This window comes from Triturus cristatus, chromosome 8, assembly GCF_964204655.1.
Source record: "Triturus cristatus chromosome 8, aTriCri1.1, whole genome shotgun sequence".
NCBI lineage: Eukaryota > Metazoa > Chordata > Amphibia > Caudata > Salamandridae > Triturus > Triturus cristatus.
The window spans coordinates 1108878313-1109455028 of record NC_140591.1 but is presented as its reverse complement, the minus strand read 5'-3'; the positions used below and the strand labels follow the sequence as shown (position 1 = coordinate 1109455028).

The 576716-nt window shown below is 44.9% G+C and overlaps 1 protein-coding gene across 3 annotated transcripts; it reads left to right on the top strand.

Annotated features, from left to right (window-relative positions):
- Positions 1–102103: 102103 nt before the first annotated feature.
- On the top strand, positions 102104–564829 carry NHS (NHS actin remodeling regulator). 3 transcript variants are annotated; one of them, XM_085622665.1, is made up of 9 exons: positions 102104–102567; positions 462670–462822; positions 483695–483825; positions 498994–499056; positions 505093–505285; positions 531803–531934; positions 533629–536532; positions 546124–546250; positions 563542–564829. In XM_085622665.1, exons 1-9 carry the CDS (start codon positions 102264–102266, stop codon positions 564116–564118), a joined length of 4584 nt encoding a protein of 1527 aa, XP_085478791.1. In that variant the 5' UTR covers positions 102104–102263; the 3' UTR covers positions 564119–564829. The 3 variants fall into 3 exon arrangements, with proteins under 3 accessions (XP_085478791.1, XP_085478792.1, XP_085478793.1); XM_085622666.1 differs by lacking the exon at positions 498994–499056 and having other exon boundaries at positions 102116–102567; XM_085622667.1 differs by lacking the exons at positions 102104–102567; positions 462670–462822; positions 483695–483825; positions 498994–499056 and adding an exon at positions 503946–504073.
- The last annotated feature ends 11887 nt before the right edge of the window (positions 564830–576716 follow it).

Here is a 576716-nt window from a genome sequence, read left to right as displayed (position 1 = left end):
TACACTTCATTGTATATAGCATACAGAAAGCCCTTTTGACGTGATTTTCGAGCACCTAACAAAAAGTCCTGTAGTTCTATGTCATCAGAAAGAAGGGACAAGGGTTGTTTCACCTGAGACAACATGGACTTTTTAAGCCAATCAAGGCACAACTTCCCAATGCTGTGGGTTGTTACCACCAGAGTGTTCTGTCTGCATCGTGGGTCAGGCCTACCAATCCTAAATCCTTTGGTGTTGTCAAGAAAACATGCCTGACATCCTTAGTGTCTAACGGCCACACTAACCATCCCTCCTGATTGGTATGTGAAGAATTGTATGTGCCATTGTGAAGCATGTTGTCTACTGTTTCCTCCGTGTAATTTGTGGATTGTTGCCAATTCGCAAATCGTGAAAATGTGGGAATGGTTGGTTCATTTAAATCTTTTATCTTGGCCAGGCCAAGACACGATTTTTGGTTCACAGTTTTGTTCACAGAATCATTTGGTATGGTATAAGGCATGCTCTAAATAAAGCCTTGCTCCCCTGAACCGCCCAATCTCTAGTTCACCATACAGATTTTGAATCGACATTGACCTTCCAAAGTCAAACCCTTGAAGAGACAGCTGGGAAATAAAAGATGCAGACTAAATCAGCTTGGTGTCAGTGACCATAGTTTTCTTAGCCCTTCAAGGTGTTAGTTTATAATAATAAGACACTGTGCAAATGCTTTTGAGCTACCCTGTGGTGGTGTAGGGCAGTGTTCCCATTGTATGTCATTCAATACTGCACGTAGAGTACTTGCTTTATGCAGGAAATGTTGACCATAATGGTGAAAATAGAACACTTGATCATAATTAGCCATCATACATTTCTTCTGAATTAAGAACAGTAGAATACTATAGATCATCTAGCAGTTCATGTACTGTATCGATGTCCCAATAATCAGAGATAGTACTAGAGTGATGACATCCTGGAAAGAAATTTTAAATACATATGGAATTTGAAGCATTTCAGTCAGTCCAAATATATCACATGATACATTATCCCAAACAATTCCATCAGGAACTGGAACAGCAGAAATGTTCACCGGGGAAAGGTCTCTTTGCATTTTGTGTGATGAAGAATGAGGTTTAAAACCAAGTTTACCAGTTCAATAGCAGAGCATTCTGGGAGATAGTGTCTATTTAAGAGCAAGATAAAGACTGTCACAAAACCAATCCAAAAAACAGGAAAAGTGATGCAACTGTAATCCAAGTGTATATCTAAGGAGGTATAAAGTATGTCTTTTTCAGCCAACTGTAACATGCATGCAGGCTACCTCAGGGTGGTAGTGGTGGTGGGTCGGATGAATCCAGAGAGAAATCATCAAAGTCTACGAAGCAGCTGGAGTCTGTTCGATAGATTTTAGGCAGCTCTGAAGGCTGTGTAGAACTGGGAGTTGACTCTAAGGGTGGGACGTTTATTTATTTATTTTGAAAGTTTTATAGAGCGCGAACAAGACCCAAGGGGGTATCAGAGCGCTGTAAAGCGTTGTAGTAAGCAATTAGACAGAACATAAGGAAGGTATAACATTAGTATCATTGGTTCAATTTAGCGCTACGAGGAAAATAGAAAAAATAAAAAACATCGTACAATCAACAGTTGAAGCAGTTAAAGGGGTTGTCTAAAATTAAAACAAAAAGAAGGGAAAATATGTCATAGAACATCAGTGAAAAATATTTCAAGATTTTGGTTATTAACAGAACGCACTAACATGATCAGTTCGCTAACGTTTGTTAATTAGTAGCCTTTTAACCAGTTTTTTAAAGGAAGTAGTGGAAGGATTTGATCTGATCTCTGTTGGTAAGGATTTCCAAATTCTTGGAGCAAGACCGGAGAACGCACGGTTGTACGATCTTTTCTTTTTGAATCTTGGAGGTTTCAGGAGAAGGGTGGATGTACTTCTGAGGTTCCTGTTAGAGCCCGATAGTTCAAGTTTATTAGCTAGATAGTATGGGGTATTGTAGTGTATGGCTTTATGAGTCAGACAGGCTATCTTGAGTTGTATTCTTGCTTCAATGAATACATTAGCTGCAAAAGGTCGGGTGAAATGTGATCAAATTTCCTAGAACCCGTTAAAAGCCTGGCCGATTCAGTCAATGTAGCTCGGAGAAGACCCAAGCTAGCTTTGGGAAGTCCTGCGAGGGTCACCAGCCCGTATTCCAATCTTGGGAAAATCAGGGATTGAACAGCCGGTCTGAGATCTTCTAGGGGGGGAGGAATGGTTTGATTTTCTTCAGTGTGTTGAGTCTGAAATTGGCTCCCCTAGTAGTAGAACTGATGTATGCCTGCATGTTTAGGTGTTTATCCTAGGTGATGCCTAAAGATTTGGCAGAGTCTACAACGTGAGGAGTGCAGTTCAGAGCAGTTAGGTGTTTAATCCAGTCTAGGGTAGGAGCTGAGTGATTAGGTGGGGTGATCAACAGAAATCCCGTTTTGAGAGTATTTAGAAGGAGATGATTCTGAGCTAGCCATTGTTGAGTTTGAGCAAGTGCAGTGTTTAACATTTTTATGTCCTCTTGCGAGGAGATCTTCAGGTACAGTTGCGTGTCATCCGCATACATGTGGTGTTGGATGTTGGCTCTATTCAAAATGACCGCAAGCGGTTCCATAAATAGATTGAAAAGAGTGGGCGAGAGCGTAGAACCTTGAGGGACTCCAATAAGTACAGGGGTACTGAAAGTGAGGGCACGATTAACTTTGATCCTTTGCTTACGGTTGTGAAGGTAGGAGGAAAACCAGTTTAGGACCGGGCCCGACAATCCCATCCTATGTTGTAGGAGATCAATCAAGTTTTTGTGTTTGATGGTATCGAAGGCTGAGGACACGTCTAGAAGGATCAAGAGACAAGGGACATTTTGGTCGAGGGCTCTCACTGCGTTATCAACAATGTGAGTGCCATTTCGGTGCTGTGCCCCGCTCTGAATCCTGACTAATGGGAATCCAGGAGTTGATATTTCTCAATATGTTTGCATAGCTGAGAGTGAACGCATTTGTCAAGCAATTTTGTTAAAGTCATGCTGCTGGTGATAGGTTGGACGTTGTTTGGATCTGATAAGTCCGCATTGGGCTTCTTGGGGATGGAAGTAACTTGCCCAGCTTTTAGGCAATCTGGAATCTTTCCCTGTGTAGCGGGTTCAGTGATTACTCCGGACCACAGGGCAAATTGCACAGGTGTTTTATTGAACTCCACCACACAAGTCGAGTATGAAACAGATCAACCAGGTGACATAGAATGTCCTCGGGGAGACGTTCCTGCAAGTTCTTGGGGAACTGCTCTTTGTGTCCTCTGGGACTTCTGGTCGCTCACCGACTCTCCAATCAGCCGTGTGGAGGAAGGAGAAAAAAAAAGAAAGAAAATACGGCCTTACTTTCAGGCTCTTATAAGGCTATCAGGGAAGGGAAAGTGAGGGAGCACCTTTGGGGCCAGACGGTGAGGGCAGAGGGAAACCAGCACCGGGATCGCTACCTGTCCCCCTGGGATCCTTTGTTTCTGGTGTGTCCAACCAACTTCTAATCATTGACTGCCGACAGCCGGAATCCAACAAAGCAGAAACAGAATAGTTGTTCACCATAACACTTACGTAAAAACAAGTCCCCATCTCAGCAGAGTACATCAGATTAAGTTGGAACGTAGCTGATATCCATTGGTTCTTCCGTCTTTCGTTGGGGACAGACCCGGGCAATGTGGCCCCACTCGCCACATTCAAAGCACTGAGGCTGTCGGGGAATGAGTGGCTCTGGCTTTGGGGCTCTGATTTTTCAAGGGTCCTTAATAGGTTGTAGAGGTTTTCTGGGCAGGGTGTTAGTTTTCATCCCCTTCTCTGGCTCCCAGGGGAGGGCACGTGGCTGTGCCCTTACAAAAGATGTTGCCTTTTCGATGGTTAAGCCGGCATGCTGTTTCAGTCACCTTTGAGTGGCATATGGGAGGGCCTCCAGGAACTGTTCTAGGACAATGGCGTTCATAATGTCATCCTTTGTTTGGTCGTTGGCCTTCAACCATTTTTCTGCAGCCAGCTTTACCTTGAAGTACAAAGTCTTTGGACTATCGCTGTGAGCCCCTTTCTCTCGACGGAAACGTAGGCGATAAGCCTCTGCGTCCATACCTAAATGATTGAGGATCACTGCTTTCACCTCCTCATAGGGGTTACGCCTCCGGCGTTGGCCACCTGGTAGGCGGCCTGGGCTTCTCCTGACAAGAGAGGGGCCAGAAAAAAAGGCCATTTCGACACCGGCCAGCTGGACGCTCGGGCTGCTCTCTCAAAATTCAACAGAAAAGCATTTGGGGCCTCGCCCGGAAGATATTTCTGCAGGGACACCGTGGGGGCCGTGGCTGAGGTCCGGTTTATCCTCTGGCCGCCTCCGGAAGAAGGGGACTCCTCTACAGGGTATCCAGTTGCGCTTTCATCTGGTCCCGGAAGGTGTCGCTATCTGCCTGCGCGCTGGTGAGCTGGCGCTCTACCGCCCATTCCAGCTTCTTCTGCCCCTCCACCAGGTGTTGGATAAGCACCTCCATTTGTGGACCTTAAGGGTGTCCTATGCCTGCATTCTCCACCATTTGTAGCGGGTTGAGTGATTACTCCGGGCCACAAGGCAAATTGCACAGGTGTTTTATTGAACTCCACCACACAAGTCGAGTATGAAACAGATCAACCAGGTGACATAGAATGTCCTCGGGGAGACGTTCCTGCAAGTTCTTGGGGAACTGCTCTTTGTATCCTCGGGGACGTCTGGTCGCTCACCGACTCTCCAATCAGCCGTGTGGAGGAAGGAGAAAAAGAAAGAAAGAAAATACGGCCTTACTTTCAAGCTCTTATGGGGCTATCAGGGAGGGGAAAGTGATGGAGCACCTTTGGGGCCAGACGGTGAGGGCAGAGGGAAACCAGCACCGGGATCGGGAATGACCCGTAAGGTAATGCTGCGGGGCCCGCCCATTTCACTGACCACCCAGGGAGGAATCAACCACCGTCGCCCTGACCCCCGGAGTCGCTCACGCACCTGTTGAAGCCACAAACCTCCAGGTCCATGGCAGGGCGCTGGTTGGGAAATGCCTCCTGGCTCCTCGGTCTTTGGTCCACCGTCAGGGCTCGAGTCTGCTCCAGTCGTCCGTCCTTCTCCGTGTTCGGACCCTCCTCCGCTTTTTCCCTCTCCGCTTCCGCCGTGGCTCGCCTTCTCTTCCTGGACGGGGCTCCACCCCGTCAGAGCGGGCGTATCCTCGCTTGCCGCGTGTCCGGGGGCGGAGTTTTCCGGAAGGCTGGCGGCATCGATGTTAAAGGGCCAGAGCCCGGGGAGGTCAGCTGGTCCAGGATCGCCACCAGCGATCTCCCTGTCCGCGGGCTGAAAACGAGAAGAGAAGCGTTCAAGAGGTGAGTCTGTAGAGGGTTCCAGGAGGCAGGGAAGGGGTGAACTCTGACACCCTGTAAGAGAGATTCGTGAATGATCCTGGACCAAAGAGGGAGAACGACCGAGATTAAATCTATAGAGCTTGGCGGGGAGAGGATCACCAAAATGGTTTGAGGGTTTGATGGATGTCATGTTGCGAAGTAACTCAGTGTCGTCTGGTAGGAGAAAACTGCTCCAAGAGGCGTTGTTCTTGAGGTCCAAAGGCGAGTGTATTGTCGTGGGTTCTGCCACCTCTCCTGCTCCTGCCGGCAGTATCTTGGATAGCAAAGTTGGGGTAGTGTGTAATAGCTCCAGCTCAATTTTCATTGTTTTTTCAGCGAAGTGAGCTGTAAAATCATCACCACTAGGGAGCGGGGATAACGGAGTCGAGCTCTGGTTAGAGGATTGGTTAGATTGTTCATTAATGATTTCGAAGAGTTTTTTTGGCCTGTTTTTGGCTCCATCCAGTTGAAGTCTGAAATGATCGATTTTCGCCAAGCGTATGTGTTTGTTGTAAACGCTTCTCATTTTCCTCAGTTAAGAGAGATTTGAGGTGGCAGGTGAGTTTCTCCAGAGTGTCTCCGAGAGTCTTAGATTGCGCTGTTCATCATTTAGGGCACCATTAAACCATGGTTTAGAGAGTTTGACTGGGATCCTTTTGAGCTGTTTCGGAGCAACAGAGTCAAGAATGTTAGAAAAAGTGTTAATGTAATGCTCTGAAAAATCATCAAGGTTGGTTAAATTAGGGGGGGGTTGTAGTCTATTTTTAGTGATTGAGGTTATCAAACTAATGTCGAGGTCTCTCATATTGCGAGTCATTTGCTTCGCTTTAAGGGGTTGTCCTTGTCTACCCAATCCCTTGTCTAGGATGAGGAAGGGAATTTGAAAATGGTCAGACCAGTCACAGGGTAGGATTTCTCCTATTTGTATGAAGTTGTCTTTGCCAATGATGAGGTCTAGTGTGGCGCCTTTATTGTGAGTAGGGCCTTTAAAGAGCTGTGAGAAATTGAGGTCAAAGCAGAAAGTCTTAAAGGAATAAACAACTGGGTCATTTGAGTCATTCCAATGAAGGTTGAAGTCGCCGAGGAATATATGACAGGGTTGATCCGAGCTCGAGCTAATCATCTCCATGATTTGCTCTGTGAAGACTAGATTGTCACCAGGAGGGTGATAGATCGAGTGTAGCACACAAACCTTCTTGTCTTTGTTCCATATTTCAGAGACCAGCTGTTCACAGGAGGATAAGACCGTACTGGATGATTGTTTTACTCTGAGGTTAGAGCGATGAATGCAGGCAATGCCCCCTTCTGTTTTATCTAGTCTATCACTTCTGAGTATAGAGTAGTCGGGAGGTATTAAGATGTCAAGAATTGGTGAGGAAGTATCATTGAGCCATGTTTCAGTGATGATCAGGAGGTCCAAGTTACGTGCAATGATTAGATCAGAAATATCAGCTGCATGTTTCACAGTTGATCTACAATTGAGAAGCATCGAGTTGATGTGCAGGTCAGATGTGACCACTTCTTGAGTTGACGTGTTTATATGACGTAGGTTCTCTATGTTCAATTTCCTGAGATTAAGGCTCGGTTCCCTATCAGGGTCAGCAACGATAGAGGGTATGTTGAGAGTAGATTTGGGTTGGGAGACCATTTTAAAGTCAGAGTAAGACCCAAGCAGGGTGAGAATGTCTTCATCAGATAACTGAGGTGGGGGTCTGTGGGGCCGAGAGTGGTGGTTGGGTAGAGGCCTCGAGCTACATCTGGAGCTAAAATAGGAGCATAATGAGGTAATGCCTTTGGTAGAGTAAATCTTCCGTGGGTTGTGGATATCATTCCTCATCGTGGGGGGTGAAACCCAATGCTTCCCTGTCTTCAAGGAGAGCTGCAGAATGCTTTGCACCAACTCTTTGACTACTGAGATATCATGCTTGAGGTCATCAATCATCTTCACAAAGCTATGATTGTTCAGGCAGTTATTCGCCGGAGTAGCCCATTCTGTAGGGGTAGGCTCCACTTTTGTAGGGTTACTAGAGGTTTGGGTGGGACCATTGGCACAGATACATAGGGAGATAGGGTCAGACTCGAGATGGGGATCCGAGCTAGGAGTGGGAATAGGGAGAGACGGAGTGGAAATAGTAGAGGGTGGTGAGGCGTGTTGTGATAATGTGGGTGATTGTCATTGGTCAATGTACCGGCTGCACCAACAAGGTTCCTTGCCCTGAGATTGGAGGATACAGTGCATAAGGGGTGAGTATCAAACCCAACCTGACTATTAGGGTTGGTTGGGTGGTCATCACTCCTGTTATTGGAACGAATAATGTGTGATATAGGGGATTGAGGATAGGAGGTGAGGCCATGTAGAGGAGGGGAATTGGAGTGGATAGTAATAAGGTGGGAGGTACTCAGGTCAGTTTCATAGTCCTCTGCACGATACAGACGTGTGTTTTCCAGGTTTGTAGTGTGGGGGTTTGGGATGGTATCTGTTACGTAGGGTCGTGCTGTGGGGAGTGTGTTGACAGACAGGAGCGTGGGCAGTAGGGAGGAGGGACCTTTTATCACCTCTGGATCTGAGCCAGTGAGTGGAACATTTTGACTATCGGTGGAGGTGTTGGGGTTACTTAGACTGTTCTTGAACTTCAAAAAGGCATAATTGAATAGCTTGAGGTTCAGGTCCGAAGCTTGAATAAGGACGTTACCATTATTTTAAAGGGAGATAGTCAGCTCCGCCATAAGGGCCGGGGATGGAAGCGTGGTTAAACGAAAACCATGTGGAGTTTTGGTCCGTTTGGAAAGCAGCATAGAGGTGAGGGTCTTTCTCCACTGCGCTCTTCTGTTGGTGTAGAAGATGTGATTCGTCACTATAGTGCCTTTATTTGAGATATATGTGTCCGATATCAATGTTTCGGGCCATCTCTTGAGGATATTGTGCTTAAAGGTCTTCTTAGCCTTTAATGATAGGTTGGGGGGGGGGTAGATAATCTTCACTGAGTTTATGCCAGATTGGACAAAGGGGTTAGAGGCGAGATAAGTATTGTTTGCCATAATAACAGAGGAGCGTCGTAGGCAGTAGTAGGCAGAGATTAAAGGCGTAGTAGGTGTAGAAGGCAGAGATTAAAAAGAGCCCAGAAGTTTGGAAGGTAGCCAAATTAATAAGGGGACCTTGTAGAGATATTTTTTTGAACCGTTAAATAAGTTACTAAAACTGAAACTCAGGTGCTAGGTGTGGGGGAGAAGGTGAAAAAGATCACTCCAAGATGGCCACCAAAAGTTATAGGTGGAGCAAGCTCTTTCTCTATCCTTGGATTACAGAGCATGGAGCAAGCTCATTTCTCATTCCATGGATTGCATAGTGTGGAGCCAGCATTTCTGTTTCCCGAAGCAGAAGCAACAGGAGGGAAACAGCGAGACCCCAGGAGATCAACCACAGCCTGCGCATCCCTCCTCATCAATCAGCTGAGGTCAGCATGTTCTTTTTTAGCTTTTCAGAGTGTCTGTGGATGTTTAATGCCTAGGGTGCGGCGGCCATGTTGAGGTCAGGCATACAGATGACAAGTAGTCCCACCTTTGGTGCCAAAATGCCTCAATCAATCATCAATGCACCTCTCACTAAAACCCCTATGCGCCCCTTTAGTGTCCTTGCAGCAAACCAACCCGCCCAGCCATTACCTTCACACAAGTGTTTTGATCGAGTTTAGAGCGGCCGCCTTGATGGAATCAGGCATCGGTCCTCCTCGTGTGTACCAAGGTTTCTTACCGCATTATGTTATTCCTCACATGCACGGGTGGGGGGGAATCCCGGTCGTGGGCGGCATATAAGTGATATCTTCCTGCTGCTGGGGGCCGGCTCACGATGGAGAGCACAGTGACTCCGCTGGCTAATCTCCCTCCTCCAGGACCTCTTCAGCGCCGGCGGATAGGATCATCGGTCTCCAATTCCAACGCCTTGCTTGAGAGTCCACACCGATCACAGTCTCCCCGCAGCTTTCAGGATCCACGCGCTGCAGTAAGGCAATCTCCCCCACGGCAGCAGCGCTCCTCGAAAAGCACGGGTCCCAGATTCCAGTGCAACTTCAGCATTTACATCAGCATTCCCTGGGGCCCAGGTATTCAGTTCCAGCCACGCTGCGGGACGAGGGCAATGAATTGCTGCAGAGTTAATCGGGCCGGCAGCAACTTCAGTTATCAGCTCCACTTAGAATCAAGAGGCTCCGCTCAGCAACTGAGTCACCTGGGATCACCGTCGCTGAGTCATCTGGGATCACCGTCGTCTCAGAAAGGACCCCAGGTAGGTTTTTATCATATTATTATTCTTCTCCTAGTTTAATATACATAGTTGAGTTCCGAAAGAGATACTCCGTGTGGGTATGTCGTCTCGCAGGGTGGATGAGGGCATAAACAGGGATATTCACAGAAATAGTGATCCCCAGCCCCGGAGCTTCTTATCTCCAGCTCGGCGGCTCGTTAAGGTAGCTACCCTCTTTGTCAGATTGCAGAAGTGCATTTTGCGTTTCCATACATTTTGATTGTATGGTAGTTGTTGAAGCATCAGGTAGAAGTGATACTTCAGTATTAGCTGTCCCCAACCAAGGAGAAGAAGATTCATCGCTGACCAGAGCTTCCTACGGGACTTCCTGTAGGGTAGTGAGAGAAGGCAGGTAACTACCCAGGAGCCCTAATGGCCTACTTTGTATAACCGGCCACATGATATGGTTTGAAGATATTTATCCAAACAAATCTCTTGTTTTTACAGCCAAAACGCGGCGGTAAAAGTACAGTTCTGGTACCTTCAACTGCCAGGTCAGGGACAGGCGCTCTGTAGGAAGACCCGAATTCCTTCTTGTCCACAATCTTCTCCCCGACTAGATCATCGATCTTGGGAATCCAACCAGGAGTTGCAGAGGCTTCCTTCCCTTCTCCAGTGGTGGTACATTTCTGCTGGACGTTGCTCTGTGTGACTCTGTGTCCTGTAAAACTTCCAAACATTCATTGATGTCAAAAGGTGTTTCTGCCACCACTGTACTGGGACTGTCGAGGTCTGGAACCCATATCTTAAGCCCAAACAGGATTTCTTAGGGAGTACGACCAACCAGGGATTTTCTAGGCAGGTTGCTGGGGCCTCGCAGGATTCCATACAGGTGGTGAATCCAACTGTGACCTGGACCTAATACCCTAGCTGTTAAAAACTGCTTTATGTCCTGGTTCTTGCTATCCATTATTGTGTTTCCTTTGCGATGATAGAGGGATGAATACCACATAGTCACTCCCAATTTTCCCATGGTGTCTCTGTAAGCCCGGGAGGCAAATACTAGACCCTAGTCTGAATGGAATGTGACTATTGCATATGACCTGATAAAGACTAGCAGATCTTTTATAAAAGTTTGGGCAATAGCCGATCGCTGTAGCCAAATCCATAGGAATCTAGAGCAGGAATCCACTTCTACCAAGATGTATTTGTAAGCCCCATCTGATTGTAAGGGGCTTCAATGGTCCAGAGAAACACAAGCGAGAGGCTTGTCTGAGATCAGCAGAGGTGTTTGTGGTATGCGAGCTATGCTGGAGACCTTTGTCTGTTGACAGATGTCACATTTGAGAACAAAGTCTTTGGTCTGTTTGTATAAACCTGGCCACCAATAGTGCTCCTGCAATAGTGAAATTGCAGTCGCCACCCCTGCATGTGCTGATGCTAGGCCCTCAAGTGCAGCTCGGTTTAAGCCTCACCCGCAGTCCAAATTAGGTATTACCCGATGCCCCACTCCGGGAATCTAAGCAATTGGAATGTTTTTCACACTTAACTGGTAGGAGTCCTTTGTTGGAAAGCCTTTTGGCAAGTGGGTGCCCTCAAGCACAGCTTTGACAGCCGTCATAATGTCTCCATCTATCCTGATACTTGAACAAGTAATTGCAGCGACTGCAGTAGTTTGCGCTGTTGCTTTTGTGACTTCATCAGCAATGGAATTCCCTGCAACAAGCTGATGGCTCAATGTGGGAATTACATGAGCTAGTGGCAAACATGCTTTGTGTTTGGCCAGCTATCCCCAAAGCAGCTTGTGCTTAATCGTGGACCCTTTGGAATCTCTGAACCCATTCTGGCTCCAGTAGTGTAAGTACTCATTGCAAGACTGGACACAATAATATGAATCACACACTATAAGTGTGGGGAATCCGGTATCCGTATTCTCAAGTGCCAGAATTAGAGCTTTCAGTTTGGCCAGCTGCCCTGTACAGTCACTGAGTGACTGCATGCAGGTCTTTTGAGGCTGGAATTCTCCATCCTTCATTGTACCTGTAGTTGCAGCTCACGCAGCAAAGTATTGGTGCTTTTACCCTACGGCAGGCTGAGCTGAACCATCAGTATAGATGATGTAATCATACTGATCTAGAGGCTTGACTTCATTAGGCACAGGATATTTGTGTTCATGTTGCAAGTATGCTTGTGTTTGTAGTGTAGAGTAAATATGTGATCTACATATGATGCTGTAGGAGAGTTGTCCCGTAGTATCCATAGTGGATGTAATGCTTTCGCATTTAGAATGCTGACCTTTGTGACGGCCTCTAAGGCTGGAACCGGAGTCAGGACAATGATGCGCTTCCTGAACCAATGATCTTTCCTTCACTATAGCAGTCTGTACTGCCATCAGAATCTTTTCTGTCAATGTTAAATGTATTTCTGCATTGGTATACAAATGCAATTTATATGCAGTTGGCACAGTGTTTCCTTCATTGAATGTGATATAGGTGTACCCTGATGTACCCGCAATTATATTGATCACCAGGTTTGTGGTGTTAACATATGTGTAAGTGTTTTGAAGCTAGCATGTCAGTTTGTACTGAACGTAGAATTTGTGTGTGTTCAGCTGTCCAATGTGTACTTGAAAAGTCTGGATGAATCAAGACGTAGAATGGTTTTACCCACTCTGTCTGGAATGCATGTTCTGCCAAAATGTAGGAAACCCAATATTGATTGGAGTTCCTTCAATGTGTTAGGTGGTTGTAGAAGTGCACACTTCTCTAGGAAATGAGTCACAAGGCTTCTGCCTTCACTTGACAACTCATATCCTAGGAACAGGCGATTGAGATGGGCAGTTTTTGATTTTTGAAATTGAATATGCAGCCCATGTGAGCAAATACCAAAACTATGCAATCTACTCTTGCCAAGTGTGTCGAAAGGTCATTATCATCCATTGGGTATATTTTATCGACATATGCCTGGTCATCAAATTATTGAAAACGTTCTGTAATCCGGGTTCAAAACAACTCTGGGATGTTCTTATACCCTTGAGGCAATCAACAGAACTGCTTTTGAGACCTGAGTGAGCTACATATGGTCAAATAGCTGATTTCAGGCACTATATTCTGGCAAAAACAATCCATTGAAAATGTCCAACGTGTATTTGTATTTTTTTCGCACTATGTTGTTCATTAGTGCCTCGCTGTGCATGTTTTGTGTAGCGAATGCGTGTATAGCAGTGTTCAAGTGTCTGTAATCTAATACTAAACTACATGAATGGTCTGGTTTCATTACTGGAAACAAAGGATTATTTATAGGGGAGTTGCAAATTTCTATTACATCTTGGTATTCAAGTTGTGTGAGTAACTCTCTTACTTGTTTTTGGCTCATTTTTAATGGGATATTGTCTTGTGATTTGTGAGGTTGACCTCACAAGTATTATGTGATAAGGGAAACCATCATCACACCCTACATGGTTGTAGTATAATGCCAGAGTCTGTGCTAGGGCCCACTCCTTGGCGTATAAATGTTTTACTGCATCTGGTACCGGAGAAAGCTGCTAAAATTAACTTTTCTCCCTCGGGGCAGTACATAAAAAACTCTGGTGGCCATACCTTTTAGGCCAAGAGAATGTCTTAGCTGAATGACAAATCCTCCCAAAAGAGAAAATGTATTGGACGTTGTATATCCCTCCATTCAGAGCTGCATTTCATATAAACGATGCGGGACACTCACCCTCCTATTTGGTGTTTCCACCTGGATATAGTCACTCGCTGCTACTGCTGCCAGACACTCCATAAGATTCAGGAAAAATATTGTGACTTCTGCCACCATGCTGTTCAGCATGGTCAGATCTCACTCCCCACTCAGAAGCAGTGTCCTCATTATCCGTTGCATGCTTGACTTTGATTACAGTCACCTTCTACTTTTTAAATTGAGGCTTGGACTGTTTTGGTTTATCTACCTTCTTTATGGAATCAGATGAGTGTTGTGAGTTCTCCTTTGATTTCATGTACTCCTCTAATCTGCGCTGTGATCGTGTCATGTGGCTTTCTAGCCCTGCCCGTAGCCTAATGCGCACACCCCACTTGCCGACCCTCAACGGCTAGCAAAGACGGATCATGAGGTCTTTAGAAAGGGGTGGTCCACGAGGGGAACACGCTTCACATTCTGTTACGGACCCCCAGGCCTCCCTCGCTACCCCCTTTGCTCTCTCCTACCTGTATTTTCTTGTTCACATCAGAGAGCAGGAATGTTCTTGCATCCTCCTCCCGACGTCCTCTGAATCAGTGCTTCCGGGTCACTGCTCCTCTCCCGAGGCATAGTTGCTGTATCAGCGCCTTCCTCGCCGGCCAGCCTCATTACTTTCCTGCGGCTGCCTTTCCTACCTCTGCTATTCCTGTGCCTGCAAATGATAAAACAAAATTATTTAAAAAATCATAGTTCCCAGTCACTGTGGAATGCAATATATTTGTGCTTTTTCTTGAAACTATAATACTTATCTGAGTGTGCACTCCTTCAGCATTGTGGAGTGTATTCTCTGCTTTGATTTTCTTCATTTCTTTTGCTGCAAAAATAAGAGAATGATACTATTTAATTTTTCTTGAATTACGTAGCTAACCCATTCCGACCCAGCATCTTTTTGTGCTACATTTTTTTTCTCTTGTTATCCTGACTTGGAAAATACATTTTTTGTTTTTTTCGTAGTGTTTTCAGGTATGTTAGCAGTATTCCTGGTGCTTCGAAAGCTGTATAGTTGTTAGGAACTTATACAGTGTAAGCATCATAAAGTATTGTGCGTGTATCTGCTGCTGGGAATATAACCTGTGCATAGAATACCTCTGTCCTGAATGCTATGTGGGCCTCAACCATGAAGTTAATGTCCCCACCCACAAGGGGTAGTCCACGTTGCTGGAGCATCTGAGTAACTGCATGTCTGCAGTTTACTGTTATGTTAATTGCTCTTTGTCGTCAGTCATATGACTATGTGGATTTTAGAGAGGGTACCTTTAGCGGGTGATCCTTTGAAAGGTTCAAGCTTGAACAAACTACAGCCAATACATAGGATTTACCTACTCAGCTGGGGAGGATTTTTCCCTGATACCTCAGACGTCTGCGGTTGATAGGTGAGTAAGGTTCCTATGCTACACAAAAGAAAAGTACTTGGGCAATCCTTAAGATAAGAACCCAAGCTAGAACATTGGCAGCGCCATGTCATGCGGCTTATACTTTCTCAAATAAAACTGTGCATTTGTTGGACAACATAAACATCAGTACTGTGCGAGACTGATTCTGAGCACACCCTAACGATATGTTGGCCTTAGTTCTGCTAGCTCACAGTGCACCATCTGTGCCTATAACCTCACAAGCTAACAAATGGACGGTGCAACCTCAGAACATGACAACCCTGACTCCCCAAGGAAATGGTGTTAACAGATCTAGAACCCAAAGAGATACATAAGAAATACACAGTATGCAATTTCAATATTTATTAAAGCATTGTGATTCATGAGTAAAATACTTGTGCTGCAATAATCAATAGATTAAACAGAATAACATAATTTGCATTATGAGAATGGTGAACAAAATAAATAGTTCACCCATTTGCTTACAGAATGTATTTGCATATAAGTAATGCAGTATATTGTACTCCTATGTAGCGCTATCTAACCTAGTGTGCCTAAGGTGGGTGAATCTGTTAAATCCCTGTAGGATGATCTAACTCTCCCGTTACCTGTGGGTAAGTGTCATCAGGGTCCCCGTCTTGGTGGAGAGCTGGGCAGTATTCATCGCATGAGGTAAACAGGAATCAGCTGGGCTGGAATTCCGGCATGGGTGACCTCTCAATGTCAGCAAAATGCTCCTCTAACTAAACAAGGAAATGATGCTGTTTATATAAAAAAACATCACCCATGTTGCCATGCCAAAGCCTCAGTCAGGCTGCTATAATTGATGCTATTGTGATAGCTCCGTCGCTGAACGGACAATAATAACAAGAACATATTTTGTTGTGAACCTAACCCTTGTACAGAATATTCAAGGCAGTGTGATAATCTGCCTACGAAGTGGAAATGTAAGCAGTGCTGTTTAGAAAATTTTATCCTACATGGACACACCATGTAATGTGTGTCAAATGTCATCGTGTTTAAAAAGGAAGGAAACTTCAAGACATGAGCATGTAAAATGGTGGTGATCCTGCTTGGCCTAATGTAACCACATGACTCACTAGCGCACGCCCACTTGAAACACCCCTCTTAGTTTCAAACAAACCACTCCAATGTGTGTAACTCGATCATTGCAGTCCTCTAAATTCAGGTGGTGCATTTAAATTCATTCTATTTGCTGTAGATTCTTACTCCAGATTCCTATGGGTGTGGCCACAACAATTGGCTGACGCTTGCACTGCCGTTAAATATTTGCAAGCCTCATCGGGACATATGCATTCCACTCGACCAGGTCCCTGCTTTTGCCTCTAAGGTTTACTGGATGCTATGGCAACCCTGGATGTAGCTGTGCATTATTCTTCGCCCTATCACCCTGAGGGAAATTTGATAGTGGAGAGGAAAAACTGTGACTTAAAGCAATCCATAATAGCTACAGTTTTAGATGCAGGCCGTAGTTAGATCCATCACTTGTATGGCATCCAGAGCGCATTAAATAATCTGCATAGGTGGGTCTTTGGGTGGCCATACACCCCATACAAAGTTCTATTTGGCATCCATATGTACGTTCCAGAACTTGACTGTCCTGGCGCAGTGGTGGTAGATACACCTTTTGAAATAAATTAAAGTTTCACTGTGTTACAGGAATTACAAGACGTCTAATGACCTTTCTGAAAATCCTGCCACTGATGGAGTGAAGGAGCAATCAGCACCTTCTTGCTGTATTCCATAAGTTGGGTTCTAGTTTCAGAGAAGATTGCAGTAAGGAAGGAATTTGACCCATCATGCTGTGCACTGGTGCCAGTCCTAAGCATTCAAGGTACAAGAACAGTGCTTGCTGGTTGTAAAGACAAATGATTTGTCTCCATTGATCAAGTTAGATTTCATCATGTGGCCAATTCTTCACAGAAGACCACAAGCACACCTGGCCCCTCTCACTAATCTACAGGAGCTTCCTCTACAAATCTTAAGCAACACCAATGTTGTATCCCCCCTAGCTGCGGAAGGTGGAGAATGAACTATTGTTGATCCCTGTTACCGCCACAAATACAAGCCATATATTGGATGTGAGTATACAGTTTGCTTCCGATACTGCTAACAACTAAGTTGTTTATGATGAACCACCTTTGAAGGTGTCTACCAGTTCTCTTCTGAACTACGGCTTCTGTTTTTCAACAGACTGCTTCTGGTTACTTTGTTGATGTTGATGACTTTTCTTCTGAATCTTCTCAAACTTTACTACATGGTGTAAGTGATTTTTTTCTTTGAATTAAATCAACTTATCTGATGCCACCATGGCTTTACATTTCAATTGCCATATCATTGCTTTTCCTGCTTCTATGAACTGGATCTGTGACTGTTTTCTTCTTGCTAATAAATTGACATTATCTTCCAAAGCGCTCGACTGCAGACCTAGTAGTTGAGGTGCTGAAATCTCATTTGTCTTCACACAAAGTGCAAAGAGACCTATCCCGCCTGAACATTTCTGCTTTCACAATGCTTTATGGAATTGTTTGGGATCAGACCCCATATGATATTTTTCATCCTACAGAGACACTGCAGATTCCTTAGGTGTTTAAGTTCACGATGGGTGAAATGATTACCCTTGGATTTCTTTCTGATGATTGGGATGTGAAAACACTTGGTGCAATGCTCTCATAGCTTGAATATTATACTGTATTTGAATGTGAGGATTTGTAATTAAACTCTGCTAATTATGCAGAAATATATTTTATCATCACTATGCACATAATTATTTACACAGAGTTAGTGTTCCACGTACAGTTTTCAATTTTACACAATGAGAACATCGCCCGAGTCTCCCAGTGGGTAGCACCAAAACATACATTGTCAAGCTTCCATATTTTCCAGAGCATAATCCTTTAGATCCTGTATCCTATTAATTTAAACTTACCCCTTCATAGGCAAAGAAAAATATGCTAACCCAAACAAACCTGATTTATTCAGATGTATTCACTTCTCACCTGTCCCTAAAAGGCTATGACTATTGGAAAGACACTATTGAATTAAAATCAGTATGGGAAAAAAACACTGGCACTGACACTTTGTCTAGAGCCTGTTAATACCAAAACAAATGATTGTCTTAAATAAGACTGTGCAGCAGACCACTTGCTTGGGTATAGACAAAATAAAAGAACTGAATTTGTCCAGCATTCCCTCAATTGATCACTTTGATAATTTGCAACGTTTGCTAAATTACACTGAGGTACAGCTCAAAAGTATGGTGCAAAATGGTACATACAATGCGACACTTTGGGGTCCTGATGAGTGGTTATTGTGGCCAGTGGACACAAATGGTTTTCATGCACATTTTTTAACTCTACACAGGGTTTGAAGCTAGCAGACTACCTTACACCCAGGCTCAATACTAAGGGGTTGTTACTACCACTTTCATAGGAAAGTTCTGTTAGCAATAGTTGCAACATTCCAGTTTGACTGCAGTAAAGGAACATCTTTCTCTCCTTTTGGAGGACATGGATTTGCAAGAATTCCTGCCAGGTCCTAGATCTCGACATTCTAAAAGGTTCATATATGCTGCCTATAATGAAATATGGACATTGTCACAAATGGAAGCTGCTGTGCTGAATGATCATAGTTGCTGGAGTATCATAGCAGGTCCCCCATATGTGGTTTCGGTCTCTCAGATTGTCACATGTTGTAATTCTGTACTGTTTCCTCCAACACACATGGTTACAGAAGTTGGTTAGTGTCCTTCCATTCCAACTTTCAAGGTTAAATTTGACAAACTGAGCAAACTAAAAGCCTCAGTGTGGCACTTAACTCTGCCCAGGAAACCTTTGAACTTCAAGTAGTAATTTGCTCCTTTGCACAAATCTGACTGCATTTTGGTGACCTTGTGTATCACATATTTAATACTCCAACACAGCGAGTGTGGTACACTTTTTGAAGGGGTTGGGGCTGGCTTTGTCAGCACGTTTCAGACCAGTTTTGGAGTGATTTCGTCCTTCATACATTATATGTTTTCTAGTGTTTTTGGAGGCATATCACTTGTGTTATTCTTGACTGGTGGTAGTTTGGTTCTATTTTTGCTGCTACGCAATGGATGTTCCAACTCAAGGACAAATGGTGATGATCTGTCGCATGTCAAACAGTGTTGTGAATGCATGATACAGTTTTTGAAGTGTCTTTGCATCAGGAACTGAACGATGACTGGTTCCTGTCCTTTAGATCAATGCAGTTTACTTGTGTGCAACCTATGTTCCGCTATCTGTGGTGCCCTTTCGAGTGTGCACTCGACATCTGCCTTGCAATGCAATTGGTACCATCTATGGACATAGGTCTGCTGATGAGGCTGATGAGAGCCCATTTCCGGAACTGTCCTGTGAGAACGCCTTTGCTTCAAGATGCCTTACATGAGCCATTCTTTTCCTGGGATATGGTTGCTTCGGCTCCTGAGGTCCTGGATCCAGGGTCTTCTAATGCGGGTGTACTGCTGGATTACACACCTTCAGCGGTTGCTGAGGGTTCTGCCCGTGTTTGTTCTGAGAAACTAATCAACAAGGCCATTGTTGAAATATTTTCTGCGCATGCTGAATCCATCTTGGATTTCTTTGACGCTGGAAACATGGATGACATCTTGGGAGCCTGCTGTAATTTTTTATTCTGTCCTATTTTTTATAAAGTGTTTTTTAAGTTTATTTTCTTTTTGTAAAATATGTTAATTGCCAAATTTTATAGTCAGCCAAGAAAATGTTTATTTTGACCCTTGTACTTTAAACAACGTAAAGCATGCAGCATTAATCATCTAAAAGAAATACATACCGATGAATATCATAAAACCCTTATTACAACAAATAACAGTCATAAAATTCATAAAAGGTTGTTCTCATAAAAATACAACAGAGTAAGAACATTTCATAGGGTTATTGGGTAAACACTGGCATCACCATAAAACTCTTAAAAACCCTTTAAAAAAGGATGCCCAAGTCCAAATCCAGCAAAATGTATTTTACAATAACCATGAGTCTCCTAACGGCACAGGCAACATCCAAATATTGCATGTCTGTATAGAGCGCCATTGCTTGCATACGATTACTGGAGCCATATTTTTAGAAAACAGGTCTCAGAAAGGTCTTTCAGAGACGCCGGAATTTTAGACAATCTATAAGAATGTGAAATTGACACATTTTACACGCAAGCCATATGTACATTTGCCCGCTCCATCTTTCATTGCCATTTTTATCTTATCACTGTTATAATATGGGTTTATACCCATTCTGAACCTTAACGGTTCATACCCGAGCCAACGATTGTAAGGGAAACGGTCCTCATTACTCCATGGATTAAGCAACTGGACTGAAGGCTTCCCTTGTAAATGCCTCCTGTCATATTCTCTGGAAATTTCTTTTGTTAAGGTTTGGAGTTCACTCCTAGTGGTTTCTATAAGCAAACTTTGGATTCACAACCTAACACTAATTTCCCTACATATCGTCTCAAGGGTTTTCCTAACACCCTAGGCCCATTTTTATTTACTGTGCGAAATCTCGTTTTTGCACCATGATGATACTTTTTGCCCCTCTCCAGCATTCAGACTTTGCCAAAATCTGACTACTGCCGCCTGGGCCTGGTAGCTCCATGGCGTCATACCAATTTCCATATTTTAAAGTAATTTTACTTTGCTTAGGTTGTGAACATGATTAGTGTTTATCATATGTAGAAGCGGTCAGCGGGAGGGTGGACCAACTTTGGTTCTCCATTTTAGCTTTATATTTCACACATTTTAGCAGACTTCGTTTTAGCTATATTATTTTTACATATTTTTCTTACAAGATATTATTCTAAAAAAGCTGTACATGCTACTTTTTTTCAGAAAACATTTCCTACGACAATCTGTGCTCTTTGTTCAAGGCTTAGGAGCAGAACAAGATATCCTATTGTATTTGCGCTGCCCGCTCAGAGACGGCTTCTAACATCTAGAGACATCATTGTATCAGAGCAGTACCTCTAACAAAATGGTTTTATTATATAAAGAGTGCACTGTCCCATTACGGGCCAGAGGGGCACACCAGCAACAATGGTCCTAGAATTAATGCTGTGTTTGAAATGCAGCTCTGCAAAAGCTGATCTTCCATCCTGATCCTGCAGAGAGGGATTGTCAATTTGGCTTCAGACCGAGTCATCCAGGTATGGGGTCTCAGGCTAATGTAAGAGATCAGGTAGAGGGTACACCTCCTATGCTCTGAGAGTAGGTGTAGTGATGGGTAGGGATATAGATAAATCAGCAACATCATTAAATACAATGATCAACTGAGATTTGAAGCTTTTCAAACCCTCCTCCCAGCTCTGAGTTTAATCCATCATTATTTTGCTCGCCACATCACCCCAGTTTGGACCCTGCCATACGCAAATCAGTCTTGACCCTGCTCCCCTTGGGAACAGTCCAGCCCAAACTGCCAGGCCCGGTCCTCCCAGGACCGGAAACAAGCATCCTGGGACCAGTTTCGGGGTATCACTCCTCATCAGCCAGTCTAGCTCGAATCCAGTTGCGCAGCGAGCAAGGGACCCAAGTCTAGGCATACCGTTAGCCACTTAGGGCGCACATAGCAGCATCACAAAACCCAGAATTTGACTGGGGTGAGTGAAAAGTTTCAGCACTCCGTCCATCATCTTATTGTGTTTGCCATGGTCGCCCTAAGTGGTTAGGGTATGCCCAGACTCAGGTCCCTTACTCAGAGGAGTGGAACTCAGTTAACTGACCACTGACAGATGGAAGGTCGAGGTGGCCTTGCCATGATTCAAACCATAACTACAACAGATGTCAGCTGCTAGCATTCATCATACTGAACAATCTTTCTAGCGTCATAGGTAAAGAGGGTCATAGAGGTCGCCACTGAGTGGAAAGGCCATGACAACTGGCCTACTCGTAGTGGAAGGGAACGCACCAGAAACAGAATAAAGGGGCTTATCTACAAGCCCCTTGCGCCACTTTTGCGTCACTTTTCCCATGTTAAAAATGACGCAAAAGTGGCGCAAGGGCCTTGTAAATCTGCCCCAAAGTTTATACTTCAGTGCATCATTCATGTATCAACAACATGCCAAAGGTAAATGATTTCTCGTGGCAGTGAGCTGGCGAGTGAACAATTCAAGTGTTAGCTAGCCTTTCAACGTTATTGTACACATTACACTCATAACTGCCTTATTAGTGTACAGGACACGCCTTCCGCACACAATCCCAAACGTGTTTAATCACTTTTGTTAGTTGTCCTCTTTCTCTTTCTAGTCTGACGTGACTATAATCACAGCCGGATTTTGTCAAAGCCTCGAGACAAGATACACAGGTCCCGGCCTTCACGACTCCTCCATTATTGCCCCTCCCTAAGCCATAAATACAGGCCTTTCCCCTGCCAGACATCTTGGCCAATATACAAAGTCTTGCGTAATGACGGGTCTACATTATTTTGTAACTGTAAACAAGATAGAGTTGCTTTTTAAATTTAGCTTAGGAAATTGACTTAATTAACCAAAATGAGTTAAAATGCCTCGTAAAGGACCTGTTAGGGCTTTAGCACTGAATATTGAAAGAAATAATATTGAATTACATTTTCCTGGATGGCCCAGTGGTATTTTCCTGAGATTAGTTTGTCCTGTACTTTACCAACTCCTATATCCTGTTGTTAGGTTTTTAGTTGCTGCAGTTTAATAACTTGAAATGTATTTCATGGACCAAAAAAAGCTTTATCGCATGTCTTACCTCATTCCAAAAGGGTCCCTAGCTACAAGCATGAAAGGAGGTGCAAGTTAAAAAATCCAACTGATGCAAATGACAAACGTTTACTCTACTATGCCCTACATTGGGTGTAGGTGAAAGGGGGTGACGTCATAAGGCGTGGAGTCATGCGGTCTGCATCATGAGAAGTGGAGGCAATGAGAGTCAGCCGCTGCATCAATATGATAAAAACAGCTGTCTTCAAAGATAGTGGCATCAAGGATAGAGAAGCTATTTTGGCTAACCTAATTGGCCCCAAACAGACTGCATTTTGAGGTAATTGAGGGGATTAAGGAATGGTTTAAGTAGGCTGAAGAGGGGGTCTTTGAAGTGGCAGTGGTCTAAAAAGAGTAACTGAGTATCGTTTATAATAGGCATGGCCTTCGTAATTAAGGCAGCTCCTTATACATGTGGCCTCAAATCATCTTGGCCTCCTCCCCCTCATCATCCTCCTCCTCGTCATCTTCTTCCTGGTCACCCCCCTCCCCCACCAAGCGTTTCTCCTACTCCTGATTCTTTTGCACCTTGTTCTCCTCCTGGCCATTTTCCTTTCACCTGCGCCTGTCATTTTCTCCTTCAGAATCGTGGTCCTTCTTGTATTTTCACGTAATCCTTTTTGTCATCATGCTCCTTTCCTCCCTGTGCTTCCTGTTCCTGTTCCTAGGCATCATGATCCAATCACTCAAGATCCCGTTCATTCTGGTTCACAAGGTCCTTCCAGGTTTATTAACTCTGACCACGGCCCTCCTTACACGTCTGATCCTTCTCCTTGTGGTCCAGGCCCTCTTCCTTACCCTCCTGGTCTGCTTCCTTGCCTTTCTCCTCATTATAGCCCTGGTCCTACTCCTCCTGGTCCTGATCCTATTGGTCCTGCTATTCCTCGGCTTCTTGTTATGAATCTCATAGTCTTCTCAGTCCTCATCTTTCTGATCTTGGACCTTTTTCCAGGTCCTGCTCTTGGTCCTTCTGGTCCTGGTTCACCTGGACCTGGTGCCTTTGCTGCTGGTTCTCTCAATGAAACAGATGCTTCATCATAAACAGCATAAAAACATAAAAAAGGAGCATGAGGCTATATTGTCCAACTGCCAATGTAAGACCCTAGCAAAAGTAATGCACAGAAAGATGACACAATCAGTACAAAAACAATGCAACATGAGTGTGAAATTTATTTCAGCTTCATGAATTATAATTTAAAATGATTGGCACATTATTATGAGATAAGTCATTAGTTTTTCTTTTACGGTTTTCCTAAGTTGTTATTCAAGGTTTTTCTATGTATGAGTAGCCTGTATTATGAAAGGAGTAGGATATGTTGTAATGTGGTCCTTTAAAGGACATTACAATATTTGGGAACTCCTTTGATGGTATGGGAGCAGGTATGTTCCAACATTTGAAAGTTGGGAAGAACTGGCAAGGAGGGAAGTCACGCTTGATCTCTGATCCTGAATAAAACAGTACCTCGATAAAATAAAATCAGCGTTGCAGTGTACTCCTTGACAACATGAACCAAGCAGGGAACGATTGGGCTTGCAATATTTCTGATAACAGACTGAGGGGCCCAGCCCCCGCCCAGTAGATGTATCATGGAGAGAACTGGGAAGAAACCCATCTCCACTGCCAGGGACCAAAACAAAAATTACCCAGACAGGAGGATGTTTAGGAGTATAAATCTTGAAGGAAAGATGGCAGGAGCACATTCACATATGGCTGAGGAAGATTTTGCGTAGACAAAAGACGGAAGCATTAAATTTATTTTCATTCAGTTATCTTACTATCATTTGTAGCAGACTTTTACCACTGGGAGACTTTAAAACCTTGCAGGAAACAATTTGACAAACTGGTCCCCTTTGGCGTCTGAGGAAAGATTTGTGCCTAAACTTCATCAGTCCACTGGCGGACCGGAACATAAAAGGCCTATTAGAGCGCATAGAGTGATTAATGCAAATAGTGCTAATATTTCAATTGTCCAGCTCAATACCACAACAGCCCAACAAACCCTGAATCTGCCACCCGAATGTTGCCCAAATGTTGTGGTCTTGGTCGGCATCCCACTAGCCCTAACCCATAGGGAGGAGTTAACCACGGAACTAAAAGACAAAGTCTGCCATTGGCTCGCTCAGAATACTGCTTTTGCAATCCAGGAGTACAATGACATCTTGCTAGTACGGAGAGTGGGATGGATCAGCCCCTCCCCATCATCAAACATGGGAGATTATATTGTAGTAAATTCCAGGAAACCGGATCTTGCACACCGTCTGGTGGAAACAGGCACCAGGTTTGACATTGGGGGAACAATTTAAACTCCAAGTACTGTTCCATTGGGATGCTTCCACAGTCCCAGTCCCTGCCCGCCTAGACATCAGGGCCAGTGGGTCAGGGGAGGTCCTGCATTCTCATTGGGAGTACCCCCGGTCTACAATAGATTCTTGCCACTATCAGACTTGGATACTAATGATTAACTCACAGATGAGTCCAGGACTTTGGAGTAACTAAAAGGGATTCTAGGTGACCTCAAGTGGGTATGATTCAAAATGTGGGGTCAGATGTTGCCAACACTTGCTCGAGCAAGGGGGTTCACTATTCAGCATGCGATGTCCAAGTTCTCCCAGAATCTGCAGACATGCCACGAGATCTCAACCAATCTCTCCCGATAAAGCATGATGCACCAAATAGGCCTGCTTCGGGAGTCTATCTGACTTGCTGGTTCCAGAAGTGACACTAGCCCTTCATTCAAGCCTGGATCATTCTAGATTTACCCGAGAGGACCCGATATTAGGAATTAAAAAGTTATCAGTACAGGGTGTAAGGAATTTACAGTTCCTTTCATGGAGCATGGCATGACTAGGTTCTAAAAAAGACAACAATGACTGGTTATTATTTATAAGAAATGTTGATGTTATTTGTTGTCAGGAGACTTGAGTCTTTGATTGCGTTTTGATTGATGGTTTTAGATGCTTTTTCTCCCATGCTGTCCCATCATCGCCGGCAGGGGTGAGGGGGGATTGCTAGTAATGGTATCTACCTCAATAAAGACTTTGATTGTCAAAATGTTATTCACTAATCCTGTTACCTGATGCTAGAATTGTCACAGTTGGGAGATCTTAATCTTGTACTAATTCATTTTTATCATAACTATTTACCAACACAGCCTGTCATTATCATTGATGACTTACAAGCACATGCATCAAAAATGCCATTTGCGATTCCTTATTAGCGAAAAATAAGGATTCGCTAATAAGGAATTGCAAAAGCCTATGCATGTAGAAATCGCTTACAAAATAGCGATTTCTAAATATTTCTTAATTGCGAGTCGCAAATTGCGAGTCGCAATTAAGGAATACCTCCCCATTCATTCCTATGGGCCTAGAGGCCCATAGGAATGAATGGGAGGATGTTCTCAATTTGCGATTCTCGATTAGAGAATCTCAAATCGAGAATGCAATTTCAAGGGTGCAAGGGTGTCAAAAAGAGACCCTGTTGCACCCCTGAAATCGATCTGTGTACAAATGTTGCGCACACACATGTCCAAAGGACATGTGTGTGTGTAACCTACCACTTTGAAAAATGCACAAAAGTGCATTTTTAAAAGTTTTTGCAAATTACCATGGTAATTTGCGCCCCCTATCAGCGAAATCGCTAATTATTTTACTTTAATGCATTGCATTTAAGGAATCTCAATTTGCGATTCCTTAAATGCAATCACAATTTGAGAACTCGCAATTAATTGCGAATTCTCAGATTGAGAGTGCCTTGACCCTTCATGCATCGCAAATGCCCTTTTTGCGGGCGCAAACGGCCGATTATTGCGAATCGCACCGTTTGCGCTCGCAAAAATGGTTGAAGCATGTGCCCCTTAGAGTCTTAAATCACAGATGTAATGAATGAATACCCGACTGGTACTTTCCTTATTTGGGCGTGTGATTTTAATATTGGTAAATGTATATATAGTCGGGAGCAGGTGTATGATATTGAAGACGGCCTAGGAGAGAATGTTGCCCGTTTTCACCATTCAGCATATGGCAAAGCCTCGACTAAAATTCTTCTAATTAACAATTTGTATTTTGCGTCAGATACAAGTGGCGGTAGCCGCGTGAACGATCCGACCTATGTTGGGAGAGGAAAAGGCAGAATTATTGACAACATAGTTCTGTCAAATGACCTGGTGCCTTTGTTAAAAAATGTGAGGTATAACCGTTGCCATTTAGTGACCACTACCCAATTATCATTAACCTCTCTTTCCCACAGCATGCTTCTCCCACTCCTAAAACCAGTTCCCTTTTAAATTGCGCACCCAACAGGGGGGTTCGAAAAAATTGGAAATTTGTGGACTCTAGCGAAGTGTTTTTAGATTGACAAATTATTAATCAGACTGGGATCTCATGCTGTTGTGTGGATGCCATGGAACTAGTTTGCATATGCAATAGTTTTACCAAGAAATGCAAAACGGTCTCTGAAAAATTATTAATGGATAAACCCTGAAAGAATCGCCCGCCCAATTCTGGTTCAACCCCGAATGCACAAATGCTTACAAAACCCTAAAAAAAGGTTACTAATGTAATGCCACGAGACCCAGTAGTGGTTAGAGTAGCAAGAAGAGATTATAAGAAAGATATCAAGACTAAAAAGGCCGACATTAAAAAGAAAAGCTTGGGAGAATCTGGAGTGTGCGACTGGTCTAAAAGACAAAAGGGCCTTTTGGGAGATAGTGAATCGCCCCTTCTTTTCAGACAAAACCCTTTCAGGGATAGTTTGCCATATATTAAAAAAAGAATGGGTTGAGCACTTCACACAAATGTTCAAATTCAACTGCAGTGAAATAACTACCCTGGAACCAGCTGATTTCCCTGTCCCATACATGACTCTCTTAGAGTTCAGTGATTCAATCACAGTTGGCGAAGTGCGTAGGGCCACCTGAGATCTGTGACGGGTAAGGCGCCGGTACCAGATGGGGTGCCAGCCGAGCTTTCTAAATCTAATTGCGACTTTTGGGCCCCATTGGTCACTACGCCTTCAAAACTGCAGTCAACAGGGACGTGGTAGAGTCATGGAAGAACTCCGTGATAGTCCCCATCTTTAAAAAAGGAGAAGGAAACTTCCACCTAAAATAAAGGCCCACCTCGTTGTTCAATGCCTCAGGAAAAATATTTGGAAGGATAATCCTGTCAATAATGAAAGCCTAGGCAGAAGTAAAATCTTTTTTCTCAGACCACTGTATTTTGTGATGCTTACCTTATTGCATTTGAAGTCTTTTTGTGTATTGTGTTGATATCTCCGGGTAGGAGATATACCAATGTGTTAGTGTGTGTTGTGTAATAAATAGAAGTATTTTTATATAAACACTGAGTGGTTCTTTTTCATTTAACCTACACTACATGATTAAACTGGTAAAACAAGATGCTTAACACTCCTTTAATATAAGCCTGAATGCTGCTCTAAACAGCTACCACTTTGAGAGCATTCTATGGTTGAAACACAAATGAGGAAGGGTCCAAGGGAATGTTTAAAGACCTAAACAGACTCAATCCCCTGTTAAGTAATCAATAATACAAAAGAGTCTGATGGTCTGTGTGTTGGAGAAGGACAACAAAAAAGATAGATGTAAAGAGTGAGAGAGGAACCTTAGAGTGCTAATTGGTTGTAAAGGATTTCCATCAATAACCAGTGATTGGTCGGTGTCATCATCTGGATATCCAACCTTCCCACCACGATGAACCACTCCAACAAGGAGTATTATATGTGGTATAGGTGTCAACCAGAGCACCTGAATGTAACCCGGGAAGGGGGAAGAAAAGAAGACAGCAAAGTCACTGGCTTAGTCAGGATGTGCAGGTATATACCGAAAAATGATATATAAACAGCGCAGTGCAAACAAGTGAAGATGTTAAAAAAGGATTTAGAGGAAGAAGGAAGTTTAATTCAGAATATTCCTACTAATCCTTGGTTAAAAATGGTGCAGAAACAGCTTTTAACAAATAGGCTGTATGACAATATGGTCGACATGTTTCAGCCTGCTTGACCCCATGGTCAAATGGCTTTCGTCAGGACCTTGTAATCTATTTATTGCTACTGCAAAAATAAAGTGTGGAAAAAATAACAACGAGTGTATAAAATACAACCTTTGTGGTGTATGACTTCTTCGAGCAATCAGTATATATGAATTATCTGTGCAAACACAAAAAAAACATAAAAAACACAGTGTAAGGTTAAACATTCTCTCTCAAGGTGAAATGGTGAGTATTGGGCCAGGCCAATAGCATTTATTTCAAAGTGCTTACCTGATTAGCACGAGAAGTAAGCCTCACCTCACCCGGTGCTGACTCAGGTTTAGAGGAGGCCCCGCCCTATAAAGAATATGGAGGGAAGTAGGGAGACTGTTAAACCACAAAGGTGGTAAACTCACAACTACAACAAAAAGAAGAAACAGGACCGTGGATCACAGCCCTGTTGCACGCTCTGTTAAAAACTCTGTTGCAAAATTCACAAACAGGCAGATTATCCTGATTCAGACCAAGTTACGGCGTGCGTCTACTAGCTTGTCTTCAATCTCTCCCTTTTTACATTGGCTGAATACCAGAAAAAATTTTTGAGGTTCACGGTTGAAGCACACAAAGAAAGATTGGCATTTTTAGATCTATCCATCTTTAGCACTCCAACTGGATTAGAAAGTGAACTTTACAGAAAACCTATGTCTCGCAATTCCCTTCTTCGATATGACAGTCAACACCCGAAATCGCTCAGAGACAATCTCCCTTACGGACAATTTCTGCGTGTAAGACGCAACTGTGTATAACTGAATATTCTGAATTAAACTTCCTTCTTCCTCTAAATCCTTTTTTAACATCTTCACTTGTTTGCACTGCGCTGTTTATATATCATTTTTCGGTATATACCTGCACATCCTGACTAAGCCAGTGACTTTGCTGTCTTCTTTTCTTCCCCCTTCCCGGGTTACATTCAGGTGCTCTGGTTGACACCTATACCACATATAATACTCCTTGTTGGAGTGGTTCATCGTGGTGGGAAGGTTGGATATCCAGATGATGACACCGACCAATCACTGGTTATTGATGGAAATCCTTTACAACCAATTAGCACTCTAAGGTTCCTCTCTCACTCTTTATATCTATCTTTTTTGTTGTCCTTCTCCAACACACAGACCATCAGACTCTTTTGTATTATTGAGCATTCTATGGTTATCAAAGACCGCTAAAATGACCACAAGGGCTGCCTGGATTAGTGTAAGATGCATCGCCTAAATAAGCGTGCACCATATACTTAGCCAGCCTCCTACACACACTATAAGGCCCAGATCAAGAAAGAGTTCCATGTAAAAAAGTGGATGCTTGGATCATGAAAGCACTTGATATGGTGACATTTCAGTCATACGTTTCGCTCTCAACCACTCAAGACATGGAGCCATACTTAACATGGATAAAGGCATCAAAACTCAGATGTTATCTCACACTATTAAGGGTATACACAATTCATTACTTAGAGGCCTTCCCTATTGCTGGTTCTTGGTTTGCGTCATTACCGTGTTGCCCATGCGATGGCAGGTCACTCCAGTCAATTAGACACTTTATGCTATTTTGCGCCTTGTACACATCTTTTTTAAAACAATTTCTCTGCTGAGTACTCAGCGGAGGATTTTTTAATACTCATTATGAGGGTTTGCATTATTTACAGCGTCTTGAGTCTCCTTTGATATGTTTTGCAGTTCTGAATTTTATTACTCAAGCGCTGAGATTAAGTAGGAAATATGCATTGTGATCTATGTGTTTGACTTTAATGCAGGTTCCGCTTGATTGCTCAGTATAGATTTGATTGGCATCAGGAGATTCCTATAGGAAATGTGAATTTTGTGTATGGTCAACTCCGTAGGGCTATTTGTATTAATTCAACTTACAATTTTAAGGCGTGAACATATTTTAGCTTAAATTTGATTTTATTACTGTTTTATTGAAGTGTGAATTCTGTGTATATGTTTTTTAATGTCCTTTTAGGGTCAAGATTGATCGAATAAAGATAAATATGATAATGATGATGATGACCGAAGCATTACATATATTTTCATTCAGTTGTTCTACTATCATTTGTAGCAGAAACAGAAAGTCATACATTTATAATATATAATTTGAATAGTACTGAATGTTTGAATAAAAAATATTTTCTGATAAATGCTTTACCTTGTTCCCTGTGGTGTTCTGTATAGTAGTAATGCCCTGCTCAACATTTAACGCACCAACATGTTCATGTTTAAAAATATGTTTAAGCAATGAGTCAAAATGTTCTTTGTTTCACTAATAACAATTGGTAAGTTATTGTGTGACTATGTTGATAAATCGTTCCTGGTAGAGCTTCCTTTACCAATATACTGCTGTAATATAGCCTAGGCTCTAGAGGCTCAAACGGGTTTATCCCTTTAAATGTACCAAATTGAAAGAGAGGCACTTGTCATTCATTGGGCCTGTAAACACATTCAGCTATACCTTTATGGAAGAGAATTTCGAGTGGTGACTGACCACAAACCACCAGTGACACTATTTGCAGGCACATCACGGAACCCTCCCCTGAGGATTGAGCGGTGGTCCATTCAAATGCAGCTTTACTGTTTCACAGTGGTATATCACCCTTGGGTGGGTAACCTCTCAGACTATGTATCACGACACCCTCCCCTAGGAGCTGAAGACAAAACTAAGGAAGTCGAGGCTGTTGAACGATTCGTGAACATGGTAGTGCCATTGGCCTTCCCAAAGGCTATTCCACTAACAGACCTAAAGTCGGCAACTGTGGAGGACGCCAGCCTACAGAAGGCCACCCAGGCCCTAAGCCGCAAGTGGACAAAACTCCTAGATGAACCCTGCAGGTGGAACCTGACCGAACATATGGAAAGGATGCATCTTTGGAGAGTCAGGAACAAACTTATCACATCTGCTTATTGCAAAGAGGCCGGGGCTTAATGGTGCCTCAAACGTCGTGGGAACGGGTGGTTGACCTGGCCCACCAAGACCATTAAGGGAGCATGAAAATAAAGGAGAGACTTCGGGAAAAGGTGTGGTTTCTTGCATGGATACGAAAGTTGATGAGAAAATATGAAGCTGCTATATGGCCAGATCGCAGGCTAGACCCCATGCCCAGCACCAGTAATGACTGAAGAACCGAGCAGTGAGCCATGGAGCAGACTGAGTATGGACTAAAGAAGTTTTCCAGGCAGACGATAAATGATAGTCATAATAGAAAACTACTCAAAATAGCCCATGTGAAGTTGAAGCCATTCAACGCATTTGCACAACGTGATATCTCTTGTAAAGGCATTTACCAAGTTTGGCCTTCCGAAGAAATAAAGATGGATCATGGACCGCTGTTTCAGGATCATGAGCTTGAAGAGTAACTTGAGGGTATAAATAACTGGGCAGTGAACTGCTCGAGCTTCACTCCGATTACCATATCAGGAGTAGTTGTGGTTATTGTGCGTGTGAGTTACGTGGTCCAAAACACCGTCATCAAAGGAAGACTATGGAACGAGAACTAGAGCTCAGAGCCGGGCCAGTCATAGCCTCGCCCTCACTACAGTTGGTGCTCCAAGAGTGTAAGGACCTGATTACAAGTTGAGGCGTTATTTATCACCTTTGATAAATAATTATACCACAGGGTATGTTTTTTATCGGATGCGATAAAAAAACATCTATTTCAAGTTTATGGGGACTAACATGCAGATTTTGGTGTTTAATGCGCCAAAATTAGCATGCTACACTAAATACCATATGGTTCCCCTGTTAATTTTCGTCAGGTTTCACAAAATTTAAAGAAGGTTGAGTTATTTAATGCATCCTCTAAATATCGGATGTGTTAAATACCTTCAAACTCGCAATTCTGACCCATGCGTAAACGGGGTTAACGCATGGGTCAGAATATTACTTTCAACTCGTAATCAGGCCCGAAGGGCCTAATTCGCAAAGGTAAACTTACACTTATGTGTAAGTTTACATTTGCTTTGGTATTCGCAAAAACGGAGTGAATAGTAAGTTTATAACTGCGGAGATTCGACGGGTGGGCCAGAGGACTCTGCACATAAAAAGATAGGCATATCCTTTCTTTTTTTGTGCAGTTTTCTGCGCCCCGACTGCGGAGTGTCAGCACTCGTAGACGTTCTATTAACTCTGAGTTTGTGGATACCAAAACAACTGTAAACTTAAACAAAAGTGTAAATTTATCCTTGTGAATTTGACCCAAAATGTTTTAGATGCTCTGCTCTTGTTAACTTTCAATGCAATGTCAGGGACATTTTAAGAATTTTGGTTGCCCTGGGCTAAATGTATTTTGAGGGCACCTGTTTGGAACAGCTTTGAATTTATGATTCAATTTCAGCTCTTTCTTCCCTCTTTAGCCAGGTCACCGACACTGCACAGGCACACTGGTGCAAACTCTAAATGTGTTTGTATCTGATATTCAGGGGTAGCGGCGTGTTTTCAAATTGTAACACAACAGCAGCTCACTAATATTACTGCGAATAATCCCTGTGACACCCTCCCATTTCTCATCTGTGAGGTCCATTTGTCATCTAAAAGGAACTTTTTATGAATGTTGCATGAAACAAACACCTTTCTCTGCAAATTGTCTGTAATAGACTCTCACTCATCACCCACACTAAAAACACATCAAAAGAAGAAGGTATTCAAAACAATCTGTGTAAGAATTATTCAAGGTCATCAGGGCAGGACTCTCTGCAGAACAGAGTTGGCTCTATCAGGGGGCCCTCTGAAAGGCTGGCGCCCTGGGCCAGAGCCCACTTTGCCCATGCCTTCAAACGTCTCTGCAATGTTGATTTTCACTCGAAAGTTGATCGAAACTGCCGCTTGCACCACGTTGCATCACACGGACGCCCACTCAAACCAATTGCAAATCTAGGCCTTTGTTCCACTCGTGTGCTAAAAACAATTAGTGACTCGGGACGATGTTGTTTTTTTGCGTGGTTTAATTAACAGCATGCAATCTGATGTGTTTGTAAAGAGGAGTGTCCGCCGTAAAATGTAGAACATGCTGCGGTGTACTTTGTCCAAAACAGCGCTTACGCAATTCACCGTTGCAAAATAGTTTTCAATTTACTACTTAGCTTTTTCTGAAGGAAAGCAACCTAAGTGCACCTCGGCCTTTGAAGACGCTGCTGTTCATTTCCCTAACAGACAAAACAAAGTCCAGTGGCCCCCATTACCGTCTGCGCGTGCTTTTAATCCGCCTGCCAAAGGTGAGCCTGAGCGAGTCGATGACGCACAGACTGCTGCCTTTGTCGTCGGCACCGGAGGAACTCTCTCACAGAAATTTGAGAAGGCCGCGCTCCTCCTAAAGCAGACAGGATTACTTCTTTGCCTCAAGTAAGTGTCGTAATTAGTGTGTCAGGCTCTTTTGATCACCCACTGGCTGTGCCAGGGCGTGCTATTAATAGGAAAACATATTTTAGGTGTGGTTTCTATTATTACCGTGGAATGTTGAGAGGTAGGTTTTCATACTTAATGTATTTCTCACTAGAATATTATGGGCCATACTTAGGTAGCTAAATACCGGTCGGTAAGGGCCGAAATTCGGTAAATATCCCGTTACCGACCGGTATTTAGGCATTTGAGATGTAGGAGGCATGATTTAAGGATTCGGTAATTTACCGAATCGGTAAGGGATCGGTAAAATACCGAATCAGTAAAATACAGATTCAGTAAATTACCGAATCCTTAAATCATATGTAGGGAGCACTCAAGTGAGTGTTTGATTGTATTCAGGATTCGGTATTTACCACCAAATACAGGTTGGTGATAAATATCGAATACCTATCAAAAAACTATTTTTTGCTGTTTTGACAGTGCCATGTGGCAGTATGTGCGCCACATGTGCACACATGCACGATTCAGGGGTGCAACAGGGTGTCAATGTGACACCCTGCCACCCATGAATATGCTTCCCCTATTACCGAATCGGTATTTACCGATTTGGTAATAGTAAATGGCTTCCCATTCATTCCTATGGGCCTACAGGCCCATAGGAATGAATGGGAAGGGATGCATTATTACCGATTCGGTAAATACCTATTCATAAATGCCGGATATTACCGAATCGGTAATAATTACCGAATGTTTATCTACATACCATTTACCGATTCATAAATACCGAATCGGTAAAATTCGGTATTTATGAATCGGTAAATAATATGTTACCTACATATGGCCCTATATGTGGTAAATATGCTTGCGCTCTCTTTGCAGCCAGGTGGCAACACATGATTGTGTCTCTCATCTTGGTTTCTTCTGGGAGTGCAAGATCCAACGTAACTTTTATATAGCTCCTACTTCGCCTATGTGGGGCACCGAACGCTTTCCTACATGGGTAATGTAGTGTCTTGGAACCCTTTTGGCTCCTGATGAACTCCGTAGCGCTATGACCAGGACCGGCCCATGCAGGTAAGAGCGTTGGGGCCTAGTGGGGGCCGGGGGGGGTTCGACAGACGACGAGGAGGGAAATTTAATTTTCTCTCGTGGTCGTCTCACACTCAACAAACACTGTAAGTACAATTAATTTAATGATGAAGACGCCATATGCTGTAGGGTCATTGATGGATGCTTGTCTGATTTATTCAGACAGCGAATGCTGAGAGAAACTCTGAGTCTGGAACAAGTGTTAATGGCAGCTGTAGCTGAACAGCGTGCCCACCGACAAGCTGCTGATATGGAGGCTGGAAGTGCCCATAATGAATCAGTCATGAGTGTGGAAAGTAAGTCAAAGCAAAATAATGAAGGACACAAGGTGATGTCTACACCTAAAAAGAAGTTTTGTTTTACATGTCGATTTTCATTTCCACATGAAGATAAATATCCCGCTATTGGACAGAGATGTAAGGGCTGTGGGAAGGAGAACCATTTTGTGATGGTTTGCATAGCAAAGGAAGAAACAAGTGTGTTGCGACATGAAAACAAAATGGCTGCCGGAAAGTTCCAGAAGCAACATTCAACACCCACCCACAAGGCCCAGCGGAGACATCAGGTATGACAAATCGACAGTGAATGAAGTTGATTGCCATCTTGATCATTGTCAAACAGTTCTTCTGTATCAGTATTTTCCAAGACGTCATTCGATGTATCATACAACCTGTCATGAATGCTTTCAATTATAGTGATGGCATATTGGTTTTCCGATCTACCCAATAAAGCACAACAAGGCTCTCCCACACATATGTCAGTTACTGGCTGATACAGGTTTGACTTTGATTCCACATAATGCGAGTTCCAGAAGATAAAGCTAAAATTCTTTGGTCATATCTTTTCTGATGGTAGTATGACACCTGATCCTTCTAAAGTGCAAGTGCTGTCAAATGCTGATCCTCACAAGATGTTTCCATGGTGCGTTCATTTCTTGGCATGGCCAGGTACTGTTCTGGATATATACAAAACTTTGCCATTGCAAGTGCTCCATTGAGAGAATTGACAAAAAAAGAAGGTTGTATTTCAGTGGTCACAGGAATCTGTAAACAATGTTAAGAAAATCAAACAAGCCATTGAGAATGCTACTGAAACGGCTCATTTCTATCAGAAACTTCATACTGATTTTGTTGCTGATGCTAGCCCAGTGGGTTTTGATGCTATCCTTGCACAGCACAGCGGCCACCCGACTGCTTGAAGGCAAGTAGGAGTTTGTCTCAACCAGAAAGTGCTTACTCACAACCTGAAAAAGAAGGATTAGCTGTGGTATGGGTGTGTGAACACTTCCATGTATTCCTGCATGGAAAGCCTTTTACGCTGGTAACTGATCATCAAGCTTTACTAACAATATGTGCAATCCAAAGGCCAAGATGCCGCCTCGTATTGAACATTGTGTACTACGGTTACTGAAGTGCAATTATAACATTGTGCATCAGTCAGGAAAGGATCAGAACCCTGCTTACTACATTTCCAGACTGCCCATTCAAGGTCAAGGCACTCCATCCAAGGCAGCTGAAGCTTATATCAACTTCATCATAAAATCAAACACGCCAGCGGCCATAATGTGAGCCCATATTATCACTACCACGAGCCATGATAGTGACATGCTAAAGATGAAAAACATAATTACACATCAAGAAAGTTCTCCAACCACTCAAAGATCTCTGACATTGAGGTTGTGGTATCAACAGTATTTATAAGGCAAAACAGAAATAGTGGCTGAGAGTGTAGGCACACACGATCTATTCTATATGAGAAATAAACATAAATAAGAGTCCATATAATGGATGTCCTTATGCCGTTTGGGCTCTGGAGTGGCAAGAGCCACCTGATCTTCCTCTACTGGAAAACGTTCCAAAATGAATCAAGAAAGTTCTCCGATCACTCAAAGAATTTGGATGTTGAGGTTGTGGTATCAACAGTTCTTTATTCAAATATCCAATTTTGCCCTTGTGCTTGGACTTGCCACTTGCCAACACGTTTCGTATATTGCTGTGAACGTAACAGCAGGCTTCATCAGGGCTCTATAATACAAAAGTGATAATATGGATACTTATTTATGTTTACTTCTCGTATAGAATAGGTTGTGTGCGCCCACACTGCAGAAAATTATTGAAATGGCCCACGAAGGACATAGGGGAATCGTTGCCGCGAAACAAGCTCTCCGAGACCAAGTCTGGCTTCCGTATCTTGACGAGCTGGTTGAGAAGGAATTAAAGCCCTGCCATCTATGCAACTGCGTGTCTACAAAAGTTACACAACACACCCTAAACATGTCAGAACTCCTGAAGCATGACTAGGAGAGAATAGCTATTGACTTTTTCAGTCCACTAGACAATGGACATTACAAGATGGTGATTGTGGACGAATACTTGTGAGTTCCATTAATTGAGGATCTCTCATCCACCACTCAAGACCGAGTCATTGAGAGACTGGATGGCATGTTTGCGTCATAGGGTGTTCCAGCCATACTAAAATCTGACAATGGCCCACCTTTTAATAGTCATGAATTCAAAGACTTCATAGAGCATATGAATATAAAGCATCAAAAGAGCACTCCTGTGTGGCTGCAGGGCAACGGAGTCGTTGAGAGATTTATGAGTACACTAAAGAAAGCCATGGAGCATGCCAACATTGAGAAGCTCGTTTTAAAAACTGTGTTAAACTCTACATTGAGGGGCTTACTGTTCCACACCTCACTCGACCACCAGTGAAAGTCCGGCGACATTGATATTCAGGAGAGCATTGACAACCAAGATACCGCAGTGGATCAATCAGAGAGAAAGAGATAAGAATGCAACTCATACAAGGACTTGGTTCAGAGACAAAAGATGAAGACATGTGCTGACCGAAGATGACATGGGAAAAAACATAATCTTATAGAGAGGCGATAGAGTGCTCGCTCGTCAAATGCAGAAAAGAAAATCTGATACTCTCTTTGATGCAGAATCTTTTTAAGTGTTGTCGACCAAAGGATAAATGGTGCCTGCCCAGTGCCCTGGGAAGTCTACTACCAGAGACTCATCTCAATTTTGACATTTATCTCATCATTCACCAGATCTACAAGTTGCAGGAGGGACTGATTCTGAAGTACCAGTGACTGCTGTTGCCCTTTCGCCATCAGAGCAGATCATGGATCTTGATGGCAGCAGGTCTCAACTTCCCACAACAAGATCAGGTTGAACAATTACAGCACCAAAGAGATTGAGTGTAGAGATTTCAGTGTATATATGTGTAGATATTTTGTTAAATTGGTAAGTTTTCATTTAACAGATGGTGAGATGTATTGTCTTGAGACTTAGCAATCAATAACGGAAACCTTTTGGCTCCTGATGAACTCCGTAGCACTGTGAAGCAATGGCTAGGGTGTATTGTAGTGTAGGCTGATTTAAGAATGTTGAGTTTGCGTCACATGCAGACGAATAAACATGTGTGTTACCAAGCTCCTTGTGTGGCATAGTTATAGGCTGGGAAGACGCTACAGGTAGCATGCTACACCATGTAGGGAGTGTGGTTGGAAGGGTGTTGTCTTTCTTCTGATCTTATGTAGGACTTGTTTCTATGTCATGTGGCATGACCACGGTGGTGCGGTTATCGTGTTATGGGACACAGTGCTTAGCCGTGTGATGAATATAGATGTGGAACAGATACACACAGCTTATGGTTATTAGCAAGCCAACAGCTTTGATCAGCTCTGCAGAACCCTATATATTATCTGTCATGATCATAGTCCACAAAGCTATTTACTATGCCGGGATCTCGATTCTGTGATTTTATGTTTCAAGTTTATCGTCCTCAACAGACATAGGTTGGAGGGAGAAATAGAAGAGAATGATGCTTGGATGGACCTTGTTACTATCATCCTATAAATGGATGTTATTGTGAGATGTTCAAAAGCCGTAATAGTAGGTAGGTAATCAGGACTTGCAGTGACTGAATACATTAGAGTCCTCCATTGGCCAATAGTGTGTGAAAGATCTCTTCAGTTTGTACATACCTGTTCACACAGAACTATGTCAGATTTTTAGCTATGTAATGATTTCTATTCAGAATGATTGCATGTAAAACAGTGTTAGGTGAGAAGACTGAAACTCTGGCATGTTCTCAGCCCACCTGAACCTATAATGGACACCCCAGATGTAAAATGATGAGTATAAGATTGAGCTTTATTACTGTTGCAGCTTGTCAGGTCCATAAAATGACTGGCCCCAAACAAAGCAATGGACCATTGGATGAGGAGGAACATTGCATGTATAGTGTAACACTGAAAATTGAAAATTGAACCCTACGCTATACACTACCTTGCAGGGAGATGTTATTGCTTTCTGTTGGTTAGTGAAGGGGTCTGCCATGATGCAGATGTAGACACGTACTGTGGGACATAGGTTAGTCCCTTAAATGCAAAGTTATACACCCCTTTTGGCATTAATCTTCAGTGTGGTCTGCAAAAGTGCTCTAGGTTTCGTGTTGTGGAGTGGCAGAAGGGACAGGAGGGGAAGTAGATGCACTACTTCATTTCAAGCAGGGATGAAAAAGTCCTTCATCCTTCCAAGGTTAATACATTAAGTACTATTGGTAAACAATACATTGGTCGAATGAATTGTCTTCAATAGGTTGGTAAATCAAGAGTGAGGGGAGCAAAGCTGGAAACTCAGGTCATGGAAACCCAAGAAGATTCAAAACACCCCATCAGGTGTAAATTAGGGTTTTGTTTACGGAGTGGTGTTACATTTTTGGCCTCTCACAGAACCACAGAATATGGAAGTTACTGCAAGGAAACTGCAACCTTGATGTTAAACCCTGAAAAATACTGACTTATCCCAGTTGGAAAACAATACTATTAAGTACTACCAACAACAACGTTATTCTCTTGGGAAGTATGCAAAGCCCCCCTTAAACTTGTAGATATGGGTTGCACCCCCAGTTTCGTGTCAAAGTGATGCTGATGAAAACCTGGAAAGTGGGATCCCCTTACCAACGACTCCCTTCACACTTTTAACGGGCCGTCACACAAACAAATGTTATGAGGCTGTTAGGAAAAAATTCTCCTTTTAACTTTAAAAATCCCAATAGGAACAGCTTCTGCAATTAACTAGCAATTAGTCAGTTCCAGGTCAGGAAGACCTGAAGAAGGACAACTTGAACACCTAACACACAGTTTGTTGTTTAGGTGCGGGAACATTTTGAATTTCATTCAGTGTTTTAAGTAATAGAACTTATATAATTACTTGTAAATTCAGTATTGGATATTTTCAAATGAAAAAAGATAATTTTTTACACCACGTGGCTAAGTATAGCCAACAGTAATATTGGCTCCTGCATTATATTGAAATCTATGAGAAGAATCTCGGTGTTTGAATAATCACTACATCAAGCCAAATTTTGAATACTACCTACTTGGCTTCCCAAGTAATTTTTGTGCATTGGCTAGACCTAAAAGAAGAAGTTGCATGATTGGAATAAGAAGTAGGACTGACATTGTATTGAGATAATATAAATACATATTCAATTTCTTTTGGACTTCCTAAGCACTCCCTCTTTAAGTATAAGCTGTATTACCAATTCACAAGGCAAACATTAGATATATTTATGAAAAACATTCTCAGGGCCTCGTTGCAAATATGTCAGTTCTACGGGCTGGTCGTTTACATGGGAAAACACCGACACAGTGATATTTTATCGAGGTGAAATTCCTGTTGTATCTAACATATTTAGTCCCTCTCAACCTCTATTGCTTCTTTAGGGAATTAATCACTCAATGATCCATACTATGAGATATATAAGTTACAAAAATAACTTTATAGTTTTTTGAAGTGCTTATACAAATATATTACAATATTTTAACAGTTCATCATAGAAATATATATTCTGATAATATTATTCTTCATTTATTCTAACACTCAAGCCCTACACCCACGTACATTTCGGTGTTTTTTAGTTACTTTAGTACCACCTTCCTCATAACCTAAATGATGGTTATAAAACCTTATTTCAACTGCTGCAACACGGGCATGTGGTATCTAAACAGTGCGAAGAACCCATCATTTAAACACTTTCATGAATCATTACATAATTTGTTGTCAATTTTAATATATGCAAATAACCACCAAAAATCCCAGTTCCTACCTGAATAGACGAGGAAAAGGAGAAAAGAAAAGAAAGGGGTTGGGGAAAAGATTTTTTTAATAGACCCCTAGACCCACACCCCAGCGTGCCTCAGACCAAGATTCACATAGTGCCTGTCCATAATTCATCTCGTTCTCTCTAGGAGACTATTGTGGCGAAAACCCCAATTTTATTCAAAATGTTCATCAAACACCACACTCCCATCTGATCAGGGCCACTTATGCGGGTCAGGTAAAGCTGAATCTACCCAGGTGAAGAGGTAAGTGAACGGAGAAAGGTGACTAGAAACATATGGTGCCAAAGGGTAGACAGTCTTAGTTAAGGATAGGTAGTGGTCATACCAAGGGCCATATTTATTAGGACTTTGCGTCACTTTTTGTGACACTTCGGCAGCATAAAACATGCCCCCTGTTGCGCCATACTTAAAAGTGACGCATCTAAGCAGATGTGTCACTTTGTAAACCCCTGTGCTACAATATACCTGCGTCAGGTATAATATATGCAGGGGGGGCGTTCCCACGCAAGTAAGCCTCGTAGAAGTGACGCAGTGAAATCTCATAAAAAAACAGCTGTAGTCAGGTGTTGCATTGTGTGAACCTTCCAATTGAGTACAGCTTGTACTCTCTCCTGCAAGGGTTGGATACTTAGATTCAACACCTGATATCCAATATAGATGGCAGAAGACTAACCTACTTAATAGCCTTAATGGCCAATGTGGCCCACCACATCCTTACCAACACCTGCTCCAGGTTCTTCAGGTAGTATTACCATGAACTGCTGAAGGTAGCAATATTGTTCAAAACATCAAGTCGCATTCACCCTGGCCACACAACACATCGTTGACTAGACTCTGAAAAGTGATGGAGGCATTCCTTAATCCAAAGGGTACAATGCTAATCTTATACAGGCTCTCAACGGTGAAGAAAGCAGTGCTCACTTTAGCACCAGGTGCTAGTGCAATCAGTCCAGATAACAAAACACTGAGGTACTTAGCTGCACCCAGTCTATCCACCAGCTTGTCAGAACAGGGCATAGAATGGGCATCTGTCTTCATGAGGATATTGAGAGCCCGATAATCCACACAACAACACAGGATTATTGACCCACGATCGGACTACCGAAAACATGACTGCCTTCACGCCACTCGCGAACACCACCAGATGATCCCCACCACCAAAAGGGCATCGTTCAAAGAGCGGCTAGACAGCAACACCCACAACAGCAAGGAACTCTTCAGCATCGTCAAAGAGCTCTCCAACCCCAGCGCCAGCAACAGCGACATCACACCATCACAAGACCTCTGCAACTCCCTCGCCACGTTTTTCCACCTCAAAATCACAGACATACACGACAGCTTCGGACCCCAGACTCTGCCTCCAGTCACCGAACCAACGACCCCCACCACCATCCTCAGCACCTGGACCCCCATCAGCACTGAAGACACCACCCACGTCATGAACACCATCCACTCTGGCTTCCCCTCGGACCCTTGCCCCCATCACATCTTCAACAAAGCCAACATCATCATCGCACCCCACCTCCGGAACATCATAAACAACTCCTTCACGTCAGCCACCTTCCCTGAGAGCTGGAAGCACGCAGAAATCAACGCTCTTCTGAAGAAACCCGCAGCGGACCCCAAGGACCTCAAGAACTTCCACCCCATCTCTCTTCTTCCCTTCCCGGCTAAAGTCATTGAGAAGACCGTCAATAAACTGCTGACTGCTTTCCTCGAGGCAAACAACTCGCTCGACCCGTCCCAGTCCGGATTTCGACCCAACCACAGCACCGAGACCGCCCTCATCGCAGCCACCGACGACACCAGGACCCTGATGGACAACGGAGAAACAACCGCTCTCATCCTCCTAGACCTCTCGGCTGCCTTCGACACCGTATGCCACCGCACCCTGATAACCCGCCTCTTCAACACTGGGATCCAAGGAAAGGCCCTGGACTGGATCACCTCGTTGCTCTCCGACAGAACCCAGAGAGTCCGCCTACCTCCTTTCTGCTCAGCGGCCACCGAGATCATCTGCGGCGTACCTCAAGGCTCCTCGCTCAGCCCAACCCTCTTCAATATCTACATGAGCCCCCTCGCTGCCATCGCACGCAAACACAACATCAACATCATCTCCTACGCCGACGACACCCAACTGATACTCTCCCTCACCAAAGACCCAGCCACCGCCAAAACCAACCTCCAGGAAGGAAAGAAAGACGTTGCAGAATGGATGAAACTCAGTCGCCTGAAGTTGAACTGAGAGAAGAGGGTGGTCGTCATCCTCGGACAATCCCCTTCCACCTGGGAGGACTTCTGGTGGCCCACAGCGCTGGGCTCCGCACCAAAACCCACGGACCACGCACGCAACCTGGGATTCATCCTGGACTCCTCCCTCACAATGACCAAGCAAGTCAATGCCGTCACGTCATCTTGCTTCAACACCCTGCGCATGCTCCGTAAGATCTTTCGGTGGATCCCCACCGAATCCAGAAAGACCGTCACCCAGGCCCTCGTCGCCAGCCGACTGGACTACGGAAACGCCCTATACGCAGGAACCACAGCCAAACTTCAGAAACGACTTCAGCGCATACAGAACACCTCCGCACGACTCATCTTCGACATCCCCCGCCACAGCCACATATCGGCCCACCTGAGAAACCTGCACTGGCTCCCCGTCAGCAAGAGGAGAATCACGTTCAGGCTCCTCACCCACGCGCACAAAGCACTCCACGACAATGGCCCCGAATACCTCAACAACCGCCTCTCGTTCTACACCCCCACCCGCCAGCTACGCTCTGCCAGCCTCGCCCTCGCCACCGTCCCACGGATCCGCAGAACCACCACCGGAGGAAGATCGTTCTCCTACCTGGCAGCCAAAACATGGAACTCCCTCCCCGCACACCTACGACTGACCGAGGACCATCTCACCTTCAGGAAACACCTTAAGACCTGGCTTTTCGAGCAGTAGCGACTCCCCCCCCCTCCCTCCAGCGCCTTGAGACCCTCACGGGTTAGTAGCTCTCTCTATAAATGTACTGATTGATTGACCCTTGTGTAGGACCTTCAACCACTGGAGCATCCCATGGACTAAAGGAGCACTAAATCACTCTTAGGTCTGACATTTCTGCCACCTCTGCCTTGGTGCACTGTTGGACCTGGTGTTACATCTTATATAGTTTGCGTATCACTTGCAAATATCCCCATATGTCTCTTTCGTGAATAGAAATAAATCATCCCTGGGGTGAGTGAGAAGAAATGGGCAAACCATCCTAACACCTCTTTTCACTTCATCTGTTATTCAGGGGCAGGTTTTACCCCAGCTACTGAGCCATCTTTCTCATCATTGTGCAACAGTGCTGGGAGGGGCTCGCTCTCCTACTCAACCGCTTCTACTATTGCCAGAATGTTAACAGTAAACTATTCCTGAGCTATGGCTTAAGCCATTTTACATGAAGTACAAAGTTGGCATCAGAAATCTTTTGGATCCCTTTATACGGGCCTTTCCATTTGTTCTCCAAATCAAATTGACTTGGGCACCACTACCTCCTGACCCTCCTGGTACCAAGTGTGCATTGCCTTCTAGTAATATCATTCTTCATTAGCTCTTTGGTAGTCTGAAGTTTTATTACTCTTTGTTCATTTGTTGAAGCATCAACTTTTTAGTCCATGAATATAGTTCACCACATCATGGCATGAGGATTTAGCAAAACCCTTCCAACCTCCTCTGACTAAGGTCAGTGGACCATGGACAGGATGTCCAAGAAGAAGCTCAAAATACTAATTCGTACCCCCTCTGTGAAATGTCCATGTGTATAAATAGTAGACATGGCAGGAGATTCCATTTCATCCTGTGGTTCTCAGATACAGTTCCCATCATGCTGTCTTTGACCTATCGAAGCCTTACATCAACCAATTAGTTTGAGGATGGTTCACAGTAGAGAAGTTGTAAATCCACCATTTTGCTCCCACATCGCACTACTTTATAAGGATATAAAATTGGTTCCTCTATTGGATACACTAGTCTAAGGAAATCTGCCCCTCATGAAGATCTCAAGAGGGCCCTCATCACTACCCTGTCCATCATGGCCATTAAGGCACTGCTTTGGGATACCTAGTGGCATGGTGCACCACAATCATGATGTATTTATTGCCTGAAGGAGATATTGGATTAGATGGGCCAACTATAGCAATGTCCACTCTATAATACAGCACTCCAATGATGGGTAGAGGCACTAACAGTGACTTTGTTTGGTCTCCAGACTTGCCACTCACTTGAAACATTGGTCAAGCTGTGTAAAATGTCTCTACATCTCGGCTCATGCCTGGCCAGTACAACAAAGGTTCTAAACTGTCTTTGGTCTCTTTGATTCCCAGGTGTCCTGCTAAATATATCTCATGGCCTAGTGACAACAGAACATTTCTGTTGATTGCAGAATCACCAGCCTCTTGCTGGGTCCAGGTTCTGGATCCATGGGTGGTTCATTATAGAGAAGTCCGTCCTGCAAGACCACACTGTGTTGGACTCCGACTCTGGTGGCAAGTTGTTTCAAGGCCACCTTGCATGGGGTGAGATACTCTTCTTTCGCCTCCTAAGTCTAATACATAACTTGTGCTTGTGCCCTGATCAGCATGGGTGACCTTCTACAAACCTTGTAGGCCTCTCCCCCTGGAACAACGGCAGGGCATTACCCAGCAGGCAGTCAGAATCATGTTTCTCTCGTACCCATACATTGACCGCGCCTATACAGCCTTTGACTTCTACTTCAACCCTGCATGTGTCTACTCCATGTCATCCGACAGGCTACCAGGACATTCCGAATAATACCAGGAAGAATTGTCTCAGGTTTGAGATACTTCCTCTCAACCACTGTGTGTTAGGCACCAGTATTCCTTAGGCCAACAACCTTCCCCCCATTGATACCCACCTCACTGATAAATCTCATGGTGTTTGGGTGAATGTGTTTAAGAGCATCTGGGTCTCTTTCACAGATGTTCACAGTGATAAGGTTGTGTGCCACTGGGAACTCACTGGTACTTATCCCTACTGATATTGTGCTGCCTATCAGAGCTGCAGCTGGCACGGTGTCCTTAGCTGGACACTCTTGTGTGTAATACCCTTCCTTGTGGAACCTAAAACATGCTACCACTTTGGGCAGGGAAGGGGTGTCTTTCCTTCGCTTCTCCTTCTGTCTATGAACCATGTTCTCCATAGTCTTCTGTCCCAGCCTTTGGTAACCATTCCGGCCCTTCCTTACCATCTATAACCCTTCTACTGGGAGCTCTTCTCTCCTTCAGGCTAGGAACCGTGCTGTCCCACCCCCTTATTCAACTTGTTAGCCAGCCACTTCTCAGCCAACACAGCAAGCTCTTCTGAATCCTTCTCAGTGAGGGAAGAAAAGTGCCATCTGAGTAGGTTAGCCCACCTAGAAGTCACTGTCATCATCAATTGATTTAGGGACTGGTAATCCTTCACTTTCATCATTCTCCTCTACACAGTCCAATCATGCACTATGTTATTGGTTTCAATCCTTACAATGAACACTATCTGTTTTCTTGCTCTCCTGAATCTTCTGCAAGTACTGGACTGGCTTCAACACAAATCATCTATTTAGAGCATCCTTCATGCACTCACAGCTCAGAGTGTCATTCTCAGTCATCATTCAAATGCCTTCCATCCTTTCAAAGGTGAGACAACTCACTAGAGTCACTGCCTTAGGCTCATCATTCAGATTTTGCCCCATGTATGTAATCTCAAAATAGTGGAATCACTCTATAATGTCAGTGCCTGGTACATACATGTGAATCAATTTCTGTGGTATGTTAGTGGTAGATTCCTTGGATTTGGAGGGAAATTCACTATCCCCAACACTAACTCCGTTTTTTGTTGCTAACCTCAGCTTCTTTTTTTCAAGGGCTATCCTTTTCCAATTGTCTATCTCTCTCGGTTTTGCCTATCCTGCTCCCTCCTACTCTCTTTCTGGGCCCACTCATCCTGCCTATTCTTTCACGGTTCCTCTTCTTCCCAGCAGGTTTACCCATGTTTCTCCCTGTCAAACTAACTAGCCTTTTCTTTTCACTCATAGCTTTCAGGTGTGCTAGCTCAAGTTTCAAGGCTCAGCAAAATCTAACCTACCTAAGGGCGCCATCCATGGTACATGTGATAGGGGTACCTTAGTGATAGATTGAGGAGACTGTCTAGGGTAAATTGTAGGAAACAATCTAGAGGACAATGTGGTTGACATTCTAGAGGAGGCCCGTACTCGAGGACTCTGAGACTTGTGTCCACAACACTTTCCTCTGGTGTGTCCTCCACTGAACCAACCCCTGAGCTTTCTGCATACTTCTCCGTCTTTGTAAGCACCTGTTTCGCCCATTAGTCCATCATGAAAACAATAATAACCTCACTGTCCTTGTGCATTGTAGCCCTTCAATCCTTATCCTAGTGCATGCCCTTCACCTCATCTAGGGACAGGTTTCTCAGGCTTCCGTCTTCACATTTACTGTCTGCCATACTTACATGAAGGTTTTGCGTGCAGGCAGTGACCATTATTAGTTGCCATGAGAACTGCAATCTGGTGATTATCACTACTTACTGACAATTGCAGCAGATAGTATTTACTGGGGAAAGACTGTGTCAACCAGTCAATTATCACTAGTATCTCAGGGCTAGTCCTGTGTCAGGTGTGCTCTCCACGAAAGCACAGGAACAGAACGCCACAAGTTATTAATGCCTCACCGCGATTCATCAGCCACAAGCGTTACTAAAGCCTGTATGCCGATGAAACCCCGGGGGGGAAAGGGGATGGGACAGAGAAGAGACAGTCACACTGCGTCTGATTTCTTTCTTCTACCTCTGACTCCTTCTTGTCTTCTGCTTGTGTTTATTGGACCTTATTGCTGTGGATGAATAGACATAATTAAATCATGCTCCCTTTTCTCTATCTGTGTTTTACTTTCGCTTGTCTACCTACCCAGTTTTAGTGTGACCTATGCTCCTCTTCTTTCGTTTATTATTATTTGACTTGCTGGAAACTTTCTTGTTGGCTGAAATTAATTAACATACAATTATTATAAATGCTCTTGCTATAGTCTACTGTGTTTTTCTAATGCTCTTTTCTATGTTTTTACAGGCTCCTCACCTCAGCGTTTCTGTAGTCTAACCACTAGGAATCTTTTCTTGAGGTAAGTATTAATTTATTTATTCGGTGTCATCTAATCTCCTCCTCTGCTTCTCTCTCTATTCTTTTGTCTTCTTAATATCAGTAGTACTCTGCTGCCCTAGAGCTGATTCTTGTCAGTGGAGTTACTTCACTCCGAAACTACAAAACATTTATATACTAAACTCAAAACTCGTTGTGAATGCTGAAAACAACCACTCCTCAAAAGAGCATTTTTCGCTAGTGCTGACGCTAAAACTTCCTTCTGTCAAAAGGTGACTCAACTAGAAGTCTCTGCTATTTTGTACACAGTACGAGCGTGCGCATAGGTTTATCGGAGCTCACTGGAAACTGCGCATGCCCATAGAATTTCCACTAAATATGAACAGTCTTACTTCAGACATAAGTAGAAACAGCTCGTTTCCGCCAAATTTGCTGCGCGACGAAGGCTTCCCTCACTAAACTTTCGCGACGCAGTCTTCAAACACCATACTCTCCTCAGGGTTAAGGTGAAGTGCGCAACGGAGCGTGCACTGCACCTGGATCCTTGTGATTGCTTTTAAAAACTAGAGCGCTGACCTTCTGCTCCAATTGTCGGCGCGCGTCGGCCATTTTAGATTCTGCACCAGCCTTTCTCTTTTTAATTCTCGACACAATGCTAAGTATGTTTACCCAGTGCTCCCTCTGACACCTCGCCTAGCAATCCTGACATCCTGCTATTGGACCCAAAACTCACCACACCCCTTGACAACCAGGGTAGTGATGTTAAGCAATCCAAGGCTTACTCAGGGAGATGGTGTGGGAGTGGAGGCTCAGAACTCAATAAACCAATGTAAAGGAATGTTCAGCCAGTGCTTATTCCTTTAAAAACAAAGTAGCTTAAGTAAATCACACATGACATAACACTGTACACAAATAGTTCAAAAGCCCCTTATTACAGTGTTTCTTACTATTGCCCATCAGCGATTACTGAAAGAGGTAGCCACCGCTAATCCTGAAAAACAACCTTGTCAGATAACCCTTGTACCACGATCTCCCCCTTTGTCCCTTTTATTCCCTCTGGTAGTTATTTGAGGGCTTGGGAATTCTTTGGCAGATGACGCGCTGGGTCAGTTTCAAGTTCAACTACTTTCCACTCTGGTAATAAGGGTCATGCTTCCCCTCTCCTCAGATTGCCTTGGCAGGCACAATACCTTTTGTTGGTTGTATGATAGAGGCACACATGGCTTAACCATGCATGGCTCCCCAGCGCTGCCCAGACCACTAATGCATCTGACCAAAGCATTTCTTTTCCATGCATGCCATTACCACACAGTTTCATGGTAAAGGCATGACTAGTAAAGAGATATGTGTGGTAAAGTTTACCCCGGCCCCCCCACCCCCGAGTCCTAAAAACCACCCGACCCCCCTGAGCCCTACAAACTACCCCAAGCCCCTGAAAACGACCTTGCCCAGAGCCCTAAAAACTTATCCGAGCCCTAAAAACTACCCTAACAGTGAGAAGAGACCTTGTCCCAGCCCAACCAGTGGCTATAAAGTCAGCAGCTGTGGTGCCAGTGCAGGATTCAAGCGAGCAGAGGCAGCTCCAGCATCAAAGAGGTGGTGATGGAGTGCAGTGTTCATACCTTGCTGAATCTTGTAGGTTGTGAATATTGCTCAAGCCTGGACACAAACCCCACCATCCAAATAACTAGGTGCTCTCCTCTGCAGCAGGTAGGTATTTAATTCATTTTGTAGGTCTCCTTGTCAGTGGGGCACACCTCTGACAGTTCAGATTGTCTCTTTTGTGCATCTCAGACTGTGAACCACATTATTTTGGCACTTGCAGCTTGAATGCATTCATGTGCCATGGGGAAATTCAAACAGACTTTAGCTCCTAGGGACTCTCCGTCCTCAGTATCACAACAAAGGATTTCCGGAGAGTTCTATGGGGATCCATTCAATTCACATCTGCTTTCTAGGCCATCTCCAACCCCCCATTTAGGATATCATTTGAATGTAGCAAATAGAACATTTCTTCATGGTGAGGGTTTGACCACCTGTGCCACATAATCCATACACACATCCTCTACACATAAAATATGGTGGTCACACTCTGAAAAGAGGGTACACATGGTGTGCCTTAAAGGCCACATTGCCTCACAATGGGTTTCAATATGTTTCACGAAAATTACCTCCGGTATCCAAAGATGATAGTCATGTATTCTGAAGCAAGGGTAAAGAAAATCTTCAGCTTGCTACTGTAAATTTTAGTCAGGAGCACACGTTTTCCACGGGACCATTCTCTATTCCAAGATATCCAGATTGTCCCCCAGATCTTTATTTTGTGTGCCCCATGCTGTAAGAGGTCCAGTCACAAGAGAGAGTCGCCCTACATTCAGTATTTTTGGATAGAAGCCCTGTCAGATATCTACTGATCAACCACCCATGTGCCCCTTAACTGCTGGGAACTCTGGTCACCAAACCTGAGTAGATTACACACAACTTAGAAACATGTTTGACAGATGCCCGGATTTTGTTCATCCTTCCTTTTTTATGAATTCAGGTTTCTGGTACTATTTTTCAAATTTAATGTCACCCCTACGTTAAGGAAATCCTGTGAGTGAGTGAGTGAGTGAGTGAGTGAGTGAGTGAGTGGGTGAGTGAGTGGGTGAGTGGGTGAGTGAGTGAATCATCCTTCTCTGGGGAGATTTTTTAGAGTTGGGACATGAACTACCACCCAAATATATCTAGAAAAGATTGAGCAATCAATGCATTTTACAGTTAACAATATACAGTTGTAGGAAGCTGGCTCTGTATATACTATACCAAAATGAGGTATAGTGTGCACAGAGTCCAGTGGAACCCCAAAGGTAGGCAGAGGTAAAAGTAGATAGCACCTTACTCTCTATTTGTGGTAGTGTGGGTGAGCAGTGAGGCTTTATCAAAAGGTAGTGTTAAGCATTGGTTGTACACACTCAACCAGCAAATGATGTCACACACTCAAAGACTGAACTCAGACCAATTTGCTTTGTATAAAAATATTATTTAGATATATTTATTTCTTAGAACCAAGCAGGCCTGGCACAGGTAAGTGATGTATACTTTGCAGTAACAATACAGTTTCAATTGCAGTTGTATATATACTTTGGTTTGGTTACATTAGAATGACTGGAAAAGCAATACCTTAAAATATTGTACATGTACTTTATAATGACTTTTCAATAGCAGGTCATGTATATTACTTAGCAGATTACGTTTCTTACACAGTGTAGTCTACCTGGATACTGCACTGGGACATTTCCTCTAAAACGGTATGTAAATGTGTTTTGGTTATTTGTACACAGTTGTATAGACTTTTATAGATTTTTCAACTCCACACTTAGAAACTTTTTCATAGAAAACAGTCAATGTTATCCTATTGGAGGAAATAGAGTTATCGGTTAACGGGTAAGTACTTTGTTGTGGGAGTTGGTTTTCTTGGGTTAGACTCAGGGGTCTCCCAGGGTCGGGGATGCACTCTCAAAGCACCCTCAGCGGCACTAGGGTGGCCGACTGCAGAGTGCTGAGGCCCAATGTTATCCAATGGGGAATAAGGGGCCTCCGGTTGGTGGCTGCTCAAGAAAAGGCCACAAGGTTGTGGGAGAAAAGCTCCTGGACTTTAGCTCAGTGCAAATGGGGGTTCAAGTTAGCACCAAAGGTACACCCTCAGCGGCACTAGCGCGGCCGGGTGCAGGGTGCTGTTTTGGGGTCGGGTGCCCTGTTACTTTCAATGGGGATTCTCCGGTTTGGAAACACATTGCAGGCTCGGGACGAAGGTCTTCTGAGAGTGACCCCCACTTGGAGAGGTAAGTTGGGATGCTGGGGGTTGGCTGGACTCCATTGGTTGGGCCACCAAAGGCCATGGGGCATCAGGTGCATGGGTGTCTTTTAGGGTTGGATCTTCTTACCAGCGCCTGGTCGCTGTTTGGGGGACCCTCCGGATTGAGGCTGCAGGCGGCAGCTGGAGGCCGGTCAGGGATCACTGGATCTCAGGTTAAAATCACCAGGGAGACCTCCTCGTTATGTTGGGCCACTCAAACTCAGTCCGTGGATGACGGGTGCAGAGTGGTGCAGACTTGCGGATTTTGCCGGAGCTGGAGTCTGTGGGTAAACAAATCCGGTGTTCACGGGAGACAAAGTCTTTTCTTTGGAAGGCAGGCCAGTAGGTCTGGGGCCAAGTCAGTGGGTGTCCTTCTCTTCTTGGCTCCGGCAGGGCTGTTCGGTCCTTCTTCTTCGTTTCTTCTTGGTTGTTGCTTGTCTGAGGAGGCAAGGTTCAGGGATACCCCTAAATACTAGATTTAGGGGCGTTACAGGTAAGTAAAAGGTTGGGACCAATGCGTCCCTTCCTTGGGGTGGGTACACTCCCTATTATGCCACCCTCCAGTGGGAGGAGGCATATGCTTCACTCTGGTTGGCTATGTCCCCCCATCTGCATGATGGCGGGGACTTAGAGATGTTCTTCACCTCCCCCACCTGAGGGGTGGGGTTGGCAATGGTGGGCACACCTCCCTTCCTCACTTGGTTTTCCCGCCGGTTCCCCCACCCAAACTGGGGGTCAGAACCGGTGGGGCCAGTTGCTGAAGCAGCAAAAGGCCTGGGAAAGCTCACAAAGGGGCAAGCCTTCGAAGTTTCCCCTTCGTGGACCCTGCCCATCCCGGGGGAGGACGCTTAGTACCTCGTCCCAGGATGGGCATTGTTTCAGGCCCCTGAGAGCAGCAGGCTCTCAACCCAGGGGTCCAGAAACATGCCTGGTGGTGGCAGCTGGGGAGCAGCCACTCATCCTGGGCACTAGAGTTAGGTCATTTTGCCCTCTGTGTGCATTTTCCATTAAATTCCACACTGGCATCAGTGTGGGTTTAATGTGCTAAGACGTTTGATACCAAACTTCTCAGTTTTCAGTAAAGCCAGTATGGTACTGTGGAGTTTGTAATGACAAACTCCCAGCACCATATACTCTTAATGGCATTACTGCACTTAAAATGTCTAAGGATTGGCTTAGACACTGTAGGGGTACAGGGCTCATGCACTGTACCCTCAGCACTGGTATAGGGCACCCAGCTAGAGGAGTGGCTGATCTATGCCAGGGCAGTGGGTTGTTGGCATGGCACACAGGGATGTGTGACATGTTGTCTCTTCACTCTGTTCTGCACCAGAAACCGCAGCCTGCAAAGGCAGTGTCTGAGTGTAAAGGTACAGGGCCTTTAAGGGTGGCACAAAAAGTGCTGCAGCCCTTAGAGTCCTACCCTGGTCACAGTGCCCTGGATACCAGTGGTATCCTTTACCAGGGGCTGACCTGTAGCCAGAGAGTGCCAATTGGGTTTGGTCTTCAAGACAGTTTTAGAGAAAGAAGATAGACCCTGGGTACCTGATTGGCAGGAGCCTAGGGCACACTCAGTGAAAGTATATTAGCAGTTCGGCAAAAAGTGGGGGCACCCATGCAGAAAGAGGGCATTTTCCCCCAACAATACATTGCCCAAAAAACAATACTGCCTTCTTCAACTGCATGCCCTTTGGAAATCCTTTTATATTTGACTGCAGAACACTAACTTCCCTTGCAGAAGACCTACCTCAGGACAATGTACATCTCTTCTACCCCATTTAAATTTCATGAATGTTTTGGCAAACCCATTAACTAGCACTGCAGATGTACTTGTATTGCAATATGATAAATACTAAATATTATCATCCTGATTCACAAAGAGAAGTCATTCACTTAAAGAAGTAAATATACGCCTGAACAAAGGTGTAATTGTACAATGTTTTGAAATTTATAAAACATTCCCAGTAGTACACCTGAAAAGCTGTGCTAGGGTATAACCCTGCACTGGGGATAAGTAGGCCGATGTGCAAACGCAAATTGTTCCCCATCGAGAAACCCCGTCTGTTACACCGCCACGTTCCATTCTCCTTTTCACCCTGGAAAAGGAGATACTCCAGTTCATTGCTCGAATAAATCTTCAACTGCTTCCATGGTGAGAAGTGGCCAGAGAGAAGTTTGTGAATGCCAGCAAACTCAAGTTTGTGGGAGTTTACACTGTAAAGGGAAACCACTCCTTGAACCTCCTACCCCTTGCGTGGGGTTCAATACTGCATATTTGTATGCAGTTGTTTGCAGATATGGCATACACTACACATTTGTAAAACCGTTGGTGTCTAATCCGTTTTCTTTTCTGGATAACTGTCAGGCTTAAACAGATAATTTTTTGCCATGGATGATTCTTAACCTGTGATAGGAAGACCCCTTGGGGGTGTGACTGTTTAGAAATTAAATAATATTAGCAGATTTGGAAAGTATATATAAACATACAAAAGCTAAATTCAAAATTTTGAAACACTCTGTGTACAGTAATATGAAATCGGATGATAAAAATTAATTTGGTGTCCTTATCTTGATTTGTGGGAGCAGCAGAAGTAGGGCAAAAGGAATCTAGCATTAGCAATCGGTAGTCCCAATTGAAGCACATGGTACACCAGCAAAAATAGAGCATGCATTTGAAGCAAAAAAAGACAAAATTGTATGTTGGATATGGACGCATTCCAACTATCCATCCACTCATAGATCCATCTATCCACCCTTTCACTCATCCATCCATCAATCATTTCACACTCTGTCCATTCCCTCAGCCTTTCACTCATCCATCCATCCTTTCACTCACAAATTGATTAATTCATCCTTCCTCTTATCCTCCATCCATCCACCCTTTCACTCATCCATCCATCTATTATACTTACACTCATCCATCCATTCTTCCTCCCTTTGACTCGTCTGTCCTTTCACTCATTCATCCATGCATCTATCCATCCACCCTTTGACTCACCCATCCAGCCACATTTCACTCACACATGCATACATCCATTCATCCACCCTTTCACTGATCCATCCATTCATTCACCCTTTCACTCGTCCATCCATCCACCCTTTCATCCAGCCATCCATGTACTCTCCTTTTCACTCATTCATGCATCCACTCATTCATCCATCTATTTACCCTTTCATCATCATCAATGTTTTCACTCACTCATCAATCTGTCCATCCTTCCATTCATCACCCAGCCACCCTTTCACTCATGCATCCATTCACTCTTTCACTCATCCATCCATCCATCCTTCCTCCATTTCACTCATCCATCCTTACAGTCATCCTTACACTCATTCATTGATGCATCTATCCATCCCCCTTTCACTCACCCATCCACCATTCCAAATTCATCCATCCTCTCAATACATAAACAATACAACCAGATCATTTTTATTCCAACAGACCCTCCTTTTAGCATTCGCTAACCATTGCATATTACTATCTAAAAATGAATAGCATGTTGCGCAGATAAAAAACAGCACGATATGCGGATACGTACATAGTCAGTTTTCAAAGAAACCTTCATCGATCTGCATCATTTCACCAATTTGTTTCTGCAGCATGATCGCAGCATTGGTATTATGAACGGACATTTTTAGTCTAGGTGTCAGAGCACGTATACAACAGGTACAACAAGCCGGAAGGCAGTGTATGCAAAGGCAACATGTAAAGATAATACCAGCAACTGCAACCAAAATGATAAGGATCTTCCAACCCCACGTTGTAAGCATATTCCAGAACCACCCTGATAGTGTTTAAGTACCTGTCTCTTGGTGTATATAAGGCAAAAGTCTATGTGTTGGACCCGGCCTCGTGGCGTGGTCCCGAACCCTCCTACCCGACCCGACGGGGGCAGCCCCCACCCTTCGGGGTCCCTCCGGATTGTACCTTGCTACCCGCACCAGCCTACACGGCACGGCTCGCCCCGGCCTCGGCCCCAGCGAAGCCCCGACATCGAGGCACCAAGATCCGGCCAGGGGGCACCAAGTGGCCACTCCACCGATCCCGGAGGAGGGGAGTTTCGATGGGACCCCCAACCGGCCCCCAACGCCTGGTTTCGATCGCCCTCCGGCCTTCCTGGGTGCTGGCGCCTCTCCCGCTGGGTGTCTGGCCTCTCCCATCCCAGCCCCTTCGCCCCCCAGGCGCAAGGGTCCGGACATCAAAGGGGTCCAGACCTATATCTGGGGCAGCCTCAGACCAGGACGGGAGTTGTATCCTGGAGTCAAGAGCCCTGCTGATCGGATCGCGGCTGACCCTACGGAGAAAGACTCATCACTTGGAACTTGGAACTCTGAGCCCTGCTGACTGCGTCGCGGCTCCCCCCCTTGCTGAGAAGAAGACCCTCACGGAACATCGGAGCCCTGCTGACCTCGTCGCGGCTCGACCTCGCAGAAGTAAACCATCGGAGCCCTGCTGACCTCGTCGCGGCTCGACCTCGCAGAAGTAAACCATCGGAGCCCTGCCGACCTCGTCGCGGCTCGACCTCACCGCAGCAATCCCCCGAGCCCTGCGGACGACGTCCCGGCTCCCGGAACCCCCCGGCTCGAGGATTGAGAGCTAGGCGCAGGGTGTTCCAGTACCAGGCTAAGACTGAGACTGTCCCGCTACCCCATCCCAACCAGACTGTGAGACTCTTTTGGATCCCTCGATCCACCTGTAAATATTACCGCAGAAATCTGCCTTGATTACCGATAAAAACTTATAAGAATTAATACCCTGGCTGTGTCCCTTTGTGGTGGTAGGGTTGCTTGGCTGATACGATCATAGAAGAAGGACCTCTCCCAGGAGGCTTCACAGCGGCGCTCGGCTACTCGCCTACGGAACGGTGGCCCTCGGGGTGGTCAGTCCGACACCATCGGGCTCCCGGAGGGCGCCCTTCTAACACTATGCAATTTCTGTATAGCTGTATATACACTGGGGGCGTGGTCAGGTATGTAAATACAACAGCTGCTGCCAATTATGCAACAGGCCCCTCCCCTTTCAGCGAGGATGACGCCTAACACCATCCTGTTCTGTAAGGTAACTAATCTTGTAGCCTGGAGCTCAGCAGTGATGTTTGTCAGTATCCCAGCTGTTTTATTAAAAACCCCTTCCACAACTCTTGTTAGCCGACGAAGCTGAAGACTATTAGCCATGGGGCCCCATAAAGGTAAAAGACCCCTTGCAGCATTGTCAAACTGCTGCCAGGTGGTATTTGTCTGATCTATATCCTCAGTGTCCACAACCCATTCTGACTCGGGGCAAGTATATACTCCTGCGTAGCAGCCCATGGTCTTTATGGTAATTGAACGGGGCAATATACACAGGGGAAAGAAGGAAGGAGAGGTAACATCTGCCAGACCACCCCCTCGGAAGCCACACATAAGCTTGGGATTGACAGACAAAATAGACATTCTGAGGTAGGACTAAGGGCGGACTATTAAGCGTTATCAGTCCATAAGTGAAATTGCATTTACTTTATCCAACCTTTACATCCCCTGTTACCTGGACATAGAAACTAGCTGTGGTGTTAACCACGGACAGCGGCATGGGTTTTTCCTTAGTAACATTATGATCTTAGAAAGATTGGAAGTACTCGGAGGTGTTGAAACTTTGGAAATCAGCCATTTCCATTCTAGGCCATGTTTCGTTCTCTATTTTATCATATATGCTCATACAAGATGTTGTGGATAGTGACCGAACATCCTATTTCCTTCTCGACCTAGGGGAGTAAATCCGTGATGGAAACTTATATACTGTACCACAGTGCAAGAACCAGCAGATGTCATAATTTGAGTAGATAAATGGAAATGATAGTGCACCATAATTAACAATTGAAACCAACGTTCACAGCTACCAATATATGATAATGGCAGGGACAACAAATTATCGCTCTTGTGAGTAACTGAGAGAAGTAATCCACAAACCCAACAATTTGTTGTATTGGACACATAATGAGCTTGATGTAACATTTGCATAAACACATTCTCTGTGTAAGTCTTTCTATGTTACCATTTGTGAGAGGCCAAAGTAACAAACATATGCTGAGGGGAAGTGGCCATTGTACCAGCCAAGAAATGTACAGGATACTTTTCCTCCAAGAATCAAGCTATTCCAGGTACTGGTATTAATGCAATCACAACGATCAATACGAAGACTATTTTACTCTTTGTGGACTAGCCCTGCTCTAGTCGCGGTGATGCAAATGGCTGTTCTTCCTCCTTAATAGGCTGACCAAATGGATGCATTATGAAACAAAGAAAAGGATGTGTAATGAAACTGATAGCAAGGGCAAGTGTTCCCAGTGTCCTTCAGAACCTCACTGGTAAACTCCTATTGTTCATCAAGGTTGGCTCTCTTGAGCACCGGCAGTGGAGCTGCTCAGTCCTAGCTCTCGATGAATCCCATGTTGTCCAGGTTAATGTACCCCCCCAAGTGGGAATACATTTTATCGATCCTGTTCAATGTCAGAACAGTGCACCAATCCCACCTCACCCTAAACTAACACCATTGGTACTATAGCAAGGCACACCCTAGCGTACACAGTACATCCCTAACTAATCTGTGCACTATTCCTCAGATGAGGGTGCCTATTATACCTGGTGACTCCAGGCACAGAGGGGTCAACAAACAGTTGTTCTTCAAGGGCATGAATTTCTGGGGGTGTTGCTGCACTTAGAACATTATCATTCTTTTCATCTGTTTGGGTCCATGTAAGTTTTGTGTCACTAAAAGGGACAAACTGAGGCACATTCCCAGTCTCAGTGTCCCCAAGGCTGTCCCTCACCCACGGGTCATAAGGTAAGGGCAGGGGTATCCTACGACAGTGGCTTGAATATATCCAATTCTTTCGGCCAACGACTTTCACAAAATGCAAGGAGAACTTGCTCGGGCCCCTTCCACTGGGGCTCTAAGCTCTTTTGCCACTGAAAATGACGGAGCAGCACCCACTCTCCTGGCTGGATGTTGTGGCCAGGCCTCTCTGGTACAGGTGGAAGTGACTCCTGAATCTGTTGGTGAATAGAACGCAAACGTTCAGTTAACTTGCACAGGCAGTCGGTCAACAAAGGGAATTCAATTTTGGAAAATCTTCGTGGGATGCCCCAGACATTTGCTGACAATCCTGTCCTAGAATGCACTGTCGTTCTCGTTGATAAAAGAGCTAATGGTAAAGCATCTGGCTACTGTAACCCTGTTGTCTCCTGAATCTTTGCCAATTTCAGTTTGAGAGTACCATAGTACTTCTCAACCAAACCTGCTGACTGGGGGTTGTTTGCACCATGAAACTTCTGCTTTATGTGCAAACCATCACAAATTTACTAGATAACCTTGGCATTAAAGTGACTTCCATTATCACTCCAGATCAAACGGGGTAAGCCGAAGCGAGAAAAGAATTCCTTCAGGAGTGCCTTTGCAGTCGCAATGGCCGTGTTCTCTTTGGTAGGGTAAGCCTCAACCCATTTACTGAATGCACAAACAACCACCAACACATATTTCAAATTATTGACCCTGTCCATTTCAATGAAGTCCATTTGAAGGACCTCAAAAGGGAAAGTGGGAGGTGCAAGATTGCCGGGTGGTGTAGGGGTACCCTTGCGAGGATTGTGCATCATGCACACCATGCAGTACTTTACTAAATGTGTAGCTGTCTTCGAAATGTTGCCATTTTGCCATACAGGGTCTAATAACTTGCAAATACCCTTAGCACTGATGTGAGCTGGGCCATGGGCCATGGTTACTACAGGAAGAACATATGCATCTCGCAACATCCATCTCTGCTTCCCTGACTTGTCAATCCAACATCCCTCATCATTCAATTGTGCTGTACTTTCTTGCCATGCTGCTAATTCCTCCACTGTGGCATCACTCTGTATTTCCTTCACGTTCTCAAGTGCATCCTCAAACATGGTAACCTCAGGCACCCACCTAGCGGGACCTGCTACAAACATCCTTTTCATTATAGTTCGGGCTGTGTCTTTAGCTGTCTGATCTGCAAAAGAGTTCCTTTTGCCCACATCGTCAGTAACTTTTCTATGGGCACTGCACTTTACTATGGCCAACTTCTTAGGGAGTGTCAGAGCGGACAGAAGCCCATGTATAAGAGGACCATGCTGAATTCTTGTCCCATGGTAAGTAAGGAACCCTCTCTCTGCCCAGAGCCGCCCGAAATTATGGGCGACTCCAAAGTAGTACTGACTGTCAGTATAGATATTGACAACTAGTCCCTCACTCAATTCACAGACTTCAATAAGAGCAACATGCTCTGCCGCTTGGGCCGACTGATAGGGAATTTGTGACGTCTCAACTACTGTGTCCAGCGTAGTAATAGCGTGAGTGGCAGTTGTAGTGCCATCTGATCATTTGAAAAAAGAGCCATCGACATATAGGGCCCGATTCACAGAACTAACTTAAGAAAAAATTCTAAACTTACTACCTTTAGTATTCACAGAAGGCATTTAGTAGTAGTAAAGTTAGGATTTTGTCTTAAGTTTGACTTACAACAAACTTAAGACAGACTTAAGACAGAGTTAAGACAGACTTAAGACAGACTAAAGACAGACTTAAGTTAGTCTTAAGTTTGTCTTAAGTTTGTCTTAAGTCAAACTTAAGACAAAATCCTAACTTTACTACTACTAAATGCCTTCTGTGAATAGCAAAAGTAGCAAGTTTAGGATTTTGTCTTAAGTTAGTTCTGTGAATTGGCCCCCTTGTTCTCCTTGGGGGTCAGATAAGGGAACATCAGTCAGGTCTACCCGTCCTTTCGTCTCTTCTTCCATCCGGAAGATACAATCATGTTTGTCAATCTCCTCATTCTCAGAAGGGAGGGGTAGTAACGTGGCTGGATTCAAAGTGGCACAGTGTTTGATCATGATGTGTCGTGCAAAGAGCGTTAGCTCATAACCTGTCAGACGTGCACTGGTGAGGTGCTGCACCTTTGTCTTATTCAAAAGTGTACCCACATCATGGGGTACCATAACTGTGAGGTCAGTATCAAGTATGAGTCCAGCCAATTGTCTTATCGAGACAGCCACAGCTGCGACCGCTCTTAGGTAGCTCGGGAGGGCTTGTGCGATAGGGTCAAGCACAACAGAGAAATAAGCACAAGGTCGTTGCTTATCCCCAAATTTTTGTGTTAAAACAGAAAGCGCACAACCACCCATCTCATGGACATGCAATACAAAGCTTTTAGCATAATTAGAGGTACCAAGCACTGGAGCTGAGCAAAGCATACTTTTTAATTGCTCAAAAGACTGCTGACACTCAGGCATCCAAGGCAGGGGTTCATGCACATCTTTTAGTGTTAGCACCAGCAGGGGCTAAAATAAGCAGCGAATAGCCAGGTATCCACTGCCTGCAGTAGGAAGTGATACCTATGAAAGTGAGCACATCTTTCTGAGTTTGCGGAATGGGCTTTTTAACAATTGTACTGATTCGCTCAGGTGTTAATCTCCTACCCTCCTCCGACAGTAGGTGACCTAAGTAGGTGACCTAAGTAGGTGACCTCCTGTCGACAATACTAAAATGTGGAAAGGGATATCTCCTGACCATGATCAGGTAAATGGAGCAACAATTTAACCGTACTGTCTCTGCAACCTTGTTCTGTGTCCGAGGCGATGAGCAGGTCATCAATACATTACCTGCGGGCAGCGACAAGGAATCCAGCTGACCTTTCAATGCCTGACGATAGATACTCTGACTTTCTGTATAGCCTTGAGGAGCCAGCAGAATCTAAAGCTTCTACCAGCTAGGGTGAACCCGAACAGATACTAGCTGTCAGGATGAATGGGGATACTGAAGAATGAGTTTTTCTAGTCAATGACAGAAAAGAGTTTAGCAGAAGAAGGATTCATTGTCAAGAGTGTCCTAATGTCAGGGACCACTGGAAACTGGGGAATCACTATCTCGTTAACTTCATGGAAGTCAATCACAAAACGATAAACATCTGCATGTTCATCAGAGGAACCCGAAGGTGTCCTTTTGAGAATAGGAAGAATGGGGCTGTGGTATTTCATACTGGGGGATACGGGGTAAAATAGCACCTTCCTTGACACGTATCAAAACAGGCAATATCTGCAACAATCTGGGTCGCCCGCTGCCCACAGTGTGGGGGCACATCCTTAAATTCCACAGGAAGAGGCGCATCCTTAGACAGACACTGTGTAGCGCGCACAACATTCGGACCCATTGTTATGTAGACACCCTCCAGGGAACAGTAAAGTGTGGCATGCAATTTCTTCAATAAATCCAAACCCATCAAATTTTCTCCACAATTAGATGTCAACAAGAATGGTGAATCCACAGTAAAAGGACCAATTGTTAACGCAAGGGGTTTTGAAATGGGGCTTACAACCAGTACACCAGAAAAACCTACCAAAATATTATTATGGCCAGGCAGAGTCACCCCAGGGACCGAAGAACGAGAAATAGAACTATTTGTTGCACCTGTATCCACAGAAAACTCTTTAGTCGAACCATTCAGGTCCACCCTAATGTACGGACCACGCTGATCTACAGGTATATGAACTGGTCCCTCACTCTGTCCCTGGCTGTCCTAGCTGTAAGACATTCCCATCACCTCATCCGTACCATAACAATCGTAATAATACTGTACACCCCAAGCGTCATCAAAATAGTTCTAATCAGAACGACTCTGCGAGGCCCAATATTCTGAGCCTTGTCTTGACCACCAGCTCCATGACCCCGTCCACGAGGACCTCGTTCTCTGGGAGCCGCCACCTTTTGCAAAAGCACCGGACACTTGTTGCGCCTGTGTCCCTCCTCTTTACAGTATGCACACTGATTCACCCCCAAAGGCACTGTATTGCTGGACCTGCTAGTGCATGGAAGCTGTCAGGCCAAACCACCACGTCTTCTACCATTACCTCTAGAAGCCTGCTGTAACAACACCTTTGTCTTCAAATCTTTGTGCTTCTTTTCCGTCTTCTCCTTCTCCTCATTTCCCCTGTGCTCATAATAGTGTAACATATTCAAGATAACGGAAGGGGAAGGGGTGGACCAAGTGCTCTCAGAAGCCTGCAATCAGGTTGAAATCTCAGGAAGCAAATTGGAAACAAATCCATTCACAAACAGCCACACACCACCTTCAATTGACAAATCCTGTCCACTATAGTGTAAGAACACACCTTCAAAACGAGTGAAAAAGTCTTACACACTCTCATCTTTCGTCTGGCGGCAATCCAATAGCTTGTCCCAATCAACTTTCCTTGGAGGGATAATAAAATGCATATACGTGATAATGCGGCCAGGCAAAGCAAGTATCTCTGCCCTAGTCTTATCATCTGGCTTCCGTTCCTGATCCAATGCCTTAATTTGATCCCAGGTACCACCCAATCCCGCAACATGATCCTGTGTGTATATGTGTCTCAACAACCGGAACTAGTAAACCAAAGAACATTTCAATATCAACAAACATCATCACTGTCGAAGAGGCAGCTTCAATCAGCTCCTTATAAAAAGCGGTGGGGTAACTGAGTTTGAAGAGACAAGACTTCACCCCTTTTCCATGGAGTATAAACCCATTGTTCTTGGAAACGGGCCTCTACTCTTGGCCTCGTAACATGATCAAGCTGATCCCTTAGCTCCTTTATCTCTGGATGGTAGATGGGACGAACCTCCTGCATTGGAAAGTGAGTTACAGGAGTGGGGTTCTTCTCGAGCAGCTTTCCCGATAAGCAACCAACATCGCAACATTACCAAAAACATGAGCAGGCTCCATATCAGTAAAATACGCATGATCCCTAATATCGTATATGATCTGTGGCGCTGTGCCCTTGAAACCCTGCTCCCAAAGACCGATCAAAGTAGCCAACATATGCTCCAGGGCATGTTGTTGTACAAAAGGCTCATAATCTTTCATGACACTCCACACATCTTCCACACCATAAATAGGGTTACGAGTCCACTGCGCTGCCTGAATAGCCACCACCTGTTCCTCTGTATCTCCCACATCAGATCGGACCAACGTCTGCCCCAAACGTTCCTTAAACTTTGTCCAATCTCTATCCTCAGGGCCGCTACTGGTGTCCCACTACTCAGTGATGTCGGGGAATGGAGGAACACAGTGGGGGCAACAACAGTGGAAGCAGGCACTAACTTAATTCTCGGCTGCGTTGTGGGGGTAAGAGCTGGGGAGAGAGAAACCGAAGCAATAGGCTTTGCAGGAGTACTAACAGTCACAGTTGCCACAGACGGCGAGGGCAAAGAATGTACAGGAGGTGCCGTGGCCAAGGCAGTCTCATCGACAATAACAGAGGCAGAAACAGCGGAGGCAGAAGAACCAGGCAGCTGTGCCTGGGCGGGAAGAGCGGGATATATACTCTGTGGGGCATAAGGAGGTGGGGGTCGAGTATCCAACAATTGTTCCACAAACGTATCACTTTCTTCTTGGGCTATATAAGATTTGTCAATCTACAATCGGAATCTCCTATCTTCACGTTCAATCCCTATCTCTTGCTTCTCTCTATCATGTGCTACAGCTTTCTGAGTCAATGTTTGCATTCTCCCTTTCCAGGCCTCTTTCTCTGCTTTCATTCGCCTCTGCTTAACCTCCTTTTGCCATGTTCTGAGGGAACATAACATAGACTGCCTACTTCTTCTTGCAAACAGCTTCTCCTGTAAGAAAGCAATTTTTTGTTCATCGAAGGTGCCCGTCAAAGGCTACTGCAACTTGATATAATAGGGCTAAGGCCGTGCTTCACATACATATCGAAATTCGGAGTGCCTTCTGGAGGAGCCGGCTGACTTTCTTTCAATCGAGCATCTACAGAGCAACAACGACAACAAGAAACCAAGACCCGGCTTATTCCAGGCATTTTCAAATGTAAGCCAAATTCGTTATGTTGCCTGGCAAAGTGTTCACAGACACTTTGTATCCAAATCGATCATCAGACCGTACCAAATGCAAACCAAAATTGGTCCTTAGTCCGTACCAAAGACAAACCAAAATAGTACCATATCCACAAAGAACCAAAACAAACTCACCCGGTGCACACAGGTCAAACAAATGTATTCTCCACTGCCAACTCTTCGGACCAAACGGTCAGCTCCAAGTATTTCGCTGTTCAGGACCTCAGTCGGGATGACCACAGGGTGAAGCACCGACTGGTCAGACAGACAGGGCAGCTGCGAGTTCAGGAACTCTCTTGTGCAGGGATCCCTGGTCTGCCCGTCCGACCCGATGATGGCCCCGATCTCCTCACCCGTCCGCGGGCGATGATGGGCCACCCAATGGACTCCCTGTTTGGGTGCCAACTGAAGGAAGTGAACCAATTAGGGCCACCCGGGTCACTCTTGACCAACTCTCAGCCGTCCATACAAATGAAGAGTTGGTCAGACAGTAGAGAATACAAACCAAGTATATTTTATTCAGGTACACTCGAGCGGAGTCCAGTCTGATCAGCCTCCTGGGATTGCTGCAGAGGGACTAACTTCAGCAAGCATGGCGATATGTTATTTACAAATCAGATCCAATAAAGACACGCCCTGACTGGAAATTTCCAGTTGGTAGCAGTTGAACAAAGGATGAGTTTCGATCCTGAGACAGGGCACATGATATCTTAATGCCAAGGTCGCTCTGCCTGTGCCCGCCGCTCTAATGGTGGGAGCAGGCGTATCTAGTGGGAAAGGTAAGCCCTAATAAAAACAGTGTATTCATTAGTACAGCAAGGCTCAACCTTGGAGAAACGACAACTATCGCAGACAGGGAAAGAAATGAGTTTCTATCATGACTCAAAATGGCGGCCAAACATAAAATGGTGCAGCAAATGCTAACTTAAGGCACACAATACATAAACAATACAGCTAGAAAAAAAAAATTCCAACACCTCTCACGAACTTCAGCCACCCACCCTTTCACGTTATTTATGAACCTTTTTCAGCCAAGTTGCAGAATGAAGAGGCCCATTAAGAACCCCACCCACGTTGTATATGTTAAAGCGAGCAATGGGGGTTTGATGATGCCCCTGAGTTATGGTATCGATAACCCTAGGGCTGGAGTTAATTTGGAATATAAGTGGGACCCTGAGTATCCCCTTAGTAATGAGGAAATACTGATTGAATCTGATAGTCTGGTCCTGATTCCCGGAGATATGCCTCATTAATCCACAGTATTTCATGCAGAAATGTAGGATGCTTTCAATGGCTTAAATTTCTCGGTGAAATGTACAGGATCTGCTGATATACCATGCATGGGTCTAGTACATTTTTGAATGATACAGGTGTTACCCTATCCAGTTAGACCAGTGGAAGTTTCAGACCATCCCCTCTCAGGTAAAGAAGTCCAAGTTGTAGGCTTTTAAATAAATGGATGCCTAATAAGTTGTCATTGAATGTCCCTGGAATAATTGGATCAACTCGATTAATCATGAGTTTAAAATTAGTGATACAAGTCCAGTGACTCTGTAATGTAGTGATCTTGTGTGCAAATTAAACTGAATAATTTATTGAACACCGGATGGTGTTTGCATTCAGACAAAGGAAGATTATATTGATTTTAAATGCAAATCTCGAGAAACTAAGGTTTGCATGTTTCTGGTTCTCACAACTGAGGACTTTCCTCCAGATTTAAGACACACTGTAAACCGAGAGGTCTGGTAAAGAGATTGGCTTGATTAAAAGAGCAGAACCAGTGCAAATTGAAGTAAAACAGAATGAAGTGTATTCCTATACTCCTCAATACAGGCTTACTTGTGAAGCAGAGAAGGGAATTGCACCTGTCATTGAAAAATCATTGAAGCAGCCATTTTCAGAGAAGTCCTAAAAACTCAAGGTAACTCACCTAGAATGGGCTTGTGTAAACCAAACAGAAAATGGAGAATAGCATAAGATCTGTGTAAAAAAATAAATGACATAGTGATCCCATGTTGTCCTGTGGTACCAAATCCAGCAGTGATTTTATTTCAAACTCCAGCAGATGCCAAATGGTTCACAGTGAGCGATTTGTGTTCCACATTATTCTTTATTCCTCTTTACAAGAATCGTCAATCTTCTTGAGTTCAGACTTAAAACTTGGGGGCATATTATCAAGCCAGGCGATAAAATTATCGCCGCTTTAGCGGCAAAAAACTGCCGCTAAAACGGCGATAATGGGCTTGATAATATGCTCTATGGAATTCCAATTGAAGCCCATGTTAGATGTGAAGGACATCTAACATGGGCTTCAATTGGAATTCCATAGAGCATATTATCAAGCCCATTATTGCCGTTTTAGTGGCAGTTTTCTGCCGCTAAAGCGGCGATAATTTTATCGCCTGGCTTGATAATATGCCCCCAGAAACCTCGTTTTATGTGGGATTCTATAGGGTTATACTGAGAGTCCGTCAATCTTTCCGAAATACTCAAGAAAGATTTAGATTCTTTAAAATTGGCTTTAAAATTGGCTTGTGACTCAGCACAAAGGAGAGCTGAAAGTTGGAATCAATTAGCTGAAAAAGGGCAAAACGTGGACCCTACTAATATGCAATACTGTCAAAAGGGAGCTATTTATTTGAGGACATAAAATTGAGAAAGGAATTAGAAAGATGTCTAAGGAACACTTATCTACAAATATGAGAATCAACCCTCCTAAAATACAGAAAGAACAGGGGATGTTTATAGGGATGGTTGAATATTGTAATCAAGCGTTTCCAACTTTTCCCTGGCTACAAAGCCTCTACAGAGGCTTACGCAAAATGATGTAACTGATCCTGTGCCCTGGGATAAAAAATGTACTCAAGCCTTCCTGGAACTGAGACTCTTGTTGTAAACAGCACCCACCCTACGAATTCTTAACAATAAGAAGGTTTTTTAGTTATTTTGTCATGGAAAAGAAGGGTGCACACTTTTGTTCTCACGCAACAACATGGAGACTCAAAGAGGCCAATTGCATATTTTCTGCAACACTAGACCCAGTGGCACAAGTTCTGCCTGGGTGTTTGAAGAACATAGCTGCTACAGCTTTGGCTTTGCAACAAGTGAAACAATTGTGACAGGTTACACATTGATTGTATTTGTTCTCCACTCAGTTGAAACATTGTAGACTCACAATTGTACTCAGCACTTGTCAAGCAATCTTATAACTAATTATGTGTAAATAATCTTGCCTGCAGAGAAAATGTCTCTAAGGTGGTGCACTATGGTGAATCCTGCCACATTATTGCCAGTTTGTAACTATGACGGAGAAGGGAAAGGAATCAATGATGAACATAATTGTATTGATGTACCAGAATTGTGTACCAAACCAAGACCAGGTATTTAAGGCATACCTCTTGAGTTGGCTGATTTGATAATATTTGTAGATGGCTCATGTTTGAGAGACCATCATGGAACTCAAATCTCATGTGCAATGTACACATTGACATACATTGTGGAGGCATCATACTTGTGTGTTGTAACATCAGCCCAAGTACTTGAATTGTTTGCCATTACAACAGCATGCTGATGGGTCTCAGCAGGAGTCTTGATGTTCGGTGGCACCCCAATTAAAAATATTCCATGCATTTTGGATCTGGTAAATGCATTACAGTTACAGAAAAACTGCTTAATACTATGGTCTTATGTCAACCACATTGCCAATTTCAGATGACAATTCAGAAGCAAATGATTCAGCTGTTGAGACCGTTGGTGGTTTTCTTTCAATGACAATTCAGAATGTTGAAGAATTAAGGGATCTGCAGAATGAGGTATCAGAGTAGGAAAAAGGGATGTAAAAAACCAAATATGGAGATCTACAGATGGGAGGTTTGTCTTGCAATGCTCACTGCTACTGCAGACTGCAGATGGCCAGATAAATGCAAGGACCTACACGTGTGGGACATGATGGGATGGTAGATGCACTTTGCAAGTATTGGTATAATCCTCATTTGAAAAACATTGCTGTAAATTAATGTCCAAGATGTATCATGTCAGAAAAATCAATATAGGGAATAGAGCTAGAGTGAGTCACATCTAAAAATCAGAAGGTCGGTTAACAAGTTTACAAGTGGATTTTGTAGAAATGCCTCTGTGCAACAGCACACGTACATCCTAGTGATTGTCTGTTTCCAAAATGGATTGAGGCGATGACACGACAGTGGTAAAATTACTAATAAGAGAGTGGAACCCAAGATTGGTTTACCAGCTTCTATGGAAACAGACAAGGGCACACATATAAAAATGAAATAATGGGAGCTTTGTCTACAGCACTATGATGCAGAAGTTCAATTCTAGTTACCATACAGAAGCATCTAGAGTTGTGGAGAGGACCAATGGTACGATGAAAGCAAAACTAGCGAAAGTGTGTTTTTCAACAGCATTGCAATAGCTAAATGCTCTTCCTTTATTCTTACTTAGTATGAGCAGCACTCTAAACAGAGAGATAGGGTTTAGTGCCCATAAAGTTCTCATGAGGAGGTCCATGAGGATTCCTGACATTCTACATCTGCTGTGCTTGTGAATATATTACTGGTGGCTAGGTCCTGGATTACTGCAAAAGTTTAACTCTTGTAGTACGCTCTGTCACTCACCAGGTGAAGACTACAATACCTACTAGAAACACTAAATCCTGCTATGACCTCGCACTTGGGGATGGGGCCCTGGTGTAGATAAACGTGAGAAAGCCGTGTCTGGAAGCCATATAGAGTGGACCGTATCAAGTCATATTGGTGCCAAGTAATGCTGTGAAATATGGAGGGTTGTCGTATTGAAACCATGCATCGCACACAAAATGAGCATGTTCTGCTGATGATGAAACAATGACAAATGTGGTTGATTTGAAATTAAGCTCAAGTTCACTGCATGGCTTCAGAGGGAGAGAACAAAACATTCTAATAGAAGAACAAGAAACTCAAGATAATCAAATACAGGAAAATCAAACTTTTCAAAACCAACAAGAAGAAAATCAAACTCTGAAACCCCGAAGTGCAAGCCAGAGAGTAAACAAGACTTCACCAGTTGCAAACAGTGCCAACCGAGAAGCACACAATTTTGAGCCAGATCAAGCAAATGAGCAGGAAGATGTTGGCTTGATCCAAGATGAATGGCCTGGAAGTGTGAGAAAAGGAAGCAGGGTGTTGCAAAGCAAAGCTAGTCTGAAAGAAAGTGATGGCTGTGCAGCTGAAGCAGTAATGGCGCTGGTTGACAAAGATACTGATGAAGCAGTAATCAGAAGATTATCAAGAGTAAGATTGGTAAACAAGAATTACATAACTCCTGAATAGGCATATTTGACAAAAATGGAGCCTGAAAAAGATTTAAGAGATTTCAAAATATAGCTTGAAGAACTTCCTTAAAATGGCACATGAGGGGGGGCCTGGCCAAGATGGCGAGCGGATGAGATGTGTTTTCCTTCGTCTCCTCGACTGGGAACCCAGTCCTGCCCCAAAGTGTGCTTTGACCCCAGTTTTGGCTTAAGAAAGTAAGGCGATCTTACCTCCAGCCCTGCTATCGCTTTGTACACAGGGGAAAGGCGGCTGGGGGCCGGAATGAGCTGCTGAGCTCCATGTGAGGAGCGGCAACATGGAGTACTAAAATGGCGGCCGGGCCTGGCACATCTTGAGACGGAGCCTGAGGAGAGAGCTTGGGGCGCTGCTGGTGACGGACCTCCAGGCTGGACGCCATCGATAATCCTGCACTGGGTGACAGCGAGGACTGGCTTGGCTTGCTGCGGGCATAGGTGCAGAGCCTCCGGTAGCAGGAGAAGAAAGCTGGAGAGAGAAGAATGCCCGGCAGCTATTGGGGGGGTGAGGCGCGTATGTGGCACGGCCCAGCAGAGGACTACCTAGAGACGATTGGCTTCCCTATCAGAGGGCCCCCCAGAGGTAAGAGAGGCCGGGAGGCAGCGGTGGGAGTCCAAGCGCAGTAAAGAGGGGCATCGGCCAGACTTCTCGGCTGGCGCCCTCTGGCATTCACGACACGCACTCGGGTGCAGCTCCGGGGGGCCTAGCCAGTTACAGCGCGATTTGGGCACCAGCGCCGCCAGGCTTCACAATATGCCGTCAGAGGCCCGAATCAAAGGGCAGAAGGGCCCACAGTATGACTTGATTGTGCAGGGCCTAGCAGCAAGGAACACGGACAGGCGCCCACACTGAGGGCGCGGGGAGCCTCTTGTCCCTGACTGTCGAGGAGGACATTCACACGCATCTCTGGGTATATTGGTCCCAGCGGCTTTGGAGGGTGTGACCTTCTGGAGCGGGCCCCAGCAAGGGAGCTGTCAGGTGCCCGCTTCGATTGTCGACATGGCTGGCTGGCTGGGGGGCGCACTGGAGGGGACCTGTGGCAGCGGTGCGGTGGTGAGGCGCAGGGGAAAGGCTGTCTGTGGCGCAGGAAGACATTGGCCAGACGAATCGGCTAGCGGCCACATGCGGCTGAGATAGGCCGAGCGGAGGCCCCTATTACATAGAGACATTATTCGATACTCTCCACGACGACTTCCAAACTCTGAAGAGCGAGGTAGTGGGGGAAGTGAGAGAGATCCGCAGGGACATGGACAATCTGGGAGACAGGGTGGCCGAGGTCGAAGATCAAGAGCAAAATACGGATGAGGAGGTAACACAACTCCAGCAAGAAGTGATCCGCTTGAAGGACCAACAACTCGACCTGCATGCCCACACGGAGGACCTGAAAACCGCTCTCAGCTGAACAACATTTGGATACGGGGGGTTCCGGCGGATGCAGAGGGGTCAGAAATGGTCTCTTACCTACAGGCCCTGTTTTGGGAGATCCTAGGGGAGTCAGCAGACATGGAGATCCGCATTGACAGAGTCCACAGAGTTGGTCTGCGGCGAAGGACCCCGGCGCCGCCACTAGATATTCTTGCCTTCTTGCCAGACTACCCCTTGAAGGAACGCATCCTGCGGGCAGCCAAAGCGAAGCAACCACTCCAATATCAGGGCCACTCTATAGCATTGTACCAGGACTTGGCTGCCATAACGCTGCAGAAAAGACGGGACTTCCGAGAAGTGACCTTCCACTGGCGCGACAAGGGGGTGGCATACTCCTGGGGACATCCCTTTCGCACCATATTCAAATGGGAAGGCAAGTTGCACCAGAACCGGTCACTCCAGGAGGCCTGCAAGCTCTTGGGCCTGCCGCTCTGCACCCATGATGACAAACTCACCACGGGTCACCGGTCACCCCGAGAACAATGGCAGAGAGTTGGCTTGCGACGTCCTTTGGGGTCTCTGCTGTGGCCCGACCCAGAGGCTATGGCGCAGGAGCGGAGGGTGGCGCTGGAATCGGTGCTCAAAGACACAGCGTCTAACAATAGCTCCTGATCGAAGAGGGGACTGATGCTGACCAGACTGAGGATGAGGGTGGATGGGGGGCTCAGGGGTGGGGGGGTCGCCTCTTGAGTCACGTAATGTCCCTGTTCACTTGTTTTTCCAGATGCGCGTGACTAAGCCCTGCGGGCTCTGGACAATGGGGGGAAATGGGGAGGCTCAGTTGGGGTTAGGGAGGGGAGAAGGGAACTGGTGTGCTGTTTGGGACTCCATGCAAGCATGGGTGGCGCGGAGAGGGGGCAGCGGTGGTGGGAGAGGGAGGGGGGCAAGGGCAGGCAGCGTAGTACGGCCCATAGGCAGATAAAGCAGCTTGAGTTCACTTCTTTTCCATGACGCCTTCAGAGTTGCATATCCTCACGCTAAAAGTGCGAGGCCTCAATAGTAGTCCTAACAAGAGGTGTTCTATATTGTCATATCTCGAAAACTCTGGGGCGGATATTTGTCTCATACAGGAGACTCACCTTTTCCCTAAGGATTGGTATAGAATGAGGTCCAGAGCGTTCCCCCAGCAGTTTTTCTCTTCTACCGAAGACAAGAAAGCAGGGGTAGCCATTTTGGTGGCTAAACGCTTTACCGGGAGGGTGGGTGACAAGGTGGCGAAAATTAAAGGGTGGCTGCTGGCACACAAGTTGTGGGTGGGGGGCTTACCACTGGTAATAGGGGTGATCTACGCTCCCAACACTGGCCAAGAGAAGTTTCTCAAGGCGGCCCTGTCAGATGTTCTTGGGGCTCAGGAGAGACGGATACTTGTAGGCGGGGATTTAAATTTAGTCATAGATACGTCAGCGGATAGGTCTAGCCACAGGTACGCACTGATGGGGGCAATCTCTGCGGACGGGCAACTGTGGTTGCAGAATCGGGGGCTCATAGATATCTGGCGGGCAGCTCAACCCCACACCTCGCAATTCTCCTATTCCTCTCACGCACACCACACTGATGGCTGTTCGAACCATTTGTTGGGCACGGCAGAAATTAAAACACTGGTGCGGGAGGTTAGCATAACGCCAGTGGCCCTGTCCGACCACGATGCAGTCCAAGCGACTCTGCAGGTGCCATCAATACAGAGGGACGCAGGGGGCTGGAGACTGAGGGAGGGTCTGTTGCACAAACAAGCGGTGCGGGATCAGATCCTCAAATGCATCACAAACTACCTCGACACCAATGATTCCCCCGAGGACTCCAGCGCTACCTTGTGGGGGGCTCTTAAAACAGTGGTGAGGGGTGGACTGATCGTGATCTCCTCCGCCGAGAATAGAGAGCGTAGGTCAAAACGCGAGCAGTTCACGGCCCAAGTTCTAGAACTAGAAAGGGTACATAGCCGGACAGGGGTTCCTAGGGTTTGCCGCCAACTGAAGGCGGCGCGGGCCCAGCTAGCGGGACTAGAACTTGACAGGGCCGAGTACACAGCCCTGTGGCTTAGGCACTCCTACTACATAGGAGGAGACAGAAGAGGGCATATGCTGGCAAGCAAGCTACGGGCCCGCACCCTGGATTCTAAAGTGCACTCTCTTACGATGACCGCGGGATCTGTGGTTGAAAACGACGAGGAAATAGCCTGGGTGTTTCAGATATTCTATGAAGAGTTATATCGCCGGAAGCCTCCTTCAACCTCTCAGGTTGATGCCTATCTCAAGGAGGCGCACATAACCGCCCTAGGCCCCACCCAGGCCAAAGTGTTAGAGGCGCCCATACGCATAGAGGAGGTCATAGGGGTGATTTCTCGCCTCAAACCTCTGAAGTCACCGGGACCCGACGGTTTTTCGGCCGGGTTCTATAAAACTTTCTGCACGATTCTGGCCCCAATACTCACAAAACTTTTTAACTCCTGCACGGGGTCGGGGTCGGTTCCCTCAGATATGCTAGCGGCTTTGATAGTTATACTGCCGAAACCGGGCAAGGACAAGTCCATGTGTGGTTCTTACCGACCGGTGTCGTTGCTGAATGTGGATCTGAAGGTGTTCACAGGCATACTGGCAGCTAGGCTGGGTCTCCCCATGCCGGGTATTATAGAGCCCGACCAATTTGGCTTTATTCAGAATCGTCAAGGCAGCGACAATACCACACAGCTTTTCCATCTCATCGACAAGGCCATTCGCACAGATATGGATGCCCTACTATTGTCGGTAGATGCCGAGAAGGCATTCGACCACATCGATTGGGATTTTCTGGATAAAACCCTCATTCACTACTGTATGTGAGAGTGGTTTCGTGCCTGGGTGGCGAGCTGCTACAATCAACCTACGGCAACTATCCGGGTGAATGGGGTGACATCTCGCCCATTCGAGATACAGAGGGGAACGCGCCATGGGTGCCCGCTGTCTCCCCTTCTTTTTGCCCTCTATGTCGAGCCATTGGCTCAGAAGATCAGGGAGAACCCGGATATCTTAGGCATTCCATTTGGAGGAGAAAGGCATACAATAAGTCTTAATGCGGATGATATCATCGCCTCCCTGGAATCACCCGCGCATTCGGTCCCGGTGTTTATGCGGGAGCTGAAGGACTTTGGTCAGGTCTCAGGCTTTCGGGTCAACGTGGAGAAGTCCATGATCCTATGGCTGACCAAGCGGGCAGTCGCAAGCCCCGGGTGGAATACATTTGAGGGCCTCCAGGTACAACCATCCATTCCCTACTTAGGCCTTCAACTAGCCCCGTCAGTGGCCCAAACCGTCAAACTTAACTATGCCAAGCTTACCTCTCAAATCATGAGGGACCTGCGCCAGTGGAGGAAACACCAGTTCTCCCTCCTGGGCTGGGTGGCGGCAATTAAGATGTCCATTCTCCCCAAAGCATTATATCTTTTCGAAACCATCTCGGCTTGGCTACCGCCAGGCACTCTTCAGACGCTGCAACAAGAACTCCAGCAATTTGTTTGGGTGGGCGCTAGGCCTCGACTGAAGAGGGAGCTGGGCTACCTACGACCTGATGAAGGGGGATTAGGGATACCAAACATCTTTGAATATTCCAGGGCTACACAGCTCCAATAGTTAGTGGAGTGGAGAAAAGATGGTTGTTCCAAGACAGAGCGTTGGCCAAACTATCACTCTGGAAGGTCCCATTTCTTAAAAGAGAAGATAGACCCCGGAATTTCAAAGGTTCCCTCATTACGCACTCAGTGCTGAGAGTCTGGGACGGGGTCGCCATCAAAAAGGGATTGTCCTCTTTTCCTTCGCCCATGGCTCCCATTCTGGACAACAAGGATTTTTCCCCAGGGGCGGACGAAAGGGCGTTCTCATGATGGAGGGTGTCGGAATGCAAAGCAGCAGGGCACTTTTTTGACCTGGAGGGGATCCTCTCCTTTCCAGACATGCGCGCAGAATATGGTCTCCCGGAGACCAAGCTGTTTCACTACTTGCAACTTAGGCACTGGCTACTTAATTCGGAGGTGCTGCCGAAGGTCTCTCGAAAGTTAATGTAATTTGAGAAATGGCTCTACACAAAGAACACAGATAAGAAAATGATCTCGGATATCTACGAGGCGCTGCGTCCTAAGGTCCCGAGGGAACCCACGGCAGGGCAGAAAAGGTGGGCAAGCCAACTGGGGAGAGATCTCACAGCGAAGGAGTTGTCAGACATTTATTACCGAGCCACCCACACTGCGCAAAACATAGCTAGCAAAGAGATGGCAGTTAAGGTAGCTATGTACTGGTATTTGACCCCGCCCGGGCTGCACAGGGGGAATCCTGAACGCAGCCCATTGTGTTGGCGGGGATGTGGAGAAGATGGTACGTTGCTACACTTGTTGTGGGAATGCCCGGAATTGACGAGCTATTGGTCTGCAATCCTGGATGACGTGGATCGCCAATTTGACACGCAGATCCCACGCTTCCCAACGTATGTGGTGCTGGTCCTGCCTAACCTGATGACATATCCGCTATGATCCCGGAAAGGGAAGCAAATGGGGTTAGCCATGGGGGCAGCTCTCCAAAACATCTTATCACATTGGGGAACAAAGGTAAAACCGACTGTAGGAAGGTGGAATCTGACTAATGGTTGCCCCCAACATTTTGCCTGGTATTTGAGTGGTTTTTGACTAGTCTGGCTGGGATCCTGCTATCCAGGACCCCATCCTATCTGCTTTCTCCCTAAAACTAATGTGAAGTACCCTAGGTACCAACCAATTGGATGCTGAGGGTGCCCTGACAGTCCCTTGTAGATGGTACCCTAGGTACCCAGGGCATGGGTCCCTCAGTAGGCCTACCAGGCCTGCAGCACTTATTGTGCCACCCTGGGACAGCCATCCAAACTGACACCATCAGACCACTACTGTAGTCTGGGTAAGGTGGTGCTAGCACCCCTTACCAGGATATAGGTACCCTATATCCCACCCCATTACAACACATGTACTCTCATAGGTCACCCCTATAGCAGGCCTTGCTAATCCTACAGGGCAGGGTGCTGAGATATGTGTGAGGGGGGACCCCTACCTGAGTAGGGCCTCTCTGCAACCCTCGTAAAATCATTGCTGGGTTGTTTGTAGTGTAGCCATACCATATACTCTTAACCGCATTATCAGTCTATCGCGATAGCGTGATAACTTGAGAATGGCTACACAGAACCATATCGTGTTTGGTGTCAAACATGTAGGAATCATACCCCCCGTCCAGCCATGGGCATGAGGGTACGATTCCCCCCTGCTAGAGGGGCGATATGGGAAAAGCGGCAGAATTTAGACACCAATTTAAAAGTGCACATGTAGTACAAAATGGCTACTACCCGCCACCCACACAACTCTGGCTGGCTGTTGCTGGGGAAAACCCCAGCCTCGCCAGCTGGACAATAGGGCTCCTGTGGCAGGGAGGTGCTATCATCTCCCCAGACAGGATAATGTGGATTGGAACAGGGTGGGTGCACCAAATGTCCTTTCAGAGTTGCACGTAGGCAGCTGCAGAGCCCTCATTCTGCATACACCGCTTGGAACCGGTTCAGGGGCATCCTGCCCCTCGCCCAGGCAGGAAACACACAAAGAGGAGAGGGTGTAGCCACCCTTTCCCGCCTCACCACTCATTGGTGGACACTACTCTGGACACTCCCCTAATCTTGGGGATGAAGGAGAATAACGTGGCCCCAGAGCCTCAGATTAATCTTGAACTTTACAGTCTTGACCTTCGACTTGCTGCTGCCCAGCTGACGGAAGAAATCTCCCTTGGGATAAAGGAGTTATCCCCCTGCTTGGCAGGCAGCTGAAACACTGCAAGTGACCCGGTTGGAACCTCGCTGCTCCTACGGACTTTGACAACTTCCAGCACCCTTGAGGTAAGTTTCCAGCGCATCCCAGAGGCCAGTGAGTGTGCTCAACAAGTTTGGGCACCGTGGACCGCGTGGGTGCAGAGATCCCCAATACCCCAGGACACCGGCCACCTCTTGCGTAGCACACGACCCTGACCAGTGGGGAAGTTGTGCTTTGGCCCGTTTACGAGCCAACCACTCTACAGCAATTGTGCCAAAGACCAGCGCCCTAGCCCCCTCCGGTGGCCCGTGGGTGTCCTTTTACACACTCCAAATTGCTGCCTCCCGCGGTCCCTTGTCTCTCAACTTGTGGGCCCCAGCGGAGGTCTATTTCAACAATCAAGAGTTCCCCTGGGTGCTCCAGGCCTGCTCTACAGTCTCCCCAAAGGAGACCTCTCCCAGACCTTGTGGGTCTGTACTGTAGCAGATTTGTTTATCTTGCGTGGGTTGCGGTTGCCAAGGCTTAGTGGATCCAATCCGGACACTAACACTGCAGTGACCCTCATCCAACGTGGGACAGTTGCCCTCCAGAAGCTGGCCTTCCTTGAAGCCTCCCGGAGCCCGTGGCTGCAGATCCAAGCTACACCACTTCCCACCTGAAGCACCCGACATCGAAGGGCTCTTTTCTTTGAGCCTCCTGGTCACCTTGCCGTGACCCAGACTCTGTCCCCTCTGCTTTCAGGTTCTTCTCTACAATCTTCACATCTTTGATCTTCACGGCATCATCGACGCTTTTGGCTAGCAGCACTTTTGAACCTTTTCCTATAGAAAATCAGCCCGCGACCCGACATCGAAAACGACCTATGCACCCGGCTTCCCTGGGGCAGGTAACAGTGGTACCTCGATACTCTCGTGGTAGTGGGCTCCTCAAAAGCTTAAGTCTAAAGTTTTAACTTTGTACTCCTGCTAGAAGTGACTTTAATCTGTGTAATTTCAACCGCGTCATTCTCCATAGGCTATAATAGAGATCCCGATAGCAGCTATTTCCACTGCACGCGCCTCCCGTGGGTCCCCTTCCTCATAACCTGGGGTGGATTCTTAAGGGGCCAGCGATCCTAAATACCCTAGGCATTGTCTGTAGAATTGTCGTGGTTCTTATACCACTTTTTTGATACATGGTTTGGTCCCCCCCGGGGCCCTGGGGCCCTGTGATTCCTGTGCTATTTATTGTGTTTATAAATGCTTGTTTGAATGGTAACTTTGCCACTAGCCTCATAAAGAGACTGTGGGATTCTGTCTAGAATAAATACATATATTTTATATATATACCTGTGTGGGCTACTCTTTCATTTGGTTATTCAAGAGGTTATTATGGTAAAACAATAAGCTTAACACTCCTTCAAGACTTAGCCTGAAGGCTGCTCTCCACAGCTACCACTAGGATAGCTTTCTTTAAAGGTTGTCTTAAACCTATCATCAATAAGAGTCGAATTGGACTGGTGCAAGGTGTCCCTATAACTAGGAGACAGCATATGCCAGGCCAACTTCTCACACCGACCTATGTGGGGTAGCTACACAGGTTATGGTTCATCCTGGGCATGGAACACATTCAGGCCTCTTTTACCAATTCCATGGCAAGCTTTAGCGAAACCTGGCAGCCGCTGCTCTCACTCTTGTCAACTGAAATGAACAAAATCACTTGCCCCAGATATCTGCGCCTTCTCCGCCTAACGGGTCCCACTTCACCTACTACCATACAATACATTTCAGAGTGCGCCAAACTTAGGGGTCAAGTCAGCCGCTTCCAAGCACACCCGTTCGGGGGAGGGAGAGGGGGAAGAGTTGTTGTTCCTTTTTCTTTTCTTCCGGTTTTTTAATTTTTTTTCTTATTCCTTGGCATTGTGGCTTCCAAGCTGGCACAGGACTCTGGAAATCGTAGAGACATTGCAGGCTTACTAATGGGTCCAAGGGGGAGCACACTAGGGGCGCATAAGTAATGTCAATATCGACTGAGCAGGTACCATATGAAGTCCCGTTTTACGAACACATTGTGTTGATTTCTGATTTTTATATACATTTGCTGAGAGCTTACCAAGAGAGAATGATATATGTACACAGCTTCTATCTTCTGTTTCTGGACATGTAACTTATGTTCAGGCTTCCGTTGAGTTATGGATTATCATATTCTATTTCCTGTTAGTTGATTATGAATTATGATTACTTCGAAGATCATTAAGTAGGCTATGATGTTACTATAAATAAGATGCCGGGAGTCTTAAAACTAGATAAACTAATAGATGATACAGTTCCAATATGTTTCATGTTGCAAATACTAGCAACACTAATGAAAAGAGTGTATGTAAATCGAGTGATTCAGAACGTAACTTTATTAGACCATATAATGGAATGAGATTAGGATTTCTTAGGTGTAATTTTTGTGGAATGGCGTTTCACCCGAAAGATGACACTATGATTAAAGAATCACAGAAACATGTTAGACTTAGAACTTCGAAAGAGAAGAAAGGGGTTGTGTATATGATGTGAATGAAGCGTAATATTTGGAATACTTCAGTTATGATTGGAACATGTATGTGTAGTTATTTAGCTTTATTTTTTCCGAAGAAATGTTATGTAAATATGTTAACTGGTGTGAGTGAAGTGAATTATAAGGGAGCAAAATGTGTGAGTTTTGATAAAACGTCTTTTGGTGTGTTGATTCCTCCTGTTGGTGTGCCTTTGATTTATGCTAAGAATAGAAGATTGTCTACTTTGGTGGAGCATTTGGCTGATAACACTACTGGTGCACTAACAACAATTAATGAAGAGATGTTTGCTATTTGCTCCATGGTTATTTAAAATCATCTTGTCTTAGATGTGCTTTTCCCAAAAGAAGTTGGTGTATGTCATATAATTGAGGTGCAACATTGTAGCACCTACATCCCAGATAACAGTGAAAAGACGAATAAATATATTGATAACATAACTAGCATTGTGAATGAGATCAATCTTATGGGAGTGTTTGCTGTATGGGAGAGGATTGGTGCATTGTTTTGTTAACTGGCTATAGGATTACTAATAAAAATAATTGCTGCTTTAATAATTAGAATACTGATTGTTATAGTGTTATACTATTTTTTAAGATTTTAGAATGTATTTGTGTAGGTTTCGGGTTGTAATTGCACAAGAAAAAGGAGTCAACAATTCGAAGGAAGAAGGAGGGAATAATGCTCAATGAGATGAGAGCAGGCGCATGAGGAACTGGAGGCTTTCCAGAAGAAGACAACAAAACCAAGAATATTGGAGGAAATGCTATAGCAGTGTGCTGTCAAAATTGTTTTGATAAAAGGATCACAGGGGTGTTGGACTGTTGTTAATAACTAGCAATAATGACAAATTGTGGCACAGCTTAATTAGCCTGATAATGCCTCAGTTAGCTTGTATTCTCTCTCTTTGTGTACTTGTGTGATTGTCCATTTCTGTAAAATCATCGAAAAGATGGCTCTGCAGTGGTGTCTGCAATGTAATATTTTTTGATTTATCAAGGAAGCCATGTCCAGGATGTTCCTCTATTCTGTAACTTTTCAAGGTTTCTTTTCAATGCCTTCTGTAGGTTAGTGTTTTGCTGTGTTATATAATAATGCTAGTTCATATTCTTAATTAGTTCTGCATAGGCTAGCAATAGAATGTGTTAGGAAGTAGTTGTCTATAGAAGTATCTTATTTAATGGTTGTTAGAACTGGGGTTCTCTAGTTGGCAGACGTAGGTACCTTTGACCAAATAGGGACCCTTGCTTCTAAGTCAGGGAAAGGGGATTACACTGCTGGATAACCCATTCTCACTCCCTTGGTAGCTTCACACGAGCAGACAGGCTTATCTCAGAGGCAGTGTGTTAAGCATTTCTGAACACATACAGCAATACAGTGAAAACACTAAAGATGGACACCACCCAGGTTTTATAAAAATAAGTATTCTTTATATAGACTTAACACAAGACCACAAACAACAAAAATCCACAGTACTGTACTAAAAATTGACTTAAAAGATGATAGAAGTAACTTAGTTCAAGTTGATGGTAAATGCGACACAGTTCTCACAAAAGTACCTGGATGCGTAACGCAAAATAAACAAAAGGCTCGCAGCGTTGGAGATGCGTCAGTTCCTTGCTTTGGGGGAGATGATGCGTCGCGCCTCAATGCTTGCGCAGAGTAGGGGATACGTCTTGTTCCTTACCGGAGAGGAGGTGATGCGTAGATTCTTGTACTGCGGCCCGGTTGCGATGCAGCAAGATGGCGTCTCAATGCAACAATCCGGTGCGATGCGATAAGATTGCGCCCTTGATGCGACGATGTGCAGACGATGTGTGCACGCCCGGCGGCCGTGCGGCAACTCTGTAACTTTGGAGCTGCGACAGGCCCTGCGATATGCTTCTCCAGTGATGCGACGGCAACCTCTGCGGTGGCGTCACCCTTCTCCGGTGATACGTCGGATAACAGCTTTGACGAAGGCACACTTCTCTGGTGATGCGGCGGCGACCTTTGCAGCGGTGACACGCTTCTCTGGCAATGCGACGGCAATAGCTGCGACTGCGACACGCTTCACGTTGAGTCGCGCTTCCAGCTCCGAGCGACACGGAGGCTTCTGCAGGCAGAATTCCCAGCAAGGAAATTCTGAGGGGAGCTGGTGGGGAAGTCTTTTGTCCCTGAACCTTCAGCAGGAGGCAAGCACAAGTTCAAGCCCTTGGAGTAATATTCTGCAAGATGATGAAAGTTCTTTAAAAGTTCCTTCTCCTCTCCTTGGCAATGAAGAAACCACTGCAGGCGAACCCAACAACACAGCACACTGGCAGGGGGGCAGTCCAACTCCTACAGCTTCCTTTGGTTCTTCTCCTTGGCAGAGGTTTGTCTTGTTGTTCGAGAAGTGATCTAAAGTCTTGGGGTCTGGGTCCCCATATTTATACTGCTATTCTCTTTGTTCTCTGAAGGCAGAGAGGCCTGGGCCTAGTCCAAACCAGTTCTGGTCAGTCTTGGAGCACTTTGTTTACAGGACTCCTTCTTACCTTTGACAGTGGAGGCCAGGGACATCAGACGCACCGCAGGAGGTGGAGCCAGCATTGTGGCCGGAAGGCACAGCCCTTTTCAGACCCAGGTGTAACTCCTCCCATCACTCTATGTGCTGACTCACCCTGCCTCATGGGATTTCCCCAGCCCCTGTCACTCACAAAACCAGACACACAATACACAACCTAGCAGAGGCAGGCTTAGAGAGTTAGGCAAGAAAATACCTACTTTCTAAAAGTGGTATATTCAAACACAGAATGTTAAAACCAACTTCACTAAAAGATGTATTTTATCATTCTGAGTTCCGGCATACTAAACTCGAATTTCTACCATGTTCCCTGGGTCAGTTAGGATTTAGGATGTTATAATCAAACTGCCCATTCTGGCCTATGGGGAACAGGTAGCCTTGCAATAGTGAAAAACGAAAATGGCTGTAATTCACTATTAGGACATGCCACACACACCAGGGCATGTCCTACCTTATACTTACAATGCACCCTGCCCTTGGGCATACCTTAGGGGTGTCTGATATGAAGATAAGGGAAGGTTCAGGGACTGGCAAGTGGGTGCCCTTGCCAAGTCGACAGGGCAGTCAGAGACTGCACACAGGCTCTGCAATGGCAAGCCTGAGACACGCTTTACAAGCTGCTTCTGTGGGTGGCACAACCAGTGCTGCAAGCCCACCAGCAGCATTTGATTTACAAGCCCTGGGCACACATGGTGCACTATGGTAGGGTCTGACAAGTAAATCAAATAACCCAATCATAGAGTCACTAATCAATACATCAATTTAAAATATAGGGAGCACTTGCACTGTGGCACTGAATAGCAGTTGCACTGTGCCCAAAGCATCTAAAACCGGCAAACAGATCAAAAACAGAGGAGGCAATCAGTAAAAAATGGAAGGTAGACTCACGCCAATGCTACCAGGTCTAACAATGGTATATTGATTGGTTTCTGTCATGTATGATTTCTAGTCCAACCCTGTCAGACCATTGGAAGTGACAAAAAGAGTGTCTTCTGTTCCCCGAAACCTTATCAATGCTGCTGTATTTTGGAGATGAGCCAGACTTTTCTTGGGCTTTCTAACTGAGCTGACTATGTCAGTCGGTCATTTTGCTTTATACTTAGCTCTACCTTTGTGCTTCCCTCAGAGCTTGACTTTATGTTAGACCTCTTGCAGATTATGACTTTGGCTATTTTGTTTGAGCTAATTTATGATTACGTAGCTAATTCATTTTTGCTTTCTATAATAATTATATTTTTGAATAAACCCATGAAGTTTTAACCTGGAATCCTGTCTTGTGTAAGTTTATGTTCATTAGCCTTCAAACTAAGCCTTACAAAGACTTACAAGGTCTCCGAAGACTTAGACAGTTGCAATCTGGCACATCGACCCTCATAATTAGTTAGAGCATTGACATGTACACCCCCAGTAATTTAGGTTGGAATTGAAAATGATTGTTGAGTATTACAAGCCTAATTAGGCCGACGTTAATCAATTGTTGAGGACCATCATGCCCAGGGAAGTCTGGAACAGACTGGTGGCCCAGGACAACCAGCCACAGGAGGTCCCAGAGATAATGCCACATTGACCACTGTTAAGCAAGTAATGCTGACTGCAAAAACTGAAATCTGCCCTTCTAAAACTGATTGTAATAAGATATATAATTGAAAGGAAAACAAGGATTCCAGTTGTGAATACAAGCATAATTTTAATGGTTTAGGTTTACGTAGGCCTCCTCAGTGAGATGCAGCTTGAGTCTAATGGCAGGGGACCCATATCTGGGCATATTTATCTCACTTAGGGTATCTCACATCATCTAAAGGGGAATTGGACTTGATGTTCAGGCTGGACTGTTCCTATTTGCTGAGGCCCAATGCTGATTTGCCTATGGCTGGTCTCTGTTTAGAGTGACATAGTGGATAAAATAATGATAGACTGGAACTTAACCCAAGCAATAACCAGTAATGGAGATAACATCAAATGTTCCACCTATCATTTATTTGTTTTCTGCCTACAGGTACTGTGACGACTAAAGTATTCATTTGCAATATAGTGTAAAGGCATTTCAGGGAGCACATTAGAGTAGGAAAGGTAGACCAGAGCTCCGAGGAAGGATCAACAGAGCGATGATCAGCTGTTTTTTTCAAAATTTGGGAGATAGGTATTGAGGGTGCACTTGAACTCGGCAGGGAGGGCCAGTTCAAAGTTGACAATTGAGGGCATTCATAAGATGGGTATGAGCAAATAGAATGACCTAACTATTGAAGTGGTATTGGTGGTGTGCTGTTAATTACATTATTAAGACTGTGTGGTATAAACTGTATATTTATACTTGTAGCAGTCTGAGAGCCAGTGGTGTAGTTTGGGTGTTTAGAGCCATGTTGTTGTTAGAATAAAAATGTTTTCGCTTTGTTGGTTAATTATTGTGCTTTATGTTAAGTTGGAATTTGCGGCACCATTTTATGTTTGGCTGCCATTTTCAGCCATGATCAAAACTACTTTCTCTATCTCTATTTGCGAAAACCAGCTTTGGTAAGTTTTGTTTCTCCAAGGTTGGGCCTTGCTGTACTAATGAATACACTGTTCTTATTAGCGCATACCTTTCCCACTAGATAGAGGCCTGCTTTCCCTGGTCTAGCGGTGGGCAAGGGTAGAACGACCTTGACTAAGAGATAGTGTGTGCCCGGTCTCAGGATTGAAACTTATCCTTCTGTCCTTTTTTTATGTAGCTGCCTCCATCTGGAAATTTCCAGTCTGGGCGTGTTTTTATTGGTTCTGAATTGTACATAATGTATCTCCATGTTTACTGCTGTCAGTCCCTCTGCAGCAATTCTAGAGACTGGGCAGACCGGGTGCCGCTCGAGTGTATCGGAATAAATATATTGGTTTGTATTCTCTACTTTCTGATCCACTCATCATTTGGTATGGAAGGCTGAGAGGTGGTCGCGAGTGACCCGGGTGACCCTAATTGGGTCACTTCCTTCAGTTGGTGCCCGAACAGGGTCTCCATCGGGCGAGTGGCCAATCCCCTCCTGAGGATCGGTGGGGAGGTCGAGGCTATTGTCGGGTCAGATGGACGGACCAATGATCCTTGCACAAGAGAATTCCTGAACTCGCAGCTGCCCCGTCTGTCTGGCCGGTTGGTGCCTTGCCCAGAGTTCATCCCGGCTGGGGTCCTGAACGGCAAAACCCTTGTATCTGACTGTTTAGTCCAAAGAGTCGGCAGTGAAGAATACATTTGTTTGACCTGCATGCATCAGGTGAGTTTGTTTTGGTTCTTTGTGGATATGCTATCTTTTTGGTTTGTATTTGGTATTGTCTGAGGACCGATTTTGTATTTGGTTCGGTCGGAGGACCGATTTTGGAAAAAAGTGTTTGCGAACACTTTGCCAGGCAACATCACGAATTTGGCCTGGGATTAGTCGATTCTTGGTTTCTTGTTGTCGTTGTTGTTCTGCTGATGCTCGACTAGAGGAAAGACAGCCGGCGCCTCCAGAAGACACTCCGAATTTTGATATGTTCGGGAAGCATGGCCTTGGCCCTATCATGTTTAGTACGCTATGGCACAATTATACGTGGGACAATGCCGAATTGCAGTGGCCTTTGACGGGCACTTTTGATACGTAAAAGATCGAGTATTTACAAGAACAGTTGTTCAGGAAAAGAAGCAGACAGTCTATGTTTGATACCCTTAGAACGGGCAAAAGGAAGCTGAACAGAGGCAAATGAAAGCAGAGAAAGGGGCCCGGAAAGGGAGAATGCAGACTTTGACTCAGAAGGCCATAGCATATGACAAGGAAATGCAGGAGAAGGGTATTGAATGGGAAGATAGAAGGTTTCGATTACAGGTTGATAACTCTTAGGTGGCCCAAGAAGAAAAAGATACTTTTGAGGAAGAATTGTTAGATACTCTACCCCCCCTCCATATGCCCGCAGAGGATATATCCCGCTTTTCCTTCCCAGTCCCAACCACCCATTCCTTCTGTCTCTGCTGTTTCTGCTTCTATTACTGTTGATTGACCTGCTTTGGCCACGGCACCTCCTGTCCTTTCTTTGTCCTCGCCATCTGGGGCGACTATGACTGTTAGTACTCTTATTACTTCAGCATCTCTTTTGCCAGCTCTTACACCTGCGATGCAGCTAGCAGCGACATTAGTGCCTGTTACTTCCGTTGCTACACCCGCTGTGTTTTTTCATCCCTCGACAGTGCTGAGTAGTGGGACCCCAGCTCGTGGATTTGAGGATAGAGACTGGAAGAAATTTAGGGAACGCATGGGGCCGTTCTTACTGTCTGATGTGGGAGATTTAATTTAACAGAGTTTATATAGCGCGAACTTGACCCGAATTGGGTATCAGAGCGCATTACATAGCACCAGTTGCATTAAATGAGGACACAATGAAGATGAAGAGAAAAGAGTAATAGCTCACCAGGCTGCCCAGTGGGCACGATATCCCATTTATATGGTGGAGGATGTTTGGAGAACAATGCGAGATTTCGAGCCTTTTATTCAACAGCATGCCCTTAAACACATGTCGGCGACTTTGATTAGTCTTTGCAAGCAGTGTTTTGACTTGGAAGCACCCCAAGTTTTACAAGATATTAAAGGTAGTATGTATGTTAGTGACTTGAGCCCAGAACATGTCTTTGGTAATGTGCCGACAATAATAGCTCATAGGGGAAGATTGCATAAGCACAGTCCCACGGAGGGGACTCAATTTCCAATGCGGGAGGTTGATCCTCTGAATATCCCAGAGATACCAGAAGTGTTAGACGGCAGCCATAATGTTATAAGGGCCAGAGGTGAGCCTCGTTTTCAGGAACAATGGGTTTACACCTCTTAAGACTCAGTTACCTGATCCTAGGAAGAATCCAACTGCATATTATAAAGAATTGACTAAAGCCACCTCTTCCACTATGATGACTCTGACTGATATTAAAATGTTTTTTGGTCGTCTTGTTCCGGTTGATATTTGGAGACAGGTGCATACTCAAAATCATGTTGCGGAATTAAGTGGTACATGGGATCAAATTAAAGTATGGGATCAGAAACGGAAGCCAGGTGATAAGCCTGGAGCAGAGATACTTGTTTTGCCCGGCCGTATCATTAGGAATATGCATTCTCTTATTCCTTCGAGGAAGGTTGATTGGGGCAAGTTATCGGCATGTCCTCGGAAAAAAAGATGAGAGTGTGTCTGATTTTTTCACTCGGTTTGAGGGTGTGTTTCTAGATTATAGTGGACAGGATTTGTCGATAGAAGGAGGTGTTCCATTGTTTGTTAAGAGATTTGTTTCTAATTTGCTTCCCGAGATTGCGACTCGATTTCAGGTTTCCGAAAGCACCTGGTCCACCTCTTCCCCTTCTGTTATCTTGAATATGGTCCAATACTATGAGCATAGGGAAAATGAGGATAAGGAGAGGATGGAGAAGAAGCATATGGATTTGAAGACGAAGGTGTTGTTGCAGCAGGCTTCTAGGGGGTATGGTAGAGAACATGGTAGTTTGGCTCGTCAGCTTTCATGCACTAGCAGGCAGCTGAATACTACTCCTTTAGGGCCGAATCAGTGTGCGTACTGTAAAGAGGAAGGACACTGGCGTTGCGAGTACCCTGTGCTTTTGCAGAAGGTGGCAATCCCAAAAGAACGAGGTTCTCGTGGACGGGGTCATGGAGCTGGTGATCAGGACATGGTTCAGAATGCTGTGGCCTTGCAGGGTCGTTCTGATTAGAACTATTTTGATGACAGTATTACGATGAGGATTTGGACACAGATGAGGTGACAGGCATGTCTTACAGCTAGGACAGCCAGGGACAGAGTGAGGGAACAGTTCTGATACCTGTAGATTAATGCGGTCCGTCTGTTACTGCAGATTTGCATGGCTCGGCTAAGGAGTTTTGGTGGATACAGGTGCAATGAACTGTTCTATTTCTCGTTCCTTTATCCCTGGGGTAGCTCTGTCTGGCCATAATAATGTTTTGGTAGGTTTTTCTAATGTACTGGTTGTGAACCCCATTTCAAAACCTCTTGCGTTGATTATTGGTCCTTTCACCTTGGATTCGCCATTCTTGTTGACCTCTAATTGTGGGGAGAAGTTGATGGGTTTGGATGTTTTAGAGACACTGCATGCTACGATTGGGCTGTGCGCTAAGCAGTGTCTGTCTAAAGATGCGCCTCTTCCTGTTGAATTTAAAGATGTGCCACCCACTCTGTGGGCAACAGGCGACACAGATGTGGGTTTGTTGCAGATATCGCTTGTTTCAATATGCGTCAAGAATGGTGTTATTTTACCTCGTATTCCTCAATATAAAATACCGCAGGCAGGAGAGCGAGCCTTATTGCAAATTGTACAGGATTTGATTGAGAAAGGAGTGGTTGAGGAGACGACTGCTAATATTTGTTATAGCCCTATTCTTCCCACTCTCAAACGGACACCTTTGGGTTCCTCTGATGACCATGCAGACGTTTATCGCTTTGTGATTTACTTGTGTGAAGTTAAAAAAAATTGTGATTCCCCGGTTTCCGGTGGTTCCTGACATCACCACTCTTTTGACAATGCTTCTTCTGCAACATTCTTTTCTGTCATTGATTTGAAAAATGCGTTCTTCAGTATTCCTATCCATCCGATAGCAGATATCTGTTTGGGTTCACCCTAGATGGTGGAAGCTTTAGGTTCTGTCGTGCTCCTCAAGGCTATGCAGAGAGACCCAGTATCTACAGTCAAGCATTGAAAGGTCAGTTGGATTCCTTGTCGCTCCCCACAGGTAATGTATTGCTGCAGTATGTCGATGACTTGCTCATCGCTTCAGATACAGAACAAGGTTGCAGATACAGTACAGTTAAATTATTGTTGCATTGAGCTCAACATGGCCATAAAGTATCCCTTTCCAAATGTCAGTATTGTCGACAGGAGGTCACCTACTGTTGAAGGAGGGTAGGAGACAGACCCCTGGGTGCATCAGTACCATTGTTAAAATTCCAGTTCCGCAAACTCTGAAAGATGTACATGCTTTTATAGGTATCACTTCCTATTGCTGGCAGTGGATACCTAGCTAATCATTGTTAATTAAGCCCCTGCTTGCTCTAACATCAAAAGAAGTGCACGAATCCCTGCCTTGGACGTCTGAATGTCAGCAGTTTTTTGAGCACTTAAAAACTGCACTTTGTTCGGCTCCAGTGCTTGGCACCCCTAACTATGCCAAATGCATTGTATTATATTTCCATGAGATGGCTGGTTGCGCGTTTTCTGTTTTAACACAAAAATTGGGAGATAAGCAACGGCCGTGTGCTTATTTCTCTGCTGTGCTTGACCATTTCTCTGCTGTGCTTGACCCTGTCGCACGAGCCCTTCCGAGCTCTCTAAGAGCGGTCACGGCCGTGTCTTGATAAGACAATCGAATGGACTCATACTTGATACTGACCTCACAGTCATGGTACCCCATGCTGTGGATACCATTTTGAATAAGACAAAGACACAGCACCTCACCAGTGCACGTCTAACAGGTTATGAGTTAACGATGTTTGCCAAACATATCACGATCAAATGATGTGCCACTCTGAACCCAGCAACATTACTACCCCTCCCTTCTGACAATGATGAGATTGATAAACATGATTGTATCTTCCGTACGGAGAAAGAGACAAAGGGACAGGTAGACCTAACTGATGTTCCCTTGTCTGACCTTCAAGGGGAATTATATGTCGATGGCTCTTGCTTTAAATTACCAGATGGCACTACAACTGTTGCATACGCTATCACTATGGTACATACAGTAGTTGAGACATCACGAGTACCATATCAGTCGGCCCAAGCTGCAGAGCTTGTTGCCCTAATACGAGCTTGCGAATTGAGTGAGGGACTGCTTGTCAATATTTATACTGACAGCCAGTACGCCTTTGGAGTCGCACACAATTTCGGGCGACTCTGGGCAGAGAGAGGGTTCTTTACTTCCCATGGTAGAAAGATCCAAAATGGTCACCTGATATATAGGCTTTTGTCCACTTTGACACTCCCTAAGAAGTTGGCAATAGTAAAGTGTAGCGCTTACCGGAAAGTCACTGACAATGTATGTAGGTAAGGGGAATGCTTTTGCAGATCAGACAGCTAAGGAAACAGCTTGGACCAAAATGAAAAGAATGTTTGTAGCAGGTCCTGCTAGGTGGGTGCCAGAAGTTACTATGTTTGAAGACACACTTGAGAACCTGAAGGAGATACAAAGTGAGGCCACAACAGAGAAATTAGCAATGTGGCAAGAAAGTACAGCACAACTGAACGATGAGGGATGTTGGATTGATAAGCCAGGGAAGCAGATATGGATGTTGTCAGATGCATATGTTCTTCCTGTGGCTCATGGCCCAGCCCATATTAGTGCTAAGGGTATTTGCAAGTTGTTAGAACCTGTATTGCAGAATGACCACATTTCGAAAACAGCTGCACATTTAGTGAAGTACTGTATGGTGTGCATGATGCACAATCCTGAGAAGGGTACCCCTACACCACCTGGTAATTTTGCCCCACCCACTTTCCCTTTTGAGGTCCTTCAACTAGATTACTTCGAATTATACAGGGCCAATACCTTAAAGTACGTGTTGGTGGTTGTCTGTGCATTCAGTGAATGGGTTGAGGCTTACCCCACTAAAGACAATACAGCTGTGACTTCTGCAAAGGTACTCCTAAATGAGTTCTTTGCTCGTTTTAGCTTGCCCCATTTGATCTGGAGTGATAACGGAAGTCATTTCAATGGCAAGATCATTCAGTTAATTTGTGATGGTTTGCACATAAAGCAGAAGTTTCATGCTGCAAATCACCCCAGTCAGCAGGTTTGGTTGAGGAGTACAATGGCACTCTCAAACTGAAATTAGCAAAGATTCAGGCGACAACAGGGTTACAGTGGCCAGATGCTTTACCATTAGTTCTTTTGGCAAAAGACACAACTACGGCTGACCACTGGTTCAGCACCTCAATCCTTGTTTATAGGATGTAAAAGAGTCCTGTGCACAATTCTTTCTGAGTCCGCCGCAGAGGGACTCCACTGGGATCCAGATGAAAGATTTTTTATAACAGAAAAAAGGAAGGTGCACCAGTAAGAAGTCCAAACTTGACAGGAAGTCCTTTCAGTTTCTTTTATTCTTATAGATTATTTTTTTTAAAAGAGAGATCAGCCAAGGCGTTTCGTTCTTAACATAAGAACTTCCTCAGGGCAAGGAAATAAATGATCCTAATAATCAACGGAAGTTAACGTATAGTTAGTCCCATTGGTGATTCTCAAAAATATATATACCTGTAGATAGTATACAATCTATATTAGCGATGCAAATCACATGAGAAGTAAAGTTCATCAAAGAGTAGGTATTTCAAAAATATCCATGATTTAGATTTGGAGATTCCATGATACGAGTCCACAAAAATAACACTAATAAGTTCCAAAGCTCTAAAGAATTTGAAAGGACTCGTATCATGGAATCTCCAAATCTAAATCAGATGGATATTTTTGAAATACCTACTCTTTGATGAACTTTACTTCTCATGTGATTTGCATCGCTAATATAGATTGTATACTATCTACAGTTATATATTTTTTTTGAGAATCACCAATGGGACTAACTATACGTTAACTTCCGTTGATTATTAGGATCATTTATTTCCTTGCCCTGAGGAAGTTCTTGTGTTAAGAACGAAATGCCTTGGCTGATCTCTTTTTTTTTTTTTTAAATAATCTATAAGAATAAAAGAAACTGAAAGGACTTCCTGTCAAGTTTGGACTTCTTACTGGTGCACCTTCCTTTTATCTGTTATAAAAAACCATTACCTCTTTTGTCAACAAGAACAACAGCACATTCTAGGACAGGATTGTCACCGTACGAGGTCGTGTTTGTACGCTCTGCAAATGTCTGGGGCGTCCCGTGTCTCTGTCGGTGTTCAGATATTGAGTATACCTTGTTGACCGACTACCTGTGCCAGTTAACTGAAAATTTGCATTCTATTCACCAACAGGTCCAGTAAACTCTACCAGATATACCAGAGGGACCCGGATACAACATCCAGCCTGGTGATTGGATCCTTGTGTGCAATTTTCAGCGGAAGAGGAGTTTGGAGCCGTGCTGGAAGGGACCTGAACAGGTCCTTGTAGCCACCCATACTGCAGTCAAGGTTGCTAGCAGAAAGAACTGGATTCACGGCATCCATTGTAAATGGGTGCCTCTACCTTTGCCCTATGACCAATAGGTGGTCGACAGAGTTGGGGATACTGAGTGTGAGACGGTGCCTCAGTTTGTCCCCTTCAGTGATGCTAAAATAACCTGGACACAAATGGATGCAGAGAATGATGAAATGCTGAATACAGCCGTTCCGCACAAGATACGAGCTGTTCACGAGCCCCTCTTTGTTGACCCCTCTGTGCCTGGAGTCACTAGGTACAATTTGCGCCCTCGGCTGAGGAATAGTGCACCTAAGGAGAAGTCAGATAAGTCAGGGATGGGCTGTGTAAGTTAGGGTGTACTTGGCTATAGTACCAATGGTGTCAGTTTAGGGTGATGTGAGATTGGTGCACTGTTCTGACATTGGACAGAGTGGATCGAATGTGCTCCCTCGGAGGGGAGTACATTATCCTGAGCGAAGTAGGGTTCATCGTGAGCTTAGGACAGAGCAATCTCCACCGCCGGTGCTCAAGAGCTCCAACGTGGATGAACAATAGGAGCCTGTACCAGTGAGGCTCTGACAGACACTGGGAACACTCACTTTTGCTATCAGTTTCTTGCATTTCTTTCCTTGCTTCATAATGCCTCCTTTTGGTCGGCCTATTGATGAGGAGGAGCAACCATTTGCACCACCTCATTTGTCACAGGGTTAGTCAACAAAGAGTAAGATAGTTTTCATATCAATTGTTGTGATTGCACTAATAACAATACTTGGAATACCCTGGTTTCTGGAGGAGAAATTCCCTGTACATTCCTTGGTTGGTACAACTCCCGCTCCCCATGAGCACATCTTTGTTACTCTAGCTCCACACAAGGAAGCGCATAGGTTGTCATACACAGACAATGTATTTATACAAATGTTGCATCAAGCTCACAATGTCTCCAATACAACTAATTGTTGGGTTTGTGGGGTGCTCCCTTCAGTCACTCATAAGAGTGACAATTTGTTGCCCCTGCCATTGTCATATATTGGCAACTGCGAGGGCTGGTTTCAATTGTTCCGACTGGTGTATATTCAATTTCATCTTTCCACGTTGGGTATGACATCCACTGATTCTCACACTGCACATGAATATGTATGCTTCTACCAAGGGTTTACCCCCATAGGACCAGCAGGACAAGGGACTCTAGGGATACCATCCTCAAAGTCTTGTGTGAACACGTACCGTAGAGTAAAGAACAATGCCTGGTTTTGAATGGAAGTGGCTGATTTCCAATTGTTTAGCACCTCTGAGTACTTCCAATCCTTCCAAAGTCAAAATCTTACTGAAGATAAGCTGATACCTGTGTCAGTGGTTAATACCACAGCTACTTTTTGTGTCCAGGGGACCGGGGAGATCAAGGTGGGTGAAAGTAAATGTCATTTCACCTACAAGCTGAATACGACTAATAGTCCGCCTCTAGTCCTGCCTCAGAACGTCAATTTTGTCTGTGGGTCACACGCTCACGTTTGGCTCCAGAGGGGATGGTCAGGTACATGTTATCTCTTTTTCCTTCTCCCCCTTGTATATGTTGACCCGTCAAAGTATCACAAGACAAATCAGCTGCAACGTAGGAGTACCTTCCTGACCCGAGCCAAAAGGGTTGTTGACACAAAGGTTATAGATTAGACAGATACCACCGCACAGCAATTTGGAGATGCTATGAAGGCCCTACTACCGTTCTTGGGCCCCATGGCTAATAGCCTTCAAGTTTGTCAGTTAACAAGAGTTGTTGAAGGGGTTATCAATACAACTGCTGGGATAATGACAAATATTACTGCTGAGCTCCAGCCTACGAGATTTGTCACTTTGCAGAACAGGATGATGTTAGTCGTATCTTTGCAGATCGGGGAGGGGCCTGTTGCATCACAGGCAGTAGCTGTTGTGTTTACATACCTGATAACGGTCACAATGTTTATTCAGCCATACAGAAATTGCATAGGCTATCAGCTCGATACACCAAGAAACAGGTACTTGGACTCTGTCAGGGTGGTTTTGGAATATGCTATCATCATGGGCTTGGAAGATCCTAACTTTTTTGGCTGTGGTTGCCGGTATTTTCTTTACATGTTGCCTCTGTATACACTGTCTCCCAGCTTGTTGCACATATTGTGTCAATCTTCTTACCCCCAAACAAAAAAGATCAGTCAATGATACTAATGCTGCGATTATGTTACAAAAAGATATTGACGATATGATGCAGATAGATGAAGGTATCTTTGAGTACTGACTATATGAACAATTTCTAACAGTGGTGTTTCTTGCTTGCGCAAAATGTCGTACTTTTCTTGACAATAACATAAATATGGTTTAGCTCCTGCTTAAAGGAGGGTCTGTTAGAATAAAAATGTTTTCGCTGTGTTGGTTACGGATTGTGCTCTATGTTAAGTTAGCATTCGCGGCACCATTTTATGTTTGGCCGCCATTTCGAGCCATGATCGAAACTAATTTCTCTTTCTCTCTGTGCGAAAAGCAGCTTTGGTAAGTTTTGTTTCTCCAAGGTAGGACCTTGCTGTACTAATGAATACACTGTTCTTATTAGCTCATACCATTCCCACTAGATAGAGGCCTGCTCCCACTGGTCTAGCGGTGGGCACAGGCAGAACGACCTTGACTAAGAGATAGTGTGTGCCCGGTCTCAGGATCGAAACTTATCCTTCTGGACTTCTTTGTGTAGATGCCTCTGTCTGGAAATTTCCAGTCTGGGTGTGTCTTCATTGTTTGCTGATGTCAGTCCCTCTGCAGCAATCCTAGAGACTGAGCAGACCGGGCTTCGCTCGAGTGTATCTGAATAAATATATTGATTTGTATTCTCTACTGTATGACCAACTCTTCATTTGGTATGGAAGGCTGAGAGGTGGTCGCGAGTGACTTCCTTCATTGTTATACCTCTTCGATTCAGATCATTGAAAGCACACTGGGAAATGTATGCTCTGTGCTACATTCTAGGAAAAAGGCATGTTATGTATGGGTGATCAAGATGACTGCAAAACTCTGGTATAACCCATTTCAGTTGGTTGGCAGCATGTATTGTCAACAATATGATTAAGGCATATGGAGTCACATTGGTAACATTGATCCTGTGGCCTACTTTCTAATAATTGAAACAGTTTGGTACTGTCCTGGTGATTGATGCTTCCCAGTACAACCTGCGTGAATGAGATCCTTTCATGTCCTTCATCTAATTGAATTGCTGCTTTAATCTAGGTGTTTGATGCATTGTGATGTATTTGAGCTCATGTGCTATGATCTGTATGACTGATTTGTGATTTAAAATAGTGATTAATAATCTTTTAAGTAAATGAGTGGCTGCCACTCTGTGGTAACCTGTTGTTGATTAAACCCCTCAGGTGTGATCTGGGCGGTTGCTGAGTTGGGATATTCGGGTTGGGGGGTAAACTCCCATGATAAATAAACCAGTTAGTGGGGCTATAGTCCAATCATGTTGATTGAGACACTCTAGTGTATTCTGGCTGCTTGTCAAAATGTTGTGCAGTTTGGTGATTGAGCCCCTGCTGTGTAATTTAGCAATAAATATCCTCTGGCGTTATCCAGGGCCGGACTGCTCTACAGGGCAATCAGGCAGTGTCACAAGGGCTGGTCAAACAGATCAATGTGGGGGCATTATTTTGGCTGTTTGTAGGTCTGTTTTATGGTCTTTTGGGCCAGTTTTTACTGTTGATTTCCGTGATATTCCCACAAACATTGCCTACAGCAACAACAAACACATACAGTTTCCCATATCTTGCAAAATACCTATATAAAGTGTTTTTACAAGTTCAAAACTTCTCTGGATTGCGGTGTCAGTCACTTTTAAAGCTACATGATTCGCTAAGGGGGACACTTTTATCTTGGGGCTTGGTCCTATTGTCTGTCCCAGTTCGACCCCTGTGTTATCCATATGTTTAATGACCCGGTTGTATAATCAGGACAATTGAGACCCAGTTGTGTAATCCGGGTGATTAATTGTTGATAGTTTTAAAGCTGTCATTGGGGCTTTAGGAATAATCACAGCAATAGAAACACTCTTGCTTACACAGAATGGTGCAATCTGAATGATTGTCTTAATCGCAGCAAGTGAGACCCTGCACTATCTGTTTGATTGAGGCCATGTGGTTTAATCTGTCACTGTCATGTAGTGTTGAGGACTGTTAACTGTTTGGCTTTACCTGGGTGATTGAGGCCCCGCCTTTAATCTGGATAAGTAATACTCTCTGATGTAATACGCAAAACAGGCACTGGCGTAACACAGGGCCCTGCAGCACCCACGGTGCGGGGGCCCCCCAAGCTCCAGGGGGACCCCTCAGCACAATACTCTGGCCGGGAAGCTCCTGATTGATTCCGGATGGGGGCCCTCCAAGAACCTTGCAGCGGGGCCCCCTCAAGCTTCATTATGCCAGTGATAACAGGTCTTTTCTTGTGTAACTTCTAATACTGACACATAGTTGTGTAATGAAAGTGATTGTTTAATAATAGTTATTGTGGTTGTTAGACTTGGCTTTTTCAGCAGATTTACCCCCAGACTTTTTGCTTTTTAGCCTCCTGTTTTGATCCGTTTTTTGTTGGCTTTAGGACTCTGGGTACTTTGCCACTGCTATTCAGTGTTAAAGTGCATAGGCTCTCCATGTAAATTGTGCATAGATTGGTGTTTCCATGATTGGCCTATTTGATTTACTTCTAAGTCCCTAGTACTGTGCACCTGTGTGCACAGGGACAATAAATCAAATGTTACTAGTGGGCCTGCAGCACTGGTTGTGCCACCCACACAATTAGCCTTTAAAAGGGTTCTTAGACCTGACTCTGCAGTGTCTGTGTGCAGTTTTTACTTCCTTGTTGACCTGGAAAGTGCACCCACTTGCTAGGCCCTAACCTTCTCTTTCCTTACATGTGAGACACCCCTAAGGTAGGACCAAGGTACCCCTGTGGGCACGGGGCAGTATGTGTGAAAGGCAGGACATGTACTGATGTGTGTTACATGACCTGATAGTGAAATACTGTGCATTTCGTTCTTCACTATTGCAAGGCTCTCTGTCCCATAGGTTAACATGGGAGTTGCTTTATCACATCTTAACAAGTATAAGTTTCCAATGGGACAAGATAGAGAAATGGAGTTTAGGCTTCCTGAACTTAATTTAATACCACACCCTTTAGTAAAGGTGGTTTTTAAATTGTGCGTTTTAGAATGCCACTTTTAGAAAGTGGGAATTTTCTTGATTAACCATCCTGTGTGCCGCTGCTGGTTTGTGTATTCACCTTCTGGGATGGGAGTGACAGGAGCTGGGGATGTGCATTCACACTAGGCAGACTCATGGGGGAGGTTGAGGTGTGTCCTGCCTTTCCTGGGTGACTGATTGCCAGGCTTAATAGACCTGGCTGCATTTTGAGTACTGAAAGGAGTTGTCGATTGCACCTGAATGCTGCCTTCCACAAAGCTGTCCCTGCATCCTGTAGTGAACCTGGCCTGAGCCAGGAAGAACTGGTTTATGTGTGCCAGAGGCATGTACCAACTTCAAAGGAAAATGTGTTATAAATATTAGGGCCCTGACCTCAGAACTTTAAGATTACTGCTGGACTAAGGAACCTGCCAGGAAGAAGAGCTGGAAGAGTTGCCAAGAGGAGTACTGCCCCTTTGCTGTTGTTGCTTTGTTGGGTTGGCCTGCAGTTGCCGCTTCTATCTTGGACAGGGAACAGACTGGACTGCTCTTTCTGTATACTATGTATCTCCAAGGGCTTGATGTAGAGCTGGCCTCCTGTTGGAAGTCTCAGGGATATCAAAGATTTCAACATCTTCTGGGTACAGGCTTCTGTTATTGGATGTTTCAACTGCCACAAAGGATTAAAGGTAACCTGATACCATCAACGACGTCGCTGCCGGCTCCGTGACCTGAAGGCACTGCAGAGGGCACTGCTGCACTTCGCACTGTAACCCGGGTCTCACCAACAACGACATCCGCCGCTGCCACCGAGCCATTGCTTGCACTGGGACTTGTGAGCACCGCACTCTGCACTGCCTCGCTTTACACCGCCGCCCTGGTATCGCCGAAAATTCCGCAATGCCCTCACAGACGTCGCTGCCTACACAGTGACCTGTGGACACAGCTCGTGGAGAACACGGAGCACCGTCCTGCTTGCCTGGTCTCATCAACGGTGATGCTCCAAGCTGACATTGACGCCGCTGCTTGCACCGTGGTTTGGGGGCACCGCTCGTAAGTTACACGATGCACCACCCCATCTCACACTGCAGCCTTGGCCCGCCAGCGCCATCAACTCCAGTTGATCAACCGACACCGCTGCCTACACCGTGACCTGTGAGCCCTATACACTGCATTGCGCCATCTCGCAGTGCAGCCTTGGGTCTACTGATGACAGCCCCTCAGCAACGAAGACGTCGCTGCCTGCACTGTGACCAGTCAGCACCGCCTGCTTCGCACCACAGCGCTGGTCTTACCGATGCCGCTGGATGACCGTTACCGAGCCGCTGCATGTAGTGCAACCTGAGGGCACCGCACATCGCACCGTTCTGCTTCACACCGCAGCCCAGACACCAGCTGGCGCTCCTTACCAAACGCACGGATTTCTACCTGCAACACGCGTGTCTTCAAGTGCCTGACAACTCCTGCACCAACTTCAGCAACTGACCCCTGCTCATGCCGCTCCTCCAGAGCTCACCGCAAGGTCCGATGCCCTGCATCTCCAAAGGTGTTGTGTTTTACAGGTCTTCCGAACACCATAGCTGGCCATCGACACCGTGACTGGCCGGAACTGTTGGATTTGTTAGTTCACGGCGCCGTGATAGTTCCAGACAGAGCTAACGACCTCAAGGAACTGTATACAAAGCCTATGTTTGCGTTATTCGTATTTTGATCACTGTATGTTGGATTGTTATCATTTTGGTCTTGTTTTACACAGATAAATATTGGGTATTTTTCTAAAGTTGGTGTGGTGACTTTTGTAGTGTTTTTACTGTATTACTATTTGTTATGTGCAAATGCTTTACACACTGCCTCTGAGATAAGCCTGGCTGCTCGTGCCAAACTACCAAGGGGGTGAGCAGGGTTATTTTAGTTGTGTAATCCCCTTCCCCTGAATAGAGTGGTGGATTCTGCCTGCATACCCTAGCCAACCAGAAAACCCATTTAAACAGTGGTGATCTGGGTGATTGGCGGCCTGCGGTGCAAACCGGATGATGAAACCCATGGTTTGTGTTGTGTGCAATGATGAGCAAAGCGTGTTGCATATGTAACTGAGACACATTGGCTTGACTATGTTGATCTTGAAATGTTCCCCAATCTGGGAGATGGTAATGTAAGTAAGTCCAATGGTGCAAACATCGGTGCTAAATGCCTTTGTTTGTAACCTCTCTTTTATGGTTAGCATGAGGTTGAGTGGATTAGACTATGTGGTGTAACCTGTGATATGAATATGTTGTCTGGGTGGGTTGATGAGACCCAAGAGGGTGATCTATGTTATTAATACCTCTTGTATGACCTGGGAGTTTATGCTTGGTGGTGTAAACTGGGTGATTGAGCCTCGGTGCTGTTAGTAAATTTGTAGTGTAATCTGAGTGATGCATTCTGGGTGATTCCAGCCCTACCATGAAATCTGGGTAATTGAGACCCTATCATGTAATAATATTTAGTAATGCCCTGCGTGCTTTACTCGTGATATAATCGTGGTTTCTGAGACCGTGTGGTTTATACTGGGTGTATTATTGAGGGGACTGTGCATAGGGGTCCTTGCAGTGTCCTTTGTGTTTTCGTGACCCCGCAGTATTCTTTCACTAACCCCCTGTGGGGTTTTGTCTAAAAGGAAATCTTGCCAGACTGGAGGCTGTTCATAATGGAAATGAGAAGGTCAAAGGGCATTGGAGACCCGTAAAACTGTGCGAAGGCTGCCTTGATTTCAATGTGGCGCTCAGAGTGCATGCCCTCGGGGAGCTCTTTAGAGGCATGCCCTGAGGACCCGACAGCAGGGCAGGCAGCACAGAGGCAGCCCTCAGCCTGGCACCTGCAGAGCTCCAGCCCCGGTGCGGCTGCCACTGCCGGGCTCTCGCGCGAGACTCTCGGGAGCCCCTAGCGGTAGAGCCCGCGAACTGCGGTCTTGCCCTAAAACGCAGCGCATCCTCGTCCCCGGCACTGTCCTCCTGCTCCCCCTTCGGTCCATCCAGCCACTGAGTCCGGTGTTCTGGTTTTCCCTCCATCACGGCGGCTCGGCACCTTCTCTCCTGCCGGGAGGCGGCAGCTGGGGAGCGGAGGGGTCACGAGTGGGCCAGGGCAGGCCTAGCATCCTTGCCCTGCTGTTGCTGAGCTGTACGCGCAGGGAAGAAGTTTTCCGAGGAAAAAAAGCTGCCCTGCTGCTGGGCAGAAATAAAGAGTTGGGACTGCTGAACAGGAGGAGGGCGCTGGCACGGATGATGGACAGAAGAAGGGTGCTGAGGCTGTGGAACAAGAGGGGGTGCTTGTGAACAGCAGGATGGTGCTGAGGCAGTAGGAAAATAAGAGGGTGCTGCTGAGCAGAGTGTGCCGCTGATGCGAAAGATAAAAATGGGATTCTGTGGATGAGCACCCGGCTGGACTGGGTTTGGTGACGAACAGAAGAAGGGTGCAGAGGACTGCGACGAGCGGATAGAGGGTGCGAAAGCCTAGTAAAAAGAGGCCATTCCAGAATGGAGGCTTCGTCTAATTGGGGGAGGTCGCCGAGGCTGCTACTGCCGTAAACCGCAAAGGGTTGTCGAGACTGCGACGGAGAAAGGGGAGGCATCTGTCGCTGAGGCGAAGGTGCCGTCCCTCAGCAGCCTGGGAGTCGGGCTCGGAGGCTGTGCTGAGCATTGAGGAGGCCGGCGCGCAGCAGAGACGTGGTGCTGCTGAGGCTGCAGAGAGGAGGCCGGCGTGCACCAGAGGCAGTGCGCTGCTGGGGCTGCAGAGAGGAGGCCGGCGTGCACCAGCGGAGGGGTGCTGCTGAGCCTGCAAAGGGGAGGCTGCTGCGCACCGAGGGGACTGGCCTGTCAGATGAGGGGTGTTGAGGCTGCATTCAGGAGGCCGGTGTGCACCAAAGGCGGAGTACTGCTGAGGCTGCAGAGAGGAGGCTGTTACGCTCCCAGAAGACTGGCCTGTCAGAGGAGGGGTGCTGCTGAGGCTGCTGGCGCTGAGGAGGCCGGCGCGCACCAGAGGCGGGGTGCTGCTGAGGCTGCTGTTGCTGAGGCTGCAGAGAGGAGGCTGCTGTTGCTGAGGCGGAGGGTGCTGGAGTTGTGCTGAGGGGGCGGTGCCGGCTCTGCCTTCCTGTAGGCTGCTGCTGCCTGTGCAGAGCGGCGGCGCCGGCCGAGCATGGGGGTGAGCCCGGTGGGACGCAGGGGCACCGCGGGCCAGTACTGAGCAGCAGCGCGGCCCCGGCCTGAGACTGCTCGTCGGATGAGCCGCGCCGCGGAGGGCGCTCCTTGGGCGCACTGAGCCGCCGCCGCCGCAGGGATGCCGTTCCCCAAACGGATCGTAGAGCCGCAGTGGCTGTGCCGGTACGCCGGGCCGGTGGGGCCCCCGGAGGAGGCCGGCGGTGGGGAGGCAGCGGAGGTGCTGGAGCTCTGTGCCCTGAGCAATGTGGCGCTGTCCCGCGTCCTGCGGCAGCTCTCGGCGCTGGCCCGGCACGCAGCCTCCCTCTTCCAGGAGCTGGAGGCCGACATCCAGCAGGCGGGCCGCAGGGTCGGCGCCCTGCAGGGCAGGATCGGAGGCGTGCAGCGGGTGGTGACTGCCCTGGACCCCAAGCAGGAGCCCGTGCGTGAGTACCGCTGGCGCGCTGTGTGCAACGCTGGGGGAGCTGCGTCCATATGCCCTCTGAGCCAAACTATCCAAGGCACCCACTGTGGCCCTCTAGGTGCACCCAATGACTGCTCGCACCTGTGCACACACTGCCCATTGCACCGGGTGTGCTCGGGTCCTATATACAATACATGTCCCCGTACACCCTCCACCACTTGTATCCACACTGCGCGTTATGGTCAAAGCATCGTCTTACGCAGACAGCGAAATACCTTTCGAGCTATACCCACCGAAAGAGTGCACGCGCTGCTCACAAAACCAATGTCTTTACCCTGTACAGCTATATCTGTAGTCACACAATCTGCACGTACTGCTCAAAATATCGCGTTTAAAACACGCGGCCAAAACACGAGAGTGCTCGTGTGTACACAGAATCTGTGCCCTTCAGACACTTGTTTGTAGCCTTCCTCGCAGTCTAGCACTCGCCCATGGCATAATCAGTGCCTGCGGTTATCAGTGCACACAACGCCCACCCCTGTGCTCACGCGCTGCTTGGGACATCTTGGCGTGGACACTTGGACCAGAGCACACCTTGCGCACTCATGCATTGCTAATGCGTGCCTGCGTGAACACACTGTCCCAGACTACCCGGTGTGGGCTCACCGCAGGCGTTTGTAATGGCGCCTGGGGCGTAGCTTCCTGGTGCAGCAGGTGCAGTGGCACCGGAGGCCAGAGGGGGTCACTGAACCTTGATTATTGCTGCATTTCACATTTCAAACAGTGGCCAGGGGTGGCATTTCCCTTCTTGCACTAGGGCTCGCGACGCACGGGGTACGTCACTGGACAGCGCTGTATTCACAACTCCTAAGAGGCAGCGATTTCTCCACGTGCAGAGCCAAAGGCGCAGACACCACACCCAACTCACACAAATCACTATGCACGGCCACTTTTGCACGCCCATGGTTACTCAGCCCAGCGGACAATTGGTCCAGAACACTACTTATTTGCACATTACGGCGAACACTTGACCCTTATCCCACCTCTTGCTGCCTGAAGTGCGTTGTGACCTTTTCACCTGTTGATTTGTCTTTGAGAACAGGGGTTGATAGTGTAACTTGCGTGTTTCCATTCAGAATTGGGTAAACTGTGATTGCTTTGAGCGCTGGGTTGATGTAAATTGGTGTGTTGACCATGAGGTCTTCTGAGACCGCAGACATGGCCTGTCTGTGCGGCGTCTGTGTCGTAATGAAGTCGCATAGCTACAAGCTCACACATGCATAGGGGCACACATGTCTCCGTTTGGAATGCAGAGTGCGGATTCATTGGCTGCCCCTTCCTGGTGAGCACGGCCTGCAGGTGTCAGCGCGGCTCAGAGTCGCATGCTGGGGGGAGTGGAGGGCAGGCCGTGCCATTCAGAGGGGCGGAGTCTCGCAGGAATGTGAATGACATTCCGAGAAGGTGGGGGGGGGGGGGGATGTTTGCAGTGTGTGAGGCGGCAGCCCCGTGGTCTGTGTGTTTGCAACTAACAAACGGGGTCGAAAATGACGGCTGACAACACACAATTACATTTAATTTCTGTTGTTTTATTCCCGGTTATACCAAATTCATTCTGCTCCGGTGGGTGTGGCGTGACTGCGGCTGTGTGTTGATGAACCCGATTATACTCGTGCGTCTATGCAATTGTGCGCACGACTGTGGTTGGGTGCCTACGTTTGGATATGTGCATGTTTCACCATCTGTGTGCATTGTGTGTTTGTGTATTCGGTGGTAGTGCGGAGGTGTGTTTTGATATGGTCGTGTTTTGATGTTGTTGCCTTTGGTGTAGTTTTGCCCCTACCTGCGGCTGTGCAGGCGTTTCTACTTGCGTGTGCCTTGGCGTGATTGTGTGTACGTGTGTCTGACAGCATGTTTGTGTCTCCGCGCCAGCCCTGTGATGATGTCACTGTTTCCGAGCCCTGAATGGGGTTCTCCCCGTCTGCCTGGCGTTGCTGAGACGTTTTTTTGTCAGTGAAATTTGGAGGGGGCGGTCATATTCATTGGAAGATCGCTCCCCTGTCATTTCCATGGCCTCTGGGCCGGAGCGCGCACCTAGCCTTTGATCTGCAGCGCAGTAGCCTGCAGACTCCCAAATCCTTCTCTCAGATGTAATCGGGGTAGTAACAGGAAGGCGTGTGAGCGCAGTGTGCGCATGTGACGGCGGCGGGAGGCTGGGCCTGCTCCCGCCAGGCTGACAAATAACAGTGTACGTGTGTGTGTCTGTGTGTGTGTGTGCGTGGGGGGGGGGGGGGGAGCACGCAGCTCACCCGCCCATACTATATCCGATCACAGCGACTCCGCACCTGCACGGCAGGCATACAAAGTCTCGGTTCACAAAAACAGATCAGTTTCTCAAGGTAGCCTGGAGGGTTGATGCGCATGCTGGAGACGCGTACCCCATGGGTAAATACAGCGAAGCTGGGTGGTCGAAACACGTGCTATTTAGGGATACCAAGCTGCATACGTGTGACAGTAATTAAGAGAGGAGGAGAGAGAGAGAGGAGAGAGAGAGTGAGAGAGGAGGGAGGAGGAGAGAGAGAGGAGAGAGACAGTTGCCACCAGTCAGTATTTATCCATTAAGCAGGTTGTCCCCCTTGCCACCCGAGGCGAAGCCAGCCAGCCTCGCTGTCTGGTGCAGACGTCACGGTATGGAGGAGTATGGAAAGACATGCTTTTTTTCTTCATTATAACTACCTTGGGTGTTGTGGATGCGTTCTGCAGTGGTTTATACTAGTAATTACATAAGGATGATATTGTGTGCACACTAAGCACACACATATAGCAGAAACTAACTGAATCGTTTCTAGGCGCTAGCGGAAGGTGCTACTATTACCTCACTCAATGGTTCTCGTTGTATTGTCTGCAGAAAAAAAATCGGGGGAATCCGGGTTACAGGCGGATCTCTGCAGCAGGCGCTCGGGCACTGAGCTACCTTAATCAATGCGTGGCATGCTCTTGTTTACAATCACGAATGCGTGTCCATTTCTTGTGTGGGCCAGAATCCCTCAATGCTCTGAAGAGGTGTATTTTGTTGATTTGATTTTGAGCGCTTTTTATAGCGCATACTTCAAACTGAGCTGCCTCTTTGCGCTTTGATGATTAGACTTACTGCAGCACTCGAACCTGTGCGCCACGAGATTCACGTAAAACTCGGCATAAGGCGCGAGGCAGTATCAGTAAGTGCGTGGGAACCCGCGCAAACAGTTCGCACGCATATCTCGGGAGCGGACCCTGAACCCACTGAGCTACCATTGTGCATTACATCAGTTTCCACAAGTTTTGATTGTTACTGAGCAGGACGAGGCAGGTCAGCTGTTTGTGAACCAAGACACCACGACCCCACCCTGAAAACTTCCTAAGTTTAGTGGTTGCCACGGTTCCACGTTTCCACCCCGCACTATCGCCGTGTGCACAGCCGGGCTCGCGGCTTCCTTCCGGCTCCCTCCTCGAGGGCCGCAGTGACCGGGAATGAATGGGGCAGGCCTCGCTACACTGTTGTTTGCGCCCCTTGCACGGTGACTGCATCCCAGAACAATGCCTGCTGCAGGCCCTCTCACAATGGCCTCACTTGTACGCAGGGCAGGTCAAAAGTGCATTTTGACAAAAAACTGTAACTACTCTGTGCACAGAAGATACATTTCTTGAAACATTCTACCAAAGTTGTTCCCCACATAGTTACAGTAGCTATTGCCTTCGTATATTTTTTTCATGACAGTTGTATCTTATTTTAGTATGTGTTTTGCTTTTTATCCCCACTGCTGAGAAAATAAGTGTGGCCAATAAGATGTGGTATTTGGAGTATGCGTCTCTTCTAAGGTGCACAACCCTGACGAGATATATATATATATATATATATATATATATATATATATATATATATATATATAAGACACGGACACAAGTATGCTGGTGCAAAATAAAGTGCTCTGACGCGTTTCGACCGACACAGCGGTCTTGATCACATGATGATATATATATATATATATATATATATATATATATATATATAAAAAATCAGGTGTACTGAATGGTACTAATTTTAACGATCTTCAGGAGGATGAAAGGCTGAGTGGGCCTGACGGGATCCCAACCTGTGATCATAGGTTTAAACACAGATCACTTCACTGCAGTAGGTGCGTTAGCCCATTGGGCCACTAGGCCCATCATCTTCACTGGACTGTGACGCATTTGTCACTAAAAGCAAGTGTCATATTGTTATCGGAGTAGAACCTAACTCCCTTGAGGAGTCACTGTTTACTGCCTTGCAGATTCCTTGTTACAGTCACTTTACAGGGGAAGTCCTCTGGGGCCACACCTGCAAGGGGGGGGGGGGGCCTGCTGGCATTTTAGCTCCATGCCAGGACCCGGCCCCTAGTGACTTGGTTGCCATTCAGTTCCTCTATTTATGAGCTGAAATAACATGGAAATATATATAAACTATCTCTGAGCACTTGCTGACCATAAAGTTATTTATTATCATTGTTGTGGATGGGCAGGGGCATAATGACCCATTCCAGGGGCCGAAAGCTCCGCCATAAGGTGACAGATAGCCTTGGCACCGGTGCCAGGGGTGTGTGGGGCCCACTGCTCCTCCGCTATGGCTGAGGTTTACTACTCAACTGGGGGGCCACAGAGACCCCTTTTCCAAGCGAGCAGTAGGGCCCTGCACCCTTTCTATGCCCATGGATACAGTGCAGAAAGCACGCTGCCAAGATGCCAGCCAGCTTTACTTCACTTCAAATAAAGAGGGGCCATGTGTCTTTCTTCTTTCTCCTCACATTGTTTTCCAAGACAACGCTGCCAAGTTTGCCTGGGTTGCAAACCAAATAATTTGAACTACTTGCAGAGAAACCAGTCATTTTTTTCTTTTTTTGTAAGGTTTGTGGGTGGGTTGGTAGGTCCTGCAAGCAGTGCAGCTTTTGTTGATTGCTTCCTTTTAGACCCAGACAAGTAGTGTGGCTTCACTTTTTTCCAAGCTGATTGAGAAGTAAGGGAAAAGGGGGCTAGGCATGGGGAGGAAAAGCCACCCGGCACAGATACAGATGTGTTTTTAGAGATAATATGGCACGCCTGGGCCACCGTTCTCCTTCAGACGTGGTCCTGCAAAGGCTGCTTTTTCTGATAAGATACAGCATATAGACAACAGTCTTCAACTTTACCCCTATTGTAGAACATGATACTCCGCATACCATGGAAATAATAAACAGACTACACTGAGGGCACAATTGTAGGGATTGAAGCCAAGTAAAGTAGTTTTTAGGTCTCGGCTGCGAAAGGCTGCGCTTGCGCAGTCTCGCTCCGAGATTTAATGAGTTGGAGTGACTTTGAGAAGAGGGGCTTGCACCCGCCCCTCTTCTATCCTGTTCTCCATTGGCTGGCCTCTTAAATGCTGGCCAGCCACTGGAGAAGAGGTCCAGTCACTCCGTTGAAGCCCCGTCTTTTTCGGATCGGGGGGCGTGTTTTTTGCGAGAAGTCTCAGGGAGGAGACAACAGCAAAACACGCCCCCAAATCCGAAAATGAGGCTCCCTTTCTCCGAGGCATTTTTGCTGTGCCTCGGAGAAAGGCGGTGGTGTCCCGGCGTTGCTCCCTCACCTGATCTCCTTCGTCATCCACGATTACCAGCCCGGAGGCTGCATCGTCTCGCACCTGGACCCCATCCACGACTCCCCACCCTCCAGCTAGCTCTGGACATGCAAGATCTTTGCCCCATCAGTCGAGGAGGCTGCTGTGCCCATGCTCCCCAAAACTCCACACTTCATTTCTTCAGCCCCTTAAATTCCCAAGCACAAGTTTCTCTTCTCGCTTCAGTAGCACCTTCATTTCCGTGCCCTCTACCCCCCCCCACGTTGCTTTCATTCTACCTCCACCGTGCCCACTTTCCTCTCGCCCCCCCCCCATTCTTCATGCCCCTTCTTCCAAGTCTTCATTCTCTCTCCCTGTTCCCGCCACTCGCCTTCTTCAAATTCCCGCCTCTGTTCTCTATCGACACACTACACTCTCCCCTTCTGTGCCCTTCCCTCACAGTCACACTCGTCTCCCGCCTCTGTTGTTCTCTCTCCGCGCTCATCTCTTCTGTGCCCTTCCCTCACAGCCGTACTCCTCTCCCAGCTCGCCCCTCACTTCCACTCTGGTCGTCGCAGTCCTCCCACCCGCCCCTCCCCATTCTTTCACTCCCCCCCCCCCCCCCCCCCCCCAATACTGGCTAGACGGGTCTGGCGTGTTTTCGCCAAAGTAAATAAACCACTTACATGAAAAGTTCTCAAAACAATGTAGTAATTCCGCCGTCCCCTTCCCTGTTCTCCACGTGAACGACCCCTCTTATTATTTTACTGACCGCCCCCTGCACCTCCACGACGCAGGGGCCCCCTCCACTAACGCGCCCCCCCCCCACGGGCTCGACACGCAGAGACCCCACTACCTCTTCCAGTCCAACCCCTCCGACCCCCGGCAGATGAGCGCGGGTTTGTACCTGAAGCGCTTTGGGGATCGCAAGGGGTAACAAAGCGCTATACAAATACCAATATATTACCTGCAGCTGCTGTTTTCCTAGACCCCCGGGGCGTCTGTGGCTTAAAAACTAGGTTCGGGTGCAAGGACTGATCCGGTCCCCCAGATCCCAAACTCGCCTGTTCCTCGTCTCCCCTCGTCTCTGAAGTGCGAGCTGCCCCCTCCTACTGCCATTCCGTCACTGGTGGCGGCGGGGAATGAGCTTTGCATAGGGCGGGGTTTACAAGGTGAGATCGAGGATAATTGATATGCAGTGGTCTAAAAAAATATAGGTCAGTGGAGATTTTTTTGGTGTGTACATTTATATAGCGAGAACTCGACCCAAAAATATTGGAGCGCTTTATATGAATGAGCATCATTTACGCTACGCAAGGACTCATTCATTTTTGGTAGGCAAGGGGAGAATAAGTGATTTGCCCACAATCACAGGATGCTGAGTCGACGTCAGATGCTGGTTCCCCAGCTCCAAGGTCGGCAGCTCTGGCTGTTAGGCCACATCCTCTTGCTAATTAGGAGAACCTGATGACGATTATAGTGTATTTCTGTAAGCACATGCAAAAACATAATGCGCAACTAAGGGGATGTGATGTTCACCACTGGGTTTCATTGGCAACATGTGGAATTCCCTCAAGTTCTCTGCATTTACAGTGCACAGTTATTGTTAGATTATTTCTTTTGGTAAACGGAGTTACGTTTACCTTGCTGCCAAGGTTGCTGCCAAGGTTTCAGATAGGTTGTGTGTGACATTTTCATAGTTTCAGTGTAATTATGAGTGACGATGAACTACTGAGCATACATGCCAACATTTTAGAACAGGAAGGTGGGAGATAAAAAAATAAAATAATCTGGAGACTATGTCTCACATTGATTTCGATTGAAGCAGAGGCATTTTCAGGCGAGAGGCAGCCAAAATAAAGCCATTTTTTGCTCCAGAATTTGGGAATCTCCCGCCAGATTAGAGTCTGTTCAATCAATCAGATGTCTTATAAAGCGCAACTACTCACCGGTAAGGGTCTCCGGGCGCTTGGGGGGAGGGGGGGTAGTGCTGCCTGTTGCATGTATGTATGAGAGACACTTGCTCTAGGGCAATATCAAGCAATGACGATGAGGGGAACTTATAAATATCAGAAATTGCATCCATTTGAGCAACGAGAAACTCTAAGATCTTAAAACTGCTGCAAAGCATTAGAAATGGAAGGGGACTGTTAAAAGTGACTAGGGATATAATACAGGTGGAGTGCTACTGCACTGCATTAAAGCCCAAAGAGAGTATTTTGTTATCCAGAATCTCACATATTACCACAGTACACTCATATTTGCTCTAGTTATCAGATTTTGTAATAACAATGGTCTGAATGAAATAGACTGTAATTAGTGTGGTGTTACTCAAGCCAGTTTTAACTACAGCTTTGATTATAACAGGGTCCTGCGATGAAATGTTACATATTTGTCTAAAACAAAAACAGGTCACTTAAAATGCTATACATAGATTATGTAGATCAAAATCAAATTCTCCTTTTGGTTTTATTGAGCATTGTATGAAGCGCCATACAGAGGAGGACGGAATTGTTTTTTTCATGTGAACAGGGAAACTGAAAACATGAGGTAGCAGAAGAGAAGGAGACGGTTAACAGTCTCTCTTCTGGGGCTTGATTTGAAAAGAAGTGATTGTAAAGGGCTCCCTGTCTTTGCTTTCAGTGGCTCTCTGTCCTTTCACTGCCTCCCCTCCCCTCCCCGCTTGCTAGTCAGATCCAGCACTTGTTTCCTTCTCTACCCCCATTCGCACCCCCCACCCCCATTCCACACACCTCCCATGCCTAAGTAGGCGCCTCATACATCAGCCGCGAGCCCCGGAGCACACAGGAGTCGTGGGGCGCGCCGGGATTTGCCAGTGCCTCTTCTACCCGGCTGTTTTTTATTCCAACCTTCAGACTAAACGTATCTCTGCAGTGGGCGCATTTACCCACTGAGCTGCTTTTACCAACTTTTCAGAAAGGCGCATGCAGTGAAATCCTAAACCTTTGCTTCGTTTATTTTTTATGGGGGGGATACCTCAAAATCAAGGGCTTGGTTATTCATTGTGCAACAGGTCGGTGGCACCGGGAACCAGAGATGTGAGCGGGACATGCTCCTCAGTTACAGCAGTGTTTTAACTACCAATCGAAGAGAAGAGTGGTCCAAACACCTTACTTAATATATCCCGACATCGAAAGTGCCTTATTTACGATGGGAGTACCTGGGAACATCACATTGCTGTTGTGCTGCCCTGTGTGTGATACCTGCAGTCCTCCTTGAGCTGTTGTGTTCTAATTGCAACAGCAGAGTACATCGTTTTCCTTTTCATTCACGAGTGTATTTTGACAATGATGCATGTCGGCTTTCGGTGACCTGACTCCTCGCAAAAACAACATTTGCACCCAGGTACTCTTGCTGCATGTCCGTGTACACTTGCATAACGCTGTAACCTGAAACACACATGGCTTCCCCGCAGGGGGATGGGTGCCGTGCGCGCTCTTTGCATTTTTTAGTTTCCTGTTTCAGGGTGGAAGCCTTGCCACTGTTACCATGCTTGACACCCCCATCTCAAATTGGCTTCGATCTAATTGCTGTCGGATCTGATTGCTATCCCGGCTCATTATTTATTTTCTTTTGAACCTTCCTAGTCGTTAAATTGCTCTTTACGACCTCATAAAGGTCTTTTGCAGATGGATAGAAGGTGTAAAACGTCCCCAGTTGATCCAGCAAAAAGTAAATATGTGTTAAATTTTGAGGTTACTGTGTGGCTCTGTGTGTGTGTGGGGGTGGCTCTGTGTGGGGGTGGCTCTGTGTGTGTGGGGGTGGCTCTGTGTGTGGGGGGTGGCTATTTGTGTGTATGTGTGGGTGGCTCTGTGTGTGGGTGGCTCTGTGTGTGTGGGGGAGGGTCTGTGTGTGTGTGGGTGGCTCTGTGTGTGGCTCTGTGTGTGTGGGTGGCTTTTTTTGTAGGTGGCTCTATGCGTGGTGGGTCTGTCTGTGTGTGGGTAACTCTGTGTGTGTGTGTAGGTGGCTCTGTGGGTGGCTCTATTTGTGTGTGGGTTGCTCTATGTGAGTGGCTCTGTGTGGGTGGCTCTGGGTGTGTGGCTCTGTGTGTGGGTGCAAATGCAATAGGTCTTGCATTTGAGAGGGATTAAGCTATTAACATTGTAAATAACAATGCCGTTTCTTAAAATGTTTTAACAACAAAAACAAACAAAAAGAATGTCATGAGCAATGCCAATAGCTCTAACTTTTACAATGCCGAGACCATTGCATTGTAAATGCTTGTTTACTACATGTTGCCCTAAGTTGGCCTGTTTACTCTTGTAAGGCTTGAAAAAAGGACACTAACCTGTGGGAGCATGACCAGCCTCAAGACCTTGCAGAATTCTTCCATTAAACATGATAGTTTGAAATCATATACATTCTCACTACTTCCTCCACCCCCTCACAGCACTCAGGTGAACCTCGGAAGGTATTGGAAACAGTTGTTCAGTGTACACAAACTTCAAATCATCCAAAAATCCTGTGGTTTGGAAGTCAGTGGAACAAGTTTGCACTGGCTTCATCATACGTGTGTTAGAACGTGATAAATAGATTACTTTTTATTATTTATATGAAAATATGTTTAACTTTAGGATGGAATGCAACTCTTCCCTCAACTTGTTAGTCCTTATTAAGTAGTGAAAATGTTGCAAAATCGACTTCTAATTTTGGTAGGTGTACAATCTTATTGAATGTGTACGCTGGGACGTACAACTTGGTATTGTGATTTGATGCGTACTCTGGGACGTACAACATGGCATTGGGATTTGACGCGTACCCTGGGATGTACAACTTGACATTGGGGTTTGACACGTACGCTGGGATGAAGAACTCTGCATTGGGACTTGACGCATATGCTGGGACATACAATTTGACATTGGGATTTGACGCGTACGCTGGGACATACAGCATGGCTTTGGGATTTGATGCGTACGCCGGGACGTACAACTTCGCATTGGGATTTGACGTGCAATTTGGGATGTACAACTTGACATTGGGATTTGACACGTAGGCTTGCTGGGACGTACAACTTGGCATTGGGATTTGACGTGTAAGTTGGGATGTACAACTTGGCATTGGGATTTAACACGTAGGTTTGCTGGGACGTACAACTTGGCATTGGGATTTGACGTGTAAATTGGGATGTACAACTTGACATTGGAATTTGACACGTAAGCTTGCTGGGACGTACCACTTGGCTTTGGGATTTGACGCGTACGCTGGGACATACAGCATGGCTTTGGGATTTGATGCGTACGCTGGGACGTACAACTTGGCATTGGGATTTGACGTGTAAGTTGGGATGTACAACTTGACATTGGGATTTGACACGTAAGCTTGCTGGGACGTACAACTTGGCATTGGGATTTGACGTGTAAGTTGGGATGTACAACTTGACATTGGGAGTTGACACGTAAGCTTGCTGGGACGTACAACTTGGCATTGGGATTTGACGTGTAAGTTGGGATGTACAACTTGACATTGGGATTTGACACGTAAGCTTGCTGGGACGTACAACTTGGCATTGGGATTTGACGTGTAAGTTGGGATGTACAACTTGACATTGGGAGTTGACACGTAAGCTTGCTGGGACGTACAACTTGGCATTGGGATTTGACACGTAGGCTTGCTGGGACGTACAACTTTGCATTGGGATTTGACCTGTATGCTGGGACAAACAACTTGCATTGGGATCTGATGGATGAGCTCGTCATTGTAAGAAAGAATAGTGAGCATTTTCATCTGTGAGCTCATTGGTTCCTACATACTGCATGGCACCAAAACAGCTTCAAAATCTTTGAACTCAGAGTAGGGACACGAAAGGGGGAGTCAAAATCTGGGTATTTGATTAATGTATTTGAGTAGGATGGCATCCATCTTGTTTTGGCTTGGTTAAACTCTTCAAATCATTTTTTGAGCATGTGAGCAATGGAACGCGTGACTACATTTATAAAGCGTACAATGGAGAGTAAAAAATCTCAAGGGTTTCAACTTTTTGATTGCCAATCGTGCATGGAGAGATTTTCATTTATAAGAAATGCAGTAAGTTTAGCATCTAGTAAGAATAAGCATTTGCAATGCAATATTTCTCGCATTTACGAGAGTTTGAGCTATTGCCATTGTAAATGACAATGTCTTTTATTTATGTGTTGTTTTTAAAACAGATAAATAAAAGGCTTTGCCATTTACAATGCCAATAGCTTAAACTCTTGCAAATACGAGACCTACTGCAAATGCGTTCATGCCATAAAAATAAAAAATAAAGTGTTAGGAGAGATCGTGTCCTGCCTGCAACAGCAGGCAGGACTAAGCTACTTGAGAAAATAGTGCTTGGAGGCTGGAATCAAAGCCTACAGAGTAACCACACATGTAACAGTGGGTGTCGCCATGGGAGGTTACAAAATAAGACAAGGTGGTACTAAGCAGGGACTACTAACCCTATTGACCAATGAACGGGCAGAGTTTACAGTGAACAATGACACAGGCCAATGAAAAATATGGAGAGTGGGTGGAGCTTCAAGTCCCTACCTGAATACAGCATTCCTCGCATAGCAGCCTATGCGCTGCCCAGTCTCGATCGTAAATTCTGAGACTCTCCTTCATCCTTTACTGCAGGGTGGTTGGAGCAAGATTTTTTTTTAGCAGACCTCAATCCTAATTTATGGGGAAGCATTGATCTTTTTCTGGTGGATGCAGAGATCCATAGTAAGAATATATAGTTCCCAATATGCACTTACATTTCAATATTTTGTCCCTCGATTTTCCGGCCATGATATTCTTGTGCCATGGTGTTCAGGTATAGATCAATTGGTCTCACAAAAAGAGGTCTTCGTTCAAAAGAAATCACACACAAATTTTAAGTAGGTGTGCGTGTAACTTGTTGAATTTGCTGTAGAGTAATTACAAGAATTTACAGTGAGTTTACACAAGATTTAGTGCTATTTTCTTAGCCCAAGATGCACTCTTGTGAGCCAAAGGATGCATTTTGTGCTAAGAAAGTATGCTACCTGCAACTGACAGGAGCAGCAGCCAGCAGCCACTCGCACTTTGTTCCTATGCTCTTGGGTAGGCATTTTTTTGCCCCAAATTACGTGAACAGGCATAATTGTGTAATTTTCGGTAATTTCGAATCACAAGAGTAATGCAACATTTCTCTGATTACTCTGCCATAATTAAAATTTTGCCCAGGCGTTATTTTGAAGCAAAACAGTTGCAAGACGGGTGTGGTCTGTAGTCACAGCAGGGTGAGGTGAGTTTCCATGAGCAATGCTTGGTTTCTAATTTGGGTGACCACTCATCTGGTTTATTTGAAAAAAAACTAGACAAACTCTGGTTTCTTCCTAATGTGTAGTTAAATCCTGAAAAGGATACCTTTGGTTTTACTAGTGTTAACCTGGGGCCTGTTTGCATGCGTCCATCTTTTAATGTTCGAGTTCAATTATTTCAGTATATTATTGTGAGGAGCAAGCGCTGTGACCCGAGTGAAGTCTGGCTGGCGGCTGTGTGAAGTTGGGATGCTAGCCCTTGATCCTTTACTATGTTGGGCTTTATTGTGTTGACCAAAGTCAGATATAAGTATTGCTAAGTGTCAGGGATACGCGTCGTGGCCCATTGCCCCTGCCAGCATTGCTAATGACTGCAAAGGCACAACAACTCACCATCTCACTCCTAAAAGTGTGACAGTGCAGACTATTCCAGGCCACTAAAAGCTATAGGAAGGACTCAGGCAGCAGGTATTTGTCATTTATAATGCATATTACATTATTCAATAACTGTTGTTGTGCTCATTTAAAAATTAGCAAACAGTGCCACAAGTGGCCGGTGTTGACTATAACGTGCCCGTGCTGAGCACCGGAAACCACCTGCACAAATTAAGCACTGGTTGGTATAGTCAAGGCAAATGGACAATCCCTCCCCTCCAGAATCATGCTTTTGGTCCCATGGGGCTTCTGAAGTTGGAGTGGTTGTTGTTAAGTAAATTGTGATGGTCCCAAAGTTGTTAGGTATTTGTACATTTCTGTGAAAAATAAATACAAACCTCACTCCGTGCCACAACATGGCATTAAGTTATTTGATGGTTAGGTGGTAAACATTGGTGTTAAAAGCTGCAGATTGATGCCATCTTCTGCATGACATGGGGGTCTCCAGGTGGCCAGCATCAGTGCATTACACTCATAAGGCCAGCTGACTATGCCCTACCTTTTGGAGACCATGTACTTGGACAGTGCTTAATTTGTAAAATATTAAGTGCCAGGGCTCTGACCAGGAGGCCACTGCAGCTTGCACCACCCATCGCCCTTGTCATCGCTGCCAAACCAGCTACTTACCATCTCTCTCGCATGTAAACGCGACAGTTCAGATTATTCCAGGTCCCCAAAGCTAAAGGAATGGCTTGGGAGGCAGGTATTAGCAATTTTAATGTATATTGTATTCCTAAACAATGGTTGTTCTGCTCATCTCTAAATTAGATGAGCAGCGCCACCATGTGGTGGACTGTTCTAAGTATGGTGTTGACAATCAGGTGCCGGTGCCGTGCACCGGAAACCAATTAAGTGCCGGTGCTGAGCACCAGAAAGCACAGGCTCAAGTTAAGCACTGCTTGGGCATGTCCAGCCATTGCAGTTACAGAATGAGGGTATCCACGCACCAAGGAGAGTATGGGATGGCATTCATTAATCTCCGCTGGGTGCTGAGGGTTTGGATGCCATTGGCTACTTGTGGCCGGGGGAGCAAAGGCTGGAGCAGCCTCTGCCATCTCCTTGGCTGTGTTTGGTAGGATGACAGCCTCTGCATTCTCTTAAGGGAATTGGAGAGCAGTGACTGTTCTGTTTGTGTGTATGTGGGGGGGGAGGGGGGGGTCCACTCCTGAATAATATTAGGCACATGAACATACCAGGTGAGTTTCTCACATTTCTATGTAGCCTCTGGCACCCTCAACCCAAGACATCTCACTGGCTTTCTGGCTCCAGGTGTCTGAACTAGCCCTGGGCGCAGTTCATGTAGTTGCGCTATGCAAAACTCCAGGAAGTGACCAAAACTCTGCTGGTGCTACATAGAGTTCCGCAAGCCGTGGAGTGCGATAGGTTGTGCCATTTGTGCTGATTTTTAGCACCAGGTGTTTGTCTGGCGCTGGAAAATCAGCACGAACGGAAGCATGCATAGCGCAAGAGGATGCTGCTTCTTTCTGACACTCCCGTAGATATTCTACTCGAGCGGCAGCTTCCTCAATGCGAACGGAAGGTTTCTCAACACAAGCAGCCTCAGCCATCCGCGACCACCTGCGTTGAGAAATCTTGCCGGGAGGTGGTCTGGAGTAAGCTTTTCCTCATTCGTGCTCTTGTCGAGCGCAAGTGAGGAAAAAACTCCGCTATACAGAGTTTTATTAGAACTCCGCGCGGAGTGGGACAAACTCCACGAGCGGAGCGGGATTTCACGCCCAGGCCTACTCTGAACTCACTATAGGCCCTAGCTAAAAATACTACAGGCAGCAAGCTAATAGTTACAGGTAAGTAACCTTTCCATACCTTCTCACTTGTACTCTTATGCTATCACGTTGCACCATACAGTACTCAGTAAGTTAACAATAGCATTACATACAAAACTCCGCAATGAAATTTGGGGGGGGCAGTGTCCACAGAATCCAATGCACTCTTTCTGCAGATGTGAGAGCCTATAAAGTCTGGCAGAAGTTGTGTTTTCTGAGAAACGTTTTGGAGTGGACATAACCAAGTGGGCTTCTGGCTGAGACTGGAACGTTACTCCTTCCATCACAACCTGCTTCCAGCAAGGCTCTCCATTGGTGCCCGTGCTTCACCTGATTGTGCCTTGATACGCTTGTAGAGCTACCATCAGCACCAGTGAGATGCAGTTTTGCAACAGTGCTGTTCTGTACCATTTCAATCAGGGAATGTGCAAGAGGAAAATCGAATGTTACTACGTCAGTGTCCAAGCAAGTTTGCCATAGGCTCTAATGCAAGCAAGGAATAAGGGCTGACATGCATTTTTGGGTTGGTTTGCAGAAGACGGCCATGATAGGAGTATAGGTGTCCCCTGGGTCTATACATCCGCTGCACCATGGAATGCTGTGCTCCTATGCTACATTGCACCGCAAAAGGAAATGTCTGGGTTGGACAATTTTGAATATATGTAGCCAGGATAAGTGGGTGGGAGCAGGTGCGGCAGGCAACGATCGGAGGTAGGGGGAGCGGTGTGGGAGGGGGGTAGGATGTGTGAGGTCGGGGGAGGATGCCGGATGGGGGAGAATTCGGGGAAAGCGGCTATAAAAAAATGTAATTAAAAACGTACCTTTTCGCAGCTTCCTCGTCCGTCTCTCCTCCATAGTCCTCCCTCGCTCGGCCACAGAAAGCACACCCAGGCTCCCAGTCAGCCAAGCAGCGTTGTGATTGGTCTGAGCGACGTTTTTTGGCGCTCAGACGCTGACTGGAGGCCTGGTCATGTTCTCCACGTAGGCTGTAATGCAGCCTGCATGGAGAACATGCAAAGTGCGCAAGACTGTTTTGGGCGGCCCGAGTCCAAGCAGTCATTGTGCGCTTTAGGAGGGTGCTACCACTCCTCCCCTGCCCCCTCCCCCTCATGCAAAGCTGTGGGCAGAAGTAGGAGAAAATAAAATGATAATAACGCAAGTTATTATCATTTTATTGTCTCTGTCTTTCACTGCAAAAAAGTAGTGGGGCGACGCTCCTCCGCCTTAGCGGAGGAGCCGGCGCTGGGTGGGAGGCAGCCTTGCTGCCATTTTCTTGGCAAAGGTACATTAATGTCGAAGAAGGATCTAGGGTGCATGAAAACAGAAACTGGCCCTAAATTACCGAGACAAAGGTCCTAGGATGCAGGAATGGGGTGACTTGAAGAGAGAAACCTTAACCAAGAACTACAAGAGAGGTAATGAAAAGAAAACAGTAAAAGGAAGGGGCAAAGCCGCCGCAGCCAATTCAGGAAGCGCCAACGAAGAAAGAGCAGAAAGCACATGGGATACATTATATTGTACATACATTTCCATACATTGTCAGTCAGTAACAACGATCCTTTGTGGTTTTTGGATACATGCCTAAAAAGCCTGGAACCAACCGATTTCCTTGACGAAATTCACTTTTTGTGTGGCTGTGGAACAGAGAACGACTTGCAGATTTGAATCGCTACTTACAACTCTGAATGCTGTATGGGGAAGAGAGGATGCTTACAATACAAAATGGCTTCTTACCATGCTAAAATGGCTATTTAGATTGCCGAGCGGTTATTTACAAAGATGAATGCGTTTAGAATATAAATGACTACTTACAATGCTGAATGCCTTCCTATAACATACAATAGAAACGCATGTGGCAGGTTTATACTTGCGGCCCTGAATGACTACCTACAATTTCAATGGTTACTTTTAAGAGTAAGTGGCTACTTACAATCACCAAACGGCTATTTACAATGCCAAGAGCATACTTACCCTGGCTACTTATTTTGACTACATGTACTATCAAATGGCTACCTAATATGCTTAAGATATACTTACAATACTGAATATCTATCTACAGTCCAGGATTACTTACAAACTAAATATCTATATACACTCTAAATGGCTAGTTAGAGCCACGAAATGGCTACTCACAATGCTAAATATCTTCACATGATATCACATTGTCATTTACAATGATCAATCATTTCTTATGCTGAATGGGTTCTTAAAACCATGAATGGCTACTTAGAATGATAAATGGCTACTTAGACTCCTGAATGCCTGCTTACAAGACTGAATGGCTAGTTGCTGCACCACATGGCTTCTTTCAATAGAAGTTGGCAAAATGCAGCGCTGAGGGGCTGCTATGCTATTGTTTTACTGCTACCTATATGCGAGAATTGTTGCTAAAAATTGGGACTATATGCTTACAGCTCCACACATTACTTACAGTAAGGAGTGGCTATTAACAACACTTTAATGGCCGCCTTGTGTATGTCATTAATTTTCTAAATGGGTAAGATAGCTCAGTGGGTTCAACTCAGTTGCAGACTGTGAGATTTGTGGGCAGGCTACCCTCACTGGGTTAAATTCCTAGTGGACCAACTCAACTGGGCCCTTCATCATTTTCAAGTAAAAAAAATTGAGTAGTGCAGTGTGATTGATCTGAACACCTGTTTTTACAGCACTTTGAAGCTGAAAGCCTTTGGTAGTAAGCGCTACAGAAATGCTGCCCCATAATTATTTCTCCGACATTGAATCATGTGCTGTGATTCCCCAGCTGTGGGACAGGCCCACCATGTCCGAATGTCTTTTTTAACTCGGAGAGTTGTCATGCTGTATCTTATTTTATGTGCTGAAGTCTCCCTTCGGTCTAGCCCCCCCTCCCCCCTTGCGGTTCCTTGACATGATTTTACATGTGTCTCTGGAGCTGGTCCTGGAGATTAACCCAGGGAAGTGTGAGAAATGAGGCAGGGGAATTCTGAAGTGTGCTAACTTCAAAAAGAAAATGTCTCCCGGGATGAGGTCATGCGCGAGGGTCAACAGCGGTCGACATCAAAGGCGGCAAAGCAAGGGCTCGCGTTGTGATTGGTTTAGGTGAGGGATGCGGGCCCGTGGCAGAGAGAGCCGGGCTTTAAGTTTGTGTTTTAAAGAAATATGATGTCAAGTTGGGGTTTGTGACAAGTCTTTGAAGTGAGAAGGAGCTACTTCCGAACAAGCTCAATGAATTGGTAAGAAAAGAGAAATGGGAAAACAGTCATTTCAACATGCAAAAGAAAATTAATATTTCAGATAAATATGCACGCACCCAGGCAGTGCTCAATTTGAGCTTGTGTTTGCAGGTGGAGGCCACTGGTACTTATTTTTGGAGACCAGCACTTGTTTTTCCGCATCAGATGTTTAGTGAGTGCAAAAGAGGGAAAAACACACAAATAGGAAAGCCAAAGGAAGAGAACAACAGCAAAACCTTCAAGAGGGAGAAAGCAGGAACGTGTAAGAGCGAGAGAAAGGAGAAGGGAGTGTCTGGTAGTGGATTACAGGCAACCATCCTCGGTATCGGGCATGAGATTGCACCTGAGCAGAGCTTTCGGCACCAGCACGCTTTCTTTCACAAATTAAGCAATGTCAACAGGCTTTGATTAAGAGCAAGAGCAAGAAAAAACATAATGGGGGAAGAATGATGAAGATAAAGATGAAAAACAGTGACAAAGCAGGGAGAAATAAGAACCTGCAAGAGTTGCATAAAGAGAGAGGGAGTGTCTGGCGGTAGGTTATGGAATCAAGGCTATGCCGCCGTTGTATTTAGTACCCAAACCTTCTAAAACTCCAGCTGTAAGGCTCGGGAACAAATCTTTAGGCCCAAGCTCCTATTTCTTTACAAAGAAGCACTTCATCCAGCGGTGGCCTAGCACTAGGTGCAAGTAGTTTTTTTCCAAAGTAGGAGGGCAACAATGTCATATTTTTCTTTTCAGCTGGACAGTCGATTTAGTAGCTATAATCACTCTTTTTCTGTGTTATCCAAGCCTCTTAGTAAATCATCAGGCGTCGTATCTTATTTTAAGATCTTTTATTCAATCCAAAACATCACTTTAGTTAAATAGACCCAGTCAACGCGTTTCATCCCTTAAAGGGACTTCATCAGGCCAATTGTCTGAGGTTTCTTTTCTCCATGGCCAATGTTTCAATTCTGATCGCTTTAATTAATTGATATCGCATCTTACTTGATGTAAGGGTCACGGGTTCCCGAATTGACATCCGATAGCTTGAATGCAAGTAGCATGCACTAGGCGCCCAATCCCAAGCAGCAAGGGCCCCTCTAGAATCAAGGTAGATCTAAATTGCGGTTTCACTAAATAAGGCACTTTGTAGCTTTAGTGAATCCATTCAAAATTCCAGGAGAAGGAGGAGAAGCGGTGGTCCGGATTAAGGGCATAAATTGGGCCCACACATGAAAGGATGACACGTGTCCCCATTGGCCAACCTTTTTTGTCCCTAGATTTGCAAAGCTGAGACAGCACAGTTGGATGGGGCCCGCTACCCAAAACTATGCACTATGTGGATTGGTTGTTCTAATGGAAGGAAAAATTAAATACAACTAAAATATATTACATAAAGAAGACAGATGGATGCCATAATCTTAAAGCAGTGTCTCTTTAAGAGACTTTGCCAGTCAAAAAGAGGTATTTATCAACAGGGAAGAACAACCAACGGCGTGTGTGAGAGAAGTCAGCTCAAAATAGGCAGCTGGCCACGTGCAATCAAGTTGATTCTCTATTGTAGAAGTGCATAGGTGTTTTTTTCGAATAGCAAATATCGTTTGACCTCACTTATGACCTTCTGTGTTTTCATCTGAACTACACAGATGTCTTTCATCAGTATATTTTAATTTGCATTGCACTTATTTATTTCATCGTAACCCCTTTCAAGCTTCATTTCTCCAGCGTGCTGAAGAAGCACCACACTGAGGAACGCCACAAAGTACGAAACGTCAGTGGTGGGTTAGCTTCTTTGAGGGATGTTGAGTTTACACTCACAAAGCCATGTTTACCAGTTCCAGCCTGGAGCTATTGAAGCAAACAATAGTGATTGCTCAATAAAACCCTGTGTTCCTGGACTTTTCTGCTTATGCCATGTTTCTGAACTAGATCGAAATCAACAACAGGTTATGAGAGCGAGCATATGTGAACTCTATAGTGCAGTGTAGGTTCCTGAGAAAGCATCCCCTTAGGAACACAACACAGGGCATTGTGGAGGGGTGGAGTGCACACTTCCCTCCCTGATTCACAAGGTCAAGAATTATGTGATTTTGCCATCATAGATGAAATGTGTGCATATTAAAAATTCTTTCAGTATTGTGAAATTTCCATGTGAGCAAATCCATAGGTGGTCCCACCTGCAAAAGCCGGTAACCATCAACAAATGTGTGTGGATTTTGATTAAGCTCTTTGCCTAAGAGGTCATGCACACAAAAAGAACAGGGCAGTTATGAGCATTGAGGATAGCATTCAGGACTGTGCGTAGTTTACACTATAGGAGTGTAATCCTGTGTAGCACTTGCCCAATGGTTCTCCCATAGAGTGCGGAGTTACCATCAATTTGCAGCTATGTCATTTCATTCTTCGGTAATTGCCTGGCTATTCTGTTCTGCATAATTTTTAGCCAAGTGTAGTTGTTGTTTTTTTTTGTTGCTACAGTTCATGTTATATAATTTATATCTTACACAAGCTTTTACACAAGACCATGCCCAGTATACCTACCTCACAACATTTGCTCTGTGACAGACAAGGCGGTAGACAGAAGTTCAGAAAAAGCATGCAAAGTTACATTTTGACATGGATTAATTGTAAACACCCTAACAGCACAATAAAAATACAAATCACGTTTTTCACGCAAAATATCAAATTTGAGTTGCTCATACAATACTCCTAGTTTCCTCATGAACCGTGGGTGTTCAGCGTAGGGGTACCTGCGTTACTTCTCACAGCCCGAGCGGCATAACGTTGTATGCAAGTTTCGACTGATGATGTGTTTGTTTACATATTGGCTGTTTTTGCACTTCCTGTGATATGGGCCGCCCCGTTGTTATGCTGATTTACAAATCACTTTACAAGGAGCTGGCCATTCAAATGTGGGTATGAAATAGTATCTACCCATTAGTTATACACGAAGAGGGTGTCTCTTCCTAAAGAAAGACAAGGAGAAAGTGAAAAGGTTGGAACCCTTTAGGTGGGGTGGGGGGATCTTCATAATCCACAGATAGAGCCCTCACACACGCTTCATCATAGGGCTTTGACCCTCGTGGGGTCGGCGGATCTCCGTTATTAGCCCCCCTTTTGGGCCCTTGGGGCACTGCAGTGCCTACCCCATAATGAGCAAAGCCCTATGATGAAGCATGACACCCATCTGGGTGTGTGAGGGCTCTATCTTCGGATTATGAAGATCCTGTCCTTCCTATAGGGTTCTAATCTTTTCCCCTTTCTTTAGGAACAGTCACCCTCTTCTTGTATAACTATTAGGAGATGGGAGTCTGGGTGCCGGACCTTTATTAGCTCCCAGTCCTCCTTCTTGATTATTTGATGAACTAACATCACCATATATACTAATGAGACAACATGCATAAATAAGAAATTCACTGGGATAACCGTAGCATGCCCTTGATTAATATAAGGGACTTCTAGGTGCTAGCTGACATCATAGCCTATTCTACATGAATACATTTTGCAGATATTTACCTTATTTTAATTTTAACTAATGTAACCAACCTAATTGTGCAACCTTGCTGAAGTATTCACAGCAACACAGAGAATATTAAAGTGTACAATTGATTACATTACAACTGACAATTAATGAAAACACTTACAGAGATAAAACTCTATAGACACACTTGAAAGCATTGATTTATAAACAGATGAAAGGTAAAGGCAAAAGCACCATGTATATTGATGCAGTTATCTGTTAGACATTATGTCATTGCCTGTTTCTTTATCAGGTGTACTTAATCAAGAGGCAACATGTTTCGGCCTAAGTCCACATTGGGGTAGTCTTATACAGAACATAATTATGAGTGTAATACCTTTGTGTTCTGCCTTAAAAATAGAAGACTTGCATCATAGGTCTCAAAAATTGTTCATCACTTCTGTCAATTGATTTCCAAACTGAAATCAGCACGAGTCTCCGCCACATTACACACTGCCTGAACTAAGCTCAGTAGCTTGGCGGAGTGGATTTGCTGTTTACGAAGACACCTGAAATAACCACTTGCAATTAAGAAATACTAGAATGGCTTCCTATTAGGAACTTGATTCTTTAGCATCAGGGCCGGACTGGGAACCAAAAACCGGCCCTGGCAAAGTGCTCAGCTGGCCCCCTGGGGCTTGGGGGTGCCACCGAGCACTTTGCCAGGGCCGGTTTTCGGCCGATTTTATTACAGGGCCGATTTTGCTGCAAAAACGGTCCTGTAACAAAAACGGCCCCCAGGGGCCCAAAAACGGCCCCCACCCGTGCGGCGCACCGAGGGATTGCCCGGTGCCCGCTACGGCCAGTCCGGGCCTGTTTAGCATGTTCAAATGTATACTACAGTCGTTTGAAGTACATAAACCTCGAATAATTTCAACAGTAAAGAGGTGACAGACAGTCCATCAGTGAAAAGTTAGAATGAGTTATTCCCTAGCACCCTCTTGCTATTTAAGCAACACTGATTTAGGAAAGGCTTTGCAGAAGTTCATAGGAAAGTGTCAAGCAAGGCTTTGCAGATTGCTTTTCACCATGGGGTATGGTAGATTATCAGCCTTTACCTCTGGTGTGTGCGAAGACATCTGATCTGCCTGCAGAACATTGCATTGGGCCTTGGCACAGTTGGGCCTGCCTGGCTGTGTGCACTGCACACTTCCAGAAAGTGGTGTTTCCAATCATTACAGTCTCCATGTAATCGGTCTTTGGCATCAGAATGTGTGTTAGCGGCGGGGCTGTTACTGTACCAGACTGGACAAGAAGGCATCTGTGCAGACTGGAAGCTCTGTCCCATGGCTTTAGAAATAGAAAGTCTCCTGAGGGGAGGAAAGTGATATGCATGCATGCAACTCTAATGTTTTATATGCATTTTCTGCATAACCCTCAGCTCTATAAGACGAAGGCCTGCCTGCAAGTCTAGAGAAGGAGCTTCAGCTCCCATTGCTGGTGGATCGAGATGGCCCAGTAGTGGACACAGTTAATGGCGTGCACCTAATGCATAGGACGCTCACATGCTTAGGCACATACGGAGCAGATCTGTCACATATAAGGAGTGCTAAATTAAGAAAAGAACATATGCAGGCTGCTAATGTTTCTGGTCCAGGGAGGACCTGGCTTGGCAGTTCCGGCTGGACTGTTCCCATGAGATACATGGTCAAGACTGATTTGCATATGGCCAGGTCTAAACTGGGGTGGCATGGTGAGCAAAACAACAATGGATTTAACCCAGATCTATTGACTGGGGGTTCATGTATGATCTGCTATGCATACTGTCCATCATCTGTGTGTATTTTGCTTATGGATATAGCAGAAGTGGTGGGAGGGGAAAATAAATAAAAAATTAACTCACTTGATCGCCGCTTCACTCCTCCATCTCCCCCACGCCGTCTCTCCTCTGCTCTTCACCCAAGAAGCACCCAGGCTCCCCTAAGCCAATCACAACACTACAATGTAGCGTTGTGTTTGGTCTGAGCGCCGGGGTTCAGCTGTCAGATCGGGCATGGGAGCCTGGGCATGTTCACCACCCAGGCTGTAATGCAGCCTGGGTGGAGAATATACAAAGTGTGCATGACAGTTTGACCGGGCCAAGACGGCCGGCCCAACCATCATGCGCACTTGAGAGTGCCGCAACCACTCCTCCTCCAGAACATCGCGTAAACCAAGCCCCGCCCTACCCTAACCTGGCGATACTAAAAAAAAAATGATAATAACATGTTATTATCATTTTATTTTTTATTTTACAGTGCTCCGCGAGCAGTGGGGGGACGCTTCTCCACCTTAGTGGAGGAGCCACCACTGTAAGTTCTACTCATTTCATTGCTCTATAGCACAGCCATACTGATTTTTACTGAAGTGATGAGGGTAAAAAGCTGAGTTAGCCATGCCAGCATTCAAACTTGTGGCTTAAAGATTTCACACGGATCTCTTCAGTTGGGATGCAACCCACTGAGTAGTTTGACGCATCACTGACCCCTTGCTCTATCAGTTTCTAGAGAAAGGGCGATGAGGAGAATTCAGGCAGTGCCCCTGAGGGCAAAGCAGACATTGGTTCCAGAGACTCTGATGTGCCTCCCATATCTATCAAGCGACAGATGCCGTGTGCCACTTCCTCCTATGCACAAAAACCATCTCTGTCTTATGGGATTCCATATGAAAAACAGTCCCTGGTACAAATTTTAAATGACTGGCTTATGAATATTCATATGACACAAAAATGGTGGACGGAATGCGGAACAAATCAAACATTTACCACCAGTCAAGAGATCTGGGTTAAATCCATCGTTCTTTTGCTCTATACGCCTCCCCAACCCAACCATATGCAAATCAGCCTTGACCCTGTTCCTCATGGGAACAGTCCAGCCCGACCTGCTAGGCCAGGTCCCCCCGGGACCAGAAACAAGCATCCCGGTACCAGTTTCCGGGTATCAATCTTCATTAGCTAGGCTAGCTTGAATCCAGTGGCACAGTGAGCCCGGGACCCTCGTCTGGGCACACCCGGCACACTTAGGACAAGAAAGCAAAAGACACAAAAATGATGATGTTTGCGTGAATATGCATATGGCAGGTCCTTGCGCTGTTCTGGAAAGCAAAGTTTGAACAACTTGCAACATCATCTTCCTTCATATGACTCAGCTCAATGCCGAGGCTTGCATCAAGCAAGGTTTCCTTAAATACGCACAAGGTTCTCTGACAATGGTGGTAAGCACAGATATGTTATCAAATGTTTTGCTTCATCGCATCACAAGGACGCACAGCCTGTTGAGGAACTCTCTGTCTGGGCGAGACAGCTGCTTTGCTGTTGCGGCCTTGATGCTACCAACAAGGCATAGCAAACGAGGTACGCTTGTAAGAGCGCTAAGAACGCCATCACAACTGGGTTGCAGAAATCAGTTGCTTATTTGAGATTGCACAGGGTTTGTAAACTAGTTGGTGTGCAATATGCAATGATTAGGAGTTTTACACTTTGGGACTGGGAATAACAAGCTAAGTGTGCATGTTATTCCCCATAGCAAGATGCACACACAGCACATTTGTAGGTATGGTGTTAGCCAAGACCTTTCAATTTTATTAAAATGATTGGTATAGTATATTTACTTATAGGAGCTTTCAGCCATCCTTCTTCATCTATTGGTCTGATGCTGTGTCATTCCCATTTTTTCACCACCCTCTACAGCAGGGAGCATTAGGTCAGTCCTTTTCAGTCATCGGCTTAATTCACTGGGAGTCACAGCATTCTGCCCTTTCACAAAGAGCACAGCCGCATACCAAGAAGTTCTGTTTAGTAAACCACTGTATGGAGAATGCAAACCAGCCCTGGCAAATCAGTTGGAGTGTCCCCGGGAGAGGGGACAGTGGAGTGGGGGTGTTGCTGCTGCTTTTGTTACAGGGGCCAATATTCCAGCACTGCAGCAAATCTGGTCCACAGTAACAACAAGCATTGGCATAGCCAATAGGTCTCGCTTTTGGGACCCTATAAGTGCTTAGCCATGCAACAGTTGCATAACTAAATACTTATAAGGTCCCTAAAGTGAGACCTATTAGCTATACCAATGCTTGTTTCTGTTTATTACTGTTCTGTAGTAATGGCGGCGCACGGGTGCCACCATTACTACATAGAAGTAATAAACAGGAAGAAAAAAAACGGGCTCACGGAGAACATCAAAGCGGCCGTGCGGCCACGAAAGTGAGACGTGTGCGCCCGCACACATGCACTGTAGCTCTAGGCTACAGTGGTAGCACTTTTTGAGCCCTCACAAAAAGTCTCGCCAGACTAGCGCATGCGCTGGGTCAGGCGAGACCTAAAAATGGCCCCCCACCGCTCTAAAACCAGACCCCACCCTCCTGGCCCACTGGGAAAACACCCAGTGCCCGCTACGGCCAGTCCGGCCCTGCTTTAGTACAAAGAACTACTATGGCAATGTGTGCTTTTTGAGACTAAAGTATATTTTTGCCCCGAAAACGGCCACTGTGAACCTTTCATGATCAGGCCTTAGGCACTGGTGGAGACGCTCATGTTATACACACCTCACTCCCAAGTGTCATAGGGGATAAATCTTTTAAGGCCCTGGTGAAAAGAGATTTTATCCCAGAAAGGTGACGCGTCTGCACTGATGTGGAATGAAAGAAATGATGAATGCGGAGTTATTGAAGCGCCCACATTCAGGCGCTGTACTTGCTGTTCTTCTCTCACTTTTGCCAGTAAAGCACATTTTTAGACCCTTGCAAAAGTTACACCGCGTGTTACGTCGTTCTAGCGCAGCATCAAAACATGTTTTTCAACCCAGCCCAGAAAACCGCTGATTTATAACCTCCCAAGCATATCCAAATTCCTAGAATGCGCGAGTCTGCTTTTTTTCCAACCCTGCTTGGATTTTGTTCTGCAAAATAATTCCACTTAGATTAGAGGTAAAAAAGATTCTTTGCTGGAACAACAGGGATACATGAAAAAGTCAAGGCCCTGGTTTTCTGCCTTGCATCCTGGTGCTGTCAGTCCTATGGGCGCTACAGAATCTAATTTCTTTGGGGTATTGTGTGGACCACACCCATGTCTGGATAACAGTGCAACCTACATACAGATTATCTTGGTAAATGAGCTGTATTAATAAGAGGCGAGACCTAGACCATACCAATAGGGGAAATGACATCACACTTTACCAAAGAGAACATCGCAGGAAGTGACACCACAAGACATTTGTATCAGATGATGGACTATTTTAACACGGGCTGCGGGATCTAAGGAAGTAGTGAGTGAAAACAAGCCTAAGCAAACAAACAGCTTTTAAAACTAGCAGACACAAACAAGAAGTTTTAAAATAGAAGTTTTCAGATTGCAAGCCCTAAATGGTGCCCCTGTGTCTGGATCCCACAGCTCTTAGGTTGTAAGAGTAAACAGCAGTTTTACGGCAGCTCTCCCGCGCGCCATTCTCTGTCTCCCTGGTTGCCAGGGTAATGGTGGGCATACTTAAGAGATCGCCCAGTAACCTGCTCAATGGTTTGGGGCGTGCAAGTTCTTCTCTTTTATTTTAAACAAAGCCTCTGGTCAGTTGGAATAACGGGAGGAGGCAGAGGCCTGTTTCTGCGAGCCAGAGGTCAGTTTTGTTTCAAGTCCTGCTCCATAGTGTGACTCTTCGAGCTGTGCAATACGTACATTTCTAGTTTTACCTTGTATGGAGCGCGCGCCATTTATGGCGAACACGCTCTGTGGGTCAACTCCCTTCAGGCGTTGGTTTGTTTCGCCTGGGAACGTTCAGCCATTGGTCTGTGACGTTGTCAATCACATCTTGGATCAGCTCACAACAACATTTTGTTGTCACCGTCTTTCTCTCAGCTGCTTAGAAGGGTCTTCTTTCCGTCTCCCTGAAATGCACGAGGGGCTATTTTAGAGTCGGTGAGTACCACGGCAGCACTCGGCAATATATCCTGATGAAAGTATCTGAAAATAAATACTTAAGAAAATAAAGCAGCCATTTTTCTGTAGCGTCAATTGTTAAGAGGCTTTTGTCTGCGCTGTCTCCACAGCACATAAACAAGCATTGGCAAAGCAAGTAGCATGGTGCCCATGCTTGAAACCTATTTATATTGCCAGTACTTAGAGGAAGAGTGCCTGCACTTGTCAAGGAAAACGTAATAATTTTAATTGGAGAGTACCGGTACTTCCCAGAAACAAGCAGGTACTCTTCAGGTACTCTGGTACGGAGTACCTGCACTTCTTTTTTTTCAATTTCACGCGCTGTTATTAATATTATTTGTGGAGCGCGAAACTTTCACCTCAAAACTGCATCCTGGTGCTAAACTAAACATAGACCCATCCAGACATGTACACTAAAAGCCAAACTGTCTCTAAGCATAAATTACTGAATGTGTCTAACAAGGAGGATTACTGGTGTTTGGCCTGTGTATGTTTTAATGATTCCAATCTGGACAGCTAAGGGAAAAGAGGTGCATGGGAGATGACACAATTTGACAACGACCTACCACCCCCCTCCCACTCCTGGACCTGAAATGCATTTCTCACTCATCTTAGTAACTGAAGAGTCATTGGGGGAGCGTGTGAAGGGGTTCCTATAATGTCCTTTGAATGCCACTGTTGTTAACCTGACTCCTCAACAAACAACAAATCCATCCTCACCATGAGTTCTCCCTCAGGTATCGAGGGGTGCCGAATCGCCCTGTGAGTGCAGTACACGAAGTTCTGACATCCATCATTGTGATCTGGACTCCATTTTTATACCCCATGCCTCTGGGCGCAGCAGGCTTCGGGGGGGTGGGGCAGGGATGAGGCAAGGGGCTTGTGGCCAGTCAACAGACGATGTTGAGGTCAAGGGTAAAAGTAATGCGCCGCCCCCAAAACTCATGCCGCTCGGGACGGTCCTTTCCCCCTCCCGCCCACTCCTTTATACGCCACTGGCTTGTGGCAAAAGTACATTGGCCCCGCCGTTACGTCATCCAAAACCTCACAAAACTCACTGACATAAATTTCCGGGCACAAACAATGGTGGACTATATCTTTTTCAGTCAGAGTCCAATGGTACACATCTGTCAAGAAGCAGCTTCTCTTTTTATAACATATATGATATACGTCTATTTTGGAAAGTGGTTCTTAGAAAAAGACATTTATTGTTACCTATTTCAATGGCCTTCATTTTATCGACCACAAAATGATGAAAGTACAGTGAACCAACTGGGTTCCCAGTCATTGGCACATTTTTGTAAATCAATCTTCTGCATGGGGTGCCTTAGGCCACAGAGCTACCTGACCAGCTTTCTTCAAGCCTACTCCCACGCGTGCAGCAAGGATAAATGTTGTCTACACTTTGCTTTTGACAACGGAGAGAGCGGTGCCCCCTTCCTGAGCGGCTGCCAGGCTGAGGTGGGACTGTGTACCCAGCAGTTGCGGGTAAACTCTTCCTTTTCGTAACAGATGTACTAAGGACAGAGTCTGTTTTTTGTACCCTTTGTTGCTTTATCACTGATACACTTTTTCGCAGCAGCACCAATATAGGTCCTGATGAAAGCCTTGCCCACGATTGGGCTATATGGCTGAAACATGTTGACCAATATTTTTATCGACGACAAAATGATGAAAGTACAGTGAAGCCACTGGGTTCCCAGTCATTGGCACATTTTTGTAAATCAATCTTCTGCATGGGGTGCCTTAGGCCACAGAGCTACCTGACCAGCTTTCTTCAACCCTACACCCACGCCTGTAGCAAGGATAAATGTTGTCTACACTTTGCTTTTGACAAAAAATACCTGCCGCGAAAAAGGTATGTATAATGGTAAGGGGCATAGGGTATGAGGGAAACAGTCAGGGAGCAGAGAAATGTACTTAAAAGTGTTCTGGGGCATTCGGTAGACGGATCTCTTGACATCCTAAAAGTTAGGATAGTTCTGTATTTTATCTATCAAATTCAAACAAACTATTGTCATCACAATTTATTTTATGGCAGTGCTGTCCAAGTCAACACATGACATATACCTACTTTCCAGCTATGATGCAAAGGTATTTCTGTATTAAAGGATGAATCATAATTTCCTTTTTTATGGGAAGTCCTTTTTTTTCTTGATAAATAATGTTTTGCTCACATCCTCCTTTTGGATAGTAGAGGCTTAGATAAATTTTGTTTACTTATTCACTCCTGGCACACAGGTGTTAAGCCTGGTCTTTCCAGCTGCCCACCTTATTTTCTGTTGACCTGTTTTGGCTTTGTGTTCACTAAGTCTGCATCAGGTGAACAACTGTTTTGTGGACTTTTAGCAAAGGTGAGGCAGCATGCAGAGTGATAGTGGCAGTGCATCGTTCTGTAGCATTTCAGCTTGGTGCCCGACACAGGCGTCTTTGGTGGGTGGCCACTGCACTCACATTCTAGTGCTTGCTATGGTTTATGTAGCCTGTGCACTTATTTACCAATCAGCCTAAAACTCAATGTCTATATGCCTGCATTATTTGTTGACCAACTGGTAAACAGGATAGGCAATCCGGTTCAGTTCGTCTATGACAATATTGCAACAGAGGGCCTGTTCTTTCACTACAACAATTTACTATTTGGCCCCATGCCCAGCCTCTTCTAGGCTTCTATGTGTTTTTTTAGCAGAACGGATGCTGTAGGTAACGTTCTCCTGGCAATTACTTTGAATACTCTCTGATTCCCTACGTTAAATAAATGGAAATGCACATCTTTTAAAAATATAATTTAATGCTAACAGTTTGCCTCTTTCTGTGTCTCAATGTGTTTTCGAAAGTTAAGGAGCTGAGACATGGGGAGATGAAGCGATTTGTCCAGGATCACATAATTCAGTTAACAGGGAAGCCATGATGAGAACTGAGGTCTCGTGGTATCCGTGTATGATACACATGTGGCACATTTGCAGAAACAGAAAAACATAACCCACCAAGTTCAGCATGATTACCATCAGAAAAACAGAACTTGTTTCCCATGTTTTCTTATGGACACTTCATAGTACTTGTACTCAGTACTCAAAGAAGCACTGAACACATCATTAGAGTCCCATCACTTGTGAAGGAGACATTTTACCCAACATTCCTAGGCCGCCACTCCACAGTAATTCCAGCCAATGATCCTCTGGACAATTCTCTGTTGAGGAGTTTCTTCAGGGGTTGGCACCCTCGTTCTTCTCATACTTAGGGCAAGAGTGTTCCGGAGGTTGGGATCTTGCACTCCCAGGGCACAACGGCCAAACTTGTGCTCTTCGAGTGAGAGATGGTGCTAGCAATTTTGTTAAAATAAAATAAAAAGTATTAAATTGCCAAAATTCCAATATGGCTGCCACCAATGTGGTCTTGCAACTTATGACAAGCTATACAGACGGCGCAGCCACATATAACTAATGAGTGTGTCCAGAGAGAGCTCCTAAGTTGCTGTTGTTAGTCACAGCTTGCCCTACAGATACGTTATTGAGGGTCTCTTTGCATATTCTCCTGTAACCTATTTAGCCTGTAGCAGGAGTTACAGATCAAATTGGGATTGCAAGATCCATGGTAATTCTGTGGATCCAGAGTATTTCACCTGAGACTTCAACTGCCCAAAACAGCCAAAACTCCCATGTGAATTCCAGGGCAAAAACATGCAGGAATCGATGCAGAAACACAAATTCACACATTTTATTCCTCCAAATCCCATAATCAGCAATGTTTGCATCGCCTGCCCTCAGACTTACCAATGCCCCGGCATCTTAACTCTTGGGGTGGGGGGTGCAGGAAATGAATGCAATTAGTAACTTAATATTGGCATTCCAGAAATTCTACAAGACATTTGAAAAATTAGAAATGTCTGATATTTTCTATTTGGGAGAGCAAGTTTGTTTCAAAGAAGATCATTTACAATATAATTTGAATTACTGTGCTATCTTTGGCACGCAATCTGACCGCCCTCTCCCATTTGTTGAGCCTTCTATATACCTGAGAATCCAATCCAGTGTTTGCACTGTGAATTGGTTCACAGACGGCAGGTCTGCTCTGGGGCAGCATGGTGTGTTTTGACGACTTATTTTAAAATAAATCCAATTAGTTTTTTCGAGACAGTAGCCGCTGTTGGTTATTGGATTTCTATTTCTGATTTCACATTGAAATTAGAACCTTTTGGGAATACTCAGAGGCAGATTGAAGTCATTTACAGGGACGCCTTAATCAGACCCATAGCCTGGTATATAAGTTTTGGGGTTATGACCGCATGCAATCACAACTACAGCTCCAAGAAAGGTGGACACTGGAAAAAGGGATGTTTCTCCCCAAACCTGACTGTTCTGGAGAAAAACAGTGGTCCTATTTAGTGAGATTTGAAAGCACAAAATGAACCTTTACTCATTTCTATACTTTTGGTATTATTCTGGCCCACTTGCCTAATAACTATGGTAAGAAACTCCATAGGATTTCAAGATACTTTACGGGCGTTCATGTACTTCATTACAGGAATTCATCAGGAACATTTTATATGTTACAGATTGTATTAATGGTGAAAGTGTAATATAATTTTAATTCAGTTTTACAAAGAATTAGGGGCTTCACCCTCATTAAATCTGTGAAAAACAATTGTGGAATGTGAGATATTGGGACATGAACATTGATCAAAATTGAGGATGGACTGTCCATACCAGACAGAGGATAAATCCCTGGTAGAGTTGAGACATGAGAAGGCTCACATCGCATGCTGACAGATGAGTGGTCACCTCATCCTGCCCTGGAAGCAGTCCTGAGTGAGCAACGCATACTTCAGTGACAGGCACATGTGTGATTCACTGCTGCTGAAAAATGATGCTCCTAGGTTTCCTCGTCAGTTTTTTAAGAGCTACCTTTACAGCCTAGGTCCTTTTACCCAATATATCTGGAAAATGATTCTGTTGAATGAATACCTTTGCTCCTGAATTAAAAGAACATTTTGGATGGGTGTAGCCCTCAGGTTTACATCAGTGGCAGCTGCTACCGAACGGAGGTGGGGGAAGGAATGAAAAAATATATAAATCACTTACCTGGGCACAGTCACCGCCTCTCCTCGTCTCTTCTGACTCCCGGTCCGAAGCAGGAAGCACACAGGCTCCCCTAAATCAATCACAATGCTGCTATCACCATGACAGCAGCATCTTCATTGGTCTGTGAGCCATGGTTCGGCGCTTAGACGGGGACTATGAGCCTGTGCATGTTCTCCACCCAGGCTGTGCAATACAGCCAGGTGGAGAATATGCAAAGTGTGCATGACTGTTTGGCTGACCCAAGATGGCCGGCCAAACAGTCATGCGCACATGGAGAATGCCCACCACTCCTCCCCCTGCCTAAAGAATGATGATGGATTAAACCCAGATCAGTTGACTGGGGGTGAGTGTTTGATTTGCCCAAACGCTCCGTCCATCATCCCCTTTGGTATCGCTTCCTTGGGTAAGGGGGCGTTTCATATTGCGGTTTAAATGGTGAACAGAGCCCAAGGCCTTCACCTTAACATCAGGGCCCAGATCACTTTGGGTCACATAAACAACTCTGTTAAGAAGCACTGCTCGCCATTTATCGTTATCTTCACACATGCCCTGACGAAGTTCATCAATTGAACGAAACGCGTTGGCTGATGCTTTGCATGGACTGTTTGAAATAAAGAGGTATATTTTTGCAACAAAGACACTGATCAAGCTTCCTTATTGACATTTTACTCACCTGGTAGTGCACCGCTCCAGTTTTTCAAAGAGCCCAATGCCACTATGAAAAGAAGACAGAACAAACAGTTCAAGCTGAGAATAACTCAACACAATCTTTTTGTAGCTCCTAAAAAGAAATGAAACTGAGAAGGAGGGATTTATGAATTTCCTTATTATTTGATGGAAATAATTCAAATTTATTTTATGATGCAAGAACAATTTTTGCGCAGAACCATTTCTTTTGTTGCGCTGAGGTCATATATACAAAATGTTACAAGGCATATATTACAATAACACATAACTAATATTCCCCTGGAAACACAAAAAGAAAATAAATGTCAACATTCATCAAACACTCATGGCCATTCCACTCATGCATTCACGGCATACATACAAAAACTGTCTAGAACTAGGTCCTTGTGGCGACCTTTCTTTCTTAGTACGATTGATTACATTGCGATTCAAATGTCAAAAAACATTTCATTATTATTTTGCGAAAATGAATATGACAAACATGTTTTTAAACTTCGCATAGGAATACAATTTTATGAAAGCGGTGCGACACAAGGAAATGAAAAATGGTCGACGCGTTTCGAACCCCAGAGTTGTGGGTTCTCCTCAGGACCAACCAATTTCTGTAAGGAACAATGGAAAGGTTTTAGAATATGGAATCGGACTAAGAAAAACTATGAAGCACCAACCGGGCTTGTCAAAACCCACCTTTGCACGGAGAAATCTATCTGCCTTAAATGGATTTTGTTTCCAATGCAGAGGGACCTACACAAGGGAACAAACCAAAACCACCTATATCAGAATTGAAACTTGTCTGCCACACGCTAAACAAAAAACACTTAACCAACAAGAGACTTTAGACCAAGGTAGGTGATGTACGCTCAACTTACTAGAGAAAGGGAACTTTTCCTCTTTTCCGGCTGTCCAAGATTAAATACTTGTGTATCTGAAGGAAGGGAGAATGGACGAAATGAGTACCGTTGACTAGTGTAATCTCATGGAACTGAAAACAACCGTTCAGAAACGCAATCAACGAAGTGGACCGCAGCCCACTGAATGGAGTTTGGAACTTACTTCGATAAGATTTCAGTTTACTTCATGATGTTTATCCCGCGCCGGAATCTAAAAAAACGAGATGGGCTGTGTAAATAATGCGTCGGAGAGTGAAACAATCCAATATCTTAGAACTCCTCTTCTTTAGACCGGAGTGATCATTGCAGGCTTACCGGGCATACATTTTGCAACCGTCCACACCGTAGTCGTGCCTCGAGTGAGGATGCACACAGCCTTGTGGGTACTAATGGCGTGTAACTCTCATTAGGACTACCAAAAAGCGCAAAGCTTGCTGGTACTTGTAGTTTATGTTCTATGACCATACAGGTGTGTTATTTAAAACAAGGGGGATGTGGCTAAGATTCTGATAATTTAAAGTATTGGCGATGGAAGGTGGCTTCCAGGTATTGTGGTTTCTGTGTAGTTTTGTTTTTAGCAATCGGACCAACTCCTTTGCTGAGCACCTCAACAACAAGGAAGGCTTTCCCTACGAGGGGAGTAAAGCATGGCTCTGAAAAAGATGGAACTCTCTTTTCTATATAATCGTATGAAGAATGATCGATGCAGCAGAGCAGGCAAAGCCCCGCACAGAAGGACAGCGGCAAAGTTAAGATGTTCTTTTACTTTAAGCAAGTGGTCTAAAAATCTCAGCGACTTCATTTAGGCCATTGATAGCCGTGTTGTACTTCATGATTAATAACGCCTCACGACGGCTTAATAGGCCTTCCAAATCTCCTCCACGGGGATCTCTTTCAACTTTGGACAAGACTGTCCATCTCAAATCAGTCTCACTGTGTGAATGAGAGAGCCAATGATGGACTAGAGGGGCATTCTCCACTCGGCGTCTGATCCTAGATTTGTGCTGGATGATGCGTTGTCGCACTTCCTGCGTTGTTTTTCCAATGTACAGCTTCGGACATGGACAAACTATTGCATAAACGACATTTTTCGTTTTGCAATTACTGAATGAGTTATGTTTCCAATGCGTGGTATTGAAGGAAAAGACGTCCCCCTCTATGGTCTGGTCACAGTTTGTGCATGTGCCACATTTGTGGTGTCCTAAAACAGGTGGTAAGTTAAGCATACTCCTCAATGTGCGCTGTTCTTGTTTCGGTAAGGCCGCACGTACTATGTAGTTTGCTACACATTTCTCCTTTTTGAACGCAAACATCGGAGGTCTCGAAAAATCCTCATGGAGGTCCTTGATCAAATGCCAGTTGCCCAGGATGAGTTTGCGGAGTTGGTGGCTGTTTGGGCAGAATGTGGTCACACAAACCGATCTGTCAACCTTACTCCTAATTTTTTGCTCAAGTAATGTCTCTCTTGGTGTCCACCACGCTCTCTTCAGAGAGTGTTTAATTAATTTCTTTGGATAACCCCTCTCAAGGAGGCGGTCTCTGAGTTTGTTTGCATGCCTAAAATATTCCTCTTTTTTGGTGCAGTTCCTGCGAATTCGCAAGAACTGACCATAGGGTAGGTTTTGTCTCAGACTGCGAGGGTGGTTGCTCGTGAAATGAAGGGCCTTGTTCCGATCTGTCTCTTTTCTAAAAAGTGTGGTTTCAAGCTCTCCATCCGAAGCCACTACCTTGACGTCCAGAAAAGTGATAGAATCGTTTGACGAGACTATATTGAATTTGATGTCATTAGATCTTCCATTTAGCCAACAAATGAACTCGTCTAGTGATTGTTGTGTGCCAGTCCAAATTAAGAAAATGTCATCGATAAACCTCATATAGTTGGAAATGTTAGAGACAAACGGGTTATTGTTATATATGAAATTGTTTTCATATAAACCCATGAATAGAACTGCCAGCTCAGGCGCGAAAGGACAACCCATGGCCACGCCTCGTATTTGGTAAAAAAACTCTGAGTCGAAAGAAAAATAATTTTTAGAAAGTGCAAACTTCGCCAAAGACAGGAGGAATTCTGTGGGCACTTGTACTGGTCGTTCTCTTAAATTTAAAAACCACTCTAGGGCCTCCAGAGCTTGATCTTGTGGAATTTGAGTATAGAGTGACACCACGTCCAATGTAACCATCAATTGTGTCCTTTTGTTGAAATGTACGGATGTAATTCTATTCAGGAAAGCCGTGGTGTCTTTCAAATGTGCCGGAACCTGATTGATGAATGGTTTTAGAAAATAGTCGATATATTGAGCCACTGGCTCAATAAGTGATTCACACCCAGAGACTATAGGTCGTCCTGGGGGGTCCAATTCATTTTTGTGGAGTTTGGGTAAAGCATAGAAGACCGGTATCCTTGGATTCATATTTTTCAGGAACAGGCGTTCTTTAGGTCCCACAAAACCTTGTGAAAAGCCTTCCTCTATAATGTGAAATAGTTGGTCTTGTAGTTCTTTAGTTGGGTCTTTTGTGATTTTCCGGTAGCAGGTCACGTCTTCCAATTGGCGGAGTACTTCTTTTTTATATTTATTGACGTCCCAGAGGACCACTGCACCACCTTTGTCTGCCTGCTTCACTACAATAGTTCTATCATTTTGTAGGTCGATAAGGGCATCCTTTTCTTTTTTAGCTAGGTTGAACCTCACAAAGCTTTTTTTGCTTTCCATTGCCTGTATTCCTGATAAGATGGTTCTCTCAAACGTTGCGATTTCCTTGGGAACCTTGGGTCCTGTTGGACAAAAAGTAGATTTCCTCTTTAGTCCGGTGATTTCTGCCGTTCCTCCCTCGGTTGTCTCAGAAAAGAACGTTTTTAAACGGATTTTACGACAGAACTCCATGGTTTCAAGCTTCATTTTGATGAAGTCTGTAGCCCGAGAAGGAACAAAGCTTAGTCCTTTTTGGAGAATTGAAATTTCCGCTGTTGTAAGTATTTTGTCAGACAAATTATAAATTGGTGATGAAGTTAACTCCTGTAATATTGGCGTCGTGTCCTCATTTCCCATGGTTGGGAATATCGTAACCGTCCTCTGCCTTGTCGTTGGCCTCGGCCTGAGGTCATATATACAAAATGTTACAAGGCATATATTACAATAACACATAACTAATATTCCCCTGGAAACACAAAAAGAAAATAAATGTCAACATTCATCAAACACTCATGGCCATTCCACTCATGCATTCACGGCATACATACAAAAACTGTCTAGAACTAGGTCCTTGTGGCGACCTTTCTTTCTTAGTACGATTGATTACATTGCGATTCAAATGTCAAAAAACATTTCATTATTATTTTGCGAAAATGAATATGACAAACATGTTTTTAAACTTCGCATAGGAATACAATTTTATGAAAGCGGTGCGACACAAGGAAATGAAAAATGGTCGACGCGTTTCGAACCCCAGAGTCGCTGAGATTTTTAGACCACTTGCTTAAAGTAAAAGAACATCTTAACTTTGCCGCTGTCCTTCTGTGCGGGGCTTTGCCTGCTCTGCTGCATCGATCATTCTTCATACGATTATATAGAAAAGAGAGTTCCATCTTTTTATATGACCTCAGCGCAACAAAAGAAATGGTTCTGCGCAAAAATTGTTCTTGCATCATAAAATAAATTTGAATTATTTCCATCAAATAATAAGGAAATTCATAAATCCCTCCTTCTCAGTTTCATTTCTTTTTAGGAGCTACAAAAAGATTGTGTTGAGTTATTCTCAGCTTGAACTGTTTGTTCTGTTTTCTTGTATCTTTGGCTCAGTTCAGCTGAGTAGTTTGAGCCACCACCCAGTGTTGTTTTCTAACTATGAAAAGAAGAGCACACTCTCTTCTCCACACGTAGCAGGCCACGCTCTCATCCCACACCCTCAATATACTATTTTTCTCTTGGACCTTATTAGAGACCCCCTTTTCTCCATGATGATGGTAGAAAGTGCAGGGTCTGTTGCTAGTTTACAAAGTAGGAAATATGGATCTGGGAAGTCTCATTGTCTGGGGGAAGGATTGGGGGATAATAGGGCTGGGTCATTGGCTGAAGCTTCATGGTATCATGCAAGAACCTGCCATGCCACACATTTAGCAGCATCAATACATCTCAGTTGGGAGGCTATAGTTTTCATAGACAGAACAAGAATGCTATTCCTTTCCTTCCCTATTTCTTTCGAATTTTTCCACACCTTCCAAACCTGCAGATTCTTTTTCAGGGATGGTGTTAGCCAATACCTTTTGAATTTATTAAAATGATATACAAAATACTTATACGCGAAACGAGCCAGACCTCTTCACCCCGTGGTCTGTTATTGTGCCATTCAATTCTTCTTACATCTGTAAAGTATACAGTATGGGGCAAAATGTTAGCCCACTTCAGACTTTGGCTAACTTCACTGTGAGTGAGGGAATTCACCCTCTCACCATGAGAACATCTTTACACATCAGTTACAAAGACTACCATGGCATTGTTTGCTTTTAGAGACATAAAACATTTGTTCGCGTTTAGCCAGTGTGTTTTTAGGTCTCGCCTGACCCAGCGCATGCGCTGGTCTGGCGAGACTTTTTGAGAGGGCTCCAAAAAGTGCTACCAGGCCAGCCTAGAGCTACAGTGCATGTGCACGGGCCGCTTTGATGTTTGATCGTGAGCGCGATCACTTTCACGGCCGCACGGCCGCTTGTTTACTGAATGTACTTATGCGCGCTATGAGCTCTTAGGGCTATTTCTCTGTAAAAGCTTACCTGTACATTGTAACAACCGAGCGGCACCCATGTGAGAACCTGCACTAGGACAATACCAACAGTCATAGCAGCCCCAAAGAATACTTTACTTGCTATCAGAAACAATTGCCTAAACTTTGTGCAAATAAGTCAAATAAATTGAGGTCTAAATGTGTTGTGCATAACTGAGAGGCTCTTAATGGCAGCCGTAAAGAACCGAGAGGAGGCTTCCCAGGGTAGTGCTCTTTTAAGCAAACCTCGTCTTGAAATATTACTTTCATCATCAGCTCTCAGAGAAACCTCCACATGTCAACTGCTCTCTCTCCCCTTCTCACTGGAGTTCAACGTTCCACATTGGCTCCTTTGTCATCCCAACACAAGTACACCAGCCAATCAGAGCTCACCCTCTTCAGACAAAACCCATTTCCACACCACCGACTTACTTATCACAGAGAACTACTAGGTAAGCATGTTGAATCATACGTTTACGCCTGACATGGATGAAATATGTAGACAGTAACTTCCTCTTGGTAATCGACTGGAAACTGGGTACCGCATGCAGAATTTGACACAGTAACTACAGGTTCTGCATGATTTCCCTGATTCCGTTTCCGTTTCCAGGCTAGTGTTTGGAAACACATTTTCTTTTGCCAAGCGCGTTCCTGCACCCATTAAAACCTGTAATCGGGCGGGGCAGTAACTTTCGTCTGTCAGACTTGTAAGGGACCGCTAACAGGATGGACTTCCACACACGCACTCCCCAAAGTAACTTTTATTTTTTTTTAAACATTTCCCCATCTATGCACACAATAAGGTGAGAACCAAACAGGACATCGTTCCTGACAACAATCAGTACAGCTTATTGAACAATATGGCCTCTCTTCTGTCTTCTCATTATAACACCAACCATTAAGTATAATTTTAAGGTAATTGAATTGTTTAAGAAATAATTGTTTCAATCACAATTTTTCCTTTCAGGTCGCAGGCTATTGGAATTAGTCACATACGCAGAGAGTCATCCCCATTTTTAGTGGTAAATCCTTCATGGTAGCATCAGGTAGGGTGGTATTTCACACTAATACTCCCTATAAGCACCATATGAATCTATAATACTTAAGAAGGAATGGGGAGTGTTTAAATTACCTGGTACATATGGGTGGCAACACTTTGTCAGGATCCAACTGGTCAGACAGGCCGAGAACCCGTATTATCCCTAAATCCCTGAAGTTAGCTGATACACCTGTCGCAGGAAATAGGGGAAAACGGGACAAGCATTGGCATAGCCAATAGGTCTCGCCTTTGGAGCCTTATAAGTGTTTAACCATGCAACAGATAATGTTGTTGCACCAAGGATATTGTGCTGCATAACTAAATACTTATAAGGTCCAAAAGCGAGACCTATTGGCTATGCCAATGCTTGTTTAGATTGACAGTGGCCTAGCAGCTTCCCAAATAATAGCATTTAGCAAAAATCCTGACAAAACAAAAGGAGGACTGACTAGGCTAAAAAGCTGGTAACCATGCCAGACCTGTTGGCTTTGCCAATGCTTGTTTCATATAGTGCTTGATTCGACCACAGTCGTGCGGCCTCACAGCACTGTAATAAAGCATGTTGAATAATAAATTAATAGGGATTTGTTATAGGGCCAAATGGCCATGATCTCAACATTACAGATTATTCTTCTGTAAATACAACGCCCTCTGTTGCCTTTGCAGGTAGATCCGTGCAAGTGATCCGGGTAATAAAATAAATGAACACTAGTATGTGATAATTAACCCCAAAACAGGAAAAGTGTTTAAACTCAAGGACAGGAAGAGCGGCCTCGCTCCCTGACCTTAACGTTGAGTGTATTTCAACGGTTGGTTCTACCTCAGGGAGCTGGAAGTGATCTTTCCTTTTCTCCCGCCGATTTTTGAATTGCCTTTCAAAATTCAGAGCTGGAAACGGCGCGCCTTTTGTAAATAAAATCAAAGGCCTCCCCTTGGGACTTGGAGCTTTAATTACCACTGCAGTGTGCGCTGATTTACCGGAGGTGTGTGGCTGCCTGTTTTGTTTCACAGGTTCAGTCTCTTGACCCCTGGGTGATGTGGTGGGAAAGCGTGGGGGAGGGGCTCGCCAATGCCCTCTACTCCTCTAACCCCCTCCCCCCATCCCCGTGTTTGATCTGTTACAGAGTAATCTTGGAGGGAAACTACTTAAAACTGCCTGTCACGTCCATTTTGCAGCAAAAGGAAAACAGAAATATAAAAATAACCCTGGAAAGTACAAAAGTAATAAACAAAATAAAACATAAGCTATATAAACTATTCAGAGATGGATTGCTTGTATACTGGATTTTTTTTGGTCGGGGGGTTCAGTTTTTATATTTTATCGCAAATGTCATGAATTCTATGGAAAGCTTTACGAACTTCTGAAGTTTTGCGCTTAGAAGTTTGCATGAAAGTCTTGACTTTCTAAAAAATGCTGTCTAAAACTTAAAAAGTGCAGAGAAAAATTCTCCAAATATGTACCATTGTTCAAAGAAAAACTCTTCAGAGACCAGGCTTGCTGCAAAAAAGTGGGCATAAAGTGTCTGTGTTGGACGGCTTTATTTATTATGCAGCAAAAATAATCTCACTATGCAATGAAAAACTTTTTGTGGGTGAAGGCGAACTTGAAATTTGGAAAATTTGCAAACTAATCTAATGGTGAAAATTAGAAGTTTCGGCAGAGAAACAGAAAACATTTAATCATGCGACATTCAGAATCTGGTAAAGTGTATATATCATTTTCTCATTGCATAATAATAGGTTTAACATCCTGGCATGAAAGTCAGTATTTGGCACTACAATCTTTAGCTATAACTTAACAATTCAACACATTTGTGGTGGAAATTCCAGTTGACCTGCCCCAAAAGTGTTTTCTGAATTCAGTTGCTGGCATGTGGGCTTTTTGAGCTACTGAGCTGCTATTGCAAAAAAAAATCCAGCTAAACATGGGGAACAGGATATCTTTATAATGGTGTTAATTGACTTAAGCTGACAGCTTTAACAAGTAGAATTTCACTTGTTTTGTTTCTGATGGACACGCATTGTCCAAATTCCATGACCCGTGATGCCACAACTAGATGCAATAGAAACTGTTTTTAACTGTTCAACTGGAATTTTCGCCACAGGTTACACACAAAACTCTGGACAAATCTGATGCTTTAGGACCATTGTGACATATGACCTATGCCTACCAGCCTTGTCACAAACTGTGGGCTTGATTGAAAAAACCTTTTCTATGAGTAGGTGTGCATTACTCCTGTCATGCATGTCAGTTGCACCTGAATGCAAAGACCTGATGCACAAAACATAGGGTCTGGATACCCCCAGTCTGGCCCACGCCCCAACGCAACCCACACGAGGCACCAACAGAAAGTACTGGGATTGTGACTTTGGGTGGAACAGTTTTATTACAGTCATGCAAAGTACTCATGTGACAAAGAACAAATACTCATGCGAGAAATTCAGATTAAGGAAAACATATTTAGGTCAAGCCATAGAAACACATCATGAAGAATTAAGTAAACTAGATACTCACTATCACTTGTCCTCTTGCCAGGGCACCGCCCCCCAAACACCAAGCTGCCTGAGTGTCTGCGATGAGGTGGCCAGGACCTGCAACCCCGTGTCCACCCCAGTGATCTGGGCGCCATAGCCCCCGAGCTAGTGTGTACATCCCTTGGTTGGTTCAGGAGTGCGGGACCCTAGCCTTGGTGCTGTTCTGGGGCATCTGCTTTGGACGACCCGTCTGCAGACTACAGGTGAATTTAGGATTCGAGATCCTGTCCCGTCAACTAGACACAGAGCTGAGTGGGTGGGGAATTATTGATGTTCCATCCACCGTCGCTGCGATGCTCTGCTCCGAAAGGCAGAAGCCAGGGGTAGGGTCACCTAAATACACGTGGCCATCTCATCGGCAGTTGGAAGTGACGCATTGCCAGCACGACTCTGGACTGCCGCTGCCCACACCCGGATCTCGCAAGGTGGGGGTCGGGATGTCACCATTGGCTGGCACATCGCCGGACCGAGTTAAGGACCCGGGCCACGATGGTCCCGGGTCCTAACGCCGCACCCCGCGTTTAGGGGAGGGGTCTGTCTATTTACTGAAAATACTTTTGCTTCTTGAAAGTCATGAGTAAATCACATTTAAGCTTGGAGTAAGAAACACTTTCTCATAGTAAAACGTTTTGTCATGCAGATCCTATGGGGCCTATTCACAAATACATTTTGGAATATGCAAAGCAGTACTCTTTTATGTACGCTTACTTCTACATGGGAGCAAAACCAGGGCCGGACTGGGAACGCAAACCGGCCCTGGCAATTGAGTCGGGCTGGCTGCGGAGGGTAGGGGGAGCTGGGGGGATGCACGGGGAAAACACTCCCCTGCCAAATCCTCCATTTTCCCCTGCTTTTGCTCCGGTCTCGGTTTGGAGGCTGGGTCAGCTGCCTCCTGAGTCAAGAGCGCTGGAAAGTTATGGTGGCAATTTGTGGACCATGTCTGCCAACGGCTAGGCAGTTGAGAATTACATGGTAATTACATTGTTGATGCCCATGCACATCAGTGTTTCGCTGCGCTCGAGCCCTCTATTGCCCTGCCATTTTCCCGTTTTTTGCTCCTGCTTTCTACTAGGAATCAAAATAGCCGAGCCAGCTAGTCCGATCTATTGAAGCGAAATAGAAAGATGTCTTCACCCCTGAAGCAGAAACAAAGAAAGGACTTTCTACCAACACCCCTAGATCAGAAACAAAAGAGTTCCTCACTAAGAATCATAATGGCCGAACCAGCTAGTCTGATCTATTGAAGCGAAATAGAAAGAGTTCTTCACCCCTGAAGCAGTAACAAATAAAGGACTTTCTACCAACACCCCTAGATCAGAAACAAAAGAGTTCCTCACTAAGAATCATAATGGCCGAACCAGCTAGTCCGATCTATTGAAGCGAAATTAGGTTGAAATGGCCGCCTTTGGGGACATCTGACACACCAATTTTCTAATAATGGCCACCATGAGTGGGCCCTTTTGTGAAGCACTCCTTCTCCCCTTGTTGGGGAGGGATCCAGCATTTATGTCCTGGAGTCTCAGAGACCCCTCTGAGAGAGTCCACAGCGACAAGGGAGTCTTACACAGCGGAGGCCTGGGTTTTTACTCCATTAACGCTGGGAGCACAGCACCGTACACTGTGACCGGTGCGCTTGATGGAACCTTTTGGACTATGCCCCCCCTAGGCAGAAACTATAACCTTTCTGTATGTACTGCGGTGCCCGAGCAACCTTTGGCCGATGACCGGTGGAGCTGTCCCATACAGCTATAGAGGAGTTTGGCTCTGGTTCACCTACCCAGCCGGAAGTCGGACACTGTTTTTCCTCGTCTCCCCGTTGTGCTTCCTATACCCTCCCTCTCCTCTTGCCTCCATTATTCTCCTCTACCTCCCCTATTCCTTCCCTCTCTCCCCTATTCTTCTCTCCCCTTGCCTATTTTGTCCTCATGTTTATGCTATGCTTTTGTACTCATGTAATTCCTGTAACTAAGCTCCAGTAACTGATGTAACTTTGTAACCATGTTCTGGAACATTGTTTCTTCCTCATGTAAAGCGCTCTGATACCTCCGGTCTAGCCAGCGCTATATAAAACTCAATAAATAAACACTGCAGCAGCTTTTGTTACAGGGGGGCCGTATTGCAGCTATGCTGGAAAACCGCCCCCGGCAACAGAAACAGCCCCCCACGGGTCCAAAACCAGTGCCCACCCCGGCGGCCCACCAGGGAAACGCCTGGTGCCCGCTACAGCCAGTCTGGCCCTGACCAAAACATCTAAAATGGGAACATTCAGGAGTATTCATGCGTAATTAGTTCAAATAGAAAGGGCTGTGGCCTATTTGTGCTTTTACTAATAGAGAGTTGAACATTTCAGGGCTGATTCACAAAGGTACGTAAGAGTGTGTAAAGGAATACTCCTGTAACTACTTCCAATGCCCAATAAGTGCTTTTGCGTATCAGAACCTATAACTTTAAGGTTATGCCATTTCTTAGGCAAAACACAGCATGCAAGCATTGTGAAATTCCGATATTAATCAAAATTGGATTTTGATTTTGACTGATAATCAGGGATTGGGTCTCCAAGCGTTAAGGGGTAAATAACCCACTTGATTTGTTCCAAAAGCCATCTTACTCCTCCCTGTCATCCATCCACGCTCAACACCTTGTTGTTATCCTGATTGGGAAACGGCCACTACAACGCGGCCGTTTCAACGCATAACATTAACCACGCATGCATTACAACGCATGCGTGGTTACCACGAATAGCCTTTACCACGCATACCTTTACTACGAGATACGTAGTAAAGGCATGTGTGATAAAGATAAAGGGGCTTGGGGGGGTCTCCCCCCAAAAAAAATAACTCACCAATTGAAGTAGCGATGTGGAGGCAATCGGCGTTGTTAGAGGAACCGGAAAGACACTTCCGGTTCCTCTTTACGACGTGAGAAATGACATCGGAAGAGCTTGGAGAGGAGAGCTTGGAGAGGTAAGGGGGATGTTAGTATTTAAAATAAAAATAAGGGATGAGGGGGTTATGTAGAGTAGGGGTAAAATATTAGGGTTAAAGGGAGGGGTATTTAATAAAAGGGTTTGTGGGTGGGAATCGGAGCAGTATATGGAAATGGGGAAGGGATCAGAGATAACCATTAGCAAAAACATGCCATTAACATGCATGGTTTAACAACGAAAAACGTTGTAAAAGCATGCGTGGTAAAGGCATTTTCGTGGTAAGGGTTATGCGTACTAACGACATTCTCGTTGTAACGCATGCGTGGTAAAGGCATGCGTTACAACTACAACGGAATGCGTTGTAACATCATACAACCTCCTGATTATGGAGTTATATCCCAGACTGACAGATCCGAAGGCTGAGGAGTGGGCCACAAGCTATTGTGGCGATTTCTAAAGTAATCTAAATAATTTGAAACTTAAATTATTATAATTAATTGAAATCTGCACTCATTTGACCTTCCAGGAAAGGAGGAACGACCGACTCAAGGCCTGTCTGGTGTAATATCAGTGGCGGCTAGCATTTAAGGAGGGTGGTGAGGCGGGGGGAGGGACAAAAAGAAAAGTACAAAAATAAACAAACAAAAAATAATTCCACTTATCTGCTTGGCGCAATGTCCTCTTCGCTCCGGCCTTTTGCAAGCAGGCAGGCTCCAGCAGGACCCAGGAAACGGCACTAACCAATCCTAGCGCTGCTCTCATGCATCATAAAGCACACCAATCCTAGCACTGCAACATGAAAGCAGCATCAGCATTGGAGGGAGCGGCCTCCTTTGGCGCTCCTGAAGACAATGGAGGTCTATGCTGTCTCTAACCCAGCGGTCTTGCGCGTGTCTTACTGGCCGTCGCAGAACGGCCGACCATAAAGACAAGCGGACTTTAAACTTAAAGTGCCTTGCCCATCACTGCAGGCAGCAGAAACCAGAGAGTCCCACCACCCGTCCTGACACGGGGCTCAGAACGTAAATGAACTTTAATACCATTTTATTTTTCTATCTCTGGGGGCAATTTTCTAGAGGGGCGTCGCTCTTACCGCCTTAACGGCCGCCCCTGTGTAAAATCTGTCACCTACAAATTTGATGAAATGTAATAACCAACTGAGCTGTCTGCATAGTACTCGGAGTGGGCCCTGTTTTAAACATTTTCTTTTCCTCTAAAAGTCATTGCCAGATGTCCACTGAGTCTTCAAAGCTATACAGTATAAAGCACATTAACTAAGTTTGGTGACCCCTTTAAGTGATTTTCAGTGTTTACACAGGCACGTGCCCTTCCCGACAGTCCATCTCTTTACTTATTTCTTCTTGAGAATTAGAAAAACATGAGAACGTAGGACAAGGCCTACAACATGCATAAAAGCGTCACATTTTGAAGCTGGTTCTCAAATGTGTACACAGTAGTGGGATGTCATAGGCCCTGGGGCGAGCAGAGACAATTGCCCCTTTGACTGCTGTGGGCGTAGTCAAATACAGCAATAGGTACCTCGGGGCTGTGGGCCCCGGTGCCACTGCACCAGCTGCGCCAATGGTAGCTTCGCCACTGTGTCCAAGCTACACCATATGGTTGCACAATCCCTGGTGAATTGCAGACCATCCCCTGTCACTTCCGGTGCCTGCGAGGATTTGCCTGCCCCCACCTACATAGAGGGAGGCCATTGCCAATGTAAACAACGCTGTCCCTCAACTCTCCGGGGGAGCCATTTGTAATAATTTCTTCCCGCAGCGACGCCCACTGGGCAGAGTTCATCAAGTGAGGACCACTGATGGCCGGTGATGAATCAGTCCCACAGGCCTTGGCGACAAACAGTCACGTGCTCATGTAAATGGAATCATGAGGGAGAAAGCGCATCCGAGACATTTGGCGCCCTCTGCGCCATCTGTGGGTTGCATTGTGAGGGGAGCAAGCGTGGGAACTCCCGGGCAAGCAGATGTCACGGACTCCATACATTACCCCGCAAGAATCGATGGTTTCTAGCGGGCTCCATACTGCTCTCATCGATAGGAAATGCCGCCATTTCAGGCGAATTAAACTGTGTGAGTGAGGTAAAACAAAAAACACGCAAGATGTACTCATGTAAAGCGCTCTGATAACTTTGGGTAGAGTTCGCGCTATATGGAACCCCCCCCCCCACCCAATATAAAGGCAACCCAAAATGTGAGTGAGCAGGTTCGGACACTTCTTTAGGAGACGCGAGGCCCCACGCACTGTGGAGCGTGCAGAGCCCTTCCATTTCTGGTGCTTTGCTGCAGTAAGATCTTAGTTTCTCGTTGCTCAAACGGGTGTTAAACCTGATGTTTATATGTTCCCTGTCTGCGTGGCTTGATTTTGCTCGCGAGAAAGTGTCACTCATAGTTTTTGAATGTCACTCATAATTGCACTAAAATTATGAATATGTCACACATAAGCAATCTGAAACCTTAGCAGCAATCAATGTTTGTGCAGTAGGGCAAACCAGAAGGGTTGAACCCAAATGCTGGCGTGGGCCTGTTTTTGGGCCACTCCACATGCTGCACCAATGGAAGCTGGGCTCCTGGGCAGGGCACTGCTACCGTGAGCCTAGAATCGCAACGTGTTATTTATGCAAAAATCCTGATGGCAAAATGTGGATTTGCCGTAGGATTGCCAAAATCCATGCGGGCAGAATGAACACGGTCTACTACACTAGTCGGGTCTGGGTAGGATGCTGGAGGCAACGATGGTGGCAAAAAAGGAAGCCTTTTCCTCAACAGGCAAAGCAGGTGAAAGCAAGAGCTGGCCCTGGCTTTCAGTTTAAGGTGACCAGAATTTTAAAGCCCAAAAATGGGACATTTAACAAAAATAGAAGGAGGACTACAATTTTACTTCAACCAAGCTCATGGAATGGCAGTGCTCATCAGCATAGAATTACAGAAAAGGCACTAAAACATAAATAAAATGCATTTTTTAAGCCTATATCATGTCTGTTAATTAAAATGCTTTCTTATAACAGCTGCTAACTATCAGGGCCGGACTGGCCATAGCGGGCACCGGGCGTTTCCCCGGTAGGCTGCTAGGGTGGGGGCCGGTTTTGGGCCCCTGGGGGGGGGCGTTTTTGTTTCCGGGGGTTGGCAATATCGGCCCCCGGTAACAAAATCAGTCGAAACCGGCCCTCGCAAACTGCTCAGCTGCACTCCCCCTCACCCCGGGGCGGGGGGGGGGCAGCTGAGCAGTTTGCCAGGGCCGGTTTCTGTTACCAATCCGGCCCTGCTAACTATTCCTGCTTTGGAAAACATAAAAAGGCACCTTCCGCAGTTTTAAGCCGACCGTTTCTAAAACCGGAGCATGGGCTAAGTTTTTCCGAAATCTGCCGTAACAGCTGGTGAACAACCAGGACTGTCCCGGCAAATCCTGGACATCTGGTCACCCTAATTCAGTTGCATGTTCATCCAAAGTCCCTTCTCTATCGCAACCCCCAGTGGGTAGGAGATGTGGCCTGTCAGAGCCATTGACCTTGAAACTGGGGTACCAGGTGCGAGTCCCAGCCTCGGTTCAACATCCTGTGGCTTTGGGCAAATCACCTGGAGCCTGATTTAGAGTTTGTCAGGCAGCTTACTCTGTCTCATATGTGACGGATACTCTCTCCGCCTTATTACAAGTGCACTATGTCCTATCGCACTTGTAAAATGCTAGACAGGATATTGTGACAAAGTAACCCGTCCGCCAAACTCTAAATCAAGCCCTTAACCGCCCCATGCTTAAATGATGTGTGACGTAATCTGGTACTCATGTAATGCGCCCGACGCCCTTAGGCCAAGTTTGTGCTATATACAACTGAAAATAATAATAATGATTTACTTTCATGGCCGGCTCGGGGGCACACCCATTCAAATCGGCCATGACAGGGGAGTGTCCCACTGATTTATGTTAATGCCTACAACAATCAGATTGGCTTGACGCGAGATGAGTTTCAGGAAGTTGTCCCAAACCATTGATGGATGGGCGCCAAACAATCCCTCAGTCCTAACGCTGAGATGCTAGCATGCCTGCCCATGCCAGTGGTGAGCTGAATATCATCATCATGCTTAGGAACATTTGGCAATCCCAGGATATGGGTCCCAATCTACATTTAAATGTAACTAAATCTATCTATCTATCTATCTATCTATCTATCTATCTATCTGTCTGTCTGTCTGTCTGTCTGTCTGTCTGTCTGTCTGTCTGTCTGTCTGTCTGTCTGTCTGTCTGTCTGTCTGTCTGTCTGTCTGTCTGTCTGTCTATCTATCTATCTATCTATCTATCTATCTATCTATCTATCTGTCTACATACTTACCTGCCTATTTGTTTACCTATATAATATTTCATAGGCTTCTATGTTGTTCGAAATGTATTGTTCACAGCACTGTAACTTTAGTGGTGGTGTAGACAGAAGTTTGTGAAAATCGAAACCATATCACTTGTGAACTTACACCCAACCTCTCCTCCTTGCACACACATACTTTTCTCCATGTTTTTCTGTCTCATACACACCAACACCAATTCACCCATGGCTCTGGTAGGACAAAACTCTCCTCTCCTGCTCTCTTCCACAGTTTTGCATGCCCTTGGTGTTCGGTAGGCATAGCAATTGGTCTCTTATACATGGTTTCTATGGTTCCTTGTATGTCTCCTGATTGTGGGCATATTCACAAATAATTTATAATGAATTCCAGTTGCATTTGGGGAGATGTTATTGATGTCTTAAGATGTGTTGTGGTGTCAGTTGATATTCTTGCTTATCCACTAGCATTACCTCCTTGTTTTCTCTACTGGACCTGTGTAGTGCAAGGTCCCAAACCCTATATTTTGTGTTTGTAGCCATAATTAGTGGAAGGAGAAGCAAGTGCAGGAAATGCATGCAATGGGTAAGTTGTAGAGAGAGCAGCTGGGAAAGAACTGAGCCTTAAAGAAAACGTCTGTTGATCAAAAAGCGGGGAGAGTAAAAAGGAATCCCTAAAAAATAATTGAAATCTCCAAACTTTATTGAACCAGTTCAGGTTGAGGCTTTGTATTTAAAAAAGAACTCCAATGGAAGTCCTCTTTCCATTTTAAAATGTTTTGGTCGATCTGATGGATAACACCCTTTCGATTCCCATTTTTGGTGGGCGCAGGCGCAGTTTTGTGCAATCAGTTGGGATGCCCCACGTGAACAAATGTATCCTTAGGAAAGTTAGCACTGCCAGACCATGTTCTGATGGTCTCTGGGTAAGCCATGAGTATGTTGTTCTAGACTGAAAAATGAGGTGTTACGCAGAGCCGGACTAGGAACAGAAACCAGCCCTGGCAATTCTACTCGACCAGCCCCCCGTGAGGGGCAATGCTACTAAGTGTGAAGCGCAGGGGCCGCTTTTGACACAGGGGGGCGATATTGCCGCACTGCTGCAAAACCGGACCCCCGTATCAAAACTGCCCCCCCAGGTCAGTAACCGCCCCCCACCTTTCCAGCCCACCCGTAAAATGCCTGGTGCCCGCTACTGCCAGTCCAGCCCTGGTGTTATGGCAAAATGACTAGGAGGCGGCGATAAAATGAGCAGAAGGATGGCCTTCTGTGGAACACTGACAGTGTGAGCGTCATTCAAATTCCAAGAAATGTAGTCTGTAACTACACGTATAGGCCCCGAGCTGCAGCTCATACAACAGACAGCTAACACTTTGGATGTACAGGAAAAGAGGGTGGTGGTAGAACTGGCATATTAATAACGAGTTTAGGCATAGTCAATAACAGCATTTTGCTGTGAGTCGGGCGGGGTCAATAACTAGCAATATTGACTGCAGCTACAGCCAGTAATGCCACATTATCTGTCAATAATGTAAGGGCAAATTGTGCAATGTGCTTTTACCCATTATCAGTTTCACAGCCAACAGCAACTTGTGGTTAAAAAGTGTTCACACTTTGCTGTAATCTCATATGCACATCACAGTTAATTACTTTTATGTGGAGTTGAGGCAGCGCAATGGGACTTTGTTTAATTAAAATTTTTTAAAAACCTGCGCCGAGAAGTTTAATAAGTGTCCGTTGTACAGTCTTGCAATTCTAGTGCAGCGGTTCGTAGCGGCTCCACTGCGCTCGCCGCTCTGGTCAGGGAGCTGGCGGAAACGTGGCGCTCTGACTAATTAAAGTTGAAAGATGTTATTCTCTGAATCCAGAAAGTCATTGGCGTCAGCATGTAGCGCATACTTCTCCACTAGCCATCGCTGACAGTAATTCATTCAGAACGTGTAATACATCAAGCGCGGCAGAATGCTGCTGGTAAATGGATAAACGATGCTATCGCCCATGACGGGCCTCCCCACCCTTACCCACGCTTTGTGTTTGTGGGCTCTTCCATGCATTGGCAACAACCTAACGGATAGAAGCATAGAGGGCTGAATCAAAGGAGTAGAACTGTTTGTGGATATTAGTGTCCCGCCATTTTGTGTCTAATTTGGTAGGCATCCAAAACAAGTAACCACAAAACAGCTACTTCCACCCTTGCAACTCTACGGTGTGCTTTGTGGTTGTGGGCTGTTCGATACGTTGACACCAAGATAGCCAATGTCAGCAAGGGGGGCTGCATCACGGATAATTGATTCTGGATACTAGTGTCCTACCATTATGTACCTAATTAGGAAGTCACCCAAATTAAGGGAACCACAAAATAGTCCTGTCCATCCTTGCAACTCTAAGGCACGCATTGTGGGCCTTTCAATGCAACAACGGTAGCCTAACGAATGGAGGCAAGAAGGACGATATCGAAGGACAACAGTTTGCAAATATTGATGGCCCACCATATATGGTAAAAGTAAGTAACCACAAAATGGCTACGTCCAGCCTCGCAGCTTAAAAGTGTGTTTTGTGCTTGTGGGCTATTCGATGCAATGACAGTAGGCTCATAGATGGAAGCAAGAGAGATTACACAAAAGGACAATTGTTTGCAGACATCCCATCAGTATGTATTTGACTAGAAGCAGCTAACCACAGAGTAGTTACGTCCATTCTTCTAACTGCAAGGTGCCTTGTTGGCTGTTCGATGCATTGACAACAAATTCAAAGATGGCAATGAGAGAGGGGCGAATTTCAAGGAGAAGGTTCATTCATAACCACTGAAACTATCCAGGCGATAAGCCACAGTTACCAGGGTAGCACCAGCACCTGCTGCCCTAGGTTACCCCTAATTGGCGTCCATGAAAATAGTCACTCTTCAAAATCCCTAACTCATATGCATTCTTCTTGTTTACCTTCAACCCCGCTCATACTCTTCCCCCCTCATTTGATATGTAAGATAATTCATGAGGCCGTTCTTTGTGGGGTCCAGGTGAACCCGCAAATGTAGCAGTGTATACTGTCGAGAGAATCCTGATGCCTGTTACAAACCCACTTACTTGTGGTATCCCACCTTTAATATTGACTCCAGAGATATACCCATAAGCAGTGCCACTGGAATTACGTGATTGTTGCGGCTGCGGTATTTTCCGCATTATGGATTTACCGCAGACCACATATCGAAAGTATCGCTCTTAATTCTGGTATTTGCCCATTTCCTTCAGTGCAGTATGTTGGCGCTCCAGCTGATAACATCCCTACCATAAAATGCCCCTTGCTCGGTAGTCAGACGTTGTCTTTGATAGCCAACACAGGTGTTCTCTCTTTACCTTCAGTTTCACCACGGTGTCAAGTGAACCTGTCAATCACAAAGGTGATGCACGCGGGACAGACCTTAATCCTGCTCGAGGCACTCGGCTCCAAACTAATCTCTTTGACTAAAACTGCCCCGACTAGTTAAAACCTGACCCCATAATCCTTGCTTAATCGCACATTGTTATTTTTCAAACGAAAAGTCCAAATTAAAATGCAGGTAAAGTGGTGGAATTTTTTTTTTTACATCCGTTTTCTGTTCTGGTGTGATATTTTACTTTAAAACTATATACAGCCTGTGTATGGGCACCAGCCTGAAGATGACCTCCAGAGGTCAAAGTGCTGTTCCTTAACACACTACACCACTCAACCTCTGACCTGCATCCGTATTTACCTTCTATGGTAGCTCTAAGTAAAACCTGGCCTGTGCAGAAAGAGCTGACTTCCTTGAGTTTGTTGACCTCTGACATGTGGTGCGTGGCCTTAAGAGAGTCACGTGTGCATGCCACACTGCTCAGGCACATGGTGGGCCAGGTGGCAGGCGACCACTGACCTTCATACCAGATACTGAAAAATAAATTAAGCAGCACTTTTTCAGCAACTTTGACAATTTATGCTTGTGTTTTGCAGCTTTGTATTCTATTTTTTGGTAAGGTGCTAGCAAAGCCTTTTTGATTTTACTAAAATGATATGTATAATATCTCTACTGGGCCTCCCAGGCAACCCTCTTCATCCATTGGTGTGTTATTGTGTCATTCATATTTTTCTTTCACCAACTACAGTAGAGCATGAGGCAATGGGTCAACCCACTTCAGCCATTAGCTAACTTCACTGTGAGTGACAACATTCTGCTCTTTCATAAAGAGCATAAACACATTTCCTTAAGTGTCAGAGAGGGCCATGACAATGTGGGGTTTATTTTACACCCCCAAATATTTTTGCTTTTAAGCAATTCTTTTTATAATGTCCAGAGCCCAGTGACATCTCTAATGGTAAAGTTTTCCCAAAGCAATTGGAACACAAAATAAGCATTGGCAAAGTCAAAAGAGTGGAAGGCAATGCCAGACCTATTGAATTTGCCATTGTTTTTTGGTAATGGCAGCCAGTCTTACAACCCCTCAAAGCAAATATTACCTTTATGGGTTTGGTTGTGTGTTGCGTGCTCTGTCGTCTGTGTCACCACTTCAAGCCAGGGGTTGTTTAAGTTAAACTGTAGTGCTGAGGGTGGAGCGTAATTATTTAAATATGTTATAATGTATTTTTATCCTCACCACCCTTCATTCAGAATGCTCAAACTTAATTATGTCTACAGGCATGTCATCTTCTAGTGTTTGCAGAACGTGTGTCTTATGTTGCTGCAAAGGAATGTGTGTCAGGGCAGAGAATGACAGAGGCCAGGAGCATGTTTTCACCAAAATATTTTAATCGACCTGCCAGATCGAAAAAGAAGCAGGTGTGTTCTGGAAATGACTCAGTATCGATCTTAGAGAAAAGTAAGCCAGACTGCCAGAGAATACAAAACCGGGAAGTGGGTCTGACCTCAGCGAGGTCTCAGTCTAATGATGGAAGCAAATGGACAGCAAGCGAAAGTGCTGCAAGAACAAGAAGGAAATAATGAAAACAGCAGCTCCATAGCACAAGCAAAAGAGTAAAGACACAAATATACATCCACTGGGTTAGAAGAAGCAACACCGCACCGCAGAACTCAGTGCTTAATTTGAGCCGGTGGTTGCAGGTGGGGCCCACTGGCCCCTTATTTTTGGGGGACTGTCCCTTATATATCCTCATCAGACTTTCACCCAGAGCGAGAGAGACAAAAACACAAAAGAAGGAAAGAAAGATGAAGATAGAAAAACCGTGCCAAAAGCAGAAGCAGGGAGTGTATGTTGGTGGATGAAATAGGCATGAGGTAGACTCAAGATAAACATTGGAATTCAGCACCGCTGATAATTGCAGTACCGGTTGCAGGCTCCTGAGCAAAACTTTGGGCCCCAGCACTTATTGTTTAACAAATTAAGCTCTGGTGGAACGTAAACTGTAAGTGGATTTCCGTACACTTACGCGTGCAAGACAATACACCTTGTATGGTTAAAAAGCCCACTGGTAGTTTGCTCACTGAGATTCTATTCAGTGCTTAATCTGAGTCGGTGGTTTCCGGTGCTCATTACCAGCACTTAATCATCAACACTGGCACTTTTCATGAGGACCAGTTAAGGACACGTTCATTTTGTTAGGCACGGGGAGATTAAGTGATTTGCCTAGAATCAAAGGATGTTGAGTTGATGCAGAGACTCGAACCTGGTTCCCAAGCTCTGAAGTCGGCAGTCTGGCCATTACGCCGTATCCTCTCCTCACTTTCACGGTTAGTAGTTGGTTCGGTTTTAGGCGGCGCTAACAGGAGAAATGGGCTGGTGCAAGCTGCCTCCTGACGAGGTCCCCGGCACTTATGTATTGTAGAAATCAACCACTGATTCGATCTGATTGTAGAGATTCATTGTAACCATTGCTATGTATTGATATTAAGCAGCAATGCATGTGGCACCAATATGTGGTGTGAGTTATTTCTTAAAGTAGCCACCTCTCAAGAGGCACTCAAGAGGACCAGTAAAAAACAATGAGAGAAAAATGTGACATGAGGTGTGAGAATGAGAGAATAAGTAATTCAGGTTATCTGAGAGGAGTCAGTTTCTCCAGCATAGTCATGAGTGTGATGTTAATTGTGGGGAATACAGAATGAAGCGATCTTATGCTTTGCAAGCATAAAGGTAGGGTGATGGAGCTGCTGGATGAATAGCATAATACATATAGAGAACCATTCCAACGGCTTAGGTAGTAGGCCCTGCAATGGGACGTGAGTCGCGGAACCCACTGCGGTGCCTGCATCTTATGACGTCCTAGCAGTCCTTGACGGAAGTGTTTTGGGGGATGGGCCTTCGCCAGGCCTACAACATATGCTACGGTAAAAAGTAAATTACAACTAGTGTTTGAACAGCAGCTGAGATCCCCCAACACACACACTTAAGGGAAGAGCAGCTCCAAATGGCGCTAATGAACAGAGGAGGAAAACTCATTCAGTTTGTGTTTCTTCAGGCAGTCCGCCATGTTTCATTGGGTGTGCAATCGAAAAATGTACAAGTGCCCTGCTCCATCCTTGATATCCAAAGTCATTAGATGATGGAGACATTGTGGCCTACTCACAAAGGTTTTTAGAGGTCTGTAAAGTAGTACTCCTCTTCCATGTATACCTACAAGCCTTTGTGAATTGGCCCCAAAACATCTAAAACTGGAATAAAGTGAGAATATTCAGGGAATATTAATATACAGTCGGGTGTTGCACGTTATGGAGACAAAGGCATAAAAGAGTACTCTTCTAATACTATTTCCGGTATTCATAAATGCTTTTGTGCTTCGCTCCCCAAGCATCCGCTACTGCTTCATCGAAGGCTCCCCTTCGAAAAACTGCAAAAAATGGTGGAAGGTTGAGTTTCAGGTAAAAGACATAGGCTCCCTGCATTAAATTTGAATCATGCTCAGTGTTAGGCGCAATCACAGTCCCTGTCGTTGTTGGTACAGGTTCCTATCAAGCTGGATTTATGTCTCAGATATGCCTAGTATAACCCCAGTCTTGCTCGGTGTAGGTCCAGATCATGCTGACTATAGATCTTGATCACGGTTAATATAAGTTTCGATCATGCTCGGTATAAACCATGATAATGTCTGGTGCGGATGCGGCCACCCATGGCATAGATCCAACTCATGCTTACTATCAGTCCTAAGCATGTTCGGTATGTATCCCAATTATGCATGGTGTAGGTTCTGAATCTTGTTCTGCTTAGGTTCTTGGAATGGCTGGTATAATTCCTTATCGTGCCCAGCATTTTCATCAATCGTGCTCAATATAAGCCCTAATCATGCTTCGTCAAAGCCACAATCTTGCTCGGTGTGGGCCGTGCTCATGGTCGGCACAGTTCCTAATCGTGATTAGTCCCAAACACGGTCAAGCATTAGTCCCAATCCAGCTCGATTAAATTTGCAGTCTCGCTTTATCTAAATCCCGGTTGGAAAAACAATAGGAGAAAGCATGGTGGATATTTCCAAAATTGGACCAACAATATCATAGTTGCTTTACACAATAGAGAGATGGCAACATCTCTAGATATGTATATCTAAGATGAATGAATTTACAAGACTTTTTAGTACATTAAGTATTATTTCTAGAAAACTGAAATACTGGCATTTTTTTTACCAGAAGAATTTGTGATGCGCCTATTGCAGCCAGGCCGCTCTGAGCAGCTGATAGAAGTATGTCATTGCCTCGTATTAGTGAAATAATACCGCACGGTAGTGTGCATTCAGGCCATATGGCACTCCACTTCAGGCTACTTGCCGGCTGACCTACTTTAAATCTTCTTAATAAATAATTAAAGCTGAATCTCCGCAACGCTTGAGTGGTACAGCAATAATGCAGACATAACTGTGCGAAGCTCCTTAGTATCATGGGAAAAGGAAAGATGGGACATAGAAGAAATACTTAACCGACACCCACCCGTAGCAGGAATACTTAAGGTGTGCCCACACACATTTTCAGTATTCTAAGGGTGCAAGGTAGGCTCTCATTGTCTGCCCAAGCATGTCTACTGGCATAACCAACCACGGATACAAGGGAAAGATGAGACACAGAAGAAATAGTTAACGGACACCTACCCATAGCAGGAATACTTAAGGGGTGCCCACGCGTATTCAGTAGTCTCAGGGTGCAAGGTAGGCTCTCATTGCCTACCCAAGCATGTCTACTGGCATTACCAACCACAGATACAAGTGAAAGATGTGACACAGAAGAAATACCTAATGCCCCCCAACCCCATAGCAGGAATACTTAAGGGGCGCCCACACGTGTTTAGTAGTCCCACGGTGCAATGTTCGCTCTCATTACCTACCCAAGCATGTCTACTGGCATAACCAACCACAGATATAAGGGAAAGATGAGACACAGAAGAAATACTTAGTGGGCCCCAACACACATTATCAGTATTAGGAAAAATGGGAGACAGAAGAAAGACTCAGTAGGCCCACTATAATGTAATATCAGTAGACTGAGGAAGCAAGGGGGGCACTCAATGACTGACTAGGCATGGAGGCTGAAATACCTAACCCCTAGCACATGGGAAAACTTGAACAGCCCCTCTCCAAAATCTTAGTGGGAATATAGAGTATGTCATAGAGTCATAGCATGCCAGGCCACGGCCTCCACTGGCTATATTGGCCGTTCTGTGCCTCACGCAAATGTAGTGAAATTGTAAGGAAATGGGTGCCAGTTTGCAAATGTAAGTCTCGTCAAAGCTACCGAGCTTTTATAATTAGGACTGGCTCCATTAAGCCCCCGGGGCAGGGCCTGGCTGCGAACTCTCCCCCATCCCTTGGATACAGACAGTATAGGTGGGTGTGAATTCGAATGTCAGCTCATCATGTTTCCTCTTTGTGTGATCCCAGGCAGATCACTTTATTTCCCTATACCTCCGTTTATTTCTGTAAGGTCACTTGAGGACTCCCTGTCGCCAAGGATGCAATGCTTCCGTCGCGGCCTTCTCTTTACAGACCGTTGGATTCAGATGTGCTAGTTCAATTGCACCTTGCTTATCTGCCAAAATCCCGAGCGCACAGAAACAGGACAAAAGTCAGATTAATGAGCTATACGAAAACGTACGTATCTTAAATGATTGGCATACTGCCTCACTAAGCGCGAGGGAGGGCCGTGGGTGGCACGCGGCTCTCTGTGACGTCATTACAGCCCGCGAGGCTGCGCCGGAGGGCGGAGGGGGTGGGGGGGGGGGGGGGGGGGGGGAGAGGGTGGAAGGTGGGCAGAAATGTTAGCGATCACATTAGAGCTGAGGAAGCACAAATGGAATAAAACAATGTGTGCTGATGAGTAGGCAGAAACACCACCGCCGCAGCCTGGCATGTCAGCAGACGGAGCTGCCGCTGCTCTAACCCATTATCATCCGGAAACATAAAAAAAAAATGCTAACGCTTCTCCGTGCCAGCAGGGAAAATAAATGAATGGGATGGGTTCGAGGAAATGATCGTTGTAAAATGTCCTTTTTTTAACGTGGTATATTCCATGAGCTCCCGTAGCGACTCACACTCTCTTCAGCTGCACCTGTGAGCTGTTGCACTGTGCAGTACAGCGCCGCAACACTGGTATGGGACTAGTCAGCGCTACAAAGCACGCACAGCTCCAAATAATATAAATGTTACGGCCAAGCCAGGGTAACTGGAATAACGCAGTAATCTAGGACAAAAGTATGCGGCAGAGTTGTCTAGATTATGTGGCAAGAAAAGCCAAATTGATCTGTGTAATATGGCACAATTTGTAGCAGTATTGACTAGTTTTTTTACACATGTTAACACTTCCTGGGCAAAAGTTTCACTGCATTAATATTTAACACCAAATTAAAGCTGCAAGAGGACAAATTCACTTTCCATGTTGCATTGAGCGGCAACACTCATGGTGGCGTTTTCTACTAATCTTGAAAGCACATACATATACCTTGAAGATGTGTACATCATTAAGAACATGTATATGGAGTTAAGTATAGTAAACATATACGCAGGGCCTGATTCTCAAAGGGCCTCCTCCCTCGTGGCGGAGGCCCCGCAGTTGTGGTGGAGTCTCCGCACTCTTGGCGGAATCTCCACCATGAGAATTCTCAGCGCAGAGGGTCCCGGGAGTGCAGAGAATCTCCACGAGTTTGCGGAGGATCTTTGTGAATCAGAGCCTCAGAGTTGGACTGGCCTGCGGGCACTCTGACGGACCCGGCTTGAAAGGGCCAGTATGAGGGTCTGTTCTTGTGAATCCATCAAGGCCCACTGGATTGATAAAAACGAATTACACAAAGGTCCTTTCAACAGGGGCATCTCCTCTGTTTGAGCGGAGAGGCATCTCTCCACAGGCCAGAGCTGAAACATAAAATTGTAACGCATTTTATTTTTTACTATTTTATTTTTCAGCAACCGACCCGTCCCGAACTGAGTGACGGGACGTGGCGGGACCAGTGCTGCAGAGTAGCAGCAGGGAGCTGAGCACTTTAAAATGAGCATGTCTCTTTGGCCGGACGTCTTGCGACAGCCAGCCAGACACGCACAATTTAAACTTCTCAGCTGGGTTAGAGAAAGCGCAGAGCTCCAGTGCTCTTGAGGCCACTCCAATCAATTCTGCCGCTGCTCTCATGCGGGTGAGAGCAGCGCCAGGATTGGTTAGGAGAGTTGGCTGGGTCCCGCGGGAGAGAGAGAGACCACAGGTGGAGAAGGACTTCACGTTGCACCTCAAAGTAAGTGGTTTTTTTTTTGCATCCCCATGATGCCCCCCATGCCCGACCACCCTCGGTACATAGCAGCCGCCACTTCCTCTCACCCAGCTCATCTGGCAGTGCCAGAGTGACTCAGTGCCCAACAGGCCAGACCAACACTGCCTACACCTGCCTTTATATAATTAACTTCGCAATATTTTCGTACTCGATATTTAGGCTCATATATTTATGCATATCAATATTATATGCCTGCATCGAGAATGTCCCGGGAAACAATTTTACACTGCACTTAACTCCTTGAAAAATATTTTGGGAACATAGAAAGGGTATGTGTGGGATGCTGTACACAAAGCAGCTTGACTTTACTTCAAGAAGAAGCTTTGGCAAAGCCAGTAGGTCTCACCTTACTGGAGTAAGTACTTATTTACTCTAGTGCCTAGTTCTACTTATTAGAAGGATCTTCAGTTAAGTAAGGGTCTAGCAAGTGGTTGTATAAGAAGTCGGTGTTTGCGAAGTTGCAGAGACTTTTCCTGTCTATACTTACCTTCACGATATTTTGGTGCTCAATATTTAGGTACAGTATTTGCTTGGTAAATAAAGGATTGAAACTGTATCTTTTCGCTCCACTTTAACAACAAACAAAAATTTGAAGCAGCAAAAGTTATCCTTTATCAATTTGCGTCATTGTTTGATGTGACGTTCAGCTCAATGTGGCCCGTAAGCTGTTATTTATGCAAGAAACTTTGTTGAAACCTACTCCAGGGGGAGGGATGTAAAATGTGCTATTAGAAGGCCATTTATCTTTTTCCTAGCCCTAGATGAGATGCATCAGGAATAGCCTAGTTCAGTTGATTAATGGGAGACACAATGGACATTGCAGGAGGCCATTTTGGGTAAATCAACAGGTGTACCCTGTTTACAGTATCCTCAACTGCAAGAATGCAGTCTGGTGGCATCGGTTTAGCTATTCTAAACAACAAATTCTGTAACCATACGCAAACATAATGTCTTTATTTGGAATCCCCGATGCATCTGTGTGGGTTTTTGCTGTCTAGTTAGTTGCCTTGAGAAATTGTACCCAACCATGGCTTTAACTTGCGTGTTGATTGTGGATAACCATCGGTACATATATTTATGTCATTCCGGTGAAAATAAATGTGGATAATAACATGTCGTTATCACAGTGCAGAGGGGTTATTACCCCACTAAAGCTTGTTCGCCTTGATACAGCACTGTTTAAAGCATTACAGATTTCATTGGTGAATCACTTAACAGAAGAAAGCATCAAACCCACAAGGCCTAGTTTTTCTGATTTTATCTCATGGTCTGGACTCAACCCCTTGTTTCTGGTTCCTGTTAAACCCTGTTTTTATAACTACTGTACACCAAAAAATGAAGTGACGTAAACCATCCATGCAGATCCGCTCAGTGCAATCTGCTGCTGATTGCCACTCTTGAGGGAGAGCAAAGGCACCATGACCCACTTGAGACTCCATCTTTCATGAGTCATGGCCTCTCCCAGAGCCAGCAATGACACTAAACAGCATATTGCACTCTGTGCATTTCCTTCTACATGTACATATTGAGTACTACGGAGAGAGGTACAACTGTTGATGCCTGGGTTTTAGGGCTGGTGCGATAGTGCACCAGAGATGGGGGGTTGCTAGCAAGAAGCACTGATCCTGCTTTTGTTACAGGGGGCGGCTATTGCAGCACTATTCCTTAAAAACCAGCCCCCAGTGACATAACCGTCCCCCACAGGCACAAAACCGTCCCCCACCCCTCCGCCCCACCGGGGAAATGCCCGGTGCCCGCTACGGCCAGTCCGGCCCTGATTATTATTACCAATTATTTGAAATTTACAGCGAATGAGGTTTGACTCCTCACAGTTTATGTTATTGGCTGTTTGTTTTATCGTTCTGCCTTCTGTGGGTTCCTTACTTTGCCATTCATGCAGGATTATTTTACATTTCAAAAGTGCACTGAATCGTCACTCATTACATTCTTTATGACCTACGTGCATCAGTCGTGGCTGTTGCAGGTAAGCGTGGTGAGGAGGGGCGCCAGGGGGTAGGGGGAGAGTCGACAGACAACAGTTTTTGTTTATTTATTTTTCCTATATGTCGTCTGTCGACTCTCCCCCCTGCGCCCTGCTCCGCCTCCGCCCCGCCTCACCACGCTAATCTGCACCAGCCGAGACTGACATGCATCATATACGGAAAGCAATCCTTTTTGCTTGTATTTGCACGTCAGCAGACTTCTTTAATGTTTTAATCAAAACTCACATTTTGCTAGCTTGTGCACGTCATAAATACTGATGAGCAAGCACTAGCTAAGCCAATAGACCTGGTTTGAATATGCCAACACAGACATGTGCCCATGCTGCTTACACACATTTGCATACTAAAGCCAGACCAATTAGCTTTACCAATGCTTAATGTTGTATTATTCATGCAGGATCTGATTCTAAAAGCCAAAGCCTGCCAATCTTAGCTTTCCTCCTGCAATTGGAGTAGATTTCACATTTTTGATAAATTCATGAAAATCTCTTAGAATATTAAAGCAAATCTATGCGACTTGTCGATAACCGTGAGTGCTCCTCCTGCCTTATAATACCTTTTGCAGCTGGTGTGGTGGGCATGTGCAGTAACCGATTATTTTTTCTTTCTGCAAGAAAATAATTATGCTGGTGAAGAAACACTTCCTGTGAAGGATGGAAGTATTTGGGGACCCCCCCCGCCCCCTTTTTAGTTATTTAGTGTGTGTTTTTGGGGTATATTTAAAGCTGTAAATGTTATGGAAATTTACCATTTGTAAGGAGAATGAATACCCACAATGGTAAGATTTATTTTGTGTTCCCCACCTTGGCAATGGCAACACACTGTCCCTTTGAGTACACCAATGTTTCCAACCAATAAGCTAGCTACTTTGAAAAATGCACCCAATGAGGAGTATGCCACTGTGGAATGCAAGGTCTCCATGTTCATCTGCCAGTAATTCTAACACTAGACTTACTGGAACCAAGAACAGCAAACGGAGCACACTAAGGGCCCTCATTTCGAGTCCTAGGCAAATACCAGGATGAATGCACCCAATCTCAGTATTTAAAATATTCCCTGATGTACATTTCACAAATTTTATTTTCAAAATGTGCAGATTGAATTGGCTGGAAAGAGGGAAAATGTGCAGAAATCAGGTGTGATCACTGGGCCTGGGCGTGAAATTCCGCTTTGCTCACAGAGTCTGTGGAGTTTTTCACACTCCACGTCCCGTATAGAGCGCAGAGTTCCGAAAAACACTGCATAGTGGTGCGGAGTGGCGTTTTTCGTCTCGCCAGCGTTAAGTTGGAGAACACGAGTGAGGAAAACGTTACTCCAGACCACCTCCTGGCGAGATTTCTCAAAGTCGGCAGTCACGGCTGGTCGCGACCGCTCACGTTAAGAAACCTTCTGCCTACATTGTGGACATTTCGGCTCGAGTAGAAGATCTACTCGAGCTGCAGAAAGAAGCAGCGCTCTCTTGCGCTGTGCTTGGTGCTGTTTGCTAAAAATCAGCGCGAGCAGCACGACATATCGGACTCTGCCGCTTGTGGAACTCCGGGTAGCGTGGCAGAGTTTTTGGGTCTTTTCGCGGCGTTCCGCTCCGCTCAGGACTAGTGATCACTCCTGTTCTGTACGTTATGCCTCACCAGACCCAGGATCGTTGAAACATTAGCATCAAGAAAAAAGTGCAAGGGACAGCATTGTATTTTCGCTGGTGTGATATTACCGAAATGTAATTCCCCGAAATGTGGTAGGATCCCCTATATGACATTTAGGAATGGCTGGGCATCTTAAAAGCCCGTCTCTTTCTCGCTGTGGTTCGCGCATGGTGAGTTGTGTGAGGGTGTTGCACTAGGGTTCTGGGTTTGCACATGCGATAGGAACTGAGGTAGGTGGGTGGCCATTGGTTAATGGATGACTCCTTCCGTGAAACATTTGAACAAATCCTGTATTTAGGATACTATCAATTGATTGTTGTATTCTGCACATTGAATCCATCCGTCGCAGCACTGTCGCGTGATATGAAAACACAGGGGCATATTATCAAGGAACGGCGTTAAAATTATCGCCGCTTCAGCGGCAGAAAACCGCCGCTGAAGCGGCGATAATGGGCTTGATAATATGCCCTTAAGAATTCCCACAGAAGCCCATGTTCTGGTGTCAACATGGGCTTTTATGGGAATTCTCTATGGCATATTATCAAGCCCATTATCGCCGCTTTAGCGGCAGTTTTCTGCCTCTAAAGCGGCGATAATGTCAACGCCGTGCTTGATAATATGCCCCACAGTGTGAAATTCAATCGTTTGTTTACATTTAAATAGGCACTCACTTTTCAAGATCTGTTGTAACACTTTCGACTGTGCCAGACTCTTCTGCTAACGCAGCACAACAACCTGACGCGAATAATTTACATCGAGGGATGCTGATTTTGTTGACAAACAGGCATGCAGATGGTGTCAAGGAAAAAATAACCAGACCCAACAACCCTATTAAACGTTTGCATGGAGCACATCGTATAACAAAGGCCACTGGAATTATGCAGCAATGAAGGACCAAATTATGATGTAGAGATGACTAAATTATGTGGCAAGAAAAGGCAAATTATGAGTCCATGATGCACTGCCTTCTTTGGCATTATTCTTTCGTTATTTTGTTATTTTAACATATGTTATGGGCACATAACACAGGCCCCCGGGGTGCGGAGAGTGAGGGGGGGCCCCGAGCTGCAGGGGGCCCCCTCAGCAAGGTACTCAGGCCTGAGAGCTCCGGTTTAAATCCAGAGTGGGGCCCCTCCAGGTACCTTGCAGCGGGCCCCCTCAACTTTCGTTACGCCACTGATATGTTAATATTGTCTGGACAAATGTTTCGCCTTAAGGAAAATATTGACTGAAAGGTGACCAGATAGCCTTTTCAAAGGGTCTGCCACTGCAAGGAGCAGCTTGCAGTGATTTTTCACTTTCATGTTTTATCTTTTTGACCGAAAAAATTTTTTTTGCTGACGTCTGCAAATTATGCAACAGGTTATGAATCATTTTGCAAGGGCAGCAAATCCATAAGTATATGAAAAGTGTCACAGCCATGGAATCGCAAAATTCCAGTGGACCTGCCGATAGCCAATGTCAGTCAAGGCAGCTGTATTTGGAGTTCCTGTCCATGGATGATTGACCAATGAGGTGAGGAGGTGTGGTGGAAGAGTGTGGGGGTTGTGGTATAGTGCTCTTCTCTCTTATGAGGTCTATCCACAGACCTGTATCGCTGATTGCTGTCTTCCGGTGGAACACCATGACAATTCTTCGAATTGATATTAACCAAAAAAGTCATACTTCATGTCCTCACACCATGCCCATCACGGGCTTCAATTCGTGCTTCAAAGTACCACCATGGCTCGGGTATTTCTTTTTTAGGTCAAGCCGACCAGACTGCTGTTTAGTAGCGAAAGACATTTGTGAGCTTGCTAAGTACAAAGATGGGCTTGGAGCTCTCTCATTGGTTACCAGTGGTTGGCTTTCCTGTCATTTTCATTTGTCTGCTTATTATTTGTGTACCTTTCTTGTGTTTGTCACTTCTATGGAGAATAGACTCTTTACCATCTCTTTTAATTGGCTGGTTTCTATGCTTCTACTGCATGCTTTGTAAGCGCTACTTTTTTCTTTTCTGTTACACATTCAATGGGAGTGCATGTGTTTTCCAGCTGTCTCCCTCTTGTACTTCTTTTCCCCTGCAATCGGTGTTGTTCATTGTTGCCCGTGTGCTTCTGCCTGCCCCCTCCATGTTGCACCCACATGCTTTCTCACCAGTGCGCTTCTCCCCCAACCATTCCATGTTACTATCGTGCCTGCTGTTTCTTCTTCACACCCCACCCTTTGTGTGGCTTCCATCCCCCACGCCCACCATGTTGCTTCCCCCACCTGCACCCTCCTTCTGTGTAGCCCGTTGCTGCTCCACCCTACACATGCCCTCCGTGCTGCTTCTTCCACCCTCGCCCTCCCTATTGCCATCCTCACCCACACTTTAAAATATGCTTTTTCTGCATTTTCATTCTTTTTTTTGCTGATCCGACCTGGTTAGGAAAGAAAAGGTGTCCACATCATCACACAAAAGCCCTCCGATTTGCGTTGGGATCCTGCATACCTATTTGAGAAGTGTTGGGTGAGATGTGTGATGTTTGAAGACATGCTCTAAACATGATGCTGCTGTGTTGCTGTGCATTACAAAAGTGTTTAGGACAACAGGAATTAATGCTACATGAGTTCTCTTTTACATGCCTTTGTGAATCAGCTCTGAAACATTTAACTCCAGTGACGTAGCTAGAACTTTGGCCGCCCGTGGCGGCTCCTGCGTTTGCCACCCCATGGCGGCTGTATGTGAGAGCGGGGGGGGGGGGGGATGCTGCCGAATCTGCGATGACTGGATGTAAGATCGAGGGGCGCTGATGATTCCTGCGGTGGCAGCAGGTTAGGGACGGAGGCCGCCGCCCACAAAACTCACGCCGCCCGTGGCTGACCGCCCCCCACCCCACTACGCCACTGTTTGACTCCCTATTAGTAAAAGTACATAGAGGGCCCAGTCTGTTACATTTTGACTAGTTATATAATCAGGGCTGGATTTGGAACCCAAAGCAACCCTGGCAATTTTCTCGGACCAGTCTCTGGGGAAGCACTGCCTGGTCCCGGGAGGCTGGAAACGCTTGTTTGCTTCTTTTGTTACTGGGGCTATATTGCAGATCCGCTGCAAAACCGGCCCCAGCCTTCCAGCCTCCCGGGGAAATGCCTGATGCCTGGCACAGCCAGTCCGGCCCTGTATATAACTGAAAATTGCCAGAAAATTCCTATTTTCAACCCCCTGCAGTGAAGGATTGGGAGAAAGACATCGACTGGTGCCAGATAGCTGAGGAAACAGTATACAGAAGCAGGGGTTGTGTCAAGAAATGGGAAAAAGTATGGGCACCGTAGCGGGTCTTTGGATGGTCTGTAGTGGCAGTGGAGGTACAAGTCGACTGGAGTACAGTGCTTCTTCGGCGCCGATTTCTCCTTATTTTATGTATGTGTTACACCCCACCCTATCCTATGCTATCCTTATTAATGTAAACAAAACTCCAGTGTGCATGCTGTGGGAAATACTAAAGCATTGTCTATTGAGCTTGGTCAATAAAAATAATTTAAAAAAAAATAAAAAATTCCTATTTTATCCCCATTTTAGATGTTCACAAAGACATGTAAAAGTACGTATACGAGTACTAACCGAGTATATCTTTACATACTCTTACATGCCTTTGCGAATCAGCCTAGAAATGACCGACTCCTTATTAGTAAAAGTTCAAAGATAGCTCAGTCCTTTCTAGTCGTGCTAAATCTTTATGAAGATTTCTCAGCTAGTCCCATTTTGGATCTTAGATACTTTAGGGCCACTTCAAAAAGGGCATGTAAGAATATATTAAAGAGTGCTACGTGTGCTGCTTCGCATACCCCAGGATGCCTTTGTGAATAAGCACCGAGGTGCATAGGGACAGTGTGAAAATAGACCGTGCATTCACAGTGAAACAGTCGCTCTCTGGAGAAAACTCTGCCTTCACTTAGGAGGTCACAGTGCAGGAGCAAGTGACATTGAGCATACCCCGCCCTACAGTCAGGGCCGGACTGGCCGTAGCGGGCACCAAGCGTTTCCCCGGTGGGTCGCCAGGGTGGGGGCCGGTTTTGGACCCTTGGGGGGCCGTTTATGTTACCGGGGGCCGTTTACAGCAATATTGGCCCCTGTAACAAACGCGGCAGCAGTGAGATGGGAGTGGTGCTTTCCACTGGCATCCTCCACCCCCGGGACTGGTTAAGCTGTTTGCCAGGGCCGGTTTCAGTTTCGGTTCCCAGTCCAGCCCTGCCCACAGTGCTCATTCCTACACACAATAAAATTAGAGTTTCCATTTGCAAAACAAGAGAAAACATGGCAAGGGCTGCAGAAAATTGTGAAGAAGGAAAGTGTATTTTCATTCACTTAAACCCAAATCCTCTACCACAGGTCCCTACCTAAATTTTGTGCCAGGCAACGCCCCACCTTATTGGAGGCTGAACACCCTGTACTTCCGGTGCGACGCACAAGGAACTAGACCCCAGCCCTGGGCAGCCCCGGTTGCCAGCGAACTTCTCCAATGACGGTTCAGTTTCAAAGACTCTTCTGTATTTAGAAAAATAAAACAACAGACGCCCTGTATCTGTTGAGGAAGAGCTGCACCTTGTGCAGCTGGAGAACTGCCACCCCTGTGAAGGGAGGAGGAACAGGGATGACATAATCCTGACAGAATTTATCTCCTCACCTGTTTGTCCTCAGGGCCATTTGTACATTATACACCCTCCTTGATAGACACAGAAGACAGTAAGATGACATTGAGTCCTAACCCACTGACAGATGTAACCTACACCCTATCCTCTTCAGGTGAAGACGCTTTTTGGGAGAAGTTTCATATCTCGACACATTGCAGGCCGTCTGCGTAATGTGGGGTGTTAGAGTAAGAAGGGACTGGGAAAAGAGATTACAGACATTTTAATGTGACTAGGAGTCTTGAGTCAAAAACCAAGCAAGGCAAAGTTTTCGTTGAACTTGCCGCCCAGTAACAAGTGTATTGGGCAACTGGGGCAGTGTGAGGACATTTTGAAAAAAAGTACTATGAAAACATTGCATTGACATTACAAAGAGAGTAATTATCCAGATCTACTCGTAGGAAGAGATCTGTTACTTCTTGTACGGAACAAGATGTTAAATTGTTTGTCCTGAGGAAGTTGGACAAGTTTGTGTGTCTCCGAAACACATCAACGTTATAAACAGTGTTCACCATAATGCATTCTATACATCCTATGAAATAAGCATAGAGTTAAGTTGAAGGTGTTAAAAGTGAACAGACCATATGTTGTGAACATATGGGAACAAAGTCATGTTTTTAGACGAGGAGTCTAAATGGTACATGAATGTGTGTGAAATTAGCAGTGCTTACTTTGTACAAATATAAGTGAAAGGGCTCTCTTCAGGAGACAGCCTGCACCACACATTGCTCCTGCCATGCGGCCAATGATAGTAACAACACAACTACTAACCGTCACACTCCTACAAGTGTGACAATTCGGACTATTTCAGGGCTCCCAAACCTATAAGAATAGGTAATAGTCATTTTTAATGTGTATTGAATGAATAAATACCTGTTGTTGTGGTCCTCTCCAAATTAGCCAGACAGCGCCATCTTGTGGCAGCTGTCACAAGCGCCGGTGCTGAGAATTAAGTGCTGTTTCTGAGCACCGGAAACCATCTGCTCAAATTAAGCACTAGAAATTAGATGACAGAAGAGAGCGGTAGATAACTTTTAATGTTTATATTGAGATTCATGATTTATGAATAATATTGAAATTAATCAATAAAGATACAAACAAGAATTTTGAAAGGTGATACTATTCACACAAAATGTGTGGGGGTTAAGTTTATGTGTGGAGCTGAGGGGGCTCTCCTTTGACGATGAAGGATGTAAATTAAGATGTGAAATGGAGTATGAGTGGTTCCATTCAAAGCAGACACACTTGGGATTATGATGTGTTGTAATTTGTATCTTGATAGGATCGAGACTATAGTACATAGGTACTCGCAAACCTTTTCCCCGGGGCCGAAAGGTTTGGTCTATAGTGTGACCGAAGGCTGCACTAATACAACCAGGGTGGTGGAAGGAGGGGGGGGTGGCAGAAAGTGGGCGTAGGGGAAGCAAAGCATGTACATCTTAGTGGCTGAACTGAATTGCACTATGTGGATCTGGATAACCTGGGGTGTAGTACACCCTAGTTACTTCCTTTCTTTAACTGAAATGAACCTTTAAATAAATGCTTGCTGTTTATTACATTTTTTTTAATGTTAGTGCTGAGTCCAGTAAACAGCAGCCCAGTGCTGCTGTTGCCCAGGGGGCCCCATGTAAATTTCAGGAGGGCCGCATGCGGCCCCCGGGCTGTAATTTGAATATCATTGCTCTAGTATTACATATGCTGCCCATCCACCAGTGGAAACAGAACACTTGGCCCTTATGTAGATGGTGAAGGGAATTGCATTGGCACACACTGGCAAAGCAGCGCTTGCGTGTGCTGCTCTGACAGGTTTGCAAGCACCCCTCTGATTTTGACATTAATCCAGAGGGTCTCCACAAGTAGGACGTAGTTCCTGAGTGCACCCCAAATATTCAAGGCCCAGCTTCAACCCCGCATGCTCCTGCTACTAACCACCATCTTGCGCATCTAAGATCAGTGTTGGGTGGGCAGGGCAGCAGTACAATAATAGGTTCTGTAATTGTAGTGGGATTCAAATCGTTTTAATTATAAGGGGAAGGAATTCATTTGCATGGGGGTGTCTCCCACAAATGAGCTCCACCTCTTCGACAAGTACAAATTGGTATTACAGAGGGAGATAAAAGCCATCGGCTGCCTTCTGTAATACTGGAAGTGGTTTGCCCTGCACACAACTGGACTACATGGCACCAGGGCAGCACATGTGCAAGTGGCAATCTTCATGTAATAAATGCCTGGTGCCCTATCACAGTGAGTCTCTTGATTGGAAAGCCCACTTTATAAGCATTTCTATGTATTCTTTTAGCTTATTAGCTTTGAAACATATAATCAGAAGGGTGCGGATAGTGAAGTTTGAAATATTGACTACAGAATATCGTGGGGTCCTAATACCGGGGCACGGGTCGCAGCCATTCCTAACCGCATCGGAATCAGGCCCTAAGTGTGTAGGTTTGGACATAGGTTGAATTGAAGCTCCATTTCTAGTATGGAAAAGTGGCTTATCCTTTAACTTTGTTATAGCCCTAAGCTTGCACCATGACCACAGTTAATGATTGCCTCTAGTAAGCCCTGTGCGTGCGCCTCTAAAATGCATCATTTGTTCCTTTGCTCCCTCTCTAACTCTGCGCTACCTTCCAGAAGATGGTGATTCCCGACATTCATTTCACATGTAACACTTTTCAACTTTACTCCTAATATTCAGCCACGGATTTTTGATGCCCTTTATTTGTATTCGCATTCTTGTATTATTTATCACAGAAAATCCAAACCTTTATCTGTCTGTTTCATCGCTGTATCAATCCTATATGAATTATTATTGGGGCCATGTTTGTCTTCAAGCTATTTTGGGGGCAGATATTGTACCATACACATGCAAGTGCCTTTCTATCATTTCCCATGTTTAAAGAGGGGATATACTCAATTGGGTCATGCTGCACCCCCGATCAACAAACGTAATACATAGGATATTCCTCTCTATGAATCTGCATACATTGTTTCTGTTACAATGTCTTTTCCTGTGTGAAAGGTCAAAACAGTGGTATGTACTCAGAACTACAGCATATGCAGTGAGTTACACCCTCCTTAAATACCTTGTGAGTCTTGGACTAGTTGCTGTCTTCTATAAAGCCACTTTAAAATGGCATTAGTTAACCTTTACTAAGGTGTATCATAGTTTAATTTTAAAATAGAATAAAGTGTGCATGGAGGTTAATTTGTGTAGTTGTTTCCCATTTAGTTCTTTTAGTGGGCCACGTTTATTTTCATTGGCATGGTGTAAACAAGGATGCATGACCTGGCATGGTTTGCCACCTTACTCCCCGGTTCTGGCATGTTTTTGTTTAGTGTGGCTCCCTCTATCCGCATGTTGCTGGCTTCCATGTCTCTGCATGTTTCTGACGTAGCAGGATATGGATCTGTATTGCATAACAGGAGACATGAGAAGAGATTAGAATCTTGAATGTGTGTAGTAGTGTACGTTTCTGCAAAGTGCAAAGCAAGCACGCCAACACTTGAGGCTTCTATATTGTTTTCATAGTGTTGCATAACCAAAGAAGCCATGTATCACTTTACACATTAGTACGAAAAGGGACGCCAAGATGGCTGCCGGGAGAGGCCATTTCTGTCTCATTTTGAAAGGAAACAGAGCCAATGTTTACTGATCAGATACTAGTTGTGACAAAAATGTTTTCTGTATGCCAGAAGTTGAAAGATCTGCTTGAGCATGTTTCAAGAAGCACATAAAAAAGAAACATTGCATTTGTGATTATATTACAGCTGAACTTTTGGCGACCATTACATTCCTTTAACAAGAATGAGAAAGAGTTAGTTACTGTGCATAAAGGCAATAAAAAAAGGTTAGATATCAGACAAATGTGAGTGAAAGGGGAGGAGTCAAAACAAAGGATAAAAAGAGACCAGCTTGGAAAGTTAATCTCTTTGTTGTGTTACACAGTTTTTATAAACCTACATACACTAATTGCTTGACCTCTTAGCACGTCTTGTTGCTGAGTGTAAGCCCTCCACAGGGGTGTGTGTCCATCAAGCAGTCCTGAACCGAATGAATAAGGTGTGGTTTAAAAGGTGAGAGTTTGTGTCACTATCATGCTCGATTAGCAGGTGTGGTGGGTGGCTTGTGTCATGCTGGCCAAAACCATGTGGGAGTGATGTAAGTTATGGGTTGACTCTGGAGAGCACACTATGGGGTCTCATTCTTCTTACTACCATTCATGTAACCCATGTCACTGTTGCAGTGATTTCTGTGTGTGTTAATGGCATTTTGAAGGATCTCAAATGAACTCTACTAATGGAAACATTGTGTTTTGGTCAACTGACTTGAAGAGATAGTTCTTGAGTTTGGGCAGAGTGAAAGAAGTCGGGGTGATATGGAGGTTTGTGGGTAGAGTATTACATATCTGTGAGAAGTTTCTGGAGGTTTATGTTAGTCTCTTGCTTGTGCAGGTTGTGAGAAATTTGAGGGATTGGATTCCCTCAGATGGTTCTCCACTCTCTTCAGAAAGATGGCTCTGAGAAGTGTTAAAGATGGCTTTGAGAAGTGGTAAGAGCCCAAAATTGTGTTTTTTTAATTCACTGGAAATTGACTTGGGTCCATGATAAACATAAAAATGTAAAGCAATAAAGAGACCCATAAAACATAGAGGTGAAGCCATACTCCCAGTACAAACAAATTGAAAATCGTAACACATTTTAAAAGAAGCAGCAGACAATTCCTATATTTTTAGTTTACAGTTGGTATATTCAGGGTCTTTAAAAGGTGAATGTGTCCTGTTTTCAGTGTTGCAGGAAAAAAATCCCAAACCAGATGATAAAATGAGAATCATTGAGTTGTGGCTAAAGAGGACACAAAATTCTTCTAAGAAGGCTTCTGTACACAAATAATATCTAAAATATTTAAAATAGGAATAAGATATTATTATTAAGGGAATATTAATTTACACTTATTACAAACAGTAAGGACTGAGCAGTATTTGCACTTTTACTAATAGGGTGTTGGACATTCCGGTGCCGATTCACAAAGGCATTTGAAAGTACATGAAGTAGTACTTGTGGATGCCTGGCGAGCATTGAAAAGGTACATTTGATCATACAATTACATTTTTGATCGAATTTACCTGTGAAAATGCCCCCAAAATGTGGACTCAAATAAATGTGTTCAAGAGGAAAACTGGCAGATTTATGACGGTTACGGATCCTTGAGGCACCATGCTTTATGTAGGCTCGTGCCTCCCATGATATTCTAATGCCCTCAGTCCCAAGTGGAAGGAAAGCATTACATAGGGCCAAATATTGAAGAAGAGGGTCATTTACTATTGTAACTCCAGTCTATTTGAGGAAGTGCCTGGGCAGTAATCTTGTCAAGCATGGAGGGTAAAAATACAGCCTTGCTGGTAGGTATGCTTGCAGTGCATCTCAATGAGAGATGGTAAGGCATTAAACCACACATAGCGGCAACGTATGGACCACCAGTAGTTGGCAGATTGAAAGGAAATGGAGGGAGTGTGGCCTAGCTTACAAAGGGACGGGCTGTGGCCTAGCCTATAAAGGGAGGGGGAGTGGCCTAACGATAAAGGGAGGGGAAGCGGCCTAGCTTACAAAGAGAGAGGCTGTGGCCTAGCTTACAATGGGAGGGGATGTGGCCTAGCTTGCAAAGAGAGAGGCTGTGGCCTAGCTTACAAAGGGAGGGGATGTGGCCTAGCCTATAAAGGGAGGTGATGTTGCCTAGCTGACAAAGGGAGAGGAAGTGGTCTAGCTTACAAACGGAGGGGATGTGGCCTAGCTGATAGAGCTGCCATCTTTATAACTGGGGAACCAGATTCAAATCCCAGCCATGGCTCAACATCTTGTGATTGTGGGCAAATCACTTTAATTTCCCCGTGCCTAAAATAGGGTATAACTTATTGTAAAGTGCACTGGGCCACGTTTGCGCTAGATAAACCTGCATAAAAAAGCAAGCTTTTCAGCATTTACATGGAGAACATCTGTATGAACGCAGGGACTTATTCTTCTCTGTCGTCCACCTTCCTCTCTTCAGCTTGTAACTCCACCTGGGGGGCACAGAAAGATGCCAACGAATATATGTTTATTGTCATTAATTCTGTCTCGTCATCATTTCTGTAAGCAGCTGATTACAGGGCAGGGTGGCGAGGTATCAACTTTAATCGAGGATTATGCCAGGTACTGCATTCATCCTTGTGCTGCGCTATGCAATTACGCATTGTATGCAGGTAACCAGAGAGGGCTTCAGGCGGGTGGGCTGAGGCTCCAGCTGTTCCCTCACAAACAGTGGTTTACTAACGCGCCCCATGATTATTTAAGGAATTTAATTAGAGGGCTACCAAAGCCCACTGACATGAGGGTACCATTTATGCCAGCTTCCGATTGCACCGGAGGCGCGTGTGCTGGCAGGCCGGGGCATTGCCTGATTCATGTTTAGAGGCAGCGGAAACATCTGCCAAGGCCACCCCTTAAACTCAGGGTATATATTTCACCCTATTATTGAAAAACACCTACATTTAAAAGAAGGTAGCCCAGGTTAAGGCAGGAGTGAATTTAGACCAGCTGGCACCCTACGCAAATCATGCAATTGGCACCCCCTACTTTTTTGGGGTGTTTTTATCCTCAAATTTGGTGTCCCACTAATTTGGTGACAAATGCGATAGCCCAGGTCATCTATATGGTTGGGAAGCCTTTGGTGGGGGCCCTGGATGTCCTCCTATACATTTAAGCACAACGGACCACCCAGGAACATTTTTCTACTTCTTGAGTCACTGGGAGACATTGAGTTCAGACACTGGGTGTCATACATCAATTGGGAACAATAGCAAGAAATGGCTGCATTTCAGTAGGCAATCCCCTATATTCACTATAGCATCACCCCGACAACTGCAGTGAGGTTTCTATAGCCTTTAGTCAGGGTGTATGTCCTGCACTCTATAAATAGGCATTTAGGTCCGAGTAAAATAAAATAGATGACGGGTCGAAGGCCTTTAAATATAACCCCTGCAGATCAACATGTTTTGGTCAATGAAGTTCATGGCCTGTTTCTGGTCGGAAGGCGGGCTGCGTAAAAAGTAAATGGATTTTCATGGAGGCAACAATAAATGTGGACCTGAAGAATGTCCCGAAGGCCCATTCGCACCCATCCACCCAGTTTTTACCAACACCTGATGGGCAGCCTGTGATTTGGGTGATTTTGCTCCTACAAGATATAATTAGCACCAAGAGACTCCTTTAGGAGTGATAGTTATGCTATATAAACTGCCTAGAATAAATTACAAATGAATCAAATAAATAATTGGACTCTGCGCTCACTAGCAGAAAATGTATTTCCCTTATGTTAAAAGGTGCATGGCGCATTCACATTTAATCTGCGAAAAGCCCGACATGCAATTAGGTGAGTGGCGCGCAAAGGTGGCGCGGCCCACCGCAGAGCTCAGCATGTGAAACAGCGGCTTCGTTAAGGCACCTGTGAGACCCTCGATACATCACGGACAGAAGACACCAATGGCGCACCACAGGCCCGCTTTTGGCTGCACTTGAATTGCAGTCCAAATGATGTTAACCAAAGGAGCTCAGTAGGACAACCTCCCCAGGAAGACCTGTTGCTCAAGGTGGTTCAGTGTGTTTCAAAGCACAGTGGAGGTGCAGTCTTTCTCCTGTACTTTCCAGGTGTGCGCCGAGGGTTGCCTCCATTGACATCAGACCACAACAGAAGCATGGATCGTGGTGTGCTCTTCAAAGGGCCGGACTGGCCGTACCGGGCATCGGGCATTTCCCCAGGGTGGGGGCTGGGTTGTAGTGGTGGGGGCCAGTTTTGTTACTGGGGGACGGTTTTGCAGCAGTGATGCAATATCGGGTAGCAAGCAGAGCAAGCATTGGCATAGCCAATAGGTCTCACTTTTGGGAAAAACACTTGCAACACCCCTGCCAACCCCTTGAACCCCTCCCCTCCACCCCCACCCCTCTCTGGTACAACAAAATTGCCAGGGCTGCTTTGGGCTCCCAGTCCGGCCCTGGTTCTTGAGTTTCACCTGCAATCCTGAGATTGTGGTAGATTGATAGACCTTTCGTTGGACCAGAATCCTGAATACAAACATGGTGGCATATATTACCCTTCGAGAGATCTCGGATTTCTACTACTGATGGATTACTCTGTATTTAACTGGTTGTCCCCTGCCCCGATCACCCCACATGAAAGGAATGACTAGTGAGTGTTTTGACAGCTTATACACAGAGCATGTAATAAATGACGGTCTCGCATCTCAATTTCACTGACTTGCTGATTGACGGAATGAGCCTGATTGTATTTCAATCAATGAGCTGGATTCACTGTGACGCTGTATTTGTTTTAAATCCCAGTGTATGGAAAAGTCCAAATATTTCATGTTGTTTTGGGGCAGGGTCTAGGAATGAACCATATTTATCCTTTCCAAGTGAGGTTGTTGAAATGTTGACTCATCTGGTAATACTATAAAGACTGTAGTCTGTAGTCTGTAGGATGCTGTTATTGCTTTGCAAACACGGTGGGTCTGTTGACAGTCAATTGACGCATGTAACAAGAGAGAGAGAGAAGGAGGGAGAGAGAGAGAGAGATAGAGAGAGAGATACTAATGAACTCAACCAATGCAAGGTGACATACAATTCTACAACACTCTAGATAACCAAATCATTGTGAACCATGTAGAAATGAGTAAATAAATCATATATCAGTAGCACTGTATAATTGTCACTCTCTCCAAATTGCTGAGCCTTGAATCTCTAGGTTGCTGAATCATTGAATCTCTAAGGCATGCAGAGTTCTGTTTGACCTCAGATTGCTGAATCACCTTCTCTACCTGCTTTAGAAATCTTGATGACTCCACGTTCTAGTTTTGTTGAATAATCACTAGGTGATCTCTTGCACGAGTGCTGAATCATTGAAGTTGTAGGGATTGCATTGTCTTCTGGACAGTGGATTCCTGAATCAAGGTATTTCAGTTCAAAGCAGTTCAAAGCAAAGTTCTGCCTGGCCTCAGATTCTTTCATCTTTGTATCTGTATGTGATATAGTGCATGTGTGTTACACCAGAAAGCTAAATCATTGAATGCCTCATTAAAGGAGAGTAGCGTGTCACTCCATTGCTGAGGCATTTCGCCTCTAGGTAATTGAGGGTTGTATGTGATTCCAGATTGCTGAGTCGTTGAATTTCTACATACTATAGAGCTCTTACTACCTCCAGATTGTTGAATTATTACAGTTCTAGACACTGTAAACCTGTGTGTGGCTCCAGATTGGTGACTTCTTGTATCTTCAAGTGACACGAGTCAATGGATCTGTAGGCTACTGTCATGTGTGTATAACTTTGGGTTGCTTAAAACTGTGGCTCACTTTAATCTCAAGTGAACATGGAACTCTTTGTGACTTCAGATTGCTGATTGATTGTATTTAGTGGTACGTGTCAGTGAATCTGTGGGTACAAAGGGCTCAGCATGACTCAAGGTTCTTGATTTAGGAATATCTACATCGCTCTGTGAACCTAGATTGTGCATTCATTCAGACTGCGATTCTGAAGTGCTCCCTCATGATGGGGATAGATTCTGCATGACTCCAGTTTACTGGTTCATAGAATGGATTGCACTTCCTCTAGGACTATGATTAAATCCAGATCTCCAATCCAAAGCAAGATATTTACGTGCGTAGTAGATTTATCGGCTAGTGTAGCAAACAAACACACCTATGCTAACAAATCACAAATGCTCCAGATCTGATCCTGTGAATGGTCCCATCATTAGGGCACTGCACTAGGTCCTATGGTCATCTTGCTTGGAGCCTCTGTGATGAGTTGGGCCCCACTCTTATTGCTGATGTTTACTTATTCTCATATGTGCAAATAAGCTCCAGCTTGGACAAACTATGAATTATGTCTCCGTTGTGTGCATTCTAATTTCATTTTATTGTCAAGCACTCAAAATATGATTTATCAAAGATAGATCTTCTGCCTGTGTTGATATCGCCAACCCTTGATACGTCGGTCATATTGTTGAAAGCAATGCATATTGGGTAAAAACATATTGATGTAGGGGCAGTGAATTCTGGGTAGGATAACACCACTTCTACTTAGCATCCAGCTCCATTATTAGTATATTTTAAAATGTAGGTGTCTCTAAATGCTAATGTGGACTCTGTCCGTGCACATCCCCAGAGGGCGCGGAATGTCCATGTTCGCCGCTTGGATCAGCAATGACTGTATTTCTCAGGCGCGCCGAATTGATGAGACGCAAGAAGGCATACAAAGATGGCTGGAAGCTGTTTGAAAGGCTCATGTATTTTTTAAATAAGAGTCTCCATGGAGAAGGGCAGCGATTTCTAGGGGGAAGGAGAGAGCTGGTGCACGCAAACGTTCTGGGAGTCTCGGGGAGAACAAAAAAACGGTTTAAAGGCTAGAGAACATTGGAAAAAAAGAGAAATATATTCTCTTTCATCGTTTGTTTACATCTGGCAGCTCCTCACATAGAGCTGATGATACCGTGCTCAAGATTTCAAGAAAGACCAAGAGTCCTTTCCAACCAAAATGAATCCTGATATATTATGGGACTTGACATTTCTGGAGGAACGGTTGCAAATGAAGCTCAGGGGCTTAAAATCTCCAGCTTGACGGATCTATTTTTTCTCCTGTCCTATTTTTTCAACTGTGGGAGAGTTATCGGCACTTCGGGTTTATATAGCGTGACATCGTGAAGACTACACTGGTTGCATTTGCTCACAGCGCTCATCACATATTTCGGTTAGTGTCTGCTGTGAACTTGGATTCACAAGCTAAATATGCTGGACATATTGACTCTGAATGATTAAATGAAAACTGCCCTCAAAACACAAAAACCCTTCCCCACACCTTGGAACAGTTTGAGGAGCTGGCACTGGATCCCCTTATGTGGAGTTGGCAAACTGTGACCACTCCAAGCATGTCTCCTTGTCTGCCCTCCTTTCATCAGTCCCTCATTCCTCTGCAGGGATATCCTCTTGGCACCTGAGCATGATCATTCTTGGCTCCTGAGCATGGCCAATGCCTCTTTAGCGATGGCGTCAAGCTGGAGCCACAGGTCTGGGTTGATGTGACCAGAGCAGCTCAGATGAACGCCCAATTCCCAAGTCTGCTGCACAGGAGGCCATCTCTTCCTTCCTGACTGATGAGACCAGGAATGGAGAAGATTCTGCTGATGACTTCACAGCTATTTGGGTCTGGGTAGAAGAGAGTGCCAGGGAAGTGCCCCGTACTGTCTTGCCTTCCCCGCACTTATCACTCAGCCACCTCCCAGATGATATCGCTCATTCCATAGGGAGAGCCAACTGAGCGACTGATGTTCACCAGACAGCTGGGGCCGTCAGAGGTGATTTTAGCTCATGATATTGTCCTATGAGTTAGGAGAGTGATCTTAGTTCATTATGGTCTCCTTTGGCATGTGATGCGAGTGATCTTAGTACGTGAAATTCTTCTATTGCAGACGAAGAGGGATCTTGGCCCTTGATGTTCACCTCTGAGATAGGAGGGGGTGATCTTAGTCCATAATTTCTCCTTTCAGGTGAAAATACAGTGATCGTATCCACAATGTTCTCTTCTGGGTGTAAAGAGAGATCTCAGTCCATGGCAGTCTACTTGGGGGAAATAAAGGGCGATCTCAGTCAATGTTATTAATGTTTGTGGCAGGAGGGAGGGATCTTAGTCCATGATATTGTCTGTTGGGATGTTAAGAGAGCTCTTAGTCAATGATATTCTCCTTTGGGACGAAATGGAAAGGTTGGACCGGCCTATAGGGCAATCAGGCAGTGCCCGATGGGGTGGTCTCACAGATCAGTGTGTGGGGCGGCTTTTTAACAATTTGTGGGCCTGTTTTATAGCCAGGCAGGCTTTTTGCTGCTTTCTCTGTTATTAAAACAAACATTGGCTGCAGTAAACATAAATGCATGTAGTCTTGTATACCTTGCAAAATAATCATACAGCGCTTTTTGGCAAGTTCAAAACTGACTTGATTTGGAAATGTGGGCCACTTTTATTTAGCTATCTGGTTCGCTAACATGGATCACTTTTATTTCGATGCCCAGGCCTATTTTGTAGCCCAGCCTGACCCTGGTAATGGGAGATCTTAGTCAATGATAATCTCCTTCAGGATAGGAGGGGTGATCTTAGTCCATTAAGCTTCCTTTGGGAATGGAAAGGGGATATCTTACTCCATGCAATTCTCCTTTGGGATGTGAGGAGATGATAAAAAGTTCATGGTGAATGGTTGAGTTAACTTTAGGACCCAACACTGAATTTAATACAATGTTCGAGCAATTTGCGAAAAAAGTTTAATCACTCCAAATGAAATAGTATGAGTTTCACGGATATATTTTGAGCGTTACATGTATTTCAACATTCAATCCATAGTGAACTCCTGACAATCATCAATCGCTGTACATGGAACGATAGTCATCAATCATATGGTGTTCATTAATCATGTGTTCCAATGCATTTCGGGCTCAGCGCCCTTCATCAGGGAACAATAGATTGGATGCATGAACAGGTGGTCGACAGTGAGCAATCTTCACGGCTGTGTACTCACCCAAGTTTGTGGGTGCGCTATCCTATTATAAAAATATCCTGCGCTCTGGACCGGAGAGTGTTACCACAGGAGCATATCCTAACTGATTCAGTGATATACAACTGTGATCAACTAGAGGTTGTGCGCGTACACCTATAGATTTTGAGTTAATTTTAGCCCATGGTATGGCCTCAAATATTTATCATTTGCTACAAAGTGGTGTGATGTTTTCTAAGCTTTATATATTTTTCATACAAAAATGAAGACTCCTCCTAAATTAGATAAACTGTACAGGTAGTTATGTCAGAGGCAGAAAATTAAGGTTATACTAATCCTATTTCGATAATGCGTCGGCAACATTTTATGAGGAAAGGACATTCAATCCCTTCATAAAACAATTACAGGCCCAATTTAGAAACATTTCTGCACACCAAAGTGCAAGATAAATGCACAAAAAACATTTGCAATGGTACATTTTATATTCAGATGAGTGGAATTTTAGAATCATAAAAAGCACTCACGGTGAAGGATTACCAACATAGTGGATTTCACACTGTTTCACATTTAAGGTAAGAGCCATGAAAATCAGTATTATCGGGGTAATAGTAGACTCATGTTTATGAGAAGGGTGTAAAGACATACAACGTCATTTGTAATCACTAACATATCCAGCTGAGTTTTTCACTCCATGTACACACCTAAAAATTCTCTCAATATTGGTTGACGTGTGGAAGTAGAATGGAATGTTGGCCAAACATCCCCATTTTTCAGAGTTTTAGAATGAGTTTCAACATAGGGAAAAATATTTCAGTGTAGAAGAAAAAAGGCAAAGAATGCTATGTGCAAATGCCAATACCACCTGATTTAACTATTCAGATTTTACACGTAGGGGAAAATATACTGCTAATCCTGACGGAATGGCACCAGAATATAATTGTCAGAATATTGTCTGCCATAAATATTTTCTATAGAAATATTGCCCCATTGGAGTTAATACCAGAACATTTACATCCAAAGGAATACAACTTTTGTAAACAATTTTTAGAACATGCTATTTTTATGTTAGGCAATAATTCTGTATATGATATTTCTGTATACGATATTCTGCCATACAACTTCAGACAATATTTCTTTATTTGATATTCCGGCATACAATTCTCTCCAAAAAGTCAGAAATTGTGGTCAAAACATAATAGGAAACCTAGGTGAGGAAATTTCTGACTTTGAAGCACTGCTTTATCAAATGGCCCCTTGCTGATTTACTCGTATTTAGATATACATAGGCTCCAACAACTAGTTCAGGTATTTCCTGAATGCAGAGTCTGCAGGATGAATGCTCCACCAGTAGCCAATCCTGAGTATATCCGTTACATTTTAGGGCTCGATTACAATGTCGGTTTGAGTTGCCTTCGACCGGCATCGCAATCATGTGCAGTTGCATACTCCCACTTGCCTAGCGGAGCCTGTGCTGCTGCCGTAAACCTAATGTAGCACAAGCTCTGATAGAGAAATGGGAGAATCTGTTCATCCCTGCACCGCGTGACAGGCACCTTCAGAGGTGGCAGGGAGAAGGGGGCCGTGCTTGGGGCCCCCATATTCGCTTTCCGACAGACTTTCCATGTTGGAAAGCCCGGCATGGAAAGCCTGTTGGAAACCGAGCATTGTAATCCTAACGGCGGAAACGCCATCCATTGGGATTATATGCCGGTCTCCGACTGGCCGACAGACTCCTTGAGCCCATTGGAATCCTGCCGGAATGAGCCAGTTTCAGTTTTGACCGCCTGCATCATAATGCGGCGGTTGACAGTAAAACCCGCGATGAGGCCTGGAAAGCCGGCTTTCAGGGTCTCATTGTAATGAGGCCCTTAGTATATGTTGCAGTACCTTATCCTGTATAAAAAAAGAACCCTACACACACACATGCACGCACACACATACACAAACAAACACACACACACATACACCCCCCCCCCGCTCCATGGTACCAATTATGAATTCCTCTTCTTCCTCTACTTTTTCTCTATTAAAACGTCATATTTCATTTAGTTAAGAAGACGATTAAAATGACAATATTCTTGGCCTTTGATATATACAGTAAGGGCAATATTGTCTATCCCCTAAGGCCCCACTTGCCATAAAAAAATCTGATTTACAGAAAATGAAAGATTCATGATATTTATTTACGCATGGTTCAGATAATTGAGCAAGGGATACCGTGAGAAAGTGAGATCGTATTTCCATCAGGGGTTTTATGACGACACGTGATTAAACCACAAAAAAAGAAGACTTGAGTGATTTATAATTGGCTTGTGAAAAGCCAAGATGAAATTGCAGCCCCGCCTATTGTTTTCACAGCCGTAATTTCCGTGCTTGAAAGCTCTCTTCTTTGTAGCCTGCCCAACACGGATCACGTTGACAAAGTCTCCCGGCTGCCGCCCTCTCTGGCTCGGCCACTGCGCTCACGAAAGGGCGCATTAAATCTACAACAGTAGTGCCAAGGAACTATTCTTGGCTCCAGGAGTTCAGGGTATATTCGTCATTGCTTTGTCTATCTGCCTCCTGGTCTGAAGCTCTTTGCCATCTGCTGAGCGCCCATATGTATCTAGTCAGTGTGCCATAGCACCACACCCAGGCTCGGGTGCCAGGGTGCAGTAGCATGTCAATGAGGTTTCGATGGCCTTCTTTAACGTGTGGCCAGGAGGCCTGGAGTGACAGGAGCAAGTGGTTCATTTTACAGTTATGCATGCCACGCTATTAGTGGGACTCTACAGTGTTTATGTGATGCTGCAGAGTAAAATTCCTGGCAGAACCACGGTGATACACTGCCAGCACTGTCACTATGACAGCCATCCACAATAAAAGTAATACAGCATCACCCACCATCAGCACCACTATCCACTGATACGGCATCACCTACTGGTAGCACCAGGAATCACTGATACAGCAACACCCACAGTCAGCGCCAGTATCCACTGATATGGCATCACCTACTCGCAGCACCAGGAATCACTGATACAGCAACACCCACAGTCAGCACCAGGATCCACTGATACAGCATCACCCACCATCAGCACCACTATCCACTGATACGGCATCACCTACTGGCAGCACCAGGAATCACTGATACAGCAACACCCACAGTCAGCACCAGGATCCACTGATACAACATCACCCACCATCAGCGCCAGTATCCACTGATATGGCATCACCTACTGGCAGCACCAGGAATCACTGATACAGCAACACCCACAGTCAGCACCAGGATCCACTGATACAACATCACCCACCATCAGCGCCAGTATCCACTGATATGGCATCACCTACTCGCAGCACCAGGAATCACTGATACAGCAACACCCAGTCAGCACCAGGATCCACTGATACAACATCACCTACTGTCAGCACTAGGCCTGGGTGTGAAATTCCGCTCTGCACGCAGAGTTTGTTGAGATTTTCCCACTCTGTGCTCCACAAGCATGCGGGGTTTCGAAAAAATCCTCTCTGTGTAGCTGAGCTTTTTTCTTGCTCGCACTCGCCAACTTTAAGTTGGCAAGCAAGGAGGTTCTTACTCCAGGCCACCTCCTGGCGAGATTTCACAATACTGGCAGTTGTGGATGGCTGCGACCGAGTTGAGAAACTATCTGTTCGCACTGAGGAAGCTGAAGCTCGAGTAGAACATCTACCTGGCGGGCTGAAAAAAGCAGCGCCGCTCATGGTGCTGTTCGCGCTGATTTTCCAGTGCGGGACAAACACCTTGCGCTAAAAATCAGCGCGAACGGCGCAACCTAACTATCTCTGCTGCTTGTAGAACTCCACGTAGCGGGGAGGAGTTTTTTGGTCAGAACTCTGCCCAGGCCTAGTCAGCAGCAGTATACACTGACAGAGCATCTCACTGTCAGCACCGGGATCCACTGATACAGCATCATCTACTGTCAGTATCCATCGACACAGCATCACCAACCGTCAGCACCAGGATCCATGATACAGGATCACCTGCTGTCAGTGCGATTATCTACTAATACAGCATCACCCACTGTCAGCACCAGCATCCACTGACACAGCATCACCCACCCTCAGCACTAGGATCCAATATTACAGCATGACCTGCTGTCAGCACCATTATCCACTGACACAGCAACAACCATTGTCAGCACCAGTATCCATTGACACAGCATCACCCATTGTCAGTTGTAGGATCCATTCATACAGCGTCACCCACTGTGAGCACCAGGATCCACTGATACACATCACCCAGCACTGGCACAAGAATCTACTGATGCAGTTTACATCTAGAATAGCCTTCAAGATCCATTGGTTTAGCAACACCCACCATCAGCACCAGGATCCACTGTCATAGCAACACCCACCATCAGCACCAGGATCAAATGTCATAGCAACATCCACTATCCACAATAGGATCCACTGTCATAGCAACACCCAATATCTACAACAGGATCCACTGTCATAGCAACACCCACCATCAGCACCAGAATCCACTAATATGGTATCACCTAATGCTGGTACCAGGATCCACTAATACAGCAGCACCTACCACCTGCTCTAGGATTCACTGATTCGACAGCATACATCAGCACCTACTGTGAGCACCAGGGAGAACTTCCAGACTAACTACAATTTCTAGAATTGCAGGTTTGATTGACCTGTGTGCAGCCACCACATTGCTTTGCCTATGTGTCATTTTGTGCATTGCCGGGCATGAAATATAAATCTGAGGTAATTAAGACTATTGTGTCTTGTTAGGGTCCAAAGTATAGCTTTAAACCAGACTGACTGTTGGATATTTGGCGTGTGTCGGTTCAGTTTGTTATGTGTTGTTTTGGAGTGGATTATTGCTCTATGAAGAGTGGGTTGCTTTTGTAATCTTGTTGATGTTTTATAAATGAACGACGATGGTGATGGTTCAGACAGGGATCTGTGGAATAGGGCAGCAGGTTTGTTTAATAACCTACAGGATCTTACCCTCATGGCACAGATATCTTATAAGAGGGCACTTCATTTGCAGAAAGTTGATTTTGGTTATTTTGCATTTGGTGAAATGCAGGTGGAGGGAAGAGCTGTTTTGTATCTGCTGACTTTCTTGGGTACTTAAGAAGCTGTTGTTTGGGGGAGGCAATTATGGATGATTTTCAGGAAGTTGAAATGTGTACATGCTTCACTGGGGCTCTTAAGATAGGGGCAATGTCTTCAAGGTTTTTTACCAACCAAGAAGCTAAGCTGTAGCAGTGAGTGAGCCATTTAACAGAGTGATGGTGGGTTTGGACAGCCTGATGAGGAGGACTCTGCTGTTCAAGTTCCGGCTAGACAAATCTACCAAGCATAGCTTGCACAGGGTGATTTGCAAGTCAGAAACTGTTGGCATTGGTAGCTTTTCAATGAGAGGGTAGCACTCTTTAGTGAGAAGACGAATAGTCTGGTGACAGAAATTGCCCCCATTGATGGCATTGATAGTTTGGCAATGTTTGACAGCGTTGATAGTTGTGTATTGCCAAACTATCAATGCCATACATTTGGGCAATTTCTGTCACAAGGCTACTGGTCTTCTAGCTAAAGAGTGCTCCCTTCCAACCATTGGCAAACTGTCAATACCATTAATGGGGTCAATTTCTTTCATTAGGATACTGGTTGGTCTTCCCGCTAAAGGGTGCTACTCTCCCACTAGTTTACAGCAATGATAGTTTGGCAATGTTTGGAAGGGAGAACTCTTTAGCTAGAAGTCCAGTAGCCTTGTGACAGAAATTGCCCAAATTTATGGCATTGATCGTTTGGCAATAGTTTACAGCAATGATAGTTTGCCAATGTTTGGAAGGGAGAACTATTTAGCGAAAAGTCCAGAAGCCTTGTGACAGAAATTGCCCAAACATATGGCATTGAACGTTTGGCAATGGTTGACAGCATTGATAGTTTGGCAATGTAAAAGAAGCACTCTTTAGCGAGAAGACCAGTAGACTGATGTCAGAAATTGCCCCCATTGATGGCATTGACTGTTTGGCAGTGGTTGGAAGGGATAACTCTTTAGGGAGACGACTAGTAGACTTCTGACAGAAATGGCCCCTACAGTTGGCATTAATAGTCTGGCATTGGAAAGGGAGCACTCTCTAACACGAAGACCAGTATCCTAATGACAGAAATGTCCCCCGGATCACAATGGGTGTTTGTATCTGTTTTTACCAACAAATAACAATCCGGAGAGTGGTGTCAGGGTCTGTGAAGGAAGGAGCACCATGATCCCTGTATCTTTAGCCCACCTCAAGGATCAGCTAGCCACTTGTCTGTAAGCACAGACCATCTGTTGACTCGTCAGTCCGTGTTTTCGGCTGTATCGTATTGCAGCACACTCGCTAACTCACCTAGCTTGTGTTTGGCCTGCAGACAACACATTTTTTGTAACAGGACACAAAGAGACAAAGCTGTCCCTGGTGCATGCAGAAGGTGCCTTGCCACCAAGGACCCTAAGTGTGAGGAGCCCAATGCACTCCAGTCATGGAGGGGTGCATTGTTCAAATGGGGTCCCTGTGCCTACTCTGACCCCCTGAACCCAGGTTACTATGGACACTCTCCAGTCCTGAACTTTTCACCAATAAGTTATTGTTTTCAGGTCTTGGTCTAATCTGTTCAATGAAGTTATGGATTACTACCCCCAGAATGCACTAGGTGCACTGCTTTAAGTGGGCCGGGCCCTGTCGATGCTCAGCACCAGCAGTTCTAAAAAGCAGGTGCTGAGACAAGTCCCTATCGAGCTCTCCATTTCTGCCCTCACGGTGAAAAAAAAATCCTAACTCTGCAGCAGGGCCACCTGCACTGTGTTTGAGGCAACTTCAAAGAGACTCCTTATAGTTCTTTCACAGCCTCATCTTTTCAAAACTGAAGCATTTTCAATATAATATACAACAAAGCCATAGTTGTTGGTTATTTATCTTACGCAACTGACAACCATTGACAAAGCCAATAGCCTTGGCTTGTTGTAGGTGCAATGTTATATATCTGTATGCAAGGACGGGAGCAGCACAATACCATTTGCACGCTATGCTAAGCACAGATTTTTTGTTTATGTTTTTTTAAGCCACCCCCTTAATTATATCAGCCAGGTCCCTTAGAGAGAATCCCTCCACCCCCGCCACCCCCAAGGTTTTTTCATTCCACTTAAAGCCCTGACTAGGATATTGCAGGAAAGTCCGGGCCTGGAAACAGACATAGAGCGAGATTATACCCCTAACGGTGGCCTTTTTGTCCCCCTTGCTTTCATTAGGGCGCATGGCAGCGTTGCTACTTCGATGGTCACACAGGGCCTGAATGGATGACGTTTGGCTTTACGTCCATCCAGCGTCTCATTTTCCCACAGCGCGAGACACGTTCCACCCGTTCACGTGTATCCGAGAAGAGCTCTGGATTCCAAAAGGAAGAAAATCCGAAAGGAATGCCTTCTCCAACAGCAGGTTCTTAACAGCATAGCCAGCACAGCAGGGGGTTGCGCAAAAATACCCTCGATCACGGGTAACGAGATTCTAAAACCTCGAAGCCACTGCAGAGGCGAGGTGATCCAACGGGCCTGCGGAATCTGGCGTGTAATGGCCTCAGACTATTTGCGGAGCCCAAGGACCCACCAGGAATGAAATGACTGTTGGGTAGATCATACCGGGCTTGGAAAGAAATCTATTTCTGCTATCTCTCTTCCAAGACACAATTAAACATACAAGTGAAGGCTTAGTGAGTCCTCACACTTCTCTTCTTGCTTTAAATGAATCACTTTATTAGTTATGCAGTTGTCCTTGGGGCTTGAGGTGAGCATCTGCACATTTTGTTAGCACTTGTCTAAATCAATTTTTTTTTACCTGTTTGAGAAAATGAAAAAAATAGAATGAACAATGCAAACATTGAAAATTAATAAAAATGTGTTTTTAGGTATGTGCTAATAATTTTTTTGCGAGCATGTTGCAGGGATTCTGCATTCTTGTCTTTTGAAACCCTGCATTTCGGTCGACAGCCATCGTTGAAGTCACCACTGAGCCACCGTAGCTGCGGCACACAGTGCAATTGGACACAAGTAGTCAATGCTGAACAATGCAAACATTCACGCCCAGTCACCAAGATCTGGGTCTAATCCAGTCGCGGCCCGTCCCCTGCCAAAGTGGCGGGTCCGGCAGGAGGAGGGAGCGGGGTGGGGGGTGTTTGGGAGACGAAAAAAAAAGAGAAAGAAACGTACCTGATCGCCACTGCCTCCGCCTTCCGCTCCATCGCACTATTCCCGCTTCTGGGCCAGGCTCCCAGACTGCACTACAACGCATCATGACGCTGCAGGAAAGAAGCATCAGGATTTGCCAGAGCGCTATGACTTTGAACTTCCAGGCAGACTACTGGGAGCCTGCTCTCCCCAACCCAAGCAACGCAGCTGGGGAGAGCTTCACTGCGCATGAGGGGTTTGGCCAACCTGAAACGGCTGACCAAACACCTCATATGCAATGAAGGGACAAGGGTGCACTAGCACTCCCCCACCACATTGTCATCCCCCTGGACCCGCCCCAAGACTCATCAGAGTCCTGGGGGTGGGTCCAGGGGGATTAAAATAAAACAAAAATAAAACGGGTTCGAAACCCATTTTATTATAATTTTATTTGCAGGTGGTGGCAGGGGTGGAGGTGCTTCTCCACCCTAATGGTTTAAGCCATCATTTTTTTGCTCCCACCTCAGTTTGGACCCAGCCATATGCAAATCAGTCTTGATCCTGCTCCTCTTGGGAACAGTCCAGCCCAAAGTGCCTGGCCAGGTCCTCCATGGACTGGAAACAAGCATTCTGGGGTGGGTTTCAGGGTATCCCCCTCATCAGCCAGGCTAGCTTGAATCCAGAGGTGTAGTGAGAACGGGACCCACGTCTGGGCATACCCTTCCCATTTAGGGCAACAAAGGCAAAAAGAACAAATGATAGATGGAATGATGAACAATCCAAACTTTCACCCTCAGTCACAAAGATCTGGGTTTAATCCATCGCTTTTTTGCTCGCCTCACCACCCCAGTTTCGACCCAGCCATATGCAAACCAGTCTTGAACCTGCTTCTCATGGGAACAAGTAGCCACATAGTCTGACTTTTCAAGCCCATGCCAACTTCAAATAAAGCTTTAAAGCCTTTATGAATGCTTCCTTTATTTTCCCACGAGTTTCTTCCATGCTATTGGAACTTTTCTCTCCCATCAGTTGCAAAGGACCTCCACTCGAAGGATCCCGTGTCAGTGGTAGAGGGAACTGGTGTTGCTGGTGTGCTCCAGATCTGGTTCGGACCAGGCAGCATTCCTCCTAGTACTACTCGCTTAGCAGTGATTAGAGCACACCGAGACTTCAATACTGCTAGAAGGAGGGTCTGACACTGAGTATGTTCTGTCAAAGCGGATGCTGTATAACGGATGCAGCAACACCCACCTCCACCCGGCCACACTGCTGACCATGTCAGGGTGATGCAGGCCATCAGCAGGGGTGTTAACACTATTTCTGTACAAACCATCGACAAGGCTACGGCTGACGGTGCCTTGCCCTCATCTAGACAGCGTTACCACATTGGACGTGTTACCATATCCGTAAGGTGTTAGTGCCAAATGGGTCACTGCTTTCATCAAAATAAATATTGGAAGTGCATCTGCTAATGAGAGCCTAAGCACTAGCTGGTGGATCTGCTTCAGATTTGTGATCTTCCATAACTGTACTTAGTTCTAATTGGGAGCACAATAATGTGTTATTATGCAATAAGAGAAAATAGGTTCATGGGTAATGGACCTCATGATCAAAGTTGAAGGCCATCCCTTAGGCTGTTTGGCTTGGTGTTTTTTTTTCCTTCTGAGCTACAGTATCGGTATCTCAACCTTTCTACAGAAGTACTGACCAGAGCTTCGGAACCACCTTTCTAGCTATGTTACAATAGATGACCTATGGACATCCAGACTCCAATTAACATACATCATACGTAAATGTATCACATATGTTTCCCAAAAATCCGGCGTGGCTTCAGAACTGGTCCTATTTGGGACACCCATGATTGCAGTTTACGTAACTACCGTATGATCGGGGGTAAAGTGGAGGCCTCCTGGGTCTGCATTGAGTTCTGTGAAGTTGCACGGCTGATCTACAGGTCTTATCCTGGTGGGAAGAAACCATTGCTGGGGGTGCATGAACTTGGCTCTGTCTATGCTTACCCGGGGGTTGAATGACAGAGGCACGCATGGCTGAACCACGCGTGCCTCTACAACACTGTCCCAACCACAAATGTGTCAAAACCACGCATGCTTTTACCACGCATGCCTTTACCACACAATTTCGTGGTAAAGGCATGATTGGTAAAGGGATATGCGCGGTCAAGATTACCACTACCCCGACCACCCCTTCCTGCCCTAAGCCCTAGAATCCTGTCCCCCTACCTTGCCCACCCCGCTCTGAGTCCTAAAACCTACCCCGCCCCGCCCTTAAAACTACCCCTTCCCCTTTCCCACCCTAAGGCCTAAAACCCTGCCCCGTACCAAAAACTGCCACAACCCCAGCTCCCAGTCCTAAAACTTACCCCTGTGTGAGCCTTAAAACTACCCCTATCCCTTCCACTGCCCTGAGGTCTAAACACTGCTCCCTATTAAATAAACTACCCAACCCTCCGCCCTAAAAAACGCCCCTTGCCCTGAAAACTGCCACTCCCCCCCCCCCGCCCTGGGCCCTAAAACTCGGCTTCCTGCCCTAAAACTAAACCCGACCGTAGCCCCCTGCCTTGAGCTCCAAAACAGGCCGCCTCCCTTAAAATCTACCCCCTCCCCCTGGCCGCAGCCCAACTTGCCTCGTCGCGTCCCGGTCCTTCCTGCAGCAATCCTTCCGGCTCCTCTCCCAGCCCGCTTAGACAGCTAGAACGCCGACTGCCTTGACCACGCATATGCATGCTTACGGCATGCGTTGTTCATCTTGCGGTCGAAACGGCGCGCATGCTTAAAGCTGCCGTTTCCTTTACCCGGGACTTAAGGAACATGACTTATTAATGACCTCAATGCTCCATTCATGTGGCGAGCAGCCTTATGCTTGTTTCACCACAGCTGATTCACAACTTGTATTTGTATCGAAGATTCTGTAGGGCTGGGACTTAAACTAGAAACTTTTTTTGGTTCTTTTACCTCAAACCTTCCATGCAGAAAAGGAACTTCCTAAGTTAATTGTCAGTGGACTGTCTGAAATTCCTGCTTTGACTTCAGTTAAAAAAAGAAAATGAAGGGCCTGGCAATATTATTTTTCTCAGAGGCAGTTTGCATGTGATGGATATTAATATCCCTAGTAGCTTGATTTTTTATTAAAGGCTCCACCCCACAAGCGGCGTTTGCTACTATTACGCAGTTTCATGATCCCCACTTTAAGACTTCGGAAGGCTTCACAGACAAGTTTGGGGATATGAACTCCAGAGCGGCAGGTCGCAGACAGCAGATGTCAGCAGCAAGTGCTCATCATGACGAGCCATCATTCTAACAGCTGTTTGTGCATTATGTGGTTACCAGCTGGGTGTAAAACTCTGCATGTCATGATTTACAGCTCATGCTCTACAGGATGCAGAAGGATGAAGGGCCTTCTATTTGTATGCACTTTTTACAGTTTATCTAGAATTAGAGGGCAGAAATGCAGCTCCTCTGTTAAGGCGGGGGAGCGGCGCCCCACTGCTCTCTGAGCAGTACGGAAAGGAAAGATAAAATGATAATAACACAATGTTATGATCATTGTATTTTTCAGTACTGAGTCTGTTTTTACCTTAAGGAAAGCGTCTTCCTTCCTTTGTGATGTCTAGGGCGGGGCTGGGCGGTCCTAACGCGACGAACAGGGAGGAGGAGTGGTGGGCACCATAAGTGCACAGGATGGTTTGGCCGGCTGTCTTAGGACGGCCAAACCGTCAGGCGCACTTAGCATCTCTCTACCTGGCTGTGTTGCACAGCCGGGTGGAGAACAGTCCCAAGGCTCCCAGGCACTGTCTGAGGGGGCCAAACAGGCACTCGGACCAACCACGACACTGCTGGCAGCAGCCGCCCCTGGCAGAGAAGGAGGGTTGGTGGTACTGTGCTTATACAGTGCACACAGAGGCCTGCCAACATACATATTCACCATGTGCCACACAGTGTTGCTAGTCGTCATACGGTTGCACTGTGAACGGCTGATATCACATGGTATATTCAAGATGAGCGGGAAACCTCTACAACGTGTAGGTGCCCAACTCGAGTACGGAGGCTCCACATGGTAGGAGTCCATCATCTTGTACGACTTAGCCAGGACAAAGGAGGTGACAACAAAAAACCTTTGTGTGTGTTTTGGGGGATGGTAGGATTAGAGGTCCTGCAATTGCTAAGCACAAAACCACACCCCCTTCAAAACCTCTTCTGGTGCTCAGACAGCACAGGCTCAAAGTCCCGCCTCCCTCTTCAGGCCCAACTTCCTTCAAAGCCCTTCCTCCTCTCTCACAAGGTAAAAAAGATTTCAAGACTTGCTCTTCTGTAAGTATCTTGTTCATAGAGACACAAAACAGTGACATCTTAGTATGAAATCTAATGCCCTTGAAACAATGATGTGATCAGATTGATGAAGGCAGTACCTGACTTGACTGGATTTTGGCGGGGGTACTGTTGCCCATTACAGGATGAAGACATGGTTTCACAAACATGTATGGAGAACAGAAGACTGCTTTGTGTTCCATGGAAAGCGCGTGGGAGGACTCCTTTGATGTACAAAGTGCCCTTAAATAGAGCTTTGAAATAGGTGTGCCTAATCTCGCTGATCAAAAAGCCATTTGTTTTGGCTGCGGTATTATAATGACTAGAAATAGTTTCATCAAAAGACAACAAACATTATATGTTGGTTTTCACCTGCATCACGCGTTAACCGCTCATAAGGTTTTATTTTTCGACAAAAGAAAAGAAGCCAAAGTTATGAACCTTAAAACTGCTGGGTGTTATTGGAGAGTTTATACTCATACTAAAGTGCTGGATTTTGAACATGTAGTGTACCAGTGGAGTAATGCCTAATTTTACTCACCCTTTCAAAGTGTTGTGAGGGGTCTCTAGGATTTGACAAAGGGAATAACCTCATTTTTGTACAACGCGCTGGGCCATTTGAAGACCCAGTGAGAGATAGACCCCCACTCCTCACAGCCGGAGCCTCCAATCAGTACATGGGCATGTTTTGCCGTGTATCTCATGAAGGCCAAGTTTCGAACAGGCGCTAATGGTTAAAGAATTGCTCCTATTGATAGGTGCAAATGCTGCCCTGACCCTGGAGCGGTGAAAACACTGCTGAAGAACAGATGGTTGGCCTGAGATCACACCTTGTTTCTCTTGATCTTACCCTTGTCTATTTTTCTTTCGTTGATCGTGACCACTATCCTCCTGATTTCCTATGGAGGTCATGTTCCTTAAATTGTTATTCTTCTCTGATTGTACTTCTCTCGTATTTGTGATTGTACTTGTGTCTTTTACTTGTTTCTCAATTCGCCCACCTGTAAAGTGCTCTGATACCCTCATGGGTCATGTTCGCACGATATAAAACTTTATAAATGAATAAATGAAAGAAAAAACTTCAGGTAGGCCAAACTGTCAAGGATGTTGTTCTCTGTATAGGTGTGCGACCCTGTGGAACTCTCCTATTGTACAGTAGACTTGGGGTGGCTATCACAGGAGTTTGGTGTTTGTTCCGAATAGCTGATGGACCTGTGCATTAAAGCTATTTTGGCAGCACGTTTAACACCTGATAAATCCCTCAGTGACCAATTAATCAATAGGTCAAAACAGTTCCAATTTTTTGATCCTGTTAAAAAGTCCTGCGTTCGAAAATAGTTACTAATATATCATAACAACATTGAACATAGTGCGATATTCAATATTTTAATGCTAGTCAGCCTTATATTGTAACTTTATCACATCAAGAGAAACGCATATCGTAAATAGTGTCCGGTGCTCATGGAGATCAAGCATCTTCATCGGTGTTGGGAAATAGGGCACAGGTCCGAAAGCAGTATGTACTTATCACGCTAATGGGGATTCGCACTGTCTTGTGGCTGGTATCCAAGATATGAGGCCACGTTCTTTATGATACCACAATTTGCATCAAAATAGTTAAACCAATTTCACATAATTATTTTGTCCTTGCTCATTCTTCTTATTATTATTTTTATGTTGAGTTTTGTATTGCACTATCTAGACCCGAAGGTATCAAAGTGCTTTACATGTTATGTGCTAACTTTTACAACAGGTATATGGGGAAATTCATAAGAGTCAAAGTTGAACAATACAGCATTAAATGGTTGTAAAGTCACACAAGCATAACACAATTGAGGAATGGCATCGGGACAGAATAGGAGACTGAAAGAGTCAAGTGTCCGTCCTGAAGGAACCTGTCAAAGAGGGAAACGTAGAACACCTTGTGCGCGTGTTGAAGTAGTTATTGAGGACTAGAGATTTAAGGTCCTTTGGACATCGGCTGGTAAAAAAGAGCGAGAATACAACAGGACATCTTCATAGCATGCAGCAAGCGCATTCTGGCATGGACTGTGTTAACACTCCCCTACAAACACTTTTAAAAACAAAAATGTTTTTAAAACCTTTTGTCAGCCTTAAAGTACCTTCTTTTATGGCCAATCTCCCATTCTGACTCGCAAGTGTCTAAGCCTCCTTAGCCTTTCTGAGACCAGCATGTTTTATCAGTGTTTTGGAACCGTCATATTCCCTCAACTTTTCTTTATTCCTACTTTCATCAGGAATGCTAATTATTTTCCTTTTAAGTCCCCTCTGATCTGCTCCTGAGGCTTATCGTTTCTTCTAACATTTATATTTGAAGTTATTGCCTTTGAGATTGCTGGGTAAATTTCCTTGTCGAGATGCTTATTTTATATTTTATTCTAGCTAGTTTTGGTGTTGCATTCTCTTCTCTGTCCAGAAAGCGCTCTTCCTTTAGTTGGGATACACTTATTAGGTTTGGCCACCGGTTGAGATCTATGGCAGTCAGCCTGAATCGGATTCTTGCCCATTGGCCTTCACTACATGAGGCGTTTGAGGCAGGGTGAGCTTTCGCTGGGTCAGACACTTCAAACTCCTCCGTCTTTTTTCATTCATCAAATATTGGATGGCTCCGCAGCGCCTGTTGCCGCTTTCATACTTAATTCCCTTTGATTTTTGGCTCCAGAAACATCAAGTACTTCTCCACGACGGAAGCCCTGCTGGGAGTTGAGGGAAAAAAAATTGAGGCTGGCCTTCGAAAGCATGAGAAAAGGAGCTGAAATTGGTTTTAGTCTGCAGGGTGGTTGCTTTTGTGGGTTGTTTTTCCTTTCTTATTTTTTGCAGAGGGTTTTTATCGGTCAAGGGTTCAGCATCAACAGCATGTCTTTCTTATAAACCAACCTGCTGAGCGCGTGTATTAGCCAAAGCAAAATAAGCGTGTGTTTACAGTAAAGAGGCAACAGGACAGAGAGGAGCCTAATGGCTCGCGCGGTCTGAAACACCCAGTGTAAGAGGACAGGCTCGGGGAAAATAACCTGTTGAGAATATTCTATTATGCTGTCTGGCCAGCCCACGCACTGTCTGAAATTAGAGACATCCCAAGATGCTCCATGTACACCCTGCCGCTAGCGGGCTTCATAGATGCGCAATTTTAATATCTGCATGTGCTGCCCACATTGGTGGCCATCTTGTTTTTTAAATCCTAACCCTTCCCCTCAAGTCCCCCCAACCGTTCCATGAGTCCATGCTGTGCCTGCCGCAAGCACCGCGTGACCCTCTGGACGGGCGGCGCGAATTGAACACACAATAACAGTAATCATTGATTCCCATCAAGGCCTAACCTGTGTTTTGGAGCTGCAACAACAGCAAAAATGAAAATGGATATATTCTTGATAACAAAATGAGGTCAACATTTCTACAGTCATTTGATCTTGTGAAAAGGGGTCGGATTTGATGTGAAAAGCAACATAATAGATGTTAGCCAACATACGTGATCTGGGTATCCTCTTGCATGGGGTAGTTTTCATGAAGCTCTGAATGATGGTACCTATAGTTGTTAATGCACTTTCTAACCCAGAACGTTTGCAACCCTATTAAGAAATAACATTTAAAATGTTGTGGAAGTGTTTGGTTCTCTAAAGAGAACTGGGAGCCAATAAACATGTAAAGTTTAATATAGCAATTTTTTTTCACATTTTAGGTGGCAAGTGCATTTTTATACAATTTCCCTATTTATTTAGCCCTGAGCATCTTCGCGTAAAAGGTCCACCCCTTTGTGAGTGGATAAGGTTTTATTGGGCCCTACCAGTGTCAGTATTGCCTACCGTCTACCTTTTTGACACCAACCAATACATTTCAGATATGCAAAAGAGACAGGGTGACCAGATCTTGGGAACTAAAAACAAGGACATATTGCAAAAATAGAAGAAGGACTACAATTTTACATCAACGGAGCGGCGTAGAATGACAGCTCTCATCAATGTAGGAACACAGATGAGCCACTAAGAAAATTCATAAAATGTCATTTCTAAAACCAGCATCATACCTGTTAGTTAAATTGATTACTTATAACAGCTGCTACCTAGCACAGCTTTAGAACACCTGAAAAAGTGCCTCTCACTGTTTTCAATGGACTCCCTCTAAAAAGCAGGACACACGCTGAAATCTGCTGGGATAGCTGGTGGAAACCTGGGACTGTCCCGGCAAATCCGGGACCCCATGTCACCCTAAAATGAGAGTGATTTTTAGCAAGGACAATTTAACAAGGCAAGCATATGCACTTGGAGCTACACTAGGCCACCAACTCCATTTCACTAATCATGTGTGTTAACCATCGAGCAAGGATGGAATTTCAACCTCTGTGGTTAGAGGCGAAAGCCCTGAACCAGAGCACCAATTTCTGTTGGGCTTCTGCATCGCTTGAGAAATAGAACTTTGAAACATCTTAAAGAGAAACTTTCAGGAAACAAAAAGCCAACTGATTCTCTGTGGAACATTTTATATGTTTCTGGTGTCCTGGCACACAGAAAATAACTGTCAAACTTGCAAGTGAGTTTATCCCTCCAGTCCAAGCGGCTATGTTTAGTGGCTTCTGGATTGGATAACAATCTCTCCTGCTATTGGCCCAGGTAGATGCTGCCCCTTGTGGACATTGGAGGTAGTCAGCGCTGGGGTCTTAGAGATCTCCTAGTGTAGTGAAGGAGTGCCCTCTACAGCTTAGCCTCAAACGGCTGTGATATCATCTTTGAGCACTCTCACTGGTCCTGCATACGTTCGCTTGAGGAAGGACCACCTGACTGTCAATACCTGGTGGCTAACGGGTCTCGCTTGTTAAAGACTTCCGCGATTATTGTATCTTTTCTGGTCTGACTGCCCCTCTCCAGAGCTGACCCTCGGTATCCCTTGAAGGCCTGACTGTGCTAGAGGAGGCAGCGGGTAGCCCTGGGGGCGGAGATACTGGGATCTGTGCACGCCTGCTCCGCCAGGCTGGCAGTGTGGCTTCACTTGTGCCTGGAACTTTAGTTCGCCATTTTGCGGCAAAGCTACAGTGACTCTGGAATGGCTTGTCACCTTGCCCTGGCCACCACTGGGTTTCCTAGTCCACGCTGTCTTGCTTATCATCACCTTGGACGTAGGTGGGCCTGAGGGCATTCAGCCCTATTGGGACATTCACTTCTCCAGCCTGCAGTATGGCCTTGGGGAAACTTAGAGAGGGGATTCACATTCCACCAACAGGCCGAACTTTGGGGGTAACAATGTCCCCTGCATAAAACCGAACAGTGAGTTATTTTCACTGCTCAGGCATATAGTATCTCTCTAGTTATATGCTTCTTGCACCCTGACTTCTTCAGGTAAAGGGAATAAATATTTTTTTAAAAATATTTTTCTGTACCTTGCTACTGACATATTAACCAGGTTGTATTTTTAGGTCTGGCATTGCTAAAAACTTTTAATTTTATTAAAAATATATGTGTATAACTTACTTATTCATAGGGTCTTTCAGACAGCCCTCTTCATCCATTGGACTACTGTTGTATCATTCAAATTTTTCTTCCACCCAATAAACCAGTAGCCTCCCAAAGTAACTCTTATTTCTTGTCTACAACTCTGAACTCTGGCCTACCTTCCTACTAAGCATTTATTTCATGTGTAACCTCTTATTCGTTTTATTATTTTCTTTTGTTTTAGCTTAATGTCTATGATTGGATGTACAGTGCTAGCGGACCTTGTTCGCGCTATATAGAACTTATCAAATAAATAAATAAATAGCATACAGCATGGTGCAGTGGGTCAACAAGCTTAAGCTCTTGCCAACTTCATTGTAAGTGATGGCATTCCTCCCTTTCACAACAAGCACATCCACACACAAAGTAGTTCCCTTCAGTGCCTAAGGTTACTATGGGCTTATGTGCTATCTGAAACCAAAAAAATATGTTTGCTTTTGATCATTTTTCTTTTTTACATTGACACGGGTCTTGCAGCTTCCCCAATAACAAAGCTTTGAAAAAATAAATGACAAAAAACAAGCACTGGCAAAGCTAGAAGTCTGGCAGTCAACACTAAACCTATAGGCTTTGCCAATATTATTTTCCTCACTGCTGCAGGTGCCATATTCGGTCCCAGCTGTACATTTATGTCCACTTACTCCAGTATCTCTGTCCCACTGTGAGGCATCTTCATCTACCCTCATTAGTGCATCTGGGTGGAGAAACTGGCACAAACTTCCATAGCACCAATAACACCACAGCCTTCATAACCAGGCTAAACTCAGGCTGCCCAGCCTTCACTCAGAGAGGCATGGGCAACTTGAGGGCACCATTAGTCAAACACTACAGCTTACCACCCAAATCACCCAAACAGCACCCACCACCTGCTAAGCTAAAGAAAAACACTGATATTCAACGATCTTAAAACACACCTTAAAACCTAAAGTGTTAAAAACCAATAGTTTTAAAAGAAATTAATAGTGTTAAAAGGTGATGTGCTCTGAAAGTATCTGACTGGCCTTTCTGGCTGCGCCTACTTGATATAATACTCTTCAGGCGCTTCAAAAAAGATGTTATTTCACTAGACACCTTGATTCTGTTGACCGTTTGCTTGAAGAGATCTTTCTTATCTCAAGCTTGGTAGCCCTGTACTTTTTTATGACTTTTCTCCTTGTTAAGTTGGGAACTGTAACATAGACATCAACTCGCCATGTGTCCTGAGTTGACTTTCAGCCAAACCAGGCTTTTCGGACAACTATGCCAAGCGTGCAGAAACCTGTACATTCAGTTATCCTATTGTCTAAGTGGAACTACTATTCCCAGTATGCTTAGCGCTTTAAGCTGAGAAAAAATAGAACAAACTGAAAGTCACCTTTTAGGTGTGGCCATCTGACAGCTACAATAGATTGCTGATAATAGATTTTCATACTATCCCGTACAGTAGTAGTAACTTTATTCCCCCCCCCCCCAGAAGAATGAAAGACGGAGTCAACTCCAGCGTAATTTAGCGCCATTCCCTATTTTGCAAATTTGTCCAATTTCATGTGTGACACCATGTGCCAGTCAAGGCTTTGCATTCTGGGTCTTGCAGTTTTACTTTAGACTCATTTCAAGGGTGGGCCTAAAACCCAGATTGAAATATACTGTTGGTTTAAGGCCATGACTCGCAGAAGAGAAGACACGTAAAATGGCGCTACTTGGCAGTTATTGACAGCTAGACTACACAGTTACAGAAATCTCAAGGTTGCCATGTCCATGCATTAGTAGCTCATCTAGTTTGGGTTTTCATTTGCATTTTTTTACTTGTAGTCCTGATTTTACAATGGGATTAACAGGACTACAAACGCAAAGAAAAAACCTTGATGAGCTCCTCATGCATGGAAGTGGGAAACTTGAGAAATATGGAGTTGTCAGCCTCAACCACATTAACCCATTGATATAACGGTATGACATGTGTGTTTGCTAAATTGTCATGTGAATTAAAATAATAAAAATTTAAAAACGTGCAGGGGTGTGGCGAAAAATGGAGGTGAACTATTTCATTGGTCTTACATTTCTGTAGTCCATGGATCACTCCATTTTTTCTCTCTACATTCTTGGATTTGTGCTCCATAATGGAATTGAAAGAAACAAGATCACAGGCAGCGCTTAATTTGAGCCTGTGGTTTTTGGTGCAGAGCACCGGCACCAAATCATTTAACACCGGTGCTTTTCATGAGCACCAGTTAAGGGCACATTCCTTTATGGTTGGCACGGGGAGATTAGGTGATTTGCTCAGAATCACAGGATGTTGAGCTGATGACTCAAACCTGGTTCCCCAGCTCCAAAGTCAGCAGCTCTGGCCATTATGCCACATCCTCTCCCCACTTTCATGATTAGTAGTTGGTTCTGTTTTAGGCGGCGCTAACAGGAGAAATAGGCTGGTGCACGCCGCCTCCTGAGGAGGGCCCCTGACACATTTTTTTTGCAAATTAACCACTGATCACCTGTACCAGAATCCACTGAAAAGCAGCTGAACTGGGCGAGCTCCTCAGCTCATGTGAGATAGCCAGGTGGCTCGGTGGCATCAAGAACACCGCATTCTAGCTCTGGTCTTTAATTTGGCAACCGAAGGCGTTCTGTGGGTTATATTCTTGGTTCATCTCAAGTGAGTCAATTAAAACAACATAACTGAAAACAATCATTTGTAAAAGGAAAGCAAAGGACTGGAACATGGTGTCCCTGATGTCATCGGCCTTCTGGTCACCTTGACCTCATGAAATTAGGACACTTCGGAGCCCTCAGGTCTGTGCACTGCTTCAGTGAGGGAAGAGATGCCGGTATGTGCATATGTTTACAAAGCTATCAGCAGGCACAATGGCCCCTAGGGTGAACTTCAGCCTATCTTTGTTTTTCAGCCACCCGCACTAGCCTGATGGAACTGGTCATTTCGCTTTTTCCATTCTGAAGATGGGCCCACAAGTCCCCGCCTCCTTGGTGGGGGCGGCTGTAAACTAAGACTGGCTGAAGGTCGCCCCCCCTGGCATGGGGCCTGTGGATAGCTATGCATTTGAAAGGGAGAGAGGAGGAATGCCCCCCAGGCTTAGATGACCACCACTATGCAGCTTTTACAGGCCTTTTGATTTCCAAACTATCCCAGTGGTTTGCCATTTGGGAGGTTTACAGACGCCGCTTTGTGAAGTTCAACAAAACCTGGTGGCACCTGCACTCTGAAGGGGCTAATTAACTGGCTCATCGGCCCGCCCCTTGGCTAATCCTCCCTTTGTTTATTTTGCTTTTGTTATTTAATACCTACGTTTCCTCAAGTCGGGCAGAGACCACGTGAAGGGGGCAGCTGTGCATTCTGGCTTTGTTAGGTAGGGCCAGAGGCCGAGCTGGTTTGCCGTATTTGGAAGGTATGATAATAAATACCTTACTTTTATATAGCGCTTCACGTCACATTTTCTCATTTCGTAGCACTATAAATAACAGATGTTTCTGGTACTCAATTTATGGCACTCGGTTTACCGACCCGAGAAGGATAAAATGCTGCGTTGTCTTGCCTTGATAGGATCTTGTGATTACCTCCAGATCATTGAATTTGTGAGGAGCAACCGTTCAGCTCACCGAGCCACTATTCTGCGAGACTTGAAGTGACGGAGACCGTCCGTGACATATAGAAACTTATAGCTGGACAGATCCTGGTTCTCCTAACACGAAAAAAGGACATCTATCGACCCTCTTCATCCTCTTCCATCTCGTATACACTCATATGGGCAGCCCTCATCACGCCTCCACTGGAGCCCAGTACCACCACAATGACGTAGTTTCTGTCACTACTCACTAATGCACCGGGGCGCACACCACAAACCAACACAAACTGAACTGCTCTGATTGAAGCTTTCCCCAAAATGTTGGATTTTTATGTTTTAACTGGTTTAATAGTGCCCCATAGTCCCTCAGCATTTCCAAGTACGAACAATATTGTGTGACCTTTTTTCAAGTACTCAGGTGGAAACATACATGCGCCAAACCACACAGACATTCTTATACTAAAGCAACACCCCCACCCCCCCTCCGTTTCTCTTTCCCTCCATTTCTCTCTTTCCCCTCCTTCCTGTTTCCCTGGGGCGCGCGCGGATGCTCTCCTCTATAGAGACATCCAGGCCTATCTAGTGCGCGAGACTGTCAGCCCTGCCGTTTGAACTCCCCTCACTTTGAACCGTGTTACTTGCCGACCGGCACTTGTGACGAGTACTACAAAGCCAGGTCTGTAAAGACTACTCACACGTGACACGGACTTGCCCACTACCTCTGCTGCTTGGTCTTCTGTGGGTTCTGGCCTTTAAAGTTTTCTCGTCATAAAATGATCAAATCACAGGGTAGGGACTCTGGGGCCTTTCCCGGAAACGGAAGTGAAGCAGCAGCCCAGCACAGTTTGTGGGCAAACAATCAGCAGTGCTCCTTCTGGGCAGCTGGTTTGTCCCTCCAGCTGGCCTTCCGGGCAATGGCTGTGTTAGTTCCTGTTGGAATTATCCCACGGAGAGGTGGGCAGGTAATCTCGACGCTTCATGGCACATGACGGTGAGAGAAGTGCAGAGTCTGGTGCCCAATTTGGAGGTATCCCATGTCGAGCGGCCATCTTAGACCAATGCAAATACAAGCCAGCTATTACACTGCACTCTTCTGACCCTTCTAGTCACATCTAGCTCTCCTGGAAACCTTCAAGTTGAAATCATCTCTCTGGATCAATGAAGCTTGCTTGTGCAGGCACTTGCGCGCTGGAATACAATTTAGTGCTGCCTTCTTGGTCTTTAAAATGGTCCGTAATTTGATGCTGTATTTTACATCATGCGAGCATTTAAAATGTAGTAAATAAAGGTCTATGTTTTTTTGAGATATTTAAAAAAATAAATACATTATTTAGACCTTATAGAGCTCTCAAGTTTCTCAGTTCCACCCGTGAGTAGCTTATCCAGTCCAGGATGAAGAAGGAAAATAAAACAAAGTCAAACAAAAGTAAAACGAAATATATATACGCTACACATTGGAACTGACTGAAGTATGGAGAAACTGAATGCCAGCAAGGCTGACAAATCATGATGAGGTATGCTGGGTGCACCATTAGATTTGGAAATAGGAGGCCTGATTCCCATCCCATCTTTCATTTTTGGGCTTAATTCTGTGATGCTGGTCAAATCACGGTATACATCTGGGGGTCAGTTCACCCAAGCCATAAATATTGGGAGCACTTAGGGACACAAACCTCTTAATAGTACATCAGTCATTTATCCCATCTTTTACCTCATAATACTGTTGTGAAGATAAGAAAGAGTCGACTGTTGGTGAGCTCATAGTAAACGGATTTGTCATACACGACCAACCAGGGCCCCATTTGATCCTTTCTACCAAACACCATATACTTTTCCCTCACAGAAGATGGCACACTAATAAAATAGGCAATTGTGTAGCAGGTGTGTCCTGGACCCTAGTGCAAGGAAGATTGTTGTTTGAATTATAAAAGAAAAAGATGGCAATAACTAGGGTTCAATGGGCCCCTCAAGCCTCTGGGACCCGGTGGCACTACACCTGCTGCACCAATGAAAGCTACGCTCCTGAGCATCAATCAATCAATCAATACATTTGTAAAGCGTGCTACTTACCCATGAGCAGGGCACAAGTCCTAAAAAAAGAAGTGGGGGGACGCTCCAAGTTAGGTGGTGTCACCGGAAGTGACGTCACAACAGGAAGTGACGTCACAAAAGGTGGCTTGCACCATCAGACTCATTGCCTCCCCTCGCTCACCCCTTAGATGCGATTGCATCTGAGAAGCCAGCGTGTTAGCAGCGTTCTGAATGAGCTCCGATCATGACACAGAGAGGCCAAAGAGTGAATGTGTGGCTCCATTTGCTCCAGCTATCAAGCTCTCAAGTTTTCCACTGTCATGTGGGTGATGACAGCCAGTCCTGGTTTTACAACTCTCCTTGCTTTGCGTTAGGCATAATATTATAATAGTAATAATGCAGGTAAAATTACAATCGCACGGATCTCTCGAGTCACTCGGTAAAGGGAGATGAACGGGGCGGCCGTGCGGGCAAGTAACGCCATAATTGAAATTCCAGCTTTTGGGCAGGGGGGACGGCATCCACCTGGTAAAAATCCGGTAAAATAAGTGGGGGGACGCCGTCCACCCGCGTGGTACCCCGACTCGAGCCCTGCCCATGAGGGCCTCAAAGCGCTGGGGGGGGGGGGGGGGGATGCTGCTACTGCTCGAAGAGCCATGTCTTGAGGAGTCTTCTGAAGGTCAGCAGGTCTTGGGTCTGTCGTAGGGGAATGGGGAGGGTGTTCCAAGTCTTGGCGGCGAGGTGGGAGAGCGATCTGCCACCAGAAGTCGCTCTTCGGATGCAGGGGGACTGTGGCTAGGGCGAGGTCGGCGGAGCGAATCTGGCGGGTGGGGGTGTGGAAGCTGAGTCGTCTGTTGAGGTACTCTGGCCCGGTGTTGTGGAGTGCTTTGTCTGCATAGGTGAGGAGCTTGAAGGTTATCCTCTTGTTGACGGGGAGCCAGTGCAGGTCTCTCAGGTGGGGTGTGATGTGGCTGCGGCGAGGGATGTCGAGGATCAGACGTGCAGAGGAGTTCTAAATGCGTTGAAGTCGTTTCAGGAGTTTGGCCGAGGCTCCTGCGTAGAGGGCGTTTCCATAGTCCAACCTGCTGCTGACAAGGGCCTGGGTGACCGTTCTTCTCGTTTCGGTGGGGACCCACTTGTAGATCTTGCGGAGCATGCGGAGGGTATTGAAGCAGGAGGACGAGACGGCGTTGACCTGCTTTGTCATGGATACAGTGGAGTCGAGGATGAACCCTAGGTTGCGTGCATGGTCGGTGGGTGCTGAAGCTGTTCCCAGTGCAGTTGGCCACCAGGAGTCGTCCCAGGCCGAGGGAGTGGAGCCGAGGATGAGGACTTCCGTCTTGTCCGCATCGATTGACTTCTGCAGAAACGCCACAAATCCGATGGAACAAAGTACCTTTTATTCCCTCTGACCTTATATCCCTTTCATGTATGGCTTGATCTGAGTGGATAGTTTGTACTCCCCTTTTAAGACATTCGGCACTCGTGTGCTCCTGTGCTTTCCTCTTGAGGCATACCACTGAATATAAATGTGGGCGCCAGCCTTTCCGGCATCACTGGGAATGTCCCATGGACGTTTGTGCAAGTGCACTCAACTCTCACTTGGATGGCGCCTCCACAGCAGTGGGAACTTGGATGAACAGAAGGAGGATATTTGATGGCGGAAACAATTCCAGTTAGTTTTGTCTTCTCTGTGGTACACCGATAAATGGCTGTTCTCTGGTACCTCTTTGCTGCACTGGTGAGTGTACACAATAGGTCCTGGAGACCAGGTCCATATCACATTTCAGGTTAACCAGTGTAATCAATTCTACTTGGATTCTTTGCATGTAAATTTATCTTATGCGTACACCCTGGACATTTTGCATGGACCTGGGGCCCTTCTGGGCTAGTATTGGACACCCCTGGACTATACGCAGTGAAGGGGCTTCAAAGACTGACCTTCATGTAAGTAGTAATCCTATAAATTAGACTAGGACTTGGCAGTTTCTAGAAATAGCTAACTTTCAAATTCTTTCTAGTATAATTACAGTCGAAGTAAGTATCTAGCTGAAATATTTATGACGCTAATGTAATAAGCCGCGAGGTAAGCCTTGTAGTTGGCAGACTTGGAAGAATTATAAGGAAGGCCTGTACAGATAGGACCGTATATGCCGCAGGAGTGGTGGTGGCAAATTCAGTGATAGACTTTCAGTACTGGCTGTCAATTGATCATAATATAAGAATAAAAACAAAGTAGGAATGTTGGTAGACTTTGTTGTGCTGCAAAGTCCTATTTTTATGTCCATGAAGAGACCATAGTGGTTCAAGTTGTAAATATATCATACATGCCACCATTTTCGAAGTGGGAGATATTGAGAAAAAAAAATGGGGGAATATATTTTCCCCATTGGCTTACATTGAAGCAGAAGGAATTTTTAGGCAGGAGACTCCCAAAATCAATCAAGTTTTGGCCTAAAAAGTCAGGAGTCTTTCCACCCCTGAATTGGGTCCATTGGCTGGATGACCATGGTTTCGCCTGGTTTGAGCTTGTACAGTTGGTTGGGACAGGCTTGTTGGGCTTGGTGCTGTTTATTTGTATTTAACTTCCTGAGAAACGACTGCTGAGTTTGCAAGGGGCCTACTGTTGAGGACTGAAAATAGGCACATATGTCTGTCTGTATCACAGTGCATGGCCCCATCTGGGTGGAGGCCAGACTGATGCCCACCCAACTCACTGGCCAAAACTACAGAATGTGCACTCTTTTTTTGCAAACATCGTCTTTTCTGCCATTGCACACTATTTTGACTTTGTCTGCCTTTACCTGTAGGAATTGCGAAATAAGAACTGTCTCTTCTCACTAAACTAATTAATGGGAAAAGGTTTAAATGTGTTTCTTCTAGAGCAATTAAGCTGGAGGTGAAATGTGCCATCGCGCATTCTCTTCTTTAATTAAGGCATTCCCATTCCCACGAGGAATCAGAACTACCTCAACCTCACTGCGCGCTTCTGGCGCCTTCGCTGTACGCGTCTGAGAAACAATCTTCGCGCGTCTGGCGCACACCAGCCTCCATAGTTCATCTTCATCAGTGTGGGCGCCAAGTTGTGAAAATAGTGGGTGATAGACGCACGTCAATCTTCCTTTCACTGAATCGTGTGGGAAACATTCCTGCTAAGACATGAAGCCTGAAGGCCTGAGAATTGGGTGAGGGCAGGTAACCGGACACACCTGGCGAGACACTTGAAAGAGATACAGCTGTGGTACAGCGACAAGGGAATGTCTCGGGGGCTTTTAAATCTAGGATCAGGGGTGGGGGAGCAGTGAGGTAGCCTGGAGAGGGTGTCAAATTAGGTGTGTTTAGAGGATGCAACCTGTGTATTTGATGGGACAAGGAGACTTTTGCGGCTTTTGTACATTTGATGTACATCGCGCAAGGCGTGGTTTATCAGGTGCACCCTGCACCAATTCTTTACATTTCTGCATGAAGAAATTAACATAACTCTTACGTGCCATGTGTGGTGGTCTGTAAGGACCACCACTTGACTTAGATGATTCAGGAAATGTTTCTTTCTTTTTATTTATGTATTTATATATTTATTTATAAGCAATTTGATATGGCACAGACAAGACCTGTGGGGTGACAGAGTGCCTTTCATAATTTCATACATTAAACAAGTTTTGCTATCAATGAACCAACTTGTTTCGTTACAATGATGTCATAACAGTTTTGTGTCGGTTTTCCCGGGTGATTCCGGAGGGGTGTAGACAAGAACTGCTTCTCCTACTATCTAGTTTAAAAATATTAAAACATATGATTCAACTAGCTGAACATTTTGCCACTGGTATAACATGGATCAACCACATTACCTCATCAGATCAAAATTGAGTAGATCTTCACTTCCGTATATGGAGTTATATATAGGTCTTCACAGGGAGTAGTACAGAGGTCCTTTAAGCCTCATCCCATTTTTTTGTGGGCTTTCCAGTAAGTACAATTTTTTATTTATTTATTGTTTAAGAGTTTTTTTTTAGCATCGTTCCTGCCCAGGAATATGCATTAGTACCAGGCACAAGCCCTGTGCTAATGTTAGGTTGGGTGCGTAGCGGCCAGTGCAGGTAAGAACTGTGGGGCCGGGTTTGGGGGGGATTCGACAGACAACCACGAGGTAAAATTAAATAAATAATTGATTTTCCCTCGTTGTTGTCTGTCGAAATCCCCCCCCCCAACCCGGCCCCACCGCTCTTACCTCTGCGGGCTGCTGCTGGGTTGGGTAAGGTTAGGTGGACTTTAGGACAGCCTATGATGTTCTGCTTGCGGATACAGTGCAGTAAAGAGCAAGTAAATGTTGTTAAACTTAACAACGTATGGGTCATAATCAAATGCAACATAATTGCACAGTTTGTCTTTACATTTAGAAGACTTTGGAATCACACGTTGCTAAGGTTTCAGGTAGTTTCCTAATTGTCATCACGAAACTGCAAGTCTGTGACCATATATATGTTTTTTATTTTTGACCCTTGAGATCTTGAGTTGGTGGGTGGTGGGGATATATTTCTGAGCCAGAGATCCTGGATTTTAATGCACAGTTGCCCTGTTTTCTCAGGTAGAGCATCTTCCACTTCACAGGTGACATAAGCATGGAGGTGACACTATAATGTTACAGATGTACATGGATGCTAAACTGCTAAACAAGAGTGGTGAGAGGGAAAACCTCGGTGAAACCCCACACCTGGGTGTGTGACAGCAGAGGCAAACAGTATATTCTGCATTCAGAGGACCCTTTCTATCAAATAGGACCTCAACCACATGAAGACCATGTTCTGAATCCCAACCAGTGTCTGGCTGTAACCTTCAGCTTACTAGGACTTTGCTGAAGTTGGTCCTGAGGTTTCTGAGCAGGCCAATCAGAATGGCAGGCTGCTTTCATACCCATCCCCCCGCAGTTGATCTCTGACATCCAAAATGGCTGCCTGCCTCGCATATAAATGAGGAAAACTGGATTGCCTGGAAACAAAGAGATTATTTTGTCGCAAATTATGCAGAACAAGGTCACTCATCTAAACACATTGGCCCGCCAGTATCACAAATACACAGCTGCAGCATACATTTGGTTGCCTTTACAAGGTGCAAAAACTGGCACATGAAGCCCAACACCATTAAAAAAGCACAAACATGTGCAAGTGAGTATTGTGTGAAGCACCTGTGTATAGTGACCTGCAAGTTTTATGGGTCATCAAATTCAACAATGATCCATATGATGCAAGGGTTTATATAAAGTAGCCCACAATGCTTATATAAAGCACACATGGAAAGCAGCTGGCGGGTGAAGGCGATCAGCCATATGCATTGTAGCGGGTGTGTTATGTTACACCTCTGCGCTCCACAGGTTCCAGTCTATTTTCTGTTGCTCTAAAATCGTTTTGCGTGCCCAGCCTTCAGGCCCGGTTCCTCCCTCCTTCGAAAAATTGGATTCCGCGCAGTCGGTAACGAGATCCTTTGTTTGCCTCATGGTCTGTTTGGGAGTTTCCACGTTCCAGCAGTGGTTAGAGGTGATTTCATCTTGGACCTCCCTGGGGGGGAAGTTATTGTTTTTTTTTCTTTCCACTTTAATAAATAAAGTGTGTTAATAGATGACTTATTTTTGGAAGGAAACTGATCCTCAAAGTCGTAGTGCGTGGCCGTGAACCTTTGAAGACAGTGTTATTACTGAGATGGTTTCAGTTCAGTTATTCCTCCCACCCAGGATCGCCGTGGTTCCACCCGGCCCTCGATGCTCAGACATAAACGTAAAGATCTGTTCCAGATGTGAATACATGCCAGGTAGTGTGTACAAACTGTCCCTTTGGTGGGGCCTTAGATGTTATTGGAAGATATTAGTCATACATTTTCCTGCATTTCTCTGGCTTTTCACACCTATTTTCACTTCATGGCGATGCGGCGAGCACGAGGTAAGTGGTTTTATTGTTCTTTAAATTTAATTTAACTTATCCCGTCATATGTCGACTTGCCCGCCCCCGCCTCACCACTCTTACCTGTGCCGGCCGCCACTGCAATAGGTTTGCACCATGGAGTGTGGTCTTTGACTTTGCATTTGATTTGAGGCATGGTCAATAGCTTGGCACTCTGGGATGCTGTCAGGGGTCCAGCAATCTGGCGAGGGATCAGTGATTTAGCTGTAAAATGGGATTACCATTACATCACTGGGGAGGAATAAGAAAACAGAATTAGTGCCAACTTATGCAGATCCAACAAATCACTTAAAGCCCTGGCACGTTTCACAAACTTATTCTTTCAATGAAGCATCAATGAGAATGTTACTTCAAATGGAGTTGGATATTAATTTATCTGAACATTGAGACCCTCACAGGAGAGCAGCCATGCTTTACAAGCATTTGATTGATTGATCGAACACAACATTTTAATTTCTCGCAATATGGCAGGAGAAACATTTTTACCAATATTGTTCAAAACGTAAAAAAGTTATATGAAGATATCTTTTTATTAACATTATTACTAATATTCGTGTTTTTCCCCACAAAATGTTCATGGGCAACTGGTGTAATATGGTGAACACTTCTAACCTCCAGTAATCAATCACAGACAGTATCTGGCAGTGGCGGCTGCCTCGGACCAGGGTGGTGACGGGGGAATGGATTAGAAAAATAAATAAATGAAAGTACCTTATCTGCCGCACGCCTCTCCCGCCGCCGCACGTCTCTCCTCCGTCCTCTTCATCAGGACCTGCTGCTAGCACCGGAAGCACCCAGGCTTCCAGACTCTCCCAGCCAATCACGATGCTGCAGGAGCAGTGTTGTGATTGGTCTGAGCGTCCTGTTTGGACGCGCTGGGAGTGCCTGGGAGCTTGGGCATGTTCTCCACGTGGCTGCGCAACACAGCCCAATGGAGAACATGCCAAGTGCGCATGACGGTTTGGCCGGCCCCGAGAGGTTTGCACTTGGAGGAGTGCAAACCACTCCTCCCCTGCTCTGGCATCACAGAGCCCAGCCGCGCCTGACTCCCGCATAGAAAAATTAAAATGATAATAACGTCCTGTTATCATTATATTATTTTTATTTTTTGCGCTGCTGAAATAGCAGTGGGGCGATGCTCCTCCGTCTTAGTGTAGGAGCCACCACTGGTATCTGGGAATATAGTGTGATGCGATGTTGGATTTGTACTGCGATTCGCACCTACATGGCAGAAGAAGAGGGCGAAGCCACCGATCGGGCAAGCCTGAGCTTAGCCATTAGAAGAAGGGATGAAGATCATGGGTAGTTGAAGACTTGTCAAAATAGCCACATTTTACATGGTTTTTCGTGATAGGAGGAGGGATAGGCAGTTTCACAGAATGATGGCTATTGGCTGCCGGCGCATGCACGCAGAAACCTATCATGTAATTTGGAGAAAAGAGAGTGCGTCATTACTCTCTACCATTATGCTTGTAATAAAACAGTGAAAAGAAAAACCTTACAAATGAGTGTTGCCCACTGCTTGCTCTGCCGGCTTCTCTAATGCGTACCTTAAAAATGGCTTCCACACTAAATCCCACCGCACCCCAGTACGCCTTTAAAAGAAATCCTGTGTTTTGTTTGGTAAATGATGTGGATTGGCAGCATAATGGGTTTGGAAAATGTTACGATTTTCTGCTTTCTTGACAAGATATCGGCCAAGAGAACTGCATTTGGATGGGTGTGTTCACGCTGCAGGCCATATGTGACCACTTAATACGAAAAAGCCATTTAATCTCGTCCAGCTCCATTGCTCTAAGAAAGACATTCATTTGTTGAAGCTGCTCCAGGAAATATGATCCAATCTGTTTTGTAATGTTTCTAAAAGTGCTGAACTGGTCTTGACACTTGAGAAAAATGTGGTTTCAATCATGCAGCAAGGAACCGCAACATAAAAACCTTTATAAAAACAGGCGAGCTGGGTCAGCAGGAGGGGAGTGGAATGGAATGGAAGTAATTGGACAGTGTGCATGAAGAGCAAAGACCCCCCCAGGTTCACTTTAATTCTCCACCGCCACCCTTGTCCTTGCTCAGCAGGTGCTCGTGATGCAAACTAGGCTACTAACTTGTTGAATTCAAGTTGGAGAGGTCAACAAACAGTTGGGTGTCTAAGATTTCAAGTGTTTTCTATATCCTTGTTCGGTGAGCCCCTCCTTGCCTAGATGGGTCCTGTACAAAAAGCTCTTCTTTTGTACGAATAGTTCCATGAACTGTGTGATGCAAAGGAGGTCTGTGAGAGTGATTCTTTACTGTCCAGAATGTAGGGCTTGCATCCCTTGACCCACCACATTTGTTGCGTTGATTTATTATCGGCAGAACTTTCTTCTTACACTCCTCTCACACATTCTTATTGTTTGGCGGAACACATTAAGGGTGGGTATGGATTGCAGGGGGTAAAAAAATTAGAACAATTCATGGGGATTGCCAAGGTGGAGTCACCAAATTAGCTTCATAGCATATGCCCAAGGCAGTAACAGTCCTCATGTCATCACTTCCTGCTGAAGCGGTCATCGATCACGTAGAAGTGCTGTTGCGGCAGCTCTCCCACAGTCCCTCCTACACTGGCCAGCCTCACTATAGAAGTGCTATTCAAGCACCTCTCCCATAGTTCATGCAGAAATGGCCACCCATTCTGTATAGACAAGAGCCACCAACCTACACGTTGAGCCCTAGACACCACCCGTGGGTTCAATGCAGTGTTGTTTCCATCTGCACCCAATCCAACTCGGAGTAAATCTTGTTGGCATTCTCCCACTAGTAAGGTTGCTCTGCTGCACACGCAGTAAGAAGGAATTTGGTAAACAGTGCTTGTAGCCGCCTGATGTAAGACCCCTCTCTTTACCCCGCTTGCATCGGATAACCTTTCCAAGAGCATGTTGCTTCAGTAACAAAAGATTAACACAAGTAACTCTGGCTCTTGGCTCACGTCCCAATCTTGCATTCACAGAAGTGATTGTTTTGTCCTCAGTTTTTGTGCCAACCCTTTCCTGGCAGACCCGTCTGTTTTCTGAGTGTTGGGCAAGACCAGGACTGCGTGAAGGACTAGTGATTCGACTGAGCTGCTCGCCGTCTATGCCGCTGCTGGACGCCAGCTGGGAAAGCTTCCGCGAAGTCTTTGGGCTTGGGTCCCACCATGAGTTTACACTAGCAGAGAAGGAAATGTTGGGCGGTATATGACATCGGTTCAGTGACAGGATCCAGGTTTGCCAGAAGCCTCGATTGACTAGGCCGCATTGTTTACTTTCAATCACTTGATTTGTTGCAGATTAAAAAACTTATATCTCAGTGCTCTGGCAATCATCCAACCAAGTCTGGTTGGCCTACTGAGGTACAATGCACATGCTGAATGACAAGGGACCGAGTAAACACAGAGAGCCACAGCCACCCTAGGAAGCAGGCGAAAGCAAAGCTGTTTGTCCAGGAAACTGCAAAGAGAGAAGAATGCAGTCTCAAAGTGGGGATGATGAAGGGGGTGGGGTGTTATTGAGGGGACGGAGTGAGTGGGTGATAAACACTTAATGGCTTTGCATTTTCATTAGAGATACTATTTAGATAGCACCTCTAAAAATGAACAGGCTAATCAAACTGAAGGGTATCTTCCCCGGAACTACAAAATATGGGAACCCAATTCAGACTTACAATGGTAGAGATAACTGAGTTCCAATATCGCCTCTAACTCAGCAAGAGGCCAGGCCATTGTCCAAGTGTCACGTAGCCTTACACTACAAGCGTGGGTTCCGCCAACCACTAGCTAACCATTTACACAGTGACCAGTTATTATTAATATTGTTGTTGCTATTATTATTAGTATTAATATTATTATTATATGAACCCATCCTTCTCTCTTCTGCTCTTTTACTGCCTGTCTTTACTGGTGATCTTCCTTCTTCCTTCTTCTGCTTAAAGAGCGAGTTGGTGATTACATTTACATAGCGCACAATTAAGGTATGCCATCTCAAGGCACTCGCATCTAATTCCATTAGCTGTCTGGCTGTGTTTCTTTCGGTTGTTGGGAGGGCCACTATCTTTCTCTTTTTTTTGTTGCTTATGTTCATGTTATACTGCTACCTTTGTGGAGAAGTACAGGCATGCATGTATGTATGTGTTTGTATCTGTGTCTAGTCCTCAGTCTCTAGGCCAGTGTATGTATGTGGTTGTATCTGTGTCTAGTCCTCTATCTCTAGGCCAGTGTGTGTATGTGTTTGTATCTTTGTCTATGTCCCTGCCTCTGGGTCAGTGTGTGTATGTGTTTGTATCTGTGTGTACTCCTCTGTCTCTGGGTCTCTCCTCTGTCTCTGGGTCAGTGTATGTATGTGGTTGTATCTGTGTCTAGTCCTCTGTCTCTAGGCCAGTGCGTGTATGTGTTTGTATCTTTGTCTATGTCCCTGCCTCTGGGTCAGTGTGTGTATGTGTTTGTATCTGTGTGTACTCCTCTGTCTCTGGGTGACTCCTCTATCTCTGGGTCAGTGTGTGTATGTGTTTGTATCTGTGTCTATGTCCCTGCCTCTGGGTCAGTGTGTGTATGTGTTTGTATCAGTGTTTAGTCTTGTGCCACTGGGTCAGTGTGTCTATGTGTTTGTGTCTGTGTCTATGTCCCTGCCTCTGGGTCAGTGTGTCTATGTGTTTGTATCTGTGTTTAGTCTTGTGTCACTGGGTCAGTGTGTGTATGTGTTTGTATCTGTGTTTACTGCTCTGTCTCTGGGTCACTCCTCTGTCTCTGGGTCAGTGTATATGTGTTTGTATCTGTGTCTAGTCCTCTGTCTCTAGGCCAGTGTGCATATGTGTTTGTATCTGTGTCTATGTCCCTGCCTCTGTGTCAGTGCGTGTATGTGTTTGTATCTGTGTTTAGTCTTGTGTCACTGGGTCAGTGTGTGTATGTGTTTGTATCTGTGTTTAGTCTTGTGTCACTGGGTCAGTGTGTGTATGTGTTTGTATCTGTGTCTACTGCTCTGTCTCTGGGCCAGTGTGTGTATGTGTTTGTATCTGTGTCTATGTCCCTGACTCTGGGCCAGTGTGTGAATGTGTTTGTATCTGTGTCTATGTCCCTGCCTCTGTGTCAGTGCGTGTATGTGTTTGTATCTGTGTTTAGTCTTGTGTCACTGGGTCAGTGTGTGTATGTGTTTGTATCTGTGTCTACTGCTCTGTCTCTGGGCCAGTGTGTGTATGTGTTTGTATCTGTGTCTATGTCCCTGACTCTGGGCCAGTGTGTGAATGTGTTTGTATCTGTGTCTATGTCCCTGCTTCTGTGTCAGTGTGTGTATGTGTTTGTATCGGTGTTTAGTCTTGTGCCACTGTGTCAGTGTGTCTATGTGTTTGTATCCGTGTCTATGTCCCTGCCTCTGGGTCAGTGTGTGTATGTGTTTGTATCTGTGTCTATGTCCCTGCCTGTGGGTCAGTGTGTGTATGTGTTTGTATATGTGTCTATGTCCCTGACTCTGGGTCAGTGTGTGTATGTGTTTGTATATGTGTCTATGTCCCTGACTCTGGGTCAGTGTGTGTATGTGTTTGTATCTGTGTCTACTGCTCTGTCTCTGGGTCACTCCTCTGTCTCTGAGTCAGTGTATATGTGTTTGTATCTGTGTCTAGTCCTCTGTCTCTGGGCCAGTGTGTGTATGTGTTTGTATCTTTGTCTATGTCCCTGACTCTGGGCCAGTGTGTGTATCTGTTTGTATCTGTGTCTAGTCCTCTGTCTCTGGGTCAGTGTGTGTATGTGTTTGTATCTGTGTCTACTGCTCTGTCTCTGGGTCGCTCCTGTGTCTCTGGGTCAGTGTATGTGTGTTTGTATCTGTGTCTAGTCCTCTGTCTCTGGGTTAGTGTGTATATGTGTTTGTATCTGTGTCTAGTCCTCTGTCTCTGGGTTAGTATGTATATGTGTTTGTATCTGTGTCTAGTCCTCTGTCTCTGGGTCAGTGTGTGTATGTGTTTGTATCTGTGTTTAGTCTTGTGTCACTGGGTCAGTGTGTGTATGTGTTTGTATCTGTGTCTACTGCTCTGTCTCTGGGTCTCTCCTCTGTCTCTGGGTCAGTGTGTGTATGTGTTTGTATCTGTGTCTACTGCTCTGTCTCTGGGTCAGTGTGTGTATGTGTTTGTATCTGTGTCTAGTCCTCTGTCTCTGGGTCAGTGTGTATATGTGTTTGTATCTGTGTCTAGTCCTCTGTCTCTGGGTCAGTGTATATGTGTTTGTATCTGTGTCTAGTCCTCTGTCTCTAGGCCAGTGTGTATATGTGTTTGTATCTGTGTCTAGTCCTCTGTCTCTGGGTCAGTGTGTGTATGTGTTTGTATCTGTGTCTAGTCCTCTGTCTCTGGGTCAGTGTGTGTATGTGTTTGTATCTGTGTCTAGTCCTCTGTCTCTGGGTCAGTGTGTATATGTGTTTGTATCTGTGTCTAGTCCTCTGTCTCTGGGTCAGTGTATGTGTTTGTATCTGTGTCTAGTCCTCTGCCTCTGGGTCAGTGTGTGGTATGCGCAGATGTTCTGCCTCCTGAGGCCTGCACTTGCATCCAGCTGTAGAGCGGTCCTGCACTTTGGAACTGTGGTTAAGAGTGTTCCAGGCACAGCACACTTTAACAATGCTATGAATGCACAAACCGAATAGCTAAAATGGGAGGAGGTGCCTGTTTTCTGGCAAGGACTGTCCCGTCAAGACGTCGACTGGAGTGTTTTTCCCAGTCATCATCTGATCAGTTTCTATAACTGGAACCAGAACATTCTTGGCTTTAAAAAATGGTTCCACAGTAACCCTTCATTTGAATAATACAGATGTTTATAGAAAAAGACGACAATGCTTTCGCTTCTCTGAGCTTCATTTCGGGCATCCAACCGAAATCCAAGGGTGGAGCAAAATCCAAGGGTGGAGCAAAGTCCAAGGGTGGAGCAAAGTCCAAGGGTGGAGCAAAGTCCAAGGGTGGACCGAAATCCAAGGGGGACCAAAATCCAAGGGTGGAGCGCAATCGCTGGCAGACAGATGTTGCATCAACCTCCCTCTCTGTTGGTGCAGTGAGTGAGACTGTGGAAGCAGTGCCACCTTAATTATAATTGTCTACTACAAAGAAAGTGCAGTTCTCATGAAATGGAGCATTTGGCCAACCCAAAATGAAAAGGCAAAAATGAATAAATACCCCCAGCCCTTCGGAAGGTAAGGTAATGCTTTCCCAACTACATTATATCGCCGGCTGCATCATCATTTTTTTCTTTCATTCTGCATTTTAGGAAAAATCATGTTTTCATTTTTTTTGTGTGTGAAGCAAAATTACCAAAATAATTTGAAAGACCAACCCACAAAAATAGATTTATTTTGGGAGCCGCAATCATTTTACCAAAATGGTAAAGGGATAGTCGTTAGAAACAATGAAACTGTATAAAGCACAAACCAGCTGTTAGTTGAAAAAAATACCAATAGAACACGGGATTACAGTTTCAGCAACTGCTGGCAAAGCCCATAGGCCTGGACTAAAGCACTGAACCTGCTATGGTGAAAAAAAACTAAAGAAAAATGACTGCATAAGTACTATTTTTTTTTAATGTATTAAATAAACGAATTTACTAATTTTAAATTAAATGGAACTTTATTTTAAAAACATACATCAAGTTAAATGCGTGATATGCATAACATTCAATACCTTTTAATACTAATAACTAAATACAAAGATTTTACTTTAGGTAGGTATTATTTTTTAATATTTGTTTAAAAAAAAGAATTTGATTTATAAGATACATTTAAACTAATTAAATATGTATTTAAGTATTATAGCACCTTAAAAAAAATCTAATTTTACCTTTAAAGTAAATATATAAAATTACTTTACCTTAATATGTCACAATCATATCTGTAGCATTTTTGTTAAGTTTAATAAACTATTTACAATTTTCTTATATTTTACCATTGGGAGATCTCTCCCATGGTTGCTGATGTATCTGCCTTATGTATGTAGCATAAAATATGCTTCTAAAATTACTAGCAATAACTTTACAGCCTTATTAGATGTTTTTTAGTACTCCACCCCTTAAACTGAGGGGGTGGAGACATGCAAGTCTACTCTTTGTAGTAGCTTTAGACTCAGAAATGGTGACTAACTAAAAGTCGTAAAGTTTCTATAAAGTGTAAGGGTAAATTTACAAATATAGATTTTCTCATGGTTAAAGTTACCTTTGTGAATAGCCCCAATGTGTTATCTAAACTATGAACAAACAGACAGTGTTTTCTGCCTATGGCCGCAAGTTGGTCGAAGTTTGTAGAGGACTGAAATGGACTTTGCCTTAATGCATACCGGGGCTGGCATATGAAGCGTTTATCCACTTGGAAATTGCTTGCTATTTGTGTAACTGGATGTTGGTAACTGTGAGAATGGGGTCAGTGTTTATACAACAAAATCACTTTTAAACTTTCTGGTGACTTTCCTATTGCTCGTCCATACAGAGGCGGGTACCAGGAAATTAGGTAGTATCTATGATGGTGAAATTGGCATGTGATGGTTTGGGTTTATCTGCGAAGGATGTTCAAAGCGTAACAAAAAGTGGCAACCATGCGTAGGGCATCTGAAGGGGGTAGTGTTTAAAATCTCTTTTAAAATCAACTCGCGCCAGCAGCATTTACTTTTCATTAGTATCACCAATAAGATACCCACGTGACCTACTTGTGTAATGAAGCAGTAGGAAATAGAATTTGTGCAGATTTAACAATAGGCATCATTGTAGCATTGTTTAAAATTAAAGCGCAACCCTGCCCCTCTGGTTTAGGGAAGTAGAACAATGACAGTAAAGATATTGTATGCTTGTCTGCCTATCCACGTCACCATCAAGGACCACAAGATCAATTTTTAAATATTTTTGACTTGTGCAAACAGAGATTTTAAAGCATATGCACTAGAATAGGGAATGGGCAATTTCCTGGAGATGAGATATGCCATAGTATATGGCAGGTAATCACATTTTCCTTTGCTGAGCTAGCAAAATCTGGCCATCAACCTTTGTTGGGTAGATGTTGGCCATTCTGGGGTTCTAAAAAAAATGCCAGCATTTTAGCCCCACATGTTACAGGCTAACTGGACTGCAGTTTTCTGTACCCAACGTTGTGCATTGCTATGGTGACCACCTCACTCCAGGTCATTACGGACGCTGTCTCCAGTCCAGAATATTTCACCTACAAATCACTGTTTTGAGGTGTGTTAGCTTAATTATTTAATTGAAAACAAAACAAGACTACAACATCCTGAATGCAGTATGTCATCACAGGACAGTGAAGGACTGGAAACAGTGTCTGTAATGACCTGGAGGGAGTTGGCCACCCTATGCTTAGATGAGCTCTGAGCTTGCCAGTTAAATGGAAAACTCTGCCTTCCAGGTCCCTAGGTGACTATATTGATGGCACCAGACAAATGAAATGGGCCACCCAGGATTGAAGTTTTATAAGGGCATTTACATCTACAACCCTTCCTCTTTTCATAATGCGCACAGAAGTTCATTGACATTGCATGAAGATTTTTTTCAGTGCGTAAACCTTACATTAGGTACCACGGTGTTTTCGCCTAGGCATGGTGAAATGAAAAATAAATTAGCTATGTGAAGAAGCATATGGCCATATACATGTTGGCCAATTTTTTAATACACCTGAAGATGAATGCATAGATTTACATATAGACAAATGTGGCACTGGTTGGTGAACTGACAGCTGACGAGTATCAAAATATGGTTATACATAGACATGTTTACCATAATCCATACAGCAAAAGAATGCATACACTGAGGCTGCTTCATTCTAAACTTTTCTGAAGCCAATTTAATATCTTCCCTACCAGGACTACACGTAGGTCATTTCAGACACACTTGGAGCAAAAATCGATGGATTCGATACATGATAGCTGCAAATCCTGAACACACGTGGCTTTAAATGCATACATCTGTGCGCTGAGTGACATGCTGATTTTTCCCAAGTGTCCTAATGATAGACAATCGGGCCCAGAATGGAAGTCCCTATGGGACAGTCTAATTGAAAAACATCTGCTCAACAAGACCTGGGCCCATCAATAACTATTGATAAACGTGTCACTCCCTTATGCTAATGGTCAATATATGTGTCAGGTTCCTCCCGCGGAGAAGGAGAGACGTTTCTGGAGGGCTTGAGGCCTGGAACAGGAGGCAAAGAAACACTCCGGATCTCATTAATACTTTGACTATCTTAATGAGTTATTCATGTAAGGCAATACTGTATACAGAGACTGTCGGCCTCAGATAGAGGTTGGTGGAAACTTAAAATTTTCCAATTTCTGGATGAAATAAATAAAAATAAGAAGAGCACACTAACAGCAGAATTTCCACCATCGTTAAGATAATATTTCACATTTCCACTAGAAATAGTTATTTGATATTGTAATTATTAGAAATGTACATCTGTTCCAGAATTAGGTACTTACATAACTTACTCGCTGGTGTTCCTGCTCTCAGACTGAGCCAAGCTACCACTTTTTAAAAGAGGTTACGAAGAGCGCCTGGTGCCGTACAAACCTTGGGTCCCCCTAACCTGAGTGCATTAGGAAATAGCGATACCCTAAATGTGGGTCCAGTTACGAACCTTAAATGCAAACTTTTACATTTTTTCACCTACAAAAAAAGCAAAAGCCACACCAGCTCTCTATGCACACTGAAGATCTTTATTGGGGAATTTAATCTTAAAATCAAAGCCGAAATGTATATTTTTAATCCATGGTGAAATGTCATAAATAATGGATACAAGAGCAGATCCCTTGTGTCTAGTAATGCAACATATATCTTGAAATGCATCGTAGAGTGGGTGTCTTATATTCCATCGTCTATACTCGAAATAAAATTGAGGTTGTTTAGTATGCGTAAAAATAGCACTGGTGATATTTTTCGACTCCAAAATGGTTTCTTGCTGATCATTGCTATTGTTTCGGGGAACGGCAAAGGTGGTTTGTCTGGAGGGACTGCAGGTTTTCTCACATCCATTAAGACAAGAGCGTACATGGCCTCCTTGCCTCCCCAGAGAGAGCTTTGGGGTTCTGTGGACATGATGAAAAGGCTGAATAGTTCCTAACATATCCTGGATGTCTTATGATGTCTGTGTCTGCCATGGCAGCCTTAGAGGCAGATCATTCGACGACTTAAACACACTGGCAGCTGTGAGCGATCGGTGACTACTTTCAGCCCTCCCTTTCAGTTTATGTCCCAGGTCTAAAAATATGTCTGTTCTAGCTTTTTTTTCGGTAGGAAAGATGTTTTCAAATAGCTGTTTGATTCACAGCCCAGTTCTCCATTTTCAGAGGAGAGGTCTATTGTCAGTTCCCAGTGCCGGATCTCACACATCTGCATTTCCAGGCACCTCTGGGCACACAAGGACTGTGGTAAAGGGTGCAAACAGGAGCAGTCCTCATTTCAGGTGTACATTCCACCAAATATAAGTTACGCCCCAAAAAGCACAATGTGCCTTAAAGAGAGCATGCCGGGTACAAACCTATCAGAGTGCTGGCTTGGATGGCCTAGCGAGAGTCCCCAGGGTGCTAATGCAAGCAAAGTTTTTGAATCCCTCATATGCTCGTTTGTTATTAAAAAAACACTACTGTCACTAATTGGAGTGAGGGGCCCCCCTCACAGCCCCTGGCCCCGATGCCACTGCACCTGCTGTGCTATTGGCTGCTACGCCCCTGCGTAGTTGGGGTGAAAACAGTTGCGCTCAGGTGACATTTGTGTGTTGTGAACCTTGCTGGATGTGTATAGTTTTTAATATTGCGTTTAATACTGAGTTATTCTGTTTTCATTTTAATTTCTGTCAGTGGCCAGGATCATGCAGTTTGGCTGTGTGTAGAACCAGAATCCACTTCTAATGCTGCTAGTACATTAGCAAACGATTTTACCTACCCCTACCTTACATCTCTCATTTCTCTTGTATTTGTTGGCAGCATAAGAGATCTACCCTAGGTCACTTTATTGAAGCCACTGCTGTGGCCTTGTCAGCGCTGTGGTTTTGCTAGTCAGTGCTGTGGTCTTCGGGCTGGCCTCTCCATAGGAAGCAAAGCAGGCCTCAATACCAGCAAGCAAAGATCGTCTGTCGGGCGGATAATGTTGTTTTAATTGTGTTCGAGCTTGAATGAGGCCTGCGTTAAAACCCACTCCCCCATGCCCCGGGTTGCCATACGTGTGCGTAGCCATTGTCCCTTTTGTCTGGGTGGCCGAGTCCCACCAGCTGTCAGCCAGAAACAGTGTTATGTGCGACTCACTGGCCTCCAAAGGGGCGGCGGGTGGATGTGTGCCGCTGAATGGGAGGCGGCGAGCCCTCCAGGCCTTGCCGGCCCGGACCTGGATGTAGGCCACGGCCGTGCGGCGACCACTGCATGCTAATGCCGTTGTCTTGTTGAAGAGGGGATTTTGAGAGGCTAGAAGGCGTTTGGACGTGCTCGGGGGCGGGGGAGACGCGCAGACGGTTACAAGACTAGACAGTGTTGCCAAGTAGAAGCGAGCCGCGGTTGCTTCCGAGGCCGCCCCCAGCGTCAGCTCTTACGCATGCTCTGAGGTGCGCCACGGTCAGTGGGCCTTGCTTTCTTTGGTCCTGAGGAGGGAGCGCGAGCCTGTTGCTAGGCTGCAGCCATTCAGATTTGGCGCACTCTGTGTGCAGTGGGTCAGCTGCTCAGCAATTTGCTTTTTTTCCCTGGATATAAAATGCTGCTTTTATCTTTATGTTTTAGAGGTCGGCACCACTAGACTGCACGTCACAGATAGGTATTTTGTGTTTTTAATCTAAGCATCATAGTTTAGCGCTTATTGGCTGGATTCTCTGGGGGAGCGTGACTGGAATGCACCCTGCAGTATCCAGGAATATACATGCAGAGTAAGGGTTTCTTTGGCACCAGTCCCGCTCCCATTTTTGCTGGGAATTTGAGTAATTTCTGCTTAACCAGGGTTGCTCTGTGGGCATAATCTGGTTCTTGGGTATATATATCTCCATGTACAGGCACCATGAACATATTTTATTTTGAGATTTTGTACACCAGTCATCAAAAGAAGAAAATAACCATTATATATATACACAAACGCTGTCTCTTCATAAAACAAGCAGCAGGCCGTGGACTCAATTTTGCAAGGTGGTATTTATTCCGGCTTTGACAAAAAACACCCTCCACGTTTCGGAGCTAGAGCTCCTTGCTCACGAGTGTCTAAGCCGGAATAAATAAATAAATAAATATATATCGATTGGGGTGTCCAACAAAGAGCTAGGGAAGCAGATTGCATAACATCTACAAGTTACCACTGACGGTGTAAAAGAGTTCCCTTTGGAGTGACTGTGTGTAAATGTAGTTTATTTGGCTAGTCTGAAAATCTAGCATGTATCATCAGGCCCTCCTGGGGCAACGTTGGACACTGGTGGTCTAGCTCAATATGTTTCTAAAATGGATAACAATGCATTTATCTGAACACTATTCCACAATGCTTGAAGAAGCATCACCAAAAATTCAGGGATATAGACAGCGAGGTTGCTGCATATAAATGTTAATTTTTTACGTAACATTTAATACTGTTTTCAGCCTGTTTCTAGGAGCTTGTTTATTTCACTGATTAGGGAACAAAGATACAAGGAGATGCAATGACTTGCTGAGGACTCATTCGTTCTTCTTGTATGAGGAAGCTATAACCTGAGCTCAGGTTTTCTGGCTTCAGAGATACCAGTTCAGTCCCATTCCCTCCCTGGCATATGCATAGCGGCAACAATACCTTCAAACTGCTGCCCTGATTGAGAGGTAGGAGGATGTGTCTGCCCTTCATCCAGCCTTCTTCATCCATTGGTCTGTTCAAGTGCCATTCACATTTTGCTTCCACCTACCATAGTCTACATCATGTAGTAATGGATCGTCCCACTTCAGCCCTTGGCTCTTTTCACTTTGAGTGACAGCATTTTTGTGTAGCACATGTGAACATTTGGCTAAAACGTAGCAAACTGCAATGTCTGGGTTGATAGGCCAAGAAGTCCATTTTTTGCCTTTATTACATTTTTTTATTTATTCTTTCAGTGATTCATTTTTTACTTAATTTTGTTGAACATGCATGCCACCTTTGGATGGCAGTATTTTGTCTTTTTATAACTTTTATACTTTTCATGTCTAGTAATCAATCTTTTAAATTATTGCAGGTTTGTTAAGGCCAGACCTATTGGCTTTGCAAATGTTTGTTTTTAAATAGCGCTTCATACCACACATCTGTACTTTTGACATGCTGAATTCAAGATGTACTGCAAATATGATGGCGTTCAATTTACCAACCTGGGAAGGATGGACTGCATAGTGGACCTTGCCAACATGCAGATCAAAGCTGATGTAAGAATCAAGATTTACCGCTGTGAGGCTTCACGCTATCATGTGTTGCTAGTAGAGATGAAGAAGTCCAGTTGGTGCATAGTGATTGAGGATGTTTTGTGTGTGTCTGGGGCGATTTCAATTCACCCTCTGCATAAGGAGTCAGATCTGAACACCAGACCAACAAGTACTAAAGTTTGCGCAGGTGCTTGAGCAATGCAACACAATGCTTGTTTCCGGTCCAGGGAGGACCTGGCTTGGCAGTTTGGGCTGGACTGTTCCCACGAGGAACAGGGTCAAGACTCATTTGTATATGGCTGGGTCCAAACTGGGATGGCTTGGTGAGGAAAAAAACGATGGATTAAACCCAGATCTTTGTGAGTGGGGGTGAATGTTTGCATTGTTCAGCATTCCGTCCATCAATTGCTCCTTTTGCTAAAGGTGTTTATGTTAATCATCAGTCATGATAATGCCCTGCGTATTGTGGACACGATTGAGAAGTACACAAATCTAGAGTGCTGTGTCCAGTTCTGGAGTATGCCTCCCTGGAAGGATGAAGATTGACCCAGTGGTAGTCCAGGGAAGAGCTGTCATTGAAGAATGATGGAAGAACACACTGGGAGAGCAGCGACCTGGGAGCTACCACAGAGATATTGAAGACCATCATATTTAAAATACAGTAGAGAAAAAGAGCATATTCCGCTTTGGGTGAAAACTAGTACTGTCATTTAAAGAAATCTGAAATTGGAACTGGGACGTACACATAATGTATACCTAAACAATGAGTATCTGAGGAAGCAGACAAAAAAGCACTGCCCTGGAGGTCATGACTTGCAGTGGTGTGTGAAATTTGTGTAATTTGATTTCCTTTAATTATACTTAAATTACATGAAAATTATGCAGCATTATGTATAATTATGTGCAAAGCCCTGCATTTTCGGACTCATTTTTGCTCCAAAAAATATGCAAACCATAAGTGCTATGAGCAACAGCTGCTCTTGTTGTGGTCATTAGCTGTATTCATGTGCGTGTGATAAAATCTGACCATGAACAGAGCATGATAACGCAATGTGACATAAGGGCATAATTTCGGGAATTTTGTATAAGAAGTGTAACAAAACTTTTCTGAAGCTATGTCGGCCTAATTTAAATTTCAACCAAGCTTAATGAGTTCTTATCCCAGCAATGCAGACTTAAGGGCTGATATCGATGTTGGGCGGAATTGCTTCTGCCCAACACGTCTCGTAAATGGGACCGACCGACACCCGGTCCGTGGCCCCGCCCACCTCATTAGGACACAAACGAAAAAGCACTCCAACATTTCTCTATGGGAGCATGCATTACTGCCGTAAATCGACTGCACTACATGCTCCCAAAGGGAAATGGGAGGTGTGGTTCATGCCTGCACCCCGTGGCAGGCACCTCAAGGTACCTGCCATGGGGTGCAAGGATCAAGAGGGGGGGCACCTATCGCCCCCAACCGTAGGCCGCACACACAAGGGGGCCCTGCTGGGGCACCCCAAATATGCTTTCCGGCATGGTTTCTGTGTTGGACAGATCGGCATGGACACCATGCCAGAAACGGTGCATCGTAATCCCAAGGGCGGAAAGGCCAGCCCTTTGGGATTATGAGCTGGTTCCAACTGGCCGGTTTCAATTCCGGCTGGCTGCATAATCAGCCGGTTGGAATTGAAACCGATGATGGCGGTCGGAAAGCCTCCAAACAAAGGTTGCATGCTTTCCAAACTGCCATCGTAATAGGCTTCTTAGCCTTAGGGCAGTAACTTGAGTACTATACATTTGGTAATGGTAGCACCTGTTATTTACAGCAATTAGAAATGACAAATGTGTAGTACCTAGCCCTTTTCAAAATGCCAGTTTTTATCATTGTAGGTTGGGAAATAGGTGCATCTATGAAATGCTCAGAAAGCGTGAAAATATTGTCCGTGTTTATTACCATATGATGGTAGACAGCTTCTTCTTTGAAAAGAGACTATTACCCAAAAATCTGATCATTCTCATGAATTGTCTCCTTCTAAATATGGCCTTGTCCTACCCATTACAAATTCATTGGCCGTGAGGAACTTCCCTACCCTTCACTCAGTAGCGGCTGGTGTCATGGCAGAGTGGCGGGTGGGGGTAAGCGACAATGAATATACATAAAAAGAAGAAGAAAAATAACTTGCCTAATGCCCACTGCATCGCCACTCTTCTGCCCCTGACTGCAGCACAGGCTCCCAGACTCCCCTGCGGCCAATCCTGATGATGTATGAGAGCAGCGGCAGGATTGGCCTGAGCGGTCTGGATGTACACTCCCAGAGAGATTGGGAGCCTGTGCTTGCTGTCTCCAACTCGGCAACACAGCTTGGGTTGGAGACAGCTCAGTGTACGTGTTGGTTTGGCCATCCTAAGATGGTCGGCTAAACCGGCATGCGCACTGATAGCAGTGCCCACCACTCGCCCTCCGCTCCATGACTGCCCCTGCGATGGCCCTGCCCCTAAGACTTGTCACTTAGAAGTTGAAAAATAAAAGGATAATACATTGTTTTATAATCGTTTTATTTTTCAACTTTTGAGGGTGCTGGTGAGGGGGGAGGGGGCGACGCTCCTCCGCCATAGCAGAGGAGCCGTCACTGCCTTCACCCCAAAAAAGCTCAGATTTTGTTATTACCCTCCCCCACACATCATTTTTCTATTTCCACTTTCTTCCCTTTTGAAAAACAAGTGCCCTGGATGCTTACACTTCGATGCTGCTGGACTTACAGAAACTACATCTGAGGTCGCTCAACGTGTGTAGAAAGCAGGAACTAAATGCCAACTCTCATCAGCACGAGAGATAGGAAGAGCGAAAGCGGCTGTCTTCGTAAAGCATTAATATGATGGCTGGCCCACGCATGTGTGCCTCACCCTCAGCATCACCATTGATGAATCTTTTAGCATTCCTCCCCAAGGAGACAGCTATGGACTTGCTGTTTCAGCCAAAATGGAAATGAATGTCAGCAGCTGTCAGAGCCTAGTAGCATTCAGACTAAACTGCTCCCTTACTTTATGGGGTACATTCAGCCATAGGATAGAAAAGAGGTGAGGCGTCCTAGCAGTGCTGAATTGACGAAGAAGTAGTAGCAGTAGTAGTAGTGTTCTCAGGCCCCAAAGTCTTTTCAGGAGCCCATCGCTGATGTTGTTGAATGCCGGGGTGAATGAATACCAAGTACACCTAGACTTGATTGTATCTAATGCCTCTTTTTTCCAACACTATTAACCCTCTGTCGCTTTAACACTTTCAGTTTCGCTTTCATCCCAGCATTTTCCCTTTTGCACTGTTTGCCTTTCTTTCTCTTCCTCCTTCTTTCTCCCTTTTCCTCCATTCTCTCTCTTGGGTGGGGTGAAAGTCTGAAGACGAAAAAAGAGGACACCAAAGATAAGTGCCGGTGTTCCTCACAAAGTAAGCACGGCTTCCAACACTTTGCACCCTTTTTCAGGTTAGGACTTTTTAATTGAAAACGGAGATCCAGAAGATTTTATTTCTAAGTACATCCACTAACTTACAGGTTAATCATAAATGCTGGTTCTGATTGGCCAGTGAACCCCTTGAGCTATTGCCAGTGGGCATTATTGGCCCTGACAGGGATGACCATAGACAAAAAATGTACAAATGGTGGATTCTGAGTAGATTGGGCAAAGAGGCATTTTCTCTTTTCTGTGAAGGGTTTTCAGTGACTATAGTGATCTCCAGGGATTGATGATTGAGAGCAAAAGCAGCCGAGCTTCTGCTTAGGATACAGGAAACCTGGGTTCTAATTTTAGCTTTTCCCAATTGATCAAAATTGTGAGATCGTGGTCAAATGGCTCTCTCACGCTTATAAAGTAGTTGAACATCAGCATGCGCTTCAACTCCTCATCAGGGGTAGCAAGCGCTATATAAATGCAAACCCTTTCCCTCTTCTGTACCTCCACTATTCTTTTCAATCCAAATAACAGACTAGAATGTCCAACGCTCAGAATAAATTTCATATTTCCCTATACGCATTCATCACTAATTCTTTTTGGGTTCCAGAGTAGCGTGCTACTTGCCAAAAAAGCACTTTAACGCCTCGTCAGGGGTAGGAAGTGCTGTTTAAATGTTATTTCAATTACAATTCAGTGTTTACACACAAAAATGAGTGGCTTCTGTATAGGAGTGTCAAGTGACCAGTCAGTTCTCAGCATTGCACTTTTCAAGAATCCCCACTCCCTTTCTTTGAAGTTTGTTCTACATTAGACAAAGCAGAAACTTGCCTCCTATGTCTGTTCAGGGTAATAAATAGAATCTGAAAGTGGTTTAAATGGAGGGGCTGTCTGGGTTAATCCCCCTTTCCTCCAAGGTGCTTCAGCAATGCCTCAATATTGGATCAGCCTAACTCATAGCACACTACCTTAATAAGCATCCTAGAGTGAAGTAAAGCAGACCTGCAACCACACAGGCCATGATAGACCACAGTCTGCCTGCAACATGGTCTCCTTAGAAGCAAATGTATTTATCAAGGTAGAATAGGCTGATGTAACCTCAGTTCAGGAAGGACCTCAAGACCTGGGTCTTTGACTGAACCGCAGATCCACCCCCAACCCCCACTCAGCACCTTGAGACCCTTACGGATGAGTAGTCGCGCTTTATAAGAAACCTGATTGATTGATCTTTACAGAAAGTAAAGAGTCTAATACCCCTAAACTTGTCATGTTCATATTAATCAGAGTATGCCTATCTTGAGGTGCAAGTTATAGCATCCCTTGTGCAAAAAGCAGTAAATCATAATGTATGTACTTATATAGTACAGATATTCTTGCACCTATTCCATGACCTTTGAGAGAATGTCTTAGAATTTATATTCTGAAACAGATACAGCAGTCATGTTTTTAGGAAATATGGGCCAGATGTACGGGTGTTTGCGATTTCCTAATAGTGAATTTTAGCGATTTGCTATTAGGAAAAATTTGATGTACAACAGTGTGTTTGACTGTTAGCGATTCGCTGTGGGTCGCAAATAGGCCGATCTCGTCAATATTTATGAGGCAGGTCGCAATTTGGGACCCTTTGTGAATGGGTACAGTCACAGGGATGGTGGCCATGTCTGTGATTGCTTTTTAAATAAAGCAATATTGTATTTTAAATTTAGCCCGTTTTCCTTAAAGAAAAATTTGATGCATTTCAAAAATAAAAATGAAAAGCTACCTTTTCATTTTTTAAGAATAGGCAGTGGTCCATGGGACCACTACCTGCTCTTAAAAAATGTTTGGCGCCCACATTCACAAAGGCGAAGGGATCCCTTGGGGCCCCTTCCCATTTGCGAATGGGTTAACACCAACTTGAACTTGGTGGTAACTGCAAATATTTTGTGACCGCATTCCTAGTTGAAAAACATTCATACATTCCTGTACTATTCGGCATTAGGAAGGGATGCCCTAAATACGCTGGAGGATGGAACTCACAGAGAGGACACAACAGATGCAATGCCAAAGTCCTCGTTTTTTCCAGAGTGATTCCTAGACGCGTGAGATGTCAGCCCCATTGCAGCGGAATGTGAAACCGTACGAAGGTCTGCATGTGCAGAACCCTAATACACATCTGCAGTATACAGAACCCCAATGTGCAGTTCTCAGAGATCCTAATTGATGCACATAGACTCCCAATGCAGAAAACATACCAGTTTCTAATACGCAGCACCCAGGAACCTTTGTGTCCAGCGAAGAGGGGCCCAATGTAGAGTACAGATCTACTTGTGCGTCAAACAGGGATCGAACTGCAGCTCACTTTCTATAATGTTGAGCATACAACACTTTGATGTGTAGCACTAGAGAGCGTAGCCCCACTGGTCAGTCAGTCATCCATCTAGCAAAAAATAAAACAACAGCAGACTGATTGAGTCAATGCCAGTAGTGTAGGGAGAGGCATAGCCGGCAGGAGTGGTAGGTGCACGGGAAACGCACATGTCTGTCTGGCCCGTAGTCTCAGGCCGGCCAAACAGACATGTGCACTTAGGTTTCTCCAACCCAGCTGTGTTGCATAGCTGGGTTAGAGAAACGTCACAGGCGCCTAGGCACTGTCTGAGCAGCAAACCACGCTACTCAGATCAATCCTGAAGCAGCTCTTATAGCATGAGAGCAGCACCGGGATTGGGTGGGAAGCCTGCGCGCCAGTACATGCTGGGGAAGAAGACCGAGGCAGCTACGTACTCAGGTAAGTTTTTTTTTTTAATTATTATTTCGTTGTAAATGGAATGTGTGGTTCAGATGCATTCGTTGCTCACCCGCGTTGTTAAGGAAAGCGTGGGAAGGGAAAGCATGCTTTTGTGATACAACCTTTCTTGGATGCTGCTGTACAGGGTATGGTTGGCACCACGGTTCTAAAGTGTGTCCCTGTTTTCAGATCCTTTGCTCTGGCATTCTGATACTCTGGGCGTGACAAGAGGGCCCAATGATGTCTCTTGATCCGCGTTTGGTTAGTAATCTCAACAGCAGTCTTTAATTTGGGCCGGTGGTTGCACGTGGTGGACACCAGACCCTCTTTTTTATGGCTGGGACTTATTTTTTATCATCAGACTTTGATCCAGAGGAAGAGGGAGAAATACAGAAAAAGGAGAAAGGAATAGAAAGATAATAAAACAGTGGCCAAGGAAGACAGCAGGAATTAATTAAAAGTGCATGCAATAGCAACACAGGAAGGAACGGGGGTGGAAGAGAGAAGCAGGGATGTGGAATCAAGACTAGGCAACCTTGGAATTCGGCCACAGCCGGACTGTGAACACCACCAACCCAGCTAATGAGAAGAACCGCTCCTGCTTCTGTTACAGGGGGCCAATATTGCAGCATTGCTGCAAAACCGGCCCCCATCCCTCCGGCCCATTGGGGAAACACCTGGTGCCCGCTACGGCCAGTCTGGCCCTGAATTTGGCCACCACAGCATTCGGCACTGGGGGCGAGCTTCTAAGAAAAACTTGGAGCCCCTGCGCTTTTTTCTTTTAATCAAAGTAAGCGCCGCCCTTCATTCCAGAAATGGACGAGGCTCTGTTGGCAGCGTGTGCCAGCATCCCTGGATTTCACAGCTTGGTTCATTTGTAGGGAGGGTGCCTGGATGTGTGGATGCTTATGTATGTGTGAGGAGGAGCGGATAAGGGAGATTTGTGGTTGCGCATGTGTAATCTGTTCTCACTCTAGGTTTTTCCTGTGCGAGCCTCCTCTGCTGACGAGGCGGGTTTGATGTATTTAATCTGGCACTGGCTCATTCAGACTGAATTCCCTCCACTCTGTGGCTAGAGGAAACAAAACATTCTTATTGAATTTCCCTTTTTATCGAAAGCGTCGTCAGATTTAGAAAAATGTGTGTCAGCGACGGTGATGCTGAATGAATCGAGTGAACTGCAGACTTTTGATGCATTCAGTCTTTTACCTTTAAGTTGAGTTGTTGACAAAGTTATTGAACATTGTATTGGCCACCCCATCTGATTGGTATGCTCTGCTCGTCTTGAACACGTTTGTTTACACTCTTCTACAGAATTCTCATGTTTACCATTGTACAATGGAAATACTAGTCCCAGAACGCAAAGAAAGAACTTAACATGATGAACTACTTCAGCATGGGCCTGTGAAACTTTAGACCTCTGTTTGTGTAGGATATTTCTGATATCATGGCAGCCATTAGGCAAACTGAGTGTCATCGCAGGAGACATGCAGAAAGAATGAAAACAACCCTCCTGTGTTTCCATAAATAGGTACTGCATTGTAGCTGCAATCAGACAGCAGACCATTCATCTGTATAGTCCAACTATTTGAACCATAATTGCCCAGGGGCGGCTCCTCCGCTATGGCGGGGGAGCGTCGGCCTACTGCTTTTCAGAAGTGAAATAAAGGAAACATAAAATGATAACTCAATGTTATTATCATTTTATGTTTTCTGGCTGTGGCAGCTTTGTGGGCGGGGAGGGCTGGGCTGCTCACACAGGAGCAGGGGGAGGAGCGGTGTGCCCACTCTAAGTGCGCATGAATGTTTGGCCAGCCATCTTGGGCCGGCCAAACATTCATGTGCACTTTGCATGTTCTCCACGCAGGCTGCATTACAGCCTGGGTGGAGAACATGCCCAGGCTCCCACTGCCTGTCTGAGCACTGAACCATAGTGCTCAAACCAATCACCATGCTACATTGCAGCATTGTGAATGGCTATGGGAAGCCTGGTGCTACCTGATTCCTGTTCTGACCGAGAGAGATGACGGAGGGTCAACAAGGAGAGATGCGGCAATCAGGTACGTTTTTTTCTTTTTGTTTTTTTACACCCCGCACCACCGATCAGAGCCGGCTGCCACAGTAATTGCCCCAAGCATTCCCCCCTATAATTTGATTCTTGTCCTTCTTCTGTTTCACTGTTATAGACCTGGCTAGAGTTTAACAATTACAGTAATTTCTCTATTGCTGGATGAGCAGAGGCTCCCCTATGGCTTGCTGTTCTAATGCCTGCCTGCTTCCATTTGTGATTTAAATGTAGAGCAGCATTGGCAAAGCTAAAAGGTCTCGTGCTGGCTACCAGTCGTGTGACTTTGTCAATGTATGTTTTATTTTGTCATGTATTTTCTAAAACTTTAATGTTGGACTAGTCACCGGACCGATGCCAGTACACAATACATAGCATAAAAGCAAAGGTTATTTTTGGTTTAAAAAGCGCACATTGCCATAGTTCCCAAATAACCAGTTACAAATGGTTTCTACTGGATAACTGTATGTATTAGGCATTGAAGGGTCACTAGAATTATACAGCAATGGAGGACTAAACCATGCAAAAAGGTTGACTGAGTGATGTGGCAAATAAGGTTACGTGCATTATAAGGCTGCACATTTTAGATCTCTGTTTTGCCATTTTAACATATATTGCTACTGTCTTGGCAAACGTTGCGCCTCATCAGTGCAAGTTTAACACCTGAAAGCAATCAGGGACTGAACAGTGACTAGTCGACCTTTACAAATAGCCTGCCTCTTCTCCAAACAGTGTGAGGCACTTTTTTTTAGTAACTTTTGATCCATTTGAGTGAAAAACAATATTTTGTTAAGAGCTGCAAGTTATGCTGCGGATGGCTTATTATTATGAAGGGCACTACCTTGAATGCGGATGTGCTCTTACAAAAGAGCAGAAAGCCGACACTCGCAACGAAGTTAGCCAATGGCTGAAGTGTGCTGACCCATTACGCCTATATAAAATCAGACCAATGGATGAAGAGGGCTGTTTAAAAGCCGTAAAAAAAAAAAAAAAAAAATATATATATATATATATATATATATATATATATATATATATATATATATATATATATATATATATATATATTTTTTTTTGTAAAACCAAAAGGTCTTGCATTTCAACCAGAAAAAGGACTAGTGCTGACATTGACACAAAAGGGCCATTCAGATTTATGTAGCATCTCTTTCTCATCAAAAGTTGCTGTTTTCAGTCTGTCGCGTGGTCTCACCTTACTTTTCCTGTTGGGAGTAAATGGACCCCTTCGTCATATAAAGGGCACCTAACACCCCAAGTTAGTTAGAAACATAAGAAATAGCTGCACTGCATGCCTCTTTCTGTTTTAGAACCTGTACATCACTAATTCCCTGTGAACTCTGCACACGAAAGGAGCACGTGCCTGGGTTTTAGAGCTGCGTAGATGCGCATGCCTTTAGGAAAGTATCCCCATAGCGCGTAGTCATAGCAATAAAGCGTGGCCTTTGGTGGTGTACAAGTCTTCATAACTCCTTATCTCATTGTGTCTGCCTTTGGGCCTTTTAGCTTTTGTGAGGCCAGCAAATTATGTTTGCTTAGCGTGTTTGTGTCGGGAATGCATTCATTGTTTACACGAGCACAAAGCACACAAAAAGTGTCATTACCTGCTGAACTATTCATAGTAGCAAAGCAGCTGAGAGACAATGGAATGTCCCACAGTTAACACTTTTATGTTTGCAGCAACCTGTAGTAAAACTACTTTTTTTGTGTTGAAACTCAGAAATGCCACTTAGAAGCCTTTGCAAATGTAGGTAAACCAACTTTGATATGGTTGTTTTTTAAAATCAATAGCCCAGTGACTGCCACATACTGCCCGTAACCTGAAGTTCATAGGATTATATCCTGTTGGGTCTAACAACACCTTTTATGTTTCTGAGGTCAATTAAAACGAGTCCAATTGTGTTGGGTAATAGGAACGTCTGGCGAGGTTCCCAAATAACCAGTTACAAATGGCTTCTACCGCATAACTGGATGTACGCAGCAATGGAGGGCCACTAGAATTATGCAGCAATGGAGGACTAAACTATGCACAAGGGTTGACTAAGTTACGTGGCAAAAAGGTAACTTGTGCGTAATAAGGCTGCACATTTTGTGGCCGTATTATGTCTCTAATTAGCCATTTTAACACATAGTAATACTGTCTGGGAAAAGGTTGTGCCTTCTCAGTGCAAGTTTAGCACGCGACAACATCAACCAGGGACTGAACAGTGATTAGTTCACCTTTACAAATAGCCTCCCTCTGGATTATAAAATCGTAAGCAAACAAATGAATAGTACAACTGAACAGACAAATGCAGACAACAATGAAAACAATAAATTACACCAGCAACAAGTTCTAAGCTGTAGTTGGAATCTTCTTCATAGCAGTTTATTAGAAGTCCTAAAACCCACAAACTTGTCACGTGGTCCAGTAAGCTGTAGCGGGCACTGGGCGTATCCTCGGTGGGCCAAAGAGTGGAGGCTGGTTTTGTGGCTGTGGGGGCTGGTTTTGAAGCAGGGTTGCAATATCGGCCCCCAGTAATAAAACCGGGAGTGGTACTTCTTAATAGCCCCCGCCTACCCCCTTCCTCCCAGGGCCGGTCGAGCAGCAATCTGCCAGGGCTGGTTGCTGTTCCCAGTCCAGCCCTGTCCAGTAGAAACAAGGTAACTGGTTCACTGTAATTTTCACTTGATATATGTGTATTACAGTGCTTGGACATCCCTTCTTGGAGTTTAAATGCTAATTAAAAATAGATTGTTATGATTTGACAGCCTGCAGTGTAGAAATACCTTTAACCCCTTCAGTGCCCGCCCCTTTCCCCGCCCAGTGCCGGCCGTTGCATTAGCGGGCGGGGTCTATGACGAGCTGGACTCGTCATGGGCACAGCGCCACCGCGGCCCATGACGAGTCCAGCTCGTCATGGGCACTGAAGAGGTTAAATACCACCTTTGCACAGTAAAGGTTGGTTTGAGCCTTTTGGGCCCTACCGGCGCTTGCAGGCAGGGTCCTCAGACACAGCCCCTTAGTTATTGGGGCCGCGGCCTCTTGCTTCTTGGTTGGGTAGAGTGACGTGCCACAGACTGACAGCTCGGGGACATGGAGGCTGAGAGGCTCCCTGGAGTGCAGCTGCTCCATTGGACCCCGCCGAGGTAAACATGGAGGATGCCACTGGCTTTCTTCAGTGATGCAATGATGCGGAAGTATTGCTGGAATGAGGGCGGTCCATAACACTGGCACGCAATGTTATTAATGAGCCCACTCCTTACCATCCTCGCTAAGATTTCTCTCGTGCATCATCGGTTTGTAATGCTAAATAGGTAGCATCTATAAATATACCACTTCATCGGTCTTCGCTCAGCTCTGCACCATAACCTACATCTCCCATTTCTCTTTCTTCAATTTAACACATTCTCCAACACAATAACACAAATTGTAGATCTCTAATTAAAATTTTGTTTATCAGATCCACCCACTTTTTCTTCTTTAGGGGTGCTGGTTCCAATTAATTTTGGTTCTGGTCCAGATTTTATTCAGGTATAAAGTTAGAAGAACAAGCATCCGTCTTGCTGACCTGCCAAATTGAGTCAAGATGGACCTGATAATATAAAAGTTATTTGTGAATGATCCCATCGAAGTGTGACTAATAAAGGTATTACATTAACGCCTTGAAGGGATACATAGAAATAGAAGGGTGAGAAATCTAAACAAAGACCCTCCAAAAAAAATTATAGGGTATAATCCAGCACCTATGAGACTGTAAAAACCAAACGAGGAACCCGTCCAAAACTTCATTGGAGGCATATATAAGAGCTTCCACATAAATCAATAGATTTTTAAATATTGAACATGTATTTATTGCACATATTGTTTTTGTTTTATTTAAAAATATGATGAATATATGATTTTAAATGTGTTTTCAACTTTGTTATTATCAATTGTATAGAACATGATCTTTTGAATAAAATTTTGATAATACATTCCTTTGAATTCATATGCTTGATTAGAAATTGATTATTCTATGTATGATTTTATATATGTTTGCCTGTAAATTTAGCAACCTGGTAAAATTTGTCTTATTATATCTCAGTGTATGGCCTTACTATAACTAAGTTAACCAATCCAATTAGAGGATTGAATCCTCATGTTTTTAGAATAGAAGGAGAAGGGAACTTTGTGTTTGTTTCAGTATCTACACCCATCCCTTTTCCAAGTACTAGGGTACCTCCCAAACCTTTTCAGGCTACCCCATAAGCGCCTTTCTTGTGGCTTCTGTCTCCATCAGCATTCTTTCTGATGCTTTATCCCCCATTACTTCTGTCCCTTTATTGCTATGTCCACAAAGCACTAAGAATTTTTTTTCCGCTTCTCGGATTTTTTTTTCTTTTTAGCTATCAATTTAACTCTGATCGGTGACCAAAAAGAAAAAAAAGTGGGTAGCGTCACATTGTAGGCATGCGCACGCTTGGTAATTAGAAAATGATATGGCCTGCCCGGTCAAATTTTTTATTCTTTAGCCACCGTGCACAGCATCAGGGATGCTGTGCTGCTTGCTTGGCTAAAAATCATTGGCAAGGCCAAGAAGTCCCAAAGGTGAGACCTATTGGCTTTGCCACTGCTTGCTTGCTTTAAGCTTTCTGACAGGCTCAATGGGAGAGTACCACTTTAGTTCAACTTTAATTTCAATTAGTTGTGTAAGACAGAGAATTTTACATGTCTACTTCTTATTCATCAAGTACTGTTGTCATGCTTGTCCTTCTTTTAGTTCTGTTTATTGGCTGTGAACAGACGCATTTTGAGCTTCGTATTTATACTGCTTATTGTTCTATGGTTGATGGCAGGCTTCCAGATAACTTACCGTGCTAGTCCTTCTTTTATTTTAGGTTGTTGGCAAAGAAGCCAACTGACAGTGGGTGAGACGTTTCTGCTGCTCATTCCCCTTTGGTAGAAGACAGGTCCCTGGCGTCTCATTATGCTTGCAGTTCCTTCTATTTCAGTGGCTAATAGCTAGCTGCCAGAGAGGTTGACATGTTGAAGTTTTTACCTATTTCAGCTCGGATAGGATCATAAAAAAACGTTCGATGCTATTACTTCTTTAATATTCAGAGCCAGGATACCCTCCCGGGTAATAGTGCACTCCACAATTCAGCGTAACATAACATATCTGTAGAAAGAGCAGACTAACAGTGAGTTGGACATTTCTACTCCTATTTCTGTTGCTGAGCAGCAACCTCTAGGATGCCCCCAAGCTAGTCTTTCTTTTCAGTGGCATAAAAGAGGTCAAAAGCAACTTTGTTATTTCAGCTCCTTACAATAATTTAGTCAAACTAAACATTTAGGAAGCCTACCTTGCTAGTCCTTCCTCTGTTTCACTGGCCCTTATATCTGTGTGGCTGTTGGCACGCTTCCAGTAAGCTTGTGCCCACCTATCAAGGCTGTCTTCTGCGTTGGCAAAGCCACGGTGGACTATGACAGCTGTGCATGCGGCGTCCACCCCTCAGTGGCCACTCGCTCCACCCAAGGGCTTTGCACTTCCGTAAAGGCAGCAAGAGGAGCTTTGGGGGCCTAACTGCAGTGCTGAGGAAAGCGGAAAGTGCAATGGCTGCCAAAGAGACCTCAGAACTTGATGGCGTTCAAGTCCCAGTCAAGGGAAGCCCGTGGTACTTGGTAGGGGCCAGCTCTCTGAATGCCTCAGGCTTAAAGGGGCCTAGACATATTGGTAACATAACATGATTTTTATTTACTGCCAGAGTTTTTTTGTTTTTCAGAGCCTTTGTAGGTCTATCATTCACCGATGTCGCACACTGGGCAGTAATGGCACCTCTTAAGTAAAACAGGGAGGCGGCAGCCAGTGAATCACGTTATATGCAGGGCCTGTCCTGATGTGTGCCACCCGTCCCTGGGCTAAATGTGCCTGCCTGGCTGTCTCTCTAGTGCTCTTGATGATTTGCAGCTCCTATATTTTTTTAGCCCGCCTGTCCCCTTTTCCTGGCAATTAGCTAATGGCCTATGAAAGCCGCCATTGGATTGGCGCTATCAAAACCCATTTATTTGCTTTTAAACCCCATCTGTAGTAAAGGCAAATGGTGCCTCGAGGGAACATTGATGGGGCTGAAACTGGATAGGATTTAGCAAGGGAGGAGACATGCTCTGCATGCAGACCATCGCCCTCCCCCTCTTTATTCTCTAAACTTTCATCAACCTTATGTTTTCTTTAAAGACGTAGATAGGATATATGAAGCAAACATCCTGTGTCGATTTGGGAACACTGCTATGGTTGAAAAAGCTCCCAAACCGCAGTGTTGTGAAACTGTGCTCATACATTGTGGGTTTCTTTTCAGAAAAAAGTCATGCATGCTTTGAAGGGGAGCTAATTGATTCATAAAGCTGCAGAGAAAACGAAGGACAAGGAAAACATTGGAAACCAGGTCTAGTGGCTAAGTTGTATGAGCGCAAAGTTGCAAAGTTTTTACTCTGAAACCTGTGTTTTTTTGTTTTGTTTTTAAAAGGCAACATTGCTATCTTTGTGTAGGCTGCAAAATTAAAATTGAGAGAAAATTCTGCAAAAGAAGGTTTTGTGGAGAGAAATTCTCAGTGACAAAACACACTTGTGGTGAAAGAATTGTGATGCAGATTTTTTTGTGGCAAATGTTTTCTACAATAAATAGCTTTTTAAAAGATCTGTCACTTGCAGGCAGAGTTTACAAAATGTTGCAACCTTCTTAAAGTGGGAAATTTGTAAACTTTCTGAAACTTCTCAGGTGAAGTTTCAATTTCCCCACATCTATTAAACTGTCTGTTATGGTACAAGGAGACCTGATTTATCACCCAGCATCTTCTTGTAACCAAATTATGTGACCGTGGGAATTTTTTCTTGTCCATGATTTTGAGAGCTTAGGAACAAGTTTGGTTATTACACAACACTTTAACTTTAAAAGATAACTTTACCTCACCCCAGCATCTTTTCTCAAGATAATTAATTATGCTCTTAACAGTTGTCCCATCCTCCAGCATAGCGTTACTGCTGCAGAGTTATGTAACTAAGCTTGTACCTAGCCTGCATCTTTCCTCACACATTCTGCTTTAGCTTGATGGTTTGTTAAAAGGCACACTGACAGGGTTGTAGTGGGAAAAACAGAGTAGGAAATATCGACCCATAATAATAATATCGTATCTGCAATATCGAGAACCAAAATATTAAGGAGATAAATGCACCTTGGTAATTACTATTCTTAACTCCACATCTCCATACCTTGAAGATATACATCGTCAATGTACATATATGTGGAGTTTTGTACAGTGAACCTCTATGTATCTATATAAACCTTGTCAATATTTTGTTCATGGTATTTTGCGCACAATATTATAGGTAGACAACATTTCCTTTGAAATATTTCTGTACCTCCACCCGCTAACAAGAGTATGGATGATTTACAATCTGGTAGCATAAACATATTGATGCTGTAGATAGGCCCAGGAGGGATTGATCTGTGACCAATTACTAGGATATTCATGTAAGATAAATAAGCATAGACTGAATTTAAAGGGAATTTATTTACATAGCCACTGGTTGGCTTAAAAATCAGGCACAGCTCCAACCATCCCACCCACGCCTCCCTCAAACCTGTTTTGAAAGTGGTAGTGTTAGATCAGCGCCTGAAATGGAAAAATAGAAGGGCAGGTAGATCAGCGCCTGAAATGGAAAAATAGAAGGGCAGGTGCTCTGTAGCTGCGTGTGTTTGAGATGTGCCGGTACTCTCCAATGAAAAGTATTACGCTTTTCTTGAGAAGTGCAGGTACTCTCCCTCTCAAAATTAAAATGTGCTGGTACTCAGTACTGTCCCATTTAAAGCACTGCTCTAGATCCATCAGCAACTCCCCAATGTTCCCGAGTCCGGTATTGTGGGCAGTCCCTGAGCTGAAACCGAATGGGCAAGGTTTGGTAAACTTCGTGATGCAAGATTGCATGCAAAGGACCTCCAGTAAGATAGTCTGGCCAGTGGACCTCTTCTGCTCCGTTTCTCTCACAACAGCATCCTTTCCCCCGGCACCTAACGATATATGTGATGTCTTAAATCACTGAGAGTCCAAGGACTGTACCAGGTACTGATGGCAAACCTCGTTCTGCCTAATCCAGTGCCCAGCTTGCATCATAACCATAGGTGCAGTGGGTTCCTCAGGGAATGGTTGGGCTGGGGCCATCTGAGCCTGTGAAAGCCATGCAGCTCTCCACTGGACCATTTTCTGTAGCACAATAACCCTTCTGAGCAGTGATTAATTTTTGCCGTTGGTGGGTACAACCACTCGTTTTTGTAACCTGGCTTACTTTCCACAAGACTTTGACTTAGAACAAGTTACTTAGAAGATGGAGAAAGAAGGGGGTGATAAATAGAATTAAAAAGTAACGGGGAATAGGCAGTGATGAAAAAGAACTTTCAAGATTGAGATATAGTGACGGGAAGTGTAGGGTGGTGGAAGATCGAGAAAGGAGGTGGAATCAAGCCTTGGTGTAAAAAGCAACCCCTGGCATTTGGCCGCGCCGGTAGCAGGCTCTTAAGAAAAACTTGGGGCCCCTGCATTTATTTCAAATTCAGCACAGTGCTTCTCTGGCTCCCACCGGCTGCGCAAACAGACCGAGAAATGTATGCGGATATGAGATTAAAACCAGGGTAACAAGCAGGTCTGCCGAAATTAACTTTTCATTTAAAACGATAACTCGCGTTGACCCTGTTTTCGACGGGACCCTGACAGTTATATTGAATGGACGCAGGTGGGCGGTACGCCGGGCCCTGTGACAGGCGCTCGCGCTCGTGAGCCGCGGGTGCGACGCCATGTTGTCCAGGCTTCGGATAAGGTATTCCCAGGCCGCTGGAGCTCTCACGGAGCAGCCCAGCCGTGGAGGCCGGTCCGCTAATTCTCCTTAAAGATTTATAGCCGACGCAGCACCGCATGTTTGGCCAGAATAGTGTTTCGGGGCCAGTGGGGTGAGGGCAGATCAAGGGCAGGAATGTCGGGGCCTGCTGAGGGGCGAAGGGAAACAATCACAGCGCGCCCCGGTGAACAGGTGTGGGACAGCGCAGAAACCGCGGGCCGTCCTTCAGGAGGCCGCGAATTCCGCAGGCCTCCGAGGGGGGTTTCGAAGATGCTTTCATTGCTTATTTCAGCGAAAAATCATATGCTCAGTCAGCAGCCACGCGCCTTCTTTAATCCTCTTATCCTGGGGGTGAAATATCGACTTCGTAAGGGCACAGAAGTCTGTAATGCAAAGAAGAACACCGCACACCCACTCGTGTGGCAGTAAAAAACAGCTTTTAATTGGGGTGAAGTGAGACCCTCACACCCATGGTGTTCGGTGCCGTGGTCATGCAGCCCTACTGATAGCCACGGCCCTCATCAACTCTTTTCAAAAGAAATTGCTTGGTGCAATAGGCCAGAGGAAGGATCATGTGACCTTAGAGGGAGGGTACACAAATCTGCAAATGCTATGTCGTCAAATGCCAAGGGTAGCATAAGTTCGTGTGTCAGTACCCCAGGGTACTGGCAAGGGTACGGGCAGGGGTAACCCCTCAACATCCTGTTTGCAGCTGAGAGCAGGACTCAGACTGGGAAGAGGACTCTTGGAGCCCTGCATGACTTCTGTCTCTGCTGTGCCTTCATCACAGGGGTAGCAAGGGACAGGCCAGCGGTGGCAGGTGCTGCCCTTAATTGACCTCATTATACTGTGCATCTGGGGCTGCTTTTTGTTCACTTCTTAACTCCCTATATCTTTTTTTCACCCCTAACAGAGAAGCACATATGATAATAATGGACATGTAAAGATTTCTGTTGGACATTGACATTAAGATATCATATGAGGCAGAGAAATGGGAAATGCAAAGAGTCGGCAGAGTTACTTCAGTAGTGTATAATAAGGACAGGGTCTGTTCAAATCGGCTTTTGTTCCCCAATGTACTATGCACAAATAATTCATCATGTTTGCCAGGTGTTCTTACCAGGGGACGGTCACATAGATTGAACAAGTGTTTGTAATGCCATGAGAATCCAGCCAGTTGTGGCCTATAGAATGAAATGAACGTGTAGGACTAGACAAACTCCCCCCCCCCATTAGCATCCTTCTGCATATGAGTTCACTGGATCCTTTAAATTCTTTAGCAAAAAGCACAGCTTTGACTAATATTCCAATGGACTTGGTGTGAAGAGGGCCAGTTTACCAGAATATTCTCAGATTGTTTGTCAAAACTTTTAGTGACCGAGAACATTCCGTCCAGGGACATGCACAAATGTTAGCTGCTCTGTACAGTTCTTTGGATTTGTGCCTCTGAGTGGCTCATCTGGCTTGCGTTTGTGGGAACTCACTGGTGATTGGCTTTCACGTTACCCATGTGATAAACTCCCACCATTTGTTTGATAAAGTGGTGGCTGACGTCAGTGGGGCCAAGGAAACCAAACCACACCTGGAGAGAACATTGGATTTCCTGGCACTTATCAGCATGGCTTGACCAATGTCGCATTACTGTTGTCAACTGAAGACATGGGCACTGGTTCTCCAACCCCCAGGAATCTTTACATCAAAACACACCGGAGTCTCAGTTTAGAAGATGTGCATGATTGCAGAAGGGCAGAATGTGTGTGCTCCTAATGTATATACCAACCAAGCAAACCGTGCCTTCAATCATCTAAATCAAAATGCTTTGGCTACTAGTACCTGAATGTCTTAGCTATATGCAAAGCAGATGCCAAAGCAGCCAGAGGTACCCACGGGCTAAGCAGGTTATGCCCACCTTAGCTCACCTTGACATGATTCTGGATAAAGGCAAATTTATCGCTGAAGTCTGGCAACCTCTGCCTTTTTGTGCAATTAATCTGTTTACTGGGACAAACCTTCCCACTGCTGCCAATTAAACTGTAATGATGTAATCATCTGGCCGCGGCTTAACAGTAACATGGCTGACTCCCTCAGTTTGGTCCTTGGCACTGAAGCGGGCATATGCCAAAAAGCAGTTGAAGGCATTAAGAGTATGGCTGCTTTCCTTATGATGAGAAAATGTCTGATGTATTTTTTTTCTTAAACTGCACTGTGCTCAATCATACAACATCAGCACAATATCAAGCAGATCAAGGTTGGATGGAAATTAAGAAATAAGTGCGCTGCCAATGTTCTCAGAGAGGGAAGGACTAATAGCCATGATAGGGTTTTGCTATGCGCGCACATATCTGTGTTTTTTTTAATTATGAGTGTGGTAGTTAATACTAGTGGCAATCATGATGCCAAGTATTCCTAATTGTGTCAGCTGGAGGAACTGTAGCACAGGAAAGTAAAGTGGTTTTCCCAGGGTTTCAAATTTTGTTCAAGTGTGGGAGGCAGGATTACACCTCTTCTGGCCCCACAGTTTACCTATTAGTCAATGGATCACACCTCCTTTGTACCTGACCTGCCTTTCCTTAAGAAAACTCAATTTCCCATGACTCTGGTACAACACAGTGCCTCTCCCTTTCGGGCTCTAGGCATAGCTATGGTATTTGTGCAAAAGAGCCCTGTTTTAAGACTTGCAGGGGCCTTCAGGTTTCTGGGACAATCAGTTGGTAATGCCTGTAGAGAGGAGATGGGACGAGAGCATCCCCCTTTTAGGTCCTCGTCAAGTCGCATGTTTAGGTTGGCCAATGTTCAGATAATCTGATGGCTGAAAAGAAGTGAGTTGATGCTGTCAGCCCAGTCCCCCCAAAACAAGGCTTCAGCTACAAAGACACCACCCCTGTTGGGTTAGCTGGCACATTTGTAAGAAGGCCCCCACTTACCCCAGTGATTCATTGGGTGTGGGGTCTAATGCCCTTTCCATCCCACAGCGCTGTCTTTTGATCAGCAAACTGTGCAGACATGTTCGCTGGAGCGCGTCAGTGAGGGGTTCCCACCGCAGCCCTCCCTGGGGTGTACCTGAGAATGCAATCAGGCCTGCATTGCCCTGTGCTCCTTGTCGAGGGCCTTTTACGACCACTGGGGCCCTGTGGCAAAACCCAAACAGCAGGTTTACAGACATATGCATTTGGAACACTTCTGGGCCTATTATCAGGGCAAGTTGTTATTTGACTTATCAGCGTTTGCCACCCTACCAGACTTATCTATATTGAGTTTTGCTCAGTTCAACTACATGGTTTGTAATGATTCATCATGTATTGATTTATAATAACGTATAACTTACAATTTATGACATAGTTTATTACTATGTACAAAACAATCTGCTAAAATCACACATGATTAAGAAAAAAGAGGAAATGCCCGCAAAAAATACACAATCCCCAAATATAAACCAAATACTTATTAAAAGGCATGCTGTGGCCAGGTCCATAAATGACTGATCATGTGAGGCGCATAACTTTATACGATCGTCTAATATCTCTACAGAAGTGCACATAATATGAGACAGATATTTTCTGACTGTTGCTGGAATATGAATTTACCTTTGAAAAAATGAAAGACGAGGCGTTTGGCTAAAAAAGGACAGTTGTTTAATTAAACCCAGCAGCCGGGAGCTCAGGCAACAGAGTTGGGGTTTGAAGACTATCTCAAAGCACATTGGTTTCGGGTGTCATTATTTACATTGCTTGAAGCATCATAAAACGATTTATGCATTCCTTTGAGGACAGAATTTTGGGCCTAGTCATGGGCCCTAAAATTGGGAATTTGATAAGAAGTGAAGGTACTGAAGGGCCAGTGGGTATGTGAATGGATGTCCAGCCTGAAAAGAGCGCGTGATCACTGCATGTAAAGTGCATGCTGTGTTCTGATTGGCTGGTGTCCATGTGGACTTGGAGATTCTCGCTCGTTGGAGCTCTGTGAAGGGAGCGCCAGTAGAGAAAGCAGGCTATTGTCCCATTCTTAGCTAATTGAATGGACATTTTCCATTTGGACGTTAGGTCTCGCCCTAAGATGTTAGTCAGGGATGAAGTGAAGTACAACAACTGTTCCCTCACCCTTTATCCCCCTATCTCCAGCTTCCGGGGGTTTAGTGAAGGGGATCCCTGCCACTGTGCCTAGGACCCCTTGTATGGTTGGAGGGCTATTTGATAGGGGAACTGTTCCCTCTCCTAGGCACAAACTCGCTGGCCCTGTGTCAAGCCGAAAGTGGTGAGGTGTCCCATTGATCAACATCTTGACCATAGGGTCCTCCTCAGGGAAGCCTGTGGCAGACAGTAGTGGGTGTGTGCCTTTAAGTATCCTGTCGGTCCCTGGTGTGACCAGTCGTGGCTTGCACAGGTAAGCAGGGTGTGGCAGTGAGGCGGGGCGGGATGGGGGGGATTGGAAGCCGACATATGACAGGATAGTGAAAAGTAAATAAATAAATAAAACCACTTACCTTGCGCTCGCTGCATCGCCGACTCCGTGATGCAGTGAGCGCAAGGTAAGTGGTTTTATTTATTTACTTTTAACTATCCCGTTGTATGGTGACTTCCACCATCCCCCACCCTGCCCTCCTCACCGCCCCACCACGATTACCTGTGCGAGCCACCACTGGGTGTGACTATCCCTGTACCCTCACTCTCGCTGTCAGATCCTATGGGACTGGTGTCTTCTTCCTCGCTGTCGCTAGTTGTGGTATTGTTTACACCCTGTATGATATTCCTGGCCACTAGTCGAGCTTGTCGAGATCCTAGCACTGAACTGGAATGAGATCGGAATTCTCTGAGTTTGCTGGTGTGGCAACCTCCTTGTCGAGTGGATTGCTGCCCAGTGGGAGGCACTTCAGCCCCCTCGACCAGCGGATTGGTGTAACCCAGTGCAGGGATGGCGGGCATGTATGGTGGGGGAGGTGCAGACGCCTTGCTTGCAGGCTCTGGGACAGAGTCGCAGGTCGGGTCCACCTCGGAGATGGCCCATAGTTCTAACAGTGCCTCTCTTTTAGCCACCTTCCACCCTACATACTTGGTCTGAATATGTGTCCTTGTGTGTTCTATTATGTTGGTGTTGAAGGTTCCCCCCTCTGGCCAGGGGAACACATGCATCTTAAAGAGATGACTACCTTATCTAACTTTTTAACCGGCTTTGGGAACCTAGTTTGCATTTGGCATAAAGGCAACTCCATGATGAGTTATGAAAATTTTAAAGGGCTATTACACTTCTAACTTAAAAAGCCTTTTAAAACAAACTTAAATACTACCCTAATCACGAGGAAAATAAGTACAGGGGATTATACATGCAACAACTACTTTTACTATGAGCTCAGATTAGGACAACAATACATCAAACAAATTTAGTACATAAAACAACACATCAGGAATAGCAGCCTGTAAGAAGGTGCAATGGTTACATTCAAAACACTGTGAAGTTTTAGCAGAGGAACAGCAGATATGGAACAACAGTGTGCGGGAACGGTAACTTCTTCATACGTACATTAAGTCATTAACAAGACACAATGTTCAACATAGAAACACAGTTGCAAATATTTACCAGCATCACAACATCAAGGATATCCAAAACATCGTGCATGTAACATCTTAAGACTGCAAAGACGAGAGAGAGAGAGAGAGAATAAAAACAGACAGAAAAAAATGGTGACTTTGTAAAAGAAAACGTAGTCCGCTCCTAGTGCATGCTGCCTGATGACGAGGGGAGGCTTTGTGCAGTACACAGAACTAAGTGAGCCTGATAGTCTGTGAAGAAGGAGCAACTCAACAACTGCAGGCCCTCTTTGACTAAGCACAAGCTACATCTCACTCTCGAAAAAGACCAAATGTTTCCCTAACGTCCAAATTAGACCCTATTTCACACCCAGGGGTCATGCCTACCTGTTGTGTCACGCCCAGTGGTCCAAGTGAAATATCACCTCTCACTTCTTGTTAAGAAACCGATAGCACTAAGAAAACTCCTTTAGACTAAAAAATAAGATCAAGATGCTGGCACTATATGACACCCAGAGCCTATGCATACCTTCTGTGTCTCACCCAGTGGTCCAAGTGGCCCCGTGTCATACCCAGAGACAAGTGTACCCTCTGTGTCATGCCCAGTGGTCCAAGTGACAAATTATCCTCACCTTTCCTAGTTTGTCATACGCCAAATGCTGGGACTGAGGATCAGATGTAGTCTCTTACCCATTGATGGCAGCTTTAGGATGGACCTCCACCCTGCGGATTCAGCAGAACTTTCAATCAATTGCGGTGCCTGCTCACCGATCTTGTTGCACAGATGTGCAGGGGTCCGTACGTGTGGGTCCTTTCCCTTTGGCTGCAGTTGGGCTCGAAGAAACAATCTCTCCTATCTGACTTGCCAAAATGTTGCTAGAATATTAATTACATTATTTTTATTTTATTTATTTATTTGAGTTTTAGCGCTGGCTAGACCCGAAGGTATCAGTGTGCTTTACATAAGGATCCAAAAAATTACAAAATTACATCAGTTACAAGTTACAACAGTTCCAAGAAAACATTTCAAGAGCGTCGGAAGACGAGGTAAATGGAGCTTAGAAGGGTAATGGGATGGGGGTAAAGGAATAGGAGGGAGAAAGGATGGAGATAGAATGGATGGGGAGACGAAGGAGAGTCTTCCCAAAGTCCGGCTGGGTAGGTGACGGCCAAGGGGGAAGTCCACAGTCCATCTCCTCTATAGCTAACAGGTAGCTCCACCGGGCATCAGTCAGGCGGTTAGGTCTCAATGAGAAAATAAAAAAGGTAGAGAGCAAAGAGGAGGAATAAATGGAGCTTAAAGGAGAAAGTGAAGTAAAGGGGTAGGAGGGAGACTACGACGGAGAGACGAAGTAAGGTCTGCCCAATATCCGGCTGGGTAGGTGATGGTCGAAGTGGTAGTCCACAGCCCATCTCCTCTATAGCTATCAAGTAGCTCCACCAGGCATTGGCCAAAAAGTTAGGTCTCCACGGTCAGAGGTAGGTTCACAGATTCGGTAGCGCTTTACCACAGGATTGTTACGTTACAAGTTACATCAGTTACAGGAGCATAGTAGGGTACAGTAAACAAAAGCAGAGTTGTAAGAATTCGTAAGAGGGAGGGGGGGAAGGAGCCAGAGCAGGGAGACGAAGACAATAACTGTACCCAATGTCCGGCTGGGTAGATGACGGTCGAGGAGCAAACCAGGGCCAATCTCCTCAATAGCTGTCTAGCAGCTCCACCGGATATCAGCCATGTTGCTCAGGTCTCAGTGTTCAGGAAAAGCAATTTAGAGTAGAAACAGGGGCTACAGTTGCATAGTCAGGTAGCGGAGGAACATGTCCGCACTAGGAGCAGATGTAAAAAGGAGCGGGGGAGGGGGTAGTAATCCAGAGAGGGAGCTGGGGCTGCCGAGGGAGCGAAGGCTTACCTTTGAGAAAATGAAAGACAAGAGGCGTTTGGCAAAACAGGAACAGTTGTTTAATTAAATGCAGCAGCCGGGTGATCAGGCAACAGAGCCGGGGTCTGAAGACTGTCTAAGAGCATGTTGGTTTCAGCTGTCATTTTATACTTTACATGAAGCATCATAAAACAATCTATGCATTGCTTTGGCGACAGAAGTTTGAGCCTCATCACAGGGCCATAAATCGGGGGTTTGATAAGAAGTTCAGGTGGGCCTCATCCTTGTGTGAACATACTGCAGGGCCAGTGGGTACGTGTCCAGATGTCTGGCATGAAGGGCACGTGATCACTGCGTGTAATGTGCATGCTGTGTTCTGGTTAGCTGTGTGATCCTCACTTAGTGTGGCATCTGACTTGATGTCATTTTGAGAATACGTGCCCCTCCGGCCATAGGTGTTTTATTAGGGCCAATCTCCTGAGACCATTGTGGTATCGCTGCCTATCTGTGGGATTGATCTGTGTTTTCCTGTTCGTGTGTTCTGTCTAAGGGTTACGTGTCCCCCCACCTGTGATCTGTCAATCAGTTGCTTAAGGCCTAGGTCACAGTGCCTGCCTAACCATGTAATTCTGATTTGGGGTTGAGGGGGAGGTCACATCAGGTAAATTTAACAAAGGAGATGCTAGTTTGTTTTTATATGTACATATATAATGGTGTACATCGACATTGTATTGTCCAATATTAACATGACAAAAACCACAGAAACTGAAGACCCTTTTGCCACCCTCAACTGGATCCCAGCTCCCCTTGAGATCTGCCAGGGTAAGTTTTAATAAACATCTTGATAAATGTATGCACTAATACCTGGCATGATTCCAAACTCAAATAAAGGGGACCAAGGCAAACTCAGTTTCTCAAAGCACAGGTCATAATAGCTATAGGCAAATCATTCCAGCTTAACAACACTCTTCAGCGTCCTCTTAATTAATTTGACCACTTTTTTCCACAGATCTGCCTGACCCACAAACACTTGACAATGTCTAAAAGTATCTAGACCAGAGACAACCCTTATCTCTCCTTGCAGCACCAATTTCCTTCCAAATTAATAATTTTATGATTCTGAATCCACCTCCTGGCCCAATGGCAGTATTTTAACATGCTTTGAAAAAACCAGTAGGTCATGCTTGCATATGTGTCCTGAGTAAAAAACAGACTGCTTAAGTATAAAAACACAAAGCAAAAAATATTGCTTTTGGTATACAATGTATACATCAGATAAAGTACTTATTTGCAGTGATTCAGAATAGTTATGAGAGGTAAAATAGGCCTTCATGCATTGCAATGCAAGCACTCCACAGGAGGTGGAATGATACCAGACAGCCAATAGCATTAGGCGTGAGAGAAATACTCCTCCAGATGAAACCAAAACCCGCTCTATGCATATTTTTAATAATTGGTAACAAAAGGTACTATAGACAGCCATGCTGTCATGCTAGACCTAAAAATGGTAACACAAAATACCTCTGTTCTGACCTATATTGCTTTCAATGTGACCTAGACAGGTTCTGACATGCCATCAAACCCACCATTAGTATACAACACATCAAAATTTAGCAGAGTACGTTTTATTCTTTATTTTATTTGCATCTCTGGCATATTTTCTTTAAATATTAAAACTTTTTTAAATATAAATTACATCATTTTTATCTTTTTGTGTACATTTGATTAGAAACATACATACATATCTGTGGTTGTCTATTCAAACAGTAGCGTCAAAATTGATGACTAGCACAATACTGATTACTTTAAATACAAGTGTGCATAACACCACAGCCACCTTCAACTGTCCATACTCACCATACATTCTCACTCATTCAGCCTACAGTCATACTTATAAACAAAAACCACATGAGCTTCAGCCCTGTGAGGGGCCAAAGTTGGTCTGGAGAGAACAATATTTGTTAGTACAGACAGACACAGCTTCTGATGGAGTTGTCTCTCAGGGACCACTTCTCAGGGGTAATAATGGTCCGCGCGCGTTTCAGTGGCGAAGCCACCTTCCTCAGGACCAAGATATGATAAAGGAATCTCAAAACACAAAATAGAGAGAGGCCAGGGGTTATCTGTGGGTTAATAAAAAGACAAATTTTATATATGTATATGATGGGTTGCGGCAAGGAATAATCTATCATAAGGTTATCTTATGCTTCATGACCAACCCGTGGGACTGATAAACAGTGTCCTACACCGTCTAACATGATGGGGAACCGTTGACATAAGTACACAATCTTTGCAATGTACATAAGGAGATGACCATGAGTGCAGTGGAAGATAGAGGTCTCTAAAGGAAACCTACACCATTGAGTGAAATATCATGCAAACATGGTACGCGCTAGTTTGAAGCTAGTGAATGAGAAAGAATGTGCAAGTGATAGAAGGGAAGTTCCACAGCCCGAAAATAGATAAAGAAGGTTTCTAAGATCCATTAAAACCAGGCAATTTTAGACTCTAATGTACCTGCGACTGTTCGAACAACCAGTTTGTTATTTCTTAAAAGAGCCTTCTCGGGTCGCAAGGGGGAGGCCTACCAACACCGGTCTACATGTGTGCCAACATCTCCACAGAATGTCAGATGTAATTGATAAGAAATGTGACTCTCCTTGCCTGTCTGCTACCTCTTCTTTCCCCTTTCTGATTTTTCTGCCTGCCTCTCTCTCTTTTTCTCTATTTATCGTCATGTGGGGTTAGCAAAACAAATGTGACATAATGTCTCAGGACACTGATGTATAAACTGCGCTTGGTACAACCTATGCTAACCCTGTAACAGAATTGCTAATGTGTCCTTGTATAAAAAATAAATAAAACATGTTGAAATTAAAAAGAGCCGTCTATTGACAAATTTGCCATCAAACACCTGAATGCTTACAACAAGTCCTATGAGTAAAGATTTAAAGAATGAGAGAGCTAAGTTACAAGACTATCAAAAAAGAGTCATCTGTCTTGACATAAATAGGACAGTATAGCTTACCCTGTTTAAAGCATGTGACTTCACTGTTCTTTAATCCGGATTGGTCGGCATAGCTAAAACTGGCCCATTATTTCGAAGATTCTCGTGCCTGGTATTTCATTTATTAATTATTATATGTTTTTGAAAAAAAACCTTCCAAACTAAAAAAGGAAGAGAAAGATTGTGTGTCATGTTTCGGTATAACACTAGGGGTTTTGCGCACTATATTATAGACCTAAAAATTGTGCCATTATAACTTGCAATTGGTGAGGCAAGTCAAAGTGAGCTTTGGCAAATATTTTATCCTGGCTCAGTGTGGGAAAAATTGCCAGGTGGGTACTTTTGTTCGAGTTGAATATATGATGTCTTTCTGGTTCTTGCTTTGTAAGATGTTCTCCAGTACTTATGCGAGGCATTAAAGGGATTGCACGAGCCCCTGCAGCACTACCTACTTTACTTATCAAAATTCACTTATTTTCATAACACATATTAAGATAAGTGACTGCCTAGTCTGTGCCCCTGGAAACACAATATCAGTTACTGCAGGGGCCCTCTGAACGTGTTTACATGAACACCCACCGAAACCGAATACCTGTGGTTCTTTTTCATTACTGATGATTTGTGTTTTTTACTCCAGCATGTGATCTCCATCAGGACATATTTGTGGCTGCTGGTGTTAAGCTTGTAGAAAAGAGCATCAGAGGTAGCAATTGTTTTCGCTCTCCCAAAGTGAATCCCTCCTCTGTAACAGAGCCTCGCCTGTGGGTTCACCACTTTGCACTCCTCTCTGGGGGGCGCGGGGCTCGCCTGAGGAGATGTTTGTGATTAGATGTGTAAGCCTTTCAGGGACTTAGCAAAGCAGGTTAGGTTTCAAAAATAGGATGTTTCAAGCAATACATAGGCGCAGCTCCTTCAGGATCACACCCCCCTACAAATCTGATGAAGGGGTCATGGGGCTCGAAACAATCATGTTTTTGTTTCTGCCTGAGTGCTCCCTGAGCCTAGTCTGATCTCGTTTGCTAGATACTTTGAAAAGTAATTATCCTTTATTTGTTGTAATTTGAGGCATCTTTCTTGTCTTGCCTTTCCTGAGGTTGCCTCACATCAAACGCCCCCTTTTCACCTAGGGCCACATGTACGAAGCTGTTTGGATTCGCAAACGGCCCAATTCGCAGACTCAGGCCGTTTGCAACCGCAAAAAAGGCCTTTTCAGATGTACAAAACCCATTTTGCGATTCGTTATCCTTTTACCAAATCGTGAAATGAGTTTGCGATTCGGTATTAGGAAGGGGCATGTTTAGGGGTTCCCTTCCTTATACAGAATCGCAGTAGCATGTATGAATGTTTTTCCCTAACACACCCTTGAGACTTCCCCACAATTCCTGCCCCACGTTTATCTAGTTCATTCACATGTAAAGCTTTGAAATGCATCAAAATGTGCATTCTGTGGGTCTTTGCAATATGCATATTGAATTTCCTGATGAATCAGTGAGTAAAACGCTTTTGGCTGACACCAAGTGATCAGCACATAAATAGTTTGATTCACAGCTACAGCAAATCATCCTTACATCCTTCTGAAGTCTGGAAATTGAATACTATTAAATAGATAAAAATAGCACCTGTTGTTTCTTGTGCTTAGAAACTAACAAGATGCACTATATTAAAAAGTTTTACTTTTAAATATGGAAACAGGCTGTGAAGTGGGTGCATCCCAAAGTTTTTTACTTCTGATTTCCCACTATTGAGTTGGAAGTAGAATGCAGACATAATAATGGCCCCAAAATATGATGTCTATAATTGGACCAGGGAGGGATGCTATATAGGATTCCTCTCATTCTCAGCTGTGCCCCTCTCTCGTTGGAGTTGCTGAGGCAGCACAATGCATGGCAAGACAAAACTCGCACTGCAGTATGTTAGCCGGTGTCGCCACCTCAGTCTGTGGCGAAGGAAGAAACAAAACGCAAGACTGCCCAATATCAACATTTATTTTGCATTTCTGTGTTAACTAGGGTGAACAGATTTTGAGAACCAAAACACGGGATATGCCAGAAATAAAAGTAGGACTAAAGCCTTCAGTCTTACTTCTATATCTGGCCTGTCTCGTTTTTGCGTAGCCTTGTAAATATGTGCCTATATATAAATACGGTAGGCTTGTGAACGTATGTGCACGCGTGCACAAACGCACATACATACGTGTTATATATATATGCACATATTTTTATGATCAAATTGGAAATATGGATTTTTATTGACTTATTTATATTGTCATGTGTATATACAGCATTTTTTGCACATTTTCATGCATTACAGCAATTCAGAAGTTTAATTCATTTGTATACTGTTAAAGATCGGTATTTGCTCATTTACACATTCAAATATAGCGCCACATTGATGTGGCTTTTCTTTGTCTATGAGTAGGGTGATCACATGATCCCAGTCTGAACTCTGAACTTTGCACCGTCACTATTTATTGGGTCACTGCCATTACTCACGTTGTCATGTGAACAAGGCTCGTTGGAGCCGAAACGTCAAGACGACACTGCATATGAAATAAACAGCACTTTACTGGAGGTCCGTGTCCGCCTGTTATTTGGAGTCGTGGTGTTATCCGTCATCTTCATTTTTCTCAAGCGGAATTTGGATAGATATATATATATATATATACAGGCATACATTTACAAGGCTACATTTACTTAACATTATCCATGGCAAGATGACAGGACCTCCACCCTATGCCCCATGCTCTTTTCCCCACCCTGTCTACCCTCTGCTGGGAGCATGCAGCCGAACTCCTCCTGTGCTACCTGACAGAAACAGAATACATTGCTTAATTTGTTTTCGGTGAACTGAGGAGCCTGTGTAAAGAGAGCATACCTTCCAGTTTTCCTTACAATTGCAATTACATGACCTTTGCCCCAAAAACTGGGACATTTATTTAAAATGAAGATATGTGTCAGAACATCTGGACGGTCCACCGAAGACCTGGACCTTTGGGAAAAACTGGGACTTCTGGTCACACTCAGTGGCGTAACGAAACTTGAGGGGGCCCCTCTGCAAAGCACATGGAGGGGGGCCCCCTCCCCCAGCGGTGCGTCCCACCATCTACCACTTTGCCCTACCACCCAGAAATATAGCATATTTTGATTTGAAACCTCCAACATTTAAATTAAATGCCTCTATATTGTCTTTCTCTAAGTTCTAATGAGAAAGTGGGAAACACTCTTAACATACAAGCTATGCCATTTGTAACCATACTGTCAAAAGCAGATTCTTTATCTGAGGCAGAAATCCGAACAATGCCAAGGAGTGATCCTATTGTCTCAGGAACTGCCTCTGGCTGAAGAACAAAGAACTATGAAGGGTCTGAAATAGAATTGACAATACCATGAAACTTTAAAAGACCAACCCACACCTGCAATTCCATAAAAACTCGACTGACAATACACATGAGAAGTACACAAGCGATAAATCAGTATCCTGCAAAAGTCAAAAGAAATAGACTGGTGAATTATCTGCATGCCACACACTAGCGACTGTCAAGGGTTGTGCATGATAATAACGTGAACTGAGGAAGCAATTTCAATCAATGTCTTTATTATTAAGCACTGCAAAACAGGCAGGCAAACAGGGCTGAGGAAGAAAACTGTTTGGATGCTTCAGAATATTGATGCAGATGTTTGTCTGTTTTAATTTATCATTTCTGTAGTGTAAACAATGCTAAATACAAGATTTATGGTACACGTATTACAGACAAGTGCAAACAACACCATAAATAACAATGCATGTAGAATAAAAACAAACCATATCAGCAAGTACCTAATGACAATCTATACAAACTGTAGTTGGTAAAGCAAAAGAAAAAGTGAAAATACTTTCAAAGTGCAAAATAAAGCAATCACCAGTTCAGCAATATACAAAAATCAAGCATGTTTTGTAAAACAATCCAACTTTCTTCTTGCATCAAGTGCATGGTAAAAACAAGTCCAGCAGCTTCCCTCAAATGGACTGACCTGAACCACCAGACTGGGCCTTACTTCATAACAAACAGAGGCCTCAGACCTCAGTGTGTCATCACTGGCGGTATTTACAATTTACTAAGAGTATAGACACGCCTGCTAAATTACAGATTCACCATTGCCTCCAAATGGCTCTATCGTCACGTGTGACACTGCCAGCCAGGCCTGGATTTAAAGGCAACAGCGCCTTGCATTCTGGGAATTGTGCTGTGACCATCTAAATAAGGGTTTAAACATTCCAGCATGCAAAGTGTTGTTGGATAAAAGCTACGAATGGACATGACATGGTGCCAATGCCACTTGGCAGCTATGTTTTATACAAGCACAAGGGGATGTTTAATTTCCTCAACACAAGCTGCAGAAGTCTGCCGTCAAATAGCAAACACGTTGTGCGGAGAACCCAGAAACGTGCTGTGTTTAGCCCCCGTGTATGGACCCAAGGTGTCATTCTCTAAGAGACCCAGTGGTAAAAGCCCACAGTTGTCTCTAATGCATGTTAGTGCCAGGCAGTGGTCAAAGTGGGGGGAAAAAAGTAGGGGAACTGTGGGAGGAGAATCAGAGTGCGGGAATAACCAATGGATTGGGTCAGTGGGCGGAGTGAGAGGTGTGGCAGAAAGAGCAAAATATCCCAATTTTTAGTATTCATTTCCCATTTCACTAACCAGTTACAGCTTATTACATTATTTAATTTAACCAATAGATACACATGTTTATTTAAGGTTCAATATGTGTTATTGACATTAAAATAAATTCACAAAGTGGGATACGTTTCCAATCACAGAATGACCCAAATATCCTTAAAAGTGGAATCGCAAGCATTTGTCACCCAGCCATGGAGTTTCTGTCATCAGCACTTCTCCTCCCTTTTCCACAAGAGCAGTTCAAACATGAATGGCAAAATATCCTAGTTTGCAAATGTTTTCCACATAACTATGGCTTTGCCATATTTGCCACATAATACATCATCAATCAATCAAACATTTGTAGAGCGCACTACATACCCGTGAGGATCTCAAGGCGCTGGGGAGGGGGGAAGGGGCACTACTGATCGAACAGCCAGGTCTTGAGTAGCCTCCTGAAGGTCAGCAGGTCTTGGGTCTGTTGTAGGCTCAGTGGGAGGGTGTTCCAGGTCTTAGCAGCGAGGTGGGAGAAGGATCTCCCGCCAGTGGATTTTCTTCAAATGCGCGGGACGGTGGCGAGTGCGAGGTCGGCGGAGCGGAGCTGGCGGTTGGGGATGTAGAAGGAAAGTCGTCTGTTGAGGTAGGCTGGGCCGGTCTTGTGGAGTGCCTTGTGTGCATGGATGAGGAGCTTGAAGGATATCCTCTTGTTGACGGGCAGCCAGTGCAGGTTTCTCAGGTGGGGGGTGATGTGGCTGTGGCGTGGTACGTCGAGGATCAGTCGTGCCGAGGCGTTTTGGATGCGTTGCAGTCGTTTGATGAGCTTGGTCGGGGCTCCCGCGTAGAGGGCGTTTCCGTAGTCGAGTCTGCTGCTGGCGAGGGCCTGGGTGACTGTTCTACTTGTATCTGTCGGGATCCACCTGTAGATCTTGCGGAGCATGCGTAGGGTGTTGAAGCAGGAGGAGGAGACGGCATTGACTTGCTTGGTCATGGAGAGCGTTGAGTCGAGGATGATTCCCAGGTTGCGTGCGTGGTCGGTGGGTGTCGGGGCTGCCCCCAGTGCTGTCGGCCACCAGGCTGAAGGGTTGGAGCTGAGGATGAGGACCTCTGTTTTGTCCGTGTTCAGCTCCAGTCGGCTGATCTTCATCCAGTCGGTGACAGCCTTCATTCCTTCATGGAGGTTGGCTTTGGCGGTGATGGGGTCCTTGGTGAGGGAGAGGATCAGTTGAGTGTCGTCTGCGTAGGAGATTATGTTGAGGTCGTGCTGTCGGGCGACGTGTGTGAGTGGGGCCAAGTAAATGTTGAACAGTGTCAGGCTGAGGGAGGATCTCTGGGGTACGCCGCAGATGATCTCGGAGGCTTCGGATCGGAATGGGGGAGGCGGACGCTCTGGGTTCTGCCGGAGAGGAAGGAGGTGGTCCATTCCAGGGCTTTGTCTCGGATCCCTACGGCGTGGAGGCGTGCGTGTAGTGTGCGGTGGCAGATGGTGTCGAAGGCGGAGGAGAGGTCCAGGAGGATGAGGGCTGCGGTCTCACCGTTGTCCAGCAGGGTCCTGTTGTCGTCGCCGGCGGCGATGAGTACGGTCTCAGTACTGTGGTTGCTGCGGAACCTTGCCTGGGAAGGGTCCAGGATTCTGTTTTCTTCGAGGTATCGGGTTAGCTGTCTGTTGACGATCTTCTCGATGACCTTGGCCGGGAACGGGAATCTGACAATTTTAACTAATAAATTGTTTATAGCTCAAACACATCAAAAGTTACTAAAAAATGTGACTTGTGCTGCTGTGAAGTGGATGGCCCTTTGCAACGGTTGACTAGTCACCTTTCTCATTGCTGCGGTTGTATGTTCCACTAGTACTATTAAGGAAAAATCTTTGCAGAGACTGTTAGCATGTGTAAAAATTTCAAAATAATAAAGTATCAGACAATTTACAGCACCACTAATACCACTGTAGGGTGTCAGAGCACTTTACATCACACATATTACACAGAGACAATCATTCATATGTGTGTAAATCACTGTGTAGGAAATGTTACATAAGACAAAGGACTACAAGGTGTAGGAGTCACATGACAACCATACTAGTAGGCAGCATAGTTTAATAGTGATTGATCTGCAGTAACACAAACTCAGAATTAAAAACATAATACCATGATTGGGGGTTCGCTTTAATAATCAGAATTGATTTCTACCCAAATGAACCCTTTTTTGCAACATTAGGATAATCGAAGACTGGGGAAAAAAACATAACGCTCTAATTTATACCTTGGAGTTTGCATGCAGCTCTTACATGACAGTTAATAGCTCACTGTTCTATGTTAGGATTTTAACTTATTAGCTGCAAGTAATAATAGGGTCTCTCTGACAAAAGCAGTAACCCACTGACCTATTCACATTATGTGCACTTTGTGATCTGCATGGTACATGTTCTTAGCAGCATGCACATTACACCTCTGCCATTCCTTTTCATGAGTCAAACCTTCCACTAGACAAAACACCATCTCTCTCTACTAAGAACATTAATCACTGGAGTTGTCAAGACATTTTTATTGTTGCCCAAAAATGTTGGAGGCCAGGAAAGAGGCAGCAAGTGCTTTTAAAACCATATTATACTTACAAACACGATGCCCCCACCTGAAGTTATCGCCCGGTGCAGTTGCATTGCCCTAGAGCCACCATGCTCAAGGGTCCTGTGACCTCAGTGACAGAGTCACTGTCACTCTATGGTGTGCTGCTTCATAGGTCTGTCCCCAAGACTGAAGGTGAACTTCATGGATAGTGGTGGACAGGCCCTCAAGGTTAATCCACACTTGACACCGCTAGGGTCCACCTGCTGCTGCTAAGACACCAGGGCTTTTAAGCTCTTGCGGCGCCTTTGAAGGTGTAGCACAGGAATGGGCTCCCTCAGGTGAGTGGTCTGGGAGCTTGGTCATTAAGGCTGAACCTGGTTCACCAGTTCCACTTCAGCAGCTCTGACCATAGTGCCACATCCTCTCCCCCACTGAACACCATACTGCCACACTTAGAGAAACTTGCACTGCACTGACCCGCTGTAAACACCTGGATGTGACTCAATTCTAATTACGCACTAGACAAGAGCAATATGCTGCCTAAAAAAAATTAACAACATCCTAGAAAAAGCAAACACTCATAGTGAATGGAAGATTAAGTAAAGCATGTGAAATGTAAGCAGGAACAACATGGTTACCTTTTTCCTTTTACACTCATTATTCTGAAATTAGTGAGTGCTTTTGCATGAAAAGGTAAGACCATGACTACTGGGCCCGGAAGGGACCCGTTTCAGTGCCCATTGCTTATATCCTTTCAGAAACATAGGCAGTATGGTTTTAAAAGACCACATTCGTAAACACACAGTCACTGTACACATTTTGTTTTCCAATTCACCCATCAAGCAGATATTTCAGTTCCTCCAGGCTAGGTGCACTTTCCCACACAGGGAAAACAATGCTGCTCAAAGAGAGAGGAGAAAACAAAAGTATCACTTCACTGGCAAACACTGTAAAGTGGCGCTAGGTGTATATAAATAAATCTGGCCGCCTTGCAACCACTCTGTCTTGCTTTAATTAGTTATTTATTTTTCACATTTGGAATGTTTTATTTCTCTCCACCCCTAGGCTGCACTTGTGTCAGAAAAAGACAACCTTTCCAGCAAAAATGTTTTTCTTTTTTGAATCCATTTCACAGGGGAGCAAATAAACGAAAGGAGGAAAGAGAGGGTAATACCCGTTTCTTGAAGTCTCGGTTTTCACTAACTGAGGAGCGAGACAGAAAGAGAGGGAAGATCGAGGCCGTCACCGTGGCCTGCACGCACAGTTTAATTTATGGGGACTTGGGGAGGCCGTGCGCGCAGGAGCACCATTTTATTTGCGAAGACTGAAGAGGCTTGTTTGCAGGCGCAGTCATCTCCCTCGCAGAGAGTGAGGGGGCCCCAGGGGCGTGGGGGCCCCCCGCACCGCGGGGGCTGCGGGGGCCTGTGTTACGCCCCTGGTCACACTAATGTTAACGTATTGTCATTTGTATAACACTTACTGAAATTATTATGGCATCCAACCACATTCTCCTTCTGGATGCCTGGGTCTGGTGGCATCAGTCGCTTGTATGTGTTCTTTGTTGGTATTCAGTTGTGTGAGGTTAGTAGTTTGTTCAATGTTTACTTTAGAAGTGGTTTGTGTGCTTTCTAGTGTTCTTCAACTACAACACCACAGCCAGACTGGAAACCGAAACCTACCTTGGCAAACAGCTCTGCCGGCCCGAGGGGGTCAGGGAAGTGGGGGTGTGGGGGTGCTAGCACCGATCCTGTCTCACCGCTCCCGCTTTTGTTACAGGAGCCCTATAGTGCAGCTATTCTGCAAACCGGGCCTCGATAACAAAAACGGCCCCCCTGGGGTCCAAAACTGGCCCCCACCCTGGCGGCCCACCGGGGAAACGCCTGGTGCCCGCTACAGCCAGTCCGGCCCTGTACACCACTACCAGGACTTCCATTTTGAGGGTCTGGTTCGGCTTTCCTTCCCTGTGTACATTAACACCATTTTTCCTCAGACCGCAAATGGAAAAAGACACTGGAGAGTCTGGCACCTAGCCCAGGATACCTTTTGGTATTCCTCGGCTTCTTGTTTCTGATTCCACGCCGCCATGGATTTTTTATCCACTTTTGCGTTGGTGTGCATTGTGCAGAGACCTCAAAATCCAAAATTGCATAGGAGTGAGATTTGAAGGGGAAGGTACAAAAATACATTCTTTAGGAAGAAAATCACTATTCCATACCTGGTGTCACAGGACTAAAGCAGCTGCTCCAGAGTCTGTGCTGGATTTCTTTCCCACAGGTTATAATCCCAACATGCTCACTCAAACTTTCATCCTTCTGAGGTCAATGAAATGAGTGTTATTCCATTTGGTAACAGTAAATATCTGTTATTCAGTGACAAGATAAGCTGTGGGCAGGGTTGGACTGGGACAAAAATAGGCCTGGGCACCAAAATAAAAGTGACCCCCGTTAGTGAAGCAGATATCTAAAAAAGTTGTAATATCAGGGAACTCATCAGTGAAACTGGCCCACAACTACCTGAGAAGCCAGTTCGACCATGTCTGTGGGGTGAACTCGTGCTTTACAAATACAAAAAATATGCTATGATTCAAATGTGTGATAGTAACGTAGCAAGTATGCCACAGACCCATGTGCGAGCAAGGAAAATGGCCCCTTTGACTGCTGTTGGGGTAGTAAAATACAGCAATTGCTACGGTTCTATTGCCCCCCTAAGGCTCTGTGCCCCACTGCCACTGCACCTGCTGCACCTATCATTGGCTTATCCAAACTGTGGCATTCGTGGTCAGTGGTTCAGATGCACAGGGTCTGACTGCATGCTGTGACAAAACATTTTCCAAAGCCTACAGTGGCGAGCCCTAACCCAGAGATCAGATGCTAGCTAGGGGTTCACATGTGGCCAACTTAGGCCCAAATTCATACTTCATTTTGCTTTCTAAGACCTCTCAGTGTTGAAGTTTCTAGTACCAAGATTTCTACTGCAGACCAGCCCAGCAGACCGAGTGGTGGCCCTGACCTAGTCTAAGCAGTGCAGTTTCACAAATTAAACCAGATTGGTCGCACACTGCTACACCTACCAGGCGTGTTCCCCCAATGAAAATGGTCCCTGAAGGTCAGCGTCGGCGGATACACCTATGCTCGAGTGTGAATGCAAGTATGCGTGGCGTGTGCCATCCCTGGACACGTGTTTCGAGGTAGTTGCCTCTCGTCAGCAGGGAGTAGGAAAATGTGTGGGGTTGCTGTGTAAGCTGCTAAAATCGTTATCAGGTCTAGTACCTCTCATAGCGCGCAGGTGCGTAACCATGAGTCCGTCGACTCCACCGGCTCAAGGGAGCCTGAATATAAAGTTAAACCAGATTGGTCGCACACTGCTACACCTACCAGGCGTGTTCCCCCAATGAAAATGGTCCCTGAAGGTCAGCGTCGGCGGATACACCTATGCTCGAGTGTGAATGCAAGTATGCGTGGCGTGTGCCATCCCTGGACACGTGTTTCGAGGTAGTTGCCTCTCGTCAGCAGGGAGTAGGAAAATGTGTGGGGTTGCTGTGTAAGCTGCTAAAATCGTTATCAGGTCTAGTACCTCTCATAGCGCGCAGGTGCGTAACCATGAGTCCGTCGACTCCACCGGCTCAAGGGAGCCTGAATATAAAGTTAAACCAGATTGGTCGCACACTGCTACACCTACCAGGCGTGTTCCCCCAATGAAAATGGTCCCTGAAGGTCAGCGTCGGCGGATACACCTATGCTTGAGCCGGTGGGGCTGACGAGCCCATGGCTACGCACCTGCGCGCCTTGAGTGGTACTTTACCTGAGAATATTTTTTGGCAGCCTACGCAGCAACCCCACACACATACCTACTCCCTGCTGACGAGAGGCAACTACCTCGAAACACGTGTCCAGGGATGGCTAACGCGACACTCACTTTCATTTTAAACTTTTGGCATAGGCGTACCCGCCGACGCTACTTCATGGACCACAATTCTTTGGGGCAACACGCTGATAGGACTAGCAGAGTGCGGCCAATCGGATTTTTGTTTATATTCAGGCTCCCTTGAGCCGGTGGGGCTGACGAGCCCATGGCTACGCACCTGCGCGCCTTGAGTGGTACTTTACCTGAGAATATTTTTTGGCAGCCTACGCAGCAACCCCACACACATACCTACTCCCTGCTGACGAGAGGCAACTACCTCGAAACACGTGTCCAGGGATGGCTAACGCGACACTCACTTTCATTTTAAACTTTTGGCATAGGCGTACCCGCCGACGCTACTTCATGGACCACAATTCTTTGGGGCAACACGCTGATAGGACTAGCAGAGTGCGGCCAATCGGATTTCAGTTTCACAAATTACTCTTGGTGAATAGTTGTCCTCCCCTTTGATTGGGCGCTGCTCTAGACAGCGCCGGAAGCACTTTCAATGAAGCACGCTTGTGGACCAGGCTCCAGTGTTCATGCCATGGTCTCCCCTTTCCATAGCAGGCGACCTTCACTCTGAAATCAGCTCTCTGGGGCAATGATGCCAGTAAGCGGAGTAATTGAACCAGTCCAACAAAATTCTGAAAATGTCTGACTGATTCCGAACGCTGTTAAATACAGACGTTCTGCCCATTTTCCTTCCTGTCACCAAGAAATCATATATGGATGATATGGATTTAGGCCACACCGCATGCAGAACTCTTTCTGCACTCTTAAAAGTAAGGTGTTATTATTACACACTTCAAAGAGACATTTTAAAGACATTCACTTTGTTGACCTTGGAAGGATGAAAGTCTAAGTTGACCCTGTCTGAATACCAAGCTGCTACCTTTTAAATCAGTTTTGTAGGCTTTTGATGTTTTTAGAAGTCACGGCACGATGGAACTCCTTTTGTAGTTTTCTTGAATCATTGTGTAAGGTTTGCAACTTTTAAATTATTTGTGCAGGCATCAAAATTGGTATGTACATAATAAAGGGCAAAAACCAAAAACATTCAGTTGAGCATGATAACTGAAGTATTTTGAATGGCAGTAAGAAAACACAGGGAAGGGCCTCCATGGAAAGACTCGTGCTGACAACAAGCGCCATGAGGCAATTCAGTGTTGCAGTGTGCTATACCCGGTTTCTAGAAGACATCCAGTTGGGTACATTTCCCTGAGACGATAGCATCTTTGATTTTTGCAGTTTTATATAGTGCAAACTTGACCCGAAGGTATTGGAACGCTTTACATGAGCACCAGTTACGTTACACAAGGATACATTCATGTTTTGGTAGGCACGGGGGAATAAGTGATTTGCCCAGAATCACAGGATGTTCATCCAACGCCGAGACTCGAGCCTGGTTCCCCTGTTCCCAAGTCGGCAGCTCTGTTGCAGAGATTCAGTAGGTCCAGGGCCGGCTCTAGGGCAGAGCGACCGGTGCCATCGCACCGGGTGCTGGCTTCCTGGGGGCGCGGTGTGTGCAACTTTATTATGCTTTTAAAGCACCTGCTGTGTGTTCCTTTCCTCCTGCAATTACGGGGCCTCACACAAATGTCAAGATAACTCCTGTGATTAATGTTCTTCCTGGCCAGAGATCAGAGTTGTGTGTAGTTGAGGTTTTTGACTTATGTGAATGTAGCACAGAGGGTTATTATGCCTACTGCAAATAACTTGTACCAAGTAGATTACAGAGTGCATTTAATGTAAATAGATCAGCAGGTTACTGCTTTTAAAAGAGCCATCCTTTTGTTACTTGCAATTTATAACTTGAAGTCCTTATATACAACAGTGAGCTATTAACTTTCATCATAGAACTGCATACACACTGCAAAGTATAGAACATTGATTAATGTTGCAAAAAGGGTTAATTTGGGTAGAAATGGATTCTTATTATTAAAGAAAACTCCCAACTATGCTGTTTCTTTTTCGACTCTGAGTTTGTGCTTCTCCACACCAAGCACTCTTAAACTATACTGCCTACCAGTATGGATGACATGTGACTCCTACACTTTCAGTCCTTTGGCTTATGTAACATTTCCTATACACTGATTTACACAAGTATGATTGATTGTCTGTGTAATGTGTGCGTGTGATGCAAAGTGCTCTGACATACTTTACTGGTATGAGTAGCGCTATATAACGAATTCAATGCATCTGAGAGAGTGGTTATGGAGACTTGGTCACTGTTAAAGGGTGCTAGTGAGAGAATCCGTGGTGAAGTGGTCATCGGGGGTGCCAACTGACATTGTCGCACTGGGCGCCACCAGCGCTAAAGCCGGCCCTGAGTAGGTCCCTGGGGTGCAGGGGAGGGCACGTCTCACGTGTGCCTAATTGGCCAAAAGCCTATATTTATCGATAATGCGACCAGTCAAAGTGACATTTTAGGGGGCCCTCACCAAATGTTGCAAGGGTGGTCACATCAGTGGTCAGTCTCTGATGGTGGTCCCCGTCTTCATATCAGGGCAATCTGCGACTGGTTTCAGACCCCCAGCAGCACGGTGGGTTGCGTCTGTGTCCTTCCTAATGTAACATTGTTTAAATGCTATTGAAAGCCGGGCTCATTAGCAGCCACTCTCGGGGACCTCCCAGTAGGGCCTGGGAAGCAGGTGGAGCGTGTCCGGTACCTGCCAGGACCGAGGCCCCATCTCGTTGAACATGATAAACTGTGGGCCACTGGAAGCCGAGTGAGAATGGACGGCTGTCCCGCCTCTTGGCAGTTTAACGGGGGTGGTGAGGACAGGACCCAGCAGAGTTTGTTTTAGGAGAAAGAAAGAAGGGGTCGGTCTCCCTTGGCGACTTCCATTTGCTTAAGTCAAACATTGCGAGGAGAAGGCGAGGAGAGCTGTGCCCTCCTTATTTACTCACTTATTGAGAGTGAGCTCGTGAGCCACCTTCAGAATGTGACTGCTGTCTACACGTGCCAAACTGCACCCGTCCCAAGATGGCGCCTGTTAGAAGCATGCTACAGATTTCCTCTTAAGCCCTCAGCGTCTTGCTAGTAGCTTAAAGGAAGATCTCTGTTTTAAAGGAAAAACATGTTTAGTTAGTGCTTAATTTGTAAAAAAAAAAAAACACATAAGTGCCAGTACTCAAAGTTTTGTTCAGTACCCATCTACTGGCACTGCCGAACGCCTGGGTCCCAATACCAAAGCCCCCTTGTCTTGATTCCGCCTCATTCCTCTTGCATCCTCCACCAGACACTGCATGCCTCTTTGTCTCACTCTTCCAAGTTCTTTTTAATCTTTGCTTTCTTTCTTTGCCACAGTTTTTACATCTTTCACTTCATCCTTCTTTCTCACTTTTGTGTTTTTCGCACTTTTGCTCTGGGCCAAAGTCAGATGAGGAAAAATAAGTGTCAGAAATGAGATGGGGCGGATCCCACTTGTAACCACTGGCTTAAATGAAACACTGGCATTCTTGAAGGTAAAAGAAACCTTCATAGAAAATGTCCATATCCCCCACTTGGCTCTGTAATGAAATTCTTGAATAAAGGACATGTGCTTACAAGGGGCGGCTCCTCCGCTAAGGTGGAGGAGCGTCGCACCACTGCTCTCAGACCCAGAAAAATAAAATTATAATAATGTTGTTATTATCATTTTATTTTTTGCAGGTTTGTGGCTGGGTTAGGGAGGGGCGGGTTCTGGTGGCCCAGGGGTGGAGCGGTTTGCACACTCCAAGTGTGCATGACGGTTTGGTCGGCCTCTTGGGCCTAGCACACAGTCATGCACACCTTGCATGTTCCCCACCAGGCTGTAATGCACAGTCCGGTGGGAAATATGCACAGGCTCCCTGTCCCTGTCTGAGCGCCAAACCACGGTGCTCAGGAAAATCAAAACGCTGCATTGCAGCACTGTGATTGGCTATGGGGAGCCTTGGCTCTTACCTGCTTCTGGGACTCGGTGGAGAAGCAAAGACACAACGGTGGAGAGATGGCGGCTGTGAGGAGGTAAGTGCTTTCTTTTTCTTGTATTTTGATCCCCCCACCCGCCTCTCCACCCCAGTTTCCTGCCAGCCGCTACTGGTGTTTACTGCTGCTTATTCTAGTTACATCCCTTCTATACGCTGCCTAGTTTTTTCAATAAATGCTTCTTCATTCAATTCTGTTTTCAAGTCAAAGCATCCATAAAAATTCCCCATTTGAGTCTATGCTTCCAAATGTGCTCATTTGTTTACGCCTCTGCTCCCTCTCCAACATTAAAGGTGATGCTTCCATATACCAACTTTGAATTAATGCTTCTATTAGAGATCCTTTTTTACGTTAATCGTAATGGATGATGGTCACATTTTAAAATCGATGCTCCCATCCATGGTACGCTTTGGAAATCCGTACTGACATACATGATCCCATTTTGAATTCAAAGCTTCCATACAAAGTTTCATTTTGAAGTCAGCGCTTCCGTACAAGCTACAGTTTGGAAGTCAATATTAACATATGTTGTCTCCGGTTTCAAGTTGATGCTATCATGATCGGTCCAATTTTGAAGTAAATTCCTCCATATGTGGCACGCAGTTTGGAAGTCAATGCTGACCAGCCCTGAGTAACTTTTATGCCAATGCTTCCATACAGAATACACATTTTAACTTAATTCTAACATGCATAGTCCAGTTTTGAAGTTGATGCTTCCATGCGCAGTCCCATTCTGAAGTAAATTCTTCCATACATGACAGTATTCGGAAATCAATACCAAAATACATGGTCCAGTCATGAAGCTGACGATCAGTTTTGAAGGGGATGCTGTGATACTCCTTAAAGTTTTAAAGTTACTTGTTTGTTGCAAGTCATGCAACACTGTAGGTTGTGCTCTTCTAAGTGGCTGTGCCTCCAAAAGCTGCCTCCTCTTGTTTGGCTCTATTCCTCTCGATGTTGCTTTTAGCCTGGTTTCCATCTTCATTAGTGCAATCCCCTGTTCAGCTAATTGATTTCATAATTTTTGGGCGGGATCATTATTACTCTTCCAAAAAGGAGTCAAACATTTAAATCAACTGCCCTTCAGTTTCAGAGGGATATAAAACCAAAAAAGCTTCAACGCATGCACGTGCTAGGCTCAAAAGGTGTATTTCTTGCTTTCAGAGACTCTCAGCTAGTTGACATTGGGCTCCATGTGCACAAAAAATGTAATAGGTTCAAACAACGCTCTTCTTTCAAGATGATGAAAGGATGTGGGTCTCCGCTAGCATGAGCACCAACCTCTGGCACATCTGGCTGAGTGTTTCTAGACTTTATGCTCACGGTGCTGACCATGGTTGGGGTAGTCCAGCCAGAACTATTGCGCCTGTTCCTGTCTGCATGAGAAAACAAACAATCTCACACATTTGGACTTGTTGGGACTCATCAGTGAGATGCATCTGCTTAGAGTTCCTTACTGTGAAAAACAAAAAGTAATAGTTGGAATGCTTGAATTATTTTCAAGTTCTGGTCATCATTAGGACCACATTCCAGTCCATCATTTTTTTGCTCACTGTGACAGGACAAGCAGAGACCAGCAATATGCAATTCAGTATTGCTCCCCTAACCACCAAAGGGATAGGGCAGGCAAAGCTACCAGGCCTCATGATCTCTGTTATGTGTTAAATGAGGGTTATAAGCGTTATAAGCCTAAGGTGACAGGCGATAGATGCCACCGTATGATGCATTTATATGTGACAGAGGTGGCGGAGGACATGAAATGGGTAGTCCGCGATGTTAGTGATGCTGGTTTCAGGGACAGTTTCATGACCCTCAACAGGACCTTTAGGAATCTTGTAATGCTGTGGATAAGAGTGTGGATGTGATGTACAGGAGTAGTACAGTAGTAGTCAAGGAAAGCAGTTACATGTTCCCACATCACAGGAAAGGAGTAACATATTTGTGGAGGATCCAAGTGCCAGGAGTAAGGGAGTATGAAAATCAAGGCAGTAGAGAAGAAAGGTTCAGAGCACAAGTCGCTGAATATGGGAGGGCAATCAATTTTAGCCAGGTGGATTCAGAAGGATTGCCATTCATCTCAAACTTTAGTATTGCCAATCAGCTCACTTAGGGCCATATGTAGGTAGCCTCACATTTACCGACTCATAAATACCGAATTTTACCGATTCGGTATTTATGAATCGGTAAATGTGATGTAGGTAATAATTCGGTAAATTTGAGTCGGTGTTTACCGATTCGGTAATGAGGCATACCTTCCCATTGATTCCTATGGGCCTGGAGGCCCATAGGAATCAATGGGAAGTCATTCACCATTACCGATTCGGTAAATATCGATTCGGTAATGGGGGGGGAGCATATTCAAGGGTGGCAGGGTGTCACATTGACACCCTGTTGCACCCCTGAATCTTGCATGTGTGCACATGTGGCGCACATACATGCCCTAAGGGCATGTATGTCTGCCACATGGCATTCTTAGATCTGCAAAATTTTACGTTTTGCAAGGTATTCGTTATTTATCACCAACCTGTATTTGGTGGTAAATAACGAATTCTTAAAACTAATGTTCACTCTTGAGAGTGCTCCCTACATATGATTTCAGGATTCGGTATTTACCGATTCGGAATTTTACCGATTCTGTAATTTACCGAATCCTGAAATATGCCTCCTACATCTGAAATAGCTAAATACCGGTCGGTAACGGGATATTTACCGATTTTCGGCCGTTACCGACCGGTATTTAGCTACCTACATGAGGCCCTTAGTCATTCTGCCAGATGCACAAAGTATTTTTTCATAAGTAAGAGTGTTTTATGCCTTTAAATTCAGGAGCAAGACATACCTAAGTCAGAAGTAAAACACAACTACTCAGAAAATGTTTTGTGAATAGCGCCACAGTGTAAGGTACTTGTGATAGCTTGTCGAGTAAGGGTGAGATTGGTACCTGTGAAGGTTCAGAGTGCTTCTTCGACACATATATTAAATGTTATGGTAACAATTTCTTGTCACACTTTCTCGTACCTAACTTCTAAATTCTAGTTTGACACAGTATGACTGTTTATGGGGCTTTGCACAGTCTATCTGTCTCATCGCCTACAGAAATTTGTATCTTTCGTTTTTATTTGATGCTTAGTACTGGTTTAGCCGGTGTTTAAGCACTCTACATCCACTCTTGTGGTAGAACTAAGCATTGGCGTCTCCTCTGCTAAGGCGGAGGAGCATCGCCCCACTGAGCAGGTCGAAAAAAGGAAAAAATAAAATGATAATAACTCACTGTTATTATCATTTTATATTTCCCCATGCTCAGCTGGGTAGGGGCGGGGCTGCTCTGCTCACAGAGCAGGGCAGGGGAGGAGTGGTTTGCCCACTCGAAGTGTGCAGGACGCTTTGACAGGCCGTCTCGAGCGGTCAAACTGTCATTGCAGCCTGCATGGAGAACACGCTTAGCCTCCCATTCCTGGCTGAGCGCCGATCCACGCTCGCTCAGACCAATCACAACACTGCATTGCAGCATTGCAGCATTGTGATTGGCTATAGGTAGGCAGGGAGCTGGGTGCTTCCTGCCATGGAAGCGGGCAGAAGAGGACCCAGAAGAGGGGGCGGCGGCTGCAGCAGACAGGTGAGTATTTTCATTGTTAATTAATCCCCCCCCCCCCCCTGCGACTCACCCTCCCCCTCCACCGCCGTCGACGCCACTGGAATGAAGTAGGAAAATGAAGTGACTTTCCTACAACAAACAATGTGGTCTTATGGGAAGCCATGATTGAAGTTGTGTCTCTTGGATCCATAGCTGACACATTGACTATTGTGACACAACTTCACATCCTAACATCACTTTATCAACATGTTAAGAACTTTTACAAAAGCAACAATGTCTGGTCGTCCACCAGGAATAGACACGCTTTCTAGACAAACAAGACTTTCTCGCAAATTTGATGTATCCATGGAGTTGATCCAGTTTCAGGCTAGGCAAAATCTCACAATTTGTCTCAGGAAAAGTTAGCAAAATTCCATGAAATTAGGCTTATGTAGCAAAATGTGATCTGCGTGCATCTTGTATTATTCTTTTTACTCGAACGCGCGCCTTGTGTATAAATGTCTCACAGGATGCCACCAGGAGACTGATTCTAGTAGAAAATATCACTCTGCAAGACATTTGCTTTATAAAACAGTCTCCAGCTGGTATCTCACGAGACTTACTAATGTGGGAAGTGTGCACGGGCAAAAAAAAGTGAAATTGCATAATTTCGAGAAATTTACAGAATTTCACGTATTGCGAAATTCCGGAAGATTGCTAATTTCACCGGTGTAATTACAATTTTGCCCCGGCTACTTTTCTTACCCTGGCTAGATGGAAGTTAGGCCCCCTGAGAAGAGCACTTTCCCTGAGAGCAGTGGTATCTCTGTGCTGGAATCCACCCCATGTCTGCATCTCACTCCTCACCCTCCATCTTTTTCACTTCCTTGCACCTCCACGCGCCCCAGAAGGTGATATTTGTTTGAACATGGCGGCCTCAGACAGCAGAGCCATCTGGCTCGGGGTCGGCATGGTTCCCATCTGTCAGGGGTGCCAGTGATTGGAAAATCCCTGCACTGTGGGCCTTGAGGGTCAGTGCTTTCCTGACAGCTCCCACAGGGAAGGGGGAGGGGGTTCTCCCGCAGACACCGATCTTGCTACAAACCCGGGACGTGGAAATACTTCCTTGTGGGGGGAGGAGGACACAATAACGGTGCACTCAGAGGAGGAACAGGGTCCAGGGTCGTGTGTCCTGCCTTCCCGGAATCATAAGATTTGCGGTTGTGTGTACATAGATTTGCTTTCCGCACACAAGAGCAGAACAAATCATTTTACACTGTGGTTGGTTACAAATCAAACCACACATGTCACTCTTCATACCAGGAGTCAGCACTTATCCATAGGTAAAGCGGAGAGGGCAACTTTAGCTGTTATGGCAGCGAACTGGAAACAGTAACAAGGGAAACTTGTACATGACTCGTTTTGTATATAATGCTTACAAAAATGGCACCCATCGAAACACACATTTCTGAGGCAAAAACAGTAATTTATACACATGATAAGGTGTGGCTTTTTCTTGGTTCTCATGTATGTAAGTGCTCTTTGCATGCAGAAGTCCAGATTCACAAAGCCTTTTCTGCAAGTTGGTGTGTTTTACTCCATGCTTAGTTTTGAGTTACATCTGAATTGCCAGGCCTGATGCAGGCAGCATTTTCTATGTGTAGGACTGTCGTATTCAAGCGTCACTGATAAATTTCCAGAGGTAAGACATGCTTCCTCGCGCTTTTCATGAGTAACCATGTCATACTCCTGAAGAATACTCACAGAAAATGTTTAGAGAGTCAGACATAGATTTTCAGATGACCCTGACGTCTAATACAGGAGAAAGATGCATCTCTTCATTAAAAAAACAGTATTGGCAAAGACAAGAGTTCTGGCTTGCATTTTTAGCCTTACTGAATTGAAAACAAACAGCACAAAAATGCTTTCTGTGTACAGTGTAACTGAGATAGAAAATTGAATGTGTGATGATATAGGGGACTTTTGAGATGTAAAAAAGTGCTTGCTTATCCTTTTCAGCTCCAAGAGACCTTTTGGTGATGGTGGCATGTATTAACAACCCATCGCAGAAGAGTCCTGAATGCATTACAGCTGTTCAAGAAAGCTCATTGGGCAAAGAGAGTAACAACATCCCTGAGCCAAGCGCCTGTCTACAAGAAAGATGCTCCACTGAGCCTGTCATCATTTGCACAAATAGATTTTCAGCCCTAATGGATATCCCCGAGGAACCCTGTGAGGAACCTTGTGAACGTTTGGAGACAGAATGTGAACGTGCTAGATGTGTGGACATAACAAATAGAGATATGTGCTCATGCACAGCCTTGTTCAAAGAAGAGCTAGCCGATTTAAAGGCCCAAACTAGGCAACTCTTAGATAAAGTTAATCAACTCAAGGGTACAATTGAAACACTCTCCCTGGCATTAAAAACGCGATCTAGCACAAACCAACAAGCCACTGAAGTTCCAATACGGACCCAGGATCATAGAGCGGCAAACATTAGAAAGGGCAATCCATGTAGCTCAAATCTAGAATTTAAAGCCAAAGGTCAAACAGTAACATGCACTAACAAACCGACCTATGGCCCCAACTCTCTCTCTCAGCAACCTGCTACTAATGACAAGCCAGTGAACAGATTTCCTCGATTGTCAATCATGGACGACCAAACTGAACTTCCCAACTTCCATCGTCCTAGCGTACAAACTAGGGCGGTACCAACACACAGATTGAATCACTTGGATAAATCCTTGTTCTGTCTCTCTAAAAGCAAAATATATCTGACCAACGTCCCAAAAATTGCACCTAGTTTAATTAAGGAAGACAAGCAATCCTTGATTAACAAATGCACACAGTGGTTGAGACATGTACCTAAGTGTAGGTCCATAATCAGGGAGGACATTTCCTCCGCTGTAAGACGACCACACAATGGGAACAACACCGACTACGTGTGTCTCACTTGGCCACTCCACTATTGGTAGAAAATTTGCTAGCTTTTGACCTAAGAACATCACATATGATACATACAGACATCAGGTTGAAATTAAACCCTCCCAATAACGACCACACCCAAACAACCAATGGCTCTGAGTTAAGTGTACCTGAGGACTCGACCCTCCAAAATATAGATTGACTTTCAATCGATCCTTGTGTTACATTTAGTTCCACAGAGGTCTCACATGCAAGAGAGGCTGTGAGTTACTGTTCAGAATTTTACCCCGGCACTGGCCATGCAGGAAAGAACACTGTAGCAGAAATATTCGGGTCGTTAACACCCCCGCTGATAGATCGCCCTAGCACAATTGATAATTATGACACAGTCCCAGCTAATTGTAGTACAGGAAAAACCAGGGAGGTTGACCAGGGTAATTTAGTAGTCAAACAAGATACACCATTTTTTGACACTTTTATCTTGGAATATAGCAGGTTTGTCTCCCAAGCTTTCATCTTTGGACTGGTCAGACTACATAGATAAGCAGGATATTATAGCCTTCCAAGAGACTTGGGCGCTCATTCCAGTCTACCATCCGGGCTACTTAAACTTCCATAAACCAGCAATAGGTGGTAGGAAAGGCAGACCGTCAGGAGGCCTAACAATATGTGTAAAGCAGAGCCCCCTTTATAAGATAGTAGAAAAGGAGACTGATAGCATGGATCTGATGGCAATCCTTATCTGCTTTACATTTCCCCCCAACCTACTCATAGTTAATGGATATGCCAGGGGCACCGCGGGTGGTAGATCATCTAAGACAATTTTAGATCTTAACCACTTCTTAGATAGAATGAGCGAGGGGAACAATGTAGTCATAGTGGGTGACTTTAATACTACATTCGAGCCCCTGGACTCTGAGGATAGCAACCTCAGTGCAGATGAAGATGCCCAGTGGGGCATTCCCCAACTGGAGTTATCACCAATTAAAAAATGGACTGAGGCAGCACTCCAACTTAAAGCACTCACTCTAGAAAAGGGAGTCAGGGCTGTGAATGGCCGTACCCCCTCTGACCGCTTAGGAACACACACTTATGACAACGGTTTAAGGAGTAGTCGTATTGACTACATTTTTATTAACATAGAAAACTGGTCATCCCTAGTGGACATGGAGGTCTGTGAAAGGAATGAAAGTGATCATAACCCACCACTGCTAAAACTCAAGGTAACAGGTCATGTAACATCTTCCCCCACGGTTGCCGCAATACAGACAGCCGAGGTTTTTTTAAGTACTGATAAGAGGAGGGTTAGGTGGTCACGGGTTGTTGAGAATGAAAGCTCCCTGGGAAAAATGCAAGAAGAGGTGTCAAGTACACTAGACAGACTACAAAAATGTAATAATCAGGGAGAAGTTAATTCCAATATTATCCAATTGCACAAGACCATGTTTGAGGACATTAGGCATTTCTTTGTTAAACCTATCAATACCTCAAAGAGAGCCCCACCAAAACATGATCACTGGTATAACAAGGATTGTAAAGAAGCATACAGACAGCTGTCCCGGGCAATTCGAAACAAAGATGTAGACAAAATAAGAGTAGACCGAAAAAAGTACACAATACCGCAAAAGTTAGCTAAAAAGGAATGGGATGAGCAACGGTGGGGAGATCTCCTACAAGCCAGCAAATTGAAAAATATGCAGTCATTCTGGCAGCTGGTAAAGAGGGTTAGAGGAGGGAAAGATAACATCCCCGTAAACTATATTGCGCCCGACCAGTGGGTATCCTTTTTTGAGAACCAATTTGCAGTAGGAGAGATCTCACCTCCATTCCATGTTCCAAGCACAGATATAATAATAACGTTCTCATTAAGTGAAGTGAAAAGGCCCTGAATTCAGTACCAAAGGGCAGGGCTCCCGGCCCCGACTGCATTCCGGCGGACCTATTTTTATATGACAAAGATAACTGGCTCCAATATATTTTCATTCTCGCAAACGCGATAGCCAGTGGAGCCTCTATCCCAGACTCCTGGCGAGGAGCTGAGATCTTACCTATTTACAAGAAGGGTGACCGCTCAAGCCCAAGCAATTATAGGCCAATCAGCCTAATCGACTGCACACAAAAGATTATGGCTAGATTGGTCTTGAATAGAATCCAGACATGGCTAGACGAGAATAATATATTATCTCCCTTTCAAGCAGGTTTTAGGACAATCGTAAGCACAATTGATCAAGTTTTTTACTTCATTTTATCTTACTGGCGCATCGTACTACTAGCGGGCGGAACCATATATGCCGCTTTGTCGATCTTAAAGCAGCATTTGATACGGTCCCAAGAACTAAGCTCTGGACCGCATTGAAAGACCTAGGGTTGCCCCCTGAGCTTCTCGAGCTAGTAGTGAAGTTGCATGAATCTAACCATGCGCAGGTTCGTTGGGGGCCACAAGGTAACACTACCCCCACATTTTTAATTCAAAAAGGGGTACGACAAGGGTGCATATTGGCCCCCACATTATTTTCTCTGCATATAAATGGTGTGGTCAATTATTTCTCAGAATTCTCTTCTGATGCACCCATAGTTGCAGACAAAAAGGTCCCAATATTAATGTTCGGCGACGATACCCTGATGTTATCTAAAACACAAGCTGGGTTGCAGCGAGCATTAACCCACTTTGAGTCATTTTGTAAGGCACATGAGTTGGTGGTAAATGTGGACAAAACTACATTTATGGTGTTGCATAAACATAAAGTAATCAAGGCTAGGGTTGTAATGAACAAGGAGTCATTGGAACAAACTGATAGATTGACATATTTGGGAATTACTATAGGCCGTAAATTAGACTGGAAACCACAGATAGAAACACTGACGCTAAAGCATTCCCAATTTGCTGGAGCAATAATGAAAGAACACAGGCTCTCCCAAACCAAGCCTGTAGGTCCTGCACTTAAAATATATAACACCAAGGTTATGGCTTCTACACTCTAAGGTGCGGAGTTCTGGGGTTTCGAAAATCTGCATTCACTAGCCTTAGCTCAAAATAGATTTGTGAGATGCATCACCTTCCTCAAAGTACTCCACTTACTCCCTTATACCCTGATTTGGGGTGTAGGCTCTTGGCTGAGGTTGCAAAATTTAGGCTGCTGGCATACTGGAGAAGACTCTGGTCCACCCCGGAGTTAGCTCACTATGCCCTAGCCCTTAAAGACATCAGAGATGCTGATTCACCCCACAAGATTAGCTGGTTGCTGCAGGTGAAAAGCTCTCTGGTGAATATGGGCATGAGGCATCTATGGGAAGACCCGATGAATAATACGTTTCCTCCTAAAAAAGCTTATATGGAAGCATACTGGGCTATGACTAGATCAGGGAACTTGTGCTCCCCCAAAGTATCATCACTGACCAGCATTTTTCTGGAACACAAATTGGAACCTGTTTTTGAAGATTTTTGGGACTTCATAACAAAGACCATTGACAGGAAACTTTTTTTTCAGTTCTGGATAGGTACACTACCGATAAAAGCTTTCACCAACACCTGGCTCCACTCTCAAAACAGTAAATGTTCATCCTTCCTGTTAGAGGACGAAACAATTCCCCACATTCTGTTTGTCTGTCCTGCATATAGTTCTCCACAAATTAAATGGCTGAAACCAATTTGAATCAATATGGGTACCAGGTCGAGTGCCACTGCACTGCGAATATTAAAAACCAGCACCCAGGAGGTAATTGTGATTGCCCTAGCAACGTTTTTAGGATGGGTGTGGAGAATTCGACATAAGATTGACAACAAGTAGACTGCGACAGTGATCATTTAATGCACAGTCTTCTACTTAGCATTTCTCCGCATAGTACTGTATTTTATAATCATTTTCTTTTTACTTAATATAAGGATATACGGGTCCAGTTTTTTTAATTGAATTGCTATTACATTTTTTAATAAAAAAAAAATATATATATATATATATATATATATATATACAATTTTCAATGTTAGAGAGCCTGCATAGGTTATTTTATAGATATATAAACTTTCCTATATTCTTTTTTTTAACTTGGTCAACCATTCATATCATGTAAAGACTTGTGAAGTATCGGAGCCCTGGTTTTATTACGGTGATTTCATTATTTATTGTCTTTTATGATCAAATTGTTCGAAATAAAGACTTAATAAATTGAATTGCATTACAATAGAACTACTATATAGGAGGCTCACTGATATGCTAAACAGCCAATAGCTTGCGGTGAGAGAGATTTGCCCATATAGTAGTCAAAGACCACTATATGTATATTTTAAAGAGTTATTAACAATAGGTCAAGATCTAGCAGTGCTAACAAGCCAGACCTAAAAACATTTGCCAGGCAGACAGCCTGATTTCTTGTAACAAGGGGGGTGGAGACAAGGTAACCCTTAGTGCCCTCTCCTTAATCCTCGCCTCTCTGTTCTGGAGCCTTGAAAAGCGTCCCTATGCAGGCACAAGGGCAGAGAGGGTGACAGCTCACCCGCAGCTGCTTTCTGTTTTTGTACAGCTTGTTCTTGCCTCCCTTCTTAAGTCAGCAGCGTGAAATAGTCCATTTTATGTAGCCACTTGTGTATTTTGCCATGAAACTGTATCCTGACAAAAAGCATCAGACGCTATTAGAATATAATTTATGAAACAAGTGTCCCAAATATGCATGTGCATGAATGCGCAAATCTGTGTGTCCGTCGACCGAGTTGGTCTGATATAAGGGTTGGCAGATCACACTGGTTGGTAGCAGACAGTTTTGTAGCACAGAATATGGCAACACTGTTTAGTTATGTGTAAATATCACCACTGTGGGTACATTCTTTATATCCCATTTTTCTTGCTTTTGCGCGAACTTGCTTGCTTACCGCACAAAATTATGCAGCATGTGGTGCTGTACAAATGAAAGCATGTATTGGAAAAGCCAATGGGTTTATGCAAATCAGTAATATATTTCTTTATTTTTCGTTTTTTTGGAAACATATGCTATAAACACTAAACGTTTAAAAGTAACAAAAAATGCAATCTAAAAATGTCTAAAAGTGCCTTGTATTGGCTTGCAAAACTACAGAAATAAAAAATAACCCTGTACAAAAATTGCCCTTTGCAAAAATAAATAAAAATAAAAAAAAGTGAAAACAGGGTTTAGCCTTCCAGCCTTAGCACTGAAATGGACTATTTCCTAGGTCGATATGCACATGCGCAACAGAAAAATAATGTCACTTGCTGTGACAAGAGCTGAAGTTGGCTGACCATTTTCCCCATGTTGTAGGCTGTGGTAGCAGGAAGCAAAATATGACTGGCCCTTGAACAGACTAGTGGATGAAGAGGGCTGATTGAAACCTGCTCTAATTATAGCTTTATGTTTTTCATGTTTGGCGTTAGACAAGTCCTATTTAGTTTAGTAAAGGAATACACAATGGTAAATAAAGAATAAGTGCTGGTGCCCAAAGTTTAGTTCAGAAGCCTGTGACCTGCGCTATCAAAGGTCAGGGTGCTAAATACAAAGGTTGAATAACCTTAATTTCACCTCATGCCTCTTTAATCCACCACCAGACACTCCCTGCCACAGTGTCTCACTCTTGCAGGTTCTTTTTCATCCCTAGTGTCTCCCTTTGCTACTGTTTTTATGTCTTTCTTTTCATCCTCCTTTCCCCCTTTTGTGTTTTTCTCTCCTGCTTTAGCTCAGAGTCTGTTTAGGAAAAATAGCTGCCGGTCCCCAAAAGTAAGTACCAGTGGACCCCACCTGCAAGCATCGGCTCACATTAAGCACGGGTGTATATTTCCAATACTTACATAAAGGGCCTTTCAACCAGCCCTTTTCTCTCATTGGTCTGCTCTGGTGTTATTCACATTTTTCTTTAGCCCCCCCCCCACCCCCCCACTAAAGTACATAGCATGAAGCAATGGGTCAGTCTACTTCAGCCATTGGTTAACTTTACTGTGAGTGACGGCGTTCTGCTCTTTTACAAGGAGCACATCCACACACAAAGTTGTTCCCTTCAGTGCCAGGAACTACTCTGGCAATGTGTTCTTTTTGAGACCAACAAATATTTCTATTTGTAGTATTTTTTAATGTATGTTAGTGAGGGCCTAGCAGGTGCTGAAATAATATTTGTTTTAAAAGACTGACAAAACAGGCATTGACAAAACTTTATGTCTGGCAGCCTACGTCAGACAGATAGGCTTTGCCAATGCTTGTTAATATATATCTTTTTTTTTTTTTTTTTAAATAAATGTAGGCCAGATCTAAAAAAGAAGTGGGTAATTTAACTCTGAGAGATGTAAGAGGTGACAGGTTTTATTGATAAACAAACTTGGCTAGGTGTGTTTCTCAGGTGAGATGCAGGACACACCATTGGTGGGCAGGGTGGGAGTAATGCTCTTTGAGTAGATGAGAGGAGAGCTTTCACTGGTAGGGCATAAGAACATCTGTGGGTGCAGGTTGAGTACGAGGGATGCTTTGGGAGAGATCTAGGGTGTGCCCGGGCTGTCCCCATGCCACCTGCCTTTCCTGGGATGGTTGAGTGGGTGCAGGGGTGCAACTTTGTTTTAACTGCTGTTTTATGTAAACAGTGAACATGTGTTGTTGGTTTGCAGGGACTAACATTCAAAGCAGTCACAAATATACTCGCCAACATCTGAGACAATCCAAGAGGCACAATTAGAAAAAAAATATCAGTAAAAAATAATGTTCCCATTAACTTGCGTTGGAGTAGTGGTAGTTTCAAGAAGGAGAAAGCTAAAATCACTTTTTTGGTTGAAAAAGCCGTGGTCTCCTCCTAAATGTTGAGTATTGGCCTGTGTGGTCAGAAATACAACATTGCTCTAGCTTGAAAAGCAAAGCAAAATAGATTTGTTTTTATTTTTAAATATCTTCTGCTCTTAAGAATGGCAAAACTTCATATTGTAAGTCATGGCTATTATGCAAGATGAACATGCGCAGAATAGCCATCAACGCTGCAGCAGGTGAAGTCAGTGGTGGCTGGTGACATTTGAAAGTGGTGGGCGTAAAAGTTTGGGGAGAGTGCCTGGTGGCGAGCGAGCCTAGAGAGTGTGGCCGACCGCCTCAAGGAGGATTTGGGGGTCCTCTTTGCCATTTTTGTAATCAGTACCATATATTATGCAAGATAATCAAATGGCCACACCTGGGAGTACAAAAGTGACAATGGAAAGGCACAACATTTTACATCTCGCCAGTGACCACCCTTTCAGTACGTTATCCCCTCTGAAGAATGCTCCCTTAGATTACTTTAAATACCAATGGGTAATGCGGTTTAAAAGCATGTAGCTTCCACCCCCCACGAAAACTAAACAAAAAGATTTAACATGTTAGGTACTAAAATGTGCCACATGTAGATATTCACACATATACGCAGTCGCGGCCGGCATTGCGGGTGGGGGGGTGGAAATGGGGTCGTCGCGGGAGGAGGTATGCGGGGAGGGGTTTAATAAAATAAAAATATGAAATGAACCTTACTGAGCTTCTGGATGGGTCCAACGACTCCCGCCGTCCGGTCCTGCGCCAATTCATTCTCGTCAGCAGGAAAAGGAAAGGCAGCCTCCCTCCCTCCCCTCCCCTGCAATGGCAGAATTGTGATTGGTGAGGCGCAGGGGAGAGCGCCCCAGCCACGCCATTTTCTCCTAGATAGAGAAAAAGGGAGAGTGGGCGGTCGTGCTCGAGGACAGGGGGGGAGTGGCTTACCCACTGTTGTGGGTACTGACTGTTTGGTCGGCTCCAGGGGCCGACCAAACAGTCAGTACCCATAACAGTGTGTAAGCCCCTCCCCCTGCCCTCGAGCACGACCGCCCACGATCCCGCCCCCAACCAGGCACTTCTGCTTTCTCGCAGTGCGAGAGGCAGCAACATAAAATGGTAGTTTTTACCATTTAATGTTTCTGCTTCTCGCAGTGCGAGAAAGCAGTGGGGCGACGCCCAAACGCCCCTATGGAGGGCCACTTCAGGGGCCCATTGAACTCTGGCTATTACTATATTTTGCTACTCGACACGCAGTGAGAGGGGGGCATTTTTCTCCTCTTTGCACTAGGGTCCATGGCACCTTTGCTGCGCCACTGAGCCGGTCTCCACTGTTAAAGGAACCAACTCCTGGTGCAGACCTCCTATTTTAAAGAATTTGTGTTGCCACACATCATGGGACACACGAAACGACTTTGAGCTAATGCGAAGTAGCGTCTCTGTTCATTTTTTATCTCGCTAATTTGCAGCCAGGCCACAGTCACTTCGTTACTTCCGTACAAAATGGGAGCGGAGTGTGTTTTTTGTGAGGAAAGAGTGAGACAGCCAAAAAATGCAGTGGAAGACAGGGCGGGGCCTGGGGAAGAGTCCGAGACAATGAGGGATTCCCTCCCCCACCTCATCCTCGCACATTCCTGAGCACCTTTCATCTTTCCTGACGAGGCCCTGGCGATGCAAGCCCGGATGAAAAGATGAGCGAATAATCTCTCTGCTGCGGGGTCTGTGGGAACCTAAAACTATCTAGGCTACGGGTAGGCAGACTAACATGTTTATTTTTGAAAACGGTTTCATGTTGGACAGTTGGATGCAGACAGGGGGCTATGGTTGCAACGGGAGCAGACGCGCCGTGGTGCTTGCGGAGCCGGTCGCCATGCTGGTGACGTTGATTGTCTCAGACGTCGGTGCCTTCCCTTCCATTAAACCTTGGTGCTGAAGCACAAGAGTCCAGTGGCGTAGCAGCGACGTGCGTAAAATGTGTGACGCAGAAGAAAACACCACGTGCAGCCAGCCAAGCCGCGCGCAGTCCTCTACTGCGAGTATGCAAATTCGTGCCACGTGGGCCCCGATTAGGACTGGCTGAGCGGTACCACCGGCTGAGAAAAAGCTTTCTGATTATAAAGTGGCAAACTGTGCCTGCTTCCGGATATTCCGGCTGTTGTCACTGAGGCCCCGAATTTACTGGTCGGAAAATCATAACATCACGTGCAGATTGGTCAGGGACTCTGAGTACAAGTGCAGCCCAGTGACTACAGCTTAGTGGAGCATGGAACTCTGTGCTCTATCAACCCTTCAGCCTGACCTGTCCCCTGACATCCTCGCTACCCCGATGCTTTTGCTCTCACCCATCATAAGCTCCCCAGCTATGATTTCATACCTCCTGAGAGTCACTGTGGTATAGAGAATTATATACATAATTTAGCCCAGAAAATCCGGGTCCTCAATTATTCCCGATTTTGAGGGATTAACCCATAATTGCACAGTACTTGTGCATACATGGCAACATTTTAGAAGAGGAAAGAAGGAGGAGAATGTATTTCCCCCCATTGCCTTCTATTGAAGTAGAGGCAATTGCAAGCGGGAGACAGCCAATTTATCCATTTTTTGCTTAAAAATCGAGAGTATCCCTCCTAAATCGGGCCAATTGGCATGTATGCTTGTGTGGTGTGTTCACGTCACCCCATGTAGGTAGATTCATTTTGCATTCTACTTTCTTAGCTAAAGTGAGAAATCGCTCAGAAATGTTTAGCAATCATAGACTCAGTTTTTCCGTTCTGTTGGTTCTCTGGATGGTATGGCTCGTGTGTTTTGAGAGTAAAGGCCACTGTCCTCATCATGATTCTAACATGTGAACCTGCTCTCCCAGAGCCTGGCAAAAATGCAAGCCTTTAAAGTTTGCATACATGTTCTGCCTTTTTACATTGGCCGCAGAAATACAAGTTACTGGGAAGACCACCCCCTCCTAGAAAATATATGGAAATAAAACAAATTAAGTATGCTGCATTACTAGTCTGTCCAATGTCAGTGCATGACTCACGTGAGGGTTGACGTCGGTCGGCTACATCCATGGCGCTTCAGTGAAAATGAAAGTTCCTGCCTCTGTTCCTTCTGGGGTGGGCGAGGGTGTGTGGGTGAATTCATAGGATCAGCGGTTTGGTCGAGCTCTGGGGTGGCTCCCACTGTTTTTGAGGGTTATATGATTCATCCCATGATCACCCAAGTAAAGGCCAATGGGACCAGTAGATCTGATCAAGACCATTTCCTTTTTGGGCATGACGATGACGTAAGCAAGAAAAATTTGGAGCTGCACGTGCTCTGCACTGCGGAGCGCGAAGCTGATTCTTATGCGATTCAGAAGGAGTTCTGCTTTCTTACTTTCTAGCCTTTGAACCAAGGAGAGGGGGCTCTCACACCAAAGGGATGGAGCACCCAGTACCTGATAGGTTAAAAAAAGTTTTCCCTTTGGATGAATCGAATATTATACATCTGTCATTCACACATCACAACCAATAAACCGAGAGTTTACACAGAAAATTGATGATTGGGGCACTTATAAATCAACCACAGTCTCATAAAAAATATCAGTATTTTTTAATTAATGTTTCAAATACAAAAATGTGAACTCTGAATATGAGTTCGATCACATTAAAATTCCTCAGAGTACATATATCATCGATACAAAATAATTTTTTCAAACTAAAACATATACATGTCAAACAGATTATAATATTCGATTCATCCAAAGGGAAAACTTTTTTTAACCTTCTTACTTTCTAGGCCTACTATAAATTCAACCACATGTTGGATGCTCACAAAACTCTATATTGTCTTTCAATTGAGGAAATAATTTTGTTGCAGCCCTTATGCTTAATTCAGCCTGCCTTCTACTGCACATTGCTGATGTTCATTCAGGAGACGGAACCATCTTATGTGCAAGTTAGGCCGTGCCAGTCAATCTCACTACTACTTATGCAAGTACTCTGAGCATGTTGCAGTGGCTGTTGCTATTAGAGGAACTGGGCCCTAACTCAGGGACACCACCTTCTATACCTGCACATTAGGCTTTAGCGCTGTGAAGCCTGTTGGTATGCCGGCACCTTACAAGTGACTTTAGTTAATCAATCTATCTCTCTGGTGGTCCCCACCGACCACCCACCTGCAATAAGGCACGCAAAGTTAGTGTGTTCTTTTGCGAAATATCTGCTTGGGCTGATCTCGTTGAGCCACCAGTTGTAAAACCCATTCAGGTTTTCATAACGAACATCCATTATGCAAATACTCGCCTATGAAATTCATTATGTGCACATTTTCCTCACTTGTACTAATTCTGGGTATCCCGAAACCCCCCAAATGGAATGAACTGATCAGGGGCTCAACTAGCCCAGTCCTAACATCCCCCTTACCTCCTGGTCTCACTTCCTCGTTCCCTTCCATACAAAGTGATCTCATACGGAAGGACTCATAAAAAGGGGGGCTTCTAATTAAAATTGAAAACAATCTAAGGGTACTTGTCCTGCAGGAACAGTGTATTTAGACTTTAAGAAATGGGACAAGGAAGATGACCCAGGAGTAATGCAAAATGATAATGCGGTTTGGTTTCTGAATTCTTATAGGAATGTACTCTGGGACGTAGAACTCTTGTGCCATAGTAGGAACAGCAGTACCACTTTTTTAAAGATTTGAGAGATGGTTTGGAAATAGGGGCTGTCTTACGGTCTTCCTTGTGGGGTCACTCAACTACTCTTGATGTTTCCAAATAATTGGAGAGTGCTCTGGAAGGGAGTAGGTCCCTTGTCAGCAAGGTTGATGTTTTTTTTTTTAAATTGCGACCGGCGGAACCTCTTGAAGTTCCAAACTATGACGTGCAGTCTAGTCAAAATTCTAAATCATTAAAAAAAAATCCAGAGTGACACATTCTTCCAAACAACTAAAAGGACCAATCCCGGCCATCTAGTTAAAAAAACTGATTCTGAGCACACAATAATAAATGTGTTTTATTTATTTGTCCTAGAATTCATTCTTCATTTTCTATTCTCAAATACAGTGCTTTGTGTGAAATATTAAGTAATTATATATTTTTTTGGTTCAGTATAACTACACCTATTTAATTTGATATCTGAGATGGAGAGAAGAATAGGGGAGATTGGGATGAATCTTCAAGACTAAAGGGGGAATTTGGGGTCTCGGCACTATCGCTTCATTTCACTCTCCATTTTATGGGTAGACAAGCATATAATTCCAAGCCACGTGGAAAGCCAAAGGACTAAAAACCAGAAAAGCAAAGTTGGGTAAATTACCAGGTGCAAATCGTAAAATATTTGCTGGTAAATCAGTATGCAAGCAACCAGCATCTTTTTAATCTTGGTGCTTCAATGACCCACAAAGCCGTCACTGCCGTCTCTGGGGAGGTGGGGGGGGGGGGGGGGGGGGGCAGGAAAAGGATGAGATGGGGCCAATACCCCAGATCCATTCTTCTAGTCATGAGCAACATTTTAATTACACCTGGGTAATCTGAGTAATTTCAGTTAATTTGCTTTACTCTTGTGATGCAGAGCTACCAACAATTACATGATTTCTTCCACTCGTGTAACTCAGAGAGTAATTTCGGGCAAAAACGCCCACCACAAGAGCACAGGATCAGAGCGAGCGGCCATTGCTGTTTCTGTTCTGTTGCATTTAGCGCTATTGCAGTTTTGGATGCGTGGGTGCATTGTGCTAAATGTAGGGTTACATGTCTCGCATCATTCTGCGTAATCTCAAGTAATTTTGCTGCCATTTCGCGTAATTATGCTACTGTAAATTACGAGAGTTACACCCATTCCTAGATTCTTCCTGTCGCCCCTTAAACCCGCCCGCCTAGGGTTTTGGAAAAAATAAAAAACTGCAACGTGCCACAGGCTGTAATATGTCCCAGCACTCTCGCTCAAAAGAAGGGAGTGTTTGAGGCAATATTTGAGCATACTTGTTTGCTTATGCTTAAAATGTTTAAATATGGCTTTTTATTCATCTGTCGAGATCGCTGTCTACCTAGCTTTATAGATGGAAAGATATATATACACACAAATGCACGCAAACGTGAGCGTAGACTTTTCACGATTGCCTGTTGGGGTGGCCCCACCAATTATTTTATATGTGGCATGCCCCGTCTAAAAATAACATCTAAAGATGCCACTGCGGCCAGTTTGGCCTTCCAGGGGGCACATGCCACTAGGCAGCCGGCAGCATAGATGAGCTGGAAGGTAGACTTCGGGCCTACAGCCAAGCCTGGGAAATGTACTGGCATGGCCATGTTGGCCTCCTGCCTCGATTACATTTCAAGAGTTAAATGAACCATGGTTGCTGTTTGAACTGTGGCATGAAGTGGGGGAGAGACAAAAACATTACAACTTTTTAAAAGATATGGGACAAAAACAGGAGTGGATAAGAGGTAAAGGGACTGGATGAGAGGTAAAGGAGGGCCTGAGGGGGGTAAAGAGTTAACGCGTGCAGCTGGCGCGCCTGGCAGTCATTCCTTATCTGTCTTCAGATGTCTAGGTGTTTTTAAGCTCACGATTATATTGTGGCTGATCTGCGCCTTTCACTCACCCTCCAATAACCCATTTGTTCTTATTATTGACAAATGAAGGCTGGAGAGCCGTGGGTGGTTGAGAGCATTGGGGGAGGGGCGGCGGTGCAACGGGATAAGATTGATCCATTATGACCTGGCTGCTGACGTGGGGGCAGCTATCGCCGTCCGTCTCGGGCCATTGGTGGGCCCTGATACAGCCTTCGATAATCTGCATTGTTGACGATATCAATACACAAAGCGCCCTGAGGCGAATGACAGCCAAGTCCCGGCAGAGATAAGGTAGCAGGAGAGTGACTGGCGCTATCACTCACATCATCAGTGATAGGAAGACGCATTGCTTGGGAACGAAGTAATCCGGGCTGGGGGTGGTCTCAGGCATAGCAGTGTAAGCTTACACATACTGCCTCGGTGGGGGGACAGAGTGAGGTCAAAGGTCAGACAGTACTCCAGAGTCCAGCGTTCTCTGAGTCTTGCCCACCGTAGCCCCCCTGGCACGGCCCTCTAGATGTAAGTCAATCCCTGCGCCCGGAGGGAGGTCAAAGGGCAGGCGGCATCACAGAGTCCAGCTTTCTCCTGCCCATCAGTCACAATGGCCTGGTCCCTTGGACATTCTTTCACTGGAGCAGGAGATGGAAACGAGGCTGGGCCAGTGGTTAGAAGTCACTGGAGATCAGAGCAGATGAAAATTGTCATCTTCTCCCCATGTTTCTTCTGCCAGCAGTGGCGTATGGGAGCCGCGCATTCTTAGGAAAGGCTACTTAAAGTATTTTTGTTGGTTTGGTACTGCATGACATTCATGGACCAGCTTCTTGGCACTAGTAAGGCACACAATTTCAAAGAGACATCCATAGCCAGGATGGATGCAGTCAGGTCCTCACAGCCTTCCTCAGTTTCAACATGCTTGCTCCTTCCGCTTTTCCTTAGGTTGCGGCCTCCGAACCCGGGCTGCAGTGATTTAGAAAGTTCTACCACCAGAGTGAACGTTCTTTACTCATTGATTGAATTTGTCATTTTTTAAAATTAGAAGACCTCAAGCATCGGCTTGAATTTTAAAGCTCGAAGTACTTGTCAAGAACTGAGGGTTTTCCTCCGTGGAGGGCTTTGTAGACCATGCAGGTCAAACGATGAGTACACACTGCTGAACCGAACGCCATTGAGGCCAAGGCGGGTGAAATGTGGTCTGATCTTTTTGAGGATTGTCCTAGTTCGCTTTGCTTTGTCCAACAATCACATCTTTCAGTTTCCAACCCTGGCTGCTGAAAACTGTTTGGGTATGGCAGAGTAAGTCTGGTTTGCGAAGGTTAGCGTTGGAGCGATAGAATTAAAGCCACACAAATCTAGGGATGATATGGTGCACACAGCACTTCAGTCACCCAACACTAGAATCTGACTGCAGTATTATATAACAGTAGCGGCTACTACGGAACGGGCGTGCGGGGTTTGTGGAGGAATTTTTAAAAAAAACGTACCTGGATGTGGCCATCTGGTTCCCGCTGCCGCCGCTCCTCCGTCCCCTGCTCTTCTTCCGGGGCAGCAGGAAGCACGCAGAGTCCCAGACTCCGCTGACCAATCACAACGCTGCCTTCTAGAAACTTTGAAGTAACCATCTAAAGTAGAAAAAAACATTTATCTTCACCGAATCCTACATCGCTAATAATTACCAACAATAGGCATTCCAGATGTTCCTGTTTTGATGATGTTTGCTTACGTTTTGTGGTGATGTGGTTCTAGATCAATTATTCATGAGATATGACCAGGCAGGGTAGAGGTGGCTAAGCTCTTTGTGGAAAGGATGGCAGATGAAGCAAGATCTCTGAGAGCAGGAGCAGTGGGAGCCAAATCAATGAGAGGATTCAAAAGGCCCCGGAGCTACAGATGGCAGAAGAGTGATACTGGAGGGCCGCAAGGTCAAGATACATTCAATGGCTAGCCTAACAGCTAGAGCGGTCAACCTCGAAGCTGGGGAACCGGGTTTGAGTTTTGGCATGAACGCTCAACATCCTGTGATTCTGGGCAAATCACTCAATCTCCCCGTGCCTAAAAAAATGAATGTGTCCGTCTGGAACGCAACTGGTGCTCATGTAAAGCTTTTTGCCAAACAAAAGAGAGGGCATAGGGAGGTTTATAGACCCCCAGGGGCCGACCCCCCTGAACTCGAAGCAACACAACACAACAAGGCTCCTGGGTATAAATAGGAAAGTAGAGCGCTCTGATACCTTCGGGTCGAATTCACGCTAAATAAAACCCCCTCCCAAAAAAATGGCTGCCGCATGTAGGTCTAAATTTACTGCTAATATCCAAGCATCGCAGAGTTCTGCTGCCTCAGCAGCACCTGCTCAAACTGTATTCATTGGCACAATAATGTTTATGTGCTGCGGACATTTCCAAGCCTAAGGGGTGGTGGGGGAGGGGGGGTCGCTTGATTTGCTGAGTTTTTTTCTCTTAATGGCTGCACTGACATCACTCGTTTATAGGCTTGGCACTGTAACATTGAGACCAGTCTTCTGTGACCAGAAGAACATGTACCCTTGCAAGTGGTTTTAAACCGTCGCCTCGTGTCACCATGCTACTCGCGGCGCATAGGCCCGGTTTCCAAGCAGACAGGAAATACTTTCGGGGGTAGAGAGGTGGAACCAGCTCTAAACAGCGCGGGAGCCCAACCCTCGAGGCTTGGTGCCTACTGCTGTGCAGTTGTGGAGATGACACCAAGCACCCAATGCAGGTTTCATTGTGTATTTGTGCTGCGGCTCTCCATGGGGCAAATTCTCACAAGTGATAATGTGTATGGGAAGTAATTCTACAGGAATACTCATTCATGTACTCTTACCTGCCTTTGTGATTCAGCCCTGAGACTTCCAATCTCCCTATCAATAAAAGTGCAAAGAGGGCACAATCCTTTCAACTTTCACTAATTTTACATGACTTCTCAGTGAATACTCTCATTTTATTTGCCTTTTAGATGCTTCGCGGCTAACTGTCCAATAAATATAAGAGTATGTAAAGTAGTACTACAGGAGTACTATTTTACGTGCTCCAAATTGACTTTACAACAAACAAATGATGGACGGAATGCTGACAATGCAGACATTCTCCCCCAGTCAAGAGATCTGGGTTAAATCCATCGTTCTTTTGCCCACTACGCCACCCCAGTTCAGACATGGCCATATGCAAATCAGTCTTGACCCTATTCCCAGACGTGGGACCCGTGCTCACTACGCCACTGGAGTCAAGCTATCCTGGCTGATGACGGCTGATAGCCAGAAACCGGTCCTAGGATGCTTGATTCCGGTCCAGGGAAGACATGGCTTGGCAGTTCGGGCTGGACTGTTCCCATGAGGCACAGGGTCAAGACTGATTTGCATATGGCCATGTCTGAACTGGGGTGGCGTAGTGGGCAAAAGAACGATGGATTTAACCCAGATCTCTTGACTGGGGGAGAATGTCTGCATTGTCAGCATTCCGTCCATCATTTGTTTGTTGTAACGCATTTCGCCCTAAGTGGGATGGGTATTCCCAGACGTGGGACCCGTGCTCACTACGCCACTGGAGTCAAGCTATCCTGGCTGATGACGGCTGATAGCCAGAAACCGGTCCTAGGATGCTTGATTCCGGTCCAGGGAAGACATGGCTTGGCAGTTCGGGCTGGACTGTTCCCATGAGGCACAGGGTCAAGACTGATTTGCATATGGCCATGTCTGAACTGGGGTGGCGTAGTGGGCAAAAGAACGATGTATTTAACCCAGATCTCTTGACTGGGGGAGAATGTCTGTATTGTCAGCATTCCGTCCATCATTTGTTTGTTGACTTTAAGCGCTTCGGTGCTCATGACGAGCCCAGCTCGTCATGAGGCACAGTGGAGCTGTGCTCATGACGAGCTGGGCTCGTCATAACCATCGCGGCCAGCCCACGCGCGATTGATTCCCCGCCTGTGCGGGAGAATCAATCAGTGGGCGGGGTCGTGACAAGCTCAGCTCGTCATGAGCACAGCTCCACTGTGCCTCATGATGAGCTGGGCTCGTCAAGAGCACAGCGCCACCGCCCGCACCGCTGAGGAATTACCCCGGTGTGGAAGGGGTTAAGAATAGGCCTATTGCGTTCATTTGGGAGCAATGTACGCCGTGGCATTACGTGTAAACATCCATGTTTTGAGAATTTGGCCTCGTTCAGAAGTAAACTTCCATCTCCCACCAGTGCCTCGGAGAGTGGCTCCCAGGCAGTGCCCATTAACGTCATTGCAGCAGGCGCGTGTCTACCATCAGTGCAGCGGGTGCAGTGCACTGCTGCTCAGAGCCCTGAGGGGTCCAGTGAAACCGAATAATTGCTGTATTTTACTACCTCAGTAGCAATTAGAGGGCCATTTTACTTGCTCGCACCTGCTTGCACCAGGGCCCATGGGATCAGTGATTAATTTGTTAAAACAAATAAGTGCCTGGGCCCTCGTCAGGTGGCCACCGTAGTTTGCACCACACATTGCCACTGTACCTACTCAACTACTATCCCTCACACAAGTGTGACAATTCAGACTGTTCAAGGCTGCCAGCACTTTAAGAATGCCTTGGTTGGCAAATATTGGTTGTTTTGAATGTATATTGAATTAACAAGCAACTGTTTTTCTGCTCATCTTCAAATTACACAAACAGAGCTAATTTACAGACCATTTTGTGGTGATTAGCAGTGAGAAGTGTAAATTGTTAATGTATCTCAGTTAGGTGCAGGCATCAGATTTAAAGAGTTGTGCGCTGAGGATGAGTGAGGCCAGAGGCCTGTACCACATTGCTGTAGTGTCTTCTCATTTCGTACACGTGCCCATTGCCCGGCGGATGTATATCTGTGGTAGGTAGCTGGTTGTAGCAAGTGATGCTAGGTGCCCTAATAGCCAGTTAAATGTGTTTTAGGCTGGTGTTGGAGGTTTGATCAGAGTTCTAGGTTGATGTGTTCTGTTGTAGGGTAGTGTCCCTGCTTCGTACCATGTTACCCTACTCTGTGACATATCTGTATTGTGCAGGATGTGTATGCACTGCTCTTTGTTCTTTCTAATGTGGGCTGTTGGGTGTTAGGTATGTGAAACATGATTAGTGAGTAGAGATGCGTGCTAATCTGTTAATGCGGTAGCTCATGGCATATCTGTGCTGTGATGGATGTAGGTGCAGTGTTCTATTTAATGTGTCTTGTTTAAAACGATTCAAACCCTACAATGCAGACTTTACATTGTTAAACAGATAGCTTTACAGTTAGTTACAGCAATGAATTCAGGGTGAACCTGTTAATGCTTGGGCAGATGGACGAGGCAATAGATGCTCAGGGGTGTGGCTTCCATTGGTGCAGAAGGTGCAGTGGCACTGGGGTCCACAGGCCTGATGGACCCACAGAGCCTGGATTATTCCTGTATTTCACAGATCAAACAGGAGCCAGGTGGCCCATTTCCTTCCTTGCACTAGGGCCCATGACACACTTGCTACGTCACTTTAGATGCTGCTGTCTGCTCACAGTCCACTGCTGCTGCTTCAGCCAGTGCCACCCAGAGACACATGTGTTGTGACAGTCAGCTGTGGTCAAAGTGATAATATTGTGTTCAATGCGTGGCCGTGGCCATGTGGGTGTTATTTAGACGTTAGTTGCCAGGAGTTTTAAGAGGTGCCAACTGAAGGAAGTAAAGAAGGGCCACCAGCCATGCAACGCAACAACCACACAAAATAGCTGTTATTTCCAGCTGCGGCTCCTCCGCTAAGGTGGAGGAGCGTCGCCCCACTGCTCTCAGAGCAGTGGAAAAATAAAACATAAAATGATAATAACACAACGTTATTATCATTTTATTTTTAGTATTGGCCATTGGGTCAGGTTAGGGCATGTGGGGCTCGGGCCACAGGTAGGAGGAAATATGTATGCAACATATGTGCGCATGACAGTTTGGCCAGCTGTCTTGGGTCGGCCAAACAGTCATGGGCACTTACCATCTCTCCGCTTGGCTGTGGTGCACAGCCGGGTGGAGAAGAGTCCCAAGGCTCCCAGGCACTGAGTGGCCAAACAGGCCGCTCAGACCAATCTTGATGCTGCTGTCATGCTGGTAACAGCAACGTCGTGATTGGCTTAGGGGAGCCTGTGTGCTGCTAGGAGCCTGGAAGAGAAGAGTACGGAAGAGAAGCTGCGGCGGTAATCATGTAAGTGATCTTTTAAATATTTCTTAGCCCGCCTGCAACACCGCCTGTTCCGTAGCAGCCGTCACTGGTTATTGCCACCAAATCATGAAAATAACAATATGCTTAGAAATTACTGCATTTACACCATATGTTTAGTATTTTTTTCCTAATTGTACCAAGAGAGACAGTTGGTACGAATGCTTCGTTCTTGGCATAGGCTGGCAACCTGTCAGGATTTGGTAAGAACATACACTCACCCCATTTCAGAATAGCTGACAATGCTGAACATCAAAAGTATACCGGATGCAATATTTAAGTTTTTGATTCCAAAAAGGCTATTGGGTGACTCCAATAGCAACGCGGTCCCAGTGTTAATTTGTAAAAGAAATACATGTCAGGGCTCTCGTCAGGAGACCATTGCAACTCGCACCACACATTGCCCCTGTCAAGTGGCAAATGATAGTAACAACACAACTACTAACCATCTCACTCCTACAAGTATGACAATTCAGACTATTTCAGGCCTTCGAAGCCATAGGAATGGCTGGGGGAAGGCAGGTAATAGTAATTGTTAATGTATATTAAATCAATATTTAACTGTTGTTGTGGTCATCTCTCAATTAGCCTAATCAGCGTCACCTTGTGATGGACAGTCACAAGCGCCGGTATTCACAATTAAGTGCCAATGCCGAGCATCGTAAACTACCGGCTCAAATTAAGCACTGCGCTGTCCCTCGTTCCAATGAGCCTCCTGCAAGGTGGTCACTTATCACTTTCTTATGTTCATGATGCAGACCCACTCGCCCTTTCTGCAGCATGTCAGGCAAGAAAGGATTGAAAAATAATTTGCCAGGGAAATGAGCAGCGTGTGTGAAGGATATTTGGAAAGCTTTTGGAAACAGAGGGCAGCACAATGAACCAATAAACAGAGAGAATTTCAATGGGAAATTGCGCTTCAAAGAGCGTGGCACTCCTGCCCAGGGCACAAGTCGGGGGTACACGCGGATAGACGGCATCCGCCCACTATTTTCACAAGGTGGACACAATCCTCCCTCCAAGAAGTTGGGTCCCATGAAAAATGCTGAACTGTACCAGTGTAATTTTCAGAGAACAGGACACATTCAGCAGCACCTGCACGTTGACTGCATTCCTTCTGAACAGCAACATGCAGGCGGCAAGGGGGCTTTGTTATTATACATTCCAGCTGGGCCCAAACCAAAGGTTGAATTTAAGGGCCCATCAGACCTTCTTTTGTTTGAGTATCCTGACTGTGAGCTATCAGTAGCCTCACATCTAGATGCAAATGCAAAGGAGGAGAAACAAGGGCACACATCTTGTTATTACTTCACAAGAACTTAGAGAGGTATGCTTTTTACTTTGTTCAATCCTTGTATTTAGGAGGTATGCATGCACTGTACGAATGTCAGATTTGTTGGTCTGTCCCAGTATTTACAAAATAAGAATTTAAATACCACTACTATTGTATTTCTTGTACAGCACCACTCAACCAAATGCAGAGTGTCAGAGCACTTTACATCACACCTACACATTTTATATTGACAATAAATCATACAAGTGTAAACCAATGTACAGGATGTGTTAAATAAGACAGTGAGTGTTACAAGGTGTAGGAGTCACATGTCCTTCATAGCTCACTGTGCTGTATTAGAAAGGTTACAATTTATGAACTGCAAATAACAAAAGGATCTCTGTGTTAAAAGCAGGCAACCCACTTACCCCTCTACATAAAAATAAAAATCTGCCATCTGCATGTTACATGATCTGCTTTGCAGGAGTCACATTAACCCTCTATGCTACTTTGAGTCAAAACTTGCACTAGGAAAAACACAGATCTCTCAGCAAATGTGTTAACCTCCAGAGTTATTTCAAAATTATTTATTATTCCATGAGATTTACTGGGCACACAAAGATCTCTGCAGCAGGTGCCTTAACCCCAAAATATATTTTAAGATATAAGACTTTGCAACCAATTAAGCAGAACAGATTGACTTCCACATTTCTCTTTATTGCCAATTTTTTTTTGCAGAGTTTTAAAAATGAAATGTATAAGTTGAGGCCCAGATTTGAAGACGGAATGTGTCACTTTTTTGGCACACCGGACGGAATGTGTCACTTTTTTGGCACAACCCGACACAAAATCTCATTTGTTAAATCTCATAACGCTCTCAAATATACTCATAACAGACCTGCTAAACATATGTGTGAGGCTTAAGATCTGATGTCCCTTCCTGTGAGGTCATGGGTTGTGATGGCACTTCCTGTGATGTCACATCGTGTGATGTCATGCGCCGTGATGTCAATTATATACTGCCTAACTTGGTTTGTCCCCCCACTTCGTTTTTTTGTTAGGACTTGCGCCCTGCTCCCACCTCATATGAGGTATCATCGGTATACATAAGAATGATGATGCCATAAATACTCATATTGAAATGGCTGCACTCTTTTGCAGGTGCGGAGGAAGTGGTGGATAGTTGCTCACTCTGCTTGAGAGATCACTGCGCTAGGAAAACACATCAAGTTATCATCAAAAAGTGTCCAGTATAGATCTAAGGCCTCACCAGATTGCACATTTACACAGACTCGAGCTCACCAGCCTCCACCATTAATCCACAACCAAAGTAAACAGGATTGGTGAGATGATACCACAAGAGAAGTGGCCTACCAGCCTCAAACTTGTCACAGGCCCAGAGTCTTTTCCCCCTCAGAATGACGTATAAGCACAGCGCCTTTCTCTGCTGTTCAGTGCACCTGACATTAGCAGCTCTTCCTAAGAGAGAGCCTGCCAGTTAGAGCCAGGGGACAAACGCTGCACTTTATCGTATTAGTCAGGGCCTGTCAGCGTCATTAATTAAGGTTTTCAAGCAGAAGGTTGTGGACGCGCCCGGTCAGCCATGCTGAACAAAACTCTGGCTCTGTTGGACTACTGAGGTGCATAGTACTCTGTCATGCCGAGCTCTGGCCTTTGTGTTTTGCAGATAAAATGTGCCGTCTAAGAGTTACCTAATGGATTCACATGTTCCTTAGCCTTTCGTTCCCAGTATGCTTTGAGCTACATCCCTACCGCAGTATGTGCTAAAAAGAGAAGGAGCATTCAAGGTCCTTTAAAGAGCAAAACAATGTTTTAGGGAATCTGTGGTGGACTGCTTTTATGATCTGGCTTGATAGTGCAGCTGTCTGCAAGACCTATTGTTACTGGTGCATTAAAAAGTATGCAGAGGAAGCTTTGGCTCTACCCAGAGGTGTATTACTGTCTCACCTCATGGTATTGCTTGTTTGATGTATCATTCCGCCACCAATGGCTTGATTGCATTGTAATGCACAAGGGACTACTTTACATCTCAAAAGTGCACTGAATCATAACACATCACTTTCATTAGCTCATAGATGGATTGTATAACGAAAACTACCATTTTTAATTTGCTGTTATCCCTGCAGCTGACCTTTTTAATGTTTTAGTCTGTGCTCAAAATTCAAGACAGACTTGTTGGCTCTCCCAACACTAGTTCCTTAAGGCTCAGTAATCGCACGGGCAAACATTTCAGCACAAGGGCCATCTTGTTTCTGTATTTCTACCTTAATGCAATGGGAGAACTGGCAATATCAGGACAACAAGAGGATGTGGGGAGAGGATGTGGTCTAACGGCTAGGGCCGGTAGATCTCAAATCTGGGGAACCGGGTTCGAGTCTCAGCAATGACGCTCAAAATCCTGTGATTCTGGGCAAGTCACTTAATCTCACCGTGCCTAACAAAAATGAATGTGTCCTTGTGTAAGGCAACTGATGCTCATGTAAGGTGCTCTGATACCTGATACCTTTGGGTCAAGTTTGCGCCATATAAAACGCTGGAAAAAAATATATATATGTTTGAACAAGTTTCAAAATCAGGGTATTATATAAACTGCTCAAATGAGAAGCCCCCACACTACCACTAAGGCAGTGGTTAATTTGTAAAAAAAATAAGCGCTGGGGCTCTCATTAGGAGGCAGCATGCACCAGCCCATTGCTCCTCTTAGCACCGCCTAAAACAGAACCAACTACTAACCAAGAAAGTGGGGGGAGGATGTAGCGTAATGGTCAGAACTGGCTCAACATCCTATGATTCTGGGCAAATCACTATATCTCCCCGTAAATGAATAAATAAATGTGTTCTTAACTTCTCCACCTTGGCAAAGTTTTGTTTGCAGAAAGAAAATCCTATAAATGCAAGTTTTGCAGGGGAAAATATGTGTCAATATCTACTTTTAAAAGGAGAATTCGCCCCCAAATATGATTTTTAAAGAAAAGTTTTTCCACAAAAGCGTTCACTTTAAGTAATTTTCAAACACTGAGTTGACTTTGCAAAATTATCGAGCCACAAAAGGGTAAACGATTTACACAGAACCATTGCTTTAAATGGGCAGGTACTGTCTTGACCTGAGGATCTGCACTTGTTAAATTTGAAAGGGAGAGTACCAGCACTTCTCAGTAGGAATGGAATACTTTTTATGCTTCTTGGCAGCCAATAAGAACTCCAGGGTAGTGACTGGACTGGGAATGCAAACCGGCCCTGGCAATTGAGTCGTACCGGCCGCAGTGGGGGGAGGGGGAGGGGGTTCCGTGTGGAAAACAATGCAGCTGCTTTCGTTACAGGGGGCCTATGCTGCAAAACCAGACGAGGTAACAAAAACGGCCCCCCAGGGGTCCAAAACTGGCCCACACCCTGGCAGCCCATCGGGGAAACCCTTGGTGCCCGCTACGGCCAGTCCTGCCAGGAGTACCTGCACTTCTGTATTTCCATTCTCACATTTCACATCTGCACAGGTCAAAACATGGATTTGTGGCTCTACGTACACAGCCTGGGATATACTATCCAATACAATCCAGTGTTTAGACTTCTTAATGCATCAGTTTTAAGTTTCGCAAGTGAGGTAGTTGGTTTGTAAGAGTGACTACCTCATGAGTGAATTTTGAAACGTTTTTCTAATATGGATAGACAATCTGTATCTCGGGCTGTGAGTTAGGAACAGCAAATCACTGTTATGACACTTGTGAAGGTGAAGCATATCCAGTCTCCAGCTGAGGGACTTCTTTTATCAACGCGCCCAAAAACAATAAGAATACATGGGAAACACGTGAATGTACTGAAGAATGCAGCTGTAATGATTCCCAATCTTTCCATTATTACTCAATGTCTAATGTACACCCAGGGCCTCTTTCACAAATTTTGTTCTACGAGTAGTTGTGCTTTACTCCTCTCTGAGATACAGGTTTCACCTGAAGGTCCAGGCCTGATTCACAAAGAATGAAAAAGAGAATAAATTTTGTCTGGTGCAAGCGAGATTTGATGGTTTGGGGTCAAAAGTGAGTTTTTTGATAGAAGAAGTAGGCTTTTTGAGTGTGAGACTCCCTTAAAGGTAATAAGGCTTCCGAGACTGCCATAATGTGGAACTGTGCTCCAAGGTGTGAGACTCACTTGCAATGTCTGCTGAAGAGATGTTTTTCCCTATGGTGCATTCTACAAATATTTCACTATCTCAACCCGCAATCACTCACATCTCTCTTTCCACCAGCTCTTTGTACTGTGCACTTCTTGCCCTCCTAAAGCAGCATTTTTATTTTATTTATTAATAGAGTTTTATATAGCGTGGACTTGACCCTTGGGTATCAGAGCGCTTCACAGTTACATGTGGAACATTTGTCATACAGTGTGAATAGCAGCATTAATATATATAATATTCCTGTACATGACTTTCTTATCGGTTTCTTTTACAAGGTGTAACAGTATGTCTATACACATGGTTCTGATGTGCTTTCCGAGAGTTCTCCATCAGACGCGTTCACGATCGACGTTTGGGTATTAGTCACGATGCTAAAGTGAACAGTCTAGCCTATGGATGGAACCTTGTTCATTAGGAAGATCTTCGCTTCCTTCTTGAATGTTGCTATATTTGGAATTTTTCTAATGTTTGGAGGGAGTGAGTTCCAGGTTCTGGGGGCTGCTCCGGAGAAAGCTCTGTCATACGTTTTCTTCTTCCGAAAGATGGGTGGTTTCAGCAGCAGCTCTCTGGCACTCCTACCTGGTCTGCTTCCCCCTGAAAGCTCTATTTTCTGAGCTAAGTACCTTGGGGTTTTGTAGTGGAGCGCTTTGTGTGTGGTACATGCCAGCTTGAATTGAATTATGGCTTCGTATGGTAACCAGTTTAATGCTTTCAGGTGAGGGGAGATATGGTTGTATTTTCTGGATCCAGTAATGAGTCTTGCCGCCGCATTTAGACATGCTTTTAGTGGAGCTGTGGACATTTTTGAAAGACCTGTTAGAATTGTACATCCATATTCAATCCTTGAAATAACTAAGGACTGGACTGCCAGTTTGAGATCCGCTGTGGAGATGAGAGGTTTAATTTTTCTAATATAGTTCAGGTGAAACCGGGCACTTTTTGTCATTGATTTGATGTGGGCTTTCATGTCTAGGTTCTTATCAAGCATGATTCCCAGTGATTTTGCAGAATCAACTAGTGTAGGGGTGCAGTTTAACGCTGAGATCAGTTTGGTCCATTCCTTCACTTCTGTGGGTTTCTTTGGTGGTGATATTAATAGGAATTCCGTTTTTTGTGCATTTAGTTTCAGATGATTGCTAGTTAACCAGTGTAATGATATTTTTAAGGCCTCATTCATTTTCTTTATGTCTTCCAGTGATGTTATCTTGATGTAGATCTGATTTTCATCTGCGTACATGTGATAAGACATGCATGCGTCTCGGAGAATTTCTGTGAGGGGTTCGACATAAAGGTTGAATAGTGATGGGGATAGTGTTGATCCTTGAGGGACTCCAATCAAATTTGGGCATGATGGGGAAAGCGTCTGGTTGACTAGGAACCTTAGAGTTCTGTTCTGAAGGAAGGATTCAAGCCATTTCAGAACAATTCCAGATAGTCCCATCCTGTCTTGAAGCCTGGCTAGCGGTTTTGCGTGGTTTTCCGTGTCAAAGGCAGATGACAGGTCAAGAAGGACTAGTAGGCATGTTTGATTGTGATCTAGGGCCTGCAGCGCATCATCCACTATGTGTAAGTTTGCAGATTCCGTACTGTGGCCTGGTCTGAATCCGGAATGGCAGTCGTTCAGCAACTTGAATTTGGCGATGTGGCAGCTCAGTTGATTTTGTACACATTTCTCAATTAGTTTGGCGAGTATTGGAATATTGGTTACTAGGCGAAAGTTATTTGGCTCTGCCGGGTTCGCTGTAGGTTTTTTGATGATGGGGAGGACTTGACCTGCTTTTAGGCATTCTGGTAAGATCCCTTTAGATAGTGAGGCATTTATTATCTTTGTCCATACTGGGACGACGATATGATTGATTCTTTTTAAGCATTTAGAGGGGAGGGGGTCATTGTAGTGGTTGTTAGGTTTGATATCCGAGAGAGTTTTGTCAATGCTATTCTGGTCATATAGCTTGAAGGTTGCCCATTGTGCATTGTTTTTCAATCGATCATGATTGTTTGTCTTGGTATCATTGTTTTGTGTTGGTAGTTGACTAGGAAGATTGTCGGCTGCCAACCTGAGCTCTCTTTCTAGCGTGTTGGCCTTGTCAGTGAAGAATGTAGACACTTTTTCGCAGCTCAGTTGAGTTTTAGTGGTTTCTTGTGCAGATTTGGCCAACTTATTTGATTGTTGCTTTAACATCTTGAATAGTTTCTGTGGTCTGTTTTTGGCGCTGTCTAGTTCCGATCTAAAGAATTCCTTCTTGGAGTTGAGTACTTTTTTGTTGTACTCGTTTCTGATCTTTCTGAGTGTTTTAAGCTGGGAGATGATGGGTGCTGTCTCCATTTCCTTTCTGCAAGCCTCAATTTACACCTATCTTCATTCAGTGTCTCATTAAACCATGGATTTTTATCCTTCTCAGATATTCTTTTTAGTTTTAGTGGCATGGTGGAGTTGACTATATTCATCATTGATTTGGTGTAGTGTTCAGTGAGTTCGTTAGCGTTCAGCAAGTTGTTAGGTGGATTTAGTCCCTTCTCACATCTTGGTATTAGTAGCTCCATATTAGGGTCTTTGGTGTCCCGGGTCCACTTTTTCAGTTTGACAGGCTGCGCGGTCTTGCTCTTTTTTACTGTGGGTATCAGGAAGGTTATGGAAAAGTGATCTGACCAATCACAAGGAACAATTGATTGGACTGTGATATCTTCCTCCTTCAGATTACCCAGTCTAAGGTTGCCCCTTTCCAGTGGGTTGGCTGTGTGCATGCTTGAATAAGGTTTAGATCTGTGAAAAAGTCTTTAAGAGCGTTGATCTGTTTGTCATTATTGTCATCCCAGTGTAAATTGAAGTCGCCTAGGAATATGTTATTAGTGTGACTGTTAGAGTTAGCTGTGATGATTTCCATTAACTGTTCTATGAAAGTAGCATTATTGCCTGGTGGGTGGTAAAGCGCATGCAGGTTGCATCTTTGATTGTCTGCTGTTCTTACATTGAGGCCTAGGTATTCACAAGATTAGAGAGGGTCGGACTGTATTTGGTTGATCTCTATATCCCAACGGTGTATACAGGCTATACCGCCACCTGTCTTATTTCGTCTGTCTAATCTCACAATGTTATAGCGAGGGGGCACCAGAAGATCCATAAATGGGGAGGAGGATTCCATAAGTCAAGGTTTCTGTTAGAATTGTTATGTCGATTTCCTGACTAACTATGAGGGCAGCGATGTCTGAAGCATGTTTTGGTGTGGACCGACAGTTGAGCAGGAAGCATAGTAGTGGCTTCCCTGCATTGCTAGAGTTCATTTCTCGAGTATTGGCGGTTAGCTGGACTTGTAGATTGTTACGTTTGGGTTTCCTATTCTTAGGCCAGGATTTTCTATTAGCATCGATCGGGACTGATTTAATTTCCTTCCCTCTGCTGCTAGCTTCCGGCTCATATGATCGCAATATGGTTAAGGTTTAATCATCTGATAGGTATTTAAGATTTCTGTCTGGCCGGTTATGTCTATTTGATACTGGCATGGCTGTCTCTCTACACTTTTCTTGAGAGCTATGCACTAATTTTTGGACGTTTTCGACTTTGGCGTGAGTGTTTACCGTGATTTTCAGTATTTTTTCCAAAGTTTGTAATGCCCTTGAAATGTCCTTTGATATATTACCCACTTTTTTTGAAGAGCTTCGAATTCTTTTTGAGACTGAGAAGATATTATGGGAGTATTTGTCTGCCTATTTCGAGTTTTGTTTGTGTCCTGGTGCTTTAGAGCTTTGGTTTCTTCATTTTTCCTACTTTTGCCATTGGTTCGGGGGTTAGTGACAGTGGGGTGGGGTGCGCTCACTAAGTCCTGAGCTCTTGATCTTGCATTACGAGGATATGAGTTTCGTAAGGTCATTGATGTACTTTGTGATGTTGTTGAGTGGGGTATGAGAGGGGTGTTAGCTTTCAAATCCTTTATTTCTGGAAGGAGGTTCCCGTTGACTGTCCTGCATGTAGGAGAAGTCAAAACTCGAGATAGAGGCGTTGATACTTCTCGCTGAGGTGGCGTCGGTGCGGTATTGGCATATGGTGTGGAATTTTCACCTGTCTCTGTATCATTTCCGTCTAATGAGCCTCCTGTTAACGTTGTGCCTCCTGGTATCATTTTAGTTTGTGGATCTAGAGGGTCTCTGATTGCTGCGACGTCTGTGGTGGTATTGTTGGAGGTGAGTAGTGTGGCTTCTTGTGTGGTCCGTTGTTGTTTAGATAGTCTTGAGTTATCTACACACTCTTTTAGCGTTGAAAATAGGTTGTCGAACATTTCTAGCTCGTTGTTAGCTGCTTGTTTAAGTACAATTCCGTTCTTGTAGATAGTGCATAGATCCACTCTTAGTCTTGGTGACGGGATGACCATAAGTTTTGTGCCATGTGGAATGTTGTTTATGTTTTTTACGTTGAGCATCTTCCTAATGACAGTGCGCCATTTAGTCGTTTTTCTGGTGAAAAATATCAAGTCGTTAATAATTATGCCTTTGTTTAGGTTGAAGTAGGGGTCAGAGATCAGCGTGTCTGGGTGCTTTCTAATTAGGTTATGTTTGAATTTTTTGACGGCATTCTTAGATAGGTTAGTTGGGTACTTTATGACAAAGGGGTTTGTGCCTGCTGGTTCTAAATTGTTTTCCGCCATGTTTACCGAGAGGAAATTGGTTTCCGCCTAGAGGAGACTTTACTTGTATGTCATTACCTGTCTCTCTGTGCTTGCAGGTCGATTTGTTGTTGCTGTGCCCTCTTTGCCCTCCTGGGTCTCATATTTCCCTTAGATGAGTTATGCTGAGCCCTTCCAAGATGGCCGCCGTCTTAGATGTTTAGGCTCATCTTATGGCTGTGAGGTCCTTTTCTATTTCGGTGCCCAGTCCTCTTTCTGTTGCCCTTTCAATGTTGTTGCCATTTTTTGGGGGGTTGAGTTGAATTGTTAATATAGAGCAGTCCCTTTTCTCAAGATGGCCTGGGCATTAGGTAAAGAGAGAAAGAAAGCGACACTATGACGATGGATGCCTTACATTGTTTGTTTGTATTACAACCTATTGCATTTATGTCTGCGGCGGCCGCCATTTTAAAGTCAGGCAGCCAGCAACGCGTACGCTGCCGCCTTACGGGGAGAATCCAATTAGTCCCGATGAGGTAGACTTGTTATTTTACTCCTGCATTGCCGGGCAGCATGATTTAGCCTCACTTTTTGCCAGATTTTTCCGTCTCCTGGGAGCATCAGGTCAGCGATGTGGGCGACGCGTCAGAAGAGACCCCCACACTTCGGCTGGTGTGCAGCGCATCAAATGTTGCCTCAGCCGGTGATGGGCAATAGCAGTCGCCAGCTCCTGGGGGACCCTGGGTGATCGCCGCTCTAATTTGCCGCATGTGGGCGATCAGCTGGCTACCAGGCGACCTGGGCCCGGCCCCGCACAGAGAACTCAGAGGCGGGTGTGCGGCGCATCGTCGGACTTGCAGTCGTCGTAGTCAGTGACTGGTCACGGCTCAGGGACCCCACATGTTCATCTCACCGTCCGATGCTGACGGGACGACCCTGGGTGATCACCGATCTAATTTGCCGCATGCGGGCGATCAGCTGGCTACCAGGCGACCATCATGAGAGGGGACGGCGCGCTGGACAATCTTCTCTGGATAGGCCAAAATTTCCCTCTTCTTACGATCCAGTTTGTTGTAGAAGGCAGGCGGGTGAAAGACGGGTGGATAGCGGGGTTTGCAAGGGGATTTAAACCGTTTTGGTTATCCCAAACCCCAGAGATCTATCAGCGAGCCCCCTCCTTAGCGGCCATCTTGAGTACGAGTCTTGACCAAAGTCTTAGCTAGGCTGTGAATGGCTGGCCAGTTTGAGTAAGCTTCCTGCACAGCCTCTTCCCCAGGGCACGGCTGAGACTGGAGTGCCTGCAAAAGGATAGTGCTGCGGCAGCAAATGATGGACGGAATGCTGAATGACTCAAACATTCACCCCAGTCAAGAGATCTGAGTTAAATCCATCGTTCTTTTGCTCACTACGCCACCCCAGTTTGGACCCAGCCATATGCAAATCAGTCTTGACCCTGTTCCTCATGGAAACAGTCCAGCCCGAACTGCCAAGCCGGGTCTTCCCTGGACCAGAAACAAGCATCCTGGGACCGGTTTCGGGGGTATCACCCCATATCAGCCAGGCTAGCTTGAATCCAGTGGCAAGGTGAGTATTGGATCCACATCTGGGCATACCCATCCCACTTAGGGCGAAAAGTGCTGTGGCAACAAATGATGAACAGAATGCTGAATGGATCAAACATTCACCCCCAGTCAAGAGCTCTGAGTTAAATCCATCAATCTTTTGCTCACAAATCAGCACAATCCTTTCATCTGAATTTTAAGTGTCTGCCCTGTCTCCATGAAAGGGTTAATTGTGGGAGTGTTTGCTTCCAGGTTGTGACTTTCAGGACATTTGCAGTGACAGTCTTTATTTAGTGGCTTATGTACAGTTTGGTGGCAGGACACTTTGTCACAGAAGTAGTGGAGTACTCTGGCAACCAAACTCCTTGTTCGCCTACTCTATTTATAGTTGTGTGAAATGTCATGTTTCTGTCAGTGAAGCCAGTGTTGGCTCTGCCAGTAAAATCGTGTCCAACGGATGTGGGACTTCTGTCAACGTACCTCATAGCGATTGTGAGAAGTTGGCCTGATGTATGATGTCACTAGTTATAGTGTACACCTTATATCAGTCCAAATACCCTTATGGTGATTGGTTGTAAAGTCAACCTTATAGACCAGCTATCCTAGTGGTAGCATGGACAAGAGCAGTCTTAGGCTAAACTCTGAATGGCATGTGAAGCCAGCTGTGATACCATATATAATCCCTTGAATACCAAATGAAAGGACACCACAACAGATATATATATAAAATAAAGTGTATTTATTCTAAGAAAACCCTCAGCACTCTTCATGAGATTAGAGGTAAGTACAACACAGTCTTATTAATGCATACAGTAAGTCACACAGGTAAGTAATACAGTTAGGCCCTAGGGGCCACGCAAACCATATACTAAGTAAGTGGTATAAGAACCACTGTCACGGAAATAGAATAGGCCTAGGCCTAGGGAATCGCTGGGGCTACACTAGACTACCACAGGATAGGAAGTGGGAGGCCCACGGGATTCGTGTGCAGAGTGGAAACACTCACGCGTAATGCGTAAAAGTCACTAGCAATAGTACAGTTTAGAAATAGATAGATTTAGGACACTTCCGGAGTAGCTAGGAAGTCGAGACTTGAAACTTAGACACTAGGATAGTCACTATCCTGATGAGCACCGGAGTACCCAAGTTACCTAGCCCACAGGCTGCGGGTGCATAGGGGTGAAGTTGCGTCGGGTTTCTTCGTCGACTCCTATGGATGCCTGAAGAAAGATGCTGACAGGCAGTCAGTGAAGAGTGTCCGGTGGATCCCAAGGCTGGGATCAAGAAGAGAGGAGACCTGCAAGCAGAGGGGACAGAGTCAAGATCACTAGCCAGTGATCACGTGGAACCAGGAAGGAACCAGACGATGTCGTGAAGAGTTGCAGGTGAAGGTGAAGCTTGTCGCTGCAGCCAGGAGGACCAGGAAGCGTCGAGGACGACCAGGGCCAGGAGGCGAGCTGTCCCACGAAGGCTCTTGCTGTCGGCGGCGTCGAAGCTGGGCTAGGACTCACCAGGCCTTGGCAAGCGGAACCCACGAGGATCGGAGGACTTGCTTCAGGAGCAGACCAGGAAGGTCTGGGGTGCTTCTTCTTTGCAGGGAAGCAGGAGCCAGTCTGGAGGAGCCAAACCAGCGCAGAAGATTTCAGGATGCGTCGTCACAAAGGCCACTAGCCAGCGGGCAAGCAACTGGACAGACGCGGCAAGCAGGAAAATGCTGAAGGGCCCCACGCAGGACTCGTTGAGTGTGGGGGGCTGGTCTTCGGTGCAGATGGTGCTTGGGGGTGGGGCTTCTCAATCCCCGGTGCACAACTTCGAGGGTGCCTCAGAAGCTGCGCGTGAAGATACTAGCCACTTTTCCCAGGTAGCCGGTCCCACGTCGCTCGTCGCCTCCACGGATCTCAGCTCTGCTGCAGATGTGGATGAGGGTCGGAGAAGTCTGGAAGTCAAGGCTCTGGTCGGGCTCTGCAGTCGGTTCCTCGTAGAACGTTTCACAAAGCAAAGGGTAGTCTCTTGATGGTGCCTGTTTGCACAGGGTAGCCACTCCTTGGCCACAAGGGAGATTCTTCAGTCTTCTTCTTTCGTCGAATGTCGAAGGTCCAGAGTTTCTGTTCAAGTTTGCAGGTTCAGGATAATCTAAAGTCTTGAGGCCCAACTCCCACTCTTATACTAATCTGGGGGGCTGGGATACCTGCTAGGTCACGCCTTATGGGTGGGACCTGGGAGGGGGTGGTTACACCCACTTCCCTTTGTCCAGTTTCGCGCCAGAGCTGGGGCTGGAGTGCCCCAGCACCGGTTTGAACTGGACTATGCAAGGAACACCTTGTGTGCCCCAGGCATGTCTCATTCCTTTCAGCCCACCCTGCCCCAATACACTAAAGGCTGTCTGGGGAGGTGCTAGCACCTCCCCAAGCAGGAAACCTATTGTCCAGGCCTCCCTGGCTGGGATCACTCCCAGCTGCAGGAGGTCAGACTTGTGTCGTGGCAGCAGCATCCATTTTGTGATGCTGAGGCTTTGGTCAGAGGCTACACAGCAAAGTATGATTTTAACATGTCTCTCCCTCTAGAAGGGAGGGATAATATCCTCATCACCAGAAATGGTATGGGGGTATTATTCCAAAGTGTTAGACACCTTACACGACATGTTTTGATACAGCCCAACCATAGTTACCATAACCGTTTAAGATTATAAGGCACTTTAAGAGTATATGGTAGGCTATATCATAGAACAGCTATAAGGACATGGTTCCGAAAGCTGCAGACAGGCTCAGCTCATGCTAGAGCACCATCTCACATGTTACCAAGCACTCTGCCTCCAGGATTGTTAAGGCCTGCCATAGGAGTGACTGATAGGTACACATGTGTCTATATATAAGGTAGGTATAGGAATACTACACCTAAGCAAGGGGTGATTATACGACCTTGCCCCAGCTGAGTGATCAGCCAGTTGTGTCTGATTGGAAGGCCAGACCAGGGGTGGCATAATACATGCTGCAGCCCCTGGGAGGCCTAGGGCACACCTATGCCCTGGGTACCTAGGGTACACTGTACAGGGTCCAATAAGGTGATCCTTACCAATTGGTTATGTACCTAGGGTACATGGAGTCCATTTTACTGAGAGAGCAGACAGCCTGAGACCCTGAATGGCAGGATCTCAGGCCAACTAAGTCGAAAAACCAGCTAGACACTAGGCAAAAAGTTGGGGGTAATCATAGTCAGATATCCACCTTCCTACACAACCCCCCCCCAAACGAAAGGAGATAAGGCTGGCCTTTACAAGGTAAGCCTCTATTGCCTGAGTGGCCATATAAGGAAGAACCAGCACTGGCATGGTTACCCCCTGTCTCATGGTCCACTAAGCAATCCCTCATCCTAAAGATATCATAGGGTCTCCACCATAGGGAATCTCTACCTTTGGTGTGTCTTTGCAAAGAAAAAGGCTGGTGTTGAGATGGAGTACTGAAGTGAGTGTCCTCAAAGTGAGGCCTCAGCTTCCTCCAATCATCCTCCACCATGGATGCCTTTCTTTCTCTAACTGAGTTGCACTGTGCTCTCAGGGTCAGCCTCTGGCTACCTAAAGCTGGAGGCTGGGTCCCTTTTGTGGGCTTACTGGAGGGACAGGTCAGGTTTGGGGCCCTAAGGTCCCATGTTTGCCTGTGCCCAACAGAATCCCTCTGGGGGAGGTCCCTAACTACCTGTGAAGGGGATCCCCCAGGAATGTTTTTACCCATCACCTGGCTAGGGCAACTAACTCATTCTTTTGAAGGGGGGGTTCTTGTGGACAGGGGCCCTCTTGGGGTCCACTGGCCTCCCTGACCTCTGCAGCCCTGGGCTGACTGAGGCAGGGTAGAGAGAGGCAGGCTACCTGCACCAGACTGGGTCCCACCTTGGAAGGGGCCACTGACATCAGAGGCTCTGCCAGGCCAGGCCTGGCTACCTCTGGGGCAGTTCCTTCACAAGGGGTGAGGTCAGATCCCTGAGGAGGCTGACCTTTTCCTAATGTCTGGGGGGAGGGAGACTTTTCTTCCTCCCCACTACTCTCTGTCTGTGTGGAGTGATCCATAGTTTCAGGCTTCACTACACCTATATCAGTCTGAGTGTGGGCTGAGACCATTACAGCCTTGCCAACCTTTTCAGGAAGGCACTCAGTTTGTGTTTGAGCTGTGACTGTCACAGCTCTGCCAGTCCCTACAGGGAAGTCTGTCTGTGCCTGGGCTGTGGCTACCACTGCCCTTCCAACCTTTTCAGGGAGGAAAGCTACTTGGACAGGGGTTGTGACTGGCACAACCCCACTACCCTTTTTGGAAAGGCCTACCATTTTGGAATGGGTGTCTTGTTCAACTCCAGCCCAGGCTGAGAGTTCTAAGTCATTCCCCAGCAAGCAGTCCACAGGCAAGGTTGGAGACACTGCCACCCTTTTAGGGCCAGTGACACCTCCCCAGCTGAGACATACCTCTGCCATGGGATGACTGGTCTGTTTGCCATCAATGTTAGTTACCTGGTATGAGAAACCAGGCAAAAGCTGCTCAGAGGGAACTAGCCTATGGGCCACCATAGTGATGCTAGCTCCAGTGTCTCTGTAGGCCTCAGCTTTTCTACCATTGATGTAGGGTTCCTGTCTGTACCTACCCAAAGTGTTGGGACAGGCAGTGAAGTTGGCAAACCCCATGCCACCATCACAGACAAGAGTAGCTGCTGTAGGGGAATTGGCTAAGCCAGGATCCCCCTGTGTTCCCCAAGAAAACCCAACCAAATTTTTGGGGGCACTCCCACCACCTGGGGGATTACTGCTGACAGTAATAGGTGGTGTGACAGGAGTAGTTGGAGGAACAGTTTTGTTTTTAGCCTGTGGACAACTGCTGTCAGTTTTCCAATGCCCAGGTGTTTTACACACATGGCAGTAAGGCTTTTTAACTGTGGTAGAGGAGGGAGCTTGGGACCCACCACCCTGTGTGGAGTTTTGGGGCCCTGAGGAAGATTTCTCTTTTGCTTTATCCCCACCCTTCTCTTGAGGCTTGGTGGTATCTTTCTTTTGGTCACCACCCTGATTTTTAGGCCTAATCCTGGTCCTGACCCATTTATCTGGCTCTTTCCCAATTCTTGGGGAGAGGTCAAATCTGAGTCTACCAGGTGTTGATGGAGAAGCTGGTTCTGACAATTACTAAGGATCTGCTCCCTCATAATCAAGTTGTACAATCCTGTATAGTCCTGCACCTTGCTGCCAGTTAACCAACCTTCCAAAGCCTTAGTGGCACAATCCACAAAATCAGACCAGTCCTGTGTCTGTGTCTTCTGGGTGTCTCTGAACAACAACCTATATTGCTCAGTGGTTAAGCCAAACCCATCTATCAGAGCACTCTTCAGGACTTTGTAATTGTTTGCATCCTCATCACTGACTGTGAGGAGCTTGTCTCTACCTTTATCAGAAAAGGAGAGCCACAAGATAGCTGCCCACTGACTTTGGGGTACCTGCTGTACTTTGCAGGCCCTCTCCAAAGCAGTCATCCATTTGTAGATGTCATCCCCATTCTGATATGGGGGGACTATCTTGCTTAGGTTTCTATGGTCATAAGACCTATCCCTATCTCTAGGAATGTTGCTGCCACCAGTGGGTTCTGACCCACACAATTTTTGCTCTCTAGCCAGAGCAAGCTTCTCCTTGGCAAGGGCAATTTCTTCCCTCTGAATCCTCAGATTAGCTTCCCTCATTCTGGCTTTATGCTCCTTTCTCTCAGGTGAAGTCATTCCCCTGTGAGAGGAAGCATTAGAGATGCTTGAAACATGGGAGTGGATGGATTCCCTTGAAGGGGATCTGTCCCTCCTGCTTCTCTGTGAAAACCTACTTGTGGGTCTGTATGGGGGGACCCCATGCAAACTCCCATGTAGACTTAGGTTAGCCTGGCTAAGTCTTCTTACTTGGCCCTGGCTGTCTACCTCCCCATCTGAAGCCCCATCTGACTCCTCTGTGGTGGGTAGACCCTCCTCTGTACCTAGGGTACCTGCCTGAGAGGCCCTACTAGTATCATACTCCTCTAAGAGTTGTCTTAGCTGAAGGAGGGTAGGGTTTGCACCCTGTTTTATTCCTCTGGAGGTACACAAATGTCTCATCTCCTGGAATGTGAAGGTATCATACCTAGAGGGGGTCTTCTGCAGACTTGCCCCTCCTGAGAGAGCATCAACTTGATCTCCTCCCAGAGGCATGATCTAGTGAGGGTGTGGTGTGTGCACCTACCTACACTAGTTGTTTCTACTAAACCTCTCTAGTAGTTGTAGTCAGGGTGTGTTACTCCCTTCAACCTACAACTACTAAGTCCAGTAGGACTTAAGTATAATAAACTATGTTATATGTACCTAGACAATATCTGTGTGATCTTTCAATTTAGTATCTCAAGATTACAATGGTATTACAACAGCAAGCTCAGATCCCAACCGCTGCTCACCAATGTGAGAAGTTGGCCTGATGTATGATGTCACTAGTTATAGTGTACACCTTATATCAGTCCAAATACCCTTATGGTGATTGGTTGTAAAGTCAACCTTATAGACCAGCTATCCTAGTGGTAGCATGGACAAGAGCAGTCTTAGGCTAAACTCTGAATGGCATGTGAAGCCAGCTGTGATACCATATATAATCCCTTGAATACCAAATGAAAGGACACCACAACAGATATATATATAAAATAAAGTGTATTTATTCTAAGAAAACCCTCAGCACTCTTCATGAGATTAGAGGTAAGTACAACACAGTCTTATTAATGCATACAGTAAGTCACACAGGTAAGTAATACAGTTAGGCCCTAGGGGCCACGCAAACCATATACTAAGTAAGTGGTATAAGAACCACTGTCACGGAAATAGAATAGGCCTAGGCCTAGGGAATCGCTGGGGCTACACTAGACGACCACAGGATAGGAAGTGGGAGGCCCACGGGATTCGTGTGCAGAGTGGAAACACTCACGCGTAATGCGTAAAAGTCACTAGCAATAGTACAGTTTAGAAATAGATAGATTTAGGACACTTCCGGAGTAGCTAGGAAGTCGAGACTTGAAACTTAGACACTAGGATAGTCACTATCCTGATGAGCACCGGAGTACCCAAGTTACCTAGCCCACAGGCTGCGGGTGCATAGGGGTGAAGTTGCGTCGGGTTTCTTCGTCGACTCCTATGGATGCCTGAAGAAAGATGCTGACAGGCAGTCAGTGAAGAGTGTCCGGTGGATCCCAAGGCTGGGATCAAGAAGAGAGGAGACCTGCAAGCAGAGGGGACAGAGTCAAGATCACTAGCCAGTGATCACGTGGAACCAGGAAGGAACCAGACGATGTCGTGAAGAGTTGCAGGTGAAGGTGAAGCTTGTCGCTGCAGCCAGGAGGACCAGGAAGCGTCGAGGACGACCAGGGCCAGGAGGCGAGCTGTCCCACGAAGGCTCTTGCTGTCGGCGGCGTCGAAGCTGGGCTAGGACTCACCAGGCCTTGGCAAGCGGAACCCACGAGGATCGGAGGACTTGCTTCAGGAGCAGACCAGGAAGGTCTGGGGTGCTTCTTCTTTGCAGGGAAGCAGGAGCCAGTCTGGAGGAGCCAAACCAGCGCAGAAGATTTCAGGATGCGTCGTCACAAAGGCCACTAGCCAGCGGGCAAGCAACCGGACAGACGCGGCAAGCAGGAAAATGCTGAAGGGCCCCACGCAGGACTCGTTGAGTGTGGGGGGCTGGTCTTCGGTGCAGATGGTGCTTGGGGGTGGGGCTTCTCAATCCCCGGTGCACAACTTCGAGGGTGCCTCAGAAGCTGCGCGTGAAGATACTAGCCACTTTTCCCAGGTAGCCGGTCCCACGTCGCTCGTCGCCTCCACGGATCTCAGCTCTGCTGCAGATGTGGATGAGGGTCGGAGAAGTCTGAAAGTCAAGGCTCTGGTCGGGCTCTGCAGTCGGTTCCTCGTAGAACGTTTCACAAAGCAAAGGGTAGTCTCTTGATGGTGCCTGTTTGCACAGGGTAGCCACTCCTTGGCCACAAGGGAGATTCTTCAGTCTTCTTCTTTCGTCGAATGTCGAAGGTCCAGAGTTTCTGTTCAAGTTTGCAGGTTCAGGATAATCTAAAGTCTTGAGGCCCAACTCCCACTCTTATACTAATCTGGGGGGCTGGGATACCTGCTAGGTCACGCCTTATGGGTGGGACCTGGGAGGGGGTGGTTACACCCACTTCCCTTTGTCCAGTTTCGCGCCAGAGCTGGGGCTGGAGTGCCCCAGCACCGGTTTGAACTGGACTATGCAAGGAACACCTTGTGTGCCCCAGGCATGTCTCATTCCTTTCAGCCCACCCTGCCCCAATACACTAAAGGCTGTCTGGGGAGGTGCTAGCACCTCCCCAAGCAGGAAACCTATTGTCCAGGCCTCCCTGGCTGGGATCACTCCCAGCTGCAGGAGGTCAGACTTGTGTCGTGGCAGCAGCATCCATTTTGTGATGCTGAGGCTTTGGTCAGAGGCTACACAGCAAAGTATGATTTTAACATGTCTCTCCCTCTAGAAGGGAGGGATAATATCCTCATCACCAGAAATGGTATGGGGGTATTATTCCAAAGTGTTAGACACCTTACACGACATGTTTTGATACAGCCCAACCATAGTTACCATAACCGTTTAAGATTATAAGGCACTTTAAGAGTATATGGTAGGCTATATCATAGAACAGCTATAAGGACATGGTTCCGAAAGCTGCAGACAGGCTCAGCTCATGCTAGAGCACCATCTCACATGTTACCAAGCACTCTGCCTCCAGGATTGTTAAGGCCTGCCATAGGAGTGACTGATAGGTACACATGTGTCTATATATAAGGTAGGTATAGGAATACTACACCTAAGCAAGGGGTGATTACACGACCTTGCCCCAGCTGAGTGATCAGCCAGTTGTGTCTGATTGGAAGGCCAGACCAGGGGTGGCATAATACATGCTGCAGCCCCTGGGAGGCCTAGGGCACACCTATGCCCTGGGTACCTAGGGTACACTGTACAGGGTCCAATAAGGTGATCCTTACCAATTGGTTATGTACCTAGGGTACATGGAGTCCATTTTACTGAGAGAGCAGACAGCCTGAGACCCTGAATGGCAGGATCTCAGGCCAACTAAGTCGAAAAACCAGCTAGACACTAGGCAAAAAGTTGGGGGTAACCATAGTCAGATATCCACCTTCCTACAGCGATGTTATTTGATTCCTCTTCCAAAGGGAATGCCTGGCAGTCCCAAACACATACCTGCCAACTCACACGGTTGTCATAGTTGACACGGTGTGTGACACACGATGTCGGCTCCCATCACACGGTCTCCCACTGAGCAGCCAATATCGCACAGTGGCAGGGAAAACAAGCAGAAAACCACTGGTAATAGTGGTTTTCCAGCTCGTTTTCCGAGGCTTTGAACTGCCGACACCCATTAAGGGGTGTGAAAACACCCCAGGACATCGGCACCAGCCTCAGCAAGCTTTTTAGGTCTCGGGACCATCCGGTCGGCAGACCGGAAGTCCGGAGATTTAATGACTTGGGAGAAGAGGGGCTTGAACCCGCCCCTCTTCTGCCCTGTTCTCTATTGGCTGGCCTCTTGAATGCTGGCCAGCCACTGGAGAACAGGTCAGTCACTCCGTTGAAGCCCCGTCTTTTTCGGATCGGGGGGCGTGTTTTTTGCGAAAAGTCTCAGGGAGGAGACAACAGCAAAACACGCCCCCGAATCCGAAAAGGACGCTGCCTTTCTCCGAGGCATTTTGCCTCGGAGAAAGGCGGTGGTGTCTTCCGGTGCCCTCGGCTTGTTTTCTCATTGCCGTCATCCCAGATGAGAGTCCCCAGGAATAGGTATGGGTGAAAGCACTTAAGGGTCACGTGAGATTTCCCCATAGAAGGCAAGCACTGTATGTACCCCCGCCCCCGGATGCCAGGGTTCGTGCGGCCAGACTCAGCAGGGTATGGCTGCATCTCCAGCCTGCTTTGAGAACGACCAATCGTCTGACGTCCACAGAGCTGGTGTCTTATTGGTGGGCGTGTTGGTGCAGTTAGGTGTGTGCAGATAGATTGACTCGTAGAAAGGCGGAGGGGGCGGACCCTAGTTATGTTGAGGGGCTAGCTACTGTACTCATTTGCATCACGATTTCAGAGAACGGCTTACTTACCCTTCCCATATTGCAGGGGGGCAAAAACTTGGCATTTCTTTCGTATATTCATGAACTGAATCACTTACCAATCTTCAAAAAGGTCTCCCACATCCTATTGTACGGCTCCCCCCTGCCGGCGGTGCTCGCATGTTTTGCTTTCCCATTTCATGAGGTGCAGGCAGAGTCACGTGACGTAACCCGGGCCCTCCTCCCGGAGGGAAGCGTCAGATTCGGAAACCCGGGAGGGAGCGATGCTGACAGTCACAACGAGGAGCTAGGGCGGGACTCGAGGGAGACTGCCACTCGTGGGGACCACAAGCCTCTGCCAGAGCTGCTTCTGTTCAGGACTCTCACTCTACTGAGCATGAGCATGTATCTACCCACCCACGTGCCTGACCACCAGTGCTAGCAGGCACTCAACCTACTGAGCTTTCCAGAGACATGCATCGGTTACTGCATTGTTTCTTATATGTCCGTACGTGTGTTATATTTTACACGTGCGACGGCATTCATGGCTCGGGAAACCTGCTGCTCATACATACTACATCTCGCGGTTCTAGTGACGTTTGCAAAAAGTTCTCTTAGGGTTTCGTGCAATTATGACGTAGTACTGGTTATTTCGTATATTCCACCTATACGATGCACATGAATTAGAGTCGCTAATTCCGACTCTGTACAGTTTATTATTCAATCAAGGATTTATAAAGCGCGGCAAATCACCCGTGAGGGTCTCATGGCGCTAGAGATTTCACACCTGACTCTGGAATGCAATACTTTCTGTGGAATTAGCCCCCACCCCCCGTGTTTAATGTTGTTTCACGTGCACAAAGACATGCTTTACTACTCTTTACGAGCAAATGAGATAACTTTTGTTCAGTACGTCATACACCACAACATAAATGGTGAATATTTGTAATACCTGCATTATTATCATCATTAGAATCAATAACAATTCGCATTATAATTTGTCAAAAATAATCATTGTATTGTTATACGCAAAATAAAAAAAAATGCTCAGCAAGTGTATCCTCAGAACATTTATCTACAAAGGGCGGACGCTGGTTAGTTTCTAGATGGCAGTTTTTCTCCCCAAAATAGAATTGTTAGATTACCCGAGTCTTTGATGTCACTGTTAAGGGGCAATTCGATGGCCATTGACGATTCGTCTTATTTGTTTTTGAAAGACGGGAAGATTGGATGGTGGCTGGAATTTTTGGGAATCGGTTGAATGTTTTTTTTTCTCATTGAGATTTACAGTATTATTTGCAAAGGGTGCAGTAAGCACGGACGCAACATTATCACGTTTATTAAAATATATATATGAGTACAAAAGGTAACATACTTAAAAAACATAAATAACGTATTAATTTAGACCCGAATTCATACTAGAGCGTGCGCAGTGGTTTTGTTCGCTTCTATCTTGGCTGCCGTAAACAAACCTTAACAAAAATTAAATAAAACCAGAGGAAATGTGATATTTCACTGAAGTGTAATTTAAAGTAGTCTAAATATTCTTTGAGGAATCTTTAGGATAGTAATTAATTCATACAATTCTACAAATAAGATCTCTCTATTTATCTGGATCCAAACACGTGAAGTCACCTACACTATAAGAACAAGCATTTACAATGCAATGGTCTCGGCATTGGTAAAGTTAGAGCTATTGGCATTGCTCATGACATTATTTTTATTTATGTTTTTGTTTTTAAAACATTTAAAGAAACGGCATTGTCATGAGCAATGCCAATAGCTCTAACTTTAACAATGCCGAGACCGTTGCATTGTAAATGCTTGTTGTTTTTTGTGAGGAGGGGGTTTAGGGGCGGAGTGGGGATCAAAAGTGCTTCGTAGGTACTTCTCAGCACGAGGCCCCGCCCCCTCCAAGGCCCCTCCCCCACCTCACACTGTGAGATTGTTCTTCAAGTTAGCAGGTATGCAAACAGGAAAACAAATACTTAACTACGATATGCTGGAGGTTAACCCCAGGATGTCGGGGACATTTATTTTTGATTTGCAAATTCTGGTGTTGGAGTTTTTTGATGGAGCAAAATGTTGCTGTACGGGAGCACTGAACATAGCACCCGCACTGCGACGCTTTAGCACCTGCAGATGAGCTGCAGTGTGGTGGCTGCTCTCAAGGCACAGAGCTCTCTTCCATGCAGGTGGAGAACACTAAATATGGCCCCTGTAGATTGCTGGGGCAGCAAAATACTCCCTTCACTGTCCTGCAGGAACAGAGTGCAGCCTGCCGAGAGCAAATTAAGCCCCTTGGTTTACAAGAAAGCAGGGAAACCTCATTCCATTTGACAAGGTATACATTATGCTTCACCCCTGTAGCCCATTATTGGAAGATTTCACCTCAGAATCTGGGTGCACTGTAAGCTGTGGGTAGGTTTGACACCAAGAATGCCTGCAAAATAAACAGCCCCAGGAAGCAAAGTGCTCGCGTGCGCGTGTTCGCTGTCTGTACACCTGCAGGACCTAGGTGTGCTTTTTTTGTGTACTCAGTGATTCAGCAGCTAATGTCTCTTCTGCTAAAAATAACCAGAACAAAGCTGTCTGAAGAGAAAACACCGTAGCCAATCAGATGATAGAAGCCCTGCGCTCATACCTGTGGTATGTTAACCATCTGGGTGATCCAGCACGTACTAAGCCATTTTTCCTTTCATAAAGGTTGCAAAACATTTGCTTCGGAGCTCTTGGTGAGGTTTCCTGAATTTATCAATCCCCTCAAATAAACTGGTTCTGCTGCTGTCTTTGTTTCTGGTTGTAGCCTCTGCTCTCCTAGCAGGGCCGGACTGGCCGTTGCAGGCCCTGGGTTTTTTCCCAGTGGGCTGCCAGGGTGGGGGCCTGTTTTGGACCCCTGGGAGGCCGATTTCGTTACCGGCCCACTGTAACAAAAGCTGCAGCGGTGAGTTGGGAGTGGTGCTTCCAACTAGAACCGATCCCACCCCCTTGCCCTCCCTTCCCGGGGGCTGGCCGAGCTGTATGCCAGGGCCAGTTTTGGTTCCCAGTCTGGCCGTTTCTACTATTAAGATAGTTTAGCGGTTGGAACACCTGCTGAAGCTAAGGTTGCCACCTAACTCCTTGTTGACAGGACACCATTTTTCCTGTCCGGGTCTGTTTTTTTGTTACATATATTATCACTTGTGTAGTCCAGTGGGTTCAAATACTCCCAGAATGCTTTACATTTTCAAATGAAAGCCTAGAACTGGAAACAAGGCAGTTTAAGAGGTAGCAACTTCCCTAGCCGCAGACACCGGCATGTATAAACTGTAGTCCACCACTATATGAATCATGGTAGGGTCAATTACTCAATTTAGATTTTCACCCTTCACTCTATCAAATTAGGTGAAATGGTTACCACCATGGGAGTCTACTGATGCACCATGCACATATTTAGTTGGTGATGTGTGCTGTATGACTGTTCAGATTTGTATGTAATTCCAGTGGACACAGTCTTATGGTCTGCATGGGGCATGAAATGAGGAAGTACAACATTTGGGAGTGTAGTGCAGTCATCAGTGAGCGATATTGTTGCTTAGCACCGCTTTGTGGTGGCCGATGCAGCCTGGCAGCCAGGGCTTTAAGTGGGCCGGGTCCTTTTGGAGCTCAGCACTGGCAGTTCTAAAAACCAGGTGCTGAGACGGGTCCCTATCGGGCTCTGCATTTTTGCCCTCACCCTCATGATGGAAAACAAGTCTTAACTCTGCAGCAGTACCACCCTTCACTGCCTTTGGTGTAACTTCAAAGAGACTCGTTATAGTTCTTTCATAGTCTCATCATGTCAGAACTGAAGCATTTTACCTGTTATATACAACGAAGCTATAGTTGGTGCTTATTTATCATATGCAACTAACAACCATTGACAAAGCCAATAGCCTTGGCTTTTTGTAGGTGTAATGTTACTTGTTATATTATATATCTGGATGCAATGAAAGAAGCAGCAAAATACCAGTCGGGCAGCACGCTTTGCTAAGCACAGATTTGTATCTTATGTGTTTTTAAGCCACGCCCTTAATTACATCGGCCATGCCCCTTTGAGAGATCCCCCCCAATTTTTTCATCCCACTTAAAGCCCTGCTGGCAGCAACTGCCCTTCCTGATAGTAGGTGCTGTCAGCGACTGCAGGGGGAATCTTGAATCCCTGATTCCACCCAGTGCTTAATTTGTGCCAGTAGTGGCAAGTAGTGGGCAGCAGCTCTCATGTCTGGGCAGCCAGACGTATTCTTCATTGTCAGCCTTTGGCCCAGATCAAACAGAAATCCAGAAAAGTGAGAAAGAAGGACGAAGAGAAACAGGAAAGCAGAGATTAAGAAAGAAGGCAGATTCAAAAAAGAACATGCAGCACTGAGGTAATGCGAGAGGAGGTGTAGTCTGGGGGAAGATAGAGGCATGAGGTGGAACATAGACTAGACAGGCTGCAATGGTATTCGGTAACCCCAGCATTCAGCAGCACCAGTGGTGGCTCCAAAGAAAAGTTTTAGACCCCCGCAATTATTTTTGGTGCAGATTCACCACTGCTCGCACATGTAGACACTGAACAGGTGCACCAGTCCATGTTTCTGCTCGTCTGTTATCGACCACACATGTGGTCTATATCATCTCCTACATGACATTATAGGCCAGAGCTCTAAATGGTGCCAGTGACTGAGCAGCCGAACTAGGAAGCAGGTGCATAGCAGGCGATTTACATAGCACGCTCTGACGGTACAAGGCCTCGGACAATTCAAAGAGAATCTCGCGCTTTGATTGGGCACACCTCACGAAGTCAGAAGACACCTTCTGCTCAGGAGATTGCCAGTGGCTTTTCCTGAATGTCATATGCTTGGATTGGATGGGAAAGTGACAGGGTAGGGGATTCCAAAGTTAAAAACACTGATAGTGGTGGATGGTCCGCGGACTTTAGGCGCAGGGGCGCAGCGATCATTGGTGCAACATGTGCAGCGTTGCCGGGGCCCAGAGCCCCCAGGAGGCCGTTGGACCCTGATAATTAATGTATTTTACTACCCCAACAGCAATAGTGCAGCTTTCCTTGCTTTTATAGGAGCTAATGGTGTCCTTTCTGTGCTACTATTTAGGTCTGTTTAGGGGATTGGTTGGCCTATGAAGCTAAGATTGTGGTAGGTCGATGGCTGACCCTGGAAAGCTGTTCGTATTAGGCACAGGATCTTGAGGCGGTTGGTTGTTTAGTTGTCAGTCATTGTAATGATTCCATGGCCTAGGAGTGTGTTTGGATTTCATTAGGTCTAAGATGAGGCAGACAGCATGGTTTTTGGCCTGTTGTAGGCTGTTCGGTAAATTTGGAGGGAGCCTGGGACAGGTACAGATGCAGTAACCCAGCCATGACCGCAGAACCAAAGATAACCCCTAGGGATTCACTAAGAAGAAAATTATGTTGCATAACGTCTTAGATGAAAATCGTCCACTTTGCTTGTGCCACTTCAAAAAGGTCATTGGTTACAGATCCCCGTGGATTGCAATCTATAAGGTTACTGACTCTGGTTGGCCCATGGAGGATTGTAATGTGAATGACCGATGCCCCCAAGTTCTACTGGTCCATCTGGTGAATCTAACCATGCTTATTTCTCAGTGGTATATTGAGTCTCGGCAATGTCGCTAAATATCCTGTGATTCTGGGCAAATCACTTAATCTCCCCGTGCCTAACAAAAAATGAATGTGTCCTCCTGTAATGTAACTGGTGCTATATAAAGCGCTCTGATACCTGATTCGGGTCTGTAACAGAAGCGATATTGCACTCCTTTTAACCTCAATTACATCTCAGGAAGTTACATCACATGAACCTTGGCACCAATAAGAAGCCATTGTGCTTTCTGTTGGGCCAATGGAGGGTTGTAATGTGAAAGACAGATGCCCCCAAATTCTGCTGGTCCATCTGGTGTACCTACCATGTTTATTTCTTAGTGGTATATTTTAAAGAAAATTGTAGGGTAGAAGAAGCGATATTCCACTCCTTTTGACCTCGATGACATCTCAGGAAGTGACATCACATGAACGCTGGCACCAATAAGAAGCCATTATGCTTTCTTGCAAATTTGAGTACGAAGATGGTAATAAACAGTTATCAATCATGGGTGCATCTCCTGTATACATGGTAAGCTGTTGAAAGATACTTGCTTATTTTGTGCCTTTTTCTGCCCGAACAAGCACGATGTATGAGTCACTGTGTCCTACTGCCGCACAGTACATGGACATCGGTGGTGACGTATCGCCATCACTGTTCTGTTCAAACAAATGACTTTTACCCTATGTTTCCAAAGACAACAGGAATTCTGATGCAAAGTCCAGACAGTGTGCTGCAGGAATTAGCGCATTAAAGAAGCATTAAGCTTTTTCCAATGAGTGACATAGCCAGGAAGTATTTAATGATCATTTAGGGTGCGCTTTGTTAGAGGGTCAGCAAATGAAAGCCATAGACAATTAAAAAAAAGCGCCGGGATGAGCTCCTTTCCCTGTCTGGCTGATTCAAGGATTACCCCTCTCCGGGCCTTTGTTTTTGGGGGATTGGCTGGTTTACCAGAGACAATGCTTGGCCGGGTGCCATGAGTCAGACGCGGCGGGGACGAGACAGGGTGATGCCATTGCTGAGTCGCAGAAGAGGGAGCAGATGTGGATCAGCCGAATTGTCAAAGGTAAAGCTGCTACAAGGACAGTTCTGAAAAGGGACTCTACAAATGAGTTGAGAAACTGCCAGGGCGGGACTTCCTGAGCACGTGACTGGGGAGTTATAACTATCCCTGGCTTTGGCCTGCAGAATTAGCAAGGTTTACTGGGACTTAGAGCCTCTTACTGAAGAAGGCATTGACCTCATTTAAAAGGAAACCAAAAGGGGTCGTACCAGATGGAGATGTGTGGTTGTCAGGGTAGGAGTTGCAGATTGGGTAATATATGCAATGCCCTAGGACGCCACCTGTTGAGGGCACCATGACCAAAAGCAAATTATTTTTTTATTAGTCAGTGAAAGCAGAGGGGGATCAAATGAGTGGAAGGGGCAGAGGGGATGCAAAATACCGCTCTGCTTAAGGCCACAAAAATGTTTTCACCTGGCTAGGTGGTTGGTGGTCTTAGTTCTAGAGCTTTAGATAGGGCCCACCTCACGCTATCTATTAGTTTCAGTGGTTTGCTTTTCAGTTTCTATTATAGCGCTTCATAGATTGGCATGGTCTTTTTGTTTTATTGTTCTTAAATTTGCCAGATAAGAACACTGATGCACCTGGAGGATTTCCCAGGATGACAGAATGTCGTTGAATGGACAGGCTGAGCCACAATTCCATTCTCCTGCAGAGACTAGCGATAATGTAGCCCCAGTGCTTAATTTGAGCCAGTGGTTTCCAGTGATCGGCACCGGCACTTTATTGTCAACACCGCATTATGACAGCTTGGCACATGGTGGCGCTGTTTGTCTTATTTTTTGAGGAGCACAACAACTGTTGTTTAATAATGAAATATACATTAAAAACACTATTACTTGCCACCCAAAGCTATAAGAATAGCTTGGGTGCATGTATTAGTCATTTTAATGTATATTTAAAGTCTGAACTGTCACATTAGTATGAGTGTGATGGCGTCTCCTGACAAGGGCCCTGGCACTTCTCTTTTTTACAAAGTATGCACTGTGTAGCTCCCATGAGGAAATATCTGCACCATAATACATCTTCTGAACCCTGAAAAATGACTCAAACCAGTGCCTCAGACTCCTAATGTTGGTTTTACTTGAAGATGCTGTTTCAGACTTCCCTTGGCACTCTTAGTCGTCACAGGTACATGGCACAGGTAGAGGCAAATCGACAAAGTATGTGGGTGTTTTTGTTGTCATAATAATTATGAGTGCCAGGGAAATCAAATACTCATATTCTGAAGATGAAAAAGGCTGGTCCGGCACCCGCAGCAGTGCTTAATTTGTGCAGGTAATGGTAGATAGTGGGGACCAGCAATGATAGTTGAGCATCAGGGCATGTTTCATCATCAGCCTATGGTCCAGACAAAAAAGGCAGAAAAGCGAGAAAGACAAATGAAAAGATATTAAAACAGTTGCACTGGAGGAAACAGGGATACCCTCAAAGAACCCTCAAGAATGAGATGCAGAGACGATAACTGTAGGATGGTCGAAGAAAGATGCATGAGGAGGAATCAAGACATGGCGCCCTTGGTATTCGGCATAATCAGTATTTAGCAGCAGTGGTGACGGCTCCTAAAAAAAACATTATACTCATGACAGTCTGTTGGTTAGCACTCCCTAACATACCTCTAACCAAATACATGCACAAAATATAAACCAAACACACTACTGACGATGCTATTTAAATAGAAAATGTGGGGCCTTTTTTTATACTTTGATACAAACGTGGCAGATGCCCCGTCTCCCATAATACAAGTGCATTATAACCAGGGTCACTGGAATTATGCGATTATGCGGCTGTGTCGTTTTCAATTTGGTTATAGATTTTCCACATTTGCCACATAATCCACCTACTGCTGCTTAATCTGCAGATTGTAACCCCCAAAAAATTGTTTCTGGCTCACACGGTTCAAAAGTTACTAAAGACACAGCAACATCTGTTACCTTGCAGAGGAAGCCCCTTTGCAAAGATTGACTGGTCAGGTTTCTGTTGTTCATTGCTCTATTTGGGTAAAACTGGTACTAATAAAGAACAGCCAGTGCCCAGACACTGTTAACAAGTGTAAAAATGTCAAAATAATCAAGTAATACTATTACAAAATGTGCCGCATAGCACCGCATAATTCGCCTTTTCATGCTGCCTAATTTACTCAACCCCTCCGTGCAATTGGCCCCCCACTCCCACATAATTCCTGTGTATGACGTTGTTCTGAATTCTGTCCATCAGTTGTTCTTTTTGCATTTGTCACCCCAAGTGGGACAGGTATGCCCAGATGTGGGGCCTGTGCTTTCCATGCCACTGGAGTTAAGCTATCCTGGCTGATGAGGGGTGAAACCCCGAAACCGCTAATAGGATGCTTGTTTCCAGTCCAGGGAGGACCTGGCCTGGCAGTACAGGCTGGACTGTTCCCATTGGGCTCGGGATAGAGACTGATTTGCATATGCCTGGGTTCAAACTGGAATGACATGGGGATCAAAAAACGATGGATTTAGGGCCAGATTTCTGTACTGGGGTGAATGTATGACAGTGTTCTGCATTCTGTCCATCAATTGTTCTTTTTGCAACTGATTATAACCAATGGCACCAGTAATCCAGCAGGCGGGATATCAGTCACGTTTTTATGGCGTATCTCTTCTACTAAATTCTAAATAGCACCCAGATTGCAGTCTGTGGCAGAATTTTCAAGTATGTGCAGTTAGCAAAAGCCCACAACGCGGCGCGGCCATATTTATGGCAAATACAGAGTTATTCATAACTCTGTTTATATAGCTTGCCTACACCCTAGAGATATTTGTGAAACAGAAAAAAGTCGAAAATCCACTCGCATCGTTGAAGTAATCTCTGAAGAGCTGATTTACAAATTTTGAAATAATATTTATGAATGAATAGGCTCAGTTGTGAGGCCCCGGGGGTGGCCGGCTTGTTTCCCAGCAGTGAGTGTGAAAGCTTCTCACATAGAAGCAGAGAAAAGGAGTAGGGGTGCGAACTTGTACAGAAGAGAGCTGAAGAAAGGCTGCGCGATTTGCGTGTAGGAGGAGAAATGTTATTGACTTCTGGCCAAAGTCATCAGCGGGGGCAGCACCTCCGTCGGAGCGGGAGGCCGGGGCAGGAGCGCGAGCTCAGTCAGGAGACGGTCCCTGCCTTTAATCCGGGCGGCTTCGGATGCGGCTCTGATGAGCGTGAGAGATAAAAAAGCGCGGGTTCTGTTCCAAGATTCCAGCCCAGCCATCGCGAGGCGGCCTGGACCACGCGGCGTTATCTCTCTATATATGGTAACGCTTGGGAGAAGGAGACACCCCGTGGTCAAGGAAAACTCAAACAAACCGTTCTGCAGATCACCGACGCTATTAGCCGCACGCGAAAAGGAAGGCCTGACAGACAGACAGGGCGCTTCCTTGAAACGAAGGAACGTGAAAATAATGAATAAAATGAGCGGGAAACACACGCCTGCGGCCACATTCTTCTCTATCTAAGAGAGCTAGGGGTCCAGGTAGTTGGCAGCTGGGCGCTATATAAACACACGTAACATAACATCATATTGGTATGTTCCACTCGCTCGGTTTGTTCATCTGCCTCCCCCTACCCACACACCTACTGTATTCAATCGGACCTCGTTTGACAGGTTCCTCATACTCCTGACTCAGGCATTCATCTCCTAGTCCCTTTCAGTTTTTTCCGAATATTGTCGCACTAAAATGGCTTTCCTTTTCATTTGGAACCTGCACTTTGAACTGTTCTGTGCAAAATTGAGCCACCTCAAACGCATTCCCCACTATTCGGATGGGCTTCTGTGAAGTGTTAGCCTTTCCATCCAGCTAGTACAGAGTGGCCACTTCTTCTCACTTCCGGTTGGTTTTGTCTCACTTCCGGTTGGTTTTGAAGCACCCCTGTTACTTATATTTACCCAGGTGCTGCATTAATATCGTTATCAGACCCGGCTGCGCACAACCCCGGCGGCCCATGTGCTTTGAGTTAAGAGATCTGTGACGTAAACAGGTGACCTGCCCCCAACCCCACTCACCCGTTCCCCATCACCTTCAGCCTCTGAAGCCAACCAACAAAAATATGATCGCAGGGCTCTGGTCTCGGTTACAGGAAACACTTCTCGCTGACATAATATGAAACGATTTATTTCTGCCTTATTCCTGCCAAAAGCAACAGGAATTGGCTGGAGAATTTTGAAAGCATCCTGACTTTATTAGCACCAGAGAAAGTGCACAACATTTTTTATCAGTACTCTCAGGCCTAGAGACTTTGTTAAAAAAAAGTAATAATAATAAAACTATCCTACTGCTAAGTTTAACTCATTGCGCTGCGGCAGAAAGATCAGAAAACGGTATAAGGAGAGAGAAAGAATTGTCAGGCTACATGCAGTGCTTAATTTGTGAGAAAAAAAACTAAAAGGTGCGGGGACCTGACATTTTTGTCAGGAGCCTGGACTAGGGGCAATGCCAAGATTGGCTGGCCCCAGAGACAGGTGTGGGCCGGAACGGACCAGCTGAAGGCGGCGGCCAATGGTGGCCGCCGTGTGTTTGAATTTTCGTTGGCATCCTGTGGCGCCAGCCATTGGCTGGCAGGAGGCTGATGGGATCGCCTGGGCGGGCAGCAGAGGCAGCCAGGAAGGGTAAAAGGAGGGGCACTGTCCTCTCACTACAACCTGGTTTTTGCCTGGCTGCCCCTGACAAGGCCTGTGGCAGGGAAGGAGTCATGTTTGGACACACAGCAGGCAGACAACCCTGGCATCAGGAATAGCAGTGCAGGCGAATCCAGGATGGAATAGGAAGCCTTTTTGGCTCAAAACCGGGGCTGGGGTACTGCGATATCTAGAGAACGGCTCGGGACACCCGATACAGCGATTGTTCAAAACCTCCATTACATTGCCCTGGGGATGATGTAGGGGATGGTGACTGTGCCAGGGTACCAAGGTATGACCCGGTTGCCGAGGTCCATCTCCCATTGGCTGCCAGTTGGGATCCCTTCTTTGGCTTGGCTCTTGCATGGTTGTTTTGGGGGTCCAGATTTCCTGCTGGACCACGCTCCCTCTATTTTGAAGGAGCAGGTGAGCTTGCCTTGTAAAATGCAAGTTGTTTGGGGGATCACGGCCCCCCGAGACCTTTGGAATACTTGATGCTATAGGTGCCTGGGGGATGGTCAGCCATGACTCCTTCGAGAGCTGTTAGGGAGAATTCATGTATTAGATATCCCAAATGAAGTGCTGCACATACTGTAAATAATAGATCAGAATAGAAGAATGTTGTAAATGTTTTTTTAATGCCGTGTTTATGGATTGTAATAAATACGGCCAGAGAGTAGTTATGCTCTCTAACGCAAGAACAGTGTTAGCTTGTCTCTGTCACTTCCGGGGGAGGGTTCCCATCTCACCTGGGGGAGTGGACCAAGGCCCCCAGTATGGATCAGAATAGGTCGCGGTACGGTCCCCCACCTGTGCTGCTGTTATCGCTGAATGCCAGGGTTGCTGTGTACACCAAGGCTGCCCAGTCTTCCTTCTGCCGCATGCATCGTTCGTCCACCACACTACCGTTCCAGTATATTTATCATACTCATGAAGGGTCTTTTTCATCTCTGCTTTGTTTGCTGTTTATCTTTCTCTTCCTACTTCTTTATCCATTTCCCTCTCCTGCTCTGGGTCAAAGACTGATGATGACAAATAAGTTCCGGTGCCCACAGCCAACAACCAGTGGCACTAGTTAAGTATTGGGCTGCTGGACATTGTAATCTCGAGTGTTAGAAATAGAATAAGGTCTTCAAATGTAGACGACTAAAGCACCCAGTGGACATAATGTTAAGGTAGTGAGGAAAACAGACTATCTACCTCCATGGAACCTTACTGTTTGCAAAGGAACACAAATAAACATATTCGCAAATGTGCTTACCAATTAGGAGGCAGCAAAGAAGAGTGACAGTGAAACCAACAAATGGTAAGCAATGGGCAGGCTCCAAACCCTTTATTGTAAACAGTATCTCTCACAAGTGGGAATGCAGGTGCTGTCGCAAGCTCGGCCTAACAACACCAATAACAAGCCAAACACTTGCACATTTAAAGGGGAAATAGCTTGGGCAAGATGAAAAGACTTTTGGAAGCTTTCTTGGGACAGAGACAGGTGCTTACAAAAAAGAGGAATCAGCCATCATTATCCAGATGCTGTGCAAGATTGTGATCAGTTACATGTTTTTGACGGGTACCACTTTGAGGTTGTCATAAGTCACAAAACCATCAGCACAGTTCCCTCACCCCCTTTTGCAAATACTGCACCTATGTGTTTGACAAAGGAGACCGTGAGCTTTCAGGTCAGCCCTCTTATTGTTACTGATGCTGGGCATTTATTTTTCGTGTTCCTTTACCTCTAATGTGGTTTTGCAGCTCTCTATGCTTGTCTTATTAGTTGCAAGGCAGAGTGGGCATGCTCACCTGGTCTAGAACTGGTCACAAGCCAAAACCTGCGTACATGGGCGGAAGAGTGTGTGGATAGAATATGACCTCCCAAGTTTTCACACCTGCTTGTGGCTCTGAAGGGTGCTCCGAATCTTTGGATTGGTGCAGTACATAGTTCGTTGGCACTGGTTTGACCATGGTGATGTTGAGTTGAATTGAGCCCTTATGTGGTGAACTGTTTGTGTCGTGGAAAACCTTGTCAAATGCCTGCGTTTGATTATAATACATGGGATTCTGTGGTCCATGTATAAAGGTCAGCCTCTAATTTCTCTATAATCGGCGACTTGTTACGCACCTAGTCGCCGATTATAAGGAAACGTTGTCAGAACTTGACTATTATAAGTTATTACAGTTGACTTCGTACATGCCTGCTGCCCGAGCCAGCAGCCGAGGTGGAAGGCAGGTCAGATCATGGAGCATAATTTAAGCAGCTGTTCAAAGCAACGACTGAACGTTGCTATTCTTGCTTAGTTAGAGAAGGGATAGAATATATAAATACTGCAGCTTTTTTTTTTTTAAACTGACTTTCAAACGTTTCTAATATATGTTTGAAAAAATATCTAACATGTTTTTGATGTGTTTAATTTTGCATTATAGGTTTTAATTGTATATTCATGTTTGTAAACCTGCTCACTCTTCATATGAAAGAGCTACCCACCAAGGTTTTAAGTGGTTTGTGAGAACAGTGGTGGTGTGACCATGTATTATATGGGATGAAGAACCCCCTGGCATACATGATAAGTATATTCCAACCCACCTAGGAGTTCCATAATCTTATAAAGGAACTCCTCAGTGACTTGCAAAATCCTTATAATGTATGGCAGAGGGTACTTTATCCCTTATATAATAGGATAGTTCTAGGATTTTCATTTTGATGGAATGTGTCTGAGTCTTAGCTGCCCACAATTTGGGGGTATGGGTGTGTTTATGGCCTTCCTATGAGATCCAACAACAAGGAACTAATAGGTAGAAATTCTGAGGGATAATAACTAGTTGCAGGGCCATAATTAAAGGTCACCGGAGGTCACAACTCTATCTCCGTAAACCTCTCCTTGCTGTACATATACTTGCTTCTTATCCACTTTGGTGAGAATTTGGAGTCAAGTTTTTTTCCGCTCCTCCATTTTATGGAATTGCACATATTAAAATAGATTTGTGATCTATCTTCCTGTAATTTCACTGGAGTCAAAGGTCTTGTGATATCATATCCTGTGGTGTCAACAGGGTCACCATTACCTTTATATTATTTGTGTGAAATGATGGAAATAAATGTTTCACACAGAGAATTTAGTAGTCTGCCTACAAGAAAGAGGAGAGGCCTTCTCCATGCATAGGCATGCACTCTGACTCTGTATACCTGCGCAGAGGACAAAGCTTTAGTCAGGGCCACTGGAATTATGAGGCAGGAGAGGGCCAAATTATGCAACAGGCTTAGGTAAATTATGCAACAAGACAAGGCAAATTGTGTGGCGTAATGTGGCACATTTTGTAATAGTATTACTTCTTTATTTTGCCATTTTGTAACACTGTCTGGGCATTGGTTGAACCTCATTAGTACCAGTTTAACACCCAAATATAGCAATAAGCAACAGAAAGCTGACCAGTCAAGTTTTGAAAAGGGCCTTCCATCGTGCTGGAACACGTTGCTGCATTTTTTGTACCTTTTGAGTCGTTTGTGCTAGAAACAATTGTTTTTGTCAAAATCTGCAGATTCCACGGCAGATGATGGATAATGTGGCAAATGTAGGCAATCTATAAGTATGCAAAAATTGCTGCAGCTGCACAATAGCTTAACTCCAGTGGCCTTGGCTTTAGTACAAGGCACAGTTGTGGTTTGAAACAGGATGTTCGTCTTACAATAGAGGCACATCAGCCTGTTTCAATAGGGGATAAGGCACCCCCTCAGGCAGGCACAGTGTGTTACTGTACATGCCTACAGGGAAGTGCATAGGTGGGTCCCTCTGTCTTCATGTCTCCTCGTTAGGGGTGTCTCACCAGGGGCGGCGCCATTCATGTGGCACGCAGTCAGTGGGCCCATCAAATAGCTTGTTAGCCTCAACGGCCACGTCTGTAAAGCAGCGCAGGAGCAAAGGCAAATTGTTTTATCATTTGCATAGGGCAATGCCACTATGCAAATGAGGACACTTCCCATTGAGATCATGTGGGTTCAAAATGTGTTTGCTGGCCTGATCATACATCAGTCGGGGAGCATAGGCACCTGTGACCCATTGTATAATACCAATGTGCCTCTGGGGTGGAAAAAGTGGGCACAAACACTTGTTGCACCCCTGGGGCACTTCCTGCATTACGGCCCCTAATACTTACAGTGCCTGCTTTATGTCCATGATTAGTTCTTGTAAAGAAGTTTGCGGTAGACAGAAGAAAGATGGGTCATTGCAGTGTTATAAGCTGTATGGTCCTTTTTCATTTTTTCGTTCGGATTTTTTTTTATAATATGTGTTCGGTGTTTTTTAAGTACTGTATCGATAACAATAATATTTCTGAAGTACCTAGGCTTGCATGTTGCTTTTTATAGACTTGACGTATATATAAATAAAGAATGTTTGATGAAACACTAAAAAAGAAGTGTAATATTCTGGGAATATGTTCATGAGTGGTTCAATTTATTCCTGTTATTCTGTTTTTCGTGGGACATTGATGGCAATTTGTTTGGCTAAGAGGAGATTTTGTTTGCATGGAGCATACATGTTGTTGGAGCATTATGGTCTGTAGCCATGTAGTGCTCAGAATATTTTAATCGACTGGACAGATGCATGTAACTGTATTGTGAGATGGAGACATCACATCAAGGACATTACTTAACAGGATAGTGGGTACAAAGCAGGTTCTCTCCAACACTTCCACTACTGACATTTGCACTGACCGGCTGATGCAAAAACACAATTTCTACTTATAGACTGGGTCAAAAATACAGTTTTATTTGCCCTATTTGTTTGGTGATGCTGACCTGTGTTGTGCGGGTGCCCTATCAGATAAGTTGGCCCTAGTTTGGGAAGCATGAGACACATTACACAGCAGTCACGCAATAATTTGGAGTAATTTACTTGATGGACTCCAACAGGTGCACAGACACTACTCTGTGCTACACAATGCCACACAGTGCCACTCCATTCTGTGTAACATAATTCCACTCCACACAATGCCACACAATTCCTCTCCCTGAAACACAATCCCATTCCACTCCACACATTGCCACACAGTTCTACTCCTCACAATTCCATCCTATGCCACACATTGCCACACAATTCCACTTCACTGCGATTCACACAGTGTCACGCAATTCCCCTTCATGCTACTCAATTCCTATCCACTCCATGCCACTTAATTATACATACTCCACAAAATTGCACTCCGCTCTACTCAATACCACAGACGTCCTTTCCACACCACACAATGTCACATAATTTAGCTACACTCCACTACACACAATGCCAAACAGCTTCACTCCACTCCAAACATTGCCACTCCACTCCAATCCACCTAAATCCTTGCTACAGCTCCACTCCACACAATGTCATACAATTCCACTCCATGCCACACAATTCAACTCCATGTCACACAATTCCACTCCACTCCTTGCCACACAGTGACACACAATTCCACTGCACTCAATTCCACCCCACTCAATGTCACACAATTCAACTCCACACAATGCCACACCATTCAACTCCACACCACACAATAGCACAGAGTTCCACTCCACTTCCATTCCAAACATACAGCACATTTCCACTTCACTCTATTGCACGCAATTCCACTCCACACACTTCTACTCCATGCCATACAATTCCACTCCATGCCACACAATTCTACTCAACACCACAAAATTCGACTCCATTCCACACAATGCCACACAGTTCCACTCCACGTTACACAATTCCACTGCACTGCCCTCCACACAATTCCATGCCGCATGGTTCCACTCCACACCACATAATGACACTCCACACAATTACAATCCACTCCACACAATGCCACACAATTCTACTCCAAAGTGCCACACAATTCCACTCCACACCACACAGTGCTACATAATTACAATCCTCTGCACTACATTCCACAAAATACCACAAAATTCCACTCAACTCAATTGAACTCCACACCACTAAATTACACTCCACACAACTGCAAACTGATCCTCACAATGCCACACAATCACACTCCACACAATTCAGCTCCACTCCACTACAGACAATGACATACAATTTCACTCCACTCCACAAAATGCCACTCCAATCCATTCCACGCCACACTTTCCAACTCTATCCACATAATTTCAATCTATGCCACACAATTCCGCTTACCAAAAAATGCCACACAGTTCCACACCACTCCATGGCACATAATGACACACAATTCGACTCCACTCACACAATTCTACTTTACTCCACACAATTCCACACAATTCCACTTCACTACACAATAATCCATTCCAGACAAGTCACACAATTCCACTCCATGCTACACGGCACAAAGTTCACTCCATGCCACACAATTCCACTCCACAAAATGCCACACATTTTCACTCCAAACAATTCCACTCCACACCATACAATTCCACTCCACGCCACACAATTCCACTCAATTCCACACAGTTCCACTCCACATCAAACAATTCCACTCCACTGCACTCCACACAATGCCACAAAATTCCACTCCACACCACTCCAGGCCATACCACATAATAATACACCACTCCACACAATGTGAATGAATTGCACTCCATTTCACATGCACACAATTCTATTCCACTCTATCTATGCCACATAATTCCACTTCATTGCAATCCACACAATGCCACACAATTCCACTCCACTGAATGCCGCACAGTTCAACCCCACTCCACACTATTGCACTTCACACCACATAATGCAGTTCCACTCCACTGTACATAATGCCATGCACTTTCATTCCATTCCATGCAACACAATGTCCCTTCACTCCACATAATGCCACACAATTGAACTCCATGCCACACAATGCCACAAAGTTTCGCTCCATGCCACACTCTTCCACTACCCTCCATGCCACATAAGGACACACAGTTCCACTCCACACAATGCCACACAATTCCACTCCACACAATTCCACGAAATTCAACTCCACCCTGCACAATGTCACAGAGTTTCACTACACTCTATGCCACCCAATTCCACATCACTCTACACAATGCCACGCATTACCACTACACTCCATGCAACACAGTTTCACTCAGCTTCACTCCATGTCACACAGTGCCACACAATTCCAGTCTATGCCGCACAATTCCACACAATGAGGCACAATTCCACTTTACTGCACTCTGCATAGTGCCACACAATTCGGCCCCATACAATTCAACTCTATGCTGCACAATGCCTCATAATTACACTCTACACCACACAATACCACACAGTTGCACTCCAGTCCACACAATGTAGCACAATTCCACTCCATGTAACACAGTGCCCCACAATCCAGCTCCAAAACATACAATGCCATAGAATTTCACTCCAAGCCACACAATTCCACTCCATGCCACAGAATAACATGACATGCCACACAATGCCACACAATTAGTTTCGACACCACATAATTCCAGTCCACTCAATTCCAATCTACTCAACGCCACACCACTACTCCATGAAACTCCACACAATGCCACACAGTTCCATTCCATGCCACACAATGCCACTTAATTATACTCCACACCACAAAATGCCAAAAATTGAACTCCACTCAACACAATGCCAAACATTTGCACTCCAACTCACACAAAGCCACGCAATTCAGCTCCACTCTACTGCACACAATGCCATAGAATTTCACTCTACTTCATGCCTCACAATGCCACTCCACTGCACCCCGATCCACTCTATTCCATGCCACACAATTCCATGCAATGATACACAATTCCACTCCACCCAATTCGAATCCACTTCAGTCAATGACACACAATTCCACCTCACGCAACACAATTCCACTCCACTCAATGCCACATAATTACAAACACCACACCACACAATACCAAACAATTGCACTTCACTACACACAATGCACAGGATTACACTCCTCTCCACACCACACAATACAACTCCACTCCACTATACACAATATCATACAATTTCACTCCACGCCACATAGCGCCCCTTCAATCCAATCCAGACCACACAATTCCACTCCACACAATGCCACACATTTCCAATCCACCCTACACATTTCCACTCCACACAATGTCACACAGTTCCACTCCACATAATGAACACAATTCCACTCCATTCAATTTGACTTCACTCCACAGAGTGCCACACTCTAATCCATGCAACATAATGACACAATTACACTCAACCGCACACAATTCCAATCCACTCCACACAATGCCACACAATTAAAATCCACATCACATAATGACACACAATTCCACTCCACACAATACTACCCCATGCAATGCCACTCCATGATACACAATGCCACACAGTTCCACTCTATTTTACACCACAGAATTCCACTCCACACCATTCCACTCATTTCCACTCCTCTCCAGCCCATGCCACACATTTTCACTGCACACACTTTCACTGAACTCCAAACAATGCCACGTCACACTACACAATGCTACACAGTTCCACTCTACTGTATACCACACAATACCAGTCCGCACAATGCTACACATTTCCACTCCACACAATTCTACTCCAATGTTACATAAGGTCAAGTTGCTCCATGCAATTCAACTCCACACAAGTTTACTCCACACAATTCAACTCCACACCCCACAATTCCACTCAACTCCGCACAATACTCCTTCCCTCCATACTATGCCACTAAATGCCACTTCATCCCACTCCAATCAATGCCGCTCCATGTCACACAATGCTACTCCTCTACAGTCCACACAATGGCACATAATCCCACCCCATTCAACTCCACACAATGCCTCTCTACTCAGTGCTGCACAGTGTCACTCTACTCAACTACACACAATGTCACTCCACTTAACACAGTGCCACTCTACTCCACACAATGTCACTCCAGGCCACACAATGCCGCTCTACTCAAAATCAGTCCACCCCCTTCCACTCCAGTCCACTCCACCAAAGCCAATAGATCTTACGTAGGTGAGATCTATTGGTCTTGCCAATGCTTGTTGGGCTGTGCAACGGTAAAGGCAGGACCACTGAATCGGTTTAGCGCGTGGAGGAAGGGAGACATGCTAAGGCTGAATGGAGACTGCCCTCTACGCTATTCTATAATTATGTGACTCATTCAAAGCTTGATGATGACAAAGAGAAGACGGTCGAAGGTTGGGCATGCTTGTTAGCAGTGATGCTTAGCAGAAAAAAGTGAAATTCTCTTTCATAACGTCCTGAGGGCTTGTATATGTGCTCAACACCATTCCATCCAATAAGGCTCTCTGTATACACTGCCCGCCCTTATATCCAATCATGCCCCACTCTCACAGGCCCTTCTATCCAATGAGGACCTTTTTAAACGCTGCAATCTGTTCCATTCTCTCAGGGCCCATTTACATGTGTCAGTTCATCCAATGAGAGTCGGTTTACCTACCGCTCTCTGGATCATTCAATAAGCGCCCATTGCGGAAGCATAACAACCCAATGCCGGTCGTGTGCACACACTGTAGTCTGCTTTATCGAACCAGATCGGGTGCACATAGGACTTCCTTCACTGAGGCTATGTTTTCACCCTTCATGACCCTCCATCCAACCTGGTTACCTTTGCACGTTCCACTCCATTGGATAAAGACTCTGCGTGCACAGTCGGCACAATCTGCCCCGCCCTTCAACAGAAGGCCCGCGTGCACGTTCATCGTGCTCTAATGAGGCCCAATGTGCACACTGGATGCCGCTCCACCCAGTCACACTCCCCTTGCACACGAGGCCCCACTCCATACGACGTTCCTGAAAATCAGTTTACCTCACTCTCGTCAGAGCGGGGATCTCCGTCTCTCGAGCGCGAGCAGCTTGCCAAAGGACGGCTGCCAAAAAGTGTCTCCAAAGTCTGCAGTCGGAATGCAACGGCATATTACCGTAGACATAATGACAGGCTGTGAATGGCACAACCTCTCGACTCTGCAATTTACATCAGCGTGTGCTCATCAGCTGCGCAGACACCCGAGCGCACTTCAGACGGCCCGGCCAGACCTAAACTCCGTGGATCCAGTACTTACGGGTGGCTCCGACTCGAGTTAGCCCTTTGAACGGCCTCCAGACGGTCTGTGATGACAAGACCATCCGTGTCTTTATTTTATTATAACAACCCCAGACTCTGTTGCCGAAAACAGCAGCTGAGTGAGTCCTGAAGTCAGGACCACCCTGGCACATCCCGTGAGCTCAGAAGGTGGAAAGCTGCCTCGGAGAGATAAAACCTGGCCTTGCACCTCTCATCTCTCATCACACCGGTAATAATGTGGCTTCCCAAGATGGCTTCCTTCCACATGAATACTGCAAAGGCGGCCATTTGGAGAAATTAGGCTGTGTGGGTGATCGTAGGACTCTCCCCCAACCTCCCAATTCATGGGTGCAGAGTAACTCTCCCCACCACCACCCAACCCTCCACCTCCGTATGTAGGGTTAGCAAGCCTTGGAGTAGGGCGAGAATGCAGAAAACAGACGAGCAATCAGTACATACCCGTTTTGGTGTGAAAATCAACATGGTCTAACACTGAGTTTGTCATGTCATATTTTCATTCTCTGTGAACTTCCCTTATGGGTGAGGTTGAAGGTTCGAGACACCGGGTAGCTGTGTATGGCATGGGGCTTTAACCTCCTGACCTCACTGCTAGGGTGTTGACCTCTTAACCTGTTAGGAAAAGGCCAGGGTGGAGGCTCCCGGAAACGTGTCCAGCTGGGCAGCGGCCTGGCCTTGTCCCTCAAGATACAGGTGGTTCCGCCTGGACCTGGGTGCTGTGCATTAACAGGCCCTTATCATTTGCCCTTTTATAATGTAAATAATATAGTGTGCTGTGAAATTAGATTAGGGGTGTGTAAATCCGTGTTTGTAAAGCCCAAACTACCCACCCTTCCAGGTCTCAAGGCGCTGGGGGCCGTCGTGGAAATTAAGTGAGCTATTGCCCAGAGTCACATGGTGCTGAGCTGAGCTGCTGCCGGACCCGGGATCCAACCATGAACCCCGTGGTCTGAAGTCAGCTGCTCTGGCCGCTGTACCACACCTCTCCACTGCCCTGGCCGCTGCACCACACCTCTCCACACTGTGCACACTGTCACCTTTACTAGAAGGACTGTGATTAATGGATTGTTCTTGATGTTTTTATCATATGTTCTGTCCAATAATTCTTGTTATATTTTCTAAAAAATGACGACCTGTGTGAGATCCACATCATTGACTGGGTTGACTTGAGGAGGGCTCCACAGCGTATCCATTAAAGCCCATTTAGTCATTACACTGTGAGAGATCCTTCAATGGTGTATATCATTACCTTGTTAAACCATTTTACCTTGGTACAGAAGGTTATATCAGTGCATTGAGTTTTTTTTAAAGTAATAGTTTTTAAACATGAATGTAGAAACATTCATACTTCCACCCACCCACCATGGCAACAATGCCAGGAATGAAGAGGCAAGTCAGTAGTTATGTATGACCTTTGGATAACCTGGGTAGCTATCATACAAAAACAACATTATTGGTTATTAAATCAAACACAGAAGGTTTTGTACAGAGCAAATCCCGAAGTCTTGTGTTTGGAGGTCCTCTTATATGTGATAATGAAGTAAAAGGAGGGGAAATTAAATAAAACAATTGCCTAGGATCACACAGTTTGATCAAGTGGGAAAGCTGGGATTGGTCCAGCTTTTCTGTTTTCACATTGTGCAATTCAGCCACTAGATGTACATGCTTCACCTCCCTTACACCCACCTTACCTCCACCTGCCCCTTCGACAGCTACCGTACTGGCTTCAATGCGGGCCTCAGTCACATTACAGACCAAACATTTTGGCCCTTGGAAAAATGTTTGCGAGCACCCATGTTCTAGAAGCTCCTGTATAACCAGCATGTGTCTATAGGTCAATGGGGCACTGTCTCTCTCTCTCAGTCTGTGATCACTTCCTTTCTACTTCCCCCCTCTCTTCCTCTCTCTCTTGAAGCCAGCTGCAGAAAGTGTCAAAGGCACCAGCAGCACCGGTGAAATGCATCTGATCTTCATGGAGGTCACATCCAGGGGCTGGAACTCACCAGTCAAAACTGTCCTAACCCTGTCCTAACACCAGTGCTTCAAATGGAAATATAGAAGTGCAGGTACTCCCTCTTTAGAGTCCCTGTGTGCGCCTGAGAAGTGCTGATACTCTCCCATTAAACGTATCAAAGCAGTGCTGAGAAGTGCAGGTACTCTCCTGTTCACATTAAAGAATGCAAGGCCTCAGTACTGGATAGGACCGGCTCATTTAAAGCATTGCTTAATCCCAGTCTGTTTCCTTGTTTGTCCACCTTCTCCAAGTCCTCATTCTGCGCTCTCTCCGGTTACTTACCAGACTATCTCATAATGGAGGAGGCGGAACATGGCACACAGCCACAACCAGGGTGCGCTTGGCCACTGTGAGAACCTGTGGGATCGGAGTGCCAGCCAACTCAGTGGGTGTCGCAGTTGTTTAAGGAGCCCAAGAGGATTAATACAAGGCTTTTCAAACAACCAAACCCAACTTTTCTAGGGTGGTTCACTAAGTACTCTTAAACAAGGAAAAGAGAAGGAAGAGAGAAGAAAAGAAAGAGAAAGAGAAAAGAAAGGAGAAGAAAATATGAAGTTGCCTTTTAGGCCACATGAATAAAATGTGCCACCTTCTCTCATTCTCCCAGAATGTTTGCTGTATCTTGAATCACGTACAATCACTCATGCTCACTTACAGGCAGGAGATCCCATAGTTGTAAAAATTAGGATAATGTCCGATGGAACCAGAAATATTTAGGAAAGTGATAGTTAAAACGATAGATGAGAAATATTGCTTTTCCCTGCAAAGGGGGGACCTCTGGAAGAGAGAGAGGGATGGCGTGCATGGCAGAACTAGAGGCTTGCTTTTTCCAAGCCAGCCTGATGGAGGTTTCGACAGGGCCGGCTGTTGTTTGTTTGTGTGCGTGTCTCGCAGTGTGTGGTTGTGTGTGGGTGCTCAGGAAGCAAGAGGATACGCAAACAAGACATCCCACGAAGCGAGGTCCAAGTCTGTGCCTGCAAGCTGCTTTGCATGCTGGCGCCCGCAGCAGGCCGCGCGAGATGTTCCCACAGAGACTTGAACGATGCAGCCATGCTCGCTGGGGATGGGGGCACCCGGTGGCGGCTCACAAGCGTCCCCGTCATATGGGGCCATCCTCTTTTTTCGAAGTATGATTCTGAAATGTTCATTTGCCTGCTTAGCCCCCAAACTTTGGAATTCTTGCCCATCCAATTGAGATCCAATTTAGATCAAACAAAACAAGCATTGAAAATGCAATAGGTCGCGCCTTTGATTAAGTTAAAGCCATTTGCTTTGCTAATGGTATTGTATAGCAAAGCAAATGGCTTTAACTTAATGAAAGGCGAGACCTATTGCATTTTTAATTCTTGTTTATATTTTTTTACAGATTTATATAGCGCAAACTCTACCCGAAAGTATTGGAGCGCTTTACATGAGCACCAGTTACGTTACACAAAGACACATTCATATTTTTGGTAGGCACGGGGAGATTAAGTGATTTGGCAAGAATCAGAGGATATGAATTCGACCCCAAGGCTCGATCCTGGGTTTCCCAGCTCCAAAGTCAGTAATCTAGGTGTGAGACTACATTCTGTCCCTAATCTGTAAATGAATGGTACAAATTCAACAGCTAGCAAAGCAACATGAATCACATTTTATGTAATTCTGAAGTGTGATGGAAACAAAGAATTTAATAGCATCAAAACAAATGAAGACACTTGGTGATGCACATTTCCACACATCATTTGTATGCAATATAGTTTTATCAGTAAAACTGTATGTCTGCAAATGTAGTGGTCATTTCAATGGAAAATGTGCTGTCTGTAAATGACAGTGCACTACCACACGATGATTTAGTTACATTAAAAAACAAAAAATCGCCCCTCAGTCCATTATAGCTAAGTAGGTCGCAAAAGTTTGTCGTTATAAAAATTGGGTCGCAATTCTAAAATGTTTGGGAAGCACTGCTCGAGTGGCCATTTACACTTACCATAAAGTCACAACACATAAACTGCTCCTCTGGATCCCTTCACAGCCAATAAATGGGCTGCACTGAAGGGGTGGTTATGGATGCTAAGTGACCATCATACGCCCTGACTTCTCAGCCAGCCACCCTATGGGTCTTGTACATGCAGGCCCATACTTAGATGGAGAACCAGCGGGCCCCTCTCTATGTTACTTCATTCATCATCTGTGGAGGGTTCAACCCCTGAGTGAAACCAGTGAAATTCCAATTAGTGCTTTGCATTTTTCTCCACAGCAGGTGCTTAACCCACCAAGCTGTTACACCTGCTGTGCTAGAGTGACCAAGAGTTCCATTACATGCCTGTGCAGCCCAAGTACTCTTTTATAGAGGGGGTGCATTTTGCAAGTTGACAACAAATTAAGCCTATTATAGCGCTATCTAAGAACTGCTGCACCCCGGCCTTTAACCACTGCTTCCATTTGCAGCTCTATAGTCGTATAGGCAAAAAGTAAACTGCAAACGGCATAATCAAAAGGCGCTGCACATCTCACTCAGAGGGTCGGAAACCTCACACGCTCATCCCTGAACTTTCACTAAAAATATGCATTCTGGGATTTGTAGTATCCTTTCGTTTGATATACCAGAAGACAGATTTGGAAAAGAATAGGTGAGGACTGGGAGCCCTTGTGACACGAGTGACCCGATGGCTTTACTCACCCGTGACACCGGACACCCCGAGAGCTAACTGCGAGGCCCTTATTGTGATGGATGACGTCCATGGCAGGGCACACCTTGTCCTCTCGTGTGAGTGCGAGGCGTTTTCCGCAGACGTACAATGTAGGAGCCAGTAACTAATCACCTGTTTATAGTGACGGCGTCGGCCCGCGAGCCGTGCTGGGGTTCAGGCTCACCTGTGGATGGAGAGAGACCTGGCTCCAGAGGCCGGGCACAGGTAGGAACATCCCTCCTGTGCTTTTTGATGCCTTTGACTCCGCGCTATGATTATGGCTTAGGGCTGACGTGTCTTCCTGTCGGCGACTTCAATCTGCATCCTTTCCTTTTACTTAACAAAGCTTTCTGGGAGATGTAGTCTTTCTTTGCTTTAATTGAACCAACTGGACTCACGCGCCGGATGAGTGTGCTTTGTGAAATAGGCGCCGGGGACAGGATACACTGTGTCCTGCTGACAGAGCCATTCAGCACGTCTGCTTCCTGGCATGGCGCTAATCACAGAAGCTCCTAGTAGATGGAACCAGGCGCTGTTTTATCTTGCCTGCGGGAATGTTTTATCTTAACCCCCAAAACTCAGAATAGGAGCTATTTACCGCCGGTGAATGTTCGATAGTTATTGGGTACGAAACATAACATCCCTTATTCTGAAATACCCGGAACCAGGCCACAGAGAGGAAGCCATCCCTACAGCTGCTAAATGTCCCATGAGACACTTATCCTGTCGTTGTTACTGTTATTTAACCAACAGTAATTTGCACCTCGGAGACTCTGGATCCTATAGTTAAAATGATAAAAACGAGTTTGGCCTACTTTTGTTAAACAAGCATTTGCAATGTAATTGGTCTGATTGCATTGCAAATGCTTAAGTTTAAAACAGAGCGTGGCGTCGCTTCACGGACACCATGATCGGTTTCTTTATATATTTCTTACGTTTAACACTGAGCGCGGTGTCCTTGAAGTGGGCGCTGCGCTCAGTGCTAAAGTTAATTCATATATAAATAATCTGAGTGCGGTGCCCATGAAGCGGCGCCGCGCTTAGTTTCAAAGTTAACATGCATTCAAAAAAAAGTGCGGCAAGCTAATAATAAACCAACTGTGTCACGCCGCGGGTAAGAGATCCAATCCCGCTGGGCGTGGCTAAAAGGAGACAGGGTGGCAACAAGCAGCGATTGACATGCCTTCGGTGCAATCATTGCACTGCCTTTAGCATAATTCGTGACTCCAAACGACGCGCACAAATGAAAACTGAAGGCGGAGCTGGGACACGGCTTCTGGATTCATATCGATTCCAAGAAGCCCTCGTATGACGAGAGCAGCGCTTGCGCTGCTTACGTCAGGCCGAGACCTAAAAACGTGCTAAGTTTTAGGAAGCAATTGAAAATGCACTTCTTTATTTAAAGCAGCATTCTTCCCTCACTCGTCCTGTTAGCGGCAGAAAACCAGTTTTTGGGTAGATGTGCGCTCTATAAGAGCTGATTTAATTGAATTGAATTAGGTAAAGAAGGGGCCTAGATACTAAGTTTACACTGATTACATGGCCTCCTTATCACTGTTACAGGGTCTGAAATAGGCAGCGCATAACTGTTTATTCCAGCGCTGTTCTGTAGCCAAACACTACAATGTAATGTAACCAAATGGGCTACGGTGCCAGCTGCGGAGCTTTGCACGTACCCCGCAGACCACGCCGCCTACCCAGCCATACAGTCTTTTATGGTCAATAAAATAATAACTTTTGTATGAGGAGCTTTATAAGACAGCTCTTCAAACTCTAAGCAAAGTAAATAAGAGAAGTTACTATTAACAAATATCAAGCTTCTATTTATGAACCTGAGAAGGAGGGAAGCTGAGCAGGCATTTGGACACGTGACCTGCAGATTACAGCAAATGCCAAAGGTTTAACCTGTTGAGCCATCTTTCCAGCCGAATAAACGCCTTTAAACTCTGTAATAATGACTTAGCACCCTTTATAGATTGCTAAGACCATAATAGCTTGGCATGCAGGGCATAGGTACTGCTCTTTGACTGCATTCTACGTGCAATGAAAGTGGGGATGAAGGACGTGGGGGGGTGGGAGTTTGATTTTGAGGCTGGACTTGTGGGCGAAGCTGTGCCCCCTGCTCTAATAATGTTATTGGCCACACAAATTAGAAAAGGAGGTAATGCTTGGAAAAATTAAAGGTATAGAAGTACCACTGGCCCTGCTGTAACTTTTGTAACTTTTCAATACTTAATTAATAGTTGTGGTTGCAGGTAGCAGCTGCCTGGACACATTTTTGATGACCAGGACTTTTTTTTTCCACCATCACAACTTGACTCAGAGCAAGAGAGATAAAGGCAGAAGAGAGAAAAAGGAGAAAGATATTAAAACAATGACACAGGGAGAGAGTGGCGAGGGGTAGAATCCCTCAAGAGTGAGATGAAGAGACAGGAAGTATAGGGTGGTGCAAGAAAGGGGCATGAGGTGGAATCAAGACAAGGCGCCTTGCTGTACCGCAAATCTTGCATCTAGGAGTGCTGGCAGAAGGCTCCTAAGAAACCTTTGGGCCCCTGCAATCTTTAAAACTAAACACTGACACATGCCTGTAGGCGTTGACGACTGTTAATTGCACATGAACCTCATTAAGCTTCCTCTTCCCTGGCTCAGATTCATAATTGTCAGGTGTGCATTTAAACCCCTGTGCAGGGGGCCAATATTGCTATACATGAAGCACCCCCCCCCAGTAAAGAAATGCTGAGTATTTTAATGAAAGCAGAATCGAAAACTGCTTTGGTGTCTGAATGCCTTGGTTTTGGGTAAAGAAGATATGAGCACACAAGACTACATTTCCCAAAATTTGGAACGGGCGCATTAAGACAGGGCACAGCTTCATACACAGGTGCAAGGACAGCGAATTCCGGTTGGGTGTGCCGCAGCTTGATCTGCACCGAATGAAATATTAATCTCCTAGTGATTTTGAGAGCAAGTGAGGTAGCTCTTAATATCAACATTGACAAAGCCAACAGGACTGCTATTCTCTTTGTACATTTCAATGAGTATGAATGGTATTGTGCTTCGTATAACAAGGCACAGACATTCTGTAAATAAAACATTGATCGTATCACCTTTTTAGGTTTCACATCCAAGAATGCACATGCGCTGTCTGTTGCGAAAAATACTGTGGGCTTACCAAGAACATACATGGGCTTGGAGCCCACGCATTGCTTATCATTGATAGGCTTTCCTGTGACTTTATTTGCATGCTTCTTATTCGTCTGTCAGCTTGTCAGTCTTGTGTTTGTCCCTCCCATGGAGCATATGTTCTTTACCATCTTTTTTGATTGGCTGGTTTCTGTGCTTCCATTGCTTTCTTTTCAATCGTTGTTTAGTCTGGTTAAAGCACTCCATGGGAGTGCATGTGTTTTCAAGCTGTCTCCCTCATGTACTTCTCTCCCCCCCCACATTGTGTTAGTCTCTGTTGCCTGTATCCTTCTCTCTGCCCCCTCTGTGTTGCACTCACCATCATGTACTTCACCCTGTCCAGGCTCTCTTGCTCATGTGCTTCTCCCCTGCCTGCTCCGCCTTGCTCTCTTCTGCCCATTTGCTCTCCCCAGGACACCATGTTGCTCTCTCTCTGTCAGATGCTTTCTCCTCACCTAAGCCCTCTGGGTTTTTTGCCCCTACCCTCAACCCCATGTTGCTTCTGGCCCACGCCCTGTGTTGCTTCAGCCCCTTCACCTTTGCACCCTGTTGATTCTGTCACCCCCATCCAGCTCCCCACTCCCCCACCCCCTGTGTTGGTTCTTCTTTCTATTGCTTCTGCCGTCCACCTATGTGACTTCTCCTACCTACTATAAAAAAAAGATGCTTTGCTCATATTTTTTCTTTTTAGTCACTGATCCAACTCGGATCGGTAGTTTCAAAGAAAGAAAAAAACGGCCACATCATTGTGTTGGCACGTGTGAATAAGTCTGCGCCTACAAAATTATGCGCACATCAAAGGCTATTTTTTTTATTCTTTGGCCATGCTGCACAGCATCAAGGATGCAGTGCAGAACATCTAAAAACATTTTGGAAAAGCTAATAGGTCCCAAAGGCAAGACATATTGGCTTTGCCAGTGCTTGTTAGCAAGAGCAGCGACATATAAAGCCAGGAAACAATAATACAACTGAGGATATCCTGCCATGCATCATTGAGCTCCCTTCCTGTTTTCTTACTCATCAGATATCTTCAGGAGCTGACTCACCTTTCTCCAGAACTTAAAGCAGGTGTTCTGATCTGACAGCTTAAAATAAAGAAGTGACTAATGTCTAAAAAATATGCAAAGCGCAGTCCCTCTCAAAGTGCCTAAATGTCTCATTTATTAATGCAACAATACTCCCAAAAGCAGTTGGGAGAAAGGCTGTTATTGTGTAAGACACATCACTTGCATTTTATTGGGATTTATTTTCTATGTTGTGTCTGCAGAGGTGGCACTTTCCACCTTAGTCGAATTAGGTGCAAGCCGCAGCTTTACTTTCAGGAATGCCTTGACTCCTGGTGAGAGATGGTGCAAGGTTGTAGTATGGCTAACCTAGGAAAGTATTGAAGTCCTGCTCGGCGCTCTGAGCCTGTTGCCGTGCTCATGCGATCTTGTAGTGTAAGAAGTGATGGGGATAGGGTACCAGCCTAGGCTGAACACACACCCTCACTTGCTTCTGTTCTTGGTAGAGGTGGGCGAGCCACCAAATTAGCAGGGAGAGCCGAGCCAGAGCAGAGGCAAAAGAGTCTGGCTTGGATCTTAGAGCCTGTGACCGAGTTGAGCCCAGTAAATATTTGCTATGCAAATCATACAACAAACATCATGAAAAATGTAAAGTCTCTTCAAAATTGAAAAAAGTGTATTTCTTTAACACGTGGAAGCTTTGACATTAATAGGGCACATTATCGCACTGAAGTGGGAAATACGTATTAAAAGTGATAGTTTTGTACAACTGGTAGTCTGAACTCACCTATTTGAAAGTGCTTTCAAGCGCAATAAAGAAAGAAAAGAGTTTTGGTGAAATAAAATATTTGCCTAAGATTACACAATTTTAGCGGGGAAGCCATGATTTATCCAGGTTTTCTGGTTTCACTTTGTACAAATCAGCCAGCAAACAGATATCTATCTGTCTTTCTTTATATTAAGGCTTTGTTTTTACCTCTTATTGCAGTTTTTAAACGTAGCACAAACTCTACCAGTAGGCTAAGCGCTTTACATGAGCACCTGTTACATCACATAAGGTCACATGCTCTTACTATAAAGCCACATCCTCGGTAGAGGGAAAGAGGCAGGGAGAAGCCACTTGAAAGCTCGGTTCGTTATGGTTCTTGAGGTTGCAAAAGGACCTCGAGCGGAGTGAGAGCCAGGCTTCAGGCTGAAGCCTGGCTAGATCTTTTAGGATCTTGCCCACCTCAAGTTCTTGGGTGTGATGAAGCATGGTGTTGGACTTGCCCAAAGCGATGCAAAGTGGTTGTTGGTGCAAGCCCGAGCTTGTGTGCTTTGTTGCCTTGTATATGTGCATGCTAGAGCTTGTAAGTATGTATGTTTGTCTTATCTGCTGTGGTCACAGAGGGGCAAAAATCTGAGTCTGATAAGACGTCCTAGTCCAGTGTGTTACATTTACCCCTTATCTCTCTCATAATGACAGTGGTGTGTTCTCCCATAGTCAAGCTTCATCCTACCCCATTCCATCGCCACTCTTATAAACCTCTCACTTTCTACTCCATGTAGTTTGGTCTCTGTCAGAGATATCAAACCCTGACAATGCAGCAGCAAAACTTAAAATAACAACAAATGTTGTCCAAAGCATTCTTTTAGCTTTAATTTACATTTGTACACATATTAGTCCACTAGCCCACTTCTGAAACCTGCTCCTCATCCTGCTCATTTTGCACACTGTAATAAATTATGTTTAAAAAAGCATAATAGCGGCGAAGGGACATAGGAGCACAGCCTTGTAGTAGAGTAAACAGAAGACGGAATGCAGCACATTCCTATGTTGTTCCTGCCAGCTCAGGGTTCCTGGGACAATCATTCTAGATATAGGAAGTTATGATGGCTTAAAGTTCAGTTTTCATGTATTTGATAGGCATTTAATGCCAAATTTAGTATAGTTGTGCAGTGCTACTATGGTGTGCAATGCAAAGCTGAGCATTAGGCTGTGACGATCAACTTTCCCACTCAAAAGCTAGTTTGTGCGAAAAGTGAATGCGGCTGCAGTGCCAAAATCCCTTTGTGTAGCCCAGGATCAACCCTCTTATAATGTATGCAAAGAGGAAATAACGGGGTCTTTGCGTGAAATCCTCATGCCAAATCAAATGCCCATAGTGTGATATTCCCAATAGGAACATGTAGTTTAACTGAAATTACAACTTTTACTCAATAAACTCTTTGCTGGTAATCATCACTTAAGAATTTGTACTCAAGGGTATACCTCAAGAACACTTTACATTCAAGACACCACTACCTCGCCTTGGAACAAAGCTTAGCATCGAACTAAGTTTTCATTTTTGTTATGGAGCGCTCTGGGCAAAGTGGGCTATTACCCAGGGCCACCAACTTCCAATGGGCCACCTGGGAGAGTGAACTTTCTCTCGATGTCACATCCTTCTGTTTCTACAGCTCAACCTTCAATGTATGACCAATCATAAGAGCTCTCTCCTTATAGTGTCGCTTTACAGAAAAAAAGGAAAAAGCCGAACTTAGTAGAAAACTGCAGTAAATACCTGCAGCTCGTGTTGCACCTCGGATACCTCAAACCTAAAGTCTGGATACAGCACAGTATAATATTAAATACACCCAATAGGTTTCGTTTTAAATGTGCAGTATTAGTAAAACATAATCGTCCAAGTTCTAGTCCTCGAAATGATCTGTGATTAATTCCCCGCGTCCCTCGAGCGCGCCGGAAACGCTCAGTGAACTTGGCTTCCCCGATGTCTCGCGCTCAGCCCCGCGGTCGAACGCCACAAATCCGGACACATTATCGCTCTGCTTTTCCTCCCTTTTCCCAGAATAGCCGGGGCGCGCTCTCGGTTCCCCGAGTCGAGCTGCAGGCCGAGATGTCGGCAGACAGCTGCTGAGGCGCTGCCATCCCGCTCCGCCGCCGCGCCGGTGGGCAGGAAGCCTCTCTGAGGAGACCGGAACTGCGCGCTCGGCCCGCCTCTACCCCTCGCGCTTCCGTGCCCCAGCAATGGATGTTTTAATTAACAACACTATGGAATAGGAAGGAGTGGGGAGGTGGGCAAGGAAGGGAGATGATGGTTTAAGAAGACATACAAGGAGGCCTTGGTGCAAGCAGAGCAAATGGCTCCTTTGACTGCTATTTGGAAAGCAGTGCTTAATTTGAGCTGGTGGGTTCCGGTGCTCTGCAACAGCACTTCATCATCAACACCAGCGCTTTTCATGAGCACCATTTAAGGACACGTTCGTTTATGGGAGATTAAGTGATTTGCCCAGAATCATAGGGTGTTGATTCCACCTGGAGACTCGAACTTGGCTCCCCAGCCTCAAAGTCTGCAGCTCTGGCCATTATGCCACATCCTCTCCCCACTTTTATTGCTAATAGTTGGTTCTGTTTTAGGCGGAGCTAACAGGAGAAATGGGCTGGTGCAAGGTGCCTCCTGACGAAAGCCCCAGCACTTATGTTTTTTTTTTTTACAAATTAGCCACTGTATGGTAGTAAACTACAGCAATTAACATGGGTCAATGGGCCCTTAAGAACTCTGGGCCCTGTTGCCACTGCACCTGCTGCACCAATGGTGGCTATTCTCCTGCTTAGTAGCATGCTCCCTTTCTCGACAGCCTCATATGGAGCGCTAAATTTGGTTATGGGCATATCTTGCTGCCATTTTCAAAGAAATCTTTCTGTTCTGTTGTACAATGGAAAAGAAAGAGAGGGACTTAAACAGGCATCTAAGAACAAAAATGACACGTACAAACAATAAGACAATGTGACATCATGAACAGGTTTGCACACTAAGAAGTCCTAATTTAAGGACCCGAGCAATCTGGGATGGCAACTACTCACGGGTAAAAACAAAAAACGCTGTGTGCCGTATTTACCTGGTTCACGATTGGCGCATATAATTGAGTTCTGAATATCCGACTAGAGGATACCACACTAATAGTGCCTGTTTTACCTCAGGCAAAGGTATGAAAGTTTGAAATGCGCAGTGTTTGCCTGCATGATTTGTGCCGGGTTTTATGTGGTGGAAAATTGAGCAGGCAAAAATCTGCATGGTGCCTAGTTAGCGCACCAGTTATAAACCTGATTCAGGCGCATACACGCTAGTACCTCAATTAGAATTTGTGCAGGTTCTGAAATAAAAGCCTAAGATTTAAGTTCTATCAAGGCACTATAGCTGATGAAGCGGACTCAGTGAGCATTAACGTCCTGCTGTCCAACACATACTGCTCATGATTTCAGATTATTTCCAGGGTTTATAGATGCACATGTGAAGAAAAGTGTTTAAAGACTCCTTTTCATGTTACTCATTCTGAAGCACCTGGCATGAAGCATACAGGTGTAGTATCCAGGAACACAAATGTTACTCCCAGCATATTGACTCTGTTTTTTTCTCTAATGCCCAACTAGACGTCTTAATTTTTTTGATTTCTTTGACATGAATATTCGAGAGAAAGGGGTACACACAAAAAGTGAGCACTGGTCACCTATTCATAGTTCACAGAGGGACTGTTTGTAAAGGGAGACTAGGTAATGTATCTACACCAGGAGTGCCTCTGTCCCTGGTGCATTCCCAGGGTGTTTGTTGACATTTGTGAAGGCATGGCGAGGGGCTACTCTGCATTCAGGAAAGGTTGGACTGGTGTATGTTTTTTGGGTAGAAAAGCCAGAACCCTATAAGTGCTCTGCTCTACATGGAGCAGAGCTTGATGAGTAGCACTTTTTAGGTCTGGCTTGATAACAAAGCGGTATAGGATGATCTATTGCTACCAATTCTTTAAAATATACATAGAATAGGCTGTAGGTCCACATAGAGGAGCATTATGCCGTCTCTTGTGTTTCTATTAGCTGTTTGGTGTATCATTCTGTCAGCTATGGATTGCTAGAATTGCAATGCTCAACTGACTCTTACATCTCAAATGAACCCTCATACCTTACATTTTTCTAATCTTCTAGGTGTACTGTATACAGAAAGCAATAGTTTTTGTTTTGTTTCTTTTCACTGCAACATGCTTTTTAACGTTTTAAACAGGACGCAAAATGCATGCCAGAGATATTGACCTTGACAATGCTTGTTGTTATCAGTTACCACATCATCAAAGTAAGTGTTTATTGTACTTCACTACATTACCTAGACGTAGCTTGTGACTTAGTGATAAGGTCAGTATTAGGGATGCAATAAGTTTGTAGGTCAATATTTCGACCCAAAAACACTCTGGTGACTGTCACTTTATTAAAGCTGAATACATATATTTTAATTAAAATTAGAATGACATAAATTAATGTTCATAAGATTTGGACGTTACCTTTTTTGTATTTTCTAAACACCCGCCTCCACACTTCCACTGTCAGAAACAATTCGCGCCTTTGGCTCTTGGCTCTCCACAGTTGCTCGCTGCGGGTTTAAAGATGGAGGACATTTCAAGGCTCGATAAGGTGAAGCGTCAGATAATATTTAGTTTTACATTAATTCAAGCTGCTCTTTCCAGCCTCATCATATGTGGTGACCTAAATGCAAGAGACAGACACATCCCTTCCCACAAATAGACACAACTGCTGCAGGGCGCGAGTCGTTCGGGATGCAATCCGCTAAAGCGGGAGCACTTGAGCAAGGAATGGTAAAACTATCCTTGTTGCCTCACAAATCTGAATTCCAGCTTTCAGTGGTGAGGGAGATTATATCGTGAGGAAGCAAATGGACTCTTACCTCGGGTGTTTCAACATCCTTGGTTAATTGGGCCACCCCTACTAAAATAACAAGTATTTGGAAGAATAACGGGCTCTGAGGCACCAAGCATGCCAAAACAATTTGCATTTAAATGCTCATGCTAATGTGTAGGATTGTCTGTAATACTTTCACATGTCAATAGAGAGAATTACACACCAAGATGGGGTATAACTACGAAATGCCAAATTCTGGATCCCACATTGAGAAATCCTTAAATAATTTGAATTCAGCTTACATAAGGCAGAGATTGTCATGTAGTGCAGCTATTGAGAATTGTTTTTTTATATCACACATAGTTCTACATCTTACAGTGTCCCCATTCTTGGTGATGGTAAATTGTTTTCCCGCCATTTTGGTGATTGCTGAGTTAATTAATGCCAGAATGGTTTATAGAAAATATGATTTTACATGTATGTACCTTTCCTGTGTCAATGTGCATAGGACATTAAATACATATTCAGCTATTCTGTTTGAGTGCACAGCCATTATGGAGTACAAATCACAACACATGTCGAGCCTTGTGCTAAAGGGAACCTGAGGGGGTTAGGCCAGTCCTAATCTTGATGGAAGCTTCCAACTGGTGCCACCTTGGGGGATGGGCATTCTGGTTTGGGCAAGCTGGGTGGCCAACTGGTGCCCCCTTGGAAGATGAGCATTGTGGTTTGGGCAAGCTGGGTCGCCATATAAAACATTCCGGTACATGTTAGGTTGATTCCCCATGCACCTGTATAACTGCATCATTCCACATCACTAAAGAGTGTGTACAGCATTCATATTAGTACAGCATTAGACAGACATGCACTGAGTGGGCTCGGGTCAAACTAGCTTTGCCATGCCAGAGCGTGTCTGCCCTGGTACAGAGCATATCTGCCCTGCTCTGGTTCAGAGCAGCATGCCTGGCAATAGATACAGAAAGAACAAGAGACAAGAGGGAGAGACCTAGGCAGATACTAGAGATATTGAGAGACGGACCGTTTTGACGCGGGAACCCCTTCCGTCTGCTGTTAGCACTCTAACTTGAGGTACCTATCGTCCCATGTGCCAAAGCACGTGCTATGAAACAGTGCGCCTGCCGGGCATGTACAATGAAGAAATGGATGAGTGCCCCAGAATAATACCTGCTTCTTCGTGAAGAAGAGGTGATTGTTCAGTTCTCTAATGTACAACTGCACTGAAACCATTCATTGATGGCACACACACATGCACCTCTTTGGTGATCACGCGATACATAGCATTCCTACCAGTTTATTGTATGTGGGGAAACTCACACTCACTCTCTCTCACACCCATGCATAAAGCTGACAATAGCTTATTTTGATCAAAGACCGTGTGTTCAGTTACAAGTGCTGCTCAGACAGATTTATACTGCAGGGAGCGCCCCCATATCACACCTGCAATGAGGCCTAGAAACTAAAAGATCATTGTGTGCTAACCTCCGGGTGATTTGAAATCATACGTATGTGTAGGTCTGGGTTTTGACCGCGCATGTGTCAAACACATGTATTGCTTACAGTATACAAAGAGTGAGCTTTGGGTCTTCCCCTTTCAACTAATGGCTTTCTTAGAGCACCCTCTTTCAGCTACTGACTCGAGACTTTGTCAATAACGTCTTCCAAGCCCAGTGAAGTATTTATCTCTAACCCGATCCTATCAGCTATTTGGGAGTATCCTTCCACCTCCACCCCAGTGCTTGCATTGACTGCATGAGAGACTGCTTCACTAGTATAGCCTTCTCTGTCTACTCCTTCTGGATCTCTTCCATGTGCCTCCCTCCAGTATACTACTGCTGCATGTTTCAGCATGTTAAACCCAGAACTGCTGGCTTTGCCAATGCTTGTTTGTATGCCGAGGTCGCTCCCTGATCAGTGAGGCATGAGACTGCAAAAGGAAGAAAGGCTGAGCACTGTTGCACCCTATATATATATTTTTTTGCACACAATGTCCACTGCCACATTAAAGATTGGATACCTTCAATTGGACTTGCAACATTTTAATGAGTTGCAAACATATTCTTATTTGTAACATAATACGTTAGGAGCCAGTTCTGGGGTTCAGATTCCCACCGACACTCTTTTTTTGGGGCCAGGCCTTATTTTGAAACATCATACTTGGACCCAGAATCAGTGGCGTAACATAGGTGAGGGCGTGGGGAGGGGGGGAGCCCGTGCTCAAGGGTGACCCCTATGGCACTGTGTACGGGGGGCGGGCCCCTGGTCCTACAGCTCCTCACTGGGTACAGGGGAGGGGGGACACCCTCCATGTGCTTTGCAGGGGGACCCCCTCAACTTTTTTTTTTTTACACTACTGCCCAGAACATGAGCAGGAAAAGCAGCAAAGAGGAAAAGGGGTGGATGAGGAGTCGAGAAAGATAGAAGAAAGCAGGGGTGGAAAAAGAACCTGCAAGAATTAAATAAAGGGGCATGGAGAGTATGTTGGTGGGAGAAAGGAGCCTGAGTTGAAATACAGATATGGTATTCGGTAATGCGGACTTTTGAAAAGAAATTGGGCCTTGCTTTTATTGTATATTACATGTGCACAATAATAAGCCAGCTGGATGTGATATGGTATATGTTGCTCTGAATATTGTGTAACAGAGACATACTCACACAAGGAAGGGATCCATAAGTTGCAGTCTTAGCAGTAGATAGGCTTGTGACCCGGCTGTGCCCACATTCATGGTAGCTGTGTGGCAGCAGGCCAGTATCCCCTAGTACACTTACCCTATCCATATTTACACCTAGTGCCTTTGACCTGTGGGAAGGAAATGAGCCTTCAGCTCTTAGGGCTAAGTTGTCTTTTTGTCCGTTTGCCAACAATTTAATGGTTCTGTTCCAAGTCCAACCGTGTGGAAACATATTCTAGACAGCCCAGGGCACCATGAGAACGTATTAGTGGCAGATGTGTGCTATACTAATACTGATAGCGAATATATGACGTTGCAACGCATGCAATTACAACGCATGCTTTTACAATGCATTCTTTACATCACAACTACCATTACCTTGCATGATATTACAAAGCATGCCATTACAACGCATTTTTAAAAACTACCACTACAGCGCATTTCATTACAACGCATACCATTACAACGCGTACAGTTACAATGCATAAAACTTTTAGGGCAACAGTAGGGTAAGTGTTGGAGAGTGTAGGGGTAAAAATTACTATTCCCACTCCAGTGAATGCAACAATAGGGTAAGTGTTGGATATTGTAGGGGTAAAAATTACTAAGTGTTGGATAGTGTAGGGGTAAAAATTACTATTCCCACTCCAGTGAGTGCAACAGTAGGGAAAGTGTTGGATAGTGTAGGGGTAAAAAATACTATTCCCATGTGCCCCCAAACCCATACCCACCCTACTACTAAAAAAATCTCCATTCCTTACCTTATAATACGTTGTAATGACATGTGTTGTAATGGTCTGCGTTGTAATAGCATGCATTCTAATGGCATGCGTTGTAATGGCATGCGTTGTAATGGCATGCGATGTAAAGGTAGTTGCGTTGTAACAATTGCGTTGTAAAGGAAAGTTGTTGTAATGACTGCGTTGTAATAGATGTTTCCCCTGATAGCATTACAGGACTGTGAATGTCAAAGCTTGGAGGTCGGTCAGGGTCAGCGGGTGCCCATTGGACCGCTCAGGCTTCCTATTGCACCGCAAAGGCCTGTTGGTAGAAAGCAGCCTTGGTGAAGATTCTCGGCTGGGACAACAAGAGTGCACAGCAGGGAGGGGTCCGCTCAGCAGGGAGGGGTCGGAAGCAACAGATGGAAAACAACTTGAGGGAAAAACCAACATCACCGCCTCAAAAGAAAATAACCAAGCATGTCGGAGCAAAAGTTAGAGAAATGTATCCCACTGTGTCCGAGGTCATTACCCACGTGATATTGTTTTCCTCCCTTTCTCCTACACAGATAAAGGTTAAGAGGTTGGGGAGGGAGGCACCATGGACATGTCACTATATTGTTCACGATTTGTTTTGCTTTTTTATGACTGGCGCATGTCAACACTTTCTCTAAGTTAGCATAGGAAACCGGTGGACGAAACTGTTCAATTGATGTTTCTTCCCCACTTTTTATACCTAACTACACAAATTAGGTTGTTTCTGATTTACAACTTTTCACAAAACCCTCTCCTCTGTCATGGGCATGAATTGTGACTGACATATCAGCTGGCTAGTTCCCTTTTCTATAGCCCCCTTGTGTTAATAATGTGAATTTGAACGAACAAGTGCCACAAGGAGGGTGTGTGGCCACATAGCCCCCGAACTTCTAGGGGATCCCCATTATTCAATGGGGAAAAGTTATTTGCATTACATTCGAACAATTGAACACAATTAACACCAAGTAATGCTCATATCATACAAAATGTCGGAAAGTTTAAGAGTTTAAATCTATTTTTTTTAAGACTCCAAAAAAGAATTGATCAGTTGCGCCAGCGATCTCACATGTATCACAGTAGAATGTGAAATAGCACGTAATATACTATGCCAGCCATGCCATAGACTGTGTTGATTCCAGGTGGGTTAGTGCAAGTGGCTAGGTATGTTGCATGTAAAGGAAATTTTGTGTCCTGGGTTTGACAACAGACTTATCAAACAGACCCTATTGCTAACAATATATTCAGATAGGGTGTTGTATCTGCTGACCAGCTCAACCTTTGGCTTTCTTCAAACCACAGCATGCAGCCTTTGGCTGAACACTGTGTCAATCACATCATGGGTCAGCCCAGTAGACTTTTCATCTCTCACCTAATGCTATTGGCTGGTTTGGCGTATCCTTCCACCGCCACTCATTTGCTTGCAGTGAACTGCATGTAGGGCTATTTTACAACTATGGCCCTTATTGCTGGATAACTCCTGCCTGTCTCGTTCTAATCTGATAACAGTGCAAGTGTTAACAAGTTAAACCCTGACATTTTGGCGTTGCCACTGCTTTTTCAATATTGTTCCTTCTATTAGGAAGGATTTAAAAACCTGGCTTTTCCCCAATTAAGGTCAATTCCTATGCCCACTTAACAGAGTTAGCGCATTGACACCTCAGGGTATTTGTTTGCACTTTAGAAATTTATATAACATAACATTCAATCCAAATTTTAAAGCCTTACTCCGAGATAATGACTATGGTGCCCAATCAAACGTCACTTGTTCACACCCTCCCACCCATCTTTACCTCACCTATTCCATTGGTAAGCAATAAACAAATGACTACCAAATTCAGGACTAAGCATTTAGAATAGAATTGTACTACAGAAAACTCACATAGTCCATAACTAGATTCATTGGCTTATCTGTTTTATGCTAGAATGAATCCGTAGGCTAGCTCAGTGAGTAGTATGATCATTGCTGACATTTACAATGAGTTGAAGGTCACAAGTTCAAACTTCAGCAAAGCACACTCAACCTTCCATCCTTCTGAGGTCGATAAATCGTATACTATAAATCGGATAATTTTAACATCTCATATTTACAGTACTTACAAACAGCAGACATGATGTTAAGCGTTATATACAAACAATTTATTATTATTAAAACAGATGATACATTTAATGCAATTATTCTTAATATATAGGGATATGAACAAGAAATTATATATACTAGTTGAGTAAACAGAATCACTAAAGAAATTAGACAAAAAATCCAACAAGTGTTTTTCATAAGTAAGTTCTATCACTGACCACATTGGATTAGGGGAGTGTTGGTTAAGTGACCAGAAATGTATAACTGAATAATTCATACTTAAGTGTACAAGTTCTATATTTAAAACTGAAAATCTGTATCTAAACCAACAATCCTACCAGAAGACCAGTGGTCTCATAATAACAATCCCTATTAGAGGCCTAAAAAGATTAGATGGATTTTCTAGCAATTCCTTGACAAAACTACAGCATCTCTCAAGGACACTACTTAACATCGTTGAACCTAGAATGCAAAAAAGTCCAAATGTATTTGTTCCATGGTGGTAGAACAACTTTATATGAAGATGCAGTAGTGTTACCTGGGCGCATTACCCTGTGAATTAATCAGATCATGCGATATGATGGTCCTGTATTCGAAAACAACTTCAAACTTCAGCTCAAAGATTCCAGAATGTGTTTGTCGTCTCACCCAACCTTTGAAATCTTTTTGTGTGTGCATTTGAGGGCGAATGTATATTTAATGCTAGCACTGCTTTTGTTGAAAATCAGTATTATAAGGCTCTATACTGGCAGACTAATGATTGGAATTCCACATCCAGCTGAACCCACTAGGTTGCCTTTTTTGTCTTTCACTATAACACAAGATATGTATTTGTAAAGCACACAATCACTCTTGGGTCTCTTGTCGCTGATATAAAAGATGTTTATTGTTACCCATGTCAAGGGAATTCATTTTATCAATCTCAGAAGCATGAACGTCTGGACCTCCTAGGATTGAAATCCGGGTCCATAGTATCAAACTCAGATTTGTGAAATGGATGCATTAGTCTACCCAGCCACCAAACTATTGGAGTTTGAAAGTCAAAATCATTTTGTTATTTAAACATTTATCTCAACAGTGGAAGACTATATGGAACCATCTGTACAAAATCAAAAGAGCACAAGTCGCTACTTGCTTTGTGTCATCAACATTCACAGAGTCTCAGGGTGAATTTACATTAAGGGCAATTTTTTAGGCTACTTAAAAGTTTTTTTATAAAAAAGATGATTATTTCCCACACCCAGCTACACTTTGCCAGATTTGAATTAATTGTTGATATCTAAAACGTATGGCCAAATGGACTTTTAAATATGCTTTCTTTATAAATCGCGAAAGACTTTAGTAACAAAAAAAAACAAGGGGGCGGGATGTAAGCCCCTTTTTGGATATACATTAACAATAGATTTCACAAGCACAGCGCAAGCGCTGTGTAGCGGAAACCTAAAAAGCTGCAAGATAAGAAGTTATGTGTGTTACCACCTTTGGACTCTTGAGCAATAAACCCATAAAATTTGTCACACAAAATTGACATGTATTGAACACCTGCAAGTTATAGATCACAAAACCGATATTTTTTTTAATGGTGATATAAATGAAAGCAATTACCTAGTAAGAGCATCCAAAGAATAAAAATGAAATAGTATCACAACATCATGTTAATTCCCCCACTGATAGCCAACTCGTTGGCTGTTCCAAATGGGATCCCTTTGGTCTGAGTCCTATCTATCAATAAATAAATATGAGCATCAAGACACGTTATGGAGTTCAAACTTACATACCACCTGTGTGTGAGCAGGGAGAAAACAGCTATGTCGACATTGTTTCATAAGGGATTATTTCACTGAAAATCATACAGAAGATAACGTAGAGTGCCGTGTCCGCAAATAAATCTAAATGAGCCTCAATAGCATGATTATACAGAAACTTTGCTTCTGATAAGAGTTGAAACTATTCATTCATAATTACAGGTAGCTATAACCAAATGGCATTAAACATAATTATTGAGAAAACTAACAAAGAGAAAGGAGACACATTTAAAATATGTTATGAAGATATATATTGTTAGTGTAAGGGTTAGTGTTGGGAAGGTTGAGACTTCGGTTTATGGTAAAGCTTGGTGTTGAGGCGAGGTTAGTGTGAAACTATGGGTTAGTCTTACTGTCAGAATTAGGTTTAGAATGATGGTGCAAGTTTGCATTATGATAAGGGTTAGGATTATTGTTAGGATGAGTAACTACATTTATTGTTAATTATTAAAAATCATACCACTACAATATCTCCTAACGCAAAATTACAACACAAAATCAATCACTACAAAGCGCTCAATATATTACAAACACGTTTTATGAACTAACACACTAACACTGAATATTACAACTCTGCTAATTCTCTTTAAAATGATTAAAACATGTAACATACCTTACAGTCAGTTGGGGACACAGGGAGATCAAACACAAAGAAACAGCATCTTTGACATTTCTCACTTTCCAGCTTTGAAATATTGCTGTTTTAAACATATATTGAGGCAAAAAACAAGTCTGTGCACACAAATGATATTAGCCAAAGTACCCTCAAGTAAGTCACAATAGAAAATCAACACCATTCTTTCTGACTATTTTCTGACTCTTGAATGCATAGCGGAGGGAGTTCTGGTACATTCACCTGTATAAATTTCAGTTTTAACAAATTGAGGAAGACCAATTTGGTCATACTAAATCTCAAATATTACAGTTCAGCCAAATTTCAGAAAGAATGTACTAAATATATGGAATGTTCGCGCCTTGAAAATTCCTCTAAATCTTCTCAATATGAAATGTCCCATAATTTGTTCACGTAATACTTAAATGTAGCACATTAAACCTTACTTTCCCAGTAGGGATAGAGTTTCAGATTCAGAACAGCTAACTCGTAATATTTTACCAAGTGGTTGGTGTATGTCTCCCACGAGCAGCAAATAAAAAGACATATAAATATTTTTGCAGTATCAGGATCAGCACATCTTGTACTTTAACAATATTTTATTAAATTAGCTTGGCAGGCCAGCACTTTTTCTAGTAAGCCAAATACTAAATAAGCATGCACTATGAAATTGAAAATATTGATGTAAACAACTTAATTTGTACCGTATCCACTCACAATGCTAAATTGCTTAAGAATATTTCTTGCACATAAATCAATGTAGGTAAAGTTTTTGCCTTAAAGACTGTTAATATTGGTAGCATAGAACAATTCAACATATGAAGGAGCCTCCTCAAAGTAAAAATAGCAGTATTAGCTTGAATATAAAAAAAACTTGGTGATTTCTATTTCTGCTATTATCCTCCAACCATAAACCCAGCAGTTATAGAATGTTATTTGTTTGACGGTACTGTTGTCAAACTTATTTATTTGCTTTATTTGACCCACAGCCTTTGTTTTAGTGCAATTGATGTCTAATTTGTTATTGTCGCTAAACCTTTTCAGGGCATCCATATCCCCAATCCAGTAAGAGAAAGAAAAACGAAATCATCCGTAAATTGGACAAATAAAATTCTGTGGGAGACAAGGGCAGGAGAATTATGATTTCATATGTAATATAAGTTGATAAATTAACAGTATGCAGGTACAAAAGCAAAGGTGCAAGGATCTACCTTTGTGTGAGGCCTACGTTTGTTGGTAACCGTCTAGAGAGAGTTTCCAATTCGTAATTTCACCTGCAGCCATACATGACTTTAATCCATATTGCTGTAGGAGACAATCATTTAACCCCATGTTCTTTCCCACAGCCCATTTCAGTCAACTAGATCAAATGCTGATTGAAGATCAATATAACATGTGACTAAAGACATGGTTTTCAATTTTGTATAATGATAGATTATGACATTGTTTTGGCCATGATGTTGTCAAACTAATTGACTCACAAATTGAACACTTATGGTTCTATCCTTTTCTGTGATGCCATTGTGAGCCTTGTGGCCATTCCCATCTCCCACAGCGCACATTCCTTGCAGTAAATACTTTTGCCCATGTTTTTTTTACTCACCGTATTACTAAGGATGCCTAGTGTGAACCTTATTGGACCTTTGGCTTCAGGTCTAAGGTCACAGAAGTTCATAGGTTAATTTTGAAAGCAAAACCTGGTTTGCACAACCTTTTTCTAAGTGCCTTTGTTCAGGGCAAAAAGGTGAGCACCCCACATGCAAATCTTCTCTTTAAATAGGAGACTGTCCGATAGGGAACGGGGTGCCGGGGGCTCATATATGATGGCACCATTGCAGGAAAACTATGTGACAATTTCACACTTACGAAGCAAGCTTAATTTCGGGGCACATATATACAAATAAAGAAGGCATCCTTTGGGGGTAGGAACTGCTAACTAAATGGTTTTTGTTTTTGCAGTTTATGTGGGCTGTATGGCAATAACTATGATTAAACCACTCGGGCCACTATCTTTTTAAATGTATTGAGGCTTAACCCTTTGCTTGATGTAATAGCAGATTGGTTGTGCTGTTGTAATTCACTGTCTATTGACCTGGGCGGACTCAAGATTTCAATCAAACGTTTTTTAAACATTTAACATACCCATCTTCTGATTCGGGGGTTATGATGTTTCACTTTCTGTGATGCAATTGGCAACAATGGGCACATAATGTCATCTCCCATCCCCCTATGACCTTGCTGAACTAAAACTTCATGAAATGTGTAGCTAATGGAGGGTGATGCTGTACATTACACTGGTAAGACATCACGGAAGTTTTGTGTCAATATTGGAGGCCATATCTCCAGGGGGGGGGGGGCAGATAGATTCGAGATAGTTCAGAGAGAGTAATAAGATAGAGAATTGTATAAACCTCACCCCCTAAAAAAGAAGGCTCAATAATATAAATACATATTTACTGCACAAATGACGAAGGGGACTAACTGTGACACAATAAAAACATTGTCAAGGATGAGGAGTAAAATTAAAAAATATATTAATGGCCCATGTGGTGACTGCTTAGCATACGTGGTGGGGGGGGAAATGAATGAATTAAAAAAGCTGGGGGCAGAGAAAATGGGTGCACTTGTTCGGAAAAACTTAGGACAAAGCTAGAGACCATATAGGATATCTTGGGTTGGAGGAGAATCTTAAATTGGTGACGTGGATGTGATTTGCAGACAAATGCACTATTTGAAATGGGAATTCTCATCTTTAACGGTAACTGTGCTTTTAGGGGACCCTTGTAGTAGACCAGGCTACCAACTGGTACAACACGACAGACATGCCTATCTACTGCCATGACAGGCGCCATTTTTAAAGGTCCATTTTTTTAGCAATATGCAAATAAGCTCCAGCTGTACACTCTTGCAAGAAAATTAGTATCTGGACATTCTGCAGATAGAGAGACATATTCTACAGATTACCTTTCCGTGTCTACCAGAATCATCTTGATAGACTCGCTTCTGGGTGCCTGCAAAGTAGCTGCCTTGGGCAAGAAAGCATTGCTGTGGAAAACATACCAATGTGCTGTGGAGCGGTGCTGTTGCCCCTCCGAGAGATCATTAAAAACATGCCTTCCCTGCAGCCTTCGAGGCCACATGCCTGGTTTATTGATAGGAAAACGAAGCTGAAGGCCTTGCACACACTTGTCTCCTTCAACAGCTTGGCACAAAGAGGAAAACAAAGGCCGATAACTGCTATGGAAATAAACACCAGAGGGGATTTGGGAATCTAGCCTAGTTTCGGAGAAAGTTCCATGCTGAAATTAGACCAGCATTTAAATGAAGTTTGCCCGACACCTTTCGTTAATCTTGGCCTTCGTGAAGCTCGGCTCTGCCCAGTATATTTGATATAGACCGGTACCTATGTGTGCTCCTCTCCTGAGGAATGGGCATCCATACATTTCAAAAGTGGTCAGATAGTAAAGTTTTAGGGGCTTTTGAAATACATATTGGAACAGAATATTTTGCATTTTTTGTTTAATTGTAGCAAGACAAGGGAGAAGTCATTGCCTTGACATTACAAGAGTGGGACATTGGGCAGGGTGTCATATACTATTTCACCATTCTCAGCCCGTGCAGGTGAGAGCGGTGAGGCCCGGTGGGGGTTGATGTTGACAGGCGAGGACGAGGGGAAATTAAATAAATAATTAATTTTCCCTCTTCATCGTCCATCGAAAGCCTCCCCGCCCCCCACTGGGCCTCACCGGTCTTACCTGCACGGGCCTCGACTGCATTTCACCTTGTCTTCCTACATGAAGAGTACGGTGCATCACGCGGTTGTGTATCTGGGTGTGAGCATGGAGCACTGATCCCATTTTATGCAAATCAATGTTTCACAAAAAACTGTACTTGCTCACCACCTCAGGAGGGGAAGAAACCCTCTAGCGTGAAGCCTTTTTCTATGTTATTACTTAATAAGAATTTCACTTTGTTTTTAATTAACATCCCAAGCATCTTTGTCCACCATTTTACAGTGAGTATGTCACTCACATTGTTAAAAAACGGGATCTCTTATTTTCTATATATGTTCTCATTATTTTTGCATTTTTCAGTTTTTATTCACATGTGCATTTGATTAGCCCACATTTTCGCAGACTGACTATCGCCTTAGTTGCTTTCATGCATCACGTTGACAGGAGATAGGCAGCTACAAGTAGAAACATATTTATTGTAGTAGCACACATAAAGTAAACACACAGGATATAGATATATCAGGTGCAAGTGTCTATGCTTCACCATGAAACCTGAAGATACTCGCTTAGTCCCCAGGCAGCTTCTACCTTATCCCAAGTGACATCGTAAGGATTCCCAAGATGGAGTGTTATGACATCACTGGAAATACTATGGGCCTTATTATGAGACTGGCGGTCCACAGACTGCCAGACTCACGTTGGCGGTCTCCCGACCATCCTATTACGAATAAGGTGGATGGGCCAGCCTGAGACCGCCGCAACCGTCAGGGAATTGCCATTCCCTGGCGTTTGCATGGCGGTCCAAAGGCTGCAGTATGCTTGGTGGGACTGCCATAGTCCCGCCAAGCTTATTACGAGTTTCCTCAATGCCACAGTTTTCATTGCGGAGAGCGGAACTGTGGCAGAGAGGAAACGAAGGGGGCCTTACAGGGCCCCCTGGTGCCTCACGCCATGTGGATGCACACAGGGGGACACAACATGTGCCCCCCTCTGTGCATGCACCTCAGTACCTGCACGGAATGGACTGCAGCAGTCCATGGTATGCAAGTACTGCCTTTGATGGTCCCATTGCGGTGCCTATTTTATAGGCACTGCCCTGGGAACGCCAAAGAACGGCCCGCAAGACCAGGAGAAAACTCCTGATCCGGCGGGTGGTTCATACAAGGGTTTGGCACTGCGGGAGCGTGGCGGTCCCTCTCCCGCACGTCAAACCCATAATAAGGCCTTTAGTTAGCACAGTGCATAGGTACAAAGGAGGACTACTGATACATCACACAACCACAAATCACAACACATGCCTATCTGGGACATGTTTAGTCTCCACTCTCTCTTGATTTGTTGAATAACTGGCGCAAACAATTTCTTTTCTGACAAGTATTAAGGGGCGTATGTGCAAGGCCCTTGCGCCGCAGGTACATCACTTTTTCCCATATTAAAAGTGGTGCACCAGCAGCGCAAGGGGCTTGTAAATAAGCCCCTAAATATTTACTGTGACATTCCCTTGGCAAGACTTTCCTGGTTTTTATCAAATTAAACTGTTCTGTGGAGTTTCCCCTGTTGTCACGTAGAAGGGCCACTTAACGGTAATTAAAAGACATAACGGACAATTATCCACATTCTACCGTTCAGCTGCTTTTCTAGGCAGTGCGGCCCACGCTAATTGGAACCGAAAAATGTGGTCCATTGAAAATTATTGAGGTCCTTTCTAAGCGCTTGTAAAACATCTTATCCCATTGCAGGAACAAGTCAATTTAAAGCACTTGACACTGCCATCTTGAATTTTTGAAGTTCATTTTCTCCCAACGAACTTGGGCTTTTTTTTAAAAAAATGTTCCCCAAGCCATCACACATAACATCGTCGTCCACTGAGATGGTGGCAAAAAATCAAGAGATAAATGCAATATTCCCAGAGTCAGTTTTCTATTCTCTGTGTAAATAGGATTTGCACCTTTTCTCAGAAAAAAAATAACAGGCAATTTCTTTATGTATAGCCGCTCTGGAATGGGCAAGACCTGGCCGGTGAATACGTTTTGTCAAATTCTATGAATTATTGTCTAAGGTGGAAATCCAGTGTCGGCTGCTGCCACGGATCGGTGCTCACACAGGGAAGGTGAGCTGTACATGGTGAGGAAAACGCAAAGTGCGCTGGACTGTTTGGCTGGCCCAAGAGGGCTGACCAAACTGTCATGCGCACTTAAGTGCTCACATCTCTCCCCAATGCTGGCTGTGACGACAGCAAGCCCGCCCGTCCCAAAAAGCTGCATTACAAAGGGAAAGCAAAATGATAATAAGGTAGTGTTATTATTATCATTTTATTTTTCCTTTTTCCACTGCAAAAATGCAGTGGGGCGGCGCACCTCCGGCTTAGCGGAGGAGCCGCCTCTGTCAATCATCCTCTGTTTGATTTGATAATCATAATTTAATATTTTACACAGCTCTGGAACAATTTACAATTGATGTCTGCATGTGTTTACAATTTAAAATTGATATTTCAGAGAGTAACAATTGTAGAATTTCGCTGATTTCTAACATAAAATACCGGCCAGGCGGCAGCGCTATTAAGCAGTGCAGTACCTGTGGCCATCCTGCGCACCCCGAACAGTTATTGCTTTCCAGAGGGCATGCAAAGCCGCGGACAAAGGGCGTCCATTGCTCGCCGATGGTTATCAGCCCTTCCGGGAGGCGGCCATTGTCTCACAAGCTGCCGCTGGGCGCTGACAGGCGCGTCAGGTGCAGAGAGGCCTCGTCCGCGCGCGGTAATGAAAAGATGTCCGTGAAAGAGCGCGCGCCGCGATTTACAGCTGATACGAGCCGCCATCGGTCACGCGTTATCCTTCTAGCGCCACAATAAACATGTCGGATTTGAAAAAAGGGCGCGCTTCGACTGTCGGCTTTATGGGCCCATAGAAGAAATGTGCTGCAGTTCAGTCGGCGGCTGTTGCTTTTTTTAATCGCCCGTGTTCTGCCCCCCCCCCTTTGGTCACGTGACCCTCTTACAGGTGCTGCCTCCTCTCCCGCCAAAAACACAAATGCTTATGGGAAATTTGCAGATTTGCTTATATCTAGAAAAGGCTGCATGCTGTATTATACTTTGTAACTGCTCCCACCCAAAAGGGTGCTATGGAATAAGATGAGCACACTGGAAAAATAGGACGGGTTCCAATTTTTTTTTTAGGTCTTGGCTACAGTCAGTTGACCTATTGTTTCCAATGTACTGATTGTGGGTTTGGGGTCAGCCCCTTATTCAAGAGTAGATGGCTTTGTTGCCAATCTCAGGTGTGTGCTTCTGATTTGGTGGCTTTACTGCCTATACTTGTGTTTGCCCCGCCCAGGAGCATTTCGGTTTCACAGTATTCATACTTCAGCTGCTTACTTAACAGGACTTTCTTTATTATATTCTACTTTCAGCACTCAAATGGAGTGAGTGCTTCTTTGCTTTCTCCACGTTTTTTTCCAGTTTCTGCCCACTTCAATTCTCCCGTTTTGTTAATTTTCCCCTCCCCAAATGCGAACCAAGACTGATTGGCTTCGTCAATGCTTGTTTTTTTTTTTTAATTGATGTATCACTGATTCACAGATAGGCAAAAGGGAAGATAGAACTAGCAAGTTTCCTTTCTGGGAATTAAAGGGCAGAGGCTGTGGACGGGATGGAGTCACTTCCCCGACTTACTTCTGGATGACGGGTCATCAGGAACAGCAGGGTCCGGTTCGTGCTTTCCTTTTCAAACCATTGCTTTCCAGGTGTGTCAGTCAAAATGGTCTGATTCACATGAACCAAGAACACAGCTCCCAGAATGCAATAGGCTAGTAAAGGATAGCTCATGACTTGAAGTCTTCAGGGGGTTGGAGACATCTGACAACCTTAATGTTGAAGGTGTGGGTGGCTTTTACCACTCTGTCCTGGGTGGCGAAGGAGCATCTCTTCCACTCCTCACCCAGGGCCCACTACTTTCTACTGTAACAGGAAGAGTGGGATGACTTTTAAATGGGTGTTGGAGGGTAAAGATAAAGTCTCTTCTCCTCTCCTGGATGCGGCTGAAGTGTAATGACTTCTACTGCCTTTCTCGGGTGGGGTGGCTTCCGTTGATTTTCACTACGGATGGGGAGAGTCCAATAATATTCACTGCTCTCATCTTGACAGAGTCTTGCCATAGTTCCCTTTCCTCTACCAAAAGCAGGTTTTGGATTCACACTGAGGCCCAAATGCCTAGAGCGGTGCTTAAGTTGATCCACCGGTTTCCGGTGCTCAGCAACAGCACTTCACTGTCAGCACCCGGGCCTGTGACAGTCTGCCACAAGGTGGCGCTGTCTGGCTAATTTAGAGAGGACCTCTGCAACAGTTAATTATTAACTCAATATACATTCAAAATGTATATTACCTGCCGCCCAAGCCGTTCTTATAGCTGAAATATCCGAACTGTCACACTTGTAGGAGTGTGAATGTCAGTACTTGTGCTGTTACCATCACTGGGAGCACGACAGGGGGAATATATGGTACAAGCTGCAATGACCCACTGACGAGAGCCCCGGCACTGATTTTTTGCAAATTAGGCACTGGCCTAGAGGCAATTGAACTCCATCTGCGCTATATGAAAAATACTTCACCTGTTTATACTCGTGCACTGCAATTTTGGTTGTTGGTAACAGAGCTGTAAAAACATTCAAAATTATATGAAGTCTTCCTTAGCGCCTTATGCAGCTATCGCCTTAAAACTGTGAAATAAGCTTGAAGTAAAGCTAGACTTGTTTAAGGTCAGTGTGTGTCTCCTCTAGCTAGCAGTGATTCCATGTCCAGGCAGTGGTGTGTAATACACTGCCAATCTCTCATTCAGAAGTGTTTTCCAAGGGAGTGTTTATAATGCCTCTCCCATCTTGTTTAGCCTAGCCCAAGGAGCTGTGTCTCAAACTACTTTTAATAGCCCCTCAGGGGATGAAATCGACCTCAGAAGCCATTTGACACTTGATAACATGCAGACCTAAAATGGAGTCAGTCATCGTGGATTTGTAGACAAAAATAAACAGTATTGCAGATCAGACTGAATGGAAATCTTGGCAAATATAAACTATTTGCAGAGAAACACCCTTCCTCGAAGAAAGTGTGCTTTCTCCTGCCGTCCGCACGTGTCCCCTTTGTTTCTGCTTCTTATACCATCAACCCTAATTTTTTAACTCAATTATTATGATCAACTCTTCACAATTCCTCCTTGCCACTCAGTTGGACTAGAGAAGATTTTGTTCCTTTCCCGTTTCTTTCCTCCAGCTGAACTTAGGTCTTTACGTGTGGAATATTTCAACAGCCATGTTTTTTGTATCAACATCCCTCCCCTCAATAAGGCTGCAAATTCAAGGTTCACTGCTAACGGTAGTCAAAATGGCCGTCTTGTGATACACGTGGTCCCAAAAAACATGTTTGTATATCTGGCACGGTTTGATGATACCTTGTATGCTATCATTCTATGGTGAGTCATTGTCCAGCAGGACTAGATTGCCTTTGTGGTTTGTGGTTTTGGTTTCAGTGAACATCCTGTGCAAAAAAGGGCCAACCAAAAGAGAACATCACATAAAGTGTATTTGGCCCATAAAGCAAAGTAAACCTTTGTGCTCCATTTTGTTTACTGGGCACTCTTTGGCATTGCAGAAGTGGCTGGGGTGTACTGCCCTAGTGCACTGGGGTAGATTATCTGCTGCACATTCGTGATAGGAAGGTTCTTCATTTGCACGAGGACGTGCAAATAAGAAAATCCCTGTGACAATTAAGGAATATGCACTGGTGGGGGGCATTGCTCTTAAGAAGAGTGCTGACTATGCGCCTCCCCTCGCTTGTGTACAATTTGTAGTGCCTAGAAGGCATCTTTGCATTTCTCCTTGCTATGCTATCAAGACCTTGTTAGTCTCAGTTAATCCCTGACCATACTATTGTGGGTGGCCTAATAGCTCTGCTGTTAAGGGGACGCTCCTGGGGAATTGTAGGATTACAGGTCCTGAGCCAAGGTATGCCATAAGTAAGCGCGAGGCCAGGGGCTAAATTTAATGTGGACCCTCTGGCTGTTGCTTTCCTTCTGAGTATTTCAGCAATTAATCAGCATGGAAGGAGAAAACATGGCGTCCGGCTTCATCCAGTTCTCTGACCACACAAGTCGCCTCTTTATTATGGAGACGGCAAGCTTGTTTGCAATTACAAATCTGCAAATAAATGCTCCTGAAAGAGAGCGAGGCCCTGGAGAGCGCAGGGCCTTGAGTATAAAGTTCCCTCTGTCTCCTCTCTGCCCCTTGTGGCAGCCCTGCCCGAGCCTCCCCTCCCCCTCATGAAGTCTAAGGCAGCCCACCTCACACTTACACTTAGGTGGCCATGAAGGGTCTGTGAATGGAGCCAGTGCAGGCAAACAGTCAATGGATGCAGCTAGAGCAGGCACGCAGTCAAGGGATGCAGCTAGAGCAGGCACGCAGTCAAGGGATGCAGCTAGAGAAGGCACGCAGTCAAGGGATGCAGCTAGAGCAGGCACGCAGTCAAGGGATGCAGCTAGAGAAGGCACGCAGTCAAGGGATGCAGCTAGAGAAGGCACGCAGTGAAGGGATGCAGCTAGAGCAGGCACGCAGTCAAGGGATGCAGCTAGAGAAGGCACGCAGTCAAGGGATGCAGCTAGAGAAGGCACACAGTCAAGGGATGCAGCTAGCGCAGGCACACAGTCATGGGATGCAGCTAGAGCAGGCACGCAGTCAAGGGATGAAGCTAGCGCAGGCACGCAGTCAAGGAATGCAATACAGCTAGCGCAGGCACACAGTCAAGGGATGCAGCTAGCGCAGGCACACAGTCAATGAATGTAGCTAGTGCAGGCACACAGTCAAGGGATGCAGCTAGCGTAGGCACACAGTCAATGAATGTAGCTAGTGCAGGCACACAGTCAAGGGATGCAGCTAGCGCAGGCGCACAGTCAAGGAATGCAGCTAGCGCAGCCGCGCAGTCAAGGGATGCAGCTAGCGCAGGCGCACAGTCAAGGAATGCAGCTAGCGCAGCCGCGCAGTCAAGGGATGCAGCTAGCACAGGCGCACATTCAAGGGATGCAGCTAGCGTAGGCACACAGTCAAATGATGCAGCTAGCGCAGGCACACAGTCAAGGGATGCAGCTAGCGCAGGCGCTCAGTCAAGGGATGCAGCTAGCGCAGGTGCTCAGTCAAGGGATGCACCTAGTGCAGGCACACAGTCAAGGAATGCACCTAGTGCAGGCACACAGTCAAGGAATGCACCTAGTGCAGGCACACAGTCAAGGAATGCGTGCGTGTTCTCAGGAGCAGGCCGCATGTTGTCTGAGATTAGGACAAGAGGCCCTGTGCCCTAAAGAGAATGGTAACATATGTGATTTACAACTTGGAAACAGCAGAGGTGCTTTATAAACAATGAATTAATTTTAGGAACTGCCCCTTCTTTCCCAGACAGACCCCATAAAATCTTTGTTTGCAGCACACACGAAAGGAGGAAAAAACGAGGAGAAATTAAAAAATGTCTCCTCAGTACACCTGTTCTGGGGAGAAGTAAGGTTTTGGCGCTGCCCCAGCTTTACGTGATTTTGTAAATCTGGGGCAGTGTCAAAATCCATGGGTGTTGCGTGGGAACACCCACGCAACGTCTCCTTGACTCATATCTATGAGGCCATGCAAAGCCTCGCAGGGTGGCTTTGTGTCTCCTCATAGATACGATTCAGAGGCCAGCGCCGCCAGAGCGTAAAAAAAAGTGAGGCTTTGCTTGAGCGGCGCGGGCCTCTTGTAAGTGAGCCACAAAGTGTGCAAAGTGCGAAAAGACGGAGACGCAGGACATGCTTAAATTCTCAGGACTGTTAAAACGCAGAAAGCGGCCGCAGGATTGCTAAAATGTACGGAAGATGTGCTGCTCTTAGGATGCCACCTGCTGGTCAGTCCTGGCATCGACCACAACGGATGGAGGAATGCCTCTGTCGTGGATATCCTCTCCTATTGGAATCCTGCACCTGAGGGTCTCCTAACAGAACCACGGGTGAGATGTGTGCCCATATTCAGGGGAACGCGTAACAAAAACATAGAACCGTATTTTCGGAACAAATGCTCTTTAATTTTTAAATTTGCGTGTACCATTGTATGGATTACCTTAGAAATCAGTATCACGTGTAGCAAACACGAGAACTGGCCCCTGTTGGATTGGTGCCTTTCAGGGAGTCCTTTTTTTCAGTCGAAGAGCCCTAAGAATGATGGAACTTGTAGTTTTACTTTTTCAATTATAGGGATGTGCCTACATATCCCGGCTTGCTTAGATGTGTTGCAGACAATAAAACAAGATTAGCTCCAAATCAGCCTCGTGACGTGGGGCTAATTGACAGCGATATAGCGCACATCAAAAACTGAACTGTCTCTTAGCATTTCAGAAGTGGCCGTATTTCCCCTTGCGGTAATCATTTTATCAGCTTAGAACGATGAAAGGCTGCATCAGCCCTGCTGGTCTCCAAACGTGTGACCTGTGGGTCCCAGGCACAGACCTGTGCATCAAGTGTTAGCTTTCTGACCTTCTCACTAGGTTTCCAATAGTTGGTCACTTTAGCTGTGTTGCAATAAGTAACATGATTATTATTTTTATCCTCTAAGAATTCTTCCCGGTAAGGGCATCTTACAAGATGGTTAGACCCTTCCCCTTCCTCAGCCCCCCATGAAAGATTCAGTAGCCAGTAGTTTGCGATGTCACCTCCAGCTCTGATCAAAAACAGTTTTTTCTTTGTTTTCTCCATTTTTATGCTATTAGCTCCCCTAATAAGAGATATAATGAGGACCTCTGGGATATTATTGGCCCTTCCGGAGAAAGCAGAAGGAATTTGAGTTTTGTGATGACAAGTGTGTGGGGAAGTTGGTCTCCATGCATGTCTGTTTCCAGCTTTTACAGTCTGATAAAAAGGCGGTCCCAAGTAGTGAGCAAGAAGCTGTGAGGTTTAAACATTTATAATCGAAGAGCCTCAATCAGGGAATCCATTTTTTATTCATGCTCATTCGACAGTTTCGGCCTGGTCAGTCAGTTCTGTGGGTTCATTACCAACGGAATGGGGAGTTCATGGGGGACTTACTTTCTCCAGTTGTTGCAAACCTGCTGTGTTACCTTTAATAAGCAGCTACTGCACAATCCTCATCCCTCTGGCCATGTTGCACTGTCCCCAAACTACCCTGCTTCACAAAAATTCTGGAACACATTGAGGGATTTAAAAATGTCGGAGTGCGGTGTTACTCCAAAATTGGTAATGCCACATTCTGAAATTTTTCAAACCCAGAGATGCGCCGTATTTACAAAAATACGGTGCAGCCCTGCATTCCCCCTAGCGCTGGCACTAAAAAAGCTGCTAACTCCGGCGCAGGCACCCTTGTGCCATGTTACGATTGTTTATATGCATGAAGGGACACCTTCCTCACATAAACAATCTTGAAAGGCGATTTGCTCTTTCTATGTTTGTTTCACAATGCAGCACACATGGAAAGAGCAAAAAACTAGGAGAAATTAATAATTTCTCTTTGTGACGCCAGTCTAAGACCAGGTATTCCCTGGTCTTAGTTTTTGTTGCTGCCCCATCCTTGTAAATATGGGGCAGCGTCAAAAGGCGATGGGTGTTGCGGCTTAACGCCCACTGCAACACCCATTGCACTCCCCTTTCATGCTAAGGGAAGCATGGAAAGGGGCCTTAATTACAAGGTGGCTTTAAGCCATGTTAAGTTGCTTGACGCCGCTTTGTAAATAAGGAGAAGGGATGTCGCCACCAGAACGTCACTTTTAGTGAAGAACGTTCTGGTGGCAATATCCCCTTGTAAATATGTCCCATTGCGTTCAATAGTCTCACTCTTTATCTCTCTAAACACAATCTGTCCAATTCTCTTCAGTCACGATCTGAGCACCATTTTTCACGGAAACTGCCCCAACTCATGCATTGCATTTTATCATTTCAACAGATCATCTTCTACCTATGCTCCTCTTATCCCACACAGTCAAGGCTTTACTCAACACTCTGGTCATGAGCAAAGTAGCCTATTGGAGAATTCTTCTCAAAGAACCACCACAATCAGTGGCAGCCGGCACAGAACTGGGCTGGCAGAGCATGGGCGAGGGGGTAAGGGAGTGTAAAAAACACAAAAATACACTTACCTCCTTGCCTCTCTGTCCCACGCCATCTGTCCGTTGGCCGAACAGGAAGCAGCCAGTCTCCCCTGAGCCAAACACATGCTGCAATGCAGCATTGTGATTGGTCTGAGTGCCGTAATTCAGCGCTCAGATGGGGACTGAGGACCTGGGCATGTTCTACACCCAGGCTGTAATGCAGCCTGCGTGAAGAACATGCTAAGTGCGCACGACTGTTTGGCCGGCCTGAGACGGCCAGCCAAAGCATCATGTGAACTTCAGTGTGCCCACCACTCCTCTCCTGCCCTGCTACGTGAGCAGAGCAGCCCCGCCCTGCCCCACCCCCATGCGGCCGCAGGAGGAACAAATAAAATGATAATAACATCAAGTTATTAGTATTTTATTTTTCCTTTCCTTCATTTCTGCAACAGAGTGGGGCGACGGTCCTCCGCCCTAGCAGAGGAGCCGCCACTGACCACAATATGCATTCATCTCCATGGACAAAATGTAATTTTGCTACTACCTGCCTCCATGCCCTCCCCAGTCAAACAACTACCTCCAGATTCCACCTCAGCTAGGCTGGAGTTCTGTAAAAAGCAGGACACCATACAAATGTATGACCCTAGTCTCTTGGAATATTTATAGAACTTTCTCAATTATTTTGCAAAAACAATTTTTATTGCATCACACAGTTACAATTACCATCGTGAAGTGTCGTCGTACCAATGGTCATATCCAGCTTCTAGGAACCAATGCATAATATCATCCAATCCACTACCATCCAGATATTCGTTGACCATCAGCACTCTCATATGCATATACACCCTCCCCCCTCCCCCATGTCAGTGTGCCATAATACAAGGTACAAGGATAATTCTACTCTTTTTAAGTTGCCGTGTGAGTGGTTGCGGGCCACTCCCCCTCCCCAAGAACTTTCTCAATTATATCTCTAAAATCTTGTACCACTACGACTCTGCTAGAACCTCCTTTCCGCTATCCACAATACTTACCACAGCAAACTAACCCACTTCGAGAATGTGGACAAGGTTCACACTGGGTCCTTTGGTGCCATATTTGAACGGTTTGGTTTCAGGAGGTCCACCACATTGTTGCTTGATAAAGTATTTCCACAAGTGGCCATTTTGGCACAAGTAGACATTTTCGTGGCATTCGTGGCTCTGAACTAGTGTTTAGTAGGAGAGCACATTGGTGTCTGAACTCACTTAAAAGGTGCTATTAACAGAAGAAGATTCTTCATGGGAAATTCTACATTATGAGATGCCTAAGGGTGATGTACAGCTGCTAAAAATGTCAATCATTTCATGTGCATTTACTCTATGGAAGCCACAAAAGTTGACTAACATTGACAACCTATTGAACAGAGAAAATTAAAAAAAGATTGTACCTTTGTATAGGAAAATGGTGTGATGAGGGAGGGGATGAGAGGAAATAGTGTATACAAAACAAAATGAATATCGAATTCATACAGTCTTTTTCGGTTTGGAAGAGCAAATGAGCCCTATCCTGTAGAAGGAATCTACATATGTTTCAGCCTTGGGAGCGATCTATTTCACATGTCTTCTTCAGGACTGGATGTAAAGTTACATTCCCGCCAATATTACATTTTTATACAATTTAGCAAAGTGTTCCAAGCCAGAAATAATTGGTTTGTGGAATCCTGTGTGCAAGACTGGGACTCTGCAGAGGCTTAAATCAACAGAACTTGTATTATTGACTCTAGACATACATATAGAATATTGGGAATCAATTTATTTGGTATGCCAGTGCTATACAATGCTCCCAGACTTCCATACGGCGCTGGGCGATGATCCTAGCGGTCGGATTTATTGGTTTAAAAAGCACACCTAGGGAGTTGCAGGATGCATTATACGCTCTAGCTCATAGAGACTATTGAAAGGTATAGCAGGAAGCTATATACAGCTAACTACACTGGAAAAGTGGCATCTAAATTGGTATGCCACTGAGGTGCTGTGAAACAAAGGGAAGACGTTTGAAAATTATAGTTCATAAGTGTCCAGTGGTAATCCAAGGCCACCGAGTTGCCTGGCTGGTGCTGTTGGCACAGTAAAATGAATTTATTGTGCTGCAATTCCATATACACAACTCCAGGAGGCGGGAAAATCCTATAGTGGGACTTTGGGGTGAATTATACATTGCTCTGGATACTTTATTCAAAACATACATTAAACTGAAAAGACCAACAACAAAAATGATAGAGTTTAATGCAAAAAAAAAACAAAAAAGGAGAAGCATACTAAAGCTTGTGTAGATTTTTAAAGGGCATGTAAAAAGCTGCTGGTTTATAGGCACTCAATAAAACAGGAAAAGTAGCATTAATCATGAGTTGAAGTGAAAATAATGGAACAAGTGATGGTGTTGAAATGGCTACGAGTCCATATTTTTTAGGCATATTGGTAGCCTATTTTGAGCGTTTTTCTAAATATTTATTATATCGTTCTAAACACGAGCATCACATCAGATTTCTCTGGGTTTTGACCTCTTGCTTGATTTTAGTTTGCAATATGCTTGCAATTCTCAGTAATTTGAGGGGAAGGCTTTTGCTCGCTTAAATATGTATATTCCGGGGCCAAGACAAGCACGTTCCAATTTCCGGCTTCGGCCTTCCAAATTACTGTCATAAGTTTTCAAAAGAAAGACCTGTGAGATGATGGAAGGGTCTGGCATTGGGGCCTAGTGAAATGAGGGCAGGGTTAATAATGGCGTCTCTGATGCTTACCCCTTCAACATAGTCACATGCTTTCATCAGCAGAAATTAAGCCAATTTAAAAGGGCAAAACATGAACCTCAGGTCAAAGGGCAGAGGTCAGCCCTCATCTACTGCAGAAGTAATAGGCCAGGTGTGACTTGAAGTGCTAGTTGGAAACAGTTGTGTAGTAGGCTGCTTGGGGAATGGGTTTCCGCACCCTCACCCCGCCCTAAATGCCAGATCGCTAGCATACGCCGCCACGCAGTAATAAGGCGGGAAGGATTCAAACATGAGTCTTGGGGTGGAGCGGCTAACTTTAAAAGTATTCACCAGGATGTAGTGTGCAGGATGGCTGTCTGTCTATCAGCTGTCAAAGAAATCTTTTTTAGCGATGAAAGCGCTCACCCACCCATAGGGTGGCATGCTTCATCAAAGAACTTCTCATCACATTTGTACGCAACAGGTTGCCAGCAAGGGCTACAGTCTTTTTTTACCAGTGTTTAGAATCCTGAACTTATAGTTAAGCATGTGTTATCATGAACCAACACCAAAACTCCCAGAATGTTCTGGAATGATAAATAAAAGCCCAGGATTGGAAGCATGACGTCAAGCTGTATGGTCGCGCCAGATCTGTGGTTTCTCCCTCCAGACCAGAGTTTAAGAGTAGCCAGCCCCACTACCTGCTTAAAGCATCGGGAGTGACTCTAAAAATCTATTGTACACTCCAGGCAGAAAACAAAGAATTGTTTACATTCCAAAATGGTGAAAGGACAAGTCCTTAGCGAATTTCACCCAAACTTGGTCTTCTATTTCAGTGATACTCAAGGTACGGCCCGGGGGCCGCATGCGGCCCTCCTGACCTTCACATGTGGCCCCTCGGTGAACAACCGCTAGCTTTCATACATATTTTAATTAACATTCATACATATTTTAATTAACATTCATACATATTTTAATTAAAAGGGCAAGTGTTCATTAACACTAACTGATAAGAAAAAAGGAAGCAAATAAGGTGTCCTGCACCCTTTAGGAGCACATGAATTTTAAGACATCTTTCAACAAACGTATAACAATAAAGTATTTTCAAAATTTTGGGAAAGGATGTATCCTTAGGGCTAAAGCGACGACCTCGAAGCTGGGGAACAGGGTTCGAAGTCACGGCAACGACGCTCAACATCCTGTGATTCTTTCAAATCCCTTTAATCTCCCCGTGCCTACCAAAAATGTATGTGTCCTTCTGTAATGAAACTGGTGCTCATGTAGGGCGCTCTAAAACCCGATGTCTCGGGTCTAGCTCGTGCTATATAAATCTCTAAAAATAAAATTTAAAAAAAAGTGTATTCCACTAACATGCATTTCACCTTAGTACATCAGATTATATTAGTGCTTTGAGATGTATTCTTTAAAAGTGACAGTTTTCCAAACGAAGATAGAAACAGTCATGCCGCCAATGCTGAACTAAGAGGCAAGTCAGTTATCAAGATGAACCCTCTGGATTGTTGTTATAAATAGAGAACATTATAGTTTAATAAATCAAACATGAGAGAATGTTTTATATAGCATATTTCTTGCCCGCATGTATTTTAAGGTGCTCTCATATGTCAAAATGAAAAAAGAGGAGGCAAAATGAAATTTGAAAATTAGACAATTGCCTAGGATCACACAATTTGTTCAAGTGGGGAAGCCATGATTAATCCCAGGTTTTATGCTCCACACTGTACAATTCAATTTAATGCCAGTTAAATAATTATTAAGTTACTTCCTTTTCACACTTGACTCTCCCAGGGCAGCGATAGCAAGCAAATAAGGCTCATCCCAAGGTGCGGTAGAGGGATTGCGACTCACATACCGCATAAGAAAAAGCCACACTGCCACCGTGCTGGCATCAATGCGACCCTAGGGCACACCAGGGACCTTACTTTGCGCCTCCTGGGAAAACGTTTGTGAGTACCCATATTCTATTTGATGTTAGATTAGAATGGTGGCAGTGCATGCCATGTTTAAGATGCCAGATATTCTGGTGAAGGGCACTGGTTGGTTCAGTCTAAGAAAGTACCCTCTTGAGAAGGCTGCCATCGTCATGTGGGTGAAAAAAAGGCCTGATACCATTATGGACTACTCTTATGTTGAACTTGTCTATATTTTGTGAAGTCAATGCCTTGTATAAGAATGCTTGAAATATGTCACTCGAACTATGCCGGCCTTTGACCTCACCATTGAGACCCCCATGAAAGCACTGTTGTATGGTAGCCAAAGAGGCTTGTGAAAGATGTCAGTCACTCAGCCTGAAGAATGTTTGCCCAGAGGCTACTGCGCGGCCTATAATCAGCTACTGTTCTTCTAAGTGGACAAACCTGCTGGGCTGTGAGTTGCAGTTGGTCTAGACTCTAGAGGGTGGGCACCTCCGGCGTCTTTTGAACTGTGTGGTGGGTGTAAAGTGCATACTCCAAACAGTTCCCATATATTTGGAACAGACAAAACATTTGCAATGTCCCTAAGATATTTGGGGCCCGGTTGTCAAACTCACCTACCAACTTAGAGATCGGAAAGGTACAGCCTTTGATTTTCAAAGTCTGATGATTAAAAATAAATCCTAGACCTGCAACCTCCAGAACACATGTAAAGGGCAGTAGGTGTTTTGTTGATCGGCCTGCAAATCGGACAGACCAGTGCTTCATTTGCAAAAACATCAAGGGCCTTATTTAGATCTCGGCGGATGGAATACTCGATATAATTGGATCGTAATACGGCGGGCGGGATATCCGTCCCGTTTGTGACAGAGCATTCCCCTGTGCCAAGATCTAAATCAGGCCCTAAGTGCCGGGAACCAAGGTGTTCCTCAGAAGTCTTCTGCAGCTACCGCCGACCACAGTCCCTGCCATTGCAGGCTAATGGCCTGGAAGTGCTACTTTTTAATATATATATATATATATATATATATATATATATATATATATATATATATATATATATATATATATATATATATATATATATATATATATATATATATATATATATATATATATATCCAAGACAATCCTCCCTTGTGAAAACAAAAAGAAGAGCGCCGTACACCAGACTCTGGAAACAGGAGCTTTAATCACGAATACAACAGCATGGCAGCAGGTAAATCCTAACGCGTTTCAGCTTGCGTGAAGCCTTGATCACAGGTGAGCCATAAGGATAGTTTGGGGGCGTGACCTTGATGATGCCCCTTTTAAACAAGACTGTGACGTCACTTTGCAGTCCTGGAAAACTTCAATGTCCATGATGCACTAGGAAGTTATTTCAATGTTCTGATTCAGTCAGCAATTCCATTTTCCAAAATATTAACTTGTTTCGGGGAAATTGCAGGCTATATTATCAATTATTTTCACTTCACAAGTGCACAAACCGGCCCAATGTTATCTTGCTGCCATAATTCTTGCCATGCCCCAGCGTCTGCTTTTCAAAGTCTGTCACGAACAGACCCGTGTCTGTTCGTATCCCCTTGCTCTGCTGCACCTTTTTCTTCGGTTGAGCCTTTGACCAAGGCTTCACGCAAGCTGAAACGCGTTAGGATTTACCTGCTGCCATGCTGTTGTATTCGTGATTAAAGCTCCTGTTTCCAGAGTCTGGTGTACGGCGCTCTTCTTTTTGTTTTCACAAGGGAGGATTGTCTTGGATATTAGCGAGGTGCTCCGGGCCCCGCGCGCCGAAGCCACCCTGTTGAGGTCGGGGCTCAAGGTCGGAGAAATGGAGGTGGATATATATATATATATATATATATATATATATATATATATATATATTCACTGAAAAAACCATAGGTTTCACACATGTTATAGTTAGCTGGACATTTTACTGATAAAAAACCAATCAAATTCCCCCGTTATAGTTACTGCAGGCAACTATACCTCACGCGACCGCAATCCTCTGCTGATGCTAATACTGTATTTAGACACTTATTTGCCCATGTCTTCTTCCATTAAATTTTAGCTTTACATATATTACAAATATTTTTTTTTCATAAAGACACATATGTCATCAGCAGAAGATTGCGGTCGCGTGAGTTATAGTTGCCTGCAGTAACTATAACGGGGGAATTTGATTGGTTTTTTATCAGTAAAATGTCCAGCTAACTATAACATGTGTGAAACCTATGGTTTTTTCAGTGAATTTGCAAGGTTTTTTAAATGCTAAGTTACTTTACGCCATTCGTGGCGTGCGCGCCCAGTTAACGCAGTTCGTTCCGTGCGCGCACGGTGCGCTTCACGCACCGTGCGCGCACAGTGAGCACGCGGTGCGCTTCGCGCACCGCGCGCCCACTTTACGCAGTTAGTGCCGTGCACGCACAGTGCCCACGTTAAGCGGGATGGGCCATGTACGCACGATGCGCTTCGCGCACCGTGCGCACATGGGGGACATATTTTGCGCATCTTTGTGAAATGTATTCTTTGTTAACTTCTTACATGTTTTATGCCATGCACAAATGGTGCCCTTCGGGCACCATTTGCACACTGGGTGGGGAGAATGTGGATAATTTTTTTTTTTTTACAATTTTTTACCGTACGCGTACGGTAAGCGTAATCGGCGATTTTCCGAAAAAAAAAATTTTTTTTTTGGGCTTGGGGGTGGTTTGGGGACCCCTGTATCAATGCTGGGTGGTTAGGATCTCATGAAACTGCCTCTTTACACATTTTTGGGGTTCGTTTTTGCTGCCCAACTCAGGAAGCAAGAGAGAAAATGGCGGCCGCCGCTTCCTGGTTTCGACCGATTCGAATGTTTACTAAGATCTAAGAGCCAATCAGAATCGCGCTCGCGCACGCCACCGTACGCGTACGGTAAGCTTACGGTAAGCGCACGGTAAGCGCACCGTAAGCTGCCACAGATATATATATTGATTTAAAGGCTATTTTCTCAGAATCTACTGAACAGATTTACACCAAACCTACAAAAGGCACTTCCTTGACCTGGGGACTACCTCTCTGCCAAATTTCATTAAATTCTGTTCAGCCGTTCGGGCTGTAGCCCTGTCTAAAGGTCCTATGGAAAAATGCATGGGAAAAATGCGTTTTGGGACCCCCTTTTATCTCAGCCCCCGCTTGACGAATCCCCCCGAGACTTTCAGGGTAGGAGCGGAGCGTAGCGCCCCACCTATTTTGAAAAATTCGCGAGGATTCGTCGACCGGCGCCAAAGTTATTCAAAATAGAATGTTGCGGATTTCCTATGGAAACGTGGTCCTAACTATAACTACCTACTGGCGACCGCCAGTAGGTAATATTTATCTATATATACAGAAAACAGTCAATCCTTCTTAGTTCAAAGATTGCGCCGAGCCCCAATTCTTTTCAATAGCGTGCTTTATTTAAAGCAAAGACAAACACTGTCCCTAGGGACAGCGTTTGTCTTTGCTTTAAATAAAGCACGCTATTGAAAAGAATTGGGGCTCGGCGCAATCTTTGAACTAAGAAGGATTGACTGTTTACTGGATTTCAAGGGGTCGCGACCCTGCCGGCAGCCCGCCACCATTCTAGAGGCAGAGATTAACCGCGAAACAAGGTTTGAATATATATATATATATATATATATATATATATATATATATATATATATATATATATAAATAAATTGCTGCGCTCTCCCTGATTAACTCTGCTAAAGCTAAAAAAAAGACTCAAACCGCCACAGTGTTAAGGGCTCTCAAATACTTCCAAAGTTTGGCAAAAATTAAGCACAGGTTGCACCATGCCATATTCCATGGGGTAATTCCTCATTCCTAAGAACACCATCACAGTACACCTCATAATCCCTCCCTCCGCACCAAAAATGACTGTTGTCCTTAGAATCCGTACACACGGTGGGGTATGTGTGAGTCAACACCCGGGGTCTCCTAATGAGGCCCTACATAGTCGATCAGGCACCATCAGGCACTTCAGATGCGTCCACTGACCAGTTAATAATTGCTACTTGTTAGCCTTGGACCTGTGACCTGGAGGTCAAAGGGTGGCCAACACCATGTCATGGAACAGCAGCTAGGGCTCCGCCACTCAATTTGATCTAACCTAATTTACTAGAAAAGCCCTTCCGGGAATGCTCAGCGTCTCCTTTTTGCTGTGACGCACAGAGCTTTCAAAATGGCGGCCGGAAGCGGGCTAGTAGGGAACTCAATCAATGATTTCATGACATATAACTAGAGGTCCATGTGCAACCCTCAAGCCACTGGTTTGACTTGCACTGTGGCCAAATTAACCATTCATTCTTCCAAGGTCGATAAAGTGAGTTTACCACAAAGGTAACATCTGCTGATCAAGCAGCAAAGAGGCAATTTAATGGGTGGTGTATGCTATGAAAATGGTCCCCCTGTCACTATTCAGTGGAGATGCTTTTGTCATAAAGTATTATCCTTGTTGTTTTATTTTTTTTTATTTAATAATATTCTATATTTGTATATACATTTTTTGTTTGGTTACATGTTATTGTACTGTATTCTTACTAACGCTTAAAGATAACTCATATATTGTTCCGCATCCCGCATTAATGTTCGTCTTTTAAGTTTGAGAAAATAAAATTAGCACACAAATGCTAGTGACACCATGGCAAAATTAGAAAGATGTGGAACAGCAGAGGGATAAACTTGCATCTGGTAAAACATGAGGAAAAATGCTACAAGATGGATTTTTGACCAAAACGGAATGCTGCAACGGCCTTACTAGCAGCCGAGACACGCTTGGTTTTGCTTTTCATACATAATTTTACAATGTACAAGGTGATTGTGTTACAAAAAAGTCACATGGTATACGGCAGGAGACTGGCTTAAGCAGAAAACGTCTCAGTGGTAATTAACATTTTGTAGGGACTCAACCCGTACCACAAATCCCAAAATGCACTGCATCCTTGGTAGAGGTGGGTGAGCACCTGAGCCACTGAAAGCTCAGGCCAGGTTTGAGTCTGAAGTCTGGCTCGGGCTCAGCTCAAGCTTCTGTTGGAACCTCGAGCCCATAACGAGCTGAGTTTTTTGTGTGATTTATGTCCGCCTTCCTGACTATGCCCAGGATGTGGCCTCACGGCCAGAGCTGCACACTGGGGAACCAGATTCAAGCCTTGGTATCGGATCAACATCCTGAGGATCTGGGCTAATCACTTAATCTCCCCATGCCCATAAACAATGCATGTGACCTGGTGTAATGTAATTGGTGCTCACTTAAAGCGCTCTAATACCATCGTGTTGAGCATGCGCTATATTGCAAAAACTACAGAAAAATGCAATAAGAGGTAAAAACAAAGCCTAAACATAAGGAAAAACAAACAGATACCAACTTACTGGCTGGTTTGTTCAAAATGAAACCAGAAACCCTGGATAAATCGTGGCTTCCCGTTTAAATTGTGTGATCTGAGGCAAATATTTGTTTCGCGACAACACTTTTTTCTTCATTATCGCCTATGAAAGCACTTTCAAATATGTGAGTTCAGACAATCAGTTGCAAAAAACTATCACTTTTAATAAGTACTTCTCATTGCAGTGCTATAATGTGCCCTATTAACTGCACGGTTACCACATGTTAAAGAAAGACACATTTTTTTAATTTTGAAGAGACTTTATCATATTTTACATGATGATTGTTGTATGATTTAGCCAGCAAACAATTTCAGGGCTGGCTCTGGCTCGGCTCTCCCACCTCTAACCTTTCACAGGATTCAGGTGCTAACCCCTGCCTCCAACCCACAGCTTTATAGCAGGGAAAGCAAGTGAAAGCAGCGCGGTAAAATGAGCGCATTATCCGCTACTGTTGGGTTAAAAGCATCTCAGGGCGCGAGACCAGATTATCGCTTCCATCTGCTCCGTAATGCGAAAAATGTGCGCGTGCCCTCTCCCAAGGCGGCAGCACCGCCACTCACTCGTTTAGTTGAGCCACTGGGACTGACAGCCCTCAGTTTAACAATTAGTAGGACAAACAATCGACGATGGGTGGTCTGAAAACCACGGCAACCTCTAACGTTTGTTATTTCCTATCTTTTAAGTCTGCCTGAAGGAGCTTTGTTTCTGTTAGACCCAGGGCTCTAGGTGGGGGTCTCTTTCCAGCCTACCTCCAAAAGAGAGTCGCAGGGTTGTAGATAGGAGACTGGCAGTGCCAGGACGTGTGGTGTCTTTCCAGCCTACCTCCAAAAAGCTTTACGTCTGAGCTATAGGTATCGGGCGGGCAGTGCCAAGGGTGGGGGTCTCTTTCCAGCCTACCTCCAAAAAGCTTTACGTCTGAGCTATAGGTATCGGGTGGGCAGTGCCAATGGTCGGGGTCTCTTTCCAGCCTACCTCCAAAAAGCTTTACGTCTGAACTATAGGTATCGGGCGGGCAGTGCCAAGGGTGGGGGTCTCTTTCCAGCCTACCTCCAAAAAGCTTTACGTCTGAGCTATAGGTATCGGGTGGGCAGTGCCAAGGGTGGGGGTCTCTTTCCAGCCTACCTCCAAAAAGCTTTACGTCTGAGCTATAGGTATCGGGCGGGCAGTGCCAAGGGTGGGGGTCTCTTTCCAGCCTACCTCCAAAAAGCTTTACGTCTGAGCTATAGGTATCGGTCGGGCATTGCCAAGGGTGGGGGTCTCTTTCCAGCCTATCTCCAAAAAGCTTTACGTCTGAGCTATAGGTATCGGGCGGGCAGTGCCAAGGGTGGGGGTCTCTTTCCAGCCTACCTCCAAAAAGCTTTACGTCTGAGCTATAGGTATCGGTGGGCAGTGCCAAGGGTGGGGGTCTCTTTCCAGCCTACCTCCAAAAAGCTTTACGTCTGAGCTATAGGTATCGGGCGGGCAGTGCCAAGGGTGGGGGTCTCTTTCCAGCCTACCTCCAAAAAGCTTTACGTCTGAGCTATAGGTATCGGGTGGGCAGTGCCAAGGGTGGGGGTCTCTTTCCAGCCTACCTCCAAAAAGCTTTACGTCTGAGCTATAGGTATCGGTGGGCAGTGCCAAGGGTGGGGGTCTCTTTCCAGCCTACCTCCAAAAAGCTTTACGTCTGAGCTATAGGTATCGGGCGGGCAGTGCCAACGGTGGGGGTCTCTTTCCACCCTACCTCCAAAAAGCTTTACGTCTGAGCTATAGGTATCGGGCGGGCAGTGCCAAGGGTGGGGGTCTCTTTCCAGCCTACCTGCAAAAGCTTTGCCTCTCCAGTGGTGCTGGAACAATTTTCATAGTGGGAGTGCTTCCATCAAGGTCACATCACAGAAGTCACAGTGGCTTAATGGCTAGAGCGGTCGAACTCGAAGCTGGGTCGAGTCTCGGCAGGGATGCTCAACATTCTGTGATTCTGGGCAAATCAATGAATTTCCCTGAATGTGTCTGTCTGTAACGCAACTGGTGCTCATGTAAAGCGCTCTGATACTTTCGGGTCGAGTTTGCGATATAAAACTAAAAAATATAGACTAAAAAAATACAGGGATTGTGAAAAACGCAAGCATCATACAATGAACGAGTGTAGCAAATTAGCCACTCCCATTCAGCAGGAGAGTGGTGAGGTATGTAGCTGGTGGTGCATTTTGAAGCAACCTGTCACCAATATATTACTAAAGCATGCTGTGGTAGCATAATGTTATTTACCAACAGCACAACGGATAAAACTATACATCGCTCAGACGATAATGTGTGGAAATCGGGTTTCAGCAAATATTTATCATTTGCACATCACCAAGTAAAGTGTCTTGATTTGTTGTGATCCTTGTTTCCATTACAGGACAGAATTACAAAAAAAAGAGAGCTTTTTTTAATTCTTTTCTAACTGTTGATAACGTTTCAAATAGTTGTGCAGCTCATTTTCAGGTATCTAAATTGTGTTGTGTGTTAGAAGCAATTGACATCCTATAGTTTTGTCTTCGCACTCCCTGCAAGATTGTCACATAGTTCACTTTACAAACTTCTCAAACTTTTCTGTCAGAGAAAGAAAGAAAAGAAAAGTAAACACTCTTCTCCATGGTTAAATAATAAGCAGCAATTTGTCAGAAGACACAGTCTGATATTTGATCTCTGTTTTTAAAAGTTCAGCAAATGTAACAAAAATAAAATCATAATTTAAAGGCATCTTTATTGCTCATTCACATCCTGAACCCCAGCATAGTTATCATGCCAGCCCCATTACTTCCATCACCAATGGTCTATCTGAGGGAGTCGCAGGGCTGTGGGTATAAGGTGGGCAGTGCCAGGGCCTGTGGTGTCTTTCCAGCTTTGCCTCTCTGAGAGCAAAGCAGGGCTGTGGGTACGAGGTGGGCAGTGCCAGGACCTGTGGTGTCTTTGCAGCCTACCTCCAAAAGCTTTACCTATCTGAGGGAGACGCAGGGCTGTGGGTATGATGTGGGCAGTGCCAGGGCCTGTGGTGTCTTTCCAGCTTTGCCTCTCTGAGAGCAAAGCAGGGCTGTGGGTACGAGGTGGGCAGTGCCAGGACCTGTGGTGTCTTTGCAGCCTACCTCCAAAAGCTTTACCTATCTGAGGGAGTCGCAGGGCTGTGGGTATAAGGTGGGCAGTGCCAGGGCCTGTGGTGTCTTTCCAGCTTTGCCTCTCTGAGAGCAAAGCAGGGCTGTGGGTACGAGGTGGGCAGTGCCAGGACCTGTGGTGTCTTTGCAGCCTACCTCCAAAAGCTTTACCTATCTGAGGGAGACGCAGGGCTGTGGGTACGAGGTGGGCAGTGCCAGGACCTGTGGTGTCTTTGCAGCCTACCTCCAAAAGCTTTACCTATCTGAGGGAGTCGCAGGGCTGTGGGTATAAGGTGGGCAGTGCCAGGGCCTGTGGTGTCTTTCCAGCTTTGCCTCTCTGAGAGCAAAGCAGGGCTGTGGGTACGAGGTGGGCAGTGCCAGGACCTGTGGTGTCTTTGCAGCCTACCTCCAAAAGCTTTACCTATCTGAGGGAGACGCAGGGCTGTGGGTATGATGTGGGCAGTGCCATTGCTGATGATGTCCAGCCTACCTCCAAATGCTTTGCTTATCTCAGAGACCTGCAGAGCTGAAGGAATGAGGTGGGCAGTGCCAGGGCTGATGGTGTCCAGACTTCCTGAACGAGTTTTGCCTGTCTGAATAAGACACAGTGGTGTACGTCTGAGGTGGGCAGTGCCCGGGCTAATTCTGTGTTTTGACTTTGCGAATCGATCGGTCCTGAAATGTCTAACTCACTATTAGTAATAGGGCGAATAGTGCACACTCCTTTGCTTTTGTACTAACTGTACATTAATATTTCCTGAATATCCCCATTTTAATGCATTATAGATGTTTTAGGGGCACTTGCAAAAAGCATGTAAGAATACGTAAAATAATACTACAGGGGTTCAATTTTACTCACTCCAAAATGTCTTTGTGAATAAGCCCCAGCAAGGCCACTCTTAGAGGTTTTAAAGACAATATTCAAGGGCCAAAGTTTCCATTAATACCTGAATGAAAGCTTCAAAAGGCAATGTCTAAGGGCCAATAATCATGACTATTTATGTAGCAACTACTCCTAACAGCTTCAGTGCGCTTTACAACGTCATCTGCACTTATTTTTTCACCTTCGCAATGTTGAAATGATGAGCAGGTTCTGACAAGATTTGAACCTGGGACTTTTATTATGCACACATCTTCACAGTGGATAAGCCACACACTGAACTATCGTAACAGGTATTCACAACCCGCTTTAAGCTTCATGTGTACATTTTAAGTGACAAAGGCTTTTGTGACTGGAATTTGTCCATTTCGTGTCCAGTGCTTAATTTGAGCAAGTGGTTCCAGCTGCTCGGCACCGGCACTTAATTTTAAGCACCGGCATATGAAGAGTCTGCCACATGGTGGCGCTGTCTGTCTAATTTAGGTATGAGTACAACAACAGCTATTTATTAATTTAATTTACATTTGCAATGACTAATACCTGCCTCCCAAGCCATTAGGATAGCTTTGGGGGCCTATGATTTGTCACACTTTTAAGAGGGAGTGGTTAGTTTTGTGTTGGTACTGTCATTGGCAGTGCTGGCAGGGGCACAGGATGGTACAGTATGTAGTGTCCTCTTGCCAAGGCCCTGGCACAATTTTGTTTTACAAATTAAGGTTTGCTAGTACCATGGTCCAAAGCATTAACCCATGAAGTGCTGGGCATCTCTTACTGTCACCCGGGCATGTGTGGAGACAGTGGCAACAGGAGTGATGGCAATAATCGACAAAATCTTTAAAAATTAAACACCTCCTCTATCACTGTAGTGTGATTATCGTGAGATAAGGGACCTGCACTTGAAGACCTCTAACACAGAGGCAGGTCAATTAATAATTAAATTATTAACTGTGCTTCATGCACTGCAGCCTAATTGGCATAACTGGCAACTTACCATTTCTGGGAAGATGCCCACATGGATGGTGCACACAGACTAAACCGGCCATTTAGATGGCAGAATTGCCATATAAATAGCAATGCTAGGGCAACAATAAAACATGACAAAAAATATCTTGGGAAGACAGTCGCAAAATTCAGGAGAGAAAGATGAATCTTCTCAAGACCCTTTGGAAAGTCTGAAATGTAAACTAAAATGCACTCAAGTTTCGGTGCTTTCCTGCTTGGGAAATGTTTTAAAATACACATATTTCAAGATTTACTGTAGGTCCTTGGCCCTTATGAAGTGTTTTGCAAAAACATACAATAAAAATTAAGTGTGTTCTTTTCATATTCAATTAATCTATCCTCTACAATTATTCTATCCCTTAAAAACAATATAGTAAATGCATGAGCTCTCAATGAGAACTCATTTAACGCATTTACCACAACTAATCCACACGGCAGCAAAAAAAAAAAAAACTTTTTAATAATGTACTCGTTTTTTAACTCAATCCTTGGCTTCCGGAGTTGCCGCAAAGCTCATCATATGTTTATAAATACATTTTACAGTTACAATTAAAGTTGCACGGTGACGAACCTGTATTTGTTTTTCTTAAAGCAGAAGAAATGTACATCGAGATTAGGTCACAGCTGAAGCAAGAATGCGTGGAAAATGAAGGCATGTAAATTACAGTTCAGTCTGTAAGTGTTGATACTCTTAATGCACATAAGCTCTATATATAAAGCTATAAGTAAGCCAGAAGAAGGGATTTGCTGTGCTTTTAAAAGAGTCAGGTTGCATTCAGGAATGGTGCTCACATTTTCGCTTCAGCAGGAAAAATAGCACTTTGCGTTTGGAGCGCTCCTCTTATGCTAATTAAAAGGCATTTTTCAACTCAGTGGCGCCTTAGAGCATCACCTCTCGTTATGGGAAGGCTGACCCTGATTGTGTTAGGGCTGGTGTGGTGTGTGTGGCCTGACAGCTGAGGTCAGTGGGGGGTGGGGGAGTGACAGCCAGAGTTCAAACATGAATCAGAAACTGACAAACTCCAGACTTCTGTCTCCTCTCTTTCTTTCCCCACCACCATAGCCCCCGTGAATGTGAGATCACGCCAGAAAGTCATTGCCCAAGAAAGAATATAGTAGTCACCTAATACCTCGTTTTATTTTATTTTAGATTATTTATTTGTTTATTTATGTAAAGAACTTATATATTTCTGGTAATAGTGCCTTCTAATTAACTCTAACAGTCAAGGCATACAACACACAACAGTGGGGGTTCTTCACAAAAGCATTTTTGAGCATGTAAAGTAGCGCTCCTGCCGTACTCTTTTACGTACGCTTATATGCCTCTGAAAATTGCCCCTAAACCATCTAAAATGTGAATATTTATGGAATTTTGATACACGGTTAGTACAAATTGAAAGTATCGTGCCCTCTTTGCACTTTTACTAGTAGGTAGTTGGACGTTTCGGAGTTGATTCACAAAGGCCTGTAAGAGGACGTAAAAGAGTACTCCTGTACAGTGGTTAATTTGTGCCAGTGGTTTCTGGTGCTTAGCACCGGCAACTTATTTGTCAACACCAGCGCTTGTGGCAGTCTGCCACAAGGTGGCACTGTCTGAGATGACCACAACAAAAGTCAATTATTGATTCAAATACATTAATAATGACTATTACCTGGCTCCCAAGCCATTCATATAGCTTTGGGGGCCTGGAGTAGTCCGAATTGTCACACTCGTAGGCGTGTGATGGTTAGTAGTTGTGTTTTCACTATCCCTGGCAGGGGAAATGTGTGGTTCAAGCTGCAGTGGCCTCCTGACGAGAGCCCTGGCACTTATGTTTTCCTACAAACTAAGCACTGCTCCTGTAGCACTACTTTCATACTCAGAAATGCTTTTGCGCTAAACCATAGCTTTGAGGACAGGTGCCTGAATCCAGTGATAGACATGCCTGTCGGTGCGGTACAGGTGGATATTTGGATGTTCATTGTGAACACCTGGAGCATAGGTTCAGTTCTTGGGTTGGTTGGAGGAGAGTTCCAGAAGAGGTTGGTGGTTCTGTTCTTGAAAATGTTGGAATATGTCTCCAAGAATCAGGAAGTCTTGCTCGTGGGACCTCTTTCACTGTCGTGCGCCAAATAAGTGGCTTCGTTTAGGTAAGTGGCTTTGTAAGCGAAGCAAAAGATCTTGAACTTAATCCTTGCTTCAATGTGTGGACCATGTGATGAAGTCAGAACTGGTGAGATGTGGTTGAATTTTATGGGTGCAGAACACCTCAGCTGGACCGCAGTCTTAATTTCCTAGCTGAACATGCTTGTATACGCTCATATGAACTAATATTATTTATGTATTTATTCCTTTTATTTAAGAAGTTTTATATAGCGCTGGCTCCACCAAGGGTATCAGAGCGCTTAACATTAGTATGATGATGTTAAAGGAATACAGAACAGTTGTTTCAAATGCAGCATACATACAAGGTGGGCTAAAAGATCATATTGAGTACTATAGACTGATCGGTGAGAAAAACGAAAGCAAGGGCATTTTAAAACAACCATTATGAGTTGCATAACTAAATACTTATAAGGTCCCAAAAGCGAGACCTATTGGCTATGCCAAGCGGCCATGCGGCCGCGAAAGTGAAAGTGATCGCGATTACGATCACGAACAAACATCAAAGGGGCCGTGCTGCCGCAAAAGTGAAAGTAATCGCGGTAAAGCGCGGCGCGCGCGCCCGCGCACATGCACTGTAGCTCTAGGCTGGCCTGGTAGCACTTTTTGGAGCCCTCTCAATAAGTCTCGCCAGACCAGCGCATGCGCTGGGTCAGGCGAGACCTAAATAGCATGAAAAAGATGACGTCACAAATTGTAATTAGTACATAATACATTATGTACCATTGTAATTGGTAACATAATACATTCATGCTCTTGTGAGGCAATTCATGATGATTGGCCACTGGTAATCACTCGCGCCACATCCCAATTCATTCTTTGGGTTTATTTAATTTGGGGGCACTAAAAATGCGTGATTCTTTGGCTGTGGCGTTTTCCACATAATTTGGGATTTGCTGCATTTGCCATGTAACCCATGATCTGCAGCATAATTTACAGATTAAAAAAATAGTTTCTAGCTCAAACTGATGAAAAGTTACTAAAATGCAGCACATGTGTTGCTGCACAGTGGAAGGCCCTTCGCACATGTCACGTGGTCACATTTTACTTGCTTTTCCTGTATTTTGGTTTTAAACTGGCGCTCATATAGGGAAAACTTTGGCTAGACAGTGTTAACGTGCAAACATTAAGAAAAGAATGAAGTAATACTATCACACAATGAAGCACAATATGCCCATACTTACCTTTTCTTGCCGCATAATTTTTTCAGTCATGCCGCATAACTTGGTCCTCCCTACTGGATAATTCTAGTGGCCTAGGTTTAACAGAATATCGAGCGGCCGTGACATGCAGAATGAACGGGGGGAGGTTTGAATATTCATTGTATAGATGCGCGCCTGGATGTGCTTGAGGGGACTGAATGAAGAGCGGCACATTTCTTCGACAAATACAGGGAGCCGCTCTCACCCTTCCATTTTTCCGCCTGCAAACCTCTGCGGAGTAAAGCAGGTCAGCGGTGAATATTAAATGAACGCCTTGGCCAGCCTCCGAAGTGATTTGGCCTACTTAAGAATCATCAGAACGGAGCGCGCGCCGCTTCCGCACGTCTTGATTTCTCCGGGGAGGCACGAGGCAGAGATAGGGAGAGAGGGGAGACGCCTGCGCGCGGACTGCAAAAGCAGGCTGCATTCCCAGAGTCCACAGTTCCTGCAAAAATGCGCGTCCTTGCAAAGCATGGGTACCACGCGCAGAATACACCTCTGCCGCACCTTGACAGGACTTTTCCCAATGTGATAATGAAGTCAAGCATGGTGGGAGTATTCTCAATAATTCAAAGGAAATGCTCTTTTGAATTTGGAGCGCTGCCCATACGGAAGGGGGGTGGTGGGGGGGAGGAATGACAATTATTTGGTTCTTTTGCTGTTATTTGGTGCGACTCCTGGGTGGCATCCATAGGCTCCATACTTACCTCGCTCTGTGGAGGCACTGGCTATCAAAACAACTGAAATCGTGATGTTCTTGCAGAGCACCTCGTGCTTGATTTGAGCCAGTGGCTTCCAGTGCTCAGCACCGCATTTAATTGCTGGAACCTGCACTTATGACAACTGTCACATGGTGGTGCTCCTGCCTAGAGCTATCTGAAGAGAACTCCGCCCTCCATAAATCCAGACACTCTCCCTCCCTACCGAAAAACACAAAGGGATGCTGAGGCTGTTGTGGATGTCCTGAGGTGTTTTCACGCCCTTAATGGGCATCAGCTGCTTACAGCCTCCCAAAAACGAGCTGGAAAGCCGTTCTCTGCAGTGTTTTCCAGCTGTCTTCCCTGCAACCGTGTAATTTCGGCTCCTCACCAGGTGGTCATTGACGGTGGGAAGGAATTCAAAATTGTGTGGTACATGGTCACACCGCTTGAGATGGCAGGACTGATTGTATTTAGCATTTATATGGCACAAAGCTTCCACTGGTGTGCCCCCAAAGCCCTGTGTAGTCTATTTCCGGTTTCAAACAAGCCTGGATGGTATACATGGTTGTCAGAGTGAACGTTTATAGTTTGACCTATGTGGAAAGCTTTGGGTATTGTCAGTCACTGTCGAACTTCTACTGCACATACACATGCCTGTAATGCAGTGTTCGACTGAAATGCCAGCACGTCATGTCATGGACATTTCTAGAAGGTGCTATTCACCTGTGAGGGTAATCTGGGCTGAAAAGCAGGAGTGGTATGGGGCGAGCCAGGGCTGGGACTTGGTGAAGACCCATGTCTTCGGCTGCTTGCACAATTCAAGAACTGAGGAGGCGGTTCTGATGTGCAAGGGTAGGTCGTTGTAGCTTTGGGAGTGAGGTAGGAGACTGGTTAGTAATACATACCTCCACTGGTTGATCCCTGGGCATACTCTGCTTCAAAAGATGATATACCAGGTGTATTATAGTTTCTCAGGTAGACAATATACCAAACGTTATAATGAATATATACAGATTTCACAATACCATCTTCTTATACAAACATACAAAAAACTATTTCCTACAGGGCCACAAATGTTGATTGAAATCCATTATCCTTACTCATCAGTGATGTACCTTGTACTGGCAGCGTCATGAAGCCGTGTCTTAGAATCAGTTGGTGGCTGGCCTGTGATCTCATTGTGAGTGGTCCCTGTTGTACTCTGCATGAAAGAGGTGCTCTACCAAGTATTGATACCAACATGGCGCCAGCTCTGATGGAAAATCAGTGGTTCACCATTGGTGATTTACTTATGATGACGTTATGTGGATCCTACAGGAGGGAAAATGTAACCAACACATGTAATGAGCTTCCAATATTCTTAAATGCAACCAAATTTAACCTGGTGGTGGATGACGATGCATATTCCAATTTGCACAGCAGCAGTCCGTGCAGATAAGCGCAGTGGGGCATGCCGGGGGGGAGGGGGGATGTCAACTGACGATTGAATAGGAATAATTATTTATTTAATTTTTCCTATTCCGTCGTCTTCCTCCCCTCCCGCCCTGCCTCACCACGCTTGCCTACACAGACCGCCGCTGAATTTTCAGCATACTTTATCAAAATTTCGATTTTAGGAAAATGGATCCCAAATACATTCAGAATGATTGTAAATAGTCCCAAATGTACCCAAGGTTCATCATAAAAGATTAACAGCATTTTATTACATTTTGAAAAACGAACCCATTTATGCAAGAATTAAGACAAATATCTTCAGATGGGTTGCAAGAAAGGCTTTTTAGCAGATGTAAGTAGCAATGACCACAGTGTTCCTCAAGTTAAGAGTTCCTTTCCAAAGTTTGAGAACCCCGGCGTTGGCATAAGATAGGCATTTTTTGTGGGTTAGTGATGTGGTGCAAGAGTTATGTGTTTCTGAGGACAGGGTTCAGAAAATTCTGTTTATAGCTGAAAACAGCAGCATTTGCCATTGGATCCCGCCAAAATTCATCTTTTTGTGTGCCAGTTCCTCTCTGGTTGCTCCTTCTGTTTTTTGACAAACTGTTCCTCTCGATGGGTTGGTGACAGCGAAATCTGTAGTTTACTGTAAAAATACGACAATTTGTGTCATGGCGTACCGTTCCCACCCGCTGCCGTACTTACAAACATCTGGTGGGGATTTGTACCCTACAACATCAGTCCTGTCATTATCGACAAACCGCCCAGCCTGAGGTTTGCTCCAGCACGTGAAATATGTGATTATGGGTTTCATGCTGACGTCAACAATCTAAAACACCAGGTTTTGAAAACCACATCCACTAAAACATGTATTACATAACATTACCCATGCACAAGAAGGTTGACTGCAGACAAGAACCACCAGGCTCACTGATTTTGGACATTACTAGACATTTTTCTCTCTCTGAAACACTATCACTACATAAGTTGGTGGTGATGACATGAAATTGATTGATCCCACCTTCCTTAACCTCCAACCATCCCCCACCTTGTCCTCCTGTGCTCCTGTCAAGATCAATCCATGACTTGTATCATCTTTGATCACTTGGCAATGTTTGACATTCTACTCATGGCTGTGAGATCATTGCACAATGGCCTAGAAGTTATTCAAGTCTTCTAATAGACTTGCGTAGAGAAATATATTGGCATTATTATAGGAGAATGTGGTAAGTAGCAGCGCTCTTATTTTTGATTTTTCTTAGAATTTGTAAATGTTTTTGAAAAAGAGCAGCACAGAGTTGCATGAATGAAGTATCATTTCAGTGGAGTCTGGAGTACATGTTATTTTGAGAAAACTTTCAAAATGCTACCAAAAAACAAAAATATATGGGGTCTAAGACTCATCTTCGTCCTCTCCTAAGAATGCCAAATTATGGGGCCAATTATCATGGTGGAGGGACCGCCATCGCCACCCGTGCGGTGGCAGTCCCTCTGCCATCTGACTCCTATTTTCCCTCCCCACATTAGGATGGCGGGGGGAATCGCTTTGTAACCGCAGCGGTCGCAAAGACCGCCCTCCACGCTTCCACCACAGGCAATCGCCACGATTGCCTGGCAGAGCGGTCAGCATGGGTAAAATAGTGGCGGTGCCTAGAAGGCACCGCCAGCCAGATTACAATGCTTTTCCAGCTTTTCCATGGTGGTGGAACCGCCATGGAAAGGCTGGCGAAGGCTTGGTTCGGGGGCCTGTTGCGGGCCCTCTCTGTGTGGGGGAGGGTGTATGTGCACTGGGAAGGAACCCATGGTACCCCCATACATTTCCATGCACAAGGTGACAGGCACCGCGTGGTGCCTGCCACGTTGTGTAGGGAAATGCACAACATGCGATTTGCAACACCGCTGCGGTGCTGCAGCCAGCAGCACCGTCCGCAATGTGAAGTCGCTGGATGCAGCCGCCACCGTGGTGGTTGCATAGTGATTTAGAGTGCGTGACCACCGCCTTACAGGCGGGCGGTCCCGTACCCGCTACGATGGCGGGCGGACTGAAGTCCACCCACCATCGTAATCGACCCCTAAATCTCTCTGTGATCTTATTAGAAGATAGGTTATTGCCCCATTTCCATGGAATATCAGCAGAGCTTTCTGATCTTGACAAAGGTGGACTTTCTATAGTGAGGAGTGATACTTCTGCCCTGTAAGTTAAGAAAGAAGATGTGACATTATGGCCAGAGCTGCTGACTTTGGAATTGGGAAACCAGGTTTCGCGTCTTGGCATCGGCTCAACATCTTGTGATTCTGGGCAAATCACTTAATCTCTTCCTGCCTCAAAAAATAAATTTGACCATGTGTAATGTAACTGCTGCTCACCTAAAGCATTCAAATACCTGTGGGCAGTGGTGGCTGGTAGATGGAGTCCACGGTGCCCCTACTGTCCCGCACTAAATAGCGACATTTGTAATAAATGTGCAGTGCACTCAGTTCTCGACTTCCAACTACCCGCGTACGTAATCATGGGAGGACGCATATACAAATAGCTATTCGCACAATGAACTCTAGTCACCAAGCAGACAGCGATCCCCGAGGCCTGAAAATGCCTGTTTCCAAGATGGCCACACCAACAAGAAAAACGGCAACCAGAATCGCTCTGGGGATGATCGTCCCAGTAAGTACTTGGGCAAGTGATTCATTACCCCCATGGGTCAGCCTATGACCCGGTCCAAGTGTGGCGCGACCCCCCCTACCAAAATAGACCTTGATCTGGCTAAGTTCCATTCTTCTCATCTGTGCCTGACGCCATGGCCTCAAAATCGGCACCCTAAAAAAAAACAAAAAAAAAACGCTCAGTCTCGACCCCAACTACGCCGAAGAGCCCCCTTCCTTTGCACACTCGTGAAAATAACCTAAATTGATTCTGAAGCAGCGCGAAAACCCTGCATGCCAAGACCGACCTCTCTAGGTGCTGTGCCTCTCCGGTGCTAACCACAAGATGGCCGCCCAGGGCTCCGAATTCCTAAGCTGACAACGAATAGCCCCACCAACAACAGTTCACACAAAGAAGATGTTACTACTCGTTTAAAGGAGCAGGTGTCTCATCAATGCTGGCAAATCTCACGAGTCCCGAGGTTGGCTGGACTACAGGAGTGAGCCCCTACAAGTAATGCTGGGCCCCCGCAGTATAACACCTCCACCAATGTGCTGAACATCGCCAACAGCACTGAGGGCTAATTGTGGTGTCGACATTGCCCTGTGCTGCACAAACTAATGGTTGTCTTTCCTGCCCGCGAGCTTGATTGCTTCGTCCCGTGCCTGCGCGCTGCCGGCCGCCACGGCCCCTCGTGCCATCCCGGCTCGGGGCTTCCTGTATGGCCACATAATTAGCAGGTCTGGCCGGCTGCTTGGGATGCGGAAACTCCTGCTGACACTTGTGAACTTTTGCGCCCTAACTAGCCCCCGCTGCACGATGCTGGGTGAGCGGCAAGGGTTGAGACCTGCGGTGCCAGTCCTGCCCTGCACTGCTCGTCTCGTCTCTACGTCCTTTCTTCCTCCTACCCCTTTACCCTATCCCCTTACCCTTCCATGCTCCATTAACCTTATCCCGTATGTTCTTTAAATGCTTTTCGTGATACTTATGTAACTTGTCACTGTTGTAAAATTGCAACATTAGTGTTTCTCATGTAAAACGCTCGCTCCTATCCCCTGTCCCCCGAATCTCTCCCCTTACCTGCTACACCGCCTAGCCCCCTGTCCTTTGTGCCCTTTGACTAAGCACTCCTTCTCCCCTTGTTGGGGAAAGATCCAATATTTATATTCTGGAGTCTCAGCGAACCCGCTGAGAGAGTCCACAGCGCCAAGGGAGCCACTCACAACTGAGGTATGGTATGGCCCACCTTGCCAAAGCACTCCCTCTCCCCTTTTTGGGGAAGGATCCAGTATGTAGGCCTTGGAGTCTCAGCAACCCCTCTGAGAGAGTCCACTGCGTAAAGGGAGCCTCTCGCAACAGAGATGGGGAAATGATACCACTTCCCCTATGATCACAGCTTACTGGACTTTGGATACAGCTTTGACTCGTCTTCCGGTTTGTGTCCCCATCGCCCTCCCCCCCCCCTCTCTTTCCACGCTGTGTCTCTCCCCCTCCCCTCCTCTTTCCCTCCTTCTTTCTCTGTCTATTTCCCCTGCTCCTTACCCCCTCCCCTGAATCTCTCCCCTTGCCTGCTTTTTCCCTTACGTATATGTGCTTATTGTATATCTCGACCTTACAAGTAACTATGTTGCCATGCTCTAATAACTGTGTAACCTTTGTAACGATTTAACCTGCAACTATGATCTTATACTCATGTAAAGCGCTCTGATACCTCCGGGTCTAGCCAGCGCTATATAAAACCTTTAAAATTAAATTAAAATAAATAAATGAAAAAAGTGGTGATGCAGAAGACAACACTAGAATCTTTATTTTATTGTGTGGAAACACCAGAACAAAGTGGTTGGAGCAGGCCTTTATCCTCAAACACCGTAATCCGACACCCACAGCTCAACACTGAACAAGAAGCGCCTCCTAACCAGGAACATGACCAGAACACATCATTACAAGCTGAACCCGACCTTTATCTGTCATAGTAACACGGAAACGTGTGGGAAGCTCTCTGAACCGCCAAAAGCGCTATGAGGCTACACATATGGCAGAATGTGTGCTAAATAATTCCGGGGACTGAGTCTAACCATTCCAATGACTTGAACCGCAAAACAATACACAAAACTATAGAAAGAAGCATTCCTCAACCACAGACAGATCAGAGCCCCTTCTGAGTTTTTTTCCCGTGCTCTGCAGCACCCTCCCCCAGAACATGTAACAGACACACTTTGGATTGTAAAGACGAACCGTCACGCGCATCTAGTCAAAGATTTTGGGACAGCCACTGCCCTGCGGCTGCCGCTAACAGTAGGACCCGGACCCCCTAGATTGATCTCCGCCCCGCTCCCAAGTTACCCACAAACACTACTTAATACTTTCCAAGTGTGGGTATAAACGAGGGGCCCTCTGGTTCGGCTCTCCCAGATAGAGAAACCACGCAAGGCGCGACCCACTTGCGTCCTTGAGAGGTAGGCCCCAGCCCTCTGGACCTTGTCCGCCATTACCTGGGGCCCACCCCTCTACCACCAGGCTGCCAAGGAGGCTTGAAGGGGATAATCAGGGGCCGCTGCCCCCTGCCCCAATTCGTGACCTGGCGCCCTTGCCTCCCCAGCCGGTGTCCCCATTCTCTCCACGGAGAGCTTACCGTCCATCCCCCCAGTGCTGGCCTAGGTAGTATGTAAGGAGGACTCCCTTTAAAACTTTGCGAGTCAATGCTCTATGTCCTCTTTACCGCCATCCCCCCTCCAAAATCTAAATAATGGGACGGGTGGGTGGGAGTTAGCAGCAACAGCAACGTTCCTGGGACCCGGCGTGGAAAGACGAGGGCTATCCCAGTGATACCGAGGCCTAAATAGGCCATGGCTCCTCCCCATTTCCCACGCCGAGCCCCAGGGCGGAACTACGTCATGGCTGTGCCCCGGAAGCATTTCTCCCTACCAATGGAGGTGACCGGGATCCCGGGGGCCGGGCCCTAATGGCGCGCTTTGTTAACTCTCGCGCTTCTCCAATCTAGTCGCTGCCCTGCGCAGCCAACTCCTGTCCACAGACACGCAGCCCACCCCAGACACACTGTCCGGACGCCCCAGGCCATAAATGCCCAGCGTAGTCCCAGGAGGGCCGGATCGCTGCCAGGTTTCCAAGATACTCACTACAGTTCATTTAAAATGCACTAATGTATATACTCAGTGGTTATCAGGCGTGGATCAAGCCCTCCTGCGCCTACGCTAGACAGCCCTGTACTACTAGCACACTACCTCCCCCTAATAACAGACATATTGGTTAACCCTGGTGACAGACAAACTGTCCTCCCCAAGCAGCAGGCACACAGCCTCGCCCTCCCGTGACATAACACAAACACCGTGCAGCTCCCTTCTCCCAGTAGCGCCCGGCATGACTTGCGGGTGAGAGGGTCGTGCAGGGGTTCACGGGTGGGGGGTAATAAAAATACAAATAAAAACTTACCTTACCGGGTCCTGTGCCGCCTCCGTTCCTGGCCAGGTCACGAGCTTTCCTGCTGCTTTCCTGCTCTCCAGCCTCGGGCAGGAACAGGAAGCAGACCGCCTCCCTCCCCTCCCCTAAGCCAATCACAACGCTGCAATGGCAGCGTTGTGATTGGTGGGGACGGCGCCTAGCCGGGCGCCCATTTTCTCTATGTAGGCTGCATGCAGCCTACATAGAGAAAAGGGAGAGTGCGCATGACTGCTTTGGTCGGCCTCAGAGGGCTGACCAAAAAATCAGGGCCCACAAGAGTGGGCAAGCCACTCCACCCCTGCCCTCTAGCAGGATCACCTGCCTCCCAACCAAACTCTTCTGTTTTCTCGCAGTGCGAGAAGCAGAAACATAAAATGGTAGTTTTACCATTTTATGTTTCTGCTTCTCGCACTGCGAGAAAGCAGTGGGGCAACGCTCCTCCACCCTAATGGAGGAGCCGCCCCTGCCTTTGGGTCAAGTTTGAGCTATATGTTTGTACTTATCTTTTATTGTATTTCTCTTGTGCAATGCTGTTGCAACATGTGTGCATTGTTTGACAAAAGGCTTGTACATTCTGTCTTTTTTCATACTCATACTATACTATGTACTGCGGTGCTGAACTAATGTTTCTAGTTGTTATGGGCTGTAACTCTTGATGTAAATAAAAACATTTTAAAAAAAAGGATACCATGAATTTAGTAGTCATGGGCCCACTCCTTTGAGCTTTAGCCAGGACAGCTTTTTTTGGGCGGAAATGCTAAAACCCAGACGTGTAACGTGACCCAGGGACCCATTCTGTGGAAAACAAAGGCATGCAAGATGCCACCCAAGGGTGGCAGGTTGAAGAGTGCAGATCACTGTCAGACACTCATGGTTAAGGCCCTTAGCATTGCAGATTAAGTTAGTTGTTATTCTGGACCCGGTGAGACAGGAAGGCTTACAATATCATAGAATTGTGTTGTAGGGTTTTCATGCGTTGCTTATTAATATAGTTGTGGGAGTGGCAAAGTGTAAGGAGAATATCAGAGTTTTTAGCAAGTGGTTATAGTAATTATATTAGTTGATCAGCTGATTAAAGGTTCACACTGGTAGATGTTTAGGAAGACAGAAAAGGCGAACATCTGTTCCGAGACCTCAAAAGAATCTGGAATCCAGAAGACTGTGGTTGGAGAAACTGCCACCAGAGGAGTGTTCATATGCTATTGCTAATACCCCTGCTTTCAGGTAATTGTTGTGCTCTATAAATTCAAACTCCTTTATTCAACAGACCTTAAGCCTGGGCGGAGCTTGCGGAGTACTGCTGCGTAGAACTCTGTGAATTAATAAAAAACACTCCGCCAAGCTACGCGGAGTTCCGTGAGCCGCGGAGTATCTTATCTTGCCCTGTTTGCACTGATTTTAAGTGCAAGGTGTTTCTCCCGCACTGTAAAACCAGCACGAACGGCATCTTGCACAGTGCAAGAGGCCGCTGCCTCTTTCTGCCGTTCGAGTAGAAGTTCTACTCAAGCGGCAACTTCCTCAACGCAAACTGAAGGTTTCTTAACGAGAGCTGTAGCAACCATCTGCGATGGCCTGCGTTGAGAAATCTCACAGGGGAGTGGTCTAGCGTTGCATTTTCCTCGCTCACGTTCCCTAACTTACTGTTGGCAAGCGCGAGTGAGGAAAAAACTCCACTTCGAGTAGTTTTTCAGAACACCGGGAGCTCCGTGGAGTGCGAAAAACTCTGCAAACTCCACGAAGTTCACCATCCAGGCTTACAGACTATGCTCGTAACCATTGGCATGATGGGATTCTGCAGATGCATTGTTTTCATCATAATTAAGGATTTACTGCAAATATACATATAATTCACCTACTGCTGCAAATATTTTAAACCTGAAACAAAAAAAATTTGTCTAACGCCACCGGATCTATAGCTACTAAAAAAGCTTCGCACTCTGTGCTATGCAGTGGCAGACTCTTTGCAAAGATAACTTGTCACCTTTCAGTTGCTGCTTGCAGCATTTAGGTGTTAATCAGGTACTAATGAGTTGAAATTTTCATAGATAGTTGTAATATGAGTTAAAATTACAATATAGAGAAATAATCTTGCTACTAAATGTGCCACATAGTTAGCATTTCCTTGCACCATAATTTAGTCAGTCCTGCAACATCATTTTGTCCTCCATTGCCTCATAATTCTGGCAGACCAAACTATGGCCTCGTCAGGATTATGTTGCCTCAGAATGGGACCAAGTAGCCCTTTCTATGCTGACTGCCTCATTACCAGCTTAACAATGCAATTAGACAGCTGTGGCCCGTGCAGGTAGGAGCCGTGGGGCGGTGGGGCCATGTGTGGGTGCATTTCAACAGACGACTACGAGGGAAAATTAATTATTTATTTAATATCCCCTCGTCGTCGCGTTGAAATCTCCCCCCCCCCCCCCCCCCACCCAGCACCACCGCTCTTACCTGCACGGGCCGCAGCTGCAAGAAGATCCATAAAGTGTTCATCACCGAGACTCCGGATCTCCATTACGGCTTCCACCATTTCCCGAAAGGGGTCAAGATCACAATGAAAATCCACTGCCTTATCCGTTAACGCCTATCTTTGTAGCCCCTCCCCACCCGCCTCTCCCTAATGTCACCCTGTACCAGTGGCATAATGAAACTTGAGGGCCCCCCCTGGAAATAACATGGAGCTCTCAGGCCACGGGCCTGCCGTCCGTGCACAGTGCTGGAGGGGCCCCCCTGAAGCTCCGCCTCCCCCTCAGCACTGCGGGGACTGCGGGGGTTAATGTCACACCACTTCCCTGTACATCATATTACCTTTTGAACAGCCTATGGTCTTCAGAACAACCCTTGCTCGCCATTCCACCTCCAGGCCAGTGACCTGCTTAGACGCTCTTCGGATGCTTGCATGTGCCTTGAACTAATAGTCTCCTGGTCTCCTGTTCCCCTCCCTATCTATCTTTTTATCTCTCTCTCTCTCTTTTTTTTCTCTCTCTTTTTAATGGTGCAGCAGGTGCAGTGGCACTTGGATATGTTTGTAGTCAGATGTGTCTGAGTTCTCGGCTTTGGCAACACGCTTTCATAGCTGCCAAGGTTTCAGATTGCCATGTGTGACATTTTCATAATTTCTGTGAAATTATGAGTGACATTTTAACGACTATGAGTGACACTTTGTCACGAGCAAAATCAAGCTATGAAGATGAGGGAAACATAGAGGGGCACGGCAGGCAGCTCAGAATGAAGCACATTTTAGCAGCCATAGCAAGTTACCAATTACTACGTGCCAGGCTCTGAGTCAGGCACACGTACTTACTTCGGCGGCCAGCGAGCGAATTGGCGCCATGGCGGCAATTTGCAGACCCCGTGGCCGCATTGACTCCATGAACCAACTGACTCCAGCGGCAATTCTGGCTCTGCTAGGCCCCTGAGCTCTCAGCTGCACACACACTGCATGAGCTACCAGTGCTGGCTGGGGTCAGGTCCTCCGGTGGCGGCCCAGATTCACAATGATCCGCGGGGAGCCGCTGGTCACAGGGGTGGGTTGGGTACTTCGGCATCGCGGGAATCGCCGGGATCATGATAGCCTTGTAAGTGGAGACCTGCGCTGCCATTTTCCCAGCAGCAGACAACATTTAAAAAACTGCAGCTGACAAATTGTTAAAAACTGCTGCTGCGGCTCACCTGCTCACATAGCAGCAGGAGTGGAAGGACCCGCCTATTATTAATTATGTGACTCACAACTCTCTGTGTTGCCATTGCCTCTGACCCTCTGACCATCCTGACGTCAATTATTGGCATTGCTAATGCAGCACCAGTGTCGGATGAAGAGAGTGTTACATTGTAGCAGCACTGTGCAGGCGGACCTCTAGCACCTGAGCCTGAGCCCAATCCTGCACGGAGCAGCACGCACTGCTACAGTAATGCGTGACACCGAATTACAGTGCGGTAATGCGGACCATCACACTGAAATGTGTTACTCTAAAGCCTAATGCGTGATACTTGGCAGGGCTGTGCGTTCTATTGGGATGCCTCGGCGGACCGGCGCACCTTCCCATGCCTGCCTGCAATGCCTCCTCACAAATAACATGCGGGAAACCGACCCCCAGCTGAAATAGATCTTTGTGGCGGTTTCAAATTCCTCTCTAAATCCTCTCGGGAATCGTCTTTATTTTGGTGTCAGATGGTCATAATCCAGTGGCAGAAATCACAGATAATAAGAGTTTAAACCGTACAATGAACTGCTCAGATTAGGAGTGATGTCAAATCTTCACGAAAAGGGATCTCACATATATAGACAGAAGTAGGGGTGGGGGCGATGAGAAGTGTAAAGGATTTGTGGGGCCATCCATTCTGCATAACTTCCAGTGCATATGCGACAAATAAGAGTGCCTGCCAAAAAGAAGGTGAACGTGAGTCACCCCCATTTTGAACAGCTTAGGACGGCATCACCGAGGGCGGCCGGATTTGAGGTGGGCGACAAACATCAGCCCAGATGCTGTTCCAGGCAAATAACAAAAATCCTATTTGCCTCGATTCCACGCTGCAAGATTAAAAAACAAATCTAAAAAAGCCTGCACCGTCATTCTGCACAGCATCTACGTTAGTAAATATAGGAGTGGTGGAGGAAATCCAACATTCTGTGTGATTTGCTATTTTTGTGGTCTATGTTTAATAAGCCTTGGCAAAACCCAAAAAGACTGGCTTTGCCAAGTGTGCAATTTTTTAACATTTTTCTTTGATTGTCTAACAAACTTTTAGTATGCCAAAAAATGAGTACAGGTATAACAATATACAAATAAAGGTGTGGTCCACTGGCCCAGGCATGCCAGCACTAAAGTGCACTTCTTTTCTGGTGAGCGCAGTACACATGATCAGGTAAATGCTGTCGCTAACAGTGCAACACAGCCAATGGATGAATTGATATCTGCCTTTCTCCATACTGTATGCTGTGGTGGGTGGATGCTAAATGGAAATAGCACATGAACAGACTAATGGGTGAACACAACTCACGAAAAGCCTTATATGCAGGGCCACTGAAATTATGCAATTGTGCGGCCGTGGCGATTTTCGCATAGTTATATATTGGCCGTGTTTGCCATATAATCCATCATCTGCCGCATATTCTGCAGATTGAAACCCAAAAAGAAATTTGTTTATAGCTCTCACGGTTCAAAAGTTACTAAAAATGCAGCGACATATGTTGTCGTGCAGTGAAAGGGCCGTTGCAAAGCTGGACTGGTCACCTTTCGGTTGCTTAGTGCTATATTTGGGTATTAAACTGGCACTAATGAGGGGCTATCAATGCCCAGACAGTGTTACCAAGTTTAAAAATTATGAAATTATGAAGCAATATGATTACAAAATGTGCCGCTTAAGTTGGCTTTTCTTTCCGCATAATTTACACAAGTCTGCCTCATAATTTGGCTTCTGCTGCATAATTCCAGTGGTCCTGCTTATATGTATATATATATATATCTATGTGTATTTACATTCTGGATTTTTCTTAAAACATGAGGCTGGACTGCAGATTAACTGTCCCTAGGACAGACCTAACAAGTAATTGCAGTGCAATAAGTCTCGCATTTACTAGAGTTTGAGCTATTGGCATTATAAATGACAATGCCAATAGCTTAAACTCTCGCAAATGCAAGACCTTTTGCATTGCAAATTTTTAAAAAAGTAAAGCGTCCCATGCCCCGCTTTCACGTTTATGTCGGCCACACCCCTTTCTTTAGACGAGCCGCATCTAAAGAAAGGGGCGAGGCCGCCATTAAAGTAAAAGAGCCTTATGGGCTGCTTTTACAAAAAAAAGCATCCGTTTGTCAAGTTGACAAACAAATGCTTTTTTTTCTGTAAAAAGAGCCCCATGCCGCGGTTTCACTTTAATAGCGGCTGCGCACCTTTCTGTAGACGCGGCTCGTCTAAAGAAAGGGGTGTGGCCGACATTAAAGTGAAAGTGCTGTATGGGGCGCTTTTACAAAAAAATATTTTCAACACAATAGGTCTCATATTTGCGAGAGTTTAAGCTATTATCATTTACAATGGCTATGCCTCAAACTCTTGTAAATGGGAGACCTATTTCATTGCAAAGCAGCGGCTGCGATTGTCCCGGGCTGCTTTGAAAGTGTAAGCGCGCATGGCGTGCTGCACGTTGTGCCTGCAGGACCAGAGACTCATTAAAGAAAATAGTGCTTACAGACTTAAATAAACATACTGTCTAACAACCGTAGTAAAAGGGCCGGTCCTCATGGGAGGTTACAAATGAAGACAAGGCGGTACTAAGGCGGGACTAACAAGCCTAATAATGAATCAGAAGCCAGCATTTAGGAAAGACAGTGACACAAGCCAATGAGAAATATGGGCAGAGAGTGGGCGGGGCTTGAAATACATACTCCAATACAGCTTAGCTCGCAGAGCAGCACATGAGCTGCACAGGCTCGACCTAAAAAAGAAAATAAGAATCTTATAAAGACTTTCAAAATAATCTATCCATCGTAATGTTTGTTTTGTTTTCCCTTTCTAGAAGGGAACCTTGCTAGGTGGCAGCAAAGTGCAGCATTCAGAGTTGCAGGCAGTGCCTAATTTGTAAAAGAACAAGTGCTCGGCCCAAAGTTTGTTTGGAATCCCGCAGTGGCACTATTGTAGGTCAGAGTATGGAATCGCAAGGCTGTTTTGTCTTCATTCTCTCTCATGCCTTTTTAACCCGCCATCAGACACTCCCTGTCCCTTTATCTCACACTTCCAGGTTCTTTGTCACCCCTGCTTTCTTCCTTTGCCACTGTTTTTCTCTTCCTCCTTCTTTCCTACTTTTGTGTTTTACTTTCTTTTGCTCTTGGTCAAAGTCTGATGAGCAGGGCCGGACTGGGAACAGCAACACGCCCTGGCAGATGCTCGGACTGGCCCCGGGAACGGGAGGGGGGGTGGGGTCAGGGGTAGCGTTAGTGAGAAGCGCCGCTCCCGCTTTTGTTACAGGGGGCTGATATTGCAGCTCTGCTGCAAAACTGGCCCCCAGTAACAAAACCAGCCCCCCCAAGTACAAAATAGGCCCCCACCCCTCCAGCCCACAGGGAAAATGTCTGGTGCCTGCTACGGTCAGTCCAACCCTGCTGATGAGAAAAATTATCTGCTGGTCCTCAAAAATGAGTGCCGGTAGGCACTACCGGCAACCACTGGCTCAAATTAAGCACCGCAGGGTCTTCATCACTTCTGCGCTTGCTCTCTGTTTGGCTGGGTTTGTGTGCTGGCATGCTGCTGGGAAGCACTGAGAGCAGAGAAAGCAGCCCATCTATGTGCGTGACAGCGCCATGGGATTACTGGCCGGCACTCTCATTTGTTACTCGGCTGGACCATGCGGGGATTAGAGAGCGGCCCAGTGCCTGGACGCAACCACCCGCCTGCCTCGCAGGAGGGGGAGCCTGCTGGGCATGCAGATGTTGACATGAAGCCCGCGTCAACCCGCCTGCTGTAGGTGAACTGGGTTCACCCCCTTCCTCACTCATGCAGCCCGGCTTTGGCACACTGCAGCCCTGGCGTTCAGCAGGGGCCAGTGAGGCAAAGACCACAGAGCAGCTCAGCCATGGCCCTGGGATGCTGTGTGCCGAGGAGCACAGGTACTTCATTTAAATACTTTTATCCTAGTTATGAAATGTATATTTATTTGTCTGTCATTTATAAGACCAAAATGTAATACATTTCAACAGGGACACACCAGCGTGGGACGTTTATAAGCCAAACTGATGAGACATTCAGCATTTCATGTGCGTGCCTGTCTCTCCCTTTTGAAATTGTGCTAAATTGGAGACCACGAGCTTTGAAGTGTGCTGAATGTTTATTTTCTGAGCCATCTGATTTATAATCAGGTGTCCCAAAGAAAGGTTATGGAAGCAAGTGACCCCTGACTTCAGGTCCCTTCTCATGCGTCTGTGTTGTGCGAGTGAGGGCTTTATTTCATGCCACAGACGTGCATCTTTGACCTAATCCCTTCCCACCTCCAGCTCCTGGAAGCCCAAGCGCGTTGCCCAGCCACAACAGATGTTAGATACATCCTCGCTGTGCAAGCTTGCCCATTATAGCTGTTTTCAGGATGTTTGAGAGCAATGCTTGTTGTGACGGTCTTTGCTGGGATGTTGCTCTGTGAAAGGGAGTCATGGGTTATTGTTCATGGTACATCACTAGTATGGCGCCAACTGCACAGTGTGTGTCTTGTTGTGGAGGCTTTCGATCTTCATGTGGGTAAAGACGGTTAGGACTGTTAGGAGGAAGTCCTGAAGTGACCAAAATGGCGCCTGGTTTTCAATACTTGGCCTCGATGAGAGGCGAGGGGGTCTAAACATGGAAGCATTGTATAGCGGGAGGGCAATGGCATGATAGAGGCTTTCATACAGCAGCAGAGACTGCATGAAGCAGCCTCCCAGCAGGAGTAGTGAATTGAATTTAGTAAGTTACTTCTATAAGGCTTGGGGACTCAGTGCTTTAAATGGGCCGGTACTGTCCGGTACTGCATACCAGCACTTTTTTGTTTTGAGAGGGAGAGTACCTGGCAATTCTCAAGAGAGACGTAATACATTTCATTGGAGAGTACCGGCACTTCTCAGAAACAAGCAGGCACTCTGGCTCAGAGTACCTGCACTTCTACTTTTCCATTTTAAGCACTGCTTGGGGTCAATCCAGGGAAACTATACTATAATGTAAGTTAATGACCACGTTGAAGTTGTATTAAGAATATGCAGCGAATTTGGGAAATTGATTGGACCTGGCGGTCGTATCTTAGGAAGAAAGCTCTTTATTGGCCTCCGCTTTTGGCCACAGCTAAAATGTGCTTCTGTGTTGCCTCTCTGTCATTTGTGACGTCACATCGCTGAAGCATAGGATTCAGTGATGTATTAGCGGGGGCTCTGCTGCCCTACTATTTAAAAAAACATATTTTACTCTCCTAACTATTTGCACAAATGCATATTTTATATTTAGTGTGAAGAGACTCAAATAAGGGAGCATGGAAATGTACCTGGCCAATAGGGAAAAAACGCTCTTGAAAAACGAGAGAACCATTAAACTATGGGTATAAGCAGTGCTTAATTTGTAAAAATAAATTGTGCCAGGCCCCTCGTCAGGAGGCGGCTGCAGCTTGCACCCACCATTGTCTCTGCCAGAGCTGCCAATGACAGCACGAACAAACTACTAGCCATCACACTCTTAAAAGTGTGACAATTTCAGGTCCGCAAAGCTGTAAACAACGGCCTGGGTGGTAGGCATTAGGCATTTATTATTGTGTATTGAATTAATAAATGCTGTTGTCCTTATCTCTAAATTCAATTGACAGTGCCACCATGTGCAGACTGTCATAAGTGCCGGTGCTCAAAATTAAGAGCTGGTGCCGAGCACCGAAACCACTGGCTCAAATTAAGCACTGTGTATAAGCATCAAGGCAAGTTGAGACCGCGGCGTTCCTGATACCTCATCCCCCATAGCATACAGTCTATGATATAATCCGAAATCCGCAGTGGCGGTTGCCACTGAGTAGTACGGGTAGGGCGAGGGGGTATAGAAAAAAAATTAAAAGTGACTTACCTTGCTGCCGGCCGCTGCCTCGCCTAGCCTTCGTCCTCTTCTGTTCCTGCCGGGCAGCAGGAAGCACACACAGGCTCCCCTAAGCCAATCATGATGCTGCTATCAATCACCATGACAGTAGTGTTGTGATTGGTCTGAGCGCCGTGGTTCGGTGCTCAGATGGGGACTATGAGCCTGCGTATGTTCTCCCCCCAGGCTGCCCAAGACAGCCGGCCAAACCCCCATGCGCACTTAAGAGCCCTAACCACTCCTCCCCTGCTGGCTGTGACGACAGCCCAATCCGCCCCGTAAATCTGCCTCACTGCGGAAAAAAAAATGATAATAAGATAGTGTTATTATCATTTAATTTTTCCTTTCTCCACTGCTCAAAGGGCAGTGGGGCGGCGCTCCTCCGTCTTAGCGGAGAAGCCGCCACTGGAACCCTAGCCTTACAAAGACTGAACAGAACCAAGGGATCCACTGTGCAGTGAACGATGTGCTATATCAAAACTGTCACATAACAAGAAGAGGGCACACTTCAGCATCTGGATAGGAGAGGAGACCACACCAAGCAGCCCATGTCCCTTAAGCTCCAGAAGCGGGACCATCGAACCCCCTGTAAAGCTCTCGCTGGCTCCCTTGAGAAGCCAGGATTCATTTCAAGATCTTCTGTACCGGCATCAATGCTCACTGCGGCAAATGTGCCGATTTCCTTCAGAAACTGATATCTCACTACATCCCAACCAGAGACCTTCAACCAGTGTCTGCCCCTAGGGTCAACCGACGACTCTACAAGATGGAGGCAGATCTGCGGGAGTGCATAGGATGAAACTCTGGACCTCCCTTAACCTCAACGTCAGACTTGCCGCAACCACAAGAATGTCAGGGAATCCTTGAGAATTGTGCATTTCACACCAGACTTGAGTTGAAATCAGTATTTACAACAGGGGGCTAACTAATATCGGACATGGTTACACAGGGTGCACAATTACAGTTTACCTCTTCTTCTAGCTATAACGCTGTATTTCCACGCCTGTCAGCAAGAAGCACTTTAGAAAACTCTCTAATAAATAAATAAATAAGCCATTAAGACCCTAGGACAGGTTTCTGTAGATTCTGAAGATTAAGGCCCCGAGCTGAGAACCAACCCCAATTCTGGAGGAAAAACAGGGTACTGAAAGACTCAGTTTGACAGTATGGCGGCATTAGAAAACCTCACTAGAACAGAACTCATAAATGTTATTTACAGGCAAGTAAACTGTGCTTTACAATTACAGCATACCTTTGCATCCTTGCTGACTCAGTGAGCTGAACGTTCGTCACTGACCTGCGATGACCCTGAAAGTGACAGGTTCAAATCCTGTCAAGGCTGACCCAGTCTTACATCCACCCAGGGGCAGTAAATTGGGTCCCACGAATTGGGTAATATCAATATCTCTTATTCCACAGCTTTTGCGAGGACTGAATAAAAACAAGTTAATATTATTTTACTTGAAGGAGACAAATAGCCGATTACATCTTTTTGGGGTATATTTGCTAATGTTTTTGGTTGTGGTTGAGCAAAGCACAAGAGGAGGAACAAAGGGGCTACGAAACGAAGGCTACTCTGAAAAGAGTGCTTATCTTCACAGTTGCCAGGGATTTAGAGATGCCATCACTGAAAGGAGATTATGTAAAGCAAGCACAACACAGGGATGCGGTCTAGTTGTTAGCTTTCTAACATGCAATCAGGCATCCAAATTTCTATTCCTGGCTCACCAAGTGGCCCACATTTTGCATCTTTGGCTAATCATCAAATGTAGGTCTTGGGTCATTTTTCTGGTGTAAAAGTAGCGCTTAGAAAGAGTATCATGTGCTATATAATACACAAATTCCCTGTCATGCTTCAGCGGCGGAGGTCATATTTTTGTTGCAGTTGGATGACATTTTGGGGCCTGATTCTCTATGCTATTTGCGCATCTTAGTTGGATTTAGGTACACAAATGGCCAGTTGTACGACTGCAAATTCACATTGTTTAATCACAAAAAATGAATTTATACTTGCCAATGGAATTACTTGCCGTGTGTGGGCATGCCAGGGAACATATGCTGTGTAAAGCTTGTGGGTGTTCATAAGCTTTTGCAAGATACTTCCCACTCAGGATATGATTGGAGATTTACTTCTCTCAAGAAAAGGAGTAAGTCCTTTTGCAGGGTGTGAATGGGGGGGGGGGGGGGGGGGAGCAGGGGTTGGTGCGGTGCACCCCTCCCCACCCCTCAAAAAATAATAGTACAAGTTTATGGTAAGGCGTTTCCCATACGACTTATATTCCCCTGTGGTGCAAAAACATGAATATAAATGCTTGATTTGTAAGCATTAACACATGGATACATATATGTACCCACACCATATACTCATGTGTTAATGCATATGCAGGTATGTAATCCCAGAAACCTTACAATGGCACAGTTTCCAAGAAGAACTCCTAGATTTTTTGGTGAGCAAAAAAAAAAAATACTCCAAACGTAGTCCTAAGGATGGTGGTGTAAATGTGATTATTTATGTTTTTTAACTAGCATATATACATATATATTTAAAGCAGCACTCTCGACTCAACGCCAGTTAGGCTTGCACTCCAGAGAGAGGTTCAAGATGTTGATTTATTTTGGCTGAAGCGTTTCGATCAGGACGGTCTTGCTCAACACCGGCCTCGCAAGGACGATGCGTCCGGGTAATACTCAGGGAGACGGGTATGCACTTGCATGTAATCCTTCACGATTTTGGAGGCATAACAGCATGTTCAAATTGTGACGAGAAAATATGGCTTGTTATGATTATGTTTTATTTGAAACATGGCATGCTGTAGGCAATTATTTTTAATTTGCTTTTCATTTACGGTAGCATCTCACAAATTTGCGGGATGATGAAATTGGATTAACAATCTAAAGTTGTGTTGTAACCTTTGACTGTTCTAAGATGGCTGCCATTGCTGACGTCAGATGTAGGCTGCCAAATGAGTGCCTTTTCTATGTTCTTTGTTTATTTATGCACGTCCGTGTAATACTGTGATATTTGTGTGATCAAGACACTTTTAGTGTCGAAACGCGTAGCGGTATACAGGATTAAACCTTGGTGTTCAGCTATTGACTTCTGAGTGTGCATCTTTACTTTGGTAACTTTTGGAATATATATATATATATATATATATATATATATATATATATATATATACACACGATCTGCATAATACACACCATCTCACAAATAAAATATTGTACGTGGTTGGAGTCAGCCTTATTTTTAAAGCTCTTCTTCCAGTCAAGCTGTGCCTTTCTGTCCAGTGAGGGAGACAAATGCTGATCCTGCATAAGCCTCTCTCTGCCTCCGGCTCTTGCGTTATATTTTTTTTTTACCCATGAGGCTGTGGAGTTTGACATAAATTTGGTCCAACATATTTGCCTTCAGCCTCAGTAAAGATCAGTGTAACAATGTGCCTCGATGTCACGAAATAGAGTGGTGGGGAAGCAGGGGTCGGCAAAGCAAGGAGGGGCCAGGGAGAGAAAATGCAATGAAAATGTACTTATCTGGGTGTTTCAAGTCATGCCTAGTACTGTGCCTATATAGTCTGCCTTTAAGCACCACCAGTGGGTAAGACAACTGAGTGATAACTGATTTGCCCAGGATCACACTATGTGGTTAAGAGGGAGCAAGAATTGTATTGTATTCTAATTGCATTTATATAGTGCTTTCTACCTCTGACGAGGTGTCAAAGTGTTTTTCGGCGAGTAGCACGCTACTTCGGAACCCATAAAGGATCAGTGGTGAATTAGTATAGTGAAAATATGAAAGTAATTTGAGTTGTGGCTATGTTAGTCAGTTATTTGCAATGAGAAGGATAGTCGAGGGATAGAGATGGGAAAATGGTTCCCATTTCTAAAGGGACAATTTCAACTCGAAGCCCCCTCGCTTGGGAAGACTTAGAGGCAGACAGACTGTACAATGCTGCTGGGCATTGGACTTTTAGATGGTTTTAGGGCCTCTGCGGGTCGAGGAAGCTAACATAGAGTTTGACAGCTTGTTACAACTCATTAGTGTCGTGTTTATTGATGTCTGAGGAAGAGTACACTGATATCTGAGCTCCAGTTTGCTTAGCGTGTTTACATGTGCCCTTGGCATGTCACAAGTGAGAGGATTAGACAATGTCTCCATCACATGTCAGCGGATACAATGGCCGTAGGATGCCCCTGGCTCCAGGAAGCCTTTCCACACTGTGAAAAGGTTACTTGACTCCCTTGTTGCTTTTACTGAAAGTTTGGGGTTTGAATGCTGCCCGAAGGGGCGACCCCACACCTGGACACTCCGATCCTTGACAGCCCTTGGTGCTCCCATGTCATCATGTAACGCAAAATGGCAGGATTCCCCCTCGCCCCCCGTGCAGAATGTGATTAGAATTAATATGCTGAAAAACGTTTTTAAGGGTGATTTCTAAAGAAAAAGGGTATTGTCATACATCTTTGACTTTTTGAGTGTGCAAGGAGAGTGAAAGGGTTCTGGAAGCCTAGCCTATTGAAATCAATGGAGATAAAATAGTTTTGTACGTTAAGGGATGTTTTGAAAACAAGCGATCCCATTGAAGTATATGGGAAGTATTTTGCTTGTTTAAAAGGTGAGGATGATTCCAAGGATGGTGACCCCCCCAAATGAGAGCAAGTCCCAAACGGGAGCCTGTTGTGAGGGTTTTTTTGGAAATATTTCCTGACCACAAAGAGCAACAGGGTGCACCTTAGACCGAACGGAAAAGAATCTCAGTGTTTGGAGGATGCCAAAGAGAAGGCCTAACGTAATATGGATTTCTCAAGCATCTTGATGCCGCACCAGATTTCCGTTTAAAGAATTTATAGTCCGACTGCAATAGCTTCTACTGCAAGCATCTCAGAATGTCCCTCAATATTGATTACAAAGAGATACATTCCAATCAGAATGTAGCCAATCCCTCTAGAGTAATGTGATTGGAATGCTGGACACTACTATGCACAGCAGAAGTCTTCCTGGTGGAGTCTTCTTGATGCTTTTCATCCGCGTACTTTTGGACCCATGATATATATGCAGGGCCGGACTGGCCGTAGCGGGCACCGGGCAATCCACCGGTGCGCCGCACGGGTGGGGGCCGGTTTTGGGCCCCTGGGGGCCGTTTTTGTTACAGGGCCGGTTTTGCAGCATAGCTGCAAAATCGGCCCTGTAACAAAATTGGCCAAAAACCGTCCTGGCAAAGAGCTCGGCGGCACCCCCAAGCTGTGGCCGAGCACTTTGCCAGAGCCGGTTTTGGCTCCCAGTCCAGCCCTGTATATATGGGATAAATTACCCCCTGTTGTACATTATAAGGATATTGCAAGTCACAGAGGAGCTCCATGACCATATAGACAAACAAGGGCTTCCCCTCGGCTGCTGGCTCTGGCATCAGGCATTGTGACGTCAGAACTCAACTGTAATTAGCTATCACAGTTCAGTTCTGATGTGATTTCTTTATAATAGGTGAATAGGTGCGTCATGAGGCAACGATTATAAAGAAATTAGAGACAGGTTTTTATTTAAGGATCGCAGAATCCCATGTATTGTAATGGAATACACAAAACATGAATCACTAGAATGCAGTGATAAAAACCAATACAGGCTCAATGACTAATGGGCACCAAAATACATTTATCAAACCCCATTTTTTGTTGCAGAGGATTACATTTCGTGCTATGAGGACTTGTGTGAGTAATTACATTTTTGCGTAACGCCACGTCTTCATGGGTTCTTGTTAAGTCGCCATTTTGGAGCAGGAAGTAGTGCTCAGAAGCAGCTGAGCTGGAACCCTGTAAACCGGAAATGAATTTGCAGCGCTCGCGGATGAAGGAATTTATCAATGGCACAGAAAGCCTGCATTGTCAAACATTGACGAAGTGCAGAAATGGGGTGACCCGGTAAATTAAGAAGGCCGAGAGGGAAGGAGTTCCCAAGAGCAACCCTCTGCCCGAGGCAATACCCATGAGTGGGCAAGAGGAAATGTCGATTTACTTTCACAGCAAGCAGCAAATTATTACAGGCACAAGCAGCCGCCTTGTGTGTGTTGATCTTCCGATTACATGTGCCCCGGGCTGCTTAACAACCCTAATCCTCTGAAACTGGATTCTCCGGAGGGGGCTGACGAGCGCCCCACCCCGAGCCATTCACCTCCCCTCTCACACACACTCCCCAGGGAGTGCAGAGACTAAACACAGCAGCCTCTGTGGGGAGAGAGAGATGCCACCAAGCCTCACTCAGGAGTGAGGTGCTTAATTTATCTCCAGAAAGAGGCGGTGAGAGGGCATTGTTATTCCTCACCCCCAGCATCTGTTGTGATTCTAGAGTCTTTTCGATAAATACTACCAGTTCTATTGTTCTGTTTTTACATTTCTTCCATCTCGTGCGTATTAATGACATTCCAGACTTGTTCCTCAAAAGGTCCACCACAGCCCCAGCCCTCACTCCACACTGCGCTTGGAAGGGACAGCCCTGTGTCTCCGCTGTGCCGCTGCTCAGCAAAGTGTAAAGTTTGTAGAACTGGAAACGAAAGGTTCTAGCCTGTGGACTTCATACGTTCAAATGGTGGATATACCCTGTGTAGTGTCTGGGGCGCTAGGCCCACATACGGCATGAATGACCACACAGACAGGTGATATGTGATACTGGAACTGGCCTAGGGCACATGCGCCCGACCCCTTTTATTTGCAGGGTCACCTGACCGGTGATGCTTGAGATGGGTGGGTGTATGGTGTGGGGTGCAAACAGGCAGAACACTAGAACGTGTCCAGCAGGACACTACACCCTGCACCCACAACCAGTGGTGCCCCTCAGTATTTTGAACAGGTGCAGCACCAAGGCTGGGATTGCACCGCGCATAGAATGCACTCATTCAAACCCTTTTTGTGGAGGTTGGCACCTCTGTGCCTCTCTATAACTTATATACGTAGGCTGCGGCTGTCCTGCTCCGACTGGCAATGCCCTGCTAGGTGACGGCCAATCCTGTGATGTCCCTCAGAGACTACGCAGGCCTCTGAGTGACAGCAGCAAGACTTTCAGGGTGACATGGACTATCACCTAAGTGAGAATGGTGTAATTACTTATTCACTAATTCGTCCACATACACACACCTCGCAGTGAGCTGAGCACCCACTCTAGAGAGCAATCTGTTACGTACTTGCCACTCATGCCTTAATTGTACATGTTCTGTGAGCAGTGGCGTAGCTAGAGCTTTGGACGCCCAGGGCGAACCCTTCATTTGCCGCTCAGAGCCGTAAGAGCGGGGCTGGGGTGTGTGGGTGCTGTTGAAAGACGCAGTCGAGTGGGGAGAGGGGGACTGCTGCCGGCGGCCGAGAAGGGGCGGGCGAACAAATTAAATTAAAAACAAACAAATTAAAAAAAAAACGTACCTTGCACTTGCGGCTGCCCCCAAAATAGTGACGCTTGAGGCAGACCTTGTGGCAGCATGAGAGCAGCGTCAAGATTGACCTGAGCAGCCTGGATTTGCGCTCCCAGTTAGACTGGGAGCCTGCGCCTGCTCTCTCCAACCCGGCAATGCAGCTCCAGATGGAGAGAGCTTTAGTGCGCATGACGGCTTGGCCGTCCGGAGACGGACGGCCAAACCATCATGCGCACTGATAACAGTGCAAAACACTCCCCCTAGTCCCTGTCATCCCCCCATCCCTGCCCCCAAGCTTCGGCTCCGAGAGCAGAAATAAAACAATAATAAACAAAGGGTTTATTATCGTTTTGATTTTCATTTTAGTGGCAGCTGACAGGGGGGGGGGACGTTCCTCCGCCATAGCGGAGGAGTCGCCACTGGACTTCTGTGAGGGAGGGACTCTTGCTTTGCTGCTGCCTTGATAGCCGGCCAAACTCACATGCTCAGTGAAGGTAGTCCCCAACACTCCTCGTTCAGCCCCCCCCCCCCCCAGTCTTTGCTCTAAAATAAAAATAAAAAAATAATAAACAAGAGTTTATTATTGTTTTATTTTTCATTTTTTCGGCTGCCAGCAGGTGGGATGACTCTCCTCCGCCATAGCAGAGGAGCTGCTGCTGATAGCTCTCGGCAAGGCTGTAAGACTATAGTATTGATCGAGAAAAATAAAGAGCCCTGAGGAACCCCATAACGAGTGCGAGATGGGGGTCTTTCTATGGGACAAAGCTAGGAGCAGAACGATAGCCTCAAAACGTCTCTCAGGCAGACCTAGAGATGTTCAAATACAAAAGCTGGGTTGAAAGGTATTTATGAGTAAAAGTGATTTAATTTAAGACTTAGGGCCATATTACAAGTTGCCTCGTAAACCAATTTGGTCTAAATCAGGAGTTTCGCCTGAATTGGTATTAGGAGGTATGCTATAATTGCATATGTGATATCACTGCATACAGAATTACCACATATATCTGGGACAAATTCATAATTCAAGCCTAGTGGAATTTGTCCCTGCAAGCGGGCTCAGAATTTAGGAATAACATGCCGGGATTGGTGCATAAACACTGATGGCCAATGTTTTTTCCAATACCGTAGATCTGTAGCCGATTACTTGTAATGCTGTAGCAATTCTTCATCTCAGAATTAGCAATACCCAAAATAACTGATGCTCGCTGTATTAATAGTTCCGGGTTAAAATTACCACACCCCCCAGCGCTTTACTTGTAATGTGTGTTTTCGTGGTATATGCTTGTTGAAAATATGTGGTAGTAAAGCATTTGTTCCCTTACATAAGGTGTTGCAAAAAACAGTGGTTCGTTGAGGGCAATAGGTCCTATTGGCCTCAATGAACCTCTGTTTTGTGCAACATTATTCATCACTCCGGGTTCTAGTAAACTGTGGAGTTCCCTTGTTCTTGAAAATACATCCCTTACACAAGGTGGCATCTGCAGGATTGCTCCAAATATGAGCTTGAATAGACATCATGTGATCTCAGCCTGCTTAAACTAGGAGAAAGCTATGTTCATAGAAAGGAGTTAGGATAAAAGGAGTTTTAAAAAAAAATGGTGTACAAATATAAGTGCAGAAGCCTCAGATTTTCCGTAGGAGTGTGTTGTGGGCGCTAATGAACGCCAGGGTTACCAATTCTCAAGGTTGCATGGTCTTGGGTCCACCTCATACCTCTTTCTTCCACCACCCTACTCTTCCTCAGTGCCATGTTAATGTGTGGGCACGCTGGGCAGTTGCCCTGGGGACCCCATGAACATAGGGCCCCATGCAGACCTTAATTTAACACACATTTTCTGTTAAACATTTTTATTTCTGTGAGAGGTTGTGTAGGCAGGGCCCAGTGCACTGCTTTGCCCGGGGGCCTATAATGCAGTTAAGATGGCCCTGCCCTTCCTGTCTCTTTATGTCAATCTTGGAGATTCTTTTTAATCCCTGCTTTCTCGATGAATTTCTCTTCCTGCTTCATTCTCACTTTTCTGCCCTTCTCTCACTTGCTCTAGGTGAAAGTCAGGTGATGAAAAATAAGTCCTGAAGATAAGTGTCAGGCCTCACCACCTGCAACCACCAGCACAAATTACGCACTGGTTTTACTCACTCGTATAACTTGCGCCGTCTTTGAAATGAATGAAGGTGGGTGTGGCTGTCATTACCGATGTGTCTGTAATTAGCCGCAAAGCAGATGTTACAGCTGGCTGCCTTTTAACTGTTTCAGAAAAGGACCTTGTTTCGCGGTATGTCATCCTTCACTGCAAGGTTTTTCTTCTTTTTTGAAACTATGCAAGGAAGCAGGTTGCCAGGATGTGAATACTATTGTGGGAGTTTTTCCCACATCTGTGCCCAGCTGTTCAACCAAACTAATAATAGGGTCTGCTCCGGCTGACCACACGCCACCGTATCCGGTGGATAACCTGGGGAATATAACCTATAAAAAGCCACAGGAACCGGTGGTGCATGCCAGCTCAGTTCACAGGACTCTTTTTGAACCTCTCTCAGCTGCATTTTTGCAGGTCACCCTACAGCTGGAGACAATGCACTTCCGCGTATACATGGGTAAAGGTTACGTGCATGCCAGTAGTGTCTGATCACAGGATACTTCACTCTGTCCCCAAAGATGTTCTATCATTTTATTGGCCCTAAAAATGTTTACTCGGGCATGAAAACTTTTCCTCGAGCTCCTTAGACCTAGAAGAAGTAAATAACATTTTAGGTTGAGCCTTGTGACTTTAAAAGGGAAAAGTTGAAAATCTGTATTTTAATAGTTGCCTGTTACTTACAGATGCAGATATCACAGGAGCTGTGTCTGTATTTATGGGGTGAGACCTGGCCTGCTGCAGGAGCGTCATTAACCACCCACATTAGTATCTCGAGCTGGGGTGGGTGCCACTGGCTTATAATTGATGTTTATGACTTTGTGTGGAGACTCTGGTCTCCAAAAGAAGCTCAATGGTACCACAGAAAGATGGTAGTATGATGGGGTTCTGTGATGGCAGAACACATGGAACAAGAGAGCGTGGAACGAAGGGAGTAAAGAGAAAAGATGCCCAGAATGATGGATGGACAGGAGAATGGTGAGATGGCTGGATGGGATGAGGGTTGAAGAGATGATGGATGGTTGGAGGGAAGGAAGGCTGGAGAGAAGAAAGGATAAATAATCAAGGAAGGGTGGATAATGGAGAGAAGGAAGGATGGGCGGATGAGAATGAAGCGAATATAGATTTGATGGCTGAGAGAAGGAAGGGTAGATTAGGACTTGAGAGACTGATAGAGGTTCCGATGATCAGCAAGAATAAAGGTGGGGGGAAAGGCAGAAGACTAAATGCATGAAGCGAAAGATGGGTGAATTCATGGATAAAGAGGAAGATGTGTGGAGAGAATGGATCGAGAGAAGAAAGGACGGATGGTTGGATAAATAAAGGAGACAAACAAGCATGGATAATAGAAAGAAGGAAATGAGGCTCAAGGATACAGAAATATGGATAGATGAATGAATGAATGGGGAGGATGGGCAGAACAGTGGATGGAGAGACCAAAGGAAGGATAGAAAGGTGAAAAGGAGAGGAAAAAGACATATGATGGAGGGAGAGAAGGATGAGTGGATGGATGGAAGGAAAAAGGAAACGGATGGAGAGCAGGTATAGATGTAAATGCGGTTTAATACACCATTAGAAGAGATTTGTTTTCAGAATTCTTTCAGAGAAGGAACTCCCCAAAACATTTCCAGGTTTGCTCTCCTCACTTGCTCGCGTAGTGTCATTTGGGATATGGTTCAAAGTGGGGGGATTTGATTTTTCTGGTTATTGCCCATCCCTGCTGTGCACGCTGTCATTTTATAATATCTGATCTTTGGTGTAGCACTAATTCATCAAAGCCTGAAAGTGTTAAGTATCAATCAGAACATTTGTAGGTGCACACTACAACAAGTAGGTGTCTTGACACTGGTCTAATTTAGCATCTTAAAATAGGTGCGATGTTAGGCCTCATCTATAGATGTGCATGTAGCGTGCATTTTTAACTGCTTCCAAAGCATGAGACCTGCTACAGAGAAAGCCCTGGCTATCCAGAACTGAGGTTAACGCTGGCTGTGTACATCAGTTTTTTTTACTCATATCTACACACAAAATACAAGATGATGAGCAGAACGTAATGCGGTTAATCTAGTGTGTTAGCGTTCTAATTTAGCGAAATCTGTACATCCCAGCTGACGCCTATATGACCGTGATTGCAATAATCAACCAGTTTGGTACATTGCGGTGATTTAGGGCTCTAGATCCTGCTGTACTATACACGTACCAGTTTTAAAGGGTCACCCATATCCAACATGGGATGTCGAATTGCTATTCAGCACAACATTTATTCATGTATGATAATTTATTAGCACTTTATTTTGCTATTTTTGCACACACTCTTGCATCAGCACTTTATCTGCTATAGACGAAGACCTAACACTTCAAAATTGGAAATTACATTCCTCACGCCTCACTGATATCAACAAAGATACATTAATTTCTATATTTAAGCAGCAACGTCTGGTTCTGTTATTTGATGCATTGCAAATAACGTGGTGTTTGGTGATTACACGATGAAAATCTCTTTGAGATGTGTTTTCCAAAAAAATTTACTTTTAAAAAGATATTTGCATTTTAATTGTTATTTACTGGACGTTTATACATGTATATCCTTCAATTTTGGATTGTATACAACAACAGTGTACGATGGAGGCATTACCTGCAATGTTACGTGAACACAGAAATGTCTTCTATGTCTATTGATACGTTTGCACATGTGTTGTTAATTATATGAGCACTTATCACTTTAAAAGCACGGCGATGACGCGTATCCAATGTCATGTGATCAAGGCCTGTGGTGGGCTGAAACGCGTTGTGGCGAGACCTGCACCCTTAGTAATAAACGATTGAAGAAGGCATATTACCGTGGTCCATTCTGTTTTTTCCGATGGGGATGAGTGGCGGAATCCAGGAATATGTATTTGCCTATCCTTAAAATTTGTGTTCCTAGTTTTATGGGTTTTTCTGTTCTCGCCTGTATTTATCCATATTTATTTTTTGTTAGTGTTATCTTTGTTTATCTCTATTTAGTTTGGGCTTTGTGAAAAAAGAGCCTTGTGCACATAACAGCTGTTTACACCACATTAGAAAACATTCTTTCTTTTGTTACCCCTTTACCTATCACTTCGCACAGCTGTTGGCCAGGCAGTCACGACTGACAGCATTTAGAATCCCTCAAAAACAATCCAAATTTCTGATTGATCCATGTTTTAAAATAAATACAAACTGATAAATATATGTTTTTCGATGCTGTGTGAGATATGGATGCAGTCATGACTGGGCAACCGTCTAAAGTAAACGTTTATCTACAGTGGAAGTTTGTGGAGACGAAGTTACAACGGCAATGGTTGAAACAATGAGTGTCCGCAGTGAAGTATCATGGGTTTAGACTTAGTCGCAGCTCAGTGGCAGGGTGGTCTGGAATGTCTGGTTCAGTTCCGTAGGGTTTTAGAGGCCTGGTTCACTGGTTGGACGAAAAAAATATTATTTAAAATCTTTTTTGTTCTTGAGCTTATTTTCTCTGCAGAAATATTGTATTAGGCTAAATAAAGAAAAAAATCTCACTTTTGTACTTCTTCTATGTCTTTTCAAGTAGCTTCTTAGACTGGAGTCTCTAGAAACCAAAGTGGAAAAGAACAACCACTGATGGTCCTTCATATAGTGCCACATTTTGAAGATTGCATCTCCTTGAAACTGTGCCTCAGTTAGAGCATGCATGTTAAATAGTAAATGGACCCAAATGTAGGGTCCCCCAAATTCCCCATTCACAGTTACCGTCCTCATTGAGAATTCCAAGGTCGTTAATAAATCTACAGGTATTTCATTCTGGTCCTCCAGCTGCTGAAAGCAGCCAAACTCCTTGGGTGAAACTATGGAGAAATGAGGAATCACCAAGGGAAACCGATCCGCAATTACCAGTTATCGTCCGTCAAAATCCCCCTTACCCAGCCCCACCGCTCTTACCTGCATGGACTGCAGTTGGCTCTGACCAGGAGGCTGCTGCAGCTTGCATCACCTATTGCCCCTGTCATGGCTGCAAAGACAACTACTAACCCTCTCTTTCTCCTGAAAATGCAACAGTTTGGATCATTTCAGGTCCACAAAGCTAAAGGAATGGGTGGTGAGGCAGGTATTAGTGACTTTTAATGTCTATTGTATTCATAAACACCCGTTGTTATGCTCATCTCTAATTCAGATGATCAGCAGCGCCACAATGTGGCATAAGTACAGTGTTGACAATTAAGTGCAGGTGCCGAGCTCCAGAAACCAATTAAGTGGCGGTTCGGAGCACCATAAACCACCGGCTAAAATTAAGCACTGTTCACTGGTATTTCCTCATTTCACAAGGGAGGCTCTGGGTTTCACCTGTAATCCCCATTAAAGCCACCCTCAGGGTTACTATACTTCCTGTAGCATTGGCAGATTTACTATGCTGGCACCAGGAACACGTAATGGGGCTCATAGTGAGCACTTTTTGAATAATAATATGTCCGAATAGTTGCAGGTGGCACGCATTTTCTTAAAGGTTATCTTTCAAAATATTAGCTACAGAAACTTGGTGCTATCAAAATATCGTGGTCACAATATTGAGGAACAAAATATGACAAGCATGGTAAGTTCATATAGAAAAGATTATATATAGTATTTTAACTCCTTATCTACATACCGTGAAATTATATATATATCATCAAGGTACATATGTGGAGTTAGGTAAGGAAAACCTATGCTTACCATATGTATATTTTGGTCCTCGATATTCTGGTAACACAATAGTAATGTGGAATCAGTGGTTAATTTGAGCCGGTGGTTTCCTGTGTTTGGCACCTGCACTTAATTGTCAACACTGGCGCTTATAATGGCCTGCCACAGGATGGTGCTGTTTCTTTAATTTAGAGATATGCACGACAACAGTTTTTTGTCAATTCAATATATCTAAAATGTCTAACACCTACCCCCAAACCATTCTTATAACTCTGGGGGCTGGAATAGTCTGAATTGTCACACTTGTGGGAGTGCAAGCTGCAGTGGCCTCCTGGCAAGGGCCCGGCACTTATTTTTTCACAAATTAAGCACTAGGTAGAATACCTTCCTAGAACAGCAGAAACCCCAGCACTTTTCACTGAAAGACACATTTGGGTCACCCAGTGCATCTTATGTTGTGGTTCTCGTGTTTATAGGATGATGATGTGGCAGAGAGTAGAAGACGAGGCAGATGTTGGTGGGCAAGCATCCTCAGTGCAGCAAGCCACCTGTGCTGCAGGGTCACCCAAGCCCTCGGATAAGTAGTTCTTGCATCAAGATTTACCATTTATAAAGCTCTAGAGATTCTTCGAACATTCCTACCATTGAAAATTACATGATGAAAGCAAAATATGAATCCTTAAAAACCTGCAGATTATATATACTCCGTGTGGTTAGAGCACGTGGGCTGCTGCAATTAAACAGCTGTGTGTTGGCGACATTTGATTTTTTTGCAGACTTGCCTGGATCACATAAACAGAAAGGTGTCGGTGGTATTCCGAAGAGTCAAGGTTAAAACGTACCTGCATTATTTTAATGTGATATATTTTACGTTATTTATTGAAGTACCACCGGCAGAAGCATGACATATTGTACACAGTGCGATATGCCGCTGACATCAAGCGATGCACATTTCAATGGTGAAAAAAGTAAACTACCGCTGATAGCTTTCATCGCTGACAAAAATAATTAACTGCTGACACAAACAGTTTCCGTCGTGCGGCCCCCTGTTTTTTCGTCCTCCGCTTTCCCTTTAACTCAGATCTCCGTTTCTTGCCTCTTCAGCCGTCTGACGGGGGAGAGGCCCGCCTTTCTCCTTGCCTGTCTATTTCCTGATCACTCTTCGCTGTAGCTATCGAGCCGGGAATCTTACGTTCGCAGTGACCGCAGTCTTTCTGCTTCGATCCCATTTTTCGTCCAATGCCGCAGTTACTGCGGACTGGGGCTGTTACCAGGAAAGTGAAAGAGGTGAATGCGGGAGAAGGCTGTGAGCAGGGCACAGGCGCTGCTGCCTGCTGTACTCATTCATCCATCCATCCACACAGCCCATCCATACCCACTCAACCCACCCATCCATCCACACAGCCCATGACCGACCCATCCACTAAGCCCACCCACCCAGCCAAACTTACCCACCCATCCATCCATCCATCCATCCACACAGCCCACCCATACCCACTCAACCCACCCATCCATCCACACAGCCCACCGACCCACCCACCCAGCCAAACTTACCCACCCACCCATCCATTAATTCATGCAGCCATCCATCCATCTCTCAATGTCCACCAGTCTATCTGTTCAACCATCCATTCTCCTATATTTACATCTGTTTATGTGCCTACTTGTCTCCATCCGTGCGCTACCTCCGTTCAGACTTGCAGCGCACGCACACGTGCCCCACCCTCTTTCCATTTCCAGTGCTGCTGTGGCCTCTGGCCCTTGCCCTGGCGGACCGGTAGTCCTACTCTGCCGGCCGTCATTCAGCCGGAGCCGAGGATGCGGCGAACCCTCAGCCAGTCAGACTGCAGACTGGCCCCCTGCAGGGAAGGCCTCGGCGGCGCGGGGCTGGGTAGAGGAGCCGGGGAGGGGCAAGGGGGGCTAAGGACGCAGACGGCGGGAGCCCCTGCCCACGCCTCGCGCGCGCCGTCGTCTCTCTCTCTCTTCCTGATGTGCGTAGCGTACGTAGTCAGGGAGCTGCGCGTGAGTCAGAGGTGATATTATTTTTAGAAATTTCCCTTCAGAGATGTTTAGAGTAGAGCTGCTCAGTGAGCAGAGTGGTTCTGACGCGGTTTGCGCGCCTGGGGACACTGCCCCGGCCTGCCCGCGCCTCAGCCCGACTGCTGGCGAAGGGGTTTGTTTGCTGCAGTATTATATTTGACAGCAGCTATCGGCGAGGAGGCGGGGTGTACCCAGAACTCTACAACGTTTGCAATCGAAATGGACCTAATGTGCGAAAAACATCAATACACATGAAATGGGCTCCCTTTGCCCTAGTTAGGTTAATAAAGACAGTCATATCTGTGGTGGAATTGGCCGCTCACCCCCTGGACCCCGTGCAACTGCACCTGCTGCACAATTGCTAGCTACGCCCCAGGAGCGCGCCCAACTAGAAGGCTCAGAGCGCTACGAGTTAAATCTGTGCAGGGAGATAAACGGGTATGTTTAAATAGGCACCGGAGCACTATTTACCCAGCCTTCTATTGTGGTAGCCACAATGTGTCAGTCAGTTGATTTCTTCAGACGTTCCAATTTCAGTCAGTCAGTCAGTATCTTTTTCGTCCTAAAAGGCCATAAAAGAAGAAGATAAATACATAAATACAACATATATAACAATAACATAAAAATACAAGGCATGTGAAATACAATTTAAAAAATCCGACTAAATATATTACAATTTCACGAAACTGGACTCGTCATCCCATTTAATAGTACAATCCAGTCGGGTTTAAGAATGACCAACAGATATGAAAAAACATCTCCACTGTAATATTTAGGTCAACCAAGCAACATTTTACTGATACCACTCAAGTTCCCCTGTTTAAAATAGCCTATCACTTAATAGTTTTATGTAGTTCGTACAATGGAAACTGTATCAATTATAGAACTGAATTTCTCATACCACCAAACAGTAAAATCCATTCCGGGTTTTCAGAATGCCCAAAAATGTACAAAATATCTCCACTGAAATTAATTACATGCAAATTAGCGTCATGCATATTCTTTGTGGATATATACGGAAAACCTGACAGGTTCTCACAATTCAGTTGGTCCACTGAGTTCTATCCCAATAAGAACTACAAAGTCCGCAGTTCATTAATTTACTTCTCAACAAATTAAATGTACTGGTTGCCTTTCTTTATCCATGAAGCGGGGATGGTAAAATAACATCTTCATTCAAATTATATAACAACTTCCCCATCGCCAATTTGCTTCCATACCTACTGCGCAAGCACACATTTGCATACCAGATCCCCTGCATAAGAGGACACTACAATATTTCAATGCAATTTTTTGTATAGCTAGGGTTAACTTCTTATGATGTCACATTAAAAAAATGGAGCAGAATACAGTCCTAATGCAACAAAAATACGGAAAGCCACCAGAGACATTTCTGAGCTTTACAGAAATGGGAAGTGGAGAATGAACGAGGAGCTTGCCTCCCACCCTACTTGCTACTTTCGGTGCAGATAATTTCTCTCTCTGCATTGAAGGCAGGCGAATGATGCAGCATGGCTTCAGCGGCTCCCTTGATTTCCGAAGGGCTAGAGCATTGATTTTTGTTTGGGAGGGCATACTGGAGTGAAGAGGGCTGGAGGAAGCAGGCTTATAGATCTTGTGCTGATCCAATTCTCAAGTGACCCCGCCCCAGGACCGGTCTCCGCAATGGAGCAGGTGCCACGCCGGTCAGTGCCAGGGAAGCTCCAGCTGTCGACGAAGATGCTAAGTACTCACAGCAGGAAGGAGTGGGGGAAAACATCAGCAGTGACATCACAAGTTCACCGATCAGACTCAGAGCATGCTGTGAGTAAACCTAAAAAAATTCTTACCACTGACAGATATTCCAATGCATTGAACTTGGAGGCAGGCGCGTCAGTCGACTGCCCTTTTCAGGGAGCTGCATCACGAAACCGGTCTGAGGGGGGGGTGGGGCGTTGGATACGCTTAGTCGAGTGATGTTATTTAATTCAGCAATTTCCCCCTCTATTTTCTGGTAATCTTCCGCTCTGTGATCCAGCAGAGATCTTTGGCTGTAGCATTATTAGCATCCCAGCTTATAGAGGCTATCAGCATCGATGCATTCTGCTAGAAGGGATTCCCATTAACTGAATATGCAGAAGGAAATTCTCAGGAGATGATGATTCTAGAAATGATGGTTGTGTCGAAAGAATGAATGACAAAACAGGATAATATATTTAAAAATCATTACGCTAAACATCTTGTACATCTTTCCTTGTAGCACTGTCTGATCAATTCTTTAGCTGCAGTGGTACAGATTTGGACCCCTTTAACAGTGTGAGCGTTCTTCTGCAGCCAGTCAGACGTCTTATTTATCGCTTCCGATAAAGCCCCCGTTGCTACCAAGAGTAAGGAAATTAATCCATATTGTGAAATCATTCATCCTCAGCTCTGTTGAAACCGAGCGTGGGCGATGCTGCCGCCACTAAGCTTTACAGCGATTCCTGCAGCCATGTTTCATGTTTGCTATAAAGTGCCTCGGAGCGGGATGATTAGAATGAACTTGGTTGAGAAGATATACATTAGAAATAGACTTTGCTTGAAATTTTTGCAACAGAATATGTTGAAAATGGAGGATTGGAAAGCAAAGACTTTGCTTTACTGAATGAATTTTTTCTTTGGTTTGAAAATAAGCAAGTACTCAAATTAGCACGGGTTGCAATTATTTATCTGCATGGACAACGTAAAGACTTTCTATCTAAGCGCTGCTGCACACATCCATTACTTCTATCAACTTATCCCTCAAGGAGTTGAGACCAGCCCCTCGTCTTTGCACCAGTTCTTCATTGGTAAACCATGTTTGCGTCATGTATTGAACTTATGGTATATATGGAGTGTGGTGCATTTCCCCTTCCTGTGCACTTGGTTTGTGGGAGATTTCAATTTGCCAGAGGGAAGCCCAGACCTACTGGCTTTAGTGTGCAGCTTTATCCATTGGTATCTGATACAGCGATTATGGTGTTGACGTAAAAGGATGACATACTGCCTGGATTCTCCAACTTCCTTGTCCCTAGCGGCAGTATGAAGTTATATGCGATTGTTTTGATATATTTAGGCACGTGCACAGCGTCCACTAATCCATTATTGTGGTAAAGGAAGAAGGATGGAATAGTTGTGACAGATGCTCCCACTAATGCATGTCTCTCTCAGATTGGCTGTCGCATAATATATCCTGTGCACTATATTTGATTTTGCGAACATGGTCAGAAAGACAATCTGCCAGTTTACTGAGTCAGTCCTAAATTGGGGTTAGAAGTAGGGTATGGCTAGGATACGATTAAGTAAACCCAGGCTAAGATAAGGATTATGGTTAGGATCAGGGCTACCTTTGTCTTTGGGTTTGTGTACCAGCTAGAATAAGGATTACAGTTAAAAAAACCCATTATAGTTGTAGTTAGGGTAAGATTGAGGGTACTGTTGTGATCAGAATTAGGGATACAGTTAGGGTTAAGATTAAGTCAAAGATAAGGGTGAGAGTTCTATTTAGGGATATGCTAAATACTTTAATGCTTCCATCTTTTGCCCATGCAAATTTTGCCCCCTTGAGCATTCTGCTGTGAACAATAATGCCAGCGATCAAATATCACGAATCCATTCTCCCTCCTGAGCCCAGGTGTACTGCACGCAGACAGAGAGGAGCACTAAAAAATTGTTGTAGCAAACATTTAAATTTGCAGTTTTTTGCCTCATCAGTGCGTTTGTGTATTCTATAATTCATTCATGATGTACAGTTCACCCATTACTTATTGTCCATACTGCTGAAGATTATAGCATAAAGCCGTCAAATTCCTCCATTGTACATTCCTAGATTACAACTTCAATTTGCCATATTTAAATTTCTCACTGTGGCACATACAAGCAAGAATAGTTTCTAATAGAGGGTCGTAGGCATACAAATAGCATATAATTATGCTATATGACTGCTTACGAGCAGGGTTGCAGGGTAGATCAAACAAATATTACTCTGGAATCAATGCAATTTTGCACCAATATTTCCGGATTGCACAGGTGTAATTTTGCATAGACATTTGCACCATGCGACCAGTGCAAAATGTTATTTTTGCAATGTGAGATTGTTCAAAATTTGTTTATCACTTATCAGCTGGTGCAAAGGCATTCTATGCAATGTAGAATTGAAGGGGAAAAATATTTGGGGCTAATGCTATGGATTCAATCTAGCTTTAGATGTTAAAGAAATCTGGCAAAGGGAAAGTTAGTAACAATTATGGAATAAACTGGAAAAATCTCCCCTGACTTTAGATAAAATAAATTCTTGTAAAAGAGAACCATCCTGTTTTTCAGTTGTATTTCAGAATATGTGTAGTAAATATCTTACCCAAAAATATGCTCCCATTGGTGTGGATTTTCTGCTATTAACTCCTATTGGGCAATAACATGATAATTAGGACTCATTATTTCTGTGGCTGAGATTTTAATTCTGATATTCTATACCATACCCTCTATTTCATTCCGCCAATCAAGTGAAGTAGAAAGTCCCAAAGGTGTTGCTCCAGTGCTCAATTCTTATTTGTGCTGCATCTGTTCATGCTGCAGTAATTGTTTGGTAGTATTTCGGTGCAAGGTCAACTAATGGCATGTTGTAAACAGAAAAAGAGAGCGAGAAAGACTACCCACTCATCTTCTTTTCACTATATCTATCACACAATAAAAGCGAGTACTTGTTGACCGAACATATGACCTTATGAAGTCCCTCACTTATAGAATTCCACCCTACAATTTTGACAACTAATGGCATGGTCTGTTAGCTGCTGCCACTGAGCACATTTGGCTGGGGAAATTGATCTATTAGGCGAGTGTTGTCTGTGTAACTATTTGTTGGAAAAGTGGAGAATTTAATTTTGCAAGGGCTAAAACTCCATATGCGTGTATCTATCCTGTTCACTATCACCATAAAACATCAAGCGTGTTACGTACCTTATGGAGCCTTCTCAGTCTGTCCTCGGCTGTGCGAGACAACAACATATGCAGCATGTTTACTAACAGAGATGCCAATGAGGGTAAATGTAGATTTGTAGGGAAAGCAAGCAGTTGGATTTGGAGTTTTTTTTCTTGTACCACAGCCAACACCTTAAATTTGTTGATCCTAGATTTTTGGCTGCATGCGTGCTTGCTTCAAACATGGCGTAGATGAGAAGTCCAGTTATTCTTGGGGTGTGCGAGTAAGTGTGTAGATGTAAACAAAGGAGCAAAGAGTTGCACACATTGAGTGGAGTAACATAGAGCTTACTGGATAAGCCAGGCAGACCCGTGAAGACAGCAGGGTGCAGATCCGCGACTTCCTACTTCCAGCAACGTACAACTTGGTGTGTAAGTCTTGTTCACGTGGCTACATGGGGTGATGATGCACCTCATGTAAGGTTACATGGGATGGGACACACATGCCCATAGGCTGCTGTTAGCAGTAGAGCAGATATGGAAACAGGAGTCTCAATGAGGCGTACTGCACACTCTAGTTACCATTCCCTGGACATACATGCTGGCAGGAGATCTGGTCAATGTGCAGGACAGCAGGCCTATACAAGGACTTGGCCGAACTAAACTAAGAAATTTGGTGTGTGTTCAAAATTTACTAGACCATGTGCTCGCTGAAACGTTAGATGATTCTAAGAAGACAAGATGACAGTGTTACATTTTAAGTCTGGTTTGGCAGTACAGCTGTCTGCAAAACCTATTGTGAACAATTCTATAAAATACTGAGTTGACTTCACCTCATACTATTGGCTGCCTAGTGTATCAGTACACCTTATAGGACAGGGTTCTCCAAAGTCGGTCCTAGAAGATTGATCCATGTCAGATTTTTAAGATAACTACATTTATCTAAATGGAGATATGCTAAAAGTCGGGTACAGATCCAGCCCTATAGGACCGACTTCAGTGAACCCAGTTATAGGAAGTGCTTCAGCTGGAATAAAAGTACTAAATATTACATCCAATCTTCACACTGTTTGCCACATTCTTTATCTCATACATGAATTGTATAAAAAAAACGCAAGCCATTTTTACTACTACCCCTCTCCTGCCGCCAACTTTGAGAAAGCCAATAGGGCTGGCTTTAATATAGCAATAGCATTTGTGCATGCCTATCTTGATATGCCTGAGCACATTAAAGCCAGATCTCTTGGCTTTTGAAAATGCTACTTTCCGTGGAATCCTTGAAATTATGAATTTGCTTAGTTCCTCTCAGTAAGCACATCACAATGACTTGTTATCAGCTCTACTGCTGCCTGCTTTGGTTTTTGGGTTACTGATAGTAGTCACTTATTCCAGTATTAAACTGAGGTGCTGCCTCTGCTTTAATAATATTTAATTTATTGGACTTGGTTGTTTGTCGCTTTCAATTTGCACGTCCACGAAAGAATACTGACCCGATGGGCAAAATATTCTGTTTCCCGAATACCACTGTCAGAGCATGTTTGTGGGATTGCGGTACTTGTGAAAGGATATTGACCCGCGATAGAGGTTGGCAATAATTTACAGCCACATTGACTGATAATTCATATTTTCTGAATATTCCTCACAAAGTACATTATTTATAGATCTTGGTCACATGTGCACCGCTGAGGATAATATCTTGAGACACTTGGGAGCAGTGGGGTTTGCATTTCTTTCACTGACGTCAGCAAGGAGACAGAAATTACAGGTCTAGCATGTCCTCCACTCAGCCTTTACTGTGTTTCCATTGATTCTGTTTCCATTGATGATTCTTTCCTTACAGGACTTTACTTAAAATCCTTCACAAATTTGATTTTCTTTACTTCGACTTTCTACACAATTGCATGTCAAGATATCAAACACAACAGTATCCACCTGTAACAACATTGACATGCGCGATAATATCAAAGTACGCCCACAGAAAGGCATGTAGAATTACTGGTCTACCTCCACCTTTACTTATCATGACAATATTACGCAAGGTGACATCTTGCAGTCAATATTGTTGCAGGTCAGCATTTAAATGTCGATACTGTGGTACCGCACAGTCCAATCTGTCTTCATCCTATTGGATTTGTTGCCTCATGAATACTTTGGACAAGGCAGTGTGAGTGGTGTGGCCCGTGATTGCAGAACCATACCTGTTTCTGCTCCCTTTGGCTCTCTTCATTCCCAATAATAGTCCTTTCCTTCTACCTGACGACCACGCCCAATGGGAAACCACTTTGATCAGATATATTGATCCTAAAATTTCTCTCCTGTTAGATTACTTTTAGGATCTCAGTGTACTGTATCTCAGCATCATATGCCTCAATTATTCCCAATTTCACTGGAGTAATAATTCAGTGGTGGATCTTTATCATCACCAGGGCTTGGCCGTACCTTGTACACCTATTTATGTATTAGGAGAGGTTGTACACGGAATCTGGACGAGTAGTTTGCAACAGGAAATACATGAGGATGTAAGCAACTAGTGGCAAAGAGAGCTCTGAGGCGGAGAGGGTCATAGGGCAATTTATTATTTATTTATTTGATCGTTTTGTATAGTGCGAACATGACCCTTGAGGGTATCAAAGCGTTTTACAAGTATATAGAGAGCAGAGCAATAATAACAATAATATCATATTTGAGAAAAATACAGATTAAAGTAGTACCCGGAAAGGAAGGGTAAGCTTTACAATGTTCAGGGAGCAGAGGAGATAAACCTATAAAAACAAAAGTATCAAAGTATCATAGTCAAGAAAGCTGCAGGATCAAGCAGTGTCGAGAGAAGTAAGGATAGTGTCAGGACTGAAGAGTCAAAAACACAGAGTTGTCGGTATGCCGTAGTCATGAGGAAAATAGAGGAATCTGGACGAGTATTTTTGGATCTAGGGAAAAAATGTGTTCGTAAGGAGTACTTTGACTACTTTCTTGAATGATACAGTTGAGGGATTCATTCTGATTTCAGGGGACAAGGTGTCCCAATTCCAAATCCAATGAAAACTTTGATCATTGTATCTTTCACCTGTATTTCAAGGTCACCCATGATTACACAAAAGAGCTCTGAACCCAGATCAAAAACGATTGTACCACACTTGTCAACTTCTTAGTGCCAAGAGGCAGTCCGGTGTTGCATGTGCTCTACAACATTGGCCTTAGTCAGATCCGGCCGCAGTTAGTAGATGCCTTGGAATTTATCTCCTAGCATGTGCTAACCAGTTGTATTGCACTGCCACCTAGCCTACCGCTTAACTTAATGTTAATTATGGGTGACTAAGGTTGTGAACCTTGTTTAGAAGACTACTGTGAAGAACAAAATCAATAGTTTTATTAAAAAAAAAAGAGCCAAGTAGGGTGGCTCCAGGAGAGAATCAATTTCAGACCAGCAGCCACTATTTATGAAATCTACCAAAGGTGAACTCACGCTAGGTGCTTAATTGGTAAAAACATAAGCGCCAGAGCTCTCATTAGGAGGCAGCAGTAGTTTGCACCACAAATTTCCCCTGCCATGCTGCCAATGACAGTACCAACACAACTACTAACCATCACACTCCTACAAGTGTGACAATCCAGACTTTTCCAGACCCCCAAACCTATAAGAATGGCTTGTGCGGCAGGTAATAGTCATTTTTAATGTATATTAAATTAATAATTGACTGCTGTTGATGTCATCTCTAAATTACCCAGACAGTGCCACCTTGTGGCAGACTGTTACATGTGCCGGTGTTGACAATAAAGTGCTGGTGCCAAGTACCGGAAACCACTGGCTCAAATTAAGTGCTGCTAACTCATCCTCCAACACTAGCTCAAGCACTACATGCACACTCAAAAATCTGTGCTTAGCTTCTTTCAAAACACTTCTGTCCACAGAAATGGTGGGAGATGTTCTGTTGTCAGACACAAAACTCCACAAATCTACCACTGAGCAGGACTCCGTGTCTCCCACTTCCACAAACTGATTAAAACTCCACTTCTTCTGGGATGCTTTAGATCTGAGTGTACTCTACCATCCACCAATTCATACCTAGCCCAGAAATGTGTGCATATTCACCTAACCTCACCTGAAACTTTAGAAGCACAAAAATACAAAAACCATTGCAGTACTATGTTACTTAATGTTTACTCTGGAGCCACAGCGAGGAAGTGATTTAACTTCTTGTATCTGGCGATTTTATGTCGTTATCTCTCTAGAGAAAAGGTATAGCAGAATTACAATAAAAAGGAATTTAGAAATGTAAATATATGTAACTGCCTTATTATGGATCCAGCTTGAACGATTATTGTAATAGTATCATACTTGTCAAGGAAATAGGGAACATAGCAGATTAGACAAGCCTTGGTACAGGACAGCACTACAGAAGTATTTTAGCGCCAAACCAGACTAGAAACGCATACTGTAGCTAAACGCTGAAATGAATGAAAGGGAGGTGGTGGGCATCAAAAAATTCATTATATGCTCCAGTGGGTAGTGTAATGTGAATTTCAACAACAAGTTTCTATACTTAGCATAGACAATAACCTAATTATGCTCTACACATATTTAAAACATGCGTGTAAAGCAAAGGTTCAATATTGTCTCTTCCCTTGGATTTTAAAGGAAATGTGATATCGTGATTCTAGCTTACTTTTACCAGAAATACATCATCTCTATTAGTGTCCTCATTTCTATTGGTCCAGTAATGAATAATTGGCAGGCTGCTGTTGCAGCAGTCTTCCCAAATGAACCACCCTAACTTGGTTGTCCTGTCAGCCCTTCACCTACCTTCCATACTATTAGTGTGGTAGATACTCTGTGATTGACAAGAAGCTGCACCAATGAAAGCACTACTGACTAGACACTATTTTATTATGTGAAAGAAATGTAACAATATACGCCATATGTAGGATTTATAGTATACTGATGGGGGCATAAAATGAGTATGAGATTCCGCAGACTATAGACACTAAGGGCCCGATTCACAAAGACAATCTGAGACAAAAGTCTAACTTTACGACTTTTGGTATTCACAGAGGTCATTTACGAGTCGTATCTTTACGTCGCAGTCGGGCCGTAATCTCCGGCTCAAGCTGTACTCTCTGCCTCAGCCGTATGTAGTGTAATCAATAGAACGGAACGCAATTGTTACAAAAAAGGAACATTAGGAACGTGGAATAAATGGTAAAGGAGGTCATGAAAATGAATATGGGCAGGAAAAAGGGTGTGGCCAGACACTGCATCACATCCCAGAAAAGTTTGCTCCTTTGCATCATGGTACATGCAGTCCACAATTTGCACTCCCCTCAGTGTTGACTGTAGTGTTACACCACACTCAGTGTTGACTGTAGTGTTACACCAAACTGTAGTGTCTACCAGGTAGAGTGCCCTCACTGACTGCAGGAGCACAGCTATTGTTTCTTCAGGATTACTGTCAACCTTTTGTGTACATCTTCATAAAGAACAACTATTTCTAACTTATGAGCATTTTCACACCTTACGCTCTGCATGGGGCACTTTTTTTCAGGGTTACAATTTTGTGTGTGTGTGCATACGCATGTATGCTTGCCTGTGTGTATGGTAACACAAGTTTTGTGGGTTGAGCATTAAGTTTTTTGTTCTTGTTAGAGGTATTTTTGTAATTTCATACTTTCCATCACCCAGAAATACACTTGTCTCTAAAGTGTAGTTTACTTACCAACTGCCTCTCCTGAGTAGGGTGACCACTTGCCTCCAGCTCATTACCGACACTTCTTAAATTCATGGACCTTTGTGTGAAAGGCTAATGCATTCTGGGCATTGTAGTCTTATTTTGCTTCCTCTGAACTAATTAGACTAACCCACCTGAAAACAACGATTTATTTATAATGAAAAGTTAATGATGGGAGAATGAGTTCATAATGACCTGGAGTGTGGTGTTTACCCTAGTACAGGGGCATCTTCCAGCACCTAGATATCCTCACGGGTGACAAGAAGTGCTCTTCAAATATTTTGATTGATTGATTGATCTTTCATGCAGAGCTGAAATGTGTCGCTTTGCCCAACCCTATTTGAATTTACGGAAGTCCCCATATGTGCGACCATCCACATTTCAGTGCACCTCCAAGTTCCAAGCTTGGTAATACCAGGCAGGGGGAGGTGGGAGAGAGGGAAAGGATAAAACTTACTCATTGCCAATTTACAGTGCCCTGTTATTTATATGAGAAATATATTTATTATGGCTTATGTGAAGTCTATAGCGCAGTCAACAAATTTCCAGCAGGACAACAAATGAATGCAGGGTCACTATCTTGCACCCAAAGAAAGATTGGTAAAGAAAAATTTTCTACAATAATTTTTTTAAGCAGAACTTTAGTGCACCCTTGATTGCAAACTGCTTTCCCCCTATTGAGTGTGTTATTTTCTTGCTTTTTTGTATCAAGTTTATTTGTCGTAATTATTATATGCTATTTCTGTACAGCGCTCTGATGCCCTCGAGGTCTGGTTCAAGATGTAGGAAAACGTGTAAATAAATAAGTAAAGATCAGATCCTAAAAATGATGATTGGCAACTAATTTGTCAAGAGTAGACTTGGGTATCCTCTCCATGCCCACGGGATCGGCACCTCATGGAGGCATTGGGCGGCAACCATGATAAAGCGGATCATGTTCTGTGTGGTGATGAAGGCCCTTGGCATCTTTCCGCTCGAACTCCATGTACAGAGAGTACAGTGAAGTGCATTCAAGTAGGTGTGTTCACTCATGGTTGTTAATCAAACAGCTCATTCTGACTTTGCTCAGTGACATGTTTCGGCCCTGCTGTTTATTTATTTGAGAGTTTTATATAGCGCTAGCTAGACCCGAAGGTATATGGAACCTGAGCTGGAGGAATCAAGTGCCAGAATTAACCTTGTAGATCAATGATGTGTTGAACTGTTGCAGCTTGCCCGAATATCCAATGTTTCCTCCTTCCATGACGTAGCACCTTCTGGAATTCATGGATCATTGGCCTACGCTCCATATATCGAGATGAGAAGAGCAAACATGATATCCAAGCTGTAATCAGAGCAGGTGTGGATGGATTCCACCCTATGCCCTTGTCAGGGTGCCATTCAACAGTCTGGAAGATCTGCAACATCCTTCATTGCATAATCGAGGTGAAATAAAACCCATATCAACAACCTCTATGGAACGTTGAGATTATTTTGGCCTATTAGAATGCTTCAAATTTAGCAGATGGGGACAGCTGGCTTGTGTATCTGCCTGTGTTGCTCGAGATTAAGGGCATGCGTGCTAATAGCCTTACTGCCCACATGCTTTGAGGCATTAATCGCTGTTAATTGCCCTTTCCCCCTCATTATGTGCCCTTGCTGTCAGCTCGGGATCCTAACTGCAGACAGACAATTAACAGTGGATAATACCTTGAGCAGACAGTAATAACAATTATTTTCTTCACAATTTCATAAACCATCGCAGTTAAAAGCCTAGGGTATCAACATTTATTGTGAAGCCATGAAACATCTGTGATCCTGCTTTTCCTTTGGCCAGTATCTCATTTTGTAACAACTATTGGTGGACTTGGGTGACAAAATATTACAAATAATGCTAAATGAACATTGGTAAATCTATAAAGTATTCACAAAAACCTCCCAATGTAGCTCGATTTTCCATATCTAAGTATATATATATATATATATATATATATATATATATATATATATATAGTTTGTGGATGCGGACAGGGGGTGTTTTCCCCCTGTAAACGGTACTGCGATTTGTAATTTTAAACAGGCATAGTCCGATTCGGGAAGCCTAATGGAGGGCTTTAAAAACATTTATCCTGCAAGCAATCGTGGGCATGTAACCCACTGGAGGGGATAAATGGTGCTTAAATAGACTACGCTGCCCAGAATGCAACAATATCGGCACACCGGAGGCCAATTAAGGTACTGTGTACTTAAGAATGCGAGGGGCGGCGAGTCATGCACGTAACATTTTCCTGCTCACGAGGCCTCTGAAGAGATGGTGAAAGTCCATCGAAACGCGTCAGGCCACAGGATGTATTACGGAATCGGAAGTTGCCTGTTTCCCATATATAAGGATGTTTCCTTCTTCGCAGTATTGTGCTGCCTCAATTGCTGGGCAATTTTTGGGATATATATATATATATATATATATTACCTACTGGCGGTCGCCAGTAGGTAGTTATAGTTAGGACCACGTTTCCATAGGAAATCCGCAACATTCTATTTTGAATAACTTTGGCGCCGGTCGACGAATCCTCGCGAATTTTTCAAAATAGGTGGGGCGCTACGCTCTGCTCCTACCCTGAAAGTCTCGGGGGGATTCGTCAAGCAGGGGCTGAGATAAAAGGGGGGTCCCAAAACGCGTTTTTCCCATGAATTTTTCCATAGGACCTTTAGACAGGGCTACAGCCCGAACGGCTGAACAGAATTACTTGAAATTTGGCAGAGAGGTAGTCCTCAGGTCAAGGAAGTGCCTTTTGTAGGTTTGGTGTAAATCTGTTCAGTAGATTCTGAGAAAATAGCCTTTAAATCAATATATATATCTGAGCCAGCTTACGGTGCGCTTACGGTACGCTTACCGTACGCGTACGGTGGCGTGCGCGAGCGCGATTCTGATTGGCTCTTAGATCTTAGTAAACATTCGAATCGGCCGAAACCAGGAAGCGGCGGCCGCCATTTTCTCTCTCGCACTGAGAGTGATGATGAAAATACAAAGCACAAAAACATGTAAAGGGGCTGTTTAGACAGCTCCCACACATATAGCCATGTTGAGGGAGTCCCCAAAGATCCCCCAAGGCCAAAAACGGATTTTTTTTTTTCGATAATTTCGCCGATTACGCTTACCATACGCGTACGGTAAAAAATTATATAAAAAAAAAAATTATCCACACTCTCCCCACCCCGTGTGCAATTGGTGGGCGAAGGCCACCAATTGTGCATGGCTTATAACTGATGAGATAAACTATAATATTTAAAAAAAAAAAAAAAAAAAAAAAAAATTATCCACACTCTGTCCACCCCGTGTGCAAATGGTGCCCGAAGGGCACCATTTGTGCATGGCTTATAAAAATTACGAAAAATTAAAATTTACCTTTCAAAACGAAGTGCATCATATGTCCTGCATGTGCGCACGGTGCGCGAAGCGCATCGTGCGTACATGGCCCATTTAGCGTAACGTGGGCACGCGGTGCGCGTAGCGCACCGCGTGCCCACCGTGCGTGCACGGCACTAACTGCGTAGAGTGTATATATATATTCACTGCGTAAAGTGAATATATATATTCACTGAAAAAACCATAGGTTTCACACACGTTATAGTTAGGAATTAGCATTTAAAAAACCTTGCAAATTCACTGAAAACACCATAGGTTTCACACATGTTATAGTTAGCTGGACATTTCACTAGAGTGTGAGGAGGTGCATCAGATTTTGATGTGGATGATGTCATCAGTGATGTCATTTGAGATGTCATCAGTGATGTCACTGACCATGTCATGAATAATGTAATATGTGACATCATCAGCAGTGCATTGCGGGAGCGCGAGTTATACTTAGCTGAACTAACTATAACGGGGGAATTTCTATGGTTTTGTACGAGTGAAATGTCCAACTATAACGTCCCTGAAACCTATGGTTTTTTCAGTGAAAAAAATAAATAAAATATATATATATATATATTCACTGAAAAAACCATAGGTTTCACACATGTTATAGTTAGCTGTACATTTCACTCGTAAAAAACCAATGAAATTCCCCCGTTATAGTTAGTACAGGCAACTATAACTCACGCGACCGCAATCCTCTGCTGATGACGTCAGATATTACATCACTGTATTTAGACACTTATTTACCCATGTCTTCTTCCATTAATCTTTAGCTATACATATATTACAAATATTTATTTTTCATAAAGACACATATGTCATCAGTGATGTAATATCTGACATCATCAGCAGAGGATTGCGGTCGCGTGAGTTATAGTTGCCTGCACTAACTATAACGGGGGAATTTCATTGGTTTTTTATGAGTGAAATGTCCAGCTAACTATAACATGTGTGAAACCTATGTTTTTTTCAGTGAATTTGCAAGGTTTTTTAAATGCTAATTCCTAAGTATAACGTGTGTGAAACCTATGGTTTTTTCAGTGAATTTGTACGGTTTTTTAAATGCAAATTTTTTTTGAGATTTTTGGTAAACCTATGTATAAAATAATATATGTACTATATCCTGCATTATGGAATGGTTAATTTTTTTTTAATGCATTTTTTTCCGTGCGCGTACGGTAAGCTGACGCTACGCGCTCCGTACGTCATAAGTACGGTGCGCTTACGTGATACGATGCGCGTACGGTAAGCTGACGCTACGCGCTCCGCACGTCATAAGTACAGCGCGCTTACGTGATACGTACGTGACGTACGCGTACACGCGGAAGCAACGTCGCGGTTACGCAGGGGCGTGTAATGCGCATGCGCGAGTGCGTCTTACGTACGCGCTCCGTAAGCGCTCCGTAAGCGTCACGTTCGCGCATGCGTACTTGTTTCCGAGCGCGTACCGTAAGCTTACAGAGCACGCACGGTAGGTCATGTGATCCACAAAGAACACTTTTCATTGGTTGAAACTACTTTCAGTTCCAGAAACTTCCCACACCACACCCATTCCCCTCATTACTGCTTGAGATCCCCTAGGAGAAGGAGCTGAATTGACATTGAGATACAATGGCAGAACAGCAGACCTCTTCTGAGAGTGAGGCTAGCAGCACCACCATCATCCAGAGAAGGAGGAAACAAAAGAATTATTTTGTATGGGAGTATTTTACTTTTCCAGAGGGGGAGAAAAAGGTCAATGCTCCATTGGTCACTTGCACACTTTGTGACCGTGTTTTATCTAGAGGAAATCCAAGGAAGAAGTATTCCTTTGAAAATCACTCTATGATGAGACACCTTAGGGATAGACATCCCAGGACCTTTGCTCGACATACTGGAGAAAACTCTTCAGTAAGTCACCAGAGCCCAACCTCAGAAGCTCAGCCGAGTACATCATCGGCAGCTCAGCTGAGCCCTTCCTCTGAGGTGGGAGCATCACCTTCTTCTGCTCCTCTGGACGTTAACCCTCGATTTGGGAGGGTTGCAATGAGGTGTACAACTTGTTGTGGTCTTATTGTTTTTGGGGAGACCAGTGTTTCCCTTATTAACAATAAGATAGACCAGCACGTTTGTAGACGCTCATAATATTCCCATTCTTTCTTTCCTCCATCCCTGTATTAACCCAACGGCTCTTTTAAGAGCCAACCTTACCTCACAATTTTTTTATTTTTTTTTAAGCTTTCCTTTTTGAAACATTTTTTTTGCCGTGCGCGTACGGTACGCGTAATTACGCGAAGTTCGAGGAATTTTTCCTCGCGGAATTTCTCCGTTTACGCTGCGCGCATTCGGTGATTTTTTGAAAAAAAATTTTTAATTCATTTTTTGCCCTTGGGGGTCCTTCTGGGACCCCCTGACAAAGGCTAGGGGGTCAGGAACTGTCCACCCTGCCCCCTTTTCACGTTATCCACCTTTGTTTTTCACCCCCTCAGACTGCGAGAGACAAAATGGCGGCCGACACTTCCTGGTTTTGACCGATTCGAATGTTTACTGAGATCTAACATCCAATCAGAATCGCGCTCGCGCACGGTAGCCGGCGCGTACGGTAAGCTTACGGTACGCGCTCGGAGCGCGCCCATAGATATATATATTGATTTAAATGCTATTTTCTCAGGAAATACTGAACAGATTTACACGAGACCTTCAAAAGGCACATCCCTGACCTGAGGGCTACCTCTCTGCCAAATTTCAAGTAATTCTGTTCAGCCGTTCGGGCTGTAGCTGCGACTAAAGTCCCTATGGAAAAATGCATGGGGAAAACGCGTTTTGGGACCCCCCCTTTTTCTCGGCCCCCGCTTGACGAATCACCCCGAAACTTTCAGGGTAGGAGCTGAACGGAGCGCCCCATTAGTTTTGAAAATTTCGCAAGGATTCGTCAACCGGCCCCAAAGTTATTCAAAATAGAATTTTGAGATTTCCTATGGAAACACGGTCCTAACTATAACTACCTACTGGCGACCGCCAGTAGGTAATATATATATATATATATATATTTTGCCATGGTGCATATCTGTGGAGGTAAGTATAAAAAAATCTCTACATATTTTATCCTCAATATTCTAGTTTCGATCATTTGTGCACTGACATTCCCATCTTGATATTCCAGAGGAGCACTCCAAAGACATAGCAGTACCATATTTCCAGGTGGCGCGTATTGCAGTTAGTGTTGACTTTGGATGATGACTTAAAGCAGAGAAATTGACTTGCTGTGTAGTTGTTTGATTGTGGGCAGTCTGTTGGTGTTCTGACTCACAAGTGGCACTGACAGCTTTAAACTAGTCGCATTTGTGTTTTCCTGAGATACTGCACACTGGGCCCATATTACACATATTCATTCGTATTTATTGCTGAATATAGCGGTATCTCCATGCTTAGACTGTGATATCATACAGTGGGTGATTGCTTGCAGGACCATGTCTCTAATGCATAAGCAGCCTATCCCTAACTTCTTTTAACTTGAAATTCATGCATAGGCACAATGACAAAAACAAGCTTTGGCAAAGCCCTTAGGTTTTGCCTGTGCGACATCTATTGGCTTTGTCAATTATTTTTAGTTATGTTCCACAGCAATGCGGGCTACAGTACAACATGGCTTAGAGAAAAAAAAAGCGATATGACGTGGGCAACACTGGCCACGTCATAGCGCTTCATTTATTTATTTTGATTTTAACTTTTTTTTATTGACTTGAGATTTTACCCTCAGGCGAAAAACATTTGTTCCCTCTCCATGGTAGCTCGCCGTGTAAAAGTTAACCTTGTACCTGCACCAGTCAGCAAAGCTACTTGGATTCTGTGCCTGCCTACAAACCTCTGAGAGAATGTGGTGTCCTCATGAAATGTACTGTCGATTACAAGAGCACGGGCTTAGGCCCTGCACCTTTTGAGCGAATGCTTGAGTGCACTGGTGTGCTCCGGGTACCATCACTGATGTGTAAATAAGATTAATTATTGGTAGTGCTCAGGTACAAGTACAAGGAACAAAACCAGTTTTGCATTCATTATCAAGTGCCAGGGGACGCGTAGCTAAGAGTACAAGCCACATTAACAGAACAGTACAGGACATCTGTGTTGTATGTACTGTCTGCTCTCGAGCTGTTAGTACATGTGCGCCTGCCTGGGAGGGCACGGAAGAGGGCCCCGCTCCACTCAAAACCCCAAACGACCGCATCAGGTCACAAAGTGCACAATCTCTACACAATGTGCAATTTAATTGAATGTACATTTTAATGTAACTATGTGTTTCAAAAAGTATACCAAATAAAGAACAATAGATAACATATTTGTGTAATACACTTCATCCAAAAGTAAGCGCTCTAAATTACAGGAGTGCTGTACTGATTTAGGCAAAACCAAAGGAAATGATGGACGGAGTGTTGAACATTGCAAGCACTCACCCCCAGTCAACTGATCTGGGTTTAATCCACCACCGTTCTTTAGCCCACTCTGCCACCCCAGTTCAGACACGGCCATATGCAAATCAGTCTGACCCTGTGCCTCATGGGAACAGTCCTGCCCGAACTGCCAAGCCATGTCTTCCCTGGACCGGAAACAAGCTTCCTAGGACCGGTTTCTGGCATTTCAGCCATCTTCAGCCAGGCTTGCTTGAATCCAGTGACAAAGTGAGCAAGGGACTCACGTCTGAGCATACCCTGCCAACTTATGGCGAACAAAGCAAAACCAAAGGAAATGATGGACGGAGTGTTGAACATTGCAAGCACTCACCCCCAGTCAACTGATCTGGGTTTAATCCACCACCGTTCTTTAGCCCACTCTGCCACCCCAGTTCAGACATGGCCATATGCAAATCAGTCTGACCCTGATTTAGGCAAGCCATTACTGTAGTGTAGGGTGACCAGACGTCCCAGTTTTAGGTGGACTGCTCCGGTGTCCCGACACATTTCTTCATTTTGCATAAATGTCCCAATTTTTGCAGCAAATGTCAGGTAATTGCAATTTTAAGGAGAATTGGAAGGCATGCTCTCCTTACATGGGCTCTTCAGAAAAATGCCAGGGCCGGACTGGCCGTAGCGGGCACCAGGCGTTTCCCCGGTGGGCTGCCAGGGTGGGGGCTGATTTGGGCTCCTGGGGGCCGTTTTTGTTACCGGGGGCCAGCAATATCGGCTTCCTGTAACAAAATCGGCCGAAACCGGCCTTAGCAAACAGCTTGGCTTCACCCCCCTCTCCCCCAAGGGGGGCCTGACCGAGCAGTTTGCCAGGGCTGGTTTCGGTTCTCAGCCTGGCCCTGGTTGCCGCCAGGCTGCACAGGAGGAGTGCGGGGTGGGGAGAAGGCAGGGGGCGTAGGGAGGAGGTCCTGCCATAGATAGTGCTAAGTAATGTGGCATTGTAAATGTATGTGCGTGTGTGTCTATATATGTACACACACACATATATGTGTGTGAGCACAGATTTAAAAGTAATATATATATATATATATATTAAAAATAGAAAGATTGTGGGTTACAGGTCATATATATATGCACCAAATCCTGGGTTTGCATCGTCTTTTTCCCAACGGAGTGCGCAAGAGATGATTTACAAACATATATAATAATATATATATTTATTTATTTTTAAGCACAAAGGACGCCGCACTCTGGAATATTGCACTGTGATCTTTTATTATTGATACAGAGCCAGTCTGTCTCACTGTCACTTTTCGGCCAACCCGGCCTTTCTACCATGAGAAAGGCCGGGTTGGCCGAAACTTGACAGTGAGACAGACTGGCTCTGTATCAACAATAAAAGATCACAGTGCAATATTTCAGAGTGCGGCGTCCTTTGTGCTTAAAATTGAAATTGGCCACTGGTTCGGCCGAACGCCTGCACCCGCTGCTGCGCGCTCCAACTGGAACCACATTGAGAAAAAAAAAAATATATATATATATATATATATCTATAGCTACGCAAAAATTGGGACAGGCCAGATATAGAAGTAAGACTAAAAGCTTTAGTCCTACTTTTATTTCCGGCATGTCCCATTTTTTTGCTCTCAAAATCTGGTCACCCTACTGTAGTGCGATATCTGCACCAAGAGGTTAAAGGTCATACGTCGCTGACGGCGGCTGGAATACGCCTTACAGCCATTAAACAGCTCAAGAATTTTTGGCACATTCTGACCTGTGGCCGTACAAACCGCACTCCCTAAAGATGTATGGGGAGAGAGGAAAACATCAGGTAAGGTAAGCTTACTGTCAGCTCACAGGAGAGGGTCTGCACGCGCATGGTCGCGTGCTCCGGTGCTGTTTAGGTAAACCAACACTGTCCCAGTCATGGCTAAAAAAGCTATTCCCCTGTATGAGCTTTCACCACCACAGCAAGTTTATAAGTGCTTAATTTGATGCTGATCTCGATGCATGAAAGAATGTATTCATAATTTTGACGCTGCTGTCAATGTGTAGAAGAGTGCATTCTTAACTTTGACACTCCTGTTAACGCGTGAAATAGTGCATTAATACATTTGGCACTGCTGCCATGTGCGAAAGAGTCCATTAGCACGTTTGGCACAGCTGTCATGTGTGGAAGAGCACATTAGCACATTTGACACTGCTGTCGTGTGTGAAAGAGCGCATTAGCACATTTGGCACTGCTGTCGTGTGTGAAAGAGCGCATTAGCACATTTGGCACTGCTGTCGTGTGTGAAAGAGCGCATTAGCACCTCTGGCGCTGATGTAATGTGTGAAAGAGCACTTTAGCACCTATGGCACCGCTGTCGTGTATGAAAGAGTGCATTAGCACCTTTTACACCACTGTAATGCGCGAATGAGTGCTTTAGCACCTTTGGCATTGCTGTCATGCGTGAAAGAGTCCCTTAGCACCTTTTGCACCACTGTCATCCGTGAAAGAGCGCATTAGCACCTTTGACACTGCTTTCATGCGCAAAAAGCGCATTAGTGCCTTTGGCGCTGCTGTCATGCATGACAGAGCGCATTAGCTCCTTCGGCACTGCTGTCATATGAAAGAGTCTATTAGCACCTACGGCACTGATGCCATACGTGAAAGAGCACATTAGCACCTTCGGCACTGCTGTCATACGTGAAAGAGCGCATTAGCACCTTTGGCAACGCTGTCACGAGTGAAAGAGCGGATTAGATCCTATGGCACCGCAATCACGAGTGAAAGAGTCCATTAGCACCTTTTGCACCACTGTCATCTGTGAAAGAGGGCATTTGCAGCTTTGACACTGCTGTAATGCGTAAAACAGCGCATTAGCGCCTTTGACACTGCTGTCATGCATGAAAGAGCGCATTAACTCCTTCGGCACTGCTGTCATATGTGAAAGAGCGCATTAGCACCTTTGGCACTGCTGTCACGAGTAAAAGAGCGCATTAGCTCCTTTGGCACCGCTGTCACGAGTGCAAGAGTCCATTGGCTTCTTTGGCACCGCTCTCACAAATGAAAGAGTCCATTAGTTCCTTTGGCACCGCTGTCACAAGTGAAAGAGTCCATTAGCTCCTCTGGCACTGCAGTCACGAGTGCAAAAGTCCATTAGCATCTTTGGCAACGCTGTCACGAGTGAAAGAGTCCATTAGCACCTTTGACACCGATGTCATGTGTGAAAGAGTGCTTTAGCACGTTTGACACTTGTCATATGTGAAAGAGCGCTTTAGCACCTATGGCACCGCTGTCGTGTATGAAAGAGTGCATTAGCACCTTTTGCACCACTGTCATGCATAAATTAGCGCTTTAGCACCTTTGGCACTGCTGTCATGCGTGAAAGAGTCCATTAGCACCTTATGCACCACTGTCATCTGTGAAAGAGGGCATTAGCACCTTTGACACTGCTGTCATGCGCAAAACAGCGCATTAGCGCCTTTGGCGCTGCTGTCATGCATGAAAGAGCGCATTAACTCCTTTGGCACTGCTGTCATACATGAAAGAGCGCATTAGCAACTTTAGCACCACTGTCACGAGTGAAAGAGCGCATTAGCTCCTTTGGAACAGCTGTCATGAGTGAAAGAGTCCATTACCTCCTTTGGCGCCGCTGTTACGAGTGAAAGAGTCCATTAGCTCCTTTGGCACCGCTGTCACGAGTGAAAGAGTCCATTAGCTCCTTTGGCACCGCTGTCACGAGTGAAAGAGTCCATTAGCTCCTTTGGCACCGCTGTCACGAGTGAAAGAGCCCATTAGCTCCTTTGGCACCGCTGTCACGAGTGAAAGAGTCCATTCGCTCCTTTGGCACCACTGTCACGAGTGAAAGAGTCCATTAGCTCCTTTGGCAACGCTGTCACGAGTACAAGTGTCCATTAGCTCCTTTGGCACCGCTGTCACAAGTGAAAGAGTCCATTAGCTCATTTGGCACCGCTGTCACAAGTGAAAGAGTCCATTAGCTTCTTCGGCACCACTGTCATCTGTGAAAGAGTCCATTAGCTCCTTTGGCACCACTGTCATCTGTGAAAGAGTCCATTAGCTCCTTTGGCACCGCTGTCATCTGTGACAGAGTCCATTAGCTCCTTTGGCACTGCTGTCACGAGTGCAAGAGTCCATTAGCTCCTTTTGCACCACTGTCACGAGTGAAAGAGTCCATTAGCTCCTTTGGCACTGCTGTCACGAGTGCAAGAGTCCATTAGCTCCTTTGGCACTGCTGTCACAAGTGAAAGAGTCCATTAGCTCCTTTGACACCACTGTCACGAGTGCAAGAGTCCATTAGCTCCTTTGGCACCGCTGTCATGAGTGCAAGAGTCCATTAGCTCCTTTGGCACCACTGTCATCTGTGAAAGAGTCCATTAGCTCCTTTGGCACCGCTCTCACGAGTGCAAGAGTCCATTAGCTCCTTTGGCACCACTGTCATCTGTGAAAGAGTCCATTAGCTCCTTTGGCACGGCTGCCACGTGTGAAAGAGCGCGTTAGAACCTTTGGTACCGCTGTCATACGTGAATGAGCACATTAACAACTTTGGCACCACTGTCGTGCACGAGAGTGCATTCATACCTTTGCTGCTGTTGATGTGTGAGACGGTGCTTTCTCACCTTTGGCACAGCTGTCAGGCGAAAGAGCTCCTTCAGAACTTCGAGACCGTTTCCGTGTGACAGCACATTGATAACTGACACTAAATTTGTTTTAAAAAGAGAGTATTCAGAATGTTGACACTGCTGTCATTGTGTGAAGGTCCGTTCCCAACTGACAGTTCTTCTGTTTGAACTTTGACAGTGCTGTGGTTGTCTGAAACGGTGCATTCACAACATTGACACCACTATAGTGGTGTGAAGAGTTAATTCATAAGTTTGACTTTGTATTGTTGTGTAAAAGAAAGTACATTTAAGATGTTGCAGGTGTAGTACTTGTGCGAAATCGTGCAGTCATAACTTCGCCACTGCTGTTGTCTGTGATTTTTGTCCGTCTGTCCAACGGCACCACATTAGACGGGGAGGGACCTGCACGGGCGGCCTTTGGCACGGGCGAGCCGGGCCCTCGCCCAGGGCGCCAACCTTCAGAGTGGAGCAGCAAGTTATCTCGATTAAGGGCAGGCATTCAGCTGTCTCATCTTCTCTCAATCCGTTTTTTTTTTCTGTCAGCTGAGTTTAACCCTCGCCTAACCTAACCTCCCTTGTCCTTCTCCTCCCATCTGCCTTGCACCCGCTTCCCCACAAACCTCTGCCCCTCTTTCCCAACTTGGCACCAGCGCGAGGCAGCTGCCTGCGCTGAGTGTGTTCCAGGGGAGCCGGGCTGGGGTGGAGACGTCACTCACTGGTCTGAGTTCATCATCCAGTGACTTGCTTATGACACGAGTGTACTTCCTAGTGCCTTATTTTACACCCAATCAGCAGTGAGGGCGCCAAATATGGCTCGGCCCAGGGCGCTATCGGTGCAAAGGCCGGCGCTCGGGCCTGTAATAAGAATTCCTACTCGAAATGAACTAGGCGTGCTTACCTGTATAACACCGGGCGCATTTGAAAGTTCTTCTATTAAGCCTCCATTTGGGACTTTGTGGTATATCTTGTGTGTACACATCAAACAGTTTGCACGCGAAACAATGTCCAAAAGATACTGCTGGAAATCCATCTGAAGTATACACACGCGTTAAATAGTCCCTGAAATACTTATGGTTTTATAGTTTTGAGACAGAGTGGATCAGAAGTGAAAACATACAGTGTATAAATAGTTTTTATACCTCACAGCGCTGGGAATGCTAGTGTGGTCTTTGTGTACCGCATCGTCAGTCTACATGCGTAAACGCGTTTTAAAGCCAATAGCCGCTTGCACGCTCAACCTCAGCACAACCATGCCCACGAGGGCAGTGGTGTCTGATATTATTGGGTAAGCAACATCTTGCTACAAACAGCATAGCAAAACAAAACAAGCATTGGCACAGCCAATCGGTCTCGCAATCTGAGAGCTGTTGGCATTGTCAATGACAATGTCTTTTAGCTATTTGTTATGGAGTGGAGTGGAGGTATGTGGTGTGGAGTGGAATTATGTGGGTTGGTTTGGAATTGCTTTGTGTGGACTTGTGGGGATTGGAATTGTGTGGTGGTGAGTGGAGTTATGTGTATTGGAATTATGTGGCATGGGGTGCTGTGGAAATATATAGATAGCAATTATGTGGTACTGAGTTTTCTAGGATTATGTGAAGTGGCATTGTGAGTTATGCAGTTTAAGTAGGTGAATTGGCATTTTGTGTTGTGGATGTGGTATGTGGTGTAGTTTAATTATGTGGTGTGCTGTTTCATTTTGTGCCATGATGTGGAATTCTGTGATGTGGATTGGATGTATGTGGTGTGTTTAATTGTGCTGTTGAAGTGAATTATGTGGTATGTTGCCAAAATGTGGTGTTGAATGGAAATGTGTGGAGTTGAAATGTGTGGCCTGGATCTGTGTGGCGTTGAATTAAATAAAAGAAATTAACGTGCTCTGAGTTCCCGTGCCTCAGAGACAGCAGCTGCATTATGACTTTAAAATGGAACCGCCGTACAGCTCAGTGCACTGCCCACTAGTGAATGTGCACATGTCCTGGTAAGGCAGCAGAATCATTCATATGGTGATTCCTGGAGACGGTGCCCTGCTCAACAGCACATGAACTATGCAGGCTGGGGCTCAGTATGCACAGTGAGGAGGCGAAAGCCCCCAGGGGTTTGGTGCTGTGTACTAGACCCCTAGTTTACCCCTAGTTTACAGGGGAAGGCTAGAGTGCTTCCTAACTGGAACAGTAGCTTCACATGTTATATTATCCCTGGTCAACAAAGGCTGCGTGGATTATGGACGTTTTTATCTAGACAACTCTTAAAAGCAAAAAAATGGCGCAGAATGGGATAAAAATCCATAATCAAAGCAGACATATTTGCAATACAAAACAAAACATTTTGACACAACAAACACTAAAGCCCGCACTGGTCAAAAAATGAATTCTGAGCAAAGGCATTTTTTGGACCAAAAGAACGCTGTACGCTTTTCTCAAGCTAGCACACAGACAAGTTAGGGCTTTTAAAATATCTGTTGAATGATGCAAAGCGGAAACACTCAATATTTTAAAAGCTTTTGAGAGGAGTAAATTAGACCCGCTCCTTCACGAATGCAGCTTCTTGGCACATAATGATTGAAAACATATGTAGTATAAAACTTACAAAACAGGCAAACAGTGTAACACGAGTGGGAAACATGGAAGATGCAATAAACTGGAAGAAGGGAAGGGCGCTGAAGCTGAGCACTTACCCGAAAGCAGGCAAACAGTGTAATATGAGTAGGAAACAGAAAAAGCAACACATTTAAACAGGAAACTTGCGGTGTGAAATATTAATAACACCCATAAGCATGTTTCTTGTTTTTATTCCACAAGCTTGTACTACCCTTAAACTTACTTACTATTTGTAGAACACAGCGCATGATTCATTGCCACCAGTGCTTTAAATGGGCCGGTACGGCACTTCCGATTTTTTTTTGCCGTCAGTACCGGCACTTCTCTGTAGCCAAAGCCAAGGAGAGTACCGGTACCCTGATCCACGGCACGGCAGGCGCATGTTAAGTTTCTCCTCAAGTGCAGGGCGGATGAACCCAGTTGTGAAGTAGCCTTTTGCAGAGTTCCTGCGCCCATTTGAATGTCCCCAAACTGCAGGGGTTTGAAACGGCTTGTGTCACGCTGTGATTAACAGGCCAGGATCTCTAGACAGACCCTGCACTGTCAATCAGGTGCGCAGCGACCAGTCCAGTGAAAGTGCCATCATGGCTTTCGTTATGTGTAATGAGTAAATCTGTTTCGTTGACACAAACACATTTCTTGTGTGCTTTAATATGTGCTGCAACTAGTACAAGTCATAATGTATGATCATAACTTGCCCTTAACCACGCCCCTAGCCCCGCCCACTTGCCACACCTCTATTTTATTGAGTACGTGCACTTATTTTTCCCCATTTAAAGCACTGATTGCCACTACAAAAACAACTTTAACTGAGCCCAGACTTCTAACATGGGTAGATACTGAACTTCCCGCTATACCCTCGGCAGCACACGCAACCGCCTGTTGCACACGTGCCTCGGCTACACAGCCGCTGCTGTTGTACCTTGGATGCCTGGGGTCTCCTCTTTGGCCATGATACCGTGAATCTTCACAGGCATTGTACTTAGACTGTCCAGCATGATTCTGTGGTGGAAGAAGTTGCAGCCAATAACAAGAAGGAACTGCTGTAGGGCTCCACTGCGACTGCTGCACCCCCCCCAAAGTGCGCCCACGACTGCTTGCCTCGGCTGCCAAGCTGGGAGCTGGAGCATGGGAGTTGCGTGTAAGTCAATTAGGATTGTTGAAATTAATGAAGGGTCACCGCGGACCGCGGTATGGATGGCATGGCCGCCATTTGACACGTCACTAAGAACGCTTCAAGAAAAAAGAAGTTCAGAAACAATGCTCTAAAATGGCTATGCGTATTGTTAAAAAGAAGTTAGGCCAGTCGGTTGGGGAGGACTAAACTTGTAAAAAGCATGACGTATGCATGTCCTTAACAAATAGGGAGAAAGACAAATGGAGCAACGATGGTGCCAGCCAATGGGAAGCCTGTGGGCTAGCTGAAGCGCACAGCTGTAGATACAGCATGTAGCGGTTTGAGACAGCGCAGGCACGCAGTCCAGAGCCGAGACCTAAAAAGCAAAATAATAAGTGAAAAAAGCATGATTCCGTTCTTCGTCGCCATTTCATTTTTCAGTAGGAACTCAACACTCCTGAAGAAAGCATCATGAAACTGAACTCTGTGTACGTGTTGCCAGTCAGACAGGGTCTTGAAGTACCGCCCTAAAATGAATGTTGCTGACATAGACCAAGGCATCAAACAGAGCACTTCAGCAGCAAGGGCAGGTTCATCTTAGCAAGACACAGAAAACACACAACTGCTGGTATGAGGCATGCCTCAGTGCAGCTCTGGGCCTCTGTGGCCAGACTGGGTAGATCAGCTTTAAGCCAGGGGTGGTGGATGGATTGTCGGACTGACGGATTTATGTTTGAATGGAAGGGTTGGAAAAATTGATCAAACAGCTCAAAACTTGTGGCTTCCCAGAGCTAGTGGTCTGCGCCCAGAGGTTGCTCGCTTGCTGGAAGAGCTATCAGGGTATTTTAACATTTGAGTGGTTCTGTAGCATTCAAAGAGCTACCGACCTAACAAGGTTGAGTTCCTCTGATGAGCTTTAACACAAACGAAACATCATGATGTCAGGAAATTACCTTTGTGAAAACTGAACTGTTGAAGCAAAAGGATAGCACCTTATCAAAAATTGGTCAGAATTTTACTGCTAAATGAGGACTAAAATAAAAAGACACAAGCACTATGTCTACTTTAATTCTGTGCAGAATTACCGAAGGCAAACACCTGTGAAAAAGTTGTTGTTGCTTTGTTTGAGCACAACCACAATCAGCGTTTGTGTAGCTCATTAATGTCAGTGGGTCATATTCTGTATTCCACCTAGCGCTCTGATGTAACCACAAGGAGGCAAATAACACTGTATAACACAAATTACAAATGAAGAAAGTAATGTACTTATGATCTGCGGCATACCCCATCCCTCAGCCCAACGTTGTTCAACGTCTACATGGCACCACTCGCCCACATCGCACGACGGCATGACCTCAACATCATCTCCTACGCCGACGTTACCCAGCTGATCCTCTCCCTCACCAAGGACCCCCACACCGCCAAAACCAACCTCCACGAAGGAATGAAGGCTGTCGCTGACTGGATGAGGAACAGCTGACTGAAGCTGAACTCGGACAAGATGGAGGTCCTCATCCTCGGATCCACCCCCTCATCCTGGGACGACTCCTAGTGGCCGTCTGCACTAGGAACACCCCCAACAACCACCGACCACGCACGCAACCTAGGGGTCATCCTCGACTCTACCCTCTCCATGACGAAGCAGGTCAACGCCGTCTCCTCCTCCTGCTTCAACACCCTCCGCATGCTTCGCAGGATCTTCAAATGGATCCCCACTGAAACAAGAAGGACGGTCAACCAGGCCCTCATCAGTAGTAGACTGGACTACGGAAGCGCACTCTACGCAGGAGCCCCGGCCAAACTCCTGAAACGGCTTCAACGCATCCAGAACGCCTTCGCACGCCTGATCCTCGACATTCCTCGCCACAGCCACATCACACACTACCTGAGAGACCTACACTGGCTCCCTGTCAACAAGAGGATAACCTTCAAACTCCTCACCCACACACACAAGGCACTCCACAACACCGGACCAACGTACCTCAACAGCCGACTCAGCCTCTACACCCCCACCCGTCAGCTCTACTCCGCAGACCACGCCCTCGTCACCGTCCCCCGCATCCGAAGAGTGACCGCCGGTGGCAGATCATTCGCCCACCTCGCCGCCAAGGCATGGAACACCCTCCCCATCCGCCTGCGGCAGACCGAAGACCTTCTGACCTTCAGAAGACTTCTCAAGACCTGGCTCTTTGAACAGTAGCAGCTTCCCCCCCTCGCCCCCCTAGCGCCTTGAGACCGTCGCGGGTAGGTAGTACGCTTTACAAATACCATGATTGATTGATTGATTGATCATGGAGACATTGCTTTGTATTGCAAATGCATTTTTATTTTGCTTATTTTATTTTAACTCATAAGTGAATAATATATTGTTTTTTGCGGGTTCTCCTACTGGTACATCTCTTGCTGTTAGTGCATGTTATCTTGCATTGTCTGCCAAGTATCAAAAAATTGGACTCAAAGTTCAGAAGATCCAATGCAGACTAACAGTCATGCGGTGTATTTCTTAATTTTTTTGCCACCTAGAATTTGAGATCTTTATTTATCAGCCTGAGGATTGAAATGGCTCCTTCGTGTCCTGCAAGTTTGACCCCCTGTCCCTGTTATGGTGTATCGACACAAAGCAAGCAGCACTTTATTTTATTCTGCGGATTTTATATAGATTTGAGAAAACGTTATTTAAAACCAATCTTTCTTGCACAAAATATCAGGGATTTTAAAATTGCGGCATGTCATCTATTTGCACTTTGAGAACCCTTTTGTATGCTTTAGTAGTGCAATTTATATTTGGGGCACTAGACATCATAGGAAAACCATTGTATTAAAACATGTAATTTTAGAACCAATTTGACTGTTTTAATCCTATTCTTTTTAAATGCTATATTTATTTGTGATATGTTTTATGATCTTTTATGGTACTAGTATTTGTGCCGAATAAAGAGTTTGGTTGATTGACTCCGTGCTACGGTTAACCTGCGGCGTTCATATCAGGGAGGAGATAAACAGGACTTCTAGGTTATGTATCCGACCACTAGTTGATCAACAGGTATTGTAAAAGATATCCCCCAACCATAGTGAGGTTCCTGAGGCTGTTTGACTTCTGCAAAAAATGAATGCCAGTTGTCAAGTGATTCAAGTGCGTTGAAGTGTTTGTTGAGGCATTTGGTTGTTGTGTTGCTGATAGGTGTGTGGCTTCTACATACTGTGACTCAATTCTGAATGGAGATAAATTGTCTCTTTGGTGGCAGGGGACCACTTTTTCCCATATAATAACTGCAGCTGCGCTTTCCAAATCGCCATAGTGTACGCATGCGGTTCATTTGATTGGAGGAGAAATATCTGTCGCTATCGTAGTAGTGGTACTATTGAGGAAGACACTACTGTTATTAGGTGCCTCTGGAATGAGCAATTATATGTCCAAGTAGAGTGGGTAAGTTCAGATAAGATCTAATTTATCTTCACCTCCATAATCAGCGCTTAGTTTGTGCCGGTGGCTGCAGTCCGTTAGGGAAGGGTGGGTGTGACGGAGGCACTGACAGACATTTGGGAAATCGGGACTACTTTTTTTCACAACAAATTTTATTGGGTTTTTGTCACGAATCAGAGCGATCATGTCCCGCACATATATACAAGACATTATCATAGAAAATGCCTTGAACAATAACACAGAAACTTGCAGTTTGACCAGCCAACTACCCTCCCACCCCCTTAGAACATTGACAATGTAGCTGTGCAAAGAGGTCACAGGTGTCCATTTCATCTCTTTATGTCTCTTGACCAGATTGTCTAATTTCGGCATCAAGTTGATGCTCCATAGTATGAACAAGAGCCAGGACCATACCCGGGACTGCTTTTTAATCATCAGACTTTGACCTAGAGCAAGAGGCAGAAAGGCAGAAAATTGGGAAGAAAGGAGGAAGAAATGTAGGACAACCTTGTCGAAGTCCGAAAGTGCGATAACTAGCCCCCTGGGGGATCAGGAGTCTTTCATGATGAAGGTCTCTGTGCTCCTCAGCTCATGGCTGGTGCAAAGATTTTTTCCCTGTAGTCGAAGATACATTTTTTTGCCCTAGGAACTGTAACATTTAGCCACTCTCATGTGGCAAGAGAGCGTTCTTTGCTGATTGCAGGGGTAATCTGGTGTCCCCTGCCAGTGTTATCTGCATAGCCATGTCATGCTCAGGAACTAGGGTGACCAGGCATCCTGGAAGTCCCAGTTTTTCACCAGATGTCCCAGTAGATATCGGGAAATTTAGCTCATATCCGGGTTTTAGAGCAGGTCGACTGATAACAGAGGGAGGTGAGTTTTTATGTTTTCCAAAGCAGGGATAGTTAGCAGCTCTTATAAACAAGTAATTTAGTTAATAGGCATGAAATTGGCTTTAAAAACTGCACTTTTCTTTATTTTCTCAGTGCCTCTGCTGTAATTCTATGCTGATGAGCGCCATCATTCAGTGCTCTGGGTTGATGTAAAATTGTAGTCCTTCTACAATTTTTGCGAAATGCCCCGGGTATTTGGTTTTAGAAAATCTGTTAACCATATCAAGAACTAGCCCTGTCTCATAATATGTCAGTACCTGATGCCTTGCTTCACTAGCCCACCCTTCTTTGCACCCACTGACACCAAATAATAGCAGTGGGCTTGTGTGCTGCCAGGCCATCTTGACTTTGGCAACGGATTCATTGCCAGTGGGGAGTGGCCAGGGGTTAAGAATGGGTAAAGGAAAGGGAGAATCAGAGGGGGGTGATGGGAAAACAGCGTGAAGACGCAGGAGCTGACCTCATGATCCGGTCTGCAGAATTTCAGTGAACCTGAAGATTGCTTGATATGCATGAAAAGAGGGCGGCTTTTAAAAATGGCGGACTTGCAAAGATGAGAACTACTTTAACGGTCGAGAACTTGCATTCCAGGACCCCCCCCTTAGGCTTTACATAGCTCAAGCCTTTTGTATTTGCTGCTGCCGAGTTTTTCACGTTTGACTGCGACTGGTGTTTGGTGGCAGGGGGTCGTCTGTCTTTGTACTATGGAGTATATTGAATTAGCTGCACTTTGACCCTGGGGATGTTGCTGACTTGTTAAGAGGCTTTCACAATCTTTGGAGCATGTGCTTAGACTTGGTTATACATACTGATCTAGGTAGTAACTTCCTCTGTTAACTCATATCTTGATATGTATTGTTTCTAGAAGCACCGTCTTTGCATAAAGGGTGGATGTTCAAAGCAAATCGGCATACAGACAGACGTAGATCTATATACAGTTATAATAAAAAACATAAGTGCCAGGGCCCTTGTCAGGAGGCAACCACAGCTTGCACCACCCATTGCCACTGCCAGCGCTGCCAACGACAGTACCTACACAGCTGCTAACCATCACACTGCTACACGTGTGACAATGCAGACTTTTCGAGGTCCCCAAAGCTATGTGAATGGCTTGGGCGACATGTATTAGTTTTTTTTTTTTAGTGTTGGTCTGCTCATCTTAAATTACACAAACAACACCACCATATGGCAGTGGTCATGAGTGCTGGTGCTGAAAAATAATTGGTGATGCCGAGCACCGGAAACCACCGGCTCAAATTAAGCACTGAGTTAGACACACAAATGAGTAGACAGAGAAAGAGGCAGACATACCACCTGGAAGCCAATACACATACACACACAGATGCATCTAGGAATATAGAGATAAACAGACCTGCTTACAGACAGGCAAGGTAATAGACAAAGGGATGTAAAGTCCAGTTTATGCACAGGCAGGCTAACAGACAAGCAGATGGATATACTGGGCGATTGCTGGTTGTCAGGGATGCCTTGATTGACTGATGTACAGACATATTAAATAGTAACAGATGTTTTGATATGAACTCTAGGGTATTGTAAAGTCCACGACAAAAATATGATATTGAGAGACATCGACTGGGTTGTATATGCTTCAAAAAAATGAATTGTCATTCTGGTCAAACTCACAACCTGCAGACCTTTTCGGGCTTGTTCTAGGTAAGGATTAAGACATTAGCACCAAGTCGCGTCACGGTAATAGCGCGCTATAAAAAACATTAACATAACAAAATCAATACCAATACACATTTTAAAAAACAATGCTCACTCAATAAACCCACAAGTGTTGTCCCACCCTTTCCTGAGCACATTTTGAATTGTATTGTGAACATGTTTGCGCCTGGATCTATTTCTGTAATTGCCTGATGTGTAACTAAATAATTCAGTATGTAGTTCCGTGGTGAGGATCCAGGTTACCCAATTCGGTACCTAGCCTTAAAGACGAAGCACGAGCTCTCACCCACCAAAAGGTGGCATGCTTCATCAATGGGCTAAGTTTCTGGGGACATTTAGAATTGTGAAAATGTTTGTGCCTGGATCTACTTCTGTTATTATCTTAAGTGTACCAGGGGCCACTTCCACCATTGTCTGAGGTGGACCTGATGTGTGCCTGGAGCCACTTCTACCATTGTCTGATGTGGACCTGATGTGTGCCTGGGGGGCCTCTACCATTGACTGATGTGGACATGATGTGTGCCTGGGGGCCTCTACCATTCACTGATGTGGACCTGATGTGTGCCTGGGGGGCCTCTACCATTGACTGATGTGGACATGATGTGTGTCTGGGGGGACTTCTACCATTGTCTGGTTTGGGCCTGTTGTGTGACGTGGGGATTTCTACCATTGTCTGTTGTGAACCTGATGTGTGCCTGGGGCCACTTCTACCATTGTCTGATGTGAACCTGATGTGTGCCTGGGGGGCCTCTACCATTGACTGATGTGCACCTGATGTGTGTCTGGGGGGACTTCTACCATTGTCTGGTTTGGGCCTGTTGTGTGACGTGGGGATTTCTACCATTGTCTGTTGTGAACCTGATGTGTGCCTGGGGCCACTTCTACCATTGTCTGATGTGAACCTGATGTGTGCCTGGGGGGCCTCTACCATTGACTGATGTGCACCTGATGTGTGTCTGGGGGGACTTCTACCATTGTCTGGTTTGGGCCTGTTGTGTGACGTGGGGATTTCTACCATTGTCTGTTGTGAACCTGATGTGTGCCTGGGGCCACTTCTACCATTGTCTGATGTGAACCTGATGTGTGCCTGGGGCCACTTCTACCATAGTCTGTTGTGAACCTGATGTGTGCCTGGGGCCACTTCTACCATTGTCTGATGTAGAGCTGATGTGTGCCTGGGGCCACTTTTACCATTGTCTGATGTGGACCTGATATGTGCCTGAGGTCACTCCTATCATTGGCTGTTGTGTGCCTGGGGCTTCTTCTAACATTGTCTGATGTAGATCTGATGTGCGCCAGGGGCCACTTCTACCATTGTTTGACGTGGACCTGATGTGTGCCTGGGGCCACTTCTACCATTGTCTGATGTGGACCTGATGTGTGCCTGAGGTCACTCCTATCATTGGCTGTTGTGTGCCTGGGGCTTCTTCTAAAATTGTGTGATGTGTACCGAGGGCCAGTTCTACCAGTGGCTCTGAGCACCTCTGTACTTGGACTTTATGTGACTTTAGGATAAAGGATGATCACTTTCTGGGAATAACATCCACTTTCTTCTCTCTTTCCAACAGCTGTCTCAAACCTGGATGCAGAGAGCAAACTGAGTGTGTACTTTCAGACACCAATTCACCAGCAAAGAAATATTTTCCTCCCCACCACCAGGCCGCCCTGCGTAGAGGAGCTGCACTACTATGCCAAACAGAACCTGCGCGGCCTGCGCAGAGGTAAGGACGCCAGCAGGGCCTCACCATGTCTTCATGCTTTGCAAGACACTGCAGGAAATGTTTATGTCAAGCCAAGTTAGACAGAAGACTGTCCACACAGCCTACACTGTACCAGTATTGTATAGAGTTGGATATAACTGTGCTCACAGTATCACTTTCCATCAGTACAACCCTTCCATTACTATTCAAGGTAACACAGCACTTCAGTACTTAACATAACCTGTGTAGTTGTAAAGCGCACGTTCACCCCTAACGGGGCATCTTGGCACTGAATAACAGATGTTTACTGTTGCCCAACTCAATAGTACTCATTTTACCGACCTCAGAAAGGATGAGAGGCTGAGTTGACCCGCCGGGATTTGAACCTGTGACCATGAGGTCAAACACAGGCCCCTGCAGTGGATGCATTAGTCCACTAAGCCACCAGACCCGCCACAAGCCACTTACATGTTACTTGCAACACAATCCAACCATTCTACGGATTGTGACAACCTATAGCACCCTGTTATATCCTGATTTAAGTATAATGCATTCTCCCTCCCTAGTTTCCCTGCTGCTCAGCCAGTGTGTGTGAGGTCATAGAATGTTTATGTAGCTCCCATCCAGTTTCCATAGATGCATAAACATCTGCTGAGCAATGGGCATGGCGACCGAAACAGAATACACACATGAGATTTGGTTCATCCATTCAGTTTCCCATCAGGTACCGGGACTATTCACCCTCCACCCCATGAGAGTTGCTACATTCCCGAAACAGAAGTAAGTATATTTCCAGTGCTAACAACACATCTTTGTGGGCCAGGACTGGTTCTGGTCTCCAGTCAACACCTCAGAGCTGTTAGAAATATATCCCTGGAAAGGCGAGGGCGCTGTGGTTCCTTACAAGGGCACCGTAATACACTAGACAGATGCCAACAGCATAACATTAAATATCATCCCCTAAAAAGACCACACATGCGAAAGGATTGATGACGTGCCATCTACATATGGCCTTGTATTGCTGAGTCCCCTCCCTTGACATGATCAGTTAAACACTGTCCCCAAACCTCTAGCCCCACGAAGCATCAGTAATAATATCCAACACCAGTTCTTTGGATTAGGGGTCGTATATCCCCGGCCGTATTTATTACAAATTAATACAAACATTATATATAATTCATAATCAAAACGATTTTTTGAACATATACGCGTATCCTGGATGAGCCTACGTGCAGGGTCATGACTGTTCCCAACTAGTTACCAGGTCCCCCTTTACCGGAGTGACCTGGCACAGGAGGCCCGTGTGCCCACCAGATTCCGTGGATGTGCCCCACGCCCTTCCATCGTACCTCCCAGGGGCTGATGTTGTGCCAGGTTGGTGCCCAATGCGCCTGCGCAGGGGTTGGCCCAAGCAGCCTACCGGAAGTGGGACTTCCTACCACCCGTACCCTTCAGCCTACCGGCCGTAAGTGCCCACTGGAGTGTGATGAGGGACCACTGTCCCCCAGGCATCCCCGTTAAATAATGGGATGCCTACTAAGAGAAGTAAATATTTTCTAGCAATCATGACCTTACCGCAGACCAAGGATACTCAGAGACATAAACACGACAAAATTGATATTTCTTGTAACGGAAGCATAATAGATGACATTCTTTAAAAACGTGACAAAACCTTTTTTGTTTGAGATCTGATAAGCAAAACTTTTACACAAGCCCAACATATCATTTTTTAAACATTGCTGCCTCAGGGGATGGTAGGTGGGGAAAGAAAAATCCACACAAAGGTTCCCTGGAGTCCTCCACGAGCAGTCGGGCGGGCGATGTTTACTGGCTGAGCGGCGGAGATGGAAGAGGCTCTCTCGCCGCTCTGCTGGTGCTCTTAAACGGGTCCTACCTACGAACCAGTTAAAACAGGTCCTGGCGAGATCCGGGACCCGTTTTCATTGCGTTTGCCCTGGAAGCACTTGAACTGCTTCCGGGGCAACACCCTCTCAGCCAATGGGCGAGGGCGGCTAGGGCGGGCCCCCGTCTCACCCCTCCCTCGGCGGGAAAGCACACCGGGGACCAGCACAACCGCCATATTGACGGCATAACCGAGTTCCCGGTGTCGCCTGTGGATATTCGCTGCTTTTTACTTAATTAAATGCCTGCTTTATGTACATTGTTTCAATGACTACAAGGCATGTACTGTTTTTATACTGGGCCACTAGAATTATGTGAGTCTGCGGTTGCAGCGTTTTCCGCATAGCTATGGAAATACCGCATTTGCCACACAATCCATCATCTACTCCATAATCTGCAAGTTTTAACAATAGAAAATAGCTACTAGCTCAAATGGATCAAACATTACTAAAAACATAACACATATTGCAGCCCAGTGGATGGCCCGTCGCAAAGATTGACTGGTCACCCTTCAGTTACTTACTGCTGTATTTGGATATTAAACTGGTACCATTAAGGTGAAACCTTTGCCTGGACAGTGTTAACATGTGCAAAAATTGCAAAATAGTGGAGTAATACTGTCACAAAATATGCTGCTTTACCCTGCGTAATTTGCCTTTTCTTGCTGCGTAATATAGTGAACCTTGCCTCATAATTTGCTCTTCCACTGCTGCATAATTCCAGTGGCACTGCCAAATGTGTTTTTCCCAAACAGAACATGCCAGTCAGCACCCAGTCACTCTCACTGGCACAGCATGGCACCAAAACCATGTAGGTTGCAAAGTGATGGCAATTTGGTATCACTTTTCTCTCTGTATCCAACATACATCTCAGAACTATTCAGTTATAACTAGCTCAGACATGAAGAAATGCATGGCAGGAATCAGAATAGATGCAGGGTGGTGGTTGATTCCTGGTTTGTATTCCAGTCTTGTTTTCCTAAACATGGTTTGGTGGGTGCAATATTTTACATTACGTAAAGCATTAGTGGGGGGACCCTGTGTTTCTCAGAATCCGGGTATCATATAGTACATACACAAAAGTGGTTCTGTCGGCAGGCGCGGCCCGTGCAGGTAAGAGCGGTGGGGGAGGGGGGTGAGACGACTGACGATGATGAGGTAACTTAAATAAAAAATAAAAAAACGACTTACCTTGCGTTTGTCGCATCACTAACTTGTGAGGTGGCGTGCGCAAGTTAAGTGGTTTTTGTTTTTACAAAATTTAAGATAACCTCGTCGTCACCTTTCGACTCCTTCCTACCCTGCCTTCCCCCCCCCCCCACTGCTCTTACCTGCCCGGGCCACACCTGTCTGTCGGATAACATTTATTGTTAATTACCAAAGTCAATAGTTGCACGAATGCTTATATGGTTAATTCGTATGAGGAAATAAATCCGAAAGCATCTACGCCCGAAAAACCCAGTTATTGGGTACATGACATACGTTATAATAATCGAATAACGATAAACCATATAGTCAATGGTCGGCGGTTTTACATCCCGCCTATGCTGAAATTCCATTTTTGGGGCATTCAAGGACAGATGAAAATTAGTCCCTGTATGATAGACAACTGATTGGATATATTAGGCAGGCCCGTTAAAGAATCTGAATTGTTTAATGTTCATTTATGTACCTGTACAGTCACTATTTTTCCTTGATGCCCTGCACGAGCACCTCTTCACCCAGCACGTATGGAGCACCTTATTCTTTGAATATATGGTCTATCATTATTCAATTATTATGAATTTCACGGCATACAGCCTCAAGCTCAGAGTATGCCCATATTCACCGACGAAAACAAGCCTATAATCAAACGAGGTGGACAGCGCAAAAAATACATTTATTCTGGAGCGCAACTGCCATTGGAGCAGCAGGCGCAGTTATGTTATGTTATGTTACCGGGTATTTGTTGAGCGCGCAGCTACTCCCAAGAGTGTCCCGGCGCTGTATGCTGCTGGGGAACCCATCCTGGCTTTCCCTGTGAGATGATCCCTACTGGGCATCTCCAAGGTGAAGACAAGCATCCCCGGCGCAGATGGGGCCGTAAGTGGAGATTAAGCAAGCTATTTTACTAAACAATATAGCCAGAAAACTTTGCAGACCTTAGATAAGGAAGTAGTGAAAGATGTGTTACATAGTACAAAAAAATCAACCTTTACTTTGTTTAGTGGTGAAATTGAGACTTGACTCCTCGTTTCTGTTTTTTCATTTTTTTGGGGGGTGGGACTGGAGGGGGGCACATGATTAGGTGTTGGGTGCACTGAAGGAGGAACCGTTTAAATAAGTAAGATGTCGCTATTCATAATGTACAAACATCACAGCCCAAACGAAAATCTAGAAATACATGGATGACTGTAGTGTTCTCCGGCTCCCGTCTCTGATAGACGGGGACGCGACCGCCGGGAAGTCGTGACTAAGGGCATACGCGGGCACACAGAGACCAGGAGACTAGATGATGCTTTGCAAGGTCTGCCGTCGTAGCCCTAGTGGTGTACGCACGTGCGCGACTGTCTTTTATTGACTTACACCACGTGACCTGAAGCATACGCATTAGGCGTGTCGCATCACAGTCACGACATTACATTCCTCCCCAACAAACATGAAAACCAAATTTAACTACAACTTTCCTTACATTGGACTACCCGCCCAGCATTCGCCGTCAGCAGAACATTCCACAACTCCAAATAATATAACATGGAACATTCTTACGTGAGGTAGTCTTTTAAACGACAGGAGGGCTCAGGATTGTTCCGCAGGCTGTACTGCGACGTGCCCCGGCCTTGTGAGTCTCCGGTATCTCTGCCTTCCCCTCGACGTGAATCACAACCTCTTGAGACTGTCGCCCAGGACTCACTGCTGTGCCATACGATTCTCTCTGCGGAGACGACCGGGGAAAGTCAGTTTCTCCTGTGTCCTCCATGGCTGGTTCTATCTCTCCGCCACCAGTTTCAACGTCTTCCACCCGCCTTGTGTTGAGGATGTCGCCCACATGGTCAGGGAACACTTCTGCTCGCTGTGGATAATACTTTTTGAAATGCGACACGTTTCTGGTTATTCTCTCTCTCCCACGAGTGGCAGTGACGCAAGTTCCCTTTGACGGACACCACCGTCCAGGGTTCCTTTTCAAAACTCAGGCTCAATTTACTTCCCTGGGCTCGGTTCTTGAGCAGTACAGTGTCCCCTCGGCGGATGTTTGGTAGGGCGGCCCTCCGCCGGAGACTAACATGAGCGTGTGCTTTTCGTCGCCGGGCATCAATGGTACTGTCCTCGGGAGTTTCCGGTCGCCACTCGGGGTGATGAGGGATCGTGTCAGTTACTACTCTTCCCATTAGTAGATGCGCGGGAGCCACACCAGTGGTCGTGTGGGGTGTCTGGCGATAACTCCGGAGAAAGGTGAATATGGCCAATTCTATGGATTGAGCCTTGTCATGTGCAATGCGTATTACTTTGTTAAGTGTCCGCATAAATCTTTCAGCTTCCCCATTCGCTTGAAGCCAGCGTGGGGTGATGCGGCAATGATGAATACCCAGCACTTGCAGGTATGAGGCAAATTCTTGACTTTGGAAAGGAGATCCATTGTCAGTTCTTATCTCTTGCACGAGTCCATGGGCAGCCATGATCTTCTCGAGTTTCGGTATGACTTCAGTCGGGCTGAGTTCTGACAGTATCTCCACTTCAGGATATTTAGAGCGGTCATCAATAGCTACCAGGGTATGGCGCCCATCTGGCAGACTGCCGAAATCTACACTCACTCGGGACCATGGGACCCTCGGCTGAGTTTCCACGATGACAGGGGCAGGTCGGGGTGCCTCCCCGGTGACCTGGCACGATGGGCAGGCACGGACAGTGGCCTCTACCAGGTCGTCCATTAGTGGGAACCAAACCTTTGTGCGAAGCCTCGATTTTGTTTTAACCATGCCCTGATGTCCTACATGGGCAAGGTCCACAACCCTCTCTGTTAGTGATGTTGGAATTACTAGCCTGTGTCCTCTTAACAGGCACCCTGCATCATCCTCGGTGAGCTCATCCCGGACATGGTACAAACTGTCCATTATTCGTTGTGCTGTGGCTGTTAAACTCTTCCACTCCTCCTTCGCTTTGTGCCAGCTACTGCTCCCTTTGCGCGCTGCAGACACTCATCTTGGTCTGTGGCTTCCCGTAGGCTTGTCATGGAAATGGGTATGGGGCATGATCGAGCGGTGACACACCTAACATATTCCTCAGTGTCAGCGGCATCCTCCATTTCCTGGGCCGTGGCTTTTCGCGGATGGCGGGACAGGTAGTCGGCCGGATTCTTGGACCCAGGCTGATACTCTATTTTACAGTTATAGTTCTGGAGTTGTAGCATCCACTTCTCAATCCATGGCGGCGGCTTAGTCGAGGTTCCTGAAAAGAGCGCCACCAGTGGCTTGTGGTCTGTTGCTACTACAAACGGTTTTCCTTACAAGTACAAATGGAAGTGGTGGCACCCCCAGTGAATAGCGATGGCTTCCTTTTCTATTTGTGAGTATCTCTGTTCAGTTGCGGTAAGGGATCTGCTGGCGAATGCCACGGGGGCCCACTCTTCTTGAAGGTTCCTTCTTTGCAGGAGGATGGCTCCTAAGCCGACCGGACCAGCATCCACGGCGACCAATGTTAACTTCGTGGGGTCAAAGAACGCCAGGGTGGTGGCTTCAGAGAGAGACTCCTTGATTTTCTCAAAGGCCTGGGCTTGTTCACCGCCCCACTTCCAGGTGGTGGACTCCTTGGTCAACTCCCTCAGCGGTGCCGTCAGGTTGGCCAAGTCTTGGATGAATCTTCCGCAGTAATTGACCATCCCAAGGAAGCTGCGGACTTCCGTGACGTTGGTGGGAGCGACGGCCTCTTTAATGTCCCGAACTTTCTCAGGGTCCGGGTTGACCCCTTCCGTAGAGAAGGTATAGCCAAAGAATTGCAGTTTTTGGCATAGGAACTCGCATTTCTCTTGGTGAAGGGTGAGGCCGGCAACCCGTACCCGGCGTAGCACTTGAAGCAGTCCCTCATTGTGCTCTTGGATGGTTTTGGCGTGTATCATGATGTCATCGCTGACATTGATGACCCCCGGGACGCCTGCAATTAACTCCTGTATCACATTTTGGAATACCTCTGCGGCACTGGATACTCCAAAACTTAACCTGGTGTATCTTCGGAGTCCCACATGTGTAGAAAATGTGGTGATGTTGCGGGAGGCTTCATCCAGCACCAGTTGGTGATATCCGGATCTCAGGTCCAGTTTTGAAAACCAACAGGCTCCTGCCATTACTCCGATGAGATCGTCTATCGTGGGAGTGATGTGGCGTTCCCGCTTGATCGCGACGTTGGGAAGTCTCATGTCGACACAGATCCTCACCGCGCCCGGCTGTTTGGGCTTCCGGGCGCCAACGATGGGGGATACCCACGGTGTGGGACCGGACACTTTTTCGATTATTCCTGCTGCCTCTAGCTTCTTGAGTTCCTCCTCCACCAACGGCCTCAGATGAAACGCTATCCGTCGATGTTGTAGGGCGACAGGCTGGACCGTTGGGTCGATGTGGAGATGGATTTCTTTCCCTCGGAACTTCCCGATCCCCCTGAAAACGTCCTCGAATTCTCCCAGGATGTGCTGCAGGGACTCCTGGTGCACTCCGAAAGCAAATGCCACGACTCCCAGGTCCTCGGCCGCTCGGCACCCCAGCAGCATCCCCTGGCCATCTTCTGTGACGTAGACGTTGGTGGTAATCGACCGCGTGCCGTTGGAGATTACCGTCCGGAACCGTCCACGTATTTTCAAAGGTGCTTCTTGGCCATACACAAACACTGTTATCGTTAAGGGGAGTAGGGCCGGCTTCGGGTTCATGGTGCTGTGTAGGGCTGCGGCCATGATGTTAATGGTGGCGCCTGTATCCACAACTGCGGTGACCTCCTGAGACCCTACTCTGATACTGCATTGTGGTAGGCGTCTTGCCTTGCGGGTGGCGGTGCCAATCATGTGGATTTTGTACACCACTCTCTCTTCCTCCTCATCGTCATCCATGTCACTGGGTGCTGGGTCTTCCTCCTTGAGAGTGTTCACCGCTTGTCGGGGCCTGCGGTACTTTTTTGACCGGCATACTTTTTCAAAGTGATTGAATCTTCCGCACCCCGAGCACCTTTTGCCTTTCGCAGGACACTCTGCTTGTGCGTACGGCGATCCCCCGCAGTATCCACACGACTTCGACTGTCCTGGGGAGGATGTTCCCGCTCCCTTCTTGCCCCACCTCTGTGGGTCTGGTCGACACCGCGTTTACAGGTTCGGTCTTCACTGGTGCTTGAAGAACGGCTTCCATGTGCGCCGCCGCGCTTTCGACAACTCTTTGGTCCGACCCATCGTCAGGATTTCCGCCAACTGCTTCCCGGACTCTTCTAGTATGCGCTCTCGCAGCTTGGCTGATGCACAGCCCTGGATGATCTGCCTCCTGATTTCTTCGGTCTCATCCCGGAAACCGCACGTGGCTGCAAGGTTCTTCAGGCGGGCGTGATACGTGTCTAGAGATTCTTCCGGAAGCTGGCGCGCTTGCCGGAAGATGAACCTCTCATAATCTCGGTTGGCCTCGGTTCGAAGTGTTCATTAAGGGCGGCTATCAGTGTCAGGTGTGTTCTGGGAGTGGCCGCCGCTAGCGTTTTGACGATGTTGTGAATGTCTTTTCCACCCAGGTGTATGATCATTGCCCTTTTCTGATCCCTATGGACCTTGGTGGCCTCGAAAAATATGCGCAGCCGATCTTCCCAGTCCTTCCACTTGGCCGCAATCGAAGAAGGTGATCCCTCTACTATGAAGGGTTCTATTGGTGGTATCGTGGCCATGGCTATTGCTCAGCACTGTGCGTGGTCCTCCCTGGCCTCTGCGTGTGTGTACACTGCCTGCTTTGCCTCCAGTCCTCGTGGGCCTTCCCCTTTTCCGGGGCACTCCCCCTGTCTCCTTGTGCGCGTGTGCTTGGGGGTTCTCCACTGTGCACTGGGCCTGCCCCTGACTAATAGGCCTCCCTCCTATGTAATGTTATTTAGGGCTAGGCCTCTGCACTGTGAGGTGAGCTTTGTCCCCCTGTCTTCCCAGAGGTTGGGGCCACAGTTACTCAGCCACAGGTACTCACAGAGCAATCCAGGAGCTGCCTCCCCTTTTGTGGCACGATCAGCAGTCACCTGCAGGGCTCACACTCGTTGGAGTGCCACGACCGGTACCCTTCGAGGCCTGGACCACGTGGCTGGCCGACCGATGATTCACGCGCCTCGTGCGCGATCACTGCAGTGCCTCCGCAGGGCAGTGCGACCTCACCGCGCACCAGGTACACCACGAGGTGCTCAGGATTCCGCACTCCGCGCCGTCGCTGGGGCACGAGCGCCGCGAGCCAAGAGCAGCGCTTGCGGCCGCCACACCAGCGCACCACACTTCGGCGAGGGCACGCCCGCCCTCGTCGCCAGTTCGTGTAGTGTTCTCCGTCTCCCGTCTCTGATGGACGGGGACGCGACCGCCGGGAAGTCGCGACTAAGCGCATACGCGGGCACACAGAGACCTGGAGACTAGATGATATTTTGCAAGGTCCGCCGTCGTAGCCCTAGTGGCGTACGTACGTGCGCGACCGTCTTTTATTGACTTACACCACGTGACCTGAAGCGTACGCATTAGGCGTATCGCGTCACAGTCACGACATTACAGATGACTTGTACAATGAATTCACTTTTCTCACAAAGACCGGCGAGCTGCCAAAAGAGGCCACTTTTACAACTTTACTATTATTGATTTGAGGAAAACAGTTGTAGCGTTATGTATGCTTCCACGTGCTTTTAAAATATCCAGTCGTTGCTGACGGCTGACAGTAGCGAGAAACGGTCACTGCATCTGCATAGAGCTCTAGTGCAGCGTTACCGTTTTAGTGAAACGCACCAAATTCCTGCCGTGATGGAAAGTGGGCGATTTCTGCCACCTAGTGGATGAAGCGGTGATGTGCACAAGAGGAAGGATTTCTGAAGGAAACGCGTGTATTAGTGGTGCAAATAAACTCAAAAGTGTCCGATTTTAATATGCCATCTGATTATCATTAAATGGTTATCAAGCACGCAGTCTACTTACACAAACAGAAATAGACTGTGCTATGTGTAAAGTTTAATTAATCCACTTTACAATGACCTGCAACTGTGATAAAATGTCGCCCGACATTGCCTAATTTTCATTTTCTTGCCACACAATGTAGTTAATTCTTACGCATAAACGAGGGCGTGGAGTTAAGAAGAGCTAATCCATACAGTACACCCCCTTCCCCTTATAAAACAAAAAAACAATAATAGCACTAGTGTAAATACATTTCCTTAAATCTTGTAGGCATGTAAACATCACGAGCATGTCTGGATTTATCCGGAAGTGCGACTTTATCATTACTTGAACCCTGTACAAACGAGGGTGATCCAACATGCGAAAGTAAAGAGTTTTCATAGAAACAGGGATTTACACTTGTGCTATGTAGAGAACTGTGTGCTTCCCCGACTTGGCGCACACCCTGGTTTTGCCGAAGCCCTGTGTGAGGACTGAGGAAGGCACACCCATTCCTGAAACCCTGCTTGCATGCTCATCGCTTACCCGAGGGGTCAAGGGCCAGGTTTACTAGTGTTTCAGGCGACACAGCAAGGGAGCTGTGCTGCTCTGTATGAAAGCAGAAATGTGCTATCCACTAAAATAAAGCTCACTTCAGCTTTCTCCTAGTGCACTGTGCACTGTGCCAACGCAGGCACCCTTACGCCATGATGCAAAGGTGCCTGAGATACGGGCAGGATTGTTTTTGTGCTGGGAGTGATAGTTCCCTGCACAAAAAACAATCCTTAGAGGCTTGTTCCTCTTTCTAGTGTGCTACAGAATGCAGCGCACATAGGGGCATATCAACAACAACCGGCGATAATTATCGCTAAGCGCACTTAGCGCTAATTATCGCCGGCTAGCGTGGATTTTTATCGCTGAGATAGCGTGCTATTAGCAACGCTTATCTCAAAAGCGATAAAAATCCTAGCGCTAACTGCCTAACGTGAGATTATTGCTGGAAACCCAGCGATAATCTCGCGCAATGTGGCGTTAGCTTGTTGATAGGGCCTCACAAACTTAGCCATGATATCCACCCTCCATAGGATATCATGGCTAAGTCAGTCCTGAAGCAAGCGTAAGGAAAGTAGCGATAACAGGGGTTATTGCTACTTTTCTTGCCGCTATGCTTCATAGTGTGGGGCTTGATGATAGGAGAAATGTCGCTTAGCGACATCTCTCCTGTCATGTTAGGTCAGGAACGCCCACTTTGCATCTCATTAGAGATGCAAAACTGGGCGTTAAGATTTCGTGCGCTAAAGCAAGGTTTAACGCGTTAGTGTGACCTTGCTAATTAGGCGATAAAATTATCGCTGCTTTTCGGCCTCGTTGCTGATATGCCCCTAGAAAGAGGACGTGAAATGAAATGAAATGAAATGAAAAAAGATTTCTAAAGCGCATGGCTGCCCTAGAGCGTCCCAGCGCTAGCAATGTACTGAACCACTACCCCAAGATACAGGGGGAGACCTACAGAGGAAAGAGGTAAGTCTTCAATGCTTTGCGGAATTTCGCCAAGTTGGGTTCTTTACGCAGAGCCATCGGCAAAGCATTCCAAAGTTGACCTGCATTAATGGAAAACCGACGTCCACCCGATTTCGCCTTTTTAGCTCTGGGTATCATTACTAGATTCCCATCTTCAGAGCGAAGGGCTCGCGTAGGTTTGTAGGAGAGGACCAAATCTCTTAGAATGGGAGGACCCGATCCTTGTAAGGCTTTGAACACTATGCACAGAGATTTAAATTTAATGCGCTCTCTAATAGGTAGCCAGTGCAAGGCCTTCAAGGCGGGCCGAGCTGAAGAGCATTTGGCAGTACCAGTGAGCATCCGTGCCGCTGCATTTTGAGCTCTTTGGAGAACATTCAGTGTGGATTCAGGTGCCGCCAGGAAAAGGGCATTGCTATAATCAAGCCTGGAAAGCACCAATCCCTGAACTAATAGTTTCCTGGAATTATCAGGGAGAAGCGACAGGACTTTTCGGGCTGACCGGAGCAGCCCATAACACGTCCCTGCCACTCGTTTGGCTTGTGTGATCATAGACAGCTCTGGTTCGAGCCATACGCCTAGACTTTTAATGGTGCCCTTAGGGGCTGGGGGGGGCGCCTAGACTAGCTGGCCACATACATTTGGGCAATGATGAGCATAAATTGCCAAGGAGCATAAGCTCCGTTTTCGTCCCATTCAGTTTTAGCCGGGAGTCCGACATCCATGCCATAATGTTGGTAAGGCAAGCCGCAAACTTCGCCCCCTGGCGTTCCGACGGGGACAGAGAGACAATCAGTTGAGTGTCGTCTGCGTAGGTTGCCATTGTCACCCCGAAGGGGGCCACCACCTCCTCCAATGGGGCCATATAGACGTTAAAGAGCGTCGGGCTCAATGAGGAGCCCTGCGGGACTCCACATAGGAGGGGGGTAGGCAGAGATCTAAGATCGCCATCGCAGACCTGATAGGAACGATCACTCAAATAAGACTGAAGCCACTGGAGGGCCGACCCTCCTATCCCCATCTTTCCCAGACGGTGGATCAAGATATTATGGTCCACCGTGTCGAAAGCAGCGCTTAGGTCCAGGAGGACCATTGCAGCAGATCCTCCTGAATCCAGGATACATCTGCCTTCTTCGACCATTGCTATCAAAGCCGAGTCGGTTCCCTGGCCAGGTCGAAAGCCAGTCTGTGTCCGACCTAGTAAGTTGTTAGTTTCTAGGAAACAGGAGAGCTGGCGATTGACAAACTTCTCAGCGATCTTATTCAGGCCAGGCAGAAGCGAGATGGGACGGTAATTTGCCAAGTCAGCAAGGTCAAGGTCGGGCTTTTTCAAAAGAGCCCTGACAGTGGCCTGCTTCCAGCTAGGTGGAACTATGCCATAGGTGAAGGAGGCATTCAGGAGATCAGTTGCGGGACCAGCAATGAGATCAGCAAATTGTTTGAGGATCCGGATGGGCATGGGGTCCGAGGGGGAGCCACTCTTCAGCGCCGAAAGCTCCTTACAGAAATTTTCCCTTGTAATGGGAGAGATGGTGTCTAGTCCCTTCCCGACAGGAACCTCTTCAGGGACTGTTATGTCCATGATTCCTGGACTGGGGGTGGGAAGGCTATCTAAGATGATCCGTATTTTGGTGTCCAAAAACTGAGCCAGTTGGTTGCATTTGTTAGAATTCAACACCTGAGAGGTCGACGGGGTGGGAACCGTGATAAGTTCTTTGAGAATCTTATAAGTTTCCTTTGAAGAATTGGCTGCCTTAATTATTCTATCTTCAAAGTGGGAGGCCTTAGTTGATTTACGTGCCGCCTTATAAGATCTCATGGCTTCACAGTACTTGTCTTTACTATTAACGGCCCAGTCCTTCCGCCATTCCCGTTCAAGCCTTTTGCATTTCTTTCTCATCATCCCCAGCTCTGGGGTACACCAGGATGACCTGTGGCTGTTACTTTTATTGGTAAATTTTTTGGCAGGCAGAACTGCATCTAAGGCATGACAGAGCCAGTCATGGAAAGCAGTGTCCGCTTCCAGAGGACCAAGACCAGGGGGGGAGTGGACTCAGCGAGAGAACGTGAGAGGCTATCAATAGGGAGTTGAGCCCAAATTCTCTTATAAATAGGAGGTGTCTTCTGGTGGTGAGAGAGAAAAGGGTCCAAGCTGACGTTAAGCTCCCCTGCCACCAGGAAATGGTCCGACCAAGGCAGGGGAAAGGGGGAACCTATCTGAAGATGTGCAATGTTAGAAAAAACACAATCCAGCAGGTGGCCCTTCACGTGCGTAGGTTTCCAGGTTGTGTAGGTTAAGGTTAGATATTCTAAGTTCAGATCTGAGGTCATTTGCAATCTTATCCTCCTGCAGGTCAAAATGAAGATTAAAGTCCCCCAGTAGTACAAAGTTAGGAGAGGATGCCGCTAGGACGGGGACGTGGTCCAAAATAGAGCTGGAAAATTGTTTCATCATCCCAGGGGGGCGATAGACTAGCAATCCAGTTAGAGAGAAATTCGGAGAGAGCTGTATATGAAAGAGGCCACTTTCAGCATCCAAAATAGGGCCCCTAACTACGAGAACTTGTTCCTGTGAATAATGGCTAAACCACCTCCTTTTCCTTGGGGTCTATGGAGGCAGTGGATCAAATAGCCGGAGGGGAGAGTGTTGACAAGATCAAAGTTAGAGGAGGCTGACGTCCAAGTTTCGGTCAGATATAGAATGTCTAAACCGTTGTCTTGAATCAGCTCGTTAATTTCTGTAGAATGCTTAGGTAGAGATCTGCAGTTAAGTAACTCTAATTTAAGAGGGTCCCTGGCAGGGATTTTTTTGCCGCTGACCTGGTTCCTAAGGGAGCAGTATTCACAGGGTTTAAAAAGAGCATCAGTTCTGATGCCATGTGAACAGTGACGTGAGTCAGACGATTTAAGCAGAAGTAAGTCTGCTTTTGAATAGGTAATAGGGTTACCTCCAGGAACTGGCAAGGTCCCTGGCCCTAGGTCCGTCCTGGCCCGGACGGGCCCAGACGGGCTTGCCTCTGGCGCGCCTCCGGCGCGCCATCGGCGCGCCCGCTGCGCCCGTCCGCTGCGCGGACGGGAGGTCCATCTACTTATATGCATAGAGAGGAGGGTGGGAGGCGTCCAAGATCTGGACCGCTACCCTGCCTTCCCCTAAGATGGCGGCGCTAATTCTCTACAAGCCGGCGTCAGCGATAGGGAACAGCTGCGCCGGTAACAGTCGGGAGTGGGACCCCTTGGGGAGTAAGACTGCGGAAATGCGGTAGGTAAAACAGAGTAATTTAAAATATATACAGTTTTTTAAAAACAGATACCAGCAAAGAGCACAAGGAGCACCAGAAGCGTAAATGAAAAGAAAGGCGCCCCCGGCTTCCGCCTCAGGGGAAAGTCAGTACATAGACTGAGAACAGGCAGGGAGGAAGCCCTTAAGTAACGAGGGAGGGCGGGAGGCGTCCAAGATCTGGACCGCTACCCTGCCTTCCCCTAAGATGGCGGCGCTAATTCTCTACAAGCCGGCGTCAGCGATAGGGAACAGCTGCGCCGGTAACAGTCGGGAGTGGGACCCCTTGGGGAGTAAGACTGCGGAAATGCGGTAGGTAAAACAGAGTAATTTAAAATATATACAGTTTTTTAAAAACAGATACCAGCAAAGAGCACAAGGAGCACCAGAAGCGTAAATGAAAAGAAAGGCGCCCCCGGCTTCCGCCTCAGGGGAAAGTCAGTACATAGACTGAGAACAGGCAGGGAGGAAGCCCTTAAGTAACGAGGGAGGGCGGGAGGCGTCCAAGATCTGGACCGCTACCCTGCCTTCCCCTAAGATGGCGGCGCTAATTCTCTACAAGCCGGCGTCAGCGATAGGGAACAGCTGCGCCGGTAACAGTCGGGAGTGGGACCCCTTGGGGAGTAAGACTGCGGAAATGCGGTAGGTAAAACAGAGTAATTTAAAATATATACAGTTTTTTAAAAACAGATACCAGCAAAGAGCACAAGGAGCACCAAAAGCGTAAATGAAAAGAAAGGCGCCCCCGGCTTCCGCCTCAGGGGAAAGTCAGTACATAGACTGAGAACAGGCAGGGAGGAAGCCCTTAAGTAACGAGGGAGGGCGGGAGGCGTCCAAGATCTGGACCGCTACCCTGCCTTCCCCTAAGATGGCGGCGCTAATTCTCTACAAGCCGGCGTCAGCGATAGGGAACAGCTGCGCCGGTAACAGTCGGGAGTGGGACCCCTTGGGGAGTAAGACTGCGTAAATGCGGTAGGTAAAACAGAGTAATTTAAAATATATACAGTTTTTTAAAAACAGATACCAGCAAAGAGCACAAGGAGCACCAGAAGCGTAAATGAAAAGAAAGGCGCCCCCGGCTTCCGCCTCAGGGGAAAGTCAGTACATAGGCCTCTCTATGGTAGGCACACCAATTTGGCTGAGTCCTGGTTTGCTGCCTTTAGTAAAAATAGGATTGTGTCAAATTCCATGGGAGGATGAATGGTAACGCACATGCTCCACCCACAGAACGCCTACCACAGCGAAATGTAGTGCAATGCAGCTCAAGCCACTGTGTTGCTTTACATTTCTTTACAAAGCCATGCAGAGCAGTGCAATTCGGCCCAACCATGGCTTTGTATATCTCATTTAGGAACGTGCATTGCCTTGCAACGACTTGCATCACTCAAGGACAACGTAAGTTCTTAGTAAACGTGCCATGAAATCGCCTATTACATTAGAACAAACCCCTCAGATCCAAGCTGGTTAAAAAGTCACAAGCACACAAAAAAATAATTTGGAGGGAAGGAAGTGGGGGCAATAGTTGATTATACCACAGTGACTTTTTACATACATGTTGAGAAAGATAAGACAACATCAAGTGCTACATTTTAGAAGGCTTTTTTTTTTTTTGAGAAAAGCAAGCTTTTAGTTATTTTCAGTAAAATGCTGTAGATGGGTCCTATGCCACCGCCATATTTACATAAAGGGGTTGTTATTGCCCAACACAAAGGCATCTTAAAAAAAGACTAGGGGCCATATGTAGGTAAATTATATTTACCGATTCTTAAATACCGAATTTTACCGATTCGGTATTTATGAATCGGTAAATATAATGTAGGTAAAAAATCGGTAAATGTTACCGAATCGGTAATATTCGGTATTACTGATTCGGTATTAACCGAATCGGTAATAAGGCATGCCTTCCTATTCATTCCTATGGGCCTGGAGGCCCATAGGAATGAATGGGAAGCCATTGACTATTACCGATTCGGTAAATACCGATTCGGTAATAGGGGGAGCAGATTCAAGGGTGGCAGGGTGTCACATTGACACCCTGTTGCACCCCTGAATCGTGCATGTGTGCACATGTGGTGCACATACATGCCCTAAGTGCATGTATGTCTGCCACATGGCATTTCTAGATAAGCACAAAAGTGCTTTTTAACAGGAATTCAGTATTTACCACCAACCTGTAGTTGGTGGTAAATAACGAATCCTTGAAACAGAAAAGCACTCACTTGAGTGCTCCCTACATAGGATTTGAGGAATCAGTAATTTACCGAATCCGTATTTTACCGATTTCTTAAAATACCGATTCGGTAACTTACCGAATCCTTAAAACCTGCCTCCTACATTGGAAAGGGCTAAATACCGGTCGGTAACGGGAAAATTACCGATTTTCGGCCGTTACCGACCGGTATTTAGCTATCTACATATGGCCCTAAGTGGTTATGTTGGGGATCTAATCCGTTAATGACTTATTTAAGATGGATTATCGAAAAACCTTGATGATGCAACATCTCTTGTCCTCTTTCTGAGCCTAAAGAGCATCATAGAAAAGACAGCAATTACATCCCACAAATCTCATGGAATTGACAAATGATATGAGGTGTACTGACGGAAATCTATTAGAGTTGTAGATCTTCTTGAAATGCCAATACATAACATTTAGGCATTTGAAATTGCCCCAAGGTGGAAATTTAAATGTAACACAAATGTGCAGCGGAATATTTAACTTTCTTTTTTGGTTCTCAGGGAAGGGAAAATATTTAATATGCCTATTACATCCAGGGGTAATCCCTCCTCACTCTCATTTGAGAGACACACTAACCTTTGCCTTCCCCAGCAGCAAATTTGAATGCATCTCCAAGGTGGATTACTACACGTAGGGGGCTAGGTAAATATCAACAAACATACAACTTTGTGATTTTCCACCCACTGTTGCAGGTTGATCCAGTCACCCCTATCTGTAAATATGTGATTGCCACATTTTCATCTGCATTTCTGTACTCACAAATGCACTTTGTGAGCGTAACATTCCACCAATTCTGATTTGTTTGTGCATCAGGATTAGGGTTAATTTAGGTGCACAAAATGCTTTGAGAATCAATACCTCTATGTCCAAAGGGCTCACCATTTAGCTCCCTGTATAGCACCTCTCTTTCTGGTCACCTAGCACATGACCCAGCATACAAGAGCACCCCAGTAGTTATCTGCAATCTACCATCTACATGACTGCAGCCACCCGCAGGCCAAAACTAGATTATTTAAAACCTTGCTTCATTAGAGCCAAACAACGGTGCATCTCATGTTTTCACAACTTCCAAAACATAGCTGCTGGAACTGTAATCAGCAAAACCATAGGGGATGATGGACGGAGTGTTGAACATTGCAAGCACTCACCCCCAGTCAACTGATCTGGGTTTGATCCATCACCGTTCTTTAGCCCACTCTGCCACCTCAGTTGAGACATGGCCATATGCAAATCAGTCTGACCCTGTGCCTCATGGGAACAGACCAGCCCGAACTGCCAAGCCATGTCTTCCCTGGACCGGAAAAAAGCATCCTTGGACCGGTTTCGGGTTCATAACCTTCATCAGCCAGGCTATCTTGGATCCAGTGGCAAAGTGACCAAGGGACCCACGTCTGGGCATACTCTGCCAACTCAGGGCGAACTTAGCAAAACCAAAGGGGATGATGGACGGAGTGTTGAACATTGCAAGCACTCACCCCCAGTCAACTGATCTGGGTTTAATCCATCTTCATTCTTTAGCTCACTCCGCCACCCCAGTTCAGACATGGCCATATGCAAATCAGTCTGACCCTGTGCCTCATGGGAACAATCCAGCCCGAACTGCCAAGCCATGTCTTCCCTGGACTGGAAACAAGCATCCTGGGACCGGTTTCGGGTTCAACTACGAGACGTCTACACACAACCAAAGAAACTCTTTCAGCCGCTTGCCATCGACACGGTGATGTTTCAGATCTCTGAAAGGATGGCGGCAAAATGACTCTCTCAATTAAGATAATACATAAAGAAAACTACCTCCTATTTCACGTTATGTATACAGAGAAACCATCTGGACTATGCAAAAAACTTGAAACTAGACGCTTCTTATATCTAAGGGGCATATTTACAAGAAACTGGTGGAGCGTGGTGTTACACCAAAATTGGTAACGCTGCACTCCGCCTGTTTATAAAAACAGGGATGTGCCATAGCCACAAGAATGGGGTGCACCCCTGCTTTACCCCTAGCGCTGGCCCTAAAAAAGCTGCCTAGCACTATTTTGCTAGGGTGCCTGCGCTGCAGGGGCAATTGTTCAGGTGCAGGAAGAGACACCTTCCTGCACATAAACAATCTGTGCAGGTGATTTGCTCTTTCTATGTGTGCTGCATTCTGCAGCACACGTAGAGAGAGCAAAATACGAGGAGAAATAAAAAATTTCTCCTCACATTGCCTGCTTAAGACCAGGTATTCCCTGGTGGTATTTTTGGCACTTCCCCATTCCTTGTAAAAATGGGGAAGCATCAAAAAGCAATGGGTGTGGTGGCGGAACGCCCACTGCAACACCCATTGCACGCCCCTTTCACACTAAGTGCTGCATGAATAGGGGCATTATTTAGAAGGCAGCGTTAAGCCACGATAAGTAGCTTAACGCTGCCTTGTAAATAAGGCGAAGGAGTCGACACCACCAGAATGTCGGAAAAAGTAACGTTCTGGTGGTGTTAACTCCTTGTAAATATGCCCCAAAGAGGCTTATTTACAAGCCTTTTGCGTCGCCGGTGCGTCACTTTTAACATGGAAAAAAGTGACGTACGGGCATCTCAAAGGGCTTGTAAATAAGCCCCTAAATTTATTTGGTCAGCACATCAATGACTAACCTTAACGGACACTGAATGAATTCGCTAGTTTAAAAAAAGGCTTACATAATGAAACCTTAATATTTAGGTTATGAAAAAGTTAGGTGTACCTACAACTCTGTAGCCTTACGGCTAAAGTAGTCGACCTTGGACCTAGGGAACAGGGTTCGAGGCTCGGCAACGAAGCTCAACATCCTGTGATTCTTGGCCAATCACTTAGGGGCATATGTATCAACATCTCCATTTGCGATTCTCAAATAGCGATTTTTTGAGAATCGCTATTTGAGAACTGCAAAATGGGATGTATCTAAAAATTCGCACAAATTTTGCGAATTCTTAAAATTCCTTAATTGCGATTAGCAAATTGCGAAATCGCAATTAAGGAATACCTTCCCATTCATTCCTATGGGCCAGGAGGCCCATAGCAATGAATGGGAAGTCCTTCTCAATTTGCGAATCGCTATTTGCTAATCGCAAATTGAGAATATTTTCAAAGGTGCAAGGGTGTCATGATGACACCCTGATGTACCCCTGAAATCAGCATGTGTGCGCATATGGCGCACATACATGCCCTAAGGGCATGTATGTGCGCCACATGGCACTTTGAAAAATGCAAAAAAGTGCATTTTTCAAAGAAATCGCAAATTACCACCAACTTGAAGTTGGTGGTAATTTGCGATTTCTTAAGAAGAAATCGCACAACTTGGGTGCGTGTTATATAGCATTTAAGAAATCGCAATTTGCGATTTCTTAAATGCGTACGCAAACTTAAGAAATCCCAAAATTAGCGATTCCTTAAGAATGCGAGGCTGAAATGCCTCATACATCTCATTTTGCGATTTTGTATTCGCAAACGCTGTTTTTTTGCGATTCGCAGCGTTTGCGAATACAAAATCGTTTGATACATATGCCCCTTAATCTCCCTGTGCCTAACCAAAAAAAAAAAATGAATGCGTTCATCTGTTACGAAACTGGTGCTCATGTAAAGCGCTCTGATACCCGATCTCTCGGGTCTCGTTAGCGCTATAGAAAAGTTAAAAAAAAAACCTCTAAGTAATTACTATCAGAAATTTTAATAACATCACATAAGACACCTCGCATAGGCCACTGCGAATGATGTCTCAGCCCTTGCGAAAAATAAGTTTTCCACAGACTCAGAATGAATGATTGCCCTGAAAATTTAAAACCGTGCATTGCCACCTGATTTTGTGAGATGTTGACAATTGTTTTATTTTATCCCCAAAAAACAGAGCATCGGCACCGAGGTGACAACAGAGGAAGAAGAATCTCTGCGTCAATCACCGTGGCCCCTCCATTCCCCTCTTTTCCCGTCATCCGCAGTCAGAAGAGACGAGAGATAAAAGAGCGACCCCAGCCACCAGTAAGCAATTTTGTGATAACTTTGTGAGAAATTTACACTTGATTTTATTTTACACTTGATTTTATTTGATACATTACAAGTTCCACAAAACAAGGAGCAGTGTTCCACCTGGAAAATATTTGCAAATTCTTTAGAAAAATCAATTTGAATTCACTGTGAGAGACCAACAGTGATATATAAAAATGTAAATCCAGTATTTGTAAAGCGCAAACAGCTACCCGAAGACATCCCGTTGCTGGGGGCCATCAGGAAGATTAAGCAAGCTATTGCCCAGAGTCACATGGTGCTGGGCTGACCTGCCGCCGGTGTTGGGGATCGAACCGTGAGCCCCAGATTCCAGCGTCAGTCGCCCTGGCCGCGGCGCCACACCTCTTTCCTATATGCAATGAATGCTGGGAGTCGTTATGTGTAAGACAAGTCCTCCTTTATTGTGGTATATTATCAATTATTGGAAATTAATCTGGACTCAATCATTGACAGCAAAATCAGTCCTAATGGCAGCAAATATTCAAATTCCAGCCTCCCGTAATGCAGCGTTGTGATTAGTCTGAGCGCTGTTGATTGGCACTCAGCCAGGGAATTGGTGGCCTGGGTATGTTCGCCACGCAGGCCGTAATGCAGCCTGCAGGGAGAAGATGCGAAGTGCGTCTGAATGTTTGGCCGGCCCGAGAGTGGCGGTGGGGCAAAATCACAGAGGATTGGGGTCGGGGAAGTGACAGTAGGGCGGGGAAAGCAACACAGAGGGTGCGGGGAGGGAAGCAAACGGGAGGAGAAAGCCACATGAAGCTTGGGAAGGAAGGTAAACAGGCACGAGAGTAACAGGAGTGTTCTGGGTCGAAGCTGGAAAACGTGCACTCTTGTGGAGTGTTTAAACAAAAAGAAAGAAGGAGCATCTGAAAAATGAGCAGCTGAAGGACATAAATAATGTGTGCATTATCCAGAGGAGTATCAAATACAAGAACAAAGCACACAATAACTAATGAATAAGAAGCAATTAAATGAAAGTGACAAAGAAGCTACCAATGGTAAGCAATGTGCGTCTTTTAAGACCTATATAAGCTCAGAATATGTCCTGCAACAGACAGCATAAAAGGCAAGACCTAAAAATGAGAAACCAGCCATGATTCTGCCTCGAACCTCAAAATGCCAAGATTGTGTGTGGTCCGTTTAGTAGTGTTTTGACAGGGAGAACCACACTAACTTCATAAAACTCCCTAAATACAACAATTTCTCTCCTGGATGATTTTTTTAGCTCAATTTCACCCCACAGGTGGATTAAAAAAAGGGCAGATAACTCCTGTTTCACAATTTGCAATTTTGTTTCCAACGCCATTTGAACAGATTCAAAATACTCAAGTTCTGTATTGAAAGACAGGAAGCCACCGCGTGCGCCCTTTCAAACTGAGTGAACGCGAGCGCGCCTGGTACTTCCCATAGGCCTCTGCTCTGCTCTCGCGGTCTGCCCGCTCAGTTCACGCCTCCAGCATTGATGGCACATCATACCATTACTGTCTGCAACTGTTAATGCGTTTATTGTAAATGGGGAGTGTAACTCACAGCTTACACTGTTTAACTGTGTTTGAAACACTTTCTTTTCGTCTACCTGCGAGTATGTGTTGCTAAAAGTGTGAAAGCCAGAGATGGCTCGGAAATATATACTTCGCAGATTAGGGGTTAATTTATGTCTGTGATCTTAATTAATTACAAGTCTAGATGCCTGAGGGCCTGAGTTGTCAGTTCTGTTTGACTTGTGTTAACACAGTTAAAATGCAGCCTAAATCGCACCCAGGCGTGGTCGCGCAAACATTCCCAAAGCTTTTTGGCCTATGAAACAGCAGGATGTGCTGACAACCCCTTATGTCAAAGACAACCTGCCCATGGGCATCCTGTAAATGGACATAAAGCCCTTCTTTGATGACATTGTCAGTAGATTTTCGGCAGTGATTAATTTGTAAATAAATAACTAAATAAATAAATAAGTGTAGGGGGCCAAAGATTCCCTATGAGTCTGCACCGGCGCTGTCGAATGCCGGGGTTGCGCGGCAAAGGCAGCGTAGTTTAAATTCCCCCACAAGCCTCTTTCTTCCACCCCCTTACACTTTCTTTCTCCTTAACTCACTCTAATGGGTTATTTTTCATGCCTGCTGTCTACCTTTGTCTGTGTTTTCTTACCTTTCTCTCTCTTTTCACCCTTTCTTGCTCTGTGTCGTAGTCTGATGCTGAAAAGTATGTCCCACTCTCCAAAAATGAGTGCCGGTGCCCACCACTTGTAACCACCTGCACACATTTATCACTGGCCACTGGCACAGAGGTAGGACATCTTGAAATTAGTCTTTGATTCTTCCTCACCCTTATTTCACCCTGAGTGATCCTGTGGGGCCTGCAGCAACATAGCGACGAGTGGCTGGGCTAGGAAGTGGGCCAGTGATCTCATATGATGCACAAAATGCCCTTATTGGGTGCACCCAAGACTCTGTGACTGATTAAAAAACTAAAACAAGCATTTGCAATGCAATATGTCTCACCTTTACGAGAGTTTGAGCTATTGGCATTGTAAATGACAAGGCCTTTTATTTATGTGTTGTTTTTAAAACAGATCAATAAAAAGCACATATCACACGATGATTTGGAGAAATTACATGTTTGCATATACTGCATTGTAAGAAATGTGCTCTCTAAATACAAACATTTTAGACAAACAAAACTGCAGTCTGTATAGTCTTATAAAGCATCATTCATATGCAATACATTCACAAGAATACATTAGAACTGTGGTATAAATATCTGCTGCTCTTTAATGCATCATTAGGAAACCTAATTCCTCTTTTGTCTTCAAGTTCTCTGCCCATCATTCTCCACAGCTATTGCCTTGTCAATCCTGATTGACAGCATTGCGCCCTTGAAGCCTGTTTTAGCGGCATATGTTACACTTTATATATTAAAAAACACATCAAATTCAGATCTAGTTACCGTTTTCCATATTTATAAAAAAATATATGTAAAGAAATAGATGATTTTCTGTTAGAAATTATATGTAGAAAACAGTTAAAAAAATAGGAGCTTTGAAGTCAATAGCAGGTATGTTATTACTCACTCGGATTTAATGCTATGACCTAGGGAGGATGAAAGACCAAGTCATCCCTGCCAAGATTGAAATCTGTGACTTCCTTGTTACACGCAGATCACTGTGGAAGGTGTATTAACTTCCTAGGCTAAGAGGGTAAATGCAAGTAAGTATAGATCTACTATTCTTAACTCCACATCTACATACCTTGAAGATGTATACACCGTGAAGGTACATTTATGTGGAGTTATATATAGTAAAACTGTGCTTCCCTATAGAAACTTACTTTCACAATATTTTTCTATTTGACATTCTGAACACGATATTTATCCATATATTTTTTTCTTGATATTTTGTCTAAACACCTTTGCTCAGACTATACAATGTTAGTAAGCAGTAGCAATTATTTGCTATTTTGTGTAGCTCAATAGCACTGAGTCATACAGCACTTTTATTATTAAGGGAAGGTCATCTAAGCCTGTTCTTAATTTGAGCTGGTGGTTCCAGCGGTTTCCGGTCCTCAGCACAGTCACTTAATCATCGACACTGGCGCTTTTCATGAGCACCAGTTAAGGACACATTAATTTACGGGGAGATTAAGTGATTTGCCCAGAATCACAGGATGTTGAGCTCATGCAGAGACCCGAACCTGGTTTCCCAGCTCCAAAGTCTGTAGCTCTGATCATTATGCCACATCCTCTCCCCACTTTCATGGTTAGTAGTTGGTTCTGTGTAAAGCGACGCTAATAGGCGAAATGGGCTGGTGCACACCGCCTCCCGAGGAGAGCCCCGGCACTTATTTTTTTGACAAATTAACCACTCTCCCAAGCCCAGTTCAAAGTTCCACCAAATGGAGTGTTTTTTACTTTAAGTTTTTCATTACTCTCTACAGAACTCGACAACGACGCAACAGCTGGTAGGACAAATTATTGCACCAGCTACAGAGCTTTGTTCATAACTTGGCTGTACCAAGATTGAGCTTTGAAAAACAAACCCAGCCTATCATCCTACCAAAGCTGAAGAAATCAATATCAATAAGTTGAGTGACGGCAACATCAAATAACAAGCACTGGCAAAGCCAGTAGGTTTGGCTCTGGCAGCCAGTCTTTTGCATTTACAGTGCTTGTTTTGTCCTGTTTTTGCAGAACTTTAATGTTGGGGAAGCTGCTAGGTTCATAATGAAGTGGGATGACCCATTTCCTCATGCTGTATGCTGTAGTGGCCAGAAGAAAAATGTGATTGACACAACAACAGACTAATGAATAAAGAGTGATGGCTGAAAGCCCCTCTAAGTATATTATGCTTATAATTTCAGTAAACTTGAACGGTCTTGTCTAATGCTAGACCTAAAAAGGTTATGAAGCAGCACGATGGTTGCATCAATCAGTATCTAAAAGAAGCTAATGCTCGGAGTAAAACTGAGCAGGAAATGTGTGACCCTAGTGCAAACCCCTGTTTGCGCAGTGGCAGAATTATGAGTTGTACAGACTTGATTGCACCCAGTCAGTACCTGGTCTGGTGAAATCTGCATCCCGTTTAATTTCAACAGATAAAATCTGCTGGAATTTAATGAGAGAAAAGGGCCAGTTGATTGCAGGGACACACAGATTATGGTAAGGTAAGCCCCCAAATCTGCATGCCATGTGCCATTGTTATGATAGCATTTACAATAGGAGCTATTTATCGCTCCCGCTAACTGTTGAACCCAAACTCGTAATCAGGGCATGTGTGGGTGATGCATTTATTTCACAATAAACATCTTCTTTACATGTAGTGAAATACACCACTGTGAAACTCGCGTCCTGCTACAATGCAGTAAGATATAATTTGGGATGTTTTCGAAAGACAAAATGCCACCCACTAACAAAGTAAGTAAGAAAAGGCGAGTGGCCATACAGGTTACGATATAGCCTTAGCAAGCCTGCAATTATTATGCCAGGCAAGGGGTAATTTGTGGAGTAATTCCTTAATATGTCAGGTGTGTGGTAAATGACAGGTTCACAGGCCCATTAAAATGCAGGGTGATGTTTTCCATCCCCATAGCTGCAGCTCCAGGTGCCATTTTGATCTTCGGGCCGCCTGCATGCTTTTCAGTGCAGCCAGCACCTGTAAACGTGCCAGACATGTCTACTCTTTCACTGGCTTGCATCTAAAACATTTAAGGCCTCATTTACAACAAAAGGACGCAGTGCTGCACCGCAAGCCATTTTGCTACGCCATGCTGCGTTGTTTTAAAAGCACAGGGATGCGTCATATTTACAATAATATGATGCATCCTTGTGCTTTCCCCTGCGCTGGCGCACAATTGGCTGCCATGCACGAACACATTCACCTTTGCACCATGGTGCAAGGGTGCCTGCATTGCGGGGATGATGGTTTTTGTGCAGGAAGGGACACCTTCCTGCACAAAAACAATAATTGAGGGTGTTTTCCTCTTTCTATGTGTGCTGCAGAATGCAGCATGCATAGAAAGAGGAAAAAACAAGGTGAAATAAAAGTATTTCTCCTTGTTTGGCCTCCTTTTCGCCTCCTTAGGCGTTCCCAGGTTTATGAAACGTTGTAAATCTGGGCATGCTGCAAAATCCGCGGTGCTGCGGAGGAACACCCACAGCAACACCCATGGCTCGCCCCTGTCACGCTAAATGATGCGTGAAAAGTGACCTTATTTATAAGGCCATGAAAAGCCACACAGGGTGGCTTTGCGTGGCCTTGTAAATATGGGCCAGCACACTATGCCGCAGGTGCGTCAGAAAGAGTGATTCACCGGTGGCGCAAGGGTCTTGTAAATAAGCAAATTAATTGTTTTGGGAATGGCTCTGTGTCTTAGCACTAGGTGGTCCAGCTGTGAACAAATGCCACCTACTACAGTCTGTCTGCCACAGTCTTAGTCCGTTAAGCTGATTCCGCTCCATAACCCTACATTTCTATTTGAGTAGGAAGCTACATTGTGGAACTGCTTGCTGCAGTGGTCACAGGGTATAGGAGATTGGCAGTCTACCAGTTCCAACCAAGGTGTGTGATCCTCGTTTCAGAGTTTAGACATTCTACAAGCCCCTTGCACTGCCAGTGCATCATTTTTTCCCATATAAGAAGTGATGCACCGGCGGTTCAAGGGGCTTGTAAATAAGCCCCTATACTTTTTTTCAAACTTGCAGGCCCAGTTCACTTAATATATTGATTCAGACCTTTGCATTTTTTATGTTTGGCTATTTTGGGGGCTTATTCGCAGGTGTACCATGGGGTAATATTCAATGCTTAATTTGTAAAATAAATCAATAAATAATAAGTGCCTGGTCCAAGGTTTTGTTCAGAAGCCCACGGTCGGCAATATTGTAGGTCGGGGTGCTGAATACCAAGGCTGCGTAGTCTTTTTTCTAGTTCATGCCTCTTTAACCCACCATCCGAAGCACCCTTGCTCTTTAGCTCATCCCTGCTTTCTCTCTTTGACTCTGTTTTTCCTTTCTCTCTTCATCCTTCCTTCACTCGTTTGTGTTCTCTCTCTCTTGCGCTGGGTAAAAGTTTGTTGAGGAAAAATAAATGTCGTTCCCTAAAAATGAGTACCGGTGGGCCCCGCCTGCAACCACCGACTCAAACTAAGTACTGGTAATTCTATAACAGAACTCTTGTGGATTGGTAAACTTCCAATACTTTCTCAGTGTCTGCTGCAAACCAGCCTTCAGTCCTAGGGAGTTGGTCACAATAATACTGGCCATCTGTGTAGGGCACACAACAAACTGAATTGTGTCTGCACTCCTCAGTAACCGCTGCTATCTTTCCATAACTCATGGGCACTCGTTTTAACAAGGTTTTGATGATGAAAAGTATGAGTTATTCTTTCCAGCCTTTGGGTCTGTTCTGTTGCATGCTGAGCAAGACCCTACATGTGGTGTCCATTAAGCTGCCCTGTCCTGCCAAATAGTGGGGCGCTCCTTTTAATAACGACTGCGGTACACCTGTATCCTTGCCCAGCTGTGATTTAGCGAAGGGCTGTTCGGAGGAGTCATATTGAAGGTAAATACTCAAGTTCACAAGTGGAGTCACTGCTGAATACCTTTAGCTCAGGTATTGCACCGGTGTATTTTGAAGCTGTTGGACAAGGACTAGTCCTTGTACCTACAAAATGACCGTGCACGAACAGCACCGTTAGAAAGGTGGGGTGGGGTGAGTGGGCGGTGATAGGGAAATTTCCCCCAATCACGTAGTGTGCTATGGGAGGGGCTTTTAATAAAAAAAGAAGAAATGATGGATGGAATGCCGAACAATGCAAACATTCACCCCAAATCACAAACATCTGGTTTTAATCAGCTTTTTTGCGCACCACGCCACCCCAGTTTAGAGCCAGCCATATGCAAATCAGTCTTGACCCTGCTCCTCATGGGAACAGTCCAGCCTGAACTGCCAAGCCAGGTCCTCCCTGGACCAGAAACAATCATCCTGGGACCAGTTTTGGGGCATTACTACTCATCAGCCAGGCTAGCTTGAGTCCAGTGGTGCAGTGAGGGGCATTTGGCACTCACGTCATGCCTCACAGTGTGGGTCACTGTAATCATAGCCGGTGCTGTGAAGCAGGCTGTGCCCATGCAGACAAGGCATAGTCGCACCCGACTGGCTGTGGGCAGCTGGTGAGCACGAGCCTTGAGGACGCACACCGCACACCCAACACCTACGGATCCCCAGCATCACTAACATCACTGATTGGGCAGTAGAATGGAGGCGATGATAGCCAGGTCTCATAATTCCCTGCAGCCCCACCTATGTTGCATCCCACAACACCATAGAGCCTGGTGAGAACAGTTCTTAGCTCAGCCTGGGCGTCCCTTTCTGCTGCAAGTGCCTCTGACTGGCACTTTATTTGCAGCTGAGGTATGAAACTTTCAAATTAAAAAGTGTATTTTGGATTGTTTCACGTTAGCACCGTTGAGTATATCACAGCACTTAGTGCCCTTTATTAGAACACGTGAACCTTATTGCTTCTGCCCTGACAATGTTTTTAATGACTCAAGAGGAATGTCAGTTGTCTTGAGCCTCCCACATAAATCATAATTGTTATGGACGGAACAACTTTATGGGCTATTAAACCATAAACAAGAGAGAGGTTTGTAGAGTTCACATTCTGAACTGAAATATTTCAGGTGCTGACGAATGAGATGATGATGGAAAAAGGGGCAAGTAATTGCCTAGGGTCACACAGTTTGGGCAACCTTGGCATTGAAACTAAAATTCTTGAGTACACATTCTACACTGATTAAACAATTCACCTGCTGGATGGGTACCTCTTGTGCCATGATGACCCTATTATTATTGACCCAAGAGGCAAATTAATTGTCTTTTGTCACCTATACAAAGCCATTATTGCTGTCATAGATGGAACAACATAATGGTATATTAAACAACATAAAAGACATATTTTTCTACAGGAGACAGCCTGACCTGATTTAGGAGCTGTCAAATGTGATGATCACTGAACGGAGGCTCTGTGAGGAAAAGTAACTGCCCAGAGTCACACAGTTTGATGAAATGGGAAGCCAGGATTTAAACCAGGTACTCTTGGTCAGGAACCCACAACTAGTTTTTGCCCTCCTCCCTCCCACCCCCAAATCTTCTCAGTGGCCTGGGCATGAGGCTAGTATCAACGCTCTTGTTACCTTATCAGAACATTGGAGTGTGGAGCTCTCCATTCGAAAGCCATGAAGTGCTCTGGATTTCTGATGGGAGGTAGAAGCTCAGAGCATCAACATTTAACAAAGGCCTCACAGAGCCCGAGGGGATTTCAACACCCTTGGGCTCCGTGAGGCCTTTGTCTTACAAGTTAGAACATTCTGCCCTCTAGGGGCGGAATGTTCTAATAGCCTTAGCTCCCTCCGTAGCAGGCTCTACCGGCCATTAAAGGCCCGCTCCCTTGTTAACGATGGAGCCAGTTACGGCGGGCTCTAAGGCTATATTGTGTTGATCTCAAGTATTGTGGACTGCCGGCCCCAGTTAAAGGACAGGTCCCCCAGCAGCCCTGTGGTGCCCAAGGTTGTTGTATATCCGTGCAGCCAGTTAAAGTGATATTTTAGTGAGGCCTCCAGGTTTTACAGGGGGTACCATTTTGTATTGCACTACCCCCCCCTCCACACACCCCTCCCGCTTCCTAGTTAAATACATGATTTTCCAAATGAAGCACATCAGGGAAAAACCTTATCGCCTTCCTATCAGACAATTACACCACTGAGAGGTGGTACGGAGGACGAAAAAGAGAGTGCCTAGGACTGGTGCTTAATTCGAGTCGGTGGTTGCAGGTGGGGCACACCAGCACTTATTTTTGGGAAACAGACTTAGGGGCATATTAACAAGGGCTTTATCTCTGCTTTTTTGGCTTTAAAAGCCAAAAAAGCAGAGATAAAACTAGCACCCTATCAACAACAGGGTGCTAACATGCAAATTTGCATGTTAGCACCCTTTTACTCTACGCTTCCCCTTGCATCTCTAATGAGATGCAAAGGGGGCGTTCCAGAGTAAAATAATAGGAGAAATGTCGCTAAGCGACATTTCTCCTATTATCAAGAATATCGCTAACCCTGTTAGAGACAAAAAAAGCAGCGCTAATCGCGGTTAACGCTGCTTTTTTTACGTCTGGTATTTTTCTGACTTAGCCATGATATCCTATGGAAGGAGGATATCATGGCTAAGTTTGTCTGTCCCTATCAACAAGCTAACGTGAGATTATCGCTGGTTTTCCAGCGATAATCTCACGTTAGCCACTTAGCGTGAGGATTTTTATCGCTATTGAGATAAGCGTTGCTAATAGCACGCTATCTCAGCGATAAAAATCAACGCTAGCCGGCGATAATTATCCTAGCGCTAAGTGCGCTTAGCGATAATTATCGCCGGTTTTGTTGATATGCCCCTTTGTTTTCCTCATAAGAGTTTGGCCCAGAGCAAGAAAGAGGAAAACACAAAAAGGGGATAAAGGAGGAAGAGAAAACAGTTGCAAAGGTAAAAGGTAGAAAAAAGAATGAAAAAGATAATACAAGAGTGAGAGTAACGGTCCAGGAGCATCAGAAAGCGTGGTGAAATCAAGACTATGAAGCCTCGGTATTCAACAGCCCCGACATTCAGCAGTGCTAGCCCCCGGATCCTGAGAAATCTTTGGGCCTCTGCACTTGTTATTTTGGAAATTAAGCCCCGTCTAGTGCACGATCGAAACCTTATTGATGTTCACTGATCTATTTGAGAATCGTGGGGAACGCCTTGTCCTGCTAGCTGCGAAGAGTCGAGCAGTATGTTAGCTATAATGGGACATTTCCCATGAGTGAAGATTTGGCCAAGTTAATCGTGCAATAACCACTCCACTTTGTTGTTAAGCGTAAAAGGCAATTTATTACGATCAGGCTGCACAACCAAATACCTAACTAACAACATCAATTAACGAAAACAGTCCCCCAACATCAACCTTTTCATCCACTCACTCCCTTCACGTATCTCCCAACTTGCCTCTCATTCCACTCCATGACCCTTTCAGTTCTTCATCCACTTCTTCACTTCTCTTAAAGCATCCTTCCCTCTATCACCTGCCATTGCACTCATGCATCCGGCCCCCCATCATTCACTCTTCCCCCCCGAGGGATGGGTGCGCCCGTCAGTGACTCCCCCACCCCTCCAAAGTACCGTCACCCCTGCAACCTGTCCTAAACTGGCACGCTCTGCCTACCTAGCTCCCGTACCCTAATAACTGTAGAGTGGGCGGGTGGTCCTCAATTAACCCTAACCCCTCCGGATGGTGCCGGAAGGTAGGACGAGGAAGTTACCTTCCTCCCCTGCATTCTTATACCCCTCCCCAACCCCACCCCTTGACCCCAGCCTGTCCTTACTGCGCAAAAGACCCCGGGGGAAGACTAGTCTGCGACTCTGATTCCCCTGGGGCCCACCATAGGCAGCACTGGACCCTTCATAAAGTCAAGGCTTTGCATCTTCTGCCACCTACTGGCAAGACCTCGAATAGCGTTTTGATCTCAAGAGGAAAGATATCTAAAACAACCACCCTTGCCTCTGTTTGCGACTGGCTTACCACCTACTTTAAGTAAGTGGTAAACTGCGATTGTTTTGCGACCGCATTTAGGTCGCAAAACAATCGTGCACCCCCCTGCGCCTCGCTATTAGAAAGGGACACACTTGGCACACCGCTTCCTAATAGTGACTCGCAAACCCTATTTTACGAGTTACCGGTCGCAAGACTGTCAAAATGCGTTGTACATCTGGCCCCACATCTTGTGAAAACCCCAATGATACCTTCACGGTGGTTTTCATTACACGGTCCTGATTGTAGGGCAACGAAATGGTCCAATTTTGTTAACCATACTTTAATAACCTTTTACTGGTTGGCATCTCTTTGACTGCTTCCTGACCTGCCAGGTACGGAAACTGAAGCAAAGGTGCGGATGCCTATTAACCCAGGGCCGTACAGTTTAGACCAATGGGTAAGCCGGTATTAGAAGTTCCAGAATTCTATTTCCACAAGAGACAATATGACCTCTTCACCTCATCTTCTCCAATAGCAAACTATCAACACGGAGATTGTGCTTGGCCACGCCCCACTCCCTCATGGCCGGGGGCGATGCAGGATTGTCATCAAGTGACCCCGACTCGTGCCGGCTGGGTTTATGGTGCTGACCTGCCTCCATTTTAAAACAAAGTAAGTCCCGTGGTAGAAGTGCCTAAGTCCGTGTAATACTAAAACACATCGAAGAACAAAATGGCAGGTTTATTTGACCAATTATAAACAGTTGTTGATTTACCTGCCTGTTATGAAGATGACCCAATGAGACTCTGTACCATGGACTCATTTAGGGGTCGCCAGGGGTCACTGCTGTGACGCGTGGCGTGCCCCCTGTGACCTCTGGCACTGCCTTTGTGACCCCTTGCATCAGCAGTGGCAGAAACAGAAGCAGCTTGTCATTATGGACGTCGGTGGAGGCTTCACTGACCTCGTTTTTTGTCAATTATTTTAGTATACTAATACTGAATAATATTAGATTATTCGCTATTAGTTTAATAAAAAATGAAGTACAAATAGCTGGAATATGACATTCCCTGGCAGCCGAGGTAAAGTAAAAAAAATGCCTTTAAATGTACGTATGTTGTGTGAGTGCTTGCAGTTTTGAGTGCTTTTATGTAGGAGCAGTGCATTAGATGTGCCAGTAGGACCGTGTGGTACTGAGTACAGGCATGTTTTCATTTTGAGAAGGCGAGTACCTGCACTTCTCAAGACAGCCATAATAGCTTTAATTGGAGAGAACCGGCACTTCTCAGAAACTAGCAGGTGCCTGCACTGCAATTTTTCTGTGTTAAGAGACAGTGTGCGTGTGTCTGAATGTGTGTGCATGTGTAGGCACAGTGTGCATGTATGTGTGAATGTGTATGTATAAGCATATGTATTTGTGAGTGAAAGTGAAGGTCAAGGGGCATGCTAAGTCACTTCCGCTACCCCTGGCATTTTGATGAATTGAAGTCCATGCTCTGTACATTTAGAAAGTTTTGCATATAAATGTGCAATTCAGTTTTATTACTGCCTGCTCCGTTTTATGATAAACCAGCACCTTGCAACATGTTTATATACTTAATAAAGCTCGCTCTCTCGAGCATTTCCTGTGCTGGCCAATTTCAATGAACTTTAAAGTCTGCTGTTGGTTTCGCCCATAATATTCGTATTAGTTAAAGGAACAACTAGCAATCCAGCTGTTTTCTTCTCACCTATGTCACTCTGTAAATTCACTATCATTAGAAACTAAGGAAACTTTTATAGCAGTGTGTATTCCACTGTTGGATCCCAGAAGAGACAAGCAGAAATCTATCTGCATGTTACTATAATTTTGAGCCTCAGACGGATTTTACAAAAGTGATTTACATTAAATTGCTTCCATTATGATTTTTCAACAAAGTTCTAACAGTATATTGGGGTGTTTACTTTCATAGTAGACTCCACATCAATTCAGCATATCTACCAGCAGAGTTTATAGTTTATAAAAAGGAGCAAGAGACCAAATATTTTAAAATGCATTTAGGGAAAGGACAGAGTATGACCATATGCTATAAAGAATAAAATATCGAACCCCTTTACAAAAATATTTCAAGGGACCTCAGAGTTCTATAACCACATTTAGAACATTGAAAGTTGAGTGCTCCATTAAAGACAATGGAGTGCTCCGGGCTTCTAATGGCCGTAAGAAGCCCAGAACATCAAAATTCCAATGTTTGTTCACAGCTGTTGATGTGAACAAAAACCTCAGGGAGCACAAGGGGATTTCAACCCCATCGGGTTCCATGAGGTCTTTGTGTTACAAATTAGAACATTCTGCCCTCTAAGAGCGGAATGCTCTAAGAGCCTAGGAGCCTTCTGTAGCGGGCTCTACCGGCCATTAAAGGTCCACTCCCTTGTCAAAGGTCCTCGCCTTCTGCTCAGGCCTTTAACGCTAGAGCAGGCATTTAATGGCCGGTGGAGCCCGTTACGTCGGACTTTAGGGCTATGTTGGAGCTTTGGAATGTTGGGTGCTGCACTGCAGACCCTAGAGGGGCAGAGAGCCAACGATGGCTGGTAAAAGGCCATTTGCTCCAATATCCCAATGGTTGTCTTTTTCTTCCTATTTATGAGAACAGCCTACCTTCAGTGTGTGGAATTTTCCAATAGTTTTATAGCCCTGCTGCCTCAGGCTATACAAGTCATTAAAAGTCCTCTTTCTTATACCAGACCCTCGCCTGCAGCCCTGGCACTATAGGGAACTACTTTGTGTGTGAAAGAGCTCCTTGCGAATGGACATAATGCTATCACTCATAGTAAAGTTAGCCAATGGCTGAAGTAGGATGACTCACTGCCCCATTCTGTATGCTGTAGTGGGCAGAAGAACAAAGTGAGTGACACAAAAGCAGATCAATGGATGAAGAAGGTTGGCTAAGAGCCCATAAAGGTAAGTATATTTATACCTATAGCTATTTAATTTTATGTTATTTGGCTTATATAGCGCATGAATCACCCCCAGAGGGGTATCTCGGCGCTTGCGGAATTGCAGAAGGAATTGTGACGGAAAGCTATACTAAAAGGTAAGCTATACTAAAAGAAGGTGGATTTCAGGGCCTTTCTGAATTTCAGATAATCAGGGCATTGTCTTAAGGCCAGAGGGAGCTGGTTCCATATTAGAGGTGCCTGATAAGAGTAGGCTTTTCTTCCTGTTCGCGTTTTTTTTATCCTGGGGGTTTTAAGCAGGGATTTTGATAGTATTAGTAAAATCGAAAGGACTATGTCCTGCACTTGCACAGAGGGGCGAGCAGAGCTGGGATCCCTTTTTAAAATTAGCTCTGCTTACATTGTGTGGTACCAGGAAATTGCTGTCAATATATACGCTGACTTATTGTGTCTTAAATTTTGCTAGAAAACTATCACCGCATTGGAGTTAACAATAGAAAATCTAGATTGCCAGGGTTGATATTGTTGTTAGTTTTGTTATAGCAACTGATCTGGACATCAAAGATTGGAAACACAGAGTGGCATCCACCACTCTGGGTTCTCGAACCCATGCACTAACTTGTGTAATTCTCAAGTTAGTGCATGCACTGTAGGCAGCATGATTTCTTAAAATGACTTGAGCACAGTTGCATTCTCCACCTGTACAGGGACACAGATCCTGTTCTTTATACAGCGCCAAATGTACCTTTTCCCATTATGCACTATTTTGTTCTTCATGTGATAACTTTATGACTAGCTGTGTATGACGAGTGAAACCAACTTGCTTTGACTATCTTCACCTTAGCGCTCTGCATACAATAGATTGTATGCATGCATGAGTACACAATGTACAAGAAAAAGGTGGTCAGTTTCTGAACCTTGTGATTATTCCTTCATTGTGAGAAATGTTTTATTTTGCTCCAGTAATGTGTTCATCCCTTTATTTTTGTGTGTGACTGAACTGTGGATCCATTGAACAGGAGACAGAGCTTTAAACTGTGACTATGCCACTGCTTGATGTTTTCAATTCCTGCTGCTCAGGGTTCAAACAGTTTTACCATACACATTGTGCTTGGATGTATTTGTTTTAATTTTTCCATTTTTTCCCTCCATTTTGTGTTCATAGTATAAGAGTTCCCGCTCACGCTCTCCCACTGAGTGTTGCCACATGGCTCCCTGGAGTAGAAAGGTATTTGAACAGAACCTGAAGGAAAAAAACGAGCTTCTATTAACAACTCTGTCTCCTTCATGCTCTCTTCTTCAACTAAAACACTGTCCCTGGCTTTCTGTCTCCTTTTTTCACACTTGCTTCAAACTATATCTTCATTCTGAAGAGAAATTCAGAAAATGACAAAAGGATGCAATGAAAGTACGTTTTGGTGATGTGATCAGTCAATCCACAGTGATGGGGGAAATGTCCACGTATATGTCGATTCTGTGTAAAAGAGACGCAAGAGAGGTGATTTCCTATTCTTCAAGAATGCATTTATGATCTGATGAATGGTCAACGTAGGCAGTTGTGCTCTCCCATTCACTGCACAAAATGGATTTGTTCTAATGTCAGTGTACCTTTGCAGCACCACAAATTGGCAGTTGGAGTGTACAGCCATCTCAGTAGGAAGTAAGAGTTGCATGCAAAATCACGAGTCGATGATATGGAACTATTTCAGGTGGCAAACGCATGTCTTGATGTCGTAAGCAAGCGTATCAACTTGGTTCCCATAGAGATTTTTAATTATGATTCCACCCTCATACTTTCTGTGATTTTAATCTTCCATTTAGCACATAGATTTTGACATTTTATTGAGTTAAATGATTGGGACAGTTCTTGAGTTCTTTGGGTTTCATATCCAATTGAGTACTATGAGTTTCTCACTCCATTGAGTTCGGAGATTTGACCTCCATGTTCTTTGATATTACACTGTATTCATCTGAGTGATCGTCAGTGATGTAGAAGCATCGACGTCCATGATTTTGTCAGTCCATTACATTTATTAGTTTTAGGATTTTTACACTCTATTGCTTTCTATGGTGCAAAACTCCAGTATCTAGAGTTTTGCAGTTTTGACAACCCGTTGACTTCCATGATTGTTATCTTCCACTGACTTCCATGACCTAGATTGATACAATCCACTGACTTCCATGATCTAGATTGATACCATCCACTGACTTCCATGATCTAGATTGATACCATCCACTGACTTCCATGATCTAGATTGTTACTCTCCACTGACTTCCGTGATCTAGATTGATACCATCCACTGACTTCCATGATCTAGATTGATACAATCCACTGACTTCCATGATCTAGATTGATACCATCCACTGACTTCCATGACCTAGATTGATACAATCCACTGACTTCCATGATCTAGATTGATACCATCCACTGACTTCCATGATCTAGATTGATACCATCCACTGACTTCCATGACCTAGATTGATACAATCCACTGACTTCCATGATCTAGATTGATACTCTCCACTGACTTCCGTGATCTAGATTGATACCATCCACTGACTTCCATGATCTAGATTGATACCATCCACTGACTTCCATGACCTAGATTGATACCATCCACTGACTTCCATGATCTAGATTGTTACTCTCCACTGACTTCCGTGATCTAAATTGATACCATCCACTGACTTCCATGATCTAGATTGATACCATCCACTGACTTCCATGACCTAGATTGATACAATCCACTGACTTCCATGACCTAGATTGATACAATCCACTGACTTCCATGATCTAGATTGATACCATCCACTGACTTCCATGATCTAGATTGTTACTCTCCACTGACTTCCGTGATCTAGATTGATACCATCCACTGACTTCCATGATCTAGATTGATACCATCCACTGACTTCCATGACCTAGATTGATACAATCCACTGACTTCCATGATCTAGATTGATACCATCCACTGACTTCCATGATCTAGATTGTTACTCTCCACTGACTTCCGTGATCTAGATTGTTACTCTCCACTGACTTCCGTGATCTAAATTGTTACCCTCAACTGACTTCCATGATCTAGATTGATACCATCCACTGACTTCCATGACCTAGATTGATACAATCCACTGACTTCCATGATCTAGATTGATACCATCCACTGACTTCCATGATCTAGATTGTTACTCTCCACTGACTTCCGTGATCTAGATTGATACCATCCACTGACTTCCATGATCTAGATTGATACCATCCACTGACTTCCATGACCTAGATTGATACAATCCACTGACTTCCATGACCTAGATTGATACAATCCACTGACTTCCATGATCTAGATTGATACCATCCACTGACTTCCATAATCTAGATTGTTACTCTCCACTGACTTCCGTGATCTAGATTGATACCATCCACTGACTTCCATGATCTAGATTGATACCATCCACTGACTTCCATGACCTAGATTGATACAATCCACTGACTTCCATGATCTAGATTGATACCATCCACTGACTTCCATGATCTAGATTGTTACCCTCAACTGACTTCCATGATCTAGATTGTTACTCTCCACTGACTTCCGTGATCTAAATTGATACCATCCACTGACTTCCATGATCTAGATTGATACCATCCACTGACTTCCATGACCTAGATTGATACAATCCACTGACTTCCATGATCTAGATTGATACCATCCACTGACTTCCATGATCTAGATTGTTACTCTCCACTGACTTCCGTGATCTAGATTGATACCATCCACTGACTTCCATGATCTAGATTGATACCATCCACTGACTTCCATGACCTAGATTGATACAATCCACTGACTTCCATGATCTAGATTGATACCATCCACTGACTTCCATGATCTAGATTGTTACTCTCCACTGACTTCCGTGATCTAGATTGTTACTCTCCACTGACTTCCGTGATCTAAATTGTTACCCTCAACTGATCTAAACATTTTTTATGTCTGGTAACTACGCTAACTTCTTTGATGTTTACCCTTCATCAAGAGTATTGTTTCTCATGCTCATTGACTTATATGATTTTGACCCTTCATTCAATTGCTTATTTTTAGAACTTTGACACTGCATGAGTTTTATTATTTTTACTAACATTGTGTGGGAGACTGAAAGCAAGAGCAGATGCTGGAAGATATTTTGCACTGTCCACCATCAGAATATAGGCTATTTACTATGTACGTATGCACAGGAAGAAGATATAATGGATATTTCTGTGGTAGTAGATGATATGTAATAAGTATGCCTAGAGAGCAAACAAACACAAAGGATACCAAAGCACCATATAGGTTCCTTAGAGCAGAGCTTGAGTTTCCAGATTTTGAAACTGGCGAGTCTTGCATATGCCCCTGAAGGTCATTCGTTGATCTTGAAGATAGTTGTTGACCAGTCACTATCCTGCTGAAGAGAGGCAGTGGCAGAATTTGGGGGATGAGGTGGGTTTGAGGGTTGATTAGGAGGCTTGCAAGTGAGTGTATTTTGGGTGATGAGGTGGGTTTGAGGGAAAATTAGGAGGTTTGCAGGTGAGTGAAGGTGTAACTTAAACCTCACAACACAAAAGTCATAAATTAGATTAGTGCGACAAACATTTGTGAATGAGGAGGGCACAGTGTGGCATTCATTAAACCTTACAATGCTTACACCATTGAGTTCAACAAGTTACACCTTCCAACATTTGACAGATATGTCAAAAACATGTGGGAACCTTTTCTGTGCTCTGTAACTTTCTTACAATGGATCAAATCAGCCGTCCGACCGCAGGATATCTGTTCTTCCTTCAACAGAGTTTTCATCTAACAGGTGATGCCAGGCATGACAAATTGTGACATTCATTGATAAACTACGTTACTGTATACAAGAATGTAATGAGAAACTGGAACTTTGTGTTGAAGGCATAATTGCTACCAAACCCCAAAAAGAGATTAAAATGTTGGGTGGGTGGGAAACGAGAAATCTTTAATTTAGGGGAGGTTCCCACTCACGCATAATGAGTTGGACCTTTTGCCAGGCTGCCAGAAGAAAACTGTGCTATGTCTTACACACAGAAAGGAGCCATTATCTCCTTGCCAAAGGACTTGATACATGCCATAGATTTTAGCATAGGGATCTGCTGTGGGTACAGCCCTTACTGGCCCAATTAAAGGACTTCTGCCGTCACCTGAAAATTCTTCTCTGCTGATTCGTTGCCTTTAAAAACGAATGGTTGCAAATGTATCCTGAAGCGCCAGTTGTGAGAACTGGGACAACCAGCTCTTCTTTCAGATAAAAAAGAATGTGGCCATTATTGGGAACCATCTCATTATGAAAATAATAATATAATGAATCCATTACCTCCATGGGGTCCCAAGTCTCCATACACTGCACACTGTTGCTGTAGCAACAGGTCTTGGCAAGTAGCGGCTGAAGCTGTATGTCAGCCAGACCCACACCTTTCATGTAACCTCCATTTCGTGGGTCAGACCCACAGTTTACACTTATGCTTAGTAAAAGTTCTTCTTGTTAAAAAAGCAGGCACACGGCACCCTGCTGAGACCTTCCAAAGCATTCTTCCTGCCCACTGCTTGTCAATGGAGAGTTCAAGTGGTACTTGCATCTTAAAGTGAAAGAACCCTCATTAACAAATCTAACAGGCTGAGACCTAAAAATATGATGTTTACAATGTTCCCAGGGACACCATCTTATCTCATCAATATTCAACGGCCAAGCACGGCACTATGTTTTCTTTTAAAACATCCTAAAATAATCTTACACCATAAGTAACTCTATTCTTTATATTTCTGTGCATGAACCAATGCTTTGTATGTAGAGATATCCCTTCCAAACGTTCATTTGCGCCATTGTTTCTGGCATCCAGTCAAGCCTCCCTTCTTTTTAGTCAGATGCCCTTTGTTGTTCAGAAAAAGAAACCTGCAACAAACTGCAGTCTGGTTTTTTTTCTCCATGCATGCATCAAACTTCTTGGGGAAGTTACCTAGGAAACGGTCTTTTGTGCTTGAAGTTTGGTTGAGCCATTCATGTGCGCTGAGAATCCGCACAAAAGCACCAGGAAGATGGAGCCAGAGAGGGAGAGGAGGCATGGAAAGGGACCCTTTCAGCTCTCCAGTAAATCTGACCATGGCAAGAGCATCTCTGTAGATGGCGTCGGGTGGTAGACAAGTAGAATACGCGGGGCACGCAACAGTTGCGCGCTGAGGAAAAATGTTGACCTGGTAAGTACAGAAAGTGATCAGAAATATTTTAAAACACTGGCCACTACCAATGCTTCTAACAGAGGCTCACAGATTAACTCGAATGGTGCTGACGTACAGGGCGCTAGCGCGCTTGCGTAAACGTACAGTACATACAGTTCGAGGGGGACCTTGCAGTAAATTAAATACTGACCTTAAGTGGTCAGTTATAAAACATATGTTGATACTTAATTGTCCTTAAGCTTTAAATGGGGGAAATAGGAAGTTCTGCGGTAAATGCTGCGTTGCGGAAGCTGAGTTACGAAACATTTTGTGGCGAGAAAGAGGAGTGAAGCGTAGCTGGGAACCAGGAGCAACAAAGGGACCTGGTTTGAAGATTGAAAAAGACCAAAGGTTGATTGTGTCTTTCAAAAATTGACTGACTACCGCTTGGAATCCCAGAAGGGAGGGGTGTATCTTTCGCTCACTGTAGTAAGAGGAAGAGATGTTAGATGACAATTACATCATATACGAGTAGACAATGTCAGTACAACTTTAATAACATATACCATCGTTTTTATGTTTCCTTGACCTTTTGTGGCTTTGAGAGTCATTGGCTGTGTCTTTTCCCCACTTGTTGTCTGTGCAGGGCGATCGTGTGTTTAGGTTGGGGCTGTACATGGTAAAAGCACATTGGACCACATTGCAGCATCCCTGTGTAATATTCTCAAAAAGGCCATGCTCTTTTTCTCCCACTGTGGATCTTACATTTCTTGCCTGTTGATCTTTGATGTACATGTTTTTCCTATATCTGATCTAATTTGTTCTGACTATTCTAGTCTAACTTTTAAGAGTGCATGTGTGTGAATATTTGATCTGGTATTTGCTTTCTGCTGGGCGCTCTAGCTTTATTACTGGGCTGTTGTTAGAGTCTGTTTATTTGAATCTTCTTATTTTCTCTACTGTACCTTAACATTTATTCTCTTTTCTGTCACCTCCTGTCTGATGGACTTTTTGCTTCGAATTGTAAACCCTGACTTTTTGGATCTGCTCATTTGCAGTCCCTCCCGCCACCTGAGGATGACTGCGATGTCATGCTAGGGCAGAGGCCGAAGAATCCAGTACCGAATGTTCCCTCGACCCTAGACAAGCAGACAAACTGGAGCAAAGCACTGCCACTCCCGACGCCAGAGGAGAAGATGAAACTGGAGTCCCAAGTGATTTCTTCCTGCATTATCCCCATCAACGTGACAGGTACGGTGCAGTTCCTCATATACAAGCTATCCCTCATAGGGGCAATCGCAATAATGCCACAAGGGGGCATGATGTGGGCTGCCAGTGCTTAATTTGAGCCGGTGGATTCCGGGATTCAGCACTGGCACTTAATCGCCAACACCAGTGCTTTTCATGAGCACCAGTTAAGGACACATTCATCTTCGGGGAGATTAAGTGATTTGCCAAGAATCACAGGATATTGATCCAACACAGAGACATGAACTTGGCTCCCCAGCTCAGAAGTCGTCAGCTCTGGCCATTACACCACATCCTCTTGCCACTTTAATGGATAGCAGTTGGTTCTGTTTTAAGCAGCGCTAACAGGAGAAATGGGCTGGTGCAAGTTGCCTCCTGAGGAGAACTCCGGCACTTATTTTTTTTGCAAATTAACCACTGTCTTAATTTGAGCCGGTGGTTTGCGGTGCTCGGCACTGACACTTAATTGTCAACACCGACGCTTGTGAATGTCTGCCACAAGGTGCCACTGTCTGGTTAATTTCTAGATGACCACAACAACAGCTAATTATTATTCAATATACATTCGAAATTACTATTACCTGGCGCTCAAGCCATTCTTATAGCTTTGGGGGGCGGGGGGCTGCAGTTGTCTGAAATGTCACATTTGTAGGAGTGTGATGGTTAGTAGTTGTGTTGTTTCTATTATTGGCGGCATAGCAGGTGCACTGGGTGGTGCACGCTGCAATGGTCTCCTGACCAGAGCCCTGGCATTTTTATTTTTTTATTTTACAAATTAAGCACTGAACATGTGCATCACATACACTTACGTGCATAACTTTTAGAAAACATAAATTCTGCTTGCTTTCACGTGAATGTTTTGCAGTTCAGTGCACCAACCCAGATTACCTGGAGTGTTTACATTTCTGATTCCCAAAGCCTTTGCCGTGCATAAGTGTCATTTACTCTCGTGAAAAGTTTTGATTTAAGTTACAAATGATTGAGAAAGTGAGAACCCTTTAAGTTACACATGCAAAACTTGATAAAGCTTGTGCTATGCAAGCCTCCTCTACATCAGCATTCTGCAACCTACTCGTAAACAGGAGAAGGGTTGTTACTCATGAACAGCAGATAAGGAGTTGGAGTTCTAACTGGTGAGGAGAGGTTGTATCACAGGACAGAAGTAGTATCCTTCAGGGCATTCAGAAAACTAAACAGTGAATATATGCCTCGTGGACCTGGAAAGACTAGGGTAAAATGTGGAGCATGCTGCAGCAATGAATCCAACAAGCATTGGCATAGCCAATAGGTCTCACCTTTGGGACCTTAAAAGTGTTTAGCCAGAGCAATTGCCTTTGCTAATTTCTTTAATCTATGGTGTAGAGCCTTGCGGCTGCTGTGCAGCATGTTGAAAAGTTTTATTAAAAAAGTGTTATAAACATTTGTTACGTTATAAAAATATAACCAAGAAGACAATATGTACAATTGAACGACCCTATCCAAAAAGAATTAACAAGACTTCTAGTCTTTTTCCCCTGGTCATGCTGGCATCTTCTTCCTGCCTGTTGTAATGCTGGTTTGTTGTTTATTTTTGTTATTGAGGTGGGTGGGTGGGGGGGTGGGGGTGGGTGTGGGTGGGTGGGTGGGGGCATAAACAACGGGATGGTGGATTTGTTCTTTTTGTTTCAGAAGTTCCTCCTGTCTGCCAGGGAGAGAGAAGAGCCAGGTGTCCTGCTTTTACTAAATTTAGATTAACTATTGTCCCGAAAGCATGGGTATTGCATTACATCTGATGTTTTTGAAAGCTGCAGGATCTCTCTATAGCATCCCTCATTGGAAAGCAGAGCTTTGTCAAGGGTTCATGAACTGTTTCTGTTGCCTCTCATGCGCACGCGTGGGTGAGTGTGAGAGGTTGGCATTAAAGTGCTGCGGGAGAAGAAGGCTCACCTGGCAGTGCGTAGACAGTCCTTTTACGCTTTGCTCCCTCTCTGCAGTCTCCGTCCACGGTCACGAGCTCAGGGTAAATTTAGAGCGAGTGCTCATTCTTCTGGGAGCCCCATGGCCCTGCAGTGAGAGAGACTCACTGTTCAAGCAAGTTATTCACAATCGCACTCAAGGTGTTGGCGGCCGATGTGAGACGGACTGAAGCACAGCCATCACCTGGTTACACCATCTACTATGAGGCAAGAAGATGTACTCTTTTAAGTGATGAAATGTCGACTTGAATTAGCGCCGGACTCTCTGGGGTACAAGTTTTGGGAGAGGGGTGAGGCTCAGAGTGCTGCTATACTTACACAGAAGATGCTGTGGCCGCAGAATCTAGAAATTCCAGTGGCCCTGGTTAAGACCTAAGAACACTATGTAAGATAGCTCAGTAGGTTGAGGACCACACATTCAACCCACAGTATGGCCAAATCAACGCTTTATTTTTATGGGGGTTTAAATGTGTACCAAACAGTGGGGGATCCCTCCCTCCCATCTCTCTCGCAGACAAAAATAATTTAAAATGGAGACTCCTTCTGTGATTTGCTTATTTTATGGGTATAAACAACAACAGTTCTGTTTCAAAATAATTACATTTTCAGCTTCAAGGGGATGGCGGGTGGATCCAAACGACTGCAATGCTGAAGAAATATACATAAAAGACATGTAAGTGATGACATGGGCTAAGAAGTGTAACACTTTCCACAATGTTCAATGGATGCTGTGTACAGCGCACACTTTTTTATTAATGGATACATGAATCCAGTGGCAGGGAGCATGAGTTAGGCAGCGACTCTGGGTCATTATTTATGTGTGTTATTCTGCTGGGTGATGCAAATGGCAGTGGTCTCTCACTGATCTCCTGCCACTCCATTGCTTGCTGCCAACAGTGCCCTGCGTGCCCTTGTAAATAAGCAGAACAATGCAACGAAGGCCAGCCCAAGCGGCACGGGAGCAGGGCTGGGCAGGGTTCCCTTATTGCTCAACAGGCTGATGAAGAAAGGAAGATTTGAACCTCGACAGCTCTTCGACGCCTTGTCACTAGTAGTAAGCGCTACATAAATGACATTTCCTGGTTTGCACATCTAGTCACCAATGGACTGGTGAGTGGTGACTCCCAATGGTAGGTGATCTGTCACTGACCTCATCGGTCACCTCCTCCTTGCTGCTGCTGATGTTAGTGTGGGGGTGGGGTAGTGAGGTCGGTCGGTGTTCACAGGTCAAGTTCCCTCCACAATCTCTCTGAACCGGAATCGCCTATTCAGATGTTAATTTGAATTGAGGAGCCCTGGGAGGAGGTGTGAAGGTGTGTGTGTGTGTTGGGTGGGCGGGGTGGTTTGGGGAGGGGAACAAACAAGATAGTTTGTGCAGCACATGGACCGGCGCCAAAGAAACGGCGCAGTTGGAGGACACGCGCACACTCTTCAGCTGCTTGCAGGCCAGCTCAGTGGGAGTAGGCACTGGCAGCTGGGCTGTCGCACTGCTCGCACACAGGTGGGTTCAGAAGAGCAGTGGCGGGCCACGTAGCCCCGCAGACCCACATGGAATCCCCAGTGTCCTCTGCATGCAAACTTCCTACATCTGACGCGTCGTTCCTAAAAATCATTGACGGAATCCTCCGATGAATGCGATTGTCAACAGAGGAGCAAACTCCAGGAAAATGTGTAATCCATACTAAAGAATGAAGCCAGGAAGCCCTACTGGGCTGCCAACCAAGGCACCCCTGGGAGGTTCTAGAGGTGGGTGAAAACCCCAACACCTCCTTCCCAGAATTCCACCACGGAAGCCGAAATGCCTCAATAACCAATTCACAGGTTTCCTTCAATTGGTCGATAGATACACAAAGATGTAATCTGCTGGCTTTGGTCCCAGATTTCTGTATTGTCTAAAATCTCGTTTCTAGGGTATCTTTGTGGGCAAGACGCATGGAGGACCGAAAGAAGCGTGAACTGGACCTGTGTGCGGTGCAGATTTTAAATATGTTTCCTAGTGCTTATAAGCAGGGCCATGCCTTCGGTACGGACAGGCCGTGCACACATGCTACTCTTGGTACATACACTGCGCAAGTGCGTACTGACAAGGCCCGGCCGGGAGCACACAGAGTGTGCACTGACCACAGTATGGGTAGCGTGTAGGAGAAGGGCTTTCAAGACATTGCACAAGGACACTCGAAATGTAATATTAGCCGATAAACTCAAAACTCTGTCCCGGGCATCTGGTCTTCAAGGCACATGGACCTGTACAAACACCAGAGCTTAGCAGCACTGGAATCTTTCCAACCCGAATCAAAGTGATGAAATGTGTTCCAGTCCAGCGATTAAAGGTTTAGTTAGACATTCCAGTTGTAATTTAATATAACAAACCATCCACTAGCTAACACATGGAATCCGCCTAGCATGTTGCAGCCGAGATAGATATAATCAAATCAAAACGGAGGTGAAGAAAGGATTCTGGGAAACAGTTCTACGTGCGGCTGATGAATAAGTGAATGAAAAAAACCCCAAGAAGCGCAAGCAAAAAGGAGACGGAGAGGGCGGAGCGAGTAAGTGGCCGGGACGTGTGGGCGAGGAGAGGCACGCACGCACGCTTGGGAGAGCAGTCTGCTCATTTTCAAGCACTGCACTCGTGCTTGTGACGCGCCCCTGCTCGCTCCCGCAAGGTGGATGCCGCCACAAGCACGAGTGTGTGCTTGAAATGAGCAGAGCGACGGCTAAAGGCCCACCTATGCAGCGCATGCGCGCTGCGTAGGCGAGACCTAAAAATGGAGGGTGGCGTCAGAAGGGGTACGTAGCAAAAGTTTAGTAAACGAAAATAAGAAGCAATAGAGATAAAAGAAACATGTAGCAATTTTTTCACCCTCAGCATGAATAACTTACTCAAAGTATATGCTACAAAAACGGGTAATTCACATGTATAGGGGCCTATCAATGGTTTCTGTGGGTATTTTAGCAGTGCGTACTGTAAGCTACAAAAGTGCTGATGTGGGCAACCAGAAATGTTTGTGAATAGTAGCCACGCCTTACTTACATGTGCTAAGATTTGTACTCATTGTGTAAATGACAACTTTTTTCATGAATCCTCCTGGGTGTCCCCTTCTTTTATTACATAGACTGCCCTTTTCCTATTTAAGACTTTGCCAGTAATCCTGTCTCCAAGCGTTGTGTGGCATCTCAAATAGTGGCTTCAGCGAAAGACCTATATTTACTGACAAATGGTTCTGCCTTGGACACGCTTACTGCCTTGTTTCGGATGGAAGAAGAGCAGGAGGGAGGATTCATGGTCTCTTGCCAAGCATCAGAAGCCTGGCCAGATGAGTCCCAAGTGATGGTGGTTGAAGTGGGCAAACAAGCATAACGTCAACACGAGCACTTGAATACACAGGCAATGAACTTTCTTTAAAGGAGTTGGCTCTGCACCCTTTGTCTGTGGCACTGAAAGCAGTTAATTTGTAAAAAAATAAGTGTTGGGGCTCTCGTCAGTAGGCAGCTTGCACCAGCTTGTTTCTCCTGTTAGCGCCGCCTAAAAACAGAACCAACAACTAACCATGAAAGCGGGGAGAGGAAGTGGCATAATGACCAGAGCTGCAACCATCTGAGCTGGGGAACCAGCCCCGGATCTTGGCGTCGGCTCAACATCCTGTGATCCTGGGTAAATCACTTAATCTCCCTGTAAATTAATGTGTCCTTAATTGGTGCTCATGAAATACACTGGTGTTGAGGATTAAGTGCCGTTACTAAGCACTGAAAACCACTACTCAAATTAAGCACTGAGTAGTTCTCCTTTTAAGCTATCAATGTGATAAACAGTCAGGCAAACGATAAATGTAAGTTTTCTCTGGTGCTTCACCCTGTAGTGATATGCCCTCCTCCCCCAGCCCCCAATGCATAGTGTACCATACCGCAAGCTGTGCTGAAACAAAGTCCGTGAAATAAGCCTTCTGACACCAGATGCTGCTCATTTCTGCTCTCAGACCCAAGAGCCTGCCAGATAACACACCCCATTAGACAGAAGGGTAGACCCAGGAGGTTCTGCACAGAAGTAGCTCTCCAAATAATTCTGTATAACCAGGTATTTATTTATTTACTTGCAAAGTTTTATAGAGCGCTGGCTAGACCCGGAGGTATCAGAGTGCTTTACATGAGGATCAGCAAGTTACAGGTTACATAATTATATCAGTTACAGGATCCAAGTACAGACATAGGAGAAAGGTAGAGGGAAGGAAACATAACGGGGAGGCGAGGAAAACAATGTCAGATGTCCGGCTGGGTAGATGACGGCCGAGGGGGTGAACCAGGGCCAAACTCCTCTATAGCTGCATAGGACAGCTCCACCGGGCAACGGCCAAGGTTGCTCGGACTCAGCAGTGAGAACAGACAGTAGAAAAACATGAGATTACACAATAACATAAGTTATTTTCGCGTTGCATAGCAAAGACAAAACGTCTTATGTGGAATGGAAGGTAGAGTGGGAAAGGTAAACAAGGGAAAGGAATGCAGATAGCATCAGGAAGACCAGAGGGGGAAAGGGACTTCAGGGGAAACAAGCAGTCAAAGTGAAAGAAAGACAAAACCGTGAAGCACCGTTAAAAACAATGTCCGATGTTCGACTGGGTAGGTGACAGCCGAGGGGGTGAACCAAAGTCAGACTCCTCTATAGCTGCATAGGACTGCTCCACCGGGTAACAGCCAATGGTACTCGGGTTCAGCGGTACGTACAAACAGATTCAGTTTTCGCCCACGGGGCATCATCATAGTTCAATCGAAGGCATCGGTCCCGGTGTAATTGGGCAACACCCTCCCTTTCGTCCTCCCGCTAGCCCCATGAGAGGAGAGGTTATCAGTCCTCAGGGGGCTCGCTCCCAAAAGCTGTAGCCCAATGCTGAGTGCTATCAGTGTTTGATGGCCTATTGAGAAGGCCACGATCCCCTACTTCTATACATCCATCATGCTGTGCTGCGGAGCTAGATGCCACAGAGGCACTTTAATGCGGCATCCCCTTCAATTAGAAGATCCTCAGCAGTGTGTCGGCCGCCATCTTGGGGTCGGGCACGGCCAGGCGTGGATCTGATTAGATCCCGTTGCTAGCCTGAGGGGGACTGACCATTCCTCATAATGCTCCTGATCCTAACCAGCTGTAGAGTATATGCCCAAATAGATAAATAAAAAACTCACACACCGTGAGGTCCGGAGCTGCTTGCCACTCACAAAAGCCGTGCCACAACGGAAACGCACCCCCGGCTGCCCGTTGAGCTGATCCGCCTTAGAGTGGGGGTTGGGCGCGCCCCACTCACCGCACCATATGAAACAATGCTGCTTGGGCAGATGCGTCGTCTCCACACTTGTGCGCCTTCGTGTAGGCACCTTCACCGCCGCTGTGTCCGGGAACCGCTCGCCAATGTACTCCAGCACAAGGACACACGCGTCCTCTTGCCGCACTGCTGTCTGACGGCCACCACCACATGCTGTTCCGCTCTGTTGCTGGCAATATTAGGGAATGTGCAAAGTCCGGTTTTAAGCGTTCGACCAAACGAGGATTCCGCTGTTAGGGGCAGCACCGCTAAAAGCACACAGCACTCACTGTTGTCCTCCGGCCCCGAGGGTGTTATGGCCCAGCTGAGCCGCCATCTTGTGTGGTTGTGGGGAGGTATCACAAACGCCGTGTCGTTCCTGTGTCAGCTACATAATCAGCACTTTGACACTCCGGCCGATTCCTCGACAGCTCCACTTCAAAACGCTGACATTTGCGGGGGTTGAATATTGGTGGATCCACAGATATTGAGCGGATCATTATCCCGGCCGGCAGAGCCTCACTACCGTGTGGCATACTCTCCTCCCCTCCATATGATACTTGTTTTGAGCAACTCTTAAGAGGTCTTTAAAAAGCACGTACAACAATTGCAAAAATATTTCCTTGGAAAAATAAAAATACTTTAATAACTTTAACAGACCAACTTTCTTTCAGTGCCAGCCAATAAAGCACGTATCCCTTGGGTGTTTAGGTGAGATTTGGAGGATGAACTTAACAGGCCACATGTAAACTTTTTTGTGTTGGAAGTATTTAAGTTGTCGGCGGCATTGTCCGTATCATAAAATTGCTTTGTTTCAGCTGGATTTGAATTTGTTGTCAGCATTGGCTATATCACATAAACAGATTTATATCGGAGGTCTATGAATTTGTTGGCGTCATTGACCAAATCGCATGAACACATTTGTGTTGGCTGTATTTAAATTTGTCTGCGGCATTGGCCATATTCTATACACAGGTTTGTGTTGGAGGTGTTTGAATGAATTGGCGGCATTGGACCTTATCACATAAACAGTGTTGTGTTAGAGGTGTTTGAATGTGTTGGCTCTATTGGCTATATCATTTAAACAGGTTTGTGTTGGCAGTATTTGAATTTGTCAGCTGCATTGGCCATATCACTGTCACAGGTTTGTGTTGGAGGTATTTCAATGTGTGGGCGGCGTTGGCCATATCACATAAACAGATTTGTGTTGGCTCTATTTAAATTTGCCAGCAACATTGGCCATATTCCATACACAGGTTTGTATTGGAGGTGTTTGAATGTGTTGGCGGCATTGGACGTATCATGTAAACAGGTTTGTGTTGGCAGTATTTGAATTTACTGGCAATAAAACATGTTGGTGGTATTTGAGTGGTGGCTATTAGCACTTTGTTATGATATATAACGAATGCTTCTTTATTGCCAATGACATTTCAATAAAAACCATTGCTCAACCAACTGAAATACCTCCAACACATGTAAACACCTTCAACACAAATTTAAGTAATATAGCCTTTACTGCTGACCAATTCAAGTACTATTTACCCAGCCCTTTTTACATGGAAGAGCTCAAACAGTCCTTACTGGCGGTACTCTCAATCGGCAAAAACAGCCTCAGAGACGCAGGGCGCATTGTCCCGCCCTCACCATGTACGGACCGGCTGGCTTCGGCTGCCGCGTCTCGGCGACTCTTGGTGCCTCCAACATACAGATACTTAACTGCATGAAGTACGGCTTCATATACCAGAATCCTGGTACCAGCTTCATCAGCCAGCCAATTGAAATTTGTATTTACATCTCCCCATGGGATGGATTATTGACACACCCCTTGAGTACCAACCTTCGATTGGGACACCACACCCATACTTGATAGGACTGTCTGTCCTCTCGTCCCCCTCACTTTGGGCGCCCGGCTGGGCCTCTCTGTGAGTAACCCTTGTTTTTTCTCACACCTGTTTTGAGCCACACATTTTTCGGTGTGCGCCACTCACACTGACTGTCCAATATTATCAGTCGAGGTGTTCCGCATTATATGGTCCTGATGAGACCCCTTAATTGCCCTTGGGGTCGAAACGTCGTCGACACACATCACAAACAAACCACTCTTTCAGCCTTAATCATTGTATAAGAGGACTGCTAATTCATTGATTATACTTGTCTGTGGTCGTTTTGTACAAACAGAAACCTTCTTTTATATGTCACCAATTGTCACTTTCCCCTTTTGAGGTTCTAGATCACTTGAGACACTGATCACACTGATTGATTTTATGATGCAAAAAGTTAAGGCTTAGGAAAAGTACCTTTGAAAATGTACCGTGTGTATGGTTCTGATTCTCTCTCTGACATTCCTTTACCACTAGTACATGCCATTGGGCTTTTTTGTTATCAAATATTGTGCACATAGTCCACAGGAACAGCTGTTCCTTGTTACATTGAGGTAAAACAAGCATGTAGAGAAGTGCTGCATGTGCAGTACTCATAAGGCACCCTGATGTGCCTGAAGAATAGCTTATGGCATGTGTCAGAATCTGCAGCGCTGCACTACCACTCCACTATGGTCATCATAACAGAACGCTCTCAAGATTGGGCAGTCTTCATACAAGAGACACTCTCAACCCTTCTTGCCCAGTGGCCTTCTTGGATTCAGAGGTAGATACCTCCTCTGAGATCTGTGAATTGTGCCCGAGAGACAGACCTGCTTCAGCGCAAATATGGCTAAGTCTGATTCTGCAAGAGACTTGTGCGCAGAACAGCAGCAACTCAGTGGTCACGAAAGCTCTTGGCTTCTTATGTAGACAGCTAATCATGATTGAAAATATGTGAACTGCAGACCAACCTCTAAATGAGTTCCACTGAACGTCAGGTATTTCACCTGTGCTCCTTCCATGGCTTTCTGTGTGAACCATGAGTCAATTCACCTCAGGGATCCACAGTCCATAGGCAGCAACTTCAGATCTCTGTACCTAATGACTCCTCAAGAGTCAGATGGAACTAACCTCTCGAGTCTTGCACAGGCTCCACCAAGGAGGACAAGATGGCGACTGTCCAGTTTATGGAGATGAAGGGGCTTATTTACAAGCCCCTTGCGCCACCCGTATGTCACTTTTCCCATGTTAAAAACGATGCAAAAGTGGCGCAAGGGGCTTGTAAATAAGCCCCGAAGTCTTTTGTTTTCTCACTGACTATCGTCCTCTCATCTTTTCTGAGGAACACAATTTTAGCTTACCTCTCCCTCGCACAGATCCCTCGCATACTCCACTGCCGCACCGGAGGACGCTCCTTCTCCTACCTCGCCATCAAGACTGGAACGCCCTCCCTCCCACCTCCGCACCGCACCCTCGCTGATTGACTTCAGGAATGGGCTCACGACCTGGCTCTTCGACTAAGATCTGCAGCAAGCACCTGGATACCCTCACGGGTGACTAGAAGCGCTTTACTAATACAACCTGATTGACTGAGCTTATTTGGAAAATATCTCTGCCACGAGAAACCCAGCAACATGTTCTCCTTTACTTTACCAATCGGTCTTGTTTTGGGCCATATTTTCTCTGCCAAGGTACAGTTAGCAGCACACAAATAGAAAAAAGCTTAAAATCAAGGTCTCCTCGTAAATATACTTCACCCGAGGCCTTCCTCAGGTCAGTTTCAATACCACTAGACGCAGCTCACAAGTGTAATCGGTACACATATTGGATATGATAAGTATCAGTGATCAACTAATGGGGAAGTCCCTGTGTGCATTACCTTCCATCCTGAGTTACAACAATGCATTGCATTAACACACCAGGCAACATACTCCCATGGCATGTTGAGATTTCACAAGTATATCTCCTTGAACTAATAGCTATTACACCAGCCCTAGAGGTTTCTGATTGATTTTCCAAAGACTGTTCTTTTTGAAGGAGATATGTAGTGCAGCCACTTGGATCACTACTATGATTTTGCATAGGCGAGATGTAGGTGTTTGGTATCTGGCATTCTTACTCTTTAAATAGCGGCTCATGGCTATCCAGAGGTAGCCAGTCCCACCGCAAGACGCTGAGATACCACCAAAAGACAGAGAGGTTCAAGTTACATGTTTCCTTTCTCAGAGAAAGCGGCTGCATGCGTCTCAGAGGTGAATTGTGTCATAGGAAGTGCTCTGGCGTGAGGGTTCATTTATTTAAAGTGACATCGGCAGTGCTTTAAATGGGCCGGTACTCACCGGCACTTCTTAGTTTTATCTCTCTGAGTACCGGCACTTCTCTACTGCCGAGGAGAGTACCGATACAAATGGAACGCTGGTGCTGGCGGCCGGTCTCTGACAGCCCAGGCATTTCTGTAGACCTGAGCTGAGCCCCCGCTGAACTATTCAGCTTGGGCTCATCTGCACACCGTTGGTGTGTTCACCATCACGCTGTGTTGGAAACACAGAAATCGAGGCAGCCCGGTGACAACGCTATTCAGAAAGCCATGGGAGGTAACCAGGTTCAAATAGCTTAAACCCCACCTGACTCTTTTATTAAGTGTCTGCTTATCCCTGTCTGCTTGACTGTGATTGTTTTTGTGTGAGACAAATACGAGAGAAAGGGGGAGAGAATATAAACACTCATGGAAGGTATATCAAAGGAAATGTGTGGAATGCTTGTGTATGCACGTCTGCTTGTTTCTTTCTGTGTCGCTCGAGAATATATAGTATTGTGCCAAGCAACAGCAATTAACAGGAGTGATGTTGCACATATTAAAAAACAAGGAAATGTTAAAATATCACCGCGTTTGGCTTTCGTTGTGTAATGAGTAAACAAACCTTCTTTGTTTATTGAAAGACATTTCTCATGTGTTTTGGTACGTGCTGCAAGTAGTATAGAAGTCAAGAAGTAATCGGCATGACTTCTAAGCCCCGTCCCAAGCCCCGCCCACTCGCCACATTTAAATGATTACCTGCACTATTTTTCCCCCATTTAAAGCACTGGACATCGGCCATGAAACTGTCAGCAATCACAGGATCTGATCATCAAAGTGGAGATTCAGGGCTTCGTCCAAAGGTCCATTTTCACAAATGACCTAACCCGTAACCTCAAAGGGTGACGTGGAGGGAGTGGTAGGCTCCCAATGGCCATAGAGGATCTTCTCCCAGCGCTTCTTGTCTGAGGATTCATGCAGTATGTTGTCTCTGGAGGACGTGTTGAAAATGACATTGGGTCTCATATCTTTATAATCTGGGGTACCCTCTCAGAGCCAAAAATAAAAATGGTCACATGGGGTTTCTCCATCCAAAGTTTAAAAATGATTTGTGAATGGATCATATACATTTTGGTCTTCAGAAAATTGGTAAAATAAAAAATGAACATTCCATGGCGCCAACGCTATTTCACTTGATTCAGTCATTCAGTGGCTCAAATAGACTGGCCAAGCTGGATTGCAACCAGACCCTGAAACATGCACCAGTTCAGTTGTGGAGCCCTCTTTTCATTTGAGGGCAATTGGGAATTGTGGGTCTACGGCAAAGCGATTGAAGGGCTCCAGCTTAGGTGTACCCCTAGTGAAAGGCACTCTGGAGCTCCAGTGAAAAATATCAGTTTGCCGTTTGAGGACTCCTCCTCCCTAGTACCACGGCCATTTGTTGTAATCTGGCACCTTCCTGTGTCATCTTGTGTGGCACCCTAAGGCAGCAGCCTAGAGTAGCTGGGATGTAGCGCGCTGCTTAGGCGCCTTTAAGAAAGCTGCACCATGTGACTCTTAAAAACATCCGAGGAGGCCCCATCACTGTTGGAAGGAGCGGCGAAATGACATTTTACCCAGGGCGGCAAAAATCATTGCAACTGCCCTGGGGAAAGACGTCTGAAAGGCGCGTTTTCCTCACGCGACTTCCAGTGCGGGCTGCTTGTCAGGCAGGAGCGTGCCCCGGGGGGACGGAAGGGGTTCTGTTGTGTAAGCAGACCGTCATTTGTAGGATAGATCCGCACTAACAGCCGCCTCCCTGTCATAACATGAAGGGAGGCAGCGGTCGGTCACATGACAATCATGGGGCGCACATGCCTCGGTAGTTATGGGCATGTAGTGTGCAGCGGTTGCAGTGTAAAAGGAGAGGGTTCTGCTGTCTGTCAGGCTGAAAATAAGGTAGGGCTATCGTTTGCATCTTTGTGTTACATGCATTTGCTGTGTGGTTTGTTTTTGTGTGTGTGTGTGTGTTTAATTTTTATGAAATAGCAGTTCAACATGGTGGTTCCCTCCCCCCACCCTTCACGTTAGTATGCACTGAAATCCGAACTGCTGGGAACGTATAGATGAGCTGGGAATGCGGTCATAAGGTGTGACTTCAAACATGCCACGGATCCGTGGTGCACAGCACGCGCGCCCCCTATTGCTCTCTCGTGGTGTTTTACGTCCATTTCATACTGAAAAGTGGTCATCCAGGGTAGAGAAAAAAAAATTCTCTTCTTCCAGTCCTGCGTCACTAATCGTCACCAAAACAAGCATTCAGGATGTTGCTTTGTTTGATGAGGTCAGCTGGAGTTTTGAGATCTATTTCGGCACCATACACCGGATGGTCCTTTAAGTCGCACACTATATGTTTCATTTCTACAAGCATAATACCAAGTTCAAATTTGAGAAGAATGAGAAAAAAATGTATACAGAAGCAGTCGTTGTCTGGAAACGTAAATGAATGACAGGGCATATTGCAACGTGATCATTTACAGTAACATGGGATCTCACAGTGACAACTAATATGATGAACATGCATATGCGGATATTAAAAATAAGCCAGTCACAAACGCGTTTGTTAAAGTGACTCCCCCAAATCAAAATGAATTTAGTTGCATTGATTATCCAATGTAGTCACTGAAAATAACTTTCAATTAAAATCACATATAACATAATCTAAAAGGCAGATTCTCGCTTTCCTTTAATGAAAAGTTTCATAAAATAATTATAATAAATGTGCACTTAAGGTTATTGATGGCTCAGCGTCTGCGGGGGAGTGGGCACCGTTAACGTGGCTGTGCTTTACTTTACCAACTCAATGAATTCTGGGAGTTGTAGGCCACAAACCAATGATATTTACAAGGAAAATCCAGAACTGGAACACGTAATTACTGATACATGGAGTAATCTTATAAACGTATTCACAATCGATTTAAAGAACTCGCTTTGCACATAGATTCGTTTTCACAGGACTACCTCAAGGTATTTTGGTGTCTTTGAATGGGTGCCTAATATGCAAACCTTCTATTGCCCATTATTTTCTTATGTCACTATAGGTACACACTTGTGTCTAGAAACAGTCTCGTTTTTATCTCTTTAACAGCTTATTTTTTAATATATGTTTTGGTTTTCCATAAATTAACTATATATTTTGACACAAGTACACGAACAGGAGTGTTAAAATGCGTATTTATGCCCAGAGCCACACCCCACTGAGAGACAATAAATCTGGATCCAATAGTTTCATGAATAAACTTCATTTTGCAGATTTTATCAGAAGTCCTAATCCAATTTTCATCAATTCTTTGTGTGCGATGGCAGCGGTTGCCGCCACATAGAAAGAGTGGTGGGGTTTGGGGAGGGGGAGCGCGAGGGGGAGGTAGTTTCATAAAAATAAATAAATGTAAAAAGTTAAACTTACCTGCTGCCCGTCGCCTCCTGTGTCACGCCTCCGTGTTGTTTTTCCTTGTCGCAGCAGACACTGGGACTATGTTACAGGCTCCCTGTCTAATCCCTGCGCTGCTCGATAGCCGCGCTGGGATTGGCTTGAGCGGGCTGAAAAGATGCTCCGCTCAAGTCATGGAGTCTGTGGGGTTTCCCCTGCCCAGCTGTTCAATACAGCCAGGCTGGGGAAACCTAAGTGCGCATGTGTGTTTGGCCACGGCCTCAGGCGGACGGCCAAACACATGCTCATTTAGAAAGTGCACATAGCACTCCTCCTTCCCCCTCCCATGACCCGGCCCCACCTCTCCCTGCACATGATGGCTGAGACAGCTGCTTAAAAATAAAACATTAATGAAATATCTTTTATTTTTTAGCTGCTGGCTCTGACCCAGTGGGGCTACGCTCCTCCACCATTGCGGAGGAGCCACCCCATGCAATTGTGGGTTTGTGTGTGCGACTCAAATCTTCAGAGAATGTTGAAAACAAATCCACACATAAAAATATGTTTTGATGAAGAAACCAGGAGCAACTCCTCAGTTGGAGCGGAGGAGCGTCGGCCTACTTAAATGCCCCAAGATGACAGCAGCATGGAGAAGAGTGGGCTGTCTGTGCACTGCTTAAATTGTGCATGTCTCTTTGGCCGGCCAACCACACATGCACATTTTAAAGATCTCTAACCCAGCGGTCTTAAGACAGCTGGGTTAGAAAAAGTGCAGCCTCCAGAGCGCTGTGGAGCGCCGAGTGAGGCCGCTCCCTCCAATCATAACACTGCTCTCATGCTGCACGGGAGCAGAGGCAGGATTGGTCAAGGGAGTTTCCTTATTGCCGGGCTGCAGTCGCAATAAGGACGTCCGGAACGAGGACGTCCTGTCGAGTTTGGTAAGTTATAGGTTAGTTATGGTTCAGCGAACACAAACCCAGAAAACTTTCAATATCGCTATTTATGTTATGTTATGTTATTTTCATTTATACAGCGCACAGCTACTTGGAAGTGTCCCGGCGCTATAGACCGCTGGGGAACCCGTCCTGGCTATCCCTGTGAGATGGTCCCTCCAGGGTATCTCCAAGGTGAAACCAGGCATCCCCGGCGTCTGTGGGGGGCCGTTGTAGAGATGAGGCAAGCTTAATGCCCAGAGTTGCCGAGTGTGTTCCTGGTTAGAGTAGGTACCGAGGCGAGAATTATCAAGTCCGTTTTGACCCTGGTCCACGACCCTGCCGCGTCAGGAATTGAACCCTGGTCCCTGGCCAATTCTCTGCTTACGGATCTGCCACCTCTAACCAGTGAGCCACACCTCTCCATTTATGTCATGCGATGCACATCATTACTCAAGCTGCATGCCTTATTTTGCTCTTGGTAATCATCTTTTTTTCTGTTGAATTGGGAGTGTATGGAGCATAGAGGGGGAAGTGACTTTTGGTGCGTTTTGAGTACTAAAAACGTGAATTCGAGGGGTTTTCCAGGTTTGCATTTGGTGAATTATAACTAACCTTTAATTATGTTTTTTTTTCACTGAACCTCTCTGTGTTTTTTATGATGCACTTAATTTACCTTCCATATAATTATTAGTGCTAGTGGATTTCTCCATAGGGCCTGGCCGACCCACGCCCAACCTGCACCAGGCGGCCAACACTCCCTGTGCATGCAGTTGCCATGTACCATAGGGGTTGGCAGTAGGAGACCAGTCCATTCACCCAACCTAGGAAAGGGCAGACAAACCGCGCACAGCAGGTGTTTTGCCCCCGGCTTGACCTTTGGCATACCTGCAGCACATGCCTGCGCATCCAATAAGGGTCTTTCTCAAGCATAGCTCTTTTTTTGTAAAAAGCATGATGTTTTATGAAAATGACAATCTTTGAACAAAATGGTTACAAAATAGTGGGTAAGTGATTGCAATTTTCATGAAAATCGTCATCTTACCATAGCAAACTTATTTTCTGTTGTTTTGACCTAATTTTTCACACCACTGAGTGCTCCTAGGCATCCACTAGATCACAAACCTCTCACAGAGCTCCCCCGCCTTTTCAAGGGAATCTTTTGGTGCTGATGTTGTTCAAAATTGCGTTTCTGAAGAGGGCATATATATATCAATATATATTTAAACAAAACTCAGAAATTCATTAAAAAAAACCACAGTTAACGTGCAGTTATGGTTACAAATTAAAAAAAAGAAACTACTGAAAGTTTTGGTCTGGACTGCAATCTATAACTCTAACAACAGAAATGCAAACCATAAATTGCAGACCAAATGCATTGCTCATAACTGTAGGTCATCCTCGTAGAAACATTTTATTTTTTCAAGTGTACTAAAAACAGAGCAAAATATGCAGCTGAGTTGTGGCTCTGGAGGTTCTTTTCCTATACTTGTATCCCGCATATCTAACAAGGTCCCCTAAAAGGCTATGTGGCACGGTGTGAAGGTTAAGTGCTGTGTAGTAGCAGTGCTTTAACTTTATCTTGATAAGAGTTATCTCACTTAAAAAAAAACACAGACACTATTTTCTAAAAGTGTAAACATATTTCTACTTTTGGGTAAAATGTCCTGACATTCATCGGGCCACGCTACTTATACTCTCTCTTGTAGTTGAATGGACTGAGGTAACCATTGCTTAATTTGAGACAGTGGTTTCTGGTGTTTAGCACCGGCACTTAACTGTAAACACTGAAACTTATGATAGTCCACCACATGGTGGTGCTGTTTGTCTGTATCACAAAAGAGAGAAAGGGGGGACCAGAGAGCTAATTAAGGTCCAGTGTTAATGCTTCCTATAACAATATATAAACCCAAAAAAGGACACTGTTCCTAAGGCCAGGCGCAAAAAGTCACCCAGGCCCAAAAAGATCCAGTGTCCATGCTCCCTATAACAATATATAAACCCAAAAAATGACACTGTTCCTAAGGCCAGGTGCAAAAAGTCACCCAGGCCCAAAAAGAAGAGAAGAAAGAGAAGAGTGAAGAGAAATCCTAGGTGAAGGACCCACTCAGCTAATGGAAGACCACTCTTTGTCCTCTGATGCCCTCACACACCCCGGAGGATGTCATCCTTCATCATCGGGCAGTGCTCCTCGTAGGGCTGGCTAAGGGTACATCTGTTCTACATTGGCTGCATGATGACCCTTTTCTTAACCTTTTACACAATTGCACGCACTGTTTTCACCCTCCACAGAGGGCCCACTCACCACACACCCGCATGCAACATCCCGCAGTCCTCAAAAGATCTCCGATTAAGTGACCTTCCGGGGGGCCCGTAGGGAATTGCAGCGCCGGCCCTACGAGGAGCACTGCCCGATGATGAAGCACGACATCCTTCGAGTGTGTGAGGGCATCAGAGGACAAAGAGTGGTCTTCCATTAGCTGAGTGGGTCCTTCACCTAGGATTTCTCTTCACTCTTCTCTTTCTTCTCTTCTTTTTTGGTGCTGTTTGTCTCCCTTTGGGATGAGCACAACAATAGCGAGTTTAATGAGTCAATGTGCATTAAAAACATAAACAAATAATATTACCTGCTGCCCACGCTATGCTTATAGCTTTGGTTGGCCTGAAATAGTCTGAATTGTCACACTTTTAGGAGTGTGATGGTTAATAGTTTTATTGGATCTGTTATTGGCAGTGCTGGCAGAGGCAATGGAAGTTGCAAGCTGCAGTGGCCTCTTGACAAGGGCCTGACCCTTACTGGTTTTTTACCAAGTAAGCACTGGGAGTAAGTAGTTTACTTTGACTCGGGCGGTTAAGCAAAGCAAAGATATGGTCCCCAATGTTTGATCTTGAAATTTAAGATTTGCATCACCCCTTTGGTGCAGGTGCTTTTCATAACTTATTTACTTGTTTAATAAAGCACCATTTATAAACAATATCTACGGAGGACACATAGTAACAATTTGTGAAGTACGACATCCACAGAATCTGCCCCTTTTTCCTTTTAAGGCTTCATATATATACTCTGTCTGTTTCTGATCTCCTTTGCCACACCCATCATCTTTTGATACTACTTGGAAGCAGAGGCTTGCTATTTATGTCATGTGGTTGTCCTTGGCGGTCAAAGCACATGATTTTTCGCTCCTTTCGATGGGAGTTCTTTATATTCACCTCCCAAAGCAATATGTTTAAACCTGCATTCTTTTGACATGTGGCTAACGCTGGGTAAATTTAGATTTCAGCACCCAGAAAAGTAAACACACCCTACCCTCTCTATTCCTTCCAAAATGGACATTATGGGGCATATTTACTAAAAAAGTCGTGGCGCGGAGCTGCGCCAAATTCAGCAGGGCTGTGTTACAACATTTTTAAAATGCAGGGATGCACCATATTCAGAAGAATACGGCACATCCCTGTGTTTGCCCTAGAGATGGCGCTAAAAATGCTGCCTAGTGCTAGCGCAGACACCCTGCTGCCATGTCACAAGGGGGCCTGCACTGCAGGGGCAATTGTTTATGTACAGGAAGGGACACCTTCCAGCACATAAACAATCATTCATGGTGATTTGCTCTTTCCATGTGTGCTGCAAGTAGCACACATGGAAAGAGCAAAAACGAGGAGAAATTAATGATTTCTCCTCGTATCACTATTCTAGCGCCTGGTAATTCATGGAGTTAGAATGGAACTGTTTTTGGCAATGCCTCAGCCTTGTAAATCTGGGGCAGCGTCAAAAAGCAATGGGTGTTGTGGTGAAATGCGCACAGCAACACCTATTGCTCGCCCCTTTCCCGCAGAGGACTGCGGCGGAAAGGGGCATATTTACAAGGAGGCTTTAAGCCACATTAAGTGGCTTAGCGCCACCTTGTTAATATGGGAAATGGCGGTGTGCCACCGGAGCGTAAAAAAAGTGACTCTCCAGTGGGAAATGGGGCTTGTATATATGTCCCTATGTGTTCAAATTTATCTGAAAATCCTTATAAAAGAGAGCAGCACAAGATAAGTATTTACTAAGTTTGCATGCATGTAAAATGCACGTGAGGTGGAATGGTGCAGAGCACAAGGGTGCAGTCTCCTTCTTAGTCACCCAAGTTTTTCAAAGGGCCCTCCATTTGCAAATGGTGCTTATGAACCAACCTCCAAGTCACCACACACAATGGTTTGGCTGTATCTCCCTTTTCTTACTGTGTGCTTGTAAACCACCCACGTGTACTTTTGGTGTATATGGTCACTTTATGCTAAATTGTATCTACTGCCACTCCATCCAGGCTAAAGTGGGCAGCTTCAGCACAGTACAGCAACTTACATATCATTATTACAAGACAGGCATGCTACACATGCACTTTTGTGTGCAATTTTCTATACTCGCCTATGTTCCTGGCACAATCCTGACATGTTGTCTGGTTGCGGATGGCTTTGGATGCACATGTGTGAGAATATACAGTTCTGTATTTCCAACCCATTTATGTTTTCACCATTTCACAGATTTTAAGCATGCCTAATTTCAGAGGAAATTGGGGGTATTTCGTAAGATACGGTGTGACTTGGACACAACTTCACCTCATGTTTCAATGTTTATAAGTTATATAGAAATTCACACAAATACAAAACGGCGCTCTTTCTAATAGATGAATTCACACTTGCATCATAACCAAAATCTAATCTATTTGTGTGATGGAGTACTCTCTTTATATTAATATAGTTATGATTTCTGTTATCTTAAGGAACCGTGTTCTTCAAAAGTCTGATCCCTACAGAGATTCTCTTCTTAGTCTTTCTTTCCTGCCCACTTACCTCATAAGTCTAACTGTTGCATGCTAAATAACACAATCAGTTTAGTCACGACTAAGCTGAGGGCCTCATGCTTAAAGCACACCTATGAAGTGTTTGCATTTGGTGTGGTCCAAACTGAAGTGGCATGGTGTGCAAAATAAAGATGCACTGGAATGCAGCTTCAAGTAACTACCAGCGGCTGAAATTAATTCAAGCATTCCATCCATCAGATTTTGTATGCTTCAGTGTGACTTATCCTAAGTGAGATGGGTATGCTCAGACATAGGTACCATGTGCACTGCACCACTGAAACTGAGCTATACATGAAGGATGACCCCAATAAGGGAGAAAACGGTCTTGGGTTGCTTTTGTCCTGGTTCAGGGAGGACCTTGGCTGGCACTTCGGGCTGAACTGTTCCCATTGGCTCAAGGTCAAGACTGATTTGCATATAACTGAGTCCAAACTGAGGAGGCATGGTGTGCAAAATATCGATGGACTGTGGCTCGGCCCGAGTAATTACCATTGGCTGAGAATATTTCAAGTATTTTATCCACAACATTTTCGTATACTTCAGTAAAGCACACCTATGGCATAATACATTCCCCTTTTCGTCGCCTTTGGTTAGACCCTGCGCTCAATCCACCAGAGGGCAGACAGACTCCGTTGAGCATGGCATGAGGCCATGTATAGTATCGACTGGCCACTGGGCCTGATGTTGGCATCTGTCTGTGCATCCTGCTTTGGTCTTTTCTTACACAGAGCTCTTTTTTGTAAAAAAAAAAAAGTGATTTATTTAAATAAAATGTGATTTTTTTTTTTGGTAAATCACAATTTTTGAAAAATTGCTACAAAATCGAGGCTGTGTGATTGATTGCCGTCTTCAAATGAGACCATGCTATCCACCCCTATTTTCAGGAAAATACTAAATTTCCCCAATTTTCCATGAGTGCTCATAGGCTGAGAGCAGCTAAGCATTCATATATTATTCTTGTATCTCTTTGTCATCAAGGTTGTCTTAACACATGGTGAATGTGTGGCCCAGTGCCGTATAAAAGCTCACTGACATACATGGTGTGAGATGACTCTTTCTTAGAAGTCTGGGATGTGGACTGGGTGGCCAGGTCACTTTGAGGATGGGGCTGTTCCAAAGGCCTTTGGTTTTTACTAAGGCAGAGTACCCAGAGTTGCTTAAGGATTTCGGGTGTAAATGAGCTTTTAGCTGGCAATTCTGAAAGCAATATCTCAGCTAAAAGAGTTACTTTAGTCTACTTCTGTCCAAATTTCAAAGCAAGCATTTCCATAAGTTATCTTAAGCTCAACAGCCAATCAGCACTGAAATAGTTTCAAGTACTTCATCCAATCAGCACTCATTATTCATCACATTCAGCATCTACCACATTCTAGCATGGCCTGGTAGGTCCCAGAACATCTTCTCACATATACCCCTTCTAACTATCAACAATACCTGCGCCTTTCAGGCTGCACTCCAAAAAAGTTGACAGTAGGGGGCAGCGTTTTACATTTAAAGAAATATTCACAATGTTAAAACGTTAATCCAGGGCCTGGCTCAAAAAATATTCATAAAAATCAGAAATAATTGCATTGTTGATTCACATCTAAAATTTGCATATATTTCTGACTTTTTGCAGATTCATATAGATCCCCTCGATTATGTATGCAATCTATGCAAGACGAAGGGCCTTATTAGGAGTTTGGCGGAGAGGGACATCTGAGAAAATCTGGGTGTTGTCCGCTTCTCCGGATTTAGAGTGGCATTGACATCAGTGCACTTAATACAGCAAAACAGGACATCTGCCATACTCTAAATACAGCTCTTGGTCCTGTCCTCTCCACATATCCCTAAAGATTGTTCTCAGGATGGACAAACCACAGGAGAGCCGTGAAAATGAGGATCTGCAAATTTTTGTTTCGCACTTTTCTGTACATGGAAAATGTTTTTCCAGAGTATTAATACCTTCATGAACATAAAAGAAAGGGTTAAGGGAACTGTTTTCTTTCCCACCTTTGAAAATCATGTCCTGCAAATTTTACTTAAGCTTCAATTGTAAGATACAAACTGCATAATTTGAGTTTTATGACTCTTCACTGCATTTTTCACGGTCACCTGAAAACGCCCTCCTGAGCAACCCCTTTCCTACCTGTGCCCAAAACCTAATACTACTAACAATAAACCGTAACGTGGGTGCAATTGGCTGCCCTGTTTCAGTGAATCAGGGTGAAGGCATATGCTCAGATTACATTTTATCACACCTCAGTTACACATGGGTGCAGACGAATATTTGTGCATCACAACTCAATTCAAATTTGAATTGCAAATGTATGTATGTCGTGTTCTGCCATACTTCAAGGAGTTGTTTTTTTCCCAGTACAAATTCTCCATCTGATTTAAAGCAAAACAGACTTTCTCTACCTGAAATTTCCAATTTGGAAAATAATTGATCGTGCTGTAGATATGACACATAGAAATAATACCACATACTACATACATGCATGCATACATACATTTCAAAACAGTTAACAAAAGGTAGATAAGGGCATTTCTTCACAGGCCCGATTTACAGTCTATTGTTAATGTCAGCACAAAGGCACACAATTGACATTTTTGGTGCAAGAGTTTTCCGTGCTCTATACAAAATAGCTGCTGGAATGATGAGCTTTCACTTACAAAAAGCCCTTCCGGGGCTTCTGCATTAATTTAGTGCTGCCAATAGGTAGCGCCCTAAGGCTGCTCCGATAACACCCTAAGGCTGCTCCCCACCCTAGTGATTTTAGATGCTGGAGCACACATCCTCCTCTGGCCCATTAGCGGCAGCTAGGGAAGGGGGGGTGATGGGACAGGGCGGGGAAGGGTAAAAAAAAGATATCACTTACCTGATTACGGCCGCAGTTTCTCCTCCATCCTCTTTTCTTCCTGGCACCCAGCAGCATAGAGGCTCAACTGAGCCAATCACTATGCTGCTGCCACCAGCATGACAGCAGCATCATGATTGCTCTGAGCGGCAGTTTGGTCACTAAGACAGGTCCTGGAAGCCTAGAGACTTTCTCCAGCCACCTGTGCAACACAGCCAGGTGGAGAAATGCTAAGTGCGCATGACTGTTTGGATGGCCCAAGACGGCCGGCCAAACCGCCATGTGCACCAACCACTCCTCCTCCCTGTGACCCCAGCCCAACCCACCCTAACCTGGCCCCATTGCCCGTAATAAAATTAAAATGATAACGCTTTTATTATCATTTTATTTGTCCTTTTTCCACTGCTCTGAGAGCAGTGGGGCGACGCTCCTTCGCCACAGCGGAGCAGCCGCCACTGTTTAAGTCTGGCCCTGTCATGCAAATCCGATTCACGCCGTGTCACAGTGCTAGATGTGTGGGCGGCTGAGGAGGTCCCCGTATTCCAATTATTTCAACCTAGTTCATACCTCGAGTGCTGGCCTCACACACGAACACTCACACAGATTCTGAAAAGATTCTGAATGGTCTCTGTATATTCTGTAAATAAGTATAACACCTGGTTCCAATTCTCTTAAAAATATGTAGGTAGTGACCAAAACCTTTAAAATAGTCAGACTGTCCATTTTGCAAGGATCCTGACGGAGTGAGGGGATGTTTCTTCCGTCTGTATGTCCAATTGGTATGGAGAGCGGGGCTGCTTCCATAGTGCAGCACTGTAACCGAGCTCAGCCGGGTTTTGGCCTCTTCCGGTCTCCCATAGTAACACACAATTGCTGAAACTCCTGAATAGATCTAATCAAAAGATTGCATTAAAAGAGTTTTGACAGAGCACTGCCGGTGCAAATGGGAAATCTAACCCACAGTGGCAGCATGGAGACCATTCCAGAGATGTGAGCTGAGCGGCAGACCCTCTTGCTTTATGAGACCGTAAGGGGCGAAGGTACAGTAGTGGCTTATTTGTGAAGGAGTCTTTCCTAAATCTTAGTATTAAAATATTTTGATGCTGTTAAATTTGTTTCCCGTTTCAGGGAGAAAAAAACAAAAAATGGGAAAGCTGGTCCAAAACTAGCGTTTTTTTTTAAAAACTGTGTTGTGCTTTATCGTATTTTACATGTAAACTGTGAGTTTATTACCGTGCTAGTTCTAGTTCCGTAGAATGGTGCAGAATCTTGTGGGGGCCTTAATAAATGTATAAGCTAATGAAATATACAAAGACCAAGGAGTTTGTGACACAATTACACACTTACATTTGTGTCTACTACGAGGGCTGTTGGGTCCACGCATGGTTGTCTTTCTTCTATTGCAGTGGTTAGGAGTGGTATATGTCAGCACTGTAGTATTTCTTTTATTGCATTCATCATGCAATAATTCTGTAGCTGTGATCAACCTGGGTTTGCCCGACACTGCAGCCATTTCTTTTGCCCCAAATTAATGTGTCCATGTTTTTAGTGCTTCTGTATTAGTTTGCCCAAGATCCACTATATATTAAACTGCTGTCCCCTGAGGGTCGTTACTGTAAGTGCTCCATTGCAAAAAGACTGAACCACTGTAACCAATGTCATATGGCTAAAAATGTTATTTACCATGACAGAGTTTGAAAAGTAAAGCAAAAGGCAGGTGTTAAAATAAATCATGCGAAAACTAGAAAAAATATTTTTAACACACAGTTGATCAATCTACCATCTGGACATTACCACAGAATAAGTATGATACATTCCTACATAGATCCCCACCCAAAGCCTTCCGCCTCTGAAAATGTGCTGAGGGATGCATCTATGCTCCCATATCCAGTGTTTTTTAAAATCATATAGTGATCATTGCAGTTCTGAAGCAACAAAGAGGTGTGTGACATTGGCTATTCGCCAAGTTTTTCATCAAGAATCAATATTGGTGGAATTTCGCCCAGTTGCGCTTTTGTGGAATCCTGCAATTCCACCAGAAGAGAATGGGTGAAATTATTCTGTGCTTATCCTTATATTGCGTTTTTATGATTTCTTTCCACCATCCACTTTTGTTGTGATACAGATTTTTCTCGGATTCACTCTTTGAATATCTCCCTTCCTATGTTTTCAGAACTTGCTCATTCCACACCTTGATTCAATAGCATGTTTTATTCATGCTCGAAATACTTTTCTGCACTTATTTTTGTCTTTTTTGGACCATTCCTTTAAAATAACACCCATCACTGACAGCACTACGAAATGGCAAAAATGTATTGGGAGTAGTAAATTAAAGTTATTGTTATTATTAAAAAGATGATGATGCTAATGTGTTCTGATGAGGAGGCTGCGGTACCAGAATATTACTGTCACACTTTCATCTGACATAAGTATTGTGTCCTAAATGTCACCTACCAAAAAAATATCCTCCCATTGGAGATTTGAAAGGCGTATCCATACCCAAGGGGACCTTATTTTTATAAATGACATTTGGAACACATTATCTACGTCAGACGATATTTCAGTACACAATATTCTCAGACACAAGCATGAGCAGGAAAATAGATAAAAATGTAAGAAATATGTATCGTACAATTTCTTGCCTCAAAACAACTCTTGCGGTGTTACTTTTCTTCGCAAAAGGCAAGTCGAAACAGCGGCATAGGCAGAGCTTTTGCCGCCTGGGTCGGTCCCTACGTTTGCCGCCCGGTGACAGCCGGTGCAGGAAAGAGCTGGGAAGAGGCGACAGACGAGGGAGAATAAAATAAAAAAAGTAAAGAAAACTTACTGTGCGCCCGCTGCTGCCCTCAAAAATGTGTCGCATAGGGCGGACCTCCCCCCCCCCTTTCCTCCCCCTTCCCAGCTACGCCACTGAGTCTAAATCTTGATTCTAGGGGGAAGTATAGCAAAGTCAGTTCGTAAAGCAATTTAGATTAATAAACACCTGGATTGCATAGTGTTGACTGCATATGTATACACTGTATTCTCAAGCATCATGTTGAACTTGTATTGTTATGCACATCAGCTAATGAGTGTTTTGTATGGCTTGCAGGAGTAGGTTTTGACCGTGAGGCGAGCATACGCTGCTCTCTCGTTCACTCCCAGTCTGTGTTACAGCGGAGACGAAAATTGAGAAGAAGGAAAACCATCTCTGGAATACCCAGACGAGTGCAACAAGAAATAGGTGTGTTAATTTTACTTATGCTCAATGAAAAATCCACCATCTATATTAGCTTACTTTATGGTGTTCTCATTTGTAAAATGAACTTCCGTCTTCCCAAAAGTGGAAAAGACCTTTTTTTGTCTTAGATACAGAAATCGATTTTTGTGACTCACTACATTGTTAAAAACATGCCAGATGATGTAGGCAAACATATCTGTATAGTGCATATAGCGTGCTGTAGTGCTCCATGCGACCCAAACCGGTTTTACAGAGAGTACAAGATTAGAAGACCAGAAGAAACAATGATCAGGTGAATTTATTGGAAATTATGGATAAAGAAAAGCATAGCTGATTGAAACATATTAGAAGTATTCTAACATTGTGGAGCGAGGTGTACCATTTCAATAAGTACTTAACATGGTTAGGAATTAGGGGCCCGATTCACAGAACTAATTTAAGACAAAATCCTAAACTTACTACCATTTTGGTATTCACAGAAGACACTTACTCATTTTGGTATTCACAGAAGGCACTTACTCATTTCGGTATTCACAGAAGTTAGGAGTCCTAACTTTAGGACTCCTAAATGCCTTCTGTGAATACCGAAAGTCTTAAAGTTAGGATTTTTCTCAGTTTAGGAGTAGTAAAGTTAGGACTCCTAACTTTACTACTCCTAAACTGAGAAAAATCCTTACTTTAAGACATTCGGTATTCACAGAAGGCATTTAGGAGTCTTAGGTTCTCTGAGCCTATCAAATACTGTTCTCAAATTCCACTGCTTAGTAAACAGAAGAGCACTGCCCAGGCTTCAGGGCCACATGAGGAGTTTTAATTCAGGAGAAATGGTCATGACAACTAGAATTTCATTCTTGGAACCATGGATTGCAAGACAGTTTCCCACAGCTAACACTGAACCTCACTCAGACTAGGATGTCGTCTTTGTCACAGTGGTAGTTATTATTGCACCATTTCCTTTGCTTTTCATTGTTCTGCAGCTGCAAAGCACACAAACATCTAATCGTAGAAAATCCATGCAATAGTGACAACAAAGATGAAAGTTGTAGACATCCTATCATGACCTTTTGAAGGTCAATAATAAAGTTAAAAGTGTTCAATCAGACACTGTCATGTGACTGTTCAAAGTGCCTAATTAGTATGTTTCATGTCTTAGTAGTGTTGTTTAGCTGCAGATATGGAACAACAGCCTCACTTTTGATCAAATGAGAATATATATTTTGTGCTTCAGATTCAGAATATCTAATTGTTACTTACAACATATTTTGATTTGTTTTCTACGTGATGCTTTTCTGCCTCCTCATTTGTGTCACTGATTTTGGTTTCTCGCTGTGGCATCAGTCAGTTTTGCCCGATTTGTTTCCTTCTAACATGACTGTGATTGAAGACCCATCCATAAGAACATTTGGATTTGTCTTCATTTACATCTGCAAAACACTCAGATACACAGGTTGTCCTATCTCTATTTAATTTACATATCCTGGGAAATAGAGGGTAAAACATTCTCCGTGAAAATCCACAAGATGCATCCTGATGTATGAGAGAGGTGATCAAGTGAAGGGAGTGCATAGGTGAAACGCTTGTGAAATTTATCATGAAGTAAGAACTCCAATGAAAGACTTATTTAAAAGATGTACATTTCTATGAGTGTCAGAATAATTTGTAACTAAACCTGGTCTTGTTGTATATTTGTGTTTTAGATTCAGATGAATCGCCAGTGGCCAGGGAAAGGAATGTGATCGTTCACACAACGCCAGACTTGGCCAGTGCAGTTGCAAGGCGATCTGGCACCCGGGACTCTGAATGTCAGACAGAAGACATTCTTATTGCTGCACCTTCACGGAGAAGAATTAGAGCACAGAGGGGCCAGAGTGCAGTGGCAGCCCTCTCTCATTCTGCAGGGAACATTGTTGCTTTGGCAGAAAGTGGTGACCACATGTTTACTGCAGCGGTTACCAGCCGCATTCGATCACGGAGTCTTCCTAGAGAAGGTGCTCGAATCAGTGAAGCGGATCACAATCTTGGTGCTAAAACTTCGATTTATGAAGCGGAAGACTATTTGCCAAACTCTGAAAGTGACCTGGATAAAGGCCAAGATAGCATCATTGACAAGTGTCTTCAAGACCACAAGCCTGTAGGGTTGACTTGCTCTCAGCACCACCATAGCCCGCAACTCAATATACATGAGAGAGGGCGATCAAGGCTGTCAAGGATGGCAGATTCGGGGAGCTGTGAGATTTCCTCAAACTCTGATACCTTTGGGAGTCCGATTCATTCTTTCTCAACGTCAGGAGTTCTGACAAGTCACATGGATCAAAAAGATGACCATCAGTCCTCTAGTGGAAATTGGAGTGGAAGCAGCTCGACTTGTCCTTCTCAGACATCAGAAACAATCCCACCCGCTGCCTCTCCGCCACTGACTGGCTCTTCACACTGTGACTCTGAATTGTCTTTGAACACTGGGCCCAATGCCGGAGAAGATTCCAACCTCTTTATCTCAGAGCAGTACAACGATGATCCCATGGACAAGATTAGAGGTCATCGGGCGAGCTCCTTTACATCTACGGTTGCCGATTTACTTGATGACCCAAATAACAGCAATACAAGTGACAGTGAATGGAACTATCTTCATCATCATCATGATGCCTCATGCCGACGAGATTTTAGTCCAGTACGATCAAAGGCAGACAGTTTAGATTGCCCAAGCTTTACCAGCATGGCTACTTATGACAGTTTTCTGGAAAAATCTCCCTCTGAAAAGGCAGATACTGTTTCACATTTCTCTGTGGACACTGAAGGATATTATACCTCCATGCACTTTGATTGTGGTCTTAATGGTGGTAAAAGTTATGTATGTAGCTATGCAGCAATAGGATCTGGTGGCGTCCATATTCCAAGTGGAGCTTCTAGTCTTACCAACTGCATTTGGCGGGATTATGTTGACCACAGAAGGCAGGGAAGACAGAACATCTCTCTTAAGAAACCAAAGGCAAAGCCAGCCCCACCAAAACGCAGTTCATCTTTGAGGAAATCTGATAGCCACACAGACGTTCCTGATAAGAAAGAACCAAAGATAAGCATTGGGCAGCATATGCCTCACACTTCCAGGGAAATGAAGTTGCCACTCGAGCTTTCAAACACACCTTCGAGAGTGGACATTTCGGGTCTATCCAGTCAGAAGGAACTTTCATGGGTGAATCAGGAAGACAGTCGCACTCCGGAAGCTACATCGTTCAAAGAGGAAGGTGCTGAGCAATCTCACTATGCAGATCTCTGGCTTCTTAATGACTTGAAGTCGAACGACCCTTACAGGTCTTTATCGAACTCAAGCACTGCTACGGGTACTACAGTCATTGAATGCATCAAATCGCCAGAAAGTTCAGAATCCCAGAATTCACCGCCCAGTTCCAGGCCCTCCAGCCCATCTATCCCCTCAGTAGAAAGTGAATTTAAATTAGCTTCCCCCGAAAAACTGGCTGGTTTAGCTTCACCATCCAGTGGTTATTCAAGCCAGTCAGAAACACCAACCTCATCTTTCCCAACCACTTTCTTTTCTGGGCCATTATCTCCAGGAGGCAGTAAAAGGAAGCCTAAAGTGCCAGAAAGGAAGTCTTCACTCCAGCAGTCCTCTTCAAAGAATGGCAACACAATTTTAAACAAAGATTTAGAACTTCCAATTATACCTCCTACCCATCTTGACCTAAGTGCTCTTCATGTGTTAAATAGGCCATTTCCTTATAAGTCCCAGCACCATGCTTTCACTCACCCAAAACAGAACTTGCTCATTGACACTGCCAATCTAAATCCTACACAATCCCTTGCTATCACACCTTCTGTTCTAAAATCTGTTCAACTCAAATCAATCAGTAGGCATGAGGAAATCAGACAAAAAGACAGCACAGATTTTCTCTGCAGACAAGAAATCAACCTCACAGAAGAAGCCTTTTCTGCAAACAAGTGTGGGCCACCGGTTGCGAGGAAACCAATATCTCGCCAGTTCTCCGTTGAAGAAGCAGTGCCCTTTATTGAGGCCTCTTCTGTTGAGGCAGTTGCAGAAGAGCTGAATTCAAATAAGGGTGCCATTTTTCATGGACAAAACATTTCCACTTACATGACTGAAATAGTTCCCAATGAGGTTATGATAGAGGTTCCAGCTGTGAAGGACCAATTATGCATTGACCCTGAGCATCTGCAAAGAAGCGAACAAAGGGAGACCTCTATCTCACGCCTGAAAACTAACAACACAAGCAATTACGACCTTAGGACATCGTACCAAGATAAGTCCCATGAGCATTTACCAACTCAGCATGAAATTCCTGTAGGCTGTGCACAGGTACCGGAGTTACAATCCATGGATGGAGCCATTGCCCAACTAGAAGGAGTTTCCTATCAGCTAAACAATCAGCTTGAAATGAGCAAAAATGACATAAAAGTGCCTGGGAATATTAGCGTCAATGAATCAGAGATCTCAACTGTAAACGCTCTCAGTGAAAAATGTTCAGAGCAGGAAATTGACAACGTATCAGGTATCCTGACCAAAAGTGCCTCTGATGACAACATGGCAGAGGAGATGCAAGATAGCATGGATGATACTTCATGGAGAGGTTAGTCCTTCTCTTTTTTTTCATACAACAGTGATGTAGCGGGGCATTGACATTGTATCAAAATTCTTTTTACAAGCACTTGCCCTTGAAATGTACATTAGTCTATTTAATATTCTAATTGAGTAATTGTGACCTTGAACCTTCTATGGAAGTTACTAGAAAGTACCTCATTGTGCAATTGCTTTCATTGGGATTTTTTTTTTTTTTTTTAAACCTTTATTACAGAATGCAATAGATATACAAGTATGGGCCTACAACCTTCAGGCCGGCCGCTAGCAAACAGTGGGACCATAAAACACAGTTATAAAACACAAGCGGCAAGTGGTAAAGGTCCCAGAAGTCGAAAGAAGCGTTCGCGGCCACACCGTCCAGACCCCCCAAATGGCGGTTCCATTTTTTAATGAAAAACTACAAACAAACCCACAAGGCAGCAGAAGTCTAAGCAGCATTATGTGCTCCCCTCGGGAGGACCCCACCGATTCACAGGAATAGGGGGGGGGACGGGCCGGGACAGAAACAAAGTGGGCATGACGACACAGAATCAAGGTAACAAGCAGACTAGGGAGACTGGGCCGCTGCCAAGTCAGGCGTCAGTGGCGGGGTACAAATCCCGCCACGATAGGAGTTCCAGGGGCCCCACACCTTCACCCATTTCCCAGGCTTACCTCTCGCCACATACACTACCTTCTCCCAAAACATACACCAATCCATGTTGTCCTTCCATACCGAAACCGTTGGTGACCTCTGGGAGCCCCACAATTGTGCTATGTCACGCTTGGCCACCATATATCCCAGTGTCACCCACCACGTTTGCGGCACCGTGTAATCAGTCGGTTCCCACACAGACATCTCATAGCCTCGGGAAACAGCGTCACTTGCGTGACCGCTTGCAACACCGCATGCACACCACGCCAGAACCGCGCCACCTCCGGGCATTCCCACAAAGTATGGAAGAAGGTCCCTAACAAACCACACCCACGCTTACACATCCCATCCACGGCATATCCCATACGCATCAGACCCGGCCCCGTAACGTATACCCTGTGGAGTATTTTGAGCTGGACGAAACGAAGGCGGGCCGGTATGGCCACCTCTTTCGGGGAGGCCACCGCAGATACCCAGTCCTCGTCATCCAGCTCCAATCCATCGGCAACCCATGCCTCACGAAGGCCAGTCAGCAGTCCCGAGCGATCGTTGATGAGCTTTTTATAAATCAACGAGATAGTGCCATCCGGCACATGCCGGTCTAGCACTCTATCTTCCAGAGGGGAGCACTCCGGGATGGACGCCACATCCGGGAATACAGAACACAGCGCGTGACGAACCTGTATATACCGGAAGTACTCCCTGTCCTGCAACTGGAATTCCGTCTGCAGCACATCAAACGTTTTAAATCCCCCCCTCGTCCAGAGATCGCCCACCCTGCTGATGCCAATCGTGTCCCACTTATCAAAGCCTTTCGTGGTCCACAAGCAGCCCAATCGCTCAGATGCATACAATGGCGTCGCCCGGGTCAACCGATCCTTCCACCCCATCGCCAAGTTTGCCGCGTGCCACACCTGTACCGCGACCCGTGTAGGACCCGTCAAACGTGCGTCGAGCGATCTAGAGTAGAGCGCACGATTGTAGTCGCCACCCGGCAACAACAATTTGTCCATTTCAAAAGCCGGGTTAAGGGCGGGCCCATAAAGCCCGTGGTTTATCGCAGCCAGCTGGGAGGCCCAGTAATACCGTTTGATGTCTGGGAGGGCGACCCCCCCCGTCATACCACGGGAGCGTCAGCTTCGCGAGGGCAATACGCGGCCTCCCCTCCCAAAACAGTTGGCGCTGCAGACCCTCCACCTCCCGAAAGTAGCGAGCCGGGACGACGTCCATCGTGTTTTGTAAAGCGTATAAAAAACGTGGCAACGACATCATCTTAAACAGCGCCGCATGGCCGAGCGGCGAGAGCGGCAAGCGCCTCCAACGCGCCACATCCTCCTTCAGGCGCTGGAGGGGGGGGAGTAGGTTCTGTTTATATCGGGCCGCAGAGTCCAGGGTAATAAAGATACCCAGATACTTAAATCCCTGCGGAGCAACCTGGATAGGACAACCCCGCGGAAGGAGAGGAGCCTCCCCTGAGAGGACATATACACAGGATTTAGCCCAGTTGATGACTAGGCCGGAGTTGCGGCCAAATGAACACAATACATCAACTAACACAATCAACGATTCACGCGGGGAAGCAAGGTACAAAAGAATATCGTCCGCGTAAAGGGAGACGCGATCCTCATACTCAGGAGTCCATCGGAGACCACGAATCGAAGGGTGCCACCGCAGCCACTCCGCCAGGGGCTCCAAGGCGAGCGCAAAGAGGAGCGGCGACAGTGGGCAGCCCTGCCGCGTGCCCCTGCCCAATTCAAAAGGAGCCGATACTCTACCATTCACCACCACCCGCGCCAGCGGTCCGGAATACAACAATTTCACCCAGCCAATAAATCCCGGGCCAAACCCAAACTTCGCCAGCGTCGCCCAGATATACGGCCACTCGAGCGTGTCGAACGCCATAGTGGCGTCCAAGGACGCCAAAATGGCTGGCTCACGTATGAACGGGACCCTCGCGAGCACCCCATGCAGACGCCGCAGGTTAAGCGCGGTGTTGCGATGAGGGATAAAGCCGGACTGGTCCTGATGGATCAGATCGCACACCACGCTGACCAGCCGATTAGCCAGCACCTTGGCCAGAATTTTCGGCTCCGCATTCAACAACGAAATGGACCTGTAAGACGTGACCCGATCCCGCGGCCTCCCCTCCTTGTGAATAACCGCAATAGTGGCAAGACGCTGGTCCAGCGGGAGGGTACCCGCCGAACGGGCCGCGAGGAACATATCACGGAGATGCGGAGCCAGTGTATCCGGCCGCAATTTGTACAATTCGATGGGAAGGCCATTAGGACCCATGGCCTTGCCAGAGGCGACCGAACGTATGGCGAGGGCAATCTCCTCAGATGTCGGAGCCGCGTCCATCAACAATTTATCCTCCTCCGAAAGGGAAGGCAGCGCAATATCTTTAAGCAGGGCGTGGGAATCCTCTTCCGAGCGGGAAGATACCGGGGAATACACCCCGCGAAAATACTCAGCGAAGCAATCAACAATTTCCTCCGGCTCAGTGACACACACACCATCCAGTCTCTCAACTGACTGGACAACTCGACTCGCTCTCTCCTTTTTATCCAGCCACGCAATCAGTTTACCAGCCTTATCACCCACATCATACAGTCGCCCCTGTTGCTCTCTACTCAGGCCCCTGGCCGCCTCTGTGACTAGGGCCTTGTAGTCCGCCTGTTTGAGTCTGAGAGCATGCAGTTTGTCGTCTGTGACACCACAATCCAGACCACCCTCCAACTCAGTTATCTCAGATTCTATACGGGTCACCTCCTCCCGCTCGCGCCTCCTGGAATGGGAAATGATGGATAGGGCCTCCCCCCGGATTACCGTCTTGAACGCCTCCCACAGAGAAACAGCAGACGACACAGATTCCACATTATCTCCAAAATATTGCTCAAGGGATTTAACCAAATCTGCGCGGATTGTGGGGTTACGCAGGTACCAGGGGTTGATCGGGACCACCCTCCCTTCCCCCCTCGGGACAATATCGAAGTGCAACAAGAGCGGGGAGTGGTCGGAAATACCCCGAGCTAGATGCCGCACCTCCCCAACCCTCCCCGCCTGTGCTGCCGGCATCAGAACATAGTCAAGCCTCGAAAGACTGCCATGAGCCCCGGAATGAAAGGTGTATTGTACATGCGTAGGGTGTTTCAGCCGCCAACAATCCACCAGTCCCAGGGTATCCAAGAGGCCAGACAACCAAGCTTGGGCGCGGGGGAGATCCCTGGGTGGGTGACGATCCTCAGTTCCGGAAATTACAGCGTTGAAATCCCCCCCAACCACTAGAGTCCCCTCCGGCAGTCCAAGAAGAAGGCGCCCCAAATCAGCTAAAGTAGTCGTCTGCAACCCCGGCGGGACATAAACAGAAACCAAAACAATCACTTTACCCTCCAATCTGCCCACTAGAGCCGTATACCGTCCCCTATCATCATGGAGCACCTCATCAACCTCCAACGGGAGCGAGGTTTTAACCATAATGCCCACACCCCTCGAACCAGAGGTGAAGCCCGAATGGGCTACAAGGCGATAGCCCCGCCTGTTCATGGCACGAAAGGAATTGCCAATAAGGTGTGTTTCCTGCAGAAATACAATATCAGGTGAAATCCGTTTTAAGAACTGCAGGACCACCCCCCGTTTTATCCTGTCCCCCAATCCATTAACATTCCAGGACAGAAGTCTCAGTCCCCTACCCCCCATCACAGCCAAAACCGATCAGTCTCCCCCCAGAGAGCACTTTAGATATAGCACAACAATACTTCTGCCTTGTGGTACAAACAAGCAATACCCAACCCCAACCCAACATCCCAAACAAAACTCCCCCCTCCCTGCACCCCTGCATGAGCCCAGACAGCCCCCCCAACTTGCAGTGTGCCTGTCGCCCCTGTGTGAACTAAACTACAAAGACCCCCTAGAGGAGGAAAGAGAACCCCCTCGAAACACCGCACAACCTCCAATGGAGGGGGAACGAGACACAACAGTCAAGGAACCCTGAGCTTGGCCGAAAAGTGGCATCATCAGGAATGAGCCCCAGTGTCAATACCTCATACCCGGTCCAGTGGGCACTCTCCTCCAGCTGGCCCCATCCCATCCCGATCATGTCCCCCAGACAAAGTGTCCAACCAGTCCCCGGCCGTCTCAGGACGGTCAAAAAAGTGAGTGCGACCATCAGACTCCACACGCAGCCTGGCCGGGAAAAGCATTGCGTATTTTAAGTTCATATCTCGAAGCCGCCGCTTGACGCCCATGAAACTCAGTCTCTGCTTCTGGACCGCCTGCGTGAAATCAGGATAAAAGTTCACCTCCATGTTCTCCAGCTTAAGCGGCCCCCGCAGTCTGGAAGCTTGTAGAATCGCATCCCTGTCCCGAAAGTTGAAGATACGGGCAATGAGAGGCCGCGGGGGAGCTCCGACCTTCGGCTTGCCGCCAGGAACTCTATGGGCCCTTTCCACCGCAAAGAATTTACTCAGTCCTCGGGGCTGGAGATGAGTAGAAATCAGATCCTCCACAAAGAGATCCGCCGCCGAATCCTCCAGTCCCTCAGGCACTCCGATAATGCGAACGTTATTCCTCCGGGCCCTGCTCTCGGAGTCCTCCAGTCGCCGATCCGTGAGCGCACTGGCCTGCCGGAGCCGGCGCACCTCCGTCTGGAGGGCCGCCACCTCAGTCGTGAGGCCCGACGCGGTATGGGCCAAAGAGTCAACCCGGTCATTTGTCTTGGATAGATCTGCTCTAATAAGGTTGACATCGATGAGGACCGCGTCGAGTTTGTGCGCCAGGGTGTCGAATTGTTGACCCACCGAGGTCTTCATCTCAGCTATGGCGCCCATGACGTCCTGCAAAGTCAGATCCGTCGGCAAATCCGGGGCATCCGGAGGGCACTCGGAAGACTTATGCGACCCGCCGGGAGAACCTTTTGGTAGGGTGTAGCGATCCATGATGTTGACTTGAAGTGCGGCGCCACGCCGGGTCGATTTGGCCTTCAGCCGATCTCCATCCTGCTTCGTGGCCATCGTCTTGTATCTCGCACCCCCATGAGTCATGCAGCGGAGAACGAGCAATCGAGGCCGAGGACCCCGGAGGGCACCTCAGGAAGGCGGAGCAGGTCCCCGCAGGCAGGCAGGATCCCCCAGCGAGGCAACCACCACACAAAGAAGCGCCGTGATCCCACTCGCGATGACGGCAAGGGGACTCAAAAGCGAAAGTGAAAGTGTGTGGTACGCGGCTCGCCAGGCTCGTCCCGCCGTTGTTATTCACTTCTCCACTGGATCACCCCCAAACTCAAGTCCGGGGTCAGGAGAGGAGCAGGCCGCAAACTTCAGTCGAGGCTCATCACGGCACCCGGGGTCCGATTCAAAAATGGAAAAACGGGTACCACCTCGGCTCAGGTTCACCGACACAGTCCCCTCAACCGATTCAGGATGAAGACAGGATAAACGTAGGAGGTTGCGGAGGTCTTCGGGAGCCTCGCACCTACGCGGCCATCTTGGTTGCGCGCTAGGCTCCTCCTCTCAATCATTGGGATTTTTTACTATTGATTGTAATTGACCCGTTGCCCACTTGTATTGGCCAACCTGCCCTATGAAGGACTTGGTAAACATGTGACATGATCAGCGGCAGCCAGCGCAGGTAAGTGCGGTCAGGCAGGGCAGGGTGAAGGGGGAAGTCGACAGATGTCAGAATACGTCCACCACCCCATTGCGCTTACCTGCACTGGCCACGACTGCACATGATGTATTTCTAGCCTCTTTCCAAAAAGTCACAATATAGGAAATTGTGTAAAAATGCTAGTGCAATTGTTCTCCTGCTTCAAGTCTCCCACATAGTTGACCAAGTGAGTTTCTCTTTACCACACAATGGTCCTTAAAGCAGTTTTCATGTTAACATTTGACCAGTCCTGAGAAAGTATAACTAGATAACACAAAAAGAAGATTCTTATGAAGATATACGTGCTTCTTAGAAGCAATTGTAACACTAGTGGTAGGTTTTTCTAAGCAAAAACTGCCAGATGGAGAAGACTCAACATCTCAAAAGGGACGGCAAACCCTGAACCAGTGAAAAGTCAGTTATTCTAAACAACAGCAGTTAGCAACATAGGCTGGGCCTGCTTTTAGCATGCTGTAGGCGGTATCTGTAAAGCTAAAGTTCACCAGCAATCTCCCTCTGCGCACCGCCTCCTCCGCCGGTACACTGCCTGCATCCAGCTCTCTTCCATGCCGTTTCCGGCTCCATCTCCCATTACCCCCACCCGGATTCAGCTGTAGGCTACTAATGTACAAGTGTCTTTACGATGTATGTAACAGATGTGGATTTTCTTCCTCTCATTGTCCCTTGCCAAAACTTTGCTTTCTTACTATGTAACCTGATGTGCAAATTTCAATAAAGGTCTTTAAAAACTTTAAAAACTTTTTTTTAAAAAAAGTTCACCAGCCATCTTATTAGCAACCACTGTTGATGCCTGTCTGTTGAACAAGCCCACTTTCTTTTTCACCGAGCTCCATCAGCAACAGGTATATGAGTTCAATGTTATCTATATGAGCACTGACAGTCTTAATTGAACTGCAGAAAGGTGTAATTACCCACAGCAATCTTGCTAGTATTTCTATTAATTTAAAACTTTCAACATTCTTTTAGAATTTTGGCTGAAAAATGAAGGGCGACTGGGGCCAGACTGGAGGTCCCAGAGATGGATTTTTTTCTCAAAGATGTGAGGTTTTTCTCTTCTAGGGGGATAAAGCTAGAATAACTTCTTAATTGCAGGGGTAAGGGCCAGTTTATGACTTCACATGGCTAACCCTTGCCATCACAAGCAATCCTAATCTCTTTCAAGATTTCACAGTGTATAATCTTCAGTTTGTTTAAACACCATATTTCCAATTTGTAATACTGTACAACCTTATGTACTTGTTAACAAATGGGATACACAAGGCTGTTACCGGCGAACCTGACCAGTAATGACTTAAAAAATCTATAATTTGTGCTTTGGGAGGTATGGTCCAGAAAAAGACTCTCTACTGTCTATGAAGCTAATGTCTCAGTTATTAGTAGCTTCAAAGCACCACAGGGAAATGCAGGTGGAATCTGTTGTCTAGAAATGATCACATTCAGCAGTAAGGTCTCCTAGTCCAGGAGTATGGTCTCATAGCAGATCTAAACCCAGACTGCTGGTCTTGCAGAACACCTCAAAGAAGACTTCAAGTAAATCTCAGATTAGCACTCACTAGCAGTTTCTTCTCCATTTCAGTATATACATATGCCCTTAGTAAACTAGAGAACATTTGAACTCTTTGGCTGTCATGTTTTTGTACCTAACAGTGTACAAACGGATGCGTACAATATATTTTTCAGTGCATTTTTTTCATTACCTTGTACGAAAGGACAATTCCCATTTTCTGAGAATTTTTTTCTCTTTTGGGGCGATTTACTAATTGTGCAAGTGCCAAATTAATTTCAGTTAATGCACAGGCACACATGTGCAAATTGTTGCCATCAATGTAACAATATCTCAAAAAATGGGAAACCCAATCACCCCTTGACGGCTTGGGCAGTATAGTATAAGCAGGTACGCATAATATAAATAGAGACAGTTGGATTTACAATGTTGCCTATATGATCTACAGTGTAAAACATTGATAGAACAAGGATTAATTGTTAAAATTAAACCTAATAACAACATATATGAATTGTTCACTCCTCATTGATGTGAGTGAAACTAGAGATTTCTCTATCTCTTGAGAGGCGTAAATCTCAGGTTAAATTGCATAAAGGTAGCTACACTCATAGGCACAGCCTTCTGGCCACCTTACTATATTGTTAGAATACTGTCTGTCTCAGCAGAGCTATATATTAACAAACAAAAGCAAACTCCTTTTATAAAAACATGAGCGCATTATTTGAAATTAGAAATTTTGTTTTTCCTTCTTCTTCTAGCATTGTGTGCTGGAATAGAGAACCTTTTGGCATTTTACAATTTGTGGATTAGATATATCAAATATTAACCTTACTAATTGTGAAGTAAGTGTGAATAAATTACATTTCTCCCTCACTTTTGTTCTCTTTTCTCTGGGTGAGATGTTCTGATCTTTCAGGAGAGGGGTCCCCTCTCCTTTGCTTATGTTTTATACAGGTCTCTACTTCTGAATAGAGACACATTTTTGGGAAATTCTTTCACACAGGTGTTATTTTTAATTATAAATTGATCAAATGTCAAATATTACACGGTAACTGTTGGTTCTTTTTCGTATATATAGGGGTCTTTTTATCAACATATTCAAGGTCCTGAGGATGGTCTAACGGACACAGACATTATTAGACCGAAACATGGACAACTACACCTATTTCATATTTTATTGTATTGTAGGCAATGTTTGCTTTGTGTAAACTTCTCAGAATGCCTTAAAATCATTTTGTGAAAAAGGTGTACACAATTGTAACTATGAAGGATATTTAATTTTATGCCACTGTTACTTCTGGCTACATTGTGTTGTTTTTAATTTTGTACCCTTTAAAACTAATAATCTTCAATTAATATAAAATCAGTTTTTGAATATATACACCTGTGTCTGTTTAAACTTTATTTGAATGATCTATTCATTGGTCAATTATCTGAATTGTTCCTTGAGTAATCGAATTGTAAGCTATTTTGATAGAGCTTGTCTAAATTGAATTTATTAATTGATATAAATACACAATTGAACAAATTCCTAGTAGGCGTACTTACCTGCTTATCAATATAACAAGCTAACATAGCCAGTGTCACAGTCTAATGTGGCCAGTATGGGATAGTAATATGCCATTTTTTCAAATGTCCGCCGAAGAATTTCTGAGCTAAAAGATAATGTGGGCAGCATGTGAATAAAAGGTTAATCCTGTAACATGAAAAGCTGTGTACTGGTTGCTTCAGGGTACCTCAAAGACTTATAATCATCTGGATATTTTTTTTTAAAGACTCCTCTCAGAGTGACGATTCCTTAGTGTCACCGATGGGCGAAGATTCTCAGCCCGAAGGAGATGACGTCTTTGTGTCTCCCAACAGGCCCCGCACTACAGAGGATTTATTTGCAGTCATTCACAGGTAAGCGAATGCATCTGTGTGACACTTCTACATACCTAAATACTACACTGGTTATTGTCTTCCAACTTTAAAAATAACACTTCCAAAATCCAACTTCCAAAAATATGACTTCTAAATATTTCGTTTTAAAAATTAATACTTCAAAAAAGTAGCCTGTTCCAGATTATGTGTTCCCAAAATATACTAAAGTTAACAACAGTGTGAAAGGGTTAACGGCTGGTGGTTAAGTAAATATGGTTTAAGGCAGTGGTCTTCAAACTTTAAAATGTTGCGCCCCACCCCCCACCCCCGTGGGGAAAAAAAATCATTGGGCCCCCCCTGGAATTTTTCTCAATTATTCTATAAAATTGTATCTATTAAAAGTATCCATAGTGTGTGGCTGGGAGAGTTGAAGAATATTTGGAATCCTTCCCCTTTTGAAACATACTCCCAGCTAGGATATAAATGACAAAAGATGTTAGTGAGGGCCCATTACAGAGCATAATGCTTTTTTTGGCCAGAGCATGGAGCCCCCCCTGGGATCAACTGAGGCCCCCCTAGGGGGGCCCGCCCCCCAGTTTGAAGACCTATGGTTTAAGGTATAGGGATTAACGGAATAGTGGGTTACAGGTCTAGGGTATGGGTTTAGGACTTTAGGGTATGGGTTTGGGGTTAAGGCTTTGAGGCAAAGGGTATAGTGATATTGGGTTAGAAATCAAGGGTTATGGGTTAGAAATTACAGGTATAGGGTTAAGAGTTAAGAGCTTGAGGTATGGTTCAAGGGTTGAGACATAGGTTTAGGGATAGTTAAAGGTTGGGGTTAAGGGTATAACAGTTACGGTTATGGGGTTTGGGGTATAGAGTTAATGGAATAACATTGACGTTTGGGGTGTAGAGTGAAGGGGTAGGTGTTTACGAGTATATGATATGGGTTAGTGTTTAAGGAGTAGGGCTTTAGGTATGAGTTATTGATGTTATAGGTAAGGGTATAGGATTAGGTCTATAGGTTTAAGGGTATAAGACACAGGGTCCAAAGGCTAAGAGCTTAGGGTGAGGGTTGAATTTTAGGTATTTAGGTATAGGGTTGCATGTATAGGTTCAAGGGTTGGTGTATATGGTTAGAGGTTGGGGGTTGAGGATATGAGGTGTAGGGGTTGGGTTATAAGGTTTTGAGATTATGGTTAGCAATGTAGGGGTTAATTTATAAGATTTTGGTTATGGTTAAAGGGTTCAGGAGAAAGTGTGAAGTATATTCAGTTAAGAGTTTACAGTTTGTGGTATATGGTTATGGGTTGGGGTAAAGGGTTAAACCCTCTGATTACATTTGTTTAGTATTGCTGTTGTAAATATGTTTTAAGGTGTGTTGATTTTTTTATTGAGTTATAGCTCTTGAAGCAATACAAATATAACATGCCATCAGCTGTTAAACATCTAGTACACACAATACCGTGATTTGACGCGGGTATCATAGTTTATGTTACATAGTCGGCGCTCACACCTTCCCAACCGCATCATCTTAAAATATATCAGGAGAGAGGTTGTCCGAGTTGCCCAATAAGTAAGCTCTTGGGGGGTCCATATGTCCCTCGGACATGAGGATTCCAGCAGCGTTTCTGCATTTATGTTCAGATTGTCTTTACAGTACCCCATGTCCAGCAGCCAGCGTTTAAATGCGGGTGTAGTGCTCTTTCCCCCGTGTATGGCCACTCTCCTTTTAGCCAGAAGCAGTGCCACTGCTGTAGACCTTCAATTTGTTTGTCGTAGCCGTTGGACCCGGCCCAAAGGTGTGTTGATGGTTACACTTACTTTCAGCCTATCTCATGAAAATAAGAAACTGAAACATTACTTTTCAATGTAGTGCTGCACTTAATTTATTTAATAGAAACAGGTGAAATTTTGAAGTAACGCAGTTAGAGGTGTTAAAAACCGACTGATGCTATTTCTTAGTAAACAAAATTGAAATACAAGGTACAGCCATTCCACTGTTCAAGGAGAGTTATGTCATGTTTCTAAATGTAAATTTCATATCTTCTGTTGTAGTGTAGTTCCTATTTCCCTAATAGGCTCTCCGCATTGGAATAATATACACTATAGTTTTGGCATAGGACTGAGGTCAGTATGCCCCTATCGAGTATATTAAACTTAATTACTTTGTGTGCCAGCTAACTCAGAGGCCACTAGAAACTCCTTGTGAAACAAGAAGGGAATAGTTTCTGGCAACCGCATAAACATGACAACTTTGTTTCCCTGTAGAATCGGAACACTCTCAGAATCGTGGAAACAATAGATAACAGTTCTAATTGTGCATGCTTAGTTTCTGCAGAGTTTACACAGAAAGAGTAGACAGGCGTTACAATAAAAGGATTTATTGAACAGTTTTATTTCTCCTGTAAGAGATATGTGCTGTTACAATCATAAGACAGTATGCAAGATATATTATGTACAGCGTAAACAGTAGAAAGAACTAATACTTCGCTAGCATTATCTTTTAGCTATGACATATATATTCATATACACAAATAACATAGGCTAAAAATGCGAGTACTCATACGATGCGTTCTCTAACTAATTCTAACCCAGTGTACCTAAGTGTAGGACAAGGTAAAAAGTAAGTGCTGTATGCTATAGTCTAGTATACCAAGTCTGATATGCCAAGAGTCTCTCTAGGTTCTAGTCAGCTCCATACCTTAAGAATGAGAGAGGTTGGAATCTCTAACCGGTTCTCGAACTATAACACCCCGCGAAGGGAGTCAGAACACTGGAAGATGGATTCCCTGCGAGCAGGGATGACAGCGTCTTGTCAGTGCATTAGGCCGGGACACGGGCTCCTCTAAGTCGAGGTCTCCTCCTTGCTTGCCGCCATGGTGAGCAGTATCAAGTCTTGCAGCCGAGCCGTGGCTTGCCATGGTAAGGGAAGGTATATTTATACCTGGAAGGTGCTTAGGAATGTTTGCATTGACGTAAAGTCAGGAAGACATCATGAATGAACCCGTATGGTATAGCCGTTCATACATAATAAATTAGTTCTTGGAGAAATCAATAATCCTGGGCTAGGCAAACTCACAACAGCTTAAGGGTCTGTTTTCTAAGAACTCATTGTGACGTTGGGGTGGACGGATGTAGGTGACCATGCCTGTATTTGGATAGCATGGCTAATGCCTAAATAAGGACTGGGATCCTATGCCTATATAAGGGCAATGCGAATTGTGCCTATATAAGGACACATATCAGAAAAACCTATATACGGACACCTAAAGCGGAATACAACACTGTGTATGTATGTACATGTTGATATTTCTGGAGCAATTAGCTCAAGAGACACAGAGTGCTGAACATGGGGCATAGCTCCTAGGAAGATACAATAACCGGACGGAGGTCAAGTGTAGACTGGTAGGTCAGGAGAAGTGCCCTTCGAAAGAGAGTTTTTGTGAGTTGTAGAAGAGTTGATGTTGATCTGCTGTTGATAGGTTTGCTCTAGATCTTGGGAACTTGACTAGAAAAGGCAGCTTCTCTTCTGTTCTTTTTTCTTCTTGCAGTGTTTTGGCTTCCGTTTGGTGAGCTCCAAGCTCTTGCTCTTGTGTTCCCCAGAGATGTTTAGTTTGTTTAATAGGTAAGCTGGGTCCTTGACGTTGTGGGCATTATAAGTGGTGTAACTCATCTTAAAGATTATCCGGGCAGGAAGAAGTAGCAGTGTATAATCTGCAGCAGTATATTTAAATGTTGTTGATGTTCTAGCAGTTAAATGTCAATCTTAGCTAACTAAGTGGCCACCGTGAAAGGGTACTTGGAGAAGACACAAATTTGCTCTCCTGGGCCTGCTTCTGGCTAAGCCCTGCATAGCCATACATTAGACACACACCATCCTCCCAACAGTGCAAAGATGGAGGGCGGACATTCGAGAATGGGAGGTGGCTGAGGAAGGCTGCTTACGTGCAGTATGCACGGATGAGAATGCAGAACGGGATTTAGAAGACTGGGGGCATATACTGGAAGGATTGCACCCACCTGGAAACCAAGATGTGGGAGGGGTGGACGCAACACAGAGGTTACACCACACATCCCACCCACCGCACACAGCAACTGACAATACTCCTGGCTCCCTTACATAGCACTGATGTATACTGGATAGTAGTAAGGATTGTTCCTCTGTCGTTTGTTAGATAAATGTTAAAGACTGCCACTGAACCGCCCGCTCTCGGTGATTCGCACAAGTTGGGTGCGGATGGGGTTCCATCACTAGTCGCTACCAAGATGTACCTGTTTTTTCTGTTCCGTTGTTCAAATTTGCTGCACGTATTACTCCCGGGGCGTGAATGATGTGTTATAAACATCTCACTGGGAATATGCGCTTAAAAAGTGAAGGGTGCGTGCGCTCATATAGACTGTCATGATATACCCTACGAAATGGCCCCATGGGCAACATTTCTTCTTATGATTATGTCTAATGATGGTTGTGCGGTGTTGCAAATAAAAACAAGTAAAAAAAAAACAGAACTATGTGGCACGCTACCAACAAAAGTTTATTGTATCTTGAAGCAGCACAAAAGAAGGCCATAATGGTTGACTCATGCTGTATTAGAATAGAGAATGCAAGATATTTTCTGAACTTGCGTATAAGAACCACAGTAGTCGGATGAGTTCAGTTAATTTAAGGATCACAGTCAGGTATATTGTTCAGGGTGGTGCAAAGTCATGAACAACCAAGAAATCATACTAGCCTGTTAAAGTAATGGGAATATCCACATGTGCTGCCAGTATTTAGACCGAATATCGGGAAAAAAATATTGTGGGACAAAATATTGTGCCAATAACGTGTACTAAAATATCGTGAAGGTAAGTTTCTATAGGCAGGCAAAGTTTTACTATATATCAGTCCACAGATATATATATCGTCAAGGTACATATATCTTCAAGGTATGTAGAGGTACATAAATCTTCAAGGTACGTAGATGTGGAGTTAAGAATAGTAAATCTATATTTACCTATTGCACTTACCTTCTCGATATTTTGGTCCTCGATATTTTTGACACAATTTTTTGCCTGCACAATATTTTTGGTTCCGATATTCTGTCAGTGATCGGTGCTGCCTCTACGATCTGTTCCTCTCTTCAAATTGGTTCTAATTGTGTGAGCCAGAATTGTATTCTTCATTTTAGTGTGCAGCTTTTGCATCTTATTCCTGCACACAAACATTGTTATACTTCAAAAAGTGATGATGTGACCGGTCTGCGTTAGCAAATTGAATGAGGAAATCAAGTGTGCGCAGTGTAGAAAGGCACACATGTTGATGGTTTTGTAAAAAGTTACATAACAATATTGAGGTTAAGAATTTTTAATGAAAAAGATTAGTTGTCTTGTTTTTTGTAAAAAAGATCTCTTGACAGAAGATGTCATTAAAAATCAAATATTGTTCTACTGTATGGGACATTTAAAGGACCAATAAGATCATATAAAAGCTTTAGCTAACGCTTTACCCTACCAAATATAAGTCATGTCATCAATCTGTAGCTCACTACGCAATCCCTGCCTTTTGACTTTCGTTTTTCCGGTCTGTAAAAAGGGAAGGGGATAGTTATTCACTCACTGATTCAGGGAAAGAACACGCCTGATGCTCCAATGGGAAACCAGAACTGGACTGTGCAGTCAGTGGATTCTCCCGGTGTAGTTAGCACACATTTTGACCTATTGGCATCACTGGAATTAAGATAATTAGGTAACTGGTGCATTTAACTGGAACCGGCAGTGATGCTGCTGTAGTGGCGGGCAGATTTGTAGGTGGCGAAGAGAGATCCCTTCAACCTCCTGTTAAATGTGAATGCAATGTCATCTGTAGTAGAGGGAAATACCATTGTTTGGCAAATGTTAGTTACATGTAAGGGGCAAAGCACTCCAAAGTGAGCAGCTCAGCTCAGTCCGCCATGTTGCCTAATGCTAAAGCGGTCGACCTGAAAGCTGGGAAAACGCTTTCAACTGTCGACAGAGATGGTCAACATCATGTGATTCTGGGCAAATCACTTAGGGCCAGATGTACAACCAATTTTAGCATGCGCAAACAGGTTAGCGACCCGTTTGCGCAAGCTAAAATTGGTATGGCCATGTACTGACACAATTTTGAATTGCGATGAATTGGGACTTGCAAAACAGTGTTTAGAGACTTGCTATTAGGAAGGGGCGTTCCCTTCCTAATAGCAAGTCCCTAGCCATGTAGGAATGTTTTGTGACCACAATTGCAGTCGCAAAACACTCGCAGATTACTACCCGCTACAAGTGGGTGGTAATGGAGTCACAAATGGGAAGGGATCCCAAGGGGACCCATTTCCTTTTGTGACTAGCTCTAAAGATATTTTTTAGGGGAAGCAGTAGTCCCAGGGACCACTACCTGCCCTTAAAAAATCAAACGAAAACGTTTCATTTTCCTTTTTAAATGCATCCTGTTTTCCTTTAAAAAAAAAAAAAGAACTTTATTGAAAAGCAGTCCCAGACATGGTGGTGTGCTGAGCCCAGCACGCCACCATCCCTTGGAGTGCCAGTTATTCCCAAAGGGCTCGCAAATTGCGAGTGGCTCATTAATATTCATGAGCCTCGCAATTTGCGACCCTATTGAGAATCGCAAACAGTGTCTGAGACACTGTGGTACATTGGATTTAGCACCTCACAATTTGCAACTCGCAATTTGTCGCAAATTGTGAGGCGCTAAATACAATGGTCATACATCTGGTCCTTAATCTCCCCATGCCTAACAAAATGATTGTGTCCGTCTGTAACTCACTGGTGCTCGTGTAAAAGCGCTCTGATACCTGCGGGTCGAGTTCGGGCTATATAAAACTCCTCCCCCCAGAAAAGCACAATATAATGAATATATACACTATGGAACTGGTATATGCAGGATAATGAGTGGCAGGAGGTAAGAGCATAGAATTATGTGGTGCACATCATATTACAAAACTATTACCTTGTTGAAAAGCAAGATTTCCTTTGTAGCCAATGGTTCGCAGTATCTGGATAGGCTAGTGTGGTAACAGCGGTTTCACGCCCACGTTAGGGGCGACAGGCCCCATGTGGGATTGGTGGCCTAACTTCAGTTATAATTGTAGTTTCTAGCTTAATTGTCTTTCTTGGAGTTTTACAGTGTTTCTCATCCTGATGTTTGGCTGAATACAAGTGAGTTCCTCAACTCGGGGTTCACTTGAATGAGTGGGCAGACATCTACGACTAAGTGAAAGCACAACATCTTGATGTTGGGAGATGGTTCTCAATACCAGTAAACAACCCGGCATAGAGTAATATCTATAAAACTGGTTCAGGGGTGTGCAAACTTGCAAAGATTGTACATCCACAACTTTGTGAAGTATCTTTAAAATGTTACAGTCTTCCTAAATGTAATAAAGTTTGAAAACTATTAAAAATTAAGTAAATTGAGGATCCTTCTGCTAAAAGCAAGCTGTAGAAAAACTCAGAAAACATTCCGCGGATGAGTTCCATAGCATATATGATTTAGCAAGAATATTTTCTTGTCTTTTTATTTTTCTTGGCAGGAGAGCACAAACAAAGCTCCTGGATAAATTTGGATACTTGACAAACTCTGAAAAGTGCATGCAGATTGAAGTTTATCAGTGTTACCCAAGTTAAAGGGCAGAGTGTAGCACATCACTAACCTCTACTTTATTCCCTGTACCGGAAAGAAATGTTTATGCTATGAATAACTATATACCATTCAACAATAGGCTCCAGGCACATAGATGGTCCATTGTTAATTTCTACACAAGACGTGCCCTCCCACCATCAAAGCCTGGCCTCTTAATACAAAAGTGTGGTGCATCCATGCGGTGTGAGATCGTTGGGAACTGGTAAAGGCAGAAGGCAGATCAGAAGAGATTATTGCCCTGTGGTAAGCTGAAAGAAAGAAAGCTTGTGAGGCAACACAAGTTAGTGGAGTATGGATGTTGAGGCAGCCTGAGCTCTACTAATTATGGACTGGAGGCAAGGCATTTAGCAAAGGATGGAGTCTGGGGCAAAATGGCTTCCACACAGTGCTCTTCCTGTGAGCCTGCGGTACAGTGCTCCTTACTGTGGTCCGGACCCACAGTAAATATTTATGAAAACAGCTGTAGCAAACTGAGTACAATTATTGATCCAAAAGTCATAGCGGGTAAGCAAAACTTCTGCAAAGTGATTAGGATCATCCATCAATGGCTGTACTCTCTCAGTGAGTGCAGTGAGTCCCTGTGAAGCTGGATGCCGCGTCCTCCACTGAATTAAAAAAAGGATTACTTTCAGGCTTCTTCAATATAAGACGGGTGGGGGCAGTTTATTCACAGCCTGGAGAGTTAAGGAAGTACAAGAGCAAGCAGATCACAGTAGGCCTGCAGGATGGCAACTCCCACATACCCAACAAAGAAGGTGATGGAAGGAATGCCTGAATCATTTTTAACAACTGGCGATCACGCGGGTTGCATTCCACACTATTGTTTTTCACCCATTATGCCACTCTAGACAGATACATGCAATATGTTGAGCAGTCTTGGTCCTGCTCCATTGGGAACAGTCTAGTCCAAACTGCCAAGCCAGGTTCCCTCTAGAGAGGAACGCAAGCAAAGCTAGGCCTGTTTCGACCTTCTTAGGTTTCATCAGTGAGGTATAGCTTGAGTCCTGTGGCACAGAGAACACAGCTTGTCTAAGAAAAGAGGGGCCCCTTCTAAACCAAAGGAGTAGGGCACTATGTAGTGAATCAAGAAGGTATCCTTTGGACCAAATAATTGAATATGAATGGAAACTATCACACAAGTATCTTGATTCAAACCCAATAATCTCATTCATTCATCCAAACTGAGGAAGATTGTGATACATGTAAACGAGAATACATAATACAAAACTATAAACTAATATAAATCTGACTTCATAGGTAAATTTATTAATTATTCAACATATATTGAAAGTTAAAAAGTTGTTACATACAGACGATAATTTGGCATAAATGAAAAAACAAACAATAAAAATGATCAACCTAAGTTCATCACAAAAGCTTAAAAAAACATAAAACATGAGAGTCACTAATATAGACAAAAACAATATGTCATCAAGAATATTACACATCCGTAAAGGCAGTATGTGGGACATAGAACCTGGTACTTTTGTGCTTAGTACTTGTTAACTGTCGCCCATGTAAACGGTTTAGTGTAGAAAAATAGGCGTCGACGTGTTTCGATGGCTTGATTATATCTCCATCTTTTTCAAGACCAAACTCATGACTCTCATGTAGTAGTTTAAAAAGCACCAAGAGTTGGAACAATAATTAGTCTGTACCTTCCATTTCACTAGTCAATTATTTCCTTTGGATTACTCTTTTTATTGTAATAACGTCCTTGTTTATTAGAAGTCGCTATTCGTTGTCCAATAGGATTGTAAGGGCCCCTATGAGGTGTATAGGCCGACCTTAGGATAAAATATGCGTGATTTTGAAGCCGCACCTCCTACATACTTCTTTGTCGTCTTTCCATGGACTTTATATAGTTTCTTTGTAGGGATGTCGCTGTATTGTTTCCCTTTTATAATTAGGGTATTTTGTAATACAGCCCCGGGTGTGGTCGGCGAGAAACAGACAGTCAGCTTGATACTTGTGTGACAGTTTCCATTCATATTCAATTATTTGGTCCAAAGGATACCTTCTTGATTCAACACAGAGAACACAGCACCCACGTCTGGGCATACCCGTCATACTTTCAGCATCCACTGCGTTCCAGACCATTGTTTTTCACCCACCTTGCACCTCTAGCGAGAGTCCTGCCATATGCAAATCAGTTGGTCTTTCTCAAATAGGAACAGCCCAGCCAAAACTACAAAGCAAGGTTCCTTACAAGTTCTCTCCATAAAACATGCACAGCATTTTATATGAATTATGAAAACATGTCATAAGTCTGTCTTTTTAACTGCAATATTCGTATTCAGCTTCATTTTGAAAAGCAATGTCAAACAATATGTTTCTCAATCCATTTGGCTGGTTCTGTATTCCGAAACAGGTATTTGATACCGGTTAAAACACCTGGCTCAGAACCACATCTCAGATATTTTATATGTTGTTATAGACATCCCACACACAGTGGCGGCTCCTCCGCTAAGGCGAAAATAAAGGAAAAAATAAAATGATGCTAACTTGTTGTTATTATCATTTTATGTATTCATTCTGAGGCCTATATGTGGGGCGGGGCTGTTCTGCCCTCAGAGCAGGGGGGAGGAGTGGTGGGCACTCTGTGAGTGCACAGTGACTGATTGGCCGGCCCTCTTGGGCCCGCAAAACAGTCATGCTTACTTTACATGTTCTGCACCCAGGCTCCATTACAGCCTGGGTGGAGAACTTGCCCAGGCTCCCATTCCTAAAGCTGAGCGCCAAACCACAGTGCTCAGACCAATCACACAGCAAGAACACGGAGGAGAGACGTGCCAAGAAGGTACTTTTTTCCCATCTTTTTTTACACCCATCTCCCCCCTCCACCCCGATCTGTGCCGGCCGCCACTGCCTTCACAATACCTCAGTAATTTTACCTCAATATTCAACTCAAAAGAAAGACCCTTCTAAAGATCCCACTGTGAATTGAGTGAGGCAAATGAAATTTCAGTTATATTTGGAATCCATCTATTTTAACAGTAATATATATTTTTCTTTTACGTTCCTTCCTGCAACATTGTGTTTAGCTTTGTGGAAAAGGTTCACTGACATATTAGAACATTTCTATCCACATAGCCTTTTTAGCCTATGTTGTGCCCCGCCATCGATATTCTGTAGATGTGGATTTACTTTAATGATAATAATCCCCCTATATTAGAATACTCAAAAATTTAATATACTGTTATATCGCTGCCTTTAAATCCCTATGAAAAACGTCTACGAATTGCATATAAAGTCTCGTCTGTACACTTCATTGATAAGGATCAACAACGTTTGGGCCCTTTCATATGTTGTTTAATGCAAAGCCACTTGTTCTTTAATATAAGTCATAGAAACTATGCTTCTCCAGTTTTGTGCAAAACAATGACTGCTAATGGCTTAGAGCTTCATTTAGATTGTGGAAGGAACAGAAAACTCAAAATCCTTCAATTTCTGAAGGAAACTCTAAATAAAGACTAAGGCATGATAATGGTATTTATATAGCACTTAATACCAGTCATAAGGCACTGAAGAGCTTTGCTAATGGGTAGTACACTACTTCACGGTACCCAGTGTTAGTGATTTAGTCAAGCATAAGTATTACAGTTAATCATGATGTTTACATTCTGTATTGTGCACATTTGGAATGTAAATATAGTGACGGTTTTCTACTAGTTCCATGTGTGGATAGAAGAACTCACCAGCTGAATTTTCTCCTGCATAGGAATACTAATGTGGAGGAAATTCAGATGGTGGATTCTACTTCATATTTACAGTTTGCTCCAAAAGGAAGGTTTCAAGAAACAAAGCAAGATTTTAAAATTTAATATAGATGAGCAAAGAAGGGGGTTGGTTGATTAAGAGCTCAAAATTAATGATAAAATTAAAGAACTGGAGAAATAGATCCCAATACATAGTGCACAACGGAAACAACTGCAAGTAAATTCCTAAGCATAAAAAGGTGCAACAGCAGAATTAATGTCTTCAAAGCCGCGGTTAGGCTGAGTATGCGGGCGAGGGTGCAGCTATGACGAATGTGTGACTACAAGCGCCCCTCCCTTGAAGAGCTTCTGGGGCACGAAGTAGATATTATTAATATCTTTTTCAAAGCAATATAACTATTAGGTATGATATTGGCATGAAATTTCTACACTCAACATTTCGCACTTGATTATAAGTAGCTTGGATAAGACCAATTTGGTGTTTTTGTTAGGAGTGGTAAAGGGATCAATTTTTGGTCCTGACAAAAAGCCTTAGGGACTAGGCTAGGAACATGTAGACCAGGAGACATACACTCATTATATTGTACTTCTCTATTCCCCCTTTTTTAACAATACCTACCACAGGATTTAATAAAGGTTAGGTTCCACGTGGCCAGGTATTTCTTAAATTCAAACTGTTTTCTGACCCTTTCACTCTCACATCATAATATAGCCCACACCCCACAAAGTGCTCCCAAGTCTTCGTCGGTCTTAGCACGCTCCGTCACGCAGCGGAGCGGGAAGAACCAAATGATGAAGCATGTCACCAAGTGACCTTTTGGTGGGTGAGGGTTATTTTAAGAAACCCAGTGTTTCCGTTAATTAAATATCCTGGAAGGATAGTGATAACAGAAGTACAGGTGGACTTTCTTTGGTTATGTATACTTAGACAGGAGGTTGAGTCCACAGTAATCCACACCTCTACCTCCCCCTTTGTTTGTTTCAAATTAAATTCATAACCTGGCAAATTGGACAAAACTGGTTTTCCCTGAAATATATTGACATCCTGTTAAATTCAGAGGAACAGAAGCAAATTCGGAATTATAGTCATTTCATTTTTAAAACTTAATACTGTCACACTTTTCCTGTATCAGTAGAATGTAAAAAAGGTTGTTTATTGAATTTTCTAAAACATGGAACTGTGTATTGCAGTCATTAGACTTAACACAGAAAAATTAGCAGGTGCAGCTGCCAGGCATTTCACATTACTCCATCAGATCACGTCTAACGGTGTCAATTACATATATAGGGTGAACACTACTTCAAATCAGTGTACCTGATCTATTTTAGCAGTTAATACAATATTACACAGGTGAGCATTTCGTTTCCTCTGATTTGGTGAACTGTCACTAGACCAGCTCCTCGCTTTGGTAAGGTGTGTGATATGGTTGCACTTCTCGATCCACGGGAGCACTCATATTGTGTTTAGACTCCAGGCACAGGCGGTGCTGTGAAGGGGGTTGTGCGCCTATTTCCTCTTGAGGTGTGGGTATTACCTTTTCTTTACGCGTGTTGGTCCATGTTACAAATGGGGCCCAAATATCTTTGGGCCTTGTATCAGTAGAATTTAATGGAAAAATGTCTGAATTCAGTTCTTGAAATATTAAAAAAATACTGCAAGCTTTTTGCTTAAATGAGAAGTGTTCTGAGTTCACAATTTATATTGTATTCTAAAATAACACAGTCATGGCATGATCTTTAAAGACATGTCATTGAATGTTAACTCAGCCTTCAGAAAAGCCTTAAACTTTCGTCTGTTGATTCTTCACCTATCTTCTAGGCTAAGGAATTATGGCTTGTGTGCCGCCTAGCACCACAAAGACACTATCCAGTGTATGTCTGTTCCACAAATACCCAACTAAATCAGTCAATGGTTTGAATAGTAAACACACATTTACAAATGCAATAGGTTTCGCCAAAGACATCTCAGTCCTCGGTTTTGAAATGAGGGTTGCATAATATTTTACACCAGTGCACATAATATGTATATTCACTTGCAATGGTTACACTATTCACAGAGCCCACTTGGTCTTTCATTTATTCAAGTTTATTTACATTCTTGCCTAAACACCATCATAACATGTCTGTCAACAACATTCTAGTAGCTATAATCATAATCCAGTGCCATCTATATGCCAAGGTGGACACCAGTATGCTGTGCATGCCAACACTAAGCTATGAACTACCACTAGCAGGTGGTGGTGCTATGGGTGCCCCAATATGTTTTAGGAATTAACACCACTACGCAATAGATGGCCACAATGTGACAATATTTACCGCTGTATAGCCAGGGCCATCACTGTTCCATGGGTGCTTACAGTATTCCAGGAATTAACACTGTTTTACCAAGATGACCAGTAGGCTAGGATTGGGCACCATTGTGCAGTGGGTGCACACAGTATAGCAAGAATGACCCTATTCTGTCAGGGCCAGTATTATGCCAGAGATGGAGCTTTATATCTTTGATTCCCACAAGTTGCTAAGAAATTATATCATTGTGTGCGAGCCAGGGGTGTGTAATGGGCATGATCTAGGGATGCCAACAAGTTTTCAACAAACACCACCAATGTGTGAGCACCTGCATTTTGCCAAGCTTGGCAGTGGGCAGCATCTCATTTATGCCCACAGGTTGCTAGGAATTATAACCATTGTGCAAGGGCCAGCATGTTACAAGGGTTAGGCAATGTGCATCACATTATGGATATCCACAGGTTGCCCAGAAGTACAACAGTTGTGTGAGGGTGTGGGTTTGCAGTGGGCCTAGCACATTCCTCATACGTGCTTTCACACTTACACAGTCAGGCATGCACATATATGTGCACACACTCAATAATGTTTCAGTATACACACTGACACATCCATTTACACATGAAAACAGTAGCAAGATTGTGTTCATACTTACCTTGTGCTGCCTTTTAACACCAACTTGGAATCTGTGTTCCCTCTTCTCTCCCTCACATAGCCAGCAGTTGCTCCCCAATCAGCCTTCCCAGGAGAAGGGAAAGGCATGTAACAGAGTATCAGTTGGCCTGTGGAGACTACTAATGCCTGGAGTAGTTGGCAAGTGGACAGGCCTATCTGTTTATGTGCGGAGTTCTGCGCCTCTCCTGTGGAGAATACTCAGTCATAAAGTTACTATCAAATCGTAGTTTGTGAATACTGAACTGTGGCATAGCGGGGGCGGCGGTCCACTCCGGGCAGCATGAGTTATGGGAGTGGAGGCCTCCTCCCGCTCTTACCTGCTGTCTTGGTGCAGCAATTGGCAGCACATCCCCCGCTCTACAATGCAGCTTTCGCAGGGCGTCAATCAGCAATTTCGCCAGCACAAAGCCCCTCCCACGCTTTACGATGCGGCCGTCGAGGGACAGCAAATGGCAGAATCTCGCGAGCAAACCCCCCTCCCCGCTCTTCAATGCGGCTGCGGGTGGAAAACCGCAGGGACCGCCACAGGTTGCCAAAGGGCTAGCTACGCCACTGATACTGAAAAAGAGTAAACTTAAACAAAAGTGTAAGTTTACCTTTGGGAATCAGGTCCAATATGTCTGCATGTCTACAAGAAGCACAGAGTTACTTAGCAGTCCATCATTTAAAAGTTATGTAATGAAAATACTTGCAGACGTGAAAGTAAGTTGTGACTGCTTCCAGGGTTAAGAGAAAATGAGTAATGACCAATTTGTACTGCTGATTGCAGGAACCAGACCCAGGAAGTCAGGTTTGGCAGTATAGAAAATATACAGATATCACCACCGTGGCCTGTATTTTGTGCAACATACCAGGCGGCAATAACATTATTGTAGCAAACTTTTCCCTCGATCTACCAAACCAAAATAAGAACTTTTGAAGGGAGTGTGGACAAGCAAGCTCCTCTTGGTAGGATGGTTGCAGAGTAATGTTATGCATCTTGCCATGAAGGAAGCAGATGATAGTGCTGCTGTTATCTAAACTGATATAATCACAGCTTTCTTTCAATGGGGCCATGATCAAGCATAGACAAGATCCGCCATAGTGCACAAGGCAAAGAAAAGATGAGTGAAACATTTGATATTAATACAGATATCAAATGGACCACAAAAGATAGATCAACTAATGAATGGTGTGGGATCAAATAAAGCACAATAATATGGCTAAGATTGTAAACATGACCAAATAAGTGATTTTATTGGAAAATTTAGGGACTGTGTTGAGACCAGAAAGGAAACTCTGTTGGTGGTAGAATTGAGGTGAATGATTGGTTGTTTTGATATAAATAAGGGTGATATTGCCATCATTGTAATCATCTGGTAAGCATTCTGAGATGGAATTTTTGTTATTTGAATCCAGCCAAGCATAATTGTGTTGTCTTATTACAGGCTTGTATCAGGCAAAATGGGTGAGTTGGAATATTTGGGTATCACAGAGACAAAAGTGCCCGCTAATTTGTAAACTGCAAAATGTGAGATCAAGCAGACTTCTGCTTCATGAAGATGGGATATTTGGGGATCAGAGAGAGTAAGAACCCCAGCTCTATACACTGAAAACTATGAGGGTCATTACGATGGCCAAGGCTTGGGACCGTCCGACAGTAATGTGGCGGTCCTGCCATTGAGATTATGATGCGACCGCCACCGTGGCGGTCGCATCGTGTATCTCTGACATTGCAGCCGGTGCTGCTGGCTGCAGCACCCGCCGCAATGTCCGAAATGCACTGTTTGGATTTCCTTGCACTACGTGGCAGGCACCACACGGTGCCTGCCACCTGGTGCAGGGAAATGTAGGGGGGTACCATTGGTACCTCCCCAGTGCACACCCACCTCTCCCAACACAAGGGGGGCCTGCTACGGGCCCCCAAATGCAATCCCCACCAGCCTGTGAATGGCAGTTACACCGCCATACACCGGGTGGTGGGGAAGCAGCATCGTAATATTGCGGATGGTGCCTGCTGGGCACCGCCACCATATTGTTGATGCAGGGTGGGTCCTCCAGGAAATCATAATGATTGCCTGTGGCGGACCCATGGTGGATGGACTTTGCGTCTGCTAGCACACCGCCCGCCATTGTAATTTGGCAGGCGGAGAAGTGCTTTACGATGGTGCTGAAACTGCCACCGGCAGGCTGCCAGTGGCGGTTCCACTGCCATCGTAATGACCCCCTATGCGTTCATGCAGACATGAAAATGGGGTATTTGGATTTAACAGAGAACAAGCCCCACAACCCCCCATTTTAGGCTGCAAAATGTAAGTTTGTGTAGAGTTATGCTTCATAAAGCTGGGGTATTTGTGTAACACTGACGGTAAGAGGCTCCCTACTATATGCTGCAAAATGCAAATTCATACACACTTGTGCCTCATGGAATACCTTTACTATGCAGCCATATAAATATATATACACACTCAAAGAAAATGTTTACCTTGTACTGCTGCAATTGTTTTACACTACATTTTGTGATGATATTTATTAAATTTAGTAATGTCAATCTCATTCTTAAGGTAAGAATAATATCAGTAGCCCAGGTTGATGAGAGCATTTAAAAAACTAAACATGAAGGCTGTTGTTCCATGTTATAGGTTATTTTTTTAGTATTCGTCTGATGTACATTTTATTCTTGCGCGGCTTCTTAGTACCAGGTGCAGATGGGAATATGAATCGCTGTACAAAAGTGCATTTATACATGGATCTGAGAAACCAGACAGCCTGGGGGCCTGAGGAAGTGGACCTAGGTGTGGATTGTTATCTTGGTTGTGAGTTATTTTGTGTGTGTGTGTCTTGGTGGTCGTGGTCTCTTGACCATGTCCACTTGACAGTGTTGATAGTGGGTCTCAATTGTATCAGAGAAAGGCACTACTAGAGATCTTAAATACTTTTCACCAGTGTTTATAAAAGTGCTGATACTGTTTTCCTTTTGATAAGAAATATTTTTCATGTTTGTATAGATCTAAAAGAAAAATTCTTGGGAGAAAAGAGTCTGGAGATGCAGCTGCCAGAAGTAGACTGAAAGCCTCATCTGGGGCAAATGCGACTGCTGCTGCGAGTACGCCAGCGGGCACTCAGAAGTCTCCGGGCATGATCTACAGGAGCGCCAAGAAGTCCAACACATCAAATGAAGAATTCAAGCTCCTACTTCTGAAAAAGGGAAGCCGGTCAGATTCTAGTTACCGAATGTCAGCCACTGAGATACTGAAGAGCCCGATTTCTCCAAAATCTCCTGGTGAGCTAAGTGGGGACGGCTTGCTCAACACTGATGACTCAAACCAGGTGTCGCCAGGTGCCGAAGCATTATCTCCCCTAACATCACACTCCCCCAGAGTCAACACTGAGGGGTTCTCTCCAAAGGCCACAACTGCTTCTTCACGAGTAGGGCGATCCCGGGTGCCCCCAATTGCTAGCAGCAGCCGCTATAGTGTACGCTGCCGACTGTACAATGCACCAATGCAGGCCATCTCCGAAGGAGAGACTGAGAACTCAGATGGCAGCCCCCACGATGAGAGATCTCCTCACAGCCCCAGCTAGGCACTGCCCCCTCTAGCACCACTACAATATGTCTACATTAAAGCCACATGGATTACGGGGATGGACTACATCATGCGGTTAAAGTATGCTCGGCAGCAGTCTGAGATTTGCAGGCCAATCAAAACACCAAGAAATTCAGAAGTTTGGATTTCCATATCAGTTGGGAACACAAGAAAGAAGTGCTGCGTAGCTCTTTTCTGTTTGCATTTTTTAAAACCAGACCTTCATCATCTGAGTTTACAGTTTGCATTGTTTCTCCTATTTATCATTATCCCAAAAATTACACTCCAACATACAGTTGGTAAGAATCAAGTCCATTCCCAGTCCAAGAAACCAACACCTTCACTTTAGTGCTTCCCTGGGAGACAGAAAGAACAATAGACACTTGAGAATTGGTATTTTTGTACATTAAAGCAAAATAATGCGAAATTTAAAAAAATATAAAACACACATGTAAATACCATATTTTTGATAATGTTTGTAAATAGATTAGCCAGAAGAAAGAGAAAGTGGACACGCAGCCAATTATCAACGATGTAAAAAAAAAGATAACCTTTACGTTTGTTTAAAGAAGACTAAAAACAATGTTAATTATTGTATTCTGTGAATACCATTCGCATACCACATGTCACATTTTATCATATCCACTCATATCACCAAGAGAACTTTGGTCAGAAGCCTCAAATTTACTTTTTATAATTAAATAAGTATATTAGGATAAGGATTAGCAAGAAATCTAAATGATGTAAGCGAGTCATATCTGGTGCACATGAAAATAGAACCTTTCTATTCAATTTTAGCATCAAGGGTGCCTAGGGGGAGAGTGGCCCAATACTGTACTGTGAGATGCGGAGGGCATGTTGAGCTGGTGGACGCATCTGTTTGTCTGACCATGGTTCCATAGTTTTCAAGTTCCAATAGTCCCTTAAGCTGTGCTTAATTTGTAAAAACCATAAGGGCCAGGGCTCTCATCAGGAGGCAACTGCAGTTTGTACCACACACTGCTCCTGCCACGCTACCAATGATAGTAACAACACAACTACTGACCCTCACACTCCTACAAGTGTAACAATTCGAACTATGTAAGGCCCCCAAAGCTATAAAAATGGCTTGAGTGCAGGCAATAGTAATTTTTTAATTTTTATATTAAATTATTAATTATCTGTTGTTGTGGTCACCTCTAAATTGGCCAGACAGCGCCACCTTTTTGGCAGACAGTCACAAGCGCCGGTGCTGACAATTAAGTGCCGGAGCTGAGCACCGGAAACCACCGGCTCAAATTAAGCACTGCTTAAGTCACAGAAGTACTAATACCAGCTGATGGCAAAAAGAATAAGCTATGGGAACATAAGTCAGTTGTCTGTGGGTGCCTGTTTGTGTGTGTGCGTGGCTGAGCTTTTGTTGGTTTGTGTTGAGCACTAGCCCTAAAGAAGGGCCCTATTTATCGAAGAATTTTGCCATTGACAATAAAGAACAAGGAGGTTGTTAGAGCCCTTATTAAAACTGGCCCTAAGAAAAGAAGGGGGTGTCAGGGATGATGGTCCCCACGGAGGGCAACAGTCGTTATGTGAAGTGCCTTGAATACCCCGTGGAAGGGGTCACAGTGCGCTATGTTTAAAGTCTATTTAAAAATCGTAGGAATAGTGTTACTAAGTGCTTGAATGGGTTGCTGCTTCTTAACGTTGCCCTACAGTGACTGCTCCCCTGCAATTCAGCACACTGTAAATAAGGTGCAACCTTGTGACAATCCATTGTGCTGAATGGGCAGAGGAAGCACCACGCTGCTGCCTATGACTTTCACTGCAATACAATACTGCGTATGCGTGGACACTATACGCGCCTACAAGGTGTGTTCAACCAGGTATGGCAGCTGTGGCTGGGGTTTTGAACCTCAACTGGCATGTTTTATTGTAAAACCACACAATTCCCATTACCAAGCCACGTTTTCTAGCCAATATAGATATCCACTGGCAACAGAGGCTATAGCCTGTCCCCTGAAGAAGGCCTATTTTCTGTCCTTATATGACACCATAGAATGAACCTGTCTCTCTTCAGATTTTTTACCTCCATGTACATGAATCAGTCTGTGCCAAGGCTGGGATTGCCTGTGGAATGCTTAAAGCATATGTTTCGAACATCCCTTTTTTACATTTTCTAGACATGAATTTTAAATATCACATAAAGCCCAAGCCTCCATCGTTAAGGTTCAGGGAAATGCTGGAGTTCAGGAGGTCCTTTTTGACAATATGATGAGCTAGAGATTGCTTGAGACTTGTGGCACTATTAACATGAAGTGTTTTTAGGACTGTAAATGGAGCTGAAAATGGGAGTGGGTGGTTTGGTTTGGTTTTATTCCATATACTCGCTGAGGCCCTGGCTTAAAACGCCACAGGAAGGTATTTATGAAATGACTTAGTTGTTGAAATTGCTGGCTATAAAGTATACATGCTCTTTATGCTTTATAGACTCTAGGCATTTAAAACAAAAACTAGCTGTTCTTCGCAGATTGTGGAGGAACAGCTTTCACAATAGACACTACAATAGGTTAGCCTTTTTTTCCATCACAGAAAAACATCCATAGTTGTGAACAGTATACTGGTACACTAGTGTGCCTTATCTATTGATTTCACTGAAGGGTAACAGCTACTGCACCTGGCTTACCCTTTGGCATTCCTGGTGCTTCCCTTCCCTGCCCTCGTGTCAGGGGTCATGGAATAATTGGCAGGAAAAGTAAGTAAATGGTAGTCTAAAGGCCAGATTTAGTTGCTGAAGATTCAACTCCTTGCCTTTCCCCAAGCCCCCTTAACAGCCTCATATATGCTGCTTGTAGGGTAGGACACATGGGCAAATATGTGATGTCATTGGTAAGGGGTCAAAGGCTGAGTGATAAAATTAATGCGCCCCCTGGCATTTTGGTCTACTGACTCTTCTTTCTGATAGCAAAGATCTGTGTGGCCAGCTTTAACAATGGCTGAAGGCTTTGACAATTTATAGCAGGATAAACTGTATTTTACAGCCAGGTCACCACCTTGAACCTGACTCAGGTCAGTAGCCATCAAACAGCATCATTACATGCATTACATTTAGTGAATGGGCAACAAAGCTTGCATAGCTCTCCACTCTGCTGGGGCGCCCAGCCGCTGAGTGGTCATTGTGAACTCAAATGGAGCTGTCACTCCAGTTTACACTCAAACTGATATCCATTTCCTGTGGTAGCTCCATTCATGTTCTAATGATCCGTGAAAGCTTCCAATCACAAAGCTTCACAACGGGGATGACTCACATTGTTGTGGCAATTCACTGCACCATTCATGTTGCAGTGCCCACTGTGTGAATAGTTCAAGGTCATTTTCTAATGCTCCGTGCCAACTGTAGAGCCAGTTCTTGGTGGGAAGGGTTTAATATCCTGATGTAGGAAGGTAATACATTCACCATAACTGAGTTTGGTCTGACAATTGTGCACCCAATTACTCAATTCTGATTGACCCGCAGTTGCAGGCACATGATGAATAGCGGTTGCACATTTGCATCTAAACCCAAGTTTGACACCAGGAGTAGGTACATAGCACATTAATTTGCCTGTTCCAGGGTGTGAAAAACAGAATTGCATGCAATTTGCCCTAACAGGGGGCCCCAAATATTACCTGTTAAAAACCGTAGGGGCAACAACTGATGTTTGGTGCAATTTGTGCTGTATTTTAATCCAGGTATGTGGTACCTTTGTAATCAAGGACATTTTGGATAGGGCCTATATGCATTCGTGTTTAGACATATTTCAACTTTGAGGCTTTGGCACCGAAACCAATTTTCAGAGTTTCTACGCCATATCATAATTAGATGCTTGCAGAATGGTTGCTTGAAAAACACAGAGACAAGAACTAGCAGTACCAAATCCTTACTAAAAATGAACTAGAAAGAAAAACATTTGTCCTAACCAATCAGGCTCAATAGTAATATCTGGCATCTGTAACAATTGGAAAACACATTTTAGTCAAAGGCCAAACATCTGAATAACCCCTCTTACCACCTAATTAATGTTGACATTACTGATGTAGTTACAAATAAAGCGGACCAATATAGACTATTTGCAATTCTGATATTTAGTGAGGTGAACAGTTTATCTTCAATGTAGAAGATATATGATGGAATGGCTAAGACTCAATAACAACAGGTGCACAAAGATATGTTACTTTATGCCACTTTGTGCAAATCATAACTCAACCATCACTTGGCATAAAGAAATAAAAAAAATAGTATCGATCAAGTGTGCTGGAAAATTAAATGCTACCAAATGTAATTAAAGTTATCTTACCCCGGTCCGTTGTCTGAGAAACTATAATCAGTGTTTCACTAACTCTGAGACCGTTAGTGACAATTTACGGTGCTACTTTAGTTGTATCACCTAATAAGTTAAAAGTGCTGTACTATAACAATTTATTGATATCTTAGTACAGAACAAAGTCTTTTCCATTCATTTATCAATCCTTGGTACTATCATATCATAAAGTGAGAGCAAGCTCTACTTTTACACCAATTGGACTTTTGTTACACCATGAGTGCTCTGTGGCTACCCAATCATTGACTTTTTGGAATACAAGCCATGGTGTGGTGGATGAACAAGGTGCTCGGTGTTTACATTGAACAGGGCTCTCACGATACCATCCAACCCCTCCTTCAACAGTCTTAGGCTACTGTAGTATGCTCATGGACATACAGTGGTACTCAATGGTATATATATCATGTGATCAAGGCACTAGCAGTGCCGAAACGCGTAATGCTGCTAGCGCAGAAGATGGACTTATCTAAATAAAGAAATCTGCACCTTATCTGTGGTCCGTGCTTGATCAGAGAAGCAGTGGGAGTTATATATATATATATATACATGGTCAAATGCGGGCAATATTGGTTCACCCTTATTTGTTTTTACTTATTTGTCCCAGGAAACGTATGATGGTGGGGAAGTGAGTTTCCAGTATTCACATCCTTGTAGTCATATCTTTAAGTACATGCATCACGAACATGAAAGTCTACAATCATATAATATATTCCAACATACGGCTTCTGTTGCAAAGCTAGGGCCGTTGTGCATACATTGACATGAGAACCCTATATTGCATTCCTGAGTCTGGTGTTTTAGGCTAGGATTCAGCACTGTGCCAAACTTGGCAATTTTATGAAATTGGTATTGCATTTTATTGCAGGCAGCATAACTAATTATAGTTGGAAGTTTTCAGTTTTTCAGTTTGCAAGTCCTGTTATACCGGTATGAGATGGCTGGATTTGCTTATGCTTACCTATTCAAATAGGAAGAACTGCTTATTTTCATTTTAATTAGGTGAAATCTTCATACAACTAAGTAAATTATTTTCCAACCCTTACATTAAAGGAGAAATCTGCTAAAATATTGTACACATTATTAAAATACTAAGTTCTTATAAAATAAACACCTTCTAATAGTTTTAAATGATTTCTTGCACAGTATTATCCCAGAAACCTCTCTGGCACTTCATGAAATTGATATAATCGTCAGTTGTATGCTGCATGCTTTGATAGTGGTATAACTTTCGATTTTGACTTTTACTGGCACGTATCCCACTTATCCAAGTTTCATATAAGCATCTGAGTATCTCATACAGTAAGTCAATTACTAACTTCCTTAGGAAGTTCTCCCAAACTCAGAACATATTTTTCTTTTTTGTGTCTCATTTACTCCTCCCTCTCTTTTCAAGGTTCTCTCCCCATAGATTTTAAATAATCTCTAATTTTTCCAAAAGTATGTAAGTCATTTAATCAGTTTAATACTACTCGTATGATACCATTCACAAAAAGCCATCTTAGCCCACCTCTAGCCCCAAACATTCTTCACCCAGACCTGCTCTGACCTCAAACAATATTAAGAATTGGGCTTCTACTTAGTTGTGTCTTTCCAACAGTACTCTTCATTTTTCTGCCATGGTTAATTGATTATTCCTGAAATACAGTTTCAATCCGATTTAAACATGGCCATTTGTATAGAAAGCATGGGTAAGCAGAGTTGGAGCCATGTTTTCTCTCCAGTTCTTTATTCACCAAGTGGCAACAAAACTAAAGGTGTTTTATGAAATAACATAGAAAAACATAAATGGGGAAAGCATACTTTGGAAGCAGGCGTTGCCAATGTTACTCATTTTTGTAGGTGCTATTCTTCACGATTGATAGCTGGAGATAAAAGTCCTTATCTTCTACCATAGAGGTGCAAGTTCCTTAGGCATAAGGAATGTCGATTGTGAGGATGATTGCAGAACGACAAGCAAGTTACATTACAATTAAAAGAAAGATATATGAATGTTAAAGTACTTGACAATTCTTGTCCTAAAACAAAAGTAGGGTAAAAGGTCAATGGGTTTGCTCTGTTGGCCATCCATACCAATTGAATTATGGTAACAATAGCATGTGTATATTGTACGCGTAGTGTTTAGATATTCGAATTGTGATCAAAAGTGGTGCAGAGATATCGGTTTATTACTGTCAGTAATGCTTCATCGTGACCAGAGCAGAGTGTGAAATTGTCAGTTGTGAAGGATAACCTATACGTTTGATGAAATTACCTAGAACAAACTCTTGTAGGATGAAATTGGAGCATAGAAAGCAGTAGTAATATGATGTGGGATATTAAGGCAACAGAATGATATAGCAAAGTGTGGTTAAAAGGAGACCTATGCGTAAGTGATTAACTATCAGAAAGTAGTAAATACTGAAGAGAGTTTTTGTTCTCGTAGTTGAAGTGCCAGGGGTTTAGCTTGATAAAACTAAAATAAAGCAAAATATTAGGAAAAATTATGAACCAGAATAACTAGAAGACCAGCGATTCATCTGCTGTCATAAAAACTATCTTGTTGGCTATATGTGTTCATCTGTCTGATCATTCTCAAATGTTGCATATGGGTTTTGGCGTATGTTATGTCGTAGAGGAATGAGTAGGTTCGGTGGGAGCTCCATTGTTATCATTTTGGTGGTAGCTCATTTTACACCCTTATCTGTGAGTGTTCTTGAAACAGGATGCCCAAGCCTACATGGCTAATGTGCAACAGAGAAAAAAAGATCTACAAATTAAAGAATGTCAGTGAGATTAAAGACCCTTAAAAGTACAGAGAGAATAATTTATGGATTACAATGAAATATCAGACTTCCAATCTATGATGTATAGGGGCACATAAGAGTATCTTATGAGGAGTGGATGAGTTGGTTCAAGTGAAAAGCTGCATCGCAGCTGCAGCATGAGTAAGGTTACACCCAACATTGTAGTGCACAAGCCTATGGTTTGTGCCAATGAAACCACTCCACACTTTAATTAAATCTTAGGGGACATTTCACTTGAGGTTTTCCAGAGCAGATGGGTTACATTGTTAAAGTTCATCTAACCATCATTGGTTAACTAAATTATGTGAAGCACAAATGCTGTATATTTTTGGGCACTCATATAGTAAAATATTAAGGGATAATGTGTGCTAATTTTTGTCTTTTTGAATACATGAGATAGTAATTGTTTCATTTTTAAAATACTTAAAAGATGGCAGGTAAGGCAATTTTATTGCATCCATGTGAATTTCTCCCATAAGCAAGTTTTTGAGGCATTCTTAGTGAAGTTAGAAAAACAAGCGCTTTTCTTATTATGGACATTTTATGATTGGGGGGGGGCAGAAGGGTACTCTTCATTTGCTGCAAATTAAATTTAAAGTGGAACCACATGATTGATCCCTGACCACAGCAGCTCCCAGGCAAGGAGAGTTGGATGACTTTAAGTTAACAGGAGCATATTTTCTGTAACTGTGTATGACAGCAGGGAAAGCCAGATGAGGTGACAATTAAAGGAGAAAGTTGTTACTGCTGTCTGAATTACAATTTTGGAATGATGGCCATTTTCAGTTACAGGGCAGACTTTAAAAAAAGTAAATTCTGACAGACATTTATGAACGTCATGCGAATTCTCTTGGGATAGTTTTACCTTCAATGCATTTGTTTTTGATCAGAAAAAAACTTCCTTGTGACCCTCCAAGCACTGATTTATTCCAATTAAGTTAACTTAATTCATGTTTAAAAAGAAATTATCTCTTTGCAAAGGTATGAATGATACATGTAAGAAATAACAGCTGTTTATGAAGGCATTTATTTTCCAATGATCATGCTGCAAAATTATCATTCTATATTTATAATAGGCTAAATATCAAGACATATCCTGTAGAGGAAAATAAGAAATCATCCTTGCTTTATGTAATGAGCTATTCATTGAGAGCAAACAGCAAAGACAACCACCACAATGGCTTGCCATCCTAATTAATGAGTAACTAGTGAATTGATGAAAAACATTAATTTAATGCAGACCCACAACCAGTTTTAGGGTGCACTGTCAACAAAGCGGGTAAAAGCTCCAATGTGCTGTATTGTGAAACTAGTTTTACATTTCATTTTCGTATTTAACGAGCACCTTGCACTTAAAAATACTATTAAAAAGCTAAAATATAACTAAAATGAACAGTGCCAACTTTAAAAAAAACATGAAAAACGGGTGCATCATATTTTTTAATTGATGCTTAGAGATGCTGTGTAAGCAATCTAGGGTTGTCTACTGCATTAACCAGACACTCTTTGTATAGTACACGGGCTGTTGTTAAGGTAGGCAAGACTAGGCAGCCACCTGGCCCTTCCAGCAGTGTGCGGGTGTCCTGTGTGCCCCTGAAAGCAACCTATTTTGCATCTATTCCAACTGTGGAAGAGGGGACGTTGTAAAAAGTCATTTCGACAACAAAAACCTTGTCTTGAGCCTGTATCATAGTTATGTACTTTTCACTGAATGGGTACACACTTTATTGTGAATTACAAGGCAATAAAATGTTTTTTGTGTAGATCATTATAACATTATCATGTCATTTTTTACATGCATTCTCATCTCTTGAACTTTAAACTTTTGAAAGGATCTGCTTTAATTTTCTTCAACAGATCAAAATCGCCTGATGAATTGGGCGGACGAGAAATGTTCAATACTATCAGCATATGAACAAATGAAATGGCAGTTATATTTTTAATTATGCATAGTTGTATTAACGCACTGAAGGTCAACAGCCTGCAATACTATTGTCATCTTAAAACAGGGTACACACAGTCTACTGTATAAGAGGAAATATTTGCAAGTTGTGGACGTATATTTAATGCACTGTGGAGTATACCTGTGCTTTCATGTGCATGATTTTTTAGCACTTTACTCCTTACCACCTAATACAAGTTTACTGTTAAGAAATGTGAGAAGGAGTTGTGTGCAACATAAGTCACTAAAGCATAACTATCTGAACATACCTTAAAACTTCTGATTACTAAGATTTAACCACAAACAAAACTCTAGATTAGATTAGTCACAAAACCTTATCATTTTCCATATAAGCAGATACTAAAACTTAAAGATGAACTGCAATAGAAAATCATCCGATTTCCAAAGCAAGAGCACTGGATTTAGCACATCCTTGAGATTTTGAAAGATTTTCTGTTATCACCATACTCTGAACGTTGTCCAGAAATTGTACCACTTTTAAGGCTGTAGTAATTTTTGTGAGGTCTCTGAGCTGGCAACATAAACACCATTACATAACATTAAGTTTCTATGGGCCAGTTCACAAAGATATTGATGTGAATAGGTATGAATTACACGTGCAGTACTCCTTGCTTACTGCTGAAATCCAGGTGTAGGGCTGGAATATTACTGGTTTGCAACTAGAATTTAGTAGCAAGCTAGGAGTACTACAAGAGTAAGTTAGAAGAAAATATTTGTAAATTGGACCCTTGTTCTCTTAGTCTCCTTCTCTCTCTTGGACATTGAAGAGGTGAAATTATCGTATTTTGTACCTTTAAAATAGTGGTTCACAATGGTAAGTGACCATGTTATGTCATCCTCTTCTCAAAATGTATTCATACTACTTGACCTGCAGAATTCATTCTCTCTCAGTATCCTCTGTAGCATGCAGAAGTAATAAAAAATGTACAAAACAGGGCTTGATTCACAAAGGACCCTTGCACTTGGGGTAGAGGCCCGCAGTCTGGGCGGAATCTCCATAATGAGACTTCTCACTGCGGAGATTCTGCCCCAAGTACAGAGGATGCCCCACGATAGTGGGACCTCCGCCACGAGTGGGGAGGACCTTTGTAAATCAGGCCTACAATGTTCAATCCTTCAAGCATGTCCAACAGTGTGTGCAAAAACTCCTCAGTGTCTTAAAGCTTCAGTATTTCCTAGGTTTCAGTGCACAAACTATGCTTTAGAGTTATCATTAAATCCCTGTCTCTCACTGCTTTTTGTATCCAATGTGTTTGTGATCGGCATCACATACATAAAATAATTGTAATACTGTTATCCATAATAATGCACCGTCAGTCTATATCAAAAGCCTGGCCTTATTTCATTGGTAATTTCTTAGTGACAAATGACGCATTAGCCAACCTGTTTGTCTGATGCTTATAATTTTAGAGGACTGTTTAATTGTTTTTAATAAGTGAGAAAAAAACTGGAGCAGTTATAAAACTAAAATAATGTTATGCTGTTCCAGTCTTTCTTCTGCCAAGAAATCATTTTAGCACTGCTTTTCTAAAAGGCAATGAGAGTTTTAAAAGCACATGCACAACACACACCATGCAGTAAACAACCATTATTTTCACAATAGACATAAAAAAAAGGTTTTACATAATAACAGTATGAACTGTCATTCCAGGCTTCTGTTCTGTTGTTTGCACTGATGTTTTTAACATGTTTTTGGAAGACTTAGAGCTGTTTCTTTTTTTCCCTAAACCCTCAGTTTTTTAGTGATGTAGAAGATATAAAATATTAAGTAGCAAGTACAGCATGCATGCATTTGCCAAAGTTCAATGGCTGAGCGTGTTCTCTGCATTGGTGGCAGATTTAAAGAAAACAGTTGTGATTAAAAAAATAAAATAAAGAAGGTTACAGTGTAACTATTTTGGTACTAGCACCAGTTCGGACTGGCAGAAAAGACAATGGTTTGTGGACTTGCATCCATTTTGTATTTTTGTAATATGTGTAAATATGAACTTTTTAAATTGTGCAAAGTTTGTTTCTTTTGTAAAAAAAAAAAATGTTTTCAAAGTTTACATTAAATCCAAGCCTTTGTATATTTTAGAGCTGTGCAACACTTTAAGTCTTGTATTTATTTTTAGTAAAAATGTTGACAATTTCATTGTGAACCTCTCTTAAAGGTGTGTCCGAAGAGTTTGATAACTTAGCGTGTATAGAAACTGCAAATAAACGTGACTGCAATCAAACTGCTGGTGGTTACATATTATTGCATATCTCTTCTCCAGTGAGAGTTCTTGCATAAAATGATATGTAATTTGTATCATGTGGCTGACAAAGTGCTTTATGTCCTAGTGAATAAAGCACAGAGCATTTGTTGAAGTTATTAGAAGATACCAGACTCCTATAAGAAGCTCTTAGTTTAGAGTTGAGCTTGTGTAGTTATTTGAATATTCCCAACTGGTGATTCCGTCAACAAGAATAATTCACCTGTGAAAGTGTCAGGCGTATTCAACGGTAAAAATCTAATAATCTTTTGGAATGTCAAGGCGCAAAACTTTGAAACTGCTGTGCGGTGTAGCAATTTCACCAAAAAATGTTGGCTTACAGGAGCGTGTCATTTATGTTTAGCTTTTTCCATGCTTTTTGTGAGAAAAACAAAGCCACTTAGGAAGTACATAATGCACAGAACAATTTACACCCAAGTGTACCTTATGTGGTTTTGTAGTGTTAGGTGGTCGACTGTACCTGTGAGAGTTCAACAATTCTAGTTATATTCAGAATTTACCCCCAACTCTACATCATTTGGTATAAGAGTGTGATATGGTCAACTGTCACATACACCAACAGACTGAACAGCAGCAGGGCTTTGGAATGGCATCTGACTACATGCTTGCAGTGATCTTCACTATTGTTCATTATAAGGATGATGTACATTGTGGGAATGATAAAAGTCACTGAAGAATTCCGAGCCTTGTAGAGTATGTGCACAAAGGCAGAGTGGTCTCTAAAGGCATAGAAATCTAAGGTGACTTTGTATATCCTCATTATATCTAAGAAGGCATATATGTTTTATTCTGTATAATGTCTAAATGAAGAAAAATGGGTCACTTTGTAAAATGACAAGATTTCTGCAACAAACATTCAAAATATTAACAAATAGTCCTCAACGCCCCATGCTTTGCTGAATGCAACCTCATTTTACTAAACGATTTCACAAGTATAATTACATTTTAAAACAAGGCTCAAGTTGGAGCAGTTTTTCTATGTCAGAGGCCTTTTATTCCAATTTGTGACATTTTGTAAGGTAATGAACTGTACTCACAGGCCCACAGAAACCACAGGTAATAGTAGGCACTGTAGGTAAGTGTGAGGCAAGGGCCAAATAACCACTTTTTTGCCTATGGTGGAAAAAGGGAAGCCCTTCTTTTGTCCCCTGCCAGTAAAGGCTTAGGATGTGTTTAATTATTATGCCAGTGATCCCTGGTTGTTCTTCAGATGTGAGCTGAGGACATGGGACCGTTCTCCTTAGCTTTCTGAGTAGAA

Excerpts from the sequence above, each read along its gene's own strand:
- NHS (XM_085622665.1), top strand. The coding sequence starts at position 102,264 with ATGCCGTTCCCCAAACGGATCGTAGAGCCGCAGTGGCTGTGCCGGTAC. Across the intron at positions 483,826-498,993 it reads AAGAGCGACCCCAGCCACCA|TATAAGAGTTCCCGCTCACG; the intron begins GTAAGCAATTTT and ends TTGTGTTCATAG. Across the intron at positions 499,057-505,092 it reads TGGCTCCCTGGAGTAGAAAG|TCCCTCCCGCCACCTGAGGA; the intron begins GTATTTGAACAG and ends GCTCATTTGCAG.